General features: G+C 40.9%; 2 protein-coding genes and 1 non-coding gene across 9 annotated transcripts in view; 2 read left to right on the forward strand and 1 right to left on the reverse strand.

The window, feature by feature from the left end:
* The first annotated feature begins 66,130 nt into the window (after positions 1 to 66,130).
* DYNC1I1 (dynein cytoplasmic 1 intermediate chain 1) lies at positions 66,131 to 360,114 on the forward strand. 2 transcript variants are annotated; one of them, XM_034667979.1, is made up of 17 exons: positions 66,131 to 66,333; positions 95,030 to 95,146; positions 101,715 to 101,829; positions 104,624 to 104,714; positions 118,923 to 118,982; positions 138,844 to 138,959; positions 240,486 to 240,575; positions 247,112 to 247,274; positions 249,255 to 249,354; positions 257,609 to 257,734; positions 291,467 to 291,613; positions 294,880 to 294,993; positions 297,433 to 297,566; positions 301,037 to 301,181; positions 337,045 to 337,185; positions 341,319 to 341,444; positions 359,429 to 360,114. In XM_034667979.1, exons 2-17 carry the CDS (start codon positions 95,039 to 95,041, stop codon positions 359,537 to 359,539), a joined length of 1,887 nt encoding a protein of 628 aa, XP_034523870.1. In that variant the 5' UTR covers positions 66,131 to 66,333; positions 95,030 to 95,038; the 3' UTR covers positions 359,540 to 360,114. The 2 variants fall into 2 exon arrangements, with proteins under 2 accessions (XP_034523870.1, XP_034523876.1); XM_034667985.1 differs by lacking the exon at positions 118,923 to 118,982.
* On the forward strand, positions 266,622 to 266,778 carry LOC117795527. Its single transcript, XR_004619588.1, has one exon. It is a non-coding gene; the product is annotated as a small nucleolar RNA SNORA62/SNORA6 family (small nucleolar RNA).
* Positions 360,115 to 372,239: 12,125 nt separating the features above from the next.
* The window catches only part of SLC25A13 (solute carrier family 25 member 13), a 181,606-nt gene continuing 102,344 nt past the window's right edge, over positions 372,240 to 451,501 (reverse strand). For 2 of the 6 annotated variants that reach the window (XM_034667959.1, XM_034667978.1), the window contains 13 exons: positions 449,203 to 449,341; positions 448,368 to 448,461; positions 448,072 to 448,156; positions 445,850 to 445,894; positions 444,436 to 444,520; positions 443,808 to 443,966; positions 431,132 to 431,184; positions 429,384 to 429,464; positions 408,990 to 409,130; positions 388,788 to 388,926; positions 378,401 to 378,559; positions 378,216 to 378,306; positions 376,803 to 377,946 (listed from right to left, as the gene is read on the reverse strand). In XM_034667959.1, coding sequence (XP_034523850.1) covers positions 377,760 to 377,946; positions 378,216 to 378,306; positions 378,401 to 378,559; positions 388,788 to 388,926; positions 408,990 to 409,130; positions 429,384 to 429,464; positions 431,132 to 431,184; positions 443,808 to 443,966; positions 444,436 to 444,520; positions 445,850 to 445,894; positions 448,072 to 448,156; positions 448,368 to 448,461; positions 449,203 to 449,341 — 1,458 coding nt within the window. In that variant the 3' untranslated portion in view covers positions 376,803 to 377,759. Of the gene's footprint in view, positions 376,725 to 376,802; positions 377,947 to 378,215; positions 378,307 to 378,400; positions 378,560 to 388,787; positions 388,927 to 408,989; positions 409,131 to 429,383; positions 429,465 to 431,131; positions 431,185 to 443,807; positions 443,967 to 444,435; positions 444,524 to 445,849; positions 445,895 to 448,071; positions 448,157 to 448,367; positions 448,462 to 449,202; positions 449,342 to 451,501 lie in introns of those variants that run through there. The other 4 variants (XR_004627726.1, XR_004627725.1, XM_011224594.3 and 1 more) reach the window with 4 other exon arrangements.

The raw sequence follows: 451,501 nt of genomic DNA on the forward strand, positions 1-451,501 counted from the left end.
AAAAAAAAAATTACCAAGTACATAAGAAAGGCATTCGTGATGAGTGGAAGTGAGCAAAAATAGCAGAATTACCCCCCCCCAAACTAGAGATAATAAAATGACAATCTGAAACAGAATGTAAATTAAGTATGTTTAAAATAATTAAGACGTGAAAGAATTGAAAGCCCAAGAAGGAACCCAAAAAATATGGGAAAAAATAATCACGTTAGATAAAAGAGAAGAGAAAGAAAAATATAGTAGATGATCTTTTAAACTGATAAGTGAACAGTAGATTAGAGAGTTGAACAATTGCTGAACTAGAAATTCTGAGGATATTAGATAGAATGGGGTCTGTTGAGTGTCCAGCTCTTGGTTTCAGCTCAGGTCATGACCTCATGGGTTGTGAGATCAAGCCCCATATCGGGCTCAGCACCCAGCAGGGAGTCTACTTGAAGATTCTCTCCCTCTGCCCCTCCCCTCACAAATAAATAAATAAATCTTTCAAAAAAAAAAAAGAATGTAGCACTGGAAAATTATGAGATAGAAAAGAAAGCCAATTATGATTTTAAAAACATGGAAGGTAGAATTAGACGGTCCCATTCCCCTCATAAGAGTTCTGGAAGGGTAGAACAGAAAAAAATGGGGAAGGAGCATGCGTTCGAGGCTATGACAGTTTTCCACAAACGACAAAATATGTGAATTCATAGAATCAAGAACCACATGGTTTCCAAGGATGATAAATAAAAAGAAATCTACACCTAAATACATCACAGTGAGGCTGTAGAACCTAAAATCTTAAGAGCAACAACAAAGACACTTAATCAACAAGTCACAGCTATTAAACAGAAAACTTGTCAATAGCAACATTAAAGACCAGAAAACAGTGGAATGATATAGTCAAAGTGCTGAGCGGAAGTAACTATCGCCTAGATTTGTATTCTCAGCTAACTTGCTATTTGAGAATCTCTTTCAAGCAAAGGCTAAAAAGTTTCATCACTCAAAGATCCTTGCTAAAAAGGACTACAGATGACACGCTTCATAAAGCAGGCAATTGAATTCATGAAGAAGGAATGGACGAAAGAAACAATTATGAGCACATTCATAAATATGTGGATGTATTTAAGCATTTGCAATGACAATAGCAACAAATTTGAAGACAAAGAAACAAAAATACTAGAAAACAATGGAATGTCAAAAATTCATGGTTGGAGTTAAAGTGTTCTAAGAGTATAATATTGATTGAGTTTAGATGTTTTTATGTCAAGAATCCATATTAAGTTTTAAAATATCACTAAAGGAAGAAAAATAGAATGTATAACTTTTAAATGAGGGACAGTGATGGATAAAGGAAAATGTCAATTAAATAGAATGCCGAAAATGAGAAAAGAAACAAAAAATGCGTTAAATAGAATTTTAAGGTGACAAAAATCAATCCATATATATATATATATATCCATAATCATAATAAATGTAAATAAACTAAATTTGCCAGCTATGAGATTGAATAAATTTTTAATCAATTCCATCCATCACTTATAACAGATACACTTAAAATATGACATGGAAAAGCTGAAACTAAGAGGATGGAAAAATTACTCCAGGAAAACACTAATGAAAAGAAAGCTGGATAGCTATAACATATCTAACAAAATAGTCTTTAAGTAAATTTTAAAATATATATATTATGGAAAAAACACACTATAAAGTGTAAAGGAACAAAATCACCAGGATACTAAGTTCTAAACTTAAAAATAATAAACCTAATATAATAAAACAATGGCAAATTTACAATGAAAAATTGACAAGTCCATAATCACATTGTAAGACTTTAATACATTTCTTTTTGTAATTCATGGATTAAGCAAATAAAAAATTGTGAAGACTTAGACTATGTTTCAGAAAAATTAACAAGTTTGATCTAATATGTAGAATCCTATACCTAACAGTTAAAGAACACATATTCTTTTAAGCACATGTACATCATTTACAAAAACTGACCGCATAATGGTTCCAAAACAAGTCTTAACAAACAGTGGTTGACTTAGATTTGGTGTCATGTAGATAATATTTTCAAACCTTAGTGCAACAAAATGAAAAATGAATAGCCAAAAAGATAGTCATCCTACTCTGTTTAGGAACTTAAAAACATACTTTTAAATAATTTATAGGCCAATGAAGAGAATGTTATATCAAAACTTGTGGGTTCAACCATCAGTCTTTAGGGGTGCCTGGGTGGCTCAGTCGTTAAGCGCCTGCCTTTGGCTCAGGGCGTGATCCCAGAGTCCTGGGATCGAGCCCCACATCGGGCTCCTTGACTGGGAACCTGCTTCTTCCTCTCCCACTCCCCCTGCCTGTGTTCCCTCTCTTGCTGGCTGTCTCTCTCTCTGTCAAATAAATAAATAAAATCTTAAAAAAAAAAGTCTTTAAATGCATTAATTACATGTATTGGGGAAAAAAGGCTGATAATTAAGAGTCTTCATAATTTTAGAAGTTAGGGAAAAGAACTCTTACCAGTTAGCAGGCAGTATGGGAAAGGCGAGCTTTCCCCATGTTTTGTAAATCTGTGATGGTGACTTGCCCCCAGTCAATAACAAAAAGCACCCCTACACTCCTTAGTGGTTAAACACCCCAGTGGTTAAACAACCTTCAAATACTGGTTCTATTGCTTATTAGTTATATGGCCAATAGGCACATCATTTGACTGCTGTGCGCCTCAGTTCTCTCATCTGTAAAATAGGAACCATAACATACTAGGAGCTCTCATCATTTCAATATGTATTATTCAAGTTTTTATAGAAAAATAAAACACATCATAATATGAAAATACTGATTAAAGAATTGACTTCTTTGGGGCCCCTGGGTGGCTCAGTAGGTTGAGCATCTGACTCTTGATTTTGGTTCAGGTCATGATCTCAGAGTCCTGGGATACAGCCCCATGTCAGGCGCCCTGCTCAGCGGGGAGTCTGCTTGTCCCCCCCCTTCTCTCTCTCTCTCTCTCTCTCTCTCATAATTAAATAAATAAAATCTTAAAAAAAAAAAGAATTGACCTCTTTAATTGATCCTTCCCCACTCAAGTGCCTTGGCTTTTGCCTGCCAATGACTTTGTTGGTCAGACTCTCACTGAGTGTCCCAAACTGTCTGCATTTTCAGATAATGGTAATGATCTTTAGGAATATAGTGCAAATGACTGGAAAATGAGAATGTAAACAGTGCCAATGATGGAAGAGATCATGAAGTCAACAAAAGTGGAGAACTATTTGACTTAACACACAAAGCCATTGATAAATATTTGGCAGAATTAAACACATTAGCACTCCATGAAAAGAAAATTAACCACAACAATGACATGATAGGCATCTCAAAGAAGAATAATTTTTATATCAATGTCCTGAGGAAATTCATGAAGAATTCAAATAATTTTATAAAACCAACACTCTTTATGATCATGTTGAAAATACAAATGTGAAGTAAAGAATATTGCATTATTTAATTATGTCATTTTCTTGGAAAAAACACACCCCTCTTCATAAAAACCCCATTTGAATTATTCTTTGTTAGCTTTAAGAATTAGTACAAAATTGGAAGTATATATGTGTTTTTGATGAAACATAAACTAAATATATGTCGTATTGTTAATTTTTAAAGATAATGTTTTTCCCCCAAGATTATTTATTTATTTATTTATTTATTTATTTATTTAAGAGAGCAAGAGGGAGGGGCAGAGGGAGAGAGAGAAGCAGGCTCCCTGCTAAGCAGGGGGTCCATCACAGGTCTCCATCCCAGGAGGTTGGGACCATGATCTGAGCTGAAGGCAGACACTTAACCAACTGAACCATCCAGGTGCCCCTAAAAATAATGTTCTGATCACACATGTTTTCCCAACGATTTATCACAAAATGATAGTTTCCATTTCAAGAGGCATCTTTTAACTGGTCTTTTCCAACACCAATTATATTTTGATAAGAAGGACCTCATTAGCCTACACATGAGATTATTGCAAACCTTAATTGGGATAATTTATGGAATTACATTGTGTCTGACCCATACTAAGCATTCTATAAATCTTAGCAGTTCACGATCCTGTGCTAATTTAATGGATCTAAAATTTAAAAAAACAAAACAAAACAAAACAAAAATCTCTACATAAATTCTCAATGGACTTCTCCAATATTGTTACCCAGTGTCATCCTTCATAAACTCCAGATCTTGTTCAAAATAATCCCTTCTCCAGCTTCCACACACATCTCCAACACAGTCTATCTTCTGTTCTTTTTTTTTGCCACGCACAAAACCTGCACATCCAGATTCTTCAGGTTTCTGACTACTATAACTTCTTACAAAAGTTCTTCTGTAGCACTACAATTCGAAATACTCCCTTCTTCCCTGTAGTCTGTATTCTCATAGTAAAATGTATAACGCTGTGATGGCCCATCCCATTTGTTTTAGGCAAGGGTTATTTACGTCTTGGTTCTCCTATTTGATTGCAATCTCTATTAAGCTTAGGTTTCATGTTTATCTTATTCCCCTCATAGCACCTTGCATTGTGAGTGGCACAGAATATCCCTTCATCCACCCATTCATTCACAAACATTTATGGAACGCCAAAAACAGTCATTTTTAATTACTGTGCATTCAATGAGTGAATGAATTCAACATAGAGCAGTGTGTAAAGCAAGTGTAATGGGGAGTTTTCTTCTGGCTTACCTGCAGGATCTCTTCCCAATCTTTTCTAAACTATGATAACATACAGGATCCTGAGCGTGTGCCGTTTCAGAGATGCGCTCGAGGGAGTAGCATGTGTTATTCATTACATCACATATAACCTTTTCAAGTTTACAATCAATCTTGCTTGGAAGGCTGGTGTCATTTAAAAAGTACGGCAGTGTGCTGGAAGGAGAGCCCATCTGAGCTGGCTACAGTCTGTGAATCCAAATACCCTATTTAAAGGTCCAAACATGAAGAAGGAGGATGTACTAAACACATCATTTTCCTTCCAAGTGATTGAAAAGGGATGGTACATTGAAGCTTTGTTGGGTTTCAATGCATTGATTTTCTCGCTACCTATTTTTCTCAGGTTTGTCAGGTACTTAAGAGTCTATTTCAAGTTGCCTGCAGACTCCTTTTCTCATGTTTCTTAAAACTATTTGTGATTAAATCACCCACATTGTCTTCCAAGCTCTAATGATTCTCTTCCTGAGAAACCCGTTTTTTTCCTTTACTTTATTCTGTTTCTCACATCTTTATTTTCCAATACGTTGCTTGCTTTCGGTATCCCCATCAATTTTTCTGTTTCTTGATTCTCTGTCTGTTGTTACATGTGTTCACCTGTCTATTCATCGGGCACACAGTTACAGGGCTCCTTCCAGTGTCAAACTGTGCTCTGGCCGGAGACAAGACCCCTACCTACACTTACAGAGAATGCAGTCTAACGTGGCGGTAGGAGACCGGGGAATGTAATGTCACGGGACAGAATGAGCGAGCACAGGATACCTGCACGCATATATCATGTAGACATCTCTATCAAAATGCTGAAGTACCTTAATCATGGGACAAAATTGATGGCTAAGGATTCTTGGAAGACATTAGTGTTAAACCGGGATTTCAAGTCAGCAATGGGGGAAAAGAAGGATTTCTGGTGTACCAAATAGAATGGCAAAGGCAACAGGATGCTGATTGCAAAGATACCTGAGGGCACTATTTTTCAGCATTGTCCATGGACAAAGCGCATCAGAATCAACTAGAATGTTTTAAAAATCACAGATATGTGGACTTCACCTCCAAATCTATTGAGCTGGAATCTCTGGAAGTAGGTAAAATCTGTTTTAGCAAGCACCTCAGATTATTTCTAGGCATGGCAAATCTTTCTAACTCCAGAGATAAGGGAACATGGGTAGGTTACAGGTATATTGACTTGACTGACCTAAATGAAGAAGGGATGTAAGGGAAAGGGCAGCCGGTAATGCCCCCTACAATTTTTAATACTATTTCATATCATATATGGTTTGCATGTGGTTGTTAAAATTTTGGTGGATCTACTGAGTGTCAGACATGGTGCTACGTATGCTCTGAATGGAATTAAATTTATTCCTCAAAACAATCCATTTTTTATGTCTCTACACTTGGGCTGCTGAGTACTGTTAGAGAAACCCATACAGCCACACAGATTGGTTTCACCACTAGTATGTGGCCTTCACCCTCATTTAAACCTTCCACATTGCCTGAGCACTCTTTATTTCTCTAGGCGTCTCTCATCATCGTTTAAAAATGCAAATTAGGTCTGGGTGGAGCCTGAGGGTCCATATTTCTAGCATGTTTTCAGGGAATACTGATGTTGCTGTCCTAGATCTCGGGTTGGCAGGATTAACTAGAGGAGAGAATGGCTGGGAGACTGGGTGCAGGTACTGTTGTTCCATAGCTAGGGCAGAAAGAAGTTTAGGGGTCCTCTCAGTACAGGATTCGAGCTCATCTACTAAGAATTAGGACAGAAGTAGTATAGTGGGAGACTCGAGGGGAATGGAGAGAGTTTGCTAATGTTGTGGTAAAGAATGAAAAAAGTTGGGATGCCTGGGTGGCCCAACTGGCTAAGCGTCTGCCTTTGGCTCTGATCATGATCTCAGGGTCCTGGGATTGAGCCCTGCATTGGGTTCCCTGTTCAGCGCGGAGCTGCTTCTCCCTCTGCTTGCCGCTCCCCCTGCTTATGCTCCTTCTCTATCTCTCTCTCCCTCTCTGTCAAATAAATAAATAAAATCTTAAAAAAAAAAAAAAAGGAAAAAAGTTTTAGAAGCTCAGCTCAAAAAAGGAAGCCCACCCCTTCCTGCCTCTTCAGGTGCTTGGCTTTATCAAATTTCCCTGTGTCTTCTCTAACTGCAAACCCTCTCTTTCTATTGGATCCTCTCAATAACATGTAAACATGTTTTAGTCTCTTCCATTCTAAATCAAAAAACATTCAAACCACTTTTTTGGAACTGTGCCATGACCTCTTGTCCCCAGGCAGTGAACGCCTTATGTTCTTTTCCTCTACAAAGCTAAGAATCTTCAAAGACTTTCTTACAGTCTGTTTTTATTTTGCTCCCATTCATTTATCAACCCACTTTTTATTTTAAAAAAATTTTAACCCACTTTTAAAAGATATTAACTGACCCCCCAAATCCAGTCTCCCCATTTTCCATGGAAATAGCACCCCAATATTTAGCTGGGCACTGGACTGCCTAGATAAAGACTATTTCTCAGTTTCCCTGCAGTTCTGTGTGTCCATGTCTTTAGATTCCGACTGATGGGATGGGAAGAGATATGTGTATCTTTGAAGAAATTATCCCAAAATAAGAGGGTATGCCCTTCCTGTTTTTTATCTCCTTCCTGCGGGTAGAATGTGGATGAAATAATTCAAACACTGGCAGCCGACTTGAGTCATGAGAAGTATTCAAGAATGGAAGCCACACATGACATGGGAACAAGGTGGAAGGCTCTGGGGAATTGCAACAATGGAATGCCATTCCAGACCGAGCTGGCAATCCCCAGGTATCTTGGACTTGAATAAGAAATATACTTCTGTCTTCTGTAAGCCAATGCTATTAGAAGCCTTTTAGCATCAGAATCCGAACTAATATTCTACAGCAATCTGCCGATCCTTTTTTACTCCTGATCCCGTTCAAGCCATCAGGCATATAATATTGTTGACCACTCCTTTTCTTCTAAATATTCTGTCCTTTGAACTTCTGTGAGACCGTATTATCTGGATTTTTAACCAGACCCTCCCCTGCTTCAACACATTCTTTCAGTCAGTGTTCTCTGCCATGGTTGTACATTACAATCACCGAGGGAGCTTTGAAAAATGCTGATGCTGGGCCCCAGCCCCAGAGATTCTGATTTAATTAGTCTGGGGTAGGGTTCTAGCATCACTGTTCTTTATGAGTTTTCATGGTGATTCCAGCACGTAACCATAGTTCACAGCTGCTGGCTTAAGTATTGCTGGGTCTCAGGCCACTGTACATTCTAGGCTCTTATTTTCTGCTCTGCACATCCACCTTGACCAATCTCATCTGCTCCTTATTTCAGTTACCATCTACACACTGAGGACTTTCATACCTTCTAAATGTCTCTCTTGAGCTTCAGACCCACGTGTGCAACAGCCAATTGAATAGCTCCAATGTGTATACCATTAACATCACATGATTATTATATGCAATTTTTTCATTATTTCTGCCCACCCCCTCCCCAAAAAGTTTTTGTTACCCTTCCTGTGTTTATTATCTGTGGGACTAGCGCTATTATCCACATAGTTGTAACAGCTAGAAATATCACCTTCCTCCCAATTTCTCTCATTCCCTTGGTGTCCCCATTTAATTGATCATTGTCCTTAGTTTCTACATTTTAGTATCTCTCATATCATTCACTTTTCTCCACCTCCACTGCTATTTCCTGGTTGAGGCCACAACTATTTATTGCCTATACTGGTTTCTCTATGGAGTCTTGTGTCCTCCCTGTCCTTTCTCCACATGGTAGCTGGAGGGAACATTTTAAAAGACATGTGCAATCATGACACTTCTTTGCTTAGATTCTTCAGGGGTTCCGCTTTGCTTTGGGATGGAAACCAAATGCCTTTGCTGGAACCACCAGACCCTTCATGTATATCCCTGCCTTCCCTCTCCCAACTCATGGCTCACCATTCCTCCCTACCTCTAAGCTACTGTATAGGTATAGTGAAGATAGTAGATTCCACCAATTCATATGTTCTTCCCTGCACTGACCCCTATCTGCTTTCTTATCTGGCTGAATTTATAATCCCTAAACTTCCCTCACTTTAGGGAACTATAATCTTGATCACCATTTGTACACAAAGGATATAGCACATAGTCTAGGATATAGTCAACACAACAACAAATATTATTGCCTACCTACTATGTTCCAGATGTTGTGGAACTAACATCATGATGGACTCAATATTTACTGAATGAAAATAGATTCTAATGATTTCATATATGAGCTCAGAGAGGTTTAATAATTTTTTAAGCATCCCGGGAAAAATTTAACTAAGCCTATATTTGATCTGGGTTTGCTAGCTCTAAACTCATGTTCTTCCCACACTAACGTACAACTTCTACACAAAGACTCTTTGTGAAGGGACTCACCTAATACTTTCAAATGTTTTCTAGTTTATCATGGATTTCCTGGCTTTTCTCATTAGTCTGTGGTTTCTAACTAGCTTATAAAACAGCAGTCTGAAATTGTGTTCATCTGAAAGCAAAACAGTTGGTCAATTAAATCAATTTAGTAAAAAAGAAATAAACAATTGAATTTCTTGGAGGGGTACCAGTTTTCTTTTTAAGTAATTAGTTTTGCATCAATGTAGCCATAGACTTACACTCCAGAATGGTTTTTTTTCCTCTTTCCATTTGAACTTGGAATTTGAAAGTGACCTTTCTTGTGCCTTGCTTCCTCAAATTACACAAAAGATAAATTATAGGGAGACAGGTGCCTATAGGAGCCAGGTAAGTAAAGCAAGTGAGTTAAGGATGAATGTTGTATAATAAAAACAACATGCACATGATGATAAATGTGTGTTGTAGTAATTTTGAAAAGAAATGCAAGACTATTGGGGCAGCAAGAAGAAATGATTGTGGAAATGATTGACCAAAAAGGAAGAAATAAAGACCAGATTCTGGGGAAGACAATAGAGGCAATAAAAGAATTCAGTGGAATCTTAGAAACTGCTTTTTCTTGGAGAAAACCCTCTTGGGGTGACCAGGTGACTATGGCAACCATCTTGAACTGGAGCCTGAAGCAGAAGAAATTAATTCTATAAGGAGTTTCCTCAACAGGTTGAGGGGAAGCAAAGAAATAGGTAGAAAAACCCACTCCTCAATGGAATGAGTCATGCAAGTAGCTCATTCCTACACCTCCATGCAAGCTGTTTGCCTCAGAGTCACACATTTGGTGGTGGCCAGTAAACATCTGGGAGGAAGAACTAAAGCCCTAGGACCAAGAAGCCATCATTGTCCGCCAGCACAGGGGCTGAGGGATGGATGAAACCTAAATGCTTCCCAGAGGTTTACTTTACATAGAGGCAAGGCCCCAGAAATCTGGAAGCTAAAATGAAATATCCACATGCCTTACAAAAAAACAAATCACTATTTTTTTCTTTTGGCCTAATAGTGTTTGGTTTTCCAGTTACTTTCAGCTGAAAATGGAAAATTTCTTAAACTTACGAAAAGTTGCTCCATCTTACTCAAAACAAATTAAAATGGAAAGGGATACCATTTTTCATCTATAAGATCAAAAGATCCAACATTCAATACCATACTGTGAATGGACAAGCTGTGAAAAAGCAGGGACCTGCAAACATTTCAGATGAAATGTCTGTGGTTATAATTTTTTTTTTTAAAGATTTTATTCAATCATTTGACAGAGAGAGAGAGACAGCCAGCTAGAGAGGGAACACAAGCAGGGGGAGTGGGAGAGGAAGAAGCAGGCTCCCAGAGAGGCAGGGAGCCCTATGTGGGGCTCGATCCCAGGACTCTGGGATCATGCCCTGAGCTGAAGGCAGAAGCCTAATGACTGAGCCACCCAGGTGCCCCGGGTTATAATGTTTTTGAAGGGCAATGTGGGACTATTTAATACAATTAAAAATGTATGGACTTTTGCCCCAGAGGACACATATCTAGAAATTTATTCTTCAAATGTACTTAATCATGTGAAAAACAACATATATATGAGGTTAGTCATTACAGACTGTTTTTTAACGAGTGCTAAGAATCAACCTAAAATGCCCACCAAGAGGTTAAATGAAATAGGGTACATCCATATGGTGGCATACTATAAAGATGTTAAAAAAGAGATTCAGGAATTTTAATTTTGATGTGTAGTATTTCTGATATATGTTGTTTTGTGAACCAATTAATTCTATACTATCACTTGCATAAAAAGAGAATGAGACAGAATATATATTCATATATATGTAAGTCTCTGGAAGGCCATGCAGCAAACTAATGAGTCATCAAATATTTGCGAAGCAGGCTTGGGAACTTAGCAGATGGGCAACAAGTTTGAAAAGCAGATGTTTTTTAGTGAATAACCCTTTATTTTTCTCATTTTGGAGTCATAGAAATATTTTACTTATTCAAAAATTCAATACATTTATTTAAAAGAAAATAATAGAGTCCTAGCTTATTCATTAGTACTAAGCACCTGTGTAGGGATTCTGGCACTGAAGTTTTGACGATATATATTGACCTATCTGGCTTCTTCCACCTTCTAGAATTTCTGGACTATTGCAGTTCTGAAAGATCAGGACTGCAGTGCTCAAAAGAGATATTCCATGATTAAGGTGGCCCCTACAGGACAAAGTGAGAATTTTTTGTTACTTTGTTCCTTTAAAGGCAGAAGAGTTTAAGACCGATGGTCCGGGATTGTGACCCTGGGTTTCCCTTGGCTGTGGCTAGATACTAAAGTTTTCATAATTACTGATGTGAACTCTGCAAACAAATCCATTTTATAGAAAGCAGTTTGGGATTTCAGTATGCTAAAGAAGGAAACATACCTGATGCTGATGCTCTCCCTGCCATTCAGACCTTTGTAACTAGGCAGAGATCCCCTAACTTCTTCAAGCCCTGTTTACTCACTTGTAAGATGCAGATAATATTACCACCCTTGTAAATGTGGTGTTCACTAAAGCTTTCATTTTAAAACTCAGAGAAATAATAACTCCATGATATTCAATCCCTAAGGCAATCCCAGATCCTCCAAAAGCACTTGAACATGAAGTGAGCTGCTAAAGACCACAACCCCAAAAGACCAGTTCAAAGAAAAATCACCTAGGGTAAAGAACCAGAATGGCCAGATTACTTCACTAAGGAACTCTAAAACATAGTATGGTGACGTTCTAGTCGCCACTGCTGTGCTCCCCATTTTCTGCAATTCTAGTGGAGTTCTTATTATTACATGGTTCTTTATCAGTGAATAGTTGGTGTATTGATTGACGGTGATTAATGTTATGATTTGCTAGAAGCTGCCATAAAATTTTATTTATAGTAAATATAACATTTACTAAAAATTCCTGTAATTGTGAAGATTCAAGTCTAGATCTGACCAAGAAAGGGTATCACCTAGATATCCCAGATTTGAAGTAATAAAGACTGGGTTGCACCCTTGCAGAAAGGGGATGACAGATTTTTAATGTTCTCTGTAGACATGAGCATTTCTTAAGATATATATATATACAGAGAGAGAGAGAGAAGGATTAATGTGTGGATGCTGGGTACTCATTGTGGTATTCATTCATTTTCCTTTATGTTCTACAACTCTACTTTTCCTCAAAGAAATTTTAACCCTAATCCCTGAACCTTGACCCCAACCCTCAATCCACATAGTGTAGGTAAAGTTGACCCCCTCTCTAGCTCAAGAGGAGAGATGTGACTCAGCCCTGGACTATGAGAACACCAGAATCCTTACACTCAATAATGTAAACATAAAAATCAATATGAGTCAATGGAGGATCTGATTCAGTAGTTTCTGCTAACCTTGGAGCCGTCAAGTTTTAAGACTTGAAACTGCTGGTGGTCATCACACGAAAGAAGCTTATTTAAGATAGATATGAAGCTTGGGGGTGGGGGGAGAGAGATCTTGAGCTCTAAGAAGTTCATATCTAGTTGTATGAATAATACATTTCTTCTTTCCATTTCAGTCACTATGAGTTGGGTTTTCTAACACTTGCAAGTGAAAAAAATCTCACCTAAATCCATGGGGTCTTCAATAAATGAAAAGATGCTTAACCTCACTTAAAATATGGAAAATAAAAATAAAACTGCACTGACATACCAGTTTTCAATGATCAGATTTGCAAATATCTGATATCTTGATAACTTATTATATTGACCAACTTTGGGGGAATAGAAATTGTCATACTTGGCTGGTGAGAGTGTGAAGGTGGTACAATCATACATCAGGGAATTTGGAAATGTTTATCACAATTACAAATGCATTTGCCTTTTAGCTCTATAATTTCACTTCTACAGCATGTAAAATGAGGAAATATTTATTCACTACAGCACTGTTTGTAACACTAAACATATCAATCCAAATATCCATTAATAAGGGTCTGGATAAATGAAAAATTAGGATATGGGGGAATATATGAAGCAGTAAAAAAGAATGAGGAATTTCTTTTTGTGCTAATATGAACATATTTTTAATATTGTTAAGAGAAAAAATTTTAAGTGCAGATATTTGTATAAAATGTTTGTTTAAAAATGAGGGGGAGAAAAGAAGTATCTTTGCACAGTTGCTTGTCTGTGTATGACTATTTCAGGAAAGATGGAAGAGAAACTGAGAGGAGTAGCTCTCTGTGGAGAGCGGCAGTGCAACATAATATTTAGAGGATAGATTCAGAGGGAGATTTTTTCATTGTATACCTTTTATTTTATTGTATTTAAAATTTTTTGGAACTATATAAGCTCTTGATAAATATCTTCAACATATATTATTTAAAAAGAAAGATGCAATAACAACAGAGTGGGGTTCTGGAATTCTAAGTTCTATATGGCATGCCAGTGCCGGGATATCAGCCACATAAATTGAATGAGCAGGCTTTCTTCCATCTTCTAGAACCTTAGCTTTAAAAAGACCTGTGTTGCGCAGCTGAAAAAAAGATATCCTGTGGCAATGGTGGCACCTACAGGACACATTGAGAATCTTCCGCTTGGGTCTTCGGTTTTCTACTGGAGTTCTTGAACAGAAGCATTTTGCTAATCTCTGTAGATTTACTGTTATATGCACCTGGATACAAATACTGTCCCTATCACTTACTGTCTGCAGCTTCAGGCAAAAGCATGGATATCTTCTAAAATCCATAGTTTCTTCCGTTGTACAATGTAGATAATACTATCTTATCATACTAATATTATATGTGAATTGTGTCCTTGAAGTAATACCAACACTGCCCCCACCAATGGCCTGTGATTGCTCAGTGCTTGAGGGGACCCTAGGAAGCCGAAATGCTAAATAAAGACAGCCCCCAGAAGGGGTTCTGAGGATGCCTCCTGGAACTTCCAGGGCCAGCAAGGGAAGGGAGTGGGAAAGAGGGAGATAGAGAGAGGGGTAAAGAAAGAGAGAGAAAGCAAGCAAGCAGGGCTCCAGGACATTGTTTGAACCCTTGGATCCAGGCATAGTGGAAGGTCTGAATTTATCCCTGACTTTTCAGTTGTAAAGTCAACAAATCCCTTTTTCTAAAGCCAGATTGGAGGTTTTTGTTTGTTTGTTTTTGGTTTTTTGCCCCTAATCATTTCTAATGCTGCATATTAAGAGTTTCTCAACCTCACTCATAATAAAGATATGAATTAAAAATGAGATAGTATTTTCCACCCATTGACAAGAAATAAACCTAAAATCGATCACCTACTATGTTGGTCAAGTTGGGGGGAAATATTTTATTTTACCGGGAAGAGTGTGAATCTAACAATCTCTAAAGAAGGCAAATTAGGCATATTTGCCTCATTGCAAATACACGTATCCCTTGACCTAGCAATTATGCTTTTGTGTTATTTGTCCCACAGGTATTTATCCACATGTGCAGAATGAAGCACGGTTATTCAGTGCAACAGTGTTTGGAAATGCAAACAATTAAGAATCAACCTAAATGATCATCCTTCATGGAGAACTGATTTCATTCACATAGTGGGGAGCTCTAAATGCATTAAAAGGAATAAGTTTTTTTTTTAAAGAAGTTATAATGGAAATCTCTCCATAATACATAACTGTGTAGAAAAAAAAAAGGTACAGAAGAACATGAATAGCCGGCTGAAAATAGGATTTAAAAAGGATGAGGGAAAGGAACCTGTGTTAATATTTAGTTGTATATGCATTACAACCTCTGGGAAAATAGACAAAAAGTGAATTACTGTGGTAAGGTCTATAAGGAGAAAATTGGTAGATAAGGGACAGGAATGGAGGGAGATTTTTTTCCCAAGAAGACTTTTTATACATTTTAGTTTTTGAAACCTATGACTATATAAGCTATTCAAAAATGAAATACACAAAATTTCAGGGGAAAAGAGTCCTAACTTGTAGTTGAAATTATGGAAATCTAAATCCACGAGTGTGCGTGCGTGTGTGTGTGTGTGTGTGTGTGTGTGTGTGTGTGTGTGTGTGGAGGGGAAGCATCTTAGACTGAATTTTATGTAGACTAGACTCCATCTTCTAGAATTTCTGATCCTTTTCAGTCTTGAGAGATCGGGCTGCAGAACTAGAAGAAACATCCTGTGGTTATAGCGGCACCTACAGGATAAACAGAATATTTCAACGGGTTTGTCCTCTGGGGCCGAGGAATGGGAAAGGACATTAGAGGAGTTTAGCAGAGCATAGGTGAGGACTGGTGATTTTCCCCATTAGAGTTGCTAGATATTGTGAATATAATTTTCATAGAAACATTTTGTAATCTTAGGCCTTAGAGATAAACGACATTGGTTACCAACAGTGGCTTTGCCACTCGCTATTACTCCTCAGCTCTGTGGCTTTAGGTAAAGGGACTTCGTATTTCTGAGCCGTGGGTATACTCTTGTAAAATGTGAACTGTGCTATCTAAGTGTGGGTTAATGCCTCACAGAGTTGAAGAGACTTATCTTGCTAGAGAAACCCCAAATCTGGCAAACAACATCCTGTGATTATTCAACACTTAAGGTAATCCTAAACCTCCCACGTCCATTCCAACAAGAAGAGAGCTGCTAAAGAGAGGTCGCCTGCAGGAGGGGCCACCTTCCCCTCCATAGTGACCAGTTCATAGGGACCGTGGAAGGTAGAGGACAAAGGAGATCCTTCCAGAGAACTGACCAGAATAGCCAAGTCATGTGACCTGCAGGTCAGGGACACCTTGCTCTTCCTGACCTGTGGGTTATGCGAAGTGCCATGGACCAGAGACCACCATATGCCATTTCCCATTCTCCTTGCCAAATGCATGTTTTGTTGTATTTATCCTGTTTTGTTTTGTTTTGTTTTTTCCTGACCCTTCATGTGATAAATACAACAAGTGTTATGCTGGAACCCTAGTTTGCTGGGCTAGTAGGAGTCACACCTGACCAAGGAGACTGCATATCACCCAGAAATCTTGAACTTGGGGTAATAACTAGATAAGTCACTGTGTCTCCCTCTGGGAAGGGGATGAGTACAGTTTGACATCATGTAATTTTGGCTCCGTTACAATTATGGCATGGGTGTTTTTTAAAGGACATGTGTGAATAATGCATGTATGTGCGTGTGGATATTGTGGTGTCAAAGGAGCGGATTGCAGCACAAATTGTGCTGCTCCCCACCTGCCAGGCCTTACTCATCCTTCTCCATGTAATGTCACTTTGATCTTTCACCTGACAACCAGAATGCCCAACCCTCACCCAGTCCTCTAGTTTGGGGATTTTGACTCCATCATGTGACTCATGAGCCTCCTGTCCAATGCAAGTCAACGAGAATCAGGGCAGAGACTCTTTGAAGATGGGGCCAAGACGGAAGGAAGCTGGAACAAGAGAGTGTGAGTAGGAGCCAGCCAATGAGAGAGAGAGAGAGAGAGAGAGCATCCTAAGTAACAAGAAATCACGGGCCTTTGTGACATTTAAATCTTTGAATTCAGGCCCATTGGAAATTTTACATCTACTTCCAGATTTTTTTTTAAAGATTTTATTTATTTTTTTAAGAGAGAGAGAGACAGAGATGCAAGAGAGAACATGAGTGGGGAGGAGAGGGAGAAGCAGGCTCCTGACACAGGGCTCGATCCCAGGACCCCAGGATCATGACCTGAGCCGAAGGCAGATGCTTAACTGACTGAGACACCCAGATGTCCCAATTCCAGACTTTTTAGTCATGAGAAAACAAATATCTTTTGCTTATGCCATGGAGGTTGGGCTTTCTATCACTTGTAACCAAAGGGATTCTAACTCATTCAAATGGCTCTTCAGCCAAAAAATGCTCAAACTCACTTATAATAAGAAAAATAAAAAATAAAACCGAGATATCTTCCCCCCCATCTCAGATTGATTGACAAAAGTCCAAAACATACTGTGTTGGCCAAGCTGTGGGGAAATAGGTTATTTCATATATGGCTGGCAGCAGAATAAGTGGGTTACAAGTCCTGTGAAGGGCAATTTGGAAAGACCTATAAACATTGTAAATGCCTGCATGTCTCCTCAAATACTATCAGGTATTTCACATACATGCAAAGTGAACTATATACAAGGCTACTTATTTTAGCACCGTTTTTAATAGCAAAGAAATCAACTTACATGCTTATCGTTGGAAAAGTGAGTTGATAAATGTAGGTGCAACCACACAAAGGGAATATTTTGAAGCTCTAAAAAAAAGAGGGAGAGAAATTTTTAGGTACTGATCCACAAAGATTTCCAAGGTACAGTATTATACAGAAAAATGAAGATAGAGGGGCGCCTGGGTGGCACAGCGGTTAAGCGTCTGCCTTCAGCTCAGGGCGTGATCCTGGCGTTCCGGGATCGAGCCCCACATCGGGCTCCTCTGCTATGAGCCTGCTTCTTCCTCTCCCACTCCCCCTGCTTGTGTTCCCTCTCTCGCTGGCTGTCTCTATCTCTGTCCAACAAAATAAAAAAATCTTTAAAAAAAAAAAAAGACTATTAAAAAAAAAAAAGAAAAATGAAGATAGAGGAAAATGTTACAGTACATATACTATCACACAAAATAAAAGAAGGTAGCTTTAAAAAAAAATCTTTTCTCGTATATGACTAAAACGTACTCCTGAAGAACGAAAGAAACTAATAATGTTGATAATCTTTGGCATGGACTTAGTGAAACGGACATTTTTTTCCACTATGTTCTTTTTGTACTTTTCATTTGTTTTTGTTTGGTTAGTTGGTTGTTTTTTTTTTTTTTTTTCCACAGAGGTGCATTACCTATCCAAAAATTAAACGAATCAAAAATTGAAAATGTCCTAACTAGTACCCAGGAGCTACAGAACAATAAAAACAGGTTATGGATGCTGTCACTGAACTGCATAAATTGGAGGCAGCCTGTGGCTTCTTCTAGAATTTCTGGTCCATTGCAGCCTTGAGAGAGCTGTGCTGTAAAGCTGCAGATAGATGTTCTAGCATGAGGGTGACATCTGCAGGACAAAGTGAGAATTTTTCTCTCGGGGTTTTTTGTTTGTTTTTTTGTTTTTGTTTGTTTCTGGTTTTGTTTTTTTTTTTTTCCTTTATCACTTTGACTGACAGAGAAATTTAGTAGGGCACAGAGGAGAGGCAGTGAGTATGAATTTCCCACTAGAGTTTCTAGATAAGAAAGTTTTGCCAATAATAACAGACATTGCAAAAAACTCTTTTTAGGCGAGGTACACAGGGAAGCACTGTGGAACAGAGGAGTAAAGGTAGACTCCTCTTTGCAAATTGGCTTTATCACTCCCCAGCTGCAGGGCTTTAGACAAAGCTACTGCACATTTCTGAGCAGTACAACCTGCATGTATGAAGCAAGGATAATCACGCTTACCTTAAGGGGTGGTTGCCTCCGAACATTTAAATGGAGATTCATGGCCAGAGAAATCTTAACCCAACAAAGAGTGGCCTGCAATTGTTCGATCTCTGAGGTTATTCCAGGCCCCCAAACCTACTTCTTCAGGAAATGAGATGCTAAACAGATACAACCCATAAAGAAGATCCCCACCTCAAATGGGCCCAGGAAAGAGAAAGAGGAGAGAGAGCCTTCCAGAGTGCTCACACTCTATGACTAATGAGCTCATTTCACCTCAGAGTCAGAGGTCTTGGAAAGCGTTCAAGGTCGGGGACCACTGTGGACTGTTCCCTGTTCTCCTCTTTTCCAAATGGAAGGTCTTATTTCAATTGTCATTGCCTCTCTCCTTAAATGTATAATGTGACTTAATGGTTTTCATTTAATCATAGTTTGCTGGACTATGAGAAGCCACATTAGGACCCGACTAAGAAGAATACTTGTCACCTGGAGATTCTGCATTGAAGCAATAACTACTGTATCTATGAGCTTAGGGTGGTTTATCCCATCTCCTTCCGGGATGTGGATGAACACGGTTTTTACCGCGAATAGTAGCTGCATGATATTGATATGGCCATCCTTGAGGATATATGCACGGCCAGGAGGGTGTGTGGTCCTGGGACTCAGGCTTGCCCCTGGTGATGGTTCAAGGACAGGCCTGTGATACAAATGAAGTCAGTGAGAACCAGGCCCAGGTCTTTGTGCTGAACTTGGAGCTGTGAGGATAAAAGCCTGGTGCTGCCTGGGGCCATGACAAGAGGGGAGACCATCTGAGAACAGAGGCAAGCAAAGGGAAAGTGGAGAGAGACAGAATAAAACAGAGACAGGGAGACACAGAGAGAGGGGGAAAAACCAGACTTGATAACATCCTTTGAGTCATTGGATCAAGGTGTGTCTCTAGATATAATCACTGACTTTTCTTTAACGTGAACCTTATTTCCTCTCTGTTGCTTCAACTAGATTAAGCTGAGTTTTCTACTACTTGTAATTGAATGAGTTCTTAACTTATATGAAAAAAATGCCCCCTCATAAAAAAGAGAAATACATAATAACACTACACAGAGATACCATTTTTCACTGATTCTATTGACAAAAATCCAAACACTTGATAACACATGGTTGGACAAGCTGTAGAGTCAAAGGCATTCACATACAGGACTGCATCACATATAAATTGCGACAATCCTTAAGTCGGGAAGCTTGGAAATTCTATAAAAATCACAAATGCATTCACCCTTTGACCCAGAAAGACCACTTTTATGAATTTAGGGTATCATATATTTGTACCAGGGAAAGACCCATGTTCTGATTGTCCTTTATTTGCCTCCCCACCTCATTTCCATTTTCAGTCCTTTTCTGTCTTGCTTTTTGGTCCCCAAGGCTGACCTCACTGAGTGTATCACACAGGTTCCTCTACCCTCTGACAGCTTTTTAGGTGGGGTTCATGTAGTGGATGGGGTGGGACATCAGCCAGGAAATTGAGAAGGAGAAGAAGACAGAGGTCAAGATGTTTATTCCACAAACTCCTGCCTTGACAAGAGTGATTCTAGAAGAGATTTTGTTTCTGTATCTCTATAGATAATGTCAAATAGCAACTTCCATAGAGATGGCCATCACCAGACTCTGACGACACCAATTCTTTCCCATTGTTCTTGAAGGCCAAATGCTGGTAACAGATTTCTGCTGCAGCTAATCCCATTTTTCTTTTTTTTTCAGTTCCCTTAACCCTACTTATCTGTGATAGTTTTACGTTTGGGGATGAAATTAACATTTAATCAGTAGCCTGATTGAAGCAGATTGCCTTCCATAATACAGGTGAGACTCATGCAACCAGCTGAAGGCCCGAGTAGAACAAAGGCCAGTTCTCTGCCCCTGGTAAGAGAGAATTCTCCTCCTGAAGGTCTTCAAACTGGAATATCATCTCTTCCTGGTGTTACAGAAGCTTCTGACCCTCAGACTTCTATTGGAACATTGGATCTTCGGATTTTGGATTTGTCAGCCTCCATAATCATGTGAGCCAATTCCTTATAATAAATCTCTTTATATATAAGCTGTTGATTTGTTTCTCTGGAGAACCCTAACTAACGTACCATCTGTCTTAAAATATTTCCTTCATTAAATTCTCTTCAGTTAAACCCCTTGAATATGTCATTTTTGTCCTGTGGGGGCCTTGACTGATGCATTAACTGGTATCAAGAATGGCTCACAGAAACAAACCACCAAAATGCATTCTGTTGCCCATATCTTTGATAAGCTCACAGATCTCCTCTGCCGGAGGAGGTAGTATGCTAGTAATCCATGCTATGTGACAATATCGTAATTACTCAAGTTATCACTTGTATAGGACACAGTACAAGTGGATGGCAAAGCATGAGCAAATGACCATGTCTCTTAATTGCTCTGGTAGCAATGGTGATTACAAGTCCTAGCTTGGCTGCTCCTAACCGCCTTGGAGAGCTGACAAAAGGCGGGGGGAATACAAGCCTAAAGACTTTGACTTTCAACTCGAGGAATGAGAAGAGAATTGAAAAATCTCAGTGGTGGCCTTAAATAATTCTTTTTTTCCATTTTAACCATTTTTTAAAAATTAACATATAGTGTATTATTGGTTTCAGAGGTAGAGGTCAGTGATTCTCAGTTGTATATACTAACCAGTGCTCATTACATCACATGCCCTCCTTAATGTCCATCACCCAGTTCCCCCACCCCTTCTCCTCCAGCAACCCTCAGTTTGTTTCCTATGATTAAGAGTCTCTTATGGTTTGTCTCCCTCTCTGTTTTTGCCTTGTTTTATTTAAATAATTCTTGGTTAGAGGGCACAAGTGACTGAAAATTAGGTCCAAAGGCTAACTGTATGTGTTGCGGAGAAAAGCACTAGTTAAGTGTTCAATCTCTCCAGGTGTCATATGCCAGTTAAGGCACTAGATAATAAGGGCAGAATTCTGAGACTGGAAATAGGAATATTTGGGTAGCTATACACGAAGCTGTGAATTTCGAATATTGAAATCTTGATTCTTTCTGCCCCGAGTGAGCAGCCCATCCCTTCCCCCTCCTTCCCAAGGGAGCTTGACTTCCCTTTCATATACTTCCCTGTTGACTTAAACCTATGGCAGTCACCTCACAAAGGGAGTCAATTCTTCCTCCACCAGCCTCACAATCCCTCATTTACCTCTAGATCCACAATGAGAGTTAAGCACTGGATAGCCCAAAGAGAGAAGTGCAAAGTCTTCTCTAGAAGGAGATAAAGTATACTCATTTGTTTTGGCAGGAGTATTGGTAACAAATACTGCCACTGATTCTAAGTGTGTTAGATGAAACATAAAGTTGTATCAGGCCAAATATATTAATATGAATCCTCACAAAGGATTTGTGGTTTAACGTGTTGGCTCAAGCACCTGGGTGTAGTTACTTGAAACCTGGGCAATGGGTCTACAGCTAGTGAGGCTACGATGCTGGAACTTTCCGAGCAAGCTGTAGAGGGCATACTTCAAAGGCTTAAGTTGATGGAAATGTGGAAGGGGATCTATTTTTACAGAGGTTGCCTAGCCACCCCCCATCCCCATTACAACCAGCAAAAAGACCAGAAGATGTTTACTGAGACATTAAGGAATGCCTTGGCTGAAGGGAACAGCAGCATCTTTAAAAAGCACTATTTCAAAAAGCTAGATTTAGTAGGCATGTGGTAATGATGGGATATGCCTCCGTAGAACTGAGCCTGATTTCCATGAAAATAAGAGGATCCTGGAATGGTAGATGCCAATGGCTTTGCTTGACCATCAGAGATAGAATGGGAATGATTATTTCAATAAGCCACAGGGTCCATGGGGTAATCAGAGTATTTTGATTCATGGATCCATTAAGTTGATATTGTGCTAATTGCAGCTGGTTACAGGAAGTAACAAACACTGTTGGTGCCTCAGCAAGGCACGTACATGCCACACACGAGGAGACAGAGATTGTGAAAGCAGCGAAACCTGCTCTCTCAATGAAGTTTCTAGGAACCAGTGGTCTGGGCATCTGTGTGAGAGACTGGTTGCTATGCCTGACAATGTCACCGCAAATAAATAGAGAAAATGTAGAGTGAGCTTCTTTGGAATTTCAAGCCAAGCTACTCCATATTTGGCTACATTGCTCCAGACGTTTTATTTGATAACCCAGAAGACAACCAATTTTACTGGGGCCTTGAGCAAGGGATAGTAGTCGAGGCCAGTGGCATAATGATAAATGTTTAATAACAGCTCTCTAGAAAAGCCAAGAAGCCTGATTTGAAGCATTTGCTATCTCTTATGGTGTAAATACTCCAATCATGGCTAATTCCAAGCTACCAAGGTGACATCAACCATCTCACAAAATTCCTGAAAATTTAGCAGTTGTTTCTCACCAGACAGTATGAGGTAGGTCTATGGCTCAAGATTAAGGTGCAACTGCCCTGCTCTTGGGACTTATGATCCAACAGTCCCACTGGTACTTGACAAATGGAAGACAGGAATGCTATATGAATGTTCTGCTAGCCCCAATATCACAAGGCAGATCTGGAAGGGTTTTTAAAATTTTTATTAAGTTTTAAATTTTAATTCCAGTATAGTTAACATTCACAAAAGGTTTTGAATTAAAGCCTCTTTCATCAATACCTATTATCCATTTGAAAAGTACTCGTGACTTGCAACTGGACCCTGGCTAAAACTGCATTTCTGACCACTAGACACTAAGATGCCATGTGATCCAAACTCACTCACTACCATTCCCTATTCTTCGGTGCCCTGTTCTGAACCCAGCACTTCAACTTTAGAGAGTGTATCACCTGGGCTTTTTTGACCTCTGGCTTCTAGCTTGGATTGATGAATGGAGGAAACGAAGTCAGGAAGAGAGAAAGGCCAGAGACCTACCCTTACTCTCCTGCACTCTCTCCCTGCCCCACTGTGATTCTGGCAATGGCTGTGTTCCTCTATGGTCACAACGCCTGGCACAAATCTCCACAGCTTCTGTCTTCCTCCGTCTCAGCTCTTGCCAGTCCCAGGTCACACAGTTTTCTTCCCTTTTGCTTCAAACCCAGAAACACTAAACCACCTGTGGATTTCAGCTCATCTCTGGTCTTCACTGTCCTCTGCGGATTCCCTTAATCTTACCCATCCCTCTGTAAATAATCACTTCATTACTCTTGTCAGTTAAACTCTCTGGAACACATCCTGTCTCCTGCAGTACTCTAGCTGGTGCAATGACTAACATTAAAGAATTATTCACTGCAGCTTCGTGTGCAACAGGCAGTCGGGAGACATGCCCGGGAGCACAGGTTTGAGGACAGAGTGACTGCGTTTAGCTCCACCCCTCACAGTTTCGTGACCAGAGGCAAGTATTTATTCTCTCTGTTTCTCAGATTATTCATCTGTGAATTGGAAATAACCGAATGTAATGGTTGTAGGGAGGATATGTAATATCACAGATGCACATCTGATAGTGCAGGATGAGTGATGAGTGTGGTTAAGTAGAATTTCTGAAAGATAGGGAGATCATCAGGGTGGGTCTGATACAGTCCCATGACTCCTTAAAAGCAGAGAGTGTTCTCTTGCTTGTGGCAGAAAGAGAAGTCAGAAAGATTCCACGCTCTGAGAACTTGTTGCTTGGCCCTTACTGGTTGGGAGAGGGAGGTACTGTAGGAGGGGAAGGAGGCTCCCTGGGGATCAGGGAGGGGCTCCTGGCTGTCAGCAGGCAACCTTGGTCCCACAACCCCCAAAACTAAAATCTGCCCATACCCTGAATGAACCTGGAAGCGGAGCCTCCAGGTAAGAGCCTAGCTGAGTCAACAACTTAACTTTCTCCTTGTTGATCCCTGAGCAGAGAGCCCAGCCAAACTCTTCTGGACTTCTGATATACAGAACATGAGATAATAAATGGGGTTGCAACATGGTTGGAACTAGATGGTATTATGCTGAGTGAAATAAGTCAATCAAAGAAAGATAATTATCATATGATCTCACTCATATGTGGAATTTAAGAAACAAGGCAGAGGATCATAAGAGGAAGAGAGGAAAAAATGGAACAAGATGAAACCAGAGAGGGAGACAAATTATAAGAGACTCTTAATCTTAGGAAACAAACTGAAGGTTGCTGAAGGGGAGAGGGATGTGGGGATGGGGTAACTGGGTGATGGACATTAAGGACGGCACGTGATGAAATGAGCACGGGTGTTGTGTAAGACTGATGAATCACAGACCTGTACCTCTGAAACAAATAATTACACTCATTGTGTGTTAATTATACACACACACACACACACACACACGAAAGTTGTCTACAAAGAGTTTCAATGGGAGCCATTGTTTGAATTGACAACAAAGTTCAGTAATACAAAAAAAAATGAAGAGAGAGGCAGAAGAGTAAGAAAAAATATATGGTTATGGAAACAGGGTCACAGAGATGCTATGTTGTTGTGACTGCTGTTGGACTTCTGACCTGACAGCAAGGCAATACATTTATGCTGTTTTAAGCAAATGAATTTTTGGTAATCCGTTGCAGAAGCAATAGGAAACTAATACTGTGTGTAAAGGTAGAAATCCACATACAAGAGCACAATACTCTAAACTCAAAAATGTAAGCAATATAACAAACGTTTATTTATTTTTTAAAAAAGATTTTATTTATTTATTTGACAGAGAAAGAGACAGCCAGTGAGAGAGGGAACACAAGCAGGGGGAGTGGGAGAGGAAGAAGCAGGCTTCCAGCGGAAGAGCCTGATGTGGGGCTCGATCCCAGGACCCTGGGATCATGCCCTGAGCTGAAGGCAGACGTTTAACGACTGAGCCACCCAGGTGCCCCTATAACAAATATTTAAAATAATTAAATTCTTTAAAATAACTAATTTTAATTCTTTGGTCTTCGCTAGTAGATTGTTAGATGCCTTCATATTTAAAACAAGTATATTTGCATAAATAACCTTGTGTATAAATAGATTCACACTGAAATTGATCAAATAATTGCTGTAACAGTAATTTAATCACCTAAATGTTTCTTATTAAGAACAGTATTTTTAAAAATATAAGAAAAAAATGGGGCTGTTTAAGCCACTAAGTTTGTGATAACTTGTTATGGCAGCAGTAGAAAAATAATACAGATTGCTATTTTTATTATTATTAAGCAATTATAAGTAATAAAATTGGAATCAACCTAAATACTCATCAATAAATAATTGTACATTCATACAGTACAATACCATGTAGTTTTAAAAATGTAAGGAAGATCTTTACCCATTGCTATAGAAAATTCTTATATTTAGGTTTCCGTGAAAAAAAACAAAGTATAGGGGCCCCGCCTGGGTGGCGCAGTCGGCTAAGCATCTGACTCTTGGTTTCAGCTCAGGGCATGATCTCAGGGTCATGGAATTGAGCCGCATGTTGGGCTCTGTGCTCAGTGCGGAGTCTGCTTAAGACTCTCTGTCACTCTCCCTCTGCCCCTCCCCACCCCGCTCTCTCTCTCTCAAATAAAATAAATCTTTAAAACAACAACAAAGTATAGAATTGTCTGTATGTCTATATGCTGTCATTTACATAATACAAGGAGGCAAATTATATATTTATATTTGTAAATACAAATGCATTAAAACTCTCTGGAATGACACAGTAGACTAATAGCTGTGGGTACATGTTTTGAGGCATCATGAATAAGAACTAGGCAGGTAGGGGCCATGGTAAAAGGGAGATTATTATATACCTTTTCAGGCTTTCTAAGCTTTGCATCATGTAAATATTCTCTATTCAAAATATTAGAAATGATTTTTTTTTAAGAAGGAAAAATACAATCCTCCTCTCTACCTTGGTGCTACAGAACTCGAAACACACGTGTGGGTGTATGACTATGGACCACTAGCCCCACAAATTGCTTTCTTCTATCTTCTAGAATTTCTGGTCTATGGCAGCCCTGGCAGATCACAGCCGAAGGGCAAGAAAGAGATAATCTATGGTTATGGTGGCCTCTGCTGGACAAACTGAGAATTTTTGCTTGTTGATTTCAGGTTTTTCTGAGACCTACGAGTGAATGCTGAGTCCCCAGCGGAATAGCTCAGCAGAAAAGCTTTAATAATGGCTGATATTTCACAATGACTGATAAAGACGTCGTCACTCAGGTCCCACTGGGTACGAAGTGTCAAGTGGCTTCACATTTTCTCTGTATCATATAAGTAAATGATCTGCAGGTTCTGGGAGCATGAGTGTCTTCATGTGCACAAAACTGCCCCTTTTGAACAGTTATATTCAAGAGTCTAATTCAGGAATCTAATAATAGGAAAGAGTGCATATAATGTGCTGAATTTGGGGCAGGGTACATGGTGAATTTTCAGTAGCCGGTAACAAGCACATTCTTGCACTTTATGTACCCCCCAGTATTGTTGAGCTCACAAGGCCAGCTGCCCTATAAGGATCACCCTGCTTCAGCCCAAACCCCACTTTGAGGCTTAGTTAGCTTTTCTCAACTTTCCATGAGCAAACTCATCACACCAAACACAATTTAGCCTTTTCAAATCTCTTAATATCAAACCAGCATAGCCCATCTCCCCACTCTTCACTGCTCTCAATAGTTAGGACCTTTTTTTTTTTTTTTGAAACTCTTGGCATGTCTGTTTGATTTTGCAAGAAAAATATCACAAATTATGTTTATACATTTTTTAACCTAACTGACACTAACATGTATTTATCCACATAATGACGTGACATTTTCTCCTCCGGGATTGTAATTAAACTTGAGCCTGACCTTTCCTCACCTTCAGAACATAAAGGTTCTTCTGAGTCTCTGTTGGCCTTATGTATATACGCACAGCATCACATTTTTAGAGTGATATGCTCCTGCATGTGTGTAAGACTAAAGCAAAATAGAATTTGAGGTCAAGAGCCGAAAGAAATTCATTAGTAATTTTAAACCATGAATAAATATAAAGGTTTTATAACTCAGAGAAAGGAATATTTACTAGGTTAACAAACTAGGCACGCATGATTATTTAAAGAAAATAAGTGTAGAGTTATGTTTATACCTAAAATAGGAGGGTTGATTCCCTGCTCCTACGATATTTAGACCAACTAGAGAAGAGAAAACCAGACAGTAAAAGGATGTGATGATTATGATTCGAAGTAATGTGGGATCTAGACAGAATTAGGAAAAAAACAAGGGAAGAAAGAACCCTGTGTTTCCAAGCAGATGGTGCTGCATATCATAAATATTGTGATGAAGATAATGACCCAGGGGGTTCTGGGCTGGTCAGATGACACTCTTACGGGGATTTCAACAACCCAGATGACAGGAATTACAGAGAGTGACTAGTCATGATTAGTAAAAAAATCTATGCTGTAATAGACATAAGATAGGCTCAACCACAGAATAATGAATACATAATATGGCAAATAAAGTGTTAATATATAGTACTGATAATTATAAAATATTGCAAAAGGATTCAGGCATGGAGTTGGAAAATTATAAACCACATGGCAATAAATGGATATATGGATATCACGTTCCTTGATATTACTAAAGCTAAAACAAAGGGAGGCCAGAGGCAGTCATCACTGAAATGGATATTTGCAGGATGAAAAATTAGATGGCCAACCCCAAGCAACAATTTAAGAGCTAAAAAATTGGAAAGATTATAGAAAAGCAAAACAATACTGATGAAACTAGGAGAGATAGCATGGGGATAAGGCATGCTTATGAAACAAATTGTTCAGATAAGCATAGATGAAATGAAGATTGGAACATTTATAAGGCAGCATCTCCCCAGGAAAGAATTATAATTATGGGAGCAACTAAAAGTGCAGGTGGGATGTAATGATGTCCCATTCGAGATAAACATGGTTAGTACAGAGTTTGTCTACTGAAAGATACGGAGAAGATTATTGCATACCAGAGTGAACTGGAGAGAAATAGAAAAAAAAAAACCATGTATCAAGAAATCTATTAGAAAAGAAAGAAAAGGAAGACAACCCCCTCCATTTATTATGGATGTGAGAAGCATGGGCAATCTCCAAGAGACAGAATATTGGACCACATACGTGGGGACAAATGGGCTTCATGTAGCCCCCAACCAAAGAAGCTTTATCATTCCAAAAGAGAGAAAAGGAATGGATGGTTGCAATAAAAAAAGAACAGGGAAAAGCTCAGGCAAAGGATAGAGAGGCAGCCTGGAACTCCTAACTAGAAAGTTAGCATTCTCTTATCTTCCCAGATCAGAAGATTTTCTCTATATTATCTGTTAAAATGTAATTGAATTTTAAATGTTAAGATTAATAGAGATAGTATCAGAAATATCAGGAAAAATGCCCCAGAGTATACAAAGGAAATAAAAAGGTAAAACTTAAAAAGTTAGGAATAACATTTATAGAATTTATTTGGTATTTTTATTGTGGGAAAATGTATGATAACTTTGACTCATTTCTTAAATGTGTATAGATGAGCTATTTAGATTTTCTTTTTCTTCTTGAGTCAATTTTGGCAAGTGATATATTCTAGAAATGTGCCTATTTCATTTAGGTTTTCAAAGTCACTGGCTTGAAATTGTTGCTGCAGTGGCAGCTCAGCGGTTCCTTTGTGATATTTTTTTGGAAATAATTATAGACTCATAAGAAGTTGCAAAAATAGTACAAAAAGTTCCCGTATACCCTTCTCCCAACTTCCCCTAATGGTAACATTGTACAGTATGAAAACCAGGGAGTTGATATTGGCACAGTTGACTAGAGACAGACCTTACTTGGATTCCACCAGTCTTTACATTTTGTACTACATTTTGTAGTTCTGTGAAATTTAGCCACTTGTATAGATTCGTATAGCTACCATTGCAATCAAGATATGGAAGATATGACCCATCATCTCAAAGGTCTTCCACTCTGCTACACTTTATACTCATACCCCCTTGGCACCTACCTCTTCAACCCCTGACAACCACTGATCTGTCCTCCATCTCTATAATTTTGTCATTTCCAAATTATATGAATGGTTTCATGTGGTATTCAACCTTAAATATTGGCTTTTCCTCACTCAAAATGGTGAATGATATTGAACAGCTTTTTATATGCTGATTTGCAACCCATTTTCCCTCTTTTTTTTTTTTAAGATTTTGTTTGTTTATTTATTTGAGAGAGAGACAGGGAGGCCGGGCAGAGCGAGAGGGGGATCATGACCTCAGCTAAAGTCAGATGCTTACCCTCCCTGAGCCTTATTCCCTCTTTGGTTAAGTGTCCGTTTCAGTCTTTTTGTAATTGGGTTATTTGTGTTTTTATTGTTAAACCCGGAGAGTTCTTTATAGCTCTTGGATGCAAGCCCTTTGTCAGGTATACGATTTGCAGATATGCTTTCCCAGTCTGTGGCTTGTCTTTTTACCTCTTAAAATGGGATTTTTCTTAGAGCCCAAATTTTTAATTTTGATGAAGTCCAATTTATCAGTGTTTCTTTTGTGTATTGTGCTTTTAATGTCATACCTAAGAATTTTTTGCTTAGCCCTAGGTCACAAAGTTTTTTTTTTTAAATGATTTCCTCTAAAAGTATTATAGTTTTACATGTTCTCTTATGTTCCATTTTGAGTTAATTGTGGAAGGTGGCAGATTTACATCCCAGTTCATCTTTCTTGCTGTGTATGTCCACATGTTCCAGCACCATGTGTTAGTAAAACTATCCTTTCTTCATTGAATTGCTTTTCTACCTCTACCAAAAATCTGTTGGCCAGACTTCTATAGGTCTGTTTTTATGTTGTCTGTGCTGTTCTATTGATCTATGTATCCATACCTCCTGTCTTGATCACTGCAGCCATATTTATTATTTGAGAGAAAGAGAGAGAGAGGGAAAATGAGTGGGGAGAGGGGCAGAAGGAGAAGCAGACTCCCTGCTGAGCAGGGACCCCCCCCCCCCATTGCAAGGGCTCAGTCCCAGGACCCTGAGATCATGACCTGAGCCGAAGGCAGAAGCTTGACTGACTGAGCCACCCAGGTGCCCCTGTAGATGGATGCTTTTTATAAGGTTGAAGAGATGCCCCTTTATTCCTAATTTTCTGAGAATTTTATCACGAATAGGTGTTAAATATTTTTTCAATGCTTTTTCTGTGCCAATTTATATAATTGTGTGAGTTTTCTTTTTTATCTGTTAATATGTCCAATTACATTGATTTTCAAATATTGAACTAGTTTTTTATTTCTGGAATAACTCTTGCTTAGTTGTGATACATAATTCTTATATCATAAGTTATACATATCTTATATGTACATATATTATATATATATAAGATACAGAATACATACATATTACTGGATATAATTTTTTAATATTTTATTGAAGACTTTTATGTTTGCAGTTTTCTTATTTTGTCTGTCTAATTTTGGTATGAGGGTAATACCAACTTCATAAAATAAGTTGGGAGATGTTTCTTGGTCTTTTATTTTCCAGAAAAGATTATACAGAAGGTGTTAATTCTGGTTTAAATATTTGGGAGAAATATCCATTTAAACCATCTTGGCTTGCAGATTTCTTTTTCTGGAGCTATGTAATTTCTAAATTAATTTATTTGATAATTATCAGACTATTCCAGTTATCTGTTTTATTTTTAGTGAGTTCCGATAGGTTGTGGTTTTCCAGGAATTGATTCATTTCATCCAAGTGATCAATGTATGTGTGTACAGTCAATGGGTCAATGGTAGTATTTCCTTAATATCCATTTAATATGTGCAGGGTTTGCATTGATATTCCCTTTCTCGTGCCTAACATTGGTAATTTGCATCTTTTCTCTTTTTTTCTTTGTCAGTCCTGTTATGAATTTATCAATTCCATTGGTACTTTTAATCAACCAGCTTTCAGTTTTATTGATTTTTCTCTACTGTTTTTCTGTTCTCAATCCATTGATTTCCATGTCTTAATTATTTCCTTCCTTCTGCTTGTGTTAATTTTGCTCTTCCTTTCTAACTTCCTGAGGAGGAAGCTAAACTTATTGATTTAAGATTTTTCCTTTTTTCTAATATTGCATTTGGTGCTAAAAATTTCCTTCTAAGTAGTTTGGCTGCATCCCACCCATTCATTCTGTATGTTTATTTTCATGTTTATTTACTTCAATGTAATTTTTTTATTTCCTTTTAGAGTTCTTCTCTGACTCATGGATTATTTAAAAGTATGTGGATAAATTTACAAGTGTTTAAAGATATTTCTATTTTCTTTCTAATGTATTTCTAGTTTTATTACATTATAGTCAAAGAACATATTTTGCATGATTTCAATTCACTTAAGTTTGCTGTGGCTTCTCGTAAAACCAAAAATGGTCTTGGTGACTATTCTGTGTGCAATTGAAGAGAATTTGTATTCTGCTGTTGCTGGGTGGAGTATTCTATAAATATCAATCAGATCTCATTGATTGATGGTATTTTTCAGTTCTGCTATATCCTTGCTGATTTTTCCTCTGTTAGGTGTATCAACTACTGAGCACTGAAGTCTCCAATTGCAATTATAAATTTATCCATTTCTCTTTTTCACTTCTCTCAGTTTTTGCTTTATGTGTTTTGAAGCTTGATTGTTTGGTGTATACACACTGAGAATTGTGTTGTCTTTCTTGGTAGATTGACCCTTGTCATTATGTAATGTGCTGTTTCTTCTTTGGTCTAAAGTTGACTTTACCTAATATTAATATAGCCACTCTCACTTTATTTTATTAACATTTGAATGGTATACTTTTCCCACCTTTTTACTTTTAACTTAACTATATCATTATATTTAAAACGAGTTTCCTGAAAAGATGCTCAACATAACTAAGCATCAGAGAAATGCAAATCAAAACCACAATGAGATATCATTTACATGTCAGAATGGCTAGAATCAAAAAGATAAGAAATATCAAGTATTGGCAAGAATGTGGAGAAAAAAGAACCCTCATGTACTGGTGGTAGGAATGTAAATTGGTGTAGACACTGGGGAAAACAGTGTGGAGGTTGTTCAAAAAATTAAAAATAGAACTACCATATGATCCAGTAATTCCATTACTGGATGCTTACCCAAATAAATAAAATAAAAAATAAAATAAAATAAATAAAAATAAAATAAATAAAATAAAAACACTAATTCAAAACAATATATGCACCCCTGTGTTTATTGCAGCATTATTTACCATAGCTAAGATATAGAAGTAACTTACGTGTTCATCAGTAGATGAATGGATAAAGATGATGTGGTGTGTATGTATGTGCATAGAGACATATACATGAGATCCTGCCATTTGTGACAACATGGATGGACCTACCAGGCAACATGCTAAGTGAAATAAGTCAGACTGAGGAAGACAAATACTGTATGATTTCACTTAAGTGGACTTTAAAAAACAAAACTAACTAGTGAACAAACAAACAAAAAGCAGAAAAAATAAATACAGGGAACAAATTGATGGTTGTCAGAGGGAAGAGGAGTGGAGACATGGGCAAAATGGGTAAAGAGAGTGGGAGATACAGACCTACAATTGTGGAATGAATAAGTCACAGGGATAAAATCAAGCATAGGTACAGCATAGGGAATATAGTCAATAGCATTGCAATAGTGTTGTATGGTGACAGATGGTATGCTACGCTTGATGGTAGCTTAACATATACCATTGTTAAATCACTATGTTGTACACCTAAAACTAATGTAACAGTGTGTACTGTACTTCAATAACAATAAATAAATAAATACATAAATAAATAAATAAAATTTCTTGCTGATAGCACACAGTTTGGTCATAGTTTTTATTCACTCTGTTAATATGTTATTTAATTATGTATTTACATATTAGACAATATTATAATTTTACTTTCAAATGACTAATAATAATTTTTAAAACTCATAAGGAGAATGATATTCTATTTTACTTACCCATATATTTACCCATGGCCCTTTCTTTATTCTCCATGTTCTGGGTTTCTTTCTATTACTATATTCTTTCTGTTGGAATAATTTCTTTCAGCAATTCCTTTTAGGTCAGGTCTGCTGATAACAATTTCTTTTACTTTTTCTTCTTTTTATTTCACCTTTATTCTTAAAATATATTTTTGGCGGATATAGAATTCTGAGTTTATAGTTCTTTCTTTCAGCAGCTGAATATATTTTGTTACTTCCTCTGACTCCTATCATTTCTGATAAGAATTTCACTGTTACTTGGATTGTATTATATGAAATGTGTTTTTTCTTTCTGGATATTTTGGGATTTTTTTCTTTGTTTTTAGTTTTCAGAAGTTTGATCATGATGTGTCTGGGACCGGACTTCTTTGGGTTCATCTTGTTTGTGGTTTACTCAATTTCTTGAATCTATCATTTATGTCTTTTACCAGATTTAGGAAGTTTCTCACCATTTTTTGTTCAAAAATTTCTCAGCTCCACACACTTTCCCCTCTTCTTCTGGAACTCTGATGACACAAATGTCACATCTTATATTTTTATTCCATAGGTTCCTAAGGTTCTGTTCATTTTTTTCAATTGCCTTTTTGACTGTTGTTGTCATTCCTATTGATCTACCTTCAAGCTTACAGAAGATTTTTGCATCTATGCTCATAAGAGATATTGGTCTATAATTTCCCTTTCTTGTAATGTCTTTGGTTTTAATTTTAGGAAATGTTGGCCTCATAAAATTAGTTTGGAAGTATTCCCTCTGCTTCTATATCCTGAAAGGGATTGTATTGGTGTAATTTCTTCCTTAAATGTTTGATAGAATTCAGCAGTGAACCCATCTGGTCTTGGCACTTTGTTTTTAGAAGGTGATCAATTATTGATTCAATTTCCTTAATAAATATAGGCCTATTCAGATTGTCAGATTGTCTGTTTTTTCTTTGTGTGTTTTGGCAAATTGTAGCGTTCAAAGAACACATCAGTTTCACCTAGGTTATCAAATTTGTGGGCCTAGAGTTATTCATAGAATTCCTTTTTATCCTTTTAATGTCAGGGCAATCTGTACTGTCATCTTCTCTTTCATTTCTGATATTAGTAATTTGTATCCTTTATTTCTTGGTGAGGCTGGCCAGAGGCTTGTAGATTTTACTGAACTTTTCAAAAAGCCAGTTATTGGTTTAATTTATTTTTTCTATTGAATTCATGTTTTCAGTTCCATTGATTTCTGACCTAATTTTAATTAGGCCAGAACCTTTTTTCTGCTTATTTTGTATATAATTTGCTCTTCTTTTTCTTAAATATCCAGCCAGACATAGAAAGCTCTAATTCTGTAAGATGACAGTGTGTTAATCACTAAACTGTAATTTAAAGATTAAAGGAAAAGAGTATTAAGAATATAGTTGATGAAAACACAATATAAAAAGAGATAAATTATGACATCAAAAAAAAAACGGAAAGAATAAAGGGGTAGTTTTTGTATATAATCAAAGTTAAGTTGCTACAAGAATAATATGGGCTGTTAATTCATAAGATGTTTTATGTAAGCATCGTAATAACTACAGAGCAAAAACACAGATTCACAAAAAACAAAGAGGAGGGAATTAGAGCATACCACCATGGAAAATCACCAATTCACAAAGATAGGCTGCAGGAGAGGAAAAAGGATTGATAAAACTACAAAACAGTCAGAAAGCAATTGATAACATGGCACTGGCAAGTCCTTACATTTCAATAATTACTCTAAATGTAAATGGATTCAATTACCTAATCAAAAGGCACAGAGTGGCTGGATGGATTAAAAAATGAGATCCAACTCTCTGCTACCATCAAGAGACTCACTTCAGCTTTAAGGACACTTTCAGGCTCAAAGTGAAGGGATGAACGAAAGTATTCCATGCAAGTGGAAACCAAAAGAAAGTGAGGGTAGCTATATTTATAATCAGACAAAATAGACAGTAAGCCAAAAATGGTGAGAAGAGCAAAGTAGGTTATTATATAATGATAAAGGGATCAACTCATCAAGAAGATAACAACTATTATAAATATGTATGCACCCAATATTAGAGCACCTAAATATAGTCAGCAAATACTAACAGATCAGAGGGGAAAAATAAACAACACAATAATAGCTGGGGACTTCAATACACCATTTTAAATAATGGATAGGTCATCCAGACAGAAAATCAATAAGGAAACACAGAATTTGAATTATTTTTTAGACCAAATAAACATATACAAAGTGACAAATAGGCCAAAGAAAAAATCAAAAGAGAAATTAAAAAATATCTTAAACAAAATGGAAACACAAAATACCAAAATTCGTGGAATGTAGCAAAAGCAGTAATTAGAGGGAAGTTTATAGTGATAAATGCCTACACTAAGAATAAAAGAAAGATCTCAAATAAACAACTTGACTTTACATCTCAGAGAAAAAGAACAAACTAAGTCCAAATTAGTAGAAGGAAGAAAACAACAAAGATCTGAGCATAAATAAATAAAATCTAGATAAGAAAAACAATAGGAAAGATCAACAAAACTAAGAGCTGTGTTTTGAAAAGATAAACAAAAATAACAAAACTTCATTTAGACTAAGCAAAAAAAAAGAGTCTCAAATAAAAAAAATTAAAAATGAGAAAGGAGACATTACAAATGATAGCACAGAAATACAAAAAGTTGCAAGAGACTACTACAAACAATGATACACTAACAAATTGGATAGCTTAGAATAAACAAATTCCTAGAAACATACAAACAACCAGGACTGAAACTTGAAGAAATAAAAAAAACTGAACAGATCCACAATGAGTGAGGAGATTATATCAGTAATAAAAATAATCTCCCAACAAAGAAAAGCCCAGGACCAGACAGTTTCCGTAATAAATTCTACCAAACATTTAAAGAATTAATGCCAATCTTGCTCAAACTCTTCCAAAAAATTGAAGAGGTGGGAACTCTTCCAAACTCACAAGTCTAGCATTACTGTAACACCAAAACCAGGTAAGGACACTACAAAAAAAGGAAACTAATATAGATGTAAAACTTTTCAACAAAATATTAGAAAATTAAATAGCACATTAAAAGGATCATACACCATGATCAAGCTGAAATTATTCCTGGGATACAAGGATGGTTCAACATATATAAATCAATAAATGTGACACATCACATTAATAGAATGAAAGGTAAAAATCACATAATCTTCTCAATAGATGTAGAAAAAGTATGTGACAAAATACAACAGTCTTCCATGATAAAAACTCCCCAAAAAATTGGGTATAGAAAGAACATAGTTCAGCATAATAAAGGTCATATATGACAAATCCACAGCTAACATCATACTCAACAGTGCAAGGTTGAAAGCTTTTCTTCTAAGATCGGGAACAAGACAAGGGCGCCCACTCTTACCACTCCTAGCTAGAGCAATTAGGCAAGTTAAAGATATAAAAGGCATCCAAGTTAGAGAGGAAAAAGTAAAATTGCTTTATTTTCAGATTATATGATTTTATATGCAGAAAATCCTCAAGACTCCACCAAAGACCCTATCTTGCACACTCAAAAAATTACCTTGAACTGGATTAAAGACTTGAACATTAAACTTGAAACCTAAAACTGCCAGAATTCATACATCGTAAACTGTGTGACATACTTCTTGGCAATGATTTTTTTTAATCTGACACCAAAAGCATAATCAAGAAGAGCAAAAATCAACGAATGGGACTATATCAAACTAAAAAGTATCTCCACGGCAAAAGAAACCATCAATAAAATGAAAAGACAACCTACAGAGTGGGAGAAAATAACTGCAAATCATATATCTGATGAAGGGTTAATATCCAAAATATAGAAAGAAAAGCAATCCAAAAGCAAACAATCTAATTAAATCTTCTTTTCCCAAAGAAGACATACAGTCAATAGGTACATGAAAAGATGCTCGATATCATTAATCATTAGGGAAAGACAAATAGGGCTCCTGGGTGGCTCAGATGATTGAGCGTCTGCTTTTGGCTCAGGTCATGATCCTGGGGTCCTGGGATTGAGTCCCACATCAGGGTCCCTGCTCCTTGGGGATCCTGCTTCTCCCTCTGCCCCTCTCTCTCTCTGTTTCATATGAATAAATAAATAAAATCTTTTTTTTTAAAAAGAGGAAAATACAAATAAACCACAATGAGATATCACCTTATACTTGTTAGAATGGTTATCATCAAGGAGACAAGAGATAAGTGTTGGCAAGGATGTGGAGAACAGGGACCCCTTATGCACTGTTGCTGGGAATGTAAATTGGTGCAGCCAATGTGGAAAACAGCATGGAGTTTCCCCCAAAAGACAAAAAATATGATTCAGCAATTCCACTTCTAGGTATTGATCCAAAGAAAATTAAAACACTAATTCAAAAAGATTTTGCATACTCATGTTCATTGCAGCATTGTTTACAATAGCCAAGATATGGAACAACCTATGTATCCATCAATGGACGAATGGATAAAGGTGAATGGAATATTATTTGGCCATTAAAAAGAATGACATCTTGTCATTTCATTCTTTTTTTTCATTCAACATGGATGGATCTCAAGAACATTAATTATTATACTAAGTGAAATGAGTCAGAGAGAGAAAGATAAATACCATATGCTCTCCCTTATATATGGAATCTAAAATAAAACAAAGAAAAAATAATCAAGTTCATAGGGGCAGAGAATAGGTTGGTAGTTGCAAGAGGCAGCGATGGGGGTGTGGGAGAAGTGGGTGAACTGTTTTGTTTTGTATTTAGTTTAAACAACTTGTGTAAAATTTTTCAAAAGTAAATAACAACTTGCTTTTCAATCACAATAAGAGTTTAATGGCTTTAGAAAAAACACTATAAGTCTTAGCAATTTGTAAACAGTTACTTACCATACAACATTATTTTTTCCAAATTAATAATAATAATTAAATTTGACCATAAAAAGCATGACTATTTGAATAGAAAGTGCTGTAGTAAACATAACTTGACATTTTGTATTTCACAAGAAAAATCTAAATAGTCAAAAAAAGAAAAAACACAAACCCTACTCAGACAGCTACAAAGGATTTGCAGGTTATGCTAAAATTTATGTACTTTAGTTGGCTTCATGGTTAAATAAACAATTTCAGTTGATTTCTTTTAATGGTAAGGAAAAAATTGTTTCTAAAAAAAAAAGATTCCAAGACAATTAAATGGCAAAAGCACAGCTTTTTCAGGAAATCATGATGGAACAATGGGATGTCATGTATAGAGAGGAGGGGATAAAAGGAACTTCAACTCATAACTTGAATCATGTACAAAAATTAACTCAAAATGGAGTCTACAATCTAAAGCCATAAAATGTATAAAGTAAAACCTAAACCTATTTTTTTAAAAGATTTTATTTATTTATTTGACAGAGATAGAGACAGCCAGCAAGAGAGGGAACACAAGCAGGGGGAGTGGGAGAGGAAGAAGCAGGCTCATAGCGGAGGAGCCTGATGTGGGGCTCGACCCCATAACACCGGGATCACGCCCTGAGCCGAAGGCAGACGCTTAACCACTGTGCCACCCAGGCGCCCCCTAAACTTATTTTTTAAAAAAGCTATAAAAAAAACCCTAAAGCTATATTTAAAAAAAAAGAGATTCGCTAAATCCTTTATATCTCGAGTTAGGCAAAGAATTTTTACATTCTTCATTAAAACTACCATCTGCAGTAGAAAAAAATTGATTAAGTGAACTTCATCAAAATGTAAAACTTCTGCTATCTAAAAGGGCTAATATTATTTGGTTTCAAGAATTATTGAAAGCTCTAATAATTAAAATAGCATGTACTTGTGTGAAAGTAGACAAATAGATCAATGGGACAGTATAGATCAAGAGTTTGCAAATTTTTCTTAAAAGGCCACATATGTGGGGTGGTGGTTCAGTCAGTTAAGCTGCCGACTCCTGGTTTCGACTCAGGTCATGATCTCACGGTCCTGGGATTGAGCCCAGAGTCTGGCTCCCTGCTTTTTTGCTTTTTCCTCTCCCTCTGCCCCCATCCCCCCCCCCACTACTTGTGCTTGCTCTCTCTCTCAGGTAAATAAACAAAATCCTTATTTATTTATTTATTTATTTATTTATTTATTTATTTATTTATCTGAGAGAGAGAGAGAAAGAGAGAGAGAGTGTGTGCACAAGTAGACAGAGTGGCAGGGGGGGGGAGAGGGAGAAGCAGGCTCCCCACTGAGCAAACAGCCTGATGCAGGGGCTCAATCCCAGGATCCTGGGATTATGACCTGAGCTGAAGGCAGCTGCTTAATGGACTGAGCCACCCAGGTGCCCCTAATAAAATCTTAATAAATAAAAGCACAATGAGATACCACTACACACATATCAGAATGGCTAAAATTTGAAAAATGACAATATTAAGTGCCAAGAGGGAGACAGAGCAACCTGAACTCCCATAATTATTGGTAAGAATGCAAAATGGGGTAGCCACTTTGGAAAACATTTTAGTAGTTTCTTATAAAGTTTAATATCCTTATCATACAACCCAATAATCATACTCCTCTGTTCACACAAAAATTAATCATAAATGTTGATAACAAGTTTACTTACAGTCGCCAAAAACTGGAAATAACCCAAATATCCTTCAATCTGTGACTGGATAATCAAACCATGTTACACACACACAATGGGATACCATGCAGCAATAAATAAGTACAAATTCCTGACACAATAATACGAATGTATTTCAAAGGAATTGTGCTAACCGAAAGAAGCTAACTCAAAAAAACTACAATACAATCCCATTTATATGACATTCTTGAAAAGACAAAACTGTGGGGACGCAAAAATCGGTGGCTGCCAATGATGAGACAGGGAAGGAGGTGTGACTGTGCAGGGACACAAGGAAATTCTGGGGGAGATAGAACTGTTCTATCTGAATAAGATTGTGGTTACATGAGTGTAGGCATCTGTGAAAACTGGAGTAGCTGGGGGTTGAAAACCAGGAGACAAGAATGCCATCCTTGGCTCTGCTCTTTATCAGCTGTGTGACCCCAGACAACTTGCTTTCCTTTTCTGTGCCTCTTTTTTCCCATTTAGGAATAAGGAAAATGAACTATATGATCTCCAAGTCCTCTTCACTTGAAAAAGTGTACTGTTTTGATATTGTAGTGTATTCCAACAACTGCTGCCCTGGGAATCTGGAGTCCTGAATTTTAGACTTGATTCTGCCACTTTCTAGCTTTCTTCTTTTAGACACATTGCTCTACTTTCTGCGACTTCATTCATTCTACAAAATGAAAGTGGATAATATGCCGTTGCATATATATGCCATGTGTTCTTTATCCATCCTCTACTGATGACACTTACGTTGTTCCCATGTTGACTATTGCATGGTGTGCAGATGTCTCTTCCAGATTCTGATTTTAGTTCCTTTGGGTATATATCCAAAAGTGGGATAGCTGGATTATATGATAGTTCCATTTTTAATTTTTTGAAGAACTTCCATACTGTTTTCTATAATGGCATACCAATTTCATTTCCATCAAGAGTGTTTGAGGGTACCCTTCTCTCCACATCCTCACCAATTCTTGTTATCTCTTGTCCTTTTGATAATAACCATTTATGATAATATGAATAAAGCTGGAGGACGTTATGCTAAATGAAATAAATCAGACATGGGGAGACAAGTATTACATGATGCCACTTAAATATGGAATCAAAAAAAGCTGAACTCATAGAACCAGAAAGGAGAACAGTGGTTGCCAGCAGGTAGAGGAATGGGAAATGTTGGTCAAATGGCACAAACTTTTGTTCTAAGATGAGTAAGTTCTGGAGATCTAATATACATCATGGTGATTTTAGTTGATAATACTGTAGTGTACACTTGAGATTTGCTAAGAACGGACCTTGAGTGTTCTCACCACATAAAAGGTGACTGTGCGATGGATGGGTAATTAGCTTGATTGGGATAATCATTTCACACTGTATGTGCATATTAAATCATGCTATACACCATAAAAATCACGATGTACAACCTAACTACACAAAGTTTTTATCTGTTAATCCTAAATCAATAAAGCTGGAAAAAATAAAAATTAAATTAAAAATAAATTTTAAAATAAATTAAAGAAAACGAGATGAAAGTGATAATATTTACCTCCCAGAATTGTTGTGAAAACCACATTAGGTATTATTTATTAAAGTGCTTGGCCTATCAAAGGTGAGTATAAAGTCTTAGGAGAATTCACATATACAGAATTAAATGATCTCTAAATTCCTTTAGAGTTCCAAAAATCTATGTTGGCAACCAAAGTTAGCTCTTAAAATTATATACTAAAAAAGAAAGAAAGAAAAGAAAAAAAAAAAAGATTTTGCTGCGATTCTAGCATGAGCTCTCTAGAGGTCTCTATTACCAAACAAATCAGAATATGTTCTGTTGATTTTGGAAGTTTAGAAACTGAATCTATTAATCTCTTGTCAAATTCAATATTCTCCAAAGAGATTTCTTTGCAGTTTGGAGGCCCCATCGTTTGATTTTCTGATCACATCAATCTTTCCTCAGTCAGGGTACTGAAGACCCTTCTTCTAACGCTTGTTAGCAACTTTGGAATGAGAATAGAGAAGATACTATCTATAACCATATTATCATTTTTTAAAGGTGAATTTAACTGTTTCTCTCTCTCTATGTCAAAAACCACTGGCCCCAGGCATTACCCTGTTCCTTTCTAAACTCGGGTCATCTGTCAAAATAAACAGTGAAACCCAAACATGGAGGGAGGTGGTAGAAGAAAGAAAAAAAAGAAAATCTCCAGGCAGTGTTTTTCTTAACCACTGTTACTCACAGCACGCTATATATTTCAGGCTGTTTCCACAGCACACACATGTATTTAACTAAAACAAACGTTTCACAAAGCAATAATTATCCTTACAGAGGGAGACGCACTTTTATATTTTTTGTTCTACTCTGTCCTATTCTTTTTAATAGTGCTTTTGACACAGTAGTTAATTCCATGAACCACTAAGGTTTGAAAAAACACTGTCTTAAGGGGATGCAAAAACTAAAAAGAAGTACTTTGGTCTCGTGTGCAATATGTACTGTTGGACCTCAAAAGATTTTGTGAAGTGACAAGTCAAGGTGGCAAAAATATGCACAATGTGATTCCATTTCTACAAAGAATGTGAGTGGACATACATACTTATTGATTTAAAGGGGTTGGGTAGGATGCTGTGCTGGATTGCACCTTCTATTCCGATTCAAGTTAGAGTTGGCCATAAGGGAACTTCCATAAGATTTGGAAGACAAAAGCAAAACAGCAGCCATTACCCTCAGAAAGCTACTGTGGTCAGATATGGTGATGGGTGGGGGGTGAAAGCTCCCCATCCATCTGGTCTTTCTGATCTCTGGCCCAGATGTCTAACAGCAGCCCAGAGCTGGCTGTAAAAAGTTGCTTGGCTCTGGACCCGCAGAGATGAAGTTATGCTGGGGGAATAGCTTCCCATCGTCTCCCGCATGAGCTCATGCTCCTTCGGAGCCCACACTACTGGCTGGACACACGTGACTCTTCAGCTTTCCCTACAAGTTCTAGGACTTGGCTTCCCCATGCTATCGCTTCCCACACGCTGTGCTCCGACTCCCCTTCCAGACTTTCATCTCTTTCTGTAAGGTCTGATTCCTATAACAAAAGTCTTCTTTCTGTAATTGTCATCATGGTTCTGCTTCCCTGACTAAACCCTGAATGATACAGGTAAATATGAATCAGTTGGCAGTAGTTACATCTGAAGAGGAGAGTAAAAGTGATAGGAAATATAAAGGATGATGAAAACTTTCCATTGTAGGATGTCTAGATCATGTAAAGTGTTACAATAGAGTATATTCATGTGTTATTTACATTCTCAAAAGAAAGAAGGAGAGAAAAGGAAAAGAATGCCTTTAAGATAACAAAGTGCACTCAGACACAAAAGTGCAAAACAGAAAATAAAACTACCATTTTCTAAACATGCTAGAATGCATGGAAGTGACTTTTATATTCAGATAAGTGACTACAAAGGTGGGAGTGAAAAAAAGACAACCGTTCTAGACTTTTCACAAATTCAGTATCATGGGGGGGAAGTGGAAACGCTGGGCGGGAGCATGTTTCTCAAACCTCAAGGTGCATTCAGATCACCTGGAGATCTGGTTCAAAGGTTGCTGCGGATTCAGTGGGTCTGCGCAGGGCCTGATACTCTGCATTCCAAGTCCATTTCGAGGTGATGTCGATCGTACTGACCCCTGGATCGCACTTGGAGAGGCAGAGCTCCAGGAAATGGAAATGGTGTAAAGACCAGCGCTGTGTGTGAACCTAGATTGGATATTGGAACCTAGGGAGTGAGGGAGCAATAAAAGTCACTGGGAGGGTGATTAGGAAAATGAGAATGTGGCCTGCATATTAGATGTTGTACAACTGAGGTTAATTTTTTGGTGAGATATTGTTCTTTTGGTTTATGGAAAAATGTCCTTAGGAAAGGCATCTTGCAGTATTTAAGGTGACGTAGATGATGTGTGCAACTTAATACAACTGTAGAGATAAATTTTTCTTATCATTAATATATATATTATTTTATATTATCATTACTATGTATTATAATGCATATAAAATATATATTCTATATTACATATTATAGATTTTATATATATACATTTTTTAAAGATTTTATTCATTTATTGGAGACCGAGAGTGAGTGGGAGAGAACTCAGGCAAGGGGAGGAGCAGAGAGAGAAGCAGACTTCCCCTGAGCAGGGACCCAACTCGAGGCTTGATCAGAACCCCGGAATCATGACCTGAGCCAAAGGCAGATGCTTAACTGACTGAGCCACCCAGGCATCCCTACAATTATATATTTTATAATAAAATAAAATAAATTTTAATATATGCTATTATATATTTATAAATATAAGTAAATATGTAATATAATAAAATATAATTTAACTATATTTTATATATAACTATATATTACATATAATAATGTACAATGCTATATATTACTATATATATTACTATATAATTTATAACTTAGCAATTCTTTTTCCTCGAAAACACAGAAAGGTGAAGAAATAGAGGCAGAGAATGGGGAGTAAATGGCCCCAAGTATCCAGCAATGGAGGTGAGATGTGATGCGCTAGTCTGGAAATGACAGTGTTCCACTTTACCTGAGCCCTGTGCTCCTGGAAAACTGCAATGGTTAAGAAATCATCTCATCCTCTTGTGTTCCGGGAAAAGCTTTCCTGCAAAGAACCACCCTTTCCATATAACTTAAATAAGATTTACAGATGAGCTCCTTGTTTACTTAAGACAAAGCCAGATACAGACCCTCCAAATTCCCATCCTTTGTCATAAAAGGTAAGCTGAATTTCTTGTCCCTACTGGCCAGTTTGAAAAAAAGGCGCACTTACATATCTTGACTAAACTTTAGTCAGGCTTCTGTCTCTCCTCCGGAGCCCTGAACTTTGGCCCCTGAGGCGAAGCAAGCTTTGGAACAATTCGTCCTTAACAACATCTCCTATCCGACTATCTGATCCTGCCACCTGCTCATCCTACTCCCTCGCTTCCAGCCCTTTCAGCCTTGTTTTCTTCTCCCCATGAAACAAAAGTCCTTTCTGCCTGACCGTTGATAGGCTTATAGATCTTATGATGGGGAGCTTTGTCCTCCCCATTACAAAGTCTCCTTCTTCCCACTGCCATAGTCTTTTTGCATAAAGTCCCTACTTACTGAAGTCCAAAGTAATTTTTTTTTTAATTTGACAGAAGTGTGAAGTGGGAGAGATAGTTGCTCTGCGTAAGTAAGAAGTGAGAGAAGGAGACACAGGCAGGGAGTTCTGATAAGGGGAAACCTTGGAGCAGGGACTCAGAAGTCCCAGAGAGCACCTGCTACAAGGGAGAAGGGTCCTGGAAGGCACTTGGTCACTGCTCAGGGTACTGCTTTGTGATTCTTCAGTATTATCTCAGAAATTATGTCACTCTTGGTGTGATTGGATATTTTTTGGAGGATGGCAAAGGGGCTGATTTGTAACAAGTGGACAATGGCTGTTAACAATATGAATAGCTACTAGTTACTGAATTCCTAGAACGTGCCAGGAGCTCAACAATGAACTTCACGTACCTTATTTCAAATCCATACAACTCTGAAAAATGGGCCTCATTCTCCATATTTTACACCCAAAGGAGCCATGTCTTTGAGGCTATTAAATGCGAAAGACCTAGTGAATGAGAAGTGCTTTTCCTGGATGCCCTATATGAAATTGCCTTTGTTTGCCGTCTTTGCGTCTGTGCTTATGCAAACTTCTTTGTCCAGCAGGTCCAGTGGGGAACCCACAATCTCTCACCTGAAGCCACGCCTGACTAGCGCTCTTCTGCTCAGCAGAGTTAAATCGATAAATTCTCAGTTTGTCCTGCAGACGCCACCCTCGCCATGAGCTAGGTCTCAAAACTCATCTCTCTGTATTGCAATTTATCAGAAACTCTCAAGGAAGGAAAACGACCGGTCATGCCCTTCACACAACCGAGATTTCAGTAGGACTCTCGGAATTCCCCTACTCCAGTGCATTAGTTAGAATCTTTCTTTTCTTTTATGTTTTCATTCTTAAGGTATTTTCTCTATTTTTGAATTGATACTACATTTACATGTCTCTTAAATTGAAAGGTATAAAAAAATGAGCAGTGAAAAATCTCTCTTCCACCACTATCACCCATCTGCCAAGTTTTTACACCCCAAACAGAAAAACTACTATTACTAGCTTCTTGTGTATCTTTCCAGAGCAATGTTATGCATATGCACAAAATTATAAGTATATATTCCTTTGCCATATTGTTCTACACAAATATTAGGTAAGCTGTTGTGCAATTTCTCCAGATTAATATGTTATAGGCCTTCTGCATTTTTAAGCAACTGAATGGTGTCCCATTTCATGGCTGTATTATAATTCATTTAATCAGTTCTGTGCATTTTGAGTTGACTTTGGACATTTTACTGTTTAATAATATCAATACTACCACCACCACCACTATGACTAGTAGCAAACACTTACCCTAAGTCTGGCACTGTTTTCAACACTTAACTTATATTAACCCATTTAAGCCAAACCACAGCCATACAAAGTATGTATTTTTGTTATTACCATTTACGGATGAAGAAACAGAAGCAAGGAAAGTTCATCAGATGATTGGCCCAGGATGGTCCCGCCAGCAAGTGGTAGATCCAAAATAATAAATTGGAGCCCAGTGAGTCTTTGGACACGGGGAGGGCTAGGGAAGGGCAACCGTGGAGTCAGTCCTACCCCCACACAGGAGAGAACAACCTACTTCCGAAGAAGATGTTGGTGTAGGCTGAGCTCTGCCAGCTCCTGGGACCCGGCCCATGGTCTGGACATTTGGTTGTGTCAAAGAAGAGTGGCAAATAAGAACCGTTCCTTTGGGATTTGGGGTAACATCCTGGGATTCAAAGTAGGAAAACAGGGGCACCTGGGCGGCACAGCAGTTAAGCGTCTGCCTTCGGCTCAGGGCGTGATCCCGGCGTTATGGGATCGAGCCCCACATCAGGCTCTTCCGCTATGAGCCTGCTTCTTCCTCTCCCACTCCCCTGCTTGTGTTCCCTCTCTCGCTGGCTGTCTCTATCTCTGTTGAATAAGTAAATAAAATCTTTAAAAAAAAAAAAAACCCCAAAAACAAAGTAGGAAAACAAGAAAGAAAATGCCTCAGAGGGCCCAGAAACATCTGCCCAGGCTCACAACTCATCCATAAAAAGATATGGATGCTGGTGGACAGTGCCCACTGGGCACCAGCAGTCACTTCTCCTCAGGGACACCACCTTCCTATCATTATCCTTATCTTCTACTCCACACCACAGCCTAAATGGTGTCACTATTTGGCTCAGGTTTCTCCTCAGCCATGTCCCGTTATCAGCCTTAATTACTCTGGTATCTATTTCCACGACTGTCTTAATCTGTTTAGGCTACTGTAACAACTATACCCTAGACTGGGTGGTTGAACGACAAAGATTTATTTCTCACAGTTCTAGAGGCTGGGAAGCCCAAGGACAAGATGCTGCCAAATTTTGTGTCTGGTGAGAGCCGGTTTCCTTGTTCACAGACAGCCTTCTTCTTGCCATGTCCTCTCGTGGAGGAAGGAACGAGAGAGTCCTCTGAGGTCTCTTTTAAAGGGCACTAATACCACTTGTGAGGGCTCTACCTCATAACCTAACCTCTTCCCAAAGGTCCCACTTTCTAGTACCATCACGTTTGGGGGTTAAGATTTCAACATACGAATTTTGGAAGGACCCAAGCATTCAGTTCATGACAATGACCCTTCAAGCACCTTGAACTCCTACCTTCTTGACCTTGATGATCTCCCTTATGCCACCTCAGTGGGACTGCTGCCAGCACATATGGTGCCCTGTGCAAATATGGAAGAGTCACAGCTGGATGCATTTGAGATCTGGGATCCAGAAAAAGAAAAACGCTCTTCTCTCTCTCTCGCTGGCACTTTTATGGAGTAAACATGAGAACAAATGCCTCAGAGGGCCCCTCACACCTAATCATTTCCTGCCCTGGGGCTTTTTTAATTGATGCTATGCTGTGGGAAAGTGGAAGGAAACTGCTGGACCTTCATGCATGTGTAGCTCAGAAGTGGAGAGCAGTTATCGCCCTGTGGAGTAACCTTCACTAAAATGAGATGGGAATCAATGGGTAAATGTTTCTTTCTTTAGGCACACAGTCCTGAGTTGCACTTTAGGCAGCAAACTGTCCTCGTTTACTATCACTGCTGAGGCAAATTGCCACAAACTTAGTGACTTAAAACAACACAAATTTGTGGTCTCAAGTTCTGTAGGTCATAAATCCAGGTTGGCTTGGTGGGTTTGTCTGCTTTTAGTTTCACAAGACCAAAATTAAAGTGTCTGCTGGTCAAGACTCTTCTCTGGGTGCTCTGGGGATCTGAATGCAAGCTCATTCAGGTTGTTGGAAGAATCTGGTTCATTGGGATTACAGGACCAAGGTTCCCATTTCCTTGCTGGCTATCACTGGAAGGATGCCCGTAGCTCATAGGTCCCCTCTCCAGAGACAGTAACAGCATGTTGAACCCTTCTCACTTTTGGGATCTCTCTGACCTCCCCTTTTGCCACATTTCTAACTTCTCTCCAGTCTCCAGCCAGGAAAAGTTCTCTGCTTCTTACAAAACACATGTGATTAGATTATGCCCACCTGGATAATCCAGAATAATCTTCCTATTTTAATTCAATTGATTAGTAACCTTAATTACATCTGCAAAGTCCTTTCACTGTAGTACTTAGATTAGTGTTTGGTTGACTAGCCAGGGGGGTGGGTGGTTCGGGGAACATCTGTAGAATCCTGACTACCACATAACCAGTCATCCACAGGGGTGGCCATCTTGAGAACCCGTCTATGTATTAGCTCTTGATTCTCATCTCATTGTCTCTCACCTCTGCTTCCCGGATCACCTTCCCCAATAAAGTATTAGCATTTAAGATTTGTCTCACACTTTGCATAGGGGGAACCAGTCTACAGTATTACCAGTGGTAATACTGTACCACCTTGAAAGCAGACCCCCAGGATGGGATTCCGAAACTGGTTCGCTCACAAGTCAAATGGCAATAAGGACCCCATTCCTGGAATCATATGTTATGGTGACAACTTCTGGCATGTGGTAGCATTTCAATTACTAAGGTTGTCATCCACTATTTATGGAATGAGGCACAGGTGGGACGTAAAGATTTTGGGGTTGTATTTTGGTTTTAGCACTTGAATGAGAGTGAAATAATGATAATCATATGAATAGTGGAGAGGGCTTATTTTTATCTTGAGATCATTGTAGATTCACATGATAGTTGGAAGACATACAGAGAGATCTCGTGTACACTTTACCCCTCAATGGCAATATCTTTTTTTTTCCAAGATTTTTTATTTATTTATTTGACAGAGATAGAGACAGCCAGAGAGAGAGGGAACACAAGCAGGGGGAGTGGGAGAGGAAGAAGGAGGCTTCCAGTGGAGGAGCCTGATGTGGGGCTCGATCCCAGAACACCAGGATCATGCCCTGAGCTGAAGGCAGATGCTTAACGACTGAGCCACCCAGGCGTCCCTCAATGGCAATATCTTGTAAAACAGCCAAAATATTGACATGGATACCATCAAGTTACACCACACTTCCATCACCCCAAGGATCCCTGGTGTTGCCCTTTATGGCCACACTCATTTTCCTCCCACTGCCTCAGGCTCCTATCTCCTGGCAGCCACTAATCTGTTCTCCGCTTCTATTATTCCATCATTTCTAGAATGTCATCTAAATGGAATCACTTTGGTATGTAAAATTTGGGATCGTTTTTTTCACTTAGCATAAGTATCCAGGATTCATCCAATTTGTTGTGTGTGTCAATAGTTTGTTTTTTTTCGTTTCTACGTAGTACTCCATGGAATGGCTGTTCCATAGTCTGTTTAACCATTCACCAATTAAAGGGTAACTGGGTTTTTTCCAGTTTTTGTTACTGATTTTTAATTTAATAGCATTGTTGGTCAGGGAACATATTCTCTAGTAACATTTCAGTTTTAAATTAAATTATATTAAAATAAATTTAATATTTACTTTTTCAGGTGATCCCATGGGATTGAGCAACCAGTCACACATAGGGGTAACCAACTCAATAGTGCATTTTTTCTTGTTTTTTCCTGTTTCGCTATCATTGTTTTTCATTTTTGCCCCCCGGTTATACTCCTCAGTTAGGTTTGGCACATAAACCTTTTCCTCAGGCTCTGCTTTCAGGTAAACCCAGGCTAAGACAGGTGGTATTGAGTTAACCTCTTCTGGGGATTAGCCATAATCTCAGAACATGTTCTGTGTACTGTGGCTAATAGTCATACAGAAGGTAGCTAGACGCAGGGAAACTATGGAGAACTTTCAGACATTAGTTTAGATGGCCTTGCTCTTGGTCATTCTTCAGGGCCCAAAGAATACACAGAATTATTAAAGGCAAACCTATAATCTAGGAGAAAAGGTAGATGAATTTACAGAATGGGGCAACACAGTGGGGAATATGTTTCAGAAAAATCATCCTGAGATAAATGCTTTAAGAGATCATATTTAAAAATCCTTAAAGACAGAAAATTCACATCTTGGAATCCTGAGGTGTATGTCGTTAATCATCATGGAATGCATAAACACTGGAGAAATTAGAATTTGGTAGGAATTGCGAGCTGAATAAAGATTTAACCAACAAACTGTACCTTAAATTCATAATATCATATACTGCCAAGATAGGATCTGTGGTCTTATAAGTGCTTATTGTTAGATACTCATGAATGAAGAGAAGAATGAGAAGGGAGATATCAAGTCCGGTCAAATTTTTCTAGTTTTTTAAGAGTGACTCAGGGAATTTCCAAGGCCTAGCCACCTTTCAACACAGAAAAGGATATGAAATATATGAACAGTCTGATGTCCTCAGAAGGACTTTGGAGGAGCCTGAATAAGTAGACTACTGAGGGAGGCAAGGCTGGAACTGACTTTGATAAGGTTTGGCACTGCAGCAACTTTGTGACCTATGAGGAACACATTGTTTCTCAACAGGGGATGAGCCCAGAGCCAGGAATAATGCTGAATTTAAAGTATTGAGAGCCTCTAGATCCTTACAGAGAGCGGTGGGAGGAAATCTAGGAGCAGTCATGCTGAACTTGTGTGTGGTATATCGCATTTTCTCAACTCTAATAATATTTCATATAAATGCCAAGTTGGAAGGCTTGAAAGTGACATTACATCAGGAGTACCCCAAGGAAAGAAATCCATAGAATTAGCTAGGTTGATTCGGTCTGTCAATTAGACCTGCTACCTCACTCATAAATTAAAAACCTTAGATATAAGGAAGGGTATGGCAGTTAAATTTTAAGATTTATATAAATTGCAATCCCCTTTATAGTTTAGACCTACATCAAACTACCACCAATGTCCTTACCAGCGCTAAACTGGGCATGAATAGGTAGCAATGGATAGCAGCACTAGAAACTGTACTTTTCGTTTTTATGATTGGTCAAGGCTAAGAAACAAAAATATAGTTGCTCTGTTACCTCACCAAGCTCAAATCTCTGATACTATATTGCCATTTGGGGTGGAAAGGAGTTAACATCCTGAAGACTATACTTTCTATCGGCAGCCGTACATTAATTAACTAAAACTTTCACAGACATCCAAATTAGAGTGGAAGTCTGGCAAAGAGCTCAGTGCAAAGATTCAAAGGGAGAGAAAGTAGTGGAATCTTCAAGTGGAGAAAGGGTAAATCTTCTCTAAAGGCCAGAACCCTACTCTGGGATTGGCAGAAACTAATCCTAATTGATGAGGGTTTCTGGAATGTACCATCATGCTGCATCAGTGGGCTGTGGAAGGAGCTAGGACTTTCTCAGCAATATCACCTCACAGTACTAAGGAAATGCATATAAGTGTACCTCTGAACTTCGGCTAAACTAAACAGTAAAACAATTCATTACGATGTTATTATGTAGCTCACAGATCTGACAAGAAAGTGAGAGGCTTTGGCTCAGATAACAGGCAGGATTCCTGCTAGACTGGGAAGCAGATCACATCTCCATGGTTATGCCACAGGACCAGTCTGTTAGGATCACTGTGGTGGCTGGGCACCATATTCACTCTGCCGCCATGAATTAGCTCTAATTTTCTCTGACTTTGTATTTCTTCTTGCACATTCAAAATCCCAGATAAGGAAGGAAACATTTAGTATTCTTCAGTTTACATCTGAGATAAAATCTCTGCCTCTTACAAGGACTCATGTGCTGTGAGTTTTTCCGGGTTTTGTTTTTGGTTTTTTGGTTTTTTTTGCTTTACAGTATAAATGGGCTTTATTTGCTGGGCAAAGATCAGCAGCAAATATCTGTTCTCTACCACCTCATGGGTGGCTCAATACCCCACATGCATTCTTCCTCCCATAATTGTACTTTTCTGGAAAAGTTTGGAATTATTTCTTACTTTTGTAAAAAACGAAACTTGTTTGTGTATCTATCAGAGCCTGAAGTCTTCTTTATGGGAAGGTTTTATGTTAATGATTTAGTTTCTCATTAATTTACATTATAGAAATTGTGAATATTTGACTACTATTGGTCCATTTAGATACCTTTTTTTCTGTAGGTTTTTAAAAAAAGATTTATTTACTTATTTGAGAAAGAGAGAAAGAGAGAGAGAGCAGGGGGTAGAGGCAGAGGGAGAGAGAGTGTCGAGCAGACTCCGCACTCAGCGTGGAGCTGAGGCGGGACTCTACGCAATGACCCTGAGATCACGACCTGAGCCAAAACCAGAGTCGGATGCTTAACTGATTGGGCCACCCAGATGCCCCTTTCTGTACATTTTCATAAATATAACCATATCATCTACATTTATATATTTATTAGCATAAAATTATTTATAATATATTAATACACTATGCTTTATTTTTAATGCTTGGAAGATCTCTGGTGAGATCCACCCTTCTCAGCCCTGATATTTTTCTATTTGTGAATTCTCTCTTTTCTTGATTAGTCTTGTTAGACAATTATCAATTTTCAAAAAGTCGACTTTTTCTTTCATTGACTTTTGTTATTGGAGGCTTGTTTTCTACATCATTGATTTCTGCTCTTAGTTTTATTATTTCCTTCCTTGTGCTTCTTTTTACTTTTACAGGTTTTTTTTTTTTTTTACTTTTACTTTTACTTTTTTCTTTTTACTTTTACAGGTTTACTTTACAGGTTTTTATCTTCTTGAGGCTTCTGGTTTCAGCTGTCACATGTAAAGAGCTTGGACGTTATCACTCTTATCCTTACAGCAAGGAAGAAGCATATATAAAGCTTGAACCACATGAACAGCCAACTTCACCTAATTGATGATTTATACTCCAACCAACGATAGCAAAATATGCATTATTTTCAAGTGCAGGTGAAATTTACAGAGCTAGGCCATATGCTGGGCCACAAAACAAACAGCAGTGCACTTAAAAGTAATGAACTAGTTTAGACTATCTTCTAATTTAGGGATTACAAAAAAATCTAAGGCCAAACTCCATTATCTAAAAAGAGTCTCAAATCCAGTCTCTCCATCCAGAAGAAGGACAAACTCATAATATATTTTCTAGTTCAAGAAAACAATGCCACTAAGAAGCTATTTATCTTACTTATCTTATTACGTATTTGTCTTCAGTTCCTTACAGTTACACCAGCTGTCCTTCAAACTCTGTTTATGACAAGAGAATAAAATAATTTCGATTCCATTTATAACTAAAGTAAAAGAAAATTCTAAGATGCTTAGAGGCTGCCTGCTGCAATAGGACTGCATAACACTGAAAACAATCCCCTAGTCACCCAGGATGGTGCCGTGATCTCAGGCAGGATACCTGATGCTAGAAGAGAGCCCTGGTAGGAAACAAATGAGAATCCATGTTACCACATAAAGACTGAAAGATAAATAAAAATAAAGACTGTATGTTAGGCAGAAGCTTATTGGGGAACCTGATAGGAAGTAGGGGGAACCAACGTCTTTGACCGAATTAACATACTCCCAGTGAGGCCGAGCAAGAAATCCTCTCAGTTTTGTGAGAGCAGTTAGAAGGTGAATGGTTGAAAGGAGCACGATGAGAATAATGTGGGGGCCAGGAATCCTCAACCTTAGGTGGGGATGGTATAAGTACCACCCCGCCAAGGGGAGGAGGCCAGGCTCCTTGCACAGACTTAAACTTTGAGCTGGTAAAACATGAGCTTGTTGGACCTCATCGGCATGATGCAGAGAAGCACCAAGAAAAAAAGTGCAGCGTTGTTGGAGATGCGCGGATGGTTCAGGTTCTGAAGCAGAGGACGAAGGTCAGCTCCCTATAGGGGTAGAAGAAAACCTAGCCACAGCCTTATCTGACCTATGAAAAGCTGGAGAAGCTTATGGAGGTCACTCCATACCTCCTTCCCCCACTATTCCTAAACCTTGAGTAGGACTTAGAGAAGGAGATTTTTTAAAAAAGCAAAACCATGAACAAGAGTTACGCTGAGATGAGATCAATATGGCAGTATGAAGGGATTGATTTTTCAGGTACAGTCCATCGCGGTATTTCATCGGAGTCCCCCCACCCAGACTGGATGAACGCAAATGGTGGCGCTAAAGGAACCAGATTCTGGGGAAAGGGGTCAAAAAGGTAAAAATTATAAACTGACAACTCTATGTGTATGCTCGACAACCAAACAGCAAGGGTGCTTAGTAACTGACTGTCCCACCTCAACTTCCATTACTAAGGATGTTGTATTGGGCTAATTACCAAATATCCCCCAGAAAAACAATGAACATACATCTCTTTGAAAGTGTATGAGATTTTCTGTTTATCCTTCTCCCGCCATGCTACATCCTACACTCGGTATTGTTTTTTTTCCAAAACAAGTTATTGATCTTATTTTTGAATATTTAAAAATACGATGAATAATACCTAGAACTTAACCAAAGTCTAGATTTAGGAACAAAGGAGATGTGGCAGAAACAGCTGGTTATTCAGCCACTCTGATGTCCCTTTTCTTGATAAGACTTGTGGCTGGGCTCTTGGAGGCACCAGGAGAGACATACTTCCCAGACCCTTTAATCTAGATGTGGTCACACGACTGAGTTCTTGCCAGGGAAGCGTATGAAGATGTGACCTATGCTGCTTCAGCATCTCGGCCACAAAACGTGGGCTTGCTTGCTCCCTTCCCACTTCCCACAAGCTATATGCCTCTTGCCTGTGGTCAGCTTACACCATACAGATGAAGGCCTGGCTCTGACAAAGAAACAGTGTGGAGGGAAACTGAGTCTCTGACCGAGCATGGCTTCCATTGTTTTTAAACCACTGTGGTTTGGAGCTGTCTAGTTACACTGCCTCAACCTTAGACCAAGCTTATAAAGCAGAATTTAGTAAAAAGTCGAGTGACTTGGCAGGTGGGGGTTTTACTTTTCTCTGATTTTTCATTTTGTAAATGAATACCTAAATGGTTAACTTTACTTTTTTTCCACTTAACAAAGGCATCACAATTTTTTCATAGTTAGAAACCAAGTAGAGGGGTTAAGCACTTCTATGAACCATGAGATCAGTTAGCAAATCACAGAACCGTCAAACTACATAACCTTGCTGGAGGAAGTGATAAAAGCAAGGTACTTCCTTCAGCAAGGAAGTGACCTGGTCAAAGTCTCAAACCTTTGCTCAGAAATATATATTAGGGTGTCATTATCTTCCTCCCTGCCCCTACCAAGTGCACATACATGCAGGTACACGTACACGAGAGAAAGTCCCCTCTTAAGGGATCTTAAAGAGAGAGAGCAAAACTTTCCGAAAGAAGAAGGTCAGAACTTATCATGCAAATGAAAAGAATAAAAGCAGAAAGAGAAATGTGGACTTGAAGTTAAAAGGAGCCATATCCGAAGAGGTCATTTTTAGTGGCCTTAGTGTGCACTGGCTCTAGAGACCCTGAGCACATTCTCCACTGGCTTTGTAAGGCTGAATCACTCAGAACTAGTCTCGTGCAATTTGCTGCTAGAATTGCTATGTTTTTCTTCCTTACCACCCATTGCTACAAAAATGTCCGTAAGAATTGTTTGTAGGGCTGACCAAGTTTATGATTCAGAAGAACTTCCCATGATTTGGAACACCATCATTGATTAAAACCTTAAAAAGGGCCAGAGTACAGCACTCTGGGGAGGGTGCAGGGGAGGGAGGACAGCTGCATGAGGCACACAGACATGGTGGAAGGAGGCCCGAGACCCAGATAACCATGGCTTTGAACACAGATGCCTCAGGAACAGGAGCAGGTGGCAAGGAGAAAATGCCTGGGAATGAGTGTGGGGAGGCTTCTGAAGATCTGATGGTATTATTACATCCTGCTCATTTTACCCTACTGTCATATTTACTGTCTTGGATGTAATGCGCTGGTTTGCACCACCCAATCCCCAGGTTTTGATTTCTACGGACATGATTATCAGGATGTGCGTGCATATACCCTAGGATAGCTTTTAGAAACCCTTCTTCTGACATGGGATGTTATTTTTTTTCTTCCTTTCAGTATCTTCTGATGTAATTATGTTTTTCCATTGCCCTTTTGTGCAGCTTTCTTCCTTTAACACTAAGAGCTGAATAGCTGCTACCATTTTTGTCTTGCCATCCTCCAACTTCAAAAGTAGAGAATTAAAAACAAAACAAAACAGGGCACCTGGGTGGCTCAGTCGGTTAAGCATCCGACTCTTGATTTCAGCTCAGGTCATGATCTCAGGGTCCTGGGATCCTGTCCCGCGTTGGGCTCCACGTTCAGTGCTCCACATTCAGAGTCTGCTTAGGATTCTCTCTCTCCCCCTCCCTTTGCCCTTTCCCCCACTCAAGCTCTTTCTCTATCTCTCTCCAAAATAAATAAATAAAATCTTTAAATGCAACAAAACAAAATAGGGGTGCTGGGTGGCTCAGTCAGTTAAGTGTCCAACTCTTGATTTCAGCTCAGGTCATGAAATTAGGGTTGTGAGATCGAGCCAGGTGCCCAGAGGGGAGCCTGCTTGATTCTTTCTTTCCCTCTCACTTTGCCTCTCCTCCCCTCTTAAAGCAAAAACAAAAACAAAATACCCCTGGAAAACTAAAAATCTATAAGAACACAGTGCCAAACAACAAATAGTTCACAAGATTTCATAATAGTCTTATGTATGTGACATTTTCCTAATCTTCATCCCTATGCTAACTCATTTAATTCTCAGGGCAATCCAGTGAGGCAGTATTGGTTTCCAAACTCAGCTTCCTGGGTGACATTTGAACCTCATACCAAGAGGGCAGAGAAAGACCGAAGAAAGAGGCGAGCCACTCCAGGCTGGTAGGTGACAGGTATAAAAAGCAAGGGAACTTATACACAAAGCTCATCGCAAGCAGCCACAAAAGTAGATCTCCACGCCCACCTTCTAGAATCTTAAAAGTTTATATATAGGCCTTAACGAGGTTTGGCCATGTATACCATCCAGATGGGCTCAACAACAAATTGCTTTCTTAAGCAACGAAACGGCCCTGGTTCTAAGAACAGAGGACAGAATGTACATTCCAAGGACATTCCAAGGAAAGGGGACATGGTGAGGGGCCTCTTATTGCCTGGGTCCAGCTTGAGAGTCAACCAGCAGTCATGTCCTCTCAATGACCTCCTCCAACAGGTAGGTATTATTAATATCCTCATTTTACAAATGAAGAACGCAAGGCAGAGAAGTTAAGTAACTTGCTCAAGGTCAAGTAAATGTTATCTGACCTTGATATCCTTGCCCAAATTCTAATTCTGAGAAGTCTATGCAATGTCGGTTACAGCAGACTAAATGAAACCCCAAAGGAAGATACACCTGCTTGTATAACAGGTGAAGCACTTGGGTCCTGGCAACAAACATTGTGATTTAGGGGCCTGGCTTTACTCTTTATGAACTATGAGAGCTTAAGCAAGTTACTTAACCTCCCTGAGTCCCAGCTTTGCCGTGCGTCAACCGGCTGGATGATGATAATATCAGATGGGGAAGAGCCTTGCACACAGGAAGCTGTGGCCCTGGTGCTCAGCACATAGCAGGGGCTTGAAAATTATTTGTTGGCTATCACTTGTTGTAATAGAGGAGCATACGTTGACAGGAGTGGCAAAATTGTCATTCATGAAAGCGAAACCTTATGCTTTTCTACTCTTTCAAAACCCTCTCATTTCTCTAGCACTTGAAGTATAGCCTATGGATGCACCATATCCATTAAGAATAAAGTACACTGATACTGCTTTGACGATGATGTTAGAGCAATAAAAAAGGGTCTCCCTTGCTCTCTTCCACCACCCCGTCATGCTCATTTACAGGATATCTGAAGGTTTAAAGAATAGTTGGCAATCTGTGAATGGTTGTTAAAATACTGATTTCTCGGGGTGCCTGGGTGGCTCAGTTGGTTAAGCATTTGCCTTCGTTCAGGTCATGATCCCAGTGTCCTGGGATCGAGACCCACTTTGGGCTCCCTGCTCAGTGGGGAGTCTGCTTCTCCCTCTTCCTCTACTGACCCCTCCTCCCCCCCACCCCCGCCGGCTTGTGCTCTCTCTCTCAAACACATAAATAAAATCTTAAAAAAAATACTGATTGTTCCTATTTTTTTCCTGCCTTAAACTATGTCCATCCATAAATTATACTTGATAAAACATTTGTGTAACAAAAATTTTATCTGATTTGGAGAAAATGGCTCAAAAAGTATATTCTGATTCTGACTTTAGGCACTGTGGAATGAGGTCTCCATTTCACACATGTGCAAAAGGTAATCTAAAGAGCTGTGAAATGTAAAGGGTCACTGAGGCTACATATCTCATAAATTCATGAATAAGACACATTTTAGGAATTGACTGAATGTGTTAACCCTTAAGTTATCCCTTTATGCATGCATAAAATTCTCAAAATTCCATTGGAAAATAAATCCTTAACAATAAACCTTAGTGGTTGAAAATAAAAGTAAACCATCTGCTTCCAAGAAGAGAGGGAAACATTTTCAAACTGTTAGTAAGCCAATTAAAATTGATTCAAGGAACAAAATTGTTTGAAATAATAGACAGGAGTACTTTACCTTATATTAGGGTTGGTTTCGAAGTTTCCTGTCTCCTTGTATCTGATTTTTTTCTTGTTTTCTTTATTTCTGCTTCTCTGGAAATTTCTCTCTCTCTCTCTCTTTCTCTCTTTCCTTCCTTCCACTCCACCATAGAAATGAAACAGGAAATATATTCTTATTTGTTAGCTCCATTGAACAAAACACAGATTTTTATTTTAATCTGTTGCCCTGAAATGTTTCAAAAGGATTTTTCTCAAAATACACATTTTGAGAAATACGTAACTCTTTTATTGTATTTTCAGACTCTTGATGGTGGTTAATCATCCCATTCACTGTGATCTTGTATGACCTTATTTACACTTGACAAGTTGGAATGTTAAGAAACTACTTGAACAGTTCAGCAATTTGGCAATCTATTTCCATCATCATAAGTCTTTAGTGAGAGAAAAAGCTTGGCTTAAAAATGATGATGTAATATGAAGGATGTCAAAGTAATGAAAAATAGACGGTAGCTTTAGGCAGCTTATGATATTTATCTTCTAATACTTTGAGCCCACATGGTAAGAAAACCTGAAAAAGGAATGGTAGATGAAAAAGAGAAATTAAATATAATTCACTAACAAAAGATGAAAAATTAAATTGAACTTTAAAAAGGCTGAAAAAAGATTATTCACCATTTTTTTAAATTTTATTTATTTATTTATTTATTTATTTAGTGTATGTAAGAGGGAAGAAAGGGAGAGGGAGAGAGAGAATCTTAAACAGACTCTGCGCCGAGCTTGGAGCCTAGATCCCAGCCCAGGGCTTGATCCCACAACCTTGAGATCATGACATGAGGGGAAACCAAAACTCAGGCACTCAACTGATTAAGCCATCCAGTCACCCCTTATTCACTATTGTCATTAAATCGCTTCATGCAAAGTGAGAAAGGCAAAGCAAAAAATTACCCTGAGGCTCAATGACAAATGGCCATACAGCTAGCTTTTAAAAATATCCATGAATCATCCTTTAGCAACTTCAGATCAGTATTTAAAATTTGAATACACACGTATATTTTTGCAATAATAAAAAGTTCAATCTAAAATATTGATTTGGAAATCTTTCAAATGTGGTAGATAAATGCAAGAGGCAAAAACATAGTCCAAGTAAATCTTAAGATCTTGTTCTTAGAGAAGAGCATTAAAACATTGAAGGCTGTCTCATATGCTAATTGGTTTTCCTGCTAAAAACGTAAAAGGAACGATTCGCTTTCTTTCACTATCTTCCCATAAATGAATTCAAACCATATTTTATAGTTAGGCCATAATTTTAGAAATCATCTGGTCAGTACTGTGAATTACATTACCATGTTGGTTTGCAAACTTGGCCCCTGTACGCGTAAGGCAAGAAAAGACCAAAGACAGAGACTGAAGAAAGACTGGCTGGTGGCAGTCTCTATACAGGAGGGAACTTACATCTGAGGCTTGTCTTGAGCAGCCACAAGACGAGTAGATCTCCATGCCCACCTGCCAGAATCTTAAAAGTTTATATAGAGGCCTTAATGGGGTTCAGTTACATATCCAGATAGTCTCAATAACGCATTGCTCTCTCAAGGCTGTGTCCTTGAAAATGGCTCTCACTGTAAGAACAGTGGGCAGAACGACATTCCAAGGACAGGGGAGGGGCTGAGGACCCTCTGATTGACTGGTCCAGTTTCCTGGTCAGTGGGGGGTATGTCCTCTCGATGACCTCATCCGACATATTGCCCACAAAGAATTTCACTTAAATACTTAGCAAACGCAGGGGAGCAAGGACCTGGAGGTCACAAGGGCACTGCTGGCAACATGGCTGTATCGGTTCATCGCTAGCGTGAAGGGCACCTCCCTGGAGGATAGACAGGGGCAGTGTATATTTCCAGTTCCAGAGAACGCTGGGGCATATCATTAGAAGATCCCCAGGGAGGGATTCCTTCGTGGCTCATTGCATCTCAATGGAACCAGAGTGGCACAGTAACTACCTAAGTGGTACCTGCTGGAAGTGGTGTGCAGGGAGCAAAGAGCATGATACTTGGTATTTATCCAAGAAGTGTTAGGGCACAATCATCTTCATTTATCCCAACTCCATTCTTATCCTGCCTCCCCTGTTAGCAAGGAAGCGCTGCACTTTATCATCTACGGCTTCTTGTTTCTAACCTCTACACTGTATATCGTAACCATTGCCAAGTGTTAAGATTGAGTGTCTGGTTAGGGAGTTTCAAAAGGAAGAAGCTTATAATATATTGTTTGTTTGTAAGTGACTTAATGCCGTTACTGGAATATCCCTCATATCTAACAGGCTGGTTGGCACACATACAGCGTATTCATCATAGAGCAATCAGAAAATAAGTATAGACTCAAGAGAAAAAAAATCCATAGTTGAATCACTCAAAATAGCCAGCATTAACATTTTGTGTAACCTTTCAGTCCTTTTGTGGTGCCGATCCACGTAATAACAACGTATACCATTCATTTGGTATTGGTGCCAATCACCATGGCAAGGTCTTTACAAGTATTATCTCATTTAGTCCTTATTACAGTCCTAAGAAATGGGCACTATTATGCCCATTTTACAGATAAAGATATATTGAGGCTAGTGCAGTTTAAGCAGTTTGCACAGAATCACACAGCTAGTGAATCATAGGAAATAGTGAACCTAGGTGTGCCTGACTCCAGAGCCTGTGTTCTTGATCTGAATATAGTATCTCTGATTTATACACTCCTTCAGTACTAGAAAATTTTATACAGACTGTTTTATAATTCTGCTTAAAGTATTTCTCTATAATAAAATAAGCATAAGAGGAAAAAAGTGAGAAACATGTAATATATAAGATTTGTTTTCTAAAATACACAAATTATTTAGATTTCACTTTTCAGTCAAATAATATTAAGAGCACATGAGAAATAACAAATAATGAAGCACCATAAAGGAAAATGCTCAGACTTGCTGGTTAAAGGCACACAAACAGTACCAATAAATATATATTTACTTACTTATAAATAAATACAGATAACTTCTTTAAAGTGTTGGGAGAGCTATGGCAGATTGAGCTATTGGGATTTAGGAACAATCTTTCTGAGGAGTGGTTACAAGAACTATAAAATACTATTTCTAGGAAATGATCTAGAGAAATAATTTACCCAGAGTGTGGTTATTTTCTTTTGGCAAGGTAGGTTTATTTGATTCCTGAAATATACATTTGAAATAAACAAGTAAGGAGGCCAAACACAAAGAAATATACACTGATTTCACGGCTGGTAAAAATTAAGATTTATATTTAGACATTGATGGAAAGTGGATTTAAAGCAACATAAATAATTTATGTTTTATAATCACTGGAGTTGTACCTAAATTTAAGTGCTTAAAATGATTTTTTTTTTTTGCTGTATAGATATTTTCATGGTTGCATTTTATTATGGATTGTTAAAACATAGGCATTTTGGTTTAGCATCATCCTTGAAAGAAAAGCTGATGGAAGGAAATAAGGGGGGGAGGGGCAGACACAAGGAAGCAAAAGTGAAGGGGGTAGAAATATGGTGCTTACAACACAATTACATGACAAATATAGGTAATTACAGTATACGTGAAGCTGCATTTGGAAGTTATCCAAAAAGCATTTAGAAAAATCTAAAACTATACCACAGATATCTCTGAACTCATTTTTCCAAAACCAAAAGCAAATTTTATGCGTGTATGTATTTATTTATTGTAGATTCTTCACACCTACTATATAAAAACCTAGGCAACATCCTTTAATGAAGTGTCCAGAAGACAAAAAGCAGGAGTTGCCTTAGACATTGGAATCATTGATTTCTTCATAAGCCACTCTTCAATTTCTAATAAATCTTCAAATACTAATAACGTATCTGTTTCTGGACATCTTTTATTGTTTTTATTTGGCACAAATTAAACAACTTTAGTCATATAATAGAAAAATACATAAAACATATCTCATCTGATATATATCCCATACAAAACCATATATGACATTTGGCAGTGGTTTTAAATTAGTTTCCTTACTGGTTTTTATTCTGAGCACAATGTAGAGCATATATTGTCTCAACTGGAGAATATTTTCAAGCATTTTTTCCCTTCAGTTACCTTACAATTTTAAAAGCTGATTAAGATGACATGCGTTTCTTTTCTGTGATTTTAGAGCCCTTGGACCACTGAGGTTAATCTTCAGTTTTATTTCTTTCAACCAAGATATAATAGACTGAAGAATAACTTCCAGAAGAGATTCTCAGGCAGATGAGATTGGCTGTATAAGAATGTTGCTGGAAGCAGGCTGAAGTGGGACTCCTATAGGAAAGTAAGTTAGACAAGGGAGCCAGCTGTGGGGCCACACCTGTATCTACCACTGATGAATGACAGGTGCAAGGAGGCAGAAGAATCTCTGTCTTGAACGCTGGTAGTGACCCCAAGTTCTGATTGGTCCCTGAAGTCTGGTAATATCACAGACTAGACACTGAATTTAGAGAGCACAAAGCTCTAGGACTTTTCATGCAGACTTAATTAATAATAGCAAACTAGAGCTAACATTTATTGAATGTTTCCAATTATATGCTAGGGGCTGTGCCAAGTGCTTCACATGGATTAACTCATTGAAACATCACAGGCGACAAGTGTCATTATTACCCCCTTTTTGACTTCTAGAAGAGTTGAGTCTCAGAGGGGTCTAGTAACGTGCGAATATACAAAACCTGTAGTCGGTAGACTTAAGTTCACACTCAGGGAGTCTGATTCCAGAGTAGGGGAATTGGGCCACACCACTGTTTCTCTGGAGGGCTCTGAAGCAACCTCTTAAAGGCTAGCAAGTCAGAAATTTGCGCAGCATGTTTTGTAGTAGACATTTAACTCTTTCTTGGAGCCATTCTTTCAAAGTTTGGAGCATTAAGTAGATAAAGAGGTGAAACGGGTATGTTTGCAATGCAGTTTATAATTGGTAGGGGGTTTAGGGAAACCCTGTACTTTCTGCACAAGTTTTTTATAAACCTAGAATGGCCTTTAAAAAGTAAGATCTATCAATAAAAATAAGGTCTATGCCTGCTACCTAAGCTTGTTCTCAAATGCACATTATCAAAATTCGTATCTGACTATACACATCCACCCAGACCTCTTCAACAAGCCCTTGCAGATCATAAAAGTTCCCCACCTGTAATGCATTTTCCCCTTCTTGTTCTCTCATGGCAGATGTCTTCAATTATTCTACTTCTCTTAGTCTTAGTATTAAAAACAATTGTTTCTTTTCATTAGATTTTGAGTTTCTGGAATACAGAGATCATTCATTTCTTATTAATTTACAGTCCTAGACCCAATATCTGTACTATGCCTGGATGCATGATAATGAAAATAATTATAACGACTTATTTAAAATTTGTGCTGGGGATATATTATAAGCCATTCATAATGAACAATTTGACAAATTCAGTCCTTCTTAATCCTGGCTTGGATTCTTGTAATGAACTTGGAATTAGTCTTTGCTTGTATCAATCCCCTAACCATAGAAACTCCTAGATGACCCTTCCCAAGTGTCATTTCCTGCTCAAACGTTTGTACTGGTGGTACTCCACTATCTCCTCTTCAGCCTCCCTTCAATCCCAGTTTGCTCCCCCACGAGTCTGCCATATTCCAAAAAGTTGGACCACTTGACATTTCCTGAGAACATGAGCTTTCTCTTCTCCAGAGCATTGTTCATGCCTGAAAATGTTCTCCCTCTTCATTTCTACTGTTAAAAGCCCTATCTATTTCAAATATCATCCATATTCATAATTCTAATTTTCTCCCACCATCTTCCCCATCCTAACCAGATAAGCTCTTATCAGAGTTCTCTTAACATACTGTATTGCTTTGGCCATTTTCTTATTGTTTGCCTTGAATTATATGTCTGCTCCTCCTTCTACCTCCAATTGGATTTTAACTCTTTGTGAAAAGGGATTATATTCTCCTCATGTTTGTACCACCTGAAGTTCCTAGCACAGTGCTTTGCAGGTAGTGGGCACACAGCAACTCCCCTATTGGGAAGACAGTAATAGCAGTTGGTAATGTACCAGCAGTGAGCTCAGGTGGATAGGGATTCCAATCTCAGCTAGATCATTCAGTAGCTGGGGAATTTGGGCAAGCTGGTTAACTTCTTTGAGACCCATTCCCTTAACTGTGGGGATGACATTTTATCTACTACACAGTGCTAATGAAAAATTTAACAGAAAAATGTATGTAGAGTTTGACATCTACTAAGTATCCAATACATGGCAGTGACAAGTATTTGTTTCATTATTCTTTTCTCTGAAATATCTTGAATTCCTTCTATCTAAAGACATTCCACTTGTCTCTCTTTTAGTCATATTTAGGGTCATAATAATTTGCTGGGCAGGCAAAATTGGAAAAAGGGTGGCCATTTTATAAAGAGGTATGGCATAATATTTACAATCACATCTATATTTATTTTGAAATTACTGCAGTAGTTGTCAATTAAATAAGTTCATAAATAGTTACTGAGCATCTATTATCCATCAAACACTGTTACAGGTACTGGGGATACAGCAGTGAATAAGACACAGCCCTTGTCCTCCAGTAACTTCCATGCTAATGTGGACAACGATCCCACAGATATTCAAGCAGCACAGTGAAAAACTTACCTACAAAATGGTGCCAAACCCGCATTGATTAGAATCCCAAACTCCATTTCTGGGTCTTAAAACTTAGCTGTTATAGTAAGCTTTGGGAGAGTTCAAGAATGGTTACCCAGATTTTTAAACGCTAGGATTCTAAGAAGCAATGTTGTGAAAGCAAGGTATACCTATATCTTTTTCTTCTGGGAAAAAAATGGGGAATAAATCAGACTGTGTCTTTGTGTGTAGCGGATGGATCTGAGCTTTCTCTATTTCTACGTAAATGTCCTGAAAGTAGTTGTCTGGGAGTGAAAGTTGTTCAATGTCAGTGGGTCAGCAGCAGCTCCCAAAATACTGAAGCTCTTCTGTTTGGAGCAACTTAGCTGAGTCCTGCCCATTGCACGGGATAGACGGATTGACCTCCCCAGGTGTTCTGCCTGCCACAGCCCTTGGGCCGGCGCCACCCCCGCCCAGCGAGAGCCGTAAGAGAGGGCGAGCGGAGGGCCCTCCCGCGGGAGGGGCGCCGGGCGTGAGGCGTGGAGGGCGTGGGCCGGGGGCGGGGCAAGCCCCGCAGCCTGGGCGATCCGAGGGAGCTGTCAGTGTCAGGCTCGCGGAGAGAGAGGAAGTGCTGGGTCCCCGAGGAGCGCGAGCCAAGCGGCCGGCGCAGCGTGAGACAGCACATCCTGCGCGCGCCGGGCCCGCCGCCCTCGGGAGCGGCTCGAGCCTCGACCCCGCAGCACCCCCCGGGAGCAGCCGCCGAGCTCGCTCCAGGAGCCCAGTTCCGCCGCCGCCGAGCGCGTCCAGGTAAACAGAAGGGGGGGGGGTGTCGCGCTCGCCCGGCCGCCACTTCCGCGCCCCTCCTCGACCCTCCCCGCCCCAGGGTCGTCTGCGCTGGCAGCCGGGCACTAGTTCGGGCCGCCGCATTCGCAGCCGGACCCTAGCCTCACCTCCAGCCCCAGGCTCCTGGGTGCTCCGCTGCGCCCAAAGGCGGCCAGAGCCCCCCAGCGGCAGCCCCCTGCTTCAGCTCCCCGGGTAGAGAGCCCAGAGGCGAGAGCAGAGGAGGAGGGTCGTGGTGTCATCACCTTGTCGCCCACCTTGCGGGCTGGGAGGGGCATCCCAGTGCGCCCCGCCTCGGTCTTGTCCTGGGCTGCAGAAGGCTAGCGGCGGTGAGATCCGCACCCCTCTGGGCCACCAGCTGACGGTCCCTGGGGGAGGGGGAGCTGCGGAGGGAAAGGAAAGGATGCTGTTTGATTACATTTTCCGCTGTCTGCAAAGCTCTTAGATGCTGTTGCTACCCGCCAAGTCGGAGGGAGCGAATGTACTTCCAGCAGGGCATTAATTAAACACTCACGCAAGATGATGCCAGTTTCTCTCACTGCTGCAAAAAAGTGTGGTCGGGGGATGTGTTTTCGTAAACACTTTCCCAGCCGCGTGGCTCTCCTTCCCCCACTCCCACTCTGGAATTGCTCTGGCCTTATGAATCTGTGCGTCGTCATCATAAGGGCAGTGATCCTGGCAGCACTGATGGGAACTGAGTGTGGGAGTCTCATGACTTGTATCTCGATTAATAAGGCTAAGCAGAAACCCAGGATCAGGACAGGAAATTACTTAGGAGATCGGAGACTCAACAAAATGCAGAAGATGGAATATATTTTGTATTCTGGCCTCTACCACATCTAGGTAAGGGGCAAGAACAAGTAGCCAGCCATTTTCTTGCCTGGAATGCCTTTCAAGTGTGCTCTGTAGACTTATTGCAGTTCAGGGTTGTGAAAAATTGCTTCCAAATATTCCAGATTAGCAGAAAGCATAGCTGACGGTAAGACATGGCTAACTGCATAAGACATCATATGGCTAATATTAGCGCAGATGTGGTGACTGTCTATGTACATATTTTCACTGTGAAAATTAGAGTGAAAGACAACCACTGTTAGTGCATTTGACATGGAGAATTCGGGGCAAGTTGCATCCTGAGGGTGCTAGTGGGAATGAGATTAATACTTCCTCTGATTGTTTAAAATGCCAAGTTTTCTCCAAAAGTTTGGGTGTGATAAACAAGGACCCAAACTCTGCTCTTTTGACCACGTTTCTCAATAAAATATACTCAGACACTGCTACCACGCAGTCATCACATGTTCTCTTCATAGGAACCAACTTGTCAACGTTTCTTGAGCTCTGAGGAGCCATTTTTCTGAAAAATCTTGCAGCATCATCCTTAGGAAGTTAGTACAATATGTTTGGGTGTCCAGTGTAGGCTCTTTCCAGCCTATCCAGCTCTGGGCGCAGTGTTTGGCCCAGAACATCTCCTGTGTCTCTCTTTTTCTTCCTTGTCTTGGGCCCCAGATACTGATGCACCTGCTACCCTCCCCTTAGACTTCAAGGATGCTGCAGCGCCTGCTACCCAGTGTTTGAGAGCAGAGGCAGGGCTCAGCTCCTCCACACACCCAGCCTTTTCTCTTCTACTGAAACATGTCCTGAAGCTCTTTGGTGTTTGAGATCTATCATCATTAGGTGTAATCACTGTTACTGATATGGACAGAGAAAATAAACTCAAGCTGCAGGAAAGTGGGGCAGTTCTTACAATGGTGGTCCCTGGTCCCTAGTATCTGACAAACTTTTGAGATGGTAGGAAGAAGTCACACAGCATTTTTGCCATCATGTTTTATGTCTAAGAGGGGGCTCTATTAACTGACTTGCCAGCCCTTCCACTTCCCCAAACACTTTTTCCCAAGTCTATGTTTAATAAATAAGCCTTTCTCTTGACTCCAGCACTGAGTCAAGTAATTCTTAGGGATCCATCCTGGGTGCTGCCCTGTCCGGTCTCGTAAAATATACACCAAGTCTTCAAACTATGTCTCTCAACACAGACTGAGCACAGGCTTCACTCAAAGGTAGTCAACTGAATGGGCTACTCATTCTTCCCCATCACCCTGCTTCTTTCTGTCACTTAACCTAGCCTCAAATGAAAAGGTCCTTTACAAACTTAAGGATATTCATCACTTTGTTCTGTTTACACTTTGCTCTACCACGTAAAACAAAGGTTGATAATATATCGAGCAATTTACCAGTGCTCAATACATTTACTGAATTTATTGCATTACCAAACACATTTACTAAAATGTGTTGAGCGCTTGACCAGCCATTGGATTTTAAATTGCTTCTCTATGTATTAAGTTATTTAATCCTCACAAAAATCTTATGAGTTATATATTTTTAATCCTATTTGACAGATGAGGAAACTAAGACACAATGATATTAAGTAACTTTTTGGAAATTGCTCAGCTACTAAATTAAGAGTCAGGATTTGAACCCTGGGCAGTCTGAATCTACTGAACAATTATATTGGTTAATTTTCATATAGGGATTATTAATCTCTTTTCTTATGTTAGCTCATTTAAAATTTTAATTTTAATTTATAAACCTTCGCCCAGGTCCATGTAAAAAGTATTATTGACTAGGAACTTTTCATAGATATCCTGGACTGATTTTCTTTGCTTCCTCTCTACAGGAAGCCTGGGACCAGAGTGTGAGGGTGAAGCTTGCATTGTATCATAGACACCACTGTCCGTCCAGGTGCAAACCCTGAGGCGCCCACGTGTTCACAAAGGCATGTCCTGATTCTTTGTTCAGAGGAGGCCTCTTAAATAGGAATTGTAGGCATTGTGGAGGGCAGGCACATGATGGTGTTCAGGTGGTCATTGAGCCTGATAACCTTGATGTGAAACTTCATGCATATGTACATAAATGCAGCTTTCTGGAGGGAAGAAGGGTATTTGTGACTAAAAAGAGATTAAGAACCGCTGGTTCACAGTGCACTGTTTAGGAAAAGGGGGGGGAGCTCAGGTCACCCTGCTGAAATATGTTGAAAACAGGGCAAAACTATCCTGTGAGCACCAGCCAAGAAAAACTGTTCACAGTTTCAGAGCATTGTTGACATTTCACTACTGAGGCACACTGGGGGTGCCCCGATGCAGGTGTAACTTAGGCTAATGCATGCTGCAACCAAGTAAGATCTCCAAGCGTGGCAGGCATCCTTAGCTCTGCTTGCCATTCATTGGGTACTTAGCCTGTTTATACAGTCAGGTTCATCAAATCATTCTAAGATTCCTGTAATGTTGACATTTTTATCTTCATTTGACAAACAAGGAATCTGGTGCTTGGAAACATGAAGCCCCTTGGTCAAGGCCACATGAAGCCAGTTTAGTGGGAAGGCTGGATTTCAAATGCAGGTTGGCAAGATTCCAAAGTTCGTTTATTCTGTTCCCATCATATCTCATTGTTTTTCTGTGTGGGATGCCAAAAAGTATCCTTTAGTGTAGCTTTTCATTGTGGCGGAACGGAGAGTCCCTCAGGAACATGCTCACATGCTGATGCGAAAAGCCTAACTGTATTATCAAAGGGAAACAAGAAAAATTAGACCTCTCTCAGCATGGTGGAGGATAGGCAAGCCCTGCTTTCCCTTGAGGTTTGGTAAAGCCCCCTACATTTGATTCTCAAGGGTCACTAGATATCTTGCTGAACACTAAATGCATAGCAGTTCACAACTAAGAGGGCCCAGAAAGTTGACTTTACTGGAGTAGGCATTAGCCAAGGCTTCGTTCATTGCAAAGATGAATTTGTCTCAGAGCTGAATTCGAAGCTGCTCAGCGTTCTGGGGCTTCCCTGATACAGTGACTGTGCCATGATCCGGAACACTAACTTGGTACTAAATCCTCGGAGGACCTCTGCTTACCAGACAGCCTATGTGTCCTTTCATTTGGGATTCATATCCATCCTGAGATCCTCACAGGCAGCTGCTCTTGCTTCTAAAATATTACTTAATCCCTGACATTTCTATGCTCACCCATATCGTTGCTATACTCCTAGAGAACCACCCATTGTTTTCATTTTGGAGCACAGACCAGCTAATGCCATCAGTGTGGCAAACACATAAAGCAGAAATTTATGTTAGAGTCAAGGGCATTCTTTATAATAAAAGTAATGAGTCTCCGGGACTGTGGGGAATGACTGCACTCGATCAACAGATCTGCCTGAGAATGCATACCAGCGTGCTTTATTATGCTTCAAGGTTTTTTTCTCCCATAACCTCTAAAGAATTTTTTAAAATTCTGCTGCTGTCTTACACACGTTTTCAGTTGGCATCTGACAGTTTTCATCGTAAATTTAAAGAATCACAGTGAATGTGATTTCCAGAGTATTGTAAACTTGGATGTTTAAAAATAAAACGATGATGTCATTCTTTGAATCCAATTAAAATCTAAATACTATACCAACCACTATATAAAAAGTACCTGAAGAAGCTCCTCAACAGAAGGGTATTTTTATACCTTGTGGTCAAGCGTCGCAGGCAGATTTGGGGCATCAAGTGGCACTGTATTTGGTCTGGTAATGGGGAGGAACGGCTTTTGCAAAAATGGAGGTGGGAAAAGAGGCCCTGAATGATTCTAAACCATAGGCGCATTCTCTGGCAGGGTCAGTTTTTGGAAGGAAATCAGACAGAAGCTTCAGATCTGGAAATTAAAATGTCGTTAGCTCTTCTCGTGCCTGCGTGGTCTTTAGAAAGCCTTGATGGGCACCAGGGGCACGCAATGCCGGTTATCAGAGCGTGCATGTATCTAGCACAAGTGTTGTTGCTTGTGGGTCATCTGTGGGCAGTGGCCCGGAGTTGGGTCCACGGCCTTCTGTCTGTGTGGCTCAGACTCAAAGTGGGCAGGACTGGAAGGACCTGCAGAGCTGATGGTTCCATTTCCTGCCCTCAGGCAGGTGACTGTGTGGTTAGCTGTCTTTCCTCGATTTAGTGATTTATAGAAGAGATTGACTTACTCTAGTGTGTTTTTACTTTCTTAAGAATTTTGTTTTTTTAAGATTTATTCATTTCAGAGAGAGAGCGAGAGAGAGAGCGCATGAGTGGGAGGGGCAGCAGCAGAAGGAAAGGGAGAGAGAATCTCAAGCCTACTCCACACTGAGCCTGGAGCCCGAGGCATGGCTTAATCTCAGGACCGTGAGATTGCGACCTGAGCCGAAACCAAGAGTCAGACCTTCAACTGACTGCGCCATCCAGTTGCCCCTCTAGTGTGCTTTTAGATCAGCGGTTCTCAGTCAAGGGTGATTGTCCGCCCTAGGGACATTTGGCAAAGTCCAGAGACAGTTTTGGTTATGGCACCTGGGGAGAGAGGGTGGCCACAGGCATCTAGCAGGTGGTGGTCAGGGCTGCCGCTGAACACGCGACAGTGCACAGGACAGCTCCCGTGACAATGAACCCTCCTTCCCAGAATGTCAATAGACAGTCTGTTTTCCTATCAAAATCTTTCCTGCTGTAATTTAAGCCCATTTCTTTGTTTGGTCTTTGACAACGTAAAAGAGTACAACATCTAAGAGGCAGTGTAAGACAAAGGAAAGAAGAAGCTAGATATCTCACTGAAGCTATGGGAACCTCAGTTTCTTCATCTGTAAAACGGGGGATAATGCTACCTGGCTTGCAAAGTTACTGTAAAGATTGCAGATAATGAGAGAACAAGGTTTAAATACATGGTACCCACTCAGGGTGTGGAAGATGGTTTTATTATCCAACATCAAGTATATCATTCTCTAGCCTTCTCTCCTTAGGGATGTGTGTGATCTTGCCTTCCTTTGAACCGGAGGTATGCTCTTTAAATTTTTTTTTTTTATCCTGAGTTATGTGAATGCCTTTTTCCCCTTCTAGACTCCAGGCTCCCCGAGATGTCCTTGCATCTTTCAGCGGAGAGTCTTACCTGTGGTAGGTGCTCAGCAAGCTATGTTGACCTGAAATACTAGCCAGAATAAATCCCACTTAATTTTCCTTTTATTATAAGATTTAATTCTTTCCCTTTGGATCATTTTAATGTGTTTAATAAAAACATTCACTTCCTGAAATGTAGTTTCCATGGCACGTCTGGGCCCAATTTGAATGTAAGCTTGGTAATGCCTAGAATTCTGGAATCCTTGCCTTCCTGAATTAGGATCGCATGGAACATTTCTGCTGTGAGCAGGGGAGTCTTGAGAAGGACCACTTTTCATTCTAGAAATGACAGGCAGGATGGTTTGAGTCTTGTGTTTCTTTTATGAGCCCCCTGGGCTAATTCTTTTGATGTTTGGTTTGATTTCTTTGGTGGGAGGTTTGTTTTCTTTGGTTTCTTTCTGGTGGAAGGAAGGGAGATTTGATTCATTTGTCAGATTTCTATTTTATACTCATGTCTAGAGTGAAGCCAAGAGTAATGTATAGATTTTAAATAGCTCTAATGAGTAGATGATGACACAATATTTTATATCCTTTGCACACAGTTTCCCTTTTAAAATACAGGCTAGATGGTCTACCCTGACCTGAAATAGTACCCATCTCTTTGTGTAACAAGCTGAAGATTTTAGGAATTGAAATGGAATGAAGTCTTCTCCTGTTAAAAGTATTTTAGGTTCTGTCATGCACATAGGGAAGCTTTTACAAGTTTATCTAGTTGTTGAGTGTTACGGTGAGCCCATTCTTGGGGGATGACCATACGATCGTGTCTCAGAATCAGCTTGTGGAACTTCAGCAGTTGGTGGGTTTGGGTGGCTGGAAAGTTAGCAGGCTCTGTGGGAGAATGTGTGTTTGGACAGTGTCCCCTTTTAAAATGACAACAGGGCTCCTGTTTCACCATCTGCCCTGCTAGTATCAAGCTAGCAAGGGGTTGTGGGAATTGGTGTGTATTTTGTGGAAGAAAGAATAACAAAAAAACTCCTCTGCCTGTTTCCTTGAGAAGTGTGACTTTGTTCACTTTCAGAGGGTATAGGTTACCGCTGATTTGGAAAGGGGATCTTCCCTCTTTGAGGGCTTTCAGGCACAGAGGAAAGTGAGAATCTATTTACAGAAGTTAAAATGCCAAACTAAGTCTCCCAATGCAAATATGGACCACCCAGGGACATTGTAACAGGCCAGGTTTTGGGTTTTGAATACAGATTTTCTTGCTTCCTCTTTTAAGCTTTTTAATATTTTTCAAATACTGCTGAAAAGTAATTGGCATATCAAACAAGGATGAAACCCCATATCTTTTGCTGTAGATTTTCAAGGGGGGAATCGTACTCCTTTCTCTTGAGAGCTCCTTGTTTTAAAAATAAAATGAAGGGGTGCCTGGTTGGTTCAGTCATTAAGCGTCTGCCTTCGGCTTAAGGCCTGATCCCAGGGTCCTGGGATCGAGCCCCGCATCGGGCTCCCTGCTCCACTGGGAGCCTGCTTCTTCCTCTCCCACTCCCCCTGCTTGTGTTCCCTCTCTCGCTGGCTGTCTCTCTCTCTCTGTCAAATAAATAAATAAAATATTTTAAAAAAATAAAAAAATAAAAATAAAATGAATTGCTAAAATTTGAAGGCCAACCAATTGTAAGTTTTAATTTCAAGTAGATGAAAAAGTCAGGTTACAAAGCAATTGTAGGGGAGGAGGAAGATGCTCTCTTCAGATGTTCCCTCTCCTGGAGTGTATTCTGCCCAGGAAGGGCCCTTGATCTCAGTAAAATGGTCAGAACTTTGCTTTGGGAGATCAGGGTATTGGAAACATCACACAAGGTAAAACATGGTAAATACCTAATAGAGGCATAACAAAGTTCCAAGAAGGGAAGTGATTAATAATGAAGTGAATAATCACTTTTTTGAATTTTCAGACTGACCGGATGCCACTGTCAACCAGGCAGAATCATTAATATTTCTCTTCATCTTCCTTTTTTGTTCTTGGGCCTAATTTGATCCCAGAACAAATCATCATAGTGGTCAAGAGACAGTATGAGAGTGTGACCTCTGCAGCTGGGGTTCAAATCTCAGTGTCACCAATTACTAGCTCTATGACCTTGACAAGTTATTTTGCCTCCCTGCACCTCATTTTCTTCATCTATAAAACAGGAGTGATAATAATAGGGCCACTTCCTAATGTTGTGGTGAGGTTTGAAAGAATAAATCCTACTTAATTTTCCATTTCTTATAGGATTTAAACTTTTTCCCGTGGATCATTTTGATGTGTTCAATACAAACATTTGACTTCCTGAATGTGTCCCCCATTGGGTCTCTGGGCCCCAAATGAATGTGGGCTTGGTAATTCCTAGGATTCTGGAAGACTTGCCTTCTGAATGAGGATCATACTGTACATTTCTGTCTGTGCCCACCAGAGCAGTGCTGGGCTCAGGGTAAGTACAACATAAGGGCCAGATGGTTAGTCTACATTTTTCCTGGCTTGTGAGGCAGTCTTAGTCTAGAAATCATGAAGAGTATCAGGTTGCTTCTATTTTTATCTTGGAATTCAGTTCTGCTGGGAACACATTTCCTAGCCCCCCGACTTCTATCCCCAGCATTTCACAGTGATGTTAAGTTAAAATCTAAAGTGGTACAGATCCCCTGTGCCTAAATCATGGAAGCATTCTATGTGTTTGAGTCCAAAAAGTTAAAAGGTCCAAGTGCTTGGCCTAGCAGCACAGTGGAGGTTTGAGGAACTAGAGCCCGGGTGTGATGGAGGGAAGGCGGCGAGGCTCCTCTGGGCAAATGTACACCTTTTCTCTCCTGTGTGTCTTCTTGGGATCTCCCCTCCCCTCACCATTCCTTTAGCACAACTTGCCTGAATGCTGCAGTGTGTGGGCCGTAAGAAGGTGAAACGGTAGACATGAGGACTGTCTCATTCACAAATGCCCGTATGAGGACCCCTCTCTACTGTTGCCCAAACTTCTAGGAAAAAGGAAAGTTCATATCAAGACACTGGAGAATTTTTGATTGACTGAACCGTGAAAAAAATAGACTGGCCTCCCTTTAAGGTAGTGAGAGTTCAAGCATGCCACAACCGAGTGAATATTTTCTGTGAAGGGATTATTGTATCAATGAGAGGCCAACCAGTATTTGGTAATCTCCATGTTCTTTTTTCTCTGGATTTAAGAACCTGTGATTTTAGGTACTAGAGAGAGCTTTACATCACTTTTTCTTTTTTTTAAGATTTATTTATTTATTAGAGAGCGCGAGAGTGAGAGTGTAGTGGGAGGAGCGGACAGGGAGGGAGAGGGAGAGAGAGAATCCTAAGCAGACTCCCTGCTGAGCACAGAGCCCTAGCTAGTCTCAGCGCCCATGAGATCATGACCTGAGCTGAAATCAAGGGTCAGACACTCAACTGCTCAACTGACCGAACCACACGGGCGCCCTTGCTTTACATCACTGTCATCACTGGCGGGGCTGCCGTTCACTGAGGCCAGTGTAAATAAGAGGGCAGGTGCCAAACCGGAAAAATTAATGTGATAATCTGTGTCTACTTTCTTTCCCACAGAATTGTTGAAGTTGTAACAGTCAATCATTCATTCTCTCATTCAGTAATCACCCCTTAAGCACCTGTCACACACTGGGAATGCTACAGCAGTGTCAGGATGGGGAGAAGGAAATTTAACAGCTATGACAACCATTAAAAATGAACAAAAAATGCTTGCATCTAACTTCACTCCAGACTGGCCACATCATCATGCAGTTGAGGGCTTGGGCTGACTCTTGCATTTGTTCATTTATTTGTTCATCTGGTAATCTCTTAAGGGCCCTGATGGTATTCAAAGGCGGCTCCATCCTGCTAGCAGCAGAGGCTAGACAAACGTATCATTTCAAAGGCAGAAACCCCCAACTACCATATTCTTTTTACAGCAGGAAGAAAAGCAAACTATGAGACTCCTGGCGGTGGGGGGCGGGGTAGGGTCCTCACCCTGAATGCTTATCACATGCAAAGAATTTATTACAAATGCTAAAGTACCTATTTTGAGCACTTGATTTCTCACTTTTTCATCATATACAGCAAAGGTGTGATATGTAAGGGAAGTGTTAATTCTAGTTGTTTGCATTCCTTAACACATTTGAATAGATTGGATTGGTTTAACATGGAAATGTTTGATTTTTTTTTTCAAGACCCTTACAGGTTTTAAAATAGATAACTTGCTTCTGAAATAAGGAGAGACTGAAGAGCAGAAACGATTGACCTGAGTTATGACCTGAGAATGTAACACCAAGCACAAACCTGTCCAGCTTATCCCCCGTTGCACCCTGCCACCTTGAACCCACTTGACCTTACACTGCAGTCCAATGAAACTGTTTGCCATTCCCCAAACACAGACCACTACCTCCTGTCACTGTGACTTCTCTCATGCTCACTCTCCTTCTGCTGGAAATGCTTCCCCAGTTCAGCATATCCTACCCACGTTTCCATGTGTGGTTCTCATGGTCCCTCCTTTAGGAAGCTCACTCTTTGCTCCAGTTCCTGCATGCCTTCCATGTGCTGTCTGTCTGTCTGTCTGTCTGTCTATCTATCTATCTCTCATCTATCTCTTTCAAGATTTTATTTATTTATTTGACAGAGAAAGCACACAAGCTGGGTGAGAGGTAGAGGGAGAGGGAGAAGGAAGCTTCCAGCTGATCAGGGAGCCTGGTGAGGCTGGATCCCAGGATCCCGAGATCATGACCTGAGCCAAAGGCAGACACTTAACTGACTGAGCCACCCAGGGACCCCCTTCCTTGTGCTTTAAACCTTCATCATGTACTTATCCCATTGTCCCTTGCAGTGAAGCTGTTGTTTTCAGACCCTTCCATATGTGGGGGAAGAAAATTAATGTTCTCTCTCCCTTCTGGGTTCTTGGCTGAGAACCTCCCCCTCCCCCTATTAAAAAAAAAAAGAAAAGAAAAAAAAAAAGATTAACAGGAGGAAAACAAAACAAGTTTATAACTGGTATACTTCCTGTACACATGGGAGAGATCCAGGAAAACTGAGTAACTCTCCAAAACTTCTCAAGCCACCGCACAAAAGAAGTTGGGGGTGGGGAGGCAGTTATGGGAGGTCACCAGGATAAGGGTTAAAGTCATCAGGAGTAAGGGTGTTATGCCGGTTTAAGTCTATGCCTTCTTCACTGATAAGAGTTTCTGGAGACTGAGTCATCCTCCTCTTCCTGGTACAGAGAGGGAGAATCCCTACATATGGAGGCTTCCCTTATATATTTAAGTGTCTCTTACAAAAGGGCAACTTCTACTAAGTTTTTAGAACTTCTCCTATATCTGCAGTTTCTTAAAAAGAATGAGCTTAAGATAATCTTTATGTCAAAAAGTCATATTTTGGGGTGGCATGATCTGTTCCCTTTCACGTGTTACAAGCTTTTTGAGATAGATGTATCTCAATCATTTGTCTAAGTCTCACAGCACCCCAGAGGCACTTTGCTTTGTAGGGGCGTAGTGAGTATTCATTAAATTGTATTAACATAAAGATAAATTCAGCATCAAGGAGCCAACTATTTGGGCTTCCTGGCTCTTAGCAAATTAGAAAATTTTGTTGGTGAATGTGCTTCTCTCTCCTTTGCAAATGTATGGGGAAGGAACCTTGCTCAGATATCCGAACTATTCTCACATCTCCTTCCATCAGGTAAATCATCCCACTCTCTTTCCCCTTCATCCTCTACTGCTTTCCCACAAAGGGTCACTGTTCAAAGGGACTGGAGAGGTGGAGAGAGAAGGTGCTCTGATCTGCCAAAGGAATTTGGGGTCAGGTGGCTCTATGTGCATATGCATGTAGTAGGTTCATGTTCCCATGCTAAGAACATGACTAGGTGACATTCTTGGCCATCAACACTCTTACCTGCAGTCAGCTGTCATATTGCAGCTGCAGAGAGGAGACATCAGTAGTGTCAGTCAGCAGTCAGCTACACAGATAGGCAGGATTAAGGTCTTGAATTGTAGTTCTGAAGGTCTAGATACTAGACTGTTCTTATGTAGCCAAAATTCTCCGGTAGTCCAGTGATGAATTCACACAACCCAGTGCAAGTATATTTTATATATTAGGCAACAAATATAACAACAAATATAAAGTGCCAACTTACTGACTGGCCAGGAGAAATCTAACATCCCATGGGATCACAGTGCCCTTGCTTAGAAGTCAGTATTCTGAAATCTGAGATTTCAGGTTCTTAGGCCCTTGGCATCAGAGGTCTGAGCTGGGCATGGTTGGGACAGTACTAGCCTGAGGGGATTAGGGGTAATCCTGAAGGCTTGGTCCAGAGATTACATGGGTATCAAAAATCAAGCAGATAGTCCAGTCATGTAATATATTCAAAAGGATTGGAAAGGGAGGCAGATAACAATGTGGCAATCATATGACAACTAAGGACACCAGATCACAGCAGAAGAGTTGAGAAGGAGGGTAGGGAGCAAACCTAGGAGAATCTCAAAGCCAATGGAGCTTTGACACTTTATAGAGAACAAGGCTGGGAAGAGAGGAAGGAGCTCACGCAGGCACATTTTGAAGTCAACTTTGTTCATTCATTCAACAAATATTTATTACCAACTCTCTACCAGTCACCATTCTAAGTATTGGCAATACATCGGTGAGCAATACAGATGAAATCTCTGCCTTCGTTGGAGTTTAAATTCTGGGGGAAGGGTCAAACAATGAAAGATACTTAAATATGTTATAGAAGAATAGAATATGTTAATTGGTAATGCGCCTAATGAAGAAAAGTAAGGCAGTAGAAAGGTGTGAGAATGCAGGTGCAGTGAGGGGAGTAGTTTCCTCTTTTCAATAGGGTGGTCAAGTAAGGCCTCAATGAGATGAAATTAGATCTAAGCTTTAAAGAAGCCAGTCATTCAAATACTTAGTATCAGGCCAAGAAATAGCACAAGCAAAGCCCCTGAGGTGGGAGTGTACCCGATGTGTTTGAGGAATAGCAGCAAGGAGGGTCTGGAAATGAGGTCAGAAAAGTAATGAGCCTGGATTGTGGAGGGCCACGGAGGCCGTTGGAGGACTTTGGCTTTTACTCAGATGGGAGCCATTGGCGAACCTTATGCAAGGAAGTGACATGATTTGGCTTGTGTTTTAAAGAATTACTGTTATAGCTGAGAATAGCCTGCAAGGAGAGGGGCAAGGGGAGGAACTAGGAGGCCATTTCAGAGCCTTTTGCAATAATACAGATGAGAGATGTTGGTGGTTTAGATGGTGTGATGGCGGGGGAGGTGGTGAAAACAGGCTGATTCTGGAAGCGTTTGGAAAGTAGCGCTTGAATAATTTGCTAATGGTTCAGATGTGGTGTTTGACAGAAAAATCAGGGATGACTCCAAGATTTTTGGCCCGAGTTAACTGGAAGGCTGACTCAGGAGTTGCCTTTGGCTGACACGTGGAAGACTGAAGGCTGGATGAAGTACATGGAGCCAGAGCATGGAGAGCAGTTGTCACAGCTGGTGTTTCAAGGTGGTGGCCTGATGCCACTGTGGTGACCCTCCTGACGGATGCACAGAAAAAATGATGTCAGCTGGTCAGGGTGTCCTTTTCCCAGACATACTGCAGAAAATCTGAACAAATACATAGCACTTTTCCTGTCATTTCAAATCCATTTTTCTTTAATTATAACAGTTTTTGTAGTTGTTCACCTCTCATGTCATGGTGGTTTCCATGACATTGGCCAACCCTACCTGTAATATTTTGGTCCATCATTATAGTTCTGGCTTGGGTGATAGCCTGTGTTTTAAGATAAGGTCTAGTTTAACTCTCAGAAAGTGATCATGCTATATTTACATTATTTCTAAATCCTTGGAGTATACCTGCTATCATCATCTCATACCACACCTAATGTCACTCAAATTAGGGAAGTCACTTTTATGTCTCCACTCTGCCGCTTCCCAAGGCTATGGTTGGCATAGGTCTAATCGGAGTGATGTTCAATCAAGGACATCAGCCTTGACTGTGAGAGGCATTCCTTGGGGTGATGGTGACACCCCAAGGAATGGGGGCAGCCTAAGGGGTAGAAAAGGAGGTAGATGTGTCCATGACAGTTACTACTTAACTTTGGATATTTTGTTACTCCTTTGTATGGTCTTGAAAATTGAGATATGATTCTTCTTTCTCTTTAATTCTTTCTGCCAAGTTGGTTTTCTTCAAAAGCCAATACACACAAGCCTGCACCCTATTTTCACTCAAAGAGACAGATGGTTGAAACTGACTCTGGCTAAGTTTTGTTTTTAAGTCTTGAAGTAAAAAATACACATGAGTATCAGAAAGGTTTAAGCCTTTTAGGACTGGTTAAGAAATCTGTTGTGAACACTGCCTCATACCACTGAGTTATCTATTCACATACAGAATACTGTGTGCTGGGCCAGGCGAGGGATTTTGCAGCCAAGCTTTTCAAATGGGTATTTGCTTTCTAAAAAGAATATAAAAGTTATGCTGATGGGACAAATAGCAAATTCCCAAATCCCAGGGTCATTTGGCATCTGTGCTGACATGGTCTGTAGGAACTATGTCATGGTTGTGCATTTCTGGCTGTATTGATTTTCTGTGCTCTTATAGACATACATGGGTAGCCGGAAAAGCGGGTTAATCTTTGTAAGTACATCTGCCTTGATGTGCTTGTGCCTTGAAGTATCCAGGGATTTTATTTTATTTTTTTATTTTATTTTATTTTTTGTTTTTTTAATTAATTAATTAATTAATTTTCACTTTCTTTCTCCGGTAGATTGAAAAAAGTAGAGCTGAGCTTGCTTTGGTCATTCTGTGGTAGTGCTCTGCAAATGGATTGCAGGCTACATGTGTACTTGGATATTAGTGTCTTGACTCTCAGGGCATTCAGAGCCCGGGGTCAGTCTCTTGTGATAATGAACAGCTATCTCTGTTTACCCCAGTGTGCTGTACAAATATCATCGTGATCTCTGGGTGTCATGTCATGCAAAATCTTGACTGAGAAAGGACAAAGGTAGAGAGATACATTAATAATTTAAAATTTGCCAGTTTCAGAATTGAGGTAGCTCAATATACCTCAAACTCTTTAAACTGCAACTAGGAATAATAAATAACATTTACACGTAACAGTGAATATATGCACGTCCAAAACAAGTTCCGTGAAACAGTTGTTGCCCTTATCGTGTGCAGTGCATTCGAATAGTTCCGATCTGTTCATCACAAAAACTGCCGCCAGCAACTACTAGCTAACTTGATATTGTAACTCACCAGTGGGTTGCAACCCATGTTTAGAAGGGCTGTTGCCGTGTGTATTGCAAGCTAGGAAAAAGTTGCCCCGTCTTGTACTTGTTCAAATCATTCCATGTTTCCCTGCTGCCTCAGAGGATTTCCGAGCCTCTGAAAGCTGGCGGGGCAGCCCTTTGACTGTAGGGTGACCAACTGGTCCAGGCTTGTCTGGCATTTTCCTGGTTTTAGCACTGAAAGGCTTGCATTCAGGGGACCCCCTCCCTTCTTGGCAAACCGGCATGGTTGGTCACTCAACCTTTGGGATCTGATATCTGGCTGCATTTCCACCCTCACTTTGTTCCATTTGCTTTTGTATTCAGTGCTCCATCCATATCAAATTACCTGTCCCACAGACTGGCCATTCTCTCTCTCACCTCCCCGCCTTTGCCCATGCTTCCCTCTGCCTGCTGTCCGCTGGTCTGATCTTCCGCTGTGACGGTCTGTGTTGTCACCCTCTCCACAGAACCTTCCCCCTGCGTCCTTGTGAGCACAGTCGTACCACGGACTACATTGATTTACAGGATCTTTGTGGTTTTCTCACCTTTCTTATTCTTTATCACCTGTAGAATAAACAGGAGAAGGAAAACTGCTGATACGATGTGGGTGTCTATGGCAAAGAAAGAACACAAAGGAAAATGAATGCACCAATGTAGATGCTAAGGCCCGTAGGGTGGAGCGAGGGAAGATGAGAAAAACCTACCACTACAGGCACGTGCAGCAGTTATGAGCACGTGCTCCGAGACTGGGCTTTGAATCCTGGCTTTCTGCATGTCAGAGGTGTTGATTGGGGTCCCTCCTCTGCATGTGTTTCCCTGCTCATCATAACATCAGCAGGGATGGATGGTTTTTTAAATTAGGTAGGCTTAATTACAAGTTCATAAGTATTTTGTAGTTAATTTGGGAGAGTATTGAATTAATTGGTTTTAAGATGCCGAGATATATTAATAACTTGTATTTTTAGAAGATTAAAACAGATTGACTTTGTGAACACTTATATTGCTGAGTTATATTGAGAAAATCTATGCTGACTTCATTATTTAAGCTTTATAGTTTTTCCTTCCCTTATTTTTATTAATGCGTCTTGATCATATTTCTTTTGGTATGACAGTTTAAATTGGTCCTTAGCTGTAGGTGCAAGAGCATTGGGGTGGCTTGAATTTCCCTGTTCTCTGTCAGGATAGTGTGTCCGCTCTGGGCAGGCCTACTGGCCATGGCTGTCTTGACGTAGCACACGGAAATCTGGCCCTTTAATGGGAACAGCAGAGTCAAAGCCAAAGCTGGTCATGTCTGAAGATTTGCTTGTTATCAGTTATTTTAAAGATCAGCCCCACAGGTTCCCTGAGAGTTGTTTATTTTTAGACACGTTCACTCATCATCTTTGCAGCTCAGAGAAACAGCTTCAAGTGCAAGACGGCTGTGTTCTAGAGCACTGATATTTTTACATCACTGTTAAAAAGAACGCTCAACTGTCAGTATGACTATTTACCCTCAAGGCGTTTTGGGCAGTAGAGTCTAGATTTCTGAATTTGTTGGTTGAGATAAACAACAGAGGCTGTCAATTATAAATAGAATGGATTTTTGTTAAATAATCCTTTTAGAGTCAGAAGACTGAGATTAAAGATGTAAACCAGGCAGGAGAAAATTGCATCAATGGGTATATAATGGTAGTGACTTAGGAAAAGATAGTTCAGTGGATCGGGCAATGTTAGGATCATGTGTTCGTTGCACATTTGTACTAGTGGGTGACAAATCAGTTCCTACCCCCTTCCCGTGAGAATAGAAATTGGTTGCATAATAAGGGAGAACTTCTGAGCTTGGTCATTTAAAAGCTTTGTGCACTGACACAATTTATTGATGATTAGGAAATTCCTGATAGCGAAATCACAGATTTTTTTTTCAAGATTTTATTTATTTATCTGAGAGAGAGAGCATAAGTGGGGGGGGGGGGACAGAGAGAGAGGGAGAAGCAGACTCCCTGCTAAGCAGAGAGCCTGACTGGAGGCTCAATCCCAGGACCCTGAAATCATGATCTGAGCCGAAGACAGATGCTTAACCAACTGAGCCACCCAGGTGCCCCACAGATTTCTTAATTCTATCTACTGGTTGTTCAGCAGTTCAAGAGACCTTTCCTGAGCACTCACTGCAAGGCACTAGAAATATAGGCATAGAGTAGACATGGCCCATCCCTTTGAGGGACTTGCAATGTAGCAGGAGGAGAGAATCACATAAATAGGACGTAACCAGGCCGTGAGGCGCGTGTCCCAGCAGCCCATGCTCAGGGTACTCTAGGGCCACCAGTGAGGAGTACTTGGCCCCAGCTTAGAGCCCTAAGAGGCCTTCCTGGAGGGAATGTGACTGAGCTGAGACAGACGGTTAAATAGGAATCATCAGGTCATGAGTGGTGGCAAGAGCATTTCTGGAATTCGTAAAGGTACAAAGGAAGGAAACAGCTTGATACATGCCAGTAAAACGTGAACTAGGAAGTAGAGGGATATGTGGACAGAGAGATGGGCAAATAGGGCATCTTCTGTTCATGGTGGGGAGTTGGGACATGTTTTGCATCTAGAAGGAAGTCGTCAAAGTGTTTTAGTCAAGGATCATCAGATCTGAGCGACAGGAAGATCACCACCAGTGTGGAGGATGCAGAGATCATCAGGGAGTAGGCTTAGCATGGGGACAGGAAGATCAGCGAGAAGAGCATTGTGGTTGTCAGATGAGCCCCGTGGAGACTGGCATAGGGCAGCATGAATGGACACAGATAGGCAAGGGCAGGCTTGGAAATGTCAGGTGGCAAAATTGGGAGGCGTGGTGAAAAGTGGCTATGAGAGTGTGGTGAGTTTGAGGATTTCAGGGCTGATCAAGGAGAAGGCGGGACCATGAGGTGGCAGCATTGCACAACACACTTTATTGGGTGGCACTTGGATAGTATTGCATGGGAGGGACATCCCTCATAGCAGGAGACCTTCTAGACTCTGAAGCATGGTGCCGCCACCCACCAAGGGAAGAGGGAATGTGTCCAGGCGTCGCCGCTCCACAGTCAGGTAGGGAATCCTGGGGTGGGGGGTGTTGTTTTATCTCTAGCTAGCAGATATTGGGTGAAGTTTTGCTGGGTAGGCAAAGTAGGTGGGCTCTAAGTGGCTAAAATATACTTGCTTGAGCTATATTTAAAGCAACTGGATATGTCAGAATTTATTTGGTGCCACAGGGCATTGAGCTGATGGTTCTAGCTTGATATAAAGAAGTAACAATGTAGGGACCAATACGCAGGGGCCATCTTTAAACATTACATAACAGCAAGTGTTTGTTCAGTGCCCATTATGTGTCCAAGATGAGGCCAAGGAGCCACATGCACGTTTCAAAGGAAGGTGACATCATGGTCTGTGGAGAAGTTGCCCCTTTCTATGTGCTCCTCAAAAGTGCCCCTTTGGGTAGAGAAGCTCCTTTCTGTTTGCTCTGAAGGGCTTTTGAACCTGTAGGAGCCCAGATACATAGTCTCATACCATAAAAAGTACCGTAGTGGTAGCCTTCTTTATTTGGTTTCTTTCCCTGACATCTGGCCGAGGCAGGTGCTACATCTCTCCCATTTATCTTGACCTGACACTGGGGGCTTCTACAGGATTCTCTGTGCACAGTCACACTTCCTCATTCACTCTAGTTTCCCTCCTGACGTTCCCCAGAGGGCTCTCATCTCCTTTCTTCTGATTCTCTTTTCTGGTTCCTTTTCTATCCTAATTCTTAGTGACAAAACACTGCCCTCTGGTTGCCCAAACTGTCCCATCTTTAGTTTCACACTCTTTCAAGGATGCTGCTTGAGATGCGCCCTTCCTAAGGACCCTCGATAGTGCCTGAGATTAACTCCAAGATATGCTAAGATATGAATGGCTGATTCCCTTAATTGAGGAATGATTCTTTTAACACAGAGAAGCTTGTTGAGTCTCTCAATTGGTAGAATACACTGTCGGGGGCAGAAATAACTCAAAATTTTTCAGAACTTTTTGGCAAAGATGACAATGGCTTTTGAGGCCCGTGAGTTCTAAGAGCTCTCATCTCTACTCTGTTAACTAGATGAGAGGGCAGATCCCCTCTGGATTGATTTTTCACTCTAGCATAATGGGCCTCTGTGCTGAGTGCTTGAGAGTCTCTTCTGTGTAATGTGCCGCGATTGCCTGTGCTTGATTGCAGCTTTAGCAGGACAATCCGGGTAGCTCAGAATCCGCAACAGTGAAAGTGCGACCAGAGACAATAGGCAAGACACTACACTCTTAAATATAGCTCACAAATCCAACAAGAGTGATACGAAAAGCTTAATTTAGAAATATGGCCTGATTTCCTAGTCAAGAATTAACCCCATGTGAGTAAAATTGAGAAGAGCCCAGAAAAATCAACATAGATATTTAACTGTATGTATGTACTGAGATTTTTATCTCCCCCTCCCCCGACCCCCATTAAAAACAGTAGTTCTCTACTGACATAAATAGATCCTTGGTACAGGGATGAAACTCTTGCCATCTTGGGACTACCCAGTAGGGGCTTTGGTGGTGCGTTTGGGAATTTCCGAGGCAAAGCCTTTTCTCCCGGTGTCAGCAATTTGCATTTGCCACCACCAGGTGGTGGTAGAGAGTGACTGCAGGTTTGGACTAGAGGTAGACTGATCAGGAGACACCATAAAAGCTCTTTGTTTAAGAAGAGCTTCCTTTTGACTAAAATGGGTAAAATCTTGAATAAGTAAACACTGAAAGGGAAGCATTATTTGGCAAAAGTATTCAAGGAAAAAGGAGATCTGGTATTTCGAGCTCTGACTTGTCCACTTAATGGTAGTGAACTTAGATTTCTGCATCTCACTTTCCCTGCTGAGGGGTAAAATACTGGTACTGGATTTTATAGTCTTTGAAGTTTTTGTCCTGAAACAAGCATGTATAATTTTAATGACTAAAACAGCAAAATTAAAAGAAGGAAAGAATTAAAGACTTCGCACAACAGCGAAGTCTACATTTTATCAGCAACCATTTTAGTGTACTTTATAGCCAGGCTGAGGCCATTAATTTGTGCATGTGTAGTGAGGGGAGGAGGAGAACGAGGAGTGAGGGAAGACTTCTCAGTTTCTCTTCCTTACCTGTTGCCTGGCTTAAGCCAGTGAGGAATGAGAAGTCACTCATAGATGGATCTGTGGAGCCTTTCCTCCACAGCCTTCCATAGGGGTTTCCGTCTAAAGCCCTCTGCGTAGGTTCTTCGATACCGACCCTTAGCAAAATTCCGACTCAGTCTCGAGAGGCTTTAGAATCAACTCTACCTTATCAGAGGCAGGGAAGGCAACGTGTGGTCTGAGGATCCCTGGGGATCCCAAGATGTATTCAGGAATCTGTACGGCCAAAACTATGTTCACAAAATGTTATTTTCATTTGTCTTTTTTGCCATATTGACATTGCAGGGATGGTGTGAAAGCAATGGTGGGTGCCCCTGCTGATGCCTGCCCAGGAATTGAGATAGTGGCACCAGACAGTACCAGTACCGGCATCAGACTCCACAGCCACACACTTGCACTTGAAACAAACCAACCAGCCCCGTTTCATTTAAGACTATCCCTCATGAAGCAGAAAAAACTGTTAGTTATATTAAATCTCTACTCTTGAGCACATGTCCTTACCACGTGACTAATGGGAACACAGAAGGCACTTCGGCTGCCTACCAAAGTTCGCTGGTTGTCTTGAGACGGATTTGGGCAATTGTGTGAGTTACAAGCTGGACTAACTGCCTTTTTTCATGAGACACGATGTTTACTTGAAGGAGCAATTCACAGACAAACTATGATTATTCAGACTTGGGTATTTGGCGGCAACCTACTCAACAATCAATAGCATAGGCTTGTCACTTCAGGAACATAACTGGCAGTATTTGTGCTAACAATAAAATTTGAGCTTTCGAGCAAAATTTAGAATTTTGGGAAGTTTATATCTGCCACCATGACAGCTGTACCATACCTAAAGACCCTTCTAAAGAGTTTGGTAGTGACTTTACCAGGTTTGATTTTAGGATATCGTACAATGAAATGTGTCAACATTTGAGAAGTCTGTATAATTTTCTAAATAATTTGCTAGATAACGAATGCATAATGTCATAAAATCATACATGAATAAAAGATTCCAAGTTTAAGATAGACCAATAAATGTTAATGTAACAGAGTACAGAAAGTTCATTGATTGATGTTATCGCATATTCACTTGGCAACAACTTTAAGAAACTGACATTTGTTGAATTTTGGCGTAATATTGAAGAATACCCACAATTGCCTTAAGAGGCTATTTAAATACGCTTCCTTTTTTGGAATACGAATTTATGTGAGATCAGATTTTCTTCATAAGTAAAGTAACATATTACAACAGACTGAATGCAGAAGCAGGTGTAAGAATCCAGTTGACTTCTATTAAGCTAGATATTAAAGAGATAAGTGCAAATGTAAAAACATTATACTCTCCTTACTATTTTTTTTTTTTTGGCCTTGGAAAGTATGGCTGTTTTTTCATGAAAATTTTATATTAGTAAGTAACAAGCTTATTGTTGTTATTTTAAAATGAATTATTAAATATTTAAAGTTTTATTGGTTTTAATTTTTAACACACGTAGTGTTGATAGAGGTAATCCACATAAACAAAAGCTCTTTGAGGTCACCGAGAATGAAGAGTATCAAGGGATGCTGAAAACAAAATGTTTAAAAATTGCTCATCTACAGAATGAGTGGACCAGGCCTAGGCATCTTCCTACTATGCGATGGATTTTATTGAAAGTTNGGGGCTCGATCCCATAATGCCAGGATCCCGCCCTGAGCCGAAGGCAGACGCTTAACCGCTGTGCCACCCAGGCACCCCTGAAAGTTTTGTTTTTACAGTGTACTGATGGCTGTAGAAATTTAGCAAATAACCCTCCCACATCTTTCACCAGCCAACTCCCTCTCAAGACTTCTGTAACCCTCCTTCTACAGAAGGTGAGACATCGCTGTAAAAACTGACAAATGGTTGTGGTCCGTATCATCCCTTGGCCACATATCCAAGTGGAGGAAGGCAGCTGTATTTTATGAAAAGCCAGGCAGGTGAAACAAGGTTGTGCAAGATCAGATTTCTTATGCATACCTAGTGGCAGATGAAAAGTTCAGTGGCTCATAGTAAAGAGCTGACAAGAGCAATTGTTTCCAGGCAGAAAAAGAGAATTTGTTTCTGGGTCTTTTTTTCAATGAATCTGGCAACAGCTGGGCAATGATTTAAACCTCCTGGGATTCTGACTTGAAGCTTAAAAATACATTTGCATATGCCAGCATTAGAAATGGAATCTCAAACTGCTGCCAACATAGACAACCGAAAGGAAATAGAGGTCTATATTGTTCAAAAGCTAAGCCTTGGGAGGGTCTATTACTTGGCAGCTGTGTAAACAGAACTAAACCCTTCGCTTCTCCTCTGTTAGATGCGTGGTTCTAGACAGGACTAAACCATCCCATGATCATATGTGCTGAAGTGAAAATGTAGTTGGTAGGTCTCAGTGGGTTCAAGAAATGCTGAAAATTTTCTTTTCTTTTTGGATGTGTGTGGACATACGAAGTGTGAAGGAGATGCAAGGTTAACTGGTAAGACAAGGACAAGTGTGAAAATGACTTCTGGGGGTGCCTGGGTGGCTCAGGCAGTTAAGCGTCTGACTCTTGGTTTCAGCTCAGATCGTGATCTCATGGGTTAGGAGATCGAGCCCCGCATCAGGCTCCACACTCAATGGGAAGTTTGCTTGAAGGTTCTCTCCTTCTGTCCCTACCCCCCCCAAATAAATAAATAAATCTTTTAAAAAGTACATGTTTTGTTTCTTCCTTCCTCAGTGTCCCTGTTTTTCTCTCTCATGTTTTCCTCTTTCCTTCTTCTCCCCATTTTTTCCTCCATTGAGATTTAGGACCATGAGGCATTTCTATGATGGAGCAGCAGGAGTGATCCTCCCTGCAACTAACTTCGTCAGAGAGGAAACCATTCCTCCATGTGCCTTTCCATGCTCTGGGGGAAGTGGGTGACATAGGGGAGGATGCCCACCTGGACAGCTTGATAACTGTAATTATGTTCAACAGAAAAAATAAGGAGAATTTTACTACCACTCAATTAAATGACTACATTTAATTTAAAAAACATTTTTTTATCTGAGTAACATTTCTTTAACCACGTACCTTCCATGTTATAATCAATTGGATTGAGAAGCTCCTCCTATTTGCTCTGAAGTGCCTTAGACTCTCTTGGAGCCCAGACTGGGTTTTCTCACTCTGATTATATTGCTACTAAATTAGTTAATGCTATACCTTTAATGTGTTTCTCACTGTAATAATTTTTGAATGACTGCAGTGAACATTGAATGATGACTTTGGTTATTAGGACTGACTTAGTGATGGGGGAAAGAGTTGGCAGGGTAAAAAAAAAAGAAGTAATAATAATAATAATAATAATAATAGAAAAAGATGAGGAGGAGAAGGAAAGAGGAGAAACAACTTTTCTGGGTGTTTAATATTTGCCAGGCATCATTCTAAGCTCTTTACCCCTGTTGATTCATTTACTTGGATCAAATGGCTGTTTATGGGGTCAGAGATGGGCTGAAGCAAAAATTATGAGAACTGAGACGTTTGGGAGGAAGGGTGGAGGTGAGTTATAGTGAAGCAAGGGAATGAAGGGTGAACGAGGGTTAAGAAGGGATCTACATTAGCTACAAATTTTCTATGCAGCCAACATGCTTCTTTATAAATTATTTTGAATTTCTCCATCTAATTTGTTGAATGAGTACTAGTATTTCCACTTCATTGAAATCAAGTATATCCAAAATACATATTTTGAATCAAAAGTAGAGATTTTCCCCGAGTTGTATAGATTGTCCTCATTAATCTTGTCTTTCAGTGTTTGTACATGAGATCTATTTTCTAAAATAGGGTAGACATTAGATGTCAATGTTTTCATCTTGGACAATGTGACATTACAAAGGAATTGTTTTTCTTCTGTTGTTCAGTTCAATTATCTTCAGATGTCCTTAAACCTTACTAGTCATTTATTATTTCATTTTCCTCTGTTTTTTTTTTTTGCCATTTCCCTTAGAATATTAGAGCCTTTATTATTGGTTTCTAAGAGATCATTTATGACTAAGGATGTTAACCATTTACCATGCCTTGAAAATGAAATACCATGCGTTCTCGCCAACATTTTACTGTGACATTTTTCTTTTTGGTTGCAAGGAAGTTGTGTATTGAAATATAATAATGTTCTGTGTTTAAAAAAAAAAGGAAATCAGAAGTAGAGAGTTGAAATTTGACAAAAAAATTATAGGGGTTGATTGGTATATGGAGCCAAGAGGAATGGAGTAGCTGATTTGAACTTTTGGATCTCTCTCGTTGTGGTGGGGGGATAACCTGGTGGACAAGAAAAGAAAGAAAAGAGGGGAACGCGATTGTACACAGTGAGAGTAGAGCTGGAGAATTTGCAGGAGAGCGAGAGTTAAGATGCAGAGGTGGGAGGAGCTATGACGCATGGCTTGGGTAGTTGAGTATAGGCAAGGGGAATGTCACCAACAGGAAATGCATTTAGAGTATGGGACTCTGCGATGAGGAGAGCTGAGCAGGCATCATAAAGTGCATCATCTGACCCTGGAATGGATGGAGTCAGAGAGGCTGGTGGGTGGCAGACTAGGCTGATGATCAGACAGGGAGGAGACTTCCACCCAGAGGTGGGTTTGATTTCTCTACTTGACCCCTTGCCAGCTTGAGATGAAAGAGGCCAGCTGTTTGTGTGTGTGAAGTAAGTGAGCGGTAATTAGCAGATGGTACCTCTGGCTCTTATTTTCTTAAACTGAGAGCGGCGGGCTTGCCTTTGCAATGACCTGCATTAGCCACAGGAAGCTCTATAACTCACGGCCCCCATGCTTTTGCTCCTCAATTTGCTTTGCTTGATGTGCGGGGAGATTGAGTGAGTCAGAGTGGCAAGCCCCTTAGGAAAGCCTGTGGGGTTCAGTGCTGACACTCCATTTTGTGCCACTGTTGTCGCCATTTACTGTGCGTAAAGGCCCTTTCACTTACTCTAATGTGCACTTTCCAAACCCTTTGTGAGGCGTTTCTTGAGATTTCTTATTCTCCTAGGTGTTGATGCACAGTGTCTATTTGGAGTAGATCCAAAAAATCAGTAAGCGGAAGGTGCTCTGTAGCTGTCTTTTACCATTGTGGCTCTACAACCTGTAAAAGTTGGACTGCTTTATTTGAAACAGCACTACCTAATATTTCTTAAGAGTTCCCTTGGTGTTTTTGTTGTTTATTTAAAAAATACTGGCTCTATGGCCAGTAACACCAACTTAAATGACCAACGTTGTCAGACCTATTTATCAGTTGTAAGAACTTTGCCTCTTTGCAGAAATGTACTGAAAATATATCTTACTTCCCCCTCATGAATGAAATTTTACCAGAAAATCACGACAAATACAGGACGTTGTTATTACATAGTTTGTTCCTTCATGAGGATAGCAGATAACTAAAGTTGTGGCAGACCCTTTTGGTGGACTAGAGGAAGGCCAATGGCAATTGGGGAAGCGTGCAGAAGAAAACTCCAAGAAGTTTCCACAGGCTGTGGGCAGCACTGAATGACACACCTATTACTGTAACAGTGATCTTCCTGATTGGACATTTCATTTCTGACAGCCAAAAAAATGTCAAAAACGTAAATCAGACTGGACCCCACCGGGGACGGAAGAGTAGCTGTAACTTCTCAGATGGCTTCTGGAATTAGGTTCTAATTTTCTCCTGCCAGGATTTTTGCCCCCTGGTGTTGAAAATTATTGGCAAATAATATTTTAGTGGTAAATTCAACTTTTGTCAATTCCGTGGTTTCTCTTGAAAAAAGAAAAAAAATCCAAAGATCCAACTGCTTGGATTCATCTTCTTCCGCGTCGGCCATCAGTTGGAGCTGAGCAGAACTGCCTCCTCCGGCGGGCGCTTCCTCTCTGACTGGCCTTCCTCACAGCTTTGCTTCTTCATGTTGTCTGCCTGGCTCCTGCAGGACTTTGAATTTTGACTCAGGTTTCGGCTTTGTAGGTGGCTGACTCTGAAGTCTGTCCCACAGCTCCTCATGCCATCTGTAGTACTGTATCTCTGCATTCTTTCTGCCCAGAAATCCCACGGACACCCAAATCACAGCCTGCTACCAGTTGTTTCATGATTTCCTTCTTGCCTTCTCTTCCCAGCTTCACTGCCATCCTCCTTGCTCGCTCAAAGGTGAATTGTTGCTGCGTCTTTCTCTTTGGCTTCCATACCCAAAGGCTACCGAGTGCTACTTCTTCCTTCTTGGCATGCTTTCATCTGCCCACATTCCCCACATTCTGTCTCTCCATCCACCTTCCATCCCAATGCAGGTGCAGTCATTCCAGACAGATGTTGGCACCAGCCTCCCAGCAGCTTGCCTTATTTCCAGTTTCTGCTCCTGTCTGTTTTCCAGGCAGGAACAAGAATAGGCTTAAGCAAATTCCCTCTTTTTTTGGTCACTTACCCTTTCTAAAAGCTGCTGTGATTTCCCATCTCTCATCACACCAAATGGAACTCACTTTTCTGTTTCCCCAAGGTGTCCCCTGTGGCCCCCGCATATCCATTCTTACCAACTAACACTTATATTTCTTGGCTTGGATTCATCCACATCTCTTAGCCTGCTGGTCCCCATTCTATAGGTCTTGGCATATCTGTATCTTCCCTTCTTTGGTAGTTCCTGACCTCCTGTGACATCCAGCTCACATTCTACCTCCTCCTCAATGCATACCATTGCTCATTTGAATAGACCTCAATCACTCTTCTGCTCTGCATTCTGCCTAAACTTGTCCGTCGCAGTCCACAGAGTGTAGCAGTTCGGAGCACGGCGTGCATGCTTGAGTTTCCCTGCGGCCACAGATTGACCGTGCCGCCCTGGTCTTGCAGAGCCTCCAGTATCCGAATTGCAAACAAGGCATTAATCAAAATACTGGTCTCCTTGAATTATGATTAAATGTGATAATAAGATAAAGATGCCCAGCACTTACGAATCAATAAGCCAGTATGTCGGAGAACATCTCCAGCCGCACCACATGCCTACAACGTTGAGTTCTGTACTCCTTGAAGGAGAGAATCTGGTTTTGCTCATCTTTGTACTCTGATGCCATATACAGTGCCGAGCACGTATTAATTATTCAACCGTTTTTGTTGAAAAATGAAGATAGGGTGTGATCATGAATTGATTACAAAGATTGAGTATTGTGATTTCTACTGTTACTATTTCATAAGTCTTTGCCATCACACCATGAGCAGGAATTTGTACAGTAAGCATAGTGCGTTTCCCAACTGTGTGACTCGTTGAGAAGTATCCTAGGGTGACTGCGGGTTCTCGATTACCTTCTAAAGACAGTGACAGGAAATTTGAAGGATTTTTCATTGTTTTGTATTCTTTGGTTCTTTTTTGCCTTCCATTGCTCTGTCATTTACTTAGGGATTCATTATATATTCATCATAGCTGAATATAAATAATATGGAAATGAATACTCATGACATTCATGGCTGTTTTTGTGTTTTTTTACTTTATTTTAGAAATTTGGGTCAGAGGGGGTTTCTTCATTTCTCAGTATTTCCATTTTCTTAGTTTCCAATTGAGAGCACAAAAGAGACATATATAAGCATTGGTTAGGGAGTCTCTTCCAAACTCATTTTATTTGCGTAATATTTCTGGCACCATCACTACCAGCATCACCATCCCCATTAACGTTAAAATTAAATTTCATTCAGATACATTTCCCCAAGAACTTGCCATGGTGTTATCTAACATTTCACGTGTTCATAAACATCTTCGGGACAGGGAGCGCGCCAGGATAAGCACAATCGCATTCAGTATGCAAATGAAACTTTTATAGAAATAGGATTGTTGCTGGAGATGAAATTAATTGTGACAGTTCTGGAGGAGTCTTACAGAAGGAGAAGATTAGCATGTTAGGTCTTTAGCGGCTGTCTTCCCTGATGCATATAATGTTGGGTAAAATGAAATCTCCATGCTCAGGCTCAGCGGAGGAATGGTTATGGAGTCTGTAGGTATTTGAGCGGGGCACATCTCTAAGGGTTTATGACAGCCTATTTTCTTTTCTCAGTGTGGGGATGAATTGGTCCATTATCGTCTAAACTGGAAGTCATGGTGAAGGTTCTTTTTTGATTCTCTTATTTATTTATTTTTTGTTTATTTGTTAAGAAACTTGCACAAAAAATGTCCTGCTTATTCTGAAGTTGCTGTAATTCTTCCCACCAGCGGAGACTATACCATGGTATTGCTTCAAATATTTATAAATACATAAAAAGGAAAGTATTTATGTAACTTAATTTGTTTCTTTGATTCTTCAACATGGGCTAAGTAATACAACTTGTTATAGTCAAAAAGTCACATTTTCAAGCTTTGGAATGATTTTTTGCAGTGATAATACAGAAAAGTTATTTTAATGTAGTCACATTTTTTTTCTTTTCCTCCAAGGAAGCCAACATGTCTGACAAAAGTGACTTAAAAGCTGAGCTAGAGCGCAAAAAACAGCGCTTGGCACAGATAAGAGAAGAGAAGAAACGGAAGGAAGAGGAGAGGAAGAAGAAAGAGGTAAATCCTGGGTATTGACTGGGGTGTTCCAGGGCACAAGGAAAATCACTTGATTCTGAGGGACTGGTCAAATGGATAGAGAGGATGCTCTAGAAGAATCCTTCTATGATTTCTGAATAAAATGAGTAGATATCTACATACTCAGACCCCTAAGGTCATTGTCACCTGCTATGTGCCGGTCAAGCACCACTCATGGTCCAGAGGTCCCCAAGCCCCAGGTTCACCCCAGACTTGAACAGAACCCTGAAAGTGGTCTGCGGAATCTCTATTGTTGATATTTCTTAACTTTTCTGTGTCTTGGTTTCCTATCCTGAAAATGGGAGTAGTAATATATTTTTTGTGGAGTTGTGAGAATTAAAAGAGTTAATCTTGAAAAGCACTTCGTAGTACCCAGGCTCTACTTAGTGTGTAACATGTGTTAGTTTTAAGAAAAAAACTTTTTTAAAAAACTACCAGGCAAAACATAGGAGAAAAATAGAAAAATGATGCCAGTGGCTTTCCACGGTTTCCTGAGGGGTAAGTATCTTTCAGGGTAAACAAGGATGGCAGGTCTGATGGAGGGAAAGCTGCATTTCCCTCCCTTGGTGAGAGGGTAGATAGTACAGTAGTAGGCTGTGCTCCATAGACAGAGAATTATGACATGTCAAGGGTAGAAGAGATTTCAGAGACCTTCCACTGAAACCCTTCTTTATGCCAACAAAGGAGCAGAAACCTGGAGGTGAAACGTAGCTTTTCTGTCTGCCACACCCAGAATCCAGGGCTCTTGCTCCCCAGTTCTGTGTGTTGCCAGCATATCATGTTTTCTTCTATTATCTCAATCCAACAGATAATTTATTTTTAATTTTCCAAGTTATCGTGGTCATGTGGAAATAGCCCATGTCTTGGACAAAAACCAGATGCCAAAGGTAGTTTTGAATAGCTTTCTGAGAAGGAAACTTTATATAGTGTGATACACTTGTGTGTTTAGAAACCAGAGCTGCTTCCATACTCAGAGTATTTCTGTAAGGAAAAAGAAAATGTGTTTTTGATGCCTTCCAATCTAAATAAGTGTTGTTTCATACAACAAGGCTGGGAGACAAAGGTAAAAGATTTATAACAATTATTTTCCAACAAAGTAGAACATAATTGCAATTGCGTTTTAGCCTTCTGGCATCTCGCATCTCTCTGTGCCATTACACTTTGATTGATGCCCTGGTTTATTTTGTCCTTGACAGTACACATAATGTTTTTCTCTTGGAGATCTTTGCTGTTATACATGCAGTCTTTGAGTGAAGTAGAGATGAGAATTGACAAGGAATGGCTGTTCATTTCCATGCAAAGCCAAAAAAAGCGTTAGGTTATTATGCTTCCTTTCCTTCAAATGTCAACCCTTACTATAGTTTTAAAGCACCTGTTATCCTTTACTAATAACCAGTTTCCTTTTAAACTGACATTCTAATATCTAACTTGAATTTCATAGAATTACTACAAAATGTGATGTGGTGTGGGAAATCTGGTTCCAAAGTATGCTGTCTGCTTCATCTTTGACATTTTACACACTGGGGGGGGGAATTACAGGCAAACAAGACTGAAACAGGCCACACTTTTTGTTTCTGTACCAAGCAGCTTTGCCTGATGGAGATTCGGTTACACAACAGACGGAGCCCTGGGAGATGGGCAGTGGCAGGTGGTGGGGAGCGTGTTACACCTGAGCTCTACATATTCCTGGGTCTGGAATTTAAGTCACATAGTCTTAGTTTCCTCATTTCCACGGGTTGAAGTCTGTGATATCCTGACCTTGTTCCAGGGACTCCTATGGCAATACAGAGACCTCGTTTTCCATCTCAAAGTTTTTAATTCGAAAGATCGCAGTGGGGCCTGACATTGGGCTTCATTGGACTATACCACCTTTGAAGCCTGTCCTGTCCCTCAGCAACCCATTCCCCCTGCAACTGATCTTTGCTCGATTCAGTCAAAGTACCTTTTGTAGACTCTGATGCCTCGGTTTGTCTGAGCAGACAGTGCTGTGAGACGGAGACAGTAAAGCCCAGTGGTTATGCACAGAAGATTTTGGGTTGAATGTGGCTGGGAAACTTGGCTTCTGCCCATCACAGAATGGCCTTGAAGGAGTATGAGACCTTTCTGACCCTGTTTTCCCTTTTGTAAAATAGAGAAAAGATCAGTGCCTACCTCACAGAGTTCTGTGAAGATATGAGGAGATATTGGAGAGCAGTGGAAGGCACAGAGGAACTGGTCAGTAAAAAAGAGCTATTCTTCCATTCTCGAGATTGGCTACCAAAATGGGAGGAATGCCGCCCGTACAGTTGGGCTATGTTTATCGGGACCCTGCTGATGAGGCCATCTTCCAAAAATGCCCCGTTATTGGAAGGGCCTTATGACTCCAAGCTTCCAGTTTCCCAGAACTATAGCATTTTGTAGCTGCAAAAAACAGGGAAGTAATCTGTTGTGATCCTTATTTTTCAAATGAGGAAACTGGGCCCAGAACTCTAAGTCTTAGAGGTAGCCCCCCTATATCCAGGCTTGGCAAGGATCCCCTCTTCCAGCCCATGTTGTCCCAAACAGAAGCCTGGGGTCATTTTTTCATTACCCCTTCTCCAACTTGTAGTGGTCATGGGATCCTGGACAGACATGACAACATTCTCTTTTCTCCCCCACCTCCTTTCTCCCTAAACCCAGATTCCAGCCAGTCTCTGCTACCTCCATATCACCTATGGGCCACCCTCTCTCGAGAGAGTTTGTGAATATTCTCCTCTGCTTGTACCATTCTCCTGCTTCTCCCTATTGTCCTTCACCTGGCTGTTAACTACATGTCTTTCCATTCTCACCTCAAATGTCACTTCCTCCAGAAAGCCTTCTGTGATACCTTTCTCCCGCCCACCCCCCATGACTAAGTCCTGCCCCTATCCTTGACCTTATCAAACCATTTAGCACAGAGCATTATATTTGCCTCTTCACTTGTCTTTCTCTCCCAATAGAGTGCAGGCTTTTGAGGACAGGGCTGGTGTTTTTTATCAAGTCAATGTCTAGCACAGATTGGGCCACACAGTAGGACTTCAGTAAAGGATTGTAGGGTGAGTGCATGAATGAACGCACAAACTAGTTAGCACTAGTCTGGGATGCTGCTCACAGACACCCTTTCCAAATATCTGGAATTCTTTCCTGCAGATATCCTTGGACATTCTGATCTCGAGTCTATGGGATGCTCCAGTCAACTGTCATGGACTCCTGAGTTTAAGATTTTCTAGTGTTTGTGGTGTTTGTAGTGAGTTAGAAATAGCCTTAATCTTACAGGTTTGATTTTTAACTTTATTTAGGCTTGTATTTTAAATAAAGCAAATTTAGACTAGAAAGGGAACCAAATGCTCTTTAATGCTCATCTGAGTGACTATTTTTACCATGACTGAAAACTGGTGTGAATTAGGACCACCCAGGCTGATTATCTCCACAGAATCTAGAAAAGTGTGCATGTATAAAATTACTGCTGTCTGCTTCTTTGGACGTCAACTGCTTTCTTGCTTGTGGTGTTATGGATTAAATCTGATTTTAAAATAAATATAGTGGCTACTGTTTAAGATTCAGACCCAATTTCAGGAAAAGTTGGCTTTCGTGCCATGAGGTGTGCTTAATGGGGCCACCCTGAAGTTTAGTCCTGTCCTTGGCCTTCTGCTGAATTGCTGTAAGGTAGGATGGACAGAGGTTTCCTGGCCTGTCCTCACTCGTTCCTCTAATAACTATGGAGCTGTCTTTGAAAAAGTGATGGACAATTCTCAGCTGACAAATTTCCTTTCTTTGATTTTCCTCTCTGGGTCTCAGATGTGATTACTCTTCCAAACAGAAATATCATTTGCTGGGAAAGACACCTAGCACATTTTTAATTGCTAGCACTGCAGAATCACTCCTATTGAGTCATTAAAGTAGATTAGGATTCTGTAGTAATTACATGGGAAAAATCAAAACTCATGCCTGGTGCGGTTGGTATAGCTAGCTGCCTTGGATGAGGTAACACTTTATTTAGTCCAAGGTGCTACTTGATAACAGATAGGAATTTCCTTAATTTCCAGTAAGTCCCAGTTACCTACTTTTGCATTTTTCAGGGTCACCATTGAGTGCTGATAGCTTGCCTAAGCTTCTGTTACATCTAGATGGGCGTCTCACCTTATTCATATTTGTCATTATCCTCTTTCCTTAAGAATGAAGGAAGGTGGAAGCCAGAGAATGAGTTGTAGAGGCACCTAATAAGAAAAGGAGTGAAATTTTGGAGGTGGAGTTCAGATGTACTGTTTTTCAGCGTATGCAACATGGTTATACATGTTGATGTGTGATTTACCGTCTTGTGTGTTTCTTGAATGTTTAATGATTAAAGTTAGAATTCATTAAAAAATTCTGTGCTTCTCCACATAGAACATACATGACAGAAAGTTAGAGATAATGTGTCCTATGTTTATTGGAAAGGAAAGGACAAGGCATATCTTGTTCTGTTCGCTCTCTTTAAGCTCCGTTAGAACCTGTAAGTTTCCTTACCCCTGGCACTGTGTTGTCCTTCACTACGTTTTGGTTGAAAGAATGAGGCAAGGTTAACGAATCTTTTTGTTGCTAGGATATAGAAATGGCTTTGTGATGAGCACTGGGTCACTGGGAGTTTGGAGGACTCCCTCTGACAGCGGTGCTGTAAAGGGCTTGCTGAGTGGGGTACAGTTGGTAGAAATTGGCCTGAAGGATGTATAATTCTGAAATTCTATGGTTATAGATAATAATAACCAAAGACAGATACTAGTTCATTTCTTCAATACATTTTTTTTATTGAGCATCTAACGTGTCCAGCCAGGATCTAGATGTGAGGATGTAGTGGTGAACAGAATAAAACACACGTCTGCCCTCGGTAAAGCTGGCGGTCTGGTTAGGGCTAAACTCTTCACCGTGAAACCATCTTGTTTCCTACCGGCTTCCTAAGATGGATTTTGCTTATCTTAGTTTTCCCATTTGTATTTCAGTAGCTGCGATGGTAATTGTAATTCCTTTTCCTTGGATTTCCTCCTTCCTTCTTTCGACCCTATGATCTGTGAATGTTGATTTAGATCCTCACGCTGCAAGGTCCTTTCCCTCATGGTGGCTCTGTCTTGGCCTCTGTGGTGCGCATACACTTTGGAACTTGCTTCAGCAGTTCAAATGTTCACACTGGAAAACAACGTGAGCTTTGCTATCTTCACAGATAGAGGTGAAACTGCCATTTCAGAGTTTTGGGTTCCGTGAGAGTGCCTGAGATCCCCTAGTGCGCTCATTGGCACAATCAGCCCCCAGAATGGCAGTTTGTCCTCTAATGACAGATAGACTGCCTGAGGCGAATGATAACAGAAGTGTCGAGCCCAGCACTACGTGCAGAGATGCATTTTGCTTATGATTAGTGTGTAGGTTATCATGTGGGAGTAAAGCAAAAGTTGCACGGACTTTTTCCACTTTAGATGCCACAACGTAAATTCTGCTTCCGTGCTTTGAAAAGTACTCTGCACCCTTGAAGCAGGTCCTACACCTGTTAGGGTACCTAACTTGGCCCTGGGGAGGAAGGTGTGTCTGGTAGCTGGATTAGAGGTTTTGGACAAGCTTTAAGACAGCTTCATTTTATAAACTCACACAGCTTTGTTGCACATCAGATAGGATGTTACCTTGTTTCAGATGTGGGACAAATGCCTCATCTTAAGTAGTTAACTGTGTTAGGAAAAAGAATAGAGACCTGAATGTTTAATGACCCCAGAATCTCACCACTGACCTTTAGCCTGTATTTTGATGTCACTATCCTGTAAAAACCACAAATGGGGCATAGTATCTGTCTATGGGAGGCGCTCACACAGCAGGTTTTTTTTTTTTTTTAAAGGATTTGGGAAAGAAACTTCTTCTAAATGATTTTTTGTTCTATATTTTTCTAAATGATAATTTTCTCCGTTGAGATAATATGTTTAATGGAAGCCTATGAAACTCAGAATTAAGTAACACATATCAATATTGTTCACATGCCTTAATAAACATTGTAGCCTGGTTTATTTTAAACCATGGCAAACTTAGATTGCTGATACAAAGCGTATATTTTACAGTTACAGATTTTATAACTAATTTTATTTTTTAGCCAGATCCCAATAATTCTTTGTTTGCATGATTCCAACATGGGGTGTGAATATTACAAGCATACACTCATCAAGAACTGATAGTATGTCTTCCCAGAAGGGACAACGAGGTCGAAAAAAACAAACAGAATTTTCTTAAAAATCACATCCCAGTCAGAAATATTTAGCCCTGATGGTTTCTTTCAAAACTGGGTGAGAGAAGCTTTCATACCATGTGATGGAGGCAGGGAAAAAAAAACAAAACAACCTTCAATCAAAAGAGAAATTACCGGGTTAGCAATCATTAAATGGAGCAGTTACAGTGTTTTTTCATCCTTTATACACATGATCATGTCTATTTAGGGCTTTTGCTTGGTCTTCATGCCACACATTTACCATTTTCAGTTTGAGCCAGAAAAAGCATACATTTAGTTCTGTTGTTAACTTTTCTTTCTGGCGTCTACTCTTTTTAGGCTGATATGCAGCAAAAGAAAGAACCTGTTCAGGACGACTCTGACCTGGATCGAAAGCGCAGAGAGACAGAGGCTCTTTTGCAAAGCATTGGTATATCGCCAGAGCCCCCTCTAGGTACTTAAACAGTGTTACTGTTTTCTTAAATTTGTCTTGCATGGGTTATACCATGTCCAGCATTTACTATTCTTTTGTGTCTCTTTTATTTTTATTTTTAAGGGAATTCTGTGGCTTATGGTTCAGGTGTATTTATTTTTTGAACTGAGGGGGCTGGAAGGAGATGGGACAGATTATAGAATTGGTAGCGATTTGCTGCTTTTTGACTGATTATACAGTCAACCTTCTCTACTGTGGACTAGTAGATTATTTTATGCTTGTTAGATGAGTTGCCACATGGTAAATACAAGAAATCTTGGAGTTTTTTTTTTTTCTTAAATTGTTCTTCATTTTTATCACTGAATCCCAGCGTCTCTCTGCCAACCTAAATACTGTGAATCTGGTTATGAATTTCATAACCACCACAGGCATAGAGGGATGCCATGATGAAAATAGAAAGCTCAGCGGGAAATGTGAAGGGAAACTGAAAATAGTGACAGATTAGCAGCTACTTAACAAGTTTAAATTTATTCGACTCTATTGTAGATCTTGGTTTCACTGCTAATTGGCATTCTCACTGCAACACCCCTTCTCCAACTCATTCATTTGTAGTTAATTGTCCATGATCTCATTTTGTCACTAGGGTTTGGATATTGAACTATTTGTTTTATTTGTGTTAAAGGCATACCTCTACAGGATGTGTTTATTCTGTCACTTAACTATATATCTCTCATGTGATAATTCATTTTATTTTTCTTTATCCATTTGCTTTCCATACATTTCAGGGTAATCTTAGGGTGTCTGTAAAACTACATGATACCCAATATAGTAAAAAAAAAAAAAAAAAAAAAAAAAAAAAAAAAAAAAAAAAAAAGAAAAAAAGAAAGAAAGAAAGAGAAACTTTAAAAATAATGCATATAAAAAAATTCAGTATCAGGTCTCCATTTCAAAATGGTTTATTTTCTTCAAATCCCATCATTGGCTTTTATATTAAAATAAATTTTCATTTATTTCATAGTTACTTAAACTAAGAATAAAAGTTATCCCATATATGACAAAATGACAAGTAATTTATTAATACAAATTAAAAATATATAAGCATATTAATTATTAAATATTGCTGGATATAATTCAATATATACACAGAAAATTAAACCACCATAAAAAAAATTTTATACTGAACCCCAGTTTGTATTAGGTAAAATCATATGTCTCACAATGATAGAAGAAGCTCCTTTAGGATGTTGATAAGTCCATTTAGCTCCTTTATGGTGTGGAAGATATAACCTGCGGGATATTTGACTGATGGGCCTTCTTTGAAGAGCTGATAGACTTTTTAATACTTAGTAGAACTGTGGCATAATTTAGACACTTTACAATAATCCATTGTGTTTTGCCTCAAAATAGCCTTTGAAATTCTGTTGCAGTGTGAACACTGGACAAACACCATAGTAGTATGTCCTGCTTTCCTCTCTTCTATGTAAAGCCAGCAATTAAACTTTCAGAACAAAACAGTTACATATCTCTAAACCATGACCACCATGACCAAATTCTGAGCTATCCCTGCATTCCTGCCAGGGCACCTGGCAAGAGTAGAGCCCATTTTCAATTTTCATCCATCTCTCCAACTTAGCCTCTGACTTCCTGCAGAGGGTAATCAGTGAATTAATTGTGAGGACCACATGAAATTCCTAGTTTCTTGACAGATATGCCATTGTGTTATAAGATTTGGACAAAACAGTTAAGCCCTTTACTCTATTAAGTAAATAAAAGGAAATTACACATGATTGAAACCAAATGGGAGTCCACACTTAATGTATTGAAGGTCCTCTCTGTCCATATGGCTTCTTTGGCGTGTGTGATACTGAGAACCCGTTGAATTCGTCTGGACTGGAGCCATCTTGGCTATTTGGTGCAGCTTCTTTCTGGAGGACATTTGGCTTGTACCTGAAGGATAGAGTAAAGGAAAATACATTTGCATTTCCTTTAGCTTTTTTGTTTTATTATCCTTGCTCTCACATGTTCAGCTTGCACTGACCTCCGTCTTTGAGCTTCTCTCTCTTGTCTTCGGAATGGCAGTTTAGTTATGTGCCCATGGCTGTGCCTTCCAGGGCTGACGGAAACAAAGGAAACCCAGTTCCAAACCCAGTAAACAATACAATGGAATGAAACTATTAATTAAATGTAAAAATAAAGCAGCCTGGCATTTTCCTTTGTTTTGAAAGAGATTTTTAAATTACCAGGTTCACCATTTAGCCTTTCTCTATCTGACACTTAGTCTCTCAGAGCCGATGCAGTTTGTTTTCCACTGCAGAATCAATTGCCCTCCAGTGCACACACAACAGCCTTGACTGACTCTCCTTGGCCATTTAAAATTACTCAGAATTACTTATTTCATGATCTTTCAAAGTTTTATCGACACCCATTTTACTTTTTAATAGGTCACATCAATGCTAACAAAATAAAGTGGAGAATTGGAATTATCCGGATAGTTCACCCTAAAGAGATATTTGACTTGAAATATCTGGATAGCTGTTTTGATTCTCCATTTCACTTTGTTGAGGTGGACATGGCTTAGAATCCCTAAGTTAATTTTGTCTAAATTCATTTCAAATTTTAATTTCCAAAATATGAAAAATTTACTTGACTTTCTTCCTTTTCTTTCCTTTTTTTTTTCTTTACCCCATCTTAATCTCTCCTGGCCATACAACCATTTTAATTTGGGCCCATTTGTTTTGATCTGTCTGACACTGCTCTTCCCCAGTGCAGTCGCTGCATTTTTTAACGTGGGATACCTGTTATTTTCATTATTTAGTCCCAACCCCTATGTCTCCCTCCTCGAAATCAGTGAGCACTCCTAGTGAAGCCGGAAGCCAAGACTCAGGCGACCTGGGACCACTAACAAGGTAAGAACTGTCCCTTTACAAAAGCCACAGTGGATGTCAATAATATTAGAAAACAGAGGCCTAAGAAAACCAATGCCACTCTGTTGTGCGCTGTTCAATGTCCATGCATCTGCAGGTATACTCAGCCAGTTTATGCTGGAGTTGATGGTGGCTTGCTGTTTTAGTGGCATAGAAATGATTTTGAACCCTAGAAATGATAACTTATATGTTTCCTTGACTGGGCTAATTGAGCATCATGTGTGTTGTTTGACAAACACAAACACATCCATTAGGTTTGGCTTAAAAAAAAACAACAACAAAGGACCAAAGCAAACGGAATACATATCCAGCTTCTCATTATTCTACTTTGGTTTTGGTTTCCATGGGAATTTTTGTGAAGAGAACACTGAGATGTTCTAACCCTAAATTTAATTTTTTAAGCATGTGGTTTATCAGTTTAATAGAGTTGACGAATTTGAGAACTCGGTCCCAAAGTGTTTTTATTTTCATAACTAATTTTTATCGTCAGGGTTGACTGTTCTGTTTTTTGAGTCAACTGCTCAATTTCTGTTACACTATATACACTCAAAGGATTATGAAACTTCTGAAAGTGGATATATAGACATTTTCTAATTTGACCCCTGAAGGGGTATCCGAAAGATAAACATGTGAAGAGGGAAAAGAGAAGTCTCCTTAATATGCATGGTGTCATGGTAACTTCCTTAATCCAGCTACTTTGGCTAGGATTCCCACACGCTGGGGCCCGTAGGCAGGTGACATAAATGAGCGGGGTGGTGGGGTCCTGTGGTGACTGGTTAGGAAGCGCCCTTTTATAAAGGCCAGATGGTCTCCTCACAGCTCAGGCTGGTTGAGCTCATGTGGAAATACGGACCCCATTTTTCCACATCTTTCAGTTTTTCTTGAGAAGCTAAAAATTCAAGTATTTATGCAATAATCTCCTAAATGTTAAAGGCTTTGTTAAAGTAGCCCTGGGCCCGGTTTTGCCTGTGGGCTGGCAATTTGTGACCTCTGTCTTTGACTCTTCATTTAAAAAAAAATCATAAAATACTTTACTAAAACTGCAAATGAAAGAAGAAACAGTCATCCCCTACACTAACTACTGTTCTAACAAATCAGCCTTTGCATTGTCTGTGTAGCTTTCGATCCCTGTCCACCTGTGTACATTTCTTGCTACCATGTATGTTACTGGGTGAGAGGTATAAAATTTTGCATTTTTCTTTTGCCATTTAGCACATTATCATAAGCATTATCTTTTGAAAGTCCATTGTGTCCATATAGGCCTAGGAAATTTTGGTAGAGAAAAAGATGGAAATCAGAATAGTCTAGTATTAGTCTGAGCTGTAGGGCGTTAATGGTGTGTGTGTGTGAGTGTGTTTCCTTTTTTCTTTCTGAAACCAACACGTAAGACTGGAATTGTCTCACTCATATCTGCCTATTGGCATTTTCAGAATTGAGTATTTTGTTTTAATAGGGCATTTGGAAACCAGTGGACACTGCTTTCAATTTGGGAAGAATGGAAGTAGAGCTTTATGTGGGCAACAGGCTGGATTATTTTAGCAAATCGCCTTTCTGATTTGGGGGCAGCACACATCTTCTCTCATCTTTTGCTTTGAACACTTCAAAAGGTCTTTGAGGGGAGGGAAAAAAGTAACAATAGCACAGTTATGTAAGATCTAACATTTGTACAAGAGCTGGCACGATATAATTACATTCCTTAGGGGGTCCACTGGCCTATCATTAAGTTAATAATTTGCCTGTTTCTATAGAATGATGGTGTTGTGTCCTTAATGCTTCACTTCAAGGGGTGCAGTTGGCAGCATTAAATTCTATAACTGACTCCACAGTTGATGAACCCTGTTGAAAACTTTCTAGAGAAAGCTGACCTACGCTGTTAGCGCTCTGGGACAGCAATAAATATTTCTTCTCCAGAACATTACTCTTCATTTCTTTGCCCACTTACATGATTTTGTTTTAACTTAATCACTTTGGAAGAGGTGAATCATAAATTCCAACAAACTTCAATTCTTGATAGGAACGTCTGGCAAGCATGGGCAACTAGAAGTCAATGACTAAATCCCTTGCTGAGTGCAGGTTTCACAGGAATGCAAGAAAAATGGCATTGGGGAAATGATGATTTTGAGAAAAACTGAGCACAAAGTTTGCCTCAGGAGAAGATATTAGTAATAGTTTAGTAAATCCTGCCCTTATTTTGGACTAAGGAAAATTCCATGTAAATTTATGTTTTTGCTTCCATTAGTAGATATGAGAGTTAAATTTCAGAAGAACATTGTACTTCGGTTTTTAAAATTCCACTGGGAATATCTTTTTCTGTAGAAGAAACATCTTTGAAAACAATTACTATTAACTTTAACTTCATAAAACATGAGACTGGAAAAAGAGCTTGGTAAATCCTGAGAGTATAGTTCTGTAGTCACCAATTTGCTGATGTGTGTGGAATTTGGGCTCTTTGAAAAGTGGAAAATCTTTCAGAAGATAACTCAGAAATCAATGAACCCATCTGGTCCTACGAAAAGATGCACATACATTCTGTCATCCACGTGCCAGAATCTCAAACCAAAACTGAAATTTTCTTTACAGAGCCAAAATTGACAAACATTTCTTATGCAACCCCTATGAGTGGTTAATTTGCAAATTGGCACACTTAATATACCCTGTTATACTAAAAAGGTTAAAACAGGGCTTTAACAAAATCAAGTACAACAAAATTCCTTTTATTGATTTTTAAGAGCAGTTGAGTTAATGTTTTAAAATAAGTGAATAGAAAGTAGAAATATATAATCATTTTTCTATTATACTAGTGTGATTTAATTTTAACTTAAAGGGTCACAATTTATTCTGCAGTTTCTGCTTCTGTTGTCATTGCCTGCTTTTCATTTACAATTTACACTTGTGGCATTTTTCTCTTTCTCTTAATTTTGGTAGAAGCAATTAATCATTGCTCAGATAATCATATTGGGCAAGTAACAAGGTCTTAGATATAAAAAAAATCAAGTTTATTAATAAAACATTTGAAAGCCTAGTTTTACTTATAAACATAGATTTAAAAATCCTGAATGTACTATATGCAACTAAAATCCAATACAATATTAAGAAGGAACTATGCTATGATTAATTAGGATTGATTAAAAAATTCAAGGATATTTTAGTAGAGGAAAATGTGTTACTGTAATTCAGTATATTAAAAAAGGTCCAAGAAGGAAAAGTGATCATTGTCGTATATAGTTAAATGATACTTGGGAAATTTAAATACCTATTCCAGTATTTTAAAACTTTTAGAAATATTAAGAATAAAAATATTTTCTCAAAATGATTGGAAATGTTAATCTAAGACTGAACAGCCTACATCTTTTATACACAAGAGTGAAGCATTTAGTACTGTATAGCTCTTAAAGAAGAATGACTTAAGTTTAGTTGAATATATGTCTCTCTTCCTCAGGAAATGGTAAATTCCTTAAGGTTAGGGAGTAAGTAATATTTGAGATTGTATCTATATAGTGAGTTTTTGATAAATGTTGGTTGAATGAATCAACTGTTTTCCTAATTTTTACAGATGAGGACACTGAGGCACAGAGAAAACAAGTCATTTTTCAAGTTCACACAGAACATAGCTTCAGTGCTAGGTTTTAATCTAGACAAATTGATAGAAATGTTTACAATCTGTACCAATCTTCTACATGATCTCTGACAACAATTGATATAAGTGATATATATGACTTACCCCCCAAAATTATTATTAGGATTAAATAAATTAATATCTGTAAAGCACTTAGAGAAGAGTTGGGCATATATTAAGTATATGTGAGTTTTAGCTTACTGTTGGGTTTTTTCACAATTTGTCACATTTTTCCAGTGGAAAGAGATCTTTTTAGATTCTCTCATAAAATACGTTGGTGTCGTTTTCAAGTTTAATAATGCTCTATCTTCATCCAAGTAACTATGTGAAAATGTTGAACATGACAATGCCAAGGACAGATTGTGGTCTGTGTCCCCAGAGACCACTTTATGGTTTGCCCAACTCCTAATCCCTAACCTTCGTATATTCCACCAGAAATGATGACCTAGGTGATGGTAATCATTCGCCCTCATTTATTCTTTTCATTCCCATGAATGGGTCACGGAGGGCTTTGCACTAGGGCCCTTCTCATGTTTAGCCAAGTTACCTTAGGCTTCTCAGTGATAAAGCTAAATGGGAGGCTGTACTAGCCTGCACAAATCTAGGAAAGTGTGTTGACCTCATAAAGTTCACCTGGCCACCAGGGTGGAGGCAACACCCTGTCCCAAACCTGATTCAAGGAAGAAAATTTTCAAAATGATTTAAGAAATAAAGCATGTGTTAATTTGATAACATATTGTACAATCTACTATTACAATAGGAACACCCATCCCAGAAGATCTTTAACAAAATAGTGAGAAGGGGAGGTTACTGGTGTTTGCCTGTGGTGAGAAGTGGCATGGGGGATAAGGGTGTTAATAGAATTAATTTCTATCTTCTTTTTTGACCATCTGGTCTTAACACCTCATTAAGTTCTACTTTCCAAACAATTAGGACATTTGAGTACCCCCCATATTTATTTTTAATAATCTCTTATTATTATGGAAACAACATCAGTGCATTTTATACAGTTAGAACATATAGACAAGCAAAAACTAGAGAAAAATCATATTCCTGCCACCAGCGGTTAGCACTCTTAACACCTTAGTGTGTATTCTTTCACACACCATATATGTCGTCATATATATGACAAATGATGTCATTATACAAGCTGTTGAACTTGCTTTTCTAATCAAGTGTCCCTCTTTTTCCATTTCAATACATGTTCATCTTCTGTGATGTCGACACTATATTTAGATTGCCCCAATTACCCCGCACATAATCCTATTGTATTTAAAATAGATCCCGGTCCTCCCAGCGATCAGTATCTATTAATGAAAACTCTTATATCCATAGATTTTTCTCCAGGGAGGCAAGGCCCCTCCTAAGGGGTTCTCAGCAGAAATGCCTCCTGAAGCACTTCACTGGAGAGCAAAGTACTAAGGTCATTCAGGCTTCCTGCCTCCTTTGCACTCCAGATTAGAATGCATGATGAAGATGCCGTGTTGTTCAATTTAAACATTAGGCTTCTACATAGTAAATACTAAGTTTCGTGTTGACAGAATACTTTGGTAAAATTTAGATATTTGATAAACTCTGTCTTTTCCTGATCTACCTTCGAGTGAACCCTAAAGTAAGGAAATTAGAATAATTGGTTTGTAGTCAAGCTCTGTGGGCAGCGCCTGGTTTTCACTTCTGTTTCTCAGTGATTTCAAGAGAGGAAAATGTGCTAAGAGGCAACACCAGCTTCATGCCCAACAGAAAATCCTGAGGACTTTCATTTTTATCCACAACTGGATTTCATAGGGTTCTCTAGCACTACATAAGCCTCAAAGGACTTTTGATCTTTTTTTGGTGAAAACATCCCCATTTTCTAAGGGGCACTGATGAATCAGAGGCTAAAGGAAAGATATAAGGTTTTGGTCAAGTAAAAGAATGTAAAACCTTGAAGGACATTTAATAAGCCTATTAAATTTTGCATATACAAATTTTTTAAAATTATCATTGGATGCCACCAATGATAATGCACTTCAGGGAAACCAATATTGTGGATTCAAGGCTGGTTAAAAGTCTCTTTGGAAATTAAAATAAAAGGCACACTATAGGATTTTCTTTTTATTGTAGCTCATTAACTGACTGAACATTTTTGTTATCTTATTACTCTGTCTTCAGGAGAGTGAACAGTAAAAGTATCCGCATATGGTCACAATGACCCAGTAAACAAGGGGTTGCTGAGCTTTCTTGTAGAGAAACTGCTTGCTTGACAGCAGATCCTCCGGGAGAGACTTGGGGAAAACATGTCCTTCCTCTATGATGGGGAGTCTTAGGTTTCTCTTTGACTCCAGCTCGGATGGAGTTCGTGCATGGCTTAGTGTGGCCGGTGGCGGAACTCCACGTTAGGGCTCAGATGTTAGCCAACAGAGGGAAGATTCCCACACAGTAAATTAAGAAAAAAAATTTTAAAGAACCCAATATAAGTATGTATTGCGCTATTCCAGTTATATTTCTGACATCAGAAGATTTTTATCATCATCATTGTCTGTCCTAAGTAAGGAAATAGTTGAGGTTGGGAAGTAAAACATTAGCTCTTTATTTAAACGCCATCCTTAATTAATTGACATTATGTAAATGGCAGTGACAGATTGAGTTATATGACAGATTTTTAAATGTCCTTATTAATCAGTGGATTGCCTTTGGAGACGGCACTTAGGAACATAGGTGTGTGGGGGTAACACCGACTGGAGACTTTCTATTTGGCAATCTGCTCACAGGGGCCCAAATGTTTTCTTTCTCTGATTAGTGACTAGTGATTTGTTTGACAGAGAAGGCATGTGGAACAGGCGTTCAGAGACCCTGGGATTCCGGGAAGTTTGGTATTCTGCCCTCAAGCTGTCTCTCCACCTTAGAGAAGAATGTGAGGAGTTGCATTTCAGTGCAGTTGCTTCAGGATGAAATAAAGTTGCTGAGCTCATTTGGTAGAGAAGATAGCTGGACCTCTTTTTATTCTCAGCACAGATCTCAGCTTGGGAGAGATGAAGGGTTTTGGGCAGACATGCCCCGATTTATTCTTTCATTTTTAGTAAAATGTAAGTAAAAAACTATTTCTTTGGAAATCAGCTTGCCCTCGGCCTTTACGCCCATCAACAGAAACGGCAAGTAAAGAGCATCCCTTTTTTTCTTCATTTATCCACTCATTCGCTAACTAGTTGAGGATTTATTGTGTGTAAGACACAGTAAATGTTAGACCTGCAAGGAATATAAAGATAAGGAATTCTTCTCACTTCTAAAGAGCCTGCTTCCAGTAAATTGACAGATCTAATTTGAAGCCGTCTAAGGAAATGTTGCTATGTAATCACAGCTCTCAAATATTTGTACTCATAGAGATGAGCAATAATGTCATAAACCATTATTCCCAAATCATCTGTAATTAATTTGTAGTATATTCATTTGGGACAAGTGGTTCTGGTTCATTACTACCCTACATAGAGTCTTGACACATATTAGGTACTTGGTAAATATTTATTGACTTGTGTGTATGTGTGTGTATGTGTGTGTGCGCGCGTGCGTGCACAGCTTGCAAAATATTGGTGGGATGGGTTCAGGATGAGTTAGAGAGATGAGGACAGACGTAAAGCAGGGTAGCTTAAGGTTGCTGGCCCAGTTGCCTGAAGGTGGACATTGCTGAAGGAGAATTCCTGGCAGTGGTTATAGGACTGAGGTAAAAGGCGGGGACTTTGTCACGGAACCAAGGCAGAAATCCAGTTACTGGACTCAGGGCAAAAAGTCAGAGTGAGCCCAGCAGTGTATCTGGCTTTGTAACAGTGCTCATTACTTCCTATAGGTCATTCTCAGATTTGGTCTTCAATTCAGGTTTTGGACTGTAGATTAGCATAGAGAACTGCAAAATGAGAGGCCCAAGCATTTCTCTATTTCTGTCCCAGAGCGAGACCAGTTATCTCTGAATGAGGTTATTGAGTGCAAATATATCTCGAGAGCATGACATTTGAGCTGGGCCTTAAAGAATGCGTATGCTTTGGGCAAGTGGAGTTGGGAGAAAGAGCATTCCAGATGATGGGAAAGGTGTACAGAAAGGAAAAGGCTCGGGAGGTGTGAGAGGAGGAATGCATGTGAAGGAGGCTGTAGAAAGAGAGCTGAGTCTGAGACAAGGATGACCTTTGTGATTGTTGCAATTCCTGGCTCCATACCTGGTGGCTGTTTACTGAATTCACTGGGAAACTTGTTACAAACACAGACACTTAAACCACAGGTCTAGGTGAGGTCTGGGACACTGTAATTTTATAATGCTTTTAAGGTCTGAGGACTAGTGGGGAACTATTGGTCTGATGTAAAAGCCTGAAGGTCTAAACTAGGGTTGTAGGGTGGAAAAGGAAACAAAAGACAGATGAGACGAGAAGGGTAAAATGGCTCTGGTGTGCAGATGGGTATGTCCGAAAGGCATGTGAAAAAGTGAACTTGGAGCTCAATGGTGATGAGGACTTTGTGGTTATTTTTGGCAGAAAATAGGTAGACATCTGTGAGGTCACCTAGGGTTAGAGTACAGAGGTGAGGGAAGGAGTGACCCTGATTGGGAAATGCTTGGCTTTGTGGGAATGGAAAGAATAGGTAGGGCCCCACCAAAATTGACTGTGGGAGTTGATGACTTGGAGGCTGTCATCATCGTCATCACCATCACCACCATCATTTTTGTTATTATTATTGCTTGTGATGTTTTGTTTCCATAGGTTGAGTTTCTGGAAGTACAACCAGTCCAGGAACAATTCTGTGTTAATGGTCCTTGCTGCACACTGGTGTACTGCTTTCCAAAAGCACTACACTGATTTTAAATGCCATCAGCGGTGTATGTGAGTGGAGTGTTAGAGTGACCAAATGACAGAGTTCTTAACTACTGCCTTCCAAACATTCATCAGGCATCATTTTCTTATAACCAAAGAAAAGGTCAAGGCAAAGACACTTTTTAGGGAAGAATTTCGAGGCTTTCTCCTCAGAGGTTTAATAAAGATGGAAGGAAGAATGGAAACTAGCAACCTACTGTTGGTCAGAGCTGAAGAGGGAGAAGTTAAACACTCGTCAGGGAGCAAGGTATATGTAACACAGACTTTGTGTCTTTTGCTCCTACGTTATACTCTGAACAAATGGCCAGGGATTATTGTTTTCTTGGTTTGGTTTTGAATTTTTACTTCTGTCAAATAAGGTGAATCTGATCAAATAAAACTGGACCAAGGGAGGGAGGATTTTGTAATAAGTTAGTGATGAATTGGTAGAAAGTTTAAAATATAAAGTTCAGTTCATCTCTGAATAGGTCACTGCTAATTTGAAGAATTTTGATATTTTGTCTATTTTTTTTAAAAGAAAGTAATGAAAAACACATTGTCTCCCAAATTATTTACTGAATGTTACATGGCAGCCTTTCTAGATGAGATACCAGAGGCTGCATTGTCTGGCATATGCAGGGTCAAACGAGCGAATGATTATTTTCCATGGTGTGGGAAGCTTCTGTATCTAGTATTTTGAAACAAGGCTGGGAAACGTCAGAACTGCCAATGCAACTGTGGGACCATACAACCGTGACAATGCTCCTTAGTCCAGAATAGATAGAGAATTATTGGGTTATTCAAGATTTGTACAAACAGCAGTTTCCCCACACAAGATCAGGAATCCTCCCTTAGATCGTCAGAGAGTTACCCTAAGAAATAACCTAAAACTGATGAGTGCAGACAAATGCAGTTCTAAAAAATAAGCAAACAAATAAAACCAGGATGATTTTCCATATAGGAATGACAGACAAAATCTAAGTGACATAGTTAAAGAAAGATGACATCAATCAGAAAGTGTTTTGTTGGGCATCCCAGGAAGGGGGGAAAAGAGAGATTCTGACAGCACGGGGCTACGTCTGGTCTTGCAGAAAGAGGCAGACATGATGGGGGGGGCAGGGAGACACCGTAGGAGTAAAACATTCAGTGGCACTTTCTCCAGTCCCAAAGACACTGCTGGTCATCTGGCTTCCCGGGAAGCTGGCCTTCAAGGAGAGAAGACTTTACTGGGCGTGTATAATTGCTCTTCCTGGCAGCTATTGTTCTCATGATAAGTTGGTAAATTAACATCTAAAATATAACAGACTCTTATTAGACCCAGTAAAACCAGCTCAGCTGCTGAAGTCCAACCAACCAGGCACTGATGAAAATGAGTTTCTTCTGTCCAAATCCTGCCCCCATCCTTCCAAAACCAGGTTGCATGGAATCTTTTCAGAGGGAGGAGGTTTCCCTGCTCTGGCTTCCAGGGGATCATCAAAGTACAGTCCAAAGCCTGGCTGGCTGGCATGCAGTAAACACTCCCTGAAAGGAAATTCTAGCTATCGTTATTATTAATCTTTCTTATGGCATTTATTTATTTTTTCAGCTAACATTTATTGAAACTTTAAACTGTGCCAGATCCTGGGGAAGTAATGCCAACTATTTCCTTTTTTTGTATAGGTTATCAGTATATCATTAGGTATAAATATTCATACATTTCATTACTTTACTAAAATATAAGATTCTTAAGTGCAAGTCCCATGTCCCACAGCACAGCTGTGGTGCCGTTTCTATGGCATGTTTTACTTTGTGCCTGGTTCTCCTAAACCATACATGTTTTATCTCTCGATAAGAGTGTAAGTTCCTTGAGAGTTCTTTTCATCCTCTATCACAGTACTTTACCTATTAGGCCTTTAATAGATATTTATTGAATAAATAAATGAATGCTCTTGTCAAGAATATTCTCTCCCTGCATGCATTGATGGGTTCATTCCAAAAATGACTGAAAAGAGAGAACTAATTTTATATGGTAAATAGGGTGATTTCTATATGAAAATATTTTGTGGGTGTATATTCTGTTCACATGTGTTTATTTACTTACAATTTCACTACTTCTTTCATTGAAAAAAAACAAACCACCTGGCAAGATTTCACACTGCCCAAGAAGCCTTGGGGGAAACCATCATTTTAGCTCAGTTGTATATTAGCTTGATATTAAGATGGTCGGGAAGTAAGGTCTATGTCAGTTGGTTATCAACGTATACCAATTGGAGAAGAGAGAACTGAAAGGCAGTTTAATCATCATCTGGTGTTTTCAAATATCAGGCAGAAAAACAAGCTTGAAAGGGTCTCCAGGCCTGCATCCTCAATTCGCTGAGGACAGAGACCTTCGTCAGGACACACAGGGGAGCCACACCCAAACACAAACCCTGCATCCCCTCCTCCAGGACCGGGTGTGGCCCTCTCTAAGCTCCTGCCTCGGGTGGCGAAGTTTCTCTGCAAGCTTGCACAGACAGAATTCAGCAACCGTTTCATACACGTTTCTAGGCAACCCTTGGAAACATAAACAACCTTTGGCCATTTAATGTATTGGCTTTAAGTTCTTTTTCAAAGAAAAAGTGCATTTTGTGCAAGCCTGACCACCCCACGGGTAACAATGGGGAGAAAGAGAAGAAAATAAAACTAGCACACTTGATTGCATCCTTGGCTTGACTCCTTATCTCACTGCTTGGTCCTGACAATGACTATGACTTCTTTTACTGAATAATATATGTGTGTCTGGGGTTGGGTGGGGCAGGACTGCGGTGGGTTAGTTACAGAGACCACCTTTGTTGTTCTGCCCGAGTAAATGCAAACTCCAGACTGCTAATCTGTCGACTCCTTGAGTGAGTGATTCTGATGGAATCATCATTTTTACTTCTTTTTTTTTTTTTAAAGATTTTATTTATTTATTTGACAGAGATAGAGACAGCCAGTGAGAGAGGGAACACAAGCAGGGGGAGTGGGAGAGGAAGAAGCAGGCTCACAGCAGAGGAGCCTGACGTGGGGCTCGATCCCATAACGCCGGGATCACGCCCTGAGCCGAAGGCAGACTCTTAACCGCTGTGCCACCCAGGCGCCCCATCATTTTTACTTCTTAAGGATACAGTGCCTTCAGATGAGCTGTCAGATAAGTAACAGGACAGCCAGACCACCTGGGAGCTGCTGCATTCTTCACCTGCCTGGGAGAAGTGGAAAAGGTCAGAAAAGGTCATCCCATCAGAAACCTCCAGGCAAATTGAGGGCAAAGGAGATGATCCTGCCCTTATAGGGGACTGCTTCTCATAGCCAGCTAGAGCCGAGGCTGCTGTTCTGTCTGTAGCCACAGATATGCCCTTAAAGATAAAATGTTTGCTCCCCAGAGACATGTGCACAGCAGCTATGAATCACTGTAACAGATTCTGCTGCTTCCACCGTTTACAACCATTCCATTCACCAACAAGGTGAAGGAATCAGTGCCCAGGACCTGGGAGGCCGGCTTTCCTTGAGCAGAGGGAGTCCGGAGCAGGGGTTCTCACCCTGGGCTGCACGTTAGAGTCAGCGGGAGAGTTTTCCGAGCCACGGATGCTTGGGTCTCATTCTGCACCTTCCGATGTAATTTGGTCTGAAGGGGCCTGGGCCTTAGGCCAGGCTCGAGTCAGTCACAGGGGTAGAGGCTGACACACTTGAGGATCAGCCATGCTGTCTGCTTGCTGACTGGTGAAAGCCCAGTCATTCGGTAAAGGTGGCTCTAAGGTCACTTGTCAGAGTACAAATTCTCGGGCCCCACCCTAGACCTACTGAATCAGAATTTCAGGAGTTGGAGATCAGCATTCTGTATTTTAGTAAAGCCCTCCACATCATTCTGATCCTTGTCAGAGTTTGAAAGGCCCTGATTGAAGTGAAGACCTTGCTCCACAAAGTGTGGTCTACAGACTGGCAACATCTCTATCCGCTGGAGCCCATGAGGAAAGTCCGACCAAGCCAGGATCTGCATTTTATTGGTATTCCCAAGTATGTGCATGTGCACTGAGATTTGAGAAGCACTGGCCTAAGGGAGAGTGGCAGATTAGTGTTCCCATTGGACTTTAGCTGTCATGTTTCAGAATGTTTGTAAGAGGATGAGGGCACAGCCAGAGCTGGTAAGGCCAGCTGTGACTCTGCGTTCTGCTCCCTCTGGAAGAGGAGCTTAGATGGGGTCTGTCACACAGGTAGGGTTTTGACTCAGAGAAATAGCAATGGTTAATATGGTGAACGTGGTAGAAAGAAGAAAAGCCACAGTTTATCAAATAGTTACTTGGAGCTTTATAGGTATAATTGCATGTGATCCTTGTAGAAAACCAGAGAAAGATCGTCCATCCATTCCTCCAGGCATTCAACGACTACTGTATCATACAAGTTTGGATGCCAGGTACTTTTCTAGGCGTATCTCTGTAATCTAGGGATATAGCTCCCCCCATTATGAGGCTCAAGTCTGCATCAAACAGCAAACAGTAGTACATAAACAGATGTATAATAAAACCATAGGTGTTATGAAGAAAGGAAAGCAGTGTAAGGGAAGGGGACAAAGGAAGTGCTACAAAGTGGTGCGGGAAGGAAACCCTCTCTGAGCGGCTGACATCTGAGCGAGGACACACAGACAGCTCTTAGGGGGGCAGAACATCAAACAGGACACAGTGAGGGACGAGAATGGTGGTTAAACGTAAGTTTGGAAGACAGCCACAGGCCAGGTCAGCCTAAAATTTAATTGTCTTATAAGCCACGGTAAGTCTTTACAGACAAGGAAACCGAGGAGGGCTTCTCAGACTTGGAGATGCCTGCAAATGGCCCAGGACTTTATTAAACCGTCGTGTGCAGTCAGTGAGTCCGCATTCCCAACAAGCGCCAAGAGATGCTGGGGATCCTGGCCTGTGGCCACACTTGGATGAAGCAAAAGGGGCAGGGTTTGAGAAAAGTTCTTGTAAGCACGCTGTTTATAGAAGAGTTATTTATCCCCTTTTATTTTGAAGGAGAAATAACAAGGAAAACGACATGCCTTGGTAACTGTTGATACTTTGTGCTGTCTCTTGTGACATATTTAAAAGATGTAAGATGCCCTGGCGTCTTAGAGGCAAATGATATTATCGGTGATCATCTCAGTGTAATATATAAATAAAAAACACCAAAATACCCATGAGCCTCGAAATCCAGTGCATTGTTCTTGCAGTAAGTGACTCGAGGAAGCCAGCAGTTTAGCAGGCCCTGAAGGCACGCTCTACCTGGCCCGACCCCGCCCCCCCGCCCCCGTGCTCTTGCTCTCACCCATTTGCAGCCTTGCCTTTGGTTCTCTTCCCACCATGGGAGATGCTTGGTGATGCTCCCAGGTGTGGATGGGCTCTGGGGTGTCAGAGAAGCATGAACCAGTTTACATGCTCAAATCAATCAGTCTTGAGTAGATAACAGAATAAAACAAAATAAAAAAAGTTGGGGGGGGTGAGGTGTGTAGAGTTTGAGTATTTAGCTCTAGGCTTCCTTCCATGTAAACAACTGTAGCTTCCAGTATCAAACAGATGTTTGAAGGGAAGGACTATTCTCTGCTTTCTTTTGTCACTTGATATTCAGGGGGTCTTTCTTGCACCAGGGGATGGGGCGGGGGACGTGGGGAGATGTTCTGTGTATGTATTGTATATGCCATTGCCTTGATGAATGACATGGTTTGGTTTGGTTTGTTTTCCTCCCCTTTTGTTAATTCTCTGTGTTCTTTTTTCCTTTGTGCTGCACGATTAGGACCCTGCAGTGGGACACAGACCCCTCAGTGCTCCAGCTGCAGTCAGACTCAGAACTTGGGTATATGTCTGCTCTTTTGTTACTCCTTTTATTATTTTTTGCTGCACTTACGTTGAAATGCTGGAGCTCTTGTTGCTCAGGTTTCCCCCCTTTTGTTGAAATTCCCGTTTGATAATTTCATTTCCTTCTGTTAGTTTTCCTTATAAAGTGAAGCCTTGAAGAAAGTCTCTCTTTGTGGAAAACACCACAAAAAGGTGGCTTTTGATTTCTCCTTCTCAATTCCTATTATTGCAAAATAACACGCCCCTGAAACCAAAATACAAACATACACCCACGCCTCTGCTTCAAGGTGGGGCACGCGCCGTCTGCGTGGGAGAAACGCTTGTCTAAAATTGGTATTAAGATGTCCTGTCTGTTTCCTTTCCTTTTCACTTTTTTGGGGACTCCCAATAAGCATTTAATTTGAACTAAGTTTGAACATGTAAAGATTCCTTTTGAAAGAAAGAGCAAATTTGTTGCATTTCTCAGTATTAAGAAATCTCAAATATTTGATAATGGATGATGTCTCCTACATTGTAAAGATCTTTTTTTTTTTTTCCTGATGGAAGTGTACCGTCACAGGTTAAAAAAATCGCTTCAGAATGGGAAAAATTTTCCCCAAAGAATAAAACACACAAGCCTGTCTTAGAAACGGGGTTTATTTCTCTTGTAGGATTGGAGTTAGCCGTAGCGGTTCATGAGATCTTTGCAGTGGGGGTTTGTACCAGCTCGTGCTGAAGCTCAGGAGAGCCTGTGTGCTGGTGTGCTTCTCTTCCCGCCTTTGCATTCAGTGAAATCCGCTTGAAATCAGCCATGGTGGGAGTATTTACACCGTAAAAACTGGCAAATGCAACAAACCAGGGGCTTGCTCCCTTGCCTTCACAACCATTAAGAGACATTTGCCAATACGCCACTGGGTACCTCCATATGTGAATAGCACACTTTATTACAGTATTTTACAAAATTATCATTATTTTTCTTTCTAAATATAAGCCAATATATTGCAAAGTGGGCATTTATTTATTTAGGTATCATTTATTTTGAATTCCCGAGATTCCTGGACATGTATCTGTGGATTTCTATCAATTTCAGTGCCTCCTGTAGGTGGACATGAAGGTTGAGGGCTGTCTGGGTATTCGGTTAAATGTCATCTGCCTGTGGCCCTTTGTATATCCGAGAGTTCTCAGCAGACTCACAGCACTGCTAAACCAAGGAAATACCCTAACGTTTCAGTTAACGGAGAATACTCTTCCAACATCTCTAAATTCTTGGCTATTTAGTTTTGTAGTTCATTTTATGTCATATTTCAATGTTCATTATTTGAATAACCAAGAAATATGGCTTGAATCAAGCAGAGAAACCTGAACATACAGTATGTTACAATTCAGGGGACTTTCAGAGTGCAGTCCTTCAATATTTCATTGTGTTTTTAAAGAAATGGAGGACAGAGCTGGCAGAGACTCTAGCCTATGCACTTAACAGATTTTTAGACAGATTGTGGCCTTGCTAAATTACACTTGCTGATGTAGAACAGTTGGGAATTTTCCCATTTAGATGTGTCTTCCAAGCAAAAATTCAGTTGACTATGCAGATTAAAACTTGTGACTTATTCTGGGGAGATGGCATATCTGTGGCTCCCACCTTGCCTGCCATATTTTACTTCAGAGCAGGCCCAGTGAGTCAGAGAAAATGAGAGATGAGATTTTCTGTTCACGGAGGGGTGGATCGTAGAGAGCTTGTAAGGAGCATGCAGGGAATATTTGAGAGAGGAGATTATTTTAGCATAGGTTACGGTTTTAAGTACTGATTAATGAAAATTTCCCTTTTCTGATAGCCCTTACGTGCAGGGCAGTCTTCCCCTCATACACAGTTTGATGAACTATACCTCAGGCAACAAGATTTTTCTAGAGATCATTTTTTATTTCGTCTTCTTGATCCTTGGCATGGGGTTGATCATAGCCCATAGATTTCTCTGTCACTTGATTTGCTTTTTTAATGGAAATATAGTTGACATTTTGAAAAACAGCTTCTTTGAAGTATAATTGACAAAAAACTGCACACATTTAAAGTATTCAAATTGATGTTTTAACATGTGTACACATTTATGAAACTGTCACCACAACCAAGATAATAAACATATTCATCATCCCCATAAGTTTCCTCACACCCCTTGGTAATCCTCACCCTGCTTCTCCCCATCCGCCAAAACAGCTGATCTGCTTTCTGTCACTATACGTTCATTTACATTTCCTGGAATATAGAATAAATGAAACCATGTGGTGGGTACTCTTCTGACTGACTTCTTTCACTCAGAATAACTATTTTGAGATTCATTCATGTGAGGTGTGTATCAGTAGTTCATTCCTTGTTCCTGCTGAGTAGGCCATCGTATGCACGTGGAAATTTGTTCATCCAGTCACTTTTTGGTGTATATTTGGGTTGTTTCCAGGTTCTCTGCCCATTACAAATAAAACTGAAGAACATTCATGTACAAATCATTTTATAGACATATATACTTTCTTTTCTTTTTGGTAAATATCACCAGATTGAATGGCTGAATCATCCAGTGCATGTACATTTAACTTAAGAGACTGTCAAGGTATTTTCAAAGTGGTTTTAGCATAATACATTCTCCCCAGCAGTGCATGAGATCCTCAGTCCCTCCCAATTCTTGATGACACTTGCCTTGGATTTTTTAAAAATTATCATTTTTTTAACCAAAAATTATTATTTTTTTATTGAAGGAGTGTAGTGGTATCTCATTGTGGTTTTAATTTGCATTTCCCTGGTGACTAATGGTGTTGAATATCTCTTTATGTGCTTATTTGCGACTTGAATATCTTCTCTCATGAAATGTCTACTTAAGTCTTCTCCCCTTATTGTTTATGAATTGGGTTGTTTGTTTTCTCATTATGGAGTTTTGAGAGTTCTTTACATATTTGGGATACAATCCTTTATCTGATATATAGTTTGTAAATACTTTCTCCTCATTTGTGACTTGTGTTTTTCGTTCTCTTAACTGTGTCTTTAAGAAAACAAACCTGTTTAATTTTGACAAATTCCAGTTTACAAATTTGTTCTTTTATGGATCATGCTTTTGGTGACATAATTTCAATATTCAAGGATTCCTTAAATAGTTGGTAGAATACAACAACTTATGAAACCGTTTGAGTTTGGGATTTTATTGTGGAGGAATATTTTAAAATACAAATTCAGTAACTTTAATAGTAATGGAGCTATTGAGGTGATCTGTATTTTTCTGAGTGAGCTTTGGCAGTTTGTGTCTTTGAAGTAATACGTCCATTTCATCTCCATTGGCAAATTTATTGGCCTAAAACTGTGAATGGATTCCTTTATTATCTTTTAAATATCTGCAGAATCTACAGATATAGTCACCTCTCTCATTCTTGATATTGGCAAATTTTGTCTTGTGTCTTTTTCTTCTGGTATGGCTAGAGGTTTATCAATTTTGTTGATCTTCTTAAAGGACCGGCATTTGGTTTCATTGATTTTTCTCTATTTTTCTATTTTCTATTTCACTGATTTCTACTCTGATATTAATTATTTCTTCTGCTTGCTTTGTGTTTAATATGCTTTACCTTCTCTAGTTTCTTAAAGTGGAAGCAGAGGTCATTGACTTGAGATATTTCTTCATTTCTAATATAGGTGTGTAGTGCTATAAAATTACCCATTAATACTACTTACTTAAGGGCATCTTGCAAATTTTGATATATTTTTGTCATTTTCATTTAGTTCAAAATACTTTCCAGTTTCTCTTTTTATTTTGTCTTCAACTGATGAGTTACTTGGAAATGTGTTATATAGTTTCCACATATTTGGGGATTTTCCGGAGATCTTTCTGATATTGATTTCTAATTCAATTCTGTGGTTAGAGGACATGTATATTTTTTAAAGAGTTATTTATTTATATATTTATTTGAGAGAGGAGGGGGGAGAGGGACAGCAGGAGGGGGAGAAGGAGAAGAGCAGATTCTGCATGGGGTGCAGAGCCCAACATGGGGCTCCATCTTATGCCCCAAGATCATGACCTGAGCCGAAATCAAGAGTGGGCCGCTTAACCTACTGAGCCACCCAGGTGTCCTGAGAACGTATTTTGCATTATTATTGTCCTTTTGATTTGTTCAGACTTATTTTATGTCCATAATATGAGCTGTCTTAGTAAATATCCTATGTGCCTTTGAAAAAGGTGTGTGTTGTGCTTTATTGGGTAAATGTTCTATAAATGTCAGTTAGGTCAAGTTGGTTGATATGGTGTTCCAATCTTACATATCTTTCGATAATATTCTGTTTGTTAACTCTATCAATTATTGCTGGAGGGGTGAAATTTCCAAGTGCAGTTTTGGGCTTTTCTATTTCTTGCAATTTTGCCAGTTTTTGCTTCATGTATTTTGAAATTTTATATTAGGTGCATAAATAGGATTCTTGTGTCTTTCTTGATAAATTAGCCTTTTTATCATTATGAAATGAATTTCTTTGTCCCTGGTAATATATTTTTGCTCTGAAATTTCCTCTGTGTGACGTTAATATAGCCACTTTCGCTTTCTTTTGACTAATGTTAGCATGGTGTATCTTTTTTCACCCTTTAACATTTTTTTTCACCCTTTAACTTTTTAACTTTTATTTGTTTCTTTACATTTAAAGTACATTTCTTGTAGGCAACATATAATTGGGTGTTGTCTTTTTACCTATTCTAACAATCTTTGCCTTTTAACTGGGATAGTTGCCCTATTTACATTTAATGTGATTATTGATATGGTTGAGTTTAAGTCTCTATAATATTGATATTTGTTTTCTTTTTGTCCTATATAATCTTCTTTCCTTTTATTATTTTTTTGGTGCTTTCTTTTGTATTATTGGGTTTTTTTTATGATTCTGCTTTAGCTCTTTCTTGGCTTATTAACTATATTTCTTTGCTTTATTATCTTAGTGTGGTTGCTTTAGTGTTTATAACATATATCTTTAATTTATCATAATCTACCTTTGAAAGATATCATGCCTCTTCATGTGTAGAAGAAGCTCATAACACATTTACATTTTTATTTCATTTCTTCACTTTTTGCTATTATTGTCATACATTTTACTTCTATTTATGTTATAAAGCACCCCTGCGTTGTTTTTATTTTTAAGTACCCAATTATCACAGATTTAAATAATAAGAAAAAATATCTTATATATTTCCCAATGTTGTAAATACCTTCCTGATGTTTCTCATTCCTTTGTGTAGATCCGTATTTCCAACTAATGTAATTTTAATTCTGTCTGGTGGATATCCTTTAACATTTCTTGTAGTGAAGGTCTTCTGTTAAGGCATTCTTTTTGCTTTTTATATCTTAAAAGTATCTATTATATCTTTGTTTGATTTGATCTATTATATCTATGATTTGATTTGATCTATTATATCTTTGAAATATATTTTCACTGAGTATAGAAGTCTAGGTTGATTTTCTTTCAGTACTTCAGAAATGGTGTTTCATTGTCTTCTCTCTTGCATTGTTTTTTTACCAGAAATCTGCTGTCACCCCTATCCTTATTCCTCTAGGTATGGCATTTTTTTTTCCTTCTGGCTACTTTTGCAATGTTCTCTTTTTCACTAATTTTGAGTAATTTGATTATGATATACCTTGGTATAGTTTTCTCCATGTTTCATGTGCTTGGGTTCACAGAGATTCTTTGCAATATTGGGTTTACAGTTTTCAACAAATTTGGGAAAACCTGACCATTATTTTTTCAAATTTTTTTTCTGTTCCTTCTGCTCCTCTGGGAACTCAAATCACATGTATATTTGGTAACTTGAAATTTCCACACAGTTCACTGGCTTCATAGTTATTTTTCTTTTCTATCTGTGTTTTATTTTGGATAGTTTCCATTGTTTTGTGTATGTGTGTGTGTTCACTAGGCTTTTGTAATTTCTAGTATTCCATAAAGCCTACTCAGTGAATTTTTAATTTCATACATTGTAATTTTCATCTCTAGAAGGTCAATTTGGGTTTTAAAAAAATCTTACATGTTCCTACTTAACTTTTTGAACACTTGAAATACAGTTTTACTAACTGTTCTGATACCCTTGCTTGCTAGCCCATCATCTGTATTAGTTCTGGGTCAGTTTCAATTGATTGACTTATATCTTTTCATTATAGTCATTTTTTTCCCTGCTTCTTTGCAAGTCTGCTAATTTTGGTCGATGTCAGACATTGTGAATATTAGTTTGTTAGGTATTGGATGTATTTGAATTTCTATATATTTTCTTGAGATTTGTTCTGAGATACAGTTAATTTACTTAGAAATCGTTTGATCCTTTCAAGTCTTTCTTTTAAGATGTGTTAGTTGGGACTGGAGCAGTGCTCAGTCTAGAGCTAATTAATTCCTGCTATTGAGGCAAGACCCTTATGTGAATTCTACACAGTGACCCATGAATCTTGAGGTTTTCTAGCCTAGTAGGAGGGACCAGACACTAATCCTGTTCCCATGTGAGTGCCCAGAGCTGTTACCTTTAATTTTTTCAGGTAGTTCTTTCCTTGGCCTCAGATAGTTTCCTCACACTGGGTCACTACTAAGCTGAATCCTCAAGGGCAAACCTTAGAAGATCTTTTGAGTTTTCTCTTTGTGCAGTTTTACTTTCTATTATTTTGTCCTGTCAGTTCTAGCTGCCTTGGTCTCCCTAGACTCTCTGCTCTGTCTCCTCAATTTAGGGAGTCTTCTAGACTTCACATGGATTTCTTTCCTGCAACGTGGCCTGAGAATGGTCCCAGTGCAGTAAGCTGGGCACTTATTGGACTCATCTTTTATTTCTCCTCTCTCATATATGACAGTTCTTTGTGGCCTGACTTCTACTATCTTACAAAATTATTCCATTCAAACTGCTGTCCTTTTTTTTGGTTGTTTCAGGTGGAGAGTAAATTTGGTTTCTATTACTCCATCTTGGATAAAAACACAAATATCGTGTCTCTTGATTCTGGTTTGTATGTTAGCTTGTATATTTACTTGATCAGCAAAGCCAGTAGCAACATAGAGAAATAAGGGAGCTGATATGACATTCAGGAAAACTTCAAGAAAATTACAAATGAAGAGAGAAAATAAGTTGCTTGGCTCATTTTTTTTTAATCAGGCAGATACTATGACAGCACCCAAAATGCTTTGCTTTCTTAGGTTATTATAATAAATTAAGTGAATTGAAGATTATAGAAGTAGAAAATGAAATAATAGGATAAAAAAAGAGTAAATTAAAAGATTACAGAATAGAAAAAAATCTGAATAAGTGAAATTTGGGGTTGCAATGGGGAAGTTTGAGAGAGGGATTATATTTGAAATATTTTTTGCTGTTTAATAAAGGAAACATAATTACAAATATCACCATGAGATTGTCAATCTTTAGGGAGATGTCCTGAGTCAGCATAAGGGGTGTGGGGCTAGGAGGGAAGCAAAGATTCTCAATGATGAATAGACAACAATGAGCAGATAAGGGTATTTTGTGGCCCCTCACTCAAACCTGTTAAACCAAATAACATACAGGAATGTTTAGTGCCTTCAGATTTTATTAAAGCCTCACAATTATATTTCCTCCATGTCATAGTATATTAAACTCCTGGTGGAGTTTTCAAAATATTTGGAAGCAATTTGAGAATGAGAAAAAACTGAAGCTGTGAGGGATTTGGTGGCTCCTTCCCTAAAGGAGGAACATAGGGATGCTTTCCATCTTTGGGAGACATTGGTAGAAGGTGATGACCTCTTCTTTCTCTCAACTTTCTCTTTATTTTTGGCTGCAAGAGAGGGTGAGCATTACTCCCACCAGGCACCATCCCAAACTGCTGTGGTGAAATAGTTCACTCTTTCAAGAATAGAAATTAAACCAGCTCTACGAAGTTACTAGAAAAACATATATTCTTCAGGAGGGTGGTAGGTGTTTGAGAAAATCTAGCCAGGCAGTTTTAGAGGACTTTTCACATTTTAAAATAATTTCCATTTGCCTAACAGAACAGTAATAACCTCATTAGCGTTTGATGAAATAGCCCTCTTTTTACTTATTCTTCAAGTTTTGTCAAATGCTCTTAGACATTATGTTTAGATCTCTGGTTTGAATTAATTTTTAAGGTTTTCCATGTAACAATGTCTAGTATTTTCTTGAGAATAATGTGGTTTGTGCTCTTGAGCAAACGGACAGTCTCTGCCTTTTAATCACACCTAATCACAGTTTCTACAGAAATTTAAATACAGAACAGCAGCTTACAATGTGTGTGTGTATCAAAGGGTAATGGTAAAATGTATTTCAGAATCTATAAATAGAGGATAAATTTTGATCTATGAAAAACTTTAATAAATTGTATTTAACAGACCCAGTTATAATTTTGTCACAAGAGAGGGAGAAGCACTTTTCTTACCTCTTACGCTACTTTTTATCCAGTCCTCAAACATTTCTTGAGAAGCTGCTTGCTATCTGCCAGTCTTCGTTCTATGTTCTCAAGAACATTGAGTAAGCAGTTATAGGATATTTTCTGTTTCACAGTAGCAGCAGGATATTCATAAAACTATATTCTTTTTTTATTCCGTTTTGGGAAAATGAATATAGCCAGTTGGCGTGGATGTGTACTTATACTTTGGTACTAAATGACTTAAAGAATTGTATAATTTTATACCTTTATATTGCAACTTCTACAGAAGGCTGTTCATGAATATTAAGTCAATAAAAGGCTATTTTTATCAAATTTTTATATTATTATTGTCTCAATGTAATATTGGAAGAAACACACTTCTGTACCTTCTGTCCTTATAATTCTGACTTTCAACTTCCTTTGTAAAGTGGGCACTTGATAGGTTCTACTGGATGGGTTCTGCTGAACCTCAGCTGATACAGCCAAGCTCGATTGTAACCATGACTATTTTGACTTCTCTCTCATCCCGGAAATTTGCAAGATTTACTTGTGTTATGAAATTCAAGGCAGACCCTTTGGCTGTGCCTGTTGACTGAGCAGACTTGACATTTGCTTCTGTTCAGGAAAAATACTTGAGCTGCCAAACTAATATCTCTGCACAGTAAGAAGTAAATACCATGGAAATGAAATAAATACCTCCTCGAATGATTTTTAAAATGCGAACATAGAAAATGGAAGCTCATCTTTTTTGAAATAATCAGAAAAGGTCAGCCATCAAGTTGCTTCTCAGTCCTTGTAGGAAAACACCCACTTGGAACACGCGTGATAAACTGAGTGTGGTGAGGAACTGCAATGCCAGTTGCACTTCCACTGGGTGGTGCCCCATTGTCATCTTTCCTCCCTTTCCACCTTGATGCCAACCCTATATGTATCAGTCCTTGAGATGTCACACCTTGATACTGAACTACAGTACACTATGGTGTTTGGAAAACAAAGCAACCTTTATTATTCTTTAAACCTCTTTCATATTACATGAGTTTCTGTGTCCTTGGGTCCCTATATTTTTTCTATGGATGCGACATGTTCTCATATGGCTCTCATGGGGTGGCTCCCAGGACCATATCTTCTGTTTTGTCTTCTTTCCTGAGCTTTGGTCTTATATCTCATTCAATTGGAGAACCCTTCACCACAAACTCATCCACTGAGGTAATCATTTTTAACCCCCAAGCCTCTTTCTCTGGATTCCCCTGTGTTTTAGAGTCACACCACTCACTTTCCCTCCCATAAAGCATGAGACCTTGAAAGAATCACCAGTTGATTCCTTTTCCTTCACCCTCCATACCAAGTCAACTGCTAAGGTCTACACTTCATTCTTTTCCCAGAGTCACCAAACTACAGCATGTCCTTTCTGTTCCCAGGGCCATCACCTCCTTGGACCAAGTCTCCACCTTTGTTAGACCATTGGTCATAAATCCAGTAACCATGTCTCTGGCTGCCTCCTATGAATTAACGCTTGCCTGGATTCTCTGTTTGGTTACTGAACCCACCCACCTTTGCTTGTAGATCCTTTTTCAGTTCCTTTATACCCAGCTTCTCAGGTCCCGCACATAGACTGTGGTCACTCACTTGTCAAAGAGAGAGATTTAGACTCCATTCTTCACATGGTTGCTATACTTAATGTTTCTTTGCAGCTGTCAGTTTCTTACTTAGTAACTTTCAGTAATTTCTCATTATCTATAGCATGAAGTTCAAATTCTTTAGCCCAAGGTTTTAAGCTTTCTAGGAGTCTGGTCTCAGTGTACCTCTCTAAAATTAATCTTCCATTGCCCTGCAGCTTAAAACTTCTATTCCGAAAACCTGGTCTCTCAGGTATGAAATGTGAATTTGATCTCCAGATCTTTGCACAGGACCACCTCCGTAGGGCACCCTCCTCATTCCTTTCTACTTAACTAAGTCCTTCCTATCCTTCAAGAGTCACATCAGACCCTCAAACTCGGTGAACCTCCCTTTATTTATTGAAACACATAGTAATCTGCCCATTATACTCCCCTGTTCGACTTACTGTATGAATCACTCATGTTGACTCTTATTATTTTCCACCTTTCATTCCTATTTGCCTTTTGATGTATATGGTTGACTCCTTTTTCTGCCTCTAATGTTAGGATCTGGCATAGTGCCGTGCTTCAAAAATTGTTTGTGGTTGCTGATAATGATGTTGGCTGAAGTAGTTCCTTTGCCAGTTGTCAAAGATGCTGTACATACCCACATAAGATGTTTGGACAAGGAAGAAAATGGAACTATTACCATTCTTGCTGTCTTAGGAAATCTTCTTTGAGAAACCTCAAGGAATTTTAGAAGCAACACTGGAAGAATTCTTTGGCAGCACCATTAATGTATCATGGGATGAAATACTCATATGCAAATAAGCAGGAATAAAACCAGCAGGATTGAGTGTGGGTCCAGCGAAGACATTCTTTTATTCCTTAGCCTTGACCTACTTTGACATCTGGCTAAATAACTCCTTATCTCTGAGAGAATCTGTTCCTGATTTGATCTGCATGAGTTCTAAGTCTCTTCCCTGCTCCAGACTTCCCATTATTGCAGTGACCCTTTTTGGTTTCCTGGCTTCTGAGGCCACATACTGGCTTCTGACCTAAGCTCCTGACTGCCACCTTATCTACTGTCACTCCTCTCCTGCCACTAGATCTGATCGATATATCATCTCACATTATGATTTCCAGTCATTGAACACTCTGAGACTGGTATTCCAAGATTATAATTGAGAGCCTTTTGTGATTCACAATTTGTAACTTTGTAGAGTTTCTTAGGGGCCTGAAGTACACTTTTACTCAGGCTTTTCTTTGTCTTCATACAGACATTTGCATTGTGACATTAGAAAAAAAAGTCACACTACTGTCAGCCTCTCTCTGTCTTACAGCTTTCCTTCCCAATATTAATGATGAATTACAAAATGAATCATGCACTCTGATAAATCTTTAAGAATTAGCTGATGGTATCTGTGAAATTCTCATGACAGCCATCTCGCTTAAAGCTTTAGCTGTCTGAAGCCAGTTCTCTGATATTGTTGGGTTCCTTTATGAGCCCAGTAGAGATAGTAAGTAATATTTATACAATTATTTTTCACTCATCCTGAATATGGAATGCAGGAACATCAGGTTTTCTATATATAATTTATTGCAGTTCAAAATAGGAACATCAGAGAGAATATGAGTTGTATTGTGTCTAACTGATTCAGGAAAATTTTGATGATGCTCGTAGCAGTGATGGAAGAATGTTCAAGTGCTCTGAGAGCTTTCATGAACTGTTGGAAGCTTTTGGTCCCTCTCTTGAATCCATCCTCCTACAGTCAGATTTGGCTACTGCTTGGGGCCAGTGGGTATCAGTGAGGATTAATATTCATGACAAAGCCTTTCCCTGCCCTCCTGCTTGCTAGTGAATATTAAGCAAAATTAAACATGGACAACTGGATATCTACATGCAAAAAAATGAAGTTGGACCCATAGTTCATACCATCTATAAAATTAATTCAGAATAGACTGAAAATCAAATGAAAGAGCTAAAACTATAGAACTCTTAGAAGAAGAGAGGTATAAATCTTCATGACCTTGGATTGGGCAATGATTTGTTAGATATGGCTCCAGAAGTATAAGCAGCTAATGAAAAAAATAAATAAATTAGTCTTCCTTGAAATTGAAGACTTTCATACTTTAAAAGACATCATTAAGAAAGTGAGAAGACAACCCACAGAGTGGGAGAAAATATTTGCAAATCATATATCTGATAAGAGTCTAGTATCCAGAATATATAAACAATCTCTTGTAATTCAACAACAAATAGACAAATAACCCAGGTTTTAAATGGGCAAATAGGGGCACCTGGGTGGCTCAGCCGGTTGAGCATCTGACTCTTGAATTAGGCTCAGGTCATGATCTCAGGGTTGTGCATCGAGACCCCATGTTGGGCTTCTCACTCAGCAGGGAGTCTCCTTGGGATTCTCTATCTCTCTCTCCCTACCGCCCCCCATGCATGCTCTCTCTCTCTGTCTCTAAAATAAATAAATAAATCTTTAAAAAAATAAAAGAAAATGGGCAAAGAACTTGAATAGGCATTTCTCCAAAGAAAGTAGGCAAATGCGAATAAGCGCATGAAAAGGTGCTCAACATCATTAGTCCTCAGGAAAATGCAAATCTAAATCACATCAAGACGTCACTTCATGCTCACTAGGATGGCTGTAATAAAAGGACAGATAATAATAAATGTAGACAAGGATGTGGAGAAATTGCAACCCTTGTGCACTGCAAATGATTATAACTTTAGTGAAGCAGCTTTGGAAACCAGTCTGGCAGTTCCTCAAAAAGTGAAACAGAGACTTACCATATTGACCCCACAGCTCTCCTGCTAGGCTATGCCAATTCGGAGAGAATTCAGTTCAATTCCAAGAGAATTGAAACCATATGTCCACATAAAAACTTGTACACAAATATTCATAGCAGCATTTTTTATAATAGCCGGAAGTAGAAATAATACAAATGTCCATCAGTGGTTGAATGAATTAAACATAATATGGGATATCCATACAGTGGAATATTCTTCATCAATAAAAAGGAATGACATATTGATGCATGCTATCTGAACCTTAAAACATCACTATGTGAAAAAAGCGAGACACAAAAGGCCACATACTATAGTATTCCATTTATATGAAAGTAGAGGGTAGATTAGTGGTTGCCAAGGGCTGGGGAAGGGGGAAATGGGGAGTGACTACCAGTAGGTACAGAATTTCTTTGGGGGTAAAGGAAAAGTTGTATACTTAGATGGTGGTGATGGTTACACATCTTTGTAAATATACTAAAGCCCACTAAATTGTACACTTTCAAGGGGGGAAATTTATAGTATGTACATTTTATTTCAACAAAAACAATTAAGACACCCTTCATCTTAAGTCTTTGATTGAAGAGCTCTGATCCCCTTGCCATCCATAACCACCCCTCCAGATCCTTGCCATGTCAAAATTATTTTCTCATTTCAATTCTTTACCTTTATTCTTAAAGGCAACTAGATAGTAATTTCTTTGAAATCTAATGGGTGTGCTTTAACACTCTGCATGGAGGCACAAAACAGTGACTGTCTCCGTATTTTCAGGGTCGCAGGTGCAATGGCTTTAGAAGCCAAAGTTCAGGAGTCCATGGCTTTGAAAAGAATGGAGACCTTTTCAAAACATAGGAACAAAACCAGGGATTCTATTTGGGTAGATAACTCTTTGCTCTGCAAGTATTTTCTTTTTCTCTTTACTATTAAAAGGAATAATTAATTCTTAATCACATTAAAAAATATCAGTAAAGTTTTTCTTCAGCTTTCATTCATCTTTGAAATGGGAGCCACAGAGTATGTATTTATGAGAATTCCAGTGTCTGTGTGCATGTTTCTCATGCTGCTAATGATAGGACAGAATCCTTCGATTTAGGGGTAAGTCTGTTATGACCCTAACTTTCTGCAGCTTTGGTAGGTATCACAGCCCGTGCTCAGGTCACACTTGGGGTTTTATCTTTCTTGGATAATGTAACTTTGTAAGCAGCCTATTAGCAAAGCCACACTAACCTTGCTGTGGTTGGATAGACAGGAGAGCTCAACTGAACCAGAAACAGAAAGGGAAATGGGTCCAGAGATTGAGGCAAGGGAGTAGTTTTCTTCTGGGGATTCAGAATGTCCAACCCAAGGACAAATGGACAGAACCTGGGTAGATTGGACTGTGCTTGTGGTGAACTGGGAACTTTTCCATCCCGAACGCCAGCAAACAACCTTCTAGAACTTCAGATAGCTTCACTTTTTATACTTTATCACCACCCAACTTTTCTTTTTAGAAGAAATATGTGAATTTTGGTGCATTATGGCTTTGCTCAGCCAGCTTGTTCAGCCAGGTTGAGAGGGCCGGGCGGAGAGGGAGCTTCTAGGCCTTTTAGCCGGGAGTCCTACCCCCGCCCTGGGGAGACGTGGGCCCCGTGTCACTCTGAGACCATGCCAGGTTAGCTTGTGAGGGATCGTGGTTCGTTGCCCAGGGTCTCTGGCATCCCCTGCCTGACTTGTTAGTTTTAGATCTAGGACAGACTCTCGCTAGTACCTTCATATGTTGAACACTGCAGTCTCCTTTGCCTGCCTCCTAACTCTCATTCATCTTGGCTCATCTTTGTGCCTGTCTCATCTCATTGAGCTTTTTCTACAAGCTTGGTCCAGGGGTATCCTCCCTTTTCAGTGGGACTAAGGCCTCATCCTCCAGGATTTGGCTACAGGTTGGGGAGCCCCAGGTGAATCTGGTTGAATAGTGAAGTCTCTGTTTCTGCACGTGAGCCAGTATTTCTGACTCGGTGGTACTCAGGCTTTGGTGAGGATCGGAATCACTGGACCCTGCCCCCGGAGCTTCTGTTCTGTGGGTTTCAGGTGGGGCCTGTGAATTTGCATTCTAACCTGTTCCCAAGTGGGGCTGCGGCTGCCAGTCAGGGACCATATTTTGGGAACCACTGCTCTAGGACTTCTCCCATTCGGGTTCTCTCTAGATTCATTAAATGTGGTCACAGTGAATCCAAATATAAGAGGTCTTATTGTATTTTTTAAGTAACGTTGAATTGCTTTCCTGTGGTTATTTAGAACATGATACATGTTTAATTCAGTACATTTAAAATTCTATCAAAGCCTATTTTGGAATAAATTCTCAAGGTGAAAAATATAGAGTATAATTTAATAATAATGCCGTGTCCGCCATGGCTTTTGACAGTTAAAGTCTCAGAGTACATTTCTGTATGATGCCTTCTGCCTTTTCCTTTTTCTAGTCTTCTCTTCTTCCCTCCCTTCCTTCCTCACACATTTGTTTAGTGCCTGCTCTGTACCTGACACTGAACTAAGGACCAGGGTACAGAGGTGAGTCAGTCAGGGATGAGTAAGTTTGCAGCCATGTGAGACATGAGAAGAGGTGAATACACTGGCACGGACCAGCGGCTGTGGCCGATGTATCTGCACGCACAGTGGTAAGAGGATGAGCTTGGCCGGAGGGGTGCTGGGTAGGCAGCAAATCTATCCCAGAGCCAGGACTGAAGAGCCAGTATGGAATTTATAGCCTAATTAAAAGGAAAAGGAATCCTAGTAGCATGAGTGCTACAATGGGGTTTTCCCCCCTCTTTTGATAAGCAGTTCAATTTACAACCTTGTAGAAAAGAATTATGAACTGTTAAGTCTTGAATAAATATGATGCTCAAAGTTCATACTTTTAAAGACAATAACTACTGGACACTTCACCTCTTAATGATCGTTTATAATAATTTTGTCAGCCAATAAAATTGTAGAAATATTTCTCTACAAAAAGGGAAGTTAAGGAAGGCCTTGATCACAGGGTTGTACAAATAGGTTCTGGATCCACTGAAATGTCAGCCCTAAGATCAGTCCGGGGAAGACTCAGAATTGAGGACTTGAGAATTGAGAAGGCATCTAAGAGGAAGGCCTTTGCTGTGGAAGGGTGCCATCTCCTGGCCAGCTTTTCTGAGCCAGCTAGGACAGGGAACAATTGTGTGGTACTCACCTCGCAAACACCATCCTTCTAGTCTGTCCTAATACTTGCACCCCTGGCCCCATCTCAGGAATCCCTTCTCATGCTTATAAGATGAACACATGTGCTTGGCCCTCCACTGTACTAGGTTTTAGGAGTGCGCCTCACTAAGGCTATGCTCATAAGGCATTAGAAAAAAAATAGGAGAACAAGGTCAACAGAGAACAGTTTCTAAGAACATAGTCCTTGGACTGGCTGTTTGATGGAGCCAAGGCCTGGGTCTGTCACTTACTGCCTTTGTGATTTTGAGCAAATGACTTCACATCACTGAGCCTATATTTTCTCAGGTGTAGAATTGGAATATGATGTAAAACTGTAATGAGGATAAAATAAGATACTATGTGAAAACTGTTTATATGTATTATAACTACACAGTTACTAAAGCAACAGCAAAATAGCCACAAAGAATAAAAGCATTTGATATAAATGCAGCTTAATCAATCTGGAGACTGCATGGAAAGATAGAGTAATCTATCAATTACCCTGCAAGAAGTGTTATAAGGGACTGCTTTAAAATTTGAGACCAAACCACCCACAAGTTTACCGATGTATCAACCGAGGGACACATTGGGAGAATCACGTGATCACAGCTAGGCTTTTAGTTCTTCTTGATGGCTTGGGTGGAGTTGGGACCCTGAGATCACAACACAGCATCAGTGAGGGACTGGTTGAGACTTTTCAGTAATTACTGAGAAAAGAAAATTTTTTGTTTAATGAGATAAGCTCATTTATACAAGATAAGTTTGAAAGCAGAGACGTTTTGTGGTGATAATACTTTCAGTTAAAGGAAAAGCAAATAGACTCTTCCAACCAGCCAAAACTACACATGTGCCCATACAAAGAAATTGGTAGTGTGATTCTTATGTCTCATTGACAGAGGTCATCTCCAAAGCTACTATCTTAAAGAATCTTTAATTTAGAGCATTCATACATCTTGTCTTCTCTGATTTTTAAAATCAATATAAGCATTAAGATCATCAAGCAAAAAGATAAATTAAAAGTAGAGATGCTTAAGCCAGGAGCTGCTTACTATGTGCCAGGCACAAAATTAAGTGCTTTTACAAGTATTAGCTTCATTTACTCTTCACAACCACTCAATGATATGTACCCATTTTATAGATAAGAAGCTTGAGGTTAGCAGGGTTAGTCACTTGCCCAAAGCTTTCATCCACCATTCAGCTGGTAAGTGACCAAGCATAGATTTGAACCAAAATTCAGTTTCTCAATGAGTACATGACTTAGCCATTGCGCCATACTGTCTTACCAGTTGGTTTTGATTTGCCATGGTGGATTATCAAATTACATGTCAGCTTCCTATTCCAGTGCCTGCTACTGGTTACCCAACAAGATAGATCTACAGCTTATGTTCTGTTAGTTAGAAGCCCTGGAATCCCTGCCTGCAGGCGTAGGTACCTTTTAGAGTCTTGTACAGATGCCTGTAGAAGTCTAGGATCCAGGGTGATCTCCTCATGCTGGGGGTGACCCCACTGGAAATGGCGGGATCAAATGGGGTGGCTGGTGGCTCAGTTGGTTAAGCGTCTGACTCTTGATTTCAGCTCAGGTCATGATCTCAGGGTCGTGGGATTGAGCCCTGTGTTGGGCTCTGCTCTCAGCATGGAGTCTGCTGGAGATTCTCTCCTTCTTCCCCCTCCCTGCTGGAGATTCTCTCCTCCTTCCCCTTCTGTTCCCCACCCCACTCCCCTGCTCTCTCTCTTAGATAAATAAAATCTTTTTTTTTTTAAATAGAAATGGTGGGGTTGTAATGCCATCACATGTTTCTTTTCCATCTCTTTGCTTGAGTGATGCAGCCCGACCTCTTGGGACTTCAGAAAGCTGCCCTGGGCTATGAAACAGCAAGAGAGGCAGCACCCCAAGTAGTCCTGGGGTGTCTATTCATGCTTTCTTTTTCATCTGCTTCAAGAAAGACCCATTTCAGGAAAGAAAACATTCTTCTCTGATGTTAAACTAATACCTGAATTTCTTACTTTGAAACTTTGAGTTTTTTACCTTGTTTGGCAACTTTGTTTCTAGCCTATTTCAGGTGTTTTCTGCTAATTCTGTGTGAGGAGGCTGCCTGGAGTGCCAGGAACCCAGCCTGACCCTCCTTGGGGGCCCAGACTTCGGAGTGAATGAGGCCCGTGAGGCCCAGGCCTGCCTGGAGCTTGTTGAGACTTCGGAGATGGCCGAGCAGGCTTGTTCTCTAACCCAGCGTTTGTTTGTTTGTATCTGCTCTGTGCACATCTTAGATATCATCTCAGTCGTTTGAGTAACTCACAGAGAAGAAAATTTTGTTTCCCTGGAATGCTTGGGAAATTGTACATGGAAATTTCTAGCTATGACATGCATTGCCTTTCATTTTATCATTACTACTAGAACTAAAAATACAATGAGTCTGTGCCATCTGCTAGTAATAATTAAAAACAATAATATGAATAGAATGTGCTTCTACGGATCATAGAGATCTAGGGAATGTAGCTGGGATTCTCTGTATGAGCTGAGCTGTGTTTGTGTCATCTTTCCTTCAGACACACACACACACACACACACACACATACACTCTCTCTGCCTAGAAATTTTTAAGAAACACAGTAGAATATGTCCCATGCTAATACTAAATCTATTTGTTAAAAATAACGTTCCAGAAATTGAAGATATGTGTGTAAAGTAGGCACATATGTACACATGACATATATGCAGTATGTGCTTTGTATGCATGTGGCACATATACACTGTCATAACAACCCTAAGAGCAAGTACTAGTGATATCTCCATTTCACAGATGATGTAACTGAGGCACAGAGAGGTTAGGTACCTTGTTCAAGATTGCACACACAGCCCGGAAGTGGGGGGCTAGAGTCTAGGTGCTTAGCCACGAGACTTTGCTGCCTCCATGATTTGGATGTTTTCTGGGTGATGCGGGAGGTACTTCAGACTTTTGCAGTAGCTCAGAAATCACCATTAAGAACCCCGGGTGGGAGGTGGCTTGGTGGAAAAGGCCAAGTCCTTTTCCAGGACTTTCCTGACCAGGACTCAGGCCAACAGTGTTTCAGCCCTCGTTCTACCATTTATGAGTTGTATATACTTGCACACGTCTCTTACACTGCATTTCATTTTCCTCATCTCTAATGGAGACGGTGATAACATCTTCCCCTATGCCTCACAGAGGTGTTGTGAGGACAGATGATAGATGTCAAAGACATCTGAAAACACTTGAAGTGTGACATAAATATTCAGAAATGATTTTTCACGTGGTCACAGATTAGTTGGGGAATTCCAAGCTAAACCTTTATCACTCTTAGCCCAGTGCCCTCTTCACTCACCTACACTATAGTGATGTCTTTAAACAAATTCGCTTGCTGATCTGTGTTAATTTCTTCTTGGCGAACTGAGAAGTGTTCCACTCCCCCTTGGCATGTGATCCTCTCAATACTATCATGGCAAACATGTTACTCCACTAAGATATCTTCTTTCTTTTCTTCTGACTTGACAATCATTACTTTTCCTTTGTTCATCGCATGTAAGAGGCTGGAATCTCGTATTACCAATGAAAATACCCTTTATAAATTTAAATCAAGTGAAATAAAAGCTCCTCCAAATGGAAGGGGTCTCCTCGGGCCAGACCAAGACCTTGTTTTACAGATAGAAAGGCTCAGGGTCAGCATGAGGGACCTACCTGACATCACCAGCAAATTAGGGCCAAAGTGGTCCAACAAGCCACATGTCCCAGCTGCCAGCCCAGGGCCGGTCCTAGTTTATGGCCCAGCCCCTCGCACTGAGAAGTTGCAGGTTGGGATTTGTGTTGGTCCTGTGTGTTATTACTGATAGCTCTTCTGCAAGGAATGCCTTCCCTCTTTAAACGTTTGTCCTTTGTTGCTTACAGGCGAAGACTGCACAGGCTGGGAGTGTCGAAGGTTACCCAGGTGGATTTCCTGCCCAGGGAAGTCGTGTCCTACTCCAAGGAGACCCAGACTCCTCTAGCTACACATCAGTCTGAAGGTAAACTGTGTCTTTTGTTTGCTTTCCATGTTATCTCTAGGAGAAATTGCCAGTGTCATATCCTTCTTGCTGATTTTCTATCTTACCATAACAGACCTTCCCAGGACATAAACATAATGACACGCTGAAAGTCTAAGGCTCCTTTGGCCCAGATTTTGAAAGCTCTGGACAGGGAGCCCAGTGGTACTCCTCCAAAGGACCCATGAACTTTAAAATGGATTACTTAGGTGACAATTTGTCAAAACTGTATCAAGGGGAAAAATCATCACAGGGTGACATACTAGAAACTTTTCTGAATTTTATCAGTAAGAACAGTGTGAACATTAAGAGTCATCATTTTCAGGAGTCAGGAAACAGCAGCACACCCGCCACCTGGTCCTTAAAATCGAGTGTTTTAGAACACAGCCGCACCCAATCATTGGTGTCTGTAGTCTGTGTGGCTCCTTTCTTGTTGTTGAGGAAGGGTCAAGAGGCTGTGACAGAGCACTCGCAGCTCACATAGCCAAAAATCTTTACTATAATCTGGCACTTCGTAGAATCACTTTGCTGACCCGTGATTGACTTCGCCATTCAGATGACAACACATTAGAATTTCTTACCATTTAAAACTTAAAATCAGTTAAACTCTCCATGCTTCTTCGTGCATACCGGAAAACATCAGGTGGAAAATTCACATGCACATCCCAGTCAATCAAAAAATACCCTAAGAGAAATTGAAGCTGATAAAGTTCTCCCTAGAAATAAGAAATCACACACAAGCAGAAGAGGGAGAGGTGCATACTTAAGGTAAGAAGAGGTTGCATCGTTGGGAAATAGCATTATTGGTTTAGCCAAGCAAATTCCCTTTTTACTTTATGGTATTTTATTGTTTGGTGTGGTGAAGAGGGTGGGAGAGTTCCGGGTTCATGGTTATTATGCAGTAAATACTGAACAGAAGCCGTGAGAGTGAAAAATGATTCGAATGCTTTGCTTGGTTTACAGTGACTATCTATCTATCTGTCTATCTATCTATCTATCTACACACATACACATTAGTGCGCTTTGGTTTGTGCAAGATACAGAGATTTTCAGTTTGGGTTCCAAATACATAATGTCCAATGATGCCTTGAAGTAGAGCGCTGCCTACAGGCCTTCTGGAAATCTTTCCTGGGTAATGCTGGCTGCTGCCTGGACAAGTCTTTGGTGACAGGGCCTCGACCTTGCAAATCTGAGAGAGAGTGAATATTAGAAGCAAACAAGTAGCACCCTCTGGTGGTGAAAGTTTAAACCAGCCCCTTCAACAAACTTAAAGAACTGCATATTAATGTGGCAGAAAATACAAAGTTAGAAAGCCTTTGAGAGTTCACCTAGCCTATCCTTGGACCCCCAGGCAGATCAGAAAGATTATTAAAAAACAACCTCGCCACCCAACCAAAACATTTGTTTGAGTTAATTTGCTGCCAGAGGTATGTTTATGTAGCCGAAAATCTGACCCATAACATAAAGTTATACAACTGAAATAGGAGAAGGAGTGAATTCTATTTTGAAAATGTGTAGACTTCAGATATTGGAAGGGGTACAGACATATTTACAAGGGAAGATAAATTAAGGATGAAAAGGCATCAACTCTCAACCTTTAAACTGGAACACATCAAAAGAAAAAGCCTGGGCATTCCATTTTATTACTGCACAGAGAGCTTGGGCGCCCTCATTATGCTGTGGTCCAAGCAGCAGGAAAGAAGGAATTTATTTCTCAGCCATTGGCAGCAGTTCTTCTTGTTTTGTTAACAAGATTCATGGAGGTTTTTTGTGGTGATGCGTGTCGCGATGGTTCAAATCCCACGATACAGATTTGAACTCAAAGCTAGCTACTGTAGCTCTGGACATTAAACAATGCCTGGTGGGTCCAGCCTGGCAGAACCTTAGGCTTGGTTCAGCAAACTGTCCTCTTGCCACCGATGCTCTTCTGACCCTTGGCGGCCCGCGGTCGCCCCGCTGCCTGGCTGACAAAGGTGCCCGGTGCTTGCCTTTCCCTGGCTGTGTGGAGGCAGCTGGTGGAGGGAGAACTGGGGGGCGCAGCAGGCAGTCGGCAGCAGGAATCTGCCACGTGGCAGGTTTAGGTTGGCTTCGGATTTGGGGCTTGAGCCATGGCAATGTTCTCACGACAACTGCAGCCATTCAGAGGCGGGAAACGATGAACTACTGGATTTTATGACACAGTGAGGCTCTTGGATGGATACTATTTAAAACTGTGGTGTACATAAGAGCTATAGCATATTATTGCCCATAGCGTATGGAGAAATGCTGTTTTTTAAGTCATGTTGCAACTATGGGAAATGTAACAATCTTTAAACGACTGCATCCACGTGTTCTATATCCAACGGAGTTCCAGTGCATTCAACTTGTTCCATGTTACCACTTAACTCTTTAAAATGAAGGGGAAGGTACTTTTCCCAAGCTTAAGTCTCTTTTTTCCACTAGGTACTAAAATGAACATTCTCTTAACTTGTGATAGTAATGACCTGTTGGGAGAAACAGTCCGGAGAACAATTTAAACCAGGAAGATTGAGGAATGAAGTCCCTATGAATACTATTTTTTCAGTATAAATTTAGGTCATCAGTTACGGAGAAACAAGGCTGAGAATAGGACACACTGATTTGGGGAGCAGGATATCTCTACCCCCAAGACATTTTAAACACATGTTTTTTATTCCCAAGTAGTAAGAAAGGAAAAAAAATTATGCTTCCTGCCAGACTACTTGTGCCTTGCTTGTTATTAATACTCCCTGGACTGCCCGTGACCTCCCGAGATTAGTTAGGAGCCAGTCTTCTGTGTCCTTATTAGAGTGGGTGAGTGACTGGCTCATACAAGGCACCCAATAAATGCTGTTGAATGACAAAGATGATGCCACAGATAGCTTAGAAACTCCCAAGTTCTGTAATGAGCCCAGGGACAAGGAGAATTTCTTAATTTGCTGGTAATGCATAAGCTGCTCTGGAAGGAGGAGGAAACTTATACAACCTGTTGATAGTTTTGAAGTGTTTTCTGATCTTCCTCTACCCTTCATGGTATCTTATCAATGGGAACTTAATGGCTTCATGTTGGCTTCTCCCTCCCCCCTACTTCCCTCCCATGCCCAAGAAAGACCAGTCTCCTTTCGTTGTCCATGGTGCCACACAATGTCGGCCTCCGTACACTTGCACATACTGTCTCCCCTCCCGGGATGCCTTCTCTCCTGTCTGCCTTCCTTTGGGAAGTCAAAGGAAGAAGGAACAGTCAAGGGTTAGCTCCTTGGTAATTCTGCTTTGGTAGGCGTCTTTCCTACAGTGGGCATAGTCCATTTCCCCTTTTATCACTCTGTAATAACTGATTATCTAAATGTCTGCCTTGGGCGGACTGTGTGTCCTTCCCTTCCACACCCAACATGGTGCCTGGCTCAAAGAAAGGGCTCAATATCAACAGAAGAAATGAAGAATGCCATGATGCTGGAGGAATAAGAAAGAAGGAAGAGAAAGTATTCACTGTACTTCAGAGGGGAGGGAGTATAATCTATGCATTAAGGCTACATTGGTTTTATGCTTTTTTTAAGGAAAAGTCCTGAGAGTGAGATTGTGTGGTGAGGGAGGTCAGTGTTTCCATTTCAGCCAGGCCTCTAATTTCACTCCCATGAACATGTGCATTATCTTCCCATGAATATGGCACAGTTGTGGGAACTGAAGGAGAAAATCACCTGGGTCAGCCAGGACAGAGCAAAGCAGTCACCAAGTTTTTACTGTGCAGAGACACTAAGTACTTTAAGTTTGGAAGAGGTATGTGGGAAGGTGGCTAAGGCAGGCTCTTGTTTCACCTTTGCACTTTAAAAGAATATATATTTTTTTGATTGGTAGAGTAGAATTTCTCCTTTGGCTTCCCATCCTCTCCAGCATATACTTAATACAGAAGCTGTAAGTGTAAGAGAGTTGCCTGAGTAGTCTAGTCTAGTACTGTCTAATAGAAATATAATGAACCAGGGATGCCTGGGTGGCTCAGTCAGTTAAGCATCTGCCTTCAGCTCAGATCATGATCCCAGGGTCCTGGGATCGAGTCCTGCTTTGGGCTCCCTGCTAGGCAGGGAGCCTGCTTCTCCCTCTGCCCCTCTCCGTGCTGTCTCTCTCTCTCTCTCTAACAAATAAACAAATAAAATCTTAAAAAAAAAAAAGAAGCATAGTGAGCCATCATTACTTTTAATAATATGTTTTATTTAACCCAATATGTTAAAAACATTATCATTTTAATATGTAGTCAATATAAAAAATTATCAATGAGACATTGCACATTCATTTTTTATATTAAGTCTTCAAAATCCAGTTTGTATTTTACACTTAGGACATATCCCAATTCAGACACTAAATTTTCTTTTTTTTTTTTTTAAGTTTTTACTTATTTATATCAGAGACAGAGCAAATGAGTGGGGGGGAGGGGCAGAGGGAGAAGGAGAAGCAGACTCCCCGAAGAGCAGGGAGCCCAACAACGTGGGGCTGGATCCCAAGACCCTGGGATCATGACCTGAGCCAAAGGCACCACTTAACCAACTGAGCCACCCAGGCACCCCCAGACACTAAATTTTCATTGGAAATACTTGAACGGTAATTAGATTTCTTAAAATTTACAGTTGAAACAGCAGATTCAAATGCCACAGTTGCTCCAAACATATTTAGAAGCTTTTCAATGATGGAATCAAATATCAGTTTTTAAAGTTAAATAAAAGTAAAAATGAAGTTTCCTGGTTGCATGAGGCACATCTCAAGTGCTCCATAGCCACACAGGGCTAAGGGCTCCTGTATTGGACAGCTCACATCTACCACAGACCATCATTTCATGGGTTCAGAAGCTGAGACTCACAAAACCAGCCCAATCTTCATTTCACCACGGCTGGCCAGGGGCACCTGGGGGAGGAGACCCCCCCCCCACTGACTTGTAGAGAACTCCTCCAGGGGCAGGATGACATCATTGACTTTCTTCCCTGTTGTGAGATCAGCTATGTCCAAGCAGGTGTTAGATGGTTGGACAGGAGCAAAGTTGTCCTCTGAGCAGGGCAAGTCCATAAATAAGCCTCATTCTATCATCATAGAGACAATTATAAGAACTCCCCTAGGTTTTCCCTTCATAGTCTGGAGTTCAGATCATGGGATGTTCACTCCTTCTGCCCTGTCTTCGTGCTGTACAAAGGACTGCCAAAGACCGTGTATGACCTCCTTGCTAGTTACCTACAGCCATACCGCTTCCCTCTCCCTTCCCCTGCCCCGATTTCATGTGAAGTGATTAGAGAAAATGATCAAGATTTGAATTCTAAGCCGTATATGGTTGAGTTCTGAATCTTCCTACACCTTGGTGGCCCCCAAGAGCATAACTCTTTGATACAGGATTGCTGAATAAAGTCATTTTTTAGAGAATCTAGGAGGAAATAGTTATTTGGCATCTTAAATATGAAACTAGGCAGTTCTTAGGGTTATAATTTCCTAGTGGAAGCCAATCCCAAAACCCCTGGAAATAAGTTGGGAAAACACAGGCTTCGGTGGTTTAAATTTGACTGAAGCTCTTCAATTGGCTCCTGGGTTCCTGGACCTTACACTCTTTCTCTAAACTTATTATTATTTAAAGAACAGCCAGGTATTTGGCGACAAGCCATGGTGGCATCTGGACGCAAATTAAAAATCCCTAGTGAAGATGACACACACTAATCTTATTTTCCGTTTCTATTCTGTTCCAGAAAGATCTTGACATCCGCCATGTTTTGCTTCCTTGAAATAGGCCTGCCATTTCCCCTTTGACGTTTGATTAAAGTGTTAATCTTTTTTCTGAACTAACTGTAGAGGCTTCGGACCCATTGTTAACAAGGTCAGAGGTTGAGGGATCCTCTCCTAAGACATTTTTTTTTTTTTTAACAATATTAACCTCATATCATCTTGGCAAGTCTCTTGGGGAAAAATAAAAAAGATGAGCTGTTTTAGAAATGCAGACACTTTAGAATTTATTTTTTAGATATCATTTATATTGAATAGACAAATTTTCTGGTTAAAAAAGAAAGGTAATTGTTTTCCCTATCCCTGAACCTTCTTTTCAGCTGTTGGTCAGGAGAACTATGATGGTTTAGTTCTTGATTTAAATTACACATTGAAAATAGATACCAGCTTAGATGCTGGCCGGTTTTGATATTCCAAAGCAGAAGCCTTATGCTAAAAGTTAACTTTTTTTGTTTTTAAGCACCTAGGGAGAGTGCCATAGATGGTACAGTCAAATAAATTCATTTATCCAAAATATTCCTTCCAATGAAAACAGAAGGGTGCTAAATGACAACTAAAAATAAAACCAGAATTCAATAAAAAAGACGAAATGCAGAGCAAGACTTGGTACCAGTGTACACTGTCTTATTACCTGCACTTCTGTAATCTGTAGTTCTGTAGAGGGGGAGGGACACTGAGAAAAATTATGTCCTAGAGCATCATGTGAACTTTAGGCTCAAAATGAGATTATATCTTCATTAAAGTACCATACCTTAGAAAGATGGTCTGGTTAACTTTCTGTTTAACCATCAGTTAGCCGCTTAATTAACCAACATATCACATTGTCTAGATCAAGGGTTAATGTGCTGATGGAGTTCAGAAGTGGAAGATTTTGCATGGAATAAAAACCTTGTCCTTTGAAAGCTGCTATGATGGATCTCTCCCTTCAGCATTCCATACAACCTTACGGTAGTCTAAAGAGCCTCTTCATAGAAGGAAGATGAACAATGAGGCTCGACCAAAGCTCTGGGCCTGGAAGCTCATGTTAAGAACACAAAAGCAGCTCTGAGATTTTTTGTATCTGACTCCAAGGCACAGACATGGTAGGTAGATGATCTAAGTACATTTCACTGAAAAAGTCACTAATAACCCAAATTATAGACCTGATATCAAGTAAATACGTAATTGTAGATCACTAACTGTTTCTTCCAGATCCATTTACAAATCCAGTCCACTTGATTCTTCAAGGCGTTCCTTCTCATAAGGGCCTCATCCCTGGTCTCACACACCCATTAATTCTGTGTACCACCAGTGCCTTGCATAGTGCTTAATATTTGGTGTGAGAATGGATGGATGACCTGACTTAGCTCAAAGATTAATAGTAACTGTCTGCTTTATGAGCCAGATAATGGAAGAAATAACATAGGTCAAAGGGTAGGAGGTGGGGGAGGTGCTCCAGAATTCATACTTTCAAACACTGGGAACTATGGTTAATTTGAGCAGGAAAGAACTTGAACGAAAAGATATTCTGTAACTCACATATTCAACGTGAAGTTTGAAAAAGTACACTCAGAGAATAGGTAGAAACCAAGAGAAGCTAATTATTAAGGAGACAGCTCAAACCCACAATGCATAGAGTTTTCAGTAAATCTGTGACTTTGCTGGTCACTACCTAGGGGAAGCATGACAAGCAGGGAGAAAATTCAGAATAAGTGTTATTCTAGTGAAAAGGTGTTGATTCCTCTTTCCATGATAGAAAAAGATGAAAGTGATCAAACTTGCTGATTATTCTTTCAAGATATGGTCCAATATTGAGGGTTTAGGTTGCTCTCTGGTTGGGCAACAGCCAGGGCACTTAGTTCCTGTATAGCCTATATTCTTGCCACCATTGCTTTCAAATCTAAAGACCTCTTCCATGATTCCCTTTTAGAGCTATTTGTCTGATTTACCACAGACACTCTGGGCATCACTGAGTCAGTGGGACCATAATTTCTAAGCAGGATAGCCACTTAAAGGTAGAAGCCTTTTGAGTCACCTGGCAAATGGAATGACTATGTGCATGGTAGCCATTCTGGCCCACTGAGCATTATGACTCTTAGTATTAGATAAACTGTATTTGCCATATACTTTGAAGTTTTCCAGACCGCTAGACCTATAGAAATTTTACTAAAATAGCAGGTCCTGTATATTCAAAGATTTTTCCCCCATCTTCTAGCCTACTTCTCTTAACCAGGTATTGAAAGTCGACCAGCTTACTCTCCAGGTCCTGCTGGCTTGATGCCCTGTGTGGCGGGTGGGATGATCAAGAGTTGTAGATAGATCCAGAGAGCTGGCTCAGGCCTGATGTAAGATGATGAAGATGCAAAAAGAAGTGAGGTGGGTCTTCTTTGGCTGTCCAGCAAGGCTTAGTGTAGAATGTGGTTTGGGGGTACTCCCAGCCCTCCATAGTTTCCCCCATATTCAGTTTTCCATTATTTGCTAACCAGCACTGTCACTTTCACATGAGCAGCTTGGTGAGGCTGGCAATTCAAAGGGCTTTTATTTGGGAGCCCACAAAAATTTAAATTTGCTTTTGATTTTGGCAGATGTGTTTACAGATGTTTATCACAACCAGAGAAATGCCCTGGGTCTATGCCTTGAGCTAAAATATAGAGATTCGAGTTTGTCATCTCATCTTTAAGCTGTCCAGTCCCATTAGAAGCATCCATCTCACCCTAGTGTCTTTAAATTCTTCATGCCATTCACACTGTTCAGTGGCAGTGGCACTTTGATCCCTTAAATCCTTCTTTTCAATGGACACTTCATTAAAGATCACCACAGAAGAAAAATTATCCAACTCTTTGTTATGGCTGACAAGTTCACATTCCCGGAGTCTGAGTTTTCATTTTCTTTAGCCCCTATTAGGGCACATTACTAACACCAGTTCCCTGAGTGATTGTCTCCTGGTACTCATATCTGCACCAGTCTGAGTCCATGGTTGCCAACACTAAAAATTAAATACTCTGGTTAACCTAAACAGAAAAGGGATTTGTTGGAAAGATATAAGATACTTGATAGAATTGATGAATTAGAATTAGGTCAGAAATAGAAAGACGCAAAGGAGCCCTAACCTCTACTGTGACTGTATTTGAAACAGGGCTTTTAGGAGGTAATTATGGTGAAATGAGGTCGTCAGGGTAGAATCTTAATCCCATAGGATTGGTGGCCTCGTAAGAGGAGGAAGAAAGAGATCTGTCTCTGTCTGTCTCCACGTGCACACACAGAGGAAAGGCCATGTGAGGACACAGTGAGGAGGCGTCTACAAGCCAGGAAGGGAGCTCTGACACACTGAATCGTCTCGTAACTTGATCTTAAACTTCCTAGCCTCCAGAACTGTGAGAAAATAAATTTCTGTTGTTTCAGCCACTCAGTCTCTCGTATTTTGTGATGGCAGCCCAGGCTGACTGAGACAGCAGCTAACAAGGTCATGCCGCTGAATCTGCTCAGCCTGGTAAGACCGAGCACCCTGGCTTCCCGTCACTGGACGCCCACAATTACGCTCAGGACTGCAACTCTGGAGTCACTGCTGCCTTGAAAACCCTAGTTCTCCTTGAAACCTGACAATACTTGCTGGCGATGTAAAGAACAGTACGAAGTCCGCTTGGCTAGACCTAGTTACACGCCCGGCATGAGCTACGAGGGGCCAGGCGGAGGACTAACTGCCCTGGCCTGGCTTCTATAATGCTGAGGGAGGCTGTGACTCGACTTTGATCTGGTTTGGTATACTCCCTGCCAAAAATGAATGTGTGGATGCTGGACAGCCAAAAATATATATTAAAAAAAAGCCTACTCTGATGTGAGAAGAAAAAGGGGGAGGTAAACACTTATATTTATTACGGACCCAGCACACCCCTGTACTGCGAGCATTGCTGTAGAATGTACTCATCTTAAGTCAGAAGTACAGAGTGCGGCTCCTTCAGTCTGCAGCTGCCTATCATACCACCGGCTGTCAGAGAAAAATGGGGAAAATGTATGGAATAAACAACTTTAGTGCAGTCTTTTATTTTAAACAGTCTCAGTTAGTATGTGCAATTAGAATTGGGTGGAAATGCTGAAGTGCCACTTCCACTTTCTCCCTAAGATCTTGGCCAAGTGTAGAGCAGAGAAAGGTGAGGTTGACATGGTCTCATGGCTTTGGTGGAGTAGGGAGGGATAAGAGGGACCCTGGCCTCATGCCGGTCCTTGCCAGTATGCTGGCTGACATCTGCGGGTCTTTGATAGGATGTTCCTTGACCTCCTGGGCACTGGCACCCGGTGCTACGGCTTGTAACTGTGGACTAGTATCTTTTCTCTTTGCTTGGCAGTGTTCCTAGGAGTATGGGCCATTTCCCTCTTGAAAATTTGCTTTTTTCTCAGCTTTCTTTGCCTCCAGACCTTGAGTCAAGGCCCTACCCTCTATCCAGCCCCTGGCCTAGCAGTCAGTCCCCAGCCCAGGCTGTGTAGTCTCTTTATCTACCACAACAGACCCTCGTGGCAGACTGGCCCTCAGTTCAGCGTCCATGCCTCAGGTGATCTCAGGGAGACTCCTCTGCACTCTTCTGTTCTTCTCTCTGTTGTGTCATGCCAACCACCCCCACCAAAGCTGGGGTGCCTTGCGGTGAATGAGACCTGTTGCGTCATGGTCTCCTCCTAGCTTCCCAAACAGGAAATGTGGTTCAAAGGTCCCTGTGCTCATTTATCTTCTCAGTTTATTTTGCACTGCACCCTTCCCAATGCTTCTCTCCAGAAAGTGAAAAATCAGATACATCTAAATATTTCTCTCCTCTTCTCTCTGTATGCTCCTTTCCTTGCCACTTATCTGGAAATAAACTCCTGTGTTTAACTCCCTCCCACCCCAGGCTGGGGGAAGGAGTACACAGAAGGAATGATCTTTGCAGTTGTTGATATTCTAAATGGTAAGGAAAAGGAATTTGGAATATTCTTTCTCTTCAATTAAACCTAACTCTTTTGAGAAGGGAGCTGAATCTTACCTTAGCTGCTTATTTTCATATTTTTGTATCAAATTCTAATCTCTCTTCTAGCAAATGAATGCCATAGGTAGACTAGAGTGCAGATCATTATGTTCAGAAAGATAAGTGGAAAAACACATTAATACTCTTCAAATATAACTCCCACAGCCCACCGAAATGAAGAGGATGCCTGTGTTCATTGCTCTCCATCAGTAATAGATTCAAGAAATACCAGGATTAAAGAACACTACAGGCTATAACAAACCTTTTTATTTCCTGAAGGATAACATTTGCTATGTTGAATAACTCAAGAAGTATATAAAAAGTATATAAAGCTTTCACTTCCAGCATGGCAACACGGGGAGCTTTATGGGTTTGCTTCCCAGTAAAACTAGTGAGTACTATTTAAGAAACAACAACAACAACAACAACAACAACCCCACATTTTTAAAGTCTCTGGAAATGATCCTAAGGGCATACAGTAAATGGAAAAACATTTATTAAAGAAAACTTACTAAAATTTGGTAAGAACAGGCAGGGTCTGTGGTATTTGAACTCCCTCCTCTCTCTTCCCAGTTTAGCTTGAAGGAAAGTCTACTTCAAATAAGTGCAACAAAGAACACAGAGCTGCCTCTCTCACCAGCCCCCAGTTGGAGGGCTACAGTATCATCCTGGGAGGGGCAGGACATTAGCATGCCCTTATCTGCCACTAGCTACCTGTTATAGAGCCTACTTTCCAAGCAAGGGCAACTGAGAAGTGGGCATTCTTTTCTTCAGCCTAGCATGAACTTGAAGGATGGGGACTTTACCTTGGCTTCAGCATTCTACAAATTCTGGTGCCCCAGTGGCTCTCACCCAATTCATATGTAAAGCAGAGGTTCCACTTAGGGAGAGGCAAGCCAGATAGACCAAGGCTACGGCAGGACTCAACTCTGCCGAGCATCCAGCTCTGAAAACGGGTATCATTCAGAGAGAAGTGTGCCACTCTCCCCTCCCTCAGTGCCAGAGCCTTAGCTCACAGAGTTTGTTCTGAGGAAAAAGCAGGCCATAAAACATTGAGCTTAGACTCTCTTCCCAAAGAAGATGACTTCATTCAAGCCAAGGGACATTCTCAGAACAGTGAAGGTTATGGTGTAGAGCAATTAAAAGGCAACTGGTAGATGCATTTGAGATATAAGCTAAACCATAGGCTGCCTAGTTTACCAGACCAGAAACAGGGAAACAGACAGCTAAGAAGATCCCTCCTGGGATCAGACAATCTCAAAAATCAATCTCAAAAGCTATTTTTGTAAAGGAGTCTGAATTTAATTGGATCAATCCATGGAGAAATTTGTGCCCCTGAACGTTGCCAAAAACAACAGAGCAATCTGCCAGCAATTAGTGGAACTTAGCAATAGGGTATAGTCAAGGAAAGGGATGCAAAAGACCATCATTCCAGAATGACTTTGCACATGTCCAAGGCTGCATCCTCCAAGGAGCAATATCAGAGGCTTCTCACTATGTGGGGTTGGGGGAGAACAGATTTTATTAAAATAATGTAGTCAAAATAAAGAAGCAAATAACAATAACCAACTCCTGGGGATGGGGACCAACCAGAATCCAGAATTTCCACTATATATTATCTAAAATAGCCAGTTTCCAACAAAAAAGATGTGAAGCATACAATGAAAATGGGAAGTCTGACAGGGGAAAAAGCAGGCAAGAAAGCCCTGCCTATGAAAGTGAGCGGATGTGGAATATAACAGGCGCCAACTCCAAAGTAGCAGTAGTAGTTTCTCTCTGTTCCTTCCTCCCCCCACCTCTCTCTCTCTCTCTCTCTCTCTCTCTCTCTCTATATATATATATATATATATAAACTGAGAAAGAGATATGAATATATAGATTTTTTTCAAAGAACTAAAGGAAAGCGTGCTTTAAAAGAGTAAATGAAGGCATGATTACAATATTTCATCAAATAGAGAATCTCAACAAAGAGATATAAGTTATATAAAAAGAACCAAATAGATTCTGGGTTTGAAAAGTATAAAAATTGAAAAAAAATATTTGTCAGAGAGCACAACAGTAAATTGAACTGGCAGAAGAATTAGCAAACTCGAAGATGGACTGAAAGAGTATTCAATGTAAACATAAGAGAGAAAAGAGAATGAAGAAAAATGAAAAGATCCTCAGAGAAATGTAGATACCATTAGGTGAATCAGTATATATATGATGGGAGTGCCAGGCAAAGATGAGAAAGGAGCAGGAAAAAAAAAAAATATTTAAAGAAATAACGGCTGTAAACTTCTCAAATTTGATGAGAACATCAATCTACAAACACAAGAGTCTCAACAAATTCCAAGTAGGATAAATGCAAAGAGTTTCACAAAAGATGCATCCTGGTATAAATATTGAAAGCAGCAAGAGAAAAATGAATGTGCACTTACAAGGGTGCCCAACGGGATTAGTAACTGACTTCTTATCGGAAACAATGGCAGGCAGAAGACAGTGGGATGACATTTAAAGTGTTCAAAGGAAAAACTGGCAACAATAAATGGAAACCTAGCAAAGCTGTCTTTCAAAAATGAAAGTGAAATAAAGACATTCTCAGATAAGTGAGCACTGAGAGGATTTGTTGCTAGCAGAACCATCTTAGAAGCTACCCCAAAGGAAGTTCTTCAGGTTAGGAGCAAGTGATCCCAAATTCACATCCACTTGGGAGAAAACAAATGCAAATAAAGGCAATTAATCATGTAACTATGGAAGACAATATAAATGCGTATTTCTTTCTTTTTCTTTCTTCTCTCAACTAATTTGAATAGCAGTTGCATAAAACACTGTGCATATCACCCTATAGAAATGTATATTGCTGGTAGCAACACAAAGGCAGTGGGTGAGAACAGAGCTGCATTTGGCCTAGGGAAATGACTCCAGATGATCATTTCAATGCACAGGAACAAATGAAGAGAACCAAGTGCAAAGGCTAAATAAGAAATGCTATATGTATGTAATTGCTCTCCTTTCTTCTCTTAACTTCTTTAAGATACATAAAATTATATAAGGTAATAGGTATAGCAATGCATTGTTGGCTTTGTAACATGTAGAGATGTATTATGCATAACAACAACAGCATGAAAGGGGGCAAGGGAATAGAGTTATATAAGTGTAACATTTCTACATTTCATTGGAATTAAGTTAATGTAAATCTGAAGCAGGAAATAAATCAAGAAATAGTGAAAAAATTATTAAAAATCAAAGTGTTGGGGCGCCTGGGTAGCGCAGTTGTTAAGCGGCTGCCTTCGGCTCAGGGCTTGATCCTGGCATTCCAGGATCGCATTCCACATCTGGCTCCTCTGCTGGGAGCCTGCTCCTTCCTCTCCCACTCCCCCTGCTGTGTTCCCTCTCTCCCTGGCTGTCTCTATCTCTGTCGAATGAATAAATAAATAAAATCTTTTAAAAAAAATCAAAGTGTTATATTAGAAAATTTTCACTTAATGTAAAAGAAAGCAGTAAAAGAAAAATAAAAGAAAAAAGACATGAAACAGAAAACAAAAATAAAATTGCAAGTATAAATCCCACTATAGAATATTAGTGAGTGATGGGATGGGAATGACAGTGGGAACCTTGATGGAACCAGACCTTCCAGAAAGGGTCCTGACTATAGAAGATCCAAACAGTGGGCAAGTGTGTATGATAGGGGAGTATGGTAGCAGTGTAGCAAGCAAATTGTAACCAAAAGAGATAATGCATTGGCCTACAAAGGGCTGTCTAGGACTGTAATATAGTACCAGGTGCCTAATGTAGTTTGCAGTAGAAACATGTATTGGGAAAGCTGTAAAAAATAATAAGAATAATAATAATAATAATAATAAAATTCTAAGGTGGCAGAAAAATATGGCATGTACAGATAACATAGTATCAAGAACTTCTGATGCTAGGCAATACTTTTTTTTTTTTTAATGACAGTATGAAGTAATCCAAAATAGAAATATGTCTTGAGGGTCAACTGAACTCTATTGGCAGTGACTGTCAGGACTGCTGTATGGAGAAGCATTCGGAGGCTCCATCCTACCTCGTCTCAATTAAAGATGTCCTCCACGGGCATGAGATGGGAAGCAAGCATGCCTTGTGTTAGCAAACACTGGTTGAAACCATCTCTGAGGAGAGTCAGGACTGAGGCAATGAAACTATCAGAGCTGTTATCAGTTATATCTTATTATTTAAGTCTATGGAATAGTAACTCTTTTGAGTATTTTGCTATTTAAAGAAACGTTCCAGGGGCGCCTGGGTGGCACAGCAGTTAAGCGTCTGCCTTCGGCTCAGGGCGTGATCCCGGCATTATGGGATCGAGCCCCACATCAGGCTCCTCTGCTATGAGCCTGCTTCTTCCTCTCCCACTCCCCCTGCTTGTGTTCCCCCTCTCGCTGGCTGTCTCTATCTCTGTCAAAGAAATAAATTAAAAAAAAATCTTTTTTAAAAAAAAAAAGAAATGTACCAGTGTCCAGTATTTTTCTTTGCTGATTTTCTACAGTGTATAGTAACTAGCATTAAAACTCTTACATGAAAAAGAGCTGTATTTGCGCATTAGCAAGGAAGTAAGGAAGAAGCAGTTGCAGGGAAGAGGGACTGCAAAAGTAGAGTGAGAGTGATGGTGACCAAGAAGGAGAAAGAGAAACAGGCTCAGCTCTTGTGGCATAAAGAATGCAAAAGAAGTTGTAAACGAATAACTGGCCAAGGACATGGAGATGGGAGCACGGGAACTCCATGCAGTCTCCGTATAATTTAGACAGGCAAGGGGTTCAAATTTGGGATATTCAGTTGAAGGCAATGGAGATTCAGCCATATGATCTAGGTTTTGCTGGGGCATGGGGTGGTGGGGGGTACAGTACGAAGGAAATGCCTACATTTTTTTCTTCTGATTTCCAGGAAGAGCAAGATTCCCTCAAAACCCTTGACTCTTGTGCCTTTCTTTTCTTCTTCTAATAGAATTGTGTGAAGGTTGGTGGATGATAATTATTGGCTAGCATTTCTTGGTTGGCTGTAACTAATTTATCGGTGCATCTAGGCATTGGGAAATTTGGTCTCTTTATACTACTCTCACCCCCGACCAGGTAGAGGTAGTGACATCAGTAAGTGTTTACTGTGTCGCATGTGAGCTGGCTGTTCCAGGGTCTCAAATCAGGGGGAAAGGTGCAGTAAGTCCAGTTTTGCTTTCATAGTAATTTATAATTGCCAACCTATCCCTTATCAGTAGTAATGATGATAGTTTGGTCTTTGTTTTATTCCTGACCTTACTTCTCAATTAATTCAGAGCTTGGGCAGGAAAGAATGGTGACCCTTCAAAACCCTGCCATCTTGGTGCCTAGTCTGGAAATCTAACCCAAGCCTCCCACGTGGTAAGAGAGAATTGCATTAACTGAACACTCTTTCGGACCACATCTGTTGTTTCCTTCAATATGAAGCTCAGTTAGTGTAATACTCCCAGCCTCTTGTCACCGCTTTACTCACTCTCCTCCACGCCCCATCCCCAGAGGAGATATGGTGACTTATCTGGTTGGTAGGTTTAGAAATATAAGCTAGGCAGTCTCCGTCTTTTGTTGGGGGAGTGAGGATACCTGCAGCATACAAGTTACGTTCCACTCCTGTGCGCTGTTAGTCATACTCAAACTCACCTGGGAGGCCTGTCAAGTCTGGCCTTAGCTGTGAATGAGTGGGTAAATCTGCTTAATTCAGAAAATTAATTAGGCGAGATATCAGTTCTGGAAAGAGGAAAGTACTAAAAATAACATTAATGACCCTAGGTAATTAGATAAAAAGAAAGTAACCAATGTTCAGGTGGGAGGTTGCCATTCTACCAAGGAAAGAGCTCATTTTTCAAAGTGGATCTCAAGGTCGAAAGGGAAGCAGTAATAAAGTCAAGTTCATATTGAGCTCTGAACTTCTTTTACTTCTCTGTGAATGTGCATAATGCTGGACCTGTGTACGGCTGGACCAACTGTGCAAATTAGGAAGTGGTTTGTGAGGACCAGGATCCAGAAAAGTTGTTACGCTTGGTGTCTTGTTTAAAAAGAAACAAAGAAAGAAACAAAACCCTGATGTTACTATATTATCATAGAGCCCCGACATGGAATAAGATTTCCTGTAGGATTATCAGTTCAGGATTCTAATTTTGACAACAGTTGAGATAATTTTGTTGCAGGAAAACATATTGGATTGAGAAGCTTCCCTTTGTGCAAAATCAGGAAGCTTTTGGGCTATGGGGAGAAGAGTTGGTCTCATTTAACAGCCCAAAAGTTGTAGTGTGAAATTTCTTCCTTGTGGTCAATAAAGCAAGTGCCCGTTGTCTCTGTAAGTGTGGTATACTAAAGGCTCAGGCTGTTGCCAATTCGTTTTTCTGGTACTGGGAAGTAAGACTTAGCTGATGGCTCGAAGAAAGTGGGAATAACGTTAGTCCCTCTATCTGATTATTCTCTAACGTCATTTGGTGAATGGAAACCCATTCACGTTCCTGATTAAGCAGTCGGGGTCAGGCATATGGACATGCATAGAATAACACACTGGCTGATATTAGTTCCAAGGCTAGAAGCAAAATACAAAATATGTGAGAACATGGTGAAATATGTGTGAGTTTGCAGTTTACTAACTGTTCACGGAGGATGGGATGTGCTGTGTGCATGAGTAATCTCTTCATTCCCATGGTTCCCTTGGTCCTCTGGCTGAGGGCACCCGCATCCACACATGTTCCCCTATCTTTGGGTCCCATTTAAAATTCCCTTCCCTTCCTATTTTTTCTACTACAGCTTTGACTTACAAAACAATCGTCCTTTTGAACAACCATTCTTGATATGTTTAGACATCACAAATTTCATCTTTCCAAACCTTTCCTTAAGAAGACACTATGAAGATAAAATGAGAAAATGATTGGAAAATGCCTTTCCTTAAACTATTATTTCAATGATAGAGATCGATTTCGCTGCTGGAGGACTGAGGAAATATATATGTCATACCAATTTTCCCCTTGTGGGATGGATCAGGACAGTGTTCTTGCCAAAATTGGGGTTTTCTTAGTAACAATGTGCTTTTTTTGGGATGTCTGTTTTCCCAAGAGGACAGAGAGCTATACCTTATTTCTTGAAGCATCTGGATGGAGAGTTTGAACAGCTGTGTCCTTCTCTCCCGAGTTCATGCACGGTGGAAACCTCTGTAGAATCATCCAGCACAACTCAATAATGTCCCGGTCGTCTTCAGCTTCTCTAGACGAGCAGTGATTTGGCTGCCGGAGGGATTCTTGGGTGGGCTGGTGGCGATGCATCTTCCAATAACCATTACTAAAAGTGTCAGCCTAGGTAAATTCATGTTCATCTGGGTCCATTTTATCTTATTTTGTTTTAATTTAACCCAGATCGTGAGGTCCAAATGTTACGTTGAGCATGAGTTTAGCGAGGTATGGTGAAATTTGAAGAGGAGGGAAAAAAATGTTCCTTGCCACCCTTAGAGACAACATACTGAGGAAATAGGACTTTTCCCCTCCCTCTCTATTTTGGTAATCCTTGGCTTGGCATATTTGGGTAAGAAAATGAAAGGTTTGCCTACATAGTTGAAATCTCTCGTCACATTATATCATCTGAAGCCTATTTGTACGTTGGGATCATTTTATTTGGTTTCGGTTAGACATAAAAGTGTTCTGTGGTCTCCTTTTTTTTTTTTTCCTCAAGGCCTTCTGGCTTTTGGAAAATTGAGTGATTTCATCCTTGTCTGGGTTTCCTAGTAAATCTTGTATTTTTACTCAAATTACTTGATCAATTAGTTATGTCAGCTGCCCGAGATGTGCCTTTTTATTAATAGCACCTTTTATCAACTCATTGGAATTAGACATTGCAACCATGGCCTGAGACTGGTAACATCTTGCAATAATTTATAAATATTACTTTAAAAAATAGCACCACAATTGCTCATTTGTGAACTTTTTTAGATGTGTCCCTGTGTGAGAAATTGCATTTGTATTATTATTAGTTCTGACAAACTGGATTAGGTCTTGGCTATTGTTAAATGGTTCTATCTGCCCTGAAATCTACTGAGAGACACAGCATTTTTAATGAATTTAATTAAAACTGCATGTGGTTTATAGAGTTGCCTCCAGCCAATATGCCATTCTTCTTGACTGAATGGAGTTTCTGCTAATGTATAATGATGTTTTATATGAGAGATGTTTGAAACTCCCTCATGGTAGCCTCCAGGTAGTTTCCATTAAATGACATGGTGATGAAATATTAAAATTTAAAAAAACCCTTTCTACTTAAGTGAGTCATGTTTACACTAACTAATGTATGCATAAATGTGTTAAATATGTTTGTCGAAGCTGGGAGAGACATGGATTGTATTTCAACACCAGCAATATGTTGGCAGTGAAAGATTTTTAAGAAATTCCAATCTGGCAATACTTTGGAAGATCTGCTATATGTATTATTCTTTGAAGTATTAAAAAAGAGGCCATTATGAAATTTCCTCTTAGCATTTAAGTTCATTTGGCCAGGTAGTTTTAACGATTCTTCCTTAACAAACAGAATTATAATAAAGATGACTCTCAGTATGAATTTTAAACATAGAACCTAATGTCTTTTTTAAAAATAAAGACATCTGCTGGATTTTCTTAATATTTTTTAAAGAACGAATTATTCAATATACTTTATAGAGGGAGTCAGTGAAGTCCTCTGAATAGAGTCAAATTCTGGTTCTGGAAATTCATCTTTCTTTGATGGTAACGATAAGAGAACAACAGGGTAGTAACTCATTTTGACCCATTTCACCCCATGTTTAGTCTTTGAAAATAGTAAACACTACCAAGGAATGCAATCTTTTATATTACCTGTATTAAGTGCATAACAAAATGTCTAATGATTTTGTGGAGTCCAGCAGGGCCACAGTCAGGAGACTTTGTAAAACTGAAGAGAGGAAGTGGCTCAGTGATCATGGGATCAGTGGAACTAGGATTTCTTGAGAAGTCAGTGAAACAGACAACAAGCATGACAATCAAGAGAGGTCAAAGAAATAACAGAGGCAAAACCAGCTGACAGGCTGCATACACAGCAGTGTTCTCTATGACTTCTCTCAGCCTTAGTTTTTTCAAGTGAAGAAACCCTCATAGGGTTGTAGTGAAGATCAAATGCAGTACATGTAAAAATAAAATTCCATGTGAAATGCTTAACCCAAAGCTTGTTATCAGTATTCAGAAATTTTAGCTTAAAAATTACCATTTGCACATATTTTAACTAGATGTCCAAATGTTTCCATAAAATATCCCATGTACTGATTCAAAATCACCAAATATCTTCTCACTTCCAGAAACCCTTTCTTTTTCCAGATCTGAGTGACTTGTTACTTTAGAATTTTTATTGTGAGATCTACACCTGCTCTTCACTGCTTAAAACTGGTATTGTTTTAAGTAGCAATATCTCTTTTAAAAATGTCACTGAGTGACAGGACATTTACAAAATTATATTCCTTGCACTGCATTTTTCGTCCCCTAATTTGGGAAGATAATAATTTCTCTGAAGAAAAACTGAGCTATCAAAGTCATGTTATGAATTCTACTTTTAAGATTTGGGTGACATTAGTTAACAATAGCAGCTACCCTTTATTGAGCTCCTATTACTTTCCCAGTGGGACATGCTATCCGCACATTCTCTCTCTAGTCCTCACTCCCATGCCAGACAGATTGCACTACTCCACGTTTTACAAAGAAACTAAGATTCAGAGACCTTAACTTGCAGACAAATAGCCAAGCCGGCACTCAGTCTCCCCGCTTCCTGACTTTCAGCTTCTTCCCGTGGCACCACCCTGCCTCACACCAGACAGCCTCTTTCCTTTAGAAGAAAACCCATTTTTTTTTTCCAAAGCATTTTCAGGGTTCTCTTATTTTGCCATTAGAGAATTGACCAACTGTGCTGCTTGACTGCACAAGCTCTTGCCAAGGAGGCAAAGTGGAAAAAACGGTTCAGGAAATTCCAGATAATCGAGACATAGTAGGTGAAAAGATACCTCAGTTTCATCAAGGAACATATGGAAGACAGCAACAATAATCACAAAGAACACGTGGGAAGCATGCCCTTGATGCGCGATGGCATTCTGTTTCCGTGATGACTAGACGCGGAAGAGAGAGTCAATGTCCCGTTTCTGTTCACTCGATCTGTATGTGCTTAATGTATACGACAGAGCAGCTTTCAACAGAAAGTAATTCAAAAGGACAGCTCTCATCATGTCACCCCCTGCCGAAAAAATTTTCTATGACTTCTGGCTAAGTGCAAAGTGCCGTGTGGGCATAGGAGGCCCTCCAGCGTATGATACTAACCTACTTAGCCAGTCTCGCGTCATGTCCCACTGTCTGCAGCTCAGTCTTTCTGCTCTGGTCCTGCAGTTCCCAACCCTGGCTGCATGTTAGAAACACGTGAACTCTTTAAACATAGACAGATGTCTGGGCTTTCCCCCCAAGAAATTCTGGTTTAATGGGTCTGGGGTCGGGTCTTCATCTGTCCACACAAAGAGAATGCTCAGCCTGGATTAGGGATCACTTCTCTCATCAAAGGGGATTTGGGAAACAACTCCTGTCTCCTGACTGCTCTTTTTACTGAAGGTCTTCCTTTCTCCTGAAATACCTTTTCTACCTCCTCCCCTTCCACTCCTCTGGCTAACTACATCTTTTAAATTCTTCCCATCTCGTAAAGGCTCTTTTCTAAGCTTTTCTTATGTCACCCTTCCCCTTTGAATGGAATGCCACATCTCTCTCATTTAAACTTCTACAAAATGTCTTTAAGCCCCTGTTTTAGCATCTGCATCTCCTGGCATAACCTCCTTGGCATAATCACCCTTCCTCATGAGCAGGGACTAGGTTTTACTGATTTCTTTACACACTAAAGACTCAAAAAAAAAAAAAATAAGTACATATATTTCAAATGTTGCAAATAATCTTTACACAGATCCTTGGTGAAAAGAATTAATATAATCCTCCATTTCTGATGATGTTTGAATTGAGTCCAAGACTAACTCAAGATCTATCCCGTAACAATGAGCATTCCATTTTAGGGTCTACAAGCCCCCTGTTACTGTTTTTAGAATGGTGCATGGGTCTGGGTGCATTGCTCTTGGGAAAGGTCCCAGAGTTTTAATTAGAATCTCAAAGGTTCTATGATCCATTGCCTTGTTAAGAGCTACTGTCCCAAGAGCATAAATCTCCTTAACTCAGCATGCAGGGATGACAGTGGCCCTGTTTGCTGGTCACTAATGTTCCATTTCTTTTCCTGCCAGGCTAGCATAGCTTTAGAACACCTCACCTCCATTTAGGTTCAATGGCTTCATGAAAGTATCATTAGTCTAATCAAGCATAGCATCTATCATTCAGATGATTAAACATTTTTTAAATGAAAAATAAAACTAGATTAAAGGTGCTTTTTTTTAACTGGCTCAGAAAAGGTCAGAATTCCTACCTTGACTAGACGATAAAAGTATAGTGGCCCTGCCATTGTACCTCAGAGGAGAAAAGTGCTCAAGTGTATGTATGAGTGAATAAGTGTATGTGTGTGTGGGGGGGGTGTGGATGGGTGTGGGGGGAGGTGTTTATCAAAATATAATTTTTCTTAGACAAAAATGGCCAAAGATATGGCTGTCTGCAAAAGAAATAAAATTCATTTTGGTGAGCCACCTCTGTGTTTTGTGTGTTTCATTATTTGCTGCTGAAATATTTAGGATTACAACAACAACAATCAAAATATGACTTAGTAGCTGTTAGAGGTAATTTTTCTATTCTTGGGCACAAAATAGCCAGAAAAGCATCTGTCTTCTCAATTGAACTGATTTGTAATTCTAGAATGTAGGAGGAAAAAACTGGAAGGGCCTCCACTTAAATCTGTAATTTTGGTAATTCTGAAGTAATGTGACGTAAGGAATTTTGATCGGAGCTTAGTTCAGCATGGGAGATCTCCTTTCAAGGAATGAGAAATGCTTGGGAGAAGTAGTTGGAAGGAGCTGCAATTGGGGTTTGACCCGAGTAAATTGAAACAGAACACAGGAGACAGTAACTAGTGAACCTAGTAAAAATTAATAAGCTAAAGTTATGGGTTAGCAATATATATATTCACACATGTGTACATACTTCAAAATAATTGCCAAGCATGGACATCAGACTAAATCAAATGAAATATTGATGTGCCTTCCTATGAAAAAATGCCAGCATTAAAATTCAGAATTTCCAAAATGCAAAAATTAGGAGGTGGTTATTCACATTTTCACAAGGGCTCCCTGCTTCGTAAAAGAATCTACTACAATGTTCCATTCAAAATACCTCTCAAAATATGTTGAAGTCGCCGTTTGGTTAATTAAGGTAGTTCTCAAACGTTAGCAAGCGTCAGAATCACCTAGAAGGTATGTTAAACACAGATTGCTCAGCCCCTACCCGCTTTCGAATTTCTGATTCAGAAGGTTTGAAGTGTGTCCTCTAAAGTTGCATGTCTAGTAAGTGAAGTTGCTGCCGCTAGGCACCACAGTTTGAGAACTGCTTGTTCACTAAAATTCTACCTGAACATACTTGAAGAACCAAATCTATGACACAATAGAAGGTACGTCTACCAAGGATTTTTAGTGGCTGTTATGGGCTGAATTGTGTCACCCCAAAATTCCTATGTTTAAGTCCTAGCCGCCACCCTCCCTACCTCAGAATGTGACTGTATGTGGAGACGGTGTCTTTAAAGAGGTAATTAAATTAAAATGAGGTCATTAGGGTGACCTTAATTCAAGATGACTGAGATACTTAAAAGGAAGTTTGGACACAGACACACGCAGAAGGGAGCCCATGTAGAGACACTGAAAGAAGACAGCTATCTACAAGTCAAGGAGAGAGACTTCAGAAGAAACCAACCTTGGCTAGACTTCTAGCCTCCAGGACTGTGAGGAAATACATTTCTGTTGTTTAAAACATCCAGTCTGTGGTACTCTGATATGGCAGTCCTAGCAAACTACCAGAGATTGTGGTCTTCAAAAGGAAATAGCTATTTAGAAAGCTTATTTTACTGTTTTGCATTTGGGCTAAGTAGAAATCAAAACCAGTAGTAAATAAGAGAAGCAAACAGAAATGCAGACTTGAAAGTTCTTAAATTTGTTAGTTTCTTTTCTTAGTTTCTTAGTAACTCTTTATATATTTTGGCACAGTGGCCTTTGAAACGGGAGGGTCAAAAAATAACTTCTTGGTTTTGGATACTAAACACTAGCATGTGTTGGAACGCTCTCATAGCTGAGCTCATTTCCAAAGAAAAACACCTTTATTCATCCTGAAAGCTGTGATATTGAGAAGTCAGAGGAAAAACTCAACTATTATATTCAGATAATTTGAGAAATATAAAGAAAGGAGTTCTTTGATTAGCACTTGCAATATGGACTTGTGACTCAAGAAAGTCTTGTTTATACATTTCTCGGTCCTTTTCCCTGGGTTTTTATAATCAGAGAAGGGAAGGATAGGAAAGGATATAATGTCTGTTTAGCAGGAGTATCAATAATACTTTATGAAAGGACCTTCTGGATTTTGTACAGTGTGGTTAGTAAATGTCTCATCCTTTTGTTTAAGAATCCACAAATGACAAGCATGAAATATCACTGCCTATAACTCCCTTGGAGTTTAATGTAACAAGAAATGCTGTGTGGGCTTTAGACTCTCATAAGTTGCTTAGCTAAGGACATGAACCTTCCTCCCATTGCTATCCAGGGTCCATCACGTTGCTGTCACTCTATGAATGTCAACTACCAAGCATACAGATTTAGGTACAAAGACTGCTGATGGAGCATAACCTAGAGATCTAGAAATACCGAAGAATAGCACAGCCAGACTCAAAGGATTTGCTTCTTTGAGCTGCCAAAGCTAGTAATGTCAATGAAAAATATAGTTAATATAGACAGATGTCAAACAAAGCCAAGTGGCAAGAACAGGAAACAAAAAATATTAAATGAAACAGTGGTGTGCTGACTGGATTGGGACTTGGAGAATTGGGTTTGGAATCCTGAAGCAGTCCACCCCGTGAAAGGTTGAAATAAGGATTGAAATTCGAATTTATGTGGTCTCTCAGTAGATAACTATTTCCCAAACAATATAGAATATCTGATGACGCCTTGGGTTTTGTCCTCTGCTGTTGCATATGAAGAAATTTGCTAGCTATTGAATATATTGGTCTTATACTGCTATCCTGCGATGTTGTTCATTACCTGCCTGTCCTCATCCATCCAGACCCAGCATCCCTGGAGATCCAAAATTATTAGCAGTACAAGGATAGGATGTACAAGGATATGTCTCCTTCTACACCTAGGTAGTGACCATTTCTTCATGGGTTTCTATAGGTAATAACAGTGTAAGAGTCTTACCTTATGCATGTTCTAATCTAAGGGATTCCTAATGGAAGCAGGAATGGCTGGCCCTGGAGAAGGACTCTGAGTTCAGAGAAAGCTAGAAAAGGAGGCCAGAGAAACCATCTTCTTCACTTTTCCCTTCCCAGGGCAGTTATTTGCAGGAAGAGCCAACAGAAGGCACTAAGCCTGCCCAGTCTATGACATCTTGGCTGCTGGGCTAATTATAGCAAGAGCTGGGTCACCGCAGAGAAACTAGGGTTGGCAACAGCTTGCTTATTGGAGAGGTCTACTTTCTCAGGCAGTTCCAGCCACAGCATGTAGGGGATTTAGATGGGACTAGAACAGGAAGACCATCCACTAAGGCTTACCCAGTGAAGAGCTCTGAGCCCTAAGCTAGTGTCAATTTAGCTAAAAGGGAGGTCTTCATGGAGAATGTACCGAGCTTGAGAGTGTCATAAACATCAGGGCAAAATATGAGGCAAAGAGATAAACTGGAGAGGGTTATTAATATCAACATTAATAATAATAAGTATTATTATATCATCTAATGTCTATTACATACTTGCACTATGTCAAGTCTTATACTGAGTACTTTACATTCAATGGTTTTTTTAATCCTCTCAGCAACCTTATGAGTTAAATACTATCATTATTCCCACTTTCAAATGAGATAGCTGACAAAGAGAGAATAAGAAATCTGCCTAAAGTTGCACAGGAACTGAACACTAGGAACTGGGTTCAACATAGCTCTGTCTGAATCAGAAACTCTCCTCTTTCCACCGAATCAGGCAGCCTGAAAACAAACATGGGAGAGGCCAGTGAAAAATCAGAAGGCAAGTTGCTTATTATTTCATGGTTTCTCTGCGTGTTGTGAAAACTACAAAGGCTGTCAGTTATTACCTTACCCTCCAGAGGCCTAGACTGTCAATCCATGATCTTTCTCATCAGTTCTGTTTCTGTTCTATGTAGTCTCATACAAAAGTTAAAAAGTAGCATTTGCTTTGTTCGTGTCCAACTGAAGGGCTTATTTTTAAATTTGTAAAACCTGACATGGGACAAACGTTGGTAAATGTTGCTAGACATACTGACTGTACTGGGGTAACATACTGAGAATAGTGAGGGTTACTGAGAAATTGGATTTCTAAATACGTGCTTGGTGCCATTGCTTCTAACCTGTAAGACCAACATGGAAAATTTGTCTCTAGTTTATCAATGGTGGTTGATCAACTGGGATTTTGTCAGTTAAACGCCAGGGTCCATGGAACTTTAGGAAAAGGGGAAGGCTTTAATTGGGTGAGGAAAAGTAGAATTTGAGTTATAACCTCCTCCATGGGCCGTTTATGAGCACATGGTCATTAACATCTCTCCCCAGGTTCCGAAGCAGGAAACAGGAAAGGCAACAAACCAGAGAAAGTTCTGAGCCCCCTTTGAACTTTATAGAAAGGCACTTTATAAATCTTAGGAAAATGAATTTATATTATAATTTGTTTAGAGTGACTCTGAATTAAAATTCTTTTGAAGGTAGGGCCTACTCGATACCCCATGTAGAAAACCAGCTCTCCCCACCCTCCATCCCACCAAGCAGTTTGGACCGAACTTCTATGTTGGCTTGTTCTCTGTTGCCTATGATTTCTTCTCGACATCCTTTCTTTTGGACCTAGATTAAAAGTATTAAGAAATGCACTAGAAAGGGAAAGAGACTATTCAAGAAGAATCTAGCCCCTTGTCATAAAATGGAATGAGTACTCATCCCCAAGTGTTGATTCAACAAGACTTGAATTAGCTGTGGACGGTCACAATTTAATTGACAGGCAGATCTGCTTTCTGTGCAGAGGAGTATATTTGTATGTGTTCATTTTAAAAAATGTGTTCCAAACCCCTACAGTTGAGTTATTATTTTTTTTATAATAATGATATGCTTTCAGTAGCGTGTCATTTTCTTTACCCTTGTGGAGAGATAACATGCAATTAGGGAGTGATGTCAGCCTATAACATTTTGGTGTAAAATTTTGGTCACACCAAAATTCCGGGCTCCTTAACAAAGCTGGCAGACACATCTTTTGGCAGCAGCTGCTCGCCATGTGATTTAAAACTTCCTGTCACTATAATTGATGTGTTTTTATTCTTTCCATTTCCTGAAGCCTGATCAGAATTAAAATTGCTGTTGGAATTTCCTGTCAAAGCAACTCATTTATTTGCTGAGCTCTGCACTTTGATTGGACATTGCCTTCAGCAACAGTCAGGTGGAGATTGCTGGGAATTATCCTCTCCATGCAGGGTTGATGGCCGCACACACCACATCTGCACATATACACAGATTGTCCATCATGTGGTAAACTTGTCCTAATGAAAACTCCACATGCAAAATATTAATGATTTGAATATCAAACTTGGCCACCTGCAGGGGGCTCTGGGTTTTCTGTTAATTTAGGAAGTCCCACAGGGTTTTTTTCACTGATCGTCTCACTGTCAAATTTGGATTCTTGTTCTGAGATGCTCTTGTATTTCTGATCTGTCCCAGGTTTAGATAACATGACTTCCTAAGCCCCATTTCTCCATCCTTTCTCTGCCTTATATGCTATTTATATAAAGAACATCATGAGGTGACTGGTTATAAAGGATGAGTGGTTCTGAATTATGTCCTGGTACGCAGGTGTTCATAGATCTGTGGATTAAGCAGCTACAAAAATTCAGGGTGTGGGCAAAATAGTAGGCAGGGAAGGATCCACACTCTATTTTGTTGTTGTTTTGTTTTTATACCTGAAAAAAAATCCACAAAATCACTGCTCTTTACAAAGGAAAGAATCCCTAATGTTCCTCAATCTGAGGTTACACAGAAAGAATTATTTATTTACTCCTAAATTGTCTTTTTTTCTGGGACATTGTTAAAAGACTTAGTGAATAAATGTTGCTTATACTGCTCTTTTTAAAATCAAAGTGTCTATATAGGGAAAGAGAATTATAAGTACTATTTTGTACTTGTTGATTGTGCACATTATGCAAATAATTTTTTTTTCTTAAAGATTTATTTATTTATTTAAAAGAGAAAGAGGGAACGCGTCTGATGGGAGGGGAGGGGCAGAAGGAGAGGGAGATTATCTCAAGCAGACTCTCTGCTGAGCACAGAGCCTGACACGGGGCTCAATCTCACAACCCCAAGATCATGCCCTGAGCTGAAATCAAGAGTCAGACACTTAACCAACTGAACCAGCCACCCAGGCGCCCCTGCGTTATGCAAATAATTTCTGAAGCAGTGCTTCATTTGTTCCTCTCAATCAGCTCATGAGTCAACACATCATGTGTTATCATTTCTCCAACTTCAAAGATAGGAACATGGGAGAAATGACCTGAGAGCCCATCCTGAAGTTTCATCATATACTGGAAGGTTAACCTGGCTTACTGATTTCTAATCCACTGCCCTTTTTTGCAATATTGTGTAGCTGTTTGGTGTTTTGATACCTCCTTATTTTGTATTCATAAAATATACTGAATTACATTGAAAATAAATAAATAAAATGACTATTTTCAGTGTGAGCAAGGTAAAAGAGGAAAACTTGTATGAACTGGAAGACGAGATTGATTAAAGTCAATGTCCTAAACAATGAGGACTGTTTTTGCTTATATTGGTTTTGAAGCCCGAAGATTTCTTGGGAATGGGAATCTCTTTTAAAAAATTATTCCTTATTGAAAACAATCTAGCTATTAGTGTGTGTAAAATATTTTCTCTGCCAAGAATGTAAATTCCATGAGTCTGGGACTTTGTTTTGTTATTGTATGTCACTTAGGACAGTGCCATACAAATTATAAACAATCAACTGATATCCATTAAATAAATGAATGAACTCCTTTGGACTTCTAAAGTGTCAAAGCAATAGAGAGGGGACCCTGTTCTATCCAGAGGCAGAGTCCACAAGCATAGTGGGCTTTCTCTAAGTGAGGGATCCCAACTCTGCTTGTACATTAGAATCACCAAAGGAACTTTAAAAACAAAAACAAAACTGATGCCTGGATCCCTCCCTGGGCCATTAAATCAAAATCTTGTGTTGGTTACTCTTTAGCAGAAATGATGTGCAGGTCACAGGTCAGCTCTTTACAAACCAGGTACTCTGGAGATTGGATTCCAGGCTTACCCACTCCAGATTGCACTGTTGGTCCCATCAAGCCAGAAATCATCCAGGACATTCTTACTTTGTTAAGTTGAGGCTCTCAATCAAAACTTGAAAAATGGAGATGGGGACAGCAGTCGGTGGGAGAGCAAAACCACTCCCTTGGGCACACCATGGAATAAAACTGCTAACCAACTGAAAATCACAGGTAAGGATAACCCTACATATGGAACCACTTTTATTCAAGATCTCCATCATGTTAGGATATTCAGAGCAGGCAGAAGGAAAATTACATCATTAGATTTCTTATCTTAGAGCAAGTTTGGAATATTCTATTTTTTTCTGTGAGTATCTCCCGGATATTTCTGACTTCTCATTGTTACCTGACCTCTGTTCTACCCCTGAATTGCCCTCATCTTCTCATTCTCCAAAGCCCCTGATTTTAGAGCATCTGGCAGAAATAGCAGGTAAATAATATATATATATATTATCATGGGAGGGGCTCGCCTGTATTATGTACACTATCTGTTCCATGGAGCACATGGTTTTGCCCTGATGATGACTGGAAAGCATTTGCCTACGTATTTCCATTGCCTTCTGTGGCCGCAAGCTTGGGGAATTTGTCTATAGAGGGCGCCTGAGGCTACATGGGCTGGGAGTCCCATCCTACTTTATTTCCAGCAGTGCTCCATAGCCTGTGCTCAGCATACCACTGGAAAGGAATCCTAGTTTGTGTTTTTCTTCAAATTTCCCTTCCCTTTTAATTCATGTTTCCTTCTTATGGCATTCTGCTGTTCTTTGCCACAAACCATTGCAAAACAACCCATACAAGAATTTTGCCTCCTTCTTGGCTAGGGTAGAAGGCTGTTTGGAAACCACAAAGCCACATCTCCAGGGAACAGTAGCTTTATTAATATAATAATCACCATCATCATGGACTGGTTACAATACACACATTGCTTTAGAAAGCAAAATAAGGACAACCTGGGGTTTGCTGGAGAAGCTGCACTTGAGGTTAGATGTGTACAGTTAAATTTGGAGTCAAGCTGAGGTCATTGCTAAGGAGATTTGGAATTGGAAATTTGTGTGGAAAATGGTTGCCCCGTGGAAGCTATCCACTCACCATTAAAACTCATTTTGCATGATATCAGAACAGGAAAATACAAGGGTTTGATCCCAAAACAGACTTGGGCTTTTCTTACAGTCCTGGTTTCTTTGGGAAGAAGGTTCTACGGTATTTAATCTTTGCCATCCATCCTCCATTTCTAAAAGAAACCCAAGTAAAAAAAAAAATTGAATGAAAAATATTGGGGCAGGGGAAGATACATACCATGCATCTTCCATGGGATTTTCATCATCCGTAACATGTAGGGAATGAGCTGTACGTTGTTAAAGGAATAACAGAGCATTTATACTTTGCTCTGTGCCCTTACAAAGAAGCTGGGTGTATTAATGAAATATTTCCCCCTTTAGAAATGGCATAAAAAGAAAATCTCAGCTATTAAAGGAATCTTTAATTTCCTTTTGGTTGTTTCTTTGGTAGAGAGGAGGGAGAAAAAGAAATAAAGTGTGACAAACAAACTTGGCAACCTCTGTGTTTAAGCAACCACGTCAGCTTGGATGCAAATGACTGGTGACAAAAGAACCAAACTAAGTGTGCTGGAGCCTCTGGGAAGGGCGGACTGCTGACACGGCAGCAGCTCCGTCTCCAGCAGATCCGAGGCCGAGATAACTATCCCTTTCAGCTTAAATAATGCTCTGCCGTAATTGACCAATACCCAGTTGGGCTGGAGCGGAGTTCTTTGGAACCTGTTCAGACCAACTTTGACTGCCTGTGAGGCTAGGTTCCTGGAACCTGAGGTATTATACAGGCTGTGGTCAAAGGGACAGGGTTCTCTGAATGTTTAATAGAATGTATCATTGCATCTGTTTGCTATGTTCACCATATTAAAAAATAATAACAAATGAGTGAGAGCTATGCCGTGATCTCCAGGCTGAAGCAGAGTGCCCGAGCACACTAAGTATCACTTCTAATAGTCTGTAAGGTCAACAGGTCATTTCGTTTTAAGGATAGTTTGTACTCTTTTTCCAGCTGTCCCCCCCCCCAGTCCCCTGCCTGGAGACAGTTGCTCTTGAACCATTTTTAATATATTGCTTTTTATGGACCCTAAGTCCTCCTTTTAATATGAAACTGGCTTTAACTGACAAAAAGAAATGCCATTTTGAAGATGTTCAGTTCTCTGCCACAAGATTGTTTCCTGAGAGCGCTTACTGATGGAGGCTGCAGAATGCAGAGGACAGGAATGGATGAATGAAGACTTGCATGGTTAGACAAGGGGCTCCACCTGCTTGAGGGTTGGCCAAGTACCTGGATAATTTGAGCTAAAAGACCAGTCATTGTTTTATTCTGAACTTACACTAGAAATGACTGCTGTATAGGTTTGGCCTCAGTCAACAGCAGGAACTGGTTTCCCTGGTGAGTATTTAGGAGAGTTAGAAGCAAGACCTCCACCTTACCCTCCAGCTTTAGTGGACCAGAGCCCCAAACGGCCAGGTTTCCCGAAGCCACATGAACCGCCAGGCAGGTTGTTTAGAACAAACAGTGCAATCTTTTGTTTCTTTAGCTGCTGTCTGCAAATATTGGTATTTAAAAGTGGTCCTCAGGTGACCAAAGAAAGATGTGCAAGTTCAGGTGGTGGCCCTTAACTCTCCACCAACATAACTGTGTGTAGAATATGAATCCAGGAGATAATTTCATGCTGACTTCTTGTTCTCCAACAGAATATATTTTCTGCCATTGAGAAGAAATGAAATGGTTAGCATGTAGAAAAATACATGGAATATTAAACTAAAATATGCCTGTCTAGGGATCCATTTAATTCCCCCCAAAAGCTCCTTTCTTTGTGAACGCCAGTATGTTTATATATATTTAAATGCCCCATTTGCTACACTGGTTTTAGCTTCTTGTTAGCATCACTTCTTGTTAGCATGATGTTCTGCAGCACAAGGCAGCTGGAGAAATGAAACATGTGTTGAAGAATTTATGCAGTGTCCTTAGTTTCTTTCATTAAGAGAACCAAGAATAATAGGCACGTATTATAAGGTTGGTGTGTTAAGCAATATGTCATAGCTATGCTTGACAGACATCTCGTTTACAATCATGTTATATATTGGGGAAACCACAGCATTTTAAGAAACATGGCATTTTTAAGGTAATATTTATACCATGCCTCCATGCAAGGGAAACTTAGTCGTCTAAAACATGATATGTTTTAAATCCACTTGTCTCCTCCTCCTAACGAAATATTCCATGTGCTTTCTCCTTATAGTAGGGAGTTCAACATGTTCTTTATTCAGGCTATTAGAATTACTGCCAAAGAAAAACCCTGCTGCATGCCCTTAGTTTATTAAAACAATAGGCCATCTTATTTCAGTTTGGTTTAATCCACATGTGAAAACTTTAACCTCACCTTTCCTTCATGAAAGAACAGTATGAAAACAATCTTTTTAGTCAGTTCAGTGTTTTTGCTTCTAAAAAAGCAGTGGTTGTTTCCAGGCTGACTTAGGGACCTTCATTAATGTCACTGAGCATTGCCAAATGGTTCACAGGCCTGAGGTCTTGCAGTGGTGCAGGCCATCTCCAGTGCACAGTGTTGAAGGACGCCACAGCCATATCTAGGTTGCAAGTGTGCTTTCCTACCTTTACCCCCACTGAGAAGAAACTTGAAGTGTGGGACAATTTAATATAGTTAGTGTTTCAGTAGTATGTCCACTGAAGGGGGAAAAGAAGAACATATCTACCTTCTCCCACTTTTTGAGCTTAGGTCACATTCCGCCTCTCCAAAGCACGTTGCCATATTTTGCCCTGATGCTTCAAATCTGTGTGGAAAAGTTTTCATTTTGAAGAGTGAGGCACCTGGTATTTCCCGATGCATTCTTATCTACCTCCAGCAGAGTATGGCAAAGCTCGTCATACCTGATTCTAGCTCAGTAGTAATCCATGCCAAGGACTGGAACCCAGATGAAGTAAAGATGGAGAAAAGATATGGCACTCTGATAAAAGTCAGACACACACAAGGAGAGACTGAGAGTTTGAAGTGCTTTGTGCCATGGAAAACTGGCTTTCATATGAATATTCTGTCAGAATAGAAATGACATAATATCATCATCATCTTCTTCTTCTTCTTACCACCACAGTTCACAACTGAATGCTTCCCTTTTCCAGGTTCTGCCAAATGCTTGATATCTCTTACTTAATTTTGTCTTTACAACAACTGTATGAGGCACAAGGCTAATCATTACTCTTTGATAGATAAGAAACCCGAGGCTCAGAGAGGTTGCACAGCTTGTCCAAGGGCACAACCAATAACTAGTAGAGGCAGACTTTGAATCTTTCTTTGTTTGAAGAATGAGAATGTGCACCATTGGGAACGTGCAGTTAGTCGAATGCCAGAATGCTAGGAAGAACTTGGATTAGGGCAGAAAGCAACTACCAAAGACAGCCTAAAGACAAAGGCTGTCAGAGAGCAGCAGCAGTGACCTAAGAATGTGTTGACAGTTTGGCAACATTTTGTGGCTAAAATAGAAGATTTAAAACTCCAGTTTTGCTTTGCTGTATTGGAGACATAGGTACTATTCTGATAACTGGGTTTAGTTATCCCTTTATTTTAAGGGATATATAGGACTTAGGCTGCCCCAAATATGGCAACTGCCTTATGGTACGGGGTCATCAGCATTAAACGATCCACACTACGTCACTTCCAGAGTCCTCCTAACAAGGACCTGGACTCTAGTCAGACCTCAGGTTCTTGATTCCAGTTCCTGTTTCCCTGGCCATCTATGGAAGATGGAGGCAGCGGAGTTTCAGAGCAACTGCGGGATGGAATGCTGAATAGAGGATGAGGCTATGTTCCAGGGCCACACAACAGTGAGCTACAAATGATGTGCTTTACCTGAGGGAATTTTGCCAGAGAGTAGTGACAGATATTCAGCACAGTCAGGTTATTAATAACAAAAATGGCAGGTGACTGGGAGAGGATAAGATGCATTATCAGTCAGTGACAGGCACAGGACACAACAGAAGAACATTCTTTTTAAATTTACAAGTTGATTCAATCTAACTAGATTTAGATTTAGGAATATCTTTTTTGTATATAGAAGAATGGGATGTGAACTTGAATTCTTGGAAAATCCTTACTGAATCCCTGAGAAGACTCTGTTAGTTAAAGATATACAGATAGAGATAGACATATAGTTTCAAAGAAGGAGCTATCTGCCTACCTCTTGAATATTTCCTCTTTAATCCATAGAATTATATTCCCAACATTCTTTTTGTCACATCAGTGTCCTATTCAAAGACTGTCAGAATTCAAAATTGCTTTTCTCATAAAGTCAAAACTCCTTATCATTGAAATCAAGACGTTTAATAGACTAATTTCAACCTACATTTGAAGGCTCATTTCTACATTTCCCCTGCAGCAGCAACTAGTTTAAACACATGGGTCAATTTATTGTTTCTTTGTTTACTATAATATTTTCATCTATAATGCCTCTATTATTTTCTTTACCTAGTGGAATGCCAATTGGGGTGTAAAGTTGATGGTGTAGAATTATAAACTGTAGCAGGAAATAGACAAGGTGTAAGTTGGCTTGGGAAGTAACTGAAGTCATAAATAGCATTTGGTTTGAGAGTGGTAGAAGTAAAGCAGTTAGCGTGTTGTGTGTGCAGAAACACTGGGACAGACCTTGGCCCACTGGGTCAGAAATTGGGATGAAATCAGTCAGTACCTTGGATAGCTCCCAGGAATTAAAAAATCTGAGTGCTGACCGGGTTCTGTACTTGGAGTTGTAGACCTAGTCAAGGCAGACCCATAATCTCTGGGTCTTTTTTTTTTCTTTTTTTTAAGGGCCCACTTTCTTCCTTCTCTTTCCCTAACTTATCAACTTATAGATTTAAAGATTCATTCTTATTTTGGCCCTTATTCTGGTCTGGCTTGCACTTCATTCAGTCCCTCACATGGGGTCCTTCATCACCCTGAAGGATTTATTCCACCTTTTTGCCAGAGCCATTCTCTGGGGACTTTGTCTCCCTTGGGGAAGAGTTAGGGACCAGGCTTCTGATAACCCTCCATTTTTCTTTTCCATAGGTAACAATTCATTAACCTGCCAACATTTCGACTGGGTTAAAATTTGCCCATCTTCCAAGGGCAGATTTCATCTTTGCTTTGAGATCAGAGGCACCTTTGCCTCTCCACAGCTCAGCTCAATGTAAAAGGCACTGTCCTTCACCTCAACTATATCACTTTGATATATCACTCTTTTTTGTAACCTGCGCCACCATTTCAATATTAATGATAAACTGCCTTTTATAAGCTGTTCTTAAATCTGCCTGTGTCTTAATCCATCTGTGTCTAAAATCTCCAATCTATTTGCACGTTTCTGGGGGCAAGCTTCTTTTTTTTTTTTTTTTAAAGATTTTATTTATTTATTTGACAGAGATAGAGACAGCCAGTGAGAGAGGGAACACAAGCAGGGGGAGTGGGAGAAGAAGAAGCAGGCTCATAGCGGAGGAGCCTGATGTGGGGCTCGATCCCAGGACCCCGGGATCACGCCCTGGGCCGAAGGCAGACGCTTAACCGCTGTGCCACCCAGGCGTCCCAGGGGCAAGCTTCTTATCACATTTCCCACTAAGGATGCCTTTCAGATTACTATGTGAGCCGTACTATTTTGGGGAGAAAGAACAAATTTTACATTTTCTGACAGACATGTTCTGACAGTAGCCCTTTTCAATTATGTGTTGAAGTTTCTACTATTTCTGGAAGCCTTCTCCTCAATGTGGTGTAATGAATAAAGCATGGGCTCATGTGAGCCCGAGAGACATGGGTTTCCATTCTTTTTCACCACTTAAAACTGTGACCTTGAGCGCATTACTTCATCTCCTTTCCTGAGTTACAGTTTCTACATTCGTAAATGGGAAAACTGCATGTGATAAGCATGGAAATTAAATGAGAGAGGTAAAAGGTCTTGATCACTTGACACAGAGAAACTCAATTTTTATTGATGCCTTTTCCTGTTTTCACACAGATACAGCTCTTCCTTTTTAATCAAAGTTTTCCACTGGTTTTAAAAACACTGCCTGTGTTGCTCACAATGAGTCCCTGATTGTGGTGAAGGATTTATCTTCTATTTCCACTCATTCCTAGAACAGGCTTTTTTTCTTCAGCATAAAATCAAGAATTAGCATTGCTATAAGAAACGGATCTTTAATGCTTATATTTTGGGAGGCGGGGTAACGTTTATCTTTGTGGAAGTCAGAGTGAAGTGAGTTTGCTCTTACCCCTTCTGTATGTAGAAGGCCACCTTATCTAGCAACCTGAAAGAGCACAGTGCACTAGATCTCCAAGAAAATAAGGCATATGTGCCAAACAAGGAGCCCTCAAGACGTACAGTGGGCAGCTCAAGTCTTTTCATGACTTGCAAGGAACTGATTCTCAGAGACTGCTAAGGGGGTGGGAGAGAAGAAACCTCAGGAGAATAAACCTGGGTATTTATGAAAGAAAACCAAAGCATTTTAGCTGGGCTTCCATTCCTTTAAACAATACCAGTCACAGAAATGTGGTTTCATAGTCATTTAAAATACAGTTTACAGAGGAATTAAGCTAAATCACTTAAGCTCTCCAAGCAGCTGCAATTCCCAGCTTCCTTACTGAGATCTGCTTGCAGAGCATCTCCTTTGAAATCTGCAGCTCAGAGACAGGGCTGTTGATCTCTGAGCTACTTGCTTTTTCTTGTCCCATTCTTCTCAGGTAATGCAAAAACAGTGGAAAATATTTGGATACAAGCACACTATTCTTGCCCCCATCTTTTAGTGCATTAAGGGGCATTATTCTCATGAGTTTAAGTAAGTAAGGACCAGAAAATGAGGGAAGATCATGATTTTGTAAGCCAGCATATAATTCCCAGAGTGACTCCATGTATTTCGGGAAGAAACATCAGGGCTTCTGCCTTCCAGGAGAGTAAGCTGACTCTTGAAGCCTTCTACAGTTTACCTGCCTAACCTCCTGTTACTTCCCTCCCACCCTATGTGAGACCTTGGCTCTGGCTAGGGTGGTCTTTTCACTAAAGTCAATATAGCTGTCCCTGTACCTGTGGTCTTACTGCTCCCTGCTCTTCAGATGTTTTTCCTTCTATTGTTTAATTATCTCAACCCTACCTATTCCATTGCTCAAAGCCCAAGACCCACCTCCTCACAAAGATTTTGTAGCCCTCCCCGGTACAAGTCCCTATTTTCCAGTTTTCACTGTGACTGTACCAGGCAGTCAGTTTGGTCCTTGTTCCATGAATTCTTAACCAGAATGCAATCTATTTGAGGGAAAATGTGCCTTATTCAACATTCTGTGTCCCAGAAAGTGTTTCATATTTATAACACTCAGTAAATGTTTGACAGAATTATCAGATGGAAAATTAGAAAATCATAGGCAAATTAAGTTCACTTTTTTAAAAACAAAATATGCTAGGGGTGCCTGGGTGTCTCAATCAATGAAGTGTCTTTGTCTCAGGTCATGATCTCAGGGTCCTGGGATACCTGCATCTGGCTCCTTGCTCAGCAGGGAGCCTGCTTCTCCCTCTCCCTCTGCCCCTCCTCCCCCAGCTCATGCTCTCTCTTTCTCTCTCTCTCTCTCTCTCTCTCTCTCTCGTGCTCGCTCTCTCAAATAAATAAAATCTTAAAAATAAGTAAAACAAAAACATGTTAAATATGAGGGGTAAGAAATAGAAGGAGTGAAACAGTCTTGAAAATATGCAAGTAAAAATATGCAAGTGAATGTAGTATATATAAACTTATGTAATTGTTGAGTATGTTTTGCTTTCTATAATTTATATTTTAATAAATACAAAGTGGTATTAAGGTGTTGGCAAATTCCGTTAAGCAGTCTATCAGTATCTTGTCTAAAGAAGATCGTACAGTATTCTCTTGCACTTTGTTAAAATAGCAACCATATAGGGCGATGGTGTTTCTGATCATACATCTGAAATTTAAGATAAATGTATACACTTTTGTGGATGGTTTCATGAAACAGTAAAAGTATTTGTTTATGGAACTATATGGTGGAGAACTCTAGCTTAGCAAGTAAGTTATTTTTCCACATTTCAGTGGAAAAGCAAGCATTTAGCACCTGATTAGTGATGTATAAATAGATTTAGCATCTATATGTTATACTTTTAAGTAGCTAAACTTTTTTATTATTATGCTCAATTAGCCACTGTATAGTGCATCATTAGTTTCTGATGTAGTGTTCCATGATTCATTAGTTGCATATAACACCCAGTGCTCATCACCACACGTGCCCTCCTTAATACCCATCACCCTGTTACCCCCTAAATATCTAATATTTTAAAAGCGCTGGTGGGCATTATTAATGAGATAGTTTTAAAAATTTGGGGGAAAATTATGCAGCCTTTTGTGTTAGAATGCAATAAAAAAAATGACACATGGTGTTCCTTCAAAAGGAAGTAATATGCCAAGTGGTTAAATATTACTGCTTGAAGAGCTCTTCAACCCTGGTGATTTTTCAGCTGATCTGTAGAATGTAGTCTGGCCTCCTTCTGGGGGGAGGTTTATGTGCGAAGGGTTTTCTTCCATAAAATGGGTGCAGGAGGGCATCCTGAGCCCTTGAGGATTCATAAGCAGCCCAGGCAGCTAGGATTTCCAGGTGTGATTCGCCCTGGCATCTGGCTTAGAAAGGGTCTCGAAGGCTTAAATACGTCCTGCACAGACCTTTCAGCAGGGCACTCCTGTGGAGCAGAGCTGGGAAGCCCATGTCCTGCTTTATCAAGAGTCAGTAGTAAAATGTGCCTTGTTAACTGGGATCTCAACCTCTAAAAAAAAAAGAAACCCAAAAGACTACCTTCAAGGCAAGACATAAACCACATTTTAAGACAGGGAGAAGAGGCTGAGAGAAGGTCTGTGAGACTGCGAGGGGAAGACGTAGAGTTGAGCACTGCTCTCCAGACAATGTCTGGGCTGGGACTGTTAATTGGAACAGAAACCAAAGTGGGGGGGATAGTAAAGAATGATGAAATGCAAAGACAGTCTTGGACTGAAAACAATTCTAAATGAAAGGGAAAGAATGGCAGGATAGAAGTTCATGGGGAAGAGAAGAGGAGTCCAGTGATGAAACAGCCAAGTGAGCCCAGCCGAAAACTCTGGAGGACATGGGAAGAAAATTGAGCTCTGAAAATATCCAAGTTGTATTTTCGAGTAGGAATGAGGATGTTTTCTAACCACATCCTTGGCTGTGGGAACCCTGTTACTGCCGATTACTTGTGAGACAAAGATGTGTTCAGATTCATTTTTCCCCTACTCATTTATCACATGTTTATTGAGCATCTCCTACATGCCTTCCTTGTGCCAGAGCCGGGGACACACGGTGGACAGCACTGACCTGCTCACACTCCTCTGTTCTCCCAGAAAGTGAAGGAATTTGGATCCTGAAGCATGAGTGAGAGGAAGGAGAAAGACCAGGAACTGGTAGAAGAAGGAAGGGATGGAGCAGGAGTGGTTTTTATGAAATATAAGTGAATCACAGTATTTTCTTATTTAAAACCCTGACATGGCTGCTATTCATGCTTGAAATCAAATCTAAACTCCTTACCACGTCTTTCAAGGCTGGCCTCACCTGATCTGGGGTGTGCTCTCCTTCCTTATTCATATTGCTCTCTTGCTCGGTATTCATCTTCACTGGTTTCCTTTCTGCTCCTTCTGGATGCATTGAGTCCTTCCCCAAAGTTGTCTTTGTCTTGCTTCTCCCCACCTGACCTATCCTTCCTGCAGCTCTCAGAACAGCCCCAGGGGCTTTCGGCCTGTAGGCAACCTTCTTAGTCATGTCCTCCCAACCCAACAGTGCACCCACCTCCCCTCTACCCACTACATGACGTCTGGACACATCACCCCATTTTTTATAGCATCGATCATAACCTGTGATTATATTACTTATTTGGTTATTCACCGTAAGCCCCATGAACTCAGGGTCTGTGTCTGTCTTGCAGCACCCTGCACAGTGCCTGCCACTAGTCACAATAAGTGGTGTTGGATAGAGGAAAGTTTTCTGACCCTCTAGCTTCTCTCCCCTCCTAGGAAGGCACATTGTGATTTCCCAAAATGGAGGCCTGCTGCACAGTCTCTCTGAGCCTCTCCTTTTTCCTTTTTTTTTAAAGATATATTTATTTATTTTAGAGAAAGAGTGTGCAGAGCAGGGGGAGGGGCAGAGGGAGAGGGAGAGAGAATCTTCAGGCAGACCCCTGCCGAGTGCAGAGCCCAGTACAGGCTCGGATCCCAGAACCCACGACTTGAGCTGACCACTCAGCTCAGCTGACTGAGCCACCCAGGCGCCCCTCTCTGAGCCTCTCCTAATGGTTCTCAGCAGAGGCAGACCCCGCTTGAATCCGTGCGGGACCACAGCTGTGCATTCACCTTCCAAGGTAGGGAGGCCAGCCCTGCAGCTCCCCTTTCAGCTCCACTGGTAAAACCCTGAGTCCTGGACAGTATTTCAGCAAGTGCCTCTTCCCCCACGCATTGCAACTGCTTATGTTTTCATGTCCTCTTAGCTTTACCACATCCCTCAACTTCCGTTAACTTCACTGTCATAATTCCAAGATGGAGCTTGTTTTCCAGACATAATACTGATTTGTTAATTGAGTAAGCACCTGAAAACCTTACTGGTAATTCCAGGTGTTCTCTCCTACTTTCAGCCTCAGGTAGAGCTGACTTACCCTCCACCAGCTGCAGTTTCTTCTCTGTGCAAACGCAGCCCCAGGACAGCTACACACAGCAATCAGTCTCTGGCCACAAAAAGCATAAGACACGGTCTGTGAGATGAGCTCCAGGTACCATCTTTCTGCTCCTCCCAGTTTTCTGGAATCTGGACCCCTTTCTGCCAGGACCCCAGAGCCCTGATCACCTTCTTTTATACTGAATCACCTCCTGGCTCCTAGACATGTGCTTTGCATTGACCAGCCAAGAACCACAGTCCGGGGACTGCTTCTGCCTGGATCCCTTAGCTTTCCAGCCCTTGGCTTGTCAGAATCTTAAGTCTCCCCTTGCTTGCCTGCACCTTATCTGACCACCCTCACCTGGAAAGCCCCTGTGCTCTGGTGCAGCCATGTTGGAAAGTCTCTCCCACAGCACGGGATCCGTTCACTCAGGACATGAGTCTCAGTTTCTAATCATGTTTTTATTGTAGGCTTACTAGTTTAGTGCCTAGCCTCAGGTCCTGCCCTCCCCCCAAGAGATGACTAGTTCCAGAAGGGACTGTTATTATGCAAATGTAGTGGCTTAAAACAACATAAATGTATCATCTTACTGTGCTGAAGGTCAAAACCTCGGGATGAGCCTCATTAAACTAAACTCAAGGTGTTCGCTGGGATCCCGTTCCTTTCTGCTGCCTCTAGGAAAGAGTCCACTTTCTGGCCTCATGCAGCTTCTAGAGACCACCCCATTTCAGTGCTCGTGGCTCTCTTTCATCTTCAAAGCCAGGAATGGCCAGTCAAGTCGTTCTCCTATCCCTTCACTCTGACACCGTCTCTTCCATATTTAAAGGAACCCTCCCTTTGATTACATTGGGCCCACTTGGTAATCCAGGCTATTCTCTTTATCTTAAATTTAGTTCTTAGCAATCTTAATTCCATCTGCAACCTCATTTCCCTCGTGTCATGTAACATAACATTCATACATTCTGGGATTAGAACATGGACAGCATTGGGGTGCTATTATTCTGTCTACGCTAGGATCGCTTTCACTCTTGTTAACCAGTGTCTATTCTGCATTTAATAGACATTTAATTCTGCACCAAGCACAGAGGAAGTGTCAGCATATTAATTAATTAATTAATTGATTGATTAACTGAGGATAGAAAGCACATAAGGGAGATAAGTATTAAGATACAGCCATGACAGATAAAATCACAGATTATCTTGTTGAAGTAGTCCCATTAAATAAAATTTGTATCTAAATGTTCCAGTGATTTTCTAACAAATGAGCAGATTTGGGCTGCCCTTGTGTTCAGAGCACTTTGGAAGTGGAGTCAGTTCGGGAGACTGGTTGTAGGGCTAACTGTACTGTTGGGTCACTACAAGACTTCCCCTGGCCTTTTTCTTGCCTCATCCCTACCCTGTCATCCCAGTAGGGGTGCTATAGGGCTGAAAGCTTTGTTCCTTGCTTTGTTTGACCTATCAAAAAGGAGGACTCAACTCAGAATTCTTCTCCCTCCTTCCATTTCCATCCCATACTTAGTTTATCCCAAGGCCTGTGAATTTCTTTACACATTTTTGATTCCTGTCCCTTTCTTTTCAATCCTAGAGTGAAAATCCTAACTCCAGCCATTGTAGCATCATACCTGAAATAGTACATGACTTCCTAAATTGATTCCTACTCTCCCACTACCGCATCTATTCCCGTTCCCACCCAGATTAACCGGCATTCAGGACTTCGTGTTCAGGCGCCATATATTTTGTGTTTCTTGTTGTATTATCTGACAGGCCCAAGCCTTCATCCACACATAGATGATCCACATAAACTGAGTGTTTATCTGTAGAGGTAATAAAACCTGGGCTGGTCTCCGAGGCATGGATGAAGACTGACAGTGGCTCAAGGGAAAGACAGGGCTTCCCAGGCAGAGGGGCCACTATTGGCAAGGATTTGGAAGCTCGTGTGTTGGGGTACCTAGAGCAGAGTGTCCCTATAAAAGAATGTGGGAAATCAGAAAGCTGGTGAGTTGGGCTTCGGATACCTTGTCAAGGCATTTGGAAGTTTAGGGATTCATATTAGCATTGTGACCATTTATAGGTTAGACACTGGGTACAAGTCCTAACTCCACCATTGGTTAGCTACATGCACTTAGAAAGGCCCCCAGATTTCTCCACTGTAAGATGGATATCTGTTAATGACAGCACCTTCTCACAGGGTTGTTTTGAAAATGAAGTAAGACAGTGCACATCACTCACTGCTGCACACGACTGGCATGGATAAACGATGGCTGTCATGATCATGGCCACCCTCGCTGTCACCAGCACTGTGTTTGTTGTGATCATTATTCCTTAGGACAGTGGTGACTATGAAAAATTTATAATCTTTTAAAATGGGAGGTGAGAAGGGCTAGCATGATGAAAGCTATGCTTTGGGTCCATGATTCTTTTAGGGGGTTGGCTTGGAAAAGTTCAGACAGGTGATCTCACCCAAGTGTGGGTACAGGTGGAACTCAGCTCACAGCCAGAATTATGGGTGTTAGTCACTGTACAAAAAGCAAACAAACACGACTAACTGATCCCACAATTGCCAAACACTGAGACAGGGCAGAGATCTTGACTGACACGTTTAGAGGTTTGAACTTGTCAGTGACCAAAGCAAAGTGATATGAAGACAAGAGGTATGTCATGATGGCAAAGAGAAATCAGGTTGAGGAGAGGGACACATTCGGAGCCTGAAGGTAAGGCAGTTGAATGGAGTGGAGCCAGGGCAGAGTCTCCAGAGGCACTGTTTCTGTGGGCTTGGATGCTTCCTTCAGGTGTCGAGGATGGCCAACTGGGAGTGAGAAAAGGGAGAGCGAGGACGGGAGCAGCGATACCATGCATGGCTCCCCGGAGCTGGCTGACTGATTGGAAATGGGCTCAGGAAGGATGGAGAGGCCCAAGCTTAGCTTCAGAAAAATAGTTGAACCAGCTAGGGAGACAAGAAAGAATGCTGGGAAGCAGTGGTTCTCAAATGTGAGCAAACATGGGAACCACCGGGAGGCTTTGCTAGAACCACATTGCTATTGCTGCCCCTTCCATTTTCCCACCTAGCAGGTCTGGGTGAGGCCTGAGAATCTGCACATGTAGTAAGTTCCCAGGTGCCGATGCTGCTGGTCTGGGGACCTCATCTTGAGAACCACTGTTCTAAAGGGCGCTATACTACCTTTCAAAGACATTAGAAATCTTGTATTTCTAATATTCATGAAATAAAATATTATAATATATGAAATATATATATTTCATATATATATGACTAAAGTGTACAAAACACACATATGCAGCTAATGTTTCAAGGCCACTGCAAATAGTTATAAATGATCTGTATGAAAAATTCAGAGTTTCTAAAGGCTACCCCTCATCTCTACGATGAGTCCCAAGCACCCAAATCTATGAGCATGTAACCTAACCCAGTCTATTTTTAAGACTTCTCATTTAGTGCTAATCACTGATGCTGAGAATGGAGAGGAAGAGCGGTTTTGGAGTGAAGGGGTTACTTTGGTTTGTTCTGTATTCCACAGCATGAGGACATTTTCCTGCAGATGACACTGAGTCCTTCTTGCTCAAGGTATACAGCCAACACGGTCAGGTTAGACAGCACATCTTTCCTGCCCTTGATTTGCGACGATGTGAAGAATGCGTAATTAATAACGAGACCATCCTGTTCCGATCATGTGAAGAGTCTGTCACCAGAAGAATCCCCGTCAAAGGCAGCTGCTTAGCAGTAGAGAAGGAAAGGTCCTAACCAGGCGTTCAGCCCTGCCCCTGTCTTCGGACCAATGGGAGGCGAGGTGCCAGCCAGCTTCCGAGGCGGGAGCAGGAGGTGCAGTCTCGGTCTATGTCTAACCCTGATCAGGGCTAACGTCCCACAGCTGTTGTCCTTCCTCTGCCTTTGGATCAACTTCTAAGCAGTGGGAGGATCGTCCTAAGGGCAGGAGATCTGTGGGATGCAGACTAGGTTGGACTTCCTGTGTGTTAGGATTGTGGCAATGGGTTGGTTTTATGCATCCTTGGAAATAGCTACTCCCCCATGCTCCTGAAATGAGTCAACTTTTGCAAGTTGGTAGAAAAGAAAGCTTATGAAATTCCCTTGATTTATGCTCTACCTCCATCGGCAAAGAGAGTCTCTTAATGTCTTATGTAGGCCTTTTCCTTTGCTTTGTTTACTTAAGGCAAGCTATTGTTTCTTTCATGATTTGCATCTTTATTTAGGAGCCAGAGCCTGGTTCATGGCTTTACACTGGGTGGGAAAAACAGATGTTAATATAGTTGTATCTTCAGGTTCATAGATGGATATTATTTATGAGTTCTCTTGAAATGAGTTTGAAGTTTGACCCTTATTCCATAAACTGACCTCTGCCTGCAAGTAACATGGTCATGATGTGAGAACCTGAAAGGAAGGGAATTCAAGTGATGAAAAGAGTTTCACAGGGGATGCCAAGCACGGACAGCATATAGAATTAAGAAAATGGTATCCTTGCCAATCTTGTGGGTTATGAGCTTGGTTTTGAGTCTACGCACTAAGAAAGCTATGGTTTATTAGTTCATTAGTTGTCTGGAGTCGTGCTTCCTGCTATTTCTCACGTCGAAGTGACAGTATTTGTATGCCACACTGGGGTAAATGGACGAGATGCCACCAGCCTGAGATCAGTAGTTCACAAGCACTTGTCACCAGTAAGCGAAGAGCCTGGGAGTGTAGCCAGTCAAGAAGCTCTGCGCGTGGGTGGAATTGGACACTTGATCATCTTGCCAGCATCTTCGCTTTGACCTGTTTCATGGCCAAGGCAATGTACATTAGCCCAATATAGCAACTCTGGGTTGATAGGTTACAGGAAACACTGGGTGAGAAGGCCCAGTTAACTTGTCACTCCTGGGGAAAACACACACACACACACACACACACACACACACACATTTTATCCTATGGCTACCATGAATCATGTCTTCACTTCCTTAATCCACCAGGAAGCTTTGAGCTCCTTCCAGCAGCTGGATAAGATGGGGCTGCTGTTCTTGTCCATGGCTTTATTTTTTCTCTTCATCATGACTTTCTTGATTAGTTTTTTTTTTATCATTTTATATTTTGGTTCTTTTTATAAGCCGCTTGAAATCCTTTTAGTGGATTGTGGATGAAGTGAGGGAGCAAATAATTAAAAAGGAAAACTCAGAACGCACGTCTTGCCCATATTGGGTCAGTCATGTCATTTTTGTATGCAGACAGAATATTTTCACCCTTTAATAAAATTGGCAACTGAACATGATATTAGTCATAATATGAAATAATGTTCCTTTTTAAATGTGATGATCACCCTGCTTTATTTCCCCATCTGCAAGATGAGAATGATAATTATCCCTTTGAAAATATCATATGGTCAAATTAGTTAATGTTGGACAAGCATTTCAAAATGAAGATACCTAATAATTTATTAGTGGCTCCACTGGTGTGCAATTTGAGAATGAAATCTGCCTGTGAGGAATTGGCATTTGCATTAATTCATGTTTTCCTTAAATTTCTTAGGAGGTCTACTCTGTATAGGTTCCTCTGGCTTCCAGCTGTGCCTGCCTGTGGCACGTGGTCTTGTAGCCTTTACCTATAGTGGCCTTGCTTGAGCAACCAGAGTCTGGTGATCATGTCCTAAGATGGAAAGTGAGCCGATAAAAAAGCCCGTGGACTTCTTTTAAATTGACTCACACGTTTGCTTTTTAATCAAAATGAGATTCTTTCAATTCAGTCTTGCAGCACTTTGTTTTCTACTCTACACCCTTCAAGATACATTGTTTGACCCTGACAGGAATGATCTCAGTTCTAGCTTAAAGGAGACAAGTGAATGAGCTCTTTCAAGTGTTGTCATTTCCTTCCATGTTAGATAATTAACCTCTTCCCAATTCAGAAAGCATGAGATTGCATATAGTCACAAAGACAGCCAAGGAGGACACGCACACATAATAATAATAAATATGTTAACAGCTCTCATTCATTGATCATTTATGTGCCAGAAATCTGACAATATCATCTCCAGGACAACTCTGAGAAGTACGTGCACGTAAGGCCCCGGAGGATCAGAAGATGTGACTGGTGTGTACAAAGTCACACAGCCGTAGAGGGATGTCGTGCTGAGATTTGAACTTAGCTATATCTCCAAAGCTTCTGTTTTTCTTTGTAATTTGTATTTTATGAACCCAAATCATTAATGGGTATTTATGTTGTATTTCTATTCCCTTCTGAAAAGGCTGATTTTTGAAATAATTTATTGGCTACTAAGAGGAGCCACATCCTGATGGAGTAGAATGAAACCAAATGACCCTCTTCTCCCCCCATGACTGTAAAAATCACACAAGTCAACCTGTGTGAGAAACTTCCAAAATACTTGATTTATTTTCTTGAGTCCCGACTTCCTCCCAAACTCTGGCAAATTGCAGTCAAGTCAGTTCCGTAAATTTCGAGCTTAGAATTCCTCTGTCAATGAAACGAAATCAGAAAATTTCACTTTGCAAAGGGCTCTACATTTATATACTATAAATCCCCACATCAACAAAATCAGAATATTTTACTTGTGTGCTTTTCAGTTAGGTGAGACTATTTCTTCTGTTTAAGTTGGGACGTGTCAATAAAAAGAGTTCCCCATTCCTGCTCCCAGGCACAGGACCTGAAACCCTGCTTGGTAGTCCGTTCATTAGTATGCGCCCAACAACAGAAAAAAGTGGTGAACTCACCAAAATGAAAGGAGATTGATTTGCCTTCGGGTAAATAACCGGTTATCCCTCCTCAGAGAATCTGTTGGTGCACACGGCCTTGGGAGCTGATTTGTCTCTGGGAGTGTATGCTCAGTACCCTAACATTGTGTCTGAACTGCCTCACAAGAACATTGAGAAGTCATACTAGTCCCTGTATTCAAAATATTTATTTAAAAGAAACTAGCCACAGATGGAAATGTTTCTAACTAAAAATTATCTTCCTCAAGTATAAAAACATTTCTCAAAATCAAATATTTCCCATATAAAGTCAGTTAGCTGTGGGCTTTGGGACTTTATTTTCCATTGCCAATAAAAGCCTTTGATTGGCGAGCTTTTCCTTGCCTTAAATTTGAAACGAGTATGTAAGCAGCACTTGGAAAAGAGTGGAAAAACTGGCTTAAATTATGTGAATTTCAGAAATATCACTACGTGTTTATTTGTACAGTTTCCTCTAAAGGGGAAAATTTTGTTTAATATTTGAATATGTTTATTTATAAAAACAGTAGTATAATCAGTAGACATTTGTGTTCTATTAGAAACACGTTGTTCTCCGTTTTCTTTAGGTATTTTCTATTCTAAGGGCTTAGTTTTCATGTCTTAGAGTGCTTATCTGAACATTTATAAATGACTGTGATTCCACCGTTAACCTTTAATGTCTGAATATCAATAGTTTTCCGTGACATACAGTCTGCCCCTGGACTTTCTCCTGTGTCTCAAGCTCAGCTTGGCTTGCTTTGCCCTGGTTTAGATCTCCTACACTGCAGAAAAGCAGCCAGTAGAGGGCGCTGCTGGCTCACTTTTTGGAAAACTGCTCACTGCCTGATTTCAGCACTTTTAAAAACATACAGGGAAATTATTTTTGTTCAGTCAAAGCAATCAGAATGAGAACACGGTCTTAAATTTGCCAAAATTGTTTCTTTGTGTCTTTTGCCATCTCATCTCCCCAAAGGCATCAATAAAACTGGGCAATTAGTTTTGCTTCACACATCTGCAGAGCCCTTAGCTGACCCACTGCAAGGATGAGTTCAGGGCAACCGGGTGTGATTATCTAATTTTTCCATCAGCTTGAGGTTCTTATGTGAAAGTTCTATTCATGGAGAGCCAAAAGAAGGGGAAAATAAAAACTTGTTTACACTTTCGCTTTCCAGCTAGCCTTGCCAGTTATCCCCTGACCTGGTACAATGACAAGAACCCATATGCATGACCTTGGCCATTGGAGGTGTGGACTGGGGAGGGGATGTCCCAGGCCTTGGTAGGCAGAGGTCGGTGGGAGGTGGGAATGAGTTTATAGACTCAAAAGCATCCTCTCCTCGCATGCAGGCATTTCCCTTGCATATAGTGGTGATGCTAGGATCCTATCTGAGGAGGGACTTTTACGTCTCTACCAGGACCACCATCTTGAGATGAGCTACTGACAGTCCCTCCCTATTTTATAAACTGCTACGCAAACACAGTTTCAAGACAAAAATTTCTAGCCAACTCTCTCCCTAGTCTCCTTCCAAAGAAAATGCTATACCTAAGCTCTTCCTACAAAGAAATTCTAGAACCCCCACCACATATACTGGTACATCCCCCACCCTTTTCTCCACCAGGAACATGTCCAAGTTATTTCAGACATCGTGGTGCAAAACGCCACAACAGTCCCATCTGCAGGTCATCTTTATGGTGGTGTCAGGGAGAGCCAAAACATCCTGATAAAGTTCTTGGTGAATCTGGACTTTGTTTAATGCGGCTTTTCTTCACCATGGGGCCACTGGGCACTCACTGTCCTTCGTAGCTGGTAGGTGCCACTTTTGGCTGGCCCTGTAGCTGGCTGCAGTCGCCTGCCCTTCCTCAGGATGAGGAATGTCTTCCATTAGCTAATGGCTGCGTTCTCCATGAGGCATTCTGTCCCTTGGCCTGGGGCTGCAGGAGATCATCAATCAGGCCTCTTAGGTGAGGCCTCGGAGGACCAAGGGAAATCTGTATAATCCTCAACTGTAAACATGGGACCAGTGGTTGAAGGTTTTGGATTTGCACAACATTTTAAAATGTCTATGTGAGTATCTAAAATAAACCTTTATTTTAAAGAGAAGCTGAGGCCTGAGAGGCTCTCTGGGTGGCCTTCGGAAGGTCAATTGACCCTTCTGCCTCTGTTTCCCTTTCTTCACATTGAAAGGAAAAAAAGGTAAAAAGCCATATTTTCTGTTTCACAGAAGAATCCGTTTAATTTAATTACCAGTGAGAAGTGATCCAGCTAATTTAATTTTCCCCAGACAGGTTTTCTTTATGCCTCTCTATGTCTTGTAGACCATATTATAAACCCTCTGCCCCCAGATTCGAGTGTCCACTAGTGATCACGCCCTGGTGTTATTTTTGGTATGTGGGCTTATAGTTTTCCTTTTGTTCATTTCCTCTCTCTGCATCCTCTTCTCTTACATACTGACGGAGAAAGATGGCTGAGATGCTCCCATTTTTCCTGGTGAAGGCAAAACAGCTTCTGGTTCATGAGGGTAGTCTTGGAGGTGTGGAGGGAGAAAGGCAGGAGCAAGGACGCATATGTGCGTGCGTGCGTGTGTGTGTGTGTGTGTGTGTGTGTGTGTGTGTCTTTTAGCAGTTGGCTTTTTTGTCCTGGTTTGTTGCTGNGGAGAAAGATGGCTGAGATGCTCCCATTTTTCCTGGTGAAGGCAAAACAGCTTCTGGTTCATGAGGGTAGTCTTGGAGGTGTGGAGGGAGAAAGGCAGGAGCAAGGACGCATATGTGCGTGCGTGCGTGTGTGTGTGTGTGTGTGTGTGTGTGTGTGTGTCTTTTAGCAGTTGGCTTTTTTGTCCTGGTTTGTTGCTGTTGGCACCTTGAAGCAGTCAGGCTGGAGAAATTCCTCAGGAAAAAGAATGAACTGACTTCCTAGAGGTGAACAGAAGGTTGCTGAGGCCTTGGGGGGACATTTATGTAAAGCGGACTTTTCTCTAGGCTCCTTTGTGTTGCTTATTTTAAATTCTTTATTGTTAGGACAAATTTTTTGTTTGTTATCTTCCCATTCTCCCATTTTTTTTCCCTTTAAACAAATACCATAAGAATTTTCATGTCTCCGAATTCATGCCTTTTTCATCTTAATATAGGCAGCATATCAGAACTTAAATCTTGTGAGATCTTAAAGAGTACTGCTCACCAGTTTTAGAAACCCCTTTTACTCAAGCCTTGAAAGACGAGATAGGAGAGACACCGAGAAAGCTGTTAGTTTTGCACAGTGCAGGCAACCCAGAGATATTCATGAAATGAAAATTTAATTACACCAGGCTGATTTTTTTTCTCAATGGTAAACTCAGAATTTTACTATATATTCTTATATATTTTTATAAGGCCACGCATTCTTGTAAATTAGCAATTAATTCTACTGAAACAGCTAGGTAATGTTTTCTACAAGTTACACTATCCCAAAGAAGTAAAATAAAATCCAGGCACAGAATTTGATTATGGGCCCAGCGTCTCTGACCTAGGGGGTTTTTTTGAAGAGTGAGAAAAAAGTTAGTTCTGGATTGTCTAGTTAGAATTATGCCATACTAATTTCGTCTTTAAATATCATGTGATGTCCATTCTGTTTTCACAAATATAGGTTAACTTCACAAACACAGGGTTAATTAGGTGTGGTTTCATTTCATATTTGTAAACATTTAGAAATCAGCTTCTGTGCACAGCCAACACTTCATAGGAAAATATGTAAAACAAAGTAAAAGAGAAAAAACTATGACTGTTTATGAGAAAGCCTGAAATGGTTCATTGTGCTCATTTGGAGGAATAGTTGGGCTCCAAGCAGGAATTTGATAGTCCACTGTGCAAGGAGAGAACTCGGCCTGATGACCTGTCTGTGTGAGCCATTGCATACAAAAGTTAAGAATCTGGGTTTGACATTTAAAACAGTACAAAACCAACATGAAAAGTAGCATGTTCTTCTCATATATAATTTGGGGAAAAACATTAAGTGAGAACAGGAAAGATGTAGTTATCTTTTTAAAAAGTAATATTTAGGAGCGAATGGAAAGAGCTCCCAATAGCCAAAGCTGGAAGAGTTTGAGCGACAAAATAATAGCAACTCGTTGAATTGGATTGGATTTGTGACTCAAAGTTGAGTATTGGATTGTAACTCAAAATGTAAAATACATATCCAGGAGTCTGTAAGAATATAAATGAATAATGGAATAACTAAGTAAATCAGGGAGAGTAGACAAATCTCCCATCCAAAGAATCCCAAATCTTTATGTAGATACTACGTCCTCAAGTGGGTGGAGCGTAAGTAACTTCCCAATCATTAAGTGTGAATCACACATCGTAACTCCCTTCCATGGAGTACAGTGTGAGACGGCGGTAGGGAGAGTAACTTTATGACGGAGAAACTAGACAGACACTAACTCAGCCAGGTGAGCAGGTTAATGTCAACAGTGATAAATCATGTTGATAACCTGTGCCCTTGGTATGATATGATAGAAATGACATTTTACTTCTGCTGTTTTCCTCCATTACGTCCATAACCCCAGTCCAATCGCGAAAAGAACATTAGACAAATTCCAGTAGAAGCCATCATACAAAATACCAGAGCAGCATTCCTTGAAACTTTCTAGGTTATCAAAAATAAAGTCTGAGAAACCGTCACAGTCTAGTGGAGCCTCGGGAGGCATGAGTGTAATTAATGACATTCCTGGATGGGACCCGGAGACAGACAAATGACATCAAGTAAAACCTAAGGAAATCTGAATGAAGGATGGACTTTAGACAATGGTAATGTATCAAGATAGTTGATTGTGACAAATAACATAGTGATGTGAAATGTTAACGATAGGGGGCACCTGGGTGGTTCAGTGGGTTAAGGGTCAGACTCTTGATTTTGACTCAGGTGGTGATCTCAGGGTTGCAATATCAGGCCCCACATTGTGCTCTGCGCTCAGTGCAGAGTCTGCTTGAGATTCCTTACGTCTCCTTCCGCCCCTCCCCCTGTTCCTGCTCTTTCTCTCCCTTTCTCTAAAACAAAATAAATAAAATCTTAAAAAAAAAGGTATTAACTCTAAGGGAGACTGGGTGAGGGGTATATGAGAAGATTCTGCATTATCTTTGCAACTTTTCTGTAATACTAAAGCTATTCTCAAATTTTGAGTTTTGGGGAACACCTGGATGGCTAGTTGGTTAAGCATCTGACACTTGATCTCAGCTCAGGTCTTGATCTCAGGGTCATGAGTTCAAGCCCCACACTGGGCTCCATGCTGGTCATGGAGTCTACTTTTAAAAAATTTAAATAAATAAATAAATAAATAAATAAATAAATAAATAAATAAATAAAAACTTTATAAAAAAGCAATCCTTATTATCATATATTAGCCCTACATTTCAATGTAATTGTTTTCCTAACTTAACTCTTGGTTGATTTTTGAGAGATGACTTTAAATTGGATAAAATATGTTCTCCAAGCTTTCCTATTTTGTATAGTTGTAATTGTTAAAGGTGTGATTTGCGGAGTATGAATATCATGATTGCCTTTGCTTATAAATAGAGCCAGTATTCTACTTTGTGAAAAGTGCTTATTAGGGTTCCAAGGTCTGAGAAAGTTTGCTCCCCACATTTAGGACTCCCATGACCACCCACCGAGGAGGAAACTCTGGGTAATTTAGTGGTGAGTGGACACTTTAACGTTCAGTCAAGAATTATATAATTTTCAGTGGATGGTTAAGAAATAGTAATCAAGCGGTCTCTCTCTGTGTGTATGCACAATCCCTGCTAATATGATAGCTACCTTCATGAAATCAAGTTTATTATAGTGTTGATTGAAATGGCATTGTATTTTTTTTTTGCATTAATAAGTACAGTGTTTTTAAAACATATTCCCTTTGAGATGAAGGAATGAATTTTTCATCCAAAAATTGTGACTGGTCATAAGAGATATAAAATTTGTCATGGATATTGATAAACCTACCAACATTTTTGAGGCTTTATTATTTCACAACTATAAGTAGTCTGCTATTATGACTGCAAAGAGTTGAAAAATATTACACATCTCCAAACATGCCATACGTTTGTAGGACAAAGAGGCATTTTCTGGGAGAACCCTTCTGTGTGGCCCAATGGTCCCATTTCATATCCATTATTTCCTTTGCATTTGTATTCAAAGGCTGACTTCCTTTCACTTTTTTCATTTTAGTGTTCAGCTATAGTCTGGGACAGATTTTTCTGCCTGCAGCAAGAAACACATGGTCTGGGCTTCATCATCAAAAATCTTTGTGTGATCTGGGGGTCTCTGAGGAGCCAGGGGGTTCCCTGGTCATGCTCTTGTCTGCAAACACCCTGGTTGTCTTCCAAAATGAAATCCTGGGAGCTGAACGTGCACCACATTTACGAGTGTGTTGACTGACCAGTGACTCATGGGACTATCACACAAGCGATGAAGAATATGTCATTTTCCTTCTCCGAAGCAACTCTTGTCACAATATGATTATGAGCAGTGTGATCCGACAGTTTCCTTTCCTTTAAGCCAGTAAATCCTTGCTGTCTTATTCTTTGAAGGAATATTTTAGTCATTTTGAAAGAGCCGAGAGCCAGCAAGTGCTGTATGCAATTACTGAGTATTGTATCTAGCCTTGAGATAAAATAATGTCCCAGTAGATTTTACTTCATCTCTTAAACACACACAATAATTTAAATTCTTAACTAGAACACACTTGAATTTTCCCATGTTTAATCATTAAAAAGGCAAAACTTAATTTCATCAAGTGCAATCAAAGAATTTTTCATAGTAGCAATTAAAAAGTATGAAACTGGAATTTCAATGACATAAAATTGAACAGCTGCTATGTTATATTTTAATCTTCCTTCGAATCAAATGGCAAATCAAATTTTTCTTCGGGTTTTTTTTTCTTTTCTTTTTTAATATTTTTAATATTGAAAGGTGGTTTCGGCAATTCAAAAACCTCCTTAAACATGTTCCAGTACGTTTTGAGATGTATTTCAAATGTGACTCTGAAGTGAGCAACCTTTACGTTTCTGTAAGACACAGAGGGCCCAGCTCTTCGGAAAAGGACTGACTGGTTAGCTTGCTTTGGCACAAGGGGACTTCCAACTATAAGGAGCTAGTTAACGAAGGAAACCAAAACCTGTTTTGCCCGGTTTGCCATTATTACCGTACTCCATGTGTGGCATTTAAAATAAGAGAAAGTAAAAGCCACACATGAAGTTCAGGTCATTCTCCTCACTCCTTCCTGCTTCCGTGCTGGGGGAGGGGTGCTGCGCGTGAGACTGCGAGCTGGGGTGTGTGGAGCAGATCCGGAGTTGGCCAGCTGGCATATTGTTCTCTCCAAAGACAAACATGTTCCCTCCACTTTTCCTCCTTGGTTTTTAGGTGTAGATACCAAGCAAAAGCAGCACCCAGCTGAGACACAACTCCTGGTTTTGAAAACTGTTTAAAGATTTTGAAAAGGTGGAGCTATTTAATTGTTTTATGACTTCAAAAGCTTTCTTATATTCTTATTTCTTGTATTATCTATATATATCTTTCATATCTATCTATCTTTCATATTTATCATCTATTTCTTTTTCTTCCTGAAAAAGTTATCTGGTCTTGAGCTCGGTCACTTCTTAAGACTATTGTTTTAGTTCCTTTTTTCTTCTCATCAAACGTCTCTCCTGACTCTATTCTCATAGCAGATTTTTCTTAAAACCCAAAGTCTGTCTTTTGACCTGGCAAGTTTTATTTTCTTCAGGGGCCTTTTATTTTTACGCCTTTTTTCTTGGTTGGGGGGGGGCAACGAGAGGCGGTTGTTCCCACACCAAGCGGGACTACACATAAAGGGACTTAGAAGATAAATCAGTCTTTGGGTCAAAACATGAAACTACCATTTTTAAAAATTGGAATTAACTGAACAATAAGGGAACTGCTTTGGCTGGTAGAATTTATTTGACCAGGATTGAGGAGGACAAGAACTGACTCAGTCAAACCAAATGACTATTAGGACGTGGTTTGTCAAGCAACCTGAAAGATTCATTGATAGTAAATTTTTTTTTAAAAAAAAGCCCGAGAGACCGCCTACATTGACCTGGTAAATAATCATCGTGCCCAAAGGAAGTCAAATGTTGGAAGAGAGCCAGTGACAAAGACCTTGTATTTTGCCATCCGTGCCTCACAGGCTTCTCGTGAGGCTTCATGAGACTGTGTAAACCATGCTTTGTAAACAGTGAAGGACCATCCACTTGTAAAGTGTTATTATTATTGCTAAATTATAGGTTGTGTTATATGGAGGAAGACTGTGCTTGGAGAATCATTTTTGTGGGATAGCAACATTTTATAGCTTATTTGCAAAAGTTCTCTACACAGTTAAAACAATGGTATGTCATTATGGGGAAGCAATTTAAACTTCTTCATAATACCTGTTCATCATTTTTTAATTGCTTTGAACAAAATGCACACATATGGAAATTATATGACTTCATCCTACAAATGGCATTTGAGTGAAGGGGAAAATTATAATGAAGTAGTTCTTACTAATACGTTTTTAAAATTCAGGCCCTGCGTGACAGTCACTTACAGGAACTTCGTGTTGACATGATGGCTTTCAGGAACTGGCACCAGGAGGGCATGGATACAATTGTGTGTTCTTCACACGGGCACCTCTTTACAGCTACATTGTCTGCAGGGGAAAACAGGAGAGGCTCATGGCTTTGCATTGGGGGCTACTGTTGAGAGCGGTGTTCCTCACTGGAATGCAATGTCATCAAGCTTGCTGGAAAGCACACGTGGGCCCCGAACGGATGATTCAGAGAACATCTCCCCCATGTTTCTTTGCATTGCTGGTTTTATGAAGGGAGGATAGGTGTCAGGAGATAGTCTTCTGTGTTTTGCGTCTTGAATTGTCCTTATATTGCTTTGGTCATCCTGATCCACATTCTAATCTCCAGATGTGTGTTCCTTCTGATAGAGCAACTACTAGGCATGGGGCTGTTGAGCATTTGAAATGTGGCTAGTCCAAATTGACATGCCCTCGAAGTATAAAATACACACTGGAGTTTGAAGACTTAGAGTGGAAAAAATGGAAACTATCTCAGTAATTTTTATATTGGTTATATATTGAAATTGTAATATGTTGGACATATTAGGTTAAATAGAATATCAAAATTAATTTCATCTTTTTCTTTTTTAAATGTGGCTACAAGAAAATTTTACATTATGTATGTGGCTCATCTTGTATTTATTTCCATGGGACGGGCTGGGCTAGATAGTAGACTGCATTTTTCTACTTTTGATGAGGATAGGGAAACATGTAAGGTCAAACATTAGAAAAAATGTTCAGTGTTTATTAAATTTCTGCTTAGTTTGCTGGGAGGCTTAGATTTTGAGCAGGTTCCATTTGTGCATAGATAAAGCTTGGGTCTAGTTCGTGTGGAGAGCTGGTGTGGCACCGTGGTTCAGCTTGTAGTGGCTGAAGCCAGAATAGCTGGCTTCTCACGAGTTGTGGCCGAAGCCACCTAGACTGCGTGGGCAGGGATGGAGGCTACATTTTTGACCTATCCTAAAGCGGGCTCTCCCCCAAGTTCCTTGGGTGACTCTAATGCGGGCTTAGCCAAACCTGTGTAACCACGGCAGACTCTTAGAGATCATTAAAGAACAACCCTCTCATCTCGTCAGCGAGAATGCAATTCAGCCTGGACTTTAGCAACTGAAAATCTCAAACCTCCTCCTTGGTGAGCTAGGCTGCTGTTGGTGTGCGTAAAAATGCCTTTTGCTTGTCAAATACGGATTGCGGCATTTGCTTTCATACCTGCTCGCCATTCCCCTCTTTCTGAGCATGTTCATTACCATTAGGATATTCTGGGTGGCGTGTGGTTCACGTAAGTGAGGACAAGAACTTGCCAATATGTTATCAATGTCTTGAGCTTAAAAATACATGTTTGGATTTTCACCAGAGTGAAAATTTGTGTCTAATCACCCCCTTTCCACCTCCCTTTTGATGAAAATCATCAAAATGTGAGATGAAAGGATCTAATGGGTTGTCTGAATGTTTTTCCCAGCCCTGTTGGAAATGATTGAGGCATTGGCTCTTCAACATTTCCTCTGAGAAAGCAATTCCAAAGGTTGGTGTCAACTTACAGCTTGGTAATGGACTAATACACATTATCCTGTATGCAACTCTAAATTATAGCCTGCCAGCTGTGATTCTGGAAGTTTGGAATAGGTTCCTTCCCAAGATTCTAAACAGAAATGGCTTTGAAAGTTGCAGGCATGAGTCCGTCCAACCCTTCTAAAGGCGGCATGAATGCTGCTGTAACATTTCTATTGATTTTTAACATTCAGCTCTCTAGAAAATAGAAAATAGCCAAAATTTGACAGGCACTTTACAAAATGATCTGATGCTTCATAGACTCAGAGCAAGAGCTGTGTTCACAGGTGACATTGTGCTTAAATTTGGAACAAACCTTCCTTGTTTCCTCGTATGCCTGCTTTATTATGTAGAATGGGATTGCATTGTACTGGATTTAAAATAATGCTTTAAATATTGTTTTATCTTCCTTAGTTTTTCTTTTTATCTTTTAAATATTTATGGCCCCAAACTCCCAAAAGGAGGCTGCAAATTTCCAGTTCAGCTAGTTAATGTTTAACCTGGTGTATAAATCAAAGAAATCCCCTTTTAAACAAGGAGCCATGTTGCATATAATTAATTGTCAAAGATAATGCCCAGGGTTGGCAAAGGAAGCCGGTGAAGAGGCTCTCTCTGGCATTGCTACAGGAGTTCAAATTGTCACAATATTGCTGAGAGGCAGCTTGGCAATACTTATCATGGTAAGCTTTATTTTTTTTTAAAGATTTTATTTATTTATTCGACAGAGATAGAGACAGCCAGCTAGAGAGGGAACACAAGCAGGGGTAGAGGGAGAGGAAGAAGCAGGCTCATAGCAGAGGAGCCTGACGTGGGGCTCGATCCCATAACGCCGGGATCACGCCCTGAGCCAAAGGCAGACGCTTAACCGCTGTGCCACCCAGGTGCCCCGTATCATGGTAAGCTTTAAAACAGTGTACACACCGAGCAGTTTCATTTCTAGGAATTATTCCTGTGGGAAGTCATTAAGAATGAGAAAAAAATTTGACTAAAACTAGAATTCTTATTGCAGCATTGTTTAAAATCTTCACAACAGATGGGTAAAGGGCATGCAGGTGCTCTTTGTTCTATTTTTATTTTTGCAGCCTATCCATTCATTTGAGATCATGTCCCAATAAAAGTTTTTAAAAATCCAACTCTCAGATAAGAGGCAACAGAAGATAGCTGTCCTTATTTATTGCCTTCTGAAAACTAGACCTAACATGAAAAGTAGCTCCTTTTTTATATTCCAATCACAAAATAAAAAATAAAGATATATCTATTGCTGGGAGGACTATTTATATTTACATTGAGATATATCATACCACAAAATACGATTTAGCCATGATAAATGACAGCTTATGAAATACTTTTAAGTGAAAAAAATAAAATCAAACAGGTTACAGGATAAAAAGCTTACAAAAATGTATGTAAATGTAACTGATATTGATAAAATAATATCTATTTTATGCATACGCACAGGGAAGACGGAAATGATTACACCAAGGTATTAATGGTAGTTATCTCTGGATGATAGAACCGGGAGGGTTTTTTTTTTTTAATCTACTTATCTATTCTGTTTGAGAACGTAGAACCACCGTGGCTTCATGGACAGTTTTCTGAAACTCTCTTTGAGGACATTCAAGTTTTTCTCATCCCTCTCTATGTGGTTAGATGAATAAAAGTTACATAAAATTGTAGTGAGGGCAAAATGCAAGTGAGGGATGTAAGGAATTACATTGTGATTCACTGTGATTTGAAGCAAATTTTCTGTCTAGTACTTTAATAGCTACCTTGTTGACCTTGGTCTTTATTATCATGACGATGCTCCCCCCACCTCCTGAGACTCTTTCAATATGGATCATCCTTGTCACACTATCTTTAACTTAATGCCCAATGCCTCTCTAGACACGGACCGTGTTGTTCAAACTACTTCTTTCATTTGTGACGGTGTTTTGGAATTATAATCCATCTTCTCATATGCTCAAAATATATGACAATACTAGGAAGTTTTTGTGAAAATATTTCAACAAACTCGCCGCACCTCATGGGCAGACTGTTGTGGTTTAATAATTCCATTTAAAGGGGCACCTGGGTGGCACAGCGGTTAAGCGTCTGCCTTCGGCTCAGGGCGTGATCCCGGCGTTATGGGATCGAGCCCCACATCAGGCTCTTCCGCTATGAGACTGCTTCTTCCTCTCCCACTCCCCCTGCTTGTGTTCCCTCTCTCACTGGCTGTCTCTGTCTCTGTCGAATAAATAAATAAAATCTTAAAAAAAAATTCCATTTAAAGGTTCTTGTGGTCCAGTATGTGAATCTTCCTGGGCTACAAGGAAAAAAGTATTCATTTGCTAAAATGACGTCATGGAAGTCTTAACGCATGTAATACAAAGTAATGAACTCTATAGCCATTTATATTAGTGTATACGTACACATGCATACACTTGGCAATTCATCCAAGAGATATTTGGCCTACCTTCAAGAAACTTACGGTGTAGTAGAGGAGGTAAATGGCCGTGCAGTGCAAGGCAGGACATCATCATAGTCATACGAGAAGTCAATCTAAGTGCTAAATGAGTGTCCCAAAGGGAGAAAGAAACGTTAGGGATAGGATCATGGCCAATGTAGCATTTGTGTCAGGCTGAGGGACATTCACGGGCTGACCGACGAGACTGAATATGAATGATAAAGGAGTCCAGAATATGACATTGATGTTCATTTTACTGAAGTGGATGGCTGTCCTATGGTCATGGGTGAGTATATCCCTGTAATTAGGAAATGCACAGAGAAGTATGGAGGAGGAATGGAGGGAAGAGGGATCACAAATGATACAGCAAATGGGGTAAAATATTAATAATAGATGGGTCTAGGTAAAGAGCACACGGGTGCTCTTTGTTCTGTTTTTATTTTTGCAACTTATCCATTCATTTGAAATCATTTCCCGATAAAGTTTTTAAAAATCCAACTTTCAGATAAGAGGCAACAGAGGATAGCTGTCCTTACTTTCTGCCTTCTGAAGACCAGAGCTGATGCCAGCTGCTTTTTTATTTCCCAAAATGTGGTTCATTCTAGTTATTTGTTGACTTCACCAAACCACCGCATAATTTCATACAACCCAGGATGGAGGGCAGAGGCTTCTGTTTTACAGAACCCAGGGCCTGAAATAGCAGGAGGGCTGTGTGGTCGGGTGGGGGGAAGCCTGGACCCTGCCAGCCACATTTAACGTGGTTTGAGCCGTTTGCTATCAGACCTTTCACTGTGGGATAAACAGCCAGGACAAATAAAACGGAGAGTCTGACTTAGGAAACAAAGCTTTCTGCCTTCCATTTGAACGTTGTCTTGCCTCCTCCCTCAGAATAGCACACGTTTCCTTAAAGATATTTCCCAGGTGGCGCTCCGGTCACTTCCCCGTCATCAATGTGAAATTGTAACTTGGGCAGAAGGATGCCAAGGCCTTATTTATGGTCTCCAGATAACCTCTCGCAGGTATTTTCTCATATGGCTCCCACCTGAACTATTCCACATCCCTCAACTTTTAAAGCCACCTCTGTTCAAGAAGCACATTTTCCAGGTGCTATAATTTTTATGGACCCTCCGGAGCGAGAACCGTGGGAGTGAGAAGCGTCTGGAGGCTGGTCTTAGCATGAAAGACTTGTGTACAACCCACATCTTCTGTGCCTCCCAGCTGTTCCTCCCAGGAGGCAGAATTAGTTAGAAACACTGAGGTCAGCTCTCCCCTAAAGGCTGAGAAGAGTGGCCACCCAACACCCAAGGGCCTCGTGCAGCTCAGCGTGTCCGCTGGGCAGGTCAGCCTCCAGATTAGATCCCCCGGGGTCCTGGCTGTGACTCTGCTGCTTACCAGCCATATGGCCCCAGGCCTCACTGAACGTCAGTTTTGGCATCTACCAAATGGAAATAGTAATAGTCCCAAGCTCTTAGAGATGGTGTGAGGACGATATACAACAGCAATGCATATCAAGTAGGAAGCATAAATGGTGGTCATCGCTGCTGCTCTTGCGCTGTCCTGAGTGCTAAGTGAGCAGTCTGGCTTTTTTCCTCTCTCCCTCCCTCCCTCCCTCAAACATCTTGGCATTGCATAGTTGATTCAACTGTGTTTAGAGATACTTCTCCTTTGAGGATGAGAGGCTTGCAATCGGATATGAGTAAAGAGCTCTTTAAGAAACAGTGAAGTGCTCAACAAGAACATCGAGATGGGTACTTTTGAATTGTCAACGCCCACCCCCAGGTGGGTGATTTTCTTTCCTAACACTGTGTGCATCCCGCTGTTGCATTCTACCAGGCCCGAAGCTCCCGTGGTGCTCATGCCTAGAACGCCCCTTTCCCTTCCTCTGTGCCTGTTGAACTCATCACTCAAGGCTCGGCTCAGCGCTGTCTTCTGAGGGCGGCAGAAGTGGCTCTGGTGGTGTCTTTACTTAACCCTTGAATAGCCAGTGCCATGTTAAAATAATGTAGTCTTGCTTTTTAAATTCGTCTCCCCCACTTGATGCTACATTTCTGAAAGGTAAAGATTATCAAATTTATCCTAGATCCAGCGTCGTGCTTGGCACACCTGCCGCTCAGTGATTCTTGTATTGGGGTTGTTTATTATTGTTTGTAAATTCTTTGAGAGTGTAATAAGCATACAGAAAAGTACTCAAATCGGGAGTACGTGGTTTGGTATTTTTACAAAGTGCACACATCCATGCAAACAGCTTCCAGATCAAGTATTAAAAATATCAGGCTCCTATTAGGAAAAACACAGAAGTCCACTTTCAATCCTTGCTCCTACCATGGGTAATCACTGTCCCAGCTTCTAACATTGTAGTTTTGCCTGGCACCGAATTTTCTACAAATGTAAAATTATGGTATGTATTCTTTCATGGCGGGTGTCTTTCGTTTAACATTGTATTTGAAATTCATTCATTCTTGTGTGTAGTTCATTTCCTCTCATGGCTATATAGTAGTCCACTGTGTGAATGTCCCACTTATTTATTGATGTTTTTAACTGAAGTGTAGCTGCCCCACGATGTGACAGTAGTTTTCGGTGTACAACATAGTGGTTCCACAACCTCTACATCATGCTGCTCACCACAGGTGTAACCGCCATCTATTGCCATGCGACGCTATTGCAGTCCCATTGCTCTGTTCCCTCTACTGCATCTCTCATCCCCGTGGTTTACTCGTTCCATAACTGCACGCCTGTACGTCCCACTCCCTTTCTCTCATTTTGCCATCTCCCTGCCCCCCGAATGTACCATTTATTTTTCCATTCTACTGTTGATGTTACATTGGAGAGTATCTATTTTGTGAGCTGAATTGAATACTAGCTACTGGCTTTTAAGAAACACTTTCCAAGGAAAGGGTGTCTGGACAGAAGGTTAAATTCACGAATGCTGGAAAGGCAGCCCTGAGTTCTTAGCCTTGGAAATGAGCAATGACTCAGGGCTCCCAATATCCAGAGCCGGTAAGGTCTTCTAGAATCAGGACAGCTCAGTTTCCTGGCACATGAGTTCTTTATTTTGCTTTATCCTAGCTGGCCACTAAATTAGTAAAAATCAGATAACTTTTGGGCATGGTGGTGTTCTCAGGCTTCTGTTTTGCTATTAACTATTGGCATACAAATATGTAGCCAAATGTGTTTTACTAATGATTGTGGTGGCGTTAATTGTAATTACTTGTCAATTTCACTTGCTGCTGTTGTCTTAATTTCCAACATGTCTGAAAAGGTTTTGAAAGCATTTCACTAGCAGTCTTGTAAGTCGTTTGTCAATAAATGATGAAAAGGTTTGGCTGTTTATATTTCAATGTTATCGTTTTATTAGGCAACTGTCTACATGCCACCCACCACAGAAATGCTTTTTCCTCCTTTTTTTTTTTTTTTTTTTGGAAGAAGGTGTCTAAGGTGGAGGGAGGTCTGGTTGCTATGGATATCTGAAATTTCATGTTTACGTTTTAAGAGGTAAGCTGAAACCCTCACTATTTGGTCTCCACCTGAGTAGCATTCACATTTAGAAATTACAAGATTGTTATTGGCTATCTGGAGCTTGAGGATGTGGCTGAGTACTGGCAGTTAATTAAAACTAAGCTGGCTCTCAATATCAGAATTATGCAGCCTGTTTTTGTAGGATGCCCGTGAAGTCTTCACTACCCTGCAATGTGTTTTTGATGTAAAAAAAATATTTGAAAAGGAAACATAACACAGGGCAGCTTGTCCTCATTTACTGGAGAGGTTGGTTGCTCCATGAGCTTTTCAGAGTGTGATTCTGCCACAGTGTTCTTTGTCCTTCAGCTCTGCAGGCTCTGGGCTGTCATACTTTGATGTGCCCAGGACAGCTGATAGGAGAAGAACAATGCCCTGGTATTTTCAAGGCAGGAAGGTTGTTTCATGGGATGCGTATTGGGGAGATCTTGGAAAAGTCTATCAAATCAGAGTATTGCTACTTTAAGTGGCAAGTGAAATCACTTTAAATTATTATTTTAATTATTATTATTCTTCTAAATGTGTTAATTATACAAGTAATTCATGAATACATTCTCAATGTACAAGCAAAATCTAGCAATACAGATAAAGAGAAAAATCCCCTTGGCTATTCCTCATCAGTTCTGGTTTCCTCCTAGTAGATAACTCTTTCATCAGGTTGGTATGTATTATTCTGGATCAGAGATCAACAAACTATGGCCCAAGTTACAATCCAGCTCCCCACCTGTTTTTGTAAATAAAGTTTTATTAGAACACAGCCATACCCATTTCTTTACATATTGTTTCTGGCTGCTTTCACACTGTAATAACTGAGTCATGTAGCTACAACAGAGACCATGGGACCCACAAAGCCTAAAATACTTACCAATTGGCCCTTTACAGAAACAGTTTGTGGACTCCTGTACTACATTTTTTCTTTGCAATTTTATATATTTAGAGTAACATGTAATTTTATACGCAATGTTTATATATATATATGTAATTTTATTTATTTTTATATAGATGGTATTATATAGTTCATATTGTTCCATACCCATATTTTTTTTCATTTTACAACAGGCCGTTGTGATCTATCATCCATATCAAGACGTACTGCTCTACCTCATTATGTTTATTTAGCTGTTGTATATTGTTTGCAGTAGGACCACGTTAAATTTATTTTATCGTTCTCTATTGGTGAACACATAGCTTATTTTCACTTTTTACTGTTAAAAATAATGCAGCATTAGAAACTGGCAAAAATCTCTATTTTTTCCCTGCAATTATTGGAAAATCATATGTACTATATGGTAGCACATTTTTACAACAGAGAAGTTGCATACTAATCATGGAATCATGGCTAATATGAAGAAAAGAGGGATTAATTTACTTAGGGACTTAAAACACAACAGCACCCATTAATTAGGACAGGCATTTTATGCTTCTGATTGCTAGGCAGTGCCTACTCTGGGAAAGGGTCTGAGTAGAATTGAAAGTCTCTTTAGCTAAAGGACGTAAGAGGGAATTGGAAGTGTCTCTAGGTTGGGTATTTGTATGTTTGTCGTCACTTGAACTGTAGCCTGAGAAAATGTCAAGAGTACAGTGTATGTGTTAGAAACATTAAGCCATAGAATGTCAAGCTTCTGGAACTTCCACAGTGATCAAATTAAGCCCCTTCAGTTTTGAGGTGAGGACACTGAGCTTCACAAAATTTGAGTGACTTATTCAAGATCACAGGAGTAGGTTTTGATCATGACTTAATCTGTCAACTGATTCTAACTCCAGTGGCCTGGAATTTTTTTTAAGATATTTTATTTATTTATTTATTTATTTATTTATTTATTTATTTATTTATTATTTAGAGCAGAGGCAGGGGCAGAGGGAGAGAGAGTACCTCAAGCAGATTCTGCACTGAGCGTGGACCCCAACATGGGTCTTGATCTCATGACTCTGAGATCATGACCTGAGCTGAAATCAAGAGTCGAATGCTTAGCCAACTGAGCCACCCAGGCGCCCCATGGGATTTTTATAACTCAAGAGTTTCTAGAATTATAAGGAAATTTTTGCTTCTAGTAAAGAAAAAAATAATATGCTCGTGTGAATGAACAGTTTTGGCATTTTAGAAATGGCACCAATGGTGGGCAAAACCTACATTTGCATGAAGAAATGCCTTTTAAATATCTCGTAGTTTTGGGTTATGATAGACCCACCACCCATTTGAATCCAAACTCTTGTGGAGGTGACATGAAACTGCAAAAAAGGGAGTGACATGTGTTTTTAAACCTCACATAAAATCCGGTTAATATATAGTATTAATGAGACACTTGCCTTGAAGTACCTCTTTCTATGCTTCCCACAGTCTTTTCTCCTTCATTATTCTTAGCTAGATTAATTTTCAGCCTCGTAGTAGTAAGAAAAGTAACATAAAATGAAACACAATACTCAGAACTACCTATTTCTTAACTCATAAGTTCAGTGTGGGTCACCATTGGTGCCACTGGAATATTTGCTTTGAAAACAATCATAGTCCATATTCTTTACGATAGGATAGAAGAGATTTTTACCACTGATAATTGTCTTTGTTTAAGTGCCAGCAATAATCGCTTGGTGTCTTGGGACAGAGAAAAAGAGGGAAATGGTTAGAGCAAACTCTGCTCTTTAATTTCTTGGCCTAGAAACCATGTGGAGACAAAGAGAACAGCCTGAGAACAACCAGCCATGGCTAGTCTCAATGACTGGAAGAGGTGAAACAATGTTGGACATTTTGTCAGATTAATAGATGGTCACTGAGTATTTCTCAAGTTTCTGCAAGGTACATTATTAAGGATTAGGGGCACATATTAAATTACAGACAAGAGCTTTGTTTCCCAAATTATAGCCCTTGCTAGGAAAAGCAAGGCAAACAAACCATAATCAACATCCAAGTGGGAATTTCTTCTTAGTAGGTCTAGGGGCTGGACTTTTAAGGCGTTCATTATTTAATACTGTGGCTGAACATATAAAATAATGAAACAGCTCATTGAAAACCAATCAGTTATATATCCACAAATAAAATGGTTTGATAAATAGTTCTCTCTTACGAACACAATTATGTTGTTGTTTTGACTTCATGTAGACAGAGAATGAAGGCAGCCATTCATAGAATAAAACCGAAGTTATAGAATACAACACCAAAGTCATAGAACGAAGAACCCCCAGAACTGGAAGGGACTTTAAGGTCACCTAGTCAAAAGCCAATATCATCAAAAATATCATCCACCTGGTGGATTTTACTTGTAAATTTTTAAAACCCCAGACTGACTTCCCCTTACCTCTCCTTGAATTTTAAATTTGCCACCTCACACCATCACTTGAGAATGCAAACCCTTTTTAATAGTAGCATAAAAAAATAAAGGAAGATAAATATACATGAAACCAAATTTTAAAAAAAGCTACATGTAACATCTCAAAGTTAAAAAAAAAACCACTGCAGCTTTTTGACTGCTTTTATTTTTAAATCTTAGGGGAGCTATATGACAGCATAGATAATCCATTCCCTTCTCCCCCTTACAGGGGCTAATCAGATGTGACACATGTGTCTCAAACTTGCCACAATACTCTCCTCCAGCGACTAAATAGACAAACAAATGTTGAAGTCCAGAATTGTGTGTGTATATATATATACACACACACAATAAAAATAGTTATTAAAGGGAAATAATTATTGAGAAATTAGTAAAATATGTGTTTTTGCCATATAATGTAAGGAACCTAGAAGAATTCAACCGTATAGAGAACTGATAATGCTAAGAAGGAAAGGGAAGTGTTTGGGAACCCTAATGCCCAGGTGGTAACGAGATGGTTAGCAATGACTTATTTCCCTGAACTTGATCAATGAGAGTCCCACAAGGAGAGCTACAAGCCCAACAGTTCTTCTTCAGAGTAAGATCCTGGAATGTTCAGACTCTTGGAAATAGACATTAAGATATTGTCCAGATTTATACAGACAACCACATCTGTGGTTTTCATCTGTAGCCGGTTTTCAGGTGTGTTTATAAAATATACATGAAGCAAAGATAGAAAGAAGTAAAAAAAAAATAATCTGGAGGGAAAAGATACTTCAAGGAATAGAAGAAAATTACTCCCCCCAAAAAGAGTGTCTATAATTGATGTATTTTGAGTAGTAAGAGATGATTTTACACTCATAAACTTAAGAACAAGATGCTGCGAAAAAAGCAGGGGAAACAAGAAGGAGTTTCACAAATCAAAAATACACTAGTTCCATGAGGAAACAATCAGACATAGCCAGAATATGAGACAGTCTACAAGAGTGTGAGTATCTACCAAAAGGGAATGTCATTTAAGAAAGCTATATGTGGGAGGGGTGGGGCAAAAATGGGGGACACTGCTTCATTAGGTTAAAAGATTCTGAAGAGGCACGGCAACCAAATGCAGTATGTGAGCCCTATTTGGGTCCTGGTTCAAAAAGAAAGCAGCTATAAAAGACATTTAAGGCACAGGTAAAGATATATGCATATAGATTGGATGTTAGGCAATATTGGGACATCATCATTAATTCTCTTGGTGCAATAATGGTATTGTGGTTAGTAGGAGGATGTGCTTGTTTCATGAAATGCTTGCTGAAGTTATTAGGAATGAAGTATCATGATACCTGACACATTCCAAATGGTTCAACACAATATTAAAACAAAAAATATACAAAAATTTTATTATTTTATTATGTTTTACTTTCTCTTTATGACAGCAGTCCATTTTCAATGTAGAATAAATAGAAACTACAGAAAAACAAACAACAAAAATAGAAATGTTTACAAGCAAACATAAATACAACTTAACCCAGCACTGCTAACACTTTGGTGTTGTGTGTGTGATAGCAGTCAAAATATATGTTATGTACTAATGTATTTATAACATATATATTATTACATGTATGCACATATACATAACACAAGATACGTGTATACGCACAATGTATTTTTTCTTCCAGTATAACATTATATACATGATGATATAACCCCTCCCCATATGATTCACATTTTTAATGTGCCTGGGTGGCTCATTTGGTTAAGCGTCTGCCTTTGGCTCAGGTCATGATCCCAGAGTCCTGGGATTGAGCCCCACATCAGGCTCCCTACTCCCTCTCCCTTTTCCTCTCCCTCTCCCTCTGCCTACTCCTCCCCCTACTTGTGCGCTTGCTCTCTCTGTGTCAAATAAATAAATAAATAAAATCTTTTAAAAAATGTTAATCATGTAATATTTTAATGGTTGAACATAGTGTTGTACCATAAACATGAACCCTAATTTATTGTACCCATCTCTTCCAGCGAAAGGAGTTGTAGTTCTTATTTCTCAGGTATATCTCTTCCTCCTTATGCCTGAGGCATTCCTTTAGTGTGCATAACTTAAAATGCTCCTGAATTCCCTCTTGGTGAGACCTTAGCAGTTTGTTATGTTTTCTTATCATCCATTCTGTCAGTGGCATTTTTCTCTCATTTACATTAGCCCAGGAGGGCAAAGAGCATTTTTATCTAGATGGGTAAATCTTACACATAACAAATTGGTGGCATATCTTTGCTCACTGATACTTTATTTAGCAGGCTAATCTGATAAACTACCTATTTCTCAAGTTATAATAACATTCATGGCGGCGGTGAACTTGATAAAGTTTCTGGAGTCTCCAAAGACAGAAGCCGACTGCTTGTGGCTACAGTGCATTTTAGCTAATGCAATAAAGGATTGCTTTTCATATTGAGAAGATAAAGACTGGGGGTAAAGAGGATAGTTAACAGATTAGGGGAAATGCAGAATAATCACATATGGCAATTTATTGCTGTGGAATGTAGAATATTTTTATTGTAATATCTTCATTTTGAATCAGGTCATTTGGCATCAAATAGACCCAGCTTCGAATAATGGCTTTGCTACTTTTTAACCTCGGCCAAGTTTTTAACCTTAGGATTCTCTCTGCCCAGTTTTTTCATGTGTAGTATGGATTGTGAAGTATGTACAGAAATCTCATAGATCTCTTGTAAGGATATAATAAGGTCATATATTAAAAGCTTTCTGTCAACTCTAAGGGACTAGTGATGATGGGGTGGGTTGTGGGTCACAACAGTGTTAGTAATAGTAGCAAGAATTTTTAACAGCAGCATAAAAGAGTAATAGTAGGAGGAATATTAGTAATGGGTAACCTTACTGAGATATTTATATTATAAGTCAAGTTTCTTGTGGATAAATTTTGATTTTAATCAGATGCAGTTATGATAGTGTCTTTTCAGGCATTCCAAAGACCATTGTAGAATAAATAATTTGTTTATTTTTGGAAGTAGCGGGGGGGCAGAAGAGGTATTATTTGCCCGTATAATTTTATAATGAAAATTAATATTTGTTCTATATTTTATTATCTCTGGAAGGGGTTTATTTTGTAGTAAAGTGTAATATCAGTTTAATAACAAAGTCTCCCAAATAAGGTATTTCTGGGGCGTCTGGGTGGCGCAGTCATTGGGCATCTGCCTTCGGCTCAGGGCGTGATCCCGGCGTTCTGGGATCGAGCCCACATAAGGCTCCTCCGCTGGGAGCCTGCTTTTTCCTCTCCCACTCCCCCTGCTTGTGTTCCCTCTCTCGCTGGCTGTCTCTCTGTCAAATAAATGAATAAAATCTTTAAAAAAAAATAAGATATTTGTACTAAATTTATAACCCCTTTGATCTACACTCAAGATTTCTAATTTTGCATGACTATTCCTTTAATTTAAATTCATATTTGTTGTCAACTTGAGTCTGGATTATAAAGGAGAAAATGTACATCTTTTAAAGTAAGTGATATGAAATAGCCATATGTAATTTAGCTATCTCATATAATAAATTCACTTCAGAATAACCCTTGTTTTTTCTTTATTTTAGAAGATACTTTTGGGAAAACGACAAGTTTCTGAAGCATTAAGTTAGCACTATTCGTTTTCCTAACATTAAACATTAGGTATTTTGTAACCCCAAAGACACTCAATACAAAAGAAATGAATGTGTCTTTTTATTATGGAGGATTAATGGGGTAGATGTTTGTTTTGTTTTTTTAGTGAAGAATTAGTGGGGTGGGTATTTAAAAAAAAAACCAATTTATCAAAATATAGAAGAATATTTAAGGCACAGAAAACTGTTCTTCCTACCTATCAGGATTGTTTCATCTTAAATTAGAGTTCTGGAAGAGCACAGAAGCATGCTGGTGTGAAGTGCTGAAATAAACATGTAGATAAATCTAGCCGAGCTCTTAAAATCCCACCTCCTCAACCAAACCTGCATCAGCTGCCTGGATGTGAGGCTGGTCACTCAGAAGTTACTACGCATTCAAGCAGATAAGGAATATACACCCTACTCATTCTACGAGGGCATCAGAGTAGGGCAGAAAGAGTCCCTGTCTATACCAATTACAGTTCACTCATCAACTACTTCATTCAGCAAACACTATGTCACCTACCCTGAGCCAGGCCCTGTTCTAGGTGCTAAGGACACTACAGTGAACATGTATCTTTTATCTTGGCTGGAGGGGGGTGTACGATAACAAATTGAACAAGTCGAGGCAGAGTATGTCAGATGGTAGTGTGTGCTAGTGAGGAGAAAAAGAGCACAGTGAAGGAGACAGGCGCCAGGGGGAAGGGTGGTGCTGTTTTGTATAGGGTGGGCAGCAAAGACCTCTCTCAACTGCTAAAGTTAGACACAGATATGGAGAAAGGAACAAAGACAGCCCTGGATCATGGGAGGGAATGAGTCTAAGCAGAACTGATGTGAAGGTCCTGGTACAGGTAGCAGTCTTAATATCCTGGAGGGACAGCCCAAGTTAATTAACTTCTCTGAGTTGCAGTTTCCTCTGGGGTCAAACTAGAAGTAGCAAGACGGCAGTGAAGGAGGGTTTATGAGGATGAACCGAAATAGAGTGTGCAGCCAGCCCAGCGCAGTGACTGCTCCATAAATCTCCAGCGCATTTCTTCCGTGAATACCTGTTCGTGTTGCTGTGTGTGCTTGTCTACATCATTATAGTCTCTCGTCCTTGCCAGTGATGTGTCTTATAAACACTAGGGCCGAAATCATTACCAAATTGTGCTACAGAAAATGTAAGACGACCAACTGTGTTGTATGGGTTAAAGATAGCCATGAATCACTGCGTGAAAGCATGACTTCATGCTTCACTTGTCTTTCTCAAGTCCTGCCCCCTCTGGTCCACTCCAGAGGCTCTGCTGCTGAGAGCTTCTCCTACAGTTGGCAGGTTTGGGGGTGGGACATGCCCAAGAGAGCTCCAGACCAGCTCCCTTCCAGTTCTTACTCCATCCCTAGGAAACTCCTGTCCCCGTAAGAGGATGGAGAAGATTCCGTCCCCCACTTCTCTGAGCCCTGACCTCGCTCTCCAGTTTCTTCTTTTCCAGCTTGGGCAGGCACAGGAGCCAAGGCAGTGGAGATCCTCTGCATAAGAGAGCAAGATAAATTTAGGAGTGGGGTGGAGGTTTGCACCTGAGAGGGAGAGAAGAGAGAAAAGAGAGGAGAAAAATACTTCTTTAAGCATCATGGTAGAGTGGCTGAAAAGCTTCAAGAATAGAAAAGACCAATAAGCATTTTTATGTGGTTTGTATCACTGCACTATAAATTCTTTCCATCCCTTCAACCTACCATAAAGTCTCTTACAAAAACAGGTCTTTGCACATGGCTTCTTTTGGGTAGCAGTTAAAGAAAAGGGGTGAGTTCCATTTGGGGGTCAACATCAGAGCAGAAATTAATGAAAAGCCCTGTGATCAAGAGTGATGGAGCCAGAATTCTGCAGAGCCAGGAATCAGGAGCCAGAGATGACCATCCCCCCTATGCCAGAGACATTCTCAAGAGTCTCTCAAGGGCACTGAACATTTGAAGCCCATAGTATACCTATCTTCAGGACAGGATCACCTCAGGTGACGGGCATGTGTGTGCGACACTTGCTTTGGGCAACACCCCAAGCAAAGACTCTGAACTCCCTGGGATGTAACAGGAAAGCCAGGCTGAAGCTGAAGACCTGAGAGGCCCTTTGGGCCTGCCAGAGAATGGCTATGACAGGATGCAGGCACTTTGCCAACGTCCTTGAACGGACCTGTGCTGCTACCATTCAGCATATTCTTAAGCTGCGTTGTTGAGGTCCCAAGACCACATTCAGAAATGGCACAGAAGGAATGGCTGTGTTAACATCAACAGTTTCTTTGATTCATTAGAGCACACAGGAAGTAGGTTTGGCGTCGCCACCTCAGACTATCTGCGTCCGGGGCTGTGCATGACATGTCTTACACATCTAGTGTGAGGAAAGGCTTGTGCCAGGCTTGTGCATGAATTAATAACATCTAGCTCTTCCAGCTCCTCGAGATAAGTACTGTTGTTATTATTCCTACACAAGGAGGCATAATTTGACCCAAGCACAGATTTTAGGGAAACTGGACCATGTGGAATAAATAAGAGTGCTGAGGACAGATCTTGCGAGAAGTGGGAGATGAAGCAACCAATTCAGCAATTCTTTAGTAGCAGATGGGCTGCTAGCTTTACAGATGCCCAACGTCTTCGTGGGGCTTCTAGGGTGATGATATAATTTCATTTACATCTGTTTGATGTTTCCTTTTAGACCGTAAGTCTCCAGAGTCAGGTCCCAGGGTCCTAGGTCTCCCTGTCTCCACAGCTGTGCTCTGCACAGGAGGCTCTGTGGCCCATTGCAGGCAAGAGTGGAAGACGATGGTGATAAAAGTCAGGAAACGTTTGGGGTTTGTGACGAAAAAAATGAGATTTGAGTTTGAGCAAAGATCAAACTGAGGTGAACAAAAAGGAGAATGTGGTCAATGTAAAGGAGTTTGTGTGAAAAGTATGTGTACTTAGAAAATGTGCTTAGAAAATGAAGATGCATTTCAAGGTCTAGTCTTAAAGTGTGCATACCAGTCTTCTTTGGAATTTTTTTTTTAAAGATTGTATTTGTTTATTTGACAGAGAGAGAGACAGCGAGAGAGGGAACACAAGCAGAGGGAGTGGGAGAGGGAGAAGCAGGCTTCCCGCGGAGCAGGGAGGCCAATGCGGGGCTTGATCCCACATGACCTGAGCTGAAGGCAGACGCTTAACGACTGAGCCACCCAGGCACCCCTCTTCTTTGGAATGTATACATGTACTCATGCAAGTGCACTGATCCTTAGAACACCCAGCTACCCGAGACTGCCCTGGGCAGGGCTAGTGACGGGTGGGGGAAAGTGACGCAGGCACTTTCTAGAAACCCCATCTTTGAAGAAGGCTAATTTATTGCACATTTGAATGCTTGGCTCTCAATGGCCATTAACTTAAGCCTGACTCACCAAAGTAGATGGCTTTTAATGAGGAATTGCTTTCCTGCAAGAAAAATTCTTAAGATTGTTGGAAAAGGAAAAAATAAACCCCGGGGGATTGTCAGAACTGGTAGATGAGGCCCGCGCAGTAGCCTGGCTGGATTTCCTTTAAACGCTGAGATGAAAGTCATTCAGCATGGAGCTCTCACCAGTGAGGATTTGAGAGGATTTTGTTCTTGTTCTTTACTACTGCCAGGAACTGTAATTAGCAGGCAAATGTAAGAGATGGAGAGATATATATATATTAGCTGATTGACATAACCTCCCCTTTTAAAAACCCACATCCATCATAGCCAAAGTGGACCTGAGTAATGGAAGTCCAAATGAACAGATATCTTCTATAAATCCACAGAACAGTGCTCCTGTTAGTTTCTCCTTTGGGCCCGAAGGTGAATGAAGGACCTTGTCTGCTGGAATGGCCATCACCAAAAAGACAAGAAGTTACAAACACTGCTGCGGATGTGGAGAAAAGGACTTCGGTCATAAGAGCATTAGGAACATCTAATGATAGACACTTGCTGTCCTTAGACTATGAAAATGTCACTACGCACCATTTTTGAGGCACATTTTGAAAATTTTGTTTTGGTTTGGTTTGCTCTGGGTTTCTTGTTTCTGCTGTTTATCTGGTTGGTTTTGTTTGTTGCTTACTTGCTTTTTCCATGAATATTAATGTGCTTGCATTGACTCACCCTCGTCTACTTCTTGCCTTTTTGACCAACGATATACTTTCATATGGGTAAATCAAAGAAAAAGCTTATTGATATATCTGTTCAAGGTATGCCATCGAGTCTCACATGCATATACATAAGTGGCTTGTCTTGCTAGTAAGAAATGATGAACCATGGGTGTCCTTTATCACCGTCCTGTTCTGCCATCTGCCATTCTCACAGCGGAGTTGTGCAGAACCGAAATAAGGGTCATGACCCGAGAGCCAGTAGGTTCCATTCAGTCCAAGAGACAAGGGACAGATGGAGAAGCAACACCTTGGTCAACTGGAAATGTGTGGCTACATCCATACTCATAAAACAGAAGTGACAGGACCAAGATCAGCCGAGAGACACCAACAAAAGCATACCAATAAAACACCCAGAGATGAAGCTCGTGAAATTAATCCAGCATCGGATAATCATGACCCGCTTAAGTTTCCAGTCACCTGCACCTCAGGCAGTGTGAAAAACTCAGCACCTGCTGCAAAGCACCACGGGCTCCTTCAGCCTTTCTTTCCCCGAGACTAGTCCTGAAACTCCTCAAAAGACAGTGATCCGTTGAGCTAAGAACGAACAGGCCTGAATAAAATAGACCAGCGTATTTTGGTGACCATGATTATACCTTTTAAAGTTTTCATACATAGCACTTTACTATTACCATTATTTTCTGCTCAGTAGATAGCACCAGTTCCAGAAGTTTTGTGATATAATTGAAATTGATTTTTTTACTAAGTAGCATATTTGGTATTTCTTCAGTGAGGCTCCAGCTCTCCTCCCCCAGGCCCGCCCCCAACTCTGTGGTGAAGAAAACATGACTTCACTCCATCTCGTCCTTAATATAGCCTTGGCCTTTCTCTTCACAGAACTCTGAAGGCCTTACAGGTCATGGGCTGTATTTACAGTGGGTGGGATGTGCTCCGGTGGAGGCAGCGTGCTTACGTTTTCACAGTTATGATAAAACGTGGGTGGTCCAACCAAGGGTCAGTTTGGAATAGTCTTCTCAGGATTTGGCTTTTGAAGGTCTGCTTAGGACCCAAGGAGGTTTTTTTTCTTTTCTTTTCTTCGTTACCAGTTCTTGTCTGTTACAGTTTTAAACAATACATCCAACCTTTTTATTAGAGGTGAAGTTTAAAATATCTTTTCTCATGGCACAATTCTAAACGCAACGCTTTACCCACTTTGCAAATGCCTCCAGCTCACAAAATGAGAGAGAAAATCTTTCCGTGACACGACGGTATCACCATCTCTTTTCAAGTGGGAGGGCTGCACGCCTACACAGCAGATTTTCTCTGTGTTGTGGTGTTCGTGCAGCAAAGAGCTGCACTTCTGAGGGGTTACTTGTGTAAGCACTTTCATGCCTCTCGCTTTGGAGACTTCACCCAGATGCCTAGCCAAGCAGAGGTCAGGAAGGACCCCACCCTGACGCTTCTTTTCTGTAAATGTTTCCCTGTGGTTCTCCACAGCCTCATGGAATGTATTCCTTTCAATCTCCCTCAGAATCATTTGTGTTTCATTATTTGCAGATGGAAAAAAAAAACACAGGCAAATTGACAAACAGGGAAGGGTCTTTTTATTTAATATGCGTACGGTCGCCTGCTTGAGTCTGAAATGCGTGCTTGGGCTCCAACTGAAGGAGTCTGATAATAGACTGTAAGGATCTTTCTTACTGTTTCCTACCTTCTTTTCTTCTTTCCTTTCATGTCCTTCTCTCTTTTGCCTCCTCTCCTTCCCTTTTTTCGTGTTCTGTCTGTCATAAGGCCAGTTAGCCCCCACACTGCCCGCTTACCTTCTTTTCTGTGTGATGGAATTTTTTCGTCCTTCTGACTCTCAGATTTGTTCTAAATCGCTGTTAATGCATTTATCACTTTTGACATAAGGTGGTAGATTTTTTTAGCTTGTATTTTCCTCCCCTTTGCAACTCTTCTTTCACTAATGGTGGAGAGTGACAACTAGTGATTACAGGAATCCTGAAAATGCCACTGGGAACTCAGCAACAAGATGTGCTTCATCAAGATGAAGACGTGCGTTCAAGCTGGAGCCCCAGACGCCCCCCCCCCCACTCCTTTTATCCTCACTTTACTAGTAAAACCAAAGCAGCCTCTTTCTACTTCCTGACCTGGAGGTTCTAGCGGAAAACCTCAGCGAGCCCAGGGTTCGCCTGGGCCCACTCAGGGCTTTTATGCTCCCCTCGCATTTGCAGTCTATTCTGAAGTGAATGCTATGTTATTTCTGTATCGGGCAAAAAACCCTTTCTGTGTAAATATACAAAATTTGTGGGTGCTACATGATAAGCGTAAACACACACACACACACACACACACACAAATGTTTCAGTGTATTTCCACTTCTGCGTCTTGTTTTCTCTTTCTCGTTCTTCCTCTGTCCTTTTTTAAAACTCATCATGTTGACCTTTATCTCTTCCTTTGTCCACTTTGGACTTACTGAAGTGTGTGAAGCTGAGGGAATGACTGATCACATCAGACCTTCAGCGTCTGCTTATCCAACAGAGTTCAGCGTGAAGCCAGACTGCAAAACCACTCTGGTCTCCGCGGAACTGAGTAGCTGCTGGCCTTCCTCGGTTGTGAATTACCATGCGAGGTCCACATCTTAGCAAGTTCGTGCATTCATTCAGCAAATGCGTGTTTGGCACTTATCAGACTGCCCTAGTTCTGAGGATGCTGTGGAGGACGGAGCAGATGAGTGTCCCTCCACACGTACCCACGTGGTACGGTGTATTTTCACGATGTCTTAGGCAAGAGCAGTCTTTACAAGTAACTCTAGCATCTTCTAGAAATACAATCGCCAAAGTTTTAATAATTGTAAATATCTTGTTCCCTTTTATACATTTTCTTCTTTAAAAAAAAAAACGGATGCTGCAAAATCAAAGTGAACTATTTTTGTCTCATTTTATGTGAGTAGGATAGCCTTTTGCAGGACATGTTTTACTTTCTCTTCCCCCATTTCCTTGGCTCTATCGGGAAAAAAAAAGAAAAAAAGAAGAAAGAAGGAAAGAAGGAAAAGGAAAGGAAAGAAAAAGAAAAAAAGAAATGTGTTTGGATTTTCACCACCTGGTTATGGTTAGTTCTTTATTTTAAAATCGCTTTCAAAACAGATCAGACATTACACTGTTAAAAACAATTTTCACTGTCGGTATTGAATATCATACTGCGCTTGTAGTAATAACTGATAGATATCTAGAATAATCTTCAATAGGACTGAGACTATAAAGAACTGTCAATCACTGAGTTTAACTTTAAACACAGATGATTTGAATTCATGTTAGCAGTGCGAGGAAGCCAAGAAGGTGGAATGGTGCTGCTTGGAGAAAAGATGATAGGATTACCTCTGCAGTTTGCCTTTCTTGCTGGTCGTTTGAGTCATTAACTCAAGGCAAAGTTTATGAAAAGCCTGTGGCTGAGGTCTCACAACTCTTCGTTCCTGCTGAGATTTTCCTATTATAAATCTGCTGTCAGAAATAAGTGCTTTCCTTGTGACTTAATTCTATGCAGGCACAAACACCTTGGTTCGACACATTGGCTAGGCGGCCTTGACTGTCTTGAGAGCAGAAGAGACCTCATTAACTTGAGCTGTTACAAAGAAAAGGGGTTCACATGCTCTCTGTCGTCATTCACTGCTCTGGCAACAGCCCTGTGGATGATGAAAGAAACCATGAACTTGAAGAGGGTCATAGGGCCCGAACTTGGAGAGGTGGGCAGGGCGCAGCAGAAGAGGAAGGAGAGGTGGGGTTTGTGGGTTCAAATGGGTTATCCATTTAGAAAGAGACAATTCCAGGTTTTAATATTTTCCATGCCACCTCACTTTAAAAAATTGGTTATTTAAAAATATTTCTGTTGCTGTCATCATTAGCTAGACTTGCACTGTCCGATATGGGAGCCACTAGCCACATGAAGCAATTTAAATTTAAAATAATTAAAATCTAATACAATTTCAAATCTAGTTCCTCAATTTGTACTAACCTCATTTCAAATGCCCCATGGCCCCACCTGGCTCAGGGCCTCTGTGTCAGACAGCACAGATAGAACATTCCATCATCACAGAAAGTTCCATTGGATAGTGCTGGTATAGATGTTTGTAGAGTATCTCTTGGTCTGTAGTCACTAGGCACCTTTACATCGATCAGGAATTTAAAATGTTTAGACAGCAAGGGCTGAATGGTAAAATTTAAGCATATTTCCAGTTTGAATATTCTAAATTGTATTAGTTGTCTTCCCATTAAATCTAGGATGGTTACTTTAATTACTATGTCTCTTAAATGTCTTTGAATATCATATATGTCAGTGCTATGCAGCATGTGCTCCCCAGAGGGTCTCGTCCGCAGACTGTTAGCTATCAGCCCATAATGGAGTAGGTGAAGAAACTGAGAGTAAGCGCTTAGACATTCTTATGGGGATTCAGCCTTGCAGCGACTTCCAGTCATTCACGTTGGTTCTGTTTTACAAAAAGATCAGTCAGTGACGGAATGGAAATTTTTTTAAAAAGAAATAACTGGCCCGTCACCTTGCTTAAGAAGCAGAGATGCTGTGAAAACTTTCACCTTTGGAAACACATTAATCAGTTCACCTAACAATTTCAGACAGGATCAGCTTATACGAAAGGAACAAAAGCTCAATTCGGAGTAAAAAATTATATTATGTGTAATTATTTGGCACGACTGTGAACTTAATCTACAGTAGTTTTCTCCTTCAGTCTTGAAAGTATATTTGGGATGTTAAGGCCAGGTGCTCGTTTCTATAAACCCAGCTCCACTTGTACGGAACATCCTCTGTCTCAGGGAGCTTTGACCAGGGTAAGGGGGGAGGGGTGCCTGTTATCAAGAGGAATGTGCTTTTTTTTTATGTTTGGCCAAATTGGGAAGATTTGTTCCTTAGCTAATAAAAGTTGCTACTACCTGAAAAGTATTACAGTATTTGACTTGAAAAATAGGTGTTGCTGTATCTCGGCACAAAGGAGAAGCTTCCCTGTGATGTGAAGGCATGTTCTATAACATGTGGAATATCCTTGGCCTTGTTGCAATTCCATCCCTGCTACCTGCTCATTTCAGGGCACTCAGCACAAGGACCAGAATCTACATGGAATATGCATGTTCAGTTGCTGAATACATAATATATAGTATTAAATGCTTCTCTGCTATCTTCCCCGGCTGAATTCGGAGCTTTCCGAGGGAAGGAGCTATGCTTAGCTCCCTTGATCTCCCTCAACTTGCACAGTGGATACTCAATAAAACTAGCTTAATTCGTTATTGGAACTAAATGATGCTATTAAAACAAACACAATTAACAATCAGGTCAGTCATTCAGTTCATTCAATATGATACCAAATCAGTACCTTGATATTTGCCTCATTTGATTGTTCTATAGTCCTGGATATATAGAGTTTAAACTCCAGTGAGGTCAATGACTTGTGTAACCAGAAAACCCTTATTCTGAGTCACTGCTATTCCTTAGTTCTAAAATGGCAATACTGGTTTGTGTTAGAGACAAAATGAGGAACAAGTTACTGTGAAATATTCTACTATGAAATATCTCATTACATGGAATGTTACTACCAGAAATCAGCCAGTATTCATTGGAACTTTTTGTAAAGCTTGGTTCCACATGAGAGGAAGTTAGGATTTGCTGCTTGGGATTGCAGAACCAAAACCTGGTCCTTGGAAAGAGGATCTCAGGGCAGTCTGCTCCCCTCACCCCATTTCCATTTCTTTGCATCACATAACTGACCCTAAAATCAACATTCCTTCCCAAATAAATAAACCATTCAAGCTGTTTACCTCCTGCTGCTGCTTACTCATCAGCTTGGGATTTCTGAGTTATTCATTCTCCAGAAGCAACCACTCTCTGGGCCTTGTCTGGGAGTTCTTGACTGGGGAGCCCTATGATCTGAGGGAGGAAGAAGCTGAGGCCTGAAGACATGTGGGTGTTCTCTCCACCAATAACTCACATGAGCTGGATGTGTCATGATGGGGGAAATGACTCCTAGCATGAAGCCTTCTTCTGGAGACAGTACTCAGGAGTTAGGAAGCTCATTCCAAGCAACAAAATGTTCTGCTGATTTATAGGAGATTTGGGATATAGGAAATCATGGGATTTATAGGAGAAAACACAGACAGAAGTAGGCTCCGAAAGGAGTGAAGCTCTCCATCTTTTTTTTTTTTTAAAGATTTTATTTATTTATTTGACAGAGAGACAGCCAAGGAGAGAGGGAACACAAGCAGGGGGAGTGGGAGTGGAAGAAGCAGGCTCATAGGCAGAGGAGCCTGATGTGGGACTCGATCCCATAACCCTGGGATCACGCCCTGAGCCGAAGGCAGACGCTTAACGACTGCGCCACCCAGGCGCCCCGAAGCTCTCCATCTGTAAGCACACAAAGCTCATCCTTCTGGCCTTCTGGTCTTAAAGCCACATTCACACCCATGAGAAACACCACCCCTCATGAGAGCTTCCACTGAAAGGAAGAAGTATGGGCTGAGTATTACCCAGTCCATCACAGTTGCAGATGTGTATCTTCAGAGAGCGTGTGGATCTGATACACCGTAAACCAGGATTTCTCAACCTCAGCACTGTGAACATTTGGGGCTGCTTAAGTCCTCTGTGGGGGGCTGTTCTGTGCATTTTAGAATGTTTAACAGCATCACTGGCTTCGACCCACTAGATTCCAGTAGCAACCACCCCCAGATGCGACAACCAAAAACATCTCCAGACATTACCCAATGTTCCCTGGGGGGCAAGATCACCTTGGATTGAGAACCACTACCATATGGAGACTCATAGGGTTCCAGATGTGCTGTTATTTCTCAGAAAGATCTGGTAACTTTGTTTTAGGAGTCTCTGGGAAAATGATTAAGGAATGTATACTTGATGTTATAACCAAAAAGGATGTAGACCGCCACTTGTATGAGACACTCAGTTGAGTTCTAAACAAAGCAATCAAACTCTTTTTTCTGGACATGAATTTTCTGAGCCCATCAAATGACAGTTCTTACCATGTAGAGAATCTGAAGATAAATCATATTTAAAATATACCAATAAGAATTGACATTGCCTCTGTCCTAGGATTTGCCTTAAAGAACTTGTCTGTTCATACAAATGACCAACAGACCCATGAAACAATGCTCAGCATCACTCAGCACCAGGGAAATAAAAATCAAAACCACAATGAGATACCACCTCACAGTTAGAATGGCTAAAATTAACAAGTCAAGAAATGACAAATTTTGGTGAGAATGCGGAGAAAGGGGAACCCTCTTACGCTGCTGGTGGGAATGCAAGCTGGTGCAGCCACTCTGGAAAACAGTATGGAGACTCCTCAAAAAGTTAAAAATAGAGCTGCCCTACAACCCAGCAATTGCACTACTAGGTATTTATCCCAAAAATACAAATGCAGTGATCCGAAGGGGCACCTGCTTCCCAATGTTTATAGCACCAATGTCCCCAATAGCCAAACTATGGAAAGAGCCCAATGTTGATCTATCCATCAACAGATGAATGGATAAAGAAGATGGAATATTACTCAGCCATCAAATAAAAAAAGAAATCTTGCCATTTACAACGATGTAGATGGAACTAGAGGGCATTATGCTAAGTGAAATAAGTCAGTCAGAGAGACAATTGTCATATGATCTCATTCATTTGTGGAATTTAAGAAACAAAACAGAGGAGAATAGAGGAAGGGAGGGAAAAAGAAAATAAGATGAAATCAGAGAGGGAGACAAACCAAGAGAGACTCTTAACCATAGGAAACAAACTGAGAGCTGCTGGAGGGGAGAGGGTGGGGGGATGGGATAACAGGGTGACAGGTATTAAGGAGGGCATGTGATGTAATGAGCACTAGGTGTTATATACAACGGATGAATCACTGAACTCTACCTCAGAAGCTAATAATACGCTATATGTTAATTAATTGAAGGTAAATATAAAATAAAAAAAGAACTTGTCTGTTAATTTAACATGCAGAAATATTTATTAAGCACCTGTTATATGCCAGGCATTTGACCAAGACAAGTCATCACTGCTCTTTAGTTGTTTAGACTGTAGTGAAGACAGATACGCAGTCATCAGTTACAAATGATAAATGGCTAGGTTTCTCTACACAGAGGAGAAGCAGCTAAATCAGACAGGGATTGGGGAAAATATTCCAGAGGAGGTGAAATTGAAGCTATCAAGCTATGTTTTGGAGGATGAACAGGAGTTAACTGGATGAAGAAGCAGGCAAGAATGCTCCTGACAGAGGGAGCAATGTGTATGAAGACCCGGAGGGATGAAGTAGTACAATATGGAGAACAACGAGAGGCTCCGAATGCCTGAGCAAAGGGATCCTTGGGGCAGGGTATGAAGTGAAGTCAGGGAGTCAGAGCCAGATCTTGCAGGCGCTTTGGGTGCTAAACCTAAAGGCATGGTGGAAATGCACTGGCAGAATTGTAGCAGGGACAGAACAGGACCTCCTGGCAGCTCCTTTCAGCAACATCGTAAGGGATAAGTGGAAGGGCTCAGACCAGAAACAGAGAGTCAAGTAAAGAGGGAGCAGCAGTAATTCAAGAGAAATTGATAGGGACCTAAAACGAGGCCATGGCAGTGGGTTAAGGAGAAGGAGAGAGAAGTAGATCTTTTAGAGATTAAGATCAGTTCTATTGATTGATGGAATACAGAGAGTTGACACAGAAGGGACATGTCTAATGGATCCCACCCAGAGTTCTGGCTTAGCTGGATCATTGACTGGTTCTTAATCCCAAAGATGAGAGAATCTGGGAAGTTCAGTTTGGGGAAATAACAATGAGACAGACTGGTTAAAACCTTGAGTTCTGAAATTAAATTTGACCTGCATTTATATTCCCAGTTCTGCTATCTACCAACTGCGTGAACTAGCTTGGCTTACTTAGCTTCTCTGAGCCTTGCTTTCCTCACTTATTAAATGGGACATATAGTAGTACCTACTTGATACGCTTCTGTAAGGATTAAGTGAGATAACCATTAGGAAGAATGATATCTAACACTTATTAAGTGCTCAATAAATGTTAGGCACAATGTGAAGAATGCCCCTCTGGAGTTATACAGTGCAGAATCCTTGAGCCCACGGCTTATACTTGGAACCATTCCAACATGCTGGGCAAGTGCATATCAATTAAATGGTTGCAATGTAGCCTGCACTAGGGGAGTGGTTCACCATAGGGATGACAGACTATGCAAGGGATTAATCACAGGAAATTTTCTATGCCAGGCTAGTGAGTTTGACCTGACCATATGTGAAGAATGAAGAAATACTGGGATTTTAAGCAAGGAGATGACAGGTCACAAATTTTATTTTATTTTAGATTTTATTTATTTGTCAGAGAGACAGAAAGAGAGAGCACAAGCAGGGGTAGCAGCAAGCAGAGGGAGAAGCAGATTCCCCACTGAGCAAGGAGATTGATGTGGCACTCGATTCCAGAACCCTGGGATCATGACCTGAGCAGAAGGCAGACACTTAACAGACTGAGCCACCTGGGCATTCCATAAATTTCATTTTAGAATAATCATTTGAACAACAGTGTGGAAGGGTTAAACTAACACCACACAAAGGGGTTAGAGGAAAAGGCCCTCTGGTCTTCCTTGTTCTTGTGTCCTTGACTGTATAGAAAACTCTGTCTGCAAACTTGCTTTGCTTATTTCCAAGTAAAGGGGAAATAAAATAGTGAGCAGCAAAGCATGAGGTGTTCTGAGTATGTTGGCATGAAATATTCTCTCTTAGTTGGTCCCCACGAGCTGCAGACAGTGTGGATCCAGAAAGTTTCACTTTGCCTTAAAAGGCCAATACTTGACACTGTACAAAGCAGGGAAGGAAGTACATTTGCAGATGGACAGGAGCCGCCAAGCCTGTGGGACCACAGCAGGCTCAGACCCAGATGCAAAACCCAGCATCGTCTAGACCTGTTGGAGTATTTTGGTCTAATTAGCCTGTCCAAAAAATAATCTTCAAATTTTAATGGCGCATATCTGTGCTTGCAAACTTCCCCCTGCCAAATATGAACTCTAGAAGTAAGGGTTTGGTGGCCCGCAGTGGCTTGGCTGGAGGCCACGAGGGTGTTTTAATGACTTTGTATGGTTTAATGACTTCATTCAGAAAGAAAAATTTGGATTAGAGAGGGGTGATAAATAAATGAGGTAGTAGCCATCTTGACAGGTGAAGCTGGATGAGAGCGTGTCAGATAATCTTCTGCAGAGGTATATTTCTGCTTCAAATCTAATTGGAATTGGGGCTTTCCTTTCTCTCCGAAATAGTCTTGCTGCTATAGCATGAGGAATGGGAGGGCTCTGGGGAGAAAGCTGGGAGATTTGAGTTCCAGTCCAAGCTCTGACTAGCTGGCAGTGGGAACTTGGGCGAAGGCTTGAACTCCATGGATGGCCATAGCTCATCCATTAAGTGAAAAGAATAGGTCATTAGCAAGGAGGAGGAAGAAGGGGAAGAGGGGAGGGCGAGAAGGAAGAGGAGGGAAAGAAGAAGAAAATGAGAATGGTGATTTCCATTTACCTAGTTTTTGGTCTAATTATCTGAGCGCCTTGCTATGTGGTTCATAATCTCCCAATAGTATTTACATAGCTCTTTACGGATCTCTTCAGGTGTATGTTTTTATGATTCTGTGATTATGTGAAAGTTCTAGGAATGATATGGAATGGCAGAAGATGATGACAAAGCCTTCCTGTGTAATAGAAGGTGATATTTCAAAACCCTGAGGCTGCCTCAACAGAAGCCAGGGTCAGGAGTGAAGATTGGCATGTGTGGTAGAAAAATCTGTCTCAGTAGATCCCCATGATCAAATCACGGTGGCCATGTTTGTTTCGTTCTCCTTTGTTTTCCACCTGAAGACTGCATTATAGCTAGGGCAGAAGCTGTAGCCTGTTGGGTTCTGCTACTGGGTAATGTTTAGTTTTAAATGTACTGGTTTCCCTGCTCTCACTGCTCCATCAAAACCCAAAGTCTTAGCCTAGCTTTCAAGCTATCTATCACCTAGCTTCCTGCCTTACCACCACTCTTGTCCCTTGCTCCTTTGTCACACAGCTTCCTTCCCTTGCCATGGAATGTGTGTTCCTTCTCTCCTGACTTCACAGTTTCCTTTATTGTGCACCCAGAATGATTCAGGAGAGAAGTAAGGAGTCCTTTATGAGCCAAGCACTGGGCTCAGAGCTGGGAGGACAGAGAGAAGTCCATACTGAATTTAATGTTCATGTGCTTTTAAAGAGGGGAAATATGGGGTGGAATGGAAACCCAGAACATCTCACCTAGAGGATATAGATGTCACCAGCCTTCCCCTTGCCCATCTTACTCTTACCTGGCTCTGAAGCCAAGCTCATGCCTGCAGGAAGCCCCAATCTACCTGAGTGCTCATCTAATGACCCACAGCTGACATACTCTCTAGTCTCGACAGGACTTAGACTCTGTCTCACACAATTTGAATCTTTATTTTCTATTCTGTTGGAACTGTGTGAGGTGCTTTACGCTCTTCATCCCCAAATCCTACCACAACCCAGCCATAACTGTCTCTGTGGATCTTTCCAGCCCTTTGTTTCTATGATGAGTCCTAACTGGAATGTCTTTCTTCTCTTTTCTATTGCATAATCTTCTTCCAACCTTGCACATTTTTGTGGCTGGGTGGGCCATTGGACATTATTATTATTACAATTACCCAACCTTAATAACTAACACCTTGTAGCCTTTTAACCACTGACAAAGCATCTCTATATCTATTATCTCATTGTTTTACACAAGAACTTTGTTATGTAATTAGTGCAGATATTAATTAGCATCCTTGATTTACAGATGAGGAAATAAATCTCACAGGAGCTTAGAAACCTGTCTTTTGCGTATCATATAACAGAAGGTCATGAATAAGATCATGTTGTCCCTGTGCTATCTCTGGGGAAGAAATGTGTAGGTAATTTACCTACCTCAAAATTTCTGATGGGAAAATCATCCACCTGGGTCATGGCACTGCTTAGTGCCTAGGGTTCCATAACCCTCTTTAACATTAGTTGGAGCCTTGTGGATTTACAGTGCTTCTTCTCAACAGAGCTGACCAGATCAAGTAGCAAATGTGTATGGCCCCACTTATCCTGGTATTTATCCTGATATTTACTCATCTGTCCAATGTTATGCATTTGCAATGCTCTTTTCTTTTCTTTTCTTTTCTTTTCTTTTCTTTTCTTTTCTTTTCTTTTCTTTTTTTTCCTGGAATAATACTCTGCATTCCTATCTCTACATCCCTGTCTAGGTGCCACCATTTCTCAAGATCCAACTAAAATTAAACTCCATAAAAAATCTGCTTCCCTTTCTTGTCTCTCTGCCTGTACTCTCCCTGGCAGCAGTCAGTTTGACCCCTACTGAATTCCCATAGCACTTCTTCAAGCATTCTGTCTTCTGATGTAGGTATTTACATACAGTTGTCATTCTCCTTGCTCAGATGCCAAAGTCTTTGAGTTCGAGCATCACTCTAGATTCGTTTCTGTGGCCCACCTGAGATGTAGCCTATGCTTTGCACATAGCAGGTTCCCAAGAACATGTGTCCACTTATAATGAAGAGAAGAATTATTATTTAAAAGAGCAACTTTGTTCGGGTGAGGACACCCAGCATGAAACTGAAATAACTGAGAACAGGCAAAAAATTCAGGACTGCATGCTCTACCCACTTGACTATTTTTCCATTCCAGACAAGACAAAAGTGGTCATTATTTCTGTTGTCACGGTGTCATTTTTACATTCACACTGAGCCTTTGACGTGAAATCTCTGCTAGCACCTCCGAGATTGTTCTATTTGGAGGGGTGTTCCAGGGAAAGTCATGGAGTCTCTGGTGAAGGGCTGCTCCATTTATTCTCTAGAGATTCAGATTCTTTTGACCAACTTGGTGTTTCAGCAGCTTGAAAAATGAAGGAAAGAACCATGTCTGTCTAGACTGACCAGAAAGTAAAAACAAGGGGCACTTTGAAATCTGTGAATCTGACCACAACTGAGAGTTGTACTTAGTCCAAGTAACTGGAAAATCAGTTTCTTGGATTAGACAAATGCTTCCCTTAAGACTCTCAAACTGCCAGCTTTCTTCTTTTATAATTAATAGAAAATTATTGCACTGACAGACAAGGGACTTCATATTGGAGCCAATGGGAAAACTTGACGTTGAAACCAGGGGAAATAATTTAGCCCCAAGTAGAGTTGTTAATGCCAGGATAAAAGCAAACAAATGTGCTAATGATCTTCCCTTAGAATTGGACTGTGATGAATTTTGATGTATTTCTACATGGAAAATATATCAGTTCTCTCTGGGCTGGGGACTGGACACCAGAATGAGAAAATGTTGAAATGAAAAGTACTCAAATGATCTCATTTCCATTTTCTAGAGGATACAAATGCTAAAGAGATAGTTAATTCCCATTTTAAGGAACAAGATCTGTCAGGTCATAGGCATCCAGGACAAGGTGGTAGTGGGGTAGGAGGAGCCCTGATCTCCATGACTGGGACTGCCATCCCTCTGCTCACTTCAGGAATCACAGCTGGTTTCAGGATGCAGTGCTGCTTGGCTGTTCTTTGTGTGTTCAGTCTTCCTACCATCCAACGAATATTTATTGCCACCTACCACACACCCAGCTCCTCTCTAGGTGTTTTGGATATAGCAAAGAAGAGTCGCAGTCACTGACATTGTAGCATTCCCAGTCTGTGCTGGCAGATAGACAGTAAATACATACATAAATAAATGTACAAGATCAGTTAGTTATCAGTGCTATGAAATTTAAAAAAAAAAAAACAGGGTAAGGGGAAAACAAGTGCTGTGTGCCAGGGCAGAATAGGGTGAGGCACGTTGCTGTATTATCTAGGTTGCAATGGGAAGACTTCACAGATGATGTGACATTTGAACACAGACTCTAAAAATGTCATGAGGAAGACACGTGAATACTTGAATAAAGAGTATTCCCAGCAGAGGGACTTGTAAATGCAGAAGTCATGAGATGTGAGAGTTCTTGGCAAGATCAAGAAGAGGCTGGGAGGCTGGCTCGTGTTTCTTGAACTGGAGCAAACAAGACTGTCTGAGCAGACCTCCCTGCAGGACTTTACACGTGGGTCGTGAAGCAGCCTCCTCACAGAGCTCAAACCATACAGAAACTGGAAGAGGCGAGGGAAGAGAAGGTGGGGTCTGATAGAACATGGGTGGCAGCTGCGTTTTCAGCTGTGCTACAAAGTGACTTTGCCACTTCACAAACTTTATTCTCCAGTGGTCACCCTTGTTCTCTCCTCCAAACCCAATGAGACATTGCCATCCCTCAGAGCCTCGCTCAAGCAAGGCGGAGACAGTGGGGACACCATGTTGAAACAGAATGGAATTTGGAACCTTGGAATCTTGGGTTTGAAGTCTGCCTTTGTAAGTAGCTGGTTGACTTTCAGCAAATCGTGTAACATCTTTGAGTCTCCATTTCCTCATCAATACTGTAAAATGTGCTTTAAGTAGTCTAAGCAATTAAAAAGTCATCATTATCCAAGAAGGGCAATTCTGTAATCAACAGCTGAGGAAACTGAGGCGTTAAGTAAGTAGTCAAAGATTGCTACTAAATGGTAGAAGCAGGGTTTGAACCTGAGTGGCGTGGCACAGGACTCATGCATTTACCCCTCTGCTACCATGCACAACAGCGTGCATGCCACAAGAGAGCAAGTAGAGAAAATACAGAACACAAAGTAGGTACTAATAATTATTAATAATTGACCATTTGTACTTGTTTGGGTTGTAAGTAACAGAGAAACTAACCCAGAATCACTTGAGCCAAAAGGAAGTTTGTTGGCTCTTCCAAATACAAATCGAGACCCTAGATTCTAGACACAGTCTGGCTTCAGGATATTGTTCAATTTGGGTGTCAAACTGTTAGTTACCACTATCCATCTCTTGGCCTTGTCTTATGTATTGATTCTCACTCATGCTCCATATGGGGAGGCAGGACAGATTCAGTTCCACATTACTGTAATACCAGTCCAGTGGAGGAGAGGAATCCACCTCCCTGATAGGGAGGGTGACCATGTGTCCTGGTTTAGCCAGAACAGTCATGCAGTCCAATAGGAGAGAGGTATCCACTTCCCTGTAGTAGGGGGTGACCACACGTCCCAGTTTGCCCAGACCTTCCTCATTCATACCTGTCATCCCTGCTTAAATATTCATTGCCCCCTCCTTCCCTCTCAGAAGTATCCCAATTTGGACACTAGATTACATGATCATTCTACTGATGACCAAAGAAAAATACTGAGATTAAGTCTCACTAGCCATTGTCCCAGAGACAAAGTTATCCCCTGAATCTTAAGTAGGATTTACATAGCTGGGAGTGGGGAGGGATGGGTACACCAAAGAAGAACAGAGTGACTGTTATTCCAAGAAGTGGGGTGGTGGATTCTGGGTGGTCAAAGCCACGGATGTCCATTACAGTTCCCTTTTCTTCCTTCATACTGTTTGGTAGGATTTAGTAGGAAACTGAGAGAGTTTCATAGTTGGGAAAACATGGGGTTGAATCTTGGCTCTGTTGCTTCTTCTAGCTCCATCCCCTGGGTCAGATCATCTTCCCATTGTAAGCCCAGTTTCCTCACGTGTAGACAGAACTCATTGTGTCTGCCCCAGTGAGTTGGTATGAGGATTAAATAGGGTAATGTATGTAAAACACTTACCACAAAGCTTGACATCTATGATCCGAGAAATTGATAGCTATTGTTTATCCATGATGCCTGGAACAGATCCAAGCATACATTAGGTGATGAGTAAATATCTAGTGACCAATGACCGGGACAAGAAACAAAATAAAGGACCATGAACCTCACAATAAGTATACAGAGTCTCTGGATAAGTTTTGACATTTGTTGCTGTCAATGATGACTAGACCTAATGATAAAGAAAAGGAACCTTAAATGTTGAGATTGAATTGAGGAGATTGGTGATCCAGCTAAAACAATGAGAAACCACTGAGAAAATGTACTCTCTAGAGCTAAAGAAATGAGATTATTAACAGTAAAAAAAAAAATACTTAACAGCCATACTGGGGTAAATAAATATGAATAATTAACATGTCCTCCCAAGAAATGTAGAGATGTAGAGTCTTGGGTGGAGAAGTAAACTCAGAAAAGTACACGGATGTCCCACTTAAAATAAATACATAGTAGATAAAGGGGAGAATGAGAAATGCCATCATCTTAAACATACTCGTTCTTTGGATGAGAAAAAGTTGTTAAGACATACCCAACTGAAGTGCTTTGAAGCATTCAATGGGGAAGAAATCCCTTCCAGTGAAGGAGAACAGGAGAGATTTGGGGCACTGGGGGTCACTTGAATCAGATCTTGAAATACAGCTGGATTTTACACGGAAAGATGTGAAGGTATTTGAGGCCTCGAGCACTCCAGGCAAAATCCTGCCCTCATGCTTTTGTTCCTCTACCGGAAATGCTTTGTCCAGGTATCCACAGGACTTGGTCCCTCAGTTCTCTGGGGCTTGTTTTCAAGTGCCATCTCTCCATAGGGACCTCTTAAGCTACCTGTGTAAAAATTGTGATGCCCACCTCTTCTGTCTCCCTTTCCTGCCTTGCATTCCTCCTTAGCTCTTGAAATTCCCTAACCTACCACATACTTCGCTTGCTTATCTTGGCCATTTTCTCTCCCCCCCACCCCCACTAGAATGCAAGCTCCAGGAAGACAGGAAGATTTGTCTGTTTTGTTCGCTGCCTGTGTCTCCAGCACCTGGAATAGTGCCAGACACATTATTAGGCACTCATATTTTGTCAAAGGAAGGGAAGGAGAGAGTCTAGCTGAGGGAGAAACATGAACCAAAGGGTGGATGGAATGTGGAAGTTTGTGCAGCAGACACAGTATCGGTAGAGGAAATTCAGGCAGGAAACACATGCTGGGGCCAGACCCTAGAGGACTCGAAGATGTGGCCCAGGAAGCCAGCTTTTATTCTGCATGTGATGAGAACTATCAAGGCTTTACAAGGAAATGTACGTGAACATTTCTGTGTTCATCGGACAATGCTGTTTGTAGCAAGATTTGGCATAGAGGAAGGCTGGAAGTAGGCGATTCAAAGAGATAGAGTTAACAAGATTCGATCCCACGAAGTAAAGGAATGCTAGAGAACAGCAATAGTGAATGACCTATATGCGCCGTGATTAATGTGAAAGCTGCTCTGACGTTGATAGTCAGAGTTGACAATTCTGAGAGATGGAAGATGGCACTTTCTCCTTAGGAACAATTTCTTTACAGGCAACATAATGTTTCTAAATGGCTTTTACTTATTTTCCTCTGTTTTTACTTCTTAACATAATACAATAGCCAGTTAAGTACCTGGAGACCTTGAGCTTTACCCTCCTCTGGGATGTATCTACACTTCCTGCTGAAAGTAGAAATGATGACTTCTCTGTCCCTGGGAGCCCCATTTTCCTTTCACAAGCAGTGCTCCTACTAGCAGGAAGTGCAGATATGCACATTTGGAAAAATGGGAGAGGAAACAAATAGGGTATAGGATTATCCAAAATGAAAAGTAGTCAGCACAAGGGATTTAGATCTGAAAAAGAGAAGCTAGAGCTTCTCCCTTTCCAAGCAGCCAAGAACGACATTTGCAAGTGTTTTGAATTATTGCCCAGAACGCGTGTGTGTGTGTGTAGACATCTATACAAATAAGGCTGTTAAAGATAGAGTCTGTGCTCTCTGCAACTCCAGGAGGCCCTGTGCACATATTCACATAGAGCACAAGGGGAATGCTGCTTTCCGGAGTTATGCAATGGATGGTTCTGCTTCCAAGAATGCAGGACAGAGGATTGATTTGAGGGTTGGCTCTGCTCTTTCAAAACCTTTCTCCTTCCCAGGTCCTGCTGTAGTTTGCCATTAGAAATTAATTTATTTGGGTTACCGTTCTCTAATCCATTGGTGTGAATTACTTCATCCAGCTGCTCTCATCTGTGGCTGAAGATTCCATGACTTCTTGAGAAAGCCTGAAGAGACAGGGGCTGGAAAATTTTAATGACTAGTGAGGGGGAGGACAGAGGGTGCTTACTGACAACAAACTTGGCCTATTTCATACACAGTGGAGTCAAGGGCTAGTCTGCTTTGAGCAATATCGGAGAATTAAGTTTAGGTGAGATGGGGATGGGCCTAAAATGCTGAGCCAATTTAGGCATTAGGGAGCCATTAAAGATTTCTAGAAAGGGAAATTTATGGAAATACAGATCAATCAAGCCTTCCAAACATCAAATGCTCTAGTTACCCACAGGCTCCTTGCCTGGACATCTCCGAGAAGGGCATTGTTCTCTTCCTGGACTCCATCCTTCCATACAAGCAAGCTAGCCCACGTCAGCTTGGTTCAACACGTATTAACTGCACACATATTATATATCAGCACAGTTATGAGTTGCAGAAACAGCTGCTCAAAAGTACCATTCTCTGGCTTCCTCTCTCGTTTTGAACGTTCGCTTTCATTTCCTCCCATTTGCAATGCCTTGGGTGTCATTCCACCAGGAAGTACACTTTCCAAGTACTGTCATGTTAGAGCCTTAGGAGAGAACTGATGTGGCCTACAGTGTTAACAGGAGCGCTCTGTACGATGAGAAATGTATGTTTTCTTTACTCTGGCCAGATTTTTCTAGACCAGAAAGTGAAGGCTTTTTAAATATTAGCATGTAGTATATTTAACAAAGTGCTTACTGCAAATCCCACAAAATATGTCTTTCCTGCATATTTTTAAAGCACAGAGGCGCTCACCTTGGTTTGTGTAAGCATTCAGTGGTGCATGTTATACTTTATTTTGGCCACCGTGATACGTATTGGGAGGGTGGCTCTCTTTGGAATCCTGGCAAAGTTGGCTAACTGTACACAAAGTTGGTCCAAGGATAGGGTGACTTGAGTGAGTTCTGTACGAGAGCCCTCACTGTCTGCTGTATAAACACATGTCTAAATTCAGTCCAGTTCATCATGCTCCCTGGCAACCTAACCATCCTAGGTCAAGTTCTCATCGTCTGCTGCTTGGACTCAGCTATAGTTTACCTTCTTACTGTCTCCCTCATTCCAGGCTTCCCCAATCCCCTCTAGCCTCCATATTCTTAAACAAAATTAGGCCTTCTCTCTTGTGTCTTTAAAAGGCTCTGGTTTCCCTGTAGGGTTGGTTGGCAACAATAATTTTCATTAAGAGTCAGGCCACCTCTTAAATGTATTAGAATGTACATAAAGGGCTGGCTGGGAAGGAGAGCAGTGAGGTTTCAAGCCATATCTGACCATACTAGTGCCTTGAATTCCTTTTGAAATTTTAAATAATATGGACTAAATGAGATTTATGTGTATTAAAAGGGGGCTACTGATCTCCAGAGAGAAGTCCAAACTTGCTGTATCATGCAAGGTCCTACATGATGTGGTTCATAACTATCTTTCCAGATCAAGCACCTGTCTTGGTATTGCTAGTCTCAGTACTTGACATTGGTGATACTAACAAGAGTAGGTCTTTGGGGACTTCTCGTCTGCTGTGGAGATAGATGCATAAACTGAATTTCAAGTGGTCTGGGATGTGTTATCATAGAGGTGGGGTGGTGGAACAATGAAGGAGTCAACAAATCTTGTTGGGGGAAGTGTTAAAGCTCTGGAATTGTGTCCACATGGGCTAGTAATAATTACCTGCTGGATTTTGAAGGGAAGACCAACACAGACACAAAAGACTGATGTGCAGTGCTTTTGAGGCATGAACCTACTAGGACCCTGGGTGATTGTGCATTGCCCAGAATGGAAGATGAGGTAGAAAAGACAATAAGGAGTTATGGGATTTTATACTAACATTTTTAGGGTGTTATAGGGTGTGTGTGTGTGTGTGTGTGTGTGTGTGTGTGTGTGTTTATGTGTATAAAGAACACATAGATGTGTTTTTTAAGTAAAAAAATGAAACTACTAGAAATATAAAACCAGACTGGTAGTGCGAAATTGAAAGGACTTAGAGTCCCCTTCTTACAGGCCCTGATGCCAAAGAGAAATTGAAGGTGGTGTGTATTCTGGCATCCAACTGTGAACTCATGTGAATGGTGGTAGCATTTGGCAGGATGGAGAACGTAATCAAAGGAGCAGGTCTCCGCGGAAGGTAGTTCTGCTCCGAACATGTCAAATGTGAGGTGTCTCATGTTGGAATGTGTGACACAGACTCTGCAGCATGGAAGGGGTATGTTGGCTGGACATACCAATTTGTGGGTGACGATGGAAGATGTGGGTGAAAGTATTATCCACAGTGGCATTTGAGATGAGAAAAGATGAGGCCAAGGACAGAACTGCAAAGAATACCTTCATTAGAGTGAATTATTTTTTAAATCAAAAATCAATCCTAATTTTTCTGGTTTTCTTTGTTCCTATTTTTCTTTGTTTTTCCATTGAAAAATTTAATATATATTTTTAAAATAGTCATCATCAGAAATATTTATACATAGAATTATACAAAAGTAGCTAGGGCATTTGTTCTTAAGTTGAAAGAAATACATCTAAAAAACCCCAAAACACAAAAGGTGCCTTTGCATCTCCTCAAGTCTGCTCACTGACAGCAGCACAGTCACAAGCTCGATTTGGAACTGACTCTGTGTCCTTGCCATCCCTTTTAACTTTTGGGAGCTAGTTTCTCTTCATTTCTAAGCCACAAATTATTTTATCAATTCCAGCATTCATGACTTTTCACGTTAGAACCAATGATGTGTTACAGTGTGATTAGCAGTCATTGTTTGTCTAAGTGGCACATAAAGTAATTGTGCATCTTCGAGTCCCTAGCCTGCTCCATTCAAAGTCCCATGGCATTGCTTTGTGTCTTTGCCTTTGGCAATAGCAAGATGCCCTTTGGATCGAGAAGGATGGAGTGAAATGGCCCATTCTGCTCCCCGCAGCCTTCCTCTGCAGGACCAGACTTAGCTGTCTTCCATGAGGTGGCACGTGGTGGGGCCAGAGCCCCCTTGTGAAAAGCCAGGAGCTGGGCAGCAAGGGTGAGGGCTGGGCACTCAGGCCCTCTTATCCTGGGGTTTTGCAGGCCCTGAGAGAGCCGAGGAAAGTGAGAACCCATTGACCTTATAAAAACAAGCCCTTCTCTTCACAGAGGGTCGCCCTGTGTTGCTCAGGGTTCTGGTTGCAAGCAGCAGGCACTAAGTCCAGTGGGATTTATTGGAAGGAAATCTGGTGTTGACATCACCTCTGGTGAGATTTATTGGAAGGAAATCTGGTGCTCACAGGATCAACAGGAGGCAGAAGGAACAGGCTTAAAAAGGAGCAGAGACCAAGAGAACCCAGACTGTGGACCTCTGGAACAATCTGGCCAGGATGTGGGGACATTGCTGCTACTACGGCATGCTGCCAGAAATTAATCCTTACGATTCCCTTGGCTTCGGCTCCTGGCTCCAGAGCCAAAGTCCCAGTTAGGAGCATCCAGTCTGACTGCTAAGATCCTGCCTGTATTCTGGTCACTGGGAGATGGGGAGCAGGAAGGTGTCTCCCCTGGGGCTTCAGGAGAAAATAGGGGTTCAGCCTGTCACCAACACAGCAGTATGACAAGAGGAGCACCCCCAGACTGAAAGGGGTTTTGATGTTGTATTGCCAGACGGTGATAGATGTTCACCGCACTCCCCTTCCTAAGTCTCAACTCTGTGAGGCCGTCAGAGCAGATCAGCAATCAGAGGGCTTTACTCTGAAATGCAGGTTGATAGAGCAAACAACCCTTCCAGAGCTCACACAGAGGTCAGGCCTTGGGCTAAGTGTGTCGTGTATGATTGCTGCGAACACGCAACTATTCGTTCTTAGAACTTTAGGAAATCGCAAGGAGGAGGACAGTGGTTACCAAAGATTTTCCTAACTTGAAAGGACTGCAGGCAGCCGCTGCGCCTCGCAGGACCTGGGTGCTAAATAAAATAGAGTATCTAAAATATGCCATTGTTTGAAATTAGCCCCTCGGACTGACAGGTAATTAACTTCTGCCACTAGCTTAATTTCTCGTGTGCACCTGGTACAGGAAACCATACATGGGTGGTAATTTTTTTCCCTCCAATCTCAGAGGAAATGTAACCGGGTATGAACTAGGGGCACAACTCATATATCAGTAGTCCGTAGCGGGTCTACATAAATCCTTTTCTTTAAAGTTATTTAACTGTTTTGAAAATGGTTTCAACAGAAGTAATTCCAATTGCACCAGAAAGGAAACCAGAGTCTTAAAGAAAAATAGACTCTCTTTGCTGAGCAAGGCAAACATATCAGTATGCAGAAAAACGAACCAGTCTCTTGTGTTTTATTTCCTTAACAAATCTACTGAAACACTTACTTTATGTCTTTGAAAGGCTGATAGACAATTCTGTGGCCACTAAAAATTAATGCCTACAACTGGTTTGTAACCACTTTAAAAGGTCAGGTATTATTTTTTTTAAATTTGTTTCTCTGTTATTCATAGTATTTCATTGTGGGACTTTGCATATATTATAAACACAGTAAGTATTTGGGTTTTTTTACATTCATCAAAACATTCTCTGGGGAAGAATTTTCTATTTAAATAGTTAGATAACCTGTGGTTTTCCCGCATACTTCACGTATAAAACAACACATTGCTATCCCCAACCTAGCCCTGTGTATAGCCAAACCTTTATAGACTATTTTCTTTTCTTCTTTTTTTTAGATTTTATTTATTTATTTATTTATTTATTTATTTATTGAGAGAGAGAGAGAGAGAGAGAGGGGAGGAGGGGCAGAGGGAGAGAGAGAATCTCCAGCAGACTCCCTGTTGAGCGTGGAGCCTGAGTTGAGCATGGAAACGAACATGGGGCTCAGTCCCCCGACCCTACAATTGCGACCTGAGCCAAAATCAAGAGTCGGGTGCTTAACCGACTGAGCCACCCAGGTGCCCCCTTATAGACTATTATCTGTCATGATGTTGCATTTTGACTCTTTCAGGAGTGAATGTTTAAAATAAAGACCCTTATATCTGCAAAAGGTGAGAACTTCATGCTATTTAGAGCTGACTAATTCAAGTCATTCGGTGAAACTGACTTCGTTTTAAGAACTAGAAGATGGGAATGTATAAACAGGTGGCTGTGATAAAAGCAAAATTGTTTTCTACAATTCTATTGTCAACGAAGCTGATAATAAGTTAGTTTAAACCTTGACCTGTTCTAGCCCTGGGATCCACAGAATGAGATGGAAGAAACTGTTATTATTAGTCTTCCAAAAGATCTTCACCCTTAAATTCTTGAAGTTTTTGCTCTAACGTCACCTCAGTGTGGCCTTTCTTGACTACTCTGTTTTAAATTTTAACACTTCCTCCCCTTACCAGTGCATCCAATCCCCCTTTCTGGCTTTCTCTTTCCCCATAACATTTATCTGATAAAATATATGTTTTACTTACTTCTTTGTGGTTTCTCCCCTGTGCCTGGAAGGGAAGCTCCATGAGCACAGAGATTTGTTTGTTTGTCTCTCTTATCGCCGCTCATATTCTCAGCATAAGCCGGTGCCCAGTGAATGGTTGACGTACAAGCTAATGCAACATTTGTCTGAAGGTTCCTGTTATGGGTACCCCCAACTCTCGTGGTTTAAAAAGCAAATTCACATCAATTATTTTATTTGGTTATTCTTGTAGCATTGTGTTTTAAGAAAGAATTATTATCCCAATTCAGCAGATGAGGAAACAGGGCCTCACCATGTTTCTACGCATTATGTAAAATCAAGGGACTAGCAAGAGGAAGACTCCAGCCTCAAACCCTGATCAATTATTTCCCTTGAAGTGCTGCTCCCAGCCCGACCTGTGAATCGGTCCAGCCAGAGGAATTAATGCTTTGTATTAGGCGTTGATGTTCTGGTCTTGGGGTCATGGATTCCGAAATGGAGATGAGAAAAGAATTCGGATACAGTGGCCATTTATTCTTAATGAATAAAACAACCTATCATCTCTAGCTCTTGAGGATGTGAAACCTAACTTCACAGCCGAGCCTTGCGTGTATTTGCGTCTTGGAAGTAGCAGAGCCGTTCATCTTGAGACCACACTGTATCCACCCCGAAGAGCCCACACAAACCCTTCCTTACACTGCAGCTGGACACTGTACCTGCTTCTACTGTGGGCCTTTCTCCGAGGCCGCCTTTCTACTTCCTGTCAGGCTGCCGGGGAGGGGGTAGGATGCCTGATAGTTAAAGCTCCTAGATCTGAAAACGGGCAGAACCAGACAGAACTTGAAGTTTGATAGGGTTGGAGTTTCTTTGGGGCGGATTTTTCTGTCTCGTCATCTAGAAAATCAAGCTGATGGTACCAAGTTCTGATAAATAAATTAGATTTTGCAAGTAAAGCATTCATGATTGCCTTGGGTGTTATTATCGTATAGCCCCCGTATCTCTTCCCCCAGACTATAGGGTCCTGGAAAGGAAGGCACTTGACCAGTTGTATTAGTTCGCTAGGGCTGCTCTAACAAAGTGCCACAGTGGGGGCGGCTTAGGGTCTAGAAACCTAACGTCGCAGTTCTGGATGCTAGCATGCCGAGATCAAGGTGTTGACAAGGTTGGTTCCTTCTGAGGGCCATGAGGCAGAAGCTGTTCTGTGCCTTTTCCCTACTTTCTGATGGTTGGCTGGTGATCTTAGGCACTCTTTAGCTGATAGAAGCATCAGTCAAGTCTTTTTCAGCTTCCCATGGCATTCTCCTTGTGTTTGAGTCTGTGTCTAAATTTCGCCTTTTTGTAAGGATACCAGTTATATTGGATTAGGTGTCCACCCTACTCCAGTCTGATCTCGTCTTAACTAAATGTATCTGCAATGACCCTATTTCCAAATAGGGTCACATTCTGAGATATTAGGGATTAAGACTTCAACATACAAGTGTTTGGGGCTGGGGGTGGAGAGGTTCAACCCATAACACAGGCCCTATCACCTGTGTAGTTATTGTGTTTACTTGCATTTTGTAAGTGTCAGGGCAATGCTGCTAAATCCATTAAATTTAAAGAAATGTCTCTAGGTTCAGAAATAGAGCCACTTTCCAGCAGATTAGTGACCTTTTGAAGATTGCCTCTCCATCCAAGGTTTACCAGAAGAGGAGACTTCAGCTAGTGCTTCCTAAGGCTTCTTGTTAGGTTTTGGATCAGGATACATAATGGTCGGCTGACTATTTTGTTTGTGACTTTCCAAGCAGGATTTTTAATGGGTAGATAGCAGTAATACCTTTATATATGGATGAGGACTTAGATGTGCTGCTTATAACTTTAAAGGTTTATTTGTCTAAAAATCAGGGTAACTCAGTGTTCTTTTCAAAATTTCAAGTGCAACTCTTTATTGCATGTGTTAATAATAAATTACCATTTTCCTTAAAAGTGTTTCACATTCTTTCTGATATGCACGTAATGTGGTTATGAAGTAATGAGGTTGGTTCCACATTCTGTACACATGGACCTAGAGTACTGTTTCAATGAATATACACAATAAAATGTGTTCAATATGTAAATTGCAATGCCATACTCTATACATCCAAATTTTTTAAGTTGCTTTTCTTCCCCAAATCACTTGCTTTATGTAGTCGGACTCTTTGGAGTTGCTTTTCAGGCTACCGATATTTATTTGGGCATTTAGGTGTGCATTTATAATGCACTCTCTAAGTGGTGGTGCTGAAATTTTGAGTTGATGTAAATCTCAGGATTTATTATCATGGAAATGGGACTATCTATAGCACTTGAGATCTTACAGAAAGTCTGTAAATATTTGACGGATGAATGAATATATGAATGAAAGTATGGGCAGGGAGTAAGTGAATTCATTTCTTTTAAATTCCATTTGAACCAATGAAATCAATAACCACCAGTGAATATAATACTCAGGAGAGAAGATAATATACTTAAAAACCTGTGAAAGCAAGTTTTAATTTTTTATATCATTTTATTTCTATATGTTGGATTTTCTTGTGACACCTTGACTCTCTCCTACATCGTCTACATTGTGACTGATGGTTTCAAGCGCTCTGTAATGAAAGGGGCCTCTAAGAAAGGCAGGTTGAGAGCAGACACAATGAGCACACATTTGCATAGGGCAGGAAGGGCACTGTAACATCTGGCGTGGTAGCGGACTGGTCCATTTGTTGGTGCTCATTAAATTCACATTAATGCAAGAGCTGCTCTGAATGTGTAAATGCCATTTGGGGTTGGTTGCTTTCTCCCAGGCCAACGGCAGTGACTTTTGGGGCTCTACCCCCTGGTTGTTTACTTGCCAATGGCATTTGACCTGGGGTCAGCCCTGTATTTAACCCTTTCCTGTAGGTCAAAAACAAATTAATTTGCTGAGAATTAAATTGGAAATGAGTCGTCTGTACAGCAGGTGTTCCCTGTGGAGAATGTGCCGCAGGTGGAAACATTTTGAGATCTGTTCCTGGGTCATCTCTGAAGAAGCTTCAGAGGTCAGAGAGGCAATTCCAAGACATCCCATGTGGTGAGGGCCTGGAGATGGATGTTAGCAGGTGCTGACTCGGGCGCTTTTCTCAGCAGCTCAGGGGGACTTTCAAAGAGGCCCCTTTTGGAGATAATTTATTCATATATTCATGAACATATATCTTGGGCATTCATTGAGGGCTGATTTACTTAGAAGTTGCCCTAAGTGATTGGAACTTTACCCTTTGCCCCTACCTCCCACCATCAACTAAAGGCTTTGATTTGAAGGAAACAAAATAATGCATTTTTCTCTTTCTTTTTTCTAGAGGATGAGGAAGATGAGGAAATGGTAGAACCAAAAGTTGGCCACGATTCAGAACTGGAAAATCAAGACCAAAAACAGGAGGTGAAGGAAGGTATGGTACGGTATAGGAGATAAATACGTCATCATTTTATTGTTATTATCGTTTACCAACATATGAGGCTATCTTGATAAGTAGAAATTAAACGCACACGCCCTATGTAGAAAGTTTTCTATGGTTGTTCAATACGTTACATTTGGCACCATAAACTGTAATCCCCAAAACAAGAGTCATTTATTTTTTTGACTGATAGGAGTAAATAAAATAGAAACCATCCACAATTCCAGCAATAAGTCCAGCCACAATTCCAGTAAAATTATTACTAAATAGTGAGAAAATAAGATAGTTGTTATCCATGGTCATGTTACCTAGTTCACTGCATTGAATATTCCCAATGATAACAGTAAAGGGAAGAAGCAGCTATAATTATTTTGTTAACAAATTCTGAAGTTTATCCAGAAACATTAACAGTGATCCTTACTATTAACTATACTGTTCACAGTTTTCTTCCATGGCTCTGCCTGTAGGAAGAACAACCTTTCCATGTTCCAGTGATAATAACGATGAGCATTTATTAAGGGCTTGCTGTGTACTTGGCTCTCTCCTAAGCCCTTTAGAGATATTATTATCTACATCTCAAAACATCCTTTTGAAGCAGATACTATTATTATTCCTACTTTACAGATGAAGAACCAGGAAGGGAGAGGTTTAAAAACTTATCCAAGGATATGATACGTATCCAGGATTTGTAGTTGACTCCAAGGACTGTGCATTTCACCACGATGGTGTCATCCTGTCGTAGCACTGGGTCTCAAAAACAAGAAAACAAAAAGAAAAAAGACAAGGGAAGACAAGAAATACTACCGGTGCTGATTCTCTAAAAATTTAATTTTGTATCCCTTTGAGGTTCTCAGCCCGTGGAGATGAAAGAATTTTGAAATCGTCATTCTTACTGACAGACGAAGTATGCATAGATTTACAAGATTCTTTCACATTCCCTGCTAAGCGTCCCAAATATAGATCAACACTAATTAGTCTAATTAGAAGCTCACTTAATTTTTAAATTCTAAAGATGCCTGTGGCTCTGGCATAGTATGTGGCACATAGTTGTCATGGGGACTTTTACAGGAACGGGTGCATATCGGTCATATATACTCTTTCAGCCTGCTCAGGCGTGAAGTGATCTTGATTACCGTGAAGTTCTAGGCTACGACTAAGGGCATGGAGTAGATTCAGGATCTTTAACAGTGGCATACACAGAAGGCACAAGAATTATTGTTTTCTGAGGGATTCTAAATGCATTTGATTGAAGAGATTTTGCCTAAAATTCTAAGAACTTTTTTTTTTAAGCTGGTGAATGGAATATCATTAACACAGGTGTAGCAAGAGACAAAATAAGTCAGGATTTATTAAAATAAATAAAGATAAGCATTTTCCTTTTGCAAAATATCCTTAAGCCCTTCTGGGTGATAAGGAGCCTGGGTTCTTTTGTGTGTCTTGGCACAGATTCCCTCCTGCCCCCCCCCACCCCAACCCCCAAATTGTCTTCTCTGGCAAAGCATTGCAACCCCCTTCTTAAGTTCTAAGCAAAAACACCCTCTCATTTTAACTGTTGCTCTTGCTTCATGGAATTGATTAAAGTCCTGTTAAAAGTCAAAAAGAAGTTGGAAGTACATTTCCTGTACTGTTGCACCGTGTGCCTTTTTCTCTATTAATGGCTTTTCTGCAAATTAGCACATAATGGGTTAAAAGCATGTTTATGTTGGCATCAAACTCTCTCTGGCTTTTTTTTTTTTTTTAAGTAAGACAGTATTTTGCAAACTTTTTCAAGAATCTCTAGCAGATATAATCGTGGCGCCATTCACACGGCTGCATAGTAGTTAGGGCTGTGTCAGCACTTCCCTTATGAACCTTGAGTTTCAGGGATTTATTACTCAGCCATAAAAATTTGCTCTGGGCTGAAACTTGACATACACGGTTTCAAACCAGGGAACACATTTTTGAGAAATCTGGCCTTTTTGGGAGTTAAAAAAAAAGTAAGCGGGAGATGGGAAAAAAAAATCAGTGCTCACTAGCTTTTGACATTTTTGTCTGGGTGATATCAAAATGCACTAAATGGTCAAGAAATAAGGGTTTAGATATTTTACTGTCTTCACTCTTTTTTCCACAATGGAGAAGGGAAAACAGCAGGTACATGTTAGCTTTTAATCAAATTTTAGGCAACTTCTATGTGTGAGTGTTCTGGTATCTTCATGTTTAGAGATTTAGAACAACAGAATCGGGAACCTAACTCTTGCAAATGCACATTAACTCATAAACCTCACATCAACTTCAGAGAAGGATATCCTTCTTTATTAGTTTGGTTTGGTTTTCTTGCTCTTGTTTATGAAATGATTTCACTGTAAAATTCCTAGAAGAGCCACTGTCCCTGTTTAATCAGGTTTAAGATTTAAGCTACGTGGGTTTACTTCTTTATTTTTTGTCTTTTTTACATACAGCCTTGAAAAATACTTTAAAGATTTAATCTTTTATACCAAAACTCAAAGCTGCATCATTGAAAACAAGGCAAGACATTTCTGAAATGAATATTTTTAAAATAGCTTTTGACCTTAAGGAAAGATTGTAAGATACTCAATATAATTTGTGAATTTCATTATGAATTTTGTATTTAAAAACAAATCAAAACGTGAAACCAAAGATATAGTATATAGTAAATAGAATAAAACAACAACAACAACAAACAGGAAAAGTACTATTAACTCAATAAAAAAAAACTCAAGAAAGCCCAGCAATAACATAGAATCATCATAGAGACACATACACAAGTATTTTCATATTTGAAATGAGAAATTAATATTTCTGTAATGAAAAAGAATAAACAATAGACCCTAAAATAAAATGTATACCAGATTTTGGGGCGCCTGGGTGGCACAGCGGTTAAGCGTCTGCCTTCGGCTCAGGGCGTGATCCCTGCGTTATGGGAGAGCCCCACATCAGGCTCTTCTGCTATGAGCCTGCTTCTTCCTCTCCCACTCCCCCTGCTTGTGTTCCCTCTCTCGCTGGCTGTCTCTATCTCTGTCAAATAAATAAATAAAATTAAAAAAAAAATGTATACCAGATTTTAATCTTGCAACCACAAAGTCATAGATTTAGGCCATCTTCCAAACTTCAAATTTCATGAATTTAGTACATTGTCTTCATAGTTGTTATTCAAGCTAAATATAGCTGTTCAGGTAAATTTTGGCGAGTATGAAAATTGTCATTTGGATCATACGATAGTTATAGCCATGTATTTGACTTTTCATAAGGAATCTTTCTTTTTTTTTTTTAAGGCCATGTTACATGCATAAAATATTGTTAGCTCTTGGCAGAAATACTCCATGTTTTGTGTTGCAAAACCAAACAACAGACCTGCGATAATAGCATTTTCTGCTTAACTTAAAAAGAAAAATCAATGATTATCAATGCCTACATTTTGCTCTGGTATGTCTTTGGCTATTAAATTAATTCACACCTTTTTATGCAGTGAACATGTTGACAATAACTCATTAGGTGCCAGGGATAGGGAAAAGCTGCACAAACAGATAGATCAGGGAGAATTTGGGGGTCTCCTCTGAAGTAATACAACTCCGATTCTAATTGTTTGTGCTTGCATTTTGAACCTTGTGGATTCCATTAATCACCCAATTTTCTTTCATGAAATATGGTGTCTGGAGAAGTGTTATCGCTGAATACAGCTTTTGGTTGTGGTTCCTGGATACTCTACTATGTTTTCATTGCATTGTAACAACACTTATCAATTTAAAGATTTTAAATATGGGAGGTTTGGGGGTTTATCAAAAATAACTATGGCCCTATTTAATTCCTAAGTTGAATATTGTTTATGACTTTCAAAAAGAAATTGTCTGCACATGCATCTTATTATTTTGTGCTAACAAATCATGTCATTTGATCCCTGTTAGACATCAAAGCTTAATATAAAATATATCCTTTGTTTTGCTTCAGTAGCAATTTAATTTCAAGCCAAATATTGTTTTGTCAAGCATAATATCTGGAGAGGCTACTGCTTCTCCTACCTGAACTTGGCCTCTGCAAATACACTTTGATCAGCCATTTATGTTTCTCTTAGAGAAGAAGTTGTATGTCTTGAAAGCTGAGATCAAAGTGACAATAAGCTACAGGGAAGAAAAAATTACAGAAAATGACATAGATTCTATTTTTTATTCAAGGTAATGGACCTGTAAGGAAAGATACAGGTGAAATAGAAGTAACTCAAAAAGATAAACAGAGAGTAGAACGGATATTTTAAATATCATTTTAAAAAAGAATAAAGAGAAAAAAGTCCTATTTCTCTGCTTAATTTCAGATGGGTCTCAAGTCATCCATCAGCAGTAACTAAAGCTGAATACGGCTTTTAAAATAAGACATTCTTCTTGGCCTTATGGTGTCCTCGTTTGGTGAAACTTGTTTATGTAACAGTGCTACCAAACCAAAATGAACCTAGCATTTTGTAGGGGTTTTTTTTCTTCTTCTTTTGCCTGGTTACCTGTTTTCTTGAACTTACATAAGGGTGAATAAATTCTAATGCCTCATTTATGAGAGTTTTAGAAAGTAGGCTAATTAATTACTACTTAATTACTAATTATTGAATACTTAACTATTTGCTCAGTATATTTATCCTTAACCCTTACATGAGACTTAAAGTTTAGGTATCATTACCCCATTTTATAGCTAAAACTGCTGCTCCGAGAGATTTGGTTGATTAAAGGATCAGGTTAGCAGAGGGCAGAGGCAGTGCCGGATTCCGGGTTGGTTTGGTACAGTCCTTGTTATTCCATCTCCACGCTGGCACTTTCGCCGATTCTCAGACTAGTGTGTGGGCACCCCCGCTCAGCAGGTATCGACGGAGCTTCCTGGAGAGTCCCAGGACACACTGGCATATTAAGTAGGGCTCTGGAGGCTGCGGCAGGGGCTACTGTAAACTACGGGGCAAACTGTTTTGGGAGATGATCTTCCGCCATAGTAGATGAATCGTGTTTTGTTATCACATGACCTTGGAGAGCATTGTGCAAGGTGTGAAGCAACCACATTATCATAACCCCAGTCTTGTTATGGATTGAGATCCATTGCCTTGGCTCTGCAGCAAGGCCTCCTGACGGTGCAGATTTGGCGGGCCAGTGGCTTCACGATACCGTTAAGTGAAACAAATAACAGCAGACCTTCTGCTACCGTTGACCATGTGGCCAGGTAGAAATGGTGATGGGGATGGTTGTAGAAGTGTTTGGCCAAGCCCGTGAGTGAGAGACTCCACTAGGGACTCCAGCACTGGTTGCAGTGCGGTACCGTCCTCCTGTCCCTTACATTCCAGAAGCTTCTGATCCTCCAGAAAGTAATCCACCAAATGTCTGCTGAATGCTCTCCGCAAGGGAGTTGAACTGGGCTCCTGAAGAACCACAAAGGTTCAGCTGGCAGTTTCTATGCTTGAGGGCTTCTCAGTCTGGGGGAGTCCCTAATCCTTTCGCTATCCTTTTTTTTTTTTAGTATTTTTTTATTATATTATGTTAGTCACCATACAGTACATCCCTAGTTTTTGATGTAAAGTTCCATGATTCATTACATGCATATAACACCCAGTGCACCATGCAATATGTGCCCTCCTTAATACAAAGAAAGGGGGGGTTAAACAGAAGGGGGAATGAAGCATGAGAGACTATGGACTCTGGGAAACAAACAGAGGGCTTCAGAGGGGAGGGGGTGGGGGAATGGGATAGGCTGGTAATTCTTTCGCTATCCTTGTATGTAAGCCTTGCCTCTGAAGGGACAGTCTATGTAACCTACTCAGGACTCCGAGGTGAGCTGACTTTCAGACACCCTGACATACTGCCAGTTACTTAATCTCTCTTTGCCTGATTTTGTATCTTCAAACTTAGTTTAATAAGATTAATCAAGCTAGAAAAAGAAAGGAATAAACATTTCGAGGTGTCTTATAGAAGCATTTATTTGTTCCATGTGTTTGTTTAAAAGTAGAAGATATCTCAGGGCAAAGCGGGTTTGGAAGGACCCGTTTCAGGTTTTGAGCAGAACCTGTATGAGAGCTGGTCGGCCTTACCAACTAACCCTCTAAAATAAAATGAAGGTGTCCAGGAGAGCGAGGAAAGATGCTACCCAGATCATATTATAGACGGTTCTGAGTTATTTCATATCTGCAGCTTTCAGTGATATCCAATATACATAGTTTTATACATGTTTCTATTATGTACTCTTTCAGCTGTTTTTCAAGTTCAGTTCTAAAGAAGGGAACATTCAGAACTGGTTGCTAAAAAACACCAATTTATTTTCATTTGTAATCTTTGTCGACTCTTTGAAATAGTAATTATCCAGATATGAAATCTTTTTGTAGAATTAGCAGGGAGGTCATCGGCACAAACCTTCGGTGTGAATTTAGGAGCAATGTAGGTCAATACTGACAATGCCTTATTTTGCCATCTGATCACTCTTTTGGTAAGTTGTCTCTCTGAAGAGTTGGAGTCCTCTTGAAATGTGTTAATTGTCCTTTCCTTCTTTCCTAACCACCTCTTTTACTTGAAAAGCCCCTCCGCGAGAGCTGACAGAGGAAGAAAAACAGCAGATCCTTCATTCAGAGGAATTCCTCATCTTTTTTGATCGGACAATCCGGGTAATTGAAAGAGCGCTGGCAGAAGACTCCGACATCTTCTTTGACTACAGCGGTCGAGAGTTAGAGGAAAAAGATGGGTTAGTTTCTTGTGTGCATTAAAAAAATCCAAAAACACTGCAATAAATTATTGTTGATTCTAAATTCACTTATGTATTGACTAGGCAAATCCCAAACCAAACAAATCAGAGGAGGATGAAATTCCAGGGTGGATCTTGCTGAACGGCTTTGACTAAGGGCTTTGGTTATAACTTCTGGCTTAGTGTTTCCCTGTAATTATCATGTGCTTCCGTGAAATGCTTTTGAACTTGATAGCTGGGGAACAGTCCAGGTGATAGAGACTGGCAGAGTCACGTAGATTGTCCTCTGAGAAAACATTCCTATAAGCAGCAAAGGAGATTTGTGTTATATCCAGTGGATCTATTTTTGATGTCTAAGCAAACAGGAAGCTGAACAAAATAAACAGGAGATATGGGACCCCCTTCACTAATGTGGGGAACAGCTAGCAGAGACTGCAACCCTTCTCCTCTTTTTGATACCATGAACATATGTGTATATGTCTTGTAGGACACTCATGTGCAGGGATATATTTAAAGATAAAACAAAAACTAATCAATAAAAGTAAATGACCCCCAGTGACTTTCTCTGAGACGGTAACATGTGTATTGTAAAAGGCGGGGGCAGTCCTGCATCATTGGGACACCAGGAGGTAGTTTACGAGCTTTGTAAGAAATAAATATAGCCAGTTTATAGCCGCAGGTTTCTTTTGGCCAAGAAGAATATGAAAAAAGTGAGATCACCTGCCTTATTCATCAGACTTGACTTTTTACTATTTCTAAAATTCAAATACAATTCTCAAAGGACAATATATGTCAATGAGGATGCTCAAGGGAACGTAAGAGAGGCTCCAAAAGCAGTTTCAAAAGGGGGTTCTGAAAATGTTCTAACCAGTTGGCAGCACCATGACTATGTTGAAGAGACAATAATATTTTGAATATACATGTTATGAGATGCTTGAAAAAGCCAGTAGTCTATGGCTCAGTCGATTTTCTGGGTCGTTTCCCTCTGGGTGCTTGGCAGTTTCTTGGGTGTGTGTACCTCTTGCCTGAGTTTGCAGTGGCAGATTGGAGGAAGAGTTAATAGGGGGAAAAAGTCCCAAGCGAGCTGATCAGAGCCCAAGTAAATAGTCTGGAGCCAAGTCACCATCTGAACAAGAGCCGTACAAGGCGAGTGATACAGGGTGCAAGTCGGTGGGATGAAGCAAATGAACAGAAGAAAGGTGAAAGTGGAGGAATTCCTGAACTGAAACCCAAGAAATGTAGGCAGCTTTTTATGCAGATCCAAAAGCTGCTGGCACAGAGTGAGCGTTACTCAATTTGCAATCAGCCTTGTGGAGCAAATGCATGAGCAGTGCAGAGTTCTTCAAAGGAGGGTTTGTGGCCAGTTGAGTATCAGCCAAGTAAACACTGGCCCAAGTATTTTCCTAGCCCCAGATGCTGTTTTGGTCTATGTTAAGTATCTAATGCATGTGGTGAATCCCTCACTCTGCCCTGTGCCTGACTCATGGTACAACTTATCACTTGCTGTTGAGCAGGCAGGCAACACGATAGTTAACCAGAAATAGAAACATGTGTATCATCTCTGGTCTAAGGCTAGATAAGTTGATAGTGATATGATATCAAAGAATCTCCAAGTAGGCAGTACTCCCTTGATAGCTGGGAGATTTCTACGGAACTCTGCTTCAAGATAGAACTTATTAGGTGGAAGAGAAGGCTGAAGGGACGGGTCAAGATGAAAACCTGAAAATTACTTAACATTTCACCCTGCTTGGGAGTAACACATGGAAACCTTTCCTGGGTGAGGTTAGGGAGAGCTTCTCATAAAGAAGACCACCATTAGTTCATCTATTTATGATCGGCGTTTACTATCTAAACTGAAGCCTTGGACTCAGGAAGTGTTGCGTGCCATGCTATGGCCATCCCATTGTTTCAAAATGAGCAGCAGAGATAAAGCCCCATTCTGAAGCATCGTATTTGTCTTTGATGTTTAAACCAACATAGGGATGTCCAGGCTGGAGCCAACCTTTCTTTCAACCGTCAGTTCTACGACGAGCATTGGTCCAAGCATCGAGTAGTCACTTGTATGGACTGGTCTCTCCAGGTAAGAATTGTTGCTGGGGTGGGACAAACTGGGCTGTGTTCTCACGGCATTTATATTTTAAAAAATGAGAGTTTTTCTCCACTACTTTAGATGGGTCTACTAGCCTACAATTTTATTCTATGCTTTTTGGTTTTCTTTCTCAGTTTACTGAGCTTTCAGTTTAAATTTTGCACGCTGTTATTCATATGCACTGAGTACTCACCATGTGCTAGGCACCAGACAAGGAGCAGGCCATACTGTTTGTAAAATTACTGTCATAGAGGTCACCAGTGATTCCCCACGCATCAAATCCTTGGCTGTTTTGAACCCTTCATCTGCCCTGACGTCCTTGTCATCTAGCCTAGCCGACGTCCTCATATTCTGAAAACAATATCCTTCATTGAGTTCCACAGCTTCACTCTCTGCTAGTTCTCACACTTCTCCAAAATTTCTTTTTTCTCTTCCACCGCTGTGGTCCCTGTGATTGTGCTCTCAACCTCTACTCTTCCTCCCGACATGCTCTTTGTGGAACTTCCATGGATTCAGCCACCACGTGGCAGCCTATTTATATCACCTACCCATCGCCCTCCCAAATTCCACTTTGCACCCCAGACAGATCCACTCAGCTGCCTCATAGAATCTGCAATCACTAATTCATAATTTTCACATACCCGAATTTTTTTTCCTACTGCATCCTAAGTTAAAGATATCACAATATACCCAAAGGTCTAACGCAGAACTTTTATCATCAACATTAGCAACCTTCTCCCGCTCATCTCCCAGACCCAGACCGCCACCAAGACTGTCCATTTCTCCCCTCATATATTTATCACCTTATACCTGTAGTATTGCTCAACTTCTCACTGGTCTTCCTATATCCATGCTTGTTCTTCTGTGGTGTTCCTTCTGGACACCTAGCCAAATAATCTCTCTAAAATGCAAATCTGATCGCTCCACTCCCTGGGTTAAAACTCCTTGTTGCCTCTAAGAAAAGAAGTCTATACTCCTTAGTGAGGTATTTTCAGAGCGAAAGTAGGCAAATTTACCAAAAGTCATCTTGCTAAAGAGTCAAGTCCACTACTTACAGATTACCCAGCACTGAGCAGTTATGTAATGTGCACAAAGGCATACAGCCTAGCTGTGGTGTTGGCCAGAGTTTGAACCCAGGTGGTCTGACCTCCGAGTCCACGTTCATAACAGCCATGCTATGTTCCTTTCTGCAATGACAATGACACAACAGCAATGAGGAAAATAGGAATGATAAATTCTGGACATTTACATGGACCATAGTTCCTGCTTTTTTGCAGTATATGTTCTTATGGAGAACAATAATCATGGCTAGCTTTTAATTTGTGTTTCTTATGTGCCAAGCACTGTGCCAACTGCTCTGAAGGCATCTTCTTTCAGTCTCATAACTCAGAGGAGGTGGCAACCATTAATATCCCCATTGTACAGTTGAGGAAACTGAACCTCAGAGAAGCTAAGTAACTTGTTAAAAATCGCTCAGCTAGACACAGACGTAGTGAAGACAAGGGCCATATGCACCCCAATGTTCATAGCAGCATTGTCCACAATAGCTAAATCGTGGAAGGAACCGAGATGCCCTTCAACAGATGACTGGATTAAGAAGCTGTGGTCCATATATACAATGGAATATTACTCAGCTATCAGAAAGAACGATTTCTCAGCATTTGCTGCAACATGGATGGGACTGGAGGAGATAATGCTAAGTGAAATAAGTCAAGCAGAGAAAGACAATTATCATATGGTTTCTCTCATCTATGGAACATAAGAACTAGGAAGATCGGTAGGAGAAGAAAGGGGGGGTAATCAGAAGGGGGAATGAAGCATGAGAGACTATGGACTCTGAGAAACAAACTGCGGGCTTCAGAGAGGAGAGGGTGGGGGAATGGGATAGGCTGGTGATGGGTAGTAAGGAGGGCACGTATTGCATGGTGCAGTGGGTGTTATAAGCAACTAATGAATCATCAAACTTTACATCAGAAACCAGGGATGTACTGTATGGTGACTAACATAATATAGTAAAAAAAATATTTTAAAAAATCGCTCAGCTAGGTAGTGTGGTAGTGTGGGTATTTGAACTCAAGTTTTTTTTTTTTTTAAGGATTTTATTTATTTATTTGAGACAGATACAGAGAGAGAGAGAGAGAGCATGAGCAGAGGGAGAGGTGGAGGGAGAGGGAGAAGCAGACTCCCCGCTGAGCTGGCAGCCCAATGTGGGGCTTGATCCCAGGACGCTGGGATTATGACCTGAGCCTAAAGCAGATGCTTAACCGTCTGAGCCACCCAGGCGCCCCTGAACTCAAGTCTTTGGCACTTCAGAGCATACTCTCTTTACCACTGCCTCTCACAAAAGACTTATGAATCTGAACCAAGAGAGGTTATAAGTGCCGAATGGTAGGGGGCAGATGGCACTGGCTTTCAGAGGTCATTGCAGGTCGAGATCTGTCTCTGGAACACTGGGATTTAGACCACTGTGGAGGAGAAGAGCGTGTTCTAGGCAGAGCTGTGAAACAGATGATGTGAAGAGCCCCATGTAATCCTACTGGAGTACAGGAGAACTGAAGAGGAGTGTAATCCCTCACAACCGGACTGTCATCAGCCACCAAGTGGGCCAGTGTTCTCTCCTCTTGAACCTCCTTTTGCATTCAAACAACAGAGCACGCAGTGCCTCATCATGCAGAGACTAATACAAGCAGGGCTGGCCCAGCCACTTCCCGCCAGTGTGTGGGTGGTCTGTGAGCATGCTCGGGTGTATGCACAGAAATTAGATCCAAGCCTGAGGAAGCACTTGGCTCGGCTTGTTCACTTGTTCAGAGTCTGGAAATTACACAGGAACCTTATCTGACACATTTCTCAAAGGCAACTTCTCCTGTGTTCCGGGTCACAGTTGATAAAGCTCCCTGAGGGGTTGGCAGGGCCACAGTGGGGCCGGTCCCTGCCTGGCCACAGTGCATGAGGGCCATATGGAGCATGGATGGATTTGTTTCCACATAGGGTTCTGTGTGATTTGTTTTGTTTTGTTTTTTTGTTGTTTTGGGGAGGGCTGTTTGGTTTTGTTTTGTTTTGTGCAAGAACTGAAACTGTAAAGGGTGGAAACTCTGCCACGGAAAGACCATGGTTCCTTTTCACCACTTTTGAGTAACCTCACCTACGCTGGAGGGAAGAGGCTTGCAGTTCTGAAAAGCACATTTTATATGGAGCAGGAGAAAAAGGAATTGCAGGGGCAGCTGGGTGCCTCCGTCAGTTGAGCATTTGGCTCTTGCTCTTGGGGTTGTGAGTTCAAGCCCCACATTGGTCTTGGAGACTACTAAAGAAAGAAAAAAAAGAAAAAGGAATTGGAAACCTCAGCTCCTACATCATAACACTTTTATGGGGTTCAAAGGATCAGGTTGTGATTCAATAATATTAAAAAAGAAAAGAAGGAGAGAGAGGCACAGTCTTGGAGTCTTGGAGTGGCATGTGTGTCAAGGGTGTCTACGTGAGCAGAACAGAGGGGAGAAAAAGGAAGAAACTCTAAGGTTTCTGCATAGCTTTGCTTTGGTCTCCTGGGCTTCTCAAATAAGAACACCTTAACTTTGCAGTATTTGCCAAATATCCACCAAATGCTGGTCCCTGGGAGAAACTGAGGCACTCGGGGATTATGTCAGCTTTGTCATTCATTGACGTTGTTTAACAGTGTGAGTCAATAATATTCTTCACATAGCACATGACAGCTTTCCCAGACTTGCACAAAACCGCACTCATGACCTTACCGACCGTCTAGACTCCTCTCACATGGAAATTGCATCCTCCAACCTTGCAGTCACCCAAGGTACAGAGCTAAGTCATCATTGATAGTTCATTTAGTTTCCAAATCTGATCTAATTTCCAGTAGTAAGAAGACTCCTGTGGACACCAATTCAAGTCCACTAATGTGGATTTGACCCTGACTTTATGCCACGCCCTCTACTTCTTGCTTATATTAGGAGATGGCTTCATAATTGGTCTTTCTACCTCCAATCTCTATACTGTTGAGTCATCATAAGTTTTTTGACCAGAGTAATATTTGTAAAGATTACTTATAAACTCTCACTGTCACCTTGGGCAAGTTGCCTGGCTTCTCTTTTCTTCAGCTTCCTCATTCATAAAATGCTGATAATAATACCTAGCTCACCTGCTTATTGTGAGTATTATACGAGTTAAAGTATTTATGGCAGTAGGACTTAAAAAGCATCTCGTACACAGAAAGTGCCCAGTAAATATGACATCATGGTGAAAGCAGTAGTAGCAGGAGTATTAATAGTTGCTGAATGGAACTCCTACTGTCCCCAGAGGCATTTCCAGCCCTTTCTTCTTGTTTACAGCTTCATATAACCTGCCTCCCAGCCAAATGCTACCAGCTGACGTCCCCTGAACATGCCCTGCACTGCATTAGTTAAGAAAACTTTCCCTCTGGCTCGCATGAGCAAAAAAGGGGATGTATTGTGGAGGCGCTAGTGCAGTTAGGGGAGCCACGGAAGAGATGAAGAGCTGGGGCTCAGGAAGAGTCCCACATCTGGGCCGTTGGAGGGTCCTCACCAGCAGGGTGCCATCGTAACCGGACTCATTTGCCAGCCCACAGGCTGTGTCTCAGTTCAAAATGGACAATAGCCAGCTCAGAGAATGTGATTTGCTCCAGGTCACGTATCAACCCCGCAGTGAACTAATTGTCCCTGGGAAGTTCGATAACTGTGTATTGAGGTAATCTCCAAAGATGGGAGAATCACTGTGAACCAGCCAGATAACCAAGAGAAATCTCCAGCACTCCTATTTGTACCCTTGTCCATATTCCCCACTCTCTTCTCTCCTAATAACCTACTGCCTAACAAGGCCCAATGCATGTCTCATTTCTTCTTATAAGTCCTTTCCAGTTTCTTTCCCTGCCACATCCCACCCCAGCTAAGGTGGTTCTTTTCTCCTCTGTACTTCTAAGGAACCTTGTTTACATTTCCACCTTAGCACATATCATGTCCTGCCTTTATGTTTGCATTATAGTTATTCATACCTGTGCCTTACCTGCCTCTACTTAAGGGTGAGTTCCTATAGAGCAAAGCACATTAATTGTTGACATTCTTGTCCCACATTTCACCTGGCACAGTGCCTTACATATGCATCAGAGGCACTGGACACATGCCACAGTGGACTGGAAAGGTCATGACCTTTGAAGTCACACAGACTTCAAGAAATGCTCTCACTTCTTTGTTTATTAGCAGCATAACTCAGAACAAGTTACTCACCCCGAGACCCTTGGCTTCTTTGTCTGTAGAAATGGGAAAACCACTTCTACTTTAGAGGATTGCAAGGACCAAATGAGTTAATGTATCACCCAGCTCAGTGTTGGGCACATAGCAGGGCATAAAAACATATTGGTTCGTTCCTCTCTGATGGACATCCGATTATATTTCTCTGTAAGAACAAACAGCTTGAGAGCAGATCTGATAATTTTCAGGTAAAATTCTCCGAGGTTAAAAGCTGGATAATCCAATCTGATGAGTAATTATAAACTTCATAACTGTTCACATTCCCTTTAAAAGTCACAATTTTAACATTCAAGATTTAAGTAATTGTTCAGAGATTTACTTTTCACTTGAGAGTAAGAAAATATGACTAGTCACATTCAAACACACAGTAGAAAAAGACATGGAAGGGGAGACTTCGAAGTCAGAAAAACTTGCATGAGATATGAGTTAAATCAGTATCTTCAGGATTTATGATGCCAGTTACAGAAATTACACCAAAGGCATTTCCCTGGTATTTTACTAAAACTCTCCCTATTTTCAAAAGGGGTTTTAAAGCCAAATAATTTCAACTATTTTTTTAATGGAAAAAAGAAAAGCTACAAGTGGGAGCCAACGGTGAGACCCAGATGTGAAGCTGTGGGATATTATTCCAGACACATCTGGCTGCTCATTGGCCACTATGGTCGTGGTGTTGATGTTTATAGAGTTGCCTTTCACATGTGACATAGTTAAACTTTAGATGGACAGTCTGGAGACTTCTGTGTTTATCTGGATATTAGTTTCTTTGAATGGGCTTTGAATCAAAGGCCTTTCCTAATGGGCTTTTGGTTCAGCCACGGAGGAGTATTTTCTAATAAAGGATGATTACTTCCCCTGGTGGCCACATACATGTGTCTTGTTGTAGGATTATACTTCCTCTGCATCAACCAGCAAGTTGTAATTCCCCGCAGCTTTCTTAAGTTGAGACTGCAGAGTAAATGGATAAAGCCACCTACAGAACGCAGGTTTAATCATTTTTTATCGAAAAAAAGTTGATGTTTCAATTTATAAGGGCCATCTTCTGTTAAATATGTATATAGCACAGTGAAAAGGAAGGGAAAAAATTAAGTCATCTATGAACAAAGAGTGATATGATCTGCTATAATCCTGATGCTGTTTTTAACAGGGCTGCCTTATGGGAATGCCAGGTAGGAATGGCATTTTCATGAAATGCATTCTAACTCATAAATACCCTTCACAAGATTCCTCCCCAGTTTGTTTAATTACACACCCAGCACAGAGTTCACACAGGGTAAGTAGGTCTTTCTGTTCACTTTAGAGTCCTTATTATTTTACTGGTTGTGGTTCTTGCACTTACGCCTTTAATTGTTGGCATTATTTGACAACAAAGGATTAAATATAAGGTCTTTCTACTGAGTGCAGAGTCACTAAAATAAAAAAGACCATTTGTATTTCAACAGATTTTGACGCAGTTGATTATGTGCTAGGAGTTATAAGACACTAGATTTAGAAGTTAATAAAAGTAAGTCTCTATGCTCAGAGCGAGCTTGCAGACTAGTAGGAGACATAGGTGGGAAACAAAAGCCATAGCACAATTTGACAAGGGTTTTAATGGAGGAACACACATAATGCTAAGGGAGCCTGTGAGAGGGGAGGAGGGGTGCTGGGATTATGTGGAGGATTTGATGCATGAGTTACTGTTAGAAACAACACAGAAGAGGCATTGCAATAAGAGTGAGTATCAAACTCCTGGGCACAGAGGCTGTCCCTGCGAGCCTCAGAACTAGCTCCTGAGGCTGGGCTCAGGCTGTGGGGGAAGAGGAGGGAGGGCAGCTGGGAAGAGATTAAGCAGGGGAGCTAGACAATGACAGATCATGAAGGACCCTATATGACCTGGGTTTAATCTTGAAAGTAAGGACAAGCCATTAAAGTATTTTGAGCAGAGGAATGACTTAGCCAAAACGTGTTTTGTTAAGTCACAGTGACAAAGGATAGACAGCGGAGTAGGGGAGGGGTGGGCCTGGCAAGCCTGCCAGCAGGAAGCCATTCAGGAAGCTCTTGCCTTACTTCAGATGAGAAATTAGTTCAGGACCCCCTCACCATAAGGATGGAAAGAAACATGCATTTGAAAGGTATTGAGGCAGGAGTACAACACCTTACATGGGGATAAGAAAGAGAAAGGAGTAAAAATGAATGTGGAGTGTCTGGGTTGGGCAGGCAGGTGAATGTTAGTGAAAGGCACCCCAAAAAGGGAACATTAGAAGAGCAAGAGGTTTTTGTAGAAGGCAAGAAGCTCATTTTTTTTTCCATTTTATTTTTTTTATTTTAATGTTTTTTTATTATATTATGTTAGTCACCATACAGTACATCCCTGGTTTCTGATGTAAAGTTCGATGATTCATTAGAAGCTCATTTTTTAATGCATTGAGCTGATGTGTCTATGGACCGCTCAGAGAAATCTCCAGTATGCAAAAGGTCTGCAGCTGAGAGAGACATCAAGCCTAGAGATATAGATTTGGACATTGTCAGCATATTAAAGCGTTTTAAAGCCATTGGAGTGGATGAGATCACCCAGGGAGAATGTATGGACAGAGACCAAAAAAAGGCTCAGAATACAACCCACCACCACCATCACCCCCCACCCCGGAATATAGGGACTGAAAAGAATGGTCAGGAAGAGAAACAGGAGAGACAGGTATAATGGAAGCCAGTATAGCAGAAAAGGAGAGAGTAAGTCCAAACGTCAGATAATGCAGAGAGGTCCAGTAATGTGCACTTGTGGTAGTTACTGGGGATGCTGGCAAGCCCAGTGGAACGTTGGAAGCAGAAACCAGATTGCAGAGGTTGAAGCTGTAGGTGGTATTAAGTATGCCACAACTTCGAAAGAAAGTACCATTTAAATGATGTCATAGAGCCTCTGTCTGTAGGAATAAGGACGTTTTCTTTGCGTCAGCAACTTGACATAATTCTTCCTTGCGACCTCTTCCATCCAGTACCCTGAGCTGATGGTTGCTTCCTACAACAACAACGAGGACGCCCCCCACGACCCCGACGGCGTGGCCTTGGTCTGGAACATGAAGTTCAAGAAAACCACACCAGAATACGTCTTCCACTGTCAGGTACGGGTCAGCAGAGGAAAAGTAACTTAGATCTCCTACCAGACCAAATATCGTGCATGCTGCCTGGCATCTCTCTGTCTTGCGTGGAGAGGAAGAGCCGAGGTTAAAAATGGAATTGTTGACGATTTTGGAAAATTCCCCACAGTAACCTAATGTTTGGGGAAAGTGGCAACTCTCTCCACACAGTTAGGAAGCCCAGTGGGGGGCTGTGTGTCATTTTCTATTTAAGGCAGCTTCCCCGAGGATGAGTTTATAAAGACCTCGCACTTGTGAAGAAATCCTGGTGTACCACTTCCTCTGCTTTGCAGCAACATATGCTCGCCCACCCACGTGGACATCCTCAGAGCACTACCGTTTCCAGCTTCCTCCCCTCTCTGAGATGGAGTTCGGTGTAATGTTGCCAATTTTAAGTTTACGGGTGCCATCTTGCTTCCGGATAGTAACATTTTCGTAGCTGGTGTGGGCGAATACTTATCATGAATCTTTTCTGAATTGTTGAGAAATATAGATACTGATTTCAGTTTGCACGTGTGAAGATCATTTTAAACAGTTTCGGATATTTTACTCCATGTGTCTCTTGACACATTTGTCTTCTTTTCTGTCCAACATAATACAGGCTGAAATGCATTTTACACTTGTACACATTCAGCTTTGCTCCATTGCCATGACTGTGCCTAAATAATAGGCCTCAGCAGTGGCCAATACACCAACCCCTTTATTAATGTCCCTATCCTGTGATTATGCATAGGAAAATGCAAAACAAACATTCCAGCTCAAAGTTTCAGTTCCTCAAATATTGCGATTCAGAGGCGGAGTGGCAGATTACTCCGAATACAAATGCGTCCGCTGAAGAGGGTGGCTAGACCTGTTGATATTTGGAAGCCTAGTGACATTTTATATCTAAGAGCTGAGTATCATTTTGAACTAAAATATGTTTAGACTTTAGGACATTATCAGATATAATTCGGGGAACAGCAGCTGCTGGAAGAAAAGTCCCAGCTTCAACCTGATTGAGTAACCTCTAACTCTAGCCATGTTTTTCTAATTTACTATCTTAAAAACAACAAGAAATCTAGGTCTGCATAGTAAATAACCTTTATTTTTTGAACCTTTGAAATAAGAAGAGTTTTTTCTTTCTTTTTTTTTAAGATTATCAAATTTGTCAGTTTGATATGCTTTTCTTTCTGTAAACAGAGAAGCACAAAATCCTCATTTTGTTCAGCTTTAAGAGGTTTGCCAAATTACCAGGAAAATACTAAAAGCGTTGTGGGATAAGCAGAAGCACATTTTTGAAAAACAGGCCCACCTAAACTATTTCGATACTACAAAAAGCACATCTCGATTTATAAAATTAGAAGAGGTTAACATTTTATTGTTTTGGTCAATGCATGTGTTTATCATAATTAATTTTTTAAATTATATTAACTATCAGTAGCCTGTGACCATAACAATTTGGTAAATGCTTAATATTTTTAGCATTGCATAGTAAACAGGTCAATAGGCGCCTAATGATGCTGAATGAAGAAGCAGACTTCCAAGGTCTTTGGAATTTACTGGAATTTTAAAATGACCTATATTATCACACGATGGTTAATACCAATGTTGATTGAAAGGAGCATCTTCTCTTTCTTGTTCTGGTAGCTTTGGGATCATTTACTGAAAATTTCACCAACACACATTTAACTTCATAATTAGTTTCTCCCTTAAATGATCCAGTATATGTATTTTAGGAGAAAACCATCTCCTGATTTCAAGAAAGAGAGAGAGAGAGAAGGAGAGAAGGAGGGAAGGAGAGAAGGAGGGAAGGAAGGAGGGAGGGAGGGAGGAAGGGAGAAAGGAGGGAAGGAAGAAAGTCAAGTCAGAAGTACCCTCAGTATCCAACCAAAAGATGCTGACTAAAGTATCTCCGCATCCCTCAAGTCCCTACTATTACCTTCACTTCTGGTGACCAGAGGCAGGTGGGGGTTCTAAACTCGGCCTAGCATTCTCACCGGGAGAAAAGTGAGGATTCTTTTTTTTTTTTATGTTCATCACACAACTTTATTTTTTTTTATAATCATATTTTTTTATTATATTATGTTAGTCACCATACAGTACATCCCTGGTTTTTGGTGTAAAGTTCGATGATTCATTAGTTGCGTATAACACCCAGTGCACCATGCAATACGTGCCCTCCTTACTACCCATCACCAGTCTCTCCCATTGCCCCACCCCCCTCCCCTCTGAAGCCCTCAGTTTGTTTCTCAGAGTCCATAGTCTCTCATGCTTCATTCCCCCTTCTGATTACCCCCCTTCCTTTATCCCTTTCTTCTCCTACCGATCTTCCTAGTTCTTATGTTCCATAGATGAGAGAAACCATATGATAATTGTCTTTCTCTGCTTGACTTAGTTCACTTAGCATTATCTCCTCCAGTGCCGTCCATGTTGCAGCAAATGTTGAGAATTCGTTCTTTCTGATAGCTGAGTAATATTCCATTGTATATATGGACCACAACTTCTTAATCCAGCCATCTGCTGAAGGGCATCTCGGCTCCTTCCACGATTTAGCTATTGTGGACAATGCTGCTATGAACATTGGGGTGCATATGGCCCTTCTCTTCACTACGTCTGTATCTTTGGGGTAAATACCCAGTAGTGCAATGGCTGGATCATAGGGTAGTGAGGATTCTAATACTTTTAAACTTTGGGGTTGATTAAATAACATGTGCAAAACATGCGAAGACTCTGATATTCTAGGCATCAAAGAAAAGCTGCAGAACTTAACCACACACATTTAAAGATACTGAGAATCATGGTTGTGCTACTCAGATAGAAATGGTAAATAGTTCATATAAATGACCCTTCATACTCTGTGAAAGCCACATTTATAAAATCTTATAAAAACCTAAATGCTGAATACCACTACAGTACTTCATTTCTGTTATTTAATTATTTCTCTTAAATTGACCTAAGTGTAGGGGATAGAATGTATCACCAGCTTCAGAAAGGTGAAAGAAAAAGAGCTTTGATCCCTCTCCTGAGAGGAGGAAAAGGAGGAAATGGGCATAGCAGAAGTCATTACAAAGCCCTTCTGAGGATCCTTGCTGTATTAGTCAAACTTCTCCAGAGAAACAGAATCAATAGGAGAAAGATAGATAGACAGATAGATACAGACACAGAGACAGAGATCTAGAATTGATAGTTCTTCAGGAAACTGGTCTTTGCTCTAAGGCAAACTGATTGGATGAGCCCCACCCACATTATGGAGCATAATCTACTCAAAGTCTCCTGGTTTCAATGTAAATGACATTTAAAAAATACCTTCACACCCACATTTAGGCTTGTATTTGACCAAAATCCCAGGTAGCATAGCCTAGCCAAGTTGACACGTAAAATTAACCATCATACCTGAATTTCACCTCAGAGCAATCCAGGAAACCAATATCTGTAATAACTGAAATCTAACTCCTGATTACTTCTGGCTAGTAAGCAAATAGACCTAGAAAGATCAACTTTGAAAGTATTAGACTTTAAGTGAATGGGAGCTTTCCGAAGAGGTGAGAAAAAAAATAGTAATTTGAGGACATGGAGAATGTCTCTGTGGCATTAAATTTATGGGGGAAAAAAGATACTAACATATATTGAGATCTACTCTTTACGTTCATTGTCATAAACCCCTGTTACTCCCTAGGTGAGAAGCCGCAGCTTCAGAGACGTCATGAAACTAGGGCAGGTGTCAGTGAATAGCAAAGCCAAGTCTGAAGTCAGCTCTTTTTTACTCCAAAGTGCGTGTGTTGCGTCATACGGCATCCGCAGACAATTCAGCCAGGTAACACCTCTAGGTGTGCGGCACTGGGGACGGTGACTAGAGAAGAAATGGAGCACAGCTGTGTTCTCCGTCTTCACTGATCGTGGCAGCCGCCTAGATGGCTTGAAGAACTATTGACACCTGCATTCCATGGGCAGAGATTCTAATTTCACTGGTCTGGGGTCCAGCCTGGGCATTTTTAAAATCTCCCAGGTTGCGGTGGTACAGTCGGTTGAGCGCCTTGGTTTTGGCTCAGGCCTGATCTCCGTGTCATGAGATCGAACCCCCTGTCAGACTCCGCACTCAGCGCAGTCTGCTTGACTCTGTCTCTCTCTGCCCCTCTGCCCCCACATGCACGCACTCTCTCTCTCTCTCTCAAGCAAATAAACACATCTTTTTTTTTTTTTTAAAGTAAAAGTGCCCAGGTCATTTGAATATGCAGTAATAGTTGAAACCACCAGGATATAGAGGAGAGATGAAGAAAGGGGATGATAAGGTGACAAAACTCGTCAACCTCTTTATTTTAAAGTGTGGCACTTTTCTTCCTTACCCCACACGTCCCCTTTTCCTCTTTGGCCCAAACTAGGGTGCTGTTTCTTGCCTTTATTTCTCTGATGCTGATCTCCTACCTGACTCAAACTGGGAAATTTCCTAACCAACTCCCCTGTCCCTTCGCACTTCCCCGCCCCCACCCCCAGACACAGGCTCGCCTCCTTAGTTTGCACATACACTCGCCTCTGTGGGGAATGATCAGAAGGAAAGAGCTCAAGACCACGTTGAATATGACATGAGGAGAATGTGAATTGGAGGGTACCATTCTTTTGGGATAGGGATACACCTTGCTATAGTGGATATCTATGAATTTAGGATAAAAGCCAGATCATATCCATGTCTCCCAAAAGAAAACCTAAGTGCTCTAATACCGAGTATGGCTGAGCTAGTGGGAGACCAAACCCGGGGTCACTTGGGCAGCCAGGGAAGTCACAGATGAGTTAGTGGTTGGCCGCTGGGGATAATAAGAGCAGTTTGGTTACCGTGCCCTGAACTCAAATAATTACCGTGGTAACTCCATTGGTCTGTATTTTACATTTTCCTAGCACTTCTGCCTTCATGGTCTCATTGATCCTCACAACAGAGAAGCTGCAAAGATATTATTCTCTTTGTTGTACTTGAAGCGTTCGGGGCTCGTGGGCAGTAGAGCCAGTCCTGGAACCAAGGCCCCTTCTACCGGTGGCATTGTGCCATTGGCCAGGCCACATTCCACTGTGATGGGGCAATGTGGGGCTTGAGAGCAAAGGCTATGCAGTCCTTCAAGGTGTATTTTGGCAGCTGCCAGTGTATGAGTTTCGTTAGACAGTCCTAGAACTGGCTCTCCTTACCATCTTTTAAACCTCCAGGGGAATTTGGAGAGCCCACAGAATTACAGTCAATACCTGTGAGATAAAACCAAAACCCCTACTCACAGAAGTATCCATTTTCTTCTCTGTCCTTTGATCTTTGGTCAAGTTTATTTACTACAACCTGTCCCTTCTAGACACTATCTTGCTGAAATCAGGTAGTATGAATGTGATGCTTGTACTGGGACCCTTTCGGAATACTGCATTAGCTATCCATTTCTTGCTGATCTTTCTGGATTGTTGATATTCTTGAGAAAAACATCATTGAAAACCAATCTGATGGCTCAGAAAAACATCATGTCAGGCACTAGAAAGCAAATGCACAAGACACAGACCCCAGTTCAGTGTTCTTCTGCAAAGACTGACAGGCTTTTAGCCTCATCATAAAAAGATTGTGGTGGGAAGGCTCGTCTCTCCCTGTTAAGAATAGCAAGGCCAAATACCTTTTACTTCCCTGGGCAGTTTCATGTCTTTGCTAAACTCAATTCTTAGTGTGGGCTCTGGTCCTGCATTTTCTATTTTCATTTCTGTAAGAGCTGTCCATACTTGGAAAATATCGGTGGCCTGTGCATAGAAATCAGCCCGTCAGCCCCACCGCACAGTCTGGCATGGCTCCTGCCATCTTCCGTAGTGGCCTCCGCACACTGTCATTAGATTATGCATTGTGACCACCCTGCAGTGCTTACCCTGGTGTGGTCTTTCTCTTTCAAATGGAATGAATAGAATCAGAAATACAGATCTTAGAATTATCTGCACTGAGGTAAGTGGAAAAGCTATATTTAGAGGCTTGGCTTGGTTAGAGGTTTTATTTTTGCTTTTTTTTTTTCCTGATTTGGTTTCTTTGTTCTTAGCATTCTCTTTTAAAGATTATTTGACAATGACCTGAAACTGACAAGGACCTGAAACCCTCCTTATTTCAGAAGGAAAGCAGAATGTGGAGTGATACTAACTTCATTGTACCGGTGTTTAAAATCCTCAGTTAACTTTCTTCCTATGGGTAGTTTCTCTTCTCATTAAGATTCTATAAAGGGTACCGATGAGTTTGCAACTCCTGGCTTTCACCAGGAGTTGGTTTGGTTCTGGGCGAAGCTCCCACTGACCCCCATGAAGAACGATGGTAACTCAGGAGGGAATGTGGGCTGGTGGTTAGGAGGGGGATGGAAAGTCAGGACTCAGAGCGTGGCTTCCAGCCACCCACAGACTGCTGAGTCACCTGGGGGAGTAGCCGAGGCTTTGTTGTCATGTTGTGGAAAAGAGACTTCCTGCCATCTCAGTGGAACTAGTCGGTTTATTGCAATGACCTTGATTTCTTCTCCCATCAATTTTTGTTTCTCCCCCCACACACAGCCCAGATTCTGGTCCATAATCCTAATCAACAAAATAGCTAGGGACACGAAGTTATAAATTAATTTAAATGCATTTTCCAAGGAGTATTATGATCAAAGAAGTGTGAGAATTTGACTTAGGAATGTTTATTTTACTTAAAGGAAGGGTAACTTTCAGATGGCCTGACTGATTAAAAAAAAGAGAGAGAGAGAGAAGAAAAGAAAAAAAAAGAAAAGAGAAGAAAGGCATTTTCTATGTTTTTCTGTTGAATGTAGCAAGGAGCGATTATTCAGTAGAAGTCAAAAAGAGGAGGATTGTGAAAATTAATAACGGGAGCCTCACTACAATGGAGTCAGGAGGCTCTGGCAGGGGGAGCTCTCACACCCCACTGCCCCTAGTCAGTTGCAGACCCAACAGGAAGAGAGGGGCTTGACCTTGCACATGGATACTGCTCTACTGCCTCAGCCGGAGGAAGAAGAACTTTCCTCATTCCCCCCCAGGCAACAGCTCAGCCAATGAAAAAACCACCATACTTGGAACTCCCAGGTTACTCCAGTGGACTTTAGTCGATAACAGCCTTCTAACTTACCCCTTTTTCCCTTAAAAAGCATGCCTCTCCTCCCCACCCTGACTTGCCTATGGTTTGGCTGCAGCTTGTCTGTCTTGGATTGCAATTCTCCTTTAGTCCTGAATAAACCCATACTTTGCTGGTAAGGGTCACTGGCAGCTTTTACTTTAAAGGTTAACAGAATGAAGGCTTAGAAAGTTCTTTGACAACTAGGGCTACATATTCAAAGGGAGTACCTGGAGTGACCCAAAATCGAAGCATATGATAGGTGCTTAGTGATTAGAGAACAAAGTTAATGGACAAAGAACATGTTAATGAATGTAAGTAAAACCCAGTTTTCCTTGCGATGATGGATATACTGCAGGCTGGAGAAATCCAGAAGAGGACACCTCAACCACTGTTGTGTAGATTGCGATCCACTCTTTGAAGGAGACAGTTGCGGAAAACCAAAGAATATATGTGATGTAAATGTAAAATTAAGCTCTTACATAAAAGATACAGAATGTATGGATTGGACAAGAGGAACAGCAGCACAGCAGCTCTTTTGTGTCTTTAGGGAAAGGCATAAGGGAGTTTACGTGTACATGCTGCAATGAAATATGGACATTCGGAAATGCTTCTTTTATGCCTATTGAGTATGACGGTCCAATGATTGAGGCATGAGCTAGACACTGACTCTTATTAAGTCAAAAGAAGCAGGAGCTTCTTTTTCTCTTTTGGCCCAGGAAGCTGGGAGCAGAGAAAATGCCTTGGCAGCTCTCGTTCTTTATCTGCCCTCTTTCTGGAATCTTCTCCCCCGAAAAGTAGCAGAGGCAGAATTGATCTTGGACTTCATCTTGAGAAATTAGAATTATCAGCAGGACTATAGCAGACAGGCTGCATCACAGACAGTTCATTCTCTGAAAATAGCAGTGGAGGAGACTGCACACCCTACAAGTGACCGAGGGAGCTATTTGATGTGGAGGGTACCATGAGAATACACCTTGGCACACATCATTTTTAATTGTTTTCTTTGTCTTCTCATCTCATATTGCAAGTGATCAAGCTGAAGTTTAATATTATTACAAACCCGGAGACTTCCCAGTGTTTGCTCTGCCCCGTTCATGTGCACATATTACTGAAGGCGCAGGACCCCAACACTGAAGATTTTATTCTGTTCCCTAAGTGCCCTTCCTTCCTTTCCCATGCCCTGTACTAAAGCTGTCTGAACTGGGCTCTCACCAGTTGTGCTTCATCCGGAAATTGCCCCAGGAATTACTGATGCTATGCAAAGAAAGCCAGGTGGCAATATAAGCAAGTTTTATAGCCTGTCCCTATCTTCATCCTCACCACTCTGCCACCCAGCCATTCACTGAGGTCAGGGAAGCCTCAGTGTCAGGGGAGTGGGTATTCTAAGGGAGTGGGTTTCTACTGCCCTCTTAAGATCGTTGTCAGAATAAAAGAGATTATATAGGTGTATCAGTCTGTTGGGGCTGCCATTAAAAAAAAAAAAAAGTGCCATAGACTGGGTGGCTTAAACAACCAAAAATAACTTTCCCACCATTCTGGAGACTGGTAGGTCTGAGATCAAGGTGTCAGCCATTTTGGTTTCTGGTAAGGACCCTCTTCCTGGTTTATAGACACCTGCCTTCTTGATATGTCCTCACCTGGCAGAGAGAGGGAGAAAGAGAGCAAGCCCTTCTGGTGTCTAATAGCATCATGAGGGTCCACCCTCATGACCGTGTCTAAAGCTGATTATATGCCAAAGGCCCCATCTCTACATAAAAACATACTGAGGGGTAGAGCTGCAATATATAAATTTGTGGGGGATCTGCACATTGTTAGAGCTTGGAGTTGAGGCTGCTGGCCAGCTGATAAACTCACAAGTGTAGGTAAGTGTGCTATGTGAGGGGGGCATGTCTTTCGCCAACACCACAAGGGTCTCTGGTCCAATGAGTGGAGTTTGATAGTAATTCTTGCTATAAGTAAAAAAAAAAAAAAAAGTGGGGGCTACAATTCAGTCTATAGCAATAAGTGAACTGTACCCACTCTGTAGACCCTGGAGCAAGAGTGAGGAAGATGGGGTTGAGACATGTTTTCCTTTCATCCAAGACCAGATTAGCATGCTTGGTGAGAGCTGTCCCTCCTAAAGACATCTATCCAGGGCCACCCTATATGGAGCTTCCATTTTCTGGAATATCAGATTGTGCTTTTCCTTTATAATACAACATTTTAATATAGGCAGAAGCAGGTTTAAAAGAATACCAGGAATTCTAAAAAAAAAAAAAAAAAGATGAAAGAAAGAAAGAGAAAGAAGAAAAGAAAGAAAGGGAGGGAGGGAGGAAGGAAGGAAAAGAAAGAGTCTCGGAAGGGCAACCCTGTCCCTCAGAGTTGTGGCTATGGAGGACCCTCCAGGAAAGGAAGCCCTGAAGGGTGGGAAGGTGGGCTGTAGTAACGCCCCGCCCGTTAGCACTCACTGAGAGTGTTCTGGGCTGTGCCGCCTCTGAGAGAGGTGCTTGCACATTGCCTTGGCATCTTTGTATTCTAAGCACAGACCCACTTCTGGGCTTCAGGCCACCTATTTCTTAAAAATAGACCTTTTCCCCCCCTCTACAAACTTGACCAAAACCTTTTGATTTATATATGTCTTTAAGTTGTCTAATATTGTTGGATTAAAGAGGTTGTTTGAACATACCGTGTTATTAATAAATTGCAGAGATGTTCTTAGGCCCCAGTAGTCACATTATTATCACTTCAATTCATTTCAGATTAGTGGCTCTCCGTAGAAATCTATCCTCTCCATTTCTGTGACTAATTCTCGAAATTCCTTAAAGGCATTATTATTGAAGGGAAGTTTTGGAAGTAGAATCATCATCCTTACTTCTGGGGGAAGTTTTTTAACCTTTGTTGTAACAAGTAGTCTATTCTTTGCTTTTACCATGCTTATATTTGATTTATAATTTTAAAATGCTGTGTTCATTGTTACCCAAAAAATTAAACAGGGTGTTGCTTTTCTTAAGCAAAAGATTTAGCTTAGCCAATTTTTAATTGTGATCTCTGCATAAATGTATTGAGCTCATTCCTCACATACCACAAATCATTGTTGCTATAATCATTTCATATCTACACTTTTTTGTTGTGCTTTCTAAAGCTGACATGTTTTCTCCTAATGACTTGTTTAAAAAGTATTTCCAGCACCTATGTCCAGTAAGGTGGGCTATTCAAAAGTACTTCGCTTCTTAATAATTTGGTCTGTCAGTATGTTGAGTAGGTGAAATTAAATGTATTCTTTATATACAAGAAAAAACCTTTATTACTTTAAAATAAGTTTAAAAAAATAGAATACGTTTATTATAACCATGGTCTTCTGAAAAGAGAAAGGGACAGGAGCAAAAATTGTACACAAGTGCCCACACTCATATAAATACACACACACACCCAAGACTCTAAAATCCTAGTCAAAAGCTATATTTCATAAAAGAGAATTATAGTAACGTTGATGGTCTGCCAAAACCTCAGGCAGTGACAAAGTCCACAGAGTGTCCTGAAAAGGATGCCTTTGCAAAACCATGCCTCTCCAGATGGTTTAGATTAGAGATGTTTAAAAACACATGGCAGCATTAGTTTGGTTTAGAATTCATAGTTAATTCAGTAGATAAAATAATGCAAATTTGAAACCCTAGCCTGTGTATCAGAAAAATCATCAAATCTTATGATTGCTCTTAGGGGAGGTTGGTATGTGATGTGTTGATTTTTAAATGATCTAATTGAAATAATAAGATTAAGCAAGAAGGGGTAAAAAAAGATTGAAAATACAAGAGTATAAGTAAAAACTTTCTTCTCTGCAGAATATTTATTCCTTTGAGCTGTCATATCCAATCAATTTGTATGGGATTCGACAGCCAATTGTCATTTCCTGAGATAAACTATGTAAAGAGGTTGCATTACAGAGGCAGCATGGAAAAATAATTCCAGAGTATGAAACAGAGAGAGGCCACAATGTCCCACTGAGTGCTGCCCGGATCTGCTCACCTTGCTAAGGACGGCAGATAAGCGGCTTACCCAAGAGTTTTCCCTTCAGCTCCTTCGCTTTCCCCCTGCGCGTACTGCTTCTTAATTAAACAGAGTGCTCTCGGTCTACATTTTAGTAAATTATTTTGCCTTCTGTGTGGTTTTCAACCTTGGGGAGGGCTCTGTGTGGACAGTGATGTCACACACTGCGTTGTCCTGCACGAGAGGCGAGCAGTTCCCTTCGGGCCCCGAAAGGCTCCATCTCTAAAAGCCTGGCTCCCGCTGTCCCTTTGCTCGTGTTTAAAATCAAAAGTATCCCACCCTCTGATTCCACAACGGGGCAGCCAGCAAACAAGTCCTGGAAAAGAACTTCTGTATGGGAACACTGTTAATGTAATGACGTATATTATTATGTGTGCTACCTGCCGCACAAATGAAAGCATTCAGCTGTGTGAAAATTGCCACGAGAAGAATGTTCATGCAAGAGCTCAAAGCCTTTCAGAAAATATGAGACAAACATTCTACAAAAATAGAATCAGAAGGTTTCAAGCCACAGTTGATGGGCTTCAAAGGGCTCCTCCTAGAAAGAAACACATTTTGAGCATTTTCTAAGTATAAAAACTAGAATCGTGGCTTTTAATGTCTGGAAAGAGCCCCACAGTCAAAACAAATGTACTCCGTTAGTAGCAAAGTTGCACGCACGTGCGCACACACACACAAACACACAGAAAAATGTCAGAGAGGGCAGACCCTGTGGACGGACTTTGTGTGGATTCATGGAAATCTCCATCATAAATTTAATTGACTTTCATTTGCGCAGCAGAGACACTGCATTGGCCAATCTTAACTACTCATCCACAGTTCTGCATCCATACCCATTTAATTTTTGTAACCAGAGATTATATTTCTGTTTCATCTTCTAATCATTTTTAAATGGAAATGCATCCCCAGCTAAGTCAAAGGACCCTTTTAAGATAGTTTAGCCATGTCCTACTCTATGGGGAGTAGAAAGAGATTTTTTGCTTTCCCTTTTGTTTTTTGTGTATAAATTGTTTCTCACATGCGAGTTCATACTCCTTCCATTAGACCCATTAACATCTAGACTTGTAGAAACTCAGGCTTTGAAGGAAACTTCATGGTTTTCTGGGTCAACCACCTATTCAATGTCTGGATTCTCTTGAATTCTCCTTTCCATCTTCCCCTGTCTAGTCATCATCTTGCCTTGCTTGAACTTTGCTCATGCTCCTGTCCCAGAGCAGACCATCCCATCTCTGGCCAGTGCTGCAAGTTTCCCAGTGTGCCCGCAGCAGAATGGCATTTCATCCAAAAGGATTATGCATCACAGACAGAGGCAGTCACCCCGAAATGTCCAGGGGAACAGTCTCTCGAGCAAGGCAGCTGGTTTTGGGTTGCTATGGGAGTGAGAATGAGCACATGGATGCAGTCCTATCTGACCCCCAACACCTTCCTCATGTGTCTCACCATCTTTGTCCTCACCTGGCTTTCTTTGACATCATTCCATTAAAGGCACAACAACATGCTGTCAACCTGTTGCCCCTAAAATTGATGAAAAGACTTCACTTTGGGGGAAGGTGTTCAGTAGAAGGAAAGTTCTACCTGTGCTCTCCCTGTTCTGCCCTCCCCCACCTCTCAAGCCACACTTCTGATCATGCTGTTTACCTGTTTCATGGTATCTTCTTTAAGGTGTTTGCTCAAATTGTGAGAACTTGCTACATTTTGGAAGTGGATTTTGCTGGATTTTCCCGTCTATATATTGAAGCTACTGAGACAAGCTTAACACAAACCTCCTGCCTCTAGAAGAGTACTGTATGCTCTCGCCTTTGTAAGAGGGCCATTCGAGCCAAGTTCCATAAAACATCCCACATTCAGACAACATGGAGAAACAAGGCCAGTTCTTAATCAGATATGGCTCACTAGAGGAGACCTTGATAACTAAATGAGTTTTTTTGAGAAGCAAATAATCACAGCCTCCAAACTATTTTTTGTATAAATAGGAATTTTCATGTATTAGGTTCTCTGCTGATCTGGGACATTGTTACTGAAATATGAAAATATAGTTGCACCAAGGTTATGTGATAACCTGAACTGGTCATCAAATGTCAGGGACCTGATTGCTTTAACGAAGAATTAAAAAGGTTTTGTTGTTTGTACATTATACTTCATAAATGGACATTTCTGAAATGCTGGAGGGACTCAGAATCATTTGTTCCCCAACACTATTCATTTAGTTAGAAAGTACCACTTTTCAGTCAACGTAAAGGGAAACCAGTTATCCTTTATTATTCTGTGGTACTTTCACAGCTAGATAGGTGGCTCTTGTGTCCTTAGGAATAATATCAAAACGAATGGGAAAGAGGAGTCTTGAGTTTCTAAGGCCTGTGTTATTTCAAAACCAAATTAAAAATATGTCCCTCAAAACCTTCTGGATTTTTTAATGTCTATTTCATGGATGCTTATCTCTAGAGATCCAAGACTGTTGAATCTTGTCTATCAGTACAGTGCATTCAAGTCAGAAATATATTAATTCCTGCTCTCAACCTCCGAACTCCTGTGAAGCACAGAAGGATAGATATGAGCGAGTACATTGCTATTCTGCATCATTCCTGCTGAAACCCTTGAGTGAGCGTAAGTGTGACTGGTACCTACAATAGTATTTGGTCACATAATTCTGGGACAGCTGAGAACTGCTCCAGGTGATACACTGGGAAGAATGGGAGCATAGAAATAGGGCATGGCTCTTGGTTTTCACCTACAGAGGACAATTCGCCATATTCTCAGGCTGATGGCAGGTCAGCCCGAAGAGAAGCACCCCAAGGATCTGTGCAGCCTGTTTCTCAAAAGACCAATGGATTTTGGCTGCCCAGTTCATGTGTAAGGTAAGAAAGATGACGTCTTGGGAAACAGGCCACATCAGTTAAAACCAAGTTCGGTATACATGCCAAGACAGAGTAGTAGAATTTTTATGTGCCCGAAGCCTGATTGCCTGGAGCCTGAATTCTGTTCTCTCTCTCTGGCTCTGAGCCCGAGGGGCCACAGCCCATTTCGGTAGTTCAGCTAGTTCAGTCGCCACCTGTGTTCCAACAGTGAAGTTAGCCCGAGAGGAAAGGAAGCTTGCCGGGCTGCCCAGCTCCACGCTCACTCGAGCCTCTCTATTTATTATTCCACTAGGGAATGCTCTGCCCTTGAAGGCTGATCTGAGGAGGGTGGGATCGCAGGCAGCAGGTATGCCATGAACAACAAACCCATATTCTTAACATATGTTTAATTTGAGTAACTCCCCTCCTTTAAAATACCTCTTGATTTTAAATCCACATCCTGATTTGCCCACTCTTGTTACCATTTTCTGCTGCCTGTTCTGAATTAATCCTTTGAGGTGGTCATTCCCCGGAAAGAAAAAAGGAAAATGAGAAGAGAGATGCAAAGTTGGGAATGTGAATGAAAGAGGACGGGGGAACGCAGAGGGAAGGGGACCATTAAGTAAGTCTGTTTTCATGAGCTAGGTTTTCTTTCAGCTGTGTGAGACGGGAAAGGTAGAAGAAGAGAACTACAAGGAAGAGGCCCTCGAAAGGTTATCCATTAATATCCCCGCTGAAGAATGGGAATCATTTTTGCAATAGAGCTCAATTTCCAAAGATTACTTTGATTCTCCGTCGTACTTCATCTCAAAGAATTGATATAATCTAAAAGCGGTTAAAATGATTAAAATAGTTTCCATAGTAGAAAATTAAATGATTTTACTAACTGTCAAAGTCAGTGTTTAAACTGAGATCATTTGAATTATATTTTATATGGTGATCATGTCACTGGGATGTCTAAACATCCTTTGTAAAAGTAATAATCCCTGATTCTGATTTTTCATCGACAGAAAACTGAGTAAAGGTTAGAAATATTAGCCACCAATTGCTTTGATTTGTAAAACCTGCAGAGAAGGTGGGTTTTCTTGAGGAATTCTGAGTTAAGATACATTCTCCACCTTGGAACTATGAATCCTTTAGGAGATTTTTCTACAAGTTTCTTAGATGTATTTTCAGCTCAGAGGATTATAAAACTGTTTCAAATACTAGACTTAGAATATATTTAAAAGGGAAATAGCAATACCATATGCTATTAGATATACTCTAAAGTAGCAAAATATTACATTGCTTGATGTTATCAAATTCATTTTTCTTGCTATCTATGTATTAATCCATCTATCTCTCAAATCCTGGTTTTCCTGGGCCACACCAGACTGGTTTAATGAGGGCTTGTTAACAGTGTAAACCATACATCTGTAGTTCTCACCTCATCTGCAATTTAAGATTTCTGGGCTCTTCACATTCCCCCACATGTTTCCCGGGCCCTCCCAGAGGAGGTCACAAGTGTATGTTCAGGACCAAGGTTTCAAGGACTAGCTGTGATGCTACAGGCAGCTTGCTGGGACCCCAGCATCCAAGCCCCACTGCCTTTCCCTCTGCTACTGCCCCATCAGACAGGAAGGGCTTGCCCTCGTTCACTTCCAGAGCAAGCTTTACGGCCACACGCTGGCTTCCATTGCTGCCAAGCCATTGTCGCAGATCATGTTCCAGAGCCCTGAATGGCCTGGTAACTTCCAAAACAAGCCAGTCATGGCATATTCCATGAAGAAGGAGACAGAGTGATTCTCTCCCCAAAGAGAATATTCTTTGTGTCAAGGAAGAAGCCTAAATAAGGCAAGCTGGTACTCCACTGTCTCCAAAGTTCATAATACATAGGTCTTTGGTCTTTCAAGTTGACCAGTAGCACCCCATGCTAATAGAGTTCTGGCAGACCCACCCCGTGGTCTGCTCTTGATGACGATCTAAATTGTGAACACTGCTTAGGCTCAAAGCCGACTACCTGGCGAAGTTTATTTCAAGTTTGAAATGTAGTGATCTTTACTTCAACAGTGGAGCAAGTTGCCTTTTATCTAGAACAATTTAACAGACCTTTATTGTGCCTAGCTCCCTGCTTAGGTGCCAAGGCTACAGTGATGAATATGGCCTGTGAGGAATTTATCCCTCTTCTCTTAGGTCAAGAGCAAGGGTGAATGATCTGCAGTAGAGTGCAAGCTATAAAACTGAAATATTTAGTGCATATTTTACCCAGAACACCTCCCCCCCCCACTGTGGTGTCATCTGACTTAAGACTTAGTGTGAAACATTGAAAGCGGAGTGAAGATATAGGGATGGTTAGGTTAGCCTGGGGACATAGCCTTTGGAAGGCTGAGCTAGCTTGCATGGGGAGGGAGGCGACCTCACATGAAGAATCCCTACCTCCTACCTCAAGATCCTGCAAATGGTTTGGGGATGGTTGGTGAACCACAGGTATTCCTGAGGCTGGTTCCTATTAGACAGGGAAAATGAGAAACCTCGCTTTCCCTCATCCTTGCTGTGGAATGAAACCAATAAAGTCAGTTACTATTTAGACAAGCGAGTGAATGCTGTCCATTTGGGAGAGAATGTTCCTGGGGAGGAACTGACCAGTAGAGGCCACTGAAGGGCTTTTGGGGACAGGGGGAGAGCACAACTAGACAGTAGTTCAAGTAATGCAAGAATCAATGGCAACTCTGTTAACATCATTAAGTTAAATCTACCTAAATCAAAAGCAGAAGGAAAACCTTACCTTTGCATATATATTTTTTCTGTCGTTCTGCAAATAAAACATGCTGTTCAAAACCTGGCACAATGACTGTCTACACAGACTGAATCCTATAGAAGAAAAATACCTTAGAGGAGTTTGTATTGCCAGATGCTTGGCATCGTGTAGTCAAAACATTTTGGATGTGTTTTAAAATAGTCTTCCAGATGTGTGACAACTTAGACAACTAGCTAGAGCTCTTGTCTACACTTTAGAAATGGGGGGGGGGGAAGAACTGAGGTAGCTATTCAAATTATACGGGAAAATGAAATACTTATTGCCTTCTGAGTCTGATTGCCTTAAAAAGATGTGGGGGGTTTGGGGGGTTTTTGTTTTGCCTTTTGACAAAGTCCTTCACCTCTGCATTTGAGCTGACCAACATAGACACAGATGGAACTTCCCACAGTACCTTGTATTTGCCATGGGAAAGACATTATCACCACCAAGTTACAGCATTTTCTGACTCCAGGTATTTAGAAATTCAACTTTATTTTGTGTTTATTTGTCCTGACTCTTGATAGTAAATATTATTAATTCCATATGTATATGAATATATATCTATATATCTATATGTCTGTATCTATCTGTCTATCTATATATATCAGTTTGCCCAGTTTCTTTACATTTTAAGGCTCATGTTCAGAGTATGGAATAATATAAGGAAAAAAATACATAGTAGAGTTTACCTTTGAACTAGATTTTCCCATAGAAATTCACATTCTTTAGTGAGAGCTATGTGCTGTATTAAACCCAACTCAGGAAGTTTGTATGTGCAAACAGTAGGTGCTAATATTAGTGACCTACTAGAACTGCAGGAAAAATTGTTCAGGAGAATTTACACCTTGTGAGTCTTGCACAGTTATTTCCTCTAGACCATAGAGAGATATTTCATTTGTACTTAAGGTAATCAGTAAGTAAATCTGTGGACTTTGTCACTGATACAATGCAGTGTGGTTGCCGCATTTAAAAGAAGAGAATGCCTGGGGGATCCAATTCTGAAGTGTTGTTGCATGTCAATCTAGTTTTCATTACTTATCTCTTATTGTCAACATACTTAAGTACAGTGTTACATTAATTTACAATTATTCCCAATTACTCTTTGATCCCAGTTACATATGATACATCGATAGAACTGGCATTAAATAAATACAGCAGGTTGTCATCCCTTTCTGAATGCCACAATTCAGTCAATGATAAGACGGGATTCCTGTAGTTGTTTGGACTGAGAACTGGTAGAAGTTTGCCGGAAAAATTAGCGTGCATAAAATGTCAGTTGCTTCAAAACAATGGAAAACGAAAATATGTACTTGTCCCAACTAAAGTTCCTTTAGGTTTCCCACCAAAATCATCCTGCACTATTGGTAGGAGGCTTGGATGGCAGTTGGAGGTAACTTATCGTCATGTGTTTTTAGTAGCATGAGACAAATGTGAAAGAGTTTTGACAGAAGGCGTATGGCTCTTGAGTGACATGGCGGTTGGTAGCACCTCTAGTGGGAGAGTAGTTCAGGGACTGTGACTTCGATTTGAAGGATATATTTTGGAGGGAGAAAGTACGTGACTTTGGAGTTTGTTCATCACACAGCAAAGCTTGGATTTTCACTGGTAAGATTGTAATATGTTCCGTGCATTTTTACTCCTGCCTGAAGATTACCACCCTCTCTTTTTTGTTGGTTGATCTGTTTGAAATAGTAATTGGAGAAAGGGATTTAGTATGAGCTGGGATGCAAGGGAAGTGGAAAGGGGTTTTAAATCTCTATTCTGGCTGTATCTTTGTCTCTATGTGACAGTGAGCAATTCACTTAATTTGGTCAGGAAAATCCGTCACAACAGATTATATTCTGTCTACCAGATGAAAGAGAATAAAATAGAACCAGGATGCATTTTTGAAGCTAAAACAGGGTCAGGTGAACATGAGCTTGATTAAGAATGAAGGCTGTATGTTTGAGAAGGATCAGAAGTGTACAGTGTACATGTGACCATGACTTTGGCTAGTGATGAACTATGGGAATTAGCTAACCTTACAAATAATTCAAATTATTTACAAGTTGATCAAATATTTATCAAACACTGTGGTAGGCAGAATAATGGCCACTCAAACATGTCTACCTCCTAATACTGGAACCCTGTGTATATATCCCCTCATGAGGCAAAAGGGGCTTTGCAGATATGATTAAATTAAGGATCTTGAGAAAAGGAGATGCTTCCAGCTTATCTTGGTGGGCCCAATGTAATTACAAGGGTGGGTTCTTATAAGTGAAAGAGGGAGTCAGGCGAGTCAGGCTCAGAAGGAAATGTGATGACGGAAGAAGCAGAATCAAAGCGATGTGATAGGAGGAAGACTCAAGTAGCCATTGCTGCTTTGAAGGTGGAAGGTGGCCATGAGCCAAGGAATGAGGCCAGCTTGTAGACCCTGGAAAGAAGGCAAGGAAACTGATTCTCCCCTAGAGCCTCCAGGAAGGAATGCAGCCCTGCTCACACCTCAGTTTCAGTCGTCCTAACCTCCAGAAGTGTATGGTAATAACTTTGTATTGTCCAAAGCCAAGCAGTGGGTGGTACCGTTACAGCAGCAATAGGAAATGAATGCACATCCTACTAGTTCTTAGGAACAGTCTTAAGCACAAAGTGCAACACAGAAAAGAAAAGCATACCTCTTGTCCTGGTGAGGCTTTCAAGTCCAACATGCCCATTGTGTTGCCTATGAGGAAATTAAGCCTGTTAGAATTAATCAGATTTTCACACCGAAAATCAGTCTTGATTACCAGCCATGTATCTTTACACGACAACATCTGTATCCTATGAATAGGAAAAAAAAAATCCCATCCTGCCCCTCCTGCAGAGATTTTGCGTGTCGCCCTAAAGGCTGCTGTCCTCTCACCAGCACAGAAAACAGCTTAATACCAACACCATGACTTTCATTTATGACCGATCATCTATTGATTTTAGGACGGATCATCCATAGAATAACAGTCTTGCTTTTGCATTCCCAAGAGCTGGACCTACCTAAAGCCATCAAACGGAAAGGAGGTGGCCTTTTCCCCAGGATGGTGGTTCTTAACCTAAATGAAGAAACCATCCTAAAAGAGTTAAGTCACATGGACAAAGTCCCACAGCTGTAGCAACAGGGCCCCTGCTGCAACTCGAGTTTCCTGACCCCTTTTCCAGTCTCTGCCCATTTTCCCTACAGACACTAGGGTGCCTGGATCCAGCTGCTCTTTCAAAATCTGAAATAGGAATCAAGTCCATTTCACTAACCCACTTCCCAGCACACAGTGTGGATTACAAAAGGAAATTAACATGTAAAGAAACCTTTCGCAAAATAAAGGAGCCATGTTAGTTCTCTTGCTATAGTATTTGGCTGGTCTCACAGTTGGTGTCATTTTCAAGTGTGGGACTTGATTTAATAGAGACAGCCAACAATTGTGGATCTAATCAAATGGAGCTCGAAGCATATAACTTTCAGTGTGAGGGAGCTCGAAGAAACGTTTTCAAGTTTCAGAGTGGTCTGACAGGAACAAGGCAAAAAAGATTCAAAGGGAGTTGGAAAATCAGGCTGAGAGATCTTGTTTTTCAGGTCTGTTATAGTCACTTTGTGAAGTATTGCAGACAATTCATTATAATTTATCACACTGATACTCTTAGATTGGATGAAACCCAAACACAACTGAGTTAGATGCAGATTAAATTACCTCTTACTTAAAAAGGAGGGTGGTCTCACCAGGGCAGGATGGAGTTCATTAGCAGGCTGAGAAGTTTTTCTTAACTCTTCATCATCTGGTTTCATATTGTTCCTGGTTCCTCAGGAACATTGGACACCTTATTTTTTTCACGCTCAGAGAGGTACACCAGGTGCTCTGTGAAGCTCTGTAGCCACCAGTTGCAAAGATAAAATGCTCATCATCATGAGTTTATAAACAAAATTCAGATTCCTATGAAAAACTGCTGCTGTTCTTTTCAGAAAATCCTTTTTTTTTTTTTTAGGGAAAAGGAGAAAAATCTTGGCTTTGTGTATTTTTATTTAGATATGCACAAAGCAAAGTATTCCACTCCGCCATGATAATTGACTGGCGTGCATATTGGGTGTGCTCCAACACACGTGTTTAGGAATTACGATCACGTTTCTTCCCGCTGACCAGCACTGTCAGCCGTATCATTCAGTGACGGACATGGCTCAGACAGGAGTCTATTGATGGATGGCCTTTCATATGGCTCCACATTCTTTTTCCAAAACTGGAAACTTCAAATTCCATGTAAATGGCCTTTAATTTGTACACTGGAGTCTTATGAGGTAGGGTTTTCCCCTAGGGGACAAAAAAAAGGACAGAGAGAAATCCCTGCAGTGCTATAAATTTAACTGTTTAATCCCAAAGGAATTTTTATTCATACAGTTTTGTTTGTCTCTGAGTTTATTTATTATTTAGCCCTTCTTTTAAAAACCAGCTCAGGCTGAACACTGGGGAATTTGATACCTCTTTATCCTCTGGTCTTCCAAGTATACTACATCTTATGTTAAGAGGGGACTTATTTCCACTTAGAAATGAACAACTGGGACAGATTTCTATCCCTTTCCACACTGCAGCCACTCGCAGTCTTTGAGTCTCTTGTTAAACATCAAAGAATCTTCAGTGGAAAAAGCGTAGGTGTGGAAATTGGGGGCTGGGTGGGCCTTGGGATTGGGTGACAATCACAAAAGTCAGTTCACCCTTGTCTCTTACATCTATCTTTTAGCAAGCACTTAAACCCAGTTTTTTCTGGTCCTTCTTAGTACTTCAAAGTAGCAGTTTATCAGTAGAGCCACCAAGCTAGACACAGTCCAAGAGGTCATCTGGTTCATCTCCGTGCCTTAGGCATAAGCATATCTAAGTAATTCCATGCAGATAAAAAGAGACAAAGACTGCTTCTGCCTTGTACCTCATTGCTTCTTGGCTGCAGGACCCCACTTCCCATGTGTTTCCCTGGAGATCTGTTTTCACCATATAGGTTTAATATGAGAAAGGACCTATTTTTGCAAAATTCTTCTATTTTCCTGCTAAATTTAGAAGGATCCCACTGACTCCATGCACCGTCACAGCTGGCAAAACCACCACAGTCAATCTGAAGAACCATGTGAAGAGCACATGCAGAGCGGAACACTTTAGGTTGTTGTTGTTTTTTCATTGTCCCCTATAATTTCTGACCTAAGTGGCTTGGTCATAACCTAATGTGGGATAGTCCATGACTCTTTGGGTGGATCCTCCAAAGGGAGATTTATTTTATCAGCCGGGGGTTGTTGAGTGACATTCCCAGGGAGACTGCATTTTCTTCCTCCTTTTTCCATCTCAAGCACAAAACCCAAATCCTACAAATGCAGAGAGAAGTTGCCCACAAAGCAAGACAGATCCATCGTGCAATTGTTTTTAGGCATCCTTGCCCATGCAACAGTTCTGAACGTGATTACCCTATTTACTACTGTGTTTGTAAAAAAGAATACCTGGTAAATGAGTTCTCTTGTGTTCTATAGCTGAACGCCATCATTGCCTTTTTTATATAGCCAAGGAAGAATTCATAGACTAAGAAGCTGACTCTTCTTTACATGGCTTACTCTGTCAAGGTTGTGGGGCGGGGGGGGGGGGGCGCGGAGGCTCTGGGGGGAGGGGGAGGACCCGTATTTCTGAATGCTGTGTTTGCCCTCTTTGTAAGGACTTAGTACTTTTTCAATAAAAAATAAATCTAATTTGTGGCTACACTTCAAGGAAGATGGTTTGATGGTAAAAGTAGAGGAGTCCCAGCTCTGGGTTGAGAGAAGTCGTGTGGCTGAATCCCTTCGCGTCACTTTCATGTGGTCCGCTGAGCCATTCTCAGAAACCGCAAACATTTTTGAAGATACTGAACTGGAGACATTCACAATTTTTTTTTTCTTTTTGCTATTAATCCTTCATGTTTTAACAAGTCCTGAAGTTAATGCTGCCTACACTTTTTTCCTGTCCAATTGGAAATCTTTTCCTTCTCTTTTGAGGAAAGTTATCTGTTCTCTTTAGTTCATACCTCACATAAATCAAAGGGGTAAATGCCAACGCATGGTATAACCAAATACCAACTTCCTTTTTGTTTTTCAATTAAGCAGGATTTAGACATTTAATTTGAAGAAAGTTGGTGCTTCTTAATGTATAAAGTCACGCATATATTAATCTCTTCCTATCCTTTCTGTCCTTCCTGGTAAAGAGAAGGTTCACTTTCAGCTCGCACCACATCCCTACTCCAGCCTAGGCAGAGCAGCCTGGGTTTCCTATTTCCTGGAAAAGACACACTAAGTGGTAGGTCAGTGATTTGAAGTCTGTACCGAAAAAGCGTCTTTGGCCTGAGCATGTTTCAGTGAGCATTATTGCCAGATACGATGGTATATCCTACCTCGCTTTATCCATAGTAAAATTTTTGGAATAAGCAAATTTATAAAAATGGAGTGTGTGTGTTCGTTATAACCCCCTTTCACCAACTGACCTCGAACTCTTGGGTTTCTTATTTTTGTCCAAATGCTTGCAAGACATAAAAAGATCTTGGCGATCATCAGAAACAAGGGAAGTGTGAGAAGCTGTCACAGTCTAGAGAAACCTAGGGAAACAAGACAACTAAATATCATGGGGTCTCCTGGATGGGATCCTGGAGCAGGAAAAGGACATTGGGTAAAACCTGATCAAGGCATGGATTTTGGTGGTAGTGTGTCAATGTTGGTTTCTTAGTAGTGACAAATGTACTATGCAAATGTAACAATAGGGAAGATGTTAACAGTGGGGGAAAGTTGTATGGGAACCGTACTACCTTAACTACCTTTCTGCAAAACTAGAACTATTACAAGACATTTATGAAAAAATAAAATATAAATCTGTGCTGATTTCCTTACAGAACTCTTACTAGTTCTGACAACTGAAGTAGGAGTGGGAGCCACTTTTCCCTTTACAAGCAAAGTTTGTAAAGGAAACAAACTTTCCTTTTACAAAGAAAGAGGAATTTCCCAGTTGTTCTGCAGAGTAATATGGGTCCTATCCCAAGCAGTCTGACACCTGGCATGAGGAGGGTTTCCAAGGCTTTGTGTGGTTTGACAGGCTGGAGCAGTTACTTTCTAAGAATGGCTTTGCATTTTAAAGAACTTTTGCCAAGATTCTTCACCTTGCTGTTGGGTTGGTCTTGTTTGCTAAAGCATGCTGGAGCGCTCTTCCCTCCTACAATAATTAATAATTCACATCATTATTTGGGGGGATAAACACTCATTTAAGAAGAACTTGTTGTATTGGTATGGCATTTTTCGTTTGGCTGCATAGTGACAAGATGAAAACAAAGCATTTTCTCTCAAAGCAGTGACAAGAAATGCTTGTTAGTAGTGACGCAATTGGTTTCCAGCTGCTCGCTGTTCAGTAGACTCCTATGGAATGATTAATTGGTCTCAATCAGTTCGCAGCGGGAAGTACCCACCTCATGGTAAATATCACCACAATTGGTACTAATTAGCTCTGTTGTCACCTGTCACAACTGGTAGGCTAAGAGCTGAGACAGGTGATCAATCTATATACCGGCAACACAAGTCCAACTGGAGAGGGGTTGGAGAATCAATGTCAAGGCCATCGTAGTGGGCAGGGAGGCCAAAATCCCTCTCTGCCGTATGGGCACGAATGAAGTTCTGTCAGTGATTACAGTCCCACAGTGTGAAGTCAGAGGTGTGGCACTCAGGAGGGGGGCTTGGGTATCTCGAAGAGAAAATGCACCTGGCATTCAACTGATGCAAGGTTTTATGGCATTTTGGCTTCTAAATCGGTCAGGCTGTAGTTCAAATCTGGGCTTTGCTACCTAGTATTCATTTGATGCAAGTTAATGGCTTTACTTGCTCATGCCTGGATTTCCTAATCCGGAACAATGAAGGCAAAATCCCAGTAGGACTGATACAGCAATGTATATACTACAGGTTTGGTGCTCAGTAGGTGCTCAAAAATTGTGGAATGCCCCCCACAAGCAAATAACCATGTAATGTGGTATCACAATGCTAATGTTCATTATCCCTTTTAATAATAAGCAGGAAAACGTTCAGATGTTCCGTGTCAGCATGAAGAATGATGCTGAAGGGAAGTGGGGGCCAAACCTTTACTGCCCTTTTTATTGATCCTTTTTAAAGTGCCCAGTCATTTAGGAAGGGAGAGGAAGTGAGGGAAAATGTAAAAACTAGCAAATAAAATTGAAGGGAATTAAGCAATGGCTTGTAGCAGAGTAACGTTTATTAGATCATGTGTCTCGGTTGGGCAGGTTGTGACCAGACACATGACCCGTGAAGGAAACATCCCAGGGGTGACCTACACTGATGCAAAAGGAAATGCATCCTACTGTGACTTTGGGTCATATTCTACTAATTCATTGTTTTAGAATTGGGTTCTCCAAATTTCTCAATGAAAATTGAACAAGATCCCGGGTACTTGTTAAATCCACAGACCACTGGGCCTCTTTGAAATCCTGATTCAAAGTTCCAGCCTGGCACCCAGGAATAACGTAGAGAATAGAGTTTTTAATAAACTCTCTAAGTGCTTCTTGTATTCAGGTAAGTTTGAGGACCACTGATTTAAAACTGTACTTTTCACTTGACTACACATGGGAATTTCTTGTGTAATTTTTAAAAATATCGATGCCTGTGTCCTACCCCCAGAAATTCCAGTTTAATTGGTATGGGATGTGCCTTGAGCCTGGAGAATTTTTTAAAGCCCCTTAGATGATGCTAAGGTACAGGCAAATTTGGAGTAACAAATTTTAGAAAATAACCTGGGGGTCCGCACACCTATGTGGATGATGCACGTGAATGATGAGTAAGTAATAATTAGATGTAAAGTCACATCACATATAAGTATGTTCCCAGCACTGATTCAAGGTGTAAAATATGGTTAAAAAAATCCATTTCAGAAAACTTTTGGGGAGTAGTCTACAAATTAGCCCATTGCCCTGGAATGACTCAGAAGTACTTGCACTAAAGGCCCTACCAACTATGATTTAGAACCTCAAGTTCCCAAATTCCCAGTGCTTGTCATATGCGTATGCATACGAATGACAATGTGACGTGAATCCAATCTTGGCTTTCACTGCAGTCATCTCTGGTGCTAGCTTTGCACTATTTTCCCTCTGCCTTCTCTTCCTCACTATCCAAAGTCATTAACTTGGAATTGCCACCCCCAACAGGAACTATAACCAACCATGAGGATCTGTGAAATGGGAGAGAGAGTGAACGTCCCAGACAGGAGGCAAAACTTGTCAAAAATAAGGACTCCAAAGAGTTAAACCATGTAGCAAAAGGTGCAGTAAGACTTCTAGGAGACAGTTTGTCAACCCAGATCATCCAGGTGGGACCAAGCATTACTATGACTGTTGTTTAGGAAGGATTTGTCGACCCATGAGGGGCCCTCTGGACCTTCATTTTGTCTGGAAATGTTTCTTCAAATCACAAATATTCACTTCTAGCTCTAGATGGGGGGCATGTTGTTGCTCAGTCTTTAAACTCCATTACTAACTTCAAATCTTCCAACAGCCCCAAAGAAGAGAGGCAAAGAAAATGACCTGTTTGTAGGCAGGGCAAGAGCTATCATGCTACTGTTAGGAATTGAGAATCAGGATTAGACACCTCACCCCAAATAGGATGGCTGTTATAAAAAAACAAAACAGAACAAAAGCAAAAAATGATAAGGGTCATCAAGGATGTGGAGAAACCAGAACCTTTGTGCATTGCTGGTAGGAATGTAAAATGATGCAGCCACTATAGGAAACAGTAGGACAGTTTAAAAAAACTTAAAAATAGAATCCGATCCAGCAATTCCACTTACAGGTATCTACCCAAAATAATTGAAAGCAGGATCCTAAAGAAATATTCGCATGCACCCATATTCATAGTAACATGATTCACAAGAGCCAAAGGGTGGAAGCAAGCCAAACGTCCACTGACAGATAAAGAGATTAACAAAATGGGGTATAAACATACAAAGGAATATTATTCAGCCTTAAAAAGGAAGGAAATTCTGGTACCTGCTGGGACATGGACGTAGTACCACTTGGAGTAACACACGGGTGCCTAACCCCTTTAGGACATTGTGCTGGGTGAGATAAACCCATTACGAAAGGACAAATACTATACGATTCCATTTATATGAGATTCCGAGAGTAGTCAACGTCATAGAAATAAAGTAGAATGGTGGTTGCCAGGGGCTGGGCGGAGGGTGGGAATGGGGAATGAGTGTTCCGCAGGTATGGAGTTCCAGTTGGGGGAGGTGGAAATGTTCCGAGGCGATGGTGGCGATTGTTGCACAATCGTGTGAATGTGCTTAGTGCCACTGAACTGGACCCTTAAAAATTGTTAGGTTGATACATTTTATGTTGTATATTTCACCACAGTCTTTTAAAATAAATAAATAATTTGAAAATGTGCCAAAAAAAAAAAAAACAAACAAAACGCAGAAAATAAAACAAAACAATGTAAGGCTGAGAGGATTCCCATAGCCAGTAGGCATCAGAGCAGGAAATCAGCTCCAGGGCCTTCAAGTGTGTCAGCCCTTGCTTTCCACCTCCATGGCTCTTGGGGAGTGGAAATTGAAGATGTTCCGGAGGAAGTAAAGAGAATTGGATAATTTTGTCTGAGGAAAGAGTGACCAATATAGTGTAGACAGTTGTCCTGAAGATAAGAAATAATGTTGGTGAGCTCCATGAATCAGACGGTGTCTGCACACTACATTTAGATAAAATATACCCTTTTAAGGTATAGAATTCAGTGTTTTTTAGTATATTCACAAAGTTGTGCAACCATTGCCACTCTCTAATTCCAGAATTAGAGATAATTTTTATCACCCCCAAAATAAACCTTATGCCTGTCGGTAGTCATTCCCATTATCCCCCTGACCTCCATCTTAAGCAACCATTAATCTGCTTTCGCCCCTATGGATTTGCCTCTTCTGGACATTGCATATAAACGGAGTCCTTCAATATGTGGCCTTTTGTGACTTGGCATAGTGTTTTCCAGGTTCGTCTATGTTATAGCACATGCCAGTACTGTTTCTTTTTATTTAAGAATTACTATTCCATGGTATGGCTTTACCACGTTTTGTTTCTTCCCCAGTTGGTGGATGTTTGGGTCGTTTCCACTGTTTGGCTACAATGAATAATGCCACTATGAAGGTTCGTGAACACATTTCTGTGTTGTCATGTGTTTTCAGTTATCTTGGGTGTGTACCTAGGAGTGGAATCGCTGGATCATATGTTAACTGTATGTTGAACTTGTTCGGGAACTGCCAGACTGTTGTCTAGAGTGGCTGCCTATGTCATGTTCCTACGGGCATCATAGGAGTGTTCCCATTTCTCCATATCCTCACCAACACTTGGCATTTGCCCCTTTTCTGCCCCCCCAGGTTTATTGAGGTGTAATGGACATGCAAACATTTTCAAATCCTAGCCATCCTCGTGGGTGGGTGAGAAGTGGCATCTCCTTGTGGTTTGTGTGCAAACTTTTGTCTTCTCAGCATGCAGTCCAGGTCTGTTCCTCACTACACAGTAGCAGCTCGATACTGAAAGGTATGAAAATCCTAAAGGATTATAGGAAAGAGGATTATCATGAGTGGTTTCTAATCAAATTTTGGGAAGTCACATTTTATTTTATTTTTTTTAAAGATTTTATTTATTTCTTTGAGAGAGAGAGAGCACAAGCAGGGGGAGCGGCAGGCAGAGGGAGGGGGGCGGCAGGCAGAGGGAGAGGGAGAAGCAGACTCCCCGCTGAGCAGGGAGCCCATTGTCGCAGGGTTCTATCCCAGGACCCTGGGATCCTGACCTGAGCCGAAGGCAGGCACTTAACCGACTGAGCCAGCCAGGCGCCCTGGGAAATCAGATTTTAAAATCAGCTGCTTTTAATTTTTTGAGCACAAACTGAGTCAAGCGGTAGCAAGCAAGCTCAGCGAGTCTTCTCTCCTGGGCATTCCATCAGTAATGGGGCGATAACTTTCAGTAGACGGTCACTCGTAGAGTTTAGAAGAATGGCATGTGTGCCCTGGGATAGAGACTTAGGCAGAAGAAAAGAGAGCTCTGAAAGAAAAAAGACCCTTTCCTTCATCTCAATTAAACTGAAGTGCCCAGCTCACGACTCACGTCTTGGCTTCACCACCTTCACACCTTCCACATTGTCAAATGCCTGGTGCTACAGGATTGCCTAGAAGGGGGGTTTCCACAGCAGTGTTCTCCAATTACACGTGTTTCCATTAACAAAAGAAATATCTTTGTGGGTTTCTTAGGTACTTGCAGAAATATATTCTAGCTCACTAGTAGCCAGAAGCATCTGATCTGTCCGCCTCACAGCCCTCTGACAGTTAAGCATTTGCTTTTAGGCAAATAAAATGTCAGCCACCATTAAACAGCATATGGCAACAATATGGCCATTCCCTCTTGGGACCAACCTCTCCCTAGAAGAGATGGTACTTGAAATAGGAGATGCTTTTGGATGCAGGACCCCTCTCCCTCCCACCCGGGCACGGTGGCTGGGGAGTGGGCAGAGTGCCACACACAAAAGGGCTCGGGCAACCGTATCAAATGTGAACATAAGGGGCAAGCTGCCCAGCCAGCAATGACCAAAGGCTGTTTGCCCTGGGCATCTGGGGCTGTGGTTTAGGGGAAGTACCGTCCTGAAACTGGCCAGGATTAGCTCTCTAAAATAGAAAACAGCCCCCACAGCAACAGAGGCGTAGGGGCCAGCTGCAATTGAATGCGGCAGGAATGCAGTGAGCAAAGGGAGCCCTTGAAAGCGGAGTCTCCATCCGTCTCGTCTCCTAATTCACCCTGTGAATGGGGGAAAATAAACTGCCTTTTCTTGAAATAGATGAGGGGAGTGTGGACCCCTGTCTAGTGGGTCAGCTCATGGGCAAGTGGACGTGTGGCCATAGGGTTGGGGGGACAGGGACAGCCAAGCAGTCTGCTCAAGAGTAAAAAACAAAGTTGCCTCGGGAGCATCTGGGCTGCCGCGGTTGCAGAGGGCACCAGAAATTGTCAATAGAGATGCCCTGATGCTCCAAACATAGTCCCCAAACCTTGCTTGTCCTGATTGGATGGAACTGTAATATGCAGATAATCAAGATATGGTGCTCGTCCTCTTGGAAACAGTGGTTCCTTGTGTAATACTGTCTCTGTGTGACTCGTGTTGGAAGACAGCCGGTCAGACTCACTGGTTTTACATCAGGCTTTTACTGTACGGGTCAATCATATTTCTGGGCCATATCAATGAACTCACTAGCCTTGCAAAAACATCCAGCTGTGGTGTTGGAAAAACGTACACTGATCTGACATTAACACTGTCCAGAAATTCTCATTAACTTTAGTTTTCCACTCACGTAAACTACTAGATTTGAATGTTTAAAGGCCATGCGTTATTTCTCAAAATCAATCTAAGGCTCTGATATTTAAAAAAAATAAAATAAGGAAAAAATTAAACCTCCAAAAATATCTCTAAAGATGTATACTCTTAAAGAACTAAGAATAACAAGGTAGGGAAGCTTCTTGTTTCCAATTAATTTTGCTTACCTAAATTGTATTAATCATGTAATTCAATAATGCCTTATTATGACCCTGAATAACTGAATTAGCTACAAAATTTTAAATGCCCAGGAAAGTCTTGAAATTTTTAAAATAAAGTTAATATTACTAATAATGTTTTCCATAGAATATGTCTTCAGGAAATGTACTGTGCAAAGGAGAACAACAAAAAACCCTGCTTGTTTTAGTAGCGTCAATCAATTTTTCTGGAATGCTTTTTTTTTTACTCTTTACCAAATCTATATAACTGTCAGGGTGATATCATCCTTTGCTCCTTATGCTGACAGTCAATAAATTGTAAACAATTGGCAACAACAACTAGATCAGTAGCTGTATGAGCAGCAGGGGATTGCAGGGGTTTTTCTAAGACTTTACTCCTAGGAGTTGTTGCAGACTTTCCAAATTAGAAGAGCTTTCTCTGTAATTGGGGGACTGTTCCCATGTGACCAAAGGAAACTAAACGTTTGGATGAAAAATAAAAACTTCAGTCAATCATCCAAATGTTTGCCACCATTACATCAAACATTGAGGTACTTAAAAACATCTCGAGAAATGACTGAATTTTAAACTTTACATCTAGATAATTGAGATCATACTGCCTTAGCGTTTCCATATAATGATAGTATATCAAATGAGGCACACTCTGGGGATTTGTTTTGAGACTTTATATTCTAGCACACTCTGGGGATTTGTTTTGAGACTTTATATTCTAGAATACATAGAATACCTATTACAATTAATGTATGGAGCTTAAAGTATAAGCGAAATTGAGAATCACATAGCTACTCTTCCATTGCTAATCTTCCAAATAGAAAATAAAAATAAGCATGTCTACCCTTTGTCCTCATGTTTTGGTTTGCAGCAGAATAAAGTAGACTTTGGTGATAGAACTCTGGGGCTCTAGGTTATTGTGACTCTTTTTAGCATGAATTTGACTTTTTTTCAAATGCCAGTAGAACTCTGAATTCGAGATTGGGGGCATTTGTCACATTTAAAATTCTTTGAAATGGTTTCATTAGTGCTTGGTGGGCACTATGTTGTTTGATGAATGAGTGTATTAATAATGAACAAAGTAATGAATGAAAAAGTAGGAATTCGTGTTCTTACTTTGTGGAGTTGGATTCTAGGTGATTGACAACTATGTGTTTCAGTTTTGTAAAAGTACCTCAACTGTTTATTTTTCTCTAGTTTAGTCTCTTAACAAACTATGCAAGGTTTGGAGTGGTATTTGCTGGGATTTAACCAAAACACAGACGCAATCAAGTGGTTGAATTCTGGATTTTTCAAATTTAATGACATTCCTTTATCCATATTGATTGGAGCTTTGGTAAATTCAATTGTTGATACCACCTGGATAATTTTAAGTCTTTCTGAAGCTTTAAAGAAAATGTTTCCAACATAGCTCAAGCAACATAAGAATTTCATCAGTTGAAAACTAAGAATCGCTTCTGTGGGATGTGTAAAACAGGAAGCTGACCAGCATTATTTTCTTTTTCTTTAATTCAGTATCATTATTGAGAGTTATTCTTGAACTTTATGAAAACCAGATTGGGGCACAAGCATGTTCTCCATCTAAACGTGTTCAAGGAATTGGAACTGAAAATCATTCAAACTAGGAAAACATGACGTTGAAAACTAGTCTGCATTCTTTCTTCCACCCCCGCATATCTGAGGCTCGTTCTGACAAGGAAGACTTGGGCTGATAGTAGATCTGATCTTTTTAGAAATGGACGTTTAGCTTCCCAGTCAGGAAAAGATCATAATTTCTTTTTTCAGTCACTTTCTTCCTGTGCTGGCCTATCAGTTACAACCTTTGATCCTCTCACGTTTTTCCTCAGAAAGCTGTGATTGCCCACTATCGCCCACGGAAAAAAATCCACACAGCGCCTGCCATTGAAGGCCCTCTTCCGTCTGGCCCGGGTGACCCCGGTACTCCCTGCTCCTCCGTGCAAGCTCCTTCCCGCCCAAACCAGACCGCTGGCTCGGGGCCGGTCACCAGCCTCCAGCCTTTCGTCCTGTTAGCCCATCTCTCACGAATGCCTGTTTCTTTTCCTCCCCACTTGCCGAGGGTTCCGCAGGTACTTCAGGGGTGAAACATTCCCACTCACGAGGTCTTTCTAACCATCCACCCTTTTCAGTCTCCTCTTTTCTCCCCTCCCCTAGCTAAAACTAATCTTTCCCACCACCCCCGTCACACACACACACACGTGCACACACATGTGCTGCTGTGATTTGGTCATGGCGTGCATCACATTCAAGGCTGCTCTTTGTGCGTGCAAGTTGATGTCTAGCCCAAGGGATAAGTGAAGACAAAGCTTCGCCTTACGCTCCACTCGCCGAGGCATGCACCTCCCCACGTGACTGCGTCTATGCAGACAGGCATCGTTTTCTGTTTCACAGGAAGGCTTGGACTAGCGTGAGTGGACGAGCAGCATATGCAGCTCTGTTCATCGGCATGCGTGCTTTTCAGTTGCCTTTGTCAGGACACAAGTTGTTGAGGGCAATGACTACCTTTGTAGTCCCATCATGCCTGGTACAATGCCTTTCTCACACAAAAGGTCATTCATTGAATTTAATTGAAAAGATGAAACATATTTATTTTAAAAAATTGCTTCCACATATAAACACAAACATGGAAGCACTGTGGGAATCAAAATGGACTTTTTTTGCAAATGTGGAACGGCGAGCTTATCCGATTTTAAGTGTATCATGGTTCTAAGTAATTTCCTATAAAACGTAGTGCCCAGCAGTCTTTTGTGGAATTTTAGAAACCACATTCATGATGCTATGACAGGCCCTGGTAGAGTTGGGCTGAAATCCACTTCTGACTGTTTGTTAAAATAGGCAAAGAATAACATTAAGAATTGTCTGAAGTGGGCAGGATCCAGGTCAGGAGAATGCCCATGGGAGGTGAGGGAATTTGGGGAGGAACCAGTTGGAGCAGTCTGAGGTCAGTATACTTCCTAGAAGTCTACATTAAGGCGAAAACACAAAACCAAAAAAAGCACCACGTCTCAAAGTCCTTGAAGCTTTGCCAACACTGTATATAGTATAACTCGATGTGGCCATGCCCTTAAAGTAAAGAAATGCTTTGTAAAGACTTTTGTGGAGAATTAATATTACTTCTGATGCAATTTTGTCGATAAAATGGGAATGTCCACAAACCAAGCTTTACATACCACAAGACAATGATGCACATAAGATAGGTTTTATGCATATTTGAAGACATGGCCAGGATGTCAAATTTCAAGTTTCAGGGGATAACCATTGACCAACACCTCAAGGAAAAAGTCTGTGTCTAGGTACAAAATATTCTACTAACTACGCATTTAACAATTGCTCTATGTTTTCCAGGATGTGTTGAGTTGATGTGATGAACTGTTTCTCTTCAGGAAGAAACAAGCCTTCTCCCACCATTTCACAATACACGTTTCTCCCCTTTCTCCTCCCAGTCCTCTGTGATGTCCGTGTGCTTCGCTCGTTTCCATCCCAACTTGGTGGTTGGTGGGACTTACTCGGGCCAGATTGTCCTGTGGGATAATCGCAGTCACAGAAGGACGCCGGTGCAGAGGACACCCTTGTCAGCTGCTGCACACACCGTAAGTTAGCTTTTTTCATTTCCCTGTCAGCCACCCAAGACCTGAGAGGGGATAACTGACAGAAGTACACATGTGGTCAGTAACTCCAAGTTAGAAGCGTGTAATTTATAGCGATTGTATCCTGACTGACCGAAGTAAAGCCGAGTGAAAAGTAGGTGAAGGAAGCACTGGGTGTAGAGAAATCTCTTAATGATCTTCAAGCTTTAGCATATAGAAGGGATATTTCTGGATGCACCAAAGACCATTGGTGAGGTGGAGATGGATTAAAACTTCAAAAGGACTCAGGGAGAAACTTTGGAAGATGCATATGTGAAATTGTTGTAAAGAAACCTTTTGCGTTGACATTGTAAGGTGGAAACTCATATTTTCAAATGGGCCATGAAGAGTAAGCATTTCATGTCTAGGGATGGTATATGGGACTTTTGCCAACAGTCCTTTTCCATTTGTGATTTGAGGGAGTGCTATGACTTTAAATTCTGGAATGCATGGTTGTAAGTCTCAACGGTAAAGTCTACAGTGACAATATAATCCCTCGGGTTAAAAGTCGACATCTCAAAACCATTAGCCATAATTTAGCAGAAGAGGTTCAGTATAGTGTTCATAAGACAACTACTCTGTCATTTCCTTTAAGAGAATGACAGGTGTGTTTAGCAGTTGTTAGGAGGAATGAGAAGACAGGCATGTCTCCATCAATCCTTGCTACCTTGACATTCAGAGTAACTGATGTTCTTTCTCTGAAATGCCCAAATTATGCCCAAGGATACAGCTCTACTATTGTTCAATTTCCTTAATTTGGTTGCCTCATTTGTTCCATCTGCTGGCCTCAAAACCATTCTAGCTTTAAAAAAGGACTGCTAGCTGCTTTAGCTAAGACCATGAAGAGGAAAATTCTTCCACCCTCGTAAGATTGACAATGGGGAATGACAAATACCAAGTCAGCCTTAATTCTGATTGACTTGGGCCTAAGACACATGCAGGTGAAACTAGTTCTTGGGAATCTTGGAAAATTGCTCTTGCCTACCCCATTTCTGCAAACTAATAACAGAAAATTGTGACCCAGGAGAAGACGGCTTGATGCAGGTGTTTGCTCAAGTAGTGTGAAACCACTTCTTGGCTGGCTGCATATATCTGGTGTGTTTCTGAGCATATCTCATGAAATTTCAAGAATTATAAATCCAAACGTTAGAGCAATAAGTTTCAGGGGAAAATCCAAATCCAGGAGCTCTTCCAAAGAGTTAAGGTTTCTTTGTCAAGTAACTTAGGATATGATCATCACAACAAAAATACTATTATTATCAAACAGTAACATATTTCTGTTTGAAAATAAAACTTTTTTCCCCTTTTACTGCGTTTTGTTGAGTCCATAGCTAAAAGGGCACAGTTAATTTTGTGACTGCCTTTCAACTTCCACTAATGCCTGGCTGATTGGTACCAGGATCAAAAGTGGTTAAGGAAAAAGAGGCCCGCCACAGATTACTAATTTCCTTTCACACCCACCACACATATGCATTTGGGACAACAGGAAATCCTAATTAAACCAAAACCCTTCTGCCACACAGTAAGTTTATTCCTTAAATAAATAAAAACAATCTGGCATGTATACTGGAAAAATGAGCTGTGGCACTGCTTTTTTTTTCCATTAAGTAGAGTTTTGGATGCCTGTGTGTGTGTGTGTGTGCGTGTGTGTGTGTGTGTGTGTGTAGGCTTTCCCACATGTCTGCTTCTGTTCTGGTTTCTTTATATCTCTCTCTTTTCTTTTAAGCCGAGTTTTATAACTCATGAAAGCACAGGCCAGTAGTACTGATTAAAGCAAGGGGGGGGGCTACCGTGCACATTCTTTCTCTAGGCATTTGGCTCTATCCATTCTTCTAGATGCTTTCTTTTCCCTCCCATAACCATCCTTAGGAGTCTCAATCCACTAGAATTTTGGTGCTTTGTGTTGATGCTTGGCGGTTGACAAAGAAACCCCACTGGACTCTTGCTGAAAATCACTAGGTGGATTTCAGGTCCATAACAATGTTTGGACCTTGCTTTCCCTTTCTTCAGTGTTACTGTCTGCTGTTTTTAGGCGAGAATTTATTTCATCCACCCTCCCACTTCATTTCCACACAGAGCTCTGAATGGTGTGTGGCTGGGGCCTTGGTGTCATTGCTCTACCCTTAAGGAAGGTGTCTCAGCAGAGTTTGGACCCCCTCTTGGTGGAGACAGATGAGTAGCTGTCCTAGATGATGATTACGGTTCCTTCTGACCAGGAGTTTATATGATAATAATAGTTTGGGAACCATCCTTTATATAATATCAACTCTCCAGTATTAAAGATTGTTTCATTGTCATTGCGGCCAGGTATTATGGACAGTAACTCATCAAGAGTAAGACTTAGACCGTCAGCTATTTGCACAGAGAAGCACCAGCTAAGTTGTGGCTTGGCCCGTGATGGCGAAGCTGCCTGAAATCTAACCCACATGAATGCTAGGTTCTGCTTATGCTAACCTTCCATTTAGTATTTAATGTGCAGCTGCAAATGATTTTAGCCTACCATTTAGGATTCTACAGAGGGGGATGACCTCCTAGAGTTATGACGGGAGGTTAGAGCATCTTGCTTATGATTCCCGGGATGTATAAATGACCTTCCTCAAGGCCCTGGCCAAATCGAAGCCTCTGTCGTAGCCCAAATGATATTTTGAAAAATAAATCTATCATTATCCTAGATTTTGCAGTGACATAAAAGAGCCTAATTTTATCTCATGAGGCGCATCGTGCCAGTAAGCCCCACTACCAATATCTCCCCCTCAAATTAAAGAGACTGATGAATATTAGCCACTTTTTTATAAAGAATGTTAACAAATGTTTGGCACTGTGTCTATAATGTACTCTACTCCAGATTTAGTAACACATTCGTTCCAAAAGTCAATAGCTGTGCTCTTTTGAAAGCTGTCCTTTTTCATCACTCATGGTGAGCTTAGCAGCCAAGCCCTGTGCTGCTTCTTCCCATCAATCATCATTTGCTGCGGCTTCCTTCGGCTCCGGCGGACTGCCTCTGACGGAGCAAGGTGCAGCTTGGTAAGTATTTCCACTGCGAGGCGTCGCTGCCAGAGCTTTTAGAAAGCAATCAGGTTCAAATCAAAAGTGGCAAATGACCTGAGGCTTCTATTATTGTAGGATTATGTCACTCTTTAATCCTCGTTTTAGAGTAACGTGTTTGACACTCCAATGTAAGCATTTCCTCCTGGATCGTCGTCTGATCCCCCATGTTTATGTTTTCACAGCATCCCGTGTACTGTGTAAATGTTGTGGGGACCCAGAACGCTCATAACCTCATCACCGTCTCTACTGATGGTAAAATGTGTTCCTGGAGCCTGGACATGCTCTCAACTCCACAGGTGGGTTTGTTTTCCCCTACACAGAAGAGCATCCTGGTTAAAAGAGATACCTGCCTAATGGAACATAGTTCCTAAAAGCCAAACCCTCACATCCTATAGGAGCTAAAACCAATGGATGCACTTGAAAGAGTGGGGCCTGCTTTCAGCAGTCTCCTCCTGAAGCCAAAACCCATTTCCTTTACCGCAAATCATGTAATTATTGTAATACGTTAATCCTTAGGTCAGTTTCAAGTGAAAATGAAATAATCCATTTTAAAGCATAGTAATTATAGAAGTTGCCTGTGGTATGAATTGTACTTACCCTACAGCATTGTTAACAAATGCAAACGAAGTTGGAGCTCCACAGAGCAATCCCTTATGGGCACTTGCCTTGGAGGAAAGGTATCCCCGCAAAACAGAAATCCAAGCTCTTGCTTGCATCCGTAGCCTAGACGACCGCCTGTGTGTATGAAGAATGTGTCCAATCATCTGTTTTCTCCTCTGGAATGTTTGTTAGGATGGCTCCTGCCATTCCTTGCTCAACAAATGAGAAGTTGAAAATACAAAAGTTCCAAAATTTCCAAACCACTACTGATTACAGTAATGGAAACCAAACAAAGAAGCAAAGGGGCAGAGACCACGGGGGGGAGGCATCTAAATGCAGCTTGCGGAATATACGTGTGTACACAAGATGTGTACGTGCGCACACACGCACAGGCGTAGACGCAGTCTGTCCACATTTCTCTGTGGGGAAAAAAGTATTTCATTGTCCTCCAACTAAAAACACAGAGAAGGGTTTAGTGTTAGAGACTTTGACAAAAATGTGAGGTAACATTAAGAAAATCATAAAGATATTTAGGAGGTAATTCTCAATGTTAACATTCTATTCCCTTTCCTGGAATAAGGACCCTAGAATGTCTGGCTCACAATTTTAGAAGACATTAGAGTTTCAAGACACACAAGGAAATGTGAAACCGTAAAGAACCTCCCATAAGTCTCCAAAAATACAGATATAGAGAATATGAAGACTAAGTAAATTCTTTTTATAATCTGGGGTCGGGGGTTGGGGTGGGGAAGAACTAATAAACTCCTAACTGTTTACATTCATCTATTTTGATTGATCTTTACCATTATACAAGTTGGGAGTTGTGTGTGGGTATTTTATAGCTTTGTCTTAAAATTCTCAGCAATATGTTGTTTGCTTTTAAAAGCATGAGATTACAAACAGATAAAAGAGCGAACCCTCTAATTAGGAATTTTTAATTGCCCATTTGGCTAATTAAATGTGTATTTATTTAAGTTAAAACCAGTTGTACAGGGGCTGCAAGACCATTTTTATGAGTTTTAGCATGCCCACAGACTCCCGTCCCTGTACAGAGATGTCAGGGATGCCAGGCAGACCCAGGAGCGTTCAGCAGTCGCCCTGGTCCCTCCCTGTTCCAAGTGGGTGACCGAGAGACTACCTTTCCTGCTGCTAACTGGACTGACGGAGCAGCCCACTGGACGGTCCAGTCTTCCGTACCATCATAGTGTCCCCTCACAGATGCACTCACTCTGCGTGCGGCTCTCCGGCACTGTGAGCATGTCACATGACCATATGATCTGAGCTACCCGGACTGTTAGCACGCGCCGCCAATGTCTGGACTTCTCTGCCAAGATAACCTGGCTTATTTGTTTGCGCAAAAGACTAAACTTCCTAGCAACTATAACAACATGATCCCCTAGAATGAGTTTTTTCTTAATTACTTCGGGGGATATTTGGGGGTGTTAGTTACACTTCATTACTCTTCACTGTCTTAAACTTAATTCAGCAGAATGTCTCTTAAAATACACTTTGATTCCCGGTTTTGAAAATAACCTGAGATAAAATAGAGACGTTCATTTGCTGTTTTAAAGATTTACTTCAATACCGTTCCCCATAGGCTTCTAGCCTATGCACCCAATGGCTGCCCTTCCTGAAATCATGTCCCCGTTGAAATCTGGTTTTTCTGACTTGAGTGACAACTTTCTGGTTTGAGTCCATGGAGGACACAACTCGTGCTTTGACAAATGTGCTTAGTACATCTGATATTAATACACGTGTATTCTCACGAACAATTGATTTCGAAAATGTTTGTAAATACAAGGGTATTGTGTGTTTTATTAAAGCTTGGGGCTGACAAGTGTAACCATTACAGTATTATCTTTAGTTTCTGCACCATTAGTTTCAAAATTCTCACCTGTCATCTCTGCCTGACTTAAGAAGCAGCAGCACACTGATGAGATCCAGCCGGCCTGAAACCAGAGATACACAGAAGCATGAATGTCAGGGGCAGTAAAGCGTGGTTTCTGGCACAGCCGGGGTCTTTTGTAACGCTGTGTGAAAAGCAAACAGACGATTGAGCCAAATGATTTTTCCATGCTATCTTTGGCATGGTGCGGAGTTGACAGAGGGAACATAACCACGCCATGTTTTGGTAGGAGAGCATGGAGCTGGTGTACAATAAGTCCAAGCCTGTGGCTGTTACCGGAATGGCTTTCCCGACGGGAGACGTCAATAACTTCGTGGTTGGCAGTGAGGAAGGTACAGTCTACACGGCCTGTCGTCATGGAAGGTGATTTTGTGTTTTCTTACCGATGATGTGTTTCTCACTTCTGAAAGTCTGTTATCGCATTCTGGATTAGAACCACCTTGCGTTACAAGAAAGGCATAACTGAAGACATACAAACACACCTCAAGTTCCCATTATCTTAGAGATCCATCTGTTCTGGTTGTTAGCCATTGTAATTCTTGGATGGTTCACACTGCCTTGAGGAGAAAAGCCCAAGCTTCTTAGCGTATCATATAAGACCCATGACTACCTGTACTTCCAAGCTCCAGCCACACCCTCATGGGGGATAACAATCCCCAGACGTGGCTTACCCACCACACCTCCATGAGTCCCCACCCTCTGTTTCTCCCGTCAGGTCTGGCACCTCTCCTCTCTTCTTGGCCTGGTTCATTCCTCCTCAGCCTTCAAGAGCCAGCACAGAGGTCCTTCCACATGGAAGCCTCTCCTGACTCACTTGAGCAGAGAAAACCATTCCCTCCTCTATGGTTTCATAGAATTTTCATTCCTTTTATTCATTCGTGTTTCCAAGGAATACTTACTGAGAACCTACCACATGCCCAGCACTGTGACATCATCAGGGTGCAGTAGGGTGCAATAGGGAACAAAACAGACGTGGGGTTCATTTTCTGCTTGAGGATTAAAGACAATAATAAACAAAGGAAACATTTGGCTTGAGATGGTAAGTACTACAGAGAAAATTTAAGTCAAATAAATGGCATTGGACTACAGGCTGAAAGATAGGTTTGCTATTTTATATATTCGTATATATGCTTCTACAGTAGCGTTAATTACATTTCATTTCAACTATTCATTCATCTGCCATTTTTCTCTTATTAAACTCTTTCCATTTCATCATTGATTTTCTGCCCAGGGCCTGACACACAGTAAGTGAGGAGCTACAAATCTATATGGGGAATCAAGAAATAATAATAATAACCTAAATAATATAAAGAGATGCCTTGGGGCTCTTCCTCCCAATCAGAGAGATACAAGCCACCCTGAAATTTCCAAGTGATAAGAATTCTGCCTTGACTGGGAGATTGGTGAATGCCCCTGGAAAACCGTCAGGAATAAAGTAGAGTCCAATAATTAGAATTATTGTAAAACTGCACGCTAGACTTAATGAACAGCCTCACCATCTTTTGAAAGGTTTGCTGTGTTCACTTTGGTACTTAATTTTCTGTCACCTTAGGAATTCTAATTCAGTTGATTTTCATCTCTTGTACACATCCCAGCCTGTTTAGATTTAATAAGAAATCAGAAATTGTTCCAAGTTTACTTTATACTCCTGTGTTTTTGTGATTTGTAGAAGTAATAAGCGTCCACAGCCCAGCTCTGTGGTTCTGCCACTCACACAACATGAGCCGCGATGTGCCTACTGTTCTACACATACAAACAAGCAGTATTTCCCCGCTCACATGATTAAAGATGAGTAGGAAGCGATGCCTCGTAGTGCTATGCCCATAAAACTGGCTAAAACCATGCATTAAAGTTTTATGAAAGCATAAAAAGACCTGATAAAGTTGTTCCTTCATGCGAACATTCACTGCACACCTACTTGGAGCCAAGTGTCCCACTAGGCGCTGCCTGGCATGCGGGCGCTGTGTAAATGTGGTTCCTGCCGGCGAGAGAGCGATGATGACGGGCAATGTACACGTACACGTATCTGCAGTATGGGTAGAAGGTCATAAGTGGCACGAGAGACGCACAGAGAGTGCAGGGGACCAAATACAGACTCATAGCTTTATCTACACATTTATTAGAACCAACAAGGCATATAGTTTCCATGGACTTAATCCGGGACCGTAATTATCTGTGAAGGCTACGGAACACGTTCATTGATAACTTGCAGATTTTTTTTCTTTTTTAGTTTTTCTAATGTGAATAATGTTTTACACGGTGAACATTTTTGTTCTGTGGCTCTTGTCCGTTTTCAAGCACAATCAGAATTTGCAGTGTGGTTCAAAAGAAGGGTACCTAAGGTGAAAACCACAAATCTTTTTACAACGCGCTTGATTTTGCTTCTTGCATTGGCCCATCCATCTGAAATATAAAATACAGATCTTAATAAAGTTGTAAGAAAGCAGGAATTTGGCTTCACAGTAATTTTAAATGGGTCATATAGGGCTAAGGGGGTGGGGGGGAGGGGGGATTCTATTTTTCACCTAACATACGGAAGGTGAAAATCCACTTCCATAAATTAAATAAGGTCCTCATTTTGCACCCTATAAACCCTTTCAGGATGCTGTTAAGAGCAAGTGGAGTCTCACCAGGGGCCACTTCAAAGATCAGTTCCTCGTGTTCTTTAGAAGAGTTTAAATGATCATGTGTGGAACTGCTGTTAGCAGTTTCACTGGGCATAATTTTTGAGTGCCTGTTACAGGGAGCACACGCTGCAGCATTTTCTCGTGATTTCAAATCTTGCTCAGCACATTGACATTTACTGGCGTTCCAGAAGCCCAAATGTTTTAATAACTTAATTCATTTTACGCTCAGCAACATAAGATTTAGATTCCACAATCCCTAAGTATTTCTCTTATTGATAACCTCATGCACATGGATTTTTAAAATACAGCATTTGGGGTATATTTTTTAATTGGGTAGGTTGTGTGCAGACTACTCTGTGATACCAGGGGCCTGGAAATAATCCCAGCTTAGTTACATAAATGACATAGGTCCTTAGGTAACGTTCACAACGTGTATCACTGTTTCTCAGATGTGCATCTTTTGGGGGGAGGAAAAAAGGCCAAAGTTTGTCTCTTTTCCATTGTGGTTTCTTTCAACAAATATTTATTGAGCACTTACTATAGGCCAAACACTTGGCAACGAGAAAAACAAGGCACCAGCCCTTATGGAAGTTACAATCAGTAGACTTGAAAACTTCTCTTCTTTCAGTGAAAACATTATTTTCTAAATATCACATTTAAGTTATGCATATCATATTGTGGTGGCAAGGGTTTCCACAAAGTATTATCTTTTGAGATACGTCAACTTCATTTAAGAAATTTCCTTGGAAAGATAAATGTAGGTATACAAGGATGTGTGGAGTTCTGTAGCCAACGGGGTTCCCAGAAGGAGCTAAAATAGAATGTGTGCCACATATTATCCTAAGGAGAGGAGTCTTATTAAGTAAAGTATGAAACAAAGTCTGTATGTTTTCCATCGATGTGCTGCATCAACAATGAGAGGATTTGAGGAACTCCCGAAAAAGGATTAAATGACAAAATTTGGTATTAAATTGCAAAGGTTAAAAAGATCCCATTGCTCCATTTTATTTTTTAATCATCAAAAGTTATCTAGCATCTTATTTCTCTCATGAAAACTGTGAAAGTGCTTTCAGTGTTGGTGGTTTATGGTTGTCCTTCTAAATTACGAAGAAGTAATCACGCGGAGACAAGTTTGTTTTATTTTTAAAAGCAATCTCTGCTTTGCAAAGATCACTGAAATTCTGCTCCTGTGTGGTCTTCCTGCAGCAAAGCAGGTATCGGGGAGGTCTTCGAAGGTCACCAGGGGCCAGTGACTGGAATTAACTGCCACATGGCTGTGGGCCCAATCGACTTTTCACACCTGTTTGTCACGTCATCATTTGACTGGACCGTCAAACTGTGGACCACAAAGGTAAGAATGTCTCAATTTAGTTCTCTGTTAAATACACAGGCAAAGGGGACAATTTTACTCTTCAGAGCCTGTTGATGAACCCAGTCTGCCTCTTTCTAGGTCCATTTTATTTATTTTAAAATATATAAGTGATACTTCAAAACATTCTAAATTTTAAAAATTTCAGCAATTCAAATACTGATAAAATGGAAGTCCTTCTTTACTAACCTTCACCCCGCCTGCCACACCCCTCCTGCTGCCATCCCCGCCCTCTCCCTACTTTAGTGTTGACTGTGCAGAGCTCCATAGCACTGACTTACACACATGTATACTTATGGAAATATGACTTGGGACTTGGTGGTTTGGGTTTTGGGGCGTTTTTTGAGTCTTTGGTGGTTTTTAAGCTGGCAAATGGCACTCCATTAATTGTATTTTCAAAGGCAATTCTGACCATGCTTGAGAGAAAAAAAAAAAAAAAAAAGGGAAAGGCCACTGGAAGAAAGGTGCAGTAGGCCAGGGAATAAATGGCAGTGGTATAAACCAGTAGTTTGGGATGGAGAGAAATAGATGGATTTGAGAACCATTTTTGAAGGAAAAGCAACAGAAGTTGGTGATATGATTTGATACAAGAATGGTGAGACCGGGAGTCATCAGGAACTAAGGCAAGTTATGGCTGGAGCCACTGGAGACTGAGCTAATCGATCACTGCATTCACTACCTGGAGAGCACAAGAGGAAAGGCCAGTGGGTGAAGAGCGTTGTGCAGGTTAACTTTAAGGTGTGGGGGCCCACGACTCACGATCTCCATTCGACAGTTTGCGATGTGAGACAGAAGTGGAGGGAGTCCTCTGGGCTGCAGGTACATACCCAGTCCCAGTCAGAATAGTGATCACTGGGGTGCCTGGGTGGCTCAGTCAGTTAAGCGTCTGCCTTTGACTCAGGTCATGATCCCAGTGTCCTGGGATGGAGCCCCACATCTGACTCCCTCCTCAGCAGGGAGTCTGCTGCTCCCTCTCCCTTTGCCCCTCCCCCCCATACATGCTTTCTCTCTCTCTCTCTCTGTCTCAAATAAATAAATGATCTTTAAAAAAAAAAAAAGGAATAGCAATCATTATTACAGTCCAAGGAGTGGATTTTAAAAGAAACGTTAAGAGTAGATCCAGAAAAAGAGGACTATTTAGGAAATAAACAGGAGAAATGAACTAGAAAGGGAGATTTAAAAAGTACCAACCTAAGAAATGGGGGAGGGGATTATAATTTTTGAGAGAGGGACTGTGGGAAGAGGACAGACAGAATTGGTCTCAACTGCATGAAAAACAACCTCACCTGTAAGAGAAATCCAAATTAAAACCAAGGTGAGAAATTTCTTTTCAACTGTCATACTGACAAAAATCCAAAAGCAACATAGTCTGGGATGAGACTGAAAGAACCAGCCATTCTCACAGGCTGCAACTGCCAGTGAAAAACAGCACAACGCTGGAGAGAGGAATTTGGCAGTATATAAAAATAATTCATCATGCATATTTGCTCATTGTCAGAGCAATTCCTGCTTCTAGGAATCTATGCCAAAGGTATACTAGCAAAAATAAGAAAAAAGACATATGTAGAAGGAGATTCATTGAAAGGCTACCTTGAATAGCAGAAGACTGGAAAGGACCCAAGAGTCCATCATTAGGGCTCTGGACAAATCAAAAGTAACCCACGTCCACATGAGAGAGTACGATTCAAGTGTAGGAAGAAATGCAGAAGATTTCTTTATACTATTATGGAGTGATGTCTAGGGTATATTTTTAAATGAGAAAAGCAAGGTGGAGAAAAGTGTAAGTTAGTATGTTGTCATTGTTTAATATTTATTAATGTATTTTTAAAAGTTGGAAAGATAGACACAGGTACACAAAATTATTCCTTACGAGGAGACGGGAGGCTGAAAGAACCAAGAAAAGCCATACTTTTTATAAGATATTTTGTACCTTTGCTTTGGGAACCATGTAAATATTTTACATAGTTACAAAACAAAATGAAATTTTAAAAGTGGTACCTAAAAAATGTGAAGTGGGGCACCTGGATTGCTCAGTCAGTTAAGCATCCAACTCTTGATTTCAGCTCAGGTCATGACCTTCGGGTCCTGGGATGGAGCCCTGTGTCAGGCTCCATGCTCAGCGGGGTGTCTGCTTGAGATTCTCTTCCTCTCCCTGTGGCTCTGCCCCTCCCCAGCCTCTAAAATAAATAAATAAATCTTAAAAAAATGTGAAGTAACATGAAACAAATCAACCTTAGTGTGGTTCAAATTGGAGGCAAAACATTACAGTATGGAATGATTCTGACTTTAAAATCTTATGTTTTAACTATACATTTCAAAAGGGATATATTTTAAAGATAAAAAGAACTACAAAAAAAATTTCAACTACTTTTAGTATTCAGGTTGCTGGTGGTTGTTCTGTCACTGTTACTCTGATACTGTTGTGTTTGTATGGTGAGATAAATGACTGCATTTGGTGTCATTGAAGAGTGATATCAGTTGGGTTGAAAGGAGATACAGTGATTGAATTGAATAAAACCTCTGCAGTAATCCTGAATTTAAGTTGGATGTATGAGTAAGAATTTGTGGTATGTGTTACCTTTAAATCTAAAAAATACATATTCAATAAAAAGGTCTAGAAACAATGACCAATCCAGTACCAGTGACACTCGTGGTGTCCAGTTTTTGCTCTCTAAATACCACTTATACTTAAAGAAACCTGAGATCCTGGAGGAAATCAGTGATTCTAGATCTGGAGCAGGAAATGTGTAAAATGAGCCTGGAATATTTCATCATAACAGAAAGCAAGGAAGCTACCAAACACTACATATTTCTTGACAAAGGGTAATAGATTCATGAGTTCACCCTCATTGATATTCATTGGCCTGCAGAAGCTTTCTCAATTTGGCTTCTAGGACCTTTGACAAGAAATATGTAGTGTTTGGTAGCTTCCTTACTTTCTGTGAGTTCATAATAATACTGAAAAAAGGAGAAAAAACCTCATTAGTCATCTTTGGAGAACATGATGAAAGCCAATTCAATATTTTGGAAACTAATAAGTAAAAGGAAGAATCAATCAATTATTTACTCAGAAAGAATCATTTATTCTGTCTTTTCTATATGATTTGTACTTCAGGGATACTTAAATTATTGATGAGGGGATGTTTTTCTTTGTAGAAATATCCCAGCTAATATAGGAAGATAAGATTTGAATATTAGGTAGTGATTATTGCTGATAACATTGTAAAAATAAAAACAACTTTCATGGTTATGGAAGTATACCATACCCCTTTTGAAATGGGCTTGTCCCCCAAATCAAATTCAAATCCCATCACTCTACCAGATCTCTGAATTTAGTGGCAATAGGAGATAAAGATGCAAAATATTAAATACTACAGGAATGGAATCAGCCAAATCAAGGCTGTGGTGCAATCTATGGGACAGCTGATCTCATTTCTATAACAAAACCCCAATTTTTTTAAAGAAAAAAAAAAGAAATGGAGGTGGAAACTACATATTAAAACAAAATAGAATGAAACAGTACTTGAGACATTTCAACCAATCTTAAAATATGAATCCCATATAGATCCTGACCCAGGCACTCAACCCTTTAAAAAAATTAGAGGGCTACTAGGAAATGGGAAAACTGACTAGATATTTGATGATATTTATGAATTATTATTTTTAGGTGTGATAATTATATTTTGATCATTTTAAGTGGTTTTACCTTTTAGAGATGCACACTGAAATTTTACAGAAGAAACCATATGTCAGAGATTTGCTTCAAAATAATCAGCTGGGAAGGGAGAACGTGTGGACATAGATGAATTAGATTGTGCAAGTATTGATAAATATTGACGCTGGATATTGATATTATTCTATTTCTGAATATGTTTGACATTGGCTCCGTCGGTTGAGCGTCTGCCTTCAGCTCAGGTCATGATCCCAGGGTCCTGGGGTCAAGCCCCATGTCGGGCTTCCTGCTCAGTGGGGACTCTGTTTCTCCCTCTTCCTGTGCCCCTCTTCCTTCTTGTGCCTGCTCTCTCTCTCAAGTAAAGAAATAAAAATCTTTTTTTAAAAAAAAAGGAAATTTTCTATAATATAAAACTGCAAAACAAAACAGAAGAGAAGGGCGTGACCAAGAGTACCGAGTACTCCTTGGAAGTGTCATCAGGACTGCAGTACGTCCATTGTATTAGGTAGCTTCACTGTGCCCATGGCAAGTACCGTTCCACTGGTGTGTTGCAGCTGGGACACAAAAAACAATGGGGTAAGGAGTGAGTGGAAAGCAAGGAAGCACTGAAGAAAAATAAAGAAGTTTGACTAGAAGGAGAGGAAGATGGGCAGTAGAGAGAGTTTTTCTTTTTCTATTTTTTTTTCTGAGATCGTAGAGACTCTTGAGGAAGTTGCTGTTGTCTAATAGCCAGCAAAGGCGAAGAGTAGAAACACGGCAAGTATAAGACAGAGAAAGGCTCCTGAAGATGTTTGAGTGGATGAGATGCATAGCGCAGGCAGGGGTATCGTATAAATTTGGGCAGTGGCATATCTTCTGTTGTAACAAAGGGACAGGAAAGGAAGGGGACAAACACATGCAAGTGTGTAGGTTTGGTGAGTGAAAGCAGAGGGACGTCTCATGTGGTCTTGTTTTCTCAGTGAAGCAGGAGATAAGTAGTCTGCTAAGTGGGACGCAGAGGGGCCGGAGGGAGCAGGTTGCAGCTGGTCATGGGAAAGAAGAGGAAGAGCTAATTCGGGAAGCAAAGATGGACTCTGGGGGTCTGGAAAACCCTGCTGGGTTGAAGACCAGAATGTACTAGTGGCATCAATCTTCAGGACCAACTTCCTCCAAGAGAACTTAACAGCACAGATATGGATGAGGGGGACACGTAATTGGCTCCAGGGCCAAAGCTTTCCCAGAATGTGATGGCAGGACAATCGAACATAGGATCAGAAATAAGCATGAGAGTATGTTTGATGTTAGAGGCTAAGGATTCTATGCTGTGGCTGAAAGGAAATGAAAACAGACTGAGAAAGTAAAGGGAGCAAGAGTTTGGAAGCCTCTATAAGATCAAAGAATAGGTATAAAGGAAGGAATTGAATAGGAGAACTAGTAAAATAAGAGATTATTGTTAGAAAGTGAGCTGTTTGGATTTAGTAATTCACAACTGAAATAATTCCAAGTGATAAAAACAAACCAAACCAACCAAACAAACAAAGGTCCAGGATGTGGTCATGTTGTCACTGAAATCAAGTCCACATGAAGGTCACTGGAGCTGAGGGGTCCTGGAAACAAAAGGTCAAGGTTCTCGGGGCTGTGGGCTTCAAAATGGGCCAGAATAGAGGCAAGACTGGGATGGAAAAGGAGATCATGAGCCCAGGGTGTTAAGTCTTCAGCAAATTAGGAAGAGAGGTCAGAAGAGGGAAAGCATGAGAGAGACATGGCCTGAGCTTAAAAGAAGGAGGACTTTTTACTGAGTGTCTACACCCTGGAGAGCAAAGACTTTATTTCAGTCTTCTGAAACAGGATAGCCAGTAATGCACAGTTTCTACTTGAGAAGACAGCAAGGGAGGTGGTGAGCTTATGGGAGAGGGACGGTTCCCCTGAGACAGGCAGCAGAGGGAGCTTCCCATGAGAAGGCTGAAAATGAAGGCCGAGGAGCTCATCATGGAATGGGAAACAGAGACACTGAGTAGATGGTTCAAGTGAAATAAGTACTAATAGAAATTCCTGGAAAATGCTCTAAGAATTTAGCAAGAATGGGGAGGGGAGATACTAAAAAAAAAAAGAGCCTAGAATTCTGAACAGAATGCTAATTCTTACAAATTCTAGTGAGAAGAGCATGCAGGAAGAAAGGATTAAATCACATTACATTGCCCTCCCTCCACCCCCAGCACACCAGATTTCATCATTAAACCATGGTCAGGGGAGGCTTCCCATTGAAGCAGAAACCTTGTTGGAGTCATTTCCCTGGCAAGCACAGGACAGGGCTGCATTCCAGCTGATGTATTAACAAAGGAGAAGCCATTTTTATCGAAATGGCCGCAAGGCAAGGATCCACTCAGGAAATGCAGGCGATGAGCTGGAAAGATAGGTTTGTACTTGATTGTGCAGATTTATCTTTATTTTATAAATGATGGCAAGTCATTTTAGGACCGAACTAATCAAAATGGAATTTGGGGGAGTTTTCTATGGAAGGTGAATTCGCAAGGGTTGGCGGGAGGGTGGGAACCCACCATTTATCGAGGTCACACTGCATGCCAGGCATTGCACTCAATCTGTTACATACGGTAAATGGTCCAGTAAGTCCTCACAGTCATGAGTGGATGCGTTACCCCATTCTGTAGAAGCAGGCACGCAAGCGCTGAAGTAACTTGCCTGGCGGGCTCAGTGAGAACTTGGGGAAACTGGAATTCGAACCCAAATTAGTGTGACCCCCAAAGCTATGATCTTTTCCACGCTAGCATGCTAAGCCCAGAGACAGGACATCCAGTCAGAAGGCTAGTTTGACCATCCGGGTGAGAGCCAGAATTTCAGCAGTGGCAGCCGCGGTGAGCTTGTGGAGGAGAACACAAGCCTGAAACCAGCAAGGGGACCTGGTGACCAGAGGACTTGATTTGAGAGCAGAATCCATGGTGATCCTGGTATTTCTGCCTCAGGCATCCGAGGGGAAGAATGGTGGTGCCAGTGACGGAGACAGGAAATAGAGGAGGGGAGGGCTGGGGTCGGGGGTAGAAAAGTAGTCGTCTGGGGCACGCTCCAGCTGAGGCCCCTGGAAATTCCTAAAAGGCGATTGAAAATAGTGGAGCTCGGGGATAAGAGTGAGGCTAAAAAAGCTAATAGATCTTGTGGCTGTGAGTTCAAGCCCCACATTGGGTATAGAGCTGACTTTTTAAAAAAAGATCTAGATGTGGCAGTGATCAGCCTATAGTCAGTCATTTATCCCAAAAGAAAATAAGAATCGATGTGAATTGAAGAGGACAGCGGCTGCAGGAAGAGAAGGGATATGCAGACAGACAAGCAAGTAGAGGGTGGCGTTGGCCCCAGCGCAGACTGAGGCTGGTTGCAGAGGGAGGAGGGAAGACCACTCTTTGAGGTCAGGCTGGAACTGCAGGAGCGGGGGCTAGCAGGGAAATCCAGGCCCATGAAGCGTTTGGGTATTATACTTTCTGAGAGACTTGAGCGTGTTTGTGGCCTGAAGAGAAGGAGCCAGGGAAGAGTACAGGTGGACAGTGAGTGGTTGACAGTTAAGAAAGATGCTCTCAGGTGCCAGGGTGGGGTTGGTGAGGAGAGAAGAGGCAGGACACTGCTAAGGCTGGAGAAAGATGGGACGGACGGGTTCAGCTACGTGGAAGGGGGAGGGGGAGCAGAGAATGAGAGAAGTTCCCTGTTCTCTGGTGGAGTTAGAGGCTCGCTCATCTGCCGACAGCAACGGGAAGTGGGATGTTGGGGGGGGGGACGTTGCAGGTCATGCAAGAGGTGGGACAGGCCACTGACTCCAGAGGATGTCTGAACGGCACCAATTTGAGGAGCAGATGGGGTTAAATATCAAAGATGCATTTCATAGGTGATATCTGAGTTTTAACAAGAGTGCCAGGAATTGTGTAAAGTGGCCGTTGTGGACTCTAGTCTAAAGTCCTCACAAATCTTCTGAATCTGGCATTCAAAACTGTCCACAACACGGGGCCTGCGTGGCTCAGTCGGTTAAGTGTCTTGAGTCTTGATTCCGGCTCAGGTCATGCTCTCAGGGTCACATGGGGCTCTGTGCTGGGCATGGAGCCTGTTTAAGTTTCTCTCTCTCTCCCTCACCCTCTGCCCCTCCCCACCGCGCTCTCTCTCTTAAAAAAAAAAAAAAAAAGGCAAAAAGCTGTCCCCAACTTACTGTAGCAGGTCGACAACTTCAGGCGTGGGGAATCTACCCCTTTCCTTCCCTGAAATTCTAAATTAAGGCTTCTCGAAGTGTGGCCCCTCGATCATCATGGGCAGCTTTACTTGGGACTTACTAGAAATGCAAATTATCTGCATTGCCCTCAAGACATTCTGCATCAAAAACTCTGGGAGTGGGGCCAGCAATCTATGTTTTCATAAGCCCTGCAAGTGATCCCCACGCTGCTAGAATTTGCAGAGCCATGCTCTAAAGCGACGTGAAGTTCTGTCTCAAACTCCCCAACCTACAGAGCTGGTGGGGCAGTTCACTGATTTTGAGGTGTCTCTCCTCTCTCATCAGGGTTGTGTTAGGGAATGGGGGAGCTAGTTCAGGATTCAGACAGGAGAATGGAAATCATTGTCCCACCCCCCGGTCAGGTTTCCTGATATAATTAATACCCTACTTGTTCTGGCCTGGGGTGTGTACTGTGAATATATTTGAAACCCCAAATTAATCATAAGCTTTGGTGGTGGTGTCCTAGGAGCAATGGTTCTCCTTGACACTCTTGGCAACACCGGCTAGAGTCTGTCTCCTCTTCTAAATCTAAACATGCATAAAATGTAAAGGAAATGGTAGCAGCATCTCCTAAAACTACTAGTCCCTTTTACAAGACTGACTGAAAGTAACCTCCTTTATCTTCATAAAAAAAGTGAAAATATAAATATTGTTTTGAAAATATTGGAAATTAAAAAAAGGAAAGAAAATACTGGATATCAAGGCTTAGGTTTTTTTCATTCTTGTTGACAATGAGAATTTTCAGATAGTTGGAGAACAGAGAGAAAAATAAGATGGGTAATTATTTTTTGGACTCTTCTGACAATGATGGTGACCTTGGTGATCTTTATTTTAAACTCATGTGTCAGAGTCATCTGATCATTTAAATGAGGATGAAAAAGGTCATGGTGGGGGCTTACTTGATCATCGAGTTAGTGATACCCTCGCACCAAGATTAGGTCTTAGTCCTTTTGGACTGCCATAACAAAATAGCACAGAGTGGTTTCTAAACAGCAGCGGTGTGTTTCACTCTGTTCCGGAGGCTGGGAATCCCAAGATCAGGTGCCAGCATGCTCACGTTCTGGTGAAGTCCCTCTTCCTGGTTCATAGCCAGCCCCTTCTTACCATAGCCAGCACATGGCAGGGGCCTCAGGAGATCGTGAGGTCTCCTTTATAAGGCCACCAACCCCATTCATGAGGTGCCACCCTCGTGACCTAAGCACCTCCCAAAGGCCCCACCTTCTGATACCATCCCATGGGGGATTAGGATTTCAACATAGGGATTTGGGGGGAACACAAACGTTCAGAACATAGCAGAGGGCAAATTAAATCCCACAAGGAAGAGTCTTTCAAATGGTAGAAAGAGTTGATGCTAAGAAATAAGACTTTGAACTAGTCAGGAGTCAAATTTAAAAAGTAGCTGCACTATAATACTTTGTGCATAAAAATAAGTGTGGCTCAAAAAGATACCCCCCACCAAGCTTAAAGGCAAACCAAACAACAGGAAAATTTGGCAACACAGACGTGCATTTTGTACATTCTACTGACCAAGAATTCATATTTCTAACACAAAGATAAAATAGTAGGCCAGAAAATCTGTATTCCAGGGGAGAATGTTATCCTGCAATTAGCGCACTGAGCAAAATGAATGTAATCTTGAAGACTTTAGCAAAGTCCATATCCACTCACTCTGCATAAGTAATGTGATTGCCAATGAGACAGTAGCACTTCATACGCTTTTAGAGAGAAGCTATGATTTTAAAGATCAAGACTAAGGCATACAATTTCTGTACATAGGATTTCAGAAATACTGTAGTTAAATGAAAAAGCATATTTGGAGAAAATGCAGTCATTGCCAATTCTCTTTGTGATTTGAAAAATTAATATTACTGTTAATTTTATATAGGGTTTTCTTTAAATTTCCTATGAAGATTGCACAGGCTGAATTTTTGAATTGGGAAAGGCTAAAGGAAGAACACAATATTGTATATTTTTGGAGGTCTGGGCTTCTAAACGGTTCCCAAAAGTGTGGTTTGATTTATGAAGACCAACAAGCCACATTGACCGTAGGTGGAAAATTAACCTACCTAACAGTGTTATAGAATCTTGAAATTCTAACATGACTCTTTCTGTGTTCATCATCATACTTAACTTACTAAGAGAGAATAAGTAACACATGTTAGTGACAGAGAATAAGTAACGCATGTTAGTGACAGAGGCTCTATTTGGGGGGGGGTCAGGAACTTAAGACATAATTATTAACAGTGTACTTTTTTTTTAAAAGCATAGTAACACAACCATTTTTGATAGTGACAAGAGCTTTGTTCATCACCTTAATTATCAACATATTGTATTTTAACTGCATCCAAGGGAAGTAAAGAATCACCTTGTCTTAGCGGATAAAGAGTAAAAATATAACCATGTGTAGAAAATAGTATTGTTATGGTTGGTTACCATATAGGCGATATATGGGAGAGTCCAAATGAATATGTAAGAACAAACAGTCATCGTGGCCTCACGGGCATATAGGAGTAGAGCCTGGAAGATATAGAGAGAGTGTGAGTTCTCTACCTATCCACATGGAGGCCTCTCCTAGGAGATCTTCCATGTGAATTTCCACAATAAGCCATCATCTGTCTCTCTTCTCTGTACGCCCCACTTGTCCTTCCCTCCAACTTTTTAAAAACAAAACAAAGCACAGACACCCTGCCCTTGACTTTGCTGTCCCTTTCCCATCCTGTTTATCTTCTGCCTTTTTCCACAAAACTGAAGTTTTACCTCCTGCGATCTCTTGTATCTCCATGATCACCACTAAACCACCTCCTTCAGAAATTGTCTGCCATCCTTCTTGCCTGTTCCAAGGGCATTTTGCCATTTTCATTTCCTTTCATGACTTTGCTGTTTCAATAATGTTGAGTAGTCCCTTGGAACATCCTTCTGTAATGTATCAATGAGGCTGTTTTTAAGAGAAAAGTAAAAAGCTGCATACTTAAAAGTCTATCTTTGATGATCCTTTTAAAAAATAATTATAAGAAATGCATTGCCTGAATAAATTCTATTGAGTACCAACTCTTACCTTTTACTATATCTTAGCCCATTAAACTTCCCATCCATCAAGAAATGCTAGAGTTGATACTTAGAAATGAAGTATGAACTCTTGGCTGGATTAAAACATTCATTATTCCACTCAGCTTTTCTGTTTGCTGAGGTTTTGGGTAATTTTTTTTCTGTACTGTAGTTTAGCTTAGTGGCTAGACAAGTTATGAGTCTTTGGACTTTTTATCATTGCATCCAGTTTGGAAAGTTTCAGTGGATTCCAATTTAACATTGGGTTAATATTTATTTTGGTCCTGGTGCAGCTTCTAAGGATTTAGGTTCTTGATACTGTTCATGTATTTCCCAGCTCAGTCTATTCCTTTAGTCTTCAAAAGGCTCAAATTTCTTCTGCTTGTATTGATCATAGCCTCCAAGTCCTTTCTGTGTTAAAACTTTGGGGCCCTAAAATTCAATTCTGTTATGTTGACTGGTCAGGCAGATGGTCTGACTTAACCCATGTGTTGGCATTCCATATGGCTCCTGGGCAGCACCCTGGGGTGCTGTCATCCAAGAACCGTTCAGGACACACATTTGATTGATGGAAATCACTGACTATCCCTCAAATGTATCTTGACACTCTACAATCTATCCTAGCAGCTAACCTATCTCTCAGCCCTTTTAACAAAATGTCTTTGAACAAAACGGAGCATCCGAAAACAAAATTTTCTAAGTGAGAGAAGGGTGATGACTTTGCACAAATTAGAAAGATAATCTTCAATTTCTAAGCAACTACTGTGAAATCAATAAATATTACCTATTTCACGTTGACATCCTCTGCCAGGGTTTAAATGTAAGATGACAATCTTACCTGATTGTTTTTTTCCATCTTAGCTACTAGGGAAGAATGATAATTTCAATTTTTTATGAATAAAAAAATTTGGAAAAATTTTGTTTTTAAGGAAAAACAGTGGTTTTTTTACCTTTAAAATGAATCCACCAAAAATGATTATGTATTGTAATAAATGTTAAGTATGGCCATATTACACATAATACAATAATAAAAATAGTTTTGTCTTGCTCACTGAGTCGCATTTAGTGTACATAGAGTTTCCAACCCTTCCCTGTGAGACCACGAGCTCACATTATTCTGTCTGCATCCCCAGTACCTGGCAGAGTGCTTGGCACCTGGTAGACACTTAATAAATCATCGAATTAATACATGAATGAATAATCCCTGGGTTTTTAAAAGATGTATATTAAAGACATACTGTAGCAAATATTTAGTCAGCAGTGGTTTTGAGCCATAAAATTCATAGCCATAATTTAGAAATAAAATAATTAGAAAACTGAGGTTAAGCTTTAAAAATCCTATTAGGAAATATTTAAAAACTGTAATTTTGTGAAAAAAAAATAAGGCAACCATCCAGGAGCAGAGTGGCCTCCTAAATATTTTTCTTACGAAGCAGATGTGTAGAATTCCAGTTAGTTTGTAAGAATGATCTGGAGAGCTGGGCAACCAGAGTATGCGTCCTTAGCCCTCTCTCGCACTCGGAAGGTTGTTTATCCCAGGGGCGAGGGAAGAGGCTCTTCTACAGGCTAACAGTCCTCTTTCGGGCGCCGTAGCCCCGTGCGTGCGGGAGTGCTCTTTCTCAAGAGACCCCTGGCAAAGCCTGTCCTTGGTGGGATATGATGTCCCCCCCAAAAAAGGGGGCTTGACTCTCTCTAAGTCACAGTTTATAAGAAAAAATCCTAACTCAACCTGCAGCTGGTGGGGCGAGGACAGAGAAGGAAAGGTGCTGAAGATCTTCTCCACGCAGGTGCCATCCAAACTGAGGTTTGAAGGGCTTCGTTCGGTAAAGGGACACAGGGAAGGGCTTTCAAGTAAAAGAAACGGAGTGTTCAAAAACAGAAGGATGGGATAGTTGACACCCTGGTTGCATAACTTCAGGGAAAGTAGTCTCCCTGTCTGTGCTGCGGTTTATTCCTCTCTCCAGCAGCCGCTACAACGCTACCAACCTCATGGGGTACCTGTGAAGGTTAAATGAGTTGGGATGGATAAAGCTCTCAGAACAGTGCGAGGCAGACACCAGGAAGCACCGTGAAAGAAGTAGCAATGCAATCATTGCTATTAAATATAGTTATTGTTAATATTGTTGTTATTTGGATATTAAACTGGCTTAGTCGGGCTGGAGCATTGGGTGAAGGTGATCAGAAGGGAAGAATAAAAGGGGGCCTCTGGGGGCAAAAAGGGACCAGATGGTGAAAGACAGTCTGTGATGCCATGGTTGGAGAATAGACTTTCTTCTGAAGATGATAAGAATCATAGCTTACGGTAAAGCAGGGACTCATCACCTGTGGCTTAATGTCGTGCAGCATGAGACAGGGCACTAAGGACATGTCCCCGCCCCCTCAGGATTCTGACCCATAGCGTAAACGTCCTGTGCTACATGGGATGACTGCCTCCTCAGATTACCAGCAATACGGGGTTCCACATGAACCTCTCCGCACATCCTATAGCCCCTCCTATCTTAACATTACTTGATTAGACCATTAATGCACACTCTTCAATTCTACCACACTCAGGAGTAGCGTCTCGATTGACCAGAATGTTTACATTTGCATCCTTTCCTGAGACTTCCCTCCCAATTCTCCACTACACTTAAATATGCAGATGAAGCCCAACCATGATCAGAAAGACTACAATGATAATAATCATAATAATAGTAGAAGCTGCATCCAACTGAATACTTCCACATGACTGGCATGGTACCAGTGACAGCACATAATTCTAAGTGTATTTTTGTAAATATGCTGCCGCAGGATGCCATCTTGAATGGATTGTTGCAGAATTGTCTCATCTGACCTTTCTGCTAGCTGTACGTTTGCTTGTTCTTCCATTGTATCTTCAATCAGACTTTTCCTTTTATCCATTTATAATTGCTTTTAAGTTTTTGAGCCTAAGATATATTCTCTCTTCCTCATCCTACTCAGTTCCAAGAAACTCGTGTCACTAGTGCTTCTAATCCTTATCAGAACCCCATTAGTTTTCCTGTCCCTGCCCCACCATATCCTGACTTCTCAAAGAGGACTTAAATATGGCAGGACAAGAAGATGGAGAAACTATCATTTGTCCTAGGTCTAAAGAAAGCACATGTAAGGATTTTTTTCTTAGTCTATTCTAATGCCAATTACTTTTACAATTTCTACGTGTTTCTTTTAACTTGGTTGACTGTGTAGTACGTATTTATACACTTTTTCTCAGAGTAGGATATTACTTTGTTCATCTTTATCCTGTGTCTGATATGTGTTAGTTTGCCAGTGTTACACTCCATATGGAACAAGTAGAATTGGACCATTATGACAAATTACTACTTTATCAACTTGGGACAATAAAAATTGGGAGAATGTTCTCATTCTTCTAGTACTTTGTAAGGAATAAATAAAAGTTTTGTAGAGGAAAAATAAATATAATTAATCTTTGAAAACTCTTATTTTCTCTTCCAAAGGAGAGTAACAGGCCCTCCCATAAATTCTGGGGAAATAGACCTCAGTGTTTACTACTGGAAGCTCACCAGCTCTGTGGAAGTTTCTGGAGAGGAATGTTGTGGAATTGGCGGTAGAGTGAAATAGTGTTCTCTCCTGTCCCCTGGTTCATTGGCTTGAACTAAGCCCAAGTCAAAAGTAAGAAGAAGTCTCTTATAAGTTGTCAGTTTCCTCCTCACTTAGGACCTTCCTTAATGATTAAAAATTTAACTTTTAAACCAGATCTCCCCTCTACCACTCTGCCAGACCCAGCTGTGTTAAGAGGTGTAATGGGTCACCAACCCAGGAAGGTTATACTTGAGACTCTTGGCTTCCACCCATCTATGTAACTTAATTTATGCCTGATTGTTTGATTTTTCTCTCCCTCAGTTACCCTCCTTTTGCAAAGATCAGTAAATCAGTAAGTTTTTAATTCTTTTGCTATTAAGCCCATTCCTTTAATTTAGCAATCCATGAACCATTAAAATGAAGTGTGAAGTATCTGTGAGTATCTGCATGCGTGTGAGCTTGTTTCTTCTTTTTTACAGTATTTTGTGTTAACCTAGATCTGTAATGAATTAGAACAGCCATGATCTTCTCTAACAATGCCCTTCCCCATCTCTTAAAAGTCTGTCTGTTTGGAGAAATAGTTCCTTAAGAGCAGGGAACGACCATGTCTTCTTTGCCAAGTTTGTGACAAAATTATTACCTATTTCTCTGAGGTTGGTGCCTTTCCATGTTCACTCTTCCTACATAATCCTCCTAGGTAATTTTCCTAAAACCTTTCATTGTACCATCTCCTCTTACTACAACATATAACAATGTTTGTGTTTTGAGGAATTTAAACAGGCATTTTTTAATGGTGGGAGGAGTTCTATGATTTAAAAAGATACTGAAAGAGTTAAAGTGAACAAGTATCTTTAGCACGGAGGCCCTTTTAACTTACTCTTCAGAAACGGGCTGGATTTATGGCATGCAGAGATCCTCAAATTTATCTGGACATGGGACTCATTTTTATCCAAGTGTACTGAGAGAACAGTATTCCTTGGAATGTAGCTCTGGAAACTCTGACTGACATGGCTCTACTTGCTTTCCTGATCACTTCAAACACCTCAACCTGCATTTCATGCTTTTCCACCCTTTTGGACAAGCATCTAACCATCAGTCCCAAAATTTCTAAATACAATCTTTCCAATTTGCGCTTCCAGTAATAATGTCAAACAAGTAAGAACCCCCCCCCCAAACAAAACAAAATAAAACAAAACAAAAAACCCTCCAAAACCTAGTAAGGATAGAAATGATTAATGAACTTGAATATATCTAGAGGGAAAATAGAGACTGAAAGATAGGAAGAATTGTCCAGAAAGTGTCCAGAAATCTTATTTAGACATGAAGGTGTGTGTCAAGGCTCCAGAAGCCGTGGAAGGTACGAGGCCAGCGCCGCACGGAATAGTGATTAAATAAATATCCCACTTTTTTTAAAAAAAAATAAGCAGTCTTTATGTTCTTTTTAGAATCAAAGTCCATGTGTGGGGAAATGAGAAAGAAGGGCAACAAGAAAATCTGGTTTAAGTCATAGAAATCAGGCCTGAGGAGAATGCTACAGATCCCCTGTTTAATTCCCCAATTTTACCTTAAAGAAAACCCATGTCATGAGAGGAATGATTCAGATACCTTTTAGTCCCATATTTTTTCTGTCTCACATTGATTGTAATTGAGTCTGTTAGAAATCGTTGTGTTAAAAGCAATGATTTTAACAGTTTGAACAGTCCACCTATTTTTATTTGCCATTTAACAGTGGACTCAGATGCTTGAATAACTTTAACCATTCTATCTGGTTTAATAATGCATCATGATATAGTCATGAAACTATTCTTACAATAACTTCAATCAACACCAAAAAATTCAGCATCCGAATACAATGTAAAGGTCTTTTGTTGTATTTATTTGTTAATTGTTTCCATCTTCCACTGAACTATGAGCTTTCTTAAGATCAGTGGCCATATTTCATATCTGTTCTGTATTCCCACTGCTTTCAATCAGAGTCATAAATGGTTAAAATAAAATGTAGGGGATTATCTTATTGACCAATCACGTATAAATGAAATTAAACCAGTAGCAGTTATATTACTAATTAACAATAAAATAAACTCTGAACTTTTTTATTTATTGCAAATGTATTTCAGTCCTCATTCAGGCACCCCACCAAAGCAAAACTGTGTCCTACAGACCTGCAAAGACACCTCTGTTCATTCTTTATTTATATTTCTCAAAACTGCACTCTCTGTGTATCACTTTTTTCTACTCATTGATCTTTTCCCCTTCTGTCCAATCAGCTGTACAAGCATATCAACCCATGCATTATCATTGCAAAACTTGTAAGAATATAGTAACAGTGCTATTTTTTTTAAACAATCATCCAAAATTCATACTTTACATTAAGGTTCCCTCTTAGTGTCTATGGGTTTGGACAAATGTAGAATGACATCTATTCATCCTTATATTATCATACAGGATATTGTCACCACCCTAAAAATCCTCCGTGCTCTGCCTTTGCATCCCTACCCTTTGGGAACCACTAATCTTTGTACTATCTCCATAGTTTTGCCTTTTCCAGAATGTCATATAGTTGAAATTCTATGGTACATAGGCTTTTTTCACTTAGTAATATGCATTTAATGTTCTTCCACGTGTTTTCACGGCTTGATAGCTGATTTCTTTTTAGTGCTGAATAATATTCCATTGTCTGGATGTACCACGGTTTTTAAATCTTTTCACCTCCTGAAAGACACCTCGGTGGTTTCCTAGTTTTGGCAATTATGAATAAATCTCCTACAAACATCTGTGTGCAGGTTTTTGGGTGGACAGAAGTTTTCACCTCCCTTGGGTAACTACCAGTGAGTATGATTGCTGGATCGTATGGTAAGAGTATATTTAGTTTTGTAAGAAAGTGCCACACTGTCTTCCCAAATGGCTGTACCATTTTGCATTCCCACCAGTAATGAAGAAGAGTTCCCGTGGCTCCCTATCCTCACCAGGATTTGGTTTTGCCAGTGTTCTGGATTTTGGCCATTCTAATCAGTGTGTAGTGGCATCTCACTGAAGTTTTAATTTGTATTTCCCTGATGAGGTGATATGGAACATTTTTTCATATGCTTATTTGTCATCTGTGTATCTTCTTTTTGAGGTGTCTGTTAAAATCTTTGGTCCATTTTTTAATCAAGTAGTTTATTTTCTTATTGTTGAGTTTTAAGAGTTCTTTGTATATTTTAGATAACCATCCTTTGTCAAATGCCTTTTGCAAATATCCTCTCTCAGTCTGTGGCTTGTGTTCTCAATTTCTTGATAGCAATGTACAGTTAATTCAGATTCTGCTATGAAGTGGAGGGTCGCCTGGGTAGCTCAGTCGGTTGACTGTCCAATTCTTGGTTTTAGCTCAGGGCATGATCTCAGGAGTCTTGGGATCAAGACCCACATCGGGCTCTGTGCTCCTTGGAGAGTCTGCTTGAAGATTCTCTCCCTCTGCCCCTCCCCCACTCGTGCACGCTGTCTCTCAAATAAATAAATGAATAAATATTTAAAAATATATTCTGGTACTAAGTAAAGGCAAGTATTGCCTTCTCTATCCTTCTAATCAAAAGAATAGTATATTTGATCGATTATTTGTTCATTAAACCAACAGTCAGGAAGAACTTAGTGTATGTTTAACCTTATGCCAAGGACTTCCACCAGAGCAGAAATGAAACATGATTCCTGCTGCCAATGGAGGCATAGTATACGTCTTGTTGCTCAAACTTGAGTATCAAGAATAGAATTTCTTTAAAGGAAAAAGTTCTTGTCAACCTCCAGCGTTACCTTCGATTATGTTTTTTATAATCAAATACATATAAACAGAGAATAACATATACACTCCTTGTATTTATTCATTTAATACATAACTATTGAGGTCTTACTATGTTCTAGGCCCTGAACAAGGTAACAAAGGCAGACAAAGGACTTGACTTCACAGGCATGTTCATTCCGGATGGGAAGAAAAAATGTGTGCACATCAAAAGAAACAAACATAAGCAATCCTCATTCATGGCAGTTGTGTCCTGTGAAGTTGCCCATTACCACTGCTTCTGGGGGAAATACAGGAGTAGGCTCCTGAGAGCTTCTGGTCACCACATTTTCACCAGCCAATCAATACACGACCTTGTTTTGGGGCACCTGGGTGGCTAAGTGGGTTAAGCGACTTACTCTTGATTTTGGCTCAATCATGGTCTCAGGGTCATGAGATAGAGCCCCGCATCAGGTTCTGAGCCCCACGTGGAGCCTGCTTAAGATTCTCTTTCTTCCTCTCCCTCTGCCATTCCCTCCGTGCTTGCACACTTTCTCTCTCTCTCTTTAAAAAACAAAACAAAACAAAACAAAAACACGATCTTGTTTTATGTGTACTTCTGTCTGAAGACACCTTATTCCTATGTAAGGCTGGTCCATTAGCAATGAATCCAGCCAAGAGCCCATGCCTGAAGGAAGCTTATCGAACACACACTTTGTCAGGAAGGCGCACCAGTCTTCTTGTGCTTGGGAGCGCTGGTCAGCACTCAGCACCATGCTCGGGGGCCATTGTAAACTGTGACATCACCAACAAAAAACTATAAAAATGAAAAATCATGGCACCAAATAAACTACAAAAAGGGCATTTATATATGGTACGGGAGCTGAAACAAGAACGCAGAGCTGGTCTTATTCGGCCTTAGCTGGGAATGTGCATGCCAGCTGACTCAGATTTTCCTCCACTCTGCCCTTGCCCATGAGTGACTGTGAAACACTGATTTGGGGCTCACAGATAAATCTTGGAAAGTAGGCAAATGCAAAAAATGTAGAATCCATGAATAAATGAGGACCAGCTGTACATGATACATTTCCAATAGTGGTAGGTGTTAGGAAACCAATGAAGCGGGATTGGGAAAGAGAGTGACGAGACATCAGGGACAGCTGTTTAGATGAGTGACTAGGGCAGTCCCCTCTGCGGAGAGGACACCTGAGTAGACATGAGGATGAAAAGGCGTTTGCTCCATGAAGGTGAGGGGAAGGAGGCTGTTGTAGGGAACAGATGTAAATCGATGGAGTCAAACAAATGTGATTCACTCCCGCCAGTCGAGGAGCAAGCTTGACTTGCTTTGTATGAGAATCAGGACAAAGGCCTCCGAGTCGGCAGCGACAACAGAATGGCAGAAGAGGGGGTTGAGAAGGTGATCAGAGGTCAAGTGAGCATGGTCTTGTTGGCCTGAGGAGGCGTGTGGATTCTGTTTGAACAGGTAATGGAAAGATACTGAAGGTTTTAAAATATATACGAGCTGCCGAGCCTGGGGGGCTCAGTCAGTGGAGCAGGGACTCTTGATTCCGGCTCACGCCCTGATCTCAGGGTCCTGGGATCAAGCCCCGCCTCAGGCTCAGCGGGGAGTCGGATGCTTTCCCTCTGCCCTTCTCCCCACTGGTGTGCACATGCCTGCTCTCTCTCTCTTTCAGATGAGTAAATAAATCTTTAAAAATAATAATATAAATAAATAAATAAATAAAGAGGGCCTGGTTGCCTCAGTCAAGCATCTGCCTTTGGCTCAGGTCATGATCCCAGGGTCCTGGAATCGAGTCCTGCATTGGGCTTCTTGCTCGGTGGGGAGCCTGCTTCTCCCTCTCCTTCTGCCAGTCCCTCGCTTGTCCGGGTCTCTCTCTCTCTCTTTCTCTCTCTCTGTGTCAAATAGATAAAAAATAAATAAATAAAAATAAAAATATATATGCACTATAGGTTATAACTCTTAAATAATTTTACAGCTCCCCCCAAATTACAAATTAAATTTACCCCCCTCCCATACCATTTAAATGAACTATATTAACTTAAGTGATAAGGTTTCTTTGAAAGTAAACTGGTGACACAGTGTGACTCTCAGGCTGACTTCACTTGGTGACCTGTGCTGTGTGATGACTCCAAGAATGACCTTCACCTGACACAAATGGGTCATTTCCCCTTCGTGGTTCCTCGGTGTTTCTTCCCCCAGCCTGCCATGACTGGCCTGCTTCTGACGGACACGGTTAGAAGGCTGCAACATCCCGCTCATGCAAAGCAGGTTAACCTCACCTCTCTACTCTTACTACCTAGAGGAAAATATAGAATTAATATTTCTCCTAGAGAACTCCCAGAATGCCTCTCCCCTCAAGAACTGAAACCCCGGCTCCAGAATGTGTTTGAAAAGCCTTGCTCCAATAGAGGCATTTCGGGGCTGTGAAACCTCATTGTGTGATACCACAGTGGCGAATAGATGTCACTACACATTGTCCCAAGCTTCATACTGTGTATCACCAAGGGTGAGCCCTAATATCATCTATGGGCTTGGAGTGGTAACGTTGTATCCGCGTAGATTCAGCACTTGTAAAAACCTGCCACCCCGGGAAGGCTGTGGACAGTGGGGAGGCTGGCCATGTGTCAGGACGGGGGCTATGTGGGAAATCTCAGTACTTTCTGCTCAGCTTTGCCGTGAATGTAAAACTGCTCTAAATAATGAAGTCTTAAAAAAGAAAGAAAAAGAAAGAAAGAAAGAAAGAAAGAAAGAAAGAAAGAAAGAGAAAGAAAGAAAGAAAGAAAGAAAGAAAGAAAGAAAGAAAGAAAGAAAGGCCCTAGCTCTACATGGAAAACTAAACAACAATTTAGGAATGAAGTAAGAATATATTTAAATATAACTGCATCAGACAGACTCCAAGGCAGCCCCAGACCCAGTGCCTGGAAAGACGTCGCAAAACAATGTCTGAGGCCTGGGGGACGGAGACAACTCTGTGCCTGTGGGGGTGTCTGAGGGGAGATTGTGGGTGAGGCAGGGCTTGATTGGGAGAAGGGGAGAGAGTAGAACATTGTCCAAGGGGAACAAAGGCTCGAAGGCCAGAAGGTTTTCACAGTGCAGAGGGGACGCCGTGTCTGAGAAGGCAGACACTGGCTGGAGCAGAGGGTTTTGATTAGGGGATCGGGGAAAGCATATTTGGAAAGCCTGGCCCTACCACTTCAGCACTGATCTGCCCCAGTGGGACCAGATGGTGGTATTCATAGCCCGGGTTGTCTTGTTGGAGGGCTGGCCTGGGGTCTGTGGTGTGGACGTACTTTCTCAATGTAGTTATTTGTACTGAGCCTGTCACTAGCTCGGCAGGAGGTAAAATGACTTGACAGTCTCTCCTGGCTCTCACCTACCCAGAGCATGCGTAAGCAGAGTGTCAGAGTGGGGGGGCGTTGGGGAGAGTGGGTCCTTAGGAACTGAACTTTCAGTGAAGGAGAATGAAGGGCACAGAGAGGCTTACCCATAGTCCAGGGGTGCCAAGCAAGCAGGCCCCCACAGTGGAGTCCCCATTCCTACCTTTCACTCTCAAAGGGTTTTGTTTGATGTGGAAATCTCTCTCTCTCAGTCTCACTCATGCACGGACATATACACGTGTGTAGACACCTCACACAATTATTGTCAAAAATCCCTTTGGAATTTAAACTCCCAGCTAAGGGTCCTTCTCCTAAACAAAACTACATTTTCATACGGCTCTATGGGTCTCTATTACATGGCAAATGTGAACTACTCACCGTACGCAGGACGATCACTTAAGCCCATTTGACTTCTAAAGGCGAGGGTGATAACATCTTGTATTTCATTTTTGTTTGTCCTATAAGAGGCTTGAGTTGGGGCCAGAAACGCAGGCCGTGGATGAATGTGCTTTAGACCTCACTTGTTGTCACGGGGCCAAGTGGACTTGGGAGACAGGGTGGGGCTGTCTGTTCAGATGTGATTTTTAGTTTTGCCCTTTGCCTCTGGAGCCAGGGCCCTGGCGCCCATCCAGCCGCACGAAGAGAAGATTATGGTATTTTCTAGGTAATTTTAAGGAACACAAACCCAAAGTAAAGTCAGGTGGTTTCAAGTCTGCACTGAATTTTTCATGTGAAGGATTTGTCATGATTTGGGTTTTCAGCAGAGCTGTATTTTAAACGATGAAGGGAGTTGTATTCTTCTGGAGACAGACATGTTTTGGTTGTTCGCTAATGACCTCTGGTTTTGCTTATGAGGAGTTTTGTTAACAAATGGAAATGTAGCAAAATAAAACACTCTCTTTCTTCCCTACTTTCTTTTTTTTTTCTCCTTGTTCTTCTTTTTTAAACAATGGGAACCCTTGCAATAAACTGTCAAAACCAGGCTACAGATATTCGTTATTGTAGCATCATTAATACTGTGTAAAAATAAATTAGTTACTTTAGCAATCAAACACATTCTTCTGATCTCCTGTCGGTGCTTTTAAACAGAGCCTTCCCCTCGCTGTTTGATAGATCCTATTGTTAAGAGAACTGTAGAGATATATTCAAAAATTCTTTGAAATTTTTCCAGCCTCAGGAACCCATTCAGCAGTAATTAGCCTTTAAGGAGGCTGAGAAAGGAGAGCTGGGCAGGGGCCTGCCTGCTCGAGTCTAAAGGTTCACCCCAACCCCTGGACCAGAGGCTTCGGTGTTTGGAGCCTCGTCACGCTCCATCTGCTCCGCCTGCTTGCCCCACCGTTCCCTGCCCTCTGACCCCACCGCCCATCTCAGCCCCCGACTACCTTTCCTAAAAGAAAAGGAGGCCAAGACTGAGCTGCAGAGGGTGACAAAATTAAACCAAAATAAACTCTCATCTCAAGCACAGAAGACTTCTGTTTCTGGGGGAAAAAATAGCTCTGTCTTCAGGCCACAGTGACTGATTGAATTGAACACAACTGTAATTTCTGGTTGCTGCTTAGCTCCATCCCTGCAGTGGTGCGGCCCATTTGTATTGAGATGGCACTGAATTCCACACAGCTTTCCACTGCCCGTCCTCACCTGTCCCCGTCGTCTCAGCACCACTGCAGAACTCCGGGTGTGATTTAAAGCTAAGTGAGAAAGAGAAAAGAGGCTCTGCTGTCTCCAGAAGGGGGCAGATTTTTGTATTCACTACAGACCCCCTTAGTGGAAGGGGCAGTAAGGCACAAAGTAGAGGTGCCATTAGAGATCACAAGGGGACGTGATCAGGAAGGGGAATAGCTGCTCAGAAGCAGTGTCCGTCTTGTACTCTTGGGGCAATTCCCTACGTACAGATTGTAGGCTCAATGTGCCCACGTGGGTGTGCATTAGAGGCCAAGAAAATGGAAGTGTTCCTTTCATTTGCGAACTCTGTTAGTTTGCTGGGGCTGCCATGACAGAGTACCACAGACCGGGTGGCTAATGCAACAGCAATTTATTTCCTCAGAGCTCTGGAGGTAAGAAGTCTAAGATCAAGGTATTGACAGAGTTGATGTCTTCCGAGGCCTCTCTCCTTGGCTTGCAGATGGGGTCTTCGTGTGTCTTCACATGGTTCTTCCTCTGTACATGTCTGTGTCCTAATCTCTTCGTCTCATGAGGACACCGGTTATATCGTACTAGGGCCCACCACAGGACCTCATTTAACCTTAATTGCCTCTTTAAAGACCCTGTCGCCAATCAGTCACATTCTGAGGTATTGGGGTGTGAGAACTCCAACATATGAATTTTGGTGCCGACACAATGCGGCCCATAATAAGAGCTAAGGATATTTCATTATCACAGTTCACCCTTCGTTAGGGACCAAAAAAGTTAACAATAATGAATGTCCCATGAGGTTCTTTCATATACACTTACGCGTGCACACACACACACACACACCATTCCTAGTGCCTGAAGAGCTCCGGCTCCCACAGTGGACTCCCAGGGGCAGCAGATGCTGAGGGAAAGTAGCAGGAACAGTTGGTGCAATGTGGTTAATGTAAGAAGTGACTTTGTTGATGCTGAATCCAAAGACCGACTCCACCGTTGTCACCATGACCAGAATATATTTACTGACTGGTGCAGGGTACTGAGCTGCTGTGTGGTGTTTTTGGAGTCAGGCTTTTTCCTAGTCAGTGCACCTTTCTCCTGCTTGCAGACAAATACATATATAAGAATAAGAATAATCCATGGAAAAGTATGTCTGTGTATGTGTGTGTGTGTGTGTCTGTGTGTCTGTTGCTCTCTCTCTCTCTCTTTCACACACACACACACACACACACACCAATTGAAATGTACATGTTACAAAGCCTCTTGGGTACATACTGATGCTTTCAATCTAAGGATAAGTTTTGTTTGTTTTTAAGGAGATAAAACTTATCATTCATCAGACCTGTAAGTCTCAACACCTTTTTTCTATAATACACAGGAAATTCTCGGCTAGATTTCCTACTGTCCCAGTCACTAGTAGCCTATGTTTTGTTACTACTTTTCACATCACTTTTCCTCCTCAAAACAGTGCCCTGCTCCTGGTCCTTGCCCCCGGTGTACAAACACACTGAAATCTTTGCCACGACTGGGCAGCAACTAAAACTTTCGTAAGAGATTAGGTTTCAAGGTACCAGGGTGAGGGGCAAGGTTCTGAACCAAAGAAGCATGCTGGAAGAATAAGAGGCAGCCCAAGGAGGAGGCTGAATACAAAATCGATCAGGGAAGGCAGAGGTTCAGCCTTGAGGAGACTAATGCCAAGTGGGTTGACCTTGAGGGAAAAAAGAAGGCAGCCCTGAACACAAACACCAGTGGTGTTAGGATCCTCTTAGAGATTGGTGGTTCATGATTCGATGGATGGGTTAGCTTAAAATATCACAAACATGTCCTAAAATTTGGTGTAGCTTGCCAGAGCACTTGAAGAGCCAATGTGCACCCTCGCCCAGCACTGCCGCAGATCCCAACCCCCCCCTCAACAAACCTGATTAGTCTTTTGACACTTCTCTCTCTGAGGCCATTCGTAAGCCCCTACTTGCTCAGTGCAATGGCTTTTTTTTAGTCCTCATTTTCTGTTGTACTCTCCACTTCTCATTCCTGTGGCCCTCTCCAGCCCCTGTTATGTCTCTCGGTTTGCCTTAGACCTCTCCATTGGTTCTTTCCCCTTCGCTTCCTTGGCCCAGTTTTTCAAAATGTCTCCTTCCTCTCCACCGTCTCCTCTCCCCCCGCCTCTCTCATGAATGCTTCCTGGGCATGGACTTCAAGCCTGCCCTCCCTTTCAATCCCAGACCTACCTTTGCACTGCCGGCTTAACCTGAGTATCTTCTCCAGAGACTCAAATGCACCGTTTAAAGTACAAACTAGAAAAAAAAAATAAAATACAAACTATGTCTTCCTCCCCTACTCTGTTTCTTTTTCTTTCTACTCAATTAATGATCATCGTTCAGCTGTCCACACTGGAAAAGCTGAAAACACGTGAACGTAGGCACCTCTGCGTCCGTTCAGTGCAAAGTACAACGCTCTGCACATGTACCAATCCCCGTTGAAGAAGTTCGTAGCTCATGGCTTCAAAAAGTCTGAACTCTATACTTAAGACCATTCATAACATGGCCCCAACCCCGCCCTAAACAAACCAGAATTATTTCCTGTTATTCCTCAGGACGAACTCTCTGGGTCCACCAGGCTGTTCCCACTCCTCAACTTCCCGTCCATCTGGGAATTCCGTGCTGATTTTCACAGCCAGGTCTCTGCATGTTTTCCTTTCCCCTCCTTGACGGGCTTCCTTCCCATCTGTCAAAGTCTAGGCATCTTTCAAGGCGGGTTCCATCACCTGTCCTAGATAATACCTTCCTTGACCACATCAGACCATGGTAACCACCAACACCCACTCCCCCCCGAATCTCTGAATTCCTCTGGCACCAAACATCTGTACCACAGAATTTCGCACCTGGCTACATACTTGTTCTCTTTCTTTGGTATAAACAAGACAGAAAGCCAGTCTCTCTTCCAGGGATTCACAGACATGGTAAATTCCTCCTTGAGTTTTTCCCAAAAATGTGTCTTTGAGGAGGAATTTGTAATCTTTCTTGCTTCAGATGGTGAAATTTACATACCTTCTTGTGATACGACATGTTTTGTCTTAGTTGTCAGGAGATTTAGGGCTGTTTCGGGACCCGACTATAATAATCAGCTTATCTCAGAATCCTAGGAAACCCTTTCTGTCCTACCTGCTTCTGCTGTGTGTTTATTCTTAATTTTGCAGACATTTAATTTGTAAGATACCATAGATCCTTCTGGGACAAAATGAGAAAACAGACCTCCAAATAAACCGTATCCTTCTCCTTTTATTTCATAATTTTCATAGACCTACCTGGATTGTGAGTCCTTGAGAACAGAATTAGAGCTTAGATTGCTTCTATTGATGGCCCAAAGTAGAAAGCATACGTAGGTCCTGAATAATTCACTGTTGATAGGTTAATACTTCTGGATGTCCTAAGCGAAATAACCTACTTTGTTAAAATGGGTTAGATTATTTTAAACTGAGATGAACACATCTAAAAATTACATACTTCTAACAAAGGGCCTTGAGCGTATTTACTTCTGCTAGCGTTCTGTTCAGTGTTTAAATATCAGAAGAACAATAAAAATCACAAGTTAAAGTTTTTGCTATGGCAGAATCTAATCATAACACTTAAAATAGGAAAGAAGGTTAACAAAATCAATAGTTCACTGCCAGTAACACTTGCCGGATGACAGAGCGCACTTCCCCACAACCCCAAAGCCCCACTGGCTGCCTTTCTGATAAACACACCATTCAGGTGGCGTCTGCCTCACTTTTTTCTCCCCTCATCCCCATTTCACCCATCTTCCCCTCCCTTCGGAACAGAAGATAGCAAACGTTAAGATTGGCTTTCAATAATTCTGCATGGGCCAGTCATCAAATTCATTCATTCTTTTTCTTTCTTTCTTTCTTTCTTTCTTTCTTTCTTTCTTTCTTTCTTTCTTTCTTTCTTTTTCTTTCTTTCTTTCTTTCTTTCTTTCTTTCTTTCTTTCTTTCTTCTTTCTTTTTCTTTCTTTTTCTTTCTTTCTTCTTTCATCCTCTGTGTCGGGGGGAGGTGGAGGATAAGGGGGAAAAGGGGTTCCTTTTTAAGCTCACCCAGGGAGAATACTTTAACTTTGAAAGAAACCACAAGAATGTGATCATCAAGTCATAGCCAGACATAGCCTGTGTTCATACTTCCTGTCCTATTACCCCTACCCACACCCCCCCCCAGATTCACCCACCAACACATATTTATCCAGAAGGTGCGAATGATCCGTGTAAGTACAAATACTTTTGAGACTCCTTCCCCCAACTGCCTGGGCTTTCCCATTGTGCGAGAAGGAAGGGCCGTGGATCTTTTCTGTGGCTCTTTGAACCAGAGTGGAAACATTTGCCTTTCCTTTTCACGAGTTGCCTACCCCACCTTTTCCTTCTAAGCAATGATATTAAAGAGAGAATGAGGGTAACAAGCAACAGACACCGTGTCCTCATAATTACGAGATTCAAAGGTGTCTCCACCCCTGCCTCCTGATCTAATCTACCCTGTATGTCTGATGTGGGAAGATAAATCAAAATCCATTTTTACCACGCAAAGTAATTGTTTTGGACCACATCAGTGTGGGTCCACCTTGGCCTTGGCCAGCTTTACGTGACCCCTTAACCCTGCAGTTTGTCCAGGGCTCCTAATTAATGTAGATTATTTTCCCACAGCCATGTACAAAGTCATGAATCTCTTTACCTCACGTGTAGCTTCTGTTTGCTTTTTGAAAAGATTAGTTTCAATTTGGCTTAGGTGTAACAATACGGTAAGCAAATCTGTTACAAAATAGGAAACATAATGTGTTCTACATATAAACAGAATATTTTGAACTTCTGCTATGTGTGAGTCTCCTTTTTTGGTTTTTCCATGATTGAAATAAATCTAAGTATCAGCTATACTAGTATTAGATATAATATAAAAGATGTATTACGCTTAACAGCAGGAGACACAGGAGTGCATACCTACAAAAAACTTGCCTTGACCCTTTGAAAATGCACCCTTGATGTATATAGAGAAAGACAGATACAGGGATATAGATATATATAGACTATATATATATGATCAATTACTGATGCAAGAAGTAGAATGAAAAATGTAAATAATTTTGGGGTGCCTGGGTGGCTCAGTCAGTTAAAAGTGTCTGCTTTCGGTTCAGGTCTTGATCTCAGGTTCCTGGGATTGAGCCCAGCTGCGTGGAGTCAGGCTCCCTGCTCTGTGGGAAGTCGGCTTCTCCCTCTGCCTCTGCCCTTCCCCCTACCCCCCTCCTCCTGCTCCCTCTCTTTTTCTTCCTCTCAAATATATATATATAAAATCTTTTAAAAATTTAAATAATTTTACCATTAGATTTTAAACCCACANTTTTTTTTTTTATTTTTTTTTTAAAGATTTTTTATTTATTTATACGACAGAGATAGAGACAGCCAGTGAGAGAGGGAACACAAGCAGGGGGAGTGGGAGAGGAAGAAGCAGGCTCATATCAGAAGAGCCTGATGTGGGGCTCGATCCCGTAACGCCGGGATCACGCCCTGAGCCGAAGGCAGACGCTTAACCGCTGTGCCACCCAGGCGCCCCTACCATTAGATTTTAAACCCACAAATGTGGGTATTTGGGTATGTGACTTTTTGAACAAAAATGAAATTTTTCAAAATGTCATATCTATTAAGTGTAGTGAGGCCACTAATGTCAGATTAGCTATGGGGACCAGTGAATGTTTATGTGTACTTTAGAAATAAGTACGAATCAAGGTATAATGCATGGATCTAGGTTTATAATTTTATGTATTTTAAATATTTCTTTAAGAATTATACATACATAGGTATATAGCAGTTTATCTATACTGGTGAGACAATTTGTAAGCCGGATGCCAGAGTGGAGGCCGACAGTTTCAGGATCAGCGTGGAAACGTTCTGAAACCACCAATAAAATGCAGCTAAAGAGTTTGACATTAGGGGTGCCTGGGTGGCACAGCGGTTAAGCGTCTGCCTTTGGCTCAGGGCGTGATCCTGGTGTTATGGGATCGAGCCCCACATCAGGCTCTTCCGCTATGAGCCTGGCTTCTTCCTCTCCCACTCCCCCTGCTTGTGTTCCCTCTCTCACTGGCCGTCTCTATCTCTGTCAAATAAATAAATAAAATCTTTAAAAAAAAAAAGAGTTTGACATTAAATAGGTAATAAGTGAATAAGCACAACCGTGCCTGCAAATACCACTTTATGCGTGCATTCTTCTAACTTTTCAAGTCTTCAAGGCAAGGATACAGCCACGCTTCTAGCTGCTTCTAGGTTCAACCCGTTATCATCCCTCTACACGCCCTCATCCTTAATACCAACATCCTTCCCTCTTACCCCGAATACAGTCTCTAAGCAACCTGACCTTTACCTACGTCTGCTGAATGCTTCTTTCTCTAACTGAGATCATGTTGGACATGAAACCACTCAACCATAGTAGACATGGAATTGGCACAGCAGCAACCAGAGGGCTTCTGTTGAACTGTTTGCCTCCTATGGCCACGTGGCCCTTCAGAGAGAGAGTATCAGTCCAGAGAATGAGCCATCTCAGTGGTACTAAGGAACCAACTCGGCCACTCCTGGTTTGGGCAATACAGTGACCGCCTCTGCCCTGCCGCAGCTCAAGCAAAAAGGCAGAACATACCAAAAGAGCCAGCACCGCTGAGATGAATGCAGACAGCAATTTAAGAGAGCCTCCCAGTCCGGTTAGTGTTTTCGCACGGATTCTGTACAGATCTGTGCTACTCAAATGCCCATTTTAGAGAAGAACCATTAGGTGGAGCTGATATTCATGAAAACCATGCCAGTGCAGGAAATATTCCTTTTATGAATTAGGCAAAGCTGGTAGTTTTTATCATGGCTTTAAACACTCAAATACTAGTCAAAACCTGTGAATATGTATACATTCTTTTATATGGATAATTATCCTCTTTATTGGTGGCGCCTCCTGGATTAGGAGGATTCTTCCATGCAAATAAGCAGGAGAGGAAGGTAGTGCAACAAAGAACACCTTTTATGTGGCTTCAGTACATTTTTAGCCAAACTTCCACATTTATAGAGAGGCAAATGCTACATTCTTGGATTTCTAGAAACTTCTTTGTAATTACTTTAAATTTGCTCATTCAAATGAATGTCCTTATATAGTTTTGGCTAATGCATACAGACAACAAGCCGACCCGCTATCCATGTGCTGTTAAGAATAGCTCACCCAAAGTATTTATGTCTAATTTCCAATTTCTGATCGTGATAGAAGCAGGCAAAGATATTTAGGTCTAGTCTGTATTGTTTTAATATGAGCCATAGAAATAAAGAGTAAATACAGGATACTTTGTGCTTTAGAAGGATTCCAAATTAAGTTGCAAATAATGTTTTCTAATGATAGTACCAAATTCTCAAGACCTCTTTTTGGCCAAGAGAGTTGGGTTGTTTTTTTTTTTTTTTTTTGGTTTGGTTTGGTTTTTTTTGGTTTGTAAGTTTTGGTTTGTTTGTTTGTTTAAGCACTTTCTTTTTATGGTAGAGGCATCCATTTTTGTGTGAGCCTGAAGTCTTGGGGTCCTTTGGTGGTTTTTTTAAAGTGATATTGTGGTCTCACATTTTAATGTTTCCTGGAAGAACTGGCTGGCTATTTATTTTAATTACTTCACAGGAACCCACATGACAATTTTTGAAGGACATTTTCTTATTACTCATTGTTTAGTATTTTGGTCATCGTTTTTTTCCCAACAGGATATAGTTTCAAGGTAAGATCCCATTTGTTTTCTTTTTGCTTCAGAATAAAATATAGAAATTCTACTATTAGTTTTCTGGCCCCTTACCCACATACCCATGTATTACCCCCCACCCCCTTTCCCCTCTGCTCGAAAAGAAATTTTCATGGTTTGGGTAAACATTTCTACTAAATCTGCTTTGAAAGCTAATCATTTAGAGGCAAACACAACCTCAAGAACCAGAGTGTCTGGAGGTGTTAGGAGGCGTGTTGACACAAATCTTCCTATTCACCAACCTTCAAAATTCTAAGCCCTATTGGGGATGCCTAGAGATTCCGATGAGAGGAAAATAAATAACATAAAGAAAAATAAAACAAATGTTATGTTCTCTAAATGTGACTTTGGTATACACCTGACATCAGAAATAGAACTTCCCTTTCCTGAAATCGTTTTATAGTTAACTGATTGGAAAAATATGCAGCTCTAGCCATTGTCAGAAGTGAACTTATAAAATCAAAGCTCAAATCAAGAGATCAAGTCTTTATTGTAAAACGTTGATGGATGTTTTACAGTTTCCCTTTGGAACAGAGTTCACTACCTGCTTCTCCCATGTAAATTTAACATTCTTTATTCCTTCTTTAGTTGGTCAAATAAGACGTCTCTCATTACTTTCATGATTTCCAGTTTTTCACCCTGGTACATTTTCAGATGTATATTTTTATGAAATAAAAAATGTTTTAAAGTCACTGATGTGAATTTCACAGAACCTCAAGGAAGATGGCTTTAATTATAACCCTTATCTTTGAATATTTCTTTGGAAAAAAAACTTTCACAAACTTTATTCCATTCGACCCTTACTGCAGAACATAGACCTGGAAAGCCAGTGGGAACTCTTGAAGGCAGTTGCTCCTGCCTTCCGTCTTACAGATGAAAACACTAAGGTCCACGGTGTTAGGTTGAAATTGCCAACGTCTGTAGTCTGCGTCCACTTTCTCCTCTTGCCTTTTCTGGCCCAGGTGTCCTGTGTTATCCTCTTTCAGATCATGTGATTGCAGCCCCTCACTCAAAGCTGTGTAGCAGTCAGTGAACTGGAACCCAGATCTCTACCTCCTAGCATCATTTTATGATACTCTCTAGTGCACGGTCTGCTGTTAATCCCTGCTGGTCAATGGGCCATTCCCATCCTATTCCCAGTTTTTTGGAGAAAAAGATTTCTGATATTGTCATAAGGGGCTAAGGATGCCTGGAATTGTATGGGTAACGTCTTCAGGATTATTAACGTTCAATTCAGGAAACGAAATAAACATTCTGTGATATTTTTTAGCCCTTCCTACAAGTTCCACAGTGTGTGCTTAGTAAGTATCAGTTGAATCAAACGGAGCAACAGGTAACAGGGCTGTTGTTTTTGCTGGAAGACCGAAGACCATTGCTATGTCTCGTAGAGGACCACGTGGTTCCATCAAAGAGAGGATGTGCTTAGCAGCTAGGAAAACCAGAGAACCAAGTCCAACTCCACCACTTACAACCGCCGTGGCCTTGAGAAAGCTACCTAAGTTTCCTGAACTATAATTTTCTTTTCTGTAAATGCCATCTACCTTACCGAGATTTTATGCGGATGAAATTAGACAATGTGTGTAGAGTCATGCACAGCAAACACCCAACAATTTACCCTTCCCTGCCCTTCGCGTCTGTCTGGGAGGTGACGGGTAGCCTGCTTCTCTGCGCTGTTTCAGAGTCAGGGCATTAAAGTCAAGCTGATCTGTATGTGGATATTTTGGGGTTTGGGGCACGGCCCCGGAAACTTGTCTAAAGCATAGGGTGTCGTGGCTTTATTTCATTAGCATGTGTCACGCATGGAGTACGTGTGTAGCTGTGCGTAACTTTTTGGAAGTTTTTATTTTAATTCCAGTTCGTTCACGCATGGTGCTATATTCATTTCGGGCGAACAATACAGGGATTCGGCACCTCCACACATCACCCCGTGCCCCTCACAAATGCCCTCCTCTATCCCCAGCGCCAGATTCTTAATGGTGTTTTCAGATTACCTTTGAGCTCCAAATAGAAAAAAAGGAAGAATTCCTTTCTCAAAAAAAGTACAATTACTATTCAAAATAGCACTGCTGCAGGATGGAAGGGGGCATTAGCCTATGCCCAGAGCTTATAATGTTACACTTGGGAACTAGCCGTTCCTCGCTGTCAGTCCACTTGGTATCCTGACAATGGATTCAATCCTGACCAAGACTTTTCCAACCTGTGAATTTATCAAGGTTAAAACAAAGCCTTTGAAAACAGAAGCCCTTCTTCCTTCCCCGAAACATGCACCTACTGTAACCCAGAATAACGTACCAGTGATTTTTACAATGGGAGGTTCAATCTTGAGGGTCAGGGGTGATGAGGAAGTTGGAGGAAAACCTAGACAGTAATAACATTTCAACACCATTGTACTAAACATGAGAAAATTGGATTTTGGTAACATGAACAATGGCTGTTATTTCCAGATGTTTAAAAAGTGAAGTCTCCAGGATATATGACAGTTTTGACTAAGTTTCTCACGCAAACAGCAACTAAAAGAAAAAAGGAAAGAAACAAAGTAGAGATTAACAGGATAATTTCTTGGGAGAATTGATGTAGCAAATAGTATCAGCTTTCTAGTAAAGGACTGTTTAAGGTTGGGTGGTTTTATAATTAATCAAAACAAGGACTGTAGAGATGATATGTGTTTCATGTATGTGTCTCCATCTAGACCTCCGTATACTCAGTTGTGCTACCAGCTGGGTTATTGAGAGAGGATATTGAGAGAATCAACTTTTTTTAAGCATGTGTTTTCCACCTTTTGACTTGAAGAAAAATGTGTTACTCATGTCCTTTAACAAATAGTGACTAGCTAGCTATAAAATCAAGAATTTGGGGCGGGGATATTCTTTTACTCAGAGTTACAATTAATATTCACAAGTGGTCGGTGAAGGACCAGCTACTCCATCCAGTAAGGAATAATGATACAATCATGCCACTTTAAGGTGTCACTGGATATTCATATTCTCTGGACAAGGTAGTTTGAATCACCTAGTCCAAAGCACGAGAGAAAGCAAGAAGCACCGTAAATAGCAATTTGCAAATAATTTTACCTCGAAATCACACTGCAATCATAGTCTATAATAAACATTCTGGCATAAAAGTTATAGAATATTAAAATATGAAACTATAAGGCTCATGTCCACTTAATTCTTCTTTGAGGTCTCAATATCATATGTCATTTTTCAAATTACTTCCCCGTTAGACACTTTTTGCAAATAAAACACATCTCACGCATCTGCTATCCACCCCCCTTGTGCACAGGGGCCTGACTAAAATCTGCGTTGTTTTACTAGTATTGTAATTGTGTTCAATTCTGAGCAATGCCAATGCAACAGAATTCATGGAAAGAGAAATCACTTCCGGTTACTACCTTCACAAATCTTTGCTCTAGGTTTTTGTCTTCTCACTGGTGTTTCTCACTTCGGTTCCAGCGCATGCATTCTACCTTTCCTAACAGTACACTTCGGCAGTTCGCCCTGATGTTTGGAGCTGTTACCTACAGATACATTCTTTGCACATTCCATGCATAAAGGATTTGATTGTTCATATTGTGTGTTATATTTTTTGATCTTACTACTCTGGCCTGCACATTCAGTCGAACCCATGAAGAGACTACAGACAGCTGACTGGATGAAGAAGACATTGTGGAAAAAAACTCCCATTGTTTAGATTTCTGTCAGAGGATATAAGAATACTTAATTTCTTTTATCTCTAGGGCTTTCATTATCATTTAAATTTCATTTTACATTAATTGATCAGGGATTAGTAAAGCCATTATGCAGAAATTAGAATAAGACAAGCCAGATGGAATGAATAATTCATGAAGTCCAATTACATTTTATTTCTGGTGTACTTTCAAACTTGCCTCTGACTTCTGTGCTATTTTGATGTGACAATAGTCACTGGAAATCAAGAGTGCCATTTTAATTTATTGTATCCCTCTGGAGTGGAAGCATTTGTATGCAATGGGGGTGTGCTAATGCATTCCCCCAAAACACCAATTTCAGGGCTGCTGGAAATTACTGGGTGATCTAGAAAATGTGGCTTATCTTCTGTGAAGGTTCAGGGATTCTCCATTCAGCCGCACCAGTGCACCTGAGTAGGGAGAGACTAGGGTCTTAGAATCGGGAGATCTTTAACCTCCCAGAAGAGCTACAAATCCCTTTAAAACCTGTGTTCCCCTTCCCACCGCAAAGGAACCATTGACGTACGAATCCGGCCTAGAGTTGGCCGGGAAGCCGACTTGCAGATACAGAAAACGACCACGAGGTGGCAGGCGTTGCCTTCCATGCGGAAGGTCCGGGGCCGCACGGGCCTGCCTGGGCTTCCAGAGCATTCCCGCGGGTCTGAGCCCCGCAGGCGGACGGCGGTGGGGTCTGAGCCCCGCGCGACTCGCAAAGCGTAACCTGGGCGACAATTCCGAGCTAATGGGCAGCCCCGTCCACCTGCATGGAATGTCTCGTCCGCCTGGGTCTGAAACCGCCTCCCCCGCAGGTCCCCGGCCCCCCAGCCCCTTAAGAGTCCCCGCTTCCCACCCAGCCTCTTCCCCCGCCCGCCCCCCGGTATTTATTTATGCCACTGGACAGTTCTAGTCACATTAAAGCTGCGGTTCACCTTTTCGAGGACTTTCATCTCGGGCAGTTTTATGACACTTTGTGAATGTGCAAAGTTTTTAATTAGGCTCGCTAGACAGCCCGAGGCAGCGGCAGCGCCACGGAGTCTTCACGGTCTCTCTGCTTTACAGCACAACAAGCCGCTCTACTCCTTTGAAGACAATGCAGACTATGTGTACGATGTCATGTGGTCCCCCGTGCATCCCGCGCTCTTTGCCTGCGTGGACGGGATGGGGCGCCTGGACCTCTGGAACCTCAACAATGACACCGAGGTGAGCGGCGGCGCAGGCGCCCGGGCGGGAGGGCTGGGAGGAGGGCGCAGCCGGCCTCTCTCCGTCTCCCCCTCTCTCCTACATGGCCTTTTTTGGACTGACCCTCCAATTGCAGCTGGGCTGCCGACCCCCACTCTCGACTGCTCTGAATTGGCAGACGCACCGGCCCAAAATCATGTCATCTCACTTCTTCCCCAACCCGTGGCAGATCCTGGGCAACTGACGACCCTTCCTTGCAAGGAGTAAAGTGATGTGTGTTCCTGCCTTTCCCTGTGGGAAAGGACACACAGGCATATTTCAGAGCAGTGTTGAAATAACTCTATTGGCAAGTACTTGGAAAAGTCAGCTTTTGTGGACACTGACTCGAGATTGCGCTTTTAGAAAGGGTTATTTGTCAGTGTTTGCTATTCTGCACTTTCTACTTTTTAAATCCATAAAAGATGATTCCGTTGACTGCGTTTAGATCTATCCTCCATCTGATTTTTACAAGGTAAAAAATCCTTGTCTAAAATATGAAGTTATAGGCAGACTTTCACAATAGTTTGTAACTCTGAACATGTCTGTTAAACTTAGTGTTTAAGAAAAAAGTGGGATTTCACCATGTCACATTTAGAGTACTTCACAAGTGAAAAATGGTCCGTTTTTTAAAAAGGGGAATTAACAATAAGGAAATACTCATTTTAAAAATTATGCTATATATATTTATGTTTTAAAAAAATATGCCATGTGCGTTTTCCCCTTTTCCCACACCCTTAAAATTACTGAGGTGCTAATTCAGCTACTTGGGGTTTTTTGTGGTGTCTTTTTTTTTTTTTCCAACGTGAATATTGAATGTCCTTCAATTCAATACAATCAAATGGTCTCTTCATCACTTCCTGGCTTCTGATTCAGGGCGGCTCTCCATAAATAAGAAGGGACAGGTAAGGGGAGCAAGTACTGCAAACTATATGTCAAGTGGAGAACAAGAGAAAGGTCTTTTGAAGTGTTTTGAGCAGGAAGCAGCTCAGCCTTTTTAATTAGGAAGCCTACAGCTGGAGGATATGAGGAGGAGAAGGCTCCCCTGGTATTTTTTGTGGGAGCGGGCAGGGAAATATCCCTCAGGTGTTATTTCTGAGCCATTGTAGCTCGCAAAATTATATACACCTGTGGCCACTGCCAAACAGCTATCTTTTGAAAATATTTCAATTTAAGTCTGCGTTTCCTTTTGGCTACAAGAACTGTGTGACAAAGGCAAGAGTTATGTAATGAAGCATCTTTGAAAATGATCAGAAGGCATGAATACATGCAATGCCCATCACTTTGGATGTTGAAAAGTTCATAACATTATTGCTTTTCATAAAAAGATGCCTTATTATTCAACATTGTGATGGTTTCCCAAAGTCTTTCATCACTGTTGATTAAAATCATATTGCTTCTACCTGGTGAAACAAACTCATTCACTTAAAGCAACCAAAAAACACATATTTTCCAGGTTGGCTTAGGAGACCCCCCCCCAATATCAGAAATCAGATCTAGTAGCAGTGATGTTTAGGGGATACCCCACTATGATGCAGGGGGGTGAGTGTTCCACACGCTCCTTAATAATTCCTATGTAACATCTTTGGTTTTGTTTTTAGTCTGCTTTTTAGGTAAAATGAAATCAATGTGTCAACATTGCCAAATGTCATTTTTCCCCTTTCTCTCTCTAGGTATCAAGGCACAACCACATTAAGAGTTTTATAGCTAAACGTTTTTAAAAAATCATTATGGGGCATGCAAACTGCTTAGTTTTGTGGTAAACGTAATTCTGCTTTCAGAATAATAATGGATATAGCGAATCCAATTCAAATCCAGTAATGAACTGAACCCTTTTTTAAACTCTTAGATCATTTTTGCCTTCGATCAAGTTGAACAAGATTTTTCAAACACTTGTCAGATGAGGATTTAGGTTTGTGTAAAAAAGAAAGAGAGAGAAACTGAATTCCCAGCGTGATTCGTTGCTGTTGTTGAAATTACTGTACCTTTAGACCAAGTTATCCCAATTGCTCCTATGCAAGGATAGTTCATATTGACCTACCTCAATATCACTGACCTCCACACTGTGTAGTAATTAATTTATGCTGTATATATTCTCGTCTTTGCAATTAAAATGATTGAGCCTCGAAAAAAATGTGAAAATAACTGTGAAACCAAAGTACAGAAGTTAGAGCCAATATATGGATTATTTTCACTAAAGTTTCATCAACTTTTGAAAGATCATTATGGGCCATAACTAATAAACTATACTTTATCATTTCTTTCAGCATGAGGATAATTTTTTAGCACATATTATAGGCTGTGATAGTCATTTTTTTTCACCATTTATAATATTTGGAAAGGTATTTTTAAATGATTAAAATATTAATTGTCCCAGTTTGCTGTGCTACTTAATTCTCAATAAATAAGATTCTTTCAAATGTATTAGGCATAATTTAAAATGTATCGGAAATCAGTTTATTTTGAGTGATTAGCTTTTTAACATATTCATGTTACGATGCAACATTTTTATTCAATCTTTGAGGTTATTCATTGATAAAATCTGATCTCGAACAGAGTTAGGTAAGGTACGATCTTGCAAAATCTCCCTAAATTATGGGGTTAAAAACTAAGTCTGAAAACCGTGCCGCTGAAGCTCTGATTTGTTTGCAGAGCAGCGCGCTAATAATAAAGCATATTGACAGAATTATGGCCCATCTAAATTCACATTGCTTTGGCCTTTGAAAGGTTCGGTTAAAAGTTCAAGCCCCAGCCTGCACAGCAGGTACCTTTATTGTCAAAATTGTGCATTTTTTAAAAAATAAATGAGTTGGGGACTTTTGTTTTACATTTTTGTTCACAACTGACGTACAGTGATTTAAGCGGGTAAAATAATTTTTATTGATTTTAAGATTAAGTTTAAACATAGATTCTTACATATGATGGAGTTTTTATTGCTATTTTAAAGATAGGTATTGGGTCAATAATCTTCCATAAACACACGGTTTCACTTTTCTGACTAGCAGAATGCCGAGAGAGCTAAGGCACAGTACATGTCAGGTTTCCACCCTAAAAGGACCTGTTTAGTAGACCCAGACCTTCAGCAGTGGCGTGAGATCATCTCTAGGGCCCTCTTCTCACTGTATTTTTTTTTCTTTTGGTTTCGAGATTTACTCTTTTCTTTTTAAATGGCCTGTTGTCATTTCCTAGTCAACGTTCTTGTAGAAGCCTTGGAGATCCGATCTATCAGTTATAAAGCTCCAAACTGAAAGACCGGAGTTTACACAACTGTTGCTAGAAGACCCACGGACATCTTTTCCCAGGATGAGGGTTCTTTTAACAAATCTGCAGGTTCCGCCTCAGCACTAAGCGTGACAGTGATTTACCCACACTGGCAGATGTCAGTGCTGACTGAAGAGGATAGGAGGCTTCTTCTACAAATAGGCTTTGCGGTCTCCCAGGGTGTCACCTTGGGGGCATTTCCAAAGCTCTACAATGCTTCGTCCTACCCTGGTACTGACAGGAAGGGGGAAAACAGGAACAAGAGAAAAAAGAAAAGAAAAAAGAAAGAGAATTCGAGCTTTTGAAGTTTTGCCACCTGCATTTTTTCTTCTTCTTCTGATCGTCCCCTCCCCGATGAGGTTTTGAGGGATCAATACATATTTTTTCCCTGAAGACACACATTAATATGACCTTTATTCCACCATAAACCACCCCCTTCCTGCCTTTTATAGTATCTTTAATGTTGGTAAATCCTGAAATCTCTCTCTCCATCGATCCATAAATCATGGCCCGATCGAGAAGTATCATATTTAACTGCTGTGTTTGTGTGTTGGATGTTCACCCTGCATAATCCGGAGAAATATTTGTCACTCAGTGCCCATTGACTGTGGAAAAAGACTCTCCCGCTTTTCTTTCTTTCTTTTTTTTTTTTCTTAAAGTGTCTCCTGTCTACCCCTTAATTCATTGGAGCATATGATTTAAGAACAATGAATCCTTTTACCCCTGCACAAGGGATGTATATTACTTCATGCACGTGGAGGCAACGGTGACTCACCCAGTTAAACGTATCATTATAAATTTGTATATCTAAATTCATATTCAGAGCTTCTTTGTTGCTGTCGTAACCCCTTTGACAGGTTCCAACAGCAAGTGTGGCCATCGAGGGGGCTTCTGCCCTGAACCGTGTTCGCTGGGCTCAAGCCGGCAAAGAAGTTGCCGTTGGAGACTCAGAAGGCCGTATCTGGATCTACGACGTTGGAGAGGTACACGTATTTTTTGGTTTGTAGGTTTGGGTGTTTTTGATTGCGTGTGTTTTTGTTTTTTGGGGGGTTTTTGTTTGTTTGTTTGTTTACTTGTATGTCTAGTTTAAAGACCTAGTGAAATTATTGACAAGACCTGTGGGCCACAAGTGCCTGCTCGAGTGCGTTTGCAAATTGCCATTGACTTCAGTGCGAGTCTGGTAAGACTTCCTTAGGGCCTAATTTGGTCTCTATTTCCACACACAGGACACTTCAGTTAATGACCCAGGCTCTTTCAGGGTGCTGTCGAATTCCCAGCTATCCTGTGAGGAAGCATGGTCCCTCCTTCCAATTTCATGAGAATAAAATGAGTTTGTCAAATGCATCATGCTAGCATTGGATTTGGAGTTGTTGAACAGTCAAGTTTTCATTATGTTCAGTTAAAATGTAGCCAATTAAAGAGCCTGAGGTTGTGCTCCCGATACTAAAGTGGCTGAGGAGAATCAGAATTTGGTACCATTTTCATGATATTCGAAGTGATTCTATGGCATATATAGCTCCAGGGTATCTTATTACATGGTAGAGGAAGTATTCCTGAATATCATGGCACATATCAAAGGGGGAAACTCTGTATTTTTTATTTCAGATCAATTTTTTTAAATTTTTATACTATTTTAAATATTACATTACCAATCAGTTGTACTTAAACGTGTCTGTTTTATTTTTACTAAATGGGAAAGTGTTGACAAAAACCTTCATCTGTAATGAGGTTAAAGAATATTTTTCCTTAAAGACAAAGAAAATATTGAACTTTCAAGCAAAACAAAACAAGAGTGTTGTGTAATGCTATTCTGGCGTAATATGAATCTAGAATTTGCATTCCAGCGGGAAGATATACCACAGTTGTGTGCAGGACACCCTGCATGTAGGCAGTCCTGTGTGCCCGCCTGGTGGAGGGGCTTGGCTGATCGCACCGAGAAGGGTTCTGTGTGGTTTCCTCGGTCAGCATTCTGTAAATTTGGCCGCCCCCGATGGTTTGTTCCATACTGGACCCTTTGAGGATACGTTAGAGACTGTGTGCGGTGGAGTCGGTTATGTTGAAACCAATCAGGTGGTGGTGGTGTTGTTGCTCTTAATTCAGCCAGAAAGAGAAACGGAAGGCCTTTAGAGTTGGGAGGTTTCTATTTGGGGATGTTCAACCCTAAGTGAACCAGGAAAATCTCTGTTTTCCTGCATGTTATCTAGCTCATGAGACACCCCGTAACTGCTCCTGATGCCACAAGCTGAGTCATCCCGACGGCGACAAAGCTGTGGTTACTATTTGTCCCCACTGGCAAAGATGCAAATGGTCTACTTACGACTGACGTAAGTTGGAGTCTTTGGGAAAGAGAATACCCTCAAATCAAAAATATTGTCTATGGTTTGACAGCAATATTTTCTTCAATGATTTTTCTTTACAGTCAGTGCATCTTTCTCATTGTCTCCATCAAAACAAACTTAAGCAACAACAAAAACAAATACTCTTCATTAGTTCACTTACTAAAAAATTAAAAAGCTAGTGAAGAGGAATATTAAAAAAAACAAAAGCCAACTTGTTTGTAACAAGTGTAATTGTGGGAGAGAAATAGATGTGGAGACATGCTCAGAGATGAAATGGCAGAAAATAGATGAAATTTAAACTCTTTTCTCCACCTCCCTTTCTTATTATACATAATGTGCCTTAACTCTCTTAAGATCACATGCAGCATTAACTGTTTTGTCCAAGAGGGATGAAAAGTAGAATAGTTTAACAATCTGGTTTATTTCAAGAAAGGCCTTTTGAAAGCCTGTATGTTGACCACAGCTACTTTATATATATATATATATATATATGTGTGTGTGTATATATATATATATATATATATATAGTGTGTGTGTGTATATATGTGTATATATATATATGTGTGTATATATATATATATGGGTTGTTATCTGTATGTAACATATAAGTTATAACATTTAAGTTATAACATATGAGAAAACAGGATATGACATATATACAGAATTTTCTGTAATAAAGTGATTTTATAGCCTGTGGGCGGAATTACTTGAATATGACTCATATTTTAGGAGGATATATGATTTTGCAGAAGTTGCTTTGGCTGATGTGTGGCTGCTAAAACTTCTTTCTAGGTTGCTGTCATCATTCCTAAATTGTAAAGTGTTGCTATGCTTATATTTCGACTATTGTAGTGGCAGGGCAGCCTGGTTTTCATTTTTGTATTATTGCTCCTACTTTTCTAAGTGATATTACAGACTATAGAAGTGTCTGTAGCTATAGGCCAGTCTTGTCTATTGTCTGGAGTCTAGACAGGCTATAGAAAAATCTCTGTGCCACATAATAGGCCAAACAATTTGTAGGGTTGTTTATCCCTACAAATTCACTACCCAGAAAAAAAAGGATATACTGTTTTATTGAGAGTGGGTAATATTATATAATCTTCTGGCCCTTCCCTGAAGGGCCAAAAAATCAGGATAGGGTTATACATTTAACAGTTCTTTTAACGTGGTTTCCTCATAAACAAAGCCATCTATAGCTCAGAAAAAGTCAGACTTAACAAGATAATTTTGTCTTAACTATAGTTTTTTTTCCCCTAAGTATTTTTGTAAGGTATTTACAAATTTGGCTCGTATTTATTTCTGGGGAAAGGTGAAGGGGAGAGGTTCTTTCCTCTTTGCTCATCCATATAACCTCTTCTCAGTCCCTCAAGGCAAACTCTGTAGAGGCTCCATGCACGTAAAGGGAAGGGGAGCTTAGCCGAAGCCCAGTTCTGAGAGATGGTAGCTCACTTCGTGGGCAAGCGCCGCCATTGCTGTAATTCCTGCCACCTCGTCCGCCAGCCTAGAACTGACCGAGCATAGCTGCACTTACAAGAGAAGGGCGCCCTCTCAAACACTGCCTCCTCAGCCTTGCCGATCACCTAACCTGCACAACGCCGGGCAGAGCGCCTTCACAGCAAGCCGGCCCCATTTAGGATTTGAGGTCAAATCTAAGGCTGGTGCATGGCTGACGAGAGGGAAGAGGTTTAAGCAGGAAGTGATTTAAAAAGGAGAAAATATAGAGGAAGAGAAAAAAGATGGCATTGAGGATCAAATTGCCGGTAGACTGTGCTACCATTATCTGTATTCAGAATTGGTGCTCTGGTCCCCGTTAAAACTGAACCCTCACCAGGGTCATGCTGGCCTTTGGATGGAAAAGCTTGCTTTATGGAATCCTCGAGGAAAGAAGATGAAACAGTTTTAAATAAGCTTTATAATACAATCTGTACAAGGAAGTAAATGGTGGTTTTTAGAGTACACTCTGTCGATCCATTTTCTTTGAGACCTCAGTACATTGTGAGGTCTCTTCCCACAGACAGACACCTATTCATTCGTCCCTGGTTGATTTGAGGAGACAGGAGGGGGCAGCAGCTCTCTCTCACCAGGGTCCTATTCCAGGAGTGAGGCTGGCTTCATGGTTTTGTAAGCTATGCCATCTCATAGACCCGGGGCATAGAGGAGCCCTGAGCTCCCTTTATTGCTTGGCTGTCACTATGTTGCAACTGGTAAGAACTTTTTCAACAAGGCACCCCACATTTTCATTTTGCACTGGGCCCTGCAAAATTATGTAGTCAATCTTGGCACTAGAGTATTGCTCTTAATTCCGTTCATGATGCAAATCAGAAATGAGAAATGATGACCTTGACCTAGACCATTCTGAAAAAGGAGAAACCTTTAGAAATGTGGTCATATGTAGTACATGTTGTGTGATTGTCTTATTATCTAGTCTTGAGACTGTCTAAAAATGTTGAATGTGTGGTGTGCCTGGGTGGCTCTGTCGGTTAAGCACCAGACTCTTGATTTTGGTCGGGTCATCAGCTCAGGGTGTTGAGATCAAGCCCCGTGTCCGGCTCCATGCTGGGCATGGAGGCTGCTTAAGATTCTCTTTTTCTTCCTCTCCCTCTGCCCTTCCCCACCTCCTTCTCAAAAAAAGAAAAGAAAAGAACAAAGGAGGGAGGGAGGGAGGAAGGAAGGAAGGAAGGGGCAAACGGAGGGAGGAAGGGAGGGAAAAAGAAGGAAGTATGGTGAAAAAATGTTGACTGGGAATAGCAGTGGTTGTAGATTATAAACGTCATGAGGCCCATAGAAATAGGGCTGAAACCATACTGGATATTCTCATTCACCTCCCCATACCCTTGTTTTGATCATATCGTAAGTTTAACCAAAGGTATAATAGAGTTTTGGGAAAGATCTCTATGATGCCTGCTACAGTTGGAGTGGAGATGGACAGTCTCTCTCTGTCACTCAGTTGTCACACCATCATCAAGAACTCCCTGGTAAGAGACTTCTGTGACTGCCAGTGGAGATGTCCCTACTCAAGTCCAGACAGACACGCTTCCTGTGAGACCTGGAGCTCAACCAGGAGAACACTGCAGAGAAGGGACCCTGGTGTCCCCAGTCGTTACCTTTGTCTGCCTCATCTCCTGTCCCAGCTGAGGCTGCAGCTGCTTCAGGGAGTCCCAGCACAGTGCCCCCACGCTCATGCCCTCCCCTATTATGTAATTATCCTCCATGACTTTTAAGATGATGGCAGAGAGCAGTGGCCCGAATCCAGATTTACTGATGCAATTTATTATGAACTTCTGAAGGGGTAAACAGAGGATTGTGTATGAGCTCACTGAAATCACCAGATTGAGTATGTCCATCCCCCCCCAACCCCTTTTCTCCTTTTTGTTGAGTTTAAATGGCAAAGCATGAGTCATATCTTGGGGCCTATGACTAATGAGGTGAAATATAAAACAGCAATGTTTCCAGGTAGGCCACATGATGCTTTGTTTATGTAGCACACATTTTTGGTTGTTTGATTTCAGCATTGTGTCTGGAAAATATACCGTACACATTTATTTTCACAGATAGGGGTCTATTTTCTTTGCAAAGCAGGTGCTTAACTTCCATTAGCATAAATGGAAGTCATGTGAACTCAATGAAACACAGAGAAGACCCCTTTTATTATTTGGCTATAATTTTTATTCTATTTGTGCATCTTAAAAGTTATTAAAATAGACAGTGGTTGCATGAACCATTTCAGCTTTCTAAGATATAATGTTAAAGATGAGCCCAGCTCTTGAATAAGTTTTGAGGATCTTTCTCTTCACACTGTGGGATGCAGTCTGTTTGTTGTGAAGCCAAACGATCCCATCCAATTAATTGGCACATGGATAAGATAACAAGTCATAAGTTAACTGCAAATATAACCCGAAAAGAGTGAGCGTATGCTGCTTCGGAATATGCTCACAGAGAGCTGTTAATCATTGTTGGATTTTTTTTAATGATGTGTGAACTCACATATTCTAGAGAATTAAAAATAAGAATTACTCACTGCCGTGGCTTCTTTACTGAATAGCAAGCTTTTCTATATATACATGGAGTGGATTTTAATAGCCCACGGGCCAGTGAGTATAGAATTAGTCACGTGTCCTGATGATTGATAGTCAGCCTATCTACCTGTCTGTCATGCAGATGTGTTTTATAGAAAGCCCGTTCCTATTGTTAATGCTTCAGTGCTGTCACACAGATGGGCTGTCATAAATATCCCCTAACAACTATGTTTGCTGCTTATCGGAATTAGTTAGAATGCTGTTTGCAGCTCCAGTTTTGAAAGAAGCAGTTTATCCTCCACCTCCTGTTATTTCTTTTTCCATTAACCTCTTCCAGGGAAGATTTTGTTTTCAGTTGTGATAAATACACGTAAGTTTCAANCGGGTCATCAGCTCAGGGTGTTGAGATCAAGCCCCGTGTCCGGCTCCATGCTGGGCATGGAGGCTGCTTAAGATTCTCTTTTTCTTCCTCTCCCTCTGCCCTTCCCCACCTCCTTCTCAAAAAAAGAAAAGAAAAGAACAAAGGAGGGAGGGAGGGAGGAAGGAAGGAAGGAAGGGGCAAACGGAGGGAGGAAGGGAGGGAAAAAGAAGGAAGTATGGTGAAAAAATGTTGACTGGGAATAGCAGTGGTTGTAGATTATAAACGTCATGAGGCCCATAGAAATAGGGCTGAAACCATACTGGATATTCTCATTCACCTCCCCATACCCTTGTTTTGATCATATCGTAAGTTTAACCAAAGGTATAATAGAGTTTTGGGAAAGATCTCTATGATGCCTGCTACAGTTGGAGTGGAGATGGACAGTCTCTCTCTGTCACTCAGTTGTCACACCATCATCAAGAACTCCCTGGTAAGAGACTTCTGTGACTGCCAGTGGAGATGTCCCTACTCAAGTCCAGACAGACACGCTTCCTGTGAGACCTGGAGCTCAACCAGGAGAACACTGCAGAGAAGGGACCCTGGTGTCCCCAGTCGTTACCTTTGTCTGCCTCATCTCCTGTCCCAGCTGAGGCTGCAGCTGCTTCAGGGAGTCCCAGCACAGTGCCCCCACGCTCATGCCCTCCCCTATTATGTACAATTATCCTCCATGACTTTTAAGATGATGGCAGAGAGCAGTGGCCCGAATCCAGATTTACTGATGCAATTTATTATGAACTTCTGAAGGGGTAAACAGAGGATTGTGTATGAGCTCACTGAAATCACCAGATTGAGTATGTCCATCCCCCCCCAACCCCTTTTCTCCTTTTTGTTGAGTTTAAATGGCAAAGCATGAGTCATATCTTGGGGCCTATGACTAATGAGGTGAAATATAAAACAGCAATGTTTCCAGGTAGGCCACATGATGCTTTGTTTATGTAGCACACATTTTTGGTTGTTTGATTTCAGCATTGTGTCTGGAAAATATACCGTACACATTTATTTTCACAGATAGGGGTCTATTTTCTTTGCAAAGCAGGTGCTTAACTTCCATTAGCATAAATGGAAGTCATGTGAACTCAATGAAACACAGAGAAGACCCCTTTTATTATTTGGCTATAATTTTTATTCTATTTGTGCATCTTAAAAGTTATTAAAATAGACAGTGGTTGCATGAACCATTTCAGCTTTCTAAGATATAATGTTAAAGATGAGCCCAGCTCTTGAATAAGTTTTGAGGATCTTTCTCTTCACACTGTGGGATGCAGTCTGTTTGTTGTGAAGCCAAACGATCCCATCCAATTAATTGGCACATGGATAAGATAACAAGTCATAAGTTAACTGCAAATATAACCCGAAAACAGTGAGCGTATGCTGCTTCGGAATATGCTCACAGAGAGCTGTTAATCATTGTTGGATTTTTTTTAATGATGTGTGAACTCACATATTCTAGAGAATTAAAAAATTACTCACTGCCGTGGCTTCTTTACTGAATAGCAAGCTTTTCTATATATACATGGAGTGGATTTTAATAGCCCACGGGCCAGTGAGTATAGAATTAGTCACGTGTCCTGATGATTGATAGTCAGCCTATCTACCTGTCTGTCATGCAGATGTGTTTTATAGAAAGCCCGTTCCTATTGTTAATGCTTCAGTGCTGTCACACAGATGGGCTGTCATAAATATCCCCTAACAACTATGTTTGCTGCTTATCGGAATTAGTTAGAATGCTGTTTGCAGCTCCAGTTTTGAAAGAAGCAGTTTATCCTCCACCTCCTGTTATTTCTTTTTCCATTAACCTCTTCCAGGGAAGATTTTGTTTTCAGTTGTGATAAATACACGTAAGTTTCAAATCCCTGATTATATTTCTACAGTAGTCAAATGATAAAATTCCCAAACCATTTTCAGCTTACAGTAGGACTTGGGAAAGAAAATGGCAACTTAAGAACGAGCCGAGCAGACGCATAAATGTCAGCGCCTTTCGCTTTATTGGCTTGGCGCCCCACTCACTAATTGCCTGAGGAAGCACGCGTTCGCCTCCGCGGTGTAACCCGGGACTGTGGCGGCATTTCAAACGACTTGGTTCTTATGACTGGTTGGGGGCTAAAAGAACAGCAGTCATTTTATTACAGATTTCAATACATACAGTAAATTTGACATTTGTTACTCTATTAAAAGGGTCTTGACAAATTCTTGGAAAGGAAAATTGCAGGTGAACATGAGAGATCACACATACCTGCTAAAAAGGTAAAGCATGGCTTAAATGTTCACCTGAGTGTATTTTAGAGCTGAAATGAAAAATGAGGATGACCGTTTATTCGGGATCCCAGCAGGAAAACTGGCCTATGGTGACGCACTTCAGAATGGCGGTCCACGTGTAACGTACAAGGACTACGAAAAAGTGCCTCCAGCAGTTTCCCAAGGCAGCTAGCAGACGGAGAGAAGGCGGTTTGATGAGCCATCTCTCGTGCACTTTACAGAGCAGTTCAACATAGAGGAATCTACTAAAGCTGGAAGTGCTGGGAGTTCAAAAGAATTTGAGTGATACAAAATAAATATAATACGTTTCGGGTTTTAAGTGCCTTACACTTAGGCAATAATCATCTGCCTTGTGGAACTCCTTCATGTTTGCAGTAGGACAGCACCTCCATCCATTTTCCAGGAGAAGTCTTGGACCCTGAATGTGAGTCATCCCCTCTCCATGGGGAAGGGGTGTGCAGAACACAAAATGCGGAGTTACACTGAGATTTGGGGGTTAATTCAAATGAGAGTCCCTTAACAAAAAAGAACAGGGTTTGAAATCAGTTCGTTTAATTGTGCTTTAGCAAGGCCATCAGCCTCCGCAGAGGACGAACCGAGAGCATGGCCAAGCTGTGGCAGCCTCCGGAAGGGAGAGCGGGGCTGGGCTCAGCTTCCCCAAGTCCAGTCATAATCACCCCAAACACTGGTGTTTCTCATTAAGTGAGTGTGGCCACAAGTTGCTCGATTCTTGAAGGTCTTTGCAAGTCCTGGCTGTATTCTTCAGTGGATAAACAATATTGTTTTCTTTAGCTGATGCCAAACACTTCTTGGAAAAGACTTTGGCATAAATTATTCTGTGGTGCCAAACATCCAGATGAAAACTGCAAATCCAAATACTTAGCTCTGTCGATAATATCTAGATATTTGATGACATAGAAACAAACCGTTGGGATTTTCAATGGGACTTTTCGGTTCTTACTTGAATTTTTATTGCCATAGCCACAACACTGTGCAGTGGAGTCAAAAAGCACAAAGGCATATTTGTATGAGCAGATTTGGGGTGCTAATAAATATAATTACCTAAATTAAGCTACTTTGAAGTAATATATTAATCCATTTCCTTGTCATAATAAATTACATGTATTTGAAATAAAATAATTTGGTTAAAATGTATGATTGTAATTTTAGTATTAACTTGATGTCTTCTAGGAAAAGTGCTTAATTTAAAAAAGAAAAAGAAAAAGCACTATTAATTCCAATTAATGTTATAATTACTCATCTTATAGTGAATGTAGTAGCAGTGGCTTTCATTTGGATAATTATATATGTAAAAGACCATAATTAAACTAATTATTATATAAATAGTGTGCTTATTCAGGTACATTAGTTTATAAAAATGAATTTATAGGATTAATATCTTTTCAAACCACTTTTTTTTTCCAGATTGATAAGAAACTACTTCTATGTATTATGGAGAAGTTGATTCAATGAAAAGAAAACCCCTAATATCTAATTTTATAAAAACCAAATTAATGTGTGCATAGTAATTTGCAATATTCAATGAAATTCATATATTCCCATTTTGGTGATAAATGGCCTATGAATATAAACCTTCTGAAACAAGTACCAGTTTGTATAATTAATCATCTTTATGATTCTTCTGTGATTTCAAACTGTCATCCTCAATAGCAGTTTGGATTTTGAAGCAGTCATTAATTATAGTGTTAAATTTTTTTTTATGGCTGACAAAATTGTGTTTAGTTTTAGAATTTCAAAACTGCTAAATTTTATCTTGAAAAATTACTGCTTAGAACAGTAGCCTCAAATCACAGCTTAGAGCAGCCGAGCATGAAGCTGTTGCAATCATGTGTGAGGCTGGCTTAACACTGGCCTGTATGGAAATGGAGAGTTGTTTGTTTCTTGCAGGAGTATGTGTGCTGCTCTTGGTGTATCTAAAAGATGACATGAAATCAAGTGCCTGCTTATGCCTGCTTATGTGTAAATAGTTATATGTTACAGCGGTTGGACTTGCAAAGCGAGGAAGTGAATGAATCATTCTATTCTAATTTCAAAGAAGGTTTGCATGGATTTCTGAGAATGTCAGCTATCAGAACATCTTCTGCATTTTAACACATGAATTATTTATCATTTAGGAAGTATCAAAGCTTAACCTTGTTGAAGAAATTTTGCGCTCTTACTTTTTTAGGATGGCAGATAAAACTCATCAGTGGTCCATTCCCTAAGATCTTTCTCCTCATGGCCAGACAATAGTTTCTCAACATTTAGATGAAATATTTTATTTTTATTTACCTTAGCATTAAAGACCCATAGGTAAAAAGTGAGCATCTTCTTTTTTTTTTTTTTTTAAAGATTTTATTTATTTATTTGACAGAGATAGAGACAGCCAGCGAGAGAGGGAACACAAACAGGGGGAGTGGGAGAGGAAGAAGCAGGCTCATAGCGGAAGAGCCTGATGTGGGGCTCGATCCCACATGCCGGGATCACGCCCTGAGCCGAAGGCAGACGCTTAACGACTGTGCCACCCAGGCGCCCCAAAAGTGAGCATCTTCTAGTCGCCTAAAAACCAGCCACGTTTTTGATTTAGAAAAAACAGTGGGGGTTTTCGTTTGTTTGTTGTTGTTGTTGTTTTAGTTTGGCAGCCACTCCTTAGGTTAATCACATTCCTTAGTAAGGTTTTTCTGATTTTTAGAGTGCCACGTCCACAGAAACATACGCAGGGTAGATACTTAGCGAGTATCTGTTTGAACAGGATAACCCAGCCCAGCAAGGAAAAGCACTCCATCAATATTTGGAGAAATGAACGTCTCACACGTGAAAGTTGAAGGTTAAGGGAAAGCTGAATTGTGTGAAGCATTCACAAGGCAGCCTCCAAGTTGGCTATAGATTGACGGACAGGAAAAATAATCCATTTAACTACATTTGCACAGAGAAGGATATAAAGAAAATATACCTGGAAAAGAAGGCTCGTCCTTCTTCCCCGCTCCCTATCCCAGTCCCTCACCTCTCCTGCGCTTTTAAAAGTGAGCAATTGGCCACTAGTGTAATGAAAGCCTAACAGTTGATTCAAATAGTTGTCAAACCACTGGAAAAATACTCCCTTTTCATTGTGCTTTTTTTGGACACTATAGATATGGTAAATCATGAACTACATTGTAAAAATACCTCTTTTATGCCCAAACATTCAGTAGGAGGGAATGACATTTCTTTTATTACCTTGGTAAATGTTTTTAAGGTGTTTAGCAATAAGCTTTCTTTTTGTCAAAACTGCTTAGATGCAGTAGTTGCTAGGAATTTACTAGAAGACCTATAGTTAATAATATCAGGAGGGGAAGGGAGATAGGTTCAGTCAGCTAATGTGACAGGACTGCTTGAGTAGCAAGCACACGCTTTGTTGTTCCCCTGTCATTTTCTTGGTCTTTTCTGTTACGGAAAAAGAGTGGTAATTGAAGTTTACAAAGTTTATTTTCCATTATTACCCATCAGCCAATGTTTTTAGCACTTTTTCCATCTTTTGGGCAGAGGAATAGATCGGTCCAAATAATAGAAAAAAAAATAACGCTTAAGAGATTTCTCAAGAAAAAAGGATGATGAGATTTTAATACAGATGTGAACAAGGTCATCGGCAGGCTTCGTAAATTAACTCTTTCTTCTTTAGCTGTGATTCTTTTTACCTCTGCAGGTAGAAACTCCAGAATTTTGTTGTGCTTCGTATAATGCTAAATTTTAACATGAAGAACATTTTAAAGAGTAGTATTTAAAATAATTTTCTTCGATGGCTGCTGGCTTATTGAAACGGATACAGAGCCATCTTTTCACTACTTACTTTTGATTTCATGTCTTACCTCTATTTCTTTCCCTAATTGGGTGGTAATGGATTTTTTTTTAAAGTGGTGTTCTGACAAACATGCTATAAAAGTCAGCCACTCATTTAAAGATACTAGGAGGAGAACTTTGGCAGAGAGAGCTCAAGCTTCACGGTGGATGAGGAGTCCCTTAGATAGGATTTTATTATAAAATAGGTTCGTTCTGTCTTAACCTAAAATAGTCGGATCTCATCAGACTACTATAGTCGTTTGCATGCTGCTAAATTTCACAGAAATTTTATCCTGCCGACTGGGAAATGGCAGATGCTACAGTGTGGAGACTAACATAACTTCTACCCTCCGGCCTTCCCTACAAGAGCTGTAAATGCTAAGCTACCACACAGCGGATCTGTTTGTGGTAGAACCCTCCGGCACGTCTGCCCCCTCAGTACACTGCACTCGGGCTTGGAATTTCGGGCCGTGGTTTCATCCATTGTTACCAGTGATGCTAGACTCCCCCACGAGTTAAATACAGTGGAGCTTGTATTTATGTGAAGCGAGTAAGCTTGCTCGTTCCAGCGGCCGTTTCATTGCTTATTACCTCCCACTTTGCTTCCATCTGTGTGTGTGGCAAAGGGAATTGTCCGAAGAAATATCGGCTTCCTCTGAACACAAATGTGTATTTGTATACCAGTAAGTCCACAATCTCCTGAATTGGGGTGCCATTAATAAGTGCACTTTTAAAAAAACACTTTAGGGCTTAGAAGGGTTTAGCAGTCGTTCTGTGGAAACCCACATTCGCTTCCACGGTTTCTGTAAACGCATTAACAACAACAACAACAAAAATCAATGCTAAAGTGAAAAGGTAATTTGTGAGGTATCTTTTCGATAGAAAACTTTAATTTTTAGGTGACTACAGGAGGTAAGTTGTCATGTGTGTGTTCAGAATCAATCGTTAACATAATCGTCCCAGACTTTTTTTTAATGACTCCGTTTAATTAAAAGATTACAAAGATGCTGATGAAACACACATCCATGGAACACTTATCCTGAAACTTGGAGTCCTATCCGTTTTCATTTGTTTGCCATGCGTAATGTATAGGAGAAACCAAACTGAAATCACGGAATAGTTTTCTGTCTTAATTGTCCCAAGATTTTTTTTTTTTTAAATTAAGCTACTTTTATATAAGCAATGCCTGAGACAGATATTTTTACCATAAAAAATGCAGCTTTGGGCCGGTGGGAGTTACTGCAGATAAGGCAGCTTCTTAAAATCAGCTGCTAGGTACTATAAAGCCTTTCAAATTACTAACAAATGAGGGAGGCTTGACCGTGGACTGTTCAGAATTGTTAGCCATGTACATATAAGAAGGGACACATGAATGATACTGGTGTATTTAACCCTGGTTATAAAAAGTCATTTGATTTTTATAACAGCATGTTCAGTGGTTACAAAGCCTTAGGACTTGAGCTAAAAATGTAGAATCCCACTGCACAAAGTGCCCTACTGAGGAAACAGCTAGGGAATGCCGGACTGGCCGTATCTGAAAGATAAATACGCATGTATCTGTAGACACATACGTGTATGTGTATATTTATAAGGAATAATTATACTTTAAACTTGATTTTTTAAATGAGCAATAAAAAGTACTGGGACAGAATTTTNACGTGTGGGGGTTGTGTGATCTTTAGCAAATCCTGTAGCTCCCATTCTCCTCTTCCCTACCTGTTAAAAGAGGTCATGCCTTGTTCCTTAATGTCCTCACGTGGTAAACACCAGCATTAATTTCTTAAGAAAACAAAATCACAAAAATGCTATCAAATTGATATGTATGCCACTTACAGAGATCGTTTTTAGGAACATGTTCAATCTGAGTGACACTTTAGAAAAAGAACGCATGACTATTGCATGATGAACTCATAGTATTTTCTTCCCTTAGATTACCTTTCTCATCCTCTTCCCATCTCTGTTGATAAATGGGTCAGACACCATCATTCCCATTTTACAATTGAGGCAACGAGAGGTTAAGTGCCCAACCGTTGCCAGTAACCAAGACGAGACCAGGACTTAAGTCGCCTGTCCAGATCTGAGCTTCATTTTACCTCCTCCTTAGGGCCAAATTGCTACCTCAGAAACTATCTTTGTTCTTCGTTCCCTCGGCTGTAAAAATAGGGTCATATCATACCTATAACAGTTCGTCACTCTTAGAACTAAGATTGTATTATGTCAGGAATCACAGCCCCCAGTGTTTATGGCATAAAAATGCTTTATACACTTAGCAAAAAATTAGAACTTTTCTAATGTGGGGGTGAACTGGCTTGTGGGTGCACTTCGGCTACAAAGCAGTGGGGAAATCTGAATCCTGACCTAGGATGTGGACTTTGGCAGATGAATCTGAAGGCAGAAAATGTTTCCAGATCCACTCTGACTCAGTGCAATACCGGACAGGTCTTAGAAGTCCTTCTTTATGGCACTCCCCTGCTATCACTGTGGGCTATTTCCTTCACAGTGCTTCTAGTTTTGTTTTTGTTTTTTTTTTAATCAACTGAAATTACTCATCACGATTAAAAACTTGTGTGAATATTTTTCCTATCACAAAATGGAAATTGTTGGAAAATTATTCTGAACAACTTTGCTCTAGATTTAGCCTTCAGTGCCGCGGTAGAAACGTAAGGAGATGCGGAAGCCATGTCATTAACGTGCCATTTGCTTCCCTGCCACTTGCTTGACACACAACCCACACCGAGAAGCGTGCACTTGCCGCTGTAAGATCAATTTTAGACTATTCATGTCTGGAATGTCGGCGAAGTTAAAAAACAAAAACAAACCCAAACAAACACCTATGCCAGTATTCACACATTTTGACCCAAGAAAACATGGTCATTTTCGCCTGTTCTCATGGTCATTGTATGCCACACTCACTCACTGCTGTCTCTTTAATCCCTAGCATGGCACCGGGCATGGAGTTGGTCCACAGCCCCTGCCGACTGAATACATTCATGTGCTAGCTGGAGGAACACGAGAGCAGTCTTAGTCTTTAACTAAGAAACAGGGACAAAGAATTTTCCTACTTCGTGATTAAGGTATTATTGGATTAGAAGCCTCCTAGAGGAAGTCTCCGATGAATTTATGCTCCTGAGCCTCCTTTCCAGCCACTTCCAATCAGACAGAACCAGGAGAGGAAAGTCAGGAGTGCCAAGGACAGGAAGGACGGTTCTGTCCAAATGGATGCTATGTACAGCCACAGATGTAAAACGAAAGGGATGGTCTTCTTGTTTGTTAGGACGCCTGTTTGATCTTACCTACAAGCAATTCAGATGCCAAAAATTATTACTTTGGGTGTGGAAACCGCCTGTGAATACACATTCACACATTCAAGCTAAGATTATACTTAAAGTGCTTCCTGATGGTGATACTTAATTCTAAAAATGGGGCAGTGTGCAGTTCACCTTCTAAATCTAACGTTACAATCATCTTGGGTTATTTTTATAGCAACTAAATGAGAAAGTGTAATAGGATGAGGTAGGTAAATTTAAGTTTCTAGAAGCAATTGTGTTTTCATTGTGTTCTACTCTGGAATGTTTTTTGTTGTGGTTTTGTTTGTGAACCAAAGCAAACTAACATTTCTGTCAAGTTTATGGCATTCTAGAGAGGAAAATACTTTGTAGAATGTTGTTCTTTTTTTCTTTAAACTTCTAATGTTTCCAACCTAAATGAAACTTTCACAGATCAAAAAGAGGACAAGATGTGTTAGAACACTAGGGACTCCTTTGTGAGGGCAAGGACAGGTGCTGGTATTTCAGTAGTCCCATCCCCATGGAAAAGGTCAAAGGTAGTTCCACTGCAGGGTGTTTTTGTTTCTTCCTTAGAAACATTTAAATTTAACAGAATTCGTTTTCGAAAAGTTAGATGTACAACTTAAATGTCATAAATGGTATTCAGTTCTATCTCCAGCTGTACCTGGACACACATTCAAACCTCGATGTTTCCTAATCTTCATTAGTATCATTTCTTAACAGTCTCGCTATTACTATTTCACGAAACTAGGTAAAACGTATTTACCTGTTTTCTCGTTTGAGTATGTAGTCCCTATATGTTGCTATCAGTAGAACATTACCCACGGCATCGTACGTTCGTTAAACTTGCAGCGCCTCAACAGTAATACAGCGCCATGTTTATGAGCCACTCCTGGAGCTCTGTCCCGTATCATATATTGTATGACGTATTGTGAGGACGGTCTGCTTTTTCCCAATACTTCAAGTTCTGTGGAATTATGAGGTGCTTTAGTTACAGCTTGATTCTCAGCTTCTATGAGAAAAAGTTACAATCATGTTATCATGGTTGGCTTTGTCTCTCCCTAGGCTTTAGTGCTGTGGCTCTTTTTGGAAGGAGTTGGTCAGGAGTTGGAGAAGAGAAAAGACATAGTGGACCTATTCTTTCATATAAATATGATACAAACCCTTTGCTGCTTGTGCTTTTTGTTAGCTCTTTGGTAGCATTTCTTTGGAGGCCTCATTTCCCCGGTGCAGTATTTTCTAAAATTGAGAAAAATGAAGAATGGTGGAACCTAGGAAAAGAGTTCATAGTAGGGAAAATGGACTGAGCGAAGGGGTAACTGTCATTCAGTACTATTACGAACTTATGTTGTTGCGTAAGGAGAAATTTGGATTCATTTCAATAACTAGGGAAGTAGTTAACTATTCAAAAACTCATTCATATGACCAAATGAGAATTCTTATTGGTACTGCATTTCTCAAAATAAGCAGAAGACCTTACTCTCCCACCTGTAGATCATTTCCAGAATTATATTATTGAAAAGTTTAAACCTTAGGACTAGAACACTAATGGCAGGATATATGTTGTGTCCTGATGATGCCATCCTCCAAGAAGTTGTCTTAGACATTATCTGAGAATATCATCCCCTGTAATAAAAATTTAAAGTTCTAATCATTTGGCTCTGTACAGTGGGTAATTTTTCAGCTGTAAAAGTGATCACAAAGCTTAGCTTGGCTTCCTCATTTTCAAAAATGTGTATCAAGATGAATGTTATTAATGTTTATAGAATAGGGGTAGCACTAGTACCTACAGATGGGGTACCCCATCTTATAGGGCAGTCCTCCAAGAAAATCACTGTACAGTCTAAATCAATTTTAGTCTCTAGAAAAACCATTCAGACTTCTACTTGATCCTGCTTCTCATCTTCAAATAATTCTCTTTTCCATTCCAACCATTTGCATGGTTATCTTTAAGCAATTCATTTTTGGATGCTGTGTAAAGAAATCATTATCCTTTAAATCAGCTAACAAAATTCATACATGTAATTTGTATCGGGTGGGGTTAATTTTCTCCTCACTGCATTGTGCATAGAAGAAGATAGTATTTGGGCAATTTTATAACCCCCCCCCCCTTTTGGTGAATTGGTATGGCCCACTGGCTAGGGATGCAGATCCTGGAGCTAGAGAACACTGGCCTTGATATTTGCTAGCTGTGCAAACTTCGGCAGATGATTTAATCTTTCTGTGCCTTGATTTCTTCTTCCGTAAAATGGAAATACTAATATTACCCTACATAGGGTTGTTGTGAGGAATGAGTTAATATGTGTAAAGTACTTAGAACAGAACTCTTGGTAAGATCTTGCTGAATATGCCAAATCATTCTTTCATAGTAAAATTTCTTTGTATATGTAAACTGGACTTTAGCCACGCATATTAGCGCATTAGCCACACTTAAAAAAGGACCAATAGCCTGGACTTAGAAAGGCAATACCACAGTGATTTCAAAATCCTAGTCAATTATGCAGTTTTTATTTGCTGTGTTCACTTTAACTCTGGTCTTCTTACGATGGGTTTTCATGACTGAAAATGCTTTAACTGGCTGCTGTCATTGTATAGTTTATGTAAGTTTTTAAAAGTTTTATAAATTCCACAAGTGATTTTTCTTCTGGGAGTGACATTTTTCCCTTGTTTGTCAGTTTCAGGGCGACACTTCAGAGCCGATTCAGGGAAGATCTGGCCTCCTTTATAGTCCAAGAGAAATGGCTGCCCCGGAGGAGCAGTCAGGAGGCTGCAGGGCTTTCCGGCCTGTGAGATAGATACTTGTTCACCATTTCCCATTAATTTGCTTTGCAGCTTGCAGTTCCCCACAATGACGAATGGACCCGCTTTGCCAGGACCCTCGTGGAGATCCGTGCTAACAGAGCTGATAGCGAGGAGGAAGGCACCGTTGAGTTATCTGCCTAGTGGAAACGAACCACCCCGACCCCAGCCCCGACCTTCACCTTCTAGAATTCAGCTCTGCAGTCATCGATTCCACTCGTATTTGGTGTCCATTCAGTATCAGTGTTGTGTGACATTTTGGGTGTCCTATGGTGCCAGCTTTGCTCCAAGTATTCTGAATGTATCCCACCCCGCTTTCCACTGACCTGCCATTCACCAGAGCATTTCTATCTTTATATTTCTGTCTCAAAAATGGGGGGGGGTGGTTGTAGGCTTTACGGGTTTAGTTGTTGCCTTTTAACTACTTAGTAGCTGTATTTAATAGCTGGAAAGCTCTGGTTAAATTTGTTCTTACATGCACTTCTGGCACAGCCCTATTAAATCCATATGAAGCCAGATATGATTAGGTGCAGATGTGGTGTGCTTCACGATACGGTACAGGGCCGAAGACTCGAGATGTGGTGTTTTACATGGTGACTCACATTACGGACGGATTTACTAGAAGAACATTGCTGCTCCTTATTTAGTGTGGTGTGCTGCATGGAACATATTTATTTGAAAGCATTAAAATAAACGATCCTAGAGTATGTGCATAATGAGAGGACCGTATTGTCTCTCTGCTGCTGCTGACGTTACATTAAGTTCCAAATAACAATTACAGTATGCCGGTTCCACTGAGAACAAGAAATCTTTAGAGGTTTGTTGCAGTGAATGGAATGAATTTTAATGCCTATTATTTCTAGGTACTTTAACAATATTTCAAATATAGTTGACCATTGATACTTGTCATTCAAGCTAACACAGTCCAACAAAAGTCTGTGGTTCTTGAATATGACACCATTATGGTCAATAAAATGTTCCACACCAGGTCTGCGCCAGCGTGGATCAATCCTCCGCTTGGGGAAAGCCTGATTAGAATTCTGCTATGACAAGGGGGTGGGGGAGATACGTGAAGGCCATGTTAGAGGAGATTGATCATGAACTTACAGGCAGCTAGCCTGGCTGGACTTAAACCAAGACTCTGGTTTTATTTTTATGAGGGAACGTGTGTGGTTTTTGGGAAAGCTTTCCCTTATCTCCTTCACCAGCCACTTTGCCCAAAGACGGTCTTAAATGTTGGAATAAGGAAAACTGGTTAAGGTGAACATATACCAAATGTCCTGCACATTTCTTCAAATTTTTAAAAAATTTACACCAGAAAATTATGTTTATTGCTATTGGACTAGGAAATATGTCTATAAACAATTTTAATAGAAAATTTTCTCAAAAAGTCATTTCATGCCTAGAGAGAATTCAAATAAATAGTGGTTGAGTCATGAAAAACATCTGAAGACAGACTTTCAGCTTTTCAGGAAGAGAATCTCCATGATGTGTTGGTGGTAGAGGCTCCTTGAACTGTGAGATTTCTTTTAAAAATAATGGCATGCTTTTCCTCTAAGTGCCCTATGGTATATAGATACTGAAATTCTTTGAAGGCAGGAATTTTTAAAAGATAAAATATGAGGTCCTAAATAGGTTTAAAAGCAATCCAATAAGAGTACCAGGGAAAAAAAGTTTCTCAAGCTTACACTAAAGGACCAAGAACAAATCAATAATCCATGAGTTGCTATTACCAAACTCTCAATGATTCCATGAGTAAAGACCGAATAGCAAAAAGGCCAGAGCCCCTGCAGTAAGCACAAGGAACACTGCATAAGTTTACATACATACGCATCCCACTGTGGTAGCTGGTCTCCAAAACAGTCTTGTGCAGTGCCATTCCATGTGGAGTCGGGCTGACCTGGTGTAAATAATGGACTATGGGGGAAGTGATGCTGTGTGGGGTCTAAGACATGGTTATGAGAAGACATAGTTTCCTTTTGGTCTCTGAGCACACTCACTCTTTTTGCCTAAGCCAAGAAGTACAACCATCTGTGTAAGAGGTATAACCATCCTGAGACCTCTGCGCCACACACAGGCCCAAGGTGACCATGCAGTGGTCATGTGGATAGAAAGATACCCAGCCAGTCCACAGCCATTCAAGTCAGCCCAGTTTTGTCCTGGATGGAATGTGGCGGCCATGAAAATCTGCCTCTCTGATCTCCTACTGCAGACAGCATACCTGACTGACAGCTCCCGCTGCTCTGCTTTGAAATCCATCACCTTGTTTGACCAAGGCCATGCTTTCCACAAGCTGCTCTCAGCTGACTGAGCACAGCAGATACTGAGGCAGGCCTATTCTTGGGAAATGTAAGACTTCTCTGAGAGGTAACTGGCTCAAGGACTCCCTGTCAACACTGCTAAAACTTTCTAGAACTGTACTACAATCTAAAATTAATCGTTCTTCCTTCCCCTCCTCCTTCCCTCTGATCTTTCCCTCTCTCTCAGGGTCAGACCAACATCACTGTCTGACGGCTCTCCCAGCACAATCTGTCTGGAGAACATGCTGGGCCTGATAAGAGAACAAAGAGACTCATCACCAAAAGAGCTGCAAGAATTAACAAGTACCATTAGGGGTCAGGGGAACAACACTGAATCCAAAATTGGATTCGGAGGGGTTTATGGGAGCCAGAATGTTAAGACTGGATAGGCAAGAACTCACTGACTTCTTCTAGTGGCATTTTTTTGGTATATATGATTTTATACTCTGGTAAGGACCCCAGGGGATAGGGTGGTTGATAACAGTGGTTCTTACAAGTCTGGAGAAGATGTAGTGTACAGTTAATGAAGTGAAAATGTGTGAGCTGCCCTGATAGTACAGACAGGAATAAAGGGGTTGAAGGAAGTAGATTATGTTAGAACAGAAACATGAGGTAAAACGGAAGACACATCCGGGGCGCCTGGGTGGCACAGCGGTTAAGTGTCTGCCTTTGGCTCAGGGCGTGGTCCCGGCGTTCTGGGATCGAGCCCCACATCAGGCTCTTCTGCTATGAGCCTGCTTCTTCCTCTCCCCACTCCCCCTGCTTGTGTTCCCTCTCTCGCTGGCTGTCTCTATCTCTGTGGAATAAATAAATAAAATCTTTAAAAAAAAACAAAACAAAACAAAACAAAAAAAACGGAAGACATATCCAAGAGTTATGTTACAGAGTAGGGCCCAGAGCGCACACACTTCACCAACACAGCAGTGAGCTAGCGAGGAAAACACAAGCATCTCTAGGGATCTCAGTCGTGGCCTTCTTCGCAGGCCAGGGCTGAGAGCAGGAGACACAGGCACAGAGCAGGGCTTGTCAGTATCTACGGGAATGACGACACCCTGGAGTAACAGTGGCGGGGTGCTGGTGTTACCCCCAGAAGCCAGGAAGCCACAATTACTGTGATGGCCAGCGACGTCAGGGGTCCGTGAAGGGGGCTTTACACACGCACAGAACGTGGCATCCGAAAGGCAAAACAGGCAGTTCGAGTGGTGCTTAACATCCATAACTGAAAACATAAAAGTAAGAATGGAGGAGCAAAAAAAAAAAAGAAAAAGAAAATGAAAAAACTAGGAGCAAGTGGCTCAAGGCAGTTACCGCAATAGAAAATCACGATCCTCTGCTCATTACTCAGACCTGAGCCAATTTGCTGATCTAGAGCCCGTCGGCTGAAGAGGCATCTCGCCTAGCAGGAAGAACACAGGACAAACACTGTGATGATTTCCTCAGTCCTTCCCCAAGGGACTTACGGCCATTTATTCAGGTCAATGTATAATGCAGGAAAAAATCAGATACTTGGAGAACTAGTGGATATAGGGTCTAGGTTCACAATGAAACCCGAAACTTCATCATAGTCCCCCAGTTAGAATGGTAACTTATAGTGACTAGGTAAGATAATAAAGCCCTTACTAACCCCTAGATCACAAAGGGCTCATTGGGTCTATGGACCTACACAGTGACCGTTTCCCCAATCCTGAGTGGTTCAGTTGGAACCAACATAGTTGGCACTGGGTTCCTGGCCTCTGGGATAAGAGCTATACAGAAGGGAAGGCCAAGTGGAGATCTCTGAAACTGCCATACCCCCACCTCCTCCTACCAAGATGGTAAATAAAAAACAATATTACATCTCAGGGTAGGGCTGGGAGGATGGAAGACATTAGCGACATTCTTAGAGTCCTAGAAGATGCAGAGTGGCAGTCCCTAGAATTTATCCATTTAAGACACTAGTCTGGCCCCTTCTTAAGTTAGACGATCTCGGAGAATAAACAGTCATGCAAGCTCAACCAAGTAGGAGCTCCTATCATCGCTGCTGTGTCATATGTCACATCTTTCTTGGAACAGATTAATAAGGCCTTTGGTACATGGTATGTCGCTGACGAATGCATTGTTTTCTATTCCAACTATATAAAAAGATTAGAAACAGTTTGTACTTATGTGGGAAAGAGAATATTTATTTACACTTCTGTCTCAGGGCTGTTAATGTCTTATCCTCCACCATATTCTAAAATAGGTCTGGACCTGCCTGAACACCCACAGAACATTAATCAACCCATCACAGCTTCGGCCTCGCACTGATTAGGGAGGATAAACAAGAGTTAACTATCGCACCAGGAATCCTACCGGTAAGGTATATATACTCCAGAAGGTGGGAGATAGATTCAAGGAAGATTTGAGAACATGCTATTTCAGCGGAGTTTCTAGGAATCCAGTGGTTAGGCACATGCTGGGATATCCCTTCCCAAGTAAAAAGGGCTGGAGCTGAGAACTCCCAACACAAGGAAGCACAGCGCCTGGCAGGCCTCTCCAGGTTCTGAAGGCAACACACTCCACGACTTAGAATACTCTGTTTACCAGATAGCATGCAAGGCACCGGGTGGGGGCTCAGAATGAGGAAGGGCTCTGCAGTAGATCTAAACCGCAGTGCCAGGAGCTCTACCGGGCTGTTCAACCAAGAGATGCTATGGTATTAGAAGTGTCACCGGTGGGAAAAGATATGGCAACTTATGGCAAGCCCCAGTAGGGAAATTATAACAGTGGCCCATGAGGTTCCAAAGGAAAGTGGAGCTGTCTGAAGCAAAGAATTATGTGACTTTTGAGAAATAGCTCCTGGCATGTGACTGGGTCACAGGAGAAGTAGCACTCTTCACCACGAAGATATGAAGATAGCAGACATCCAAATAACCCATTGTAAGTCGAGTCCCGTCAGCCTCACCAAGTTAGAAAGTTAGAAAGATCCAGAAGAAACTACTTCTACAGGATTGAAATTGTGCATCCAGGATGTACATGCGAGCAGAACGAGAGGGTGTGAGTAAGCTGCATGAGCAAGGAGCCCAGAAGCCCAATGTCACCCAACAGGATTTTACCAGCCCCCCTTTCCCGTGCTTGCGTATATGGTCCTATGTGGGGAGGATGGGTTCTGTATGACTGGCTGAAAAAAGAGGAAAAGGTCAGAGCTCGGTGTACATATGGGTTGGCTCAGTTTGTGGGTGAACATGAAGAATGGACGACAGCTACATTACAGCCATATTTAAGGGTGGCCTTGGAAGACAGTGAAGAGGGAAAAGCCTTCCAATAGAGAGCTGTAAGCTATGCACATAGTCATGCATTTTGTGTGGCAAGACAAGGGGCCAGGAGTAAGTACCTATCCATACACTGCCCTGGGCCAAGACATCATTTGTCTCATCAATTCTTGCAATTATCTCCTAGCTGATCTCCTGGCTCCCACCTTTGACCTCTTCAGTCTCTTCCCAACATAGCTGCTTGAACGACACCGTTACAACATTGAACTCCTCAGCTCAAAGCACAACAATGGCTTAAGTCACGGGGATATAAAGTACAGCATAGGGAATATAGTAAATATAGTAATATTTTAATAACTTTGTATGATGACAGACGGTGACTGCACTTACCATGGTGAGATTTTTAATGCATTAAATGTCAAATCACTATGCTGAACACCTGAAACTAATTTGACATGGTAGGTCAGCTCAACTTCAATAAAAAACAAACCAAAACAAAACACATGAAAGGCTTTCACCTCACTTGGAGTAAAAGCAAAATCCTGATAGTGGCCCATAGGCCTGTGTGATTTGACTCTCACTTCCTGTCTGATCCTATATTCTGTTACCTAATCTTCGCTAATCCACTCCCATTTCTCCCACCTCACTCCTCCCTGACACACCACACACCTCCAATCGTAGGGTCTTTGTACTAATTGTCTCTTCTGTCCAGAATGTGGGAAGCACTGAGTTTATAAGCCCTTATGCACATTTTTCAAAATTTCACCCTTTAATATAATTAAGGTCATTCCTCTGACTTTTCCAACTAACCTTTTATCTGTGGGAGTAACAGGCTCCCTGCTTACCAGCAACCTCAGTAAGAAGTCATACTTTAAAACAGCAACACCAGCAACTGAAGACGAGCTTAAAAGCAGCTGATGCTCCCAATTAGAGCACTGAGAGGGAGGCTTACAAATTATATGTACACTTAAGATGAGAAAAAGGTTTTGTATTTTCATTGAGGCATAATTCATGTATGATGAAATGCACAGATAGGGAGTGTTTGGTTCAAAAAATCTTAACAATTACATACACTTACGTAACCGGCAGACAAAACAAGATACAGAATATTTTAATAAGGAGGGAAATACCCTTGTGGCCCTTTCTAGCAATGACTGTTTTGATTTCTGTCAACACAGATTAGTTGTGCCTGTTCCATTCCTAAACTTCATAGAAGTGAAATCACACAGCGGCCTTATTTTTGTGTCCGGGTTATTTTGCTTGACATAATTTTTTTTGACATTCGTCCACATGCTGAATATTTCAGTAGTATGTTCCTTTTTATTGCTGACTGGTATTCCATTTTACAATTATTCTGAATTTATCTACTTGCTCACCAGTTACTGAACATTAGTGTTTCCGGTTGGAGGCCTTTTGGTCTAACGTTGCTATGAATATTCTTGTATAGTTTTTGTAGGCACATGTTTTCTTAGGCAAATACAGCAAGTAGAATTTCTGGGTCATATGGTAGATCTATGTTTAACTAGAATTTCTAAGAAATTTCGTAAGCGTTCTGCAAAGTGGGTGCAGCATCCTGCATTCCCACAACAAAGCATCAGAGTTCCAGGTGCTCCACAGCGTTCCAGTATCTAGTATTATTGATCTAACTTCACTTGGGCCGTCTTGGGGAGTGTGAAACACTATCTAGCTGTGGGTTTAGTTTGCCTACACTTGGTGACTAGTGGTTTTGAGCACCTTTTCACGTGCTTATTGGCCATTCTCTCATGTCACATTACACTTTTTTCCATGAACGAGCTGCTCAAATATTTTGGCCATTTTTAAGAACTGGATTTTCTTTTTATTAAGAAAGTTCTTTATATAACCTATATATAAATGCTTTGTCAGATATATGTGTTATAAATATTCTTCCCAGTCTAGGATGTGGAACTTCATTCCCTTAAAATATTGTGATATAAAGAAATGTTAAATTTTCTTGAAGTCCAATTTGACCATTTTAATCCTTTCTGGTTAGTATTTTATAGTTCTTCCTAGCAAATCTTTGGTTGCCACAGGTCACAAAGATACTATCTTGTTTCCTTCTGAATATTTATTGTTTTAGCCTCTACATTTAGCTCTATGATGAATCTTAAATTAATGTTTCTGTATGGGATGAGGCAGTGGTCAAAACTGATCTTTTTTTTTTTTTTAATTTATGGATATTTAGCTGGTCTGGCAATATGTGTTGAAAAAAATCATTTTCTTTTTGACCATTAAATTGAATTGGCATCCTTGGTAAAAAGTCAATTGATGATATACATATAGGTATTTTTATGAACTCATTATTCTATTTTTTGAGTAATTTGTCTCTATATAATACACTGTCTTGACTGCTATAGCTTTTATCTTGAAAGGTTGTAAAAGTCTTGAAATCAGGTAGTATAAGTACTCCAAATTTGTTATTCATTTTGAAAGCTTGTTTTAGCTACTCTAGATCTTTTCTGTTTCCACATAATTTTAGAATTACTGTAAAATTTTATATTGCGGGACACCTGGGTGGCTTAGTCGGTTGGTTGAGCACGCCTTCGGCTCAGGTCATGATCCCAGGGTCCTGGGATCCAGTCCTGCATCGGGCTCCCTGCTCAGAAGGGAGCCTGCTTCTGCCTCTGCCTGCTGCTCCCCCTGCTTGTACTTTCCCTCTCTCACTAAATCTTAAAAAAACAGAAAAGAAAACCATATTGCTTGGATTTCAATTGGGATTTCATTTAATCTATATACCAATTTCAAAGAATGAACATTTTAACAATTCTGAATCTTCTAATCCGTTAACAAGTTACGTCCTCCCATTCATTGAGTCATCTTTATCTCACAATGTTTTTTAGTATTTAGGTTATGCACATCTTTAAAATTCCTAGGTATTTAATTTTTATATTCTATTGTAAATGTGGTAATTGTTTTTAAATTTTATATTCCAAATTTATTTTTTTTTGCCAAATTTATTTTCCAAATTTATTTTCCAAATATTATTTTTGCCAGTTTTCAGAAATAAAATTTGTTTTTGTATATTTACCTTGTATTTTGCAACCTTACGAAGTATATTTACTATTTCTAGATTTCATACATCCCATTGGTTATTACATACACAATCATACTGAGAATGAAAACTATATTTCTTCCTTTCCAATCTTTTTCCCCCTTAACACTAGCTAGCACTTTCAGGTCAATGCTGTATTGAAGAGATGAAGGCAGACATCCTTACCTTTTCCCTGATCTTACATGAGTTCCAATGTTTCACTTTCGTCAGATGAAGAAATTCTATTTTATTCTTCTTAGCTTATTGAAAGGCTTTATCATGAACAGGTGCGAGTTTTACCATATGTTTTTGTTCTGCATCTATTAATATAGTCATGTAATTTGTCTCATTTATTCTATTAATGTGATGAATTACATTGGCTTTTTTTTTTAATGTTAATCCAACCTTGCCATCCTGGTATAAACCTCATTTAATCAAAATATGTTGCTAGACTCTATTTGCTAATAATTAAAGCAGTTTCCCATAATTGTTCCTTAGGGTTATTGGTCTATAATTTTGTCAGGTCTTAGTTACATGATGATGCTCATATGAGGAGTTGAGAAATGTTCCAATATCCTCTATTTTGTGCAAGGGTAAAGGCTGGTATTAATTCTTCCTCAAATATTTGATAGAATTCACTGGTGAAGCCATATGGCCCTGGAGTTTTATTTGTGAGAAAGTTTTTGGTAATAAATTCATTTACTTAATAGAAATAGGCTATTCAGATTTTCTATTTCTTTTTGGTTCCATTTTGGCAAGTTGTTTAAGAAATGTGTCCGTTTCAATTTATCAAATTAACATAAAATTATTCTTCTATCCCCTCATTACCTTTTTATATTCTTCTAGTGAATCACAGATGTCTTCTTTTTAATTCTTGACATATTGGTAATTAGTCTTTTTTAAAAATAATTAAGTCTTGTTAGGTATCGATATTGTTAATCTGTTTCAAGAACCGGCTTTTGGAATTGTTGATTTTTCTCTATTGTTTGTCCACTTTTTCTTCTTTCTACTTTGGATTTAATTTGTTCTTTCTTCCTACTTCCTAAAGTAGAAACTTAGATCACTGGTTGTAAAACACTTCTTTTCTTCTAATTTAGGCTTTTAAAGTTATAAAAATCCCTCTAAGTACTGCTTTTACTGTATGTATCCTACACATTTCGATCTTTTGTGCTTTCGTTATCATTCTGTTCAAAATATTTTCTAATTTCCGTTGTAATATATTACTTGACCCATGGGGTTTTTAGAAGTGTGTTTAATTTCCAAATATTTGGAAAGCCTTCCAGATATCTTTGTTTTTATTTCTAGTTTGATTCTGCTTGGTAAGAAAACATACAGAGTAAGAAATACTCTATATTTCAAATCCTTTGAAATTTATTAAGATTTATTTTATGGGCTAACATATGGTCTAGCTTGGTCAATGTTCCATGTGCACTTAAAAAGAATGTGAATTCTTCAGATATTGGGTCTGTGGTTCTAAAAATGTCAAATAGATTAAATTGCCTGAGAGTACTGTTTCAATCTTCTGTAATCTTACTGATTATTTTCTATGTGTTCAATCAATTACTGAGAAGGGAAGTGAAAATACGTAAATATGGCTGTGATTTGTCTATATATCCTTTAGTTCTCTCCGTTTTTATCCATGCACTTTAAAGCTCTGTTACAAGACACTTACATATTTAGTTTATGATACTGTCTTGATAAACCGACCCTTCTCTTATTTTGAAATCTCCCTCTACAGTCCTTTCATTTCACCCTGGACTCTTCTTTTGCAGGGCAAGGCTGCTAGTGACAAACTTTCAGGTGTTCCTTATCTGGGAATATTATTTCTCCCTCATTTTTGAATTATAATATCATTAGAAGTAGGAATCTTCATTGACAGACTTTTTTTCTTTTTTTTTCCTTTCAGCCCTTTGAATATTTCATCCCACTGCCTTCTGGCCTCTGGCTTCAGATGAGATTAGCAGCTGTTAATCTTGTTTAGGATCCCTTGTGTATGACGAGTTTCTTCTTTCTTGTATCTCCAATATTGCCTCACGGGTTTTGGCTTCTGAGAGTTTGATTCTGATGTATTTATGGGCAGGTCTCTGAGTTTGTCTTACTTGGATTTCATGGAGCTTCTCAGATATGTAGGTTGTTTTTCATCATTTCGGGAAGTTTTCAGCCTTTACCTCTTCAAGAATTCTGCCCTTTCTCGGTCTCCTTTCCTTCTGGAACTCCTGTTACGTGCATATCGGCATACGTGACGCTGTCCTACAGGTCTGTGTTCGATTTCGTTTCCCCTTTTTGTTCTTTAGATTGCATATTTCAATTCTTCGTATTTGCTTATTCTTTCTTCTGCCTAAAACATCATTCTGTAATTCTCTTTAGTTCTTTAGATATGGTTTTCTTTAACTCACTGAGTATACTTATAATAGCTGGCTTAAAATCGTTGTCTACAACAAAAATCCAATCTCTGGGCTTCCTCAGACACAGTTTTTCTTTATTTCTTTTTTCTTGTGTATATGCCATACTCTGTTTCTTCACATGTCTTATGTTTTTGTTGAACACTAGGTGTTTTGAATACTATAATGTCGAACTCTGGAAATATCAGATTTGTTGTTGGTGCTTATTGTAATTGTTTATTTTGCAAATTCTCTGAACTAATTCCATACAGTATCTATTCTGTGTCCTGTATGGCTCCTGAAGTCTGTTAATTTGATGTTCAGCCAATGGTTGGACAGAGATTTCCATAAATGCCTTGAACCAATAAACTCTGCCAGTATTTGCCAAAGGGCTCATGTGTGTTGAGGTGCACCTTCAACACTCAGCCAGGCAGCTTACCACTCTGCATCAGTCTTCACTTCCTTTTTCTGGAGAGTCTCAAGGTTGGCAGGAGGTTGAGAACTTTGGGCCTTCTCAGGTCCCTCCTGAGCATGTGTACTGTTCTGAGTCTGGATGTGTGTTCTTCTAGATTCCCAGTAGTATGCTAGAGCTCTTCAAAGTCCTATGAATGTCTCATTCCCCAGATGGTCCTCTCAAGGTTTTGGTTAATCTACTGTTTGCCCTGTTATTTATTACCTCAGACAACTAAGATATTAGGCTACAAACTGCTTCTTCAGTTAGGAAGAAGGAAATGCATACATTGCATTGTGAGGCAGGACAAAGGCTGAGACGGCACGTATGGGAGAATCTCTACTCTCCACAATCATAAAATTCAATGGACGTGAGCAATCACTTTACTTCTGTCTTAAGAAAAAAAGAATGCCTGTTTCAATTTTTCTCATCCCTAACTTTTCATTTTTCTGATTTTATTCTAACAGAGTGTAAGACTTTTATAAGACTAGGGGGCGCCTGGGTGGCACAGCGGTTAAGCGTCTGCCTTCGGCTCAGGGCGTGATCCCAGCGTTATGGGAGAGCCCCATGTCAGGCTCCTCTGCTATGAGCCTGCTTCTTCCTCTCCCTCTCCCCCTGCTTGTGTTCCCTCTCTCGCTGGCTGTCTCTATCTCTGTCGAATAAATAATAAAATCTTTAAAAAAAAAAAAAAGACTTTTATAAGACTAGAGCTGATTCAAACAACAAGGTTATTCTAAAAAGCAGCTTCTTACAATGGAGTGGCTGTAAGGACACCTAAACTCTCAAAATAATAAAGCACATTTCTGTACTCAGAACTTATGTAGGTAAATTTTACTTCAAAACAGAAATTCACACTTTGAAGTCTATCACTTTTTTGAAAAAAGTATGAGAAAAGGATATATGTTTTTCAGTTAATGTTTAGTGTGGGTCGGTCAGGAATCTGCTCTTATTTATGTAAGAATGGTGGAGGGCACAGCAGAGTGCAGGGGTACATGTCCTCTCCTTTGACTTGAGGGAGCGCAGGGCACTTGTTGGGAATAGAGTAAGACTTTTCCACCGTTAGTGGTGATGGAGATTTTACATCCAAAAGTAATTCCAGCAAATCCCACATTCTGTAAACTGTCTCCATTCCCTCCAGACACACTTTGAGGCCAACTACCCATAGATATTTACTTTTAACTTGGGTTTCCATTATTTCCAACTTTTGTTGAAGAATGGCATTTTCTTTTTTTTTTCTTTTTTTTTTTTTTTTTTAAGATTTTATTTATTTATTTGACAGAGATAGAGACAGCCAGCGAGAGAGGGAACACAAGCAGGGGGAGTGGGAGAGGAAGAAGCAGGCTCATAGCAGAAGAGCCTGATGTGGGGCTCGATCCCACAACGCCAGGATCACGCCCTGAGCCGAAGGCAGACGCTTAACCGCTGTGCCACCCAGGCGCCCCGAAGAATGGCATTTTCTAATTATAGTAGAGATTTTTAAGATGGTCCAACTCAGTTCACATCATATCGCGTTGCCCTGTAACAGTCTGTAAATTTATCTCTGCTTTTTCCACATTACCTTTCCATTTTAAACTCGTGGGGCAAATGCTTCAAGTTTACCTTAATCCTCTCTTTACTGACTTTACTAGGTCATAAAATAGTTTAAGATGAACCTTGGGGCGACTGGGTGGCTCAGTTGGTTAAGCGTCTGCCTTCAGTTCATGATCTCAGGGTCCTGGGATCGAGCCCCAAGTGGGGCTCCCTGCTCTGCAGGGAATCTGCTTCTCTCTCCCTCTGCCCCTCCCCTCTGCTCAAGCGTGCGTGCGAGTACGCGTGCTCTCTCTCTTCCCTCGAATAAAATCTTAAAAAACAAAGACAAAAGAAGATGAACATCAAAAGGCTAGTCAGGATTCACCTGGTCCTCAGGCTCTGGAATTCTCTGAATTAGCAAAAACTAAACTTACTGTGGTAAATAATCAGCGATCACCCTTCCCTTCCTCTAAGCTAGAAATGATACATCTGATTCTGAGAACTGGTGACAATAAGAAATTCTGGGCAAAGACTGTCATAAGAATTTCCTGGACTGAATTTTGTTGAGAAACCCTTGTAGGTAAAGAACAGGGCTTGGACTGCCACGAGACCTAGATTCAAATCCTAGCCCCCTCATTTGCTAGTTGAGAGGCCATGAGCAAGACACGGGGCCCCTGCGAGTCTTGGGTTTCCTCATTTGTACATAGGAAAAAAGAACAGTACCTACTTTAAGGGCTGTGGGGAGGATTTAATGAGATCATGCCCGGCATGTAATACCTCATATTTAATGAGCTCTTAGTGGCCAAAGAACTCCATGGTGGAGGCAGAGTGACTTGCCCCTCCCTCTTTTGAAAGCAGCCCAACAAGACCCGAGCAAGAGGTGGAGGCAGGTGATAAGAGATAGAGAACAGTATTTTCTTTAAGCTGTATTTCCTTCTCCCCACCATACAGGACAGACTATGGTTAAGCTTGCACAAGTCTGTTCTGAGAACTTGAGTCTATTTTAAAGTCACCTTAGAACTGCTCCACTGTCAAATCAAGTGTCCTGCAAAGGGGCAGGAGCCCTGGCTAATGGAATCAAAGTAGTGGTGGGCACCAAGGTCCCGGTGGCCAGACCCGTGTGCTGGGGGTGTGCTTGTGACCCGGGAGAAGCCAGCCTCAGACAGGCACAATTAGTGTGTCTTCTTAACTTTCCTTCTGAAGTTATTCGAGGGGACTGTGGTTTTGCCTTGAGCAAAACCCCCTTAACAGCCGGGAATCTAAAAACAAACATTATTTTATTAGGTTACCCCAGCAGATGAAAGCAGAGTGTTCCATTTGGACTCTTTTTTGGAGTCAATTAATGCATTAGCTAAAAACAAACCCTTTTGAAAGAGTTCCCGTTGTCCTCAGCAGCTTCTAAAGGAAAGCTTGTCACTGTGCTCCTACAGACACATAAACATCGGGCAGTGAGAGAAACAGAGAGAATGAGTTGTAAATAATTAATATTCATTGATAAGAAAGACTATTTTAATGACCTATCCCAATCCCAATGCCGCACTAATCTCAAAAGGTATGCTTTTTTAAAGCTTCACTTTTAACAATGATCAGGAACTTTAAATATTGTTTATATGACAGTTCCTGGGTCAATGTAAGTCATTAACACCAATTTTAACAGCTGTAGCTTTAATAAAAGACATATTTATGACTTCTAAAGTATGTGATCAATACAGAAGCCTGTGATTGTTTTCAGTTATGGTTTTAACTCCAGCAGCGGAAAAGGCTTGTAAAGTTGGAAAATAATAGAGATTGCTCATTGGGAAAAAATACAGATTTCTCGAAAATCCATTCACCCATCCTTCAAATTAATAACCAAGAGCCTACTAAGTCCCAGGCACTGTGGGACTCTGAAAAAAAGCCTCAGTCCCTACCCTCATTAGAGCCTGGTCCGGGCTTTCAAACTAAGGACTGCTAGGGTTTTAAGACAGAGGTGCAATGCTTTTAGCTGCCCTGGCCTTGGAAAAGGGGGTGGACCCCCTGCGGTCTTCCTAACATTGAAAATAGAACGCCTTGGTGAGGGCTGGATTATTCCCAAAAGGTAAAACAAAAGGCACACCCCCTCTGTGGGCAGTACCATTTGTGGAAAGAACATTTCACTGCTCTTACCAGTGAATGCGTCTTTTAAAAAAATCTTTGGAGAAAAAAAAAATCCTTGGAAAAATCCACATCCTGAAAGCATTAGATTACCCTGAATTTAAAATGGGCTCTTGCCCAGTGGCAAAGATACAAATTCATCCCCAAAAGAATGGCTTCTGCGGTGAGAAGGCACATCATGACTTTGATAGAAGCATCTACAAGGCTGATAAATGGGGCCACAAGACAGAACTCAAATTCCATCGCTGGAGACTTCCCTCTGTCTACCTGAAGAATTCCAACATGACTTGCTGAAGACCTAGCCGGACGGGGTTACCAACAGTTTCAAGCGCAATTTCTTCCCGTTTTTATTCCCTGCTCACTGAGTTATGTGCTGTTAAACATTTCCATAAGACTGTCAAAATGTAAGCATCCTGAGGTTTACATAGGCCACACCATTAAATAACATATAAGCACAAAATTTTAAACATTGTTTTCCAGCAATGGTAAATATTTTAGCTAAGTAAAAACTGAAGCTTGAAATGCAATAAGCACTTAAATGACTCCTTTCTGTGCCAGAATTCTTATTTTCCCCTGTGCAACCCTGGCTGCTGGGATTAAGGCGACCCCAGGGAGCTCAGCAAATGGTTGTGGGTTATGAGGTGTAGCATGAGCTCGGCGACAGCATGCCACCCAGCCTCAAGAAACCCAGCCACGACTGGAACCCAAGAATCAGTGTGTTCACTTTGTGGTCAGCTTCACATTTTTTCCCCTCCTTGAAAAAAAGAAAGCTGCTACAAAAATCAGGCCTCTTGCCCCACCCCCTAAGCGGACAGGCTTGAAGACTCCTTGGCTGGCCCTGGCCGGGACAGCAGGGGGAGGCTGGCCCCCCGGGGCGGGCAGGCAGCGTGGGGGTTACAAGGCTTCCAGTTCCTCAGCGTTAAGGAGGGAAATGATCAGCAGCCGCGGCCCTGCCGACGTCCTGTGCTGTCACTTCAGCAAGAAGGAAAACCCAGAACAAATTTGACGTGGTTTTCACCACAGGGCGATTGCAGTCCTGTTCGAGGATGTCACAGTCACACCACCCACTGAGCAGAACTCAGAGAGAAATTAGGCCTCCTTCAAAGTGTCTCAAGTCACAGGCTATCCTGAATAGAAGAAGCCAAGGATTTTAAAGAAACACCACCCTGTGGGCCTATCTCCTTTGGTTTCCCAGTTCCTCTGGTTTCTCCTTTACTGAAGAGAATCGCCCTCAGCAGCAGGTAAATAGAGCAATGTCTCTTAAAGAGGCAGGCAGGGCAATGCACCTTTTCTGAGATTTGGGTCACTGTTGTTACCATGAAAATCTGATCTCCTATAAAAGTCCAGCAAGTGAAGAAAAAGGAATGCAGAGACTGACACTGAGGGACTTCTGCCCACATTCAAAATCCCAAAGCTTGAGCGATTTGTTATTGCAACACCACCCACATTGCTAAGACCCATTTGGAGCTTTGTGACTGGTCTCTGAGAGCACAATGTAAATATTCATCACGTATCACGCTAAGCAGGGACTGGGGGGTGAGGATGCGTACACAGAGGGAGTGGTTTTCGCTTTGGTTATGCAAAACCAAAACCATGAAGGGAGCCACATCCGTCTTTGTCCTGTTTCTGGTGAAACTAACAAAGCTTCTGTTCACTTAGGAACCAAAAAAAATCAGACTCATGGATGGTACTGAAGCTCCCTGATTTTGTTTTGATGCTCCCCAGTTTTGAACAGTCACTTTGAATGTCAACCTGTTGACCTAAAAGTCAGACCGGACTGCAAAGTGGCTGTCTCTCCTGGAGGGACGTTCTGGAGACACAAAATTCAGACTGACTGCTCACAGGTTCTCCGCAGCCTCATCAGAGTCTAAGAAGTCAAAACCCCTAAATTTTGTTCAAGACTAGCTTCCTTCCCCAAATGATAGTGTTGGCCAAATACCACCAAATGTCAGATACAGTGACCTCTGGTTTTCATATAAGGAAGAATCAGAGAGGATTAGAAAACACAATCGTCATTTCAGACCAGTTTTCATGCCCACCTTCCAGAGAAACTTCATATTATAAAATGAAAATCTGTATGAATTCTCACAGTAAGAAACTGCCTGAAGCACGGGGGATGACTAGAGGAAAAGTGTCCGTGCGCTGGGTTCCTCGCTCATCTAGGGTTAAACGTCATTTCTTTTACTCACTTTGAATGTCGGCACACTGAAAATCAGGGTACACATGACCTTGAAGGGCCAGGAGGATATAGCCATGCCAACAGGGATAAAAGCACCCTGAAAATGAAACATACAGAGTCCAATAATGACAATTATTGTAGTCATTCACCACCTGACATACCCAAGAGCAAACAATAGCTTTAAAAATAGTTTATTTCCTCCTTCACAAACACTTGAGTCTTCTGACCATTACACAAGGCACCACAAATTAAATTAAAACGTGTATTAGAATATATTTGTCTTACATGATTCAAGATAAATGGGACTTTAAAAGCGAACAGGTGCCGACTATGGGGAGTTGGGCATGGAAGCAGGCACCAGTACCGGGGGCACGTGCTTTCCCATGGCGTCCACTGCAACAGGCAGTGACCAGCATGTGTCATCACATGAGCCATGATCTGAAATTAGCACATCCTGGAGAGGGGCTGCATCTCCCGGGTTCTCTGTCTATACAATAAAATATGTAAAGCACTTCCCTAAAATACAAAGACTTCTCTCTAAGAGTCTTGGTACCACTAACAAGAGTATGATTATTAAGCATCTTCAACGTGGTTTTCATTACCAAAAAAAAAAAAAAAAAAAAGTTTCACATAAAAGCTTCATAATATAATACAGAAACAGAATTAGTACATGTTTAAAATCTGAAGCCAGGCTGGCTATTTCCGATCATTTTTTTCATTTCTTCCAGTGTTATTTATAGTGATAAATATGCACCCAGTTTCCTACCAGTTGAAACACGCATGAAACACTTTGCTCTGAGCACCATGATTGCCTTTCAGTAGTCTATTTGGGACTATAACCCTAATCCAAGGAGAGCAGCTCTAACTTCTATCCAGACTTGCTCCTTTCCCCCAAATCATGTAGTGTTGACCAAATCCCAGTAAATGTCAGATACAAACACAGGTTTGTGAGCAGAGGCCCGAAGAATAACTATGAATAATTTCACAATAATCTGGTTAAGAAAACACACAGAAAATGAAAGATTTCACCTTATAAAAAGCCTCGACTTGAATTTAAACAAGAGATGGAAGTGAAAGGAGGAACACTGTTTCCATGGGAGACAAGGCGCTCTCCACCCCAGCGGTGTTCTTCCTACGGGCCTGCGCTGGTCACGGCTGAGGGAGATGCCGGCGGCTTGAACAGAGGTAGGTAAAGTCCAAATTTGTTTTCAATCCCTGCAAATGTTGCAACTGCCAGTTTGTAGCCTCCGACGTGATCAGGATTGGGAGCAGGCAGTATGATCCTGGACTTAGGAACTGGCTCTGATCCCATGGGTTTCCTAAGAGAAAATCGGGTGAGAATCTGCTTTATCATTTTTACCATGGTAAAAATGACATTCAAAGGTTGTGAAAATTTGCATCACATAAAGGAGCTGTGGCATTCCAGTTGGTTGTATGTTCGCCTTGGAAATGAGTTTGGTTAGGTGATTTCAATATTTTCCTACATCTTGTCTATTTCATCACAGGAATCAGAGTGACGTAGCCTTCTTATTAACGACTGAGCACTGGAGGGGCTGCAACCTGGCTGCAGATTTAGCGGAATACTTACATGCCTCCGAAGTCAACATAGAACCATCGCTGTAGCAATTCATACGTCAGCAAAGTTACACCAAACTGGGGGGAGGACCGAAACACACGAGCTTTGAAGAAATGGGGAAATAACAGATATAATTAGGTTTTTAAAAAAATTTATCTGATACGAAAGGTTTAGTTAAGAACAAATTATTTCCCTACCACCAGCTCCTTTCCACAGAGCTTTTGGGCCTTCTTCCCGCAGTATTTTCCTGAAGCAGTCCATCACTCCGCTGTAAGTGGTTTGGCCAGCCCGGGCGGCCACCTGTAATCGCGTCTTGATAACATCAGCAGGGGTCACTAAGGATGCTGCGGGCATACCTGCAGGAGAGGCACCACCATCACAGTCTGGTCACATTCGCGCTATATAAAAATCACTGTGCTTTCAACTGCTGGCCGTGGAAAGAAAGTTAAGAGTCTGATGAAATCAAATGCCTCTTCTGCTGTCCTCTCTGGGAGGCACAGCCATGGATACCCTGTCTGCAGTGATGGAGGCTGTGCAGACATTCCTCTCCTCCCCCTCCCCCAAGCACCCAACCTCTTTGGAATAGGACTGTATTCGTTAAGGGTTTTAAGGAATTATTTATCAATAACACTATTTCAAGTGGAACAATGGAGAAAGCTTTTTTTTCCTTTTTTCTTTTTCCCATCTAAATCAGAAACTTGCAAAGTTATTAGGTCCGATTTTCAGAGTTGAAGTTTGTTATGCGTTTCCTCTTCACGCTTTTCTGTGGCTGCTGGCAGTCACACGAGGTGCCTTCTCGCACACATTCAACCACCCCCTGTCCACCAAGGCCTAACCTCTCCAGTTACACCAGAAAAAGACTTTCCTGAGGGCTAAGCAAACACTGTGTTTGTGTGGGGGAGGGGTAGTGACCAGGGATGGCGACTTCTACAGATAATACGTCAGGATTCCTTTTTCCTAAAACTGACATCTCCAGAAAAAATATTTGACAGAAAGCTGAAAATTTATACTGGCTGATAATCAATTAAAAAAGGAACAACAACAGCAAGAAAACCCTCCCAAAATTACCAATGGGAAATTTTTCTACAGTCATTTTATCCAAAATGGGGCAACCCATGTTTAGATTTTTTAAAAGCGAGACTGTACTCAGAAGACACTGTCTCTTATGGTTTTATTACTTTTCCATTATGAACCTATTCCAAACCAAATTGGTCAAATGCAGATGCATAAATCTCCTTTGCTTTTTTTAAGGCTTAATAATTCTGTAAGAATTTCTGTCCAAACCAACGTGGTCTGGCTCACAAGTACATCTCATCCTTCTAACAGACAGCTTTAAAGTTACAGTGTGTGTGTGTGTGAGTGTGTGTGTATGTGCACGCGTGCGCGGGGAAATCTGCACCGTACACGTGTGCATTTATATTACTAAGTTGCATCTCTTCCTCATCCATCTTTACTGAGCTGCTCACAAACACTCAAGTAACTTTTTTATAAAATACATCACATTTTTTGCATGTGAAAAAGCTCACTTTATATCCAATGCTTCACTGGATAAGTCATACTGAATTTCCTATTAACTTGGAGGAATTATTTTAACTTTGAGCCAGGAATTTATCCTGCAACATAATGGAAGGAAACATGAAAAATGCTTAGAAACCCACTGTGTCCACACCACCCATTACATTTTACTCCCTGGTTTAGGAAGAGTTTATCAAGGCTGTCTGCTTTAGGCACGTAGTAAAACCCTCCTTGTGACAGTAAGGAGGCATGTCCGAGGGACAGTGGGAGACACAGAGGCAATAACATGGGTAAAGTCTCCTCCAGTTAGTTTTCCTAAGTAGTTCCTTGTTATGGAAAAAGAGAGAAGTACTGGGGGGCAGGGAGGAAACATACTGATTATGAAATATGCCAAAAGAAACGGGTGAGATGCTTAGTAAGTTGTCTGGCAACTTACTGATTGGAGCTGGTGGTGTGTGTGTGTCGGGGCGGGGGGTAGGGATGGGGGCTGGAAATAGAGCAGCCTGCCTGGGACTCTCATCATCTTCCACCCACCCTCATCTCGTCCAGGCTGGCAGCTGTGAGGGCTTCGGAGTTACTGTGGGTCTCTCTGTGGACGGGGGGCTTCTGGTGTAAGACTGACTAAAACCCTGGAAAACAGCCTCAGGCTGCTTCAAAGCAGGAAAGCAGTATCTACCAGAAAGAGCTGGGCCACCAGAAATCTGTTGATTTTCAGGGGCCGGGGTTGGCAAAGACTCAGTAAATTTGCCTCTCCCAGATTCCAAAAGGCTAAGACAACAATGATCAAGAGGTCTTCCTTTCTCTATTCCCAAAGATGGGGGCGCAAGAGTCGTCTAGGAAACAGAGAGGCTTCTTCCAGGTTCCTCAACAGCAGCCTGCCCCATGCTTCAGTGATGAGACAAATAATGAGACCTTGCAGCTACCCACTACCTCTGTGACAAGGACCACTGGGGCTGCTCTCCAGCCCAATATAAAATTCTAACTCTTCAAAGGGGGCTCAGCACCTACAGAGTAGAAGTCCATTTACAACAGAAAGAAAGCACAACCAGCAAAATACAACTTTGGGGCAAGAAATCTGCAATTCTTATAAACATGCCACTAGCATTTGTAAAGAATGTCCTTCTCAGTTCATGGAATACCAAATGAGTATCTATTTATTTTGGATCAAGGTGAAGAGTTTCACTAATTCCCTCTGCACCCTTATCTATAGTATCTACTTGATGGATCAGCTTCTAAGAGATAGGACAAGATTTGGAATGAGAAAATACGTTCTTATCATACTGTTAAGTTGAGGTTTTATAAAACAACAGTATGTTGATAATACATAGTGGCTGATAGCAATATACCCTGAAAGGATTTCGGTTTAAAATGGAACCAGAGGGTATGAGATGGAGATTCTCATGCGCGCTTCCAAAGAAGAACAGAACTTGAGAACTGAGAGACTGATTTTCCATAAATGCTTGAGGTGCAAAAGACTGAGATTTATCTCCTGACCAATGAACATCTGGCAAGCAAGGTCTCCCCATCCTCAAGCCAATGAATGGATCGCTTGGACGCTGGCTGGACCCCCGTCTCGCACTCCTTGCCCACAGGCTTGCCTGCAGCTTGTCATGGCACATGGTTCCTCCGCTAGTCCCTAATAAACTCAATTCCTGCTCATTCCAGCTTGCCTCAGTTTATCTCTTTAGAGTGGCACTATCTTCTTAGTGAGTTTTATCTTTTGTGAGAGTCAAATATGCCTCTGTGCTTCTGAGTGCTATTTTTAAATCCTGAATTCCATTTAGTCTGACATTAATATTGCTAAACTTGCTTATTGTTGGTATTTGCCTAATACCTATTTTTCAATCCATTCTCTTTCAGTTGTTCCAGGTCACTGTTTTCTCAAACTTCATATGACTAGATTTCCTTTCACCACTCATCTAAAATAGGCATTTGTTTTTACTAGGGGCATTGAATCCATTCAATTGTGACTATAATTGTGATTATTAGATTTATTTCTGCTATCCTATATTGTGGCTTTTATTTTCTCTGCTTCTAGTTGTTTCCCTTTTGATCTCCACCTTTTCCTAATTTAAATATTATATAAATTTATCACAGAAGCACATTTAAAGCATGTACAATAAATTAGCATTTATGTGCACCCCTCACCAACAAGCCCCTCTTACATAAAAATACATATACTAAAGTCACCAGTTATTTAAATCTACTCTCGGGTTTAACTTTTATTTGCTCTGTTTCATACATCTCATATTTGCTTCTTCCTTAAACTCACTTTTCACTTTGCTTCAGCAGTCTCTGTAAGGTGTAACCTCTGAGTTATGGGAGAAACGAACTTCAGATTTGCCTTCCCTCCTGAATGCTGGTGTGCCTGGGAATGCCATCAAGGTTCCAGACATCCTCTCCTTGGCATTTGGAAGGTAGTTAGGACTGCAGATGAAAAGACGAGTCAACTTTTATTACTGATTTGTTTTGAGTCTGCCTTTGTACGACTTCTCTCCAGGGAACTCCTATTAAGTAGATGTTAGACTCCCTGGACTAACCCTACAGGTCTCTTACATTTGCTCTTCTTTTTTATCTCTGTATTTTTGCTCCATATTGTAGTTCTTGTTTTTGTTTTCCCATGACTTCATTTTCCAGATGTAATTTGCACTTTGAGGATATCCATTCTATCATTCAGACCATTTATGGGTTTTTAATCTTGGTGATCCCTTTATTAATTTTCAAGAAAGCTTCCTTAAGATTGCTCCTCTCAAGGGGCGCCTGGGTGGCTCAGTCGGTTAAACATCTGGACTCTTGATTTTGGTTCAGTTCATGATCTTGGGGTCGTGAGATCAAGTCCTGATCAGGCTCCGTGCTGGGTGTGGAGCCTGCTTAGAACTCTCTCCCTCCCTCTCCCTCTGCCCCTACTCCCCTCTTAAAAAAATAATAAAATAAAAAATAAAATAAATAAAAAACATTTAAACGTAAGACTGTTCTTCTCAAATCTCTCTGCAGATCCTAATTATAGTTCTTAAAAGTTCTCTTCTTTTCTCTGAATTGCCTGTTTTCCTTGAAATTCCTTTATTTACTTCTCTTGTTGCTCCTTGTCTGAGGGACCTCTGTCTATCTCTCAATATTCAAGTTCAAAGAACAGGCTGATTAGTGTAGCGCTGGTTTCTACCACCCCCCAGGTCAGTTTCCTCAGCAGGCTCCTCTCCTGAATGGGAGGGCCAGCAATGGGCTTTGTGGAATGGGGGAGCCCTGTAAACTAGGTACAAGGGGGTAAGGTGGCCTGGCAGGGTTGGGACTTTCCAAGTCACTGGAATGTGGAGCACTTCACTCCCGAAGCAGAAGAAATTATTTCATATCCTCCTTGGGAAGATCTACCATTCGTTTATTTATTTATTTTTGCCATCTGGGATGAAGGTCTGGAACCTTAAGCCTTACCCTACTTTCTTCCAGTTCCTTACACTTGCCCTGTCCAGGCAGGTGATGCCTTGCTTTGGAAAACAACAGCTCTGGGCTTTCACAGCCTGGATTCAAGTGTTGCCTAAAGCTCCAGACAAAAAGGAGCAGGGAGGACCAAGCCCCACCTTCCTGTGAGGAAGGCAGGTCTTAACTCCCGTTACAGATTTACCTGGAGCCCCTCCCCCACTCGGTATTCTATCATTGGCTCAGAGGTTACAATTCTTTGTCCTTACATTAACAGCAGTTTTTCCTGCCAGTGTCCTGGGTTGTAGCACCCTCCAGTCCAGTTTCAGACTCAATATGCTTCTGTTTCCTGCCTTCTGAGGGCTGGGGCTAACATTTTCTAGTGACAGTAGGAGTTTTAAAAAAAATGTGTTTTCTGACATTTTCGGGTATTTGGGACAAGAGGAGAGAGGGATGAATATGCTCAGTCTGTTACTTTGATTCAATCTGTTACTTTTTTTTTTTAAAAGGATCTAAGGATTACTTTTAAATTATCTTAACCTTTATGTCCACATCATTTAATAAATTTGTGTCAATAGTACTTCTTTCCTAATACTTTTAATACATTTGCAAAAGCATGCTGACAGTCACACATATTTAGCACTTCTGTGTACTGAACAGCTTTGAAAGATACTCCCAAGTTATAACTTAGTCTAAGTTGACTTATCCCTTATCTCATCACTGACAATTAAAATCACCTGGTATGACGAAACTCTAAAAGTTGAGAAGTGCTGGACATCCTTTATTTGAGATTATCCATAAGCCATACTGAAATGCCCTTCGTGAATCAAAAAGCAACATGTTCATTACAGGGAATTAAAACTTAGTTTCTGAATTTCAGGCTCACTGCCTCAGCTCTCACCTTCTGACACACTAAGGCATGTTGGTCAATGAACATCAGTTAGGCTTACTCTATCCTGTGAAATACTGGAGATGTTCCCAGTATTTATAGATAGTCCCAGTTTACAACCAGATACATAAACCTAAAAAAAAAAAAAAATCAATATTCTCTAGGCTTTGAGATCTCTGTTAAAATACTGCTAAATCAATCTAACTTCTCTAATAGAATTTTTAGAGAAAGATAGTACTTAATGAATAACTGAAATTACTATCAAAATATAGAAAGCATGATCATATTAATGTAATCCCAAACCCATCTTATTTACAATACAATTGTTCAACAAAACTATATGTTCTCTGTGTAGGAGAGCAACTTAAACCCAAAATATAAGATTATATTTTATATAAAAATACACATAAAAATAGTAACAAGACATTTCTGTGTTTTATAATAAAAAAAGTTAGTGGTCAACTGCTCTTCATTGTGCTTATTTTGAGATAAGCTTTTCTCCTTTCTCTTAACGACACAGCTCCCTGCAGCCCTACTTCTGGGGATTCCGTGCCCAACCCGCCAGTGTGTCTGCTCCTGAGGAAACCGCTTTGCTCTCACTGGCATCCACAAAGGGCATGTGGAGGTCCGACCCATCTTCCATCCAACAGCCCACATGTGCGCATTTCTGTGCCTGGTGCCCTTCTTGATAGTGTTGCACTGGACACGACACATGTCTACACAGAAGTCTTCCTGCCCTTCTTCACACTGAATTCCACCATCTGGCTGAGCCTGCCGGCCAAGGTTTTACCCTGAGCAGCTGGTTGCCTGCTTCCTCCTCTGACATCAGTTAACTGCTTATCACTAGATACAGATTTTATGTTCATCCTGTAACAAAACACATTACTTATTAATTCTGATACATTTTTAGGCATTTTTATTTGGATTTTAAGCTAAATAATCACTTGCAAATAGTGACAGTTTCCTATCCCCTTTCCTAATATTTATTCCTCTCACTTCTTTTTCTTTATTTTACCACATTGACTGGAACCTCCAAAATAAGCCTGAAAAACAAGGATGATAGACACATCCTTGTCTCATCCCTAACTTCAATGAGAATGGTAGCTGTGACATTTGCCACTGGCTTCTGATATTTACAATTAAATTGAGAAAGCAGCTTTGTTCTCATGATAGAGTTAATACAGATTTGAGGAATATGCAAGACCATCAAGCTTTGAGGTTAATCTGTTCTCTGAAGAAAAAAACCAATGACAGGGCTGCCTGGGTGGCTCAGTCATTAAGCGCCTGTCTTCAGCTCAGGTCATGATCCGGGGGTTCTGGGATCGAGCCCCACATCGGGCTCCCTGCTCAGCGGGAAGCCTGCTTCTCCCTCTCCCACTCCCCCTGCTTGTGTTCCCTCTCTCGCTGCCTCTCTCTCTGTCAAATAAATAAATAAAATCTTTAAAAAAACCAAAGGAAAAAACCAATGACAGTCTGTCTTGTATTTTCCTGTCCTACAGGGAAGGAGAAGATGGACAATAATATGAAAAAAAAGCATGGTGGCCAGCTCCCAAATGACTCTCAATGACCTTCACCTCCTATATTCACACCTCTGCCTCTGTTCAGTCTCCCTGTACGTTACACAGGGCTGATCGGTGTATTCAACAGGGTGGTGTAGAATGAAGGAGTGTGACTTCCAAGGCTTGGTCACGTAACACATGGCAGCTGTAAGTATGCTTTGCTTTCTTCCCCTGTCGTTTTCTACCTACCCTTCTCCCCATCCTTTCATCCCTCTCTGACCTGGCTCTGGGGGACGTCAGCTACCATGTCACAGGAACATCCAAGGTGACCAACAGTGAGGCCGTGGTGAGGAATTGAGGCCTCTTTGCCAATGGCCATGTGACTGAGCCACCGTGAAAGTGAACCCTCCACCTTCAGCCGAGCCTCTGGCTGACATCTGGCCTGCAACCCCATGACAGATCTTGAGCCACAGGCACTCAGACAAGCCACTCCCAGTTCACAGAAACTGTGAGATGATCAGTGCCTGCAGTTTCCAGCTGGCCGGTTTTGGGGTAATCGGTTATGCAGCCATAGATAACTAATACAGAACGTATCTGAAAAACAGCTCTGAAAGATACTGGGATGGCTGCAGGGCTAAAACAGCAGCATGTTCCAGTTCCAACTTCCAAGAATAATGTGGTAACGCATTAAAAACAGTCATACATTTTACTAGCAAACTCACTTTAGCGAATCTATTTCTCTAAGGAAAATGACCCAGAATAGAGGAAAAGCCTTTAAGCACAAAGATGTTTTTTTTACGATATAATGTATTTAAATTTTTTTGAAAAAAAGTATCTAAGATTGAGGGTTAGATAAATATGCAGCAGTTATAAAACTAGGTTTATAAAGTTTTAAAAGACATATAATATTATCTAACATTTAAAAATACTTATTATGTGCCAGGTACTTTCTTGGATCTTTACATTTTTAATTTATTTCTACTGATCTCTACAATAATCTTATGAGACTAAGACTATTCTTCACCCCATATGCAGATGGAGAAACAAACAGAGAGGGGTTACAGAACTTGCAGATCACACAGTTCTAAGTGGGGAATGGGAACCTGCCTTGTCTGGCCCCACAGCAATCCGCCATGAACCATCTTGCTGTGCTGGCTAACAGTGTTTCAGCTATGAACGTAAGCAAAAACCACATCTCCACAGCGTGATCATAACTCTGTTAAAAACTATGCAAGGAGAAACAAGTTAGCAGAAATGTTAAAGGGGGATTATGTTATACAGTCATGGAATAATAGATAATATTTTCTTATTTACCCTTTCAATTACTTTCCAAATATTTTACAATTAGCAATATTATTTTCCTAATCACAAAAATAATAGAAGGAAGAAAATAAACCTTAAAAGAGAAAAGAATCTGCTAGTAATTTCTACAGCTCTGGTAGCATGGTTTACTCAGGAAATATCTACCGGGAGATGAAATCCCTTCTGGGTGGCTATCTTTCTCTAAGGGAAGAGTTAAAGGTGCTATTTTTGTGGTGTGAGGAAAACATGGCTTGGAAAGAGTCCTAGACTTTGAGCTCTAATACATATTTTCTGGTTTTACAACTGATTTCTGGAGTAAGTTGCAGACCGACTCTCGTGGATTCAATGTGATACTGGCTGATATTTACTGGGTATTTACTGCATGCTAGGCACGATGCAAAATCCTTCACACAGGTGTTCTCACTTGCACCTTACAGCTACACTCTGTAGTTGGTACAATTATCGTCTCCGTTCACAGCCACAGCCTCGGAGGCTTGGGAGAGGTTAGGTAACTTGTCCACGGAACACACTAATCAAGTGGTAAGGCAGTTCTCCTCAGGAGCTCCTACCTCTTTTCCAGTAAGTAATGCACAAAATGCGTTGTATTATAATTTTTGTTTTAAAAAATACTCATTTAGGTCCATGTAAAGGACATAGAAAAGGATACAGTTAATGAATGGCTAAATTGGGATTAAAACTGGGAATTCTGCAGTCTAGTCTCAAAATCATGATTCCTTGATAGAGGCAGAGTGGCCTCCTACGAGGAAGGTCCCTGAGCAGCCAGGAAAGGACAACCCTGCTTCATTTACCAACATCACCACCTTTGAAAAAAGGGATTAAGGAAGAATTAAAGAGAAGCTCCCCGGTTCCTGCCTTCAGGGGCTCCTTAGGCTACAGGCGGGCCCACAAACAGCAAACAACTTCTCAGAGCAGGGCATTGTTCTCCTGAGACTCAGCCACATATCCCTGGAGAACAACACCTGTATCAAAAACATTTGGACCCAGGCATACCACGATTGCCTTAGGGTCTGTTAACTCATTAAATGTTTGCTACCACCTGGAGAGGAATCCAGATTGTTCAAGCCTTTAGGGTCTCTGAACAAGGAGCATCAAAGATCGAAAGGATTCCTGCTGTGGCCGTAATCAAATCTCCTCTGGGAATTTACACTGGGATGTAGAAGGCAATGGCCAGCACCTCAACATTTTTTTTTTTTTCTATTGACATATTCACTGTAGCACTGAAAACAAGAGTCATTTCCATCCGGGGCTCAATAAGCATATCCTGTTCCTGTGACACAGCTGTGACCAATCAGGCATCTCCTCAGTCTGAGTCTTGCTGATTCTACTATGTTACTTTTGACTAAATAATAACTACAGCTGGGGCGCCTGGGTGGCTCAGTTGGTTAAGCATCTGCCTTCGGCTCAGGTCATGATCTCAGGGTCCTGGGATCCAGCCCCATGTTGTGCTCCCTGCTCAGCAGGGGAGTCTGTTTCTCTCTCTCCCCTTGCCCCTCCACCACTCGTGCTCTCTCTCTCTCAAATAAATAAAAACTTTAATAAATAAATCATTTAAAAAGTTATTAAATAATAACTACTGCTTACATTCTGGATAAGCATTTATGTACTATTTTGGTCAGACACCTTCCATCACAAGGATTCAAATTTTTAAAACCTTCTAGCTGGACTGTTATCACCATTTTACTGTGAAGTGAAACTATGAAATGATACAGAACTTAGAATTCAACAATACCACAAAATGCACCATATTTTACTGAGCCTTTTCTGGAGTTAAGAAATTAAGCTTGCCTAATCTAATCTACCAGAAGATTAATTTCTTCTCTTTTCTTTTCAGTAGCTATTCAAAGCAACTCTAGCCGCCTCATGTGTACCCTATCAAGAACTCTAAGCAAACAATTCNGGGAGGCGGGGGGGGGGCGGGTAGAACAGGGCTCTGGGAGGGCCACTTACCAGCTATGGCGCCAGCCAAGAGCAGGCTTCCGGGACTAACCTGCCCATCTTCGTTTGCAAAGGAAGCCTTCACATGAGCATAGCATGGGAAGTAGATGGCCGAGAAAGGAATGTCCCGCAGAAAGCATGCTTTGGCACCCTGCACATTTGAAAAGGAAGAAAAACCACATGAAACACATATCCCATTGAGAAGATCAAGCTTTTCTGGAACTTACCTCAGAACAAAATATTCCTGGAGAAGACCAAGTTTGTACTCACAAGTTAAAAGGGGAACAGAAAAAAAATAACCCCAATTCAGCAAGTAATAAATCTGAATTTTGTTTTTAAAAATAAAACTAATTTTATTGTGTGGTGTGAGCAAGAAGGGGATCGTTCTCATTTATTCCAATGATAAGATTTTGATTCAAACACTTTTGGAATTCTGCCTGCAACATCCTTTTAAATCCCTACCACTGGCAAGTCACTCACTGGCATTTCAACGAGTATCTGTTCTCAGAAGATGGGCAGTAACACCAAGGTACCCCTTTGTTTGCATACTAGGAAGGAGACAAACTTTATAGGTGGCAGGGGAAGAGGTTTGCTTTTTGTCTTGTTTGAGACTCTGATGAAAGTGTTGGACTCTTTCCCAGAAAAAATTACACATATGTAAAAAATTATATACCTTTTCAAGGGGTTCATGGATCCCCTAATTTATTCACATACTTACCCCTTCTCCTCCAGGGTATGAAACATTGATAAATGCTTGTTCTAAAGCCTTAAAATATTTACAATAATTCCTACCCATTTAAGAGCTGTGTGTAGAGCAATTAGCAACTAGAGCAAAGTCCTCAAATAATTTCTGGTGCCAAAATAATGCACGGGGAGGCCTTGAGAACTGGTGTGTGCCCAGAAACGTAGCATTCTGATGAAAACCACAAGACATATATTGTATCTTAGGCAGGCTAAATGGGAAGGAAGTCACCCCTTTTCAACACCTAATGATTTAATACAATACCATTTCTTTCACAGATTTCTAATACCTAAAAATTTCCACTAAATTGAGAGACTCTTCAAAGAAAATAATGAATCCATCCAGATTCAACAGATCTAGCCACGCCCAGTGACATTTAGTAAGGCTGAGCGATGCTGGATCTCGGGGATTTCTGCTTGAAGCTAGGCTCCACTCTGTCAAAGTTCCTAACACTACACATATGTTACTATAGCCTTGGCTTTCCGACACCATCATCACACTGCTGACTCAAACTGAGACTGTGGGGAATAAAATCCCTAGTCTTTGTCATATGAACTGCTATTAACCTAGGGATACTGTAACTTACTTAGTTGCCTTAAATAAGTAACATAAGCAGGGCTTTGTCTCATCCTAGTAAACTTCATCCTAGCGTGGCCCATGCTTCTAACCAGAACACATGCTTAGAATCAGGATGCTATATCATGCTCGCTCTTCCTCGGTCAACTTACCCCTGGATGTATTAAGATACCTTTGTCCATTCTGTATAGATATTCAAAAAAAAGGGGGATGACAGATCTACATCATGTCCTGCCAATGGACCCACGCTTCAGTATCTTGTCTACCCCCGAACTGTTAAATGCCTAACTGAAAAGAAGAACCACAAAATCCAGCACACCCAAATTCCTCGTTTTATATATATGTACAAACGGATGCCCAGGATGATTATTAATCGATCAACTGAACATTTCCTAAGGGCCACACTAATGGCTTGCTCAGGGGACATCCTTGGAGGCAGTGCCAGAGACAGGTCTAAAACTCAGGGCAGGACTCTCACAGCTTTCTCAAGGGGGAAAAGTACAGTCGAATGCCAGGATCCCTGCGTAGCATCCAGTCCTTCCCTTATCAGTTAATGTGGGCAGGTAAGAAAGACCCTCAGGCGGCTGTTTCACTGTTTACTTCCTTTGCCTCATTTGCCTCCAAAACTTCCTGTAAATTCTGCTAGCCATTTACTCCCTGGCAGACTCTGTTGAGGAAATATTCAAATTAGATGCCAAATAACCAATTCAAATGAAGATCAGTTAAATCTTCATGCCCAGCTCCCTCTATATAGTAAAAGAAACACTGCCATATTACTAGCTTTCTAAACAAATGTCTTTGCAGTAATTTTTTAGGCTGATAGAATTCTTCCTCCCACAAATCTTGCTTTTTACTAAATCTATTTAATTTTTACTTTTAACTTCATCTCCCAAATCTTCACATCTGAGAGCCAAACTTCAGTCTATTTTTTTGCTGGTAATATTTTTCCTTTAAAATGTTTTCTCCCCCCGATTATAAAATATTAACTGCTCGTCACAGACAATACAGAAAAGCATTAAACATTTAAATTGCTTAATTTTCACCACCCAGAGATAACCACTGCAACTGTACATGTTTTGGAGCATTTCCTTCAACAGTAATATTAGTAACTATTATAGTTGAGACCGTCACTCTGTGGTTCTGAGTTATTCTTTTCTTCTCCTTAAATTCATGGCGTATGGTTTTGTGGGGTTTTTTGGAGGGCAGGGGGTTTGGAGAGGAAGGGACTGGTATGGTTCAACGTCTTCTTCATTATTCAGCCATATTGCCTAAATTTCCTTTCTATTTGTTGTCTGCAAAACTCTATGGTCATCTTTGATCTTAGCTGTCCTGTGGATTAGGCCCCGCATTCTCACCCTTCTCAAAGTTTCATAATGACTTCACTTTCCCTTTTTCCTCTCCTTGGTCAGTTTGGTTCCTGTCAGGTAAAGCTGCTCAATGCCCCATGCATCTGATCAAAGTACTATCACTCTCCAAATATCTTGATGATTGCTAAGCTGTGAACATCAACTCCTTGAATATCACCTCTTCATTCACTTAAAGACCAAATACCACCCTTTCCACAGAGGATTCGTTAACTAGAGAGCAGACAGGGAGTGAATTCCACACAGCTCTACGCTGTCTGCACTTTCTCAGTGCTGTTCTGATTTTCTTCATGCTCTTCCATCTGCCACTATTTGCTTTTCCAGAGAGTAAGCACCCAGGGGCCAGGAACCAGGGGCTAAAGAACACTCAGCAAAATCTCTGGCTGTCACTTGGGGCCTAAGGCATGTTCTGGTGACACTGATTTATACCGCCAATTAACACAGAAACAACAACAACAACACATAATTAAAAAGAGAAACAAGAGGCTTTGGGATAGTTGTTAGACTCCTACAAGGAAAACGAACTCACTTCTTGGAGAAATATATTAGAAACCCAAAAGCCAAGCTTTTGGTTTGCAAACAAAGATCTATAATTTGTCGGGCATGAGATACAACAGGGCTTAGGAAAAAGCAGCTGATGATTTTGTACGGGAATATGAAGATTTTAAAATAGGAGACAAAGACAGCTCTGAGTCTCTCTGATGCTTACGCGGCTTCAAGATGATCAGAAGGCCACAGGAAGACGTGACATGAAATTAGAAACCTCCCTGTGACACCGAAGAGTAAGACGCCGGGAAGCAGCAGTTGGGTTTTCCCAAGAAGGAATGCTCCCTCCTGTCCTGAAATCATGACAATAAATCCTGTCTCTCTGTGAAAACATGCGTCTAGTAAGGGGTGCAACATGCTTAAAAAGATGTTTGAAAACATTGCTGATGCCTGAGAAGAAAATTGGCCCAATCAAAACACAAGCAAGCAAACAAACAAAAAAGACCAAATCTAAGGAAAAAGTGGAGCCGCACTGTGAAACGCCAAAGGAAAAATGGGTCAGAAGATGTATTTTTCCTACCTGGAATCAGACAAGGTCGTCAGATAATTTATGTATGTTAGAGTGAAGAGCAGACCTTCAAAGATGCCACAGGTTTCTGATCATCTGAGAAAAGGGAGAGGGAAAAGCCAAGGAAGAAAGAAAACCTACGGGGCCAGGGGCTTAGGAATAAATGATGGAAAAACCACGAAAGTCCCAAGGAGGTGTCACCTGCACTACGAACGTCAGGACGGTGGGGACAGGAGGTGTGTGTATCCCTGCCTCCCCTGGGGCCTGCACAGGCATCTCCCTGCAGCAAATCACTCTCTGGAGTCAGGGGCACCCCTCGCCCCTCTCACACCCCAGGCATCAAAGCCCAATTCCCAAGGAGAGCTAACGTTGCAAAAGGTAGGAGAAAAGGACTTCTTAAGTTTCCCCGCCTTCCTTCTTTCCCCACTACTTTCTTCAGGTGCCAATTTGTAAGGCTGCCTCAGGCAACATGGGACCTGTGGCCCCAGCACAATGGAAAGGGAAGGAGGAGGTGAAAAAGGCTCTTAAAGTTCCCACAGTGAGAATGTTTCTCTCCCAGATTCCTTGATAAACCCTTTGCTTCACGGTGAATACCCATTCCCCGGTCCCACATCACAACACGGAACCGGCTGACTTGAAATCTACTTGCCCACGTCTGATCTTTCCTAAGTGAGCAGCTGTTCTGAACAGGCAACGTGATAAGCAAGGGCAACATTCCTGGCTGCCCACGAGCCTGCGTCAACAACACAAAAATGATTACTTTGGCCATTAAAAAATTAATAAATTACAAAGTGTGTGCCACCTAAAATAAATCTTTAAATGTTCTTGCCCTGTAAGAAAATCCCCACATTTTCCTGCCTTAAATCTTCCTCACTGGTTCTCTGGACAACTCTGCCCTCAGACTCTCTGGTCAGCCCTCCATTTCCTCTGCACACACAGTAAAATCACTCGGGGAAAATTCACACACGCAAAATGCAATCATCTAATCTCTTACCATTCATTAAAGCACTTTCTCCAAAGAGGGAAAATTATTGGTTTTTTATTTCCTTTTTAACAAAAGGCCCACTAATAACAGACAGGAATGATAAAAGGCGTCTCGGGGGGACCCATATATAAATAAACTAGAATCAAAACTCAAATCTAGTTTAATTCTCCACTCTGGCTCCATTCCTATTCTGTATCGTTCTAAGGCCACTCGTCATCATTCTGTTTTAGAAGTCTAGGAAAGCTTCTTCAAGGCTTGGTCTCACTTAACCTCTGGTCAATCGTCTACAGGCAGCATGGGCCACTTAGGCTCAGAGACGCTGGCCACGGTATTGCTGTGGCAAAAGAACAACTTCTGCTTCTCACCCTTTTTGATGTGGACACTGGAAAGTTCAAGGGAGCTAAATCAGTTCTTAAGTTGCTGGAATCATCCACTCAAGTTTACTCTGGCAGCTCTGTCCCGGGCATGAAATTGTCAAAAGACAGAACACAACAGGATTTGTATCTCTCTCTCTCCCTCTCTCTCTCTCTCTCTCTCTCTCTCTCTCTCACACACACACACACACACACACAGAGCTATCTCCAATGTCTCTTTTTTCTTCTTTTAAAGCTCTGCATCTTGGATGGTATCACACCTACCCAATCAATCTGAAGAACAAAAAACAAGCCTGAAGAATGATTGCTGATAAAGGAGTGGGGCCAGTGCAGGTCTTTTGCATGCTAATTCCTGCTGCTTCTATCTGGACCTGCAACCACAGCTCAAAAACAGAGTCTTTCTAATACAGGGGAAGGTAATTACACTCACAAAGGCACCTCTGTGTCAGGGCTGGGCACCGGAGCCAGCGGGTCTGGGAGACCGAGGCTTAACAGAGACTCCTGCAGTGAATGCACATTGTCTAGCATGGGGGAAAATGCCAGACGGAGGGACCTGCAGCATTCAAGACAACAGTGGTGCACCTTGTCTGAGGAGGTTACTGAATGCTTCTGGCACCTGTAGTCAGAGCCACCCCTCCTTTCCTACCTTACAGGTTTAGAATTTATTTGGCGTGTATAATTGTATATTTTGATCCTGGAGCTACAAACAATGGGCAGCATGTCAGGTCTTGATCCTTAGCATTCCTCTTGTTTCTCCCAAGCGAGTTAACCCTTGTGCCTGGGATTTGAACAGGCTGAGTTTCAGTATCTTGCTGAGAAATAGCACTGGTGCCAAGCCCCGTTATGGGTTGTGTCACCTGTGTTAAAACCAAATGACCCAGCCAACAATTGGAGACCTGGTATCAGTGACACTGAAATTACTTCAATTTGAATATGAAATATCAAAACCTATTATTTAGTTTCTTTAGCCCGGGGACTTTCAGGATACTGGCTTCTCCTTAATTTCACTGCAATTCTAATCAAAGTATCTTGGTGACTCCAGGCTTTTTTTTTTTTTGGTAGGAAATGCCACTCCTGTGTTGGTTCTAGTTCTCTACTGTTCTATCGTACGCTGCTTTGCCATCAGCGATGCTCGTATTTAGACAGGCTGGAAATCCAGCAAGTGGCACCGAGTTTTACTACAAGGACTTGTGGTCTCTGAGCAAGTAACCTTCACGAAGCTAATCTATAAAACATGTCCCACCTTTTTCATTTTCCTTTCCCTTCCCTTCTTGCCTTCTTTCTTCTGACGTCTCCCCAGTATCTATTTGCAAGGTCCACAGTCTGTTTTTACTCTAAGCATTTATTTCCTGGAAATTTTAATATACGTACTTGTCTTTGTTATCTTTACCTTCCTCCTGTATAATACACGCATTTTATACAACTTATATTATGAGCAACCCCCATCTTATTGTCATGTACTTTAATTCTAGCTTTAAAAACATGAAGCATTGTAATTACCATCACACGTGTATTTAAATTCACAATGCTATTTAGACTAAACATTTACCACTTTCTTTGCTCCTCATTCCTTGCTGCATCTCCAACCTGTCACCTGGATCGCTTTCCTTCCACCTAAAGTACATTCTAGAATTTCCTTTAGTAAGGCCTTATCGGTGATAAGCATTTTGAGTATTGCTAAGTCTAAACAATGTATTTTATCCCTGTTCCTGGAAGACATATTTACAAGGTATAGAATTCTAAGTTGAAAGGTTTTTCCTCCACACACTGAAAACACCTTGCCGATGTCTTCTGGCTTTTATTGTTCTTGTTTTTAAGTTGGTTGTCAGTTCCACCGTTCTCTCTTGGGGGCACCTGCTTTTCTCTCTGGCCATCTATGAGCTTCCCTTCAGTCTTGATATTCAGCAGTTTCACCGTGACATGTTTAGTCTGGATTATTTTTATTTATCCCATTTGCGACTTGTTGTGCTTCTTGAACCTAAGGATTGACAGCTTTTTAGACATCATCTCTCCTTTCCTTCAGGTTTTCTTTTATACCTATTAGACCGTCTCATACTTTCCTTTATGTCTCAATCTCTCTTTGCCCCTCTGTTCTTAGTAATTCTCTTATGTTCTAGTTCACTAATTCTCTCTTCAGCTATGTTTAATCCATTGTTAAAGCCAGAATTTTGAAATGTTCAGTTTTAAATTGTAATCATTATAAATATGTTCACCCCTTTTAATTTTTCAAAAGAAATAAAAACATTCATTTTATATTTGTGATAATTTTGAAATTTTAAGTCTTTGTAGGTTTAAAATGCTGCCTGTTGTTTTTTTGCTATCTCTTCTTAAAGTGCTTTGTTTCCTTGTGTGACTGGAGATTTTAGACTATGAGCTGTTCATCTTTCTTGGAACAATATCTATGAAAATTCTTTAACGTCTGGGTTGAAGGTGTTTTTTGGGTTTTGTTTTTTTTTTTTAATTCTAGTTAGTTGACACACAGTTCAATATTGGTTTCAGGAGCAAAGTTCAGTAGTTCATCATTTACATATCAAACCCACTGCTCATCGTAACAAGTGTGAAGGTGGGCTCCTTTTGAGAGAACTTGTGTTTGCTTCATTCAGGTATCTGGGGGTACTACTAATGCAAGACTTTGCCAGCTTGAGAGTCTTCATATCACCCAAGAAATATAAATTCAGCATGCAAACCCATATGAGACAAGCTTAGAATTCCTAATTACTCCCAGGGGACAGTTTTCTCCTCTCCCTTCCCTCTCCCTCCAGAACCAAAGCAATTTTCCTTACAGTCCAGAATGGTAAAAAGAGAGCATTTTAATTTTACCCTTACTCTGAGGGTATGACCCTTTGAGGTCCCCCTTTATGGAAGAGGAAATTTCTTCAGGACCAGGAATTAGATAAGGCAAGAGTGGTCCCTAAAACAGAAACTTGAAGGAAGCACTCAGTAACAGGGCTGTTCAATAAAAAGTCAGCACCTGAGAGTAAGTGCCTCCTTACATTTTGTGACCTAAGTGCTTTACTTGCTTGCCCACCTGAATTCTACCCTTTTAGACTTAGCACTTTGGGCAGTACCTGGTTGTCCCCTGGGACATCAACAATTAATGTTCAAGTTCAGGTGTTTAGCAAACACCTTGAAGGCCAAAGCCAGCCTTAGGGTTCTCCTTATCTCACCTAAATTTTGGCTTGTATATTCCTAACTCATGAATTCGAAAAGGCTTTTATAAAATATACTAAAGTATATTACCCAACATTTTTAGTTGTTTTCAATGAGATGATCAGCTCAAATATCCTATCTGCAAATGATTAGAAACCCTATGAGGAGGGGCGCCCGGGTGGCTCAGTCGTTAAGCGTCTGCCTTCGGCTCAGAGCGTGATCCCAGAGTTCTGGGATCGAGCCCCACATCAGGCTCCTCCGCTGGGAGCCTGCTTCTTCCTTTCCCACTCCCCCTGCTTGTGTTCCCTCTCTCACTGGCTGTCTCTCTCTCTCTGTCGAATCAATAAGTAAAATCTTTAAAAAAAAAAAGAAAAGAAAAGAAAAGAAAAGAAAGAAACCCTATGGGGAGAACCTAATGCCTTAAAGAGGAGATGCTCAAGTTGGCTTGCTCTTGACACATCCCCTTGATAAGTTTCCTTTAAAATGTTGCAATATTATATAGGCAATGCCCCTGATAATTCCTTTTTCACCTTCTCTCCTTAATGTAGCTCTCCAAGCCCAAGGAGAAAGAAAAAAGCTCTTTATTCCAATCCCCTTCAGCACACTCAATGGAGGCCATCTCTCTGCATTGTCAACCATTACGGCTGTTCACCTAGTCGAGGTGTTCCACCTTTCTGCATACAATTAAGTCTTCTTGAAGAAAATGACTTTTCAGAGAATAAGTAGACTGTATTCAAAAAAATAGTCAAAATGTACCATCTTATTAGGGTTGTGTTGGTGGCTCAGTTGGTTAAGTGTCTGCCTTCAGCTCAGGTCATGATCCCAGGGGCCTGGGACTGAGTCCCACATCAGGCTCCTTGCTTAGTGTGAGGGGGTGGAGCCTGCTTCTCCCTCTGCCTGCCACTCCCCCTGCTTGTCTCGCTCCCTCTGACAAATAAATAAAATCTTTAAAAAAAAATGTACCATCTTAATATGGATCTATATCTGAATTCTGCCATTCCCCACCAATGGCAGGACATTATAGGAACAAGGATACAGGCACTGGAGTCAGAAACCTGAGCTCAGATCACTGCTCTGCCACTTAGCTGTAAGTTTTCAATATCTCTGTACCTCAAATTCCTCATCTATTAAATGTGAGTAACTTTCTTAGCGACATGAGAATTTAGATCCAATGACTAACATACAGTACCCAGTACAATACTTAGCAAAAGGATCTTCAATAAAAGGTGATGATATAAAGGTAATTACCATTATCAACGGAAAGCACACTGTCCTGTTGCGGCAGAAAAAGGAAATAGCTAATATATTCTTTAAACAACTTGCAGCTGAAGTAGTGCTCCTAGATGGTCTCATACCTGCATCACAGAAGAGTTCTGTACTTATCAGGCTAAGAGCCAATCTTTTATTTGGCAAAAGACCTAATCCTAGGTTTATGCTAGTTTGCTAAATTGATCATACCCCACATGGGAATTTTTTACTGTCACACAGTCTATTTCCTTAATTTTACAGTCAATAAACATGTCTTAAACTGGGTACCTTTTAAATGAATACAGCAGTCACAATAAGAAACCAGATAAATGGAAGAACAGATTAGCAGAAATGTATTTATCATTTCTAGAAAACATATTCGGAGTGCTCTTTTATTTATTTATTTAATTTATTTAAAGATTTTTATTTATTTGACAGAGAGAGAGACAGCCAGTGAGAGAGGGAACACAAGCAGGGGGAGTGGGAGAGGAAGAAGCAGGCTCCCAGCAGAGGAGCCTGATGTGGGGCTCGATCCCAGAACTCTGGGATCACGCCCTGAGCCGAAGGCAGACGCTTAACGACTGAGCCACCCAGGCACCCCCAGAGCGCTCTTTTAGCAATGAATTAGTGGCACCATTTTCAGTATTTTTAAACATGAAAGACTGCATATTATATTTCAAAGTTTAATTAAAATAAGAAACTGTTGTGTTAAAACTAAGCCGGGGGTGCCTGGGTGGCTCAGTCGGTTAAGTGTCTGCCTTCAGCACAGGTCATGATCCCAGAGTCCAGGGATGGAGTCCAGTGTCCAGCTCCTTGCTCAGCGGGGAACCTGCTTCTCCCTCTACCTGCCTCTTTCCCTGCTTGTGCTCTCTCTCTCTCTGACAAATAAATAAAACCTTAAGAAAATAAAAACAAAAACAAAAACAAAAAACCCCAACTAATCCTGCCGACACTCAGCAAAAACCAGAAACAAAAGAAACTCACAACAAAAGAATGAAACACTAACTTGATAAAAATGTTGGCCTCTGCAATGATAGGTTATCAGTCACATGAGACTAGGAGACCAACATTTTATTGTTACATACTCTTTTACATCTGAATTTTCTTCTTTTAAAAACTATTTTGCCTACTAACATTAATTTTTAAAAAACATGGGGTGCCTGCATGGCTCAGCTGGTTAATCATCTGACTCTTGATTTCGGCTCAGGTCATATCTCAGGGCTGTGAGATTGAGTCCTGTATTGGGCTCTCCATGCTGGGCATCGGGCCTGCTTGGGATTCTCTCTTTCTCTCTCCCTCTTTTAAAAAACAAAACAAAAAACCTTCATGGCACTAATTATTAAAAAGCTATAGCACTATATGGTTACATTCTCTCACCTCCCTTAGTGCTAGTCATTTTGAAGGCAATGATACCATAGTCATCTTTTGTAAGTTTAGCTCCTAGTAGAGTGCTGGCCCTCAACAAGTATTTGGTGAACAAATGGAAAAATGATTTAAAAAATTAACCATTTTCTAATATTTTTTATTGTTATTTTCCTTATGAAGTTTAAAAATTTTAATTCCAATACAGTTAACATGTAGTGTTAGCTTCAGGTGTACAATGAAGTCATTTTCTAGTACTTTTAAGAACCTTTTCTAGTCCCCTTTTAGCACACTCAACTCCTTTGGACAGTGTTTTATAAAAATAATATTTCAAGGTGCCTCCTTTTATTCGCTATTCGAAAGTCCAAAGAAGAATGTCTGACTTGGAGACAGGGGCTGACCACACAACATCAGAAATTATCCAGGACTGAGGCAGAGTGGAAGGAACTGGATATTTCTGCAAGAATCCATTAGTTGACATCCTATAATTTAAAATTAATAATAACTAACACATCATGCAAACTATGTGCTAATTTCGAGCCTATGTCCTTTTTGTGCATTATTTTTGTAAATCCTGACAACAATCCTAAAACCATGTAGGTACTATGCCTATCCTCTTTGTACAGATGATACACCAAAAATACAGGGGTAGAAAGTCTTTTTTTTTTCCAGTTTGTTGTTGTCTTTTTAATGCAAACTTTAAGCATACTATGGATAATATCATATGACTTGCAATATTATTCTCAAGTTCACACCATATTAGATACAAAACCTGGCCCCTCGAGGTATTTGATATCCTCTTCTGAATTTTGAAAATTCTGCCTTTTAGTAAGATAAAATGTCCAAAGTGTTAATTTTCATGGGAGATATTTTTGACAAAGCTATCAGGAAGGCACAAAGTTATTTTTCAACGAACACAGAGATATCACTTGGAACAGCAATATGGCTCCACTGTCAGGTTATCTGGTTTTGGCACAGCATATGGGACTTGTGTTGCTACTCTGGTTAATATATATGTTAAAAAAAAATAAAAGGGCCCTCTTGCCTCACAATGGATAAAATAATTTTAATTTCTATAATTTAAAGAGCTGACAGAAGATCTAACATGTTCTTATTCTAAAAAATAAAACAGAGCAAAGCAGAGTCATTCTCCCAGAATATCTACCATATTAAAATAGCACTGGGTACTAAAAACAACTAGCAAGAGGTAATCTAACTGCCCTGGCCTAAGCTATCGGATGCTCACGATGCTTAATGCCATCCCAATTCTTTCCACCTCCATTCTCACTGTCCACAATGGCACCAAACCTGCCAACTGTGGCTGTCTATGCTCAGCATGTAACTTTGTTGCCAAACTTTCGCAAACTATCCAGCATGTGCTCTCTCCTATCTGGCTCAACGTATCTCTATGTGATAGCTCAGGTTTCAAAGAGAGATTGCACTGAGTTAGAAACCCAGCCTCCTACTTACTTACAAGGTCTGTGACCTTAGACAAATTACCTAAATCCATCAAGACTTCCTTTCCTCAGAGGTAACCTGGAGCTAAAAGAAACCCCCAAAAAACAAAACAAAACAACACTACTTACTATCTGCCTCCTTGGCTGTAGTAAGGATTAAATGACAGGACATAATACAGAGCTTTAAGCACGGGGCCTGGCACAGATTAAACACTCAGTAAGCATGACCTCCAGTGAGCCTGTGTGCACTGTGCATGTACATGCGTTCTCTCTCTCTCTCTCTCTCTCTCTCTCTCTCTCTCTCTCTCTCCTAAGCCTGGGCTTTGTCTCTACTGCCTCTCCTGAAATCCCAGCACCACATTTGATCTTGCTATCTTGCGATGTTTCAAATCCTTCTATCTTCAGTGACTCTTTTTCCCCATCTACAGATAGCTATGGTTCTCATAAAAAAAAAAAAAACTGAAAAAAGCATTAAATTTTTCAACTTCCTTTCTCCCTGAACATCCTTACACTCTTTTTCTTCAAGCTGCTGTACTCTTTCCCTTCTTTTCTTTCACAGTAAAACCTCTACACTGAGTGGTCTGTAGCTGCTAATATTTTCTCATATAGGTTTCTACTTCTGCCATTCTACTTAAATTTTTTTTTTAATTTATTCGACAGAGATAGAGACAGCCAGCGAGAGAGGGAGGGAACACAAGCAGGGGGAGTGGGAGAGGAAGAAGCAGGCTCATAGCGGAAGAGCCTGATGTGGGGCTCGATCCCATAACATCGGGATCACGCCCTGAGCCGAAGGCAGACGCTTAACCGCTGTGCCACCCAGGCGCCCCTACTTAAATTGATTTCTTAAAGATAACTGTTGACCTCCATCTTTAATTGCAAAGACCTTTTCTTGGGCTTTATCCTGGTTGGTCTCTGCCTCACTTGATACCACTTACCTCTTCCTCCCTCCCCTGTACTTTATCCCTCCACCAACTCCTAGTAACAACTGTTCATTTCAGTCCTCCACCTGACAGCTGCTTCTAGTTTTCTTCCATCCATTCTTCTTTCTGCCACCTAAGTGAGGGTAGTCTCCGAGTTGCATCACTGGTGTCCCATTAGCTTGGAGATCTTACCCATTCTCCTAGCTTCACGCAAGCAGATGACCCTTAAAAGAGCATTTCTGGTCCCCAGCCCTCTGAAAAGGCTCTGGTTCTACACTCAGTAAGGCAGAGTAGGGCAAACACTGCACAGGGAGTCAGGAAACAGTCTGTCTTAGCCACCCTGCCTACTAAGTCACCTGGCTAAATCTCCTAAGATTTTTGGGCTTCTCGTCTCAGTTAGAGAGGTAACAACAGACAGAAGGTCTTGTAAAGTTTCTGCAGCTTCTTAAATATCGGAAAATTCTAAAATTTACAGTATCACCATCTATCCACGTGCTCAAGCCAGAAACCTGGAGTCATCTTTTAATCTTCCTTTACTTTTCACCTTGCCACCCTTTCCAAGACTTTGTGAGACTGGCTCTCAAACATCCTTCAAATACATCCCCTCTCTCACTGTAAATAAAACATTGATACAAAATATATATTTAAACGAACCATATATAAATTTTAAACTGATAAAAAAACCAAAAACAAAAACCCCCAATATAATCCCTCAATCTGCACCGTCACAGCCTACCTTAGGTTAATGCCATCCCTCCGCCCCACTGTCCCCAGCCTAGATCCTCCTAACAAGCCAACCACCTTCAGTCATGAGTTCCTCCATGGCATTGTCCACACTGGTAGTGAATTATCCTTCTTCCAACACAATCCTGATCGTGTCATTTGTCTTTGCCTTCCACTGGTGAAGGATGACTCATCCTTTAAGGCTACCTCCCTTCAGAAAGCCTTCCTGACCTTGCCACTGAGTCAGCCCCACCCCCCTAAGGACCCTGTGCACACCCCTGACAGCCCTTCCCAACCGCACATATGCTGTATTCCAAGGATCTTTTTACCTGTCTGACTGCCCCACGAGATAATAAACTTCTTACAAAACCATGCATTTTTTATTTATGTTTGTATCCCCGGCACCTAGGGTAGAGCTTGCTGGGTAAAGGAATGGGTGCCTCCAGAAATGAGGAAGCAAGCTCGCGAATAATTAGCTGCTTTCTTTACATCTGATGTCCCCAGCATCATAATCTTTGGTCATTACTTGCCAATTCACTCACTTTTTGTGCTCTAATATCCTTGTTTATAATTGGGAAACACCTGGCTTTTGCTTGCCATTCATTTGCTCAACAAATATTTACCAAATGTCTATTCATGTGCCAGAAACGGTTACAAGCAGTTGTGAACAAGGCAGGTCTCTGGTATCAAAGTACACTCTAGGTGAGCAGACACACACCCACCCACATCTAACACCAGCACATGGTGCTGGGTGCTCTGGACAGTACTGGAAGCTGGCACGAGGACAGTGAGTGACCTGGCTGTCCTTCTGAGCAAGCCTCTGTTGACCAAAGACACGAGGGAAGAAATTTTAGGCAGAGGGAGTGAACTTGGAGTATCTGAATAAAAGAAAGGCAGCCAGTGTAGCTAGCAGAGGGTGGTACAAAATGGTGGGTAGAGAAGATGGGGCCACAGGGAAGAAGCTGGGGCTCTATTCTAAGTGCAGCAGGATGCTGCTGGATGGTTTTCCATCAGGGACACATACAGTTTCTTAGGGAATGCTTATTTCTCACTTCCTCTGGTTTCTGCTCAAAGATCATCTCATCCAAGAGGCTTCCCTAATCACCCTATCAAAATGCACCCCCTCCCCCACATCCCGTCCTGCCTTGGCCCTTCTTCACTCTCACCTGCCACCTATCTTCTTCAAGGATTTTAGCAGCACCTGATGTCAGAGATTTGGTTTTTTAAAAATTATTTTTCTGTTTCAGTATAGTTGACACAATGTTACATTAGTTCCAGGTGTACAACATAGGGATTCAATGTCTCTATATGTTATGCTGAGCTCACCTCAAGTGTAGCTACCAGCTGTCACACACAAAGCTGTTACAATAACACTGACTCTATTCCCTGTGCTGTGCCTTTCATCTCTGTGGCTTATTCCTGCTGTAACTGGTAGCTGCACCTCCCCCTTCCCTTCACCGGTTCTGCTCATCGCTCCCACTTCCCCTTATAGATTTGTTTTCTGGATGGCTGACTTTTTCTACCCACCAAACCCTGAGCAGGGACGTGGCTCCTCACAGCCACATCTTAATCTTCCAGAACAGTCAGCTTTCATCAGAAGTGTGTTGAATGCATTCACAATCAATTAATCTTATTTACATTTCAAATAGATCAACTCTGGGGACAACAGATTTAGGGGAGTCAAGAATCAAAACGAATAAACCCATGAGGAGGCTTTCACAGAACCCCAGAGGAAAGACAAATGCGGGAGAAGTAGGTGAGAACTAGCACCATGGTGGCTGGAAGACCCTGTAATGGCCCTTGGGGTTAGAAAATTCGCAGGGCAGGAATGTCCCCAAAGTTATGACGGGACAACTGTTTTCTTCAGGTGGGGGCCATGAACTCATAAAAATAGGTATTTTTAAAAGCTGCTAAATTGAGTACTTATTCTTATGCACTCCTACATTATCAAGCTCAAACTGATAACTGATGTAATCCGACAAAATGTATTAACACTAAAACAACGCACATGCTCCTTGACCTAACATTTTTCACCGCTAGCAATCTATCATTTGTATATACTCACAAAAGTGTGTCAAAATATACTGCGGGGATATTCACCTTGGCATTACTGATGATATCCCCAAACTGGAAACAACATAAACACCTATCAACAGGAAAATGCTTAGAGAAACTCAAGAAAAAAATTTTTACACAGCTATTAAATAAAATGAGGAAAGAGCTTTAAGGTATATTGTATGCACCTGAAACTCATGTAACATTGTGTGTCAACTATAGTTCAATTTAAAAAAAGAAATATTGTGTATTTAGAAATATTCTATTTGTGTTAAAACACACACACACAACATTGATATTGATACAATATGTGATACACACAGAAAAAGAGAGGGAGAGAGGAGAGAGAAATATTGATGTAAACAGAAAGGTTTTCTTTTCTGAAGGATATATAACAAAAAGTGGTTATCCTCTGAAGAAAGAAGGAAACTGGGAGTGGTCGAGAATCAGACTTTCTCACATACCTTTCTGAATTATTTGATTTTTTTGAACTGTGAACTTGTATTTTAGTTTTTAAAACACACAAACATCATCTCTTTGAGAAAACCAGCAAAATAAATAAGAATGTACCCGATATATCATTACTTGCTTTCTGATTTTATGGACAGTAGCTCCAATGGCTCATTTATACACACTCAAGGAACGAACGCACATTCACGACATGCATGTACGTGGATGAAAAATATATATGAACACTGTTAAGTGCAGTGGGACAAATGCCTTTGGTTAGAACACACTAGAAACACAGCCCAAATCCCGACGTGACCACCTTCCAGGGCAGAGCCAATGCGTCATTTGTGATCACATAATCTGAAAGCAGTCTTCAACAATACTTGCTATCCTGGCTGTCAGGATAGCAGAAAGACAGTGTGTGTTTTTGTCCTCAAAAAGAGACATGAACTGGTCCATTGCTTAAGGAAGCACCTTTTTAGCCCCTATTAGCTGTGTTGCCATTTAATGTGAAATGATGTTTCCATCCATTCCTACAATATAATCCATTCCCTCATCAAAGTTTTCTGTTGGCGCCTATGGAAAAGGTACCATTCAAAAGAAGATGGGTACCACTTTCTTTCTATGACCAGAATTTATTCTATTTATTTTACTTATGCTCCAAGGGGCTTACACAGTAAGACAAAATTTATGTAGGGAAAGGGTAATACAAACTCATACATTTTTAAGAAAAGTAGTTTATGTTGCAGGTTTTATAAAAAAAACAAAAAACAAAAAAACAAAAAAAAACCCACCCTAAATTATATTCAAATAGCTCTTTCAGTGGCAGTTAATTATCTTGCCTTGACTTCAATCACCTACCTACTTTGCACAAGGACTCAATCTCTCTAAATGTTGGGGGGGCGGCTTTGTTCACAGAGTTTACTATATCTGCTCTAAACTATTTCTAACCTCAGGAATGTGAAATGTTTACCACATCCACTTTATTTTTTTCAGCTGTAAATGTATTTCTAAAGCAAATATTCTAATTACCGTTTACTGGGAAGTCACAGAATAGTTGGGTATTTTGCAAGTCAATTCAGGAGAAAAATAGAAAAACTGGTTAAGTCCAATTAGGTGAGGTTAAACAGCAGGCCTAACCACACAGACCCAGCCACTCACCAAGCACCCCCTGGGTCCCACATTGTCATGTTAACGACAGCAAACAAAAGACCTGAGGGCAGGAGAAAGAAGATTACCAGTCCCCACGAAAACCAGGACCCCAGGACCATAGTTCTCTTTATCTCTTTTTAAAGACCCACCTGTAGGGACACATACCAAGTTCTAAAGTTTTAGGTCACTCCAGGTTATTTGCATTTTTCTACCTAACTACGGGGAGAAACAGAAAACCTTTATTACTGAAAAGCACTATCCTCAAACAAAACCACCCTAAACCACACAGAAATGAGAAAGCTGTGATGCCCAACAAGAATGGATCTTGAATACTAACTGACTTCTGACAGGGGGCGGTGGGGGAAGGTGAGCGAGCCTGGAAGAGAGACATCCCCCAGAAACAAAACCTGAGGCTGGGGGCTGGGATACTCTAAAGGAGGGTCACCGAGGGGCGGTATTCCAGGACCCGGCAGACTGGGCGGAGTGGTGAACTCTGCTGAGTGAGGGCTAGACCCAGTCTTAGCCAATGCAGCCCATGACACCGACGGCCTGCAGAGAGGATGAGGCTGCCAACTCACTCTCTTGCACGGCAATCAAGCTGCCAGAAGCTCAGAGTGTCAGTGACTTCACTTGGTAATTACCAACACACCAAAAGCGGCATCTTGTAAGGCGGCACCAAGCCCTGTGGAATGCCTCTGAACTAGAGTAAACCACCAGGCTAGTAATTACACCAACTTTATATGGGAGAGGTCTCTTGCTCAAACTTGAGCGGTCCTGCTCATGTCAGGAGAGCGACTGCAGCCCAGAAGTGGGAACGAGCCACTTCTGAGGCTCAGTGTCAGCACGGACAGCATCCTCACAGCCTCTGCTCTCCTAACCGCGACCTCCGGAGCCCAGCTTCTTCCCAGAGGTCGAAGAGGGGATTTCGGTTTTGAAAGGCTGTGAAGATGGAAAGGGCTCTCAGTCTTGTATCATTTGCAAGTAGTTTAACAGTCTCCGTTTCTGTGTCAGCAAACAAGTTTTTACCATTTTATCTTTCGAGACATTTCGATAGCAGTCATTGCCATAGCACCTAAGTGCTTCTCACCAGACAGCCCGCTGAAAGACTGCTTGGCATCTTGTCAGAATGACATGCTGCCACATTGTGTTACAGGCAGCAAAGAGCCTAAAAATTTAGAAACGAAGATGATTTTTCTTCAAATTTATCGATGCTATGCTTCATGACAATATGGCTTGCTCCCGTGCAGCAGGGTAATGATCTGGTAGATGAAACAGCTCTATCAGTGCTCTCCATGGCACAATCACACCCCGAGCATTGAAGTGCTACTTAAAAAACCGGCGTATTTATTCCTAAACACCACAGATGCCTATATATAAGCCAAGATTTCCCCCCCTAGAACCAACCCCAGAAAAGAAGGTGTCGCATTATATTCAATTCTAACAAAGTCTCAGATGGTGGGGTACTTTTCCAATCACTTCACCTTGCGAAGTACAGAGCAGAATTTGGGGAAGGGCAGATTTCCTTGAAACAACATCAGTTGTTACTAACACTGGATGCTTACCAAGCTCACCTGCAAAACCTGAGTTCTAAAAAAGGGGTAAAGAAGACTTCCTGGGGGTAGGATATCACAAATGGTGTGCTGGATGTCAAAACCAGGCACAGGAAGCTCACTCTCAGAAGCACTATCAGTCGTTACAATATGGGACCAGGTATGTCCATTCAGGATAAACTGGGAATAGGAAAAAAGAAAGAACTGTCCTAATGTTATGTGTCTGTGGGATAAAATTTCCAGGGACAATACTGCACACGGAGTCCAAAAGAGCTTCACCTTGCCAGCGTGGGATACAAATGAACACGCTGTACTCCATGTGAATGGCTGACTCAGAGTGGTGATCAAAACACTGATTCAAAACTCTTACGAAGAGCTTGAATAGAATCCTTCTTGATATGTATGTATAGAAAAGAGTAATATCAGTTTTATATGATGGGATTTTGTATATTTATGGGGAAATTATAGGTGGGCATATATGGAACTAATTCTAATACATTCCAATTCAACTTTTTGGTAGAGGAATTTGTGAATAACAAATTTCAAGAATTTTCTGAAAGCCTGGTTTTGCAATTATTCTGAAAAACTGTTTTCTAAATGAAAAATACATATGGACAGGGCCAGAATGTACAGGATCAGAAAATAAATTCCCCATCTGATGTGGGCTTTTCCTTGAACTGAGTGCTCAGCCAGTCTTCCGAGCAAGGAACTCTGTGATCCTTGCATCCATGCTTCACAGAGGGCAGCACTGAGAATCAGGTTTCTGTACTAATAACAAATCCAAATAAAGTTCCGGTCATTGTTGCTGCAAGAGCTACGTGGCTGGGCACCATTCACATCACAGTCATCTGTGGTTAGTGTATTTCGAGGATGGCTCTTTGACAGCAGGCATGAAGGGGCCCTATGGGAGGCACCAGCAGACCATCTTCTCCAGGTACCAAAGTGTGAGGAATTGATTTCATGCTAATGATAAGTTTATTTACATAGTTCACCCCATTTGCTAATTTGGGAGATGAACATGAAATCAAATAAATGACTAAAAGGAAAGTTACCTTGTAGATCCCAAAGAACCCCAGGTCCCTTACGACAGACAAGGCACTGACTCGGGGACCGGTGGTGATCTCTCCAGCCACTTGCAAACGGATCTTGACGATTTCCAAAGGATTTGTGAAAATCACCTGGGAGCCTCCTGCCTAAAAGAGGAAAAGTAAAGATTTAGGACCAAAGAAGGGTAAGGATAAGATGGGTCAGGAAGAGGGGAGGGATTATCCTTCACAGATATTCTATCTTCAAGAGACTTGTAGTTTCAATCATGGTTCCATCAATTATGACAGTGACGAGTTTGAATCAAAATAGTTATTACTGCTAAGGAGGCTTTGGGTACTGAGGTCCTATTTCCCTCACTCAGAGGTTGAAAAAGGGAAAGGGGCAGAGACAGATGTCTTCTGGCCTCACCAAAGTCCTCACATGGAAATGACAAAGATTCCCTGAAGCACAAACAGCAGTCATCACAGGGCTCAAAGCCGAGGGCACAAAGGCAACAATAAAATGAAAATCAAATAGTATCCAAATAAAGAGACACTGACCTGCTTGTCAGAATAGAACGAGACAGGGCGGACACGGGTTCTCTCATGATGGACTGCATGATTCTGGCAATGATTCAAGAAGTGCCAGAGAACATGTAAACTTAGATGAAAGCTATTTTTCCTTCTCTTAAAAAATCAGGTCCATCATCAAACACCATTTTATGGAGTTGCATATTTTTATAATTTTATTTATGTATCACCTCTGTATAGATTGCTCTTTTCATATAAGATCAACGTCCAAGTAGTAAGAATATGCATTAAATCAATTATGGCCCAAACTTGAGCGATGTGTGTTATTTCACCCCAGCAGTGGTTGGGTGCCCCACCTCCGAGATCATCAGTGGAAACCTTTAAAGTGTCCTATAAGGGAAATTTTAAGCTATTATTTTGAAGCTAAGCCTATATTTATTATAAGCAATTACATTCTTTCCCACTGTACTTCAACTTGTTATTCCTTGTCATAAATACATTAAATTTTTATTTCATCCACACTAAGGTTGACGCAGAATATAGTTCAGAATCTTTACTACATAGTGATGTTACCACACTAGACCACAGACACGGTGCTGATATTTTATAGCTCAGTCAGGGCCATCACAGTAATAAGCGTAATGTGGACTAATATCATACAAAACTACTTCTTGCTCGATTCTCTGACACCAGTAACCAGTGTATGTGCCCTCACAAAAGGGCCAGTACTAATCAACACCGGCTACAAGAGATGATCTTGGAAGTATAATTTATAATACTTGGAAATAAAAATTAGACACATTGTAAATATCCAGTGATCAGGGATGAATTAAGTGAATTTGAGAATGTCATGCAATGAGATACTACTCTGCCAACAAAAATACTGTGGAAAATGGTCCGTGTATATACTGGGAAGTAAAAGCCCTCACGTGTAAATGCCATGTACAGCTTCCCTGTTAACCCTTACCATCATGCAGAGAATACACCAGTGTACTGCTTTTGAGGTGGTAGGATTATAAGTGGTTTATTTTCTTTTCTGCTATATTTTGTATTTCTTCTACATAGATCATATATTACTTCTATAAAGAAAAACAAACACCTCTAAATAACTTATCTGATATACATAGCAATACTAGCCAAAAAAAGCAAAGAAATATGCTCACCCAGTAATTCTCTATAATCAAATTGCTTTTCTACTTCTACCAACTTGATATCTTAACCAAGACACACTGGTTCTTAAAAACAAACCAAGCTTTCCCCTCTCTCCACACAGTACAACTGTTTCGAACGTGGCAGTATTGCCCGGTGTCTCAACTGCCACACGGGCCACCCCTCCCTTACTTGTTTCACCCATCACCTGTGGTTCTCCTGGGTGACTCTCAGGAGGTAGGCCAGACAATCTTGGTAGGAAAAACCCAGGTTAGAGTCATCAAAAGGCCCAAGAAAGGCCCTTGTAAAGTGGGAAGGAGAGTGCGAGGTGACACGCCCAGAGGCCGGTGTGTTCTTCTGGTCCTCACAGATATTTGGCTCCCTTTCTCTTTGCTCCCACACTGCTGTGACCCGCAGGGAGGCGGGAGGGCCAACCCACAGCCTGTCTACAGCCCTTCAGGGTCTTGTGGGTTTGTACCTACATCGTTCCTCATGACATGAAGGGAGGTAAGGTTGGCAGAAGGAAGAGAGGAAATGGACCCGGCTTAGTAATAGCACCAATGGCACAGTGAGGATTATGTTTGTGCTTCTTACCCAAGCTCTTAAGTTGCAAAAATGAATAAAAATTTATTTTAAAATCATTGTATGGGGGCAGAACTGCTGAGAAAGATTTGCGGAGTTGGAAGTAGTCAAGGGCTGGTTTTTAAAAGCTCAGAAGTGGGTCAGAGCATCTCTATCAAGGGCAGAATGGAAAGCAGTCTGCGCACACTGATTCGGAAGAAAAGCACAGGAACGGAAAGCAGCCTCACCACCCACTGCCGACCCGTGCAGAGCGAGCCCTGGTCCCTATGTGTCAAACCCCTCACTTCACAGGAGGCTCGAGGAGATGGCGAACAGACCGCAGCCAGCACAGTGCGTGGGACACAGTGTGACTCCAAACACGGTTCTTTTCTGGCCTCCTCGAGTGATGATGTTTCTCCTCCCTAGCTGCATGTTACAGTCACTTACAGAGCTTTGAGAAGTAATGACTTCTAAATCCTATTCCAGACAGATAAACTCCACAACTGCTCTTTCAAAAACTATTCCTAGTGATTAAGCTGTGCAGTGGGAGCTGAGACTCGCTTGACTTCACTATATCCCCTCCACGATCCCTCCGAATTCTGAGAGGCTGCTTGACAGGCTTCCTTATGGCTGTGATTTCCAATTCCCGTTTTCCACTTGCTTTCAGAGAGCAACTTTTAGGTTTTACATGTGACCTCGCAACAGATTTCTTAGATCTTATACAGCTCCAAGTGGTGTCACTGGTAAAGGCACAATTCTTAGTACAGAATTGCTGTCTTACTCGTTCTCTTGCATCTGTACTAACACTTGCAAAAGTTCAAGTTATATACAAAATAAGAACTTAATACTCAATTCCCTGACTCCAAGCGAATCGATAGATACAGATTCTTTTAGCACAGCAGTGAATTCTAATCACTAAGGACAATGCACAAGTCAAATCCACTTCAGACAGCTGCAGGGAACAGACAGAGTGGGAAGAGAGGGTAGGGATACTGAGAAAAAATGATGGGCTCCTCACTTAAGGTGGGCTCAGAAAGAAAGAGCTTACAGACTCAAAGTGGCACACTGCAGAGGTTCTGAAGATAAATCGTTCCTTTGGAGTCAAGCTGGAAGGAAATGAGAGACTCCGAGGCACCAAGAGACGATGCTTATCATCAGACACACAGCGTCTGGGCATTGCCACGACTTGATCACTGAGCGGCACTGGCTGCGGCTCTCCCGGCTCCGGGCCTATTGTCCATTCACAGGGCCTTACCGCTGTCCCTCCTCTGGGAGATCAAAGACAGCGGGCTCCGCGGGCCACCAACAGGAACACCTATTGTGGATGATGTCTTTGTGTCCCTCATCACTTGAGAGACGGGGCTGTGTGAAGATGTTGTTGTGTGTGCGTGTGGAATTTTGTCACAAATCATTTCCCCGTGACTTTCTGGAGTCTGTGGCAAGTAGGACAGGCGAAGATTTTCTACACTAGGACTGGCTCTGTGTGGCACACCACCTTTACAGTGGGCACACTGACTCGTCTACAGGTTTCCTGGTATGTTCCTTCTGGCTGAAATCGTAGCTGCTACCCAGCATCCGGATGCATCCGTCCAAGACAAACACATGCACTTACAGCAGACTCACTTCTGCTACCTGATCACTCATTCACATCACAAACATTCACCACATATCTGTAAGTAATCGTGTTCAAAGTTTGTCCTAAGAACTCCAAGGACACGAGGTGAGTGAAAGCACACCTGTTCTCAAGGAGCTTGAAACAGCAGTGAAGTAGTAAATACTCACGAAGCGCCCATTATCGGCTACTGGGGTACTGCTTTGCACGGATTACCTATCTTAGCCCATTCAGAGGTATTGTTTCCAGGTTTTACAGAAGAGAAAAACTGAAGCATAAAAGATTAAAGAAACTGGTATGGGCTGAACTGTATCCAACAAAATTCATATACTGAAGTAAGTCCTAACCCTCAGCACCTCAGAGGGTGACTGCATTTAGAGACAGGGCCTTTACAAAGGTAGTTAAAGGAAGAAGAGGTCGTACAGGCGGGCCCTACTCCAATGTAACTGCTGTCCTACTACATACAGTAAGAGGAAACTGAGATACGGTCACAAATACGCACAGCGAGAAGACCACGTGAGCACACAGCGAGAAGGCAGCCATCATCACGCCAAGGAGAGAGGCCTCGGAAGAAACCAACCCTGACAACAGCAGCTTGGACTTCCAGCCTCCAGGTGTGTGAGAAGATAAATTCCTGTTGTCTAAGTCACCCAGTCTGTGGTATGTTACGGCAGCACTAGCAAGCAAATGCAGCACTTATGCAGGGCTACGCAGCCGGCAAGCAAAGGATTTTCGACTGGGCCCAATAAATATATGCCTTATGAACAGAAAAAAAAATGGCACACAGGAAAAGGTAATTATAACACAGAAGAAGAGGTAAGCTCCAGACAAACTGCCATGGCAATTCGAAGGAGGGCAAGATTTCTGCTGGCTGGGAAAATGTGGGGAGGTGGGAAGGCATATAAGAAAAGAACACATCAGCTGGTGGCTGCGAGCTAACCCAGGCAGAGAACGGCACAAAGGCACAGGGACGGGGCCTGCCACACTTCCCGGGTAAAGAGACCCAGCACCACACCTGTCCAGTACAGTTTTCATAAAAGTCATTATTATGATGAGATCAACACTATCATCACTGCCATTTCTTTGGGTGCTTACTATGTACCAGGCATTATGCTAAGAGCTTTTAAGAATTTTCCCTGTTGGTCCTCATCATATAAGGTGGGTATCATCCTTCCAGTTTTATAAGTGAGTAAAGCGAGACCGGAACGGTGAAGGGGATCATGTAACCTGCCCGAGATCACACAGCTGGGAAGGGGGAGCTTGGCCACAGAGCAGACATGCCGGAGACCAGCCACGCACTCACACCACGGAGCACCGCACATGCCCGCAGCTCGCAGACCAACCAGCTGCTTGCACTGGGCCCGCGGGGCTAGGAGAGAGGATGCTGAAGATAGGGCCACGGGGGCCATGTCGCGGGAGGCCTCGAATGCAACTCTGAAGACTCGAGCTCCATCCTGCAGATGGTACCTTCCTGTGCACGTGTGCTGGGAGAAGAGCAGGTCCTGAATAAAGTTCAGGAGGTGGAGGGTGGGGTGACCACTATCTGTGTCTCAGAAAGACGACTGGGCGGTAGAAGGGAGAGGGCTCAGGAGGGAAGGAGAGCCCTGAGGCAGCGCTAACCATTAGGATTTTAGCAGACTAGGTGGGAGATAAAAAAAGCCAGAGTCAGAACAAGTGCACTAGTAATAAGGCAGGGGTGGGGGTCAGGGTGAGTAACAAAAGCAGCAGAGAGCACCAGGGCCCTGCTGCTGAATGTGGGGCCAAAGGAGTATATGGGAGCAAAGGACCCATTGTTTAACATCTGTGTAACAGGCGCACAGGGACAAAAAGGGAGGGGGACACACCCAGAAGGCAACGGAAAAGTGAGCTGGGAGTTAGGGATGGAGACAGAGAGGGCGTCATCCCACATCTGTGCTAACCAAAGGCAGGAGCTTACATGGGGTACAGGGAGATGAAACACAAGAGTGGAGACCTAAGAAGTGACGAGAAGCCTCTGCCACAAACCACGGTGCACAGCAATCCAGGTACAGAAGTCAAGAAAGAGGCTTCCAGAAAGGAGAAGGCCAACAATGGAACAGCCAGCAATGCCTGCCGCACAGAGAGGCAAGGCCCAGCTCACGGTGTGATCTGTGACCAGGAAGACAGGAAAATGGATACCGGGGAATTAGAGTTTGTATAATCCACATTTTTAAGGAAAGGGAAAGGGACAGAATGATGTCACTTATGGAAGCCAGCAAGATAGAATGCAAATGTATTTAGGGTAATTAAGGAGAAAAGTTCTGGGAGTGAAAAGATAAAACGGAGCTAGGGATGATTATGTTACACTTACGCAAAACAGCACACGGGTTCTGGGTAGGGGAGGAGAGGAAGGCAGGGTGTGAACCAGGGATGTGCCCCACTACTTATGCTCCAAAGATAAAGAAAAACAGAATCCAATGGATCAGGGTTTAAGAAAAGGAGATGATGAAAGTTCTGAAGCATAAACGAAACACAAAACAACCCATGACCTCTGAGAGTCAACAGTAAACACTAATATTCTGGCTCTAGAAGTTATAGTGAAGTTAGTCCAACACGCGCCCCAGAAGGTCAATGAGGTAGCTAACGACATCTAAAGACGAGTCCAATGCAATGGCTCATGCATTCCACCCCCGGACTCCAGCAGATGAAGACATGGCAGGCTGCGGTGTATCTACGTGCTGCTTAGGGCTGTGATCTGCGCCTACCCGAGGGGACCCGGAGCCACGGGCAGCACCACAGCGGGTTCCCTACTGAGACCCCACTGGGTGCACAGGACTTGCAGATGAGGAATGAGTTCACTGAGATGTGGATTCTTACCCAGGCTATTACCAGGTACTGAGCGAGAACATTTCATTGCCCATTGCACTAGTAGTGAATACTAGTATCAATGTGACAAAATATTTTGTAGCGTTTTCTTAAAAGGAAATTGTGTGCCCACGCTACAGCAGCTGTGTAAGAGTGAACAAAAGTAACGAAGATCCCCACCCTTACGGAGGAGCACACGTTCTAGAAGTTATTTATAGGATTACGTGAAGAGTAAACGAAAGCATGCACATAAGCACGCATCCCCGTGCCTAGCTTGCTACTCAATCAATGGAATTAATCGCCATTAACAAATAGAAGACGGAACTCTGTTTAGGTGAATTTAGCTGACCAAACACCCTCAAAGCTAGTACAAATGAGCTCCCATTTTTTCTTTTCCTAGAAACTTGTAAATTAAACTTTCTTTTTGAGGAAAGCGGAGTGATACTGAGCATTCTAGGAAGTAGCAGTCTCGAGTAAAAAAGTTTGGGGGAAAAAAAAACCTCCCCTAGTGATGGGTGATAGGGAGGTGCTCAACATAACTGGTGAGTTTTTATTTAAGCTAAATTCATTTATCAATTAAATTCAAGCTGCCGTTCAACAAAATGTGGGTACTTCTAATTCTGAAATACTTCTGTTACTGAGAAATGGTTCACCCTGTCCTGCTGCAGGAGCTGGCGGAATGGCAATGGCTAGATCATCAGTATAGCGCCTACCACACTCTGTAGGGGGGACTGCTTTCTGCACCTCCATTCGGCTGCGGACCGCCCGAGACACCAGCAAACCACTCAGGAAATGAGCACCATGGGTCACAGAAGGAACAGGGACAAAGACTAGGCTGGGCGCAGCACAAAAGCTCCCCACTGCCGAAAAGGAGGCACAGGGCATGTTCTTCTGACCAGGTAGTAAGACTGCTACGAGGAAAGCCACACACATGCCTTTCCATCCAAGATCAACTTCTGATATGTTCTGGACCTTTAAAGCTGCCCCAAGTCAATGCCGGCTGTCCCATTCCATTCCCAATACAAATTAAAAGTTCACGTCCCCAGGACAGTTATAGCGGTTGTGATTCCTGTCTACAATTCGTGATCTTCATAAATTCACCTCTGCATCGGGGGGGGGGGGCTGAGAGCAACCAGAAAGGGACATGGGACTGTGGAAGCTACAACTATGTCAGCATGAAGCCCAAGCACCAAGCTTCTCAAATGAATAGGGCTCTCTTGACACAAAGCATCATTATTTCCAAATGCTCTATTTTTCACATGACACACTCCTCATGGCTCAAAGTGAAATTACAGGTTTTTCCCCCTCTAATACCCTCTCTCTGAAATGGGCTAGAGAGTCTGCAAAGAACCTGAAACGTGGCTATCGTACCAGCTTTTGCTCACTGGCCAGATGCTACTGTAAGCTTAATTTCTTCTTCTTTCTCACAATTCTGTCACCCAAATTCCTCTTACCACGTTATGCAATGATGAAGTTCACTGTTGACACTTCTGATGCTGCATAGGAAACCCTATCGTGGGAAGTGATGAATCTACTTTTCTAATAACAGGATTTCGAGAAATCAAGTATTTAAAAAGGCAACAGACCCTAAGACCCTAATGCACTGCCCAATTTCTCCAAGTACGCCAAGGACAGTGACCTTCACACTAAAGTGATCCTACCATAGTTTAGGTCCAATAATGGTGAACAAGTAGTTTTACAGTCATATGCCTTAAAATGTCTTGCCAGGCTATCTGCTTATCATTAAGCTACGGGAAAGAGCCATAGCTCTAACACATTATCTAAAGGATAGGTTCAGGAGCTCCAGTTTGTATTTCTCCAGGGTCCATTTTCTTTCACCTGTTAGGAACTAAACAAGCCCTTAGCTTCTTTCCTAACCTACATAGTGTCCCTGAGCGTTCTTTGCCAGGACCTGGGGAGTCGAGTCAAAAGACCTCACAAGATGAAAAAGCATGTTTTCATATGAACTGCACCCCTTCAAACCATTCTAGGCAACAGTCTTGAGAATATTCAGAAACTATTAACAGTCTTGCATTAAAAAAAAAAAATCAATCCTGTCATCAATCTGCTGTCCACAAAAAACACAGCAGTGTATTTTTTTAACATAGCATAATTCCTGCTATATTTTAAACTAAAAGCATTAAATATAACTATTTAATCACCTCCCTTTAATCTGAATTCACATGGTAGATACTTATAGCTACTTAAAAAATTAAGTGGCAAAATGTATATGAAGAATGTGTATCTTGATATTTTAATTATGCTCAATTGAATGTACTTAGATTTAAAGTGCTTTTCACAAATGACATGTGCTAAGAATATCTAATTGCACACTGACATTCTAAAATGTGTGCTTACATGTGTCAAAAATAGATTAATATGAAGTTATGGAATATGGCTTTTTTAAACTAAAACCCAAATACATTATTTTGATTATTTGGATACAAATAAAATTATAACTATAAAAATGGTCTACACTAGTAAATGTCTCATGATGCACATTACATATAAAATGAATGCTCAAGTGATGACAGTATTTGATATTTAGATAAATTGAAAAACAAAGATTTCTAAAGAAATCTAAGTGAGATATTTTCTATTTATTCTCTTACTAACTCAGTGTTACATGGAGACATGAAAATAATTTGTATGTAGTATAGGTATTATCATCGTATATAAAGATCACAGGGAGGGGCGCCTGGGTGGCTCAGTTGGTTAAGTGTCTGACTCTTGATTTCGGCTCAGGTCATGATCTCAGGGTAGTGAGATGGAGCCCTGCATTGGGCTCCGCACTCAGTGGGGCATCTGCTTGAGATTCTCTCTCCCTCTACCCCTCCGCTGCCAAAAAAAGGGGGAAAAAAGATCACAGAGAGGTGCCTGGCTGGTTCGGTCAGGGAAACACGTGACTCTTGATCTCCGGGTTGTGAGTCCAAGCCCCACACTGGGCACAGAGCTTACTTAAAAAACAAACAAACAAACCAGAGGTATAAAAAAAATATTCAGCAAGTAGCAGTGGATGAATAAAATTAAACCACAGTAGCTGACAACAGTCAGGCACACGGCAATACTGAAGACAAGGAATTCAACAGTCTCACAAAGAGGCTGGCAAATGTGGGGGGAGGGGCATGAGGCCTAGAGGACCCCCACCCTCTTTCCAGCTCTGAAGGGACAGTGCTGGACCCAGCGGCCCACAGGAGACATCATCACTCGGCCACGATCAAGAAGCTGAGTCCTTACTACAAGTTAAGAAGAGAACCTTTAGCTGAACTCCCAGCGTTATAGGTTAAATTGCATCCCTCCAAAATTCCTATGTTAAAGACCTAACCCTATGCCTCAGATTGTGTCTGTATTTGGAAATAGGGCCATGAGAGAGGCAATTAAGGTAAAATGAGGTCATCTGGGTGGGCCCTCATTCTATATGACTGGAGTCTTTAAAGGTGATGAAAACACGGGCAACACACAGACTGAGGGGTGGCATGTGAAGACACAGCAAGAAGACAGCTGTCCGCAAGTGAAGAACAGACGTTTCAGAAGAAAACCAAACCTGCAGACACCCTGCTCTTGGGCTTCTGGCTTTCCAAAGCGTGAGAAGATAAATTTCTATGACTTAAACTATGCATTCTGTGGCATTTTGTTATGGCAGCCCTAGCGAATGACTATGCCTCGTTGGACTATCTGACTAAATGCATGTCTCTAAACATGAAACACTACAGAATCTCCTCCTTTGATTTGATGTGTAAATTAAGCTGTTTAGTAAAAAACTCTGTAACTCGACTATTAAGAAATTGTAAGAGAATTAGATTCTCACCACTTATTTTTGAGACACCAAACTGAAATTTCCTATTCTTAATTTCTTAACTACATAGCAAAAAGGCTATGCTGTTTACACATTTTACTACTAGTATTAAATATCATATTTTCAACGTCATAGGATTTTAATAGGCCTATAGAAGCCTGGCCAAGAAACCAAAGTGGAATCTGTTTGACTGACATTAAAAAGCAATTAAGTTACAGACCTGTCAAATATGTTCACATTTGGGCTCTGTGTGTGATACGTGTCTATTTTGACTACTACTACCAGAATAATGTAATGATTTACAGACCTTCAATGTCTAAAGTACCTTAACTGTATGAAAGCTGTAGCCCAATCTTCCTTTATATTTTCATATCGTAACAAACCCCACCCCTATATAGGAGATAACCAGAGGGATGGCCCAGTGCTTGAACAGTGCTGAGTCAAACAAGGCGGAGACTTTGCCACAGAAGGAAAAGGGAGAAAACAGAAAAGAGACCCTGGGCTGGCTCAGAGCCTCTCACCAGTTGGCCTTTTCCATCATATGACATTTTGGAGCCACCTTAGCTCAGTAGGCCATCCTGATGAACTCTGGGTGTCATCAGACAGCTCTTTTCTTTGTGCTCCAGGTCCAGCTGAAGACTGCAGACTGGGCTTTTGCAGAAGTAGCCAGGCAGCAGATTTCTCATCCCAGCCCGCCGCCTTAATCCCAGGCCCCAGGAGACGTTGCAGCCACACTGTGACGAAGCTGCCTCATGCGCTTCTCCGAAACCTCCAACTTAGAGACTGTTGTGATTAACATTTTTTGCTACTTACTGGCTCTTTTATTTTTTGGAGTTGTTTCAGGTTTACAAAAACATTTCCCATCTACCCCCTGCCCCACACATGCAAACCTTTCCACTATCCTCATCCCCACCAGGGTGCTGCATTTCTTACAAATGATGAGCCTAATCGTTTACAACATCTTACAAACAATGAGCCTGACACATAATGATCACCCAAAGTGCACAGTCCACCTTACGGCTCATTCTTGGTACACTCTATGGGTTTGGACAAGTGTATAATGACATATATCCACCATGATAGTATCACACAGAGTATTTTCACTGCCCTAAAAGTCCTCTGCGCTCTGCCTATTCATTTCTCTGCCTCTCCTCCACCCCTAGCAACCACTGATCTTTTTACTGCCTCCATAGTTTTGGCCTTTTCCAGATTGTCCTATCTATTCTGGATTCTATGTTGCAATCGTACAGTACGCAGCATTTCCAGATTGGCTTCTTTCACTTCCTGATATGCATTTAAGGTTCTTCCAAGCCTTTTCGCGTCTCGATAGCTAATTTCTTTTTAGATTCAATGATATCCCTTTGTCTGGCTGTACCGCAGTTTATTTATCTGTTCGTACTGAAGGACATCTTGGCTTCTTCCAAGTTTTGGCAGCTATGAAGAAAGCTGCGATATGTATCCTTGTGCAGGTTTTTGTTGAAAACATAAGTTTTCAACTCCTCTGGGTAAAACCAAAGACTGCAATTGCTGGATCTTACAGTTTAGTTTTGTAAGAAACCTCAAAACTATGTTCCAAAGTGGCGGTAAAATTTTGCATTTCCACCAGCAATGCGTTCCTTTGGCTCCACACAGTCATCAGCATGCTGTCAGTGTTTCAGACTTCAGCCATTCTAATAGGTATGCAGGGATCTCATTGTTAGTCTCTTTTGTTTTAAAGCCACTCTTTCGTATGATTCCTTCATGATTCTGACATGGTAATTTCACATACTAACCATTCAATAAAATCTTTTCTACTAATAACATAAGCAATAATAAATAAGCTATATCAAATACCCTAGGTGTTTAAAGTATTTTATATTCATTCTGCTCCTAAAGTTCTATATATATTTGGGGGTTGGAATGAAGCCAAACAAACAGAACCTTTTTAACAGTTAGTTCCTTTACTGAGGTATGGAAAACATTTCTTTTGAGACACCCCAGATAGGGGCACCTGGGTGGCTCAGTCGGTTAGGCGTCTGCCTTCAGCTCAGGTCATGATCCTAGGGTCCTGGGATCAAGTCCTGCATCAGGTTCCTTGTTTGGCGGGGAGCCTGCTTCTCCCTCTGACTGCCCCTTCCCGTGTTTGTGCTTGCTCACTCTGACAAATAAATAAATAAAATCTTAAAAAAAAGAAAAGAAAAAGACAAAGAACATCCTGGATATGTATCTGTAGGCATCTTACATCTATTCCCTAGAATCCATCTTTCCTTCACACTCCGATCCCTGGAATTACTGCCTCTTCAATGACTATCTGTATCTAAGTTAACAGCAACACAGTATATCAAATCACTACTCTACATTTACTGTCCTCATTACTAACACCTTTTAGTCAAGCACTTAAAGGAGAAGCTCCTTAAGTGGCAAAGCCAGACCATATATGACAAACATCACAGGTCATACATATTACCTGCTACAGTCTAGAAGCCTTGCAGTCAACAGAGTGGACAGAGAGGGATGAAGCATACGTACAAATTAAAAAAACTTACACTATGAGAGAATTAAAGAATTATGGCCAGTTTCTTTTGCTTTGTTTTCTACCTTAGCTTGAATATGGCTATTTTTTTCATAATTAAAAAGCACAATTATGACATATGTTGAAATACAGAAAATGTTGGCTAAAATATGTGTTTGATACAATTTTTAATTTGTAAACATATGGAAATGAATGAAAAGTAATGTAAATAATGTAAAGCTTATGAAAGCAAAAATAATTTAATTCACTTCAATCTTGTTGGAAGTTATTTATCAAACTAGAAATTGCCATTGATAAATGAGGAAGGGAGGGAGGAAGGGAAGGAAGCAGGGAAGGAGTGGAAGGAAGCAGGGAAGGAGTGGAAGGGAGGAAGGGAGGGAGGGAAGGAGCAAGACTGGTATACAATGTGGACTTAACATCTTTGGGGGCATGCAAAAAACTTCCCAGAGAATATTCCAAATAATAACAATGATAAACAATGTAACTAACCATTAGATTTTCATTAAACTACAAGTGAACTATAAAGGTGCAAGCATTAAAAAAATAATAACCTTATTTCCACAGCATCATTACAATGTATAATAAATCTTGGCTACTTGACATGTTACATAGGAGCAACCTCATAGAAACTGAACTTAGTGAGCCTCACATCATTCTGTATTTATAAGTAGGATATGTGCACAGACACCTACACACATAAATAACAATTCTGCCTTAAGAAACCTACACTCTGAGACCACATCTCCACAGAAAACTCTGAGAAGAGAAAGATCGCAGAAGTAGGACTTAAATCCACTTCGGGCGATCTGACTCACCAGCTGAATATCAGAGCATGTGTGTTCATTACATGAGGAAATTTTCTCCCTGGTTTTATATGACTTGGTCTGAACCTCAGGGATTTCAAGCTCAATCATAAAGAATATGCCTTTGGGTATATTTTATGACAAAAGTACATACGCTATTATTCAGGGGATACTTACAGGATTCAAACTAAAACCAAAATACAAGTACAAGAAGTATTTGAATGCATTTACAGATGGTTGAAACAAATGATTTTGTTAAGCAAAGTTATTAATATCTGGGTGGGGGACATGACTCAAGGCTGACCTACAGCCTGGCACACAAAGCTGATGCTTGCCAACCAAATTTCCTCTCTTAATAATTAAATGAAAAAAAAAAAAAAGAAACAAAATTGAGCTACCTGCACTAATCAGCTGGGGGTGATGATGAAAAGAAGCTGCTAGGGACAAAGCCCTGATGGCCAGCAAGAAAATGAAGGAATTCCTGACGAAGTCAAAACCATGAGGAAGAGAAGAAAAGGATCAGCAAAATAAAAAGCTACACATGACATTGACAATTCCAAATGCTGGTGAGGATGTGGAGCAACGGGAACTCTCATTTGTTGCTGGTGGAAATGGAAAATGGTACAGCCACTTTAGAAGACAGTCTGGAGGTTCCTTATAGAACTAAACATACTTTTAACATAAGATCCAACAACGTACTCCTTGATATTTACTCAAAGGGGTTAAAACTTATGTTTTCAACAAAAACCTGAGCAAGGATGTTTATGGTAGTCTTATTTATAACTGCCCAAACCTGGAAGAAATTAAGATGTTCTTCAGTAGAAGAATGAATAAATAAATTGCTGGTACATCCAGACAAAGGAATATTATTCAGTTTAAAGAGAAATGAGCTATCGAGACATGAAAGTCACAGAGGAACCTTAAATGCATATTAGACTAAGTGAAAGAAGACAACCTGGAAAGGCTACATACTACGTGTTTCCAACTCTAGAACATTCTGAAAAAGCGAAAACTGTGAAGACAGTAAAAAGATCAGTGGAAGAGAGCTAGGAGCGGAACACAAGGGGAGAGATGAATAGGCAAAGTACAGGAGATTTTTAGGACAGTGAAAATACTCTGTATGATTAACATGATAGATGTATGTTATTATACATTTGTCCAAAGCCATGGAATGTACAACACCATGAAAGAACTGTAAGGTAAGTTATGGATTTTGAATGATATTGATGTGTCAATGTAGGTTCTTCAATTGTAATAATTATACCACTCTGTTGGGGGATGTTGCTGGGGTGGAGTTTATGCACGTGTTGGGGTAGAAGGTACTCAGGGAAATCTCTGTATTTTTCTCCCAGTTCTGTGCACCAAAAACTGCTTTGAAAAAAAATACAACCTTTAAAAAAATGTGCAGAGAGATATATGTAAAGTCACTGTGAAAGAGACCAAGAAGGCCAGAGGAGAAAATGCAGAAATTAGCCAGTTCCCAGAACTGCCTCAATTCTTGAGAGCCTTCGATTTCATGTACACCCTGACAGTAAACCTTCATTTGCTATTACTACTTTAATGACTTTCTGCCCCTTGCAGCCAAAAACAATCTGAAGTAGGAATGGGTTCTAGAATCTGCAACAGATCCTCAGAGAAGACATTGGATTAACAATGAAATCGTCATAAAGTAGAGAGCAATGAGGATGTTCTCGTCCTACAATACTGCCTACTGAAGAGATAGTTTAAAGATTCTTTACTATTATTCTCATTGAAAGGTAAAAATCTAATTTCTCTCCTTTTGAACTTTGGCATAAGTGGTCTGTTAGACCAAAAGAATCCAGCAGGAGTGACAGTCAAAGTTAGGTGGTGCTAAGAAGCCCTGCAGCTTCTGCCTATGACTCTCGGAATGCCTACTTTGGGGAAGCCCCCTTGAGAATCAAGCTGCCAGGGTCTGAAAAGCCCAAGCTATGCAGAGAAGCCACAGCAGGTGCTCTGGACAACAGCCTCGCTGGCATCACTGCCAGCCACAAGTGAGTCATCTTGAACATGCATCCCGGTCAAGTCTTCAGATGACTCTACCCCCAGCTGCCATTTGCCTATAACCACACAGTGATCACAAATGAGAAGCACCCAGCCGAACCCAGTCAACCCACAGAAACATAAGAGATAATAAGCTGCTTCTGAGGTCACTAAGTTTTAGGATGACTTGTTATACAATAGTAGATAACCAGAGCACCTCTCCTCCTCAATGACGGAGAAACACTGAAATCATTCCCATTAGGAAGGAGGGAGGGAGTACGGCAGTAAGGCAGACAGGGAGCATGTATGTTGGTGTGAGGAGGGTTATAACTGTAAATCTACTTAGTGTTGGGCATGAGTTTAAGTGGTGAGATTGAGGAAAGATCTAGGGGAAGGTCTAGGGAAGAAACTCCAAGTGACAAAAAATTGGTTAAATAAATACACTGTCCCAAATAGATCTATTCAAAATACTATAAATCCACACATCTATAACAGGCATACTCACTGTATGCCACATTACAACATCTGAATGTTATATTCCCATTTACTGTTCCTTTTTTGCAAGCAAAGCACATGAGTTGCACCAGCAGGAAAAAATGTGAAGGCATCAATGTAAGCAGCATGAGCTGTTCCTATAGAATGAAGCCTCCAAAAGCAAACATTTATATTGCTCAGGCACATACTTATAAAAAGTATAAAGACAGGCATGTAAATGAAAATCACCACTTTCGGGATAGGGTCCATCTCCTGGGAGATGGGGGAGAGAAAAGCTATTGCGCCAGAAACGAGAGGGCCTCCAGCTGCTTTTTTTGTTGAGTCTGACATCTTAAGCTAACTGGTAGGCACATCGGTGTCTGTACCTTTATGTCTTTAAATAATAAAGACTAGCTGCAACTGAATGTGATGTAAAAAAGGTGAGTGATAAAAACTTGCCTCAAAAATGGTATCTGATACACAGCTCTACAAACAGGCATAAAAATATCATTCATATGGGGATTGCCATGATAACGGAAATACAGGCAACAACGATAGGGCCATACTTGGAGGGGACTGCGCTTAAGATTGCTCTTCATGCCTCAGCCTCACCAATCCTTTTCCAAACCAGTGACATGAGCACATCAATTATTTTTGCCACTTGAAATGAGTATAAACTCCCACAAACATTAGATATATTGCGTGTGTGTGTGTGTGTGTGTGTGTGTGTGTGTGTGTGTGTGTGTAGGGATCTCAAAAGAAAAAAATACCATGGGCCTATTGTCAAAGAACTATTGTTCAAAAAGCATGTTTACTTGTCTTTCTAAAAATTAACATGGAATGCTATTATTTTCTATTGGTATACAGATAATTTTTAACTAAATATGAGCTTTAAAAGACAGAGGTTTATACTTAGTCACTTTTGCCCCTGGTGAATATTACTTCATTTCTTTTGATTTCAGTGTAGATATATTTTCATGCCAAATAAGTTACTGATCATTATTTATATTCTCCTTGAAACCAGTCATGGCACCACTTGTATTTCCTTATCTGATGACTTGTTAAGATCAAAGGATCAAAAACTGAAGATCCCAGACCCTCGGGATCTCAACCCTCCATTTCACCAGATGCAGAGAAGACCTCTGGTGAATTAAGGACTGCCCCTCACAGACCACATGGCATTACGTGTGTTAGGGATAAGCGGCAGCAACGCTGCAGTTAACAACGTGGTGAGAGATGATGTCAGGTTTTAAATTCACTGGGAGCCGACTACGGAATGGGTAGCGACAGGCTCCTTCTCCTCTGCCACATGTTCTGCGGGCTCCACCGTCAATGACAGTGGCCCCTAATCATGCCCCCCTCCAGGCGCTGAGCTTCTGACCCAAGATGGGGAGAGATGGAAAGAAACAGAAGGTGCACGTATTTTGTGCAGGGATGCCTGAGGATCTGGGCCTCTGTCAAAACTCCTACAACTACTAGCCTAATTTGGCGTGTAGCAAACCAATGTATGGAGAACACACAAACCACAAGGAACTTCTCAGACTAGGGTCTGTAAATCCCAGGCTCAGCATTTTAGTTTGGTCTTGAACTGTGCTGAATATATCACTACTGTTATGTGTGAATCTATAAAAATGCTCAGAAAGATCAAGTCAAATTTTTAACAGTGCTCTAAACCAAAACTAAGGTCACTACAAACAATGACTTTAAAAATAAAGTCATATTTGACCCTTTTATTCACATCAATGAAACAACAGATTTTTTTTAACCTCTTCAGTTACAGATTTTGCTATAATCAAAAATTAATGAACAGGATTAATTTTATTCTCTTCTTCTTCTAAAATTTTCCTCCAAATTTACTATTATTGTGGTCGTTTTCCTGAAACAATATAATAAAACAGACTATTAGTTTTGCCAAGTGCTGTGAAGGTTACTAGACAAAGACCTCCCTGCGTATTTTCCCTGTTTTTGCAGAAAACAGATCATAAAACAGGAAAAGCTTTCTTCAAAGAAATGAGCAGCTTCAGTTACAAGTGAAAAGTCAGCCATGTGTACTAATTCTCAGTAATAATGAAGCAAGGGGCGCTCCCCGGGGACTTAAAAGTCAACGCTTGGCATGCTTGGGTGAACTAAGGAGGAGAGCTGGTCACGTGACACAGCCTTTCAAAGCCCTTTGTATTCCCAATTGGAGAGATGAGGCTGTGGAACCCTGAGGACCTCCGGTGTGTGTCTGGCTCCAAGGGCGGGAAAACTGTTGCAGCGAAGGAAGATGCTGCTGCTTTAAAAACACACTGAACACGCAGCTCAGAGAGCTGAAGGGTCTGGATTGACTGCTACCTGCAGGACTGCTCACTTGAAAAACAGACTCTGACTTCTTAAAGCAGTGTTGGGGGTGGGGGGGTGGGGGAGCAAAACAGGAGACTTGAAACACCGAGGACCACGGTCTACCTGCTTTAGAGATGACGGATGGCAAACCTCATTTCACAGATATTTTAAGTAGCTGTAAAGCCCAAGTGGCTCCAATTTTAAGCCCGTGTTTAGATCAGGTTTGAAGAAGGGCTGCACCTCTTTACGGTAGCGAGGCACCACTTCTGATGCCAATCCGCGCTTTGTGTTTGAAACGGGCGACCACAGACAAGAAAACAAGACCACCTACGGCAGACAATACGTGCCACAACCCATCGCCCAGACCTGTGTGCAGGCAAAATGTTTTCAGTAAAAAGATAATAAACCTCCAGGTTATTGCCAAAATCTTGAGCGGTATCACATAATTAATTTCACATTTTAAATTCTTACAGAGATATATAATCATGTCTTTTCAAGCAGGTTTAAAACCTGACTTTTTAAGAGAAACCCCCCCCCCCCCGACCTATAGAAACACCCGAGGAACTGCCTGGAGGCCAGGCCAGAGACAGCCGAGGGACGGCCACTTTAACATTAGAAACCCAGTGACTCGAAGGGACACTCCCGTTGTTTCAAACGAAGAGTACTTACCGGGAAGAGCAGCTCCTGCACCTCCTAATAATATTCTTTTTGATTATTATCGTGCGCCTTTTTATTTAGGACAATAAAGCCTCCCTTTTTCCATCCCGAATGCTCCTAAAGTTACAGCACAAGGGGATCCTACCTGGCCATCTACGACAGGTCAGTGATCAAACAGAAAGAGAGTCAGGCAAGAGCCAAATTCCGTCTCTCTCTTAAGAATGACCTGGACTAGGACTTCTTAGCTCCTGTTCCCTTTAAGGAACCCCCATTCAAAGTCAGGACAATAAGCCCTTTCCAAACAAAGGTTTAATATTCTCATTTGTTTGCCGAGCATCTAAACGCAATGATTTTCAAGAAAAGATTATTTTATGAAGACCATTTCCTGCACAGAACAAGCTAATTAAAAAAATAAGTGACCTCATCTTTCTTATAAGAAAAGAAACAGGTTTAGATGGAAATATACCAATATTGTATTGCCCTAGTGATCAAAGCCCGTTTATTTAACCAACCTTATCTTTAAATAGCGCCAGTCTTTGTAGAAGAGTTTAATTTACTTAAAGTATTTGCATTCACATGAACAAACCTGTACATGAGATAAAATGAGACATCATGTTTTGCTGAGCTTAAGAACAAGATGCAGGTTGTTCATCCATATAAAGAAATACTCATTCCAAGCAGTTTTGACAATGCAGAGCACGCTCAGCCAGTTGTTTCCCAGCATCCTTCTTCCAGAAGCACAGGGAAGCTCGAGAAGGTGCTGGTACGTGGAAGGTAAAGCAAAGCAGAGAGCTATGGCTGCCGACTCCGAACTACAAATTTTAGCGCCTGACCCAGCAGAGGGTGCCATGGGGAAAGAATGTACTACAAACTAACTTTAGAAAGAGGTTAGCAAAGACTCTTTCAAAGGCCAAACACTTTCTGCCACAAATGACTTCTACTGCAGAACCAACCGAAAGCAATGACGGATTTAACAGGCATGACTTGCATGACTTAACAGGCAATAAGATCAGAAACATTTACCCTTCCATCTCAGGAATGGTTCTCGGGCCCTAGAAGACTCTGCCCTTGCACAGGATCTGTGGTTGAACAGAAGCCTTAGTCCATATTAGGTTACCACGGTGGGGGTATGCATGTGAAACACATCTTTTCAACACAGAGTTCTGCAAAAGGTACTTACACAGCCGCCCGCAAGAATTTCTGCTGCAAGTGGGACCGAACCATCTTTGCGCATAAATTTATCCCTCACAAAATCATTCACCTTGAAGAAAAATATTTACAGAAGCTGATGAAAAATATAAAGAAAGTCATTAAACACATATAAATATACAACTGTAAATATGTTCTTTTTCTCTGAAGCAATCATAAACCGAATAAATTAAGGATCTTAAAAGTTTGAGAAGTGCCTTTAATAGCACATACGTAGTTTTAAAAAGGTAAAATATATATAAGTATTGCTGATGTTTCCAGGAGAAAGAAACTGAAAGACAGATGGCACAGGGCGCTGGCCAGCCCCGTGGGTGGAGTGTGTGACCCTTGATCTCCAGGCTGTGAGTTCCAGCCCCTCGTTGGGAGTAGCGATTACTTAAAAATAAAGTCTTTAAAATAAAAAAAGAGAGATGACTTACAAGCCTAAAATGCAAATATGTCTGCCAATTCCAATAATGTAAGGGAGACAAACTGACACCAAGGACAAAATAAAAACATACATTTTAGAAGTTAAAACTGGTTTACAGAGTCTGATTAAAAATCACTTTTATGTCTGCTAACAAAATTTAATCTAAAACAAAATGCATCACCGAGACAAAGTTGGCTAAGCAGATTTTTCGGCTTAGTAGAAATTCAGTATCTAAGAATTCTCAACATCAGTAACCTTAATTAATTAATTAAGTATAATGTACTCAAAACAGTATGAACTACAAGCCATCTAAAAATCAATCATGTTTTTGGAAGATACAAGCCAGAGAAGATGAGTTGTCCCAAGGCAAAAAAACACAGTAAAATAATTTCAGGCACCAAGGCTCAGAGCCCAATCTAAAAGTAGGGTTTAACCTTCTGGGGCCTGAGGACCTTTGTGATGTAACAGCAAGGATCAGGATCAGCTTCAACCAGAACTCAGACCCCTGAACAGGTGGCCTGGCAGATGCTTACAGAATATACCCTAAGCAAGAATTCTATCAACGGCACATGTAACTGAGCTTCGGAGTCAGAAAAATCTGGTTTTGGATTCTAATCTTTCCGCTCATGAATTGTGTGGACATGGGTAAATACTTAAACCTTGTGGGCTCCTCACTCTCCTCCTGTGCAAATGGTGGGTCCCACTTTGCTGAAGATTAAACAGTAATAGAGCATACAGGTACATACATGTACCATACATATGGTAGGGATGGAGGCAAATTTAGCTGCAGCTGCTGCCACATTGGGGATGGTGGTGGATGGTAGTGGTGGTGGACGGTGGATGACGGTGGTGGTGGATGATGGTGGACGGTGGTGGGTGGTGGACAGTAGTGGTGGTGGGTGGTGGTGGGTGGTGATGGGTGGTGGACGGTGGGTGGTGGACGGTGGTGGTGGTGGGTGGTGGACGGTGGATGACGGTGGTCGGTGGTGGTGGACGATGGTGGATGGTGGTGGGTGGTGGTGGTGGACAGTGGTGGACGGTGGTGGTGGTGGGTGGTGGTGGTGGATGGTGGGTGGTGGACGGTGGTGGTAGCAGCCACCACAAGTCCTATTCAAATATAACATCACATTTTTGGATGTTCAGTGTTCAATGGAGGATAGTGAAAAAACGGTGTGTGATGAGTGCCCTAGGTTCGAATTAGCCAGCACCTCTGAGGAAACACAAACCTGCTATTTCCCATAAGAATATCCGCTAGATTCCTGAGTGTGTGCAAACTCCCTGCATAAGAAGCATCAACTGAAAAGACTTACTGTAAGTTTTATGGCCTTCTCTGGGGCAACTCCCAATAACTGTGGCAACAGACCTAAAAGCAACAAAAAGTAGAAGTATATTAAATAAATTACCGTTAACTAAACAAATCAACGGCTCTAAAAAAGGGATCACCATCTAAACACTGGGGCACTCTCTACTGTGATTTTCTGCTATTAGTTTTAATGAGAATACTCGAAATGGAATGTGTAAGTACAAATGTGTCTAAGAGCCACATCAGGACCAAGTAAATTCCCACTCATATTCTGGGTCGTTTGCACATTGGGTAAATCAACAGTATTAGTGATATAGGAAATCTCATTATTCCATAAGTTTGTTCTTTTCCCTCCTGCCTCTTAAATATGTGAAATAAGTGTACTTTAGTAACTATATTATTTTTTTCTAACACTTTTCTCATCTCCCACCCCCGAAGGCCCACAGTTTAGCCATTCATTCATTTAGAAACTTGACAAGCACAAGACAAACAAGGTTCTTGCTCTGACCAGCCTCAGGAGGAAGGAAGGGAGAGGCTTTCCTGAAGACGTGACAATTGGGGAAAAATGCATTCTCGAAGGGGAACAGAGAAGACAAAGAAATAGTAGGAACAAGCCCAGTGTTCTCAAAAATGAGGGTGCACATTGGTGAGCCACCTGGCACAGAGCAGGCATGAGGAGAGGCACGAGTGGGGGCCAGATGCTATAGCCGTGTCACAGGCCAGGATCCTGGGTTAGATGAGAAGTAATTACAAGCCTCCATCAGGAGAGTGATATGCTAATTCACATTTTGAAAGACCACTCTGGCTGCTGTGTGGAGAAAAGATAGGACATAACAATGGGGTTTGTGTGTGTCAGGAGAGGAGACAGAGAAAGAAAAACTGAGTTTGACATGAATAGCTGGGGCGAGATGAAGCCCGGGGAGTAATGGGTTTGGGGTGAGAAGTGAAAAGTTCTGTTTTAAACGTGTTAGGTTGAGTGGGAATTACGTATCAGGGCACAGGAAGAGGATGCCTTTGACAGGAAAGGGACGCTTCTGGGAAAGGCACAACAGGAGCGGACCGATATAAGTAAACTAAAAAATGGTATCATTTTCATTTGTTCTAAGAAAACAAAATGAAAGGCAGATGCCTTTTCCTTGAAACACACGGTGAGCTAACCCTGAGGATCAGAATGTACTGTTCCCCCATGTCATAGTGCTGTCCTTGAGAGGGACGTCACGGTGTTGGCCTTTGTCAGTGAGGACAATTTTCTAATTAATCAACATAAGAAGGTCCACTTGCCTTGTCCTCTGAGTGACCAGCTTGGCACACACAATCTTCCTAAGCCTGTGGCCAAAAGTCACCAGCCTGACGGCTGTCTGTATCCAGTCTACAGACATGTTTTATTGACTAGACAAGGTTTCAAACATAATTTGGGCTTATTATAAAGATGTAAAGACGGATCGATCGATGGATGGATGAATCGCTAGATCTGACAGCCCTCAGCCTCTTCCTGACATTGTGGCATCTGCTCCGGTTTGGTGAGGCGCTGCCCTTTAGGACCGAGCATCGGTTCACCAAGGTCCCCCCAACTCCCTAATGCCAACATGGGATTGAGGACAACTGTCATTCATCATTTTCCTTGCTCTCTTGCTATCTTCACAGGAGAGAAATGTTTTTCTGTGCCTCTGGTTCTACAAAAAGTACAAACAGCTTCACACTATAGGAAAAATGGGAGAAAGCTCATTTCATTGTGGAACTCAACGATGAGGATGCTGACGCTAACGAAAATGTTCTTTAACCACAGCTGACCTAAAAACAGCTAATGTATTATTTATGATGTATCAGGCACCACATTAAGCACTTTACTGACTCACTGGATCCTTATAACCATCCTACAAGGAGGAAACTGAAGCACACAGAGATTCATCCATTCTGAATCACCCAGCTGATAAATAGTGAGGCTGGGATTCCAACCTGAGCCGTCCTCCTCAAGAGTCCATGTTTTTAGATAATACTCACCCATCCTGTGCCCCACAGCAAACGCGTAGCTGCCTCTCACACACCACCTCCTTTCCTCATGTACATAAGCTGCCTGGATCCTAGAAACACTTGAGTTTGCAATGTCTTCTCTAGGCCACCATATTTGGAGCCTGCTTCACCCCAGGCCAACAGGTGATCGCGCAAGATAAGATACCTAAAACACTTGCAGGCCATGAGTCCAGCACCGTGGGCCCTATGAGCTAGAAGCCTAAGTGGAACTAGCCAGTGGGGAATCTTCGCCCAGGAGCGCAACAGAGTTCTGAGAGTGAAGAGCCAGTCAGCACAGAGGCACAGATGGAGCAGACGCCCTGGGGAGGCGGGAGCGTGACTGGCTGAAGCCCTGGGTGGCCTAATGCCTCGATGAAGCATGAGGAGCATAAGAATAAGAAAAGAAAGTGGACGGGCAGACAGAAGAGAAAGTGAAGCCAATGCAACAGAGACACCAAAGGGAGAGAACACAAGTCATGAAGGGTGCACAGGTAGGGGGAGTGCCCTTGACCATCTTCTGGTCCTTCTGAGGGCAGGTTCCAGCAACATTCCTGCCCTGGAATCACTGGGAGATCTCTGCCTTCTTTCTCTCCATAGTAAACTCTCACCAAAACTCTGTTCTCACTAGCTGGAGGCAGGCTATGCTCTTTACAATCTAATGAACCAAAGCAGCACAGAAAACACGAATACGAAACCACTGGGCCAAGCAAGTGCTCTTATTCAAAGTGAGCACTCCCTCCTCCTAAACTACATTCACTTATGAACCTTTTACTTACACCATATGACAGAAGACGTGTCTCTAATACGAGGAGAGAGGCTTTGTTGTGACTTTATACAAACACAACGCTAATTTCTACAGGTAAAGTACAGGGTGTGCTGTTTTCACTACACCTTAACATCCACAATTTCCATTTTCCTCTGTATTCAGGTCAAGTACCAAAATGTTCAGTTAAATATTTACTTGCTAGATGTATTTTTCTCATCATTAAATTGTAGACCAAACCATGGATGGGCTGAAAGCACTGTGATTTAAATGATGATCTCTTGTCTCTATAACTACCCCGTGACAGTCTTTTAAAATGACTAATAAAAAAACAGCCCACAGAGCCAAATGACTACAGTGTTAGACACAATCACTTCAGCCAGCCTTTTAAGCTATCGAGATTTGTCTTTCTCACTACAAATTTAGTAATGTACCGTGAACAGCAAAAAACAAAACCAAACAAAAGAGAAAACCCTGTATTTAAGACTAAATATAGAGCAGCAAATATTTATTTGTTCAGCAAACATTTACCAAGTGCCTTCTGCGTGCCTGGGACTGGAAGGAACTGTGATCGACATAGTAAGGTCTGTGCTGCCCCCAGGAGAAATTCTCAGTGTAGAAGAAAAGGGAACCCTAGGTGTCTCTGTGTGCCCCCAAAGGGAGATAAACCAAAAAAAAGAGCGGTGAGTACCAGAGCACAGAGGCATCAGAGAACTACGCGAATACAGTGGAGAGAACCCGCTGTTTCCTGCAGGAGGGAAGAGAGTATCAAAGAGGAAGAGGTACCAGAACTGGGTCTTGAAGGAAAGGCAGGGGGTTAGTGGAGAAGAGAGATGTGGGTAGAACGCAGGGCACAGTGGCCGGTGAGGGAAAGGCACCAAAGTCCGAAGAGCATGGCACAGCCAGGGTTGGGGCAAGACCACTGAAGGCTGTGGCTGCATCACGGACCGGGTGATAAGCAACCCTACTAGTGACAGTATGATGACCAGTATTTGGGGGTACCTCCCACACGTCAGGCACTATTCCACAGGCTTTAGGTGAATCAATACACTTAATCCACACAAGTCAAAATAGGAACTCAGTGCAAGTTATTCTTATCCCATCAACAGAAACTGATACAGACTTTAAAGAAGCTGCCCAAGGTCACTCAGCTGTTAAGATGGGGGAATGGGTTCAACCCAGGCAGTCTGGCTGGAGGGGGTGTTCCTATCTGGTGCATCTGGTGCATCGTACTGAGGCATCATACTGCTTTTCTCGCGGGACACACTGAGGAGCTTGGGTCAAATTCTGTAGATACATTGGGTGGCTTTAAAGGTAGAGAGTGTAGTTCAAAGAGTAAAAAGTTCTAGAGGCAGGTGAAGGATAGATGCTAAGGGCAGAGACCTAAGGCAGGGAGAGTAACCAAGAGGTTAAAGTAATATAATCGGAGGCCCTGAGTTTCACTAAATAGATAACTTCAACTCAGTAAGAATAAAACCAAAGCACAGATCCCTTCCTAAGACTTGGGCCAGATGTTGGCACATGGGGATGCACGGGATAAGGACCATTCTTGTGGTGAATGCCCTGGCTAAATGGGGAAACAAAGGCAGCTATGGACTGCAACCCGACCCAAGTGCCACTACAGATGGGGCCATGGACGCCAGCAGCCCTGCGTAAATGCCCTTTGGGAGGGGTCATGATCTGTGGAACAATGAGGAGTCACAGAGGCGGGAATTTCAAGAACCTTCCTGATTCCCTGACTGGGGGTGGGGGGGACGTGGCTCAGTAATGCCTAAAACAGCCAGTCTCGTTATGGTGCTTCAACACGATCACAGTGAAGTTTAAAGTACATATATGTTTGACATCTGGGTAACTCAGCAGAAAAATTAGGCTTCTAATATAAGATGTTTCTGTTGGATTCTGGAAACTCATTTTAACAGAGAATGGATGTGTGTGTTGCTTCTAACTTGTCAAAACAGCAGTCTATTTTCCAACTGCCTCAAATGAAATTTATTAGTGTGGTTAGTTTTCTAATCTTCTCATTTTAGTTCAGCTCCATCAGCACATATGGCAATGCTTCCTTGGCAAACTTTACCAGAAGGCTGCTAATGCGAGAAAAGATTTACAGGGTACAATATTAATATAGTATTTTGTCTTCAAATTTCATAGGGTTGAGATATAAATCACACTACCCCCTCTGATCCCAGTCCCTTGTGCAACCCAATGAGAACTGAGCTGGAGGTGTGGGAACTAAGCCCACATCAGGAACCTCTAATTTGAGCTTCCTAAGGCACCCCAAAGAGGTTCCTGGGGCAGTGTGCTGGATCAGAGGGCTACTATGCTATTCTCTACTTAAAAACCTTTTAGAAATAGAATTCTAGACTCTCAGAGTTGGAAGGGACTCTGAAAGATTTGAAACTCATTAATAATGCTGGCCTAATTGAAGCAATTTATTTCCAATGGCTTGGCAGCAAAATGAATGGCTTGGATCCTGAGCTTTGGAGGTTGACAGACCTGGGCTGGAATCCGAGGTCCGTACCTTTTTTCTGCTGAGTGATCTTGGGGATGTTATTCTTTGAACTCTAGGTTCTTCCCTGGTAAATCAAGGACGCTGATGATGACTCACTGGTTTATTATGGTAATTACACGAGTAAATGTAGAGCTAGACACTATTCAAACCGTTCACTACATATTCAAAAACGAGATGTTTCTATCTATCTGTTCAAGGCATATCCTTGATTCTGTTCCTGCATACAAGAGGCTATTCTGCCTGAATAATGTTCACAGTCCAGGGTTAAGTCTGGAGTAGAATGCGGTCTCCACAGCATTATGCCTATCCTTAGAAGCCCTGTCCCCAGATGTGGGGGCGCACCTGGTCTGAGAGTGTCTCGTGGCCCTGCTTCCTCTGTGCAAAGATAAGGAAGTAGTACAGACATAACAATACATCTTCAGGTTTTCAAGCGAAAATAAAATGTTTCTGTTAAGAAGTTAAACACTGCTCAACCTCTCATGACAAGCGACTCTTGACAATGTAATTTCTACCGAGTGGCAGAAGAGCCAGGTGATTAAGAGTGTGGAGTCTGGATCCAGGATGCTGAGTCTGAATGCTGACTCCCTTATCCATTAGCCGTGTCACTGTGGGCAACTTAACCCACTCTCTTTGTGCCTTCGTTTCTACCTCTATAAGATGGAGATACACGCAGTGCCACCTTCATGGGGTAGTTCTGACAATGAAAGGAATTCGTATACGTAAAGCCCTCCAAGCACACAGAAGTACTACAGAAGTGATTTTTTGTTGTTTGTTTTTATCTTCATCACCATCGCCATCATCACGCTCCTCTTCCTTCATGGACATTGGAATCTGGAGAGGCTAAGCAGCTCGTCCCAAGGCCCTCAGTGTTTGGGGACTATGCAGTGGCGCTCAGAGCTGAGATCATTCAGCTCCACCACTCCCCTCCAGCCAGGGCTCTCTGCCTCCCGTGCTCGGCGTCCCCATGGTCCCTCTAGTAGACTTACTGCTCCAACTTTCTTCTTTGCTCTGTAAAGGCTTTTCTTCTGGCCCAGACTGTTCCACAACTTTTCTCTGGGTCCCGCCCGGCACTGGCCCTTTCACACGGTGAAAGGAGGGTGGAGGCGTGGCGGGCATCTGCATCATGCCTCCACCTCTCTCTCTCCAGGTGCTGAGTAACAGGCACTGAACGGCGGGGCCAACCTGCCGGTCATGACCTGGAGAAAAGGTCCAAGTCCGGACACACGCAGGGAAGCGGGCTCGGGTGGAGCAGCAGGTCGGGAGGCAGGCTGCCGGTCCATGGACAACTGTAAGCGCCATGGAGTAGCTCTCCCCAAACACCACACTGCAGGAAACAGGCAGGCGCACAGACGCTAACAGGCCACAGCAAGGAAGAAACTCCGTAACTACAGCAGGATCTCTGTCTCAGGGCAGACAAAAACACACTCAGGCGCAGTCCTGAGAAAGGGACCTCTGAGCACGAGCACGTAAAATGGGGAAGGGGGCCTTCAGGGCAAAGACAGCCGTGGAGGGGGGTAGGGGAAATGAGCGCATAAACGATCCCCATTCCTCTAGCCAAAGGCACATGAAGCACTTTTTTGTGTTATCTAGTTTCAAACCAGAGGAAACCCCTCCAATGTTAAATTCTTACCCTCCTGACCTCCCCACAGAGGCCACTACACTCGCCCTCACCTTCCCAGAAAGCCCTCCTTGCTTTCAACATCAGATTACCCTTCATTCTTGAGCTATCAGCACTCTGCGCGCCCTGTCTCACAGCTTTTATTCCTGCTCCTAGTTCCATGGCCTTCTCTCTTCACTTGTTCAAACCTTCTTTCCTCCCTCCTCCTCCAACCGCTCGTCTGTCCACCTCTGACTCATACTGCCCTGAGGCACGAGGCGTTTCCACCCTCCCTACCAAGCTATCCCCTTTCTGATCACGGCAGGTCTGCCCCGGCTCTGGAGGAGCACCCAACCCGACCGTGCAGGGGAGCTGGGGAAATGGCGGGGTGGGGGTGGGGGACACAGTGCAGATGGTCAGATTTAAATGATTGCTCATCTGGGTTAAATGTTTTACTCCAAATGTCAAGAACCAGCCATAGTTCAGGAAGCCTTTGGAAGACTGAGTGTCAAATGTAAATGAATGATACTGATTCTAGTCTAGGAAGGATTTAGTTCCTTCGACGACTCTGTTTTGGGGCTGGCTGTCTAGAAGTGAAAATCATTGGGAAGAAAGGTCATATCCCCTCCTCCTGTGTGTCACTCTGGTACATGACAACTCCTATTCATCTTTTCGTCTACCTCAACTAATTCCTTGCTGCTGAGGTTCAATCAATTCTGCTCGCTGTGGACTCAGCAAAGGCAGTAGCTGGTTATAAATTACCATTCTGGAGGCCCAGCCCTAACTCACTCCATCTTTTCTTGGCTGGGCTGCGCCTACTTCGATCTTTTCGTCATCCTTCCCAAGTTACTAAGCTCACCACTGTTGTCACCTGGCATTCAGGGCCCTCTGACAACACACCCACCCACCCTGGTCTGACCTTGTACTACCTCTGCCTCCCGTGTTAACACCCTGTGCTCGGTACAGCTGGCTCACTGCAGATCTCCAGATGTGACTACCCAGCTCATGGTTTCCTAGAAGCAAATGTCTGCCTTCTGATCTTTTCACAGCCTTAATACACTAAATTAAAATATGCAAAAAACTGGTCCCCCAAAATAAGATTCAAACCAATCTATTTTGTTCTCATTAGAAGCTTTGCTGGACATGGATAGACACCCATGATTTGGCACAGTTCAAGGATTCAGTGTAGTTGGTTCCAAGACATATGCATTCTTAAGTTATGCAAAACAGTTGTAGAAACTCCATTTTATTTTGGTGCTAGAATTTTTTTAAAATTTATTTTTATCCACAAGAATTATGCAAGAAGGAATTTCACCGTGGACCCATGTAATTTGGGTACTCCCCTCTATAGTCATTAACCACAAGAAGAGGCCTCGCTTAAACTAGCTGTCTGACAAAACTTCCTTCCAGAATGCAAACATATCAATAACTTCCTGAGATATCACCACAATATCCTCTAGATGTCACCTTGAGAACATTCCAGGATGGAAGACGACTGCTTTTGCACCACACAGACAACTTGAAATAGATCCATTTAAGATTCTGTAAGCCCAGATCAATGGTTTAATAAAATTTAAAAAAAAATTTTTTTTTCCAATTAACTCAAAAATTAAGTAATGCTCCAAATTAAGTTTAACTCATAAAATGAGCTAGTTTCTCTTTCCAGCAGATTTTCTTTATGACTTCTCCCATCAACAGACACAAAAACAAAAACCTTCCTTTAAGAAGTATTTCTCATGGATTCTGATTTCTCTTGAATCATTCTCCCCCAAACATTTTCCAATTTCTAAGGCTGCTCATATCATTACCTGAAGCACCTGAGGGAGGAGAGTACAGCAAAGTTTAAAGGCAGAAATTAGTTATTCCTGGACTGGTAAGAGCATTTCATTGGGGACGATTACCCAATCAATTGTTTCTCTTTAATATGCCAAGTCAATAGCAGGCCAATAAGTGACTCATTTGGTCATGCAGTTCACTCAAACCAAATGAGCTGTCAGGTACTTCATTAAGAATTGTAAACACCTTGGGGCGCCTGGGTGGCACAGCGGTTAAACGTCTGCCTTCGGCTCAGGGCGTGATCCCGGCGTTACGGGATCGAGCCCCACATCAGGCTCCTCTGCTATGAGCCTGCTTCTTCCTCTCCCACTCCCCCTGCTTGTGTTCCCTCTCTCGCTGGCTGTCTCTATCTCTATCAAATAAATAAATAAAATCTTTAAAAAAAAAAAAATTGTAAACACCTGAGTGCATGAAATCAATCTGGAAAGTGTGGAGGAAATAAAGGAAGGCTTTTACACGTGACTTCAGACAGATCTGGATTACACTGGGTGTTATTTCCCTTCATCCAGACAGACTTAGCCTGGGGGTCTGATTTTCAAAAACTGCAGAAAAACCTTGGAAAATTAATCATGTTCTCATAAAGAAAGTCATATATATAACAGAGAAGGTCTGCAGAGTCAGTCTCATAGGATTTCCAAAGGGATCCTTCCTGATCCCCCCAGAATAAGAGACTCTCAGAGACAAGGGAACAGTGCGCTGCACAGAGGCATGGAGAGTAAGACCTAAGAAACCCACCATACTAAAGCGACTTGTGGCTTGCTGGAGGCCCACGATGCCACCACGTCTGCTCCAGGAAGTTGCTGACCCTCCCCGCAGCTGTGTTATCAATCCCCTTTGGACCCCGGTGCGGTGATCCAAAAGCGCTCCCCAATGAGGACTGGATAACTTCCCGGACTGCGTGCAGAGGCCGAAGGCTGCCCGAGAAAGCCAAGAGAAAAACCACCTGCGGTGCAGGGCTCAAAAACACTTTAGAAAGAACTTCACGCTAGTTGTTGCACAAGGATACAAACACAGCGCCCCTTTAGAGATCTGTATTCTTGTTATAGGAAGAAAAGTAAAAAAAAGAGAGGGAGAAAGATGCTTATTAACCTTATAATAAGGACACATGCCGCAAGCACCTTCTTTCAGTGTTAACTGCCAACTTTTTTCCAAAAAATACATAAAGATAATTTTAAAATAGGGGAAAGAGACCTTACTTGTGCAACATTCCCAAATTATACTATTCAGGAAATATTAGCAATTTATACACGTATTGATGCAGAAAAATTACATGTTAAGCAAAATTCCCTAATAGAAAAAATAGGCTCTATATTTCAAAACATGTTTATAAATTAGAGATGTCCTCTGACACCTTCTCACATCCTGCTAGGTGAAGCGTTATCACAGGCAATTCTAAATTCCCAAAACTGAAATTCAAGTTTCCCCTAAAATAAAATTTTTTAACAGTAAAATAATGAGAAATTTAGTCAAAGAATCATACGCAGGCTGTGTGCTGTCTTGACTTTGCACACACAGGTTACAATAGTGATTCCCAGGGGTACCTCAGGTCTTTGTTGTTTCTATTATAATTTGTGCTAGTACTGATGACTTCCCATTTTCATCTGATCTTTCTCCCACCCTAATGACAAGCATTTATAAATAAGCAGTTACATACAATTATTAATTAATGATTACGTGCAAGGCACAAAAGAGAATTGGTCCCCAACTAATCAATAATAGGAACAGGTCGCTTTTATGAAGCAAGGTTATAAATAATTTCTTTTAACCTGAACTGCCAATCATCTCTTTGCTCTCAAGATCCAAACTGAAGAACAAAACCAAACAAAGTTTTATAATAAATCTTTTGCTTTAAAATCATTTACTAGAAAACAGAAGTCAAGAGGAAATGAACAGAGATGACTCCTAGAATTAATCTCGTACTCACATTCTACCTACCATCCTCTGACAGGGAACCCCTCAGGGTTCAGGCAGCCAAAACAGGTGAGATAAATGGCTGTTTCTAAACCAGGAAAAGGGGGAGGACTGTGCCTTTGGTTTTTAAAGTGAGCCTCCATCTCTAATAGAGGGGCTGACTCCCCTTCCCTAAGGAGTTAAAAGCAGCTTCCCCACCCCCAGCCCCTCATCTTAAAGATATGATCTCTGATGTAGCAAGAGGTCTGTGGGATGGCCATATTAGCTCGGCACACAGTACTCAGGTATGCTTTAAGCTGTTCTGTCTATGGGGTTAAAAGAACAGGTCAAGGAAGAAAATCTGAATAAAACCAAGAATCAAGATCGGTCAGACTGTTTGAAGAGGAAAGAGAAGGGACTCAACATTAAATCAAACCACGTCAACACAAGCATATTAAGGACATTCGGCAGGACAAAAAGTATTTCTCACAATCCTAAAGGCACTCTCGACATTTAATCCAATACCGAGGAAGGCCATAAAAGTAGTCTGGGAAGCAATGGCAAGGCTCAGACATCCTCCTGGCTTGACTTGCAAAGCTCTCCAGGCAGAAAACAACCCATGTGAACAGGTAGGGTGGCAGCCTTTGCCTGAGTCACTGCAAAGCAGGCACTGTGACATTAACCTTGTACTACTTGGGAGACATTTCATTTGTGAGGTTTGTTGTCACCAGGACAGAAGAGTATTTCAAATGGAAGGCAGTGACCCTGTAAGGGTCATCATCAATCACCTGGGGTCAAAGACCTTCCCAATTGTAAGAAGAGGCAGGGGGTGAGGGAAAGAGGGCAGAGAAGAGATCAAAAGGCCTTTGATGGGAGTTATCTACCTACACAACAGAACTTGCAAAATGGAATTTCTCGAGTTTAAAACCCCCTAGGTTTCTAAGGTGAGAAATTTCAAGAGGGGTCTTTGTGTTTTTACACTTGGATGCATAAGATGAAGACTGGAGTCAGCAGATGGCAGAAGAGGCCTTAGATGGACACAGGTTTACATGGCTGCCAGTTTCAAGGTCTGGCCCCATAGAGTACTAAATACTATTTTCTTCTAGAGCAAGCACTGAAAGGGAGGGAAGACCCTGCCAGTGGCTGAGTATTGTATTTTATTTTTGAGAGCGAATGTGTGTGCATGCACAGGGGGAGGACAGAGGGAGAGAGAGAATCTTAGGCAGGCTCCATGCCTAGCGCAGAGCCCAGCATGGGCTTGATCTCATGACCCTGATATCGTGACCCTAACAAAAACCAAGAGTTGGACGCTTAACCAACTGAGCCACCCAGGCGCCCCGCAATACTGTATCTTAGCTGATGCAAATACACTTACTTCTTTTCTCTTTGTAGAAGGCAATACAGAGAGGTTGGGAAGTAAAGTCAAGCCTCTTTAGGCCAATGCCAATGGAAAACCAGTCTAGATCTGTGAGATCTTTTCTATTAGTGATGCCATACAACTTGCTACTGTTTTCCTTGCTTCATGAACCTTAGACGATTGAAGGAGCAGCTGGATAGGACTACCTGTTAGAGTGGTGTATGAATCAACTCCACTGGTACAGAGTGAGAGGAAGGGAAGAGGCAACTTTAGAAAGAGGCAGTAAAGGAGGGCTCCATTGAACCCTTGGTTACCATGCTTGATAGACTTTTTTGGGGTATATTCAAGGACAATCATTAATCCCGAGTAGGCTCTGTCCCATCCCCAGGATGCCTCTTCCTTTTAGCTGGTGAACTGAGTTACTTCAAGAAGACAAACAATACGAGCCTTTTAAAAAACCCACTGAGGATATTTATAAAAAATAATTATTTTAAGAAATAAAATCTACTGAAAAGCAATATAAATGGCTTTCAGATTATGGGCTGTTTTGATTAGCCATGCCCTGGATTCCTCCAGCCTACTCCCCTTAGCATGGATAATTGAGAATCTGCTGCATTTCCATTGTAATGCAGTCTCCCTAATCCATTTCAGGCATGCAGATGGAAAACCAAACCTTCTGGCTGCTATTTCACCTTACATGGATTTCGCACATGGCACTAACCTCTGTACAGTCCAAAGAAGCCTTCGTAGCGCAGCACTTTCTTAAAACAGTCAAAGCTGTTCTTATACATAAGTTCTCCCACAAAAGAGCCAGTTGATCGTTGGTTCTGCATTCGAGTTTTTACAAGATCGATAGGATACACGGCAGTGGCTCCAACAGCTAAAACCAGATAATACCAATATTTCAAAAGGCATTCAGGTCAGTCAGAGGAAAGGGGAAGGTGGTCAATGCCAAAGAAAAGCCTGAAGACGGAAAGGTATAAACTGTGCATGTACAGACTGTAAAACTGCACGAACTTTCCTAATAAACAACTATGGATTTTCATTCAAGTGTCTCCTGATAAAAGGATGTCCCAGACAGCTGAAATGTACAAAAACTCATCACCTACAGCCTAACCTCACTGTTCATCCGTCTTAAAAGCCTATCTGCAGCTAAGAGAAAAAGGCCCTGATCTCAGGAAGGTATGGCGAAGTTCCCTTTGCTCTTGTCCCATCTCAGAGATGCAGACAGGAAACTGGCTTGGCAAGACCAAGGAAAGCTCCATCCTTTAATAATGTAAGGTGGAAAATCAGAGAAAAAAATCAGAGGAATAACAAAAGTGAAACATTTGCACTCATCCATGACTAACCTCCAGCAATGGAACCCAGCCCAAACCTGTAGGCTGACTCCGCAACCTGCAGGAGAACCGGTCGGGAGGAGTCCACTGAGGCCTTCTTCTTGGCACACACAGGAGTCGCGGGGTGGGGTGGGGGTAGGCAGGAGACAGAAAGAAGGACAGAACAGAAATGAGCACATATGATTTTTTAAATTAACCACCGGGTTCCAAATTCACGATACAAACTAACATATCAAAGAGGAAGGCAGGGTTAGATTCTGTTGTTCTTATTAATAAAAGGTTATTATTGTTGTTAACGCTGAAAATCAATCAAAAAACCATTATGTACTCCCCCAGAAATGTTATGAACCTATTTTCAAATGTTTAATTTCTATCAGTGATCAAGGAGGTCCAAACTTAAAAACATTAATGAGATATCACTCTTCATTAACCAAACTGGAAGGTTTGGGTTTTTTTTTTAATTCATTTTAGTGAAATGTAGTTGACCTACAATATACTAGTTTCAGGTGTAAAACATTGGATTTTGACATTGATATAGTGAATCTGTGAAGTGTCACCATGATAAATCTAACTACCATCTGTCACCATGGTTTGCTTTCTAATGGCAACACCCAGCCTGGCAAGAGTTGATAAAAACGGGGCTTCTCAAACCTGCCATTTAATCCAGTATAAACTTGAAGGGAAACTTGATAATATACACTCAAACTCTTGTACATGACCTTTGACCCTGCAGTTCTACTTACAACAAAATCAGACTAGAAAATAATCATGTATATGAACATGAATCAAGCTACCAGAATATTAAAAAGCAATCCTGTTCAAGAGCAAAAACTCTGAAAATAACCTAAATGTCCAATAATAGAGGACTGGTTAACAATGTTGCAGTCTTGGGATGCCTGGCTGGCTCAGTCAAGTATGCGACTCTTGAGCTCAAGGTTATGAATTCGCATCCCATGGTGGATAGAGAGATTATTTAAATAAATAAACTTAAAAAAAATGCTACAGCCTTAAAATGAAATCATATGTCGTTGTAAAAGAATTATTTGATGTTAAGAAAAATGTTCATAAGGGATTAGTTACAAGGAATATGGCAGGTTAACAGGTATTCATGATATGATTCTCTTTACCTTTACAAATATTTGAAATATTTCATGATGAACCTTTTAAGAACAATGTTAAAGACTGTGTGCAATATGATGTTGTTTTTAATTAAAATTATATGCGGGCTTATAGATGCATATAAAAACATACTAACATTTTCGCTATCCCAACACCCAGAGATAACTCAAAATATTTACAGCAGCTACAACTAGGCGGTCGTATTGCTGGTAATCGTTACTTTCTCCTCTTTTCTATCCACTTTTTTCTAAATTCATACTTGAGGCCAGTCAGTTATTTTATTGTTCTTTTGACCCATTATCCTTACCGTGTCTTTGATGCCAGAACATCTCAGATTATTGCATTTTTCTGTCTATATAAATAAAACAGTGATTTTACGTCATGCAAAGTTGTCAAATGAGGGTGATAGTACTTAATAACACCTGTTGAATGAATAAATACACTCAATAAAATTTGTTTTTCAAAAGCCATGATAATTAAAGTAGGTGAACAATGAAAATAATTACCAACCCTAGCTATCAACCCACTGAATTTTAGTTGCTGTCAATGTTACATAATTCTAACAGAATGAGATAATTTGGAATCTCCTGTAAAGTCACTTCACTGAAAATAGCTTCATATAGAAATATACATCTTTAGAATGTAAAACATTTCCTCTGCAAATTTCATGGGGTGTTTCCAACTCTATCTCTGCATAGATGGAAATCAGGATTAACCTCATTTTGACAAATGCATCCCTAAGAAAGGCACTACTTTTTTATATGCACATAAATATGTAATACTTAGGTTCTGGCATCAAAATAATGAGTGGAAATACTTTGAAAATAATGGGGGGGGCAACAGACCTACCGCTATCACTAACTCTTAATCAAAAAGACAAAATAAATGCAGTCCCAGATTTTCACGTAACTTTTCTGAAGCTCGAAATGCAGCATGCTCATGAGACAAGAAAGATTCCCATGCACTCCTCTGTTGAGGATACACGCTCGCACGGAGCCTACCAGGTGGATGACCTCCATTGCTTGAGTCTGTCAATGCTGTCAGGCCTACTGGCGTTCACATAGGAAAGAATATTCCAGACAAGGCGGCTGTGAATTGCTCTAAACCTCTCAGCCACAGCCAATCATTTCTTGCTGTAAATCCCATCTAACCCTTGCATGGCCAGTAACAATGAGCACCCACCATAAACTCCAAAAAGTTGCAGAGGGCAGGAAGGAAAAATTGTTGGATACCTCTGCCAGCTGGAGAACAGAAGGAATCTTAAAAAAAAAAAAAAAAAAAAACAACACAAAAAACAAAACAAGACAAAACAAAAAAACCCTCTGCTTTTTCTTAATCCCCAAATTTCTACAACAGCTAGTTGCATAGAGGCGAAGAGATAATCGTCTGCCAAGCAGTGTTTAAAAATCAGAGAGAGGAGAGCAATGTTGCTTCTACCTCTGCACGTGATTATACAGTGCTCTGTCCTGCACCCGGGGACACGGGCTCCCTCCTTTAACAACCGCCAGCTGGTTTTCCAGAGGTGCCTAGTTAGGATTTACTGAGCACACACCCACCACTTTGAGTTACACGCTGCACACAAAACTCGCCGCTGCATTCGGGGGGGAAAGAGCTGGCAGGAGGGGTGCTGGCTCGAGGCCTGCCAGTCCTAAAAATGTAGCCCGCATCAACCCATTGTGGTCAAACTGGCGTCTCTGTACAGACCCGGAGCTCCAAGCCAAAAACTGTTAAGTCTCACAGGATTCAGAGGTGGCTTTGCCTTAAAGGAGGTATTTTTCTAAAACGACGCTCGTCTGTGACTGGATTTACTTTACAAACATCGTGTAAGCACAACACATGCTATGAAAGCTTTTATTCTCTAATCCTGATCCACAGCAAGTCGAGCAAGAGTTAAATGAGGAGGTCCCATGTCTTAAATTTCTGACTCTCATGACTTCACGAGATTGGTTTCTGTTAACCATAAAATAAAATTTAGCATTCCTCAAATTGTTTCCACATAACTTATGAATCCTTTCACAGAGAAAAGAAGTCTAAAAGCCTTCAAACTATTACTCCAGACTAAACAAAATTATCTCATTTTGATATTCAGAAAAACGGAAGGCATGGCAGCCGCACAATGAGCCGATGAAGTACCTCTCTGTGGAGCAGAGGCGGCTTTCAGTCAGCAACGCGCCGCATCGCTGGGACAGCGACACCAGAACAGGACGCCGGGCCACATCCCTCAACACGAGAGTTAGGGAAGAAGAAAAGATCTTCTGCCTATTACAGGGTGGGGGAGGGAGGATACAGGCTTCCAGTGCAGTTAGGAAATCACCCCATCCTTGAAAGTAACAAGCAACTATCTGTGAATCAGAACATCTCTAAGTAATTTCTCTTCGCAGCTTTTTGAAATTGTCTGGATTTTTGGTGCAAAATGTTATTACGATGGCAGGTCAGATACCAGTGCCAAAAAGGCAACTGCGAGTAGAAAGAGTTTTGGAGGTGCCCTATTGAAGAACATCAGGAAGCAAGTTTGTTCCTTTTGCCCACCTGCCTCTGGGCCTCAGCCAAGTTGAAGGGCAGAGTTCCCTCTTCCAGCGGAGCAATTCGTTCGATGTCTGCTAAGGTCATACGTCTGGAGGGGAAAAAACAAGCACGAGCAACAACAAAATACAAATTTATTAAAATTTGCATTATGGAATTTGAAAACATTCCCTTTTTTGTTCCCATATTTCAGAGTCCTCTTTTATTTGGCTTCTTTTTCTCCAGTGCCCTCCCTACCCCCACCCGAACCTCCTTTTATAAAGCTAATTAGAAAGAAAAAAAAAAAAAAAAGACCAACTTACCCCCGTGGCTCATATAAATCTGCTAACTGAAACAAGATGTCAACTTCCATGGGTGTAACCTGACCAAATTTCTGAGCCGCCAGAACAAACTCCTCTGTATGGAAAAAGAGTTAAAAGGGAAAGATTCAAGAAGGAACAGCCACTAATTGCAGCATTAACTCAAGGCACTGGAGTGAGTGAACATCACAAAACTATATTTTCAGTCATAGACTTCAAGTAAACCCAAACACGGTAAGAATTTTTGCAATTCTTTCATTCTGTAAGGAGCATACAGAATAGTTTCTCTAACATTGACTTTAAAAGCCTGGTGTCTCATCTGAAGGTTTGTAAATGACACAGGACGTTATTCGAATTGCCAGGTCCAAGCAAACAAGGAAGCCGATAAGGAACTTCACATGCATCGGGCCTGGGAGGTTATATTAATGAAGCGGTGCAATTCTTAAGGCAATTCTCTTTTTAAAAAAACAAAAAAGAAACGTTAAAATGCTGATCTCTTGTTCCGAGGCTGTCACCAGCGTAAGTTTACAGAATTCCTCATGGACTCCTGAAGGCCACTTTAGCGGCTGCTGATTGAGCCCAGATTTTAGCACGACTGGAAAACAGTGAAGAAATTTTACATGGTTCCCTAATTCAAAGGCTGTCTTCAGTTTATTTAAAACTTGCTGAAGATTGTTTTATTTGCTTTTGTTTGTCTGATCAAAGGATGGAGAACACACATGTACCATATGGTTAGTATGTGTCAATGGGATAGAAAAATCTGTAAACTCTTGGTTGCCTCTTCATCCTAATACACCAAGATACTAGCAGACAAAAATTCAGATTTATGTTCACTCACCCTTAGTCACCTCTACATCTTTCCTGTTGCCAGCCAGAGTGCTGTAGATCTTTCTAATGAGCTCCATGTTGTTAAGGAGTGAATTAAATCCATTAAAATAGGAGAAACTAACTTGATGGGACGTAGTACCTCCAGCAGCCTCAAATAAGTTGAAAATAAGAGCGGGGAGAAGAACAATAAACAAAGGATTTATAGAACGAAGAAGATTCAAAAGTACATATATCAAATGCTAGTTCTGGAAGTAATCAAGAATGCATGTATAAGAAGAAATGGCCATAAGTATTTTCCTTTCATATTAAAAAAAAAAAAAGCTATAAATGAATTTTAAAAGTAACTGCAACTAATCATGACAAGAGCTTATACTCTCCACACATAAGTCCTAGAAAACTAAATAAATACATGTGTAGGATTATAACAACAGGACCAGTAGTAATTCACAGGGTTCAAATTTCAATTGGAAATGTTTTATAAGTTTGTTTATTTCGTCTAATGAGCAATTCTGAGAGGCTTAGACATGCACAACTATGCTATACACACGCACACGTGTGTGTGCTTAGACATGTAAAACTATATTATACCAACACAAACACAGTATGGAAAGTGGTCAATCTAACATTAATATCATGATTTGTCATGTTACTTAGAACTAGCAATAAATAATCATTTAAGTACAGACTTTACATTGGTGGGATTTCTAGCAAACAAGCCTATTCCGGTAAAATTATGAGATGTCATATGCTTGGATGGGGGTTAAGACTGGTCAGAATTCTGATAATCAGGATTTCTAAGAAGCCATATTTCTTCCCGGGGGGCAAGGGAAACAGATAGCACGGCCATTATGAATGGAACTTCAGTTCAGGGTTTCAAATTCTATCCTTCCCTAACAAGGCAAAATATTTTTATTAGGAAAGCACTTCTTTATAAGGTAACAACCACATAAATCTTCACTTAGTAATCATTTAAAATAGCTGACCTAAGAGTTTAAAATGGAGTAGGGAAGGGCGGGGGAAGGCAAGAAAAGAAGCTAGATTAACACAGTGCAGAGCAGAAAAGGCCTTGGCAGACTTCCGTGCCTCCAAAGAGAGGCACCAGGAAAAAATAAAGTGAAAAGCTACGCTGAGCTCCTGACTATGGTAAGCATTGTGGGAAACCCAGAGCGTGGTGAAAACACTCCAAAGTCTTCTCCTTGGGACTAACAAAAGCACTGTGTAAGGGTTTCCAAATCTGCATCATCATTAGAATTACCCGGGAAGCTTTAGAAAGGAGATTCTAGGACCTTGCCACCTGTAGGTGATAAATCCATAGGTCTGGAAGAAAACTTCATTATCTGTATTTTTAGTAAGTATCCTTGGGGATTCTTACGCTTTGTGACCAAGGCTTAGGAGCCTTCAGCACAGACTGTTCTGGGCCACCTTCTAGGCCCATGAGGTCAGAAGAGTGGCTGGGCATTGCACTACTGGGTGTTTACCCCAAAGTTACAGACGTAGTAAAGAGAAGGGCCATATGCACCCCAATGTTCATAGCTGCATTGTCCACAATAGCCAAATCATGGAAGGAGCCGAGATGCCCTTCAACAGATGACTGGATTAAGAAGCTGTGGTCCATATATACAATGGAATATTACTCAGCTATCAGAAAGAACGAATTCTCAACATTTGCTGCAACATGGACGGCACTGGAGGAGATAATGCTAAGTGAAATAAGTCAAGCAGAGAAAGACAATTATCATATGATTTCTCTCATCTATGGAACATAAGAACTAGGATGATCGGTAGGGGAAGAAAGGGATAAAGAAAAGGGGGGTAATCAGAAGGGGGAATGAAACATGAGAGACTATGGACTATGAGAAACAAACTGAAGACTTCAGAGGGGAGGGGGTGGGGGAATGGGATAGACTGGTGATGGGTAGTAAGGAGGGCACGTATTGCATGGTGCACTGGGTGTTATACGCAACTAATGAAGCATCAAACTTTACATCGGAATCTGGGGATGTACTGTATGGTGATTAACATAATATAATAAAATAAAATTAAAAAAAAAAAAAGAACTAGGAAGATCGGTAGGGGAAGAAAGGGATAAAGTAAAGGGGGGTAATCAGAAGGGGGAATGAAACATGAGAGACTATGGACTATGAGAAACAAACTGAAGACTTCAGAGGGGAGGGGGTGGGGGAATGGGATAGACTGGTGATGGGTAGTAAGGAGGGCACGTATTGCATGGTGCACTGGGTGTTATACGCAACTAATGAAGCATCAAACTTTACATCGGAATCTGGGGATGTACTGTATGGTGATTAACA

Source organism: Ailuropoda melanoleuca, chromosome 1 (assembly GCF_002007445.2).
Source record: "Ailuropoda melanoleuca isolate Jingjing chromosome 1, ASM200744v2, whole genome shotgun sequence".
Classification (NCBI taxonomy): domain Eukaryota; kingdom Metazoa; phylum Chordata; class Mammalia; order Carnivora; family Ursidae; genus Ailuropoda; species Ailuropoda melanoleuca.

Excerpts from the sequence above, each read along its gene's own strand:
- DYNC1I1 (XM_034667979.1), top strand. The coding sequence starts at position 95,039 with ATGTCTGACAAAAGTGACTTAAAAGCTGAGCTAGAGCGCAAAAAACAG. Across the intron at positions 95,147-101,714 it reads AGGAGAGGAAGAAGAAAGAG|GCTGATATGCAGCAAAAGAA; the intron begins GTAAATCCTGGG and ends TACTCTTTTTAG. Across the intron at positions 118,983-138,843 it reads CAGTCAGACTCAGAACTTGG|GCGAAGACTGCACAGGCTGG; the intron begins GTATATGTCTGC and ends TGTTGCTTACAG.